The sequence below is a fragment of the Homo sapiens genome, chromosome 3 (assembly GCF_000001405.40).
Source record: "Homo sapiens chromosome 3, GRCh38.p14 Primary Assembly".
In the NCBI taxonomy this organism is placed as follows: domain Eukaryota; kingdom Metazoa; phylum Chordata; class Mammalia; order Primates; family Hominidae; genus Homo; species Homo sapiens.
In genome coordinates, this window is record NC_000003.12 from 164,241,410 (window position 1) to 164,709,540 (window position 468,131).

A 468,131-nucleotide genomic window follows, 5' to 3' on the forward strand; every position below is an offset into this window, starting at 1 on the left:
CAAGATGGCAAAACCCTGTCTCTACTAAAAAAAAATACAAAAAATTAGCCAGGCGTGGTGGCAGGCACCTGTAAACCCAGCTACTCGGGAGGCTGAGGCAGAGAATTGCTTGAACCCAGGAGGTGGAGGTTGCAGTGAGCCAAGATCACACCAGCCTGGGCGACAGAGGAGACTCTGTCTTCAAAAAGAAAAAAAAAAAAAAAAGACAAGAATCTCAAGAAGAACAGTCTTCTTAACACATGCTCTAGGATTTGAATTGCTGAACAGTATTAGGGTATTTTATCTGCCCCAAATAACCTTTGTTAGCTATATGTATTCTAAAAAGTGACTTTTAACTTTGATGACTTTTTTAATTAAGAAAGACAATTTTGATACAATGAACTTTGCCAATCATTTTCTCCATGTTTTGCATATTTGGCTATTTTATAAACATTCTTCTCTACCTGATGATCTTTATTTTTTTATATTTTTTACTGTAAATAATTTACTCTCTTCACATTTAAGTTTTGCATATATCTGAAACTAATTTTTTAATATGCTATCATTTGGGCATTTAATTTTATCTTAGTATTATCATACATCTATTATCATTTTTGGCATTTATGTAGAATTTATATTTCACCCAACGTTTCTCAAACTGTAGATGGTGACTGATATAATATTCTTCCGATTAATAGGTGATATGGAATTTACTGATTTTCCATTAACTTAGATCAAATCCTGTTTTTAGCGTAAAACCGAATTAAGTATCATATCTCTTGCTTCCATGAAACTGAACTATGATTAAACTAATGAAGCTGATTTTCTATAATCTCCAAAATTCAAGTCTCTTACAACAGTTTGCTCACAATGTTCTCTCACTAACTGACACACTTTGATCTAATTGGCACTTCAGTCATTTAACTCATCTCCATTGTTCTGGTCAATATTCCTACTTCTAATTGTTATTTTCTTCATGATCAAATCTAAATTACGTAGTCTGCAAAATCAAGTAATCAAAATTACATCCCCCATATTCCAGTGTACCCTGCAAGTATCTCTTCCAGATTATTCTACCTATCTTCCCTGCTCCTATAACATTCTAAGTAGTATGTGTTTGTGGAAGAAAATAAAAACTATGAGGCTCTGCATCACTGAAATTTGTCATTTTCAATATCTGAATTCTTAGTGCAAACTGTTTTAACCCATAACTTTTTTCCTGTTATTTTTACATATTAGAGGCTATCACTTAAAATAAAAATCATAAGGCTAAAATTCCTGAAGATGTTATTCAGCTAAAACATTTCTTCTAAAACACAGACTCTCAATTAGTTTCTTTATTCCTGTCTAAGAAGAGGAAATTTTTCTTTGCTTTTGTTTTATTACTTTTTTTAGTGGATGTTAGCTCTTTTATCTATATCCTGGAACCCATCTTCTCATGTCTTTTCAGACAATATAAATGTCTTTCTCTAGAGCAGTATATTTTAAATGTCAATATGCATACCTTCAGCTCTGTTGCAGAACCTACTAATGTACATTTTCAACAAGCCCATCGCCTGTGAAACTGCTGCAGGCAGCCTCATAGCTTCACACCCTTTGAGGATCACAGCTCCAGCGTAGTATTGTTAATCACACATTCTCTCTCTCTCTCCTATGCCACTTTCCTCTCAGATTTCTTTAAACATGTTTAAGCTTCTTTAACATTATAGAAAATTCTATCGATTTGTTTTTTTTGTTTTAAACATCAAAGTTCCCCTACCCTCCAAAAACGTAGTCTGCATTTTTTTTCTTCAACACTACCTCACATTAATTATTCACTATATTAGATCTGCCCTCATCTATCACAACTCCACTAAGACTGCTTTTGTTAGTAACTTCTAGTTATAAAATCCAAAGTCCTGTTCTTTAAATTTGCAATTTCTCTCAGCCATCTGCAGTGAGGTTCTTCTCCCTTATGTTGAATTGTCTTTTGTTCTAAACAATTTCCTTAGCTGATTTTTTTTTTAATTTCCATAAGTTACTGGGGAACAGGTGGTGTTTGGTGCACCCATCACTGGAGCAGTATACGCTACACCCAATTTGTATTCTTTCATCCTTCACCCCCTTCCCATCCTCTCCCCATAAGTCCCCAACATCCACTGTGTCATTCTTATACCTTTGCATCCTCATAGCTTAGCTACCACTTATGAGTGAGAACACACCATGTTTGGCTTTGTTTACATAAATATTATTTAGAAATTATTCATTCAGGAATAAAAATTTATCAACAATAAAGATGAGTATATTTGTGTGTGGGTGTGTGTATCTAGCATTTGACAAAGTTTCTGACAAGTTATATCACTTATAACAATATAACATTGAAAATAAAAATAGAAATGATAAATGCATGAAAGGCATATATGTGAATGAAAAACATTAGAATAAAATCTGTATCTTCCAAATTTTACTTAGAATTTCCAATTAATTTTACTAAGATAATTCTGAGAGTTTTCTTTTAACCTGAAAAATGTTAGTAAAATTAATAAAAAAGATAGTAATCTCAAAAATATTAATGAAAAATAGAATTTTTTATAAGTATTATAACATGCCATTACAAACCAGAGTAAATAAAATGATGACACAATACCAAGGATAATAGATCATGAGGAAAGCAAGAAAATAATCACTATTATGTATTATGTAATTTCTATCTTAAATTAATGAAGAAATATCTTTAAATATTTACTTTAGGTATCTAAGGTAGTAATCAGTGTTCTCCAAAGAAACATGACCCACAGAAAATACACAGAACTGAAAGGTAGATGATGGACAGATAGATAGAATGAGATTTATTTTATGAAATTGGCTCATGTGATTGTGGAGGTGATCATGGAGGTTAAGAAGTCCCATTATCTGCTCTTATATCTCCAAGTTGGAATCCCATGAAGACTGTTTGTATAGTTCAAAGGCCTGAGAGCCAGAAAGCAAATGGTACAGATTGCAGTCTAAAGGCCTGAGAAGAAAAATACCCGAAAGAAGGAGACTAATAACTCAGATGAAACAGTTAGGCAGAGTGGGAATTCAACCTCCCTCCACCTTTTTGTTATATTCAGGCCTTCAACTGATTGGGTAGTGTCTACCCAATTGTTTGAACAACCTGTGCTTTATACAGACACACTAAGAAATAATGTTTAATTGTTCAACTAGGCATCTTGTGGCCCAACTAAGTAGACACATAAAACTAACCATCATAATAGATTTTTAATTTTTAAAAGAGTTGCTAATATTCTATTATTCTCCTTCTTAAATTTATTTCATTGAAATCGTTAAGATTATAGGCAAAAGTTTACATTCAAAAATGGTAATTTTGGTATTACACATAATTATAAAAATAGAATAAATTAACATTTCAACAATCTAGATATATAAAACTGTTATGTATCTTCATACAAACAATAAGCCAAATTATAAAACTGAATAATTTTAAGTTTATTATTCTATTAATAAAAATACTCATTTTTATTTTTATTAATAGAATGTTTCACAGAAATTTTCTTCTAAATGCATCTGATTAAAAATATTCAGTCAAAAAATACGATTTAAAAATCTCCTAAAATTTTACAAATACTCTAATGCAATTTACAAAAATGACAAAAGAAATTTTTAAAAATACAAACTTTAAACACATTCAACAAATGTCACATTGCCTACGGTAATCTGTATGATTTTCATACTGTATATTTTTCTACTTTCCAAGTGTTTCATTATATTGTTTTAACCAAAATAAATATTAATAGTTTATATTTACATTAAACCTCATAAAATTTTCCAAATATGATGCAAAATAACAATTAAATCAATTTTTATATATGCATTTTTTTAAGAGACGTGGTCTTGCTATGTTGCCCAGGCTGAACTCAGAATTTCAGGCTCAAACCATCCCCTTGCCCCAGCCTCCGGAGTAGCTGAGACTACAGGTGCTCACCATCCCAATAAACTTTTATTTTACACACGATTATAATATTCAATATATTAAATGTTTTAATGGAATTTAATTATTTCATATTTACATAATATTTTTAAATATAATAAAAACTGCCTTAGTAATATATACCATATTTTTATAATATAATAGTGAGGCATCCTACAAATTCACACTGAGTAACTAATGCTAGATGTAAAGAAAGATGAAATTTAAAATATCATTTGATTCCTAACACTTGAAAAATAAAGATGAAATAATTAACACTTTTCCCAATTTAATCCAATTTAATCTAAATACATTTAACAACTACCAAATACATCTGTTACAGATGACTTGAATCATATTGTATATTGTAGCCCTGATTTGGAATCTGAGACTTAACACTGTATATATGACCACAGCATTGGAACCCAAAGGATAATCTCAAATAGTAATATTTAGATAGCTATGAGGTATAAATGCAAAGTGCACTGGGGATACTGATTTACTCTTACAGCGGAAGTTTTTCTTTTTCACTCAGGCTTTTGGTGGATGGAAGCACAAGATGAAGATGAGAAATGTGCTACTTTTTAGGGGATGACAGCCTTATGCTAAATTATTTTCAGTTTTCACATTAGGCAAAAGATAAAAGTTGAAATTTTAAAAAGTTGAAAAACAATTCAATTTCAATAATTTACATAGACATAAGAACAGGTTGATTTACTCTTAAAAATAAAGATAATTGAATATTTTAAATGGCTGGGGGACTTGAAGATTGTCAATATTTTAAAATTGTCAATGCTCGGATTTTAGAAGTGTCTTTGATACCTGTACAATATTCATACTTTCATATAAAGCAAACGTTTCTCCAATAGTTTTTAAGTCTTTACTTTTAAAATATTAAATACCCTTTCCTATGCAGAAAGAGTGATTCTAAAGTGTAAGATAACTTATTAACTTTCAAAGTAAGTAAAAATAACACATAATTGCCTCAAGTATTAAAATATCAGTGTATGACAAAGTTTACCTAGAGCTGAATTTTATGTCACAAAATCTTCTTAGGACATGTGTTACTATTTCTCTCATCTTTCCCAATGTTGAACTAAAATGCATCCTTAAGGTTAATTGTAATTTTAAATAATTTATAGACCATATTACTAATTTTAAAAGAAGGTGATTAGAATGTCTACATGTCTCAATTGTTTGTTCTCTTATTATTACCATAATTGATTTTATTTGAAGTCAGAAGAATAAAAAAATTTCTGTACCAAATTATATTGCTAGAAATTGAATGTAAACATTACAAAATGAAGGAAAAGAAAAATTAGCTACATCAACATAAAAAAAACTATAGGTGCCAGAAATATTTTTAAAAATCAACTTCTCAGTATCAACTGTATTTGGCATTCACATCTCCTTTTTAATTCTAGAAAAATATTATTATAATATTCAAAACATTTACAGCCCTAGCATACAGCAGCTGCAACTACCATTCAAATAATTACACTGATTATACTCATTAATTGCAACTGGGATGTAAAACAGATTTCATATTAATGCTATATTAAAATGAAAGAAATTAAAACAAAACGATGTTCTACAAGTATGATATTATTTGGCAGAATGTAGGATTTAGGGCAGCATTGGCCAATTAAAACACCACGCTAGAGCCTGAATAAATTATTAAAGCAAAAGGTTACTTTCACACTTGAGTGGTATAAGTCAAAACAGGCATTTTGCTTCTTGGCCACCCTTGTAGCAAATGAAATGAAAAGCTAGACTATACAATAAAAGGTGACCATTTGTGCTCTTCTATTTTAAGTAATGAGTTTTGAGAAGACTTTTTGTCTCCTTGGTAGGCTAATTTCAGCTCCCTCCTCATTTCAGCAATACATATTTCACTTACTTACCCTTGTATATTCATCAGGCATCTGTATTTCAAGTGCAAGAATTTTATTCATGACTAACTTTATCCTTTAAGGAATGAGACTGCTGGAGTGTGACATATACAATGCCATGTAATTTAAAAATCTAATATATTCCTATATAAAGTGTGGATCCAATATTTCTAACTTCAGACACCAAATTGTTTACAAATGAAGAAAAGCAAACCACTCTGGCATTAGATTTTGGAACTATATGCTGGGTAAAAGTAATTTGTCTGTCCTGAAAGTAATTCCTGACCTGATAGGCTGATTGGATAAAGGTTTAGCATTGAATTTGAGATGAAAAAAAGTGAAATAGAATGATTCAAGCAGACTTTTGCACTTGCTGTTACTGTTCTGGTAACATTGTAGGCTAACTTCTATCTCCATGCCTTTGCTTATTCTGTTTTGTACCTATAATGATTATCTTTCTCATTCTCAGCATCTAAATTGCATCTATCTTTTATACTCTAGTCAAGTTACATGTCTTTGTGAAAATCTTCTCTACCACATCAGTAAATAAACAAGTTTACTTCCACTAATCCTTCTAAAATGCCTTTTGTTTTTCTTATACACAGCTAATTCAGTGGTACTTAGAAAAGGGCACAAATATTGTAGTTAGAGGATAATCTGAATTTTATCTGTGCTATTTACTAGCTGATGTCATTATCTCACCTCAAAAAGAAATAATCATAACATATTAGAAAATAATGAAAATATTTTAAAGCAAAAAGAAGTGTGTGGTAACAAGAAAAGTTTTTATATTTTAAAATATATTTGTATTTACTAATGTACTTTTCTTTTTATGTAATCATTTTATGTCTATACACTTTCTAATATTGTTTAGACTGTAAATCCCTGAAAAGCTAGAATTGAGCCATGCACAAATGTTGATTTATACTTTGGAGATTTTTGGTACATTTATGTAATCAATGAATGAACTAATGAATCTATCTACCTACCTACCTATTCATCACCTATCTATTGTGTATCAAGATATCAGAATGGATAAAAGGCCCAGATCATCAGAGAATAATGCAAAGGAGAAATTTTTAAATAGTTAAACATATGTTGACATGAGCTAGAATATTTTTCTTTTCAAATTGTATTATAACACATATAAAGTCCAGTAAAACAAGTACAATTTTATTTAAGAAATAAAAATATAAAGGGGACTTGGTAAACAACTATAAGAAATTATGTAAGGAGAAACAGTAATATTAAACTGCTCACAAGTTAGAGCAACAAGCACAGGGTTAGAACATATCAATAGTAATTGTTTTTTGAATAATGAGAATTAAAAGAATAAACATCAGGAATAGCAGAAGTAATAGGTGTCTTAATTATTACAAATAATTAAATGCTGAAATTTATTTTTATCTCCAATAATGTCTTTACATGTTTGCCATAATCTCTCCTTTATGCAATATAATTGTTACATTTAAAGGCCAGCAATTGTCAGAAATCCAGTCAAATTAAGGCCAACATATATTTATAAACCATTAATATGTCAAACAAAGTGTTTTAGGAGAGGTAAAATTGCCAAAGTAGACAACCTGAAAGAGAAGACATCTGTTTCCATGAATAAACATTGTCCTAGACATTGTCTTAGAAGAGAGAATTAAAATGACAGACTTGGTTATTGCTGTGAAACTTATAATTTATAAACAAAATTCACAAATTAAATAACAATAATATAAGATATGCTTCCCTAATTGTAAAATAGATCTTTAAAATACTTTGATACTGCCTCTCATTCCCACATTTCCTCTTTCAAATATTCACAATCCCCTACTCAGCCTACTTGAATCAGCTAATTTTAACTTCCGTCTCTCAAATGGATTTCACTTAAGCAGGAGAATATTCATTAATTTTTACACAGCACTCAGGAGGTAATAGTGAGCAGTACTACTAGAATTGTTACTTAGGGTTTCACTTTTAATATTTGGGTTTTTACCTTTTCCAGTTTCCCAAATTTTATTCTCACATCTAGCAAATAGAATTTCCTCTATTACAGTCTCCAATTTTTTTTTTTTTTTTGCCTATTCAGTTATTTTGTTATTCAGTAATTCAGTTATTTTGGAAATTGCAACTTGTCCTAACATATTTCCCTAACTGAGTACCAGTCTATGACCCATAAACCTGTGATCCATACACCCTGCTAAGAGTAAATAAACATTCCTGATGGCACTCTATGTTCTATTAGAATTTCTTAATGCTGTGTCTTGACTTCTGAACTCTATGATACTAGCTTTATAGACACTCTCAATTTCATTCAGTTACATATCCTAAGACTGCCTGCTGAACTACGAATCCCTGCAATCTCTTCTTATATGGTGAATATCCTATATGTCCTACAGATCTTTCTAATATTCATTGACTTGTGCCCATCTTTAATGGCTGTATCTATTTTCAGTTCTTGTTTCTCTATAAGACATTCCCATCCCTACCCTTAAAATGCCTTATCTGTGTGGACTAAGATGTATCAAAGCCAAATTACAGAACAAATAATGATTATTATATCCCAAGCCTCACTAGGCTATGGGTGTTGTTTCTGTAAGATGTTTTCCTAGATTAAAGACCTTCCAAGGAAGAGAATCATTTTAATCTCTCCAAGTGTCTTCAGAATAGGCAGCCAAAACACTTAGCTGGGTTGTCAACCTGGTCACATTATGGGTAAAATTATAGAAAGAAAAAACAAATATCCTGGAGAATTGCTTGCAACTGTAGAAGACAAAATAATTAAACTCACCAAATGGAATTAAGGTTGCTAATCAGATAATCATAAAATAAGGAGAGTATCCTGGATTATCCAAGTTGATATAATGTAATCACAATGACCCTTTAAATGTGAAAGGAGTCAAAGGGTCAGAGTCAGAATGATGTGACATGAGAAAGATTCTCAACTGTCCATTGATAGCTTTCAAAATGGAGGAAGTGGCCATGCTCCAAGAAATGCAGGCAGCCGCTAACAGCTGGAAAACTCAAGAAAATGCATTCCCCCTTAGAAGCTCCAGAAGAAATATAGTCCTGAAAACACCTTGATCTTAGCCCGGTGACATCTATGTCAGAATCCTGATCTCTAGACCTGAAGACAAGATATTTATTGTTTTAAATCATTAAATTTGTGGTAATCTGTTACACTAGCAATAAGAATCTAATACAGCAAAAGTTCAACATTGCTAACAAACTTCCTCAAATAAGGACTTGTAATTCTTGAGCATGTGATGCTCCCTTTAATTATCATCATAGTATGAATAAAAAAAATAGCACCTCATTAAAGCAGGATGAACTTTACTGGGTTAGAATAGAGATGTCAAGACCAAAAGAATCAACTTCAAGTCTCAAAATGCAAAACAATTGACAATTGATCATCATATCCAAAAAGGCTTCCACATAGTTTCTTCATGTTTAAGTCTCTTCTATTTTATCTCCAACTTCCATTCATAATCTATTCTATAAAACTTAAATGCTATTCATGAATTTGTTCATGTGCTTACAAAAAATAGCTGAAAGCATCATAATCTGAAACACACTCAATTCTGACATAACTCGGGTCTGTTGGAGCAAGTTAATATTCGCGGGTAATTAAACTTGGTCCACATTTTTACACGCTTTCTCTGAACACAAAACACCTTGAATATAGGGAATTTTGGCTGTGGCTCTCTTTTATGTAGACTAGTTTGTTTTATTGTCCCTAGTATTATCTACGATTACATTTCTAAAAGATTCTCTTTTTATTTCAGTTACTTGAGCAAATCAGATGGAGAAAAGGAAAACAAATTTACTCTACAGAGCTCAGTAAACACAAGCTACACATTTCCACTTATGTTCTGAATGATGCCATGTCTATACCAGCACCATCTAGTGAAATCATTATCAAACTTCACCTTGAAAAAATTTATGAGTTGGCTGCAGTATGTGAGGTACTAGGGACCCTCCACCAAATTAAGAGGCACTTCATTTTTGTCTTAGTCATGACCTTTGCTGACCCCTAGAAAAGAAAATTTATGTATCCTCCATATCTTGGGAAGTATCATAGAGCAATGTTAATGGAGTGAATTTTAAAATGTAACAAAAATGAGTCTGTCCAGCATCAATCTGTTATGACTATTATCTGAATTTTCTTCAGAAACATTAAAATTCAACTGGATCTATGAAGTAGTATTGTGCGTGGCATGAATCTTAGTTGCTACAAATATCAGAATGTTCTTGAATGTTTGGATGCTTTGAGAGAAAATATTAAATTAAAATTCTAAAAATATCAGAATAAACAGAATTAGAACATTAAAACCTTTAAATCCTTTTATATAAAGGCATATTTATATATTTATATAAAGATATTTCAAAATATTTTTATTACTCTATTTTTATGTTTCTATTACCTGGTAAAGAGCTTTATTCCTCAACTGGAAATACATTACTTTCTTCACAAAATTAAAAGACATCTTTGTACTAAAACATATAAAGTATCATGCAAAAACTGACATTTTTACAGGTTTGAGTTAAGAAAATCTGGGCATAATATCGTTCGTAAAAAGATTGAAAAAATTAATACATTTAACAATCACTTCAGGCTACATATTGCTTTTATCAAATTATTTAATTTGTGTCCCAGTAAATATATTAGAGATGCTGCATTACTGTCATCTTGGTTACCTGTTTATATTTCTTCAATTACATTTTTTCTGTGAAGCAATACATATTTAAGTAATCAAATTGGGAAATGACTATAAACTTTTTTGTTAGAAAAATGTTTAATACATAATGTAATTAGGAGATTATTTTTTAAGAGAGTGTGTGTGTGTGTGCATGTATGCCTGTGTATGAGTGAGAGAAAAAATTACAACTACTGATTTATATATAACAATTAGGTCAATATTGTAGAAATTGGTACATTCAAAATAATCTGAATGATTAGCATTTCAACTGATTGTAGGTCAATTTAATATTTTGAGTCAACCAAATATTTTGGCATTATCTTTTAAAAAATGATTAAATTATAATAACTAACAGTTATCAATTGCTTGCTCTGTGCACACTACTGAATTAAGTACTCTGTAGGGAGTATCTCATTTACAGTCCAAAACAATGCCATGTGGTAGTTACGGTAATTATCCATATTTAAAATGAAGAAAACTGAAACTTAAAAAAGTTAATTCCTGTGGTGACCACATCATCCAAGGTAGGTAGGGCATGGTTAGATAGAGAAGGGGGAGCTATTAATAAGCATTTATCTGACTTTATCAGTATAGATCAGAATTAACTTGGCAAATCAAGATATATATATATATATGGATACTCTACACATATAGTAAGTAGCAAAATTAAGACTCAATCCTAAGGAACCCAAGTTACTTTCCAAATATATGACTTAACTACACGGTGAATCTACATAATAGAAAGAGTAGAATTTTAAACATTCCATGATTGGTTTAGCATCATGAGCCAATATCCTAATCAAAATTAAATATTTTCCCTGTCACCTATTTGTCTCCTTTAACTTTTATTTACCCAATACCAAGCCAATCTGTATATCTGAAGTTGTAAGAAGTGACTTAAGATGTTTCACTTCTGTATTTCTGCAATGTTTTTCCTTCAGCTCTAAGTGTCAAATCTTTCTCCATTTATATGCCTTTCCAATTTGATTCTCAGATAAACATTTCCTTTTCCAAGACGTCTTTCCATATTCATCCTTGAACATTTCAAAACATGTTATTTGTATTGTTATCTTGATAATTATTTCAATTCTCACAATATTCATTATACTTTTATGTACACTTTGTCACTCCTAAATAAAACCTCATCTTTTACACATGATTAAAATGTTACAATGTGTTTAGTAATATGCAAATGCATGACTCATCTTTGTTTTTAAAATTTTGTTTCTCTTCAGAATGAGCAAACCCTTATACATTTACTTTTTAGTTTACTCTGGGCTTGAGGCTAACATGTAGATGCCTAACATAGAAATCAAGTTACATGAAAACTGTAATATTCACAATCTACATAGGCACTATAGATAAATCAATTTGGGCTATCAATTTATTTTTGTAAATATTTGATGTAATCATACATTACACATTTTGATATGAGTTTAGATGTTTTTCTCATCCTGAAATTTTCTAACTTTAAAACTCTTTCAGGTTACCTAAGTTTGTTTAGTAAATACTTATTTCTTTTATTAAGCTGTGCAAGCTAATCTTCTTATATCAGAAACTTTGTCACATATATTTTCATCTTATCATTGCCTTTGTAATTGAGTACTATGCAGAAAAATCACTTTGCAAAATGATCTTTCTTAAAAAGATGCATACTCACATACTTTTACTCTGGCATTTTAAGCTGAAAGATAGTATTGGAAGTTATTTATATGTCATTATAACTATTTTTTAACACAAGAGTTTCTCCTGAATGTCACTGACAGAGAGAAACTAATTTGTTCCACATGGATGATGCTTAACGCTGGTGTAAGGCAAAATGATAGCTGTCCATGTGCTGTATGTATTTACAGGATCCTTTAAAGAATCGATTAGCTTAAATAATCTGTCTAACTATATTTCCACAGGGCCTAAATTCCTGTCAATTAAAGTCACTCCTTAAGTACATTTTCAAGAAAATGAGCTTTGAAGGCATTATTTTAGAGGAGAAGAACATGAGTATAGATTTATCTTTATTGAAACTGCACTGCAGCAAATAGAAGAATTCAGAGGTAATAAGTTAGTAAACAAGTCCATTTTGATGTTAGAAGCAAGCAGAAACAAATTCTAAACTAATGAGTCTTTACCAAGAGTATGAAACTCCAATGAGTTGTGTTTTTATAAACGTAGACACTCTAATCCTACCAGCAAAGGATTTTAAGTTTCCTGAATCCTATAAACTAAAAATAAAATACTAAACTGCCCCAACTAACTAAATAGATATCCTCTTGGCCAAGGGCATAGAAACCTTCAAAACAGAATTACCAGCCATAATGGATGGGAGATAGGACAGGTCTCATTATATTCCCATTCTTTTGCAGCTTAGAGGTACAACTGATCACTGCAATGTTAAAATAGAAATCATAAGATTGACAAAACAGAATTTCTGTGGCCATAAGATACCAAATCATACACAAGGCCTAAAGCCATGCCAGACAAAGGTTAAGTTATGCACCCCTACACTTAAAGAATAAACTATGTTCTGTCACAGAGTTTTTCTTCTTCTCTAGCAGCCAAAGCAGCACTGTCCTGAGATAAGCAATATTAAAGCAATTTGCAGCTCATCCACTGCCAGATGCTGACTAACTTACCTCTCCTATTCCACAAGCCATAAGTAAAGCCTTGGTTGGACAAGATACTGATTTCAGTAACTTTCTCAAGATAAGAAAATCACCGACCATGGACAGGTTCTGGTTGGTTTACAGAGGCTGCGCACTTGAGTGCCTTCATGTCCGTGTGTCACCTTTTAACATATAGAGCCTAATTGTAATGCATTTAAATGTTAATTCTCCACCCAAAAGTGAACATGGTTGATTTATATGCAACATGGATGTTTATTCAGTACACATGCTTTAGGACCCCTTTACTCAATATTCATAGCTCCTTCTGTAACCTGTTAAACAGGTATATTTGGCCAACCTGTTCACTATACACTCCTGTCTCATCTGTCCTTCACTTTTAGTGCCTGCTTTCAGTTTTGGCCGGAGGCATACTCCCAGACTGTCAAGATTTATTTACTTACAAAAAATAAAGTCTGCATTCTAAATGTATAGATATTGTGATATTTTCTGGTTGACAACCCTAAATAATCTCAGTGTGCATCATAATCAAAGCAATAGAGGGAAATCATTGTGTGTTTTCTGTATCTAGGGAGGATCTTTAGGCCTGGAGAAGGTCCCCCAGCTCCAGAAGGTACAGAGGCAATAAAGAGAACAGGAAGAAACAAGATAATTTTGACTATATCACATATCCATCTAAAAGTTTTGGGTTGAATATTTCCCATGTTCACTCCAAGTACATCTACTGACTTTGGTACTTTAATTCTGAGCAACTCTGTTGAATACTAAGCAATGTTTTCATTCTCAGAGAGTTATCCAGAGCAGTGCATCCAGCCAGTTTGAAACTGTATAAGGAAGTAAGTTATCAGACTTAATGCCTTATGAAAGCTTGGTTTGATTTTTAACAATACATATCTGTTAGGTAATGCAGTACTGAAAAAGGAGAATTTCATTATCTCTATATAGAAGGAGAGAGATCTATCTTCTAAGCAATGGGCCTCAGGAGGAATTTCCTACAAAGTGACTGCATTTGGACTCAATGACTAATACTCCTGGACCCTGGTGAGGAAAATATTGCAGTGCTGTCACTGCAGGTCTTGATGCAAAGAAACCTGCTGGTCAAGATAAAAAGAGAAAAAACAAAAGGTGGATGATATTGCAATAACAAGAGAAATAGACACCTATTCAGTCTGGCTGAATTTTGATATTTTTGCCTACCAAACAAGTTTCTATTTCATACTTTTAAAAATAGATGTATTGAGGCTCAGCAATACATTTTACGTATGTATGTGTTTGTGTATATTTGTGTGTATATATATATGCTCATATTTCCTTTTCCATGGATATTACATATTCATTATGTTCCCTTTCAAAAATGTTAAATCATTTGATATGCTTACAAATATACATCCTTCAAACTCATATTAAAGATTTTCCTCAAATTGGCCAGGCGCAGTGGCTCACGCCTGTAATGCCAGCACTTTGGGAGGCCAAGGTGGGCAGATCACGAGGTCAGGAGATCAAGACCATCCTGGCTAACACGGTGAAATCCCGTCTCTACTAAAAATATGAAAAATTAGCCGGGTGTGGTAGCAGGCAACTGTAGTCCCAGCTACTCGGGAGGCTGGGGCAGGAGAATGGCGTGAACCCGGGAGGCGAACCTGCAGTGAACCGAGATAGCGCCACTGCACTCCAGCCTGGGCAGCAGAGCGACCCTCCGTCTCAAAAAAAAAAAAAAAAAAAAAAACATTTTCCTCAAATGACCTTCTGTAAGAAACCTATAAGAAACCTTCTGAAATGTACCTGGATACTCCTTGATTCTAATGTTCTGAAACTGAAAATTTCAGAACAAAAAACATGGAAATTCAGAAACAATTTACCGATATTTAGGTTTTTGAAGACACTCCATATACTTTTCCATAGTGGCTGCACCAACTTACATTCTCGCAAACAGTGTACAAGGATTCTCCTTTATCACACCGTCTTCACCTTCTGTTATTGTTCTTATTTTGGATAAAGTCATTTTAAATTGAATGTGATGATATCTCATTGCAGTTTCAATTTATATTTTTCTGATGATTAGTGATTTGAGCATTTTTGCACATACCTGTGGCCATTTGCATCTTTTCTTTTTAGAAATGTCTGCCATATGATCCAGTAATTTCATTGCTGGGTGTGTGTTCAAAATAAAGAAACTCAGCATATCAAAGAGGTATCTGATCTCTCATGTTTACTGCAGCAATATTCACAATAGCCAAAATATGGACTCAACCTAAGTGTCCAGTAATGGATGAATGGTTTTTAAAAGGTGGTATGAATACACAATGGAATATTATTCAGCCATAAAAAGAATGAAATACTTTTTCATTTGCAGCAACATGGATGAAACTGGAGGTCATTATGTTAAGTGAAATAAATCAAGCACATAAAGACAAATATTGCATGTTCTTACTCATAAGAAAGACAAAAAAAAAAATGAATTCATGGAGATAGAGTGGAAACATGATTACCAGAGGATGGGAAGGGTAGTGGACCAAGTGGACCTAATAGACATCTACAGAAGTTTCCACCCCAAATCAACAGAATATATGTTCTTCTCAGCACCACATAGCATTTATTCTAAAATTGAATAAATAATTGGAAGTAAAACACTTCTCAGCAAATGCAAAGGAATGGAAATCATAACAAACAGTTGCTCAGACCACAGTGCAATCAAATTAGAACCCAGGATTAGGACATTCACTCAAAACCACACAACTACATGGACACTGAACAACCTGCTCCTGAATGAGTACTGGGTAAATAATGAAACTAAGGCAGAAATAAATAAGTTCTATGAAACCGTGAGAACAAAGACAACATGTACCAGAATCTCTGAAACACAGCTAAAGCAGTGTTAAGAGGGAAATTTATAAATCTAAATGTCAACAGGGGAAAGTGGGAAAGATATAAGATTGACGCCCTAATATAACAATTAAAAGAACTGGAAAAGCAAGAGCAGGCAAATTCAAAGGTAGCAGAAGACAAGAAATAACTAAGATCAGAGAAGAACTGAAGGAGACAGAGACACAAAAAAACCTTCAAAAAAAAAAAAAATCAATGAATCCAGGAACTGGTTTTCTGAAAAGATTAACAAAATAGATAGACCTCTAGCCAGACTAATAAAGAAGAAAACAGAGAAGAATCAAATAGATACAATAAAAAATGATAAAGGGGATATCACCACTGATCCTACAGAAATAGAAACTACCATCAGAGAATACTATAAATACCTCTACTCAAATAAACTAGAAATTCTAGAAGACATGAATAAATTCCTGGACACATACACCCTCCCAAGAATAAACCAGAAAGCAGTTGAATCCCTGAATAGACCAATAACAAGTTCTGAAATTCAGGCAGTATTTAGTAGCTTACCAACCAAAAAAAGGCCAGCACCAGATGGATTCACAGCCGAATTCTACCAGCGGTACAAAGAGGAGCTGGTACCATGAAGGAATCCTCCATAACTCATTTTATGAGGCCAGCATCATCCTGATACTAAAACCTGGTAGAGACACAGCAACAACAAAATGTCAGGCTAATATCCCTGATGAACATTGATGTGAAAGTCCTCAATAAAATACTGGCAAAATGAATTCAGCAGCACATCAAAATCTTATCCACCACGATCAAGTCAGCTTCTTCCCTAGGATGCAAGGCTGGTTCAACATACACAAATCAATAAACGTAATCCATCACATAAACAGAACCAATGATAAAAACCACATGATTATCTCAACAGATGCAGAAAAGACCTTTGATAAAATTCAACACCCCCTCATGCTAAAAACCCTCAATAAACTAGGTATTGATGGAACATATCTCAAAATAGTAAGAGCTATTTATGACAAACCCATAGCCACTGTCATACTGAATGGGCAAAAGCTTGAAGTATTCTCTTTGAAAACCGGCACAAGACACGGATGCCCTCTCTCACCACTCCTATTCAACATAGTATTGGAAGTTCTGGACAGGAGAGTCAGACAAGAGAAAGAAATAAAGCGTATTCAAATAGGAAGAGAAGAAGTCAAATTGTCTCTGTTTGCAGGTGGCATGATTGTATATTTAGAAAACCCCATTGTCTCAGCCCAAAAAAGCCTTAAGCTGATAAGCAACTTTAGCAAAGTCGCAGGATACAAAATCAATGTGCAAAAATCACAAGCATTCCTATACACCAATAACAGAAAACCAAATCATGAGTGAACTCCCATTTACAATTGCTACGAAGAAAATAAAATGCCTAGGAATAAAACTTAAAGGAACATGAAGGACCTCTTTAAGGAGAACTACAAACCACTGCTCAAGGAAATGAGAGAACACAAACAAATGGAAAAATATTCCATGCTCATGGATAGGAAGAATCAATATCATGAAAATAGCCATAGTGCTCAAAGTGATTTATAGATTCAATGCTATCCCCATCAAGCTACCAATGACTTTCTCCACAGAACTAAAAAAAAAAACTACTTTAAATTTCTTAGGGAACCAAAAAAGAGCCCATATACCCAAGACGATCCTAAGCAAAAAGAACAAAGCTGGAGGCATCACGCTACCTGACTCCAAACAATACCACAAGGCTACAGTAGCCAAAACAGCATAGTACTGCTACCAAAACAGATATATAGACCAATGGAACAGAACAGCGGCCTCAGAAATAACCAGTAACACCACACATCTACAACCATCTGATCTTTGACAAACATGACAAAAACAAACAATGGAGAAAGGATTCCATATTTAATAAATGCTGTTGGGAAAACTGGCTAACCATATGCAGAAAACTGAAACTGGAGCCCTCACCTTATAGAAAAATTAACTCAAGATGGATTAAAGACTTAAACACAAGACTTAAAACCATATAAAACCTAGAGGAAAACTTAGGCAATACCATTCAGGACATAGGCATGGGCAAAATTTCATGACTAAAACACCAAAGGCAATGGCAACAAAAGCCAAAATTGACAAATGGGATTTAATTAAACTAAAGAGCTTCTTCACAGCAAAAGAAACTATCATCAGAGTGAACAGGCAACCTACAGAATGGGAAAAAATTTTTGTAGTCAATCCATCTGACAAAGGGCTAATATCCAGAATCTACAACGATCTTAAATTTACAAGAAAAAAAAACTCCATGAAAAAGTGGGCAAAGTATATGAACAGACACTTCTCAAAAGATGAAATTTTTGTGGCCAAAAAAATATGAAAAAAAGCTCATTATCACTGGTCATTAGAGAAATGCAAAGCAAAACCACAATAAGATACCATCTCACACCAGCTAGAATGGCCATCATTAAAAAGTCAGGAAACAACAGATGCTAGAGAGGATACAACCGATGCTGGAGAAATAGGAATGCTTTAACACTGTTGGTGGGAGTATAAATTAGTTCAACCATTGTGGAAGACAGTGTGGTGATTCCTCAAGGATTTAAAACCAGAAATACCATTTGACCCAGCAATCCCATTACTGGGTATATATCTAAGGATTATAAATCATTCTACTATAAGGACACATGCATATGTATGTTTTTTTGCAGCACTACTTAGAATAGCAAAGACTTGGAACCAACCCAAATGCCCATCAATGTTAGGTTGGATAAAAAAAAAAGTGGCACATATACACCATAGAATACTATGCAGCCATAAAAAAGAATGAGTTCATGTCCTTTGCGGGACATGGATGAAGCTGGAAACCATTATTCCTAGCAAACTAATATAGGAACAGAAAACCAAACACCACATGTTCTCACTCATAAGTGGGAGCTTAACAAGGAGAACACATGGACACAGGAAGGGAAACATCACACAGTAGGGCCCGTCAGGGGTTTGGGGGTAAGGGGAGGGTGAGCATTAGGAGAAATACCTAATGCATGCGGGGCTTAAAACCTATATAACGGGTTGATGGGTACAGCAAATTACCATGGTAGATGTATACCTATGTAACAAACCTGCATGTTTTGCACATGTATCCCAGAATTTAAAGCATAATGAAAAATAGATAAATAAAAAATAAAAGATGGTACGAATACACAATGGAATATTATTCAGGCATAAAAAAGAATGAAATACTGTCATTTGCAGCAACTGCAATGGTACTGAAGGTCATTATGCTAAGTGAAATAAACCAAGCACAGAAAGACAGATATTGCATGTTCTTACTCAAATATAAGAAAAAAAAAAAGAAATCATGGAGATAAGAGTAGAATCATGGTTACCAGAGGATGGGAAGGGTAGTGGGAATGGGGCTGGGTAAGGGATGTTTAATGGGCAGAAAAATACAGTTAGATAGAAGGAATAAAACCTAGTGTTTGGTAGCACAATACGGTGACTATAGTTAACAATAATTTATTGCATATTTCAAAATAAATAAAGAATAGAATTAACGTTTCTAACAAAAACAAATAATGTTTCAGGTGATGAATATCCAAATTACCCCAATTTGACCACCATACATTGTATAGTTGTAGCAAATATTACCTGTACTCCATAAATATGTTCAACTATTATGTATACATGTAATAATTAGAAATAAAAATTCAAGAAATAATAATTCTTCCAACTAAAAACACTTTTGGATAAATGTTCACATACAAAATGGATACTATAGAATTTCTGTAAAGAAAAAAGATAATGCAAATGCTGCATACCAGCTTCTATGACATGCATTTAAACAGTAACTTGGGGGAAAGTATAGATTTAAAGATAAACAGAGCCAATAGGAGATATGAAAATATACATGTATCTATATCTCTATGTATGGAGAGCGAGAGTAAGAGACAGATTTAGGTTAAATAATTGACTCACATGATTGCGAGCTTGCTAAATCCAAAATCTGCAGTGTCAGGCAGATTGGAAAATCAAGAAAGAGTTGATCATGTAGTGTTAGTCTGAAGGTAGTCTGCTGCCAGACTTTCTGTTCATTAGGTTTGTCGCTTTTTTTTTTTTTTCCATTAAGGGCTTCAACTCTTTGGATGAGGCCCATGGATATTATAAATATCTAGCATAAGATTTGATCAAATAGTTGGATATCACAGCATAGGCATGTTGACATAAAACTAACTGCCACAATCCATGTCAATAAAAAAATACTTAATGTCTAACAGGACAAAGAGAAACCTATGAGAAATCTCAGGAAATCATAAAATACATTTTTAAGCAAGTTAACAAAATAAAAAAATTACAGGTAATTATTTTGAAACCATTATATATATGGAAACAACTTATAATAATGTGATCCATGCTATGTTTGTAAATAAAATGTTTACATGTTCAGAAGCTGAGCTTGCATTATCACTTTTTTAAACGTGAAAATAATGTAATCCACAAATTATTTTATTTCACTAATGAAAATTTTATTTTATACACTTGATTGTAGAATTATCTGTTCTAAATTCAATTGGAAATCAGAATGTTTCGTGTATTGTTATAATAATGAATATATTATGCCAGATTGAAGCTGTAACACTTATTTGATGTGAAGCAAAATTTTAAGTTCTGGAGTTTATGAAATGCCAAACAATAAAAAAAACTGGAAAGGTTTCTATGAAGAGTTTAAAATTATTCTAATCTAACTTTTTGTTTCATTATAAAACTTTAAAAAAGTTATAAATGTGTAATGTCTGTGCTATTTACATATATAAAAGATCAGATTGAAGCTTTCACTAAACATGATCCTCTACCAAATTAGTGGATAAAGAGATAATTAGATAACTGAAAGAAAAGAGTAACAGTGTCCATAAAAAGATCAAGTTCACAAAAATGAGCTCTAAAAAAGCTTCAGTGCTGACTTTGTTTTAGATGTCTGAAGTTAAATCAACATGGTTGTCATAATTTATATTTTAAATATTGCATCATTTTCACCTACGCACCATATGGTGTATCAAATGACAATGTAAGAGTCCATCAGCATAAGAGTAAAAACTGCCACCATTAAATCAATCCCATTACAGAAGGAATGAAAAATAAAAATATGATTTTAGTATAGCAAACCAGATGTTCTTTCATGAGTTCATGAAATTAAGAACTATATAAACCTGCAACATAATTAAATGTATCATCAGGCCTTACAGAATCTAAGATTAGGTTTGATTTAATGAAGGCTTCCAAAAAATTTGACTCAGGATATGTTTCTCTTCTATATTCGAAAGATAAAGTTAGTTCTGTTGATAGTTTAATAGTAAATCAGAGTAGAAATGTGGTTTACAAATAATCTAAATGAAAAACTATCCTCAGTCATCTTGAAAGAAAAGCCTAAAACAGAATAATGCCATTGTTGTCCTCTAAGAAGCTGCAATTAGGTATTTTTTTAAAAAATCTAAATTTACTGTAAAATTGATCTAAAGTGTAACTTGTGAAAAAGTTAGTCAGGTGACATTTAGTTGATATCAACATACATAAATATTAATAATAAACTGAACTTTATAGAAGTTGATCTTAGGAGAAGCTTTATTGTTAGCTTTATTTTCAATAAGTTTTCTAATACTATTTATTTTCCATGACAAGGTATTGAAAAGTAACCAAAAATATAGAAAATTAAACCCTTTATTTTTCATATATAAAACCTGATCCTACCAAAAAATTAGATCTTTTAAAAAGAGAGTGAAAAAAATTATTTTTTAACACCACATCTAACCATATATTCGGGTTTAAACAAGTTTTAGCCTTGTTCTTTGGGTATTGTAAAAGTTGTTAATTTAAAAAAAAAAAAAACAAGATTTTATGGTGCATTCATTTGCCTGAATGTGTGTATTTGTAAAGATGTAAAAATTGCATTCATAATAATGTTACAGTATTTCTTTTAAATTTATAGGCAGATGGTATGGGTAATACAGACAAAGAAAATTATATTTAAGCTGATTGACAAAGTTAGAATTTTTTATCATATTAGGAGCAATTTTCAAATAAAAATCTATGAAAGCTTTATTTCTTTTATAATTTTTCATATAGTTCAATAGTAGAGATTAAATTCTTACAGTCAAAAGTTGAAAAGAATTACATGTGTATGTAAAATAGCCTAATGCAATTTAACATATCCTATTTTTGTTAGATGCAAGACAGCATAAAATGAAATAATGGATACTTTAACGTTGCTTGCTGACAGAGAGCCTATATGAGGAGATTTAACATTCCTACATGACTTCTAAAACATTTACTGAGAAGTATAAAAAATGAATAACTTATTTCAGCAATTTCTGCAAGTTTCGAAAGTTGTAAGGGAGTTTATTTTTCGCTTTAGTGGACTCCACTTTAATCAATTAATAATTTGAAATAAATTAATGCATTATTGTAAAAAACACAATTAAAGCATTAAATAACAGTACCTCTAAAAGACACAGCAATTTAAGTGTATTAACACAAACAAATATTTATAGATGTATTTTTTAAAGAAAGTATGAATCCAATTTTTGGCTTATGTACCAGAAAAAAAAATAGTGTGACCACTCTGTGTTAATCTCCATCTTCCACCCACCTCACTGCAGCCTCAGCAATGAGAAGCCGATCTGCAGTTTCAGAGGGCAAGCAGCTCCTGAGATAATATTGATGAAGATGGGCAAGATATTAGCAGCCAAGCACACCAGTTTTCCAGATCTATGATTTGTTTTTCTGCCTGAAGTGTATCTAGAGAGAGAAAGTTACAGAGGTTTTCTTTCAAATTTAATCTGTCAACCAATTCTGTGGACTCAAACTTCAAAATGTATTCAGAAATTTAACATTGTTATCACTTCCATCTCATCCAAGTAAACTTCAGCTCTTGACTCTTAGCAGGTCTTTCTGTTTTTGCCTGTAGCAACACTAGAATCTTCTCTCCACAGAGTAGCCAAAGTCATCTTTACATATATAACTCATAATGTTCACTGTATGATCCTGGCAAGAGTTGTCTTCTGCCTTTGCGTTAGGAAAGAGTTTTGGAATAGACTATAACAGCTTTCATAAAACCATATGTCATTTTCCTTTTATAAGTTTTATTCGGGATATTGACTTTGGTTTCTCACTTTAATTATCAACACCTTTGAATTCTTTTGATTCTCCTCTTTTTGTATCTACTTTTATTTTTCCATGGGATTGCTTCCTTCTTTCAGTACTCTCATGTGCTGCAGCATGATAGAATTGGGGAGTGGCCCACATTCCTTGAAAAATCCTCATGGGTGAATGGATGACTTGTACTGCTTAGGACCATCTGGAGAAGGATAAATAACTTACTGCTCAAAATAAAGTATAGTGGGTTTTCACATCACTCAGGAAAAAAAAGGGAGGTCTCATTAACAGTACGGGTTTTGGAACCTTGCTTTCCCTGCGTTGCTTATTCCTTTCCAACACCTTGGCCTTCCTGGTATCCTTTCAACACTGCCACTACATCAGGCCTTTTGTTCTTGCTGTTTCCTTTGCCAGAAATGCTCTTCTCCAGATTTCCTCATAGCTTTCCATGTAACATTCAGGCCATACTACAAAATACAATTTTCTGTGAAGCCTTCTGAGAGATTCTATCTCACCAGTACCTCCTATCACTCTCTGTTCTCTTGTAGTTTCAGTTTTCTTCTCAGAATCTATTAGCTATATCTAAAAAATTATCTGCACATAATGAAGCATTGAACAAACAATTTTTAGCAAATTAATGATTATGATTTATATTATGTATAGGATAATATAGGATAATTCCTATCAAGCCAATTTTCCCTAGTTCCTGTTCTGTATTTCTCTCCATTCTGGGCTATAAAGCTGCCTTTAAGTATTAAGTTTGGGAAAAAAAAGAATCATTTTACATTTGCAGAGTACAGACTCTCCAAAAGTATAGTCCCTGATTCCCTACAGTGGAATGACTTGTGTTACCTAGTAAATGCAGATTTTTGCTGCTTTCAGGAACTCCAAAAGTTAACTGAATCAGAAACTCTAGGGGTGGTCATCTGAAACTTTCATTTTTTAATGAAACTTTCATTTCATTTGAGGCGATTTTTATTCACACTGAAGCTCAAGAACAACTGCATAATAGCTTTACTTCCGTTCTGTCATTTTTATTAAACTGATTTGTACTCTCCTCTTTCCATGAAAAACCTCTGATAATACAGGGTTATAAATAAGTAAAATTTTTGTACTTCAAGATCTTCAAAGCACAATATTAAATGCATTACTGTTGTGAATCTTAGAATATTTAAAAAATAGGAGGAAGTCTCTGAATTAGTATCAGAACTGTTTTCTGCTTGTTACTGAGTTTATCATGATGATAGGATAGTGTTAGAATTGAAAGAAGACTGGAAAAATATTGTATTATTTTCACTTCTATAATCACTGTGATACATTCTTTGTGCATATCAAATTTTAAATTTCCTAAATCCCATTTTATTATGGCTACTATGTCACCAATAAAGCATTCCAAGATCATTCAATGCAAGTTAATTCTATTATTTCATAAAATATGAGTTTCTATCTTCATTTAACTTTCTGTAGGAATTCACTGTCCAAAGAAAATGTCAACTCAACAGTATGTATTATAGTATTTACAATTATTAATATACTTTCTCACAGATTTAAATTTTTAATGTATAGTGTTGCATTTGTCACCTAGTAAAAGTTTTATTAAAAATAGCTTTCAATATACATGTAATAAGATTTTGTGCATGACCCTGCATAAGAGAATATATGTACATATGTACAGATATCAAAAATATATGCATATAAATATAAAAATATACATAAATTTAAGCATACATATAAATGTGTACATATGTGTTTGTGTGTTACTTTTCAATATATAAACAGAATGTTCTAGTTCTTTATAGAGGGCCAGACAAAAAATAAGGGAATGAGGGAATGGGTATATATACATAGAAACATACCTAGTGTTCTCATATACATTTCTGAATACTTCTTTCATTTATTTTTAAGATTCATTTTAATGGATGTAATAATGCAAAAAAATCAGTAAAATAATACTCTAGATATAAAATATGAAATTAGAGGACAATCAAAATGTATTTAATACATGTTCTTATAACACAAATCCATAGCAGCTTACTTAGCCACATGGTAAGCAAATATATAACACCTTAATAATAAAGAATGAGTGTGAAATATGGTGGCTCCTCTACAAATTTTCACATGACTCTCAGTCTTCAATATTATTATTGCTAAACCTCTGCTTCATTAGGCCTATGTGAATTGTCTACAATAAATAAAAATGATTATTTTATCTTCTCATTGAAGCTATATAAATTGTCTGCAAAAAATTTAAATGATTATTATTTTATCTTCTATTGACGTGTAAACTAAAACATTGTCATATGGCTGAGTAACTGTTATGATTTTTAGCAACTTCAGATTTTTCATATAATAATGATTCTACTTAACTAGCACTTTAAAATATAGCAAACACTTGATCATATATCACCTAATTCAGTCCCTAACAAGCAAATTACTATGATGTATTTAAAATAGACATTATAATCCTTCATTTCATACTATGCAAAAGAATTACCACAGCAAACTGCCTAAGATTAGACTTTGTATTGGACATGCTGACAATGCAGAAAGATTCATATTTGAAATGGTCAAATTAGAAAAAAATCTAAGTAATTTTCTGTCTATATATTTTATATATATAAATATTACATGTTTATTTGCTTTTTGGTCTTGTTTTTGTTTTTATGAAACAGGAAAGAAAGACATTTTGATGAGTTGACAAAAAAGGAAGTCAGAAGTCAGAAGAAAGGATATTGTGATCACATGGGGACAGAGAGAATATCTCTAAAAATCACTCTGAACTTTTGATGACCTTGATTTACACAAGAGAATGCCTGCACTGACAAAATAAACACAAGGGAAAGGCTTTTGCTGTTACTGTTAAATATTATTCTGCACATCAAATATGTGTATTTAGTGTTTCAAAACTGTTATTAAACAGGCTGAGCATGGTGGCACACACCTGTATTCCTAGCAATTTAGGAGGCTGAGACAGGAGTATCACTTGAGGCCAGGAGTTAAAGAACAACCTGGGCAATATAGCAAGATCCTGTCTCTACAAAAAAATAAAATAAAATAAAATAAACTTAGCCACATGTATTAGGCTGTTCTCATACTGCTGTAAAGAACTGTCCAAGAATTTATAAATGAAAGAATTTTAATTGAATCACAGTTCAGCATGGTTAGGGAGGCCTCAGGAAACTTACAATCATGGTGGAAAGGGAAGCAAACACGTCTTTTTTCACATGGCAGCAGAACAGAGAAGTGCAGAGGGAAGGGGAGGAAAAGCCCCTTATAAAACCATCAGATCTCTTGAGAATTCACTATCATGAGAGCAGGATGGAGGTAACTGCCCCCCATAATTCAATTACCTCCCACTGGGTCCCTCCCATGACACATGGGGATTATGGGAAGTACAACTCAAGATGAGATTTGGGTGGGGACACAGTGAAACTATATCATCAGGCATAATGGTGAGTACCTTTCATCCCAACCACTTTAGAGACTGAGATGTGAGGATGGCTTGAGCCCAGCAGTTTGAGGTTGCAGTAAGCTGTGATTGCACCACTACACTCCAGCCTGAGTAACAGAGCAAGACCTTGTCTCGGGGGGAAGAAAAAAAAAATATATATATATATATATAAATAAATATATATATATATAAATTATTATTAAACTTAAAAATTTGGATGTGAAAAAGTTCAAAATAAAATAACTTTCATGAAAAGTTTTTTTGAAAAATAATTGTGATATGAATTCCAAATCACACATTGTCTAAAATAGTATATACCCAGTGAAGCAAACTTTTTAACTTTTATTTGAATATTGATAAATGATTTAAGAACACTGGTATAAGATGACCTATATGTTAGCCCCAGCTTTGACCCTAAATAGCCAGTATCTTAAACCATCTGTGCTTCATTTTTTAATCCATAAAATTAGAGCCTGGATAAAATGTTGCTTAAAATCTCATCCTAACTCCTAAGATTCTATGCCCTTAAAGCTTCCTAAAGCAGATTCTAATGCAATAGACTGCTTCTTCTTTTAGCTCTCAAATATTGTCATGCTGAATATTACTTAGGATAAAAAAGCCATCGCTACATATTCAATTATTCCATTATATATAATGCCTTTTCAGCTTGGTATTAACAGTGTATGACTGTTTTACCTTTTTAGTTTTTAATCATCGTTCAGATCACCTTAGGAAATGATAATGACAGTTAAAATGGCATTGTCCACTATTAAGACTCTAACAGTAACATTAGTTTTCTATCTTTGAATAGTTAAATGGAAGACACATATAAATGATTTGAAGTTGTTTTAAAAACACACACTGTGAAAATATACTTCCTAGATAAGGAGACGGATGTTACCCTGAAAACAGTAAGACCATTGAAATATTTGTTCTTATGTTGATATAATTCAAAAATATTTCTAGTAGTGGTAGAAATGACCAGTATTCCAGATATGAAGATTTGGGGTATTTTCTTTCTTGAGTGTGAAGTTTCTAAAGTTGTTTAGGATTCAAAATTTTTAAATACTACTATTAATAGACTTAATAATTGGCAAATATAATAAGAAAAATAAGATATTAAAATACCGTTTCTAGATTACAAAATGCATATTTACTTTAAAGAGAGAAAATACCCTGAAATTAATATCTGTGCTAAATAGGTTTTATTTATTTATTTACTTATTTATTTGAGATATGGTCTTGCTCTGCAGCCCAGGCTGGTGTGATCGCAGCTCACTACAGCCTCCACCTCCTGGGCTCAAGCAGGTCACCTCCCTTCGTCTCCCACATAGCTGGTACTACAAGCATGCACTGACACACCTGGCTAATTTTTAAATATTTTGTACAGATGGGATCTCTTGTTCAGGCTGGTTTCAAACTCATGGACTCAAGCAATCCTCCTGTCTCAGCCTCCCAAAGTACTGAGATTACAGATGTGAGCCGCTGCACCCAGAGTTCTGCTAACCAAGTTTTTAAGCTTCCTGCTGAATTTTTTTAATAAACACCTATGGCCAGTTGTGATATCACTAGCGCTGTGGGAATCAAAGATCCTGTTCACTAACAGCTCTCTCTCACTGCTGGCCCAACACCTATGCTTTAAATAAACATAAGATTTAGTTATAGGAATCTGTCAAATCTCATTTATAAATTTTCTGTTTAGAGTTTAATGGCTATTCCTCATTTATACAACTCTATATAATCAAAACGTTTCAATGGAATTCATATATTTGTATTATTTTAGTTAAAAAATCTACCTAGTTTTTAAATAAGTTAACTGGATGCCTTTATGTTAGCAGTTTTAGTCAGAAATAGGCTAGATTTTAAATTTTATAGAAATATAATACACAAACTTCACAAATGTGTTCTCTATCCCCTTTCTTTTACAATGAGACTATAAAGGCATAAACAGATAAGATTTCCCTGTTACTAATGCTTAAGCTAGTGCCCATAGTTACAGAAGTATGCCAGAAATTATGTGTGATATCATTCTGATATAATATTTTTCTGGCAAATGATATTCTTTTATTTATTTATTTATTTTATTTATTTTTTGAGATGGAATCTTGCTCTGTCGCCCAGGCTGGAGTGCAGTGGTGCAATCTCGGCTTACTGCAAGCTCCGCCTCCCGGGTTCACACCATTTTCCTGCCTCAGCCTCTGGAGTAGCTGGGACTACAGGCGCCCACCACCACGCCTGGCTAATTTTTTTGTATTTTTAGTAGAGACGGGGTTTCACCGTGGTCTCGATCTCCTGACCTCGTGATCTGCCAGCCTCGGCCTCCCAAAGTGCTGGGATTACAGGTGTGAGCCACCGTGCCTGGCTGCGAATGATATTCTTTAATTAATTAATTTATTTATTTATTTTCCCTGACCCCAAAAGCTTATATGCTCCTTAAGGACTAGAAAATTACAAACTTTATTTCTCCATGGTTTTAGTGGTTGTCAGTTGGGATGGTTAATTTTATGTTTCAAGCTGATTGAGTCTTTGGATTCCCAGATATTTAGTTAAAGATTAGTTTCAGATGTGTCCGTGAAGTTTTTTCAGAAGAAAGTAGCACTTGAATTGGTTAATTGTATAAAACAAATGTTGCTTCCCAATGTGAAAGGACATCATCAAATTTCTTGAGGGACTCAATTGAACAAAAAAGTGAAGAAAGGGAGAATTTACTCTCTCTGCCTGACTATATGAGCTGGGACATCAGTCCTGTCTGCCTCTCTGACTAAAAATTAAATCATTAGCTCTCCTGGTTCTCAGGCCTTAGGACTAAAGCCAACTTTGCAAAAGCTGTATTTAAAAAAAACCCTTGCAAAGAGATGCCAAAGCAGCAGGGCCACCCAGCAGAGCTATGAGGATGACACTGCCACCCCAATGGGCCTGAAAGGTGGGGGTCATTGAGCCAAATAGGGTTACTCTCAAAACTGAAGAACCAGTGTAATTTGTCTTGCTAGGTTTAGGAATTGTCCAGAGACCTTTCTTCTTTTCTATTTTTTAATTTTGGAATGGAAATATCTACCCTATGCCTATCCCACTACTGAATTTTGAAAGCACACAGTTGTCTGGTTTCAGAGGTTCACAACTGTAGAGGAATTTTGCCTCAGAAAGAAGAGTAGTGCCAGTTGTACCCATAATCTGATACAGGTGAAATTTCTATGAGACTTCAGACTTTAGACTTTAGAATAGAGAGCTGGTACACGTTAAGACTTTTGGGGCTGTTGAGATGAAAATATGTGTTTTGCATGTGATAAGAACATGAATTTGGTGGGTCGGGGCATAATGTGATGGACTTGTATCCTCCTAAAATTCTTATGTGGAAGTTCTAAGCCCTAATGTGAAGATATTTGAAGATGGAGCCATTAGAAGGTAATTTGGTTTAAAAGAGCTGAAGAGGATGGGACACTTATCATGGGATTAGTGCCCTTATAAGAAGAGACATCAGAGAGCTTGCTTCCTCTCTGATTCTCTTGCCATAGCATGCACTGAGGAAAGGTCATGTAAGAACACAGCAGGAAGGCATCAATCGAAAAGCCAAGAGGAGGCCCCTCACCATGATCTAAATCTGCTGGCACCATGTTCTTGAACTTCCCAGTCTCCAGAGCTATGGAAAATAAATGGCTATTGTTTAGGCCTCCTAGTTTGTGGTATTTTGTTATAGCAACCTGAACAGATGAACACAGATTTTAGTACTGGCAATGGAGCATGTTAAGCTAAAGTAAAGTGTAAGTTCTTGCATCTGGCCCCTCCTATAACTAAAAAGGAGTCACAACACTTAGTGGACCACTGTGGATTCTGGATGCAACACATATCTCATTTGGATGTGTTACACTGGCCCATTTATTAAATTACTCCCCAAAACCCTGCAATAGGTCCAGGCAGGTTTGCAAGCTGCTTTGTCACTTGTACATTATGATCTAGAAGATCTAGGGTACTTGAAGTAGCTATGGCAATTAAGGATGCTTTTGAAGCCTTTGGCCTGCCCCTGTAAATGAACTGCATAGCACATCCTTAGGATTTTTTACCAATCCCTGGCATCCTCCCCAGAGAGAGTAGATAACTACTCTCTACCTCCTGGCTTTCTACTGAGCCTAAGCAGAGACTGAATGCTTAACCATGGCCCACCAAATTAGTATGCAAATTATTTGTCAGTCATGAACTGGATGTTATCTGAGCCACTAAGTCATAAAGTTGGGTGTGCACAGCATTACCAAATCATCAAATTAAGTTGTATATATGTAATTGGGCTCAAGAAGGTGACCAGAGCTTGGAAGGGTAGTGAGAGGGTAGGGGAAAGTGATAATGGTTAATGGAAACAAAAAATGGAAAGAAAAAAATGATATCTAGTGTTTGGTAACACAACAAGGTGACTATAGTCAATAATCATTTAATTGTGCATTTTAAAATAACTAATAGTATAATGGGATAGTTTGTAACACAAAGGATAAATGCTGGAGGTGATGAATACCCCATTTACTCTGATGTGATTATTATGCATTTCATGGCTGTATCAAAATCTCTCTTATACCTCAAAAATATATATGCACATTATGTATCCACAAAAATTAAAAATATATTTTTTTAAAAGTGCTGAAGTCACATGAAAAAGTGGCCAAATGTTCATAGTCTCCACTCTTCCTATGTTGCCTTTTCTGTCTCATCCTGCACTATGGACACAAGAGGACATCTCAGGCCAGGAATTAAGCCTAGTTTACAGATGGTTGTAAGTGATATGTTGGCATCACCCAGAAGTGGACAGCTGAGGCAATACAGGCTCTTTCTGGGACATTCCCAAAAAAAAAAAACAATGTTGCAGGAAAATCCGCTCAGCTGGTAGAGACTTGAGAAGTTCACTTGGTTGTCCACTTTGTTGGGAAAGAGAAGGGGCCATATGTGGGATATGTGGATTGTGACCGAAAGTTTGGCTGGATGGTCAAGGACTTGGAAAGAATGCAGTTGAATAAATAGTGGCAAGGTCATGTGTGGATGAGGTATGTAGACAGATCTCTTTGAAAAGGCAAAAAATGGAGACAATTTTGTCCTATATAAATGCACACCGAAGAAGGAACTCAGCAGAGGACAATTTTAGTAATCAAGTAGAACAGATGACCTGTTAGGCATTGGCTCGGCAACATGTATTTCTATCCACAAAGGCTGAGTTAGCTCCAGCCACTGCTGTGTACTCCATCTCAGTAAAGACCAGGCACCAGTAAAGGCCAACACTGAGTCCCTAGTATGGCACCATTTCCCGGGGTGATCAGCCAGCTAACTGGTGGAAGGTTGATTACAGTGGACGTCTTTCATCATGGAATGCACAGTGTTTTGTTCTTAATGGAATACACACTTACTCTGGACATAAATTTAGCTTTCCTGCACACAATGCTTCTGCCAAAACTGCCAACAATGGGGTTATAGAATGCCTTATCCATCAACATGGTATTCAACAAAGTATTGCATCTTATCAATGAATTATTTCAATTATATAAACATCTTAAGCTTATGCTCCTAGTATTTATTGGTCTTTTCATATTCCTAACCATTCTGAAGTAGCTGGCTTGAAGATATGACAGAATGCTCCTTGAAGACTCAGTTACACTACTAACTTGATGATGATGCTTTGTGGGGCTGATACAAAGTTCTCCAGAAGACTATGTATGTTCTCAGTTAGTGTACAATACATGATGTTGATTCTCTCATGGCCATCATTTATAGTCAAGATGCTGGACTGGTTCCCATTGATGCAATCTCCAAGCTCACCTCTGGGCACTAAGACTCCAAGCCTGCCCAGCACTAGGCTGGACCCAAGATCCCAGACTCCAGGCCAGCACCCATGTGTATAACCAGAACTCACAGACCTAGCCTCCACATTTGCTCCCTGAGACTCAGGCATCAAGCCAGCACCCAAGGATTCAGGCTCCTGGCTTGCCCCTATGCCAGGATAGCCCTAGACCCTAGGCTTCTCCCCACTGACCCAGCTTCAGGTGAACTCATGGTCTAGGCCTACTCTAATAGACCCAAGTTCCAAGCTTGTTCTAATACATGCCAGCATTAGGTTGACCCCTGTGGACACAGGCTCCAAAACCACTCTTACAAATCCAGGATCCAAGCCAGTATATGTGGAAACAGCACTTATGCTTGACTCCCAGAGACCAACACTTCTGGTCTACCCCAGTGCCAAGCCAGCCCACACAAAATTAGGCTCAAAGCCCACCCAGCTCCAGGAGAGCTACCATAGACTCAAGTTTTAAGCTGGCCTCCAAGGACACAGGCTCTAGCATGCCCTCATGAACCCAGTAGACAGGTCTACCCCAGTTAATTCCATTATCAGCCCTGCCCCTACAAACCCAGGATCCAGGTCCTCTTTATAGCGTATACAACCTCTAGGTCTGCCCTAGAGAATCCAAGTTCCAGGCATTACCCTAAAAAAACAGGTACCTGTCAGGCCCCTGTAAATCCACATGTCAGACACCAGGCCAGACTTTCCAAGGACAGCAACAGCAAGTCCAACTGCAGACTTTCCAGATAGCATATTCTGAAGCTATGGACAGGCTAACTGGTGAAGAGCTTTTGCTCCTAAAACAAATATATAGAGACTCTAATAATCACCTACTTCTTCCAATGCACAAATATCAATGCATGGCCACAAGAATCATAAATAATTATAAAAACATAATACCACCCAAGGAATGAAGCACCAGTAACAGTCCTTAAAATGGAGATCTGTGAGCTGCCTGATCAATTCAATATAAACATCTTAAAGAAGTTCACTGAGCTACGAGACCACAGACAGACAAATAAACAATATTATGAGAACAATACACAAGCACAATTGGAAGTCCAAAAAAGGGAGAAACCATGAAAAAGAACCAGACAAAACATCTGGAGACAAAAAAGACAATGACAGAAATAAAATGCTCAATAGAGAGCTTCAGTACCGGACTTGATGAAGCAGAAGAAAATATCAATAAGCTCAAAATCAGGCATTTAAAATTTTCTAGTCAGAGGAAGAACAACAAAAACAAGAATGAATAAAAGTGAGGAAAATAAGCAGGAGTTATGAGACACTGTCAATAGGACAAAAATATGCACAAATCAGATAAAGAAATGGGGCAGAAAGCTTATTTTAAGAAAATGACAGAAAATACCCCAGACATGGAGACAAAATTGAACATCCAGATCCATAACACAAAAATCCCCATATAGATTAAATATAAGGATATTTTTACTGAAATACTTTAGAATCAAATTTTCAAAATTCAAAGACAAGGACAGAATTTTGAAAGAAGCAAGGAAAAAGCAATTCACCACATACAAGTCTGCTATAAAGCTAAATAATTTTCCAGCAGAAACACAGCAGGCCAAGAAGAGTGTGAGGATATATTCAAAGAGCTGACAAATAAATAAATAAAAACCTGTCAACTAAGATTTCTACACCTGGCAAAGGTATTCCTCAAAAATGAAGGATATATAAAGATTTTTCACAGAGAAAACAAAAGCAGTGGCTGTTCATCACCACTAGATTTGGCTTGTATTAAATGATAGAGTTCTTTGAGTTAAAATAAAAGGATGCTAACTAACAACATGAAAACACATGAGGTTATACAAGTGACTATAAAGATAAAATTATCATTAGATTCAGGATATTCTAATGATGGTACATAAATCATGGTTAACTATAATATAAAACTTAAAATTACAAAAATGTTAAAACTAACTACAGATTGATATTATCACTTGTTAGTGGGTTCACAATATATAAAAGTGGTAAATTGTAAAATAAATAACATAAAATGTGGAGCAAAAGAAGTTAAAATGTGCAGGTTTGTATGCAGTTGAAGTTTACTTATCAGGTTAAAATAGAATGTTATAATCATGGATGTTTTATGTAAGCTTCATGAAAATCACCAAAAGCAAATACTATAGATACACAAAAACTAAAAAGAAATTAAGCAAAGTATATCACCACAAAATAATAAAAGAGCAAAGAAAAAAGAGGAAGATAGAAAACAATTAACAAAAGAGGAGTATTAGTAACTCCTTACTTATCAGTAACTACTTTAAATATAAATGGATTAAATTATTCCATCAAAAAGCATAGAGTGGCTGAATTGATTTTTTTTTGTTTTTGTTTTTACATCTAAACATGTATTGCCCACAAGAGACTCACTTTAGCTTTAAGGACATACAGACGCTGAAAGTGGATGGCAGCAAATCCTTCCAAACTTCAAAAATTGAAGAGGAGAGGATACATCCAAACTTACTTTACTGGGCAGACATTACCCTTACACCAAAGTAAGACAAGGACACTACAAGTAAAGCAAATGACAGAGCAATTACTTTGATGAACATAGATGCAAAATACTCAAGAAAACACTAGCAGACAAAATTCAACATCACATAAAAAGGATCATTTACCACTATCAGAAAAGGTTTATTCCTATATGCAACAATGTTCAACATTCACTAATCAATAAGTATGATACACCACATTAACAGAATAAAGAATAAAACCATATGATCAAAATGAGGCAGAGCAAGATGGCTGAATAGAAGCCTCCAGCAATCTTCACCCCTGGAGGAACACAAAACTGAACAACTCTCCACACAAAAAAGCACCTTTATAAGAATGAAAAATTAGGTGAGCTATCACACAGTATCTGGTTTTAGTATCTTAAGAAAAAGGGCCCTAAAAATAAAAGACAAGGCAATCTTAAATCACCTATACCACCTCTCCCCAGTCCGCAGGCAGTGGCCACATGGCACACATAGAGAATCTTGCAATTAGGGGAGAGAGTGTATCAGAACTCAATGCTGCCTTGTCACAGCAGAAAGCAACATGGGGCAGAACTTAGCCAGCACACATGGAGAAAGCATTTAGATCAGCCCTAGCCAGAGATAAATTATCTATCCCAGCAGTCAGAACTGGAGTTCCAGCAAGCCCCACCTCCACAGACTAAAATGCTCTGGGGTCCTAAATAAACATGGAAGTCAGTGGTATTATCCCATTCTTGCACTGCTATAAAAAATACCCGAGAATGGGTAATTTATAAGAAAAGAGATTTAACTGCCTTATGATTCAGCAGAGAGTAGAGGAAATACAGCGTCAGCATCTGCTTCTCAGGAGTTGTCACAAAGTTCACAATCATGACAGAAGGCAAAGGGGAAGCAAAAGTCTCACATGGTGGGAGCAGGAGCAAAGGCAGGAGAGGTGCCAACACATTTAACAAGATCTCATGAGAACTCACTTACTATCATGAGGATAGTGATATGGCTCCAACGAGTGGAGAACACCAGGGTTCTTGGTCCTCATGACAGTTTAGATAAAACAACACGAACACATGTGGAGTGGTTTTAAGGAGCAGAGAGTTTAATACGCAAGAAAGAAAAGAAAAGGCAGAAGGAAGGGGCTCCCCCATACAGAGACAGAAGGAGGAGGGCTCCAAAGCAGAAAGAGGAGGTCCGCAAGTACGGTGGACATCAGCCAGGTATACATGCAGAGGCTGGAGGAGGCAGTATCTGATTTGCACAGGGCTCAGGGATTGATTTGACCAGGCATGTCATTCACTTAGCCCACGAAAAAGCTGGCTTTCTCACCCCAGCCTTTTAATATGCAAATGCATGGCACCATGATGTTCTACACATGTGGGGATATGTGGAGGTGGCCATGTTGCCAGGAACATGTGGGGAAAGGGCAAGAAGGCCATAAGAATTGCCATGTTTGGGTGGATCCAGTTGCTAATGGCCTGTATTTACATATCAAAGGTTGCCTGTGGGCTCTAAGAGCTGGGAATTTACAAGAAACTCTTCTGAAGATTCTTTAAAAAATGAAAACTTCCCAAGGACCCCTTTTCCTCTCTTATCTACCTAAAATAATTTCTTCATAACTCCTACAACATTAGTACCAACCCAAGAGGGATTCACCTCTGTGATCCAATCCTCTCCCACCAGGATATACCTCCAACGTTGGGGATAAAATTTCAACATGAGATTCAGCGGGGACACATTTTCAAACTATATCAGCAATCTAGGCCACAAGGACTGCAATTCCTGGGCAAGTCCTGGTTCTGTGCTGGCTTAGAGCCAGTTGATATAAGGAGCAGGTGACCTATTGAGATACCAGCTGGGGAGGCCAAGGGAGTGCTCTCATCAGTGTTTCCCAAACCCCAGGCAGCACAGCTCACAGCTCCAGGAAAGACACCTTTGTTGTGATTGAGGAGGAGAGGAGAATAAACAGAACTTTGCCTTGCAACTTGTTACCAACTCATCCACAGTAGAATAGGGCACCAGGCAGAGTCCTAAGCACCCCATTCCAGGCCCTAGCTCTTGGATGACATTTCTAGATACATTCTGGCCAGAAGGGAACCTACTTCCACAAAGAGAAAGACCCAGTCCTGGCAGGATTCATCACCTGCTAAATAAAGGGCCTTTTAGCCCTGAATAATCAGTAGTGGTAGTCAGACAGACAAAACTTGCTGCAGGTCTAAGGTGAGATTCAAAGCCATGCTGGCTTCAAGTGTGACCCAGCACATTCCCAGCTGTGGTGGTTGTGGGGAGAAACTCCTTCTGCTTGAGGAAAGGAGAGGGATGAGAAAACGGGACTTTGTCTTATGGCTTGGGTACTAGCTGGGCCACAGTGAGGCAGACTACCAAGCTGGCTACTGGGATCCTCAGTTCCAGGATCTGGGTCTGGGGCAGAATTTATGGACCTGCCCTGGGCAGGACAGGACCCCATTGCCCTGAAGGGAGAGACACAGCCCTGGCAGCACTTACCACAAGCTGATTGAAGAGCCCTCGGGGCCTTGAGTGAAGATTAATGGTAGCCAGTCAGTACTTTCTGTGGGCCTGGGGCAGTAGTGACCAAAGGGAAAGACTCCTCTTCTTGAGGAAAAGAGAAGGAAGAGTGCAAATGTCTTTGTCTCACAGCTTGGGTGCCAGCTCAGCCACAGTTAAATAGGGCACCGCAGTTAAATAGGTAGATTCCTGAGGCTCTTCACTTCAGGCCCTGGCTCCTGGATGGTGTATCTGGACCCACCCAGGACCAGGGGGGATCTTGCCACCCTAAAGGAAAGGAACTGAACCTGGATGGATTCACCAGCTGTTGATGGTAGATCCCCTGGGCAATAAGTGAACATATGTAGTAGCCAGGCAGTGGTCACCCTGGGTCCTGGGCAAAACCCAGTGCTGTGATGGCTTCAGGTCTCATTCAGGGCAGTTTCAGTGATGGTAGCCACAGGGGTGCTTGTTTCACATCTCCTCCAGCTCCAGGAAGCTCAGCACAGAGAGAGACTCAATTTGACTGGGGGAATGTCTGGAAAAAGAACAAAAGTATCTGCCTAGTAATCTAGGGAATTCTCCCAGGTCTTACTCAAGACCACCAAGGTGGTACCTCTATGAGTCTGCAAGGGCCACAGCATTATTAGTCTTGGGGTGCTCCTTAATACAGATACAGCTGCAATAACCAAGACTTAGATCACTACACCCAAGTCCCTTTAAATACTTGAAGGCCTTCCCAAGAAGGAAGGGTACAAAGAAGCCCAGATTTTTAAGACTACAAAAAATACCTAACTCTTTAATGTCCAAACACTGAAGAACATCTACAAGTATCAACACAATAAAAAAGTACCCTCACCAAACAAAGTAAATAAGGCACAAGTAATCAGTATCAGAAAAAGAGATGTGAGACCTTTCAGAAAGAGGATTCAAAATAGCTGTCTTGAAAAAAACTCAAATTCAAGATAACACACAGATGGAAATCAAAATTTTTTCAGATAAATTTAATACATATATTGAGATAATTGAGAGCAATCAAGCAGAAATTCTGGAGCTGAAAATCCAGTTGACATACTGAAGAACACATCAGAGTCTCTTAACAGCAGAATTGATCAAGCAGAAGAAAGAATTAGTGAGGTTGAAGATAGGCTATTTGAAAATGCATAGTCAGAGGAGACAAGAGAAAAAGGAATAACAAAGAATAAAACATGCCTACAAGATCCATAAAATAGCCTCAGAAGGGCAAATCTAGAGTTATTGGTCTTAAACAGGTGGGAGAGAGAGAGAGAGAGAGAAGGAAATCAAGTTAGTTTATTCAAAGGGAAAATAATAGAGAATTTCCAAAACCTAGAGAAAAAAATCAATATTCAAGTACAAGAAAATTATAGAACATCAAGCAGATTTAACCCAAATCAGACTGCCTCAAGATATTTAATAATCAAACTCCCAAAGATCAAGGATAAAGAACAGATCCTGAAAACAGTAGGGCAAAAGAAACAAATAACATACAAAGGAGCTCCAATACAGCTGGCAGCAGAATTCTCAGTGGCAACCTTACAGGTTAAGAGAGGATAACATGAAATATTTAAACTGCTGAGGAAAAAGAAAGCCTTTATCCTAGAATAGTATATCCAGCAAACATATCCTTCAAACATAAAGGGAAATAAGGACTTTCCCAGACAAACAAAAGTTGAGGGATTTCATCAACACCACAGCAGTTCTGCAAGAAATGATAATGGGAGTTCTTCAATCTGAAGAAAAAAAAATGTATGCTAATAAACAATAAGAAATCATCTGAAATTAAAAAAATACAAACAACAACAAAAACTCACTGATAATATCGAGTACACAGAAAAACAGAATACTGTAATTGTAGTGTGTGTAAACTACTCCTATCATAAATAAAAGTAAAAGATGATCTGATAAAAAATAACTTTTGAAGACATAGTACAATAAGACATAAATGGAAACAACAAAAAGGTAAAAAGCACGAAAGCATGGGGATGAAGTTAATGTGGAGTTTTTATAAGTTTTCTCCTTGCTTATTTATTTGCTTGTTTATACAGTTTGTATTGTGTTCACCTGTATACAAAATGAGTAATAAGTTATTACTTGTAAGCCTTATGGTAACCTCAAATCTGAAAACATGCAACAGATACACAAAAAGTAAAAAGTAAGTAATTAAAACATACCACATGAGACAAAACCACCTTCACTAAAAGGAAGATATGAAGGAAGAAAAAAAGAAGATGTAAAAACAACCGGAAAACAATGGCAAGAGTAAGTTCTTACTTATCAATAATAACATTGTATGTATATACTAAACTCTTCAATCAAAACATACAGAGTGGTGAATGGATAACAAAAATGACCCAGTGATCTTTTGCCTAGAAGAAAAAACACTTTTGTTATAAAGACACACATAGACTGAAAATAAAGGGCTGGAAAAAGATATTCTACACCAATGGAAAACAAAAAAGAATGTAAGTGGCTATACTTAAACCACACAAAATAAATTTCAAGACAAGAACTATAAAAAGAGACAAAAGCATTATATAATGATGAAGGTATTGATTCAGCAAGAGGATATAACAATTCTAAATATATATTCATTCAGCCACTGGAACACTCGGATATATAAAGCAAATATTATTAGAGTTAAAGAGAGAGATAAACCCCAATACAATACCTGGAGACTTCAACACACCATTTTCAGCATTGGACAGATTATTCACACAGAAAACCAACAAAGAAACATTGAGTGCTGTAGGCCAAATGGATCTAATAGATATTTACAGATCATTTCATCGAGTTGCTACAGATTACACATTCTTCTCCTCTGCACATATATCATTCTCAAGAATAAATTGTGTTAGGCAAAAAAAAATCTTAAACATTTTTAAATAACTGAAATTACATGATGTATTTTCTCTGAGCACAATAGAATAAAAGTAGAAATCAACAAGAGGAATTTTGGAAGCCATAAACACATGGAAATTAAATAACATGCTCCTGAATGACCAGTAGGTCAATGACAAAATTTAGAAAAAGATTTAAAAATTTATTCAAACAAATGAAAATGAAAACACAGCATAATACAGTGAAAGCAATACAAACAGGGAAATTTATAGCTGTAAGTGCCTACATAAAAAAAGAACGTCAAATAAACAACCTAATCACAAATCTTAAAAACTAGAAAAGAGCAAACAAAACTCAACATTAGAAGAGGAAAAAAATAAACAGAGCATAAATAAATAAAAGTAAGATGAAAAACACAATACAAAATATCTATGAAATAAAATGTTGGCTTTTGGAAGAGATAAATAAAATGGACAAACCTGTAGCCAGACTAAATAAGAAAATAAAGAGAAAAGACCCAAATAAATAAAATCAGAGATGAAAAAGGAGACATTACAACTAATACCAACAGAAGGTTAGAGGATCATTAGAGGCTGCTAAGAGCCGTTGATATGCCACTAAATTGGAAAACCTCAAAGAAATGGATACATTTCTAGACATATAAAATCTACCAAAATTTAACCATGAAGACATCCAAAATTTTAATAGACCAATAACAAGTAATGAGATTAAAGCTATAATAAATAGTATCTTAGCAAAGAAAAACCCAGGACACGATGGCTTCATTGCTGAATTATACATAACATTTAAAGAACGAACATCAATTCTACTCAAACTATTCCAAAAAACAGAGCAGGGGGAATACTTCAAACTCATCCTAAGAGGCCAGTTTTGCCCTCATAACCAAAACAAGACAAAGATATGTCAAAAAAAAAAAAAAAGGAAGAAAACTCTAGGTCAATATCTCTGATGAACATTGATGCAAAAGTTCTCAAAAAAATGCTAGAAAATCAAATTTAACATAATACATAAACTTAGTTGGTCAAGCAGTAACAGGGTTTGAGAGGTTTGATTTCAATTTTGAAAGAAGCTATATGTAAGTAAAATGCTAGCAAACATCCTCTCATGATACAGAGAAATGTTTTATGAAGAGTCACTCAATATTTAAAATTTCATTGTTGTCTTATTTTAATAAGTTACCACAGCCACCCCAACCTTCAGAAACCACCACATTGATCAATGAGCAGCCATCAACATCAAGGCAAGACCCTCCACCAGCTAAAAGATTCCAACTCACTGAAGGCACAGATGATCCTTAGCATTTTTTAGCAATAAGTATTTTTAAATTAAGTAATATAAACAAAGTAAAAAATATATAATGCTACTGAGCACTTCATGAACTACAGTATTGTCTGAATGTAACTTTTTTATGCACTGGGAAATGCAATGTTCACATTATTTTGTGGTCTGGAACCAGACCCATAATATCTCTGAGATTTGCCCTGTATATACCCAAAGGACATAACATCAGTATGTGGAAAGAGATACCTCCACTCCCATAATCATTGCAGCATTATTTACAATTGCCAGAATATGAAGTAAAGCTAAGTGTCCCTCCACAAATAGATTAAAATGTTTTATATATGTGTGTATATATGCATATATAAAAATTGATATATATAACATATATCATATATACATACATATATTTTATCTATATTATATATATATATAAAATGGAATACCATTTAGCCTTAAAAAATAGAAAATAATCCTGTCATTTGAAACAACCTATATGAATCTCAAGGACATGTTAAGCAATTTAAGCTAGGCACAGGAAGGCAAATATCACAAGTCTCATTTACATATCAAATCTAAAAGACAAACTCATAGAAGTAGACAATAGAAGGATGTTTGCCAGGGGCTGGAAGGCAGGGAGCAGTATTTGTCAAAGGATGCAAAATTTCAGTTAGAGAGGAGAAAAAAGTTATGGAGACCTATTATACTGCACGATGACTTTAATATTAATTAGCGTTAATGCATATTTAAAAATGTATAATTTATACTTGAAAATTTTAAATGTTGTCACTACAAAAAAGTATATGAGGTGATGGATATGGATATGTTAGCTTGTTTTAATCAATTTACAATGTACACATCAATCAATAAATCATATTGCATACCATTAATATATACAAAATTTATTTTTCAATTATACCTTGATAAAGCCAGAGGAAAATGAAAACAAAAACAAAATAATAACAGGAAATGAGAAGAGATTTTGTGCTGGTTGGTGTTATTGATCACGGCCACGAAGGGGACGTTGGATTATTTTTCCAAAATGGAGGTAAGAAAGAGTATGTTTGGAATACAGGAGATCCCCTGGGGTGTCTGTTAGTATTATCATGCCCTGTGGTTATGGTCAAATAGAAAACTATAACAACCTATTCCAAGCAGAACCACTAATTGCCCAGACCCTTCAGGAATGAAGATTACCAAATCTTCAGGTAATTACTCTATCAGGTAAAGAATCCTGACCAAATGAGGTGTTTGCTGAAGACAAAGGAGATACAGAATGAGTAATGGAAGTAGGTAGCTGTGAATACTGTTACAACAATATGACCACCAGTTACAAAAATGAATATTGTAATTGTCATAAGCATTTCCTCTTTAATTTTTTAATCAATACCTCTGTGTGTGTATACTGCAAATATATATGTATGTGTGTACACACACACACACACACATGCATTTTCTTAGTCCCTTACCATGTAATTTTAGATGTATTGACTTTTATATTACAGACTTTAAGTTATGGGATATCAAGGAGAAGAATAAACACTGCCAAAGTACTTTACCTCCTCTTCAGGGAAACAGGTAAGTGTATTTGGTATGTTATGTAGAATAGTTATATCATGTTAGGCAGAATTATTACTTTACTATAGTCTTCATTTGGAGATTAAGTATGGTTTAAAGAGGTACATACAGGCCGCTAGTTGACTAGGGTTGTACTTGTGATGATTAATTTTAAGTGCCAACCTGTCTGGCCAGAAGACTGGGTCTTCTGCTCTCAGACTGGAACTTATCCCCTCAGTTCTTCTGATTCTCAGGTCTTTGGCCTCAGACTAGAACTATACCACCAGTTCTCCTGGGTCTCCAGCTTACAGATGGAATATCTTAGAACTTTCCGCAGCCTTCATAATTGTGTGAGGCAATTTCCTTAGAATAAATTTCATAAATTTCATATATCTATATATTGATATATTATATATGTATGTAATTAGGTCTGTTTCTTTGGAACACCTGACTAATAACAGCAGTTAGGCACCCAGTAGTGCACAAACAAAAAGCACACATTTTGCTGTTGCACAGACTTGGGAGGATTCTGCCTTTGACAGTTGCTGCTATGTGATCTTAGGCAAGATGCATAACTTTTGAAGCTTTATTCTTGTTCATCTGAAAAATGGAGATAATATTACCTGTCTCATAGATTTTTCTTGAGGGGATTGAATGGAACATTTTATAAATTGTAAAAATGAGAAATACATGTAAAGTTCACCATAATGTGTCTGCATACATTAAGAGTTCAATTGCCATTATTGGTAAGCTCCAAAATCTCCTTTTTTACAAAAATTCTCTTTTGGAAGCTTTATCCTGCAATCTCTTTCCTCCATTTATTTTATTTTATTTTTAATTTAGTGTCTTGGGTTTTAGATAAATAGTTTAAGGACATAGTGAGTTTCTGAAGAGCTATTTGACAATTGAACCTGCTGAAAAATATTCTGTATAAATAATGTAGCTGATCTATTTTCTTAATATATCAATTTAGTCTGATAGTGAATAATACAAGCAATTCTGACCTCCACACATGTGTATGCACTGGCACAATTTTACTGAAACTTTACCTTGACATCAATCGTAAAAAATATTTATTCAATAAGTAAATGACCATTATGTACTAATGTCTACTCTATTGCTCCAATATACTGTCTCCATTTTTGCATTCTTGAGATTTACAAAACACTCAATAGATATAATTTTCTTCAGCATAAAATTGGAATATATTTTGTGATAGTTCTAAAATATGCAGAGCATTTCATCAAAACAATGTGAAAGCCAGGAACATTAGAACAAGAAAAATAGGGCCGCCATGCAGAGTTTATTTATATAAATAGCAGATATGATAAGAGAATATAATATTTTCTTTGTCATATTTGACTTTCTAAAAAACTGTAAGCTTCATTCCCAGAGAGAATTTTCTCAAAAAAGACACTTGCCTCTTCAGAAGATAAATTATAAAAAGGAAATTTCAATTGTGTAACTGTTCTTCCTGGGATTAAAACTGAACCCATTTTCCATAATGATGAGAACGTTTCCATTTCTTGAATCCTTGCTTTGAATTCATGCTGCTCTGCTATCCCCTTGAAGGTTATTCTTGATTATAAGTACTGATAACAATTCCCACAAATAGAGGTTTGCTGTAGTCAAATAGAATTTGCTCTCAGGAAATTTTTTTTGAATTCATATTTAAAAAATCTTTGTAAAAGCATTTATATATCAGTGTTCCTTTTGGCTATAGAGAAATGCTATCAAACATTAAATTAAAGATATATTATTCATTTATGTGATAATTAAATGTGTGAATTGCTAAAGTGATAAAATTTCTTCTATAAATAACGGGCAATTTTCATGGAAAGAAATGAAATGATTCAAATTTATTAATTTCAACTTGAAATGTAAATTTTGTCATGTAAATTGTTCAGTCTTAGGAAAGTTTACTTAAAGATAGATTTGTATTTATTTTAATGACTTTATGAACTTGAGAAATACTACCATACTAAAATGAATTCAATCTCTGAGAAATAAAAAGACATGAGACACGTGCAAGTTAAGTTGAATATTTTTCACAGTGAGAAGCCAACACTGTGAATATGGTGTTTCTGAAAAAAAAAATCAATATTTTACTCATCCCCTAAGTATGTACATGATTCATGCCTTAAAGCAATTTTTTTGCTTTATTTTTGATAGCAAACTATCTAAATGAGACATGCAGCTGTCATGTAATTGTAAATTGATTGGATCATAAGCTTCATTATTAATCAATTGTTATAGCCAACATAATTGATGGAAAATTTAATTAAAGATAAAAGAAAACATCACTAACTAGATACCCTTAAGATATCCCACTTTAAAGTTATCTGAAATAGCATTCCCGGAGAATAGATAATGCAATACAGCCAACGAACAAATATGACCATATAAAAGAATAAAAATATAAAAAACATGGAAGAATCACAATGAAACAATAAACATGTTCAATTATAATATAGGTGCTTTATGATAAAACTGTGATTAAATATGCATTACACTTATAAGAGAGGTGTTTTATGATAGAGATGCTCCTTATGATCTCTTCCATGATAGACCAAATGATTCCTGTAGAAATACATACTTAGATGCCTAAATGCCACTTTCTGGTTGGAGTATCTTTGTTTATAAAGTAAGTAAAATGAAAGATCAAATTTGACAAATACACATTGAACAGAAATAGAACAAATTGATAAAAAATAAAAATATATATTTTAGTAAACTTATTGTAGTTGAAATAGTTCATTGTTAATGTCACTACAATTCCCATAATTGTGCTTATGTTCCCAGAATTGAAAAAAATGCAATACATAAAATAAATTCATAAATTATAGGTAGGCAAAGGCACAGTATTTTATCAGTTTTTCCTTATTGAACAAATAAAATATAAATATTTGACAAATGTTCAACCTAGAACAAATGTGCAAAATATCAATGATTTTTAAATCTACAGGATATGATACATTTACAGGGATGCATTATATTAGTCTCTTGAATTTTCTAATTTTAACATTTTATGTAATATGTTTGGAAAATAGATGAGGAAAAAAATCATTCAGCTCTTGAGGTTTCTACACTTAAACCTTGCTCTGAAAGTATATAAGTGTCCTACCTACTTTAAGAAAACTCATTATTGTAGCTATTGAATATGGTGGCTTAAAGCAAGAAAGATCAGTCAGTGAACCCAGATGCAATTAAATTAACTTGTTCCTTAGGTATACAGTGCAAGATTGACAAATAAGTGCATTATTATATTTACTTAAGCAATATGAATAAACAAATGCATTAAAAGTTTTATACATTATAGATGAAAAGTTCATGTTATATAGTGATGCATATTAGTTTTCCTTTAAATAAAAAATAAAAACATCTTTAGTATATTGGATATTTATTTACCTAAATTCTTTCAGATAAAAATATTTCTCTTTCATAAAGTAAAACTTAATACCTATATGATGAACTATCTTTAAAATATTGATTTTTAAAGTGGATAAATTTGTAGTTATCTCATGTTGTTACTTGTAAGTGAATATTATTTCTTGCACATGCTATATAGTAGGAAAATATTTTCTCTCATTTGCTTTTTACATTGGGAAACTCAGAAATACCAGCATAGACTTTATTAGCTTCTTCAGTGACACTATATGATTCAGTGATACTTGAGTATGTGATTGAAAAATGATCATAAGCTTTTATTATAGAGGGCTCTTTATATAATTCTTTTGCAGTCACATCATTATTGAAGTTTTGGTCACCTATATAATTATCACTGCTTATAAAAGACTTTATTGTCCTTGTTTGAAATCCAAACTCTAGAGTTGAATTTTGACTTTATTCTGTGTTAAAGATCTATAAGTCTGTGTATGAAAGATTAGAGACAGTATAGTTTGACGATGCTGACTTTATTCTGAATTAAATTTAATTTTATTTTAAAATTTTAATTAAATGTTTAATTTTATTTAAATTTTACTTGAGTAGCTAAACTTTCATAATGAAATATTTAAAATGTCAACCTAAATATTTGGGGAGACATTTTCAAAATTCTTTTAGGAGACATACAGGGGGAGAAAAAAAAAGATCCTATGGCTAAATGGTATTTTTGTTCATGATTATGTGTTTTCTCTTCTGTAAGAGGACTATATTCGGCTTTTTTTTTTTTTTTTTTGGAGACAGAGTCTCACTCTGTTGCCAAGGCTGGAGTGCAGTGGCACAATCTCGGCTCTCCGCAACCTCCGCCTCCCGGATTCAAGCGATTCTTCTGCCTCAGCCTCCCTAGCTGGGACTACAAGTGTGTGCGACGACACCAGGATAATTTTGTATTTTTAGTAGAGACAGGGTTTCACCATGTTGCCCAGGCTAGTCTCAAAATCCTGAGCTCAGGCAATCCGCCCACCTTGGCCTCCCAAAGTGCTGGAATTACAGGCGTGAGCCGCCGCGCCCGGCCTTCTTACTATACATTTTTCTATGCTTTCCCAAACCATTGGAAGGCTTGCCTTTTAACTTATTTATTTATTCACTTATTTTTGGATGTGACTTTTGCCAGGTCTGAGAAGAAGCTTCATGATTGTCAGCTCAGTTTCTTATGCTTCTGCCACCTATCGCTCAAACAGCAAGTCTCAAAAGATAGTGCGTTTTCAAGAATGAGAAGATAGAGTTTGGAGCAGAATCACAAATCAGCCCACAGTCTACATATAATGTGAACCAGAAATAAATGTTTACTTTCGTAACCCCCTGAGATTCTACAAGTTGTTGGCTACACAGCATAACTCAGTAAAGTTTGACAGAGTATTGCTAATGCCCACAAAGCTATGTTTGCATTTCCACTGGATGTTTCTGCTCCCATTGTGCACTACTACATATCTTGGGGAATATTTCCTCATGCAGTGGGCAGCACTGCATCTTCCAGGCACCACGACTTCTAACTCTCCTGCCATATCCTATCAGGTTATCACCTTATTTCAACGAGGTTTTCTCATTTCCTTCTGTATTAGTCTGTTCTCATGCTGCTATGAAGAAATACCTGAGACTGGGCAATTTATAAAGAAAAGAAGTTTAATCGACTCACAGTTCTGCATGGCTGGGGAGGTCTCAGGAAATACGATCATGGCGGAAGGCACCTCTTCACAGGGGCAGCTGGAGAGAGAATGAGTGGCAGCAGGGGCAGTGCCTGACGCTTATAAAACCATCAGATCTTTTGAGACTCACTCATTACCACGAGAACAGCACAGGGAATACCGCTCCCGTATGATTCAATTACTTCCACCTGGTCCCGCCCTTGACAGGTGGAGATTATCACAATTCAAGATGAGTTTTGGATGGGGATGCAGAGCCAAACCATATCACCTTCTAAGCACAGAGTGTCTCTGCTTCCAGTTCCACTGGGCACTGTCTTACCTGATTGGCATCATCATCGTTTACATGTTTCATTATGTCATTCAATACCAGAATCTACTCAAATGGACCTCCAATGCCACAGAGTTTATTCTATGGGTTAAATGATCTGTGAACTTTCTAGTATAGCAAAGCTGTGTGAATTGCTTTCAGAATTGGAGATATATATCTTTTCCCATGATAATTTATTTTCAGCAATTCAGTTATAACTATGTGTATTGCCACTTTCCTAACTACTTCTGCTTCTGCTACAGAGGAATAACACATCTAAATGATAAAACATCATTCTGTGCTTAGAATTTCCCCAAATATTTGCAAGTAAGAGGCCATATAAGTGATCTAAATTTGCTTTCATAGCATACAACTAATAAGTATTTTCTAAATGTTGATTAACATTTTAATGCATAATTTTAATACCATCAAACTTTATACATATAATGGTGTTTATTAAAAACTATAGGAATAATTACTATTTTTCTTCTCCATTAATAATACATTTTTAAAGACTAAATTTTTAAAAACTAATACTTTATATGAATTAACTTAATCCTGATTCACCCATAAGAATTCTAAAAGGAATCAAAAGGTTACGTCAAATTTTGACCTTAATCATAGTGAAATTTATGTCTGCAATGCTGAACATACAATGTCCAACCCCAAGTATAAAACCTGTCATAGTTCATAATATTCTAATTTCTTTTCTTATGCATAGAATTATATGACTATATATACACACAAAAAAATCTGTGTTATGTATAATCAAACTCTGACGTTTTGGTTCTAATACCTTCAATTACATTTCATTTTTTAGGTTAATTATCAAATTGGAAACGGAATTCTGAAATAAAAATAAAATGAAAGTAAATTTGGTTACAATATATAAATAGGATAATTTTTGTTTTGTCTTACAATAAAACCTAAGAAAACACAGAGAAAACTAGGTAAAAGTAATAAGCTTCAGAACTTAACTCTTTTATTGATACAAAGTAAGCTGATAGAATTTGCTTTATCTTAAAATTACTGAGTAATCTAATAGCCATATATCTTTCTTTTTATTGAAAAAGAGTATTTAAAAATTACTAAGTAGTCTGAATAAATGTTAATCCACACACACACACACACACACACACACACACACAAATGTTTAAACCTTTATATTTATGTGTCCTGGACAGATCCAGGAAAAATGATTTTAAAAGTATCTGCCATATAAAATTAAAAAGAATTTGAACACATGGTTAAAATTAAAAAGATTTTTCCATACTTACTACTATAAACACCAGTAACAAAGGTTTGTAAATGTGTTGATTATGTTTGGTTTAAAATATATTGTGTAGACAGATACTAAAAAGCCTTTTTTAATATAAGTAAGTGATAGCAGATGGAAATTGATTGTACAGTATCTATTTTTTATTATTTTATGACATTATAACATTTTGCTTAGTAATAGCATTATATAATATTCAGTTTCCACTGTTTCATCTTCAAGAATATAAACATAACTTATTTGTTAAGATATTTTGCAAGTAATTCCAAATGCTTTTTAAACTGAACAGCATATTTTGGGTCCATAGTTAAATTCAATTTTTTGTTGTCTTGTTTGTTTGTATTAATAAATACTTCCTGGAGGAGGAGCCAAGATGGCCGAATAGGAACAGCTCTGGTCTACAGCTCCCAGCCTGAGCGACGCAGAAGATGGGTGATTTCTGCATTTCCATCTGGGGTACTGGGTTCATCTCACTAGGGAGTGCCAGACAGTGGGCACAGGTCAGTGGGTGCGCGCACCGCGCGCGAGCCGAAGCAGGGTGAGGCATTGCCTCACTCGGGAAGCGCAAGAGGTCAGGGAGTTCCCTTTCCTAATCAAAGAAAGGGGTGACGGACGGCACCTGGAAAATCGGGAAAATCCGGTCACTCCAACCCGAATACTACGCTTTTCCGACGGGCTTAAAAAACGGCGCACCACGAGATTATATCCCCCACCTGGCTTGGAGGGTCCTACCCCATGGAGTCTCGCTGATTGCTAGCACAGCACTTTGAGATCAAACTGCAAGGTGGCAGCGAGGCTGGGGGAGGGGCGCCCACCATTGCCCAGGCTTGCTTAGGTAAGCAAAGCAGCCAGGAAGCTCGAACAGGGTGGAGCCCACCACAGCTCAAGGAGGCCTGCCTGCCTCTGTAGGCTCCACCTCTGGGGGCAGGGCACAGACAAACAAAAAGACAGCAGTAACCTCTGCAGACTTAAATGTCCCTGTCTGACAGCTTTGAAGAGAGCAGTGGTTCTCCCAGTACACAGCTGTAGATCTGAGAACGGGCAGACTGCCTCCTCAAGTGGGTCCCTGACCCCTGACCCCCGAGCAGCCTAACTGGGAGGCACCCTCCAACAGGGGCACACTGACACCTCACGCTGCAGGGTACTCCAACAGACCTGCAGCTGAGGGTCCTGTCTGTTAGAAGGAAAACTAACAAACAGAAAGGACATCCACACCAAAAACCCATCTGTACATCACCATCATCAAAGACCAAAAGTAGATAAAACCACAAAGATGGGGAAAAAACAGAACAGAAAAACTGGAAACTCTAAAAATCAGAGCGCCTCTCCTCCTCCAAAGGAACGCAGCTCCTCACCAGCAATGGAACAAAGCTGGACGGAGAATGACTTTGACGAGCTGAGAGAAGAAGGCTTCAGATGATCAAGTTACTCTGAGCTACGGGGGGACATTCAAACCAAAGGCAAAGAAGTTGAAAACTTTGAAAAAAATTTAGAAGAATGTATAACTAGAATAACCAATACAGAGAAGTGCTTAAAGGAGCTGATGGAGCTGAAAACCAAGGCTCGAGAACTACGTGAAAAATGCAGAAGCCTCAGGAGCCAATGTGATCAACTGGAAGAAAGGGTATCAGCAATGGAAGATGAAATGAATGAAATGAAGTGAGAAGGAAAATTTAGAGAAAAAAGAATAAAAAGAAATGAGCAAAGCCTCCAAGAAATATGGGACTATGTGAAAAGACCAAATCTATGTCTGATTGGTGTACCTGAAAGTGATGGGGAGAATGGAACCAAGTTGGAAAACACTCTGCAGGATATTATCCAGGAGAATTTCCCCAATCTAGCAAGGCAGGCCAACGTTCAGATTCAGGAAATACAGAGAACGCCACAAAGATACTCCTTGAGAATAGCAACTCCAAGACACATAATTGTCAGATTCACCAAAGTTGAAATGAAGGAAAAAATGTTAAGGGCAGCCAGAGAGAAAGGTCGGGTTACCCTCAAAGAGAAGCCCATCAGACTAACAGCGGATATCTCGGCAGAAACCCTACAAGCCAGAAGAGGGTGGGGGCCAATATTCAACATTCTTAAAGAAAAGAATTTTCAACCCAGAATTTCATATCCAGCCAAACTAAGCTTCATAAGTGAAGGAGAAATAAAATACTTTACAGACAAGCAAATGCTGAGAGATTTTGTCACCACCAGGCCTGCCCTAAAAGAGCTCCTGAAGGAAGCGCTAAACATGGAAAGGAACAACCGGTACCAGCTGCTGCAAAATCATGCCAAAATGTAAAGACCATTGAGAGTAGGAAGAAACTGCATCAACTAACGAGCAAAATAACCAGCTAACATCATAATGACAGGATCAAATTCACACATAACACTATTAAGTTTAAATGTAAATGGACTAAATGCTCCAATTAAAGGACACAGACTGGCAAATTGGATAAAGAGTCAAGACCCATCAGTGTGCTGTATTCAGGAAACCCATCTCACGTGCAGAGACACACATAGACTCAAAATAAAAGGATGGAGGAAGATCTACCAAGCAAATGGAAAACAAAAAAAGGCAGGGGTTGCAATCCTAGTCTCTGATAAAACAGACTTTAAACCAACAAAGATCAAAAGAGACAAAGAAGGCCATTACATAATGGTAAAGGGATCAATTCAACAAGAAGAGCTAACTATCCTAAATATATATGCACCCAATGCGGGAGCACCCAGATTCATAAAGCAAGTCCTGAGTGACCTACAAAGAGACTTAGACTCCCACACATTAATAATGGGAGACTTTAACACCCCACTGTCAACATTAGACAGATCAACGAGACAGAAAGTCAACAAGGATACCCAGGAATTGAACTCAGCTCTGCACCAAGCAGACCTAATAGACATCTGCAGAACTCTCCACCCCAAATCAACAGAATATATATTTTTTTCAGCACCACACCACACCTATTCCAAAATTGACCACATACTTGGAAGTAAAGCTCTCCTCAGCAAATGTAAAAGAACAGAAATTATAACAAACTATCTCTCAGACCACAGTGCAATCAAACTAGAACTCAGGATTAAGAATCTCACTCAAAACCGCTCAACTACACAGAAATTGAACAACCTGCTCCTGAATGACTACTGGGTACATAACGAAATGAAGGCAGAAATAAAGATGTTCTTTGAAACCAATGAGAACAAAGACACAACATACCAGAATCTCTGGGATGCATTCAAAGCAGTGTGTAGAGGGAAATTTATAGCACTAAATGCCCACAAGAGAAAGCAGGAAAGATCCAAAATTGACACCCTAACATCACAATTAAAAGAACTAGAAAAGCAAGAGCAAACACATTCAAAAGCTAGCAGAAGGCAAGAAATAACTAAAATCAGAGCAGAACTGAAGGAAATAGAGACACAAAAAACCCTTCAAAAAATTAATGAATCCAGGAGCTGGTTTTTTGAAAGGATCAACAAAATTGATAGACCGCTAGCAAGACTAATAAAGAAAAAAAGAGAGAAGAATCAAATAGACGCAATAAAAAATGATAAAGGGGATATCACCACCGATCCCACAGAAATACAAACTACCATCAGAGAATACTACAAACACCTCTACGCAAATAAACTAGAAAATCTAGAAGAAATGGATAAATTCCTTGACACATACGCTCTCCCAAGACTAAACCAGGAAGAAGTTGAATCTCTGAATAGACCAATAACAGGATCTGAAATTGTGGCAATAATCAATAGCCTACCAACCAAAAAGAGTCCAGGACCAGGTGGATTCACAGCCGAAAGAAGGAGGAACTGGTACCATTCCTTCTGAAACTATTCCAATCAATAGAAAAAGAGGGAATCTTCCCTAACTCATTTTATGAGGCCAGCATCATTCTGATAACAAAGCCGGGCAGAGACACAACCAAAAAAGAGAATTTTAGACCAATATCCTTGATGAACATTGATGCAAAAATCCTCAATAAAATACTGGCAAACCGAATCTAGCAGCACATCAAAAAGCTTATCCACCATGATCAAGTGGGCTTCATCTCTGGGATGCAAGGCTGGTTCAATATATGCAAATCAATAAATGTAATCCAGCATATAAACAGAGCCAAAGACAAAAACCACATGATTATCTCAATAGATGCAGAAAAGGCCTTTGACAAAATTCAACAACCTTTCATGCTAAAAACTCTCAATAAATTAGGTATTGATGGGACATATTTCAAAATAATAAGAGCTATCTATGACAAACCCACAGCCAATATCATACTGAATGGGCAAAAACTGGAAGCATTCCCTTTGAAAACTGGCACAAGACAGGGATGCCCTCTCTCACCACTCCTATTCAACATAGTATTGGAAGTTCTGGCAAGGGCAATTAGGCAGGAGAAGGAAATAAAGGCTATTCAATTAGGAAAAGAGGAAGTCAAATTGTCCCTGTTTGCAGATGACATGATTGTATATCTAGAAAACCCCATTGTCTCAGCCCAAAATCTCCTTAAGCTGATAAGCAACTTCAGCAAAGTCTCAGGATACAAAATCAATGTGCAAAAATCACAAGCATTCCTATACACCAACAACAGACAAACAGAGAGCCAAATCATGAGTGAACTCCCATTCACAATTGCTTCAAAGAGAATAAAATACCTAGGAATCCAACTTACAAGGGATGTGAAGGACCTCTTCAAGGAGAACTACAAACCACTGCTCAAGGAAATAAAAGAGGATACAAACAAATGGAAGAACATTCCATGCTCATGGGTAGGAAGAATCAATATCGTGAAAATGGCCATACTGCCCAAGTAATTTACAGATTCAATGCCATCCCCATCAAGCTACCAATGCCTTTCTTCACAGAATTGGAAAAAACTACTTTAAAGTTCATATGGAACCAAAAAAGAGCCCGCATCGCCAAGTCAATCCTAAGCCAAAAGAACAAAGCTGGAGGCATCACACTACCTGACTTCAAACTATACTACAAGGCTACAGTAACCAAAACAGCATGGTACTGGTACCAAAACAGAGATATAGATCAATGGAACAGAACAGAGCCCTCAGAAATAATGCCGCGTATCTACAACTATCTGATCTTTGACAAACCTGAGAAAAACAAGCAATGGGGAAAGGATTCCCTATTTAATAAATGGTGCTGGGAAAACTGGCTAGCCATATGTAGAAAGCTGAAACTGGATCCCTTCCTTACACCTTATACAAAAATCAATTCAAGATGGATTAAAGACTTAAACGTTAGACCTAAAACCATAATCCCAGTATTTGAGAGACGGTGGCAGATAGATCACTTGTGTCCAGGAGTTTGAGACCAGCCTGGGCAACATGGAAAAACCCCATCTCTACAAAAAAAAAAAATACAAAAATTAGCTGGGTGTGGTGGTACATGCCTGGAGTCCCAGTTACTAGGGAGGTTGAGGCTGCAGTGAGCTGTGATGAGCCACTGCACTCCAGCCAGGGCAAGAGAGTGAGACCCCATCTTGAAAAGAAAACAAAAATGCAGCCTTGCTGACACCTTCATTGTATTCCAGTAAAACTTAATTTGTATTTGTGGCCTCCAGAACTATAAGATAATAAATTTGCATTGTTTTAAGTAATTACATTTGTGGTAATTTGTTACAGCAGTCATAGAAAACAAATACAATTTAAAATTTAATTTTGGTTACTTTCTGTAGACATACTTATGACTTTAGAAAACTGATTACCACTCTGCAGAAATTATTCTATAACACATATTTTCATGTACTCTAAACTAGAATCAACTTTCAGAGATTTCCGAAGAAAAATATACATCTTAAAAGATTAAAGTGGGGAGAAGTATAATTTTTGTGAATGAAATTTTGAATATTAACTTCAACATATAAGTTCTCCTCAAAACAATCCATTAATTTAGCATAATATTTATTTTTAAAAACAAGAAATGTCCTGGGGAAAAGCTATAAAGAGATAGCAGAAAATCAAGGCTCTGTTTGATTTTAAAGTGCATTATAAATCCACATTTATTAAAAAAATTGTGGAAGTGAAAACATAAGTTAATGAAAGATTTATACAGTTAACAATTAGACCTAAATATGTCTTTAAAAACAAAATAGATTTTCATCAATGGGCAAAGGACTGACTATCAGGTAATTGGTAGTGTGACTACTGGCTGAAAATTTGGGGAAAATCCTTAAACTTTCATTCTTATCTCAAGAAAAGCATTAAAATAAATTTAGGTTGATTCAACAGGTGGTTGTAAGGAAAAAAAGAAAACTAAGTCAGGAAAGCCCAGGATATAATGCCTATTATTTCGAGAAGAACATTTCATTTACTTAAATATTGGGGGAATTACATATTTCTGTAGACATTACGGAGAAATCACAGTGACATACAAAGTTTTAAAAATATGAATCAATGACCTAGAAATTCCACAAATATGAATTTCTGCACGGAAGTTATTGCACAAGTGATCAAAAGTGCAAGTGCAAAGTTATTTTTTGCAGCATTATTTATAGAAGAAAGAGAACTGATTAAATATAACATGGAGTATAAAATATGTAGTAGAAAAATATGTATCAGTTGAAATTATTAAATGTATATATGCATATGTAAATGACACAGAAATATACTTATAACATCCTAAAAGATAACTAATGTTTTAAAACTGAGGAATGATGGTAATACAGAGTTTATTTTTGAAGGTATGAAAATAGTGTGAATTTAAATTTTGATGATGATTGCATAAGTTTGTGAATATATAAAGTAACCTTAAATTGTGCATCCTTAACGGTGATTTTAAGGTCTATGAAGTATATCTCAATAAAGGTATTTTAAAATATAGATATATCATTATTCAAATGTGGTGTTTATATGTGTTTATGTACATATGCAGATGGTAAGATTAATGTGATTATTTTCTTTATCCTTTATCTGCTTTTAAAATAATCATTCTGATTATAAAAATGATTTTAATTAAAAATGCATTCCAATATTAAAATACTTGTGTTCTGAAAAATTTAACACTTTCAAATAATTTTGCACTATTATATGCTGCACAAAAAGATAACTTCAAGGTGAGCACAAACTAGATGTTAAACTGAATAATTGTATTATTAGAACTAAGGTTTCAAATTAATTATTTGAAATGTTTTCTATCAGTTTTGTGAGTCTACCAGATTCATCAAAGAACATCGACTTTGATATTTATAGACTTCTTGATTATATTTTATCAAATAATGAGTTTCTAAACAGCTAGAGGCATAATTATAATGATAATTTTCCACCACTAATGGTTATAAAAATTAGTAAAAAATTAAATGATTAGTTGTGCCTTTATCTAAATATAAAATAAATGGTAAGCATTTACTATTAATAAAAATATGGTCCAGGCACATTGGCTCATGCCTGTAATCCCAGCACTTTGGGAGGCCGAGGCGGGCGGGTCACTTGAGGCCAGGAGTTCAAGATTAGCCTGGCCAACAATGGCAAAACCCCATCTCTACCAAAAATACAAAAATTAGCCAGACATGGTGGTGGTATGTGCCTGTAATCTCACCTACTCGGGAGGCTGAGGTAGGAGTATTGCTTGAATTCAGGATGCAGAGGTTGCAGTGAGCCAAGATCTCACCACTGCACTCCAGCCTGGGTAGCAGAGTGAAACTCCATCTCAAAAAAAAAACAAAAAAAAAGTGTGATTTATTTTCTATATTATCAGGGTTTTTTAACAAAAATTATATATTAATTAATACATTTAATTTGGATTTATTTTCTATAATCTGTAGAGATAATACTAAACTTTGTAATTTATTAGAAAATTACATATTGCCCAGAAACATCCATATTTTTAGTCATAATCATCGTAACTAGGTCATGAAGGAACATTTACATGGCATACTTTACCACCCCTAAAATCTCTATGGTATTATGTATCTATTTATTTACAGAATTAACACCTTCTATATTGTATTGGTTATTGAGAAAATTTAACCAGCACATCTTCCACTTTTGCACTGCTGCACTATAAAGACAATAAAAGAGATATAAACTCTTCAAATTAAATTTAATTACAATATGTCTAAGGTTTTACATATTTGGTCCTTCATCTCACTATTGAAAACAAATAGAGTGAAGATAATGTGGATGATGATGCCGTGATAAATACTGTCCCAATACAGGTCTCTTATCCCTTCAAAGCTGACAATAAGCATGTTCTTGATCTGTGATTGCCTTCACAATGTATTTATAAGCCAAGCATAAACATCTCTGGATCCCAGTTTCCAAATTCTCCCCTCTGAGTTCCCGTGAAATTTGGATGCAACTATGTGACTTATGAATTTATTTTCCCACCACTACATTTTAAGTCGTTAAGGAAGGTTTCCCACCATAACCATTGACATCCAATTTACCTTGCGTGTAGTATGTAGACAATGTAGTAGGTTGAAATAGTGTATAAATATAATATTGATTGAGAGAGTATACTTGAAATTGAATCATTAGATAATTAAGATTGAATTGTTAGATAAATACTGTTCTCTCTCAACTCACCATGTATTAATCAGGGTTCTCTAGAGGGTCAGAACTAATAGGAGATAGATATATATATATATATAAAGAGGAGTTTATTAAGTATTAAATCACACAATCACAAGGTCCCACAATAGGCCGTCGGCAAGCTGAGGAGCAAAGAAAGCCCGTTGGAGACTCAAAACTGAAGAACTTGGAGTCCGATGTTTGAGGGCAGAAAGCATCCAGCAAGGGTGAAAGAAGTAGGCTGGGAGGCTGGGCCAGTATAGTCTTTTCACGTTTTTCTGCCTGCTTTATATTCTAGCAGCACTGACAGCTAATTAGATGGTGCCCACCCAGATTAGGGGTCGGTCTACCTTTCCCAGCCCACTGGTTTCAAATGTTAATCTCCTTTGACAAAACCCTCACAGACACACCCAGTATCAATACTTTGCATCCTTCAATCCAATCAAGTTGACACTCAGTATTAACCATCACACACCTTAATTCTACTCTCTATATTTTTGAATGCTTTTAAGGACAGTCAGGTCAAGTGGTAATGAAAAAATAAGCTTTCATTGTGTACCATCAACCAATGATTCACCACATGACTTTTTAACCATTCTTACTTGAAAACAAAACAAAACCAAAAACCTGACCACTGTTAGCATAATAAACAGACAATGTTTTACAAGGAGGATAATAAAATGAAGCAGTAAACAGGTTTCAAATTCTCTATATGCTACTCTACAGCTACAAGAGAAAGTCCCTAATGTTTGCTATTGCTGTAAATAACCTCTGCCCACTCTGTTGACTACTACTGAAGCTCATTAGGGAATGTTTCTAACAAGGTGCCATATGCTGCTCTCCTTTATATTATACACTAGAGCATAGAAGCAATATATCCCATTCTGTTAAAGAAAATATGAAAATTTATTGTAGTAGAATTTACTGCATCATTTGGTTTAAATCAAATTCATGAGATTTGCCAATCTTGCTAACTACTTTGGAAAATATGAGAAAAAAAGTTCTCATTTCTTTATTCTGTAGAGGTCAGCTTATTCTGGTTTGAGACATCTCTCATGCTCTTTCTTAGAAACAGGGACTTGATTGTTTCATTACCATAATTGCATGCATCCTTCAAGCCTTAAGGAGGACTTCGATACGCTGAAATTTTAACTCTGTCTGACTCATTAGAAAAAAAAAGTGAATTACTGATCATTTAATTTAGTTTTTCAACAAAGTTATGTGTCATGCTGAAGATTAAAGACATTGAAAATGTCTATTCTTTGATAAGAAATTTCTTCATTTCTCTAAAATGGAAATCTCAGAGAAAGTGATTCTGAAATGAGAAATTAAGGCTTAAAAACAAAAGGTCATACATAGTTAACCTCTATTATCACCAACAACTCACAAACCATATTAGTCTTGAGAACAATCAGATAAAATTTAGCAAATTACATAAATATGGGGTAAGAAAGACAGTATCTATTACTAATAAAAATAGAAAATGAACTGTATTTTAACTCACATATTTTCAGTATTAATGCCAGTTATTGTAGGCATTTGTTGAGAGAAATATTTTTAAAGGAACAGAAACAGTCAGTGCATTGGCAAGCACTGTGATAGTGTGGAAATATTACCACTTACACTCAACAGAGTTTAATCTGCTACCTTGAAGGAAAACAATTCACTGAGTTTTGTTATTTTAAATAAATTAGGAACATAAAAAAGAATTTCAAGATTTCTTTACCTTTTGTGTCCTTTGATTTTAAATTGTGTATTTATATGCATTATTTCATGATACAATTGACAACTAAAAATTCATGGGGTTCTTTTTCAAGCATCATGTAAAGGGATAGCATTAGTTGAGAAAATTATACCGGTTTTAAGTAAATATCTAAATACTTATACTAATGTGGAGAATCAGATGTGACACATAATTGAGAATATAAAATATTGTTACATATGTGAGCATAGTAAGCACTCAAAATGTATATTAAATGAATACATAAACAAATGACATATTTTAAAAAAGAAAGAGAATGAAAATGTGGTTGAGTAGATCAAATTTGAAACAGCTTTAATGTCATGGGAAAAGAAAATGCTTAAGATGAAAAAGTGGGAAACAGATGGAAAATATAAATTTATATATTAAAAAGAGAAGACTGTGCCAAAAATTGTGTTTGGAGCTTTTAGAGGTTATCTTATTTAATCCTCATAAAAGTACTTCAAAGTACCTGAATATCAATCTCACCCTTTCACTTAAAGGAAATGAAGAAATCAGACATCATAAAGGCCCTTTTATATTTGTTCAGAACAGTGTAGAACAAGAAAGGTATATGTTTCCTTATGAGCCCAAATTGATATTGTATGGAATAACTTTGAGAAGGAGTGCCTTTTCAACTTTCATTGTACCTCCTTTTCACCTCTCAATACAAATTTCCCTCTGAAAAGGCAATTTCAAAAATACTAGTAAAGAGAAACAGGTGCACATATGAGTTCAGACAGAGAAGCTATGAGCTTTCAATAAATTAAACATTGCTACAGCCAAGATGCATTCCAGGACAGGAACAAGGTGACCTGATCATGTTCTGTTCCAGGTTGCTGTGTGTAGCCAATAACCCCAGAACCTTCTTGGAGAAGGTGGGTGGAAGCAGATGGTCTACATCAATGGTTGAAAATTAAGGGCTATGAGAAGAACCCACCCACAGCCTATTTTTATGAAGAAAGTTATACAGAATACAATTTTGCCAATTGTCAATGGCTGCTTTTGCACCACATAAGCAGAACTGAGTAATTATTGCAGAGACTATGTGGCCTGCATAGACTAAAATATTTACTATCTGGCCACTTACAGAAAAAGTTTATCAATCTGTACTGGAGATGCCTAATTAGAAATGGTACACTCTCAGATTGCTCATTTTCTCTTATTCTCTACCCATCAAGGTTCACAGCACTGTCACTGTAGAAGCACATAATTATTGCCTACTTTAATTTTTTTTTTACCTGGAAACTTACCTTTGAAAGATAATTTTTAAAAGAAGTTGTTTTCTTTAACATTTTCCTTTGTTGTTTTTATAGTGCAGCAAACAACAGAAAAAGTCTCTTACCAGAATGTAACTATAACAAAAATATTTGTCTAACTTTGGCATCATGCCAAGGAAAGACCTGAGATGTATGAATATTTTCCTAGAGAAATGTTCATTTGTAATAATGCCAGTGTAACAACAAAAACCCATATCAATGCAGGGTTTTGATTGCATTGTGTAAGATAAATTCATTTATGCTGTACATTAGCAAGCCTCCAGAGAAAATACAAAATGCAAATACATACAAAGGTGAGTCTCAAATTCAGAATCCTTCCAACAATGGAGAAGATATTATGAATTTTGAACATGATAAAAGTTAATATTGGAAGTGTATATTATTTATATTTTAAACTAGAATCATCTCTAAAACAAACAGGAAAGAAACTCAGAATTTTTGGAATATTACTACTGCTATGGGTAATATTACACAAGGAAGTAGTGGAAGGTCTTTGTTTAACCAAATTCTAATTGTTACTTGGTTTTCTGCATTGGTCCCAAGGTACAGTATTTTACTACTGGTGGTAGTTTCTGATATCAGTAAATTTACAATATAGGAAAGCAAAAACAATCCAAAATTGGATATGGCTTTTCTTTTAACATTGAGTACTAATGGCTCAGCTGCTTTGTTTCTTCAGCAATCACATATTTATTCAAAATTACTGGAACTGGTATGTGGCAATATGTAGAATTCTGTTGATAAAAATGATATAAATGACCAAACTATATACATTAATTCAATAATGAACTGTAAAACTTTTTCACAATATGTATTACAGATATTTATTATTTGGAATAGATCGACTAATAATGGAACCAGTTGACTTTCAACTATTAATTCCATCAGTTAGGTGAGGTATTTAATATGTCTGGGTCTCAAATGCCATCATTTTCAAAAAATACTTTATTTGATTAACTCCATAAAATCAGTACTTTGGTCTTTGAAATCTTAGATATGAACTGGTATTAAATCACAGTTCTTTTTGTGTATTAATTCAGTATAATGATTAAAGAATTTAACATGTCTGGGCCTCATTTAGTTAATATTCAAAATTGGAATACCAACATTCAATTAATAAGAATCTGTGTGGTTTAAATAATAATAAATTGTTCTTATCACATGATATGAAAGAAACATTCAAAAGAGTCATCATTGTTATCATTATTATCAATGATGAGGAACTGTGAAAATTGAGAAAGGTGCTAGGGAATGCTAAGAAAGAGCAATTCAAATTTTCCAAATTAGAATAATAATGAGGAAGATAATTTTCTTTGGCTAGACAAATATATATTTTCAGCATAGTTCTTTCTTGACTTTTACAATTGAGTCTGGAGAATAAAAATGTCACAGTCTTGGCCTCCCTTGTGTGTAAATGTTGCCAATTGATACAGTTCCCAATGGAGGAAGTCAGAAGCATGCTGCCTTTATCTTTTCTTGTTTTTTCTTACTTATAATAAAAGGGACAGACCTTGTGTTCCCGTTCTTTCTTTCATAATTCAAATATTATACCTAAAACATCAGCTACCATATTAAAGCTATACTGTAACATACATAAAGGACAAAAGAATTTCTGAGTACCAAATCTGATTTTTAAGCTATTAAGCCACTTACCTCCAGATATATAGTTTATAAAAAAAATTAAACATATATTTTAATATCTGTAGGCTGAGTTAGTTCTTATCAGTAGCTCCATTCTCTCTTAAGTGACATATGATGTAACTATTTAAAGCCAGATATTGTTAACTTTCCAGTTGATATTAGTCACAACATTTGGAAATAATACGTTTTTTATAATTGTTATTCTAATCTATAATTTATGGGCATTCAGGTAGATGATCTTTGGAAATAACATATGTTTAAAAATTGTTCGCCAGGCACAGTGGCTCACACCTGTAATCCCAGCACTTTGGGAGGCCAAGGCGGGTGGATCATGAGGTCAAGAGATTGAGACCATCCTGGCCAACATGGTGAAACCCTGTCTCTACTAAAAATAAAAAAATGAGCTGGGTGTGGTGGCATGTACCTGTAGTCCGAGCTACTCAGGAGGCTGAGGCAGGAGAATCATTTGAACCCAGGAGGCACAGATTGTAGTGAGCTGAGATTGCACCACCGCCCTCCAGCCTGGTGACAGAGTGAAACTCCATTTCAAAAAAAAAAAAATTGTTGTCCTAGTCTATGATTGATGAGCATTTAGGTTGATTCCATGTGCTTGCTATTGTGAACAATGCTGTAATAAACATACACGAAAGTGTGTTTTTATAATAGAATAATTTATATTCTTTTGGGTATATACCCAGTAATAGGATTGCTGAGTCAAATAGTGTTTCTATCTCTTGGCCTTTGAGGAATCACCACACTGTCTTCCACAATGGTTGTTGGGAAACTAATTTACACTCTCACCAGCAGTGTAATAATTGTTCCTCTCTCTCCACGACCTTGACAGCATCTGTTATTTTTTGACTTTTTAATAGTAGCTATTCTGACTAGTGTGAGATGGTATCTGATTGCGGTTTTGATTTACATTTCTCTAATGATCAGTAATGTTTAGCTTTTTCTCATATGACTGTTGGCCACATGTAGGTCGGCTTTTGAAAAGTGTCTGTTCATGTTCTTTGCCCGCTTTTTATGAGGTTTTTTTTTTCTTGTAAATTTGTTTAAGTTTCTTATAGATACTGGATTTTAGATTTTTGTCAGATGCATAGTATTCTCAAAAATTTTCTCCCATTCTGTTTGTGGTACATCTAAACCATGAAATACTTATGCAGTTGTAAAAAAGAGTGAGATTAGTATAGGAGGCAGGACTAGGTTGCAGCTCCCACTTAGACAGACAGAGCAGTGTGTGGAGACTCACATCACTAACTTTTGTTCCAAGAACTACCAGAGGAACGTACCAGGAAAGCTGAGAGAATCCACAGACCATTTGAAGCAACTAGATTACCACTGCAGTCTCCTTGAGATGCCAAAAAACTGTGAGCCTTGCTTTCTGAGGGGAGGCTGGTGGTCTTGGGAAAGTTCTCAGCCCTGGTCACCAGCTGCCTGGAAATAGGCTTAGGTGGAGGGGCATGGTGGGAGTCAGACCAGCCTTTAGGACTTTGGGCTGCATGGGAGTAGGGTGAGGTCTGCGACTGCTGGCTTTCCCCCACTTCACTGGTGACCTGTATGACTCAGCAGATGCAGCCATAATCCTCCTGGAAACATAACTCCATTGGCCTGAAAACCATACCCCTATCCCCTACAGCAGCTACAGCAAGCCCTACCCAAAGAATCTGAGCTCAGACACACCTATCCATGTCCCCACCTGGTGGTCTTTCTCTACCTGCCTGGTTGCCAAAGACAAAGGACATAATCTCTTGGGGGCTCTATGGCTCTGCCCATTGCCTGAGAAACCTGAATACTTAACCAAGCAAACTTAAGGCAAGTTTGCATCCTCCCTGTAGTACTGCAGGTGATGAGTTCTTGAAAGTGCCACCTCTTGGCTGGAAGCCAACAAACACAAGCCAGTGCACTAGACAAATATACAAAGAAGGATCCTCACAAAGTCCATTTCCCTCCCTTGCTACCTCCACTGGAGCAGGTGCTGGTATCTGTGGCTAAAAGACCTGAAGACAAATCACATCATAGGACCCTTTGCAGACACTCCCCAGTACTAGCCTGGAGCCTAGTAACTCTGCTAGGTGGCTAGACCCAGAAAAGCAAAACCAATCACTGAAGTTTGGCTCCCAGGAAGCCCCATCCCTAGAGGAAGGGAGAGAACATCATGAGAGCACACTGTGGGACAAAAAAATATGAACAGCAGCCCTTCAGTCCCAGACCTTCCCTCTTACATAGTCTACCCAAATAAGAAGGAACCAGAAAAACAATTCTGGTAACATGACTAAACAAGTTTCTTTAACACACCCAAAAGATCATACCAGATCACCAGCAATAGATCCAAACCAAGACAAAATCTCTGAATTGTCAGAAAAAGAATTCAGTAAGTCGATTATTAAGCTAATCAAAGAGGCACCAGAGAAGGAAAAAGTCCAATTTAAAGAAATCAAAAACATGATACAGGATATGAATAGAAAAATATTCAGTATAATAAATAGCATAAAAGGCAATCACAACTTATGGAAATCAAAGACACACTTCACATAATGCAAAATGCATTGGAAAGCCTGAACAATAGAATAGAACAAGCTGAAGAAAGATGTCAGAGCTCAAAGACAAATCTTTCAAATTAACCCAACCCATCAAAGTCACAGAAAAAAATAATTTTCAAAAAAATGAAACAAAGCCTCCAAGAATTTTGGGACTATGTTAAATGTCCAAACCTAAGAATAATTTGTGTTCCCAAGGAAGAAGGGAAATCTAAATGTTTGAAAAACATATTTGAGGAAATAATTCAGGCATAAATTTTGTATCCAGCAAAACTAAGCTTCCTAAATGAGGGAAAGACACAGTCTTTTCCAGACAAGCAAAGGCTGAGAGAATTTGCCACCACCAGGCCAACACTACAAGAACTACTAAAAGAAGCTCTCAATCTTGAAACAAATTAACAAAATACCCCAAAATAGAACTTATTTAAAGCATAAATCTCACAGGACCTATAAAACAAAGGCACAATGTAAAGAAAAAATGTTATCAGGTACCATGTAGCACAATAAATAGAGTAGTACCTCAGATCTCAATGCTAATGTTCAATGTAAATGGCCTAAATGCTCAAATTAATAAATACAGAATGGCAAAATAAAAATTCAACAGCCAAGTTTCTGCTGTCTTCAGCAGACTCACCTAACACATAAGGACTCAAATAAGATTAAGGTAAAGTGGTGGAAAAAGCTATTCCATGAAAATGGACACGAAAAGCAAGCAGGAATAGCTATTCTTATATTAGATGACACAAACTTTAAGGCAATATCAATTAAAAAAGACAAAGAGGGACATTATGTAATGATAAAAGGATTGGTACAACAGGAAAATATCACAATCCTAAATATGTAAATACAACTAACACTGGAGCTTCCAGATATATAAAACTATTACTACTAAACCAAAGAAATGAGTCAGATGGTAACACAACAATGATAGAGGACTTCAATACTCCACTGAGAGCACTAGACAAGTCATCAAGACAGAAAGTCAACAGAGAAACCATGGACTTAAATAATACCCTAACAACAAATGGACTTAACAGGTATTTACAGAATATTCTACTCAACAACTGCAGAGTATGTATTGTATTCATCTGAATATGAAATATTCTCCAAGATAGACTGTATGATATGTTACAAATCAAGTCTCAGTAAATTTAAGAAAACTGAATTTATTTCAAGTATTCTCTCAGATCACAGTGGAATAAAATTGAAAATCTACTCTAAAAGGAACCCTCAAAACCATGCAAATACTTGGAAATTAAATAACCTTCTCCTGAATGATCATTGGGGCAACAATGAAATCGAGATGGAAATTAAAAAATTCTTTGAACTGAATAATAGTGACACAACCTATCAAAATCTCTGGGATACTGCAAAACCAGTGCTAAGAGGAAAGTTTATAGCATTAAATGGCTATATCAAAAAGTCTGAAAGAGCACAAATAGACAATTTAAGGTCATACCTCACAAACCTGGGAAAACAAGAACAATCCAAACCCAAACCCAGCAGAAGAAAATAAGTAACCAACATCAGACCAGAACTAAAAGAAATTAAAACAAAAAGAACATAAAACATAAATAAAACAAAAGCTGTGTATTTGAAAAGATAAATAACATTCATAGAACATTAGCAAGATTAACCAAGAAAAAACAGAAGATCCAAATAAGCTCATTTTGAAACAAAACAGGAGACATTGCAACTTATATTAGTCCACTTTCACACTGCTGTGAGGAAATACCAAGACTTGGTAATTTATAAAGAAAAAGAGGTTTAATGGACTCACAGTTCCACATGGCTGAGGAGGTTTCACAGTCATGAGAGACAGCGAAGGAGGAGCAAAGGCATGTCTTACATGGCAGAAGGCAAGAGGGTGTGTGCAGAGGAACTGCCCTTTCATAAAGCCATCAGTTCTCATGAAAATTATTCACTGTCACAAGAACAGCTCAGAGAAAACTGACCCCCATGATTCAATTGCCTCCCACCAGGTCCCTCTCATGACATATGGGGATTAGGGGAGCCACAATTCAAGATGAGAGATGGGTGGGCACACAGCAAAACCATATCATTTTACCCTGACCCCTCTTAATTCTCATGTCCTCACATTTCAAAACCAATCATACCTTCCCAACAGTCCCCCAAAGTCTTAGGTAATTCCAGCACTAATTCAAAAGTCCAAGTCCAAAGTCTTACTTAAGACAAGGCAAGTCCCTTCTGCCTATGAGTCTGTAAAATTAAAAGCAAGTTATTTGTTTTCTAGATAAAATGAAGGTACAGGCATTGGGTAAGTACACATGTTCCAAATTGGAGAAATGGGCCAAAACGAAGGGACTACGGGATCATGCCAGTCCAAAATCCAGCAGGACAGTCAAATCTTAAAGCTCCAAAATGACCTCCTTTGACTCCATGTATCACTTCCAGATCATGCTGATGCGAGAAGTGGGCTCTTATGGCCTTAGGCAGCCTCACCACTGTGGCTTTGCAGTGTACAGCTCCCCTCCTGGATGCTTACATTGGCTGGTGTTGAGTGTCTGCAGCTTTCCCAGGCAAATGATGCAAGCAATTGAAGAATCTACCATTTTGGGATCAGGAGGACGATGGCCCTCTTCTCACAGCTCCACTAGTCAGTGCTCCAGTAAGGACTCTGTGCAGGAGCTCTGACCCCACATTTCCCTTCTGCACTGTCCTAACAGAGCTTCTCCATGAGAGACCCACCCCTGCAGCACACCTCTGCCTGGACATCTAGGTGGATCCATATATACTCTGAAATCTAGGCAGAAGTTCCCATTCCTCAATTCCTGATTTCTATACACCCACAGGTGCCCAACACCATGTATAAGCCACCAAGGCTTGGGGCTTGCACCTTCTGAAGCAACTGCCTTAGCTGTACATTGGCTCCTTTTAACTACAACCAGGATGTAGGACACCAAGTCCCAAGACTACACAAAGCCTCAAGGCCCTGGGGCTGGCCCATGAAACCATGTTTTCCTCCTAACTCTCTTGGCCTGTGATGGGAGGAACCACTGTGAAGATCTCTGACATGCCCTGGAGACAATTTCCCCCACTGTCTCAGTAATTAAATTTTGGCTCCTTGTTACTTATGCAAATTTGTGCAGCCTGCTAGAATTTCTCCTCAGAAAATGGGTCTTTCTTTTCTATCACATCATCAGGCTGCAAATTTTCTACCCAGGTCACCTGTTGAACACTTTGCTGCTTAGAAATTTCTTTTGCCAGATACCCTAAATCATCTCTCTGAAGTTGAAAGTTCCACAGATGTCTAGGGCAGGGGCAAAATGCCTCCATTCTCTTTGCTAAAGCATAAAAAGGGTCACCTTCATTCCAGTTCCCAAAAGTTCCTCATTTCTGTCTGAGACCACCTCAGCCTGGAGCTTTTTGGTCAAAACCATTCAGCAAGTCTCTAGGAAGCTCCAAACTTTCCAACATCTTCCTGTCTTCTTCTGAGCCCTCCAAATTGTTCCAATCTTTGACTGTTACCCAGTTCCTAAGTCACTTCCACATTTTTGGGTATCTTAAAAGAAGTACCTCACTCTACCAGTACCAATTTACTCTATTTGTTCATTTTCATACTGCTATGAAGAAATACCTGAGACTGGGTAATTTATAAAGAAAAAGAGGTTTAATAGACTCACACTTCCACATGGCTGGGGAGGCCTCATAATCATGGCAGAAGATGAAAGAGTAGCAAAGGCACATCTTACATGGTGGCAGGCAAGAGGGCATGTGCAAGGGAATTGCCCTTTTATAATACCATCAGTTATCCTGAGACTTATTCACTGTCATGAGAATGGAATGGGAAAAACCCACTCCCATGATTCAGTTACACGCATCAGGTTTCTCCCACAACATGTGAGGATTACGGGAGCTACAATTCAAGATGAGATTTGGGTAGAGACACACCCAAACGATATCACTACTGATAGTGTGTCCAGAATTGGTTCCTTCCAGTGGGTTCTTGGACTCGCTGACATCACCCATGAAGCCACAGACCCTCACGGTGAGTGTTACAGTTCTTAAAGATGGTATGTCCGGAGTTTGTTCCATCCAATGTTCAGATGTGTCCAGAGTTTCTTCCTTCTGGTGGGTTTGTGGTCTCACTGACTTCAGGAGTGAAGCCGCAGACCTTTGCAGTGAGTGTTACAGCTCACAAAGATAGCGCGGACCCAAAGAGTGAGCAGCAGCAAGATTTACTGTGAAGAGCGAAACAAAGCTTCCACAGCATGGAAGGGGACCTGAGGAGGTTGCCCACTGCTGGCTCAGGTGGCCAGCTTTTATTCCCTTATTTGGCCCCACCCATGTCCTGCTGATTTGTCCATTTTACAGAGCACTGATTGGTCCATTTTACAGAGTGCTGATTGGTCCGTTTTTAAAGAGTGCTGATTGGTGCATTTACAAATCTTTAGCTAGACACAGAGCGCTGACTGGTATGTTTTCAATCCTTTAGCTAGACAGAAAAGTTCTCTAAGTCCCCACCTAACCCAGAAGCCCAGCCAGCTTCGCCTCTCAATAGCACAGAAATACAAAAGAATATTCAAGGCTACTATAAACACCTTTATGCACATAAACTAGAAAATTTAGAGGTGATGGATAAATTCCTGGAAACATACAACTTTTCCAGATTAAACCAGGAAGATATACAAACTCCGGACATACCAATAACAAGCAGCAAGTTTGAAACAGTAATAAAAAAACTGCCAACAAAAAATAGTCCAGGACCAGATAGATACACAGGTGAATTAAATCAGACATTCAAAGAATTGGTACCAATATTATTGACACTATTTCACAAGATAGAGAAAGAGGGAATCCTCCCTAAATCATTCTATGAATCCGGTATTATCCTACTACCAAAACCAGGGAAGGACATAACAAAGAAAGAAAATTACAGACCAATATTCCTGATGGACACAGATGCAAAAATTCTCAACAAAATACTAGTGAACCAAATCCAACAGCATTTTAAAAAGATAATCCACCATGATCAAGTGGGTTTCATATGAGGGATGAAGAGATGGTTTAACATCCACAAGTTAATAAATGTGATAGACCACATAAACAAAATTAAAAACAAAAACCACATGATCATCTCAATACATGCAGAAAAAGCATTTGACAAAATTAAGCATCACTTTATAATTAAAACCCTCACCAAAATCATCAAAGAAGGGAGATACCTCAAGGTAATAAAAGCCATCTATAACAAACCCACAGCCAACATTATACTGAATGTGGAAATGTTGAAAGCACCCCTGCTTAGAACTGGAACAAGACAAAGGTGCCTACTTTCACCACTTCTATTTAACATAGTACTGGAAGTCATAACTGGAGCAAATAGAGAAGATAAATAAATAAAGGACATCCAAATTGGTAAAGAGGAAGTCAACTGTCCCTGTTAGCTGATGATATGATTGTATACATAGAAAACTCTAAAGACTCATCCAAAAAGCTGCTAGAACTTGTAAATGAATTCAGCAAATTTCAGGATACAAAATTAATGTACAAATCAGTAGCTCTGCTATACACCAATAGCGACCAAGCTGAGAATCAAATCAAGAACTCAATCCCTTTTACAATAGCTGCAAAAAAATAGTAATAATAACAAAATAAAATACTTAGGAATATACCTAACCAAGGAGGTTAAAGACCTCTGCAAAGAAAACTAAACAACACTGATGAAAGAAATCACAGATGACAAAAAGAAATGGAAACACATTCCATGCTCATGAAAGGGTAGAATCAGTATTGTGAAAATGATCATACTGCGAAAAGCCATCTACAAACTCAGTGCAAGTCCTATCAAAATACCACCAATATTCTTCACATAACTAGAAAAAAAAATCCTAAAATTCATATAAAACCAAAAAGGGAGCTCACATAGCCAAAGCAAGACTAAGCAAACAGAACAAATTTGGTGACATCACATTACCCAACTTCAAACTATAATGCCATAGTCACCAAAACAGTATTGTACTGGGGTAAAAATAGGCACATAGACCAATGGAACAGAATAGAGAACCCAGAAATAAAGTCAAATACTTACAGCCAACTGATCAAACAAATCAAACAGAAACATGAAGTGGGGAAAGGACACTCTATTCAACAAATGGTGCTGGGATAATTGGCAAGCCACACATAGGAGAATAAAACTAGATCCTCATATTTCACCTTATACAAAAATCAACTAAAAATACATCAAAAACTAATCTAAGACCTGAAACCATAAAAATTATAGACGATAACATCAGAAAAACCCTTCTAGACACTGACTTAGATTTCATGACCAAGAATCCAAAAGCAAATGCAACAAAAACAAAGAGAAATAGATGGAACTTAAAACAAAAAGGCTTCTTCACAGCCAAAGAAATAACCAACAGAGTTAACAAACAACCCACATAGTGGGAGAAAATCTTCACAACCTATATATCTGACAAAGACTAATATCAAGAACCTACGAAGAACTCAAACAAATCAGCAAGAAAAAAACAAACAAACAAAAAAAAAAACAATCCCATCAAAAAGGTGGGTAAGGACATGAATAGGCAATTCTCAAAAGATGTGCAAATGGCCAATGAACATATGGAAAAATGCTCAACATCATTAATGATCAAGGAAATGCTAATCAAATTCACTATGTGATATCACTCTATTTCTGCAAGAATGGCCAAAATTAAATCAAAAAATATTAGATGTTGCCATGGATGTGGTGAAAAGGGAACACTTTTACACTGCTGGTGAGAATGCAAACTAGTACACCCACTATGAAAAACAGTGTGGAGATTCCTTAAGAAACTAAAAATAGATCTATCATTTGATTCAGCAATCCCACTACTGGGTATCTACCCAGAGGAAAAGAAGATATTATATGAAAAAGATACTTGCACATGCATGTTTATAGCAGCACAATTTGCAATTGCAGAAATATGGAACCAGCCCAAATGCCCATCAGTCAATGAGTGGAAAAAGAAAATATTACGTGTGTGTGTGTGTATATATATACATATATATATACATATATACACATATATATGTACATATATACACATATATACATATATATGTACATATATATACATATATGTGTATATATACATATATATGTGTATATATGTATATATATACATGTGTATATATATATGTAATAAAATATGCACCAGAAATTGATATAAACAAATCAGCCATATTAAAACTGGATATCAGTTTAATTATTATTCCCTGACTCAATGAAAAATAATGCTAAATGCTACTAGAAATTCATCTAAAGTAAAGCCACTTTAAATTACTGGCAATAATAAATAAATGAATATTTAATGAATACAAATAAACAATACCAAAAGTAAGAGTTGTTAACACTGAAAAAAATCAAAGCAGGAAAATTTTAAAAAGCACAAAGGTGATCAATCTGTGGCATATTTTCATACCAAATATGTGGCATTAAAATATATAAATTAGAGCTAACTCATAAGAATAAGAACATTTTGACAGAACTTTACTTATCAGTTGTCTGAAGATCATAACATTAGAAAGATAATATAACGCTGTTCAGTATGTAAATATCACAGGTAATAAATTAGATCTAATAGATGTTGAAATTTATACCTTGAAAGTAAAGAATCTCTGTTTTTTTAAACATAAACATTTTGCCAAGACAAAATTATAATCTTCAAAAATGACAAAGATAATATGTTATTTCTCTGATAAAATGCAATATAATTTGAAATTAATAAATACAATATTAAAAATTCATAATAAAAATTTACATGTTAATTAAAGGCAAGTATATTTGATGCTGTATGTGTGTGCATGACACAATTATTTTATCAAAATGAGAATCAAAGTGAAATTGTAGAATATTTAGAAATGCAAAGTACAAAGATACTTGTGTAAAATTTAATGAAATCCGACTATGTCAATAATCAGATGAAAATTCATGAACAGAAATTACCATAATATGAAAGAATAAAAATTTAAAAAATAGGAAAAATAACAAATTAGAAAAGACAGAAATGTGATCTTAAGGACAGTAAAGGAATGATATAACTATGAAAGCAAATACTATTTTTTGGAAAGAAATAAACTTGAACTAGTTAATAATATACAACTCAAAATAATAGACAAATAATCAAGTGATAAAGAATATTTTTACCATAAACTCAAAATTAAAAATCAACATCCATAATTATCAAGAAAAAGTAAATAGAATAGCCAAATATGCAAATATGAAATTTTCAGAAAATTAATTTCAAATGTTTAAGAAATACTATAAAGAATTTTATATTTGATAGTGTTATTAAGAGAATTCTCTCATGCATAATTAGTTAATATTTTATGTGCCTATTTGATATGAGAAATGATTAAGATATTGGAATGGATGAGCAAATGTTATATTGTCACATATTACTGGTGGTAACTCTACAGGTAACAATAAAGTAACATTTATTCAGAATTAAATTTCCACATACTCTTTGACCCAGAAAATTCACTCCTGGAACTGTATCTCACGTTATTAAAAATGCTGTTATGTGAATAAATATATGCAAATAATTTATTACAATGCTATTTATAGTGACTATATACTGGGAACAAAGTAAGTGCAGATTACTAGATGTTTTAATCAATTAGCAGATTACTAATGTTTTAATCAATTATGTTATAGACTCGCATAGAACATCATGTAGTCATTTAACATGTCTATGAATTATATACATATTGACTAGATAAATGAACATGCTCCTTTATTGAGAGAAAAATCTAAAGCATAGTGAAGTATGTAACATCTCACCTTATTTTTTAAGGCAATAATAATTTGTATTATTATGTGTATGCACATAATTTATATGGGGTATCCATGTGTCCGTTTAAAATTAAATTAATAGATTAATAAATATTATCTATGAATAACATATATGCATATCAATTAGAAATGTAAAATAAACTAGCTAGATTCATGGATACATTATTTGGAGATGTCCTGGGTATATTTTTAAATAAAAATAGCAAGTTGCAGATTTATGATATTATATTTAAGCAGTGAATGTATTACTAATTAGATTTTTTAAAAAACTTACATTTGAGCAAGAAAAAATATAAGTAATCATATATATAAGGGTCTGGTTGCACAGAGAATTATACATGCCAGATTGTTAAAAATGTTATATTTGATATGACGGTACAGGAAGAGTGAAGATGGGAGTACAAAAATGATTAGCTCTCTGGTTATATATGTTGGTATTACTACAATGGTTAAATATTTGTATAAATACAATGGTTAAATATTTGTAGTAGAATTGTATGAATAATTCATAAGTCTTTATGGATTATGTTGAACATTATGTTGCATAAAAGTATTGAGAATTTATGAATAAAGGTACATGAGGGAGAAGTAAATGTTCATTCAGTATACCCAATTTAACTTAATTTAGGAAATGCCCTGGAGGCTTAATGATACTCAATCCAGTACATCACTAGCTAACAATGTTTTATAACTTTTACTGTAAATTATATTTTGTTGTTTATTGACATTAGCCTGGCAAATGTCACTTTTAAAGTGCGGAGTTTTAAGTGTTGAGTAAGTTGTAGTGAGGTTGTTTTCAGTTATCTCTTTACATAACATTTGAGAAAAGTTGTCAGTTTAAATTTAAACTAACAAGTAATATAATTAGTCAAGGCAGCATCTCTAAGTCTTAGAAAGTTAACTTCAATATTTGAATCTCCTTGCCTTCATTATAGCAGAAAATTCCATTATGTAAATAGTCTTCTTAATTTTATTGAATTTAGTGGCAATAACTCTGATTTAGATGTTTAAATCATAATTGTGTGCTTCTAATATATTTTTATTGTGTGTCTATCAAAAGCAAGCATTTAAAAAATCAAATCTTTTAAGGCTCTTTTGCTAGAATGTTTTCATACTGAGATGATCTGATATTGGTAAGTTTAAATTACATTCTTAGAAAATACAGTCACTAACAAGACTACTTACACCATTTTAAATGTTACTGATACTAAGACTAGCTTTTGATAAATAACTTTGTTTCAGTTCTGCTATAAAAACCATTGTTAAAAACGTATGATATAAACCTGAGATATTTTCCAAATATTTAAAGTGTTTAATATATGCACACAGCAATACTTCTACTTAGAGGCCATGAAACTTGATAATTATAAAAATTTAATAGTAATATTTTGTGATTAGATTAAGCATTAGTCTAATGTTTAATAAAGATCTTTCAGTTTAACTTGCAAAGGTAGCTTTGAACTTCAAATGAGAGTAAGTATGGAAGAGGATTTGTAATTCCTTTGCTTCTGTAGATAAGCACATAAGAAAACCATTCAGTCATATTTTTCTATAAAACTACTGAAATTGGTGGATGCAAAGAAGCCTTAATGAGTTGAATTTAAGAAAAGTGCAAAGCTTTCTAGTTAACTGGAGAGTCACATTAGCAAAAGCTAGGGTAAATCATGTCCAGGATGCAGATAGTTTGAGGAGTGTGTCTGCAATAGAGAAATGGATTTTGCATGGGAGAGGAGAAATCAGGAAATTCTAATAACAGTGTGGACAGTTAGGGCAGATTAAAATCTAATAGAACTCTCAACGTAAGAAAAACATTAACAAACCCACCAGTTTTTCACCCTCTCCAGCTCAAAAATTTACAAACAAATTAATATTCATGAAAGGAATAGAAACTTAATAATTTATTCAATCTTTCATATTATCATGGGGTTTGAATTCCTGGGAACTTCAGAGTTGAAGCTAACTGCAAATCAAAAGCTCATGGAAATACTGCGCAACCACGTTCCAGCTTAAACTCTGTCAAAATCAAGAGTTGGCTGGGAGTTAGTTTACCCAGATATTAATTCAATATGAGGAAAGATGCAGGCCTGCCTCCAAATCAGCTGGACTCTTGTTTATGCCAATAACCCCCAAAACAAAAGGCTTTACACTATGTGGAAAACACAAACAATATTACTTCAGACTCCACTGTTCTTTTCTACATTATGTCTGTAATGGAATAAGAAAAATTACATAATATATGAAAAAAGCAAGAAAATATGGCCCAAAAGGAAAGAGGAAAAAGGTAACCAATAGATAAGAATCAGATTTGACCCAGATTCTATCGTGAGAAGATATAGGAAGACAAACAAATTAAAACATAAATAAATTGAATATATAGTAAAGATTACAGCAGCAGTCACTGAAGTTTATTAAAAAGCCAACTGTAGAGCAAACTAATAAAACCCAACATTTTTCTCCAAAATAATCATTAAAATACTTAAACAGCTAATGAGGCTAAGTAAGGAAAAAGAAAATGCAAGTTACCAACATCATGAATAAAGACAGGATTCCAGTGCACATTAGAAAGGATAACTGTCTGATATTATGAACACCTTTACACCAACAAATTCAAAAACTAAGTTTATATAGACAAATTACTTCAAAAACACCATTTACTAAATCACACAGAAGATAAACTAGAAAATCAGAAAAGCCCTATATCTAAAGCAAATTAATTTATCAGAAAGCATCCCACACAGAAAAATAAAAGCTCACATGCTTATCTGATGATTACATCAAACATTTTAAAAATACCAATTTTTATAAAATTATTCCAGATAATAAAAGAAGAAATAATACTAGGCATCTCATTTCATGGCCTAATTAACCACCTAAATAAAACTTGACAATGATATTATATGAAACCACAGATCAATAACCTCATGAACATTAAAGCATGAATTCTTTACAAAATATTAGCAAATCTAAATAAGCAATATACAAATATACAATACACCATGATTAAGTGTGATATATCACAAATAAATTAGTATTCAAGAAAGGAATAGAAATTTAATAATTTATTCAATCTTTCATATTATCATGGGGTTTGAATTCCTGGGCCCTTCAGAGTGCAAGATCAGACCAATATTTGAAAAGCAATCAATGCAATTCATCAGATAAAGGAGAAAAAACAAGCCAAAAAAAGTAATATCTCGATAGATTCAAAAAAATTTCTGAAAAAACTTAACACATTTTCTTTTTAAAAACCCTGGGAAAATCAAGAAATAAGAAAGCTATGTCATAAATCTCATAACGATTATCTACCAAAAACCTACAACAGATATCAAAATTAATAGCAAAAAGTTAAATACTGTCTTCCTAAGATCAAGAAATCATGCACATGTGCTCTCAGCATGTCTATTTGAAATTTTTTAAAGAAGGTCCTACTTGTTATAACAAGCTAAAAATGTATATATAGAAGTTATAAAGATAGAAAAGGATGATTAATAATCTTTCTAATCATAGAAACCATGATTTTTTAATACAAAAATTCTACCAGAATCACAAAACAAATTCTAAAAATAATTTAATTCAATGAGGCTACAGTATATACTATAAATTAATTAAATGAGGAGATAACGTTTTCATCAAATATATAGGAACAAAAGGATATCCGTAGAAAAGAAGCCACAATTCCTGGACTAATAATAGAAAAAATAATTAGAGGTTAAATTTGGCCAAATTTAAAAGGTAAAATCATAAATCTACTCAAAGAATACAAAGGCAATCTTTGAGATGTTGAGGTAGGCAAAGATTTTAGAGACACAAAGCAAAAAGCAACATCTATAAATAAAAACAAAAGATTAGCAAACTAAAAGCCTTGTGCTCATCAGTTCACCATTAAGAAAATCATTTCCCTATAAAGGATTAGGAGAAAGTATTTACAAAACATACCTCTGATAAAGTATTTATATCAAGAATATAAAAGAGCTCCTACAAATCAACAAAAGATTTAAAACTAATGGTTGAAAAAATGGTGGAGTATAGGAGAACTGCCTCTTCACAAAGGAAAATATACACGTGGCTAATAAGAAACACTAAAATCTACTTATCATCATGTATTACTGAAACAGTGTATACTATTTCAATTACCTAGGTGAAATAAATAACTGTTTATCTCCTAAATTTTGTGTTGGTATCTAATTACCACACAATAAAATGATACCTCTTAAGTGTTCAATTTAATGAGTTTTGACATTGCTTACTCTCATATAACTCAACAATGTAATAAAGATATAGAATATTTTAATCACCCAAGAATGTTTCCTTTTTCCATTTCCAAATATTTTCTTTCTACCACTGATCCTTCTACCCAAAGGCAAACAAGTTCCAATTTCTATCTCTGCAGCTTAATACTGCCTATTATTTTAGTTCATATACATGAAATAATATATAATGTAATCTTTTGTTTCTGGCTTGTATTTTTTAACATATTTATAATTCTCTAATATTAGTTGGTATTTCAATAGTGTGATTTTTTTTATGGGTTAGAAATATTCCATTGAATAAATAGTATATGGTTCTTTTAAGCATTGTCCTATTGGACATTTGTGTTGTTTTCAAGTATTAGCTATTTTGAGTATGGTTGGCATTAATGTTTCTTATATACTCCAATAGCATGGCTATTGGACCTTTTTAATAATTGTTTCAAAGTCCTTGATGTTCTATTTATTTTTTTCTCAGTTTTATAACTTAATTATTATTGACTTATTCAAATTCAATGCCCGTTCTCTCAACCACATCCATTGTGCCATTGAGCCTAACCAGATTTTTTTTTAATTTCAGAAATTGTATTCTTTTGTCCTAAATTTTTTATTTATCTTTAATAGTTTATATTTCTTTGCTGAAACTTTTACCTTCCTATTTTTTTCAGTGCTTTTACTTTTACCTCAGAGAACATGTTTATAATAGTTAAACTCTTTGATAATTTGAACAGATCCATCATCTCAGCATTGTCAACTATTGATTATTTTTTTCCCTTGAGAAATGTCTCCATGTCTCAAATTAGTGTATGTTGTGTGATTTTGGATTGTATCCTGGACAATTTGAATATTACGTTGTATAGACTATAGGTCTTTATGCAGTCCTCTAGAAAATTTGTACTTATTGTTTGCCTCAGCAGGTAATCAATATGATTGGTTTTAGATTGCAAGTTCTATCTTGTCTTCTAGGTAATTCTTCCACATTTTTATTACATGACTTTGCATCTGCCTGATGCATGTGCCACTCAAGGCTAACTCTGAGAATTGGACCGTAATTTACATCTGAATCCAATTTTCAATGCTTTTACTATGTTAATTTAGGTCGGTCCTACATACTCACACCTCAGGAATAAGCCTGAGGCTTGTAAGATTTCATTAGAGAAGGGGTCCCCAACCCCCAGCCCAAAGACCAGTAGCAGTCCTGGCCCGTTAGGAGCCGGGCCACACAGCAGGAGGTGAGCAGCAGGTGAGTGAGCATTACCGCCTGAGCTTCTCCACTCCTTATGAGAAGCTCTAATGCCTGATGGTCTGAGGTGGAACAGTTTCACCCAGAAACCATCCTCCGACTCCGTCCCTAGTGCCAAAAAGTTGAGGAACTGCTGCATTAGAGGATTCCCTTTTCCAGCTTTCTACTGTCTGGGATGCCCTCTCACATGCTATGGCCCACAGGGCTACCATTTTTCAGTTCCTCTAGCTAAAACATGATGATCATCTCGGAGTTTTAGTCACCCACGCTGCTGCTGTCATGTAGCTCTATGATTAAGGCCCACAAGCTGAAAGGGTTTCTACCAGAGTTTTGGCCACCTTTATCTCCCACTTTACAGCTTTGCAACTGGGACCCACACATGGGGCAAAGTCATGAGAAAATAACTAAAAATAAAGTTAACTCTCATACAGATTACTTCTTCAGGTGCTGTCTTCCCTCTACCAGCTGCCTTCTTTTATTTAATTTCTGAGTCCTCAAATTATTTTCTTACCAGAATTTTTAGTTGCAGCGCTATTATTTTAACACCAAACTCATCAGCAGGTAAGATAGGCTGTGGTGAGCTTATCCTCTATAGATCAGAATTAGAACTCCAGTGTATGGAAATTTTGCCTCAAAACTTTAAAAAAATACATTGAATTCCTCTTACCCAGTTTTGTCTTTACTATAGTACAGGTTAGAAATTGTGAACTATTTTCCATCTCTTCCATGTTTAAACAAATATGAAATATGTTGACAATAATAGGAGACAACATTTTCACTACTGGATTTGTAAATTAAAACTTAAAAGGGGAAAATTAGAAAGTTTTATGTAATTGAGGTTATAGCAAGAACTCTGAAATCATATATATATATATATAAACACACACACACATATGTATATATGTATATTATAAACAGGTTAGTATCCCTTATGCAAAATGCTTGGGACCAGAAGTGTTTCAGATTTCAGGTATTTTTGTATTTTGAAATATTTGCCTATACATAATGAGATATCTTGTAGGTGGGACCCAAGTCTAAACGTGAAATTTATTTAAACTTCATATACACCTTATATACATAGTCTCAAGGTAATGTTATACAATATGTTAAGTAATTGTGTGCATGAAGCAAAGTTGTATATGTTGAGCCATCAGAAATACAAGTGTAAATATGGAATTTTTTATTTATTGCATAATGTTGGCATTCAAAAAGTTTCAGATTTTGGAGCATTTTGGATTTTGAATTTTTGGAGTAGGAATGCTCAATCCATGTATGTGTTTAGTTTATATATGTGTGTGCATATATCTTCTAGCTTTTTTCACTGAGTGGGTCTAGAACAGAATTATCTAATAGAATTTCCTGTGATGACAGAATGTTTCCTATCTGTGCTGTTTATCCTATCACTAGCCACATTTGGCTATTAAGCACTTTGAATGTGGCTAGTATGACTGAAAAACTGATTTTAAATAGTATTTATTGTAACCGATTTATATTTAAATTAAAATAGCCACATGTTGATGTAGCTATTATATTTGACAGCAAAGAACTAGTAGCACACATATAGCATTAGCAATGAGTACACATAGACCTATATTTTGATTTTTAAATTCCATATCTTACTAAAATAAAATAATCAGAGAAAAGGCTGATTGCAGAGCTGGGTCAGGGAAACTATGAAATGAGCTTAGAGAATCATGCTATAACAAAAGGTAAATAAGCATTCAAAGAATGAAGAGACATATAAAAATAATATGATAAGCAGATTGAAGGATTCCTGCTGGTCAAATCTGGGACAATTATGGGATTAAAATAAATATCAATCATCACAAAATATAATCTGTTAGATAAAATAGGATTCCATGAGCCCTTTTGACTATAAATTGATAAATGCATAAATAAAAAGAATGTTAAAACTACTTCTTACTGTGTAGCGTCTAATGTCAATGATGGAGAGAATGATGGAGTTAGAAAGGTACCTGTGGATGCTAAAACTACTTAGTGAACATGTGATGAATAACCGGATATTTATAATTACTTTCATGTATGTGATATTTATGTTTTAAAATATTTATATTTATATTCTTGAAATATCTCTTATAAAACATACCAATTACCAAGAAAAATAATATTAACTTTACAGTGAGGAGATTTGGCAGACACTATCTTATGAAAGTGATCTAATTTTATCTATATCAATATAGGAACAAACCAATATCATGTGTTTCCTGATATTGTGCCCTGAGAAGAACACAATATTATTTCTGTAGTATTTCTGCCAAAAATTTATAAACTGGATTCAATTATAAGAAATTATCACAGAAAACAAAATTAAAAGTCATTCAACAAGTTAACTTGACTGTACTGTTTAAATGTCAAGGGCAAGAAAAAACATAATTTTGTAGGTTAAATGAGACTGAAAAGAATTGGCAATTAAATGTAATGCATTGTTCTAGACTAGGAAAACAAGGAGCCATTAAGGACATCAGTAAGACAATTGACAAAATGTGAGTATGGACTAAAGTTAGATATTAGTATTATATCTATGATATAATTCCCGGTTTTGATAATTGCACTGTGGTAGTGTAAGATAATGTTGTTGTACTAAGAAAATGCACACACTAATTTAGGGTAAACTAGCAAGACATGAATACACTCAAATGGCTCAGAAAAAAAAGATCAGTGTCATAAATTTTATGGGAGGAAATGTAAGGAATTGGTGAATCCAAATGAAGACTTATTTGTGTAATCCTTGCAACTTTTCTGTAAATGTGAACTAAGATAAAATTATATACAGAGTGCAAATCAATGTGTTTCTTAATAAAAGCAAATATATATATATCAAAAACATAAAACACTTAGAAATACTTTTAATAAAAGTTGTGCTAAGTCTCTTACAAAACATGACAGACTCACTATTTTGAGTTATCAATGCACTTCAATGTAATCTATAGAAGAAAGTCCGCCACTGTCAAAATTCTGTCAGGATTTTTTATAGAATTTGACAGGCTAATTTTAAAACTTTATATAGAATAGAAAGGACCTAAAATATACAACAAAACTTTTTTAGAAAAATATAATAAAATTGTAGAAAATACACAATGTGATTTCAGGACTCACTGGTATGTTACACTAGTTGAGATATTGCAAAAGACATAAATAAATCAATGAAAGAGGATAGAGAATCTAGAAACCAACTTGCACATTATATATTAAAATGACTGTTTACAGAATATCAATGGAAATGAGTGAATACTGGAAAGTAACTTTCTTTTTTTCAACATAAAAAAACTCCATAGTTTTGTCTTTCTAAAATTGTCACATAATTAGACTTATATAGTATTTAGTCTTTTCAGATTCCTTCACTTGGTAATATGCATTTAAGCTTTCTCCATGTCTTTTCATGGATTAGTAGCTCATCTATTTTTAGCAATGAATCATATTCCATTGTATGGATACATCACAGTTTATACATTCTCCTACTTAAAGGCATTATAGTGTCTTCCAAGTTTTAGCAATTATGACTAAAGGTGCCTTAAACAGCCATATGCATACTTGTTTGGATATGTTATCAATTCTTTTGAGTAAATACCAAGGAGTGCAATTGCTAGATTTTATGGTACATTTAATTTTGTAAGAAACTGTCAAACTTGCTTCCATAATGCCTGTAATATTTTGCATTCCCACCAGCAATAAATCAGAATTTCTTTTGTTCACATCTTCACCACCATTTGGTGTTGTTAGGTGTTGGTCATTCTAATATGTCGTGGTATCACATTGTTGTTTCAGTTTGCATTTTCTGGATGATATATGATGGGAAATATATTTTCGTATGTTATTTCCCATCTGTATATCCTCTTTGGTTAGGTGTCTGTTAAAGTCTTTCACCCATTTTTACATCAGGTTGTTTGTTTTCTTCTTGGTGAGTTTAAGGAACTTTTAAAGATCAGTGGTTGCCAGGGATTAACAGAGGAGTGAAGGTAAGTAGGCTGAACACAGAGGATTTATAGAGCAGAGAAAATACTCCTCATGATATCATAATGGTAGACACATGTCATTATACATTTTTTCAAACCCATAGAATGTACCATAGGAAGAGTGAATCCTAATGTAAGCTATAGAGTTTGAATGACAAAAATCTTTCAATATAGGTTATCAGTTGTAACAAATGTTACAACTCAAAATGTTACTCAAATGTTACAATGTTAAATCCTCTTTTGGAGGATGTAAATAATAGAGGAAGCTACACATGAGAGAAAGCAGGAGTTAAATGAGATATCTCTGTATACCTTCCTCTCAATTTTGCTGTGAACCTAAAACTGTTCTTAAAAATAAAAAAAACTTAAAAAAAGAAAAAGTGACCCAAAGTATATATGCTATGAGTACTATTACTTTCATAATATGCTAAATAAAAATTTATTTTATCACAAGTGTTGATTACTTGCTTTTAAATGCTAATTTTAAATATTTTAAATAACTAATTTACCTACATTTGACTATTTTTATTCTGAATGTACCTGAACTGGGTCAGACTTTGTATGCATTAAAGTTTCCATAAATGTAATTTTGTTAGGAAATTACCATGCAGTTGAGCAAACATTACTTCTTAAAGAGCCCAAAATAATAAATGAGCATAAATAATACAGAGTGGTATATAGTATTCATAGTAATCTGTGTACTAGTTCTTATCTGAAAATGTGACTCTACTGTGACATGTAGTACACATACAGAATGTATTACTGTGCTATAAGCCAACTAAAATATTAAATGAATTTATCTTATATATTAGGAATGAGAAAAAATTTGGCACAAACAATAAGCATAACTGACTCTAATTCAAACTGCAACATCTTTTTTCTGTTGGTAAATGACTTAAGGAAATGTTTCTTTTTTTACTCTAAAATATGTGAAGCAATCTTGTTGCATTCAAACCCCACCTACCTAATAACTCATGAATGCAAATTGAGCATATCCATGGGTTTTCTACTGATTTGTTTCTGAAATGCTACTTTTCTCTTGCTTTGATTTGATACCACAATTTTAGTACCACCACAGAATCATCAATTCTTACACAGAATTACTTTAGCTTCTCTGTCTCTTGACTCCTGGTTTCCCCACAGTCTTTCTTTATTTTAGACTAATTAGAATAACCCTCTGTGGGGAACGGGGGAGGCAGGCTGCATAGAGGAACCAAAATGAGAGAGTTGTAAAATCAGAAACCATTGCTAAATATATTCCCTCATTTACTGAAAATATTTAGAAATTAGGGAAAAAAGAAAAAAAATTAAAAACTGATGGAAGTGGCAACTAGTTTAAAATTATAAGTGTTGCTCTTAAGGTCTACTGATTGGCCTTAAACCTTTTTTTATTATAAATATAATTATAAAATTTTTTAAGTAAACAATATTTTTATTCATACAGTGAGAAAAAAATTACCTGGAATGATAAGAATAATTATTTTTAAAAAAGTAGTAAATACCAATAAATACACTTAAAATATTAACTTTAAAACTTAAAAGTGTAATTTAAAGAGAAGTGCAAACCCCAAAGTATCTGACACAGGTCTCAATCAATTTAGAAGTTTATGTTGTCAAGGTTAAGGACATGCCCAGGGGACAATTCTGTGCCTTTTCCAAAGATTATTCTGAGGGCTTGAATATTTAAGGGGAAAAGCAAGCTGGAGGGGAAAGAGAGAGGATGTGGTCACATTACTGAATCCACATGTTGCAAGAGAAAAGGGGCAGACAGGGGAATAGTCCATTATATATTCTTCTCATGCTCAGTAAATCATCACTTAAGGTGAACATAGAGTAGCTACTTAGGGAGATAGCTACCTGTGGAGAAAGCTCTCTGCTTAGGAGCAAAAGGAAAGGCAGTTTAATGTTATTTCTTTTAGAAAATTTTTTGGAGAAATCATTTTAGAAGAAAATGAGTCTCTGATCTTGATTTTTGTTGATCTCTCAAGTCTAGGACACTTTATTCTTGGATGAATATGTCCCACATAGTTAGAAAAGCTCATTTTTAGGAGGTTGTGAAAAAAACAAGGTCCTATGAAGTAAAATAGGGGGAAGAAGCAAAAAAAAAAAAAAAAAAAGAGGGAGAGAAAAGGATAAACAACAAACAAAACAGGGAGAACAATCCTGAAAGCTAATATAAGCCATATTACTGTGAAGTCCATAAACCAGTAGGCATGTAAGAAAATGGTTTTATGTATATGTGTATATATATATATGTATATATAAAAAACAGTTATTTTCTTCTAACATTTAAATTGTCTAGATTTAGTATTTCCAATTCACAAAAATGGAAAAAAAAGAAGGAAAAAATTAAAAACATTATTTTGGAGATTTGTGGTCAGGATAAGTTTTAGGATTCAGTCCAAACTGTAGAAAATAATAAGAACTGTACAACATTGGATGAGACTAGAATCCAATAACAGGTGAACTATAGTTTATTTTGAAACATTACTTTTCTCTTTTCAATTCCCCAATTTTATTAAAGACAAAATCATAATAGGACCAATTCATTTGTAAAATAAGTTTTAGTCTAATTATACTTGGTGTAAGTGTTAAACAAAGAGGAAAGAGAGATGAAAAGTGGCTCAACCATCAAAGACTGGTTTATTTTAAAGAACTTAAACAATTTAAAAGGAAAAAAATAACTCCATCAAAAAGTGGACAAAGGATATGAATAGACACTTCTCAAAAGAAGACATTTATGCAGCCAACAAACATATGAAAAAAAGCTCATCATCACTGGTCATTAGAGAAATGCAAATCAAAACCACAATGAGATACCATCTCACACCAATTAGAATGGCGATCATTAAAAAGTCAGGAAACAACAGATGCTGGTGAGGATGTGCAGAAACAGAAATGTTTTTACATTGTTGGTGGGAGTGTAAATTAGTTCAACCATTGTGGAAGACAGTGTGGCAATTCCTCAAGGACCTGGAACCAGAAATACCATTTTACCCAGTAATGGATTACTCAAAGGATTAAAAATTATTCTACTAAAAAGACACATGCACACGTATATTTATTGCAGCACTGTTCACAATAGCAAAGACTTGGAATCAACCCAAATGCCCATCAATGATAGGCTGGATAAAGAAAATGTGGCACATATATACCATGGAATACTACGCAGCCATAAAAAAGGATGAGTTCATTTCCTTTGTAGGGACATGGATGAAGCTGGAAACCATCATTCTCAGCAAACTGACACAAGAACAGAAAACCAAACACCACATGTTCTCACTTATAAGTGGGAGCTGAACAATAAGAACACATGGACACACAGGGGCCTGTCGGGATATGGGGGACTAGGGGAGAGATAGCATTAGGACCAATACCTAATGTAGATGACGGGTTCATGGGTGCAGCAAACCACCATGGCAAGTGTATACCTATGTAACAAACCTGCACATTCTGCACATGTACCCCAGAACTTAAAGTATAATATTTTTTTTTTTAAAAGAAAAGAATAAACCTGAGAAGGACTTCCTGCTGAGTTAGGTCAGGAGCATTCTCTCTTACCAGACTAAGAGTATTTAAGGGTTCAATTCTGTAGAGATTATCACAGGCTTGCAATGTTTTTGTGTCTGTCTTGCTTATCTGGGAGGGAGAGTTGTGTGTTGGTTCTCATACATTTTCCTGCAGCTGCAGGCATACCCTCTGAGTATGCTTTTAGCTTCCCTATCTTAATGCACCTAAAGGGAAAGGAATGTGCTTATTAGGGTCCACAGTTTTACTGGGGCCCATTGTATGAGTGTGAAATTTGGTGGTTATCCAAGAGACTTTGCCCCCTCCTTCCCCGCCTGAGCTGTTTTACCTGTGATTTCCTGTCTGCTCTTTTTGGCTGCTTGTTGTTAGAAATTATTTCAAATGCATGAGGTTAGAAAGGGAGCTGGAACTTAAAATGGCGGTGTTTTTCCAAGATGATAGTGCTCCTGCTCTGTCACTTGGTTTGATTATTTGCATAAGGTTCAGCAAGAATAATATTTGCCATATAGGCTCTCTCTCTCTCTTTTTTAATTGGCTTTGCAGGGAGCTTTTCCATAAGGAATCTAAGACTGGATCTTTTTAAAAGTCTCAAGCCCGACCAAGGATTTATCTGTGCCTGAAGATACCTATATGAATTGGGTGTATTCCTCTTTTTTTGAGATCTGGGGAAAACTTGGGGTTCCTAGGCCTGCCAGAAAGTGACATTCTTTATTTACCACAAGTCAGGTATCTATAAAGGAAAAGGTATAAGGCCAGTTTTTCCAAAGAACTTTTATCAGCTCTATAGGTCAGACTCATTTTCTCAAGGCAATCTAAAAGTATTCCATTTTACTCAAAGCCTTGGTAATATAACCAGTGACTCCAATTATGCCTTGTTATAAAGTAAAACATATATTTTTTTTTATTTTTTGAGAAAGAGCCTTGCTCTGTCACCAAGCAGAGTGCAATGGTGTGATATCAGCTGACTGCAACCTCTGCCTTCTGGATTCAAGCAATTCTCGTGCCTCAGCATACCAAGTTGCTGGGATTACAGGCACACACCATCAGGCCTAGCTAATTTTTATATTTTCAGTAGAGACCAGTTTTGACATGTTGGCTAGTCTGGTGTTGAACTCCTGGTATCAGGCAATCCACCCATTTTGGCCTCCCAAAATGCCGGTATTACAGGCATAAGCCACGTCACCCGGCCCATAAAACAGATTCTTATAAAACTTATGCAAATAACTATATTGTCAAAAATTAAGAATACTCTCACTCTCTGAAATTTTGAAGAAATTGGGTAGGGAGAAAAGAATTAAATTTTAAAATTTGCTCATAAGAGTATATTTTATTCAATTGTCAAAAATTGCAAATAGCTTGAAAGAAGAAAAAGTTTTCCTGACTCTGAAAAACAAAACAAAAAGAATTAGCAAATTTTTTAACTAAAAAGTCATAAAAGATTATTTTAGTACTCTATTAGTTGAGCCCATGCAATTTATTTCTGTTCTGCTCAGTATTGGATCAACGATCCTCATGAATACATCAGCTTTCCATGAGAGTCCTGAAAGTTATTTTTTCTATTTTAATGGCAGTCTGTCTCTAAAGTGATCAGAAACCTGTATTTAAGAGTACTCCTCAGATATCTATAGATGATTATAAGCTGCCCTATAAAAGGATCAAAGTGAAACAACAATTATGGATCATAAAAATTATAGAACATCCATGGTTGAAGACACAGTTAACAAAGAAATCTGATTACTTCTGTGGCATATAACAATTTTACATGGCAATCATAATTACTTCTGAAAAAATATACTAAGATGTATCACAATCATAGGAATATCACACGATTTTGAAACACATACTACTAATGCATTCATATAACTTTAATTCAAAGATGATTAAACAACATTTCATATTTGAAAATGCCTCCTATATGATTTTATTACACTAAGTGAACCAAACATGTCTCTTTTGGACTTAAGGGGACATGATATTAAAAAAAAAAATTAATGAAGTCTAAAGGACAAACTTCGGAATTTGATTTGAAAATTTATCAGGTATAAAAATTTTAAAACACTGATATCACAAAATAGGATCACAGGTCATTGTAAAATAAGTCATTCATTTAGCCAAAGTGATAACCCAAAGAGTTCACAAAAAAAGTCTAAAACCTTTATTCTTTGAGTAGACTTAATTTTTCAAACAGTAAGTCCTAATAAAGACAGCATGAGGCCAATTAATTTTGTCTCTCAAATGTTATAAACAAAGCTATTAAATTTTAATCATCTTGACCACAAGATATAATTTCCATGAATGTCTCTATAACCTTTTATGATATTTTTTAAGTTGGTTAATGCTCCAAGAAAATCTTGTTAATCTGACACAGGGGCCCAGATGCTTGTCTTGTTTCATTGTGCCTTTGATATTAATGTTTAATTTATAGAGAAAATCCAAACTAATTTTCTGTCTCAAAATTAGCCCTTATAGTCTCCTGTGCCTGTCTCTTCCATGATAATCCCTGGGCCTGGAGGGGTTGAATAGTTTCAACTTCTGGCCCTGTGTCTCATGAAAGCAGTTTATTTTGATTGTCATCTTCACCTGGGTTTGAAGATGAGGCTTTAACTGCTGCCAGTGTTTAATATTTAGCAGGAGTCGGTGTCCTATTTAGACATAGGAGTCAAAGCCCTGCAACTTAACAGCATAAGCACTTTAAAAGCAATAAAGAAAGTTACAGAGATGTAAAAAACTTAATTAAAAAAATTAATCTCGTTTTTCTTAAGCAAACCAAAAGTTAGTAACAATGTCATAGGATTATTTTAATAAAAAATAAAACTGTGTTTAGTCTAGTTACCAAAAAGAAAAAAAAAAAAAAAGAGCCTCTGTAGTGTGATTGTTTTTCCCTATGGGGAGCCTATTTAGACATAAGAAGAGTGTGTCCTTGGTCATAAGTGAAAATTTTCAGTTTCAAGGAACTTTTTTTTTTGAGACAGAATCTGGCTCTATCACCCAGGCTGAAGTGCAGTGGTGTGATCTCTGCTCACTGTAACTTCCACCTCCTGGGTTGAAGCGATTCTCCTCAGCCTCTTGAGTAGCTGGGAATACATGCAAGCACCACCATACCTGGCTAATTTTTGTATTTTCAGTAAAGGTGGGGTTTTAACATGTTGGCCAGGCTGGTGTCAAATTCCTGGCCTCAAATGATCCGCCTGCCTCAGCTGCAAAAATTGCTGGGATTACAGGCGTGAACCACCTCACCCAGCCTCAAGGAACAATTTAAAGCCAAGAGCACAGAATATTACATAGGAACAAAACATTTCTTTAGATCTTTATGATAAACATTTTTAGCATCAGGCCACAACAGCAATTAGAACCTGTGGGAAAAAAAAAAAATTACTGTATCTGATGAGAAAGTTGAAAGAGAGTTATCTCAGGCCTTGTTTTCAAAGGTTAAGTGTGCAAGTGTCAAATATGTGTATTAGACAAAGGAAGAATCTTGTGGCAAAGATTATAGAAAAGAAATAAAATATGCTAACAACACTGTACCCCAAGCTGTCTCACCATGGTGAAAGAAATTAAACCTTGTATTTAAACTTTATGAGAGGGATTGCTGCTCTTGCCACATCTGTAGCAGTTAACAGGTGAATCTTAGAAATTCTGGGGTTTGTGGGCTTACATCCTGGCTATTAAAGCTTCTCCCTCCTTTTTGTGTCAGAAAAACTAAGGTGGCCACTTTCAGGAGTTTCTCTAAGGTACTATCTTGTCCCAGGGTCCATTTCTGAGTATAAACTGGACGTGGTGAAGTTTGTGGGTTGCTCATTCTGAAGGACAGGGAATTAGGTGCTCCTCAATTTCCTTCTTTCTTTCAGCAATAACCTGGGCTGTGAGGGAGAGAGGAAGTGGGAGTCCTGCCTTTCCTTTCTGTCTTCATGTCCTGCAGTCCTGGCGACCTTAGCAGGTGCCACCCATGGTTGCGAATGCAGCTTGCACCCATGAAGCAGGGAGGGCCTAGAGAAAAGGAATTATCCACACTCACCTATGCCTCTACCTCCCCTACTGTTGACAACCTTTGAGTTCCCTGGGCCTCATTTATGCTATGGAACATGCCCTCCCTCCCTGATGCAGGGGTTTAATTGTCAGGAATTGGCCTTGCCCATTTACACTGTGCTTGTTGCCTGGCTTTGGATCTCTCAGATCTGTTTTTCCTCTCCAGGCCCTCAAGCTAAATCTTGGAACTGAGTTTGAGACAGAAAAAAGGCATTTCAGGGGCTGCATGGATTCATTTAGATTAAGTCCCAGATGGGCTTTTCCAAATTAATGAGTAACAGCCAGCAGGGGTTGCTCCTCTGTTGCCTCCCTATCACAAGCAGATTGCTGAGGTATGAAGAGAATCCTCTTGCTTAGAAAAGAAAGCTTAAAGTGCTTAAGGTCGGGGTAGGGGACCTGGGAGAAGAAAAAGCCTCTTGCTCTGTGCAAATGGTTTTTTTTAATCACTGTATCCCTCCCACGGTTCAGACCGGCTAGACTTCCATGAAGGAGAACAGAACCAACATTCCTTTTACCCAAAAGAAAGAGAGAGGTGGCAGTTTATTGGAAGAGAGACAGATTCAACAGTTCCACATTTTAACTTACCCTTTCTCGTATCCCATATGGGCCCCCAGATGAGACAGGATTGTTCCCTTGACCCTAACCCCCTTCATGGGTGGGAAATGTAGTGACTCATTTCACTCAGCTCGCTCTGCTCTTGGCCACTTCTCACAAAAGGGAGTATGCAAGCGAGTGCAGGAACCAGAGGGAATGAATGCTGGAACCGGCTGGTCACTCCTCTCTGGGGGGAGAAACGTCCAAGCCCCTGCCCTCTCAGTACCTGGGTTCTTGTCTGGCATCCAAGAAAAATCAGGTCACATGAATGAATTGAAGGATAGTGTATGTGGAGGATTTTTATTGGGCAATAAAAGTAGCTCTTAGCAGGTTTCTAGTTGGAAAGGAGATTATGAGGGAAGGTGATCTTTCCCTGAAGCTGCACCGTCTGAAGTTAGCTGTGTCTACCTGTCTATCCATAGTCTCTGACACTCAGCAGCTTGTATCCCCAATGCTCAACAGCTTGTATCTCCGACTGCTTGCATCAGCCAGCCACTTGTGTTGCTCTGCCAGCTGAAGTCTTTTTATGGGCATATTAAACAATTCAGTTGACTGAGAATAAAAAAAAAAAATTTCTCAAAAACTAAAATCCCAGGAAAGAAAAATAAGGATAAATTTCTTTTAAATATATATAGTATGTATATACATATATTTACATATATATGTATATTTATTAAATAAATGGTTAAATATATGGGTTATATTGTTGTGCCACACTTTGAGATGAATTAAGAGTCCTTTATTAGCCGGTGACCGAGAGACAGCTAACGCTCAAAATTCTCTCAGCCCCGAGGAAGGGGCTTGATTAACTTTTATATCCTGGTTTAGGAAGGGGAGGGGGGGTTTAGTTAAAACAATTTTACCAAAGTTAAGTAGTCAAAAAGTTAAAAGGATAAATGGTTACAGGAAAGTAAACAGTTCCAGGTGCAGGGGCTTTAAGGCTATTACAAGGTGATAGACGTGGGGCTTTGGGTGTTATTAATCAGACGAATTCTTGGGGACTGTGGATATAGTTTGCCACAGTATCTTATCAGTTAATTGCATTCTTGGATATGCTGGGAGTCAGCTTGCACAAGTTAAGTCCTTGAGGAAGGGGCTGCCAGTGAAAGAGCCAAGATGGAGTTTGTCTGGTTCTCTTAGCCAAGGGAGAAACAAGGCCAGGTGAATAAGGAAAAAACAAGGTTGGGTATTACATTCCCCACTTGTGTTTTTGGGGAATCAAATCATTGATTCCTCAGTTATGACAAGGGGGTTACACTGAGTCCTAAGATACTTAAGTTTGACAGAAGCTATGCGCTGTTTTATAAAATTAAGAAACCAATTTAATATACAAGGACCGAAGATTAAACTTAATAGTATGATGAGGAGAGGTCCAGCTAACTCAGTGATTAAAGTAGTTAGCCAGGGGTTCCAGTTGAACATGCTTTGATAGCAGGGGATGTTATTTTCTCGTTCTTGTTGGCGCCTATCTAGATTTTCTCAAACTTTTTGGAGCGTATCTTTTATGACTCCAGATTGATTGGCATAGAAGCAACAGCTTTCTCCTAGAGCTGTACATAATCCTCCTTGAGAGAGGAATAGCAGGTCTAAGCCTCAGCGGTTTTGAAGTACTACTTCAGCCAGAGACTCTACCTGGGAATGTAGTATATCTATGGCAGAGTGGAGGTTACTTAAATCAGCATCCACCTGTTGAGACAAAGACATTAGTCCAGTTTCTTCTTGAACCAGGGCAGCCATACCAATGGCTGCTGACCCAGCTATGCTAAGACCAGCCAAGAGGGGAACCAGTAGTGGGGCAGCTCGGCGCAACCTGGGATGTAATTCCGGGGGAGCGATGAGGAGTTGTCCTTCTGGTCCACGGTACACGTATACTTGGGGAAGAACATGAACTAACATACACAAGAGACGTCCTGGTTCAGTTCTATTAATGCAGCGAGTGAGACCTGAGGTTCAGGCCAACCAGGTATTGATAGGCGCTTGGTAAGAGACTGAGGTACTTGTGGAAGTAAGTAGGGACTGATTACACATAGCCTGGAAAGGAGAAGCAGACAAGTTATACCTGGTACTAATCAGACAGGAAGCGTTTCCAGACACATCTCCTAGTGTGAGAGCACAGGGTCGTGTATGACAGGATAGAGGGCCACGTTTAAGAGTGGCTTCTACTCCTAACCCTACATAATAAGGGGGTTTTACTTTTAAACATAGCCAACAATCTTGGGCTAGTTTAGGCTGGATGAGGTTAAGGAAATGATGTACTCCACCTAGTATAGACATTAGGCTGGGTTGAAGATGATGTCCTTGTAGCCGGGGCTTAGAAACTAAGAATGGTAGAGGAACAGTTAAATCAACTTTGTCAGGGTGTTTCTGGAACATAGGGTCACCTAGATCAGTTAAAGGCCCGATTGGCTTAGGTGGGCTCCATGAGACCAAAATTTTCTTTTGGATGGTGAACATAGTTCCAACATCGAATCCTGAGATATAAAGTCTTAATCCCCATGACATGCCATAATACCATTGAGCTGAATTAGGGTCATGGGCAGTTATAGTTAAGAGGATTACAATTCTTTTCAGTACATGATTTAGGATGAGAAGCACGAGTTATGGAATTAATATCTGGCTGATCCCCCAGAGTAGGTGGCTAAAGTTACACATGTCCAATCAGAGCAGAAAAACTGATAAGTATCTTGACAGCTAGCATTAGGGTGATTTCCAGGACAGAGGTAACAGTCAACATTTTGGAGTCCTTTTTTTTGCACCTTTGGAGCTTCCACATTTAGTTTGGCTCCCAGAGCGTCCAAATCTTGCTGCAAGGTCGACACTTTTTGCTTCTGGGACCAGCAGATTGTGTTGCTCTTCATGGGTATGGGCTGGCTCTGGGAACAGTGCACAAAAATCAACTGCAAAGGAAACTTCCTTGAAGGTACCAGCCCTCCAAGTGGTGTTTGCAAATACATGTCCTGTTATGAAAGAGGTGAGGAGAAAGGAGTAGGAATGCGCAGAGGACATAACAGGCAAAAACAAACAAGTGAGGTAGATAAAAAGAATTAATCTAATGGCTTCACCTAACTTAGGTGCAGTTTTAAAGGGGCCTGACCTAGGCCTGGGGACCTATGTTTTTAGTTGGGCTCTGTTGGCCTTTTTGATGCGGGAGTGATGAATCAGGAGTGAGTCCTTCTTACTGGAACTTTTTAACAAACATTAGGTCTACTGGCTGGAATGAATGGCAAGGCCCTGTCTGTTTAGGAATTGGATTGGGATGGGCTCCTCAAACAAGTGGCAGAATGATATCTTGTACCTGTTGGAGAGACTGTAGATACTGCAATAAATTAGCTTGTGATATTTCTGCCAAATGGACATCTCTTAGCTTAGGCAAGATAGGCGGTGCCCGTCCATACATGATTTCAAAAGGCGAGAACCCAGCCCGATAAGGGGTGCATCTTACTCTAAGTAGGGCTAAAAGGAAGGAGACTTACCCAATTTTCACCAGTTTTTAAGATTAATTTTGTAAGAGTGTTTTAGGGTGCAGTTCATGCGTTCTACCTGCCCAAAGCTCTGGGGTCGATAGGCACAATGGAGCTTCCACTGAATGTTTAACACCTTACTGACCGACTGAGCTATGGACGAGGTGAAGGCAGGTCCATTATCAGACCCTATGGCAGCAGGCAGCCCGTGTCAAGGGATGATTTCATTGAATAAAAACTTAACCACCTTGCTGGCAGTTTCATTTTTGGTAGCAAATGCCTCAGCCCATCTGGAGAAGGTGTCTACTAGTTACTAGAAGGTATCTGTACCCAGCCCGGTGTGGTTTTACTTCTGTAAAGTCAATTTCCCACTTTTCTCCTGGTGAGTTTCCTCAGAGACGGTGACCTGGGCTGGGTTGAGGACCTTGCTTGGCATTTACCTGGGCTCAGGTTGTGTACCGGAAAACTGCTTGATCTGTTAGGCTTTGAAGATGGGAGATTCTTCTTTGTTTTTGATAGCCTTTTCTGCTGAGGTGAGTAGCCTGCGCTCCTGGTAGATGTGTCCATGTACATGCACAGTAGCAAAGGTGTACCTGCTGTCAGTGTAAACGTTAATACGTTTATCCTTACCCCATCGGAGACCCTGAGTGAGGGTGATCAATTCAGCTTTTTGCGCTAAGGTGTTTGCTGGTAAAGCCTGAGTCCACAACACATCTGTCTCCGTGGTAACAGCTGCACCCGCCTTTCGTACTCCCTGATCGAGAAAGCTGCCACCATCTGTGAACACAGTGGCATCCGCCTTCTCAAGGGGCACATCTTAAAGATCTGGCTGGCCAGTTTTGGTAGTTTCCAACAGTTCCTGACAGTCATGGACAGGAATATTGGAATCTGGATCTGGGAGTAGGGTAGCAGGATTTAAACACCTTGTGGGAGAGAAAGTCAAACGAGGCTGATTCAACAGTAAACTCTGATATTGTAAAATGCCAGCATTTGACATCCATTTACCTGAAGCACTTCAAAATAAAGTCTCTACAGCATGAGGAGCTGTAAGGGTTAAATCCTGGCCCAGAGTTAACTTATCAGTTTCTTGGACTAGAATTGCTGTAGCCGCTACAGCTCGAAGACAACTTGGCCATCCGGAGGCCACAGGATCCAGTCTCTTAGATAAATAGGCTACCGGGTATCTCCAGGGTTCTAAAGTCTGAGTCTCAAGCCTTTTAAGCAACTCCCTGGCTTTCATGGACAAACAGGTGAAACAGCTTTGAGATATTAGGGAGGGCTAAAGGAAGGGCTTCAGTTAATGCCTTTTTCAGGTTTTGAAAAGTCTGTTCTTCTGTGTCTGTCCAAATTAACAGGCCATTTCATTCTGTACCTCTTGGATAGCTGCCATTAGATTTTTGCTTGTCTTTTATATGCTTTATCGGTGGCTTTTTCAGCTGCCTGTGTTGCTTGTTTCTGTTTTTTATACTCTTGATTGTCAAAAACCTTTTGGGCTATTTCTAGAAGCTGACTGATATTTATCCCAGCAAATCCCTCCAGTTTTTGGAGTTTTCTCCTCACATCTGGGGCTGCCTGAGCCACAAATGCCAAATTAAGAGCACGGCTATTTTCAGGGGACGCTGGGTCAAAAGGGGTGTAAATCCGGTAAGCCTCCTGGAGGCACTCTAAAAACGCTCCTAGTGACTCTTCGGGAACCTGGACGACTTCAGTCGCCTTAGACAAGTTTATGGGTTTCCGAGAGGCTCCCTTAATACCCATGAGGAGATACCGGTGAAAATTGTCCAAAGCTGTCCTTCCACTTGAGGAATTTGGGTCCCAGTTAGGCCGGGTAGAGGGAAAGGCCTCCTCAAGGAGGTCTCTACCTTCCTCCTCAGGCCTACCGGCTGATGCAAGGAAGTGCTTTCTGGCCTCTTTTCGGATACGCTCCCTCTCCTCAGAGGTAAAGAGAGTTAAAAGGAGCTGTTGGCAGTCTTGCCAGGTGGGCCGATGGGTCCGGAGTACGGACTCCATCAGTGAGGTCAAAGCCTGGGGCTTTTCAGAGAAGGGAGGATTATGGGTTTTCCAATTATACAAGTTAGAAGTAGAAAAAGGGAAATAAACCAAGAAGGGGGCTGAGTGCTCATCACCCGGAGGGACTTGTGCCTCTCTCAGTGGTAGTAGAGGGGCTGCTTCCTCCCGCAACGGTCGCAGCTGGGAGGCAATGGGCGGCGACCCCACAGAGGACGTCGTTGAAGAGACATGGGATGACGCTAGAGGAGCAGGTTGGTTGTAAGGCGGCGGAACTGGGTGAGGGAAACTCTCCTCTTCTTCAGAGGAGGGCAGTACAGGTGGTGCCGAACTGGCTGAGGGTCGAGGCGAAAACGTAGCCTGGCTCAGGAGGACTTTGGAGGTGGAATTGTGAATGGCGCATGAATGGAGCCATGGAGGAGGATTCTTGACCAAACTTAACCATTGATCTACATAGGGAAACTGATCAGGGTGGCTGGGAGCTTCAGTAACAACCTGCCACATGGCTTGAGCAATTACAGGATTCAACGACCCTTAAGAGGGCCACCTAACTCTAAACTGGCCATTTTACTTCACAGAGTGTCCAGAGTTTGCCTTTCTTAAGGCAGACTCCCTAATCCTCTGAGAAACCAAGAGAAAAATTTTTCAGCATACACTGGAGGGGGCTCCAACCCTTGCAAGGCTGGGAGGAAGTGTTTCCTATTTTATTATTATTATTATTATTATTATTTAAAGGCAATTTAGCAAAGTCTTAAGTAGAGATATCAGATCTAACATGGGCAGAGAAACTCTTTCCCTGGGGGGCTGGAGTGTTGGAAAAACAGAATTAACATGATCAGGAAGAACAGAAAAACCACAACAGCTAATACAACTTGCCACATTGCTGTAGCTTTAAGATTGAGGGAGGGGGACTAGACGCCAGCCTGAGGTCTCCTGGGCTGGTTCAATCTAGGTATTCTCCCTCTTCTTTTTCCTCTAGACCTATATCCTAAATATTTTTGATGTCTCCATGATTCAAAGGCAAACAGTTCAAATTCAGCTCTTTCTTTTAAGGGTTCAAGGAGTGAGAGCAGAGCCAAGTCTTGGAGACGCTGAACTTGCTGTCGCACTGGAAAAAGAGATGTACGGGGTAGGGGGGCAGGGACGAGGAGGTGGAAAATGAGATGTGCGGGGTAGGGGGCAGGGACGAGGAGGAAAGGGACCACTCGGGTAGTTTTTAAGATGAGAGAGTATCCGCAGGGGAACAGAGTAGGAATTTAAATGAAGTAAACAGTAGGGGCATAGGTTTCCCTACACAAGGTCCTATTTAAGGGCATGGGGAAGGTTACAGAATGACAGAAGAGATAGGCAAGTAGGTCTACAGGGTGGCTGTTTTGAACCCACCACCAGTTTAGTTCAGAAGAAGTCCAATCACTAGGACGTGGGGTATGACAGTCTAAATACCAGCCAACCTTCATGGTGCCAGAAATCCCAATCAGACATATGTTCTTTACATTTGTTCCCGTAACAACACCTGACTTGCTTCTGGCAGAAAAGACAGGACTGTGGTGGCCAGCCTAAACAACTGATGAGAAATTTAACATCTTGTGACAAAAAATCAGCACTAAGGACCCTGAAGAAGTTTTTACCCAGACGTCTTGGGCAATATCGACGTTCTGACATGCAAAACCTTAACAAATACTAAACAAGACAATGAACACTGAACAGAGCAATAAAACATAAAGCAAACAATTCCACCCTAGGGCATGTAAACAGTTATGACAGTTTTCCTTTTTTTTTTTTTTTTTTTTTTAGACAGACAAGGGAAGGGGGTCCCGTGATGGGATCATTCAGATGTCCGCCTGGCCGCTCCCCCTGAGGGGACTTGGGCTCCTCTTAGCATTGGCAGGCCGGTATAAACCCCCGGCTTGGATCGAGCTATGCCCGATGCTGCCTTAAGCCTTATGAGGTAGCCATGGAACCCCAGTTGAGGGCCCACTCGAACTCTGTAGCTTTCGCCGTGGAGCTACAAACTGGAAGACAAATGCAAGCCTTTGTCCTCCCACATTTACACACCATTTATACAGAGTTTATAACAGTTTTTTTTTCTTTCCCGGAGATTCTCCAAGAAACCTGAACAAAAGAAGGATGGAAGATAGAAAAGAGAGAGAGAGAGAGAGAGACCGGTCTGACAGAAACCAAGTCTCAGCTCCCCAGCGTCTGGGTCTTAAGCTAAGTCCAAAAGTGGGAGGGTCCTCTTCAGGACCCCTTCCCACCCAAACCAAGACACAAAGGCGCCTATCAGAAAACCAAGGCTCAACCCACTAGTGTCCTAGAGTAACGGGCTGAGTCAAAAGAGGGACGCCCTCTTCAGAGCTGCTTCCCTCTTACCAGAACCTGAAGGAAGTCAAATCTGACCTACCTGACCCTGGGGTCAGAAGCTGAGGACTCAGATGCTGAATTTTAGGTCACTCACACGGTAGTCGATCTGCTCTCCTCTGGAAGACGGTCACTCTTCGGGGACCTGAAAATTGTTTCCTCAGGTGGCGCCCCGCCTCCGAGCCGGCCGTCCTTCCGGGGGAGCCTGGAGCGAGACCGGATCTCACACGGTGGTGTTAATATCTCGCTGGGGCCTCCAAAATGTTGTGCCCAGGGGTGTTAGAGAAAACACCACACTTTGAGATGAATTAAGAGTCCTTTATTAGCCGGCGACCGAGAGACCGCTAACACTCAAAATTCTCTCCGCCCGAGGAAGGGGCTTGATTAACTTTTATATCTTGGTTTAGGAAGGGGAGGGGGGGTTTAGTTAAAACAATTTTACAGAAGCTAAGTAGTCAAAAAGTTAAAAGGATAAATGGTTACAGGAAAGTAAACAGTTCCAGGTGCAGGGGCTTTAAGACTATTACAAGGTGATAGAGGCGGGGCTTTGGGCATTATCAATCAGACGAATTCTTGAGGACTGCAGATATAGCTTGCCACAGTATTTTATCAGTTAATTGCATTCTTGGATGTGCTGGGAGTCAGCTTGCACAAGTTAAGTCCTTGAGGAAGGGGCTGCCAGTGAAAGAGCCAAGATGGAGTTTGTCTGGTTCTCTTAGCTAAGGGAGAAACAAGGCCAGGTGAATAAGGAAAAAACAAGGTTGGGTATTACAATATATCTTTATGTGTATATATACACTTATATACGTGTATATGTGTGTATATATGCATATTTGTGTGTATGTGTATTTTAACATATATTTATTTACCACATATATATTTAAAAGCATATATTTATGCTTATTTTCTCTCCCAGGAACTTGGTTTTTTTATACATACATATATATATATATATACACATACACACACATAAACACACACATGTACACACACATATATGTACATATACACACATATATGTATTCAAGTACATATATATATACACACACTTATGTTTCATGTGCATCTGTGTGAAGAGACCACCCAACAGGCTTTGTGTGAGCAACAAAGCTTTTAATCACCCGGGTGCAGGCGGGCCGAGTCCAAAAAGAGTCAGCAAAGGGAGATAAGGGTGGGGCCATTTTACAGGATTTGGGTAGATAAAGGAAAATTACAGTCAAAGGGGGGTTCTCTGGCGGGCAGAGTGGGGGTCACAAGGTGCTCAGTAGGGGAGCTTTTGAGCCAGGATCAGCCCAGGAGAAGGAATTTCACAAGACAATGTCATCCATCAGTTAAGGCAGGAACAGGCCATTTTCACTTCTTTTGTGGTGGAATGTCATCAGTTAAGGCAGGAAGTGGCCATCTGGATTTGTACGTGCAGGTCACAGGGGATATGAAGGCTTAGCTTGGGCTCAGAGGCCTGACATTCCTGTCTTCTTATATTAATAAGAAAAATAAAATGAAAGTGGTAAAGTGTTGGGACATTGAAAATTTTTGGGGGTGGTATGGAGAGATAATGGGCGATGTTTCTCAGGGCTGCTTCGAGCGGGATTAGGGGTGGTATGGGAACCTAGAGTGGGAGAGATTAAGCTGAAGGAAGATTTTGTGGTAAGGGGTGATATTGTGGGGTTGTTAGAAGAAACATTTGTCATGTAGATACGGTTTTGTATGAATTGAAAAACTAAATGGAATAAGAGAAGGAGAAAAACAGGTATAAAAGGTCTAAGAATTGGGAGGACCTAGGGCATCTGATTAGAGAGTGCCTAAGGAGATTCAGCATAGTCCTGCCAGCAAAGATTATTTATTTACTTCAAGAGTTTAGAGTAGCAATTTGGGGATAGCACCAGGAGATATCAGCTGTGATGGCTTGGAGAAACAGTGTAAACTGGCAGTGTAAACAAGAGCAGGGCATGTATGAGTAGTTGAGAACGGTGAATAGGAGTATGACTAGATAGAAGATAGTAGGGATGACAAGTTTTTTGGGGGCACACTCTAAGTTGGTCTGGTGTCTGGAATGATACTGGGACCTAATAAAAAGGAGCGTCTATACAGGAGCTCAAATGGGCTGTACCTTGTAGCATTCTGAGGACAGGTCTGACTTCTGAGAAGGGAAAGTGGTAAAAGTATTGTCCAGTCCATTTTAATTTGGTGGCTGAGCTTGGTCAGGTGTGTTTTCAAAAGACCTTTAGTCCGTTCTACCTTTCCTGAAGACTGAGGACTGTAAGGGATATAAAGGTTTCACTGAATACTAAGCCTGAAAAACTGCTTGGCTGATTTGACTAATAAAGGCTGGTCTGTTATCAGACTGTATAGAGGTGGGAAGGCTAAACTGAGGAATTATGTCTGACAGAGGGAAGAAATGACTGCGGTAGCCTTCCCAGACCCTGTAGGAAAGGCCTCTACCTATCCAGTGAAAGTGTCTACCTAGACTAAGAGGTATTTTAGTTACCTGACTCGGGGCATGTTGAGTAAAGCTAATTTGCCAGTCCTGGGTGGGGGCAAATCCTCGAGCTTAATGTGTAGGGAAGGGAGGGGGCCTGAATAATCCTTGAGGAGTAGTAGAATAGCAGATGGAACACTGAGAAGGTATTTCCTTGAGGATAGAGTTCCACGATGGAAAGGAAATGAGAGGTTCTAAGATGCAGGCTAGTGGCTTGTACTATAGCATAGCCTGCCTTTGCTGGTGTGTGATGATTAGGCCTGGTGGAACTGCCATCAATAAATCAAACGTGATCAGGGTGAGGAACAGGAAAGAAGGAAATATAGGGAAATGGGGTGAATGTCAGGTGGATCAGAGAGATACAGTCATGGGGGTCAGGTGTGGTATCAGGAATAATGTGGGAGGCCAGATTGAAGTCCGGGCCAGGAACAATGGTAATTGTGAGACTTAACAAAGAGTGAGTACAGCTGAAGGAGCCAGGGAGCAGAAAGTATATGCATCAGGTATGAGGAACAAAATAGATTTTGGAAGTTATGAGAAATGTAGTGAGTGAGTTGAGCATAGTTTGTGATTTTTAGGGCCTCTAAAAGATTAAAGCAGTGGCAGCCGCTGCACACAGACATGAGGACTAGGCTAAAACAGTAAGGTCAAGTTGTTTGGACAGAAAGGCTACAGGGTGCAGTCCTGGTTCTTGTGTAAGAATTCTGACAACACTAACCATGCCTAGGAAGGAAAGGAGTTGTTGTTTTGTAAGGGATTGAGGTTTGGGAGATTAATCAGACATGATCAGCAGGGAGAGCACGTGTGTTTTTATGAGAATTATGCTGAGATAGGTAACAGATGAGGATGAAATTTGGGCTTGACTGAAGTAATGGGGACTGTCTGTGAAGCCTTGCAGCAGTACAGCCCAGGTAATTTACTGAGCCTAATGGGTGTCAGGGTCAGTCTAAGTGAAAGAAAGGAGGGGCTAGGATGAAGGGTGAAAAGGAATAATAAAGACAGCATGTTTGAGATCTAGAACAGAATAATGGGTTGTAGAGGGAGGTATTGAGGATAGGAGAGTATATGGGTTTGGCACCATGGGGTGGATAGGCAAAACAATTTGGTTGATAAGGTGCAGATTCTGAACTAACCTGTAAGCCTTGTCTGGTTTTAGGACAAGTAAAATGGGGGAATGGTAAGAAGAGTTTATAGGGTTTAAAAGGCCATGTTGTAACAGGCGAGTGATAACAGGCTTTAATCCTTTCAAAGCATGCTGTGGGATGGGATATTGGCATTGAGTTGGGTAAGAGTGATTAGGTTTTAATGGGATGGTAAGGGGTGCATGATCGGTCGCTAAGGAGGGAGTAGAGGTGTCTTATACTTGTGGGTTAAGGTGGGGAGATAAAAGGGGAGGCTGTGAAGGAGGCTTTGAACTGGGGGAAAAGGTGGCAATGAGGTGTGGCTATAGCCCAGGAATAGTCAGGGAAGCAGACAATTTAGTTAAAGTGTCTCAGCCTAATAAGGGAACTGGGCAGGTGGGGATAACTAAAAAGGAGTGCTTAAAAGAGTATTGTCTAAGTTGGCACCAGAGTTGGGGAGTTTTAAGAGGTTTAGAAGCCTGGCCGTCAATACCCACAACAGTTATGGAGGCAAGGGAAACAGGCCCTTGAAAATAAGGTAATGTGGAGTGAGTAGCCTCCATATTGATTAAGAAGGGGACGGATTTACCTTCCACTGTGAGAGCATCTGTGATGGTCCTGTAGGCTTCTGAGGTGATCAGGCAGTGTCAGTCTTCAGCTGCTAAGCCGAGAAGATCTGGGAAGGAGTCAGTCAGAGAGCCTTGGGCCAGAGTTCCAGGGGCTCTGGAAGTGGCTGCCAGGTGAGTTGAACAGTCTAATTTTCAGTGGGGTCCTGCACAGATGGGACACGGCTTAGGAGGAGTCCTGGGCTGTGGGCATTCCTTGGCTTAGTGGGCAGATTTCCAGCACTTGTAGCAAGCTCCTGGGGGAGGAGGTTCTGGAGGAACCCCTGGCAGCTTGCATTTCAGGTATTTGCAGTTCTTGTGTACTAGAGATGTGGCTGGGGTTTGTCTCACAGTGGAGGCGAAGAATTGCAACTCAGAAATATGTTGCTACTTGGCTGCCTCTACTCTATTATTGTACACCTTGAAGGTGAGGCTAATTAAGTCCTGTTGTGGGATTTGAGGGCTGGAATTTAATTTTTGGAGTTTTATTTAATGTCAGGAGCAGATTGGGTAATAAAATGTATATTGAGAATAAGACTGCCTTTTGACTTTTTGGGGTCTAGGGCTGTAAAGCGTCTCAGGGTTGCTGCTGAACAAGCCATGAACTGGGCTGGGTTTTTCATATTTGATGAAAGAGTCTAAATGCTCACTGATTTGGGAGAGGTCTGATAAAGAAAAAGGAGCATTAACCTTGACTATGCCTTTAACTTCAGCCACCTTTTTAAGAGGAAATTGCTGGGCAGGTGGGGGAGGGCTACTCACAGAATGAAACTGTAAACCAGATGGGTGTGAGGAAGGGAGGTGATAAAAAGATTATAGGGTGGAGTAGTGGAGGCTGAGGAAGAATTGGGACCTAGCTCGGCCTGGTGAGGAGTGGCCTGGGGAGGAGGGGAGAGGTCAGATGGGTCTGTAGAAAAGGAAGATTAGAAAGACTCAGCACCACTTGGGGGTTGGGACTGAGGGGACAGGCAGGAAGGAAAGAAGGAAGATTTGGGATGAGTTGCACTGGGCACAGAGACTAGGGAGGGACCGATGTGTAAAAGAATGCCTAGAGGTCAGGCATCTCAGACCATTTGCCTATTTTATGACAAGAATTATTTAGATCTTCCAGGATGGAAAAATTGAAAGTGCCGTTTTCTGGTTATTTGGAACCACTTTCGAGTTTGTATTGGGGTCAAGCAGCATTGCAGAAGAAAATAAGGCATTTAGGTTTTAGGTCAGGTGTGAGTTGAAGAGGTTTTAAGGTCTTGATAGCACAGGCTAAGGGAGATGGAGGAATGGAGGGTGGAAGTTTGCCTATAGTGAAGGAGGTAAGCCCAGAGAAAAGAGAGAGTAGAGACATGGAGGGAAGGGGTTCAGGGGTTCTTACCCTCCAGAAAAGTGGGAAAGGGGTTGGGGAGCAGAAATAAGGGGTTGAGGCACAGAGATAAGAGGTCGGGGCATGGAAATAAGGGATTGGGGTGCAGAGATAAGAGGTCGGGGTGCAGAAATAAGGGATTGGGGATTCTTGACCACTAGAAAAGCGGGACTTGCCGCTAAGGATGAAGGAGAAGGGGTTGATGGGGTTTTGCCCCTCTCCCAGAAAAGCAGAGAAGGGGTAGAGACACAGAGAGAAGGGGTTGGGATACTTGCCCCTCCTCCAGAAAAGCAGGACTTGCCACTAAGGGTGAAGGACCAAGGCAGGTATCTCTGCGTGGTCTGACACCTCTGAAACGTGGGTGAATAATCAGAGAGGCATCCCTGCAATGATTAAACAGCAAGGGAAGGCTGCATTCCCAGTCCATGACCAGCGCCGGAGTTTTGGTCCACGGATAAAACGTATCTCCTTTGTCTCTATCAGAAAATGAAAGGAATTGAAATTAAGAGAAGGGAGAGACTGAAGTGTGGCATCAAGATTGAAAGGAGAAAGAGGTTGAGAGATAGTGAGGGAGGTTGGAGAAGAGAGTAAAAGGAGGCCGCTTACAGGATTTGAAATTGGTGAGATGCTTTTTGGGCTGGTCGGTCTGAGGACCTGAGGTCATAGGTGGATCTTTCTCATGGAGCAAAGAAGAGGAGGACAGGGAATTTATCTCCCAAGGGAGGTCCCGCGATCCGAGTCATGGCACCAAATTTCATGCGCGCCCATGTGAAGAGACCACCAAACAGGCTTTGTGTGAGCAATAAAGCTTTTAATCACCTGGGTGCAGGCGGGATGAGTCCAAAAAGAGAGTCAGTGAAGGGAGGTAAGGGTGGGGCCATTTTATAGGATTTGGGTAGATAAAGAAAAATTACAGTCAAAGGGGGGTTGTTCTCTGGCGGGCAGAGTGGGGGTCACAAGGTGCTCAGTAGGGGAGCTTTTGAGCCAGGATGAGCCAGGAGAAGGAATTTCACAAGACAATGTCATCAGTTAAGACAGGAACAGGCCATTTTCACTTCTTTTGTGGTGGAATGTCATCAGTTAAGGCAGGAACCGGCCATCTGGATGTGCACGTGCAAGTCACAGGAGATATGAAGGCTTAGCTTGGGCTCAGAGGCCTGACAGTATGTACATAAACATGTATTTTTTAATTAAGCTGACATTTAACTATTGAGCTCTTAAAAAATTCTTTTAAATCTCATTAATATTTTGTAGCTGGTACAAACTGCTGCTGTTTCAAAAGTAATGCAAATATCAAGCAGAAAGGATTTGGCTTAGGATCCAAACCCAGGCTGCCATGGTGAAAAAAGGGCAGAATCTTAGCTACTGAATTATAGGATGGGCAACTGCCATTACTCTGTCAGTTTGGCTTGGCTAGCAGAAGGTGGCCTTGTTATTTAAATAAAGTCCCTCAGGTAATCAAAATTTATGTCTCTCTCTCTCTCTCTCTCTCTCTCTCACTGCAAGAATTTAGCCAATTGAGAGGCCTTGTTCCCCATAATTTGGAACTTTCCTTCAGATTTGATCAAGTCAGGTAGAATTGATCAAACTCAATGAACAAAAGACAGAAACAACAAAAACAACCAGCAAAACAGAAACAAACAAAAAAAGTTGAGCAAAACAAACAATTGCACAATTTATACAATTACTGTGTGCTCTAATTGTAAGTAGAAATTAAGACCAGCTAGTTGTTAATCTTAACTTTTAATCATTAAAGATAATTTCCAAGAATAAACCCCAATTCAGCTACTTACCTAGGAATGGGGCCCAGGCTGAAGACTGCTCTGCACCATCTTAGAAGCAGGAAAAAACTCAAACTTGCCTTCCCTGTTGGAAGTGAGCTGAAACTACAAGGAGTTGCCTGCTCTCTCTCCAACATTGCAGAAGCAGGAAACCTCACCTTCCTTGTTGGAAGTGACCAAAACTCCAGAAAAGGAATTGAACAGGAAAATAAAACTTAGATGTCAAATGAACTTGGGGAGATCATGGATTCTCTGGAGGCAGGAGCTCCCAGGCCTCAGAAAATTGTTGTATTGGTTTGAGCAATCAAGATAACTCAAAGTGGTGTCAAGCACTGATACAAGATTTGTCAAAGGTCAGGGCTACCTCCACTCAGAGTCCCTTTGTGGTCACCAATTTATAAACCAGAAAGTGTCTGAGACAGGTATCAATCAATTTAGTTTATTTTGCCATGGGTAAGGATGTGCCTTGGAGACAGATCTGTGCCTTTATCCAAAGATAATTTTGAGGGCTTCAATATTTAAAGGAAAGGAGCATGCAGAAGGGGACAAAGGGAGGGTGTGGTCACATTACTGAATTCACATACTGTAAGAGAAAAGGAACAGGTAGGGGAATAGTCAATTATATATCCATCTTGTACTCAGTAAATCAGCATTTTACATAAGATGATGAACATAGAGTAGCTACCTGTGAAGACATTTAATCCCTTATCTATAGGTATCTTCCTAGGAACAGAAGGAAAGGCAGTTTATTGCAAAACTCAGCTTTAAGCCTTATTTTCATTTTGGCATAGTCAAATGGAATCTCGAGTTTTAATTTTCTTTTTACAGAAGAAAAAACAATATCAATGATTATACTTTTGCAGTAATGTAACTATTGGCAATGATTGAGTCAAATATATAGCCTCACATGTTGATGGGGTATAAATTGCTATAACCACTGTGAAACACAATTAACCAATGTGTCTTAGATTTTTACAAAACATTTACTCATAACATTTAATCCACAAATCCATTTTTTAGGAATCACCCTTAAGAAAATAATTACAGAGGTGGACCCATATCTGTGTAAGATGTTCATTAGTAATTTTTGCCACAGTAAAATGTAAGAAACTATTAAAATGTCTATAAAAGCTAATGGTTAAGAAATGATATGTTAACTTTATGATGAAACACTTTGTAGTAGTAGAAGCTCTTTATTTTTTAAGAACATTCACTTACATAAAAGGATATTCATAATAAAATATTAAACAATGTCTGCTTATAATACTATTATATTTTGTTAAAATAGCATTAGAAAACTGGAAGTCAGTACTCTGAAAACTGAGTAATTATTTTGTTTTTTCATATTTTTCAAACTTTACCTTACTTCACTCATCAGAGATTGCTAGTTCTGACCTATACCATTCTCCGTTCTTTATAAGTACTGTAGAATTTCTGTACTTCAGTGTTACAGAGTCTTCCATCAAGAGACAACATTTCCCAGCCTTAGTGTAATCAATTGGTCCTAGATTCTGACCAATAGGCATTAGAAGATGTTTTCCATTGGAAATGCATATATACTCACTACCTATTTTCCCTCACAGCTGACTGGAAGTGAAGAGCTCTAGAGACACTACCTTAGATTTAGGAAAACTTATATTGATGATGTGAAGCCATCCTATTTCCTGAATCACTTGTTTCTGAACTTTTTAATGAGAAAGAAATAAATGTCTTCCTTGTTAAAGCCTCTACATTTGGACTTTCTATTGTAGCCTATGCCATGTACCATAACTAATATGTTTTATAAAGAATATTTTATTACAATATTTTTATAATAAAAGAAATCAAATGGGTTAAAAAAACAGTTTTATTATATAAAATGCATTACAGTATTTAAAAGTCATGAGCTATCTCTAACAGACCGCCTAGCCTCTTCATGCGCTGATTATAAAATTTGGAAAGTATTCTTCATATGAAGCACACACACAGACAAAAGTTTAGGAACATGGCAGTGGGACACAATTCTTTATCTGCTGCAAAGTTTTTCCATTTGACCACTACTGACCTTTTAAAATAGAAATTCTTTCTTGTGAGGGATTGTCCTTTGCATTGCAGGATGTTTAGTGACATTGTTGTCTCTACTCTAGATATCAGTAGCATTCACCCAGTTGTGACAACAAAAAATGTCTTCAGGTACAGCCAAATATCCAATGGGAAGCAAAATCACCCCCTATTTAGAGCCACTGATCTACAGTAAACTTTTACCATGATGAGGAAAAGAGTCATATAATGAAGTCATTGAGATCAGTACTATAAGAGCATTATTAATAGTAAGTGCCTTGGGTAAGACAAAGTTCAGCTCTTTGACCAAACTTCAGTCAGTTTTCTTTGTATCCTCTGATCATGTAGGTCTTGACCTATGGACTTCCATGTTTATCTTTGCATCCCTCTGTTTTAGCAAAAAAACAATTTAGTTGGTTTAGCCAGGATCCCACCCTCAATACCTGATCACTCCCCATGTCTAATCAAATTTCTCATACCTCATCATCAACAAGATGATATCTCATCATCCTTGCCTACCTTCAGCAAAAATCCTGTTAAGTCAACTTAGCCAGGAACCACCTTTTACCCTTGAAGTTTCTCTCAGTAATTTTCCATCCACTATTTGACCCCCTCCAACTGTGTTTCTGGGCTATGAATCACTTTTTCATGTGGTATTCAGAATTGAGCTAGATCTATACTGATGTCTCTTTTCTTTTATTGCAGTAGTTTTTGAGGTTTATTGGTTTTTTGTTTTTTGTTTTGTTTGTTTCCACTTAACTACTGTTCAGGTCAGATTTTTTTTGGCAGGTCCACAGAGAGCTTATATGTGTTGGAAGAAATAAAAAAATTCTGTCAACTAGAGATTCCAGGGCATTTGAGTTATGACTCAAAAGACAGTGGAATTTGGGATATGTATAATTAGTTCAATTCCAGATGCATTGTGTTTTAAATTCCTGAACATATTTTCCTACTCTTAACTTCTTGAATCATTTGTTAAATTCCTACTGTATGCCACACTTTCAGGTAGCCATCCCCTGAAGGAGAGAAATGGACCTCACTCTAGCCCAGTAGGTCCTGTGATGTCCTATGCAATTCTTTTTAATTTTGAAAAGAGAGGGACCAAAGGTCACAGGGCACTTTTACTTTATCATTTGTAGAGTATAAATGTCAGCAATGAGGGAAAAAAGTGTCTCTCTACGTTTGATAATGCCTCCTATCTGTCTTCCTTTAATGTGGATGTAGAGTACGTAATGAACTTCCATCAATAAAGCTCTATTTTTATGACAGTTCAGATTTACTGTTGTAGGCTCATATTACCAAAGATGATGTTAAGTATTAAAAAAGAAAAGAAAACTGTTCAGACTGTGGCACCATTTTCTCTAAGGAAGAAAATAGTTTAATCATTAACAATATTTATATTAATTAGCCTGTAATAGTCATCCTTTTAACCAATATTTTTATAAATATGAGTTTGAACTACTTAGTTTATATTGTTTTGTGCTCATAATTCATAGTGAAGAAATAGCATATGTCACTATTTTTTAAAATTGAATATTTTCTTATTTATTAAAATAATTCAGTTCAAAGTAAAATTGAAATTCTCAGTGCTAAGAAATATTTTTAAATAGTGTGGTTCAATTAAAATAAAAGGGTAAAAAGAACCAATGACAAATATTCATTTTGTTTTCATACCTAGTATGAAGAAACTCTTTCTTTTATTAGAGTAAGAATAAAATTTTAAGATATACTTTAATTAAAATATATAATTTTATATAAAACTATATTATATATTGTATATAAACATATTATTATATATTAACATATTATATATTAATATGTTTATTATATATTAACATAATATATAATAAAGTTACATCTGTCAAGCTTAACAGGCAGAAATTTAAATGCAAAAATATACCACATAGGTGATATTGTAAGAATGACACTTTAATCTGAAGTCAATTGTTAGACTATGATTTAAGCATAGTGTTATATGTATGTAATCCAAGATACAACTAGATTTGCATTGACACATGAGTTTTAGTCATATCAATATTTAGGTCATAATTCCCAGAAGATGACTGGTTAACATGAAAAATTCTCAAAAGTCTTTAGTGTTCTCCCAAGGGTTAGTAAACCTTTTCCTGAATGTGACATTTTGAACAAGAGTAAATTGTTCATTTCTGTGGACATTTTCTGTTGTGATAAAGATTTCCAAGTAAGTGGAGCCCTTCAATTGAGCAAGCATTCACTTTACTGGAGATACTTTCATATACTGTTGTGTACTTTGTGATTCCTAAAAGGTGTATGGTTATTCCAATGCTCACTCATATTTGGTGTTAACCTCACAGACCAACTTTTGTTTCAGAGGCAGATTTAAAATATACTTTTAATTTACTTTAACATCAAATTTATAGTGTAGTAATGAGCCACATACAAAAAGAATATGATGATACAGTTTCTAGCCTATATCATTTCCTTTTACTGTATTTATTTGTTTATTTTCCACTGGTAAGCTATAATAGTATCATCAAATAAACTCAAACAATAACCTAGATACAGACATTGTGTTCTCTAAATAAACCAAAGTCACCCTAATAAATCAATCAAAACTCCCAAGCTGTTTTTGTATGGAGCCACTAAAGCAAAGTTCTTTGTAGCAAACAAAATTGCCAGAGGCTTTTGGCTAATAACTGTTAAATACTTAATGACTCTTAAAAGCCTGAGTCTCCAGCTTTGGTTTATTCTTAAGTATTGAAAGCTTTGTCTGACCTTGAATCCACATCCTTAATAGCCTCAGAAATGATTGTTTTGTCCTCCTTCAGATAGCATTTTCAAAACATATAAATACATGATGTCACAATTAAGAATTTAAGAAATATAACCTCAGCATCTTACCACAAATGTTTTCTTTTAATAATAAAACCAAATCTATCTGCATGTGTCATCTTAGGTTTGAATGGTGACTTGATAATAGATAATGGGCACTTACCAAAATGCATAATCTTGTAAGAAGACCTCAAAAATAAAAATACTACAGAGTACTTTTCTTATTTTTTCAAAGAAAGAGTATGCTCATTAAATTATTTTTAAAGAATTTATATAATTATTTACTCATACCTAATTTCAATGATATAATTAAATAAATGTAATTTGGCAGTATTATATTGTTTTTAAGCTTAAGTGTCATTCTATACATTTACTCTTCAGTTAATTTTCAGTCACCTTTTCATTTTATAGAGAAAAATTACCATAAATACTCAATCTGCTTTCTGAGATGTGATTTTACATTTCATGCAGGATGAGCTGCAGGAGGTTTAAAGTGAAACACAAAATCCATTCCCACAGTATCTCACACAATCTGAATTAGAGACCTTTAACAAACCTCTCCTAGAAGATCCAGACATCTGTGGGATTGCTTCAAACATCTGTTCTAATAACAAAATTATTTTTTATTTTTGAAACAAGAAAATAAAAGCCTCATCATATGTATATTGGAAATTAAACCTAGTTGATTTGAAGGAGTCAGTCAATTAGTCAGTTGATTAGTCAATCAACTGCAAAGCCATAAGACAAGGTGTTTATTGGGGTTTTATGAATTTCATTTCAGGAAACAAACTCCACTAAAGACCAAATTATGTTCTGAAGAGAGGGATGAGAGTAGAGATTTTTAAAAGGACTCAGAGTGATCATACCAGTTGTTTTGAAGGAAATATCTTTGGTGTAGGCAACAGGCTTAGTACATGTTCATAGTTCATTGGTTGTCACTGTATAAGAGTTGCAGCACTGAAGAAATTCACCTGTTTTCCAGGGTGACGCGATCATGGCACTTTGGCCTTGTTCAAAGATTTAAGACAAGTTAATACAGTCATTCTTAGAATGGCTTCTGAACTCTATCTTAGAGCTGTGAACCAGGAAGACACCTCTTTGTATATTACATTACATTTCACAAAGGTTTAACATTTTACTATCAAGCTAAATATATATTCAAATACCATGGCTGTGATAAGTTAGTATACAGTTATTAAAATCTACAAAAGATACTGTATTATGAAAATACATATCACCTATTTTAAAAGTGAAGTTAAAAGAAGAAACTAATATTTACAATAGTTTAGGGTCTCTGGAACTCAACAAGCATGAGGTCAAATAATATTTATGTCAGATTTAAGGTGATTTTCCTTCTCATACTTCCACAAAGGGTTAGTTAACTATATCTTATAGTCTGAGTAAAATGTTGACATAAAATCTTGTCCCTTTCTCGTATGTTATAGATATAAATGGATTGGAAGATTATAAGTCATAAGATGGGATTGCTGTTGAAATAAAAATATTGCATGATTCGCCTGACTTCTAGATGAAACCAAGAAAAACTGCACATTATCCCTTGCATATTACAGTAAAACAAAATTGGAAATAGAACTAGAACCTGAAAAAAATAAGTACAAATTGGAGTAGATACAGTTAAAACTATAAAATTTATATTACATATATAATACTTGCAACTATAATCTATAAACATACGTGTTCATGGTTATATTCCACTTACTTAAATGCCTAGAGCAAAATATGTAATCTATTTATTATTGAACCACCTAAAACAGTTATAAAACTATCAATAAACTTTTGAATACTGGAATTTAATTAATTATATCAACATTTAATGCAGCGCCTGAGTATAGTGTATAGCTGAGAAAAGAATTAAAACTAATGTAATACCAGATTTCTGTTCTTAAAGAGCTCATAGTCTACAGAATAATTTAGATGTAGAAATTAAAATATGGATTTCTGGAAGAGTACTTAAATATAACAAAAACAGAAAACAAGAATAAATAATCAATAACGGAATTTTCTATAAACTTTTTGTGGAATGTTAAATAATCCAAAATATATCAATCTCACAATAGGTATTTTTTTAAATAGTGCCATTTTGAAATCAATAATTTCAAGCTAGTGTATATCCAGACCTACTCCATATCTCACTGAAACCCTGTCTAAAATATAAAACTAAAAGAACCAAAGGAAAAGCCCAAAAACACAAAGATATTCAAGAGAATAAAGCATTTCCAGCAGATAAAATCGCAGTTAATTTTTCAAAAACAAAGAGGATGAAGGTTGTTTACTGATAATTACATATTACATAAATATAAAATTTAATGTGGGTTGAGGGAATCTTTATTGAAAATGGAGAGATTCAACTGAAAATATAGGCAGCCTATTAATAATCCTTAATTAAAATACAGGATATCCCTTTGGCTAAAGAAAGAATTATTTTTAGGGGCAGGAAAGAATTATTCTGGGGAAAGTTAATTCTTTTAGTGTACGCATTAGTTCCACCAAATAAAAACTTTGCATTGAGGTTTTGGAGAAACCTCATCCTGACAATCCGTTGTCTGACAGCTCTTTCTAATGTGAAATTTGTCCTGACAAAAATACAAACTTCTTACAGTAACAGTTGTCACACTGAGATACCTAGCAGAGAAGGCCTACTTACAATATACCACAGGACAGCTCTCAGCTCTTTTGTTCTTATGCCTGTACTATGAAAAGACAATGACCAAAAACATATGAACAGATCAGTAATATGTTAAAAAAAAATACCAGTTTATAACAATATCAGAAAAAATGCAATATTCGAAAAAGACATAATAATTTGGCAAAGAAAAGAGAACTTTAAAAAACAACTTGAATAAATATACTCACAATAGTAAGACACCCTTAAAGTAAGAATTTTGTGCCATGAAGTGAGCAGAAAACTCTGTATAGTGCTCTTGGAGATTAAAAAGCAGGCAAGGAGGCAAAGTCTTCTTAAAGTTTTGGGGTAATGTTTGTAACCGAGCAGGATATACTCAGTAAAGTATCGAGAAAATATAACATGAAATCATTATCAAACATAAACATCCTTAAAATATTTTTCTCTTTTGTACCCTTCACTTAGAAATTTAGTTGAGATTATCTTCAGCAAAATGGGGAAGTAAATGAAAGAGTAGAAGTGTATAAGATCTAGAAAATGGCAGTGCTATACCAGAGAACATGAGGTTTTCAGGGATGGGAAGATAGGGTTATCAGGAGAGACAACTGATTTTTTAAATGAAACACTTGAAAGAATAATAAAACCTTAATATTTAATAAAAAATGAAAAATTTAGAGGAACAAATATTTTTTTAAAAAATTAACAATTCAAATATAAAGCTAATTAAAATGTGGCCTGATTATAAAAAACAAACAAGAAACTAAGAACATATAAAAAAGTGAGAGAAAAAGAATCAGTTTAGGCTTGATGCTACATAAACAAAAAATCTCCTTCAAGTGCCCTAGAGATCCAGACACATTACCTATAGAGAAAAAAATAAAATCCCAGAACTCTACTTGAAGTGAAAATAATTGCATAATCACAGCAAGATAAATGCCATTAATTTTTTTTTCAACATCTAGGATCAACCTAGGGAAAAAGTGCAGAAGACTTGGCAGTCAGAGAGAGCATGAATATTAATGACTTGGCAATAATAAAAGCAATAGTGTAGATATTGATAGAAGGCAGACCACAGATATTGAGTGAAGGTATTAGGAGAAAAGTTGGAAGTATGTGGAATCTAATAGCATCATCTCACATAAAGTTTTCTTGAAAGACTGAAATAAAAGTGTATTGTTAATAATTTATAATTGAAAAACAAAAAGTATACCAATGTCAGATATTAGGAGGTGTAGGGGGAGGGATAGTTCCAACTTCCATAGCATAAAATTTTTAGATACATCTTGGCACTGAAAATTAAAGCATATCTTGAAACTGCTTTTTCTTGATTACCATAAACTAATTTCCATGTTACTTTTTCCTCCTGGGTTAACTGAAATTACCCAAAACAATTACCACCCTTCAAAATCTGAGCTTTTCCCTTTCTTTGTCACTACCGTAAGTTCTTCATCTCAAATAATCATATAAATCTCAAATGCAAAAACGTATTCTTCACTGTTGATACACTGAGTCTGTGATGGCAACTGTTTCTTTTTTCAGATCTTCAAATGTAAGCTGAGATTCATTTTGAAATCACCATGAGGAATAGAAATCATTTAAATATTGATGGCCTCATTTGTCTCTGCTTTTAAACAGATTAAATAGCTCACAAAAGATTCAATAACAATACTTAGAATTTTAAAGTGTAATGTCAGGGTTCATTAGAAAATCCAGGATAACAGAAAATAGCTGAATTCAAATATACCTGAGATTTTCTTGCTATTTTGCTTTTGTTCTGAATAGTTATCTTATCTGGGCTGAAAAGACAGAAGGTATTGGACAGTCCAGTGAGAATTTGCTACCTAACATCATTGCTTTTCAAGAGCTCAAGATGTTAGTTTTTTTACTCATTGGAATTTTAAAATATTGTCTTTCAAAATATCTCTATTGGTTAAAAAATAAACATAGAAAAATAATATTTGTAGAAATTATGTGAGATAAAGCAAATGTAGATATGAAAATTTTCTTTGCCAAAATAATTACACATGGACATGCACACATCTCAAGATATTTCTAAAAGTCATAACGAACATTTTCAAATATGAACAGTTCAGCCTATACTAGAAGAGAAAGGGAATTGAAATATTCAGTGGATATTAAAACTAAAGTATTAAGAATATATTTAGTCAGAAGTTACTATTTTAAGTTTCAAAAACGATAGAATTGAAACCAGCCCAATTTTCTCATAGAGCTGATATTTACAAGTTTTTATAATAAACATCAAAATTGACCCTCTGTCTTTAAATTTGAAATTTATCTTTGTCTCATCTGAGTCCCTTCCTCTGGAACCCTCAGGCAAGGAACTAAAACTCAGACCACTACATCCAGACAACGAGATGCCAGACCTCTCATCTATGATAATTACTCCTTAGCCCTCCCTAATTTTTCTCAATTTCCCTCACTATATACACTCCACAGTTTTGATCTGTTGGGTAGACAGATTTGAGACTGATACCTTGTTCTCCTCAGCTATAGCACAGGAATAAATCCTTCTTCCCTGGTAATACTTGTTATCTCAGTGATTGACTTTTTGTGCTGTAAGCAACAGATCCTAGGCTGCACCCCTGCAGTTCTGTTGTACAGAACTGTACAACCAAAAGAGTGAACTCTAATGTAAACTTCGAATTTTACTAAATAGTAATGTATCACTATTTGTTCATCTTATAACAAATGTTCAACTTATAACAAATGTAACAAAGCAAGCTATAAATTACAGAGAAACGTGCAGGAAGGAAAGATAATATGGACACTTTTTTATTCAATTTTTCTGTAAACCAAAAACTTCCTGAAAAAAGCAAGTAATAAAAAAAACTTGATAAGTGATTTTCCAAAATGATCACATTATTACAGTCATCCCTCGGTATACAATGAGGATTGGCTCCAGGACATCCTCATGTAACAAAATCCACACATACTCAAGGGCAGTTGGCCTTGTGGAACTGGTTATAGGAAAAGTTGGCCTCTGTATTTGTGGGTTTTGCATCCTGGAAATACTATATTTTCCATGCATGTTTGCTTGAAAACAGTCCACTAAAAGCGTACCTGCACAATTCAGGCCTGTGTTGTTCAAGAGTCAACTGTACTTAGATTTGGCTTTATTCTATCTAATCAGTATTAACCCTGTGTCTTCTAAACCACTCACATTATTTTAAGCAAATGCCCTATATTTGATTTTGGGAACATAGAATCTAGACTACTTGAATGATTTCCCAAAGTTGAATAGCTTACAAGAAATAGAGGCAATCAAATCAAGTCTTAGTTGTTTTGTTTGACATAAGATTATGTTGTATTATTTACTATTAAAAGTAGTTTAAGGAAATACTGGCACTTGCCATACTCAAATTAAGTACAATCACAGACTCCAATGGAAAGGTGGAGCTACAAGAACATACAATAATTTCATAATAGAAATTCACTGGTTTCCTACCTGATTTTAATTAGACTTGTCCTGTTTTTCTTCCCTCCAACCTATGACTACATTTTACCATTAGATTTTTGTACCTAAGTCACAATCTTCATTCTTCAGTTGAACAATAGTTTCTTAGTTAGAATTCATCTCTTTTTTGCAAGCAGTGTGAACCTTCTTAAGCAGTTGTGCCAAAGGAAGAACTGAATATAAAAATGCCTATGTTCCTCTCACACTCCACAGTTTCCAGTATAGCCAAACCTCAGGAAGATACTGGAATTAGGAACTAGAAATTTCTTTCTCGTCATCTACTTTCTGCTTCTGTCTCTACAGACTTGCTTTTTCTGCCTTCCTAAATTCATAGAGGAATATGACTGTCTCATGACACATCAGGTTTTTCTTCTTTAAAACATCCCTAGTTCCCACGTAAAACACAAACTCAATCAGAAATTCTAATTAAAATTTGTCTGAAAGAATAATTTGGACAGGTCTAGCTTTAGGAAGGAATCTAACCCTAAATCTCTGAACCATAAGCAAGTTTGGGAGTGATGAGAGGGTTATAAAATATTAATATGGCTTATGGGGAGTCACCCTGGTAACTAAGGGGACAGTTTTCTTATTAATATTGATCTGGATTAATGTCTGCTATATATTGGTTATTTTACTAGGTAACAAATATATAATGATACATTAAACCCCCGTCTGGGTTGGGCGCAGTGGCTAAAGCCTGTAATCCCAGCACTTTGAGAGGTTGAGGTAGGTGGATCACCTGAGGTCAGAAGTTCGAGATCAACCTGACGAATATGATGAAACCCTGTCTCTACTAATAATACAAAACTTAGCCAGGTGTGGTGGCATGCGCCTGTAATCCCAGCTACTCGGGAGGCTGAGACAGGAGAATCGCCTGAACCTGGGAGGCAGAGATTGCAGTGAGCCGAGATTGTGCAACTGCACTCCATCCTGGGAAAAGAGCGAAACTCCGTCTCAAAACAAACAAGCAAACAAACCAACAAACCCCACTTCTGGATTTCACAGAATGCAACCTCTGAGTGGAGTAATAGGCACATATGTCACTAAACTACTGCATAATAAGATCATACATATATTGGATTCACTGCTGAAAAAGCTTTGATGGTTTCAAATTTTTTTAAAGTTTCAACTTCTCAGGATGGAATCAATGTATTCGAGTATCTAACTTACCTTTTTAATGTCTTTTCCAAACAGACACAATACAGTACACAGTGAATGTGTATCTATATTTTGCTAACTAAATTATATGTTCCTTTAGTGTTGATTTCATTCTAAATGACTTTTCAAGAGTAATTACTGTATTTTATAATTCTGTCATGACACTGAAATAAGCACATACTTAGGTACACTGTGTGCGTGTGTGTATGTGTGTGTGTATGTATAAAATGAACAGATGCACAGATAAATTTAGCCACTGTTTATATTATTTGGTAACTTAAACTTTTAGCGACAAATTTATATTGGTAAATACTGATTAATGGGTTTCACTTTCTGTTTCTGGCCTAGTCAGTCTTTTCAGCCTGTTTAAGAAAGTGATGGAAAAAAATCCCTTATGGTTAATTACTAAATGTTTATGTTAGTAAAAATACATAAAGACATAATCGACTGAAATGTCTGGAAATAATTTATTGCAGGGGACCCCTACCACCAGACCTGTCCGTGGACTGTTAGGAGCCAAGCGGCACAGCAGAGGTGAGCAGTGGGCTAGTGAGCATTACTGCCTGAGCTCCGACTCCTGTCAGATCAGCAGGCGCATTAGACTCTCATAGAAACGTGAAACCTATTGTGAACTGCACATGTCAGGCATCTAGGTTGTGTGCTCTTTAAGGAAATATAATGCCCCACACCTCATTTATGGAAAATTTTCCTCCACAAAACTGGTTCCTGGTGCCAAAAATGTTAGGAATTGCTGATTTATTGCCCTAAGATATCCAACAGGCTGGACGCAGTGTCTCAGGCCTGTAATCCCAGCACTTTGGGAGACCGAGGCAGGAGGATCACTTGAGGTCAGGAGTTCAAGACCAGCCTGGTCAACACGGTGAAAACCCGTCTCTACTAACAATACAAAAAAAAAATTAGCCGGGTGTAGTGGCACACGCCTGTAATACCAGCTACTCAGGAGGCTGAGGCAGGAGAATCTCTTGAAATCCAGGAGGCAGAGGCTGCAGTGAACCGAGATCGTGCCACTGCACTCCAGCCTAGGCGAGAAAGAGGGAGCGAGACTCCACTGGGGGTGCGAGAGGTGGTGGGGGGTGCGAAAAAAAAAAGATATCTAACAAAATGAATAAGACAGCTGATCAGTTGATGAGCAGAAAGTTAAACATATTTTTTACATAAAGTCTGGAACATTTGCCTAATAGGAATTTAATATTGCCAATGAGACATTATAGAATTGTTATTTTGTATAACTTTAGGAACACAATCAGTTTCTCTCTTTACCCTCTTTTTCTCACTCTCTCTTTCTCTTTCTTTCCTTCTCTTTCTCTCTTTAAATAATCCATACTGATTAAAATCGTTTAGTATATCAGGGCAATGCCTTTAAATATGATTCAATAGATACCCCTCTATTTACAATACATGTAAAATTGATATCTGTGTGTAGACAGAGTAGGAATGACAAAGTAATTACACAGGAATTGATTCATTTCTAATATTAATTTGAAAAAAGAAATTAATGAAACATGTTATATTGACCAATGCCATTTGTGAAAACCACGTTTTAACTTTCTATTTGTATTATGTAAATCTTTTCTTTGAAGAAAACTTTTATATGTTCAATTTTAATGATTTCTGCTAGATTTCTTGTAGTTGTGTTTGTTCTTATATCAAAAAATTGAAGATGTAATATGCTAATAGTATTGCATTGCTCTAATGTTGCATGTATGACTTGACAAACCATTTTATTTATAAATTATAAACTCATGAGTCAATTTATATTTGTCACTGATTAAATGGGCTCTTGAGTTCTGTTACTTTTTGATTAGGACATTAATTGCATCAAGCCGACATGGACTCTATCCAAGATAGTTAAAAATAAGGGAAGTTTAATGGTGCTGTGGCAAAAATATTGGAGGTTTTATTTTCCCTCTGGATAGGCAGAACCATTTAGTGGATTTTGTAAAATATTAAATGTGTATAGAAAATTCATCAATTACTGAAAATAATGTCATGTCAGTATATCATATTAATAACAGATCACATGTATTGGTCTTATTAAATTTCTATTTAGCTTTTTGTGAAAAAACAGAAATACTAATTATTTCCCCTCTTTATCCATTGAGAACATTATATACACTCTCATGCACACAACATCAGGTAGTAAACATGAAAGTCTGTGCTGTTTCACAGGAGGCTATAATTTACTTTCTTCTGGAATTTTGATTCACACTAGAAGTGAAATTCTACTATCAAGTACTAGTGTCACATGTTGGCCCTTAATATAAGTTCACTTTCAAAAATGAGTTTCACTACTGCTCAAATGCCTCATCTAGCAAAGAAAATATTAGGCAGAAACCAAATATTGCATGTTTTCACTCATAAGTGTGAGCTAAATGATAAAAACTCATGAACATGAAGAAGAGAACAATAGACTTTGGGGTCTGTTGGGGATGGAGTAGTGCCGAGTGGAGTGGAGGGCAGACGGTGGGAGAGGAGCAGAAAAGGTATCTACTGGGTGCTAGGCTTAATACTTGGGTTATGAAATAACCTGTATAACAAATGCTGGTGACACGAGTTCACCTATGTAACAAACCTTCACAGGTACCCCCAAACCTAAAAATTAAAAAAAAATAATAAATAAAACTAAGAAAAGAAAATATTAGATTAGAAAGATGATTAAACTTCAGTTCACTTAAGTTACAAATTTTCTCATTTTTTCATGTATGCATTCTAATTTCCATGTATTGGAAATCCTATTTTCTGCACCTCCAGAAATACTTAACAAGTGTTAATTCTGGTGCCACTTCTATTTATGGAAAAAGTAGTCTAAGAAGAAACATTAAAAAGGAAAATGTTAAAATGCTTAATGTAAAATGTATCCAGTGAAATCAATGCAAAAGTAGCAACACACACACACACACACACACACACACACACACCCCCTTTCCTTTCAAATTTCCCAAACAATTTCCTCATGAATGCTGTTATGCAGAGACTGTTCTTTATTTCTAAGAAGAGGTAAATTGGGCATTATTTTTACTGAAATTAATAGAAGAATTTCATGTACCCTTTCTCTGTAGCTGGAAAAAGTACTTACCTAGACTGATTTGCTTTTTGTCTCAGTAACATTTTTAGTTTGGGCATAGAATTATTTCTTAATGTTTTACACTATGATTATTTCAGAGCTCTTTCAGCTCCTATGTATGGTTTTCATAAAGCAAAATTGAAAAGTATGTATCTTTAGAAATAAAATAAACTCAATCCCTAGGCTATCATATTATCTCCACTGACATATTTATGGAATCAGAATTGAAGGTTAAATGTCTCTTGATATGAGGATTCAGTATCCCTATGCCTGCCACCAAAATAAGTACAATAATATGCGATAGAAAATAGTAATTCAGAATATTTTATTAATGCACCATTATTTCAAAAAGTCACCAAAGAGGGGAAAACCCCATATAAGTGGATCTCATGGAAATGAAAAAATGACTGTGAACTGATTGTGGCTGCTAGGGTCTTAATATTTGTATACTTCTAAAATTCGTATGTTGAAATCCTAACCCCCAAAGTAATAATAGTATGAATTTGGACTTTTGGGAGATGATTAGGCCATGAGGGCAGAGTCCTCATGAAAAGGATTAGTGTTCTTATAAACGAGATCCCAGGCAGCCTGTTTACCCCTTCGTGCATGTGAGATGACAGTGAGAAGACAGCTTGTCAATGCGGAAGCAGGCCCCCAACAGATACTGAATCTGCCAACACCTTGATCTTAGACTACCCAGTCTCCAGAACCGTGAAAAATAAATTGCTGTTGTTTATAAGCCTCCCAGTTTATGGTGTTTTCTTGTAAAAGCAGGGATGGACTAAGACAAAGACCTTCTTAAACTGGGGAAAAAATTGTTTTCTCAATCGCGAACTAGAAATTACAAAAGAAAATATTGCTTCTCTGTGTATTTCTCATTTGGTATAATTTTACAATTCACCCTCTGACCTGTGAAAATATCATTAAAATACCCACTAGAGTTTCTTGCACTGTCTAAACAGAGAAGGAAAACTTCCTTGTGAATACTGTGACGTTAGTTCTTTGTATAGCTGCAAAACTCATCAGCATGATAAACCTGGCAATGAAAATCAGAGAATTTTGGAGCTCACACATGCTGTTTCATTTAATACATTACAGTTACTTATGGTATAAACTTTGATTTAATGCAGCCTGGAGAAGCTTCATCACCTCATAAATGGTTAACAATTAGATATGCCCACAATACTCGCTCATAGATCTGAATAAAATGTTAACAGTTTCTGCCAGCCACATCATTAAAGTCAATTGTAGTTCATCACTTATGCCCATACCTGACAGAATTATTACACCGTCACTATTAACATATAGCAATTACTTGGTATATGCCTTTATGGAAGGTTATCAGTCAGTGAATTTTGATGTAATAAACACGCCTTATAGATCAACTTCAGCATCAAAATGAAGCTGTTTTGAGTAAAACAGAAATAACAGAAATATAATAATATATGTTCCCTTCTTCAGAGAATCCTTTATTGACAAAGTTAGAAAACTTGTCTTTACTGAAAATTCCACATATCATCTATTAAAGCACTTTTGAAATTGGTGCTTCTAAAATTGCAAGATGACTCACAAAATTAAAACCACGAAGTTAACTTGCTCAGTTGAGTCTTACCCTTAGAAAAGGAATAGATTCTGCTTCAAGTCCTGTGCTACTTCTACTACATTATGCCAACTCTGAGAATACAGCCAGTTCTTGGTATTGGAGTTGCACTTATAGCAATGTCTGCTTTGGATTAAATTCACTTCAATGACAAGTGACAGCAGTGTTCTTAGGCAATCTATTGTTGGGTGTGCAGAAGCAGAGAAGACAGAGTAAAAAGTGCTAGGACATGGTGAAGGACAAATAGGAGCAATGGAGCAAAGCTGTTTCACATTAGGAAACAGTAGCAGTAGAGAGAATCCTTGAAGTCTGGAAATATAGTATCAGTAGGATCATTTTTAAGCAAAAGTGTCATCAGTTTCTCTGTGAAATATAAAAGATATTCCTTGATTATAACTATTAATTTAGAAAAAAAGTATTATAAAAAGTAGAAGAGTTCAAATTATTGATATTTTTAGTCACATTGACATGTCTTACCACTTCAAAGTGATTGTAGACAGTAAAATCACATCATTAAAATAGAGAATTATATATCCTATGACAAAATAATACAAAATTAACTAAAATTAATATTTTTATAGACCTAATTCTAACTTCAAATATATCACCTAGACACAATTTTTGAAACTCTCAATCATGGGTGATCACAGGAAAGGTTTTCGTCCTATCCATTTTTTCCCCCATATATTTCTAGAGCCATATGCTGACTTGCTTTGGAATGCTGTTATCCTTGAATTGGTCTTTAAATTTCAAATAGACAGAATCTGCTCTTATCACTCAGATCTTCAAAGTTTATGTTTTACAAATACTTTATCATTTGTGTTTCTATGGTTTTTTTTTAATCCTTTATTGCCTAGTAAATGCTGATGCCTGACTATTGTCACTGCCTTGAGTTTCTGTGTCATCCAACTGTTTTCCTCCCAAGTGTGCTCTTCCAACTTGATAAAATTCCTAATATCCTTGTCCACTAGAACATCTTTTAGAATAAACTTAACCTCAAAATGTCCCCTTCCTCATTACAGTCATAACCTGTCAGGTTCTAATTTATCTCAGTTTATTATTTTATTCCAAATACATTTTATTTCAAGAACAATTTATCCCAAGCACACTTTAATAAGTCTACAAATGTCTCACATTCTACTTTCAAGTCACTTTCTTAGATTTTTTAAATAAATAGGTGTTATATAAACAATAAATTTAGAAATTCTTTCACTAGACAATTAAATCTTTGTCATTGGGCCAAGGTCTAAACTTTCGGCTTATTTTTATCTTCAGAAAAGATTCCCCATACCAGTAGACAAATCAGTGCCATACAGATTCCCCAATTGCTTAGTCAAGTTGGCTATTCAGTCCAATAGAAAACTGAATATGTCAAATTGTATATAGAGTTTGCAGTATTTATTGTAAAAACCTGAATCAATAGCTAATTATATGTAAATTTAGAGAAATGTTTATATGTAGTTGGAACCATTTATTGGTAATTGGATTATGAAATTTTATCAGAATTTGTAATCTGTATGATATGGAAATAATGCACGTTTTGGGTACCTTTCTAACATGTACACCTAGGTTTCAAAATCAAGTTGAATCAAATGTCATCACAGGGGCCCTTGAAAACACTTGTGGAATTCTTCCTATTGTATAAAACTTGAATAAATGTATATGAGGAAATTCATAATTCTTGCTTAGTAATAATCTGAAATTCTGTGAATTTGAGCTATAAAATTGTAAATATTGTGTCCCTTTAGTATTTATTATGCACTGGGAAAATTTGTGAGTACTTGATATGCATTTCCTTATTTAATTAATATATTATGCCTTGAGGTGAGTACCATGATTACTCCAATTTATTAATGAGGAAATTGAGACACAATAATATCATCACCATGCCCAAAAGCCACAGAAACAAAATGTGGAAGCGAAGGTTTTAATTCTCATGCTACTGCTCTTAATCATTGAGCAAAAAAAAGTTGAACATATATATATACACACACACACACTCACATATAATTTTGTTATAACATATATGTGTGTGTGTGTGTGTGTGTGTTTTTCATTATAGCATAGTGATTCCACACTCTGGGGCTAAACTGACAAGGTTTGAAATTGAATCACGTTACCACTTATAAACTGTCTGTAATGAGCCAAACTACCTAACCTCTCTGCTTAAGTTTTCTTATCTATAAAACAAATATAATAATAGCACTGAAGTCATATAATTATTGTGAAGAATAAATGAGCTAATATATGTAAAGTGCTTTAAAAGCTTTTGTATGCTCACCTGTATGTACATTTATAGATAAGAATGAGTTTAGAGTATGTTGAACTTTAATTAACATCTTCTGTTACTTCATTCCCCCCATAATTTTAAAGTTAGTCTTAAGTTTGCCTTCTCCTTAATGTCATGATTTAGGAAATATTCTTTGGTATGTCTATGAGAAAAAAAATCCCAATTTCTCTGACTTGGGTATTCTTGTTGGCAATGTGGAATAGTAGAAAATGTGTGTGGTCATTAAATTGCACTGGCCAGTAATCAAATCAAGTAGCATCTGTGGTTTGCTCAGACTAAATATCTTACCTTTGATGATTTATCATATTGATTTGCTTCTCATATAGCCTTTCAAAAGTGGAAATATGAGAGTCAGCATTGTGATTCAGGATCTTTTGTATTATCTTCTGTGTTATCATGATGCAATAAAATAAGTAGTAGAATTATGGTTTTTGTGACCTGAACAAACTTATAATAAGGACATTATAAATATAATATTATAAGGCTATTATAATAAGGGCAGGCCACACATTGATGCAAACAAAAAAATGTATAGTGATGGTTTTCAATATTGTCCACCTCCTCAAAATAGTGTCATGTGTTCCGGAAGTCCCCAAAATCAGCCTCAGGTTTAATGATTCATTAAAAGAACTCCAAAAACTCAAAAAACCATTAAACTCAAAATTGCATTTTATAAAAGTGAAATAATATAGATTAAAATCATCAAAGGAAAAAGACACATAAAGCAGGGTTCAGGAAAGACCAGGCATGGAATTTTATGTTGTTCTCTTCCTGTGGAGTATGTAGAGTGCCTACTTTTCTCAGCAGCCATGTTTGGCAAAAAACCACTGAGCATTACCAATCAGGGAAGATCATCTGGGCCTTGGAATCCAGGCTCCTCATTGGGAGTTGGTCACTGAGACATGGTTGACTATCCATATGTCTGACGTTATGTGAAGGAAGGAATTTAACCTTATAGGAGGTATTGTTATTTAGATAAACACTTGTAATTGCGTGATAGGAGTGCCTTTGCTATTTATGGTGGGATTTTTCACCCACATCTCATAGTTTATGCTAACAAGATGAGTCGGAGTTGGGGCTGGCCATGCCAGAAAGACCAACAGTACAGTTAGAGGTTTGGGGGTTTGGGTCACATGATATCAGGCTGATTTTAAGGGTTGGTGAGAGAGGCCAGTTAAATTGAGTTCAATCCCTTGAACAATGCATCAATCATATATAGATAATAAAGTATCAACACAATTTCAGGATACCGAAGCTCTCATGAGCTTCCTGAGTTGGCAATACTCCATGTATATTGCCACGCATTGATGCCAGAAAAATAATGCATCCCTGAGGACAATGGAAACTTTGCATTTGGAATTCTCCCAGACTTTGCCCCATGTGTCTCTTTCTTTGGTTGTTTCCAGTTTGTATCCTTTTCCTGTAGTAAATGTGACCACAAGTACAATAGTTTTAAGGGAATCATGTTAAGCCCAGCAAATTGTTGAACCTTAGGTAGTTTGGGAAAATCCCTGAACTTGCAGTTTGTGTCAGAAGTCTTGGGCAGACTTAGCAGTCTGGGGGATTGTGCCCTTCATTTTGACTAAACTCCTTTGTAACGTTATTCTCTAGCCCCTCCAAAAGTCAAGCTGACACCCTGAATTCAAAGCCCCCACCATAAATCACACTGTCAGCAGGGACTATCTGGCATGTCTACTCAGGTACCCCCTAGTATATGAAGACAATATTAGGAGGCAGAACATTTCATGGGCTCAGATGTTATCACCAAGGACCTTGAGGAAAAAATGTTCACACTTTTCTTTGGCCAAGGATAATCTTTTATTGTATATCCACCCACTAGCATTTGAAAATATAATTTCTTCTACCTTTTCCATGCTTATGAACCAAATAACAGTAAAAATTAGTATGTTGAAGCCTTAACCCAGAGTGTGACTATATTTAGACATAGGCCCATTAAAGAGGTAATTAATTTTAACTGAGATAATAAGGGCAGGGTTTTCAGTTCAGTAGGACTGATATGCTTAGAAGAAGAGGAAGAGTCACCAAGGATACACTCACTCGGAGAAGAGACCATGTGAGCGCACAGTGACAAGGTGGCCATCTGTGAAGCAAGGAGAAGGACCTCCGGAGAAACCAACTCTGCTGGCACCTTAATCTTGGACTTTCAGCCTGGAGATGTGACAGAAAATAAATTTCCATTGTTTAAGTCATCCAGTCTGTGGTATTTTATTATGGCAGCCACAGTAAACTACTACACCTATGAAAAACCACAAAGTGTTAAGATATTAAATATAAAATATCAATCAGCTTTATAAAAGATGTCAATTAAAGTAAATGTGTATCTCATGCCAAAAAAGAAAAACCAGGTGCAAACATTATTGTAATATATTCACACTAAAATAAATACAGTATTTCTACCCACTGACAACTCAGGATTTATTATGAGCAGCAAATGTATCCAGTCTTGCTATTGCCATCTTTTTAAAAGGTTCTTCTATTCTTTACCTCTGTTTAATGAAAATAAACTGGTTGTTATAAAATTCAAATACTCTGTATAGAAGATTAGTACATTTTTATTGTCTAATATATGCATTTTATTTTTATTTTTTGAGTTTTGATGTATCGAAATCAAAACAATCACATTTTTTTTCTATTTTAAAGAATTGCTAGCAAAAGGTACAAATTGCTGTACTTTTCTCCTTGATTTTTTTTTGAATTGAGATTAGTCATGTTTTCTGCACACAGTACTACCTATATAAACAGGCTTTGCTTTAGGTTTAGAATTTGACTTAAACAGTGAAAATCAGTATTTTCTCTTCCCTCAAATGGCTGTGCTTCCTTTACTTTGAAATTTTATAGAATGATGAATCAAATTTGTTCTTAAGAGTTGGGTAGAAAAATCAACAACATTTAATGATAAAGAGATGTTAAAATGCTCACATGTATTCTGCACTTGTTACATGGAAGCCATTGTCGTGGGTCTTTAATATGTGCTACCTCATTTTAACTTCATAGTTAATTTTGTTCTTTGTGAACTTTACAGTTGCAAAGTTATAAGAGGAGGGAGTTCAAAATAGAAGTAAAAACAAGTAGAATCATTTCTCATGTGAGTATTTTCCATTTTGTTTTTCTTAAAAGAGTCCAATAATAAATGTTCTTTTACTACATCAAAGAATTTCAGATTGTTGAGATCAAGTAAGCATATCTGTAAAATGTTTCTTATTATTGGCTATTCTAATATCAGAAAATCCTATATAGATATTGTGATTGTTATTTTTCTTCAATGTGTCTTATTTGCAAGAGATAATACTGAGATTTTAGGCAATACTGCAGTGTTTAAACTAGCTGTATATCTTTTTGTGTATTTGTAAATCAAGTAGAAACTGTTCCTACATGTGTTGTGCTTTAATTAAACCAGCTGTGAACTTATCACAGGGTTGTATATAGCACCTTGCCAATACATAAAAAATTAACTGAACACATATGGGTGATTTCTTTATGCTGGTTGTCCTGAAAGTCAATGAGTGCAGCCACAAGGTCATGTTGACAGCAATCATCAGTATCCCTGTCAAGACAGCTGCGCCAAAAAATCAACTTTAGGTCAGGCACAGAGGCTCACGCCTGTAATCCCAGCACTTCAAGAGGCTGAGGTGGGAGGATCTCTTGAGCCCAGGAGTCCGAGACCGACCTGGGCAACACAGGGCAATCCTGTCTCTTCAAAAAAATAAAAATAAATTAGCCGAGCATGCACCTGTGGTACCAGCTACTCAGAAGGCTAAGGTGGGAGGATCACTTGATCCAAGGAGGTTGAGGCTGCAGTGAATCATGTTCACTCCACTGCACACCAACCTGGATGACAGAGCGGTAACCTGTCTCAAAATAAAAATAAAATAAAATAAAATAAAACAAATAAACTTTATTTCTCCCCATATTACAGAGGCAGGACAGGAGTGTCCTAGAAGCTCAAAAGTAAATGTACCTCTTTGGAAACCTAAATTATATACTCTGTGAATTAACAGTATGCCACTCCACTGCACACCAACCTAGATGACAGAGCGGTACCCCATCTCAAAATAAAATAAAATAAAATAAATACATAAAAATAAACTTTATTTCTCCCCATATTACAGAGGCAGGACAGTAGTGTCCTAGAGGCTCGAAAGTAAATGCAGCACTTTGGAAGCCTAAATTATATACTCTGTGAATTAACGGTATGTTAAAACTATGTTAAATTCTGCTTTGCTATTTTGTTGTGTGATAAAAAGACTTCTAAATTGGAAGTCAGGAAGGATGGACCTCAGCCATGAGCTGCCCTGGCAGGCTGTGCTTATCACAACAGTTGGTATTGCCCTTACTGCAACAAATGGGGAAGTAGATTTGACTGCACATTTTAACAAAAATCTTGAGAATACCAGGAAAACAACTAGCATGAAGGGAAGGCTGGGCAGAATAGATTTCTCATCTTCTTCTCTAGTTTGCCTCTAGAACAAAAAGCATCTGGAACACAAAGGGCAAACAATAAATATGTGTAGAATAAATGAAGGCTTTCCAAAGCAAATAGATAAAAGATTCAAAGTATACTTCTGTCTCCTATATGCTGTGTGACCTTGGAAAAAGGTCTCAGCTTTCTAAACATCAGTTTCCTAATCTATGACATATTCCTCATAGGGATAAACTGAAAAGTAAAGACTGGAATAGAGTTATAGGTACATAGATATAAATTTGAGGGTAGGTAGCACAGTATAAGCATTCAATATATAACTGTATAACAATAATGGTGGCAGTTATGCTTCTGCGACTCCTTAAATTGAATGTGATCATTAACTTTTACCCATCAATATAAAAATGGAGCAGTTTTTCAACTACTCATGAAAAATTATCCCTGCATCCTAAGATGATTTAATTTTTCATGGAACATAGAATTCTACGAATCACTTCATACTTAGTTTTCTTAGTCAAAAGTCAAAACCGTAATTTCGTTTTCACATTTAATTCTCTCTGGATGCTAAATCTTTACCTAGGCTGTGAGGGAAGGTTTCAGAGAATATAAGATTCAGTGAAGAAAAAATATTACATATTTCTACTGAGAATTTTCCTTAATGAATTGTAAGCTATTGACCTTTCAAAATAGAGAAATTTCTGTGATTTTAAAATTCTTTTGTGTAAAATTTTATTTTTCTTCTTTCTTAAAAAATACATAAAGTAGGCTGGGCACAGTGGCTCACACCTGTAATCCCAAAACTTTGGGAGGCCGAGGTGGGTGGATCATAAGGTCAAGAGATCGAGACCTTCCTGGCTAACATGGTGAAACCCCGTCTCTACTAAAAATACAAAAAATTAGCCTGGTGTGGCAGCACACGCCTGTAATCCCAGCTACTCGGGAGGCTGAGGCCCGAGAATCTCTTGAACCTGGGAGGCAGAGGTTGCAGTGAGCTGAGATTGCACCACTGAACTCCAGCCTGGGCGACAGAGCGAAACTCCGTCTCAAAAACAAAAAACAAACAAACAAAAAAATATAGTATTCTTATTATCTTTGGAATGTTAATAATTGTTAAGTACACTTATATGTCAAATATTAATAATGTAATAAAACACAAAAATCTTTTATCTATATTGCTAAGTTTTGTCCTAATAGCTATCACTGAGGTACACATTCTTTTCTGAAATCCTCCACTCCCTACCACTCTAAAATTTCTACTTATTTATTACAACTTTTTATATTTTTAATAAATTATTATAAACTTTCTTCTGTAGATCTATCAACCAGGATAGTTCCTTTGCAAATTGTCCAAAATACTGTCTCCTTATCTTTTTTTTTACTTCTAAATATATTATGAGTAAATACTCTTGGCTAGGCACAGTGGCTCACACCTGTAATCCCAGCACTTCGGGAGGCTGGGGCAGGAGGATCACGTAATATCAGGAGTTCAAGACCAGCCTGGCCAACATGGTGAAACCCCATTTCTACTAAAAATACAAAAACAAAAAAATTGGCCACCATGGTGGCAGGTGCCTTTAATCCCAGCTACTTGGGGGCTGAGGCAGGAGAACCGCTTGAACCCAGGAGGTGGAGGTTGCAGTGAGCCGAGACCGTGCCATTGCACTGCAGCCCAACAACAAGAGTGAAACTCCGTCTCAAAAATAAAATAAAATAAAATACTTTCAAAGTATTTTAGTACTTCTCTTAACAACTTTCACATAAAACACATTATTTTTTGCAGTTTTAAAAATGCAACCACAAAATAAATATTATTTTTCTTCAAAAAAGTTTCGTAATAAAGTGTTATATTATTTAGAATATTATGTTTAATTTGGGTAACATAAAATATAAAGTAACTAATTGAAAGACTTAATGGTTTAATCACTAATGGAGAATAATGTTCATCATTAATATTTGGGTTCAACAAAATAACTTGTGTTCTTGGGGTTAGATGGTTTTCAGAAAGGCTTTTAACAATAAAATGCGTTTTGTTTTTCAGTTAGCAGAAACCTAGAACTAATCAGTAAAATTAAAGTAAAACTTACTAACATATTCTATTTGGAAAGTATTTTTGGCTTCATATATAATATAGTGACTAAGTATTTGTGCAATATTGTCAATAGACAGGTACTTTATTATTATCTAAAAATTGTGAATGAACATCAGATGCCTTGCCTAAGATGACACAGTTTGTGTTCTACAGTTTGTCTCAAAACCTAGACTATCAGACAACCAATCTCTTTGTTCTTTTTACTCTGACAAATTATATTGAAGCCAAAATAAATGAACATAGAATTTAGCTGATTAGTTGGTTTTGACAAACAAATAAGATAGGCTTTTTATGAGAATATAAAAATAGGCAATGTTCTCACTATGAACTAATCAATATTAACTGACAGTAATAATAATATTGATGATGCATTCTGTAACTGTTCTCATAAATTATAACCATTTGGTTATTTATTATTTATTAGTTTTAAGCATATTTAATTGTAAAATATTGATGCAAAATAAATAAGTACTATATTGGAGGAACGACTGAAATGAAGTTCTAGCTTCGTTATTTCAGAAACTTATTTTTTTTGCCAAGGAATTTCTATTCAATATTTGCAGTAATTTTATATGACTATTTTTTACAGTTCTAGAGGTAATTGGGTGCATTACAGATTGTCTCAATTATCAAGAGCTGTATTCAAAAGTAAACTTTTTTTTGACTGTGTATGTGATCACAATTTTTACAAATTTAAACTCATGGTTTTCAAATGGATATTCAGTGGCAACCATCACAAAGTTTGTTTTTGACAGATTTTTAAAAATAATTTAGACAAATAAATGGACTAGTTTATAGCTCTTATTAGTGGATTCTTATTGGTAAAAACCACACTCACAGAATAAGTAATGGTAATGTATAGTGCTTCCTCACTGTTCTACAGTTCTTTGATGTCTATTTTCCATGAGTTAAATGTTATAGATTCACTTGTTTATATACTGATTTTTTAGGGAAGAAAAATGGGGGGAGGGGATGTAGCATTAGGATAATAAAAATGACAGCTCAGAGGTAAAAATAAACCCCCTTTTTAAAAATAATAACCATAAGCAGGAGTGATAGAGGAACATCTCAAAATAGACAAGGAGTAGAATTGTAGGGAAGAAATTATGAAGTATGAAGGAGGTTTTGGACTATGTGCTCATCCATTGAAAGAAAGAGGGAAAAATAATCCAGTAAATGGAATTATATAACACTTACAAAAATATAAGTACACACATTGATTCACATGTGGACTAAGAATCTCTTCCACTGAGAGTATACAGTGACCAAAACACTACACATGGGCCATTTTGATATTTAATAGAGGTTCAACTTCAGCTTCGGGGTAATTTAATAGAATGTTCCCAATAAATTCTATTCTCAGAAATTTTTAATGTGCAATTTGAGAGTTTCTCAAAGTGTGGTGCATAAGAATTTTCTAGAGTACTTTTAAAGTGCTAATTTCTGAATCCCACTTCAAATCTATTGAATCAAATTTTCTAGGAGTGACAACTGGGAATTTATTTATATAAAATAGTTTGCAAGCAATTCTTAGGCCCAGGAGAGTTTGGGGCCTCAGTATTTAAAAAGTTGCTCAGGCATCTAAGATGATTTCATCATCTTTTGCCCTGAGCTTCAAATTTGTTTCATCAAGCACTGTTTGGCAGGGCAAATTTTGCATCTTGGAGAAAGTTGGTTGAGGAACTTGCATAATCATTTGAACAAATGTAAATTTAGTCTGATTCACTTTTAAAAAATTTATTTCTCTTTATCTCTTTTCTAAAAACTTATTTAAATTGTTTCACGATACCTATTCATTGTTCTATTTAATGTTAACCTGGATTAAAGAAAGATACTGTTAAGCTTATTATTGCATCCTATTGAAATTAAAAAAAAAATGTATGTCTGAATGTTTTTATGTTACACCACTGAAATCTAACAGATCTCTGGTACACTTTTAGAATGAACTTTACTCCTGTGAGTACATGACTAAAGGTAATTTTGCCTATCAGGGATTCTTTGCCAATATCTGGAGACAGTTTTGTTGTCATAAATGAGGCATGAGGAGAGAGGTGAACTATTGGCATTGAGTGGGTGGAGGTCAAAGAAGCTTTTAAACATTCTACAGTGCACAGATGGCGCTCTACAACAAGGGATTATCCAGTCCAGAATATCAATAATGCTGCTATGGAGAAACCCTGGTTTACTCATATTCTATAATAATAATAATAATAAAATCTACCTCATAAAATTTGAGTTAGTGCTTATAAAAATACATACTATACAGAAAGTCTTATCATGGGTGTTTATAATCATCATTGTCAGCACAAAAACCCACGGGGTTTTGGGAACTTCCCCTGGGGCCCTTGTTTGATAAGTACATTTATAGGCATAAAAATAAGTGGAACTAGGCCGGGCACGGTAGCTCATGCCTGTAATCGCAGCACTTTGGGAGGCCAAGGCAGGTGGATCATCTTAGGTCAGGAGTTCGAGACCAGCCTGGCCAACATGGTGAAACCCCATCTCTACAAAAATACAAAAATTAGCCAGGCTTGGTGGCAGGCACTTATAATCCCAGCTACTTGGGAGGCTGAGGCAGGAGAATTACTTGAACCTGGGAAGCGGAGGTTGCAGTGAGCTGAGATCGCGCCGTTGCACTCCAGCCTGGGGACAGAGTGAGACTCCAGCTCAAAAATAAATAAATAAATAAATAAAACAAAAAATAAGTGGAACTATTATTATCACGTTTTTAATGAGAAAAGTGAAACGAGATGTGTTTTGACTTGGCCAAGGTCAAAAAGCAATTTTATGTTAGAGCCAAAATTGACATTTTTGTTTTTATTTGTTAAAACAACATGTTTATTTAAACGTTATAAATGTTGCAATAACCTGAAACTTATTCATATAATAATTAGGCCACTGTACTAGGGGTAATGGCATTTGTTTTGTGAAGTCAGAATTTATTTTATATCATTTCCCTATATATTTTCAATATTACAACTTAATTCTTATTTTTTCTTTGAGATGGGGTTTCACTCTTGTTGCCCACGCTGGAGTGCAATGGTGCTATCTTGGCTCACTGCAATCTCCGCCTCCCAGGTTCAAACGATTCTCCTGCCTCAGCCTCCCAAGTAGTTATGATTACAGGTGTCCACCACCACACCTGGCTAATTTTTTGTATTTTTAGTAGTGATGGGGTTTCACCATATTGGCCAGGATGGTCTCAAACTCTTGATCTCAGGTGATCCACCCGCCTCGGCCTCCCAAAGTGCTGGAATTACAACTTATATTTTTAGTAAAGAACTAAATTACTTTTAGGTTTTAACCACTGGAATTAGCTCAAAATGTTCTTTTTACTTTTTTTAAAAAAATGATGGAAGTAAAGCCAGTTATTATACACAAGACTATATAAGTAGACCACACCTAAGTAAGTATAAACTTACTTCCCAAACCAATTTCTCATTTTAGAATGTGTTTGATGTTACAGAAGAGTGTGGGTAGCGTAGGAATACTACCCACATTTTTCTCTAACACATAAACTCAGTCTTTGAGAAACACATGAGTCACTCTGAATACATTTATTTGTTTAATTTTAGAATTTTGTAAATTTTGAAATCTCAATGCTTCCTCCTTCAATGCTCAGTGCTTTGTCTTATAAGCAAAACAAGGGTTTGAACGATCACTTTCTCAACAGATGCAGCTCTAAAGTATAGTGAGAGAGGTTACTCTAAATAAGGATTAGAGGCTGTAGCAACCATCTGTTAAAAACATTCTTCACTTTTATATTTATAACTCCCATGAATGTGTCTGTAATATTGAAGAATTTGAAGGAATTAGCTATTTACAGACAAAAGAATTTTACCTCCTTAAAAAATAGAATCATAACTATGCTATAACTTTAAAAGCATCATTTAAAAAAGTCAAATTTTATTATAAAATACAATAAAATTACATTAAACTTTGACTTCAGTATCTCTGGATCTTTAGTTACTTGTATCTTCAACTTCTTGGAAAAATGAAGCCAACGGAGTAGGAAAGATGTGTGTTAAAATAATAAATAATAAATAAATTCTCTTTAAAAAATAAGTATAATGACAGCCACTTATTTTTATTAAAATGTTATCATTAAAATATTCTCCAAAATTAAAATAGAATGCTCGAGAACTTTTCCTTAACTCAAAATGTTGTACATGACATATATTATGTGCAGTGTTGAAAAAGCAGAATACATCAGATTGAAGAAAATTAGACCAAAAATTGATTATTTTTTGAAATAAAATCTATAAGTTTGAAACTTTATAAGATTTCTAAAGCCAAGCTAAACTTTGCACATAATATTTTTTGACGTTTCCCTTGAGGTAAAGACTATTACAGATTTGTGAGTGTTACTTTTACATCTACAGAGAAGGTCACATTGGAAACGTTCGTAAAAATCTCAAGACAATAAGCAAGTTGCTATGTATAATTCATTTTTACCTCCTCTATTCTTGAGCTTTATTATAGGTCTTAAGTGTTTCAAGTAATATTGTATAAAATGATCAAATGAGTATTCAGTAATGGAAAAGTAACTGCATTTGTGTTCCAAGATTTTTAAGACAAAAGAAATATCAACTATTAATACAGTTGGCATCATAATCTCAGATATAATGTCTAGAATAGAAGTTATTGCCTGGAGGAAAAAAAAACACAAAACTTTTGGCTAAGGAGCTAATTCTGCATGAAAACTATCATTCTAAAACTAATGTTAAACAATATATTTTTTTATTTTTTAAAAAGTTGTCCACTAATGTAAAATAAACTCACACTGCATAGTCAATCAAAAATTTAGAAATATAAAATTAATACACTAGTATTGGAAGATGGCTAGAATCACAAACTGATAAAAGTGTAATCTTGAAAATAAACTACTTTGTCCCTGTATATCAAAGTATCTAATTGCCACTGGCAAAATTACTAGGAAGAAACTTAAAGTCTCCTTTTTACAAGAAGTTACTTTCTAGAACTGTTATATATATATATATACACACACACACACATATATACACACACACATATATATACACACACAATATATATATACATAATACATATATTGTGTATATATATGAATATATATATGTGTATTCGGTAATGGAAGAAGTAACTATTTTCAGGCAAAAGAATTCTACCTAAACTTTTTTTTTAGAACTCTAAATATACATATATATATGTTTTGGCAGAAACATTCAAACACCTGCATTTACTTTAATAATCTGTATTTAAAACATCTCTGTTCCAGGCCGGGCGCCGTGGCTGATGCCTGTAATCCCACCACTTTGGGAGGCCAAAGCGGGCGGATCACGAGGTCAGGAGATTGAGACCATCCTGGCTAACACGGTGAAATCCCGTCTCTACTAAAAATACAAAAAAATTAGCCGGGCCTGGTGGCGGGTGCCTGTAGTCCCAGCTACCCGGAAGGCTGAGGCAGGAGAATGGCGTAAACCCGAGAACCCGGGAGGTGGAGCTTGCAGTGAGCCGAGATCGCACCACTGCACTCCAGCCTGGGTGACAGAGCGAGACTCCGTCTCAAAAAAAAAAAAAAAAAAAAAAAAAAAAAGAAAAAGAAAAGAAACAGACAAACAAAATGTCTGTTCTAGTAAATTGCTCATTAATGTAGGTAAGTACACCTATACAAGGCTATGAACAAAAATATTTAAATTTAAAATTTGTGAGGATGGATGTACTACATTTTTCAAAAAGTAAAGATTTCCAGAAATACTGACCCCGTTGGAAACTACCCATCTAGTGTGCAGTAGCAATCACAAAGAATAAATCATTGGTTACATTGCTCTATTTTTTTCTAAGGTATTACAAAGCAAAAAATCTTCCACATGTCCATAGAGTATCTGGTTCAAATATATTTGCCAAATATTTTTATATTACAATTTTCCTTTTGCTATTCATTTACTTGAAGTTAATAGAAGCTGTTAGAAAGCAGAGTTGCTTTTGTTGGTGTTGGGGCTGAGGGAAAGCCTCCTCTTTCCCTCTGAAGTTTTGCTAAAAATCACCAAAAAGCAGATTAATAGGAGAAAAAACCTACAAATTTATTTAATGTGCACAGAGGAACCTTTAGAATCAGGACAGAAAGATACAGGGAAAATTGTTCATTTCTATGCTTAGTTTCAACAAAGTATGGACAGTCGTGTAGAAATGTGGATGGGCAATAAGGATATGATCTAATGCTAATAGGCTTGAGTGTTGAAACCCAGCAGGACCTGTCCTTCCAGATTCTCCTTGGCCTCTCTGTGCAGCATCCTTCCCTTCTGGGTATGGGGCAGGACGCTTTCTGGAATAAGGGCTTTATGACCTACAGTGATAACGGTAGGTCATATAGTTTCTTTATGGCCAGTTTTTACACAGGAATGCAGAAGGAAAGTTAAAGTAATATTTTTAGATTTTACAGTGGGTTTTGTGAAAAAGGGGTTCTGGTTTCTGACTAGCTGTGGAAAAAGGGATTCTAGTTTCTATGGCTAGCCTGGGGGAAGAATGGGATTGAGAGTTAGGAGATCGGGAGAAGGTTAGAGAAAAGCTTTTGCTTCTGAGGCTGCTTCTAAGGCTTTCATTATGGGGTACTGTTTTCTGAATTCCAACATTGGAAAATCCATTAGTACTATAAAAATGTGGTAACCAATGTTCTCTAGACTCTAAGTAAATTGTGAAAACTGACGGAAGCAATGTGTATGCTTAAAGGTAATGGCTAAATGAAACAGTATGTTTAAGTTTAATCACTTTACTTCTATCATTGATTTCCTTTACTTCCCTTTTCTAGTATGCCATACTCAATAACTTTTTGATCACATACCAATCAGAAATCAAGCATAGGCCTTAGAGCAGGAAGAAAAATGTTCTTACCAGTTTTGATTGGTCTCAATATTCTTGATTCCTTCTTGCTAATAGCCTTTTGGAACAACTTGATTTGCTTATTTAATCATATTTTCCTTGCAAGTTATATTTTCCCTGATCATAGCTCACCCAGATGTGAAGTTATTATTTGGCATTTTAATGTAGGCAAGGTAAGTATCAGCTCTAAAGAAGACAGTATGGAGCTTTAACCATAATATGCATCCACGTGTTTGCCTGGCAGATTCTTAGTCTAGGCAATGCCTACTGTTGGTGAAAACAAATTATGACCCTAGTGTTTATAGAGCTTGTAATAAAACACGGAGAAGAGGAATGGTTCAGCTATGATAGTTATATAAAAGTAAGGGCTAAATTATGTAGCATTCAATATAAACACACTCTAAGCCCATAAAATCATCTGTTAATACTAGCTGGAGTGGTATCCTAAAGCATTAAAGTGAAATAGAAAAATTTAGAGACACAATGGCTGGATTGAAATTCCAGCTCTGCCACATGCTACATTGGTGACCTTTGCCAAGTTTCTTAACCTCCTATGCCTTGTGTTTCTCATCTGTAAAATAGGAATAATATTATACTCAGCTCATGAGACCATTGAAACGATTAAATGAGATGATACATTTAAAGCAGTTAGCACTCGAAAATTTCTCAGCATAATGGAAGAACAATATGAGTGATAAAGGTTCAGTGAGAATTGGCCTGGCTTGTGTGATATTTCAGGATTGAGTTGACCTGAGTTTTAAGGACTGATAAGTAATTATTAGAGACAAATGAATTTCATCCTTATAGATGGTGTTCAAAGTTTTCCCTGCCAGATAAATTGTCAGAAACTTGTAAAACAAGGCCATAAAAGAGGGGTGGTATATCATACAAGGGGACAGGCACCTCAAGGATTTGGGGTCACACTGTGCCAGTAAAATAGCAGTTAACCACATGTGGCTATTATGTACTTTATGACTTGTCCTAATAAAGAGATCCTACTTAAAACATATACTAGGTTCGTAAGACTTAGTGTAAAAAAAGTATATATATCTTTTTAATTTTTTATGTTAATTAAATGGTGAAATGACAATATTTTGGATGCATTAGTTTACAAAAAAATACTATTAAACTTAATTTTATCTTTTTAAAATGTGTTTACTAAAAAACAAAATTATGTGTACAGCTTGCAATATAGTTTTATTTCTCTGTGCTAGTCTAGGGCAATGTATTTCGCTTATGCCATTAATCACTATTCATTAAAGTTCTTAGACATTTGGAAGTTCCTAGCTAGCTTCTGGATATTCAACTAACAGAGATACAAGTAATTTCTGTACAGTGGAAGAGATAACTGTAAAGATACATGACCTTGTAGACATCAAACTGTTTCAGAAAAATATATCTTAACATGACTTTGTTAAATTGTCTGTATATGTTAGTTTCGGTCATGCTCTTTGCACCATCATGAGATCTTACTGATTCCCTCATTAATTAATGAGTTAAGTAAAACTTTTGGCATGTGTTCACTTTCCGTTTGCTTGAGAGTCATACATTTCTTTGAAAATCATGCTTTATAAGTAAAACACTGAATTTGCTATAGTTGGTAATAAAAAGCCCTTTGACTATGCACATTACGGGAGAGTAATCAACAGAAGATTTTCATTATTAACTCGGTTTTGGATATGCTACATGAATTTTGTAGGCTCCCAAATTTATCTGTAAATTGCATTAATAACAATTCAAAAGTGTGACATTTAAATATGATAATGTACTTTAATGTCCACTACGGTATTTGAAATATAACAATTATTCAATAAATGACAATTTTTATTGTTATTTTTAATGAATGATTTATTTTTAAGTAGAATATTCTATAAAGTTTATTTACATTACATACATAGAGTAGTTATGAGAACAGAAAAAGAAATATTGGGAAAAGCACCTTGGAAAACATAGGATGCAGAAGATCTAGAAAATTGGTGACTGGAGTAAAAAGAAAAATGGGGGAATGAATTCATTAGACAGAATAGTAAGATTTAATGACATATTAAAAAGAAGGACTGTTAAAGGAAGAACAAACATAAAGAATGGCAATGCCATTTATAGAACCATATAATTGTGAAGTGGAAGGCGGTTTGCTGAGAAGTGTTTCTATGTTTTTCTCATGTTGTCTTTGAAATATAGGGAAACTTCTGTGGTTTGAATGTTTGTCCCGTCCAAGACTCATTTAGAAAATTAATTATCAAAGTAACAGTATTAAGAAGTGTGACTTTTAAGAAGTAATTAGGCTAGGGGGACTCTATTCACATGGGTGGGATTTGTGCCACTGGAAAAGAACAAGCTTGGCCCTCTTTCACCCTCTCTGCCATGGAATGATGCAGCAAGAAGGCCTTTGCCAGATGCTGGCCCCTGGATCTTAGACTTTCAGACTATGAGATCTTAGAGTTTCCGACTGTGAGAAATAAATTTCTACTCATTATAAATTACCCAGTCTCAGGTATTCTGCTTTAGCTGCCCAAAGCAAAGTAAGAATTCAGAATGATGATTTCTAAAGTCTTCTAGAAATTCCTGTAAACATACAAGTGAAAATTTAGAGTAGTTGGGTTTCTTCAGAGATCATTCACAATGGCTTTGACAGTTAAAGCTATGAATGTATGATCTCAGAAGTGAGTAGAGGAAGATAGAATAGGGTCTTATAAATCAGAATGAAGAGGAATAGAAGACAGAGATGGTTAAAGTACACAAATATTGGGAGAAAAACTAAGTGCAATATCAACTTGTCTGGAGTTTTACCTGATATTCTCTATTAAAATAATTTTATTAATTTCTATTTGCTGTTATTTCCAGAATCTGATGTATATAATATGCATGTTTTATAATGAATGCAATCTTCCTTATATAACAATAACTACAGCTGACCTATAAATTTGAAACCATCATCTCATTAGGCATGCTAGCTTCTGAAATCAGGAATTATCTATTAACCAATAACAGAAGCATTAAAATTCATTTTAACAAAATTTTACATTTGAAAAACTAGGTAAAAATTGCCTGTATGCCTGTGCTTGAAGATCTTAGTCTTTCTTAAATAATGGATTTTATCTTTAATTCTATATAATTAGAAAACAAAACATATTTAGATAAAACATTTATGTCAAATCATCAAGTTACTTCTACCAGTTCATTAGCTTAATATTCATAGCACATTAATATTTTCATATAGAAACTTAAACAAATAGAAACTCTGTTCTATAAAACTGAAGGGTAAGCATCTAAGCCATTTGTTCTCAAATTCAGCCATTGCTGTTATTACTGCAGAGTAATAAGAACTTAATTTTTATTGAAATAGGAGAAAATTTTAAAATGCTGACATTAATGAAATATAAATATTTAATGAGATTATCTTCCCTGCATGACTGGCTTTATTTTCAATTGTTTATCTTCATTATAATTCAAAAAATTAATTCTCCTTTTATTCAGGATAATGTGTATTTACAACTATAGGTCATATGCCAGAAATTTTGGCTGTTGTCCCTGAAATTTAATTAGAGGTTCAGAAGCCTCCTCAATAAGAAATTAACCTAACCCACTCTATTTTGAATTCTCTCAGAGAATACATGACAATGACGACTGGTATATATCCTGGATAAACATAATTTATGAAAATTGTTGTTGAACCAAAGTGATAACTTATTAAATGCAATGTTTAAAAGTCACAGTGAAAGAATCATAATGAAAAAAGCATAGGTTACAGTTTTTTCTTTTCCAATTATTTTCAATTAATGCAATACATATTTATTTTTTAAACAGGGTTAATATTTGTGTTTCTTTAAGACAATTTCCCTAGTGCAATACACTGAGTGTGGTAAATTTGAATGGCATCAATGAACCATCATTGACAAAATGATACTATGTTTTCCTTTTATTTAGAAACTACTGTGTCCATTTGTTGAAATACCTTTCACAAATATAAGAGTATAAGGTCAAGGAAATAATAAGTCTTATGGAATATACTTTTGAGTCTTTCTACATTACCAAATTCTCTACCTTCAAATAGAACCAAGAAGTATCAGGAAGCTTAAAAAACATAGTGAGCCTTGGATATCAGAATTAATTTGTTACAGTAGAATTGATACAGTAGATATCAGCTGATTTTCCATTTTTTTAATTAAAAATAAATTCTCTGGGATAATATGTAGAACTTAAGCAATAGTAAAATTTGACAATTTTAATTTTGTTTGTTCAATTTATTTGTCTCAAAAGATGCCAAATTAAAGTGCTGTAGCAGTTAAAGATGCTTTTTTACATTAACAATTAGTTGATTTTCACATAATAAAAATTGTTGGCTGCGTGCAATGGCTCATGCCTGTAATCCCAGCACTTTGGGAGGCCGGGGCAGGTGGATCACCTAAGGTCAGGAGATCGAGACTAGCCTGGCCAACGTGCTGAAACCCCATCTCTACTAAAAATACAAAAAAAAAAAAAAAATAGCCAGGCACGGTGGCAGGCACCTGTAATCCCAGCTACCTGGGAGGCTGAGGCAGGAGAATCATTGAATGCAGGAGGCAGAGGTTGCAGTGAACCGAGATTGCACCATTGCACTCCACCCTGGGCAACAAGAGCAAAACTCCATCTCAAAAAATAAAAATGTTCAATAATAAAGCATATTAAAATAAAATAGAATGACAGAAATCATATGTACCCCAAACATCAGTATGATGCAATATACCCAGGTAACACACCTGCGCATATACCCCCTGAATGTAAAATAAAAGTAAAAAAATAAAACAATATAAATAATTAAATAAATAAAATGAAGATCTGACTTATTCTGAAAATTTAATTAGGCTCATCTCACCATGTTTAATCTAAAGTGTTATACCATGATAACACTACATAAAAAGAATAGTTTAAAACAAAACAAGCTAATAGTCTTCCCCAATGCAGACTCTTGGCCAATCTAGAAAGGTTGGGCCATATATAACAGAGTTTTTGTCATCTCTTTTTTCTAAAATGAATGATAGAAGAATAAGGAAGAATTATAGTGCTGATTTTTGTAGTAGTGAGTATCCCCAGAAAAAAAATCTGTTTAATTTATATCACAAAGATAATTGTGTGTGTGTGTGTGTGTGTGTGTATGCATATGTCTCTTCCAAATACTAACATTACTGACTTTTTCAAAGCCAAGAAAATGTTGCAAAAGAGGAAAAAGAAAAGAGAGTATTTTATAGTACTACTTGCTAACTACCTGCTATGGTTTGTCTTTGCCAAAATTTATATTGAAATTTGATTGTGGCAACATTGGAGCTGGAGCCTAGTGGGAGGTCTTTGGGTTGTGGAAGTGGATTTCCTCATGAATGGCTGGGTGCCTTCTCAAGGTAGTGAGTACGTTCTCACTCTGGAGAGCCTGGATTAGTTCTTCTGGAAATGAGTTAATTCCTGAGAGAATGAATTTTTATAAAATGAGAATGCCCCTTGGGTTTTCCCTGCTTGTATGTATCTGCCTCCCTTTGACCTTCCGCTATGTTGTGACATAGCACCAGAAGCTGAGCAGATGCTGGCACCATGCCTTTGAACTTCCTAGTCTATAAAACCATGAGCCAAATGAACCTCTTTTCTTTATAAATTACACATATTCAGGCATTCTGCTATAGCAACACGAAACAGTCTAAGACACTACCCTATTCCTTTCTTACATTCTTGTAGGTGAGTTACTAAAGAAGGAGCTAGTATGCCTTCTTTAAAAAAAAAAAAACAATGGCATGGCAATTGTTTCTATATTTTTGCCATTCTTGCTATGTACTAAACATTTACATTTCTTCTTGGAACCACATTTAAATAGTTTTTCTTCCCCAAGGGTAAACCTCTTTAACACATAGTATAGGTAAACTATCCTTGTCTTTTAATCATTAGTTGGACCAGTATACCAAAAAAAAGAAAAAAAAAATCATTGCAATTTAAAAGGTAAATAATTTAAGTTTTATAAGTGCCTAATTTTTAAAGGGTCAAATGACCTTTTAGATATTTAATTTCTTCCCATTGTTAAAATGGAAAATAATTTTATTAAAATATGTAGTATAAAAATCACACACATTTCATAAAAACTTTAAAGAACTGTGGTAAATCAGTGAATTCCAATCTGTTCTTGGAAAGAAGAGAAGTACTTTAAAAATATTTCTTATTTTATTTTTAAAGAGAAATAACTTTGTACTAGTTTGTTCTCATGCTGCTATAAAGAAATACCAGAGACTGGGTAATTTATAAAGAAAAGAGGTTTAATTGAATTACACTTCTGCATGGCAGTAGAGGCCTCAGGAAACTTACCATCATGGTAGAAAGCATCTCTTCACAGGGAAGTAGGAGAGAGAATGAATGCAAGCAGAGGAAATTCCAGGCACTTTTAAAACCATCAGATCTTGTGAGGCTAACTCACTATCAGCAGAACAGCATGGGGGAAACACCCCCATGATCTGATTATCTCCACCTGGTCCTTCCCTTGACATATGGGGATTATGCGGATTACAGTTGAAGGTGAGATTTGGATGGGGACACAGCCAAATCATATAATCCTGCCCTGGCCCCTCCCAAATCTCATATCCTCACATTTCAAAACACAATCATGCCTTTTCAGGAGTCCCCCAAACTCTTAACTAATTCCAGCATTAACCCAAAAGTCCAAGTCCATAGTCTCATCTGCAACAAAAAAAGTCCCTTCCACCTATGGGCCTGTAAAACCAAAAACAAGTTAGTTCCTTCCCAGAAACAATGGGGGTACAGGTATTGGGTAAATATACACATTCTAAATGGGAGAAATTGACCAAAACAAAGGGCTATAGGCCCCATGCAAGTCCAAAATCCAACAGGGCAGTCATTAAACCCTAAAGTTCCAAAATGATCTTTCTTTACTCCATGTCTAACATCCAGGTCATGCTGATGGAAGAAGTGGACTCTGATGGCCTTGGGCAACTCTGTCCCTGTGGCCTTGAAGGGTACAAGTCCCATCCCAGCTGCTTTCACAGGCTGGTATTGAGTATCTGTGGCTTTTCCATGCATGTGGTGCAAGCTGTGTGTGGTCCTACTATTCTGGGGTCAGGAAGACAGTGGCTCTCTTCTCACAGCTCCATTAGGCAGTGCCCCAGTAGGGACTCTGTGTAGGGGCTTCAAACCCACATTTCCCTTCTGCACTGCACTAGCAGAGGTTCTCCATAAGGTATCCACCCCTAGAGCAAACCTTTGCCTGGTCACCCAGGAATTTCCACGTATCTTCTGAAATCTAGGCAGAGGTTCCCAAACCTCAATTCTTGACCTCTGTGCACCCACAGGCTCAAAACCATGTGGAAGACACCAGGGCTTGAGGCTTGCACCCTCTGAAGTAATGGCTGGAGCTGTACCATGGCCCCTTTTAGCCATGGCTGGGGCTGAAGCAGCTGGGATGCAGGGCACCATGTCCCTAGGCTGGACAGAGCAGGGGTTCCCTGGGCATGGCCTATGAAACCATTTTTCTCTCCCAGGCCTCTGGGCCTATAATGGGAGGGGCTGCTGTGAAAATCTGTGACATGCCCTGAAGTCATTTTGCCCTTTGTCTTGGTGATTAACATTCATCTCCTCATTACTTATGCAAATTTCTGTAGCAGGCTTGCATTTCCTCTCAGAAAATGGGTTTTTCTTTTCTATGGCATCATTAGGATGTGAATTTTCAAACTTTTATGCTCTGCTTCCCCTTGAATGCTTTGCCACTTAGAAATTTCTTCTGCCAGATACCCTACATCATCTCTCTCAAGTTCAAAGTTCCATACATCTTGACCGCAGGGGCAAAATGCCTCCAGTCTCTTTGCTAAAGCATAGCAAGAGTCACCTTTATTCCAATTCCCAACAAGTTCCTCATCTTCATCTGAGACAACTTCAGCCTGTACTTCATTGTTCACATCACTGTCAGCATCTTGGTCAAAACCATTCAACAAATCTCTAGGAAGTTCCAAACTTTACCACATCTTTTTTCTTCTTCTGAGCCCTCTAAACTGTTCCAATTTCTACCTGTCACCCAGTTCTAAAATTTCTTTCACATTTTTGGGTATCTTTATAGCAATGCCTACCAATGTACTGTGTTATTCTGTTGTCACACTGCTATGAAGAAGTACCCAAGACTGGGTAATTTATAAGGAAAAGAGCTTTAATTGACTGATAGTTCCACATGGCTGGGAGGCCTCAGAAATCTTACAATCATGGCAGAAGGCACCTCTTCACAGACAGGCAGAAGAGAGAATGGGTACAAGCAGGGGAAATTGGGGACACTTTTAAAACTATCAGATCTCATGAGACTCACTCACTATCACTTATCAGGAGAACAGCACGGGGGAAACTGCCTCCATGATCAGATTGCCTCTACCTGGTCCCACCCTTGACATATGGGGATAAGGGGGATTACAATTCAAGGTGTTGTTTGGGTGAGGACACAGAACCAAACCATATCAAACATCAGTTTCATTGTGCAATAATTATGGAATATATAGTTTTTAAGTGGGCATGTTAAGACCACAGAAAATTTCAAGAAAGCATTTTTTTCTTATACAGTATTAGGACAAATCAAAATTCTAGACAAAGGTGTAATTCTACCTATTGAAAATAAATAGAAGAGATTCACTTCTCTTCCATTTTCTTAGACTTTATACTTGAGAAAACCTAAAATTGTGAATAAATTGTCCTCTCTTTTTGTATGTACAAAAACTCTTTTGAAATTTAGATAGGCCTTTTGTCAGCTGTAGACCCAAGAATGTCTTCTCAAAGACACTGCAACCATATCTTTGAAATGTAAACACAGGGAAGAGCTCTCCCTATCTCTGATTCTGTAGGAGGGTAAGAGCCTAACTTTGGTGGACACCTTGCTCTAAGTTGCAAAAATACCTATTATCATAAAGATATGAGAATTCTATTTTTCCTATGAATAAAGCTACTTAGCAAACAAAGATTAGTACCCTAATTACCAGGTAAATCTATGATAAACCCCAAGTGACAAATGGTGCTATCAAGTTCTCTTACTTCAATGCTAGTTATTATTATCTTAAAGACTTATATGTAATTGATTTTACTTACTTGGCTTCATAAGAGTGTGAAATATCTTTCTGTCTTGGAGGATTTTTTATGAGGTGGTCACATTCTGGTTTAAGTGTTTTTTGTTTTTTTTTTTTATAGAGCTATTTTCTTTTTCTACTACCTTTGTACAGGGGACTTCTGGGTTGGAAGAGGTTTTGTTTTCAATTATATTCTCCCAACATTAGCATCTATGAAACTATCTTTGTAAGTTAAAGTACAAAAACAAAGCTAAACTAAAAGTACTTTTAAGACTAGTGGTAAGGAAATGCAATTGCAACTATAGTGAACACTTACTATAATGCAAATAATTTTTCAATCAGTGTAACATACTCAATTTTACTCTCATGATGACATTTATTAGGAATCATAGTTTCCATTGTTCCCACAAACATTAGTTAATGTTACATTCTTATAGTTATTCTCAGTTTCAATTACTCTTTAGAAATACATAGATTTAGCAATACTATTCAAGATCAAAACAATATAATTTAAAAAAATAATACATATAGTTTTTTAGCATTTCAGCCTAGGGAGTTTTGAAAAGAAGGTACTTAATTTGCTTTCTATTTCCACAATTAATATGTTAAACCTTCAGAATTTGTTTGATTTCCTTTCTGTGGTAACAAATCTATTATTGCATATACATGTCAATAAAATATTGGATATCATTATCATGTAATTAGTAAGTTTCAATGAATGATTTCTTTTTGATAATTAACAGGCAATTTTTGAGATACTTCATATTTAATGATATATTTAATTAGATATTGAAAACACTCTAGGAAGATACTGCATGGAAAATTGCCGTATTCAAATACATATTATGCTTGACATTTTTAAAACAAATAAATATTAAATATTGAATATATTATTTACCTAGTCATTAATCAAAATATAATATTAATTGGGAATTTGCCATTAACATACTGAATATATTCAATTTTTAATTTCATTATTCAAATCTTGGTAATTTTCAACAATTTGAAGTACTTCAGATATTTGACATTACAAAAATTTTTGTAACATTTTTAATATAAAATATAATATAATGATAATATAATGATAATTTTTGTAACTTTTTAAATATAAAAAGTTATGAAGATATGCATGATTAAGTGTTTCCTTTAGTAGAAAAGTACAGAAGGTTTGAAGAAAATATTTTATTTCAGAATTTAATCTCACATCTCACATGTGGTCAGATAATCACAGTGCTTTTGTTTTTTTGTTTGTTTGTTTTGCTTTTTAGGAGGATGGAGGTAAAATAATAATAACTGCAGTAGGAAATTTCTCTGCTAAATAATGATAATCAAGATTGAAAATCTGTAGTACTGGAATGCAGTGACTCAAAGTGCACTAATGTTTTATAAACTGTTATAACAAGGCCACATTTACCTTAGTATTTAGTTCATTATTAAATTTGCATTTTTACATCTTGTGTGATTTGTAAGAGCAGAATTTTTTTTTAATTCCAAAATGTTTAAATTTACTTTTTAATCAATAATCCTTTGTCAAATAAAGGGTAAACATAGGCTTAATATTTTCAATATGACTCTCACTGATATGATTGGCTATGCATTGTTAAGCCACAGAGCATACGTTTAAGTGTTGGATAGGGCACTATTAGGTTAATTTATACATACTAAAGACAATAGCAAACAGTGTCAAGTGATAAATACATAGCTCAGGGGAAAAACAGGAAGAACTGTTTTCTCGTTTTAATATCTCTCCCCTGGGCCTGATAATTAAAAAACAAACAAACAAACAACAACAACAAAAAAAACTCACATTTCTGAGATAAAAGTTATTTCTATTATAAACTCCCTAAGCTGTGAAAGCACTCTCCAAGACACATACAGTTTCAAAAGTAGTATGTGAAAATATTACTGACTCGAGGATCTTCAGCACAAATTCTGACTAATGAGCAGCTGATCACAAAACTACTGGGCTATCTCAGAGGCAATCCCTAAAATATTAGGCTTAAATATAAAAACATGGAAAAAGGCAATCATATCAGAATCAGCAGAGACCACACTAGCAGGGAAATAGTCTTCACAGAGTTAGTCCAAGCCAATCACTAAAACAAACAAAAAAGCAAATAAGCAAATGATAATAGCTACAAGCCCTGGGGAAAAGAATCAGTATCCAGAGTTGCTGCAAAATGTTATACAAAAACTCTCATTTTAGCAACAACAAAAAAAAGAGACTTGCAAAGAATCAGGAAGATATGACCCATGCACAGGTACAATCAGGCACCAAAAACTGTTTTTGAGAAGAGCTAGATGTTGGACTGCACAAAAGGACTTCAAAGAACCTATAATAAATATGTTGCAAATACTAAAGGAAGCTATATTTAAATAATTAATGGTATAATACTAAACAGTTATTAAATAGAGAATATCATTAAAGAGTTAGGAACTATTTTAAAATGGAAATTCTAAAGAAGTAAAATAACCAAAGTAAAAAAAAATTACTAGAGAAGCTGTGCAGTAGATTGGAGCTGGTACAAGAAAGAATCAATGAACTTGAAGGTAGTTCAATATATACATTTTACAATTTGAAGAACAGAAAGAATAAGGCATTAAAGAAAATAAAATCTCAGAGGAACTAGGACATCGTTGAGCACAGTAGTATATGCAAAATTGGAAGAGCAGAGGGATAGGAGAGAGAAAAAGAAATGAAAAATAAATTACAAATAATAATGACTGAAAATTTGCCAAATGAGACTAAAAACTACTCAATAATCTTTGAATACAATGCATCTTCCTCAATATGTTAAAAAGCATCTGCAAACAACCAACAACTAACATCATACTTAATGGTGAAAAAAGTTTTTCCCCAACATTAGACAAGGATATCCACTCTTGGAAATGTAGAGACGTTTAAGATGTGATAACTTGAGTCTACTAAAAAAACTGATAATAGACTAACAGGAAAAAAAGGCATACAAATTTTATAACATACACTCTTGTGTATGAGAGATGTACAAAATCTAAAAACTCAAAGGCAGGATGCCTGGTGCTTTTCTACTATCTTAACGTTACAAAAAGAACAGGAACTTGAACTGTGGCAAAGACAGATATTGGCAAAACAGGTTATCGGAGGGAGAGAAGAGGAAGATAAGCATAGGGAAAAGGTGGTCTTGTTGTGTAGATGAAATCTCACAGGTAATAGCCCTTAGTAAAAATAGATGATAAATATTTCTGTCAGACTTTTGAAGATGTCAGGCTCTCAATTAATCTCTCCTGTATTTGGACAAGGCAGACTTCAGAGAAAGACTGTTTGCATCTGTTGTTTTCTTCAATTTATTTTCTCGGCAGATGCAAATCTCCACAAGAGGCAGCATTTTAGCTTTAGTTTTTTTTTCAGCTCTTCTGAATAGCCATCCTGAAATATGTTAAAGAAGTATACTTTAGGGTAAAATTTTTGGTTTCCTTCACCAGTTCTGTTTAACATGGCACTGTAAGTTCTAATAAGGGCAATAAAGTAAGGAAAATAAATAAATAGCATCCATATTAGAAAGGAAGGAGTAATACTATATTTGTGGATGCCATGATCTTGCATATAACAACTCAAGAATCATACACTAAAAACTATTAGATATAAGAAATGAGTTCAGCAAAATTGTAGGGTACACAGTCAATATACAAGCATAACATTCAGAAAGTAAAATTTAGAAAACAATTTTATTACAATCTTATCAAAAAGATTAAAGTACTTTTGTTAATAAATTTAACCAAAAAAGTAGAAGTCTTGTACACTGAAAACAATAAAACATTAAAAAAAGAACTAAATAAATAGGAAAAAATTTTATGTTGATGGATTAGAAAACAACATTATTAAGGTGTCATTACTTCCCAAATTGATCTACAGATTCATTGAAATCTCTATCAATATCCAACAGCTTCTTTGCAGAAATGGACAAATTGATGCCAGAATTCATATGTAATTGCAAAGGAATACAAATAGCCAAAACAATCTTTAAAAAGAAGCACAGTGTTAGAGGGTTCACATAGCTTGATTTCATTAATTATACATAATTATACAATTACTATAATCAAAACAGTGTAGTACTGGTATCAGGATAGATATGTAGATATACTGATAGATATGTAGATATACTGATACATATGTAGATATACTGAATAGATATGTGGATATACTGTATGGAACTGAAAGTCTATAATTCAGCCCACACATCCATGGTCAGTTGATTTTGGGCAGGGTGTTAAAACTAATATTTGGGAGGGGATAGTCTTTTCAACAAATACTGCTGGGAAAGCCTGATATCCAAGCAAAATAATAATAATAATGACAATGATTTTTTATTTCACACTGTATACAAGATTATTTCAAGGTTATTAGAAATCTAAATGTGAGCTTAAACTATAAAGCACTTAGAAAAACATACGAATATTAAAAATAAACAAATTGGACTTCTTCAGAGTTAAAAATCTTTGTCTTCAAACAACATCATGAAGTGCAAAGACAACACAGAATTGGACAAAAATCCTCTTTAAGTCATATATCTAATTGTAATCTCCTGATGGGTTCATCTTCCCCACTGCCCAGAAAAGCAGATTCACTGAGAACAGCAGGTGGAACTTAAGAAACTACAATCACTAGGTTGGAACGTGTTCTTGAGGATTTCAATATATTTGAACCCTCCCACATTGCTGATGGGGTTTTAAAATGACACAGGATATTTTGAATTCAGTTTTCCAGTTCCTCAAAATATTAAATAGACAGTTAACTTATGACCCAGAAATTTCACTTGGGTAGGTATGTACCCAAGAGACATGAAAACATATCTACACAAGAAAACTTGTACATTATTGTGCATAGCAGTATTATTTGTAATGACCACAAATTGCAAATAACCCGTGTAGGGGAAAAATTATAATTTCTTTTCTTTCTCGTTTTAGGTTCTTAGTTGAGACACTCTCCTGAAAACAAAAATCTGAAAAGTCAGATTAACAAAAGAAAAACAAACAGGTTTATTAATAACAAAAGAAAAACAAACAGGTTTATTAATGTGTGGCATACCCATCATGCAGGAGAGCCCTCAGTTCAAAATTACTTCTTTCTCAAGACAATGGCTTAGGGGCCCTGCTTAAATAGTATTTTAACAAATAGCCATAAATTCTATATAGTGACAAGGTCAGAGAGTATCTTCAGGCTTCCAATAGGTGTGAACATGTAGGAAGGTGACTTTAATGGAAGAGTGAGTCTTTTCCTGGATCCTCTGGTGCTGCTGTCCCTGAGCTCTGTTTCTGAGCTGATAAGCAACTGTTGTAAATGAGCCTTCCTTTAGGTAGAAAAGGCAGAGAGGAAGGGCAGAGTGTGTCCCTGCGTTTTAACCTTTTTCTTTAATTAAAATCTGCAGCATTTGAAAGAGGAACATTTTGGTTTCCTTCACCCAATTTTCTGTTAAATAATGAATGGGTTAATAAAATATAGTATATCCATATTGATATCAGTATATCCATCTGATACTCTCTAATGGTATATCCATATAACTGAATATTACTATTTCAATGAAAGTAATGAAGTACAGATACATGTCATATTGTGGATGAATTTAAAAATATTTTGCAAAGGTAAAGAAACCAGTCACAAAAGACCACATATTGTTTCCATTAATAAGAAATGTCCATATAGAGACAGAAAGTAGACTAGCAGTTGCTTAGAACTTCTAAAGGGTAAGAGACATATTTTTGAATTGATAAAAAAGGTCTAAGCTTAGATTATGATGCTAATTGCACAAGTCTGAAAAACATACTAAAATATTAAATATAATTTAAATGAGTGAGTTTTATGATGTATGAATTTTCTTTCACTAAAGTTGTTAGGTAAAAATAAAAGGAAGCACTCTCTAATGCTTCGTTTAGGAATGAAATATAAACTTTGTAAAAATACACAAATCTTGTGATTATATAAGGTTTACATATTTGCCTGAAATATTGCAAGTGTTCTGTTTTCTTGCTAAAACATTTTTATTTTTACATATTTCTAAATCTTCAATAATTCATTTGTATTGTCTTGAGTGAATCAGAAGAGGAAAACCCAAATTTTGCATTGGGAAAAGGCCGGAGTGTAAAAAATAAGGTATTTATGTGTTCGCTAGTGACATAATAAAGGACAAAGCAATGATGCAGGTTAGTCGTTGCGAACTCTGCTCTTTTGTATTTTTATAAGGCAGGCTGGAACATCCCTTGCAAGTATTTCCCTTCTTTTAAGTGTACATTGGCTGGAAAAAGTTTATTCCCACAGAATATAGTGCTGAATAGAAATCTGTCACTGGAGAAATTTGACTGTCTTTTCAGAAAGAATTCAGAGGTTTGTAGAAGGGCTCTATTATTTACTTTTTGTCTTAATTCTATTATTTTTAGAGAAAAATTTCACTGAAGTATTTTTAGAGATTAATTCAAGCCATGGTTATTTAATTAGGTTGTTGCAAAAGTAATTGCGGTTTTTGCCATTACTTTTAATGAAACAAGAAACAAGACTGAATCAAACAAGAAGTAAGACTGAATGAATATTACTTCATGGCCCCTTTTGGTAAAAGTCAAAGAAAAGTCTTCTGTCAAGTTAGCAATACTTTCATCATTTTTCCTCTTTACAGTTAAAAACTGCAAGTTGTGTTATCTTATGGTTTAAGATATTAAACTTTATTTTCTTTAACAAATGAAGGGAGAAATTTCTAGAGAGATCTGGTATGCTCTTATCTCTGAGAGTCACCATTGGATCTTGAGGCACATATGAACCTGAGGCTGAGTAAAATGCATAGAGAACATTTGAAGAATTGGTATCTTTGATTTACGTATTTTCTACCTACTCAAAACTGTAATTGTTTAATGACAGCTGAAAAAATATTTAGATACATAGTTTTATTCCAAGAAATTATTTCTCTTCATCTGAATTATTATATTTCAGTATGTGTGTTCTTTTCCTAACACTCTCTCCCTTGTCTTGAGTGATTTACATTCATGTTTTACATAGCCTTGCCTACTAAATGTACACAATGCACAAGTGAGTGTGTGTGTATAATAAATAACTTGGAGAATTTGCTCCATAACCCAAAATTTAATAATGAAATCACAAGAAAAAACAATTACTCAAAGTCAACATTTAATAAAATAGCTTAACAAATCCTAAATGTCTTAGTATGAGCTTTAAGCTATTTATTAATAAGGTCAAAGTAATATTAGCTTCTCAATTAAATCTTGTATGAGAACTTTAATAAACACAGTATCTTTACGAAATCCAAATAAATAGGTGATTTAGAATTTGACTGGACTGAAAAACAATTTGAAGGGAAAAATTCATCAAGATAATATTAGAGATTAGATAATGATAAAATGTTTTATCAAAGTATATCAGATAATGGATTGTATACTACTTATTATTTATACATATTTATTTAATATACATTGTATTAAAATATTTATAAGTATGAAATCTTTAATAATAATATGTAGAGATAATTGTTTAGAGTTCTTATAATACATTTTTTATAATAAAAAATCATCACATTGCATATCTCCTTAAACAATAATGGTTAAGGTGGGCATAAGCCAAGAACAATTTTTGGCACTAAATATCCCCAGGTGTTCAAACTGAGAGCTCTTAATCCAGTTAGTTATTAACTGCCAAGTAATGTCTAACAGTGGCACATTTCTCAAACTACAAATTCAAGATATATATAGAAAATTCTATTGTATCATCAGAGGATATAGCAGTCCAGCTATAATATATATACATAAATATATATAAAATATATTTAACCTAATATACTGATTATTGAGGCAATTAAATAATTTGAGACTGTATTTTTAACTATGATTGCTAAAAATTGTGTTTACATATTTTTAACAATAACTGGCAAATATTAACGTTAAATAAAAGTTAGTTGCTTTGGAAGGTTTGAGGATATTTCTATCCCAGTATTGAGTAACAAGTATGTGGATTCTTTCATGCTGCCATATTGGTATGAATATCTTTTACACCTTCAGGAGCTTCAGTATTGCAAAAATAACACATCTTCCATATTAAGTCTCTAAATAACAATAAATATTAGTTTCAGAGATTTATAATTTCTCAGTAGAGTTCACTTTTCTTGTTTCTTGTTATTATTTTTACCAAAAAAGACATATATTTTACTCACTATACAAAAATAAAATTAAAAGAAAACAAAAATAAGCATAGTGGTTTTATCTGTGGTTAGTCTTTTAAAATTCTTTTTAGAGATACATTTGTAATTATTTTAATTGTTAAGAATTCTTCCCTTCCACAATTTACTATCCCACACTTGTCTTTAACTTTCAGATATACTTTTTCTCTTTTAGCAAAAGCACTCCAGGGCAGTCACTCCAACAGTATGTAGTTGTATAAGTTCCACAGAATGCTATTTCTTACTGGCTAGACTTACATTCTTCCCAACTTAGCTATATGAAGCGATTTCATTCATTTAAAATTGAAGTGGCTTCTGGTATGTTCTAAAATAACATTAAAAAATAGCAACTATTGGCCTGGCATGATGGCTCACTTCTGTAATCCCAGCACTTTCGGAGGTTGAGGCAGGAGGATCACTTGAAGTCAGGAGTTCGAGACCAGCCTGGGCCAACATGGTGAAACCCCGTCTCTACTAAAAATACAAAAAAATTAGCTGAGTATGGTGGCAGGCGCCTGTAATACCAGCTACTTGGGAGGTTGAGGCAGGAGAATCACTTGAACCTGGGAGGCAGAGGTTGCAGTGAGCCTAGATCGCACCATTGCACTCCAGTCTGGGCAAAGAGAGCAAAACTCTGTCTCAAAAAAAAAAGAAAATTATGCTGGAGGTAATGGATTAATATATGAATTCACTGCATTTTAAAAAAGTATCACTACATTTTCTCTAGTTTGAGTTTCCCTAATGAATTGTCTATTCTGGTTTTAAAGTGTCCTGTAAGGGCTTTCTGCCTTTTGTTCCTTTAAATTCTTTATGCTACTAACAGAAAAGTATTTCTAAAATGCAAAATGTTACATCTCACTTGTTCACCAATATCTGATAACTTAGCAGAGACTATATAAAACAGTGCTTTAAAATTGTGCTAGCTACCATAACAGGTAAACCTTGATGAAACAGAGTATTGTACAGTAGTTTGACAAAATTAATTCAGAAACTCATATGACAGAATTTCTCTAATCTCAAAACTTGGTTCCAAAGTTTACCTTGGACATTGGAAACCATCAGAATGAGAGAAGAGAGACAATACCATACATGAGATTTAATTAGCCCAAGACTATGGCTTTATGTAGTTTTATATGGCAAATATAATTTTTACCCTTATTTCATTCGCCAAAACCACAAGCCCAGACCACCAAAAAAATACGTCAGAATTTTATGGGCCAGCGATATGTTCAGGAAGAGAAAGAAGGTTGAGATTACTTAGTTTTTACTTGCTGAAAAGCTAAGCAATCTCAAATTCTGGACAGTGCAACCAGGATTTTACTTAAACCTCAGTTACAGTCTTAACTTTGTACCTTTGTCATATATCTTCCAGTCCAAACGTGTCATTGCTCATAAAGTAGAATTTTATGTGCCTGGACTCGTGTTCTTTCCTATACCTTAAAATTCACTGGCCATTGCCAATCAGAATTGCCAATCTTTTAAAATTTGGTAAGTATTTTCTATTCCCTCTATTCTATTAAATTCTATTAAATTCTCCCTATCAGAGACACTTTTCTCATTTTTTCTTCCTATTTTAACGCGGTATTAAAAAGACTTCCACCACCATGAGTTAAGTCATTTTACTGCAAAATTTAAAAATAGTTACAAATTAATTTATAGTTAAAATAATAGAATATATAATCACAATGTGAATATTGTAGAGAAATTCATTCGGTTTCATTAAATAAGCTTATCACATTTTGCATATATTGATTCTTATCTTAATGTATCAAGGAAATGAATAGAAGTTTGTATCAAATCCCTGTAGCATTTTCAGTCTGTTACTTTCCCTCAAATATTATTCAAGTCCTTTAAGACGCTTATAGAAGTTATCAGAGCAAGACCTAATAATTATTATTTCCATAAATCTTTTAATTTAAATGTAACACAGACTTCAGCTTTCTACAGTTTTAATATTGTTTAGCCCCAAACATTTTCCATAATCTAAACCACCTGATATAAAGAAAACAATAAATTAAATAAAAAGTTCTTCAATGAGCCAAAGTATTAATCGGGACTTTTTTTTTTTTTTTTTTTTTTTTTGACATGGACTCTCACTCTTTTGCCAGGCTGGAGTGCAGTGGCATGATCTCGGCTCACTGCAACCTCCGCCTCCTGGGTTCAAGCGATTCTCCTGGCTCAGCCTCCCAAGTAGCTGGGATTACAGGCACGTGCCACCACATCCAGGTAATTTTTGTATTTTTAGTAAGGACAAGTTTTTACCCTATTGGCCAGACTGGTCTCGAACTCCTGACCTCAGGTGATGCACCTGCCTCGGCCTCCCAAAGTGCTGGGATTACAGGTGTGAGCCACTATGCCCAGCCTTAATCAGGATTTTGATATGACTGAGTGTTCTTGGGTTTCATTTTATTCTGCTACTTGTTAGAAGCTACTTTACCAGAAAAGGAGAGACATCTATTTTCATAGTGGGTATTCTATTCTAACTTGGGTATTTCTATTCTGCCTTAAAACACTATTATTCAATTAGGTAACCGCTGTAGTCACTGATAGCGTGAGGCATCAATCACAATTTTCCTACAACGCCCCATTAATGTCACAGCAGATTGAAAGGCTAATTTTTAATGAAACACTACCTTTGAGATTTTTATCTTGATGACAAAAATCCATCCATAATGGTTGTGTATTCACACTTTGTGGGCATAAAGATTAATTATACATTTCCCTGATTTAAAAAATGTTTGCTATTGTATATCTACATTAAGTCCAAATTAACAATTGTGAACATGGCTAATACCTGCTCCACCAGCCTTATAGCAAAAGGTAGTATGAGAAATAAATTTGAGTAAAAATACAGATATAATGCAGGGGGACATGACGTTGTGAGACCCAGTGAGAAACTGTGTCTGGAATTGGTGGGTTCTTGATCTCACTGACTTCAAGAATGAAGCCGCGAACCCTCGCGGTGAGTGTTACAGCTCTTAAGGTGGCCCATCTGGAGTTCGTTCCTTCTGATGTTCGGATGTGTTCAGAGTTTCTTCCTTCTGGTGGGTTCGTGGTCTCACTGGCTCAGGAGTGAAACTGCAGACCTTTGCGGTGAGTGTTACAGCTCTTAAGGCAGCACGTCTGGAGTTGTTCGTTCCTCCCGGTGGACTCGTGGTCTCGCTGGCTTCAGGAGTGAAGCTGCAGATCTTCCCGGTGAGTGTTACAGCTCATAAAAGCAGCCTGGACCCAAAGAGTGAGCAGTAGCAAGATTTATTACAAAGAGCGAAAGAACCAAGCTTCCACAGTGTGGAAAGGGACCCGAGCGGGTTGCCACTGCTGGCTCGGGCAGCCTGCTTTTATTCTCTTATCTGGCCCCACCCACATCCTGCTGATTGGTAGAGCCTAGTGGCCTGTTTTGACAGGGCGCCCATTGGTGTGTTTACAATCCCTGAGCTAGATACAAAGGTTGGTGCACTCACAAACCCTGAGCTGGACACAGGGTGCTGATTGGTGTGTTTACAAACCTTGAGCTAGACACAGAGTGCCAGACTGGTGTATTTACAATCCCTGAGTTAAGACATAAAGGTTCTCCACGTCCCCACCAGACTCAGGAGCCCAGTTGGCTTCACCCAGTGGATCCCGCACCGGGGCTGCAGGTGGAGCTGCCTGCCAGTCCCGGTGCCGTGCGCCCACACTCCTCAGCCCTTGGGCCGTGGATGGGACTGGGCACCGTGGAGCAGGGGGCGACGCTCGTCGGGGATGCTCCGGCCGCACTGGAGCCCACGGAGGGGGTGGGAGTCTCAGGTATGGCGGGCTGCAGGTCCCGAGCCCTGCCCCGCGGGAAGGCAGCTAAGGCCTGGCGAGAAATCAAGCGCAGCGCCGGTGGGCTGGCACTGCTGGGGGACCCGGTACACCCTCTGCAGCGGCTGGCCCGGGTGCTAAGCCCCTCAGTGCCCAGGGCCGGCAGGTCCGGCGGGGCTGGCTGGCTGCTCCAAGTGCAGGGCCCGCCAAGACCACGCCCACCCGGAACTCCAGCTGACAGCGAGTGGGAACGCAGCGAGTGGGAACGCAGCCCCAGTTGCCACTCACGCCTCTCCCTCCACACCTCCCTGCAAGCTGAGGGAGCCGGCTCCGGCCTTGGCCAGCCCAGAAAGGGGCTCCCACAGTGCAGCGGTGGGCTGAAGGGCTCCTCAAGTGCCCCCAAAGTGGGAGCCCAGGCAGAGGAGGCCCCGAGAGCGAGCAAGGGCTCTGAGGACTGCCAGCACGCTGTCACCTCTCAAAACCACCTCACTTGGTTGTAGGAGGTCATTGAAGATTGCCTGGAGGAAGCCATGTTCAATGGGCACATTTGTAGAATGATGTGAGCCAGGTACGTGTGTGTCTGTGTGTGTTGGGGTTATGGAGAAGGGAGTTTGGTGTAGAGGGGTAAAGTTTAGGAGTTTGTAAGTGTAAAGAAAAGTGGTTTAGACACTGGAAGTAGAACGTTAATCAACCAGATGATGAAAATGGATGTATTAGGTTGTTGCAAAAGTAACATTTTATAATAAAATTGACAGAAAACAAGCAGTCGTTTAGAATAAGAGATGGTCATGATCGGGAAGAGATGAGGCTTGAAAGGTGAGAAAAGGTGGATTGACTTGATCTTTAGATAACATATATTTAGGTAACATATAGATATAATTTGGAGACTTATTTGAATGAAAGGGGGGGTGGAGGTAAGAAAATTTATTTATCAAAAAGACTTTCAGATTTATGGCTGGAGGTGGATACCTTTTCAAATGCTGAAATGAAAAGAGTTTCTGTGGGGATATAGTCAGGTTTTGGAGATGTTAAGAGTGTATGTGTGGGGATACCTGGTAGTTTTTGGCATTTCTATTATAAACAGCATGAAACTCAGGGCAGACATATCTTTTGGTGATAAAGTTTATGAGAAGGACAACTTTTCTGTGGATTCTGATGGTATGTTACTCAGAAATATCTTTCTCAGCAGTATTCAAGCTGGAGTAGCATTTCAAAATTTTGCTTTTAACAGATGTCAATTACCATTAAAGCCAATTTCACATTAGTTGATGAATTTAAATTTTACAGTATCTAATGCATGGGCATCTGTTTCAACTCTCTGTTTTTCAAGAGGTAGTATATGTCTGAAAAATCTATTTTGTCATTTATGCTGCAGTCGGAATACTTGGAGCCTGGAAGTAAAGACTTGGCTATTTTCACAATTATAATAAATGATTCATGAGGGAAATGTTTCTATCTTTCAACATTTATCCTCTGCTATTTTAGTGTTCTTGGTGCATAAGAGGAGAATGCATTTACTAGAAGACATAGTGATTGTTTCATGGAGCTGAAAGACAGACACCTGACCATTTTGGCTCTTCATAACCCAGAATCAATAGGCAAATAAAGGCTTTACTATGATCCTGGAAGGATTGATCCAGATTCTTAAGGGACCCTTATACAATGGGTTGAGTGTGTCTGAAACTCAGAAACCTTCCAAAGAGGCTCCAACTAGCATGTCTCTTGTGGAAAATTGATGTCAGATTACTATTACACAATAGTAGGATTTCCAAAAGTTTGACATATGCAGGAATAAATAGTTGGTGCATCCCATTTGAAGAATATTAACTGACTGAGGTTTTACTCAAGGAAAAGGACACATAAAATGTGCAGTGAAAGAAAGAAATTATAGATACAAAGTACAGCATTGTGGCCTGTTACAAAAAAAAGGATTTTATTTGCTACCCATACTATATTGTTCAGTCTGTCATCTGTCATCTATCTGTCTATCTATCTATCTATCTATCCATCCATACATTAATCTATCTTATACAAGTCCTTATTTCCTTCTCTCTCTAATATTTTATGTTACATACAGGTCTTGGTGGTGAATCATTTTTAAACTTAGCTCATTTAATATAGAATATAAAGATAGGAATATTGATTTAATTATGAAAGGAATGAGTACCACTCAGAAACAGGTATACTAATGGTTGGAAAGTTGGATCCTTTCTCTGCAGGTAGAGGGTAAGTTCTTCATTTTTATGGGGCATAAGTGTATTATGTTGAATGGGAACATATTCTCACTGCTGGTGTTATTGTTTGTGATTTTGCATATAAATAGAAAGGCATGTTAGGATAATTAGTGGCCAGATGGGCCAGGGAAGTGTATAGCATTTACCATCAATTTCTTATGGTGAACTGTCTAAAGTGCTAAATATGGAAAACTAAGAATTGCATTACTCTAATTTTCTTATAACTGAATGAATGTATTTTATTTTTATTTACAAGATGTAGTTGTGTAAAATACTGTATATGAAAACCGTGTTTTCTGAGACTTCTGCAGCTTCAGTTGGTAAGTCCTATGATGGAAATGTTTGCATTTCTGATGTAGCCTTTGGATTGTGGCTACTCACTCTTATGACTGGTTCATTATTGTGAAAGCAAATTCCAGTTCCCTTGATAACCCAGTTCTATAGTGTAGGTTTTAAACAACATCTGCATGCATTTTGCAAGCCATTTAATACCAATGATAAATTCCTTATGTTTGAACTAGCCAGAGTGATTTTCCTTTCTTGCAGTAGAACACTGATCAATACAATGGAGATATCAAATAAGGAAGCAAGTTTATTTTACATCTTTCATAATTTTTATTTTTGAAAAAGGAGGACTTCTGAGTTTGATATGAGCAAAAATTCTGGCATAGTCAACACCATTTGAGAATACTAGAAGTCAAAGAAGAGGGGAGAGACTTCTTATTTGGTATTTAGCCATTTGTAGTCCTGGGTAGTTATAAATTAACTCTACCCTGATCATATTGCAGGTCCTTCTAATTATGCAGATAATTGTTTATGGAGTAATTGGTTAATAATAATATGAGAAGTTATTAAAAATGATACCTCCTCTTTCCATCTTCCTCCTTATGTACATCATATTGTAGATGAATCTGTTCTTTTCTAACAGTAAAGGTAAAATAAGGGAATACTAGTTAATAAATATGTCAGGAAAGGCAATTTGGGCGACTTTGGTTCATTGAAAAGTATCATAGTATGAGAGCATTTTCCTAAAGTGTCAATGTATTTCAAATAGAATATTAAAAAGAATAAATGCATTATTGACAGAACAGGGACAGCATGGAGTAAACAGAGAACCCAGCCATTTATTTCATTCTTTTAATATTTGAATGAGCTTAGTACTTGTATTTTTGAGAAGTAAATGGATCCTGAGTTTTTACTGACACAATTTTGTACCTAGTGCTACTGTAACTTCTCACAAAGACCCAAAATTATGCTGTGCTAAAATGCCTACTATTATCTCTCCTTCCTTATGACACTGAAAGAGATGTTCCTCAATCTTTATGTGGACCTCATGGACAGGAATAGGAGACATACACAGAGACTTATTACAATACGAAAAAAAATAAAAATATTTCATTTTATAATGGTAGTCACCAAAAAGTAGTATTTTAAGTAAATCATTGTGCTTTGTGGGCATCAGATCCAGTCTAGCTGGTGCGAGTAGTAACTGACTGAACTGTCAAGCTTTTTACTACATGTCACTAAAGTATTTCTGCATTTATTACAAGCCTATGGTGTATAACACTGAACCTAATCAGCAAAAAATAGTATTTTCTACTATCACCTTATTGAAAAGTCCTGGAACTCACAAAATAACATTCTTTAAAAATATTTCTTTAAATTGATTCCCCACACCCACCTTAGGAAATGTTGTGGAAATTAACTCATATTACCTCTTATTAACAAGAAACCACAAAAAACTAAGCAGAATGAGGTTAAAGTAAGAAAAACTGAAAGAGTCAAAAATAATTTTCAAAAAAAGTGGCTCCAATTAATATATTTTCCAAAGCCTGGTTTATTTACACTAACTCAGACTGGTCTTTAGAATACCTATCTTCCAGTGTCCAAAAAGAAGCTCCAAAAAGGAAATGTAAATTTAATTTGCCAAGGATATCACGGGGTTAATTTAAAGGGGCAAAGGAGCTGCAGGCTGCTAACTGAGGTAGAAAGCAAAGCAACCTGCTCTTTAGAATATGGCTGGGTGCCTTATCTTAGTTTTCTGATAATTGCCTTGCTTTGGACAAGATTTTGCTTGTCCATTTATTTATTCTGTTAGGATTTACCTGAGCTTATGTCCTGCACGAATTTGAGACAGTTTACAGAATTAAATACAATATGAAACAAGGAAATACATTATTTTTAAAAAAGAAAACATGCTTGGATTCCTGGCCCTGGTCCTTCCCATATCCAGTTTCAGATTTGTCCTTGACTTAGGCATTAGCTCCACTTCATTTCCTACTTAAAGGGAAATAGGAGATCCCGGATTCTTGAAGGTAAGAAGTGCCCAAGTATCAGATACAGGCCTATTGAGGTATTGGAAATCTGAGAAGAGCATCTTCGCATTACTTTCTATGTGACTACTTAGTAATCTAGTTTTTTGCTATATATGAGGTTGCTATATATAGGGGCCATGGATCCAGAGTACATAGCTAGTGTGAGTAATAACTGATTGAAGTCAATCAAGTTTTGACTACATATCACTTTAGCCTGGAATCCTACCTGCATCCTAACCTTCACACACTAATTTAATTTATCAGATTAGCAAATAAAATATAGGATACCAGTTAAGTTTGATTTTCAGATAAGCAACACATAATTTCTTTGTGTTTAATTATGTCCCAATTACTACATAGGATTTTCCTTAGAATCTCAATTACCTCTTTCATCAAAGGATTATACTTACACACACTTGGCAGGATTGTTATAAGAATTAAGAGAGAGAATGTGTTGTATGGGACCTAGTTATACTAAAACAATTATTCTCCGTTTACCTGAGAAACAAATTTAACTGGGCATTTTCTATCTTATCTGGTAACTGTATGCTAACTTCTAAAAGATTTTCCTGGGGCCATTATTACCTACTGTATGTCCCAAGTTGATAGCTATCAAAGCTTTCTAGCTGTGACATACTTGCTTTCTTTTTCCTTTCTGGTCTTCACTAACTTAGGTGAGTTGATTACTTCCCATTTCTGTGAGTGGCTCCCTCTCAATAGTGTGACCTATGTCTCTATATGAATTTCCTGGACTTGCCTGCAGTTTTCTGTGTGGCTGGTATTTTCCCAACACGCCCAGTCTCATAAACCTCTCCCATCTGGCCTGTTACTACCACTTCACTGACATTAAGTCCTAGTTTTGTTTGGGGCAGTTCTATTAAAAGCAGCGAATAAATATGCAACATCTCCTCGGTTCCAGGTATTGTGAGAGAGATTCTGCAAATGCAAAGAGGAACAAGCCATGAGCTCTATCATCAGGGACCTCAGAATCAACAAAGAAATAGGCATTAGAGTGATGATAATATTAATAACTACTTTTTTTTTGGGTATTTAGTACAGGCCAGAAACATTTTCTTCCTTGATTCTGGAGCAACCCTGCCAATCATGTGTAAATATCACCTCTTTAAGAGAGAGAAAATTGAAATTCTGAGGATAATCAATTTTTCTAAATAAACACTTTCAATGACAGAACTGGAATGGGAGTCCTGATCTCTCACTCTAGATCGATCATACATTGCCCTGGCCCAGCCTCAACAGAACCCTGTGCAGATAGCTTCTTGTGCAGATAGCTCAAAGGGGCTTCCTCAGTTCTAGGCTTTACATGACATTTCAGCTCAGCTGCTCACAGCTGTCTTGAAAATAGTCCCTGTTTCCAAATTTCACCTTTCCAGGAAGGATATTGATTATCCACGTCCTATAAGACATAGTATTTTGTTCTCCTGATGATGAACTCCCTGGAATTAGCTGTCTAACTTTGGTTCTTAGGAACTGGGCTAAGGAAGCACAAGGTTTAAACAAATGTGGCCTCTTGGCAGGCATTGTGAGCGAGAGGAAGGGCAGATTTACTGCAAGGAGGACAGGAACATTCCAAACCATGTCTAGTGAAGATGTGTTTCTAAATATGGAGGCACTGGGAATTTTAGGCAGCAGCACTGGTATTTCAAGAGGAACATAAATTCAAAAGTTGCTAGTTCAAGAAATTCCTCGGTAGGTGTGAATTCACAGGAGTGAGAAGGTATCTTTACATCTCTGATGACCTGCTCTAAGGAGCCCGGGTATAGTTCAGTTTCAGAAAGTACTAAAAGGACTTAACTGATACAAGCAATAGAGCCCAGGTGCAGGATCTTTCTCAATACCTTTTTTTATATGATTGGATATATAGTCCAATTAGTGCAAGCCCTTGAGATGACTAATATTTTACTAGTGTCAAACTTCCTTTTAAGCTTTTATTTAAAATATGCTAAGTATTCCAATAAATAAATACACATGGCACAAATAATACAAATGATGAGACATCTTGGAATGTGGTGACATAGTAGTATTCTATTCTATGTTGAGGCATTCTAATCCAGAATCTGAAAATAAAAGAACAGGTTATTCAATATGTAAACATTACTTTTTAAACACTTTTCAAATTATTATATACCTCCTTTTCACTGTCTCGTAAATTCACATCAAATCTAGCTTAATACAGTATCTCTCTAACCAATATTTTTCCTAACATAGAGGCATTGTCAAAAGAGGAAAAAACAAAAGGCAGGTAACTAATTCAATGAATAGTTCCAAGTACTGGTACTGGTAGAACACCTTTTCTATACTTTGTGTACACGTTGAGGCTAAAAATATTAAGGGAATGAACAGGAAGAAGATTATGTAAGCACAAAATATATGCATATACAGGTAATATATACACACCCATTTGAAACAAAATAAGATTATTCCCTGTAAATATTAAAAAGCTTTCTGAGACTATGAGGTAGTGATAGCAATGAACACAAGACTACATGTTCAAGCTGTGAATTTATGAAACAGATATCACATGTAAGAATTTTAAAGAAACTGAAAAATATGTTTTTTGGCTATTGGTGCTCTATTTTTTTCCAGGCTGCTGCTGACAATTACCACCATCAGTTTATAATTTTATAAACTGCCACTTTATAATTGCTAAGCATGAGAAGTTGTCCTTAACATTCTCCTCCCCAGGTTGGTTGAGAAAACCAAAGCTATCAAGGCTAAGTGAGGGCATGTCTGGTTATCACACCCGAATCTCAGAGCTTGAACTGGCTTGCCCAGGAGTCTGGGAGAACAGCTTTGCTGATTTGACAATACATAAGAAAACCTTCCAGAAATTACAATGTAAAAGTAAGTTTTATTGTACCTGATTGATGGATCTCAAATACCTGCTAAGTTTAATAGTCAGACAGACATGTCTAAAATGGATTTTGAAAGTCTGGCTATCAGCACTTTCAAACGGATCAAATTACAAACAAGACACAAAATTTTCAGGTTGGCCAGTTTGCTAACTAAGGTTTTGAAGTTAATTGAAATTTTTAAGTTAACTAATTTCTCTCTCCCTCCTTCCCTCTGTTCCTCCTTTCCTCTCTTCTTTCCTCTTTTTCTTTTTCTTTTCTTTTCTTTTCTTTTATTATTATTAATTTTTACTATAAGTTCTGGGATACATGTAAGAACATGCAGGTTTGTTACATAGGTATACAGGTGCCCTGGTGGTTTGCTGCACCAATCAACCCGTCATCTACATCACGTATTTCTCCTAACACTATCCCTCCCTTTGCCCCTCACCCTTTGGCAGTCCCCGGTGTGTGATGTTCCCCTCCTTTTGCCCATATGTTCTCATTGTTCAACTTCCACTTAGGAGTGAGAACATGCAGTGTTTGGTTTTATGTTCCTGTGTTAGTTTGCTGAGAATGATGGTTTCCAGCTTCATCCATGTCCCTGCAAAGGACATGAACTCATTCTTTTTCATGACTGCATAGTATTCCATGGTGTATATATACCACATTTTCTTTATCCAATCTAACAGTAATGGGCTTTAACATTAAACATTAAAGTAAACATTAAACATTAAAGTAAACATTAAACATTAAAGTAAACATTAAACATTAAAGTAAACATTAAAGTAACAGTCTTTGCTTTTGTGAACAGTGCTGCAGTAAACATACTTGTGCATGTGTCTTTATAGTAGAATGATTTCTAATACTTTGGGTATATACCCAGTAATGGGATTGCTGGGTCAATGGTATTTCAAGCTCTAGATCTTTGAGGAATCAATACACTGTCTTCCATAATGGTTGGACTAATTTACACTACCACCAACAGTGTAAAAACGTTCCTATTTCTCCACATCTTCTCCAGAATCTGTTGTTTCCTGACTTCTTAATGATCACCATTCTAAGTGGCGTGAGATGGTATCTCACTGTGGTTTTGATTTGCATTTCTCTAATGACCAGTGATTATGAGCTTTTTTTTAAATATGTTTGTTGGTCACATAAATGTCTTCTTTTCAGAAGTGTCACTTGATATCTTTTGCCCACTTTTTGATGGGGTTGCTTGTTTTTTTCTTGTAAATTTATAGATTCTGGATATTAGCCCTTTGTCAGATGGATAGATTGCAAAAATTTTCTCCCATTCTGCAGGTTGCCTGTTCACTTTGATGATAGTTTCTTTTGCTGTGCAGAAGCTCTTTAGTTTAACTAGATCCCATCTGTCAATTTTGGCTTTTGTTGCCATTGTTTTTGGTATTTTAGTCATGAAGTCTTTGCTCATGCCTATGACCTGAATGGTATTGCCTAGGTTTTCTTCTAGTGTTTTTATGGTTTTAGGTCTTACATTTAAATATTTAATCCATCTTGAATTAATTTTGTATGAGGTGTAAGGAAGGGATCCAGTTTCAGTTTTCTGTATATGGCTAGCCATTTTTCCCAGCACCGTTTATTAAATAGGGAATCCTTTCCCCATTTCTTGTTTTTGTTAGGTTTGTCAAAGATCAGATGGTTGTAGATATGTGGCATTATTTCTGAGGCCTCTGTTCTGTTCCGTTGGTCTATATATCTGTTTTGGTACCAGTATCATGCTGTATTGGTTACTCTAGCCTTGTACTATAGTTTGAAGTCAGGTAGAGTGATGCTTCCAACTTTGTTCTTTTTGCTTAGGATTGTCTTGGGTATGTGGGCTCTTTTTTGGTTCCATGTGTGAGATTTAAAGTAGTTTTTTCTAATTCTGTGAAGAAAGTCAATGGTAGCTTAATGGGAATAGCATTGAATCTATAAATTATTTTGGGCAGCATGGCCACTTTCATGATATTGATTCTTCCTACCCATGAGCATGGAATGTTTTCCCATTTGTTTGTGTCCTCTCTTATTTCCTTGAGCAGTGGTTTGTAGTTCTCCTTGAAGAGGCCCTTCACATCTCCTGTAAATTGTATTCCTAGATATTTTATTCTCTTTGTAGCAATTGTGAATGTGAGTTCACTTATGATTTGGCTCTCAGTTTGTCTATTATTGGTGTAAAGGAGTGCTTGTAATGTTTGCTCATTGATTTTGTATCCTGAGACTTTGCTGAAGTTGCTTATCAGCTTAAGTTTTTGGGCTGAGATGATGGGGTTTTCTAAATATACAATCATGTTATCTGCAAACGGAGACAATTTGACTTCCTCTCTTCATATTTGAATACCCTTTATTTCTTTCTCTTTTCTGATTCCCTGGCCAGAACTTCCAATACTATGTTGAATAGGAGTGGTGAGAAAGGGCATCCTCGTCTTGTGCCTTTTTCAAAGGGAATGCTTCTATCTTTTGCCCATTCAGTATGATATTGGCAGTGGGTTTGTCATAAATAGCCTTATTATTTTGAGATACATTCCATCGATACCTAGTTTATGGAGTGTTTTTAGCATGAAGGGGTGTTAAATTTTATTGAAGGCCTTTTCCGCATCTATTGAGATTATCATGTGGTTTTTGTCATTGGTTCTGTTTATGTGATGGATTGTGTTTATTGCTTTGCCTATGTTGAACCATGCTTGCATCCCAGGGATGAAGCCAACTTGATTGTGGTGGATAAGCTTTTTATTGTGCTGCAGGGTTCGGTTTAGCAATATTTTATTGAGGATTTTCACATCAATGTTCATCAGGATGTTGGCCTGAAATTTTCTTTTTTTGTTGTGTTTCTGCCAGGTTTTGCTATCATGATGATGCTGGCCTCATAAAATGAGTTAGGGAGGATTCCCTCTTTTTCTATTGTTTGGAATAGTTTCAGAAGGAATGGTACCAGCTCCGCTTTCTACCTCTGGTAGAATTCGGTTGTGAATGTGTCTGGTCCTGGACATTTTTGGTTGGTAGTCCATTAATTACTGCCTCAATTTCAGAGCTTGTTATTGGTCTACTCAGGGATTTGACTTCTTTCTGGTGTAGTTTTGAGAGGGTGTATGTGTCCAGGAATTTATCCATTTCTTCTAGATTTTCTAGCTTATTTGTGTACAGGTGTTTATAATATTCTCTGATATTGGTTTGTATTTCTGTGGGATCATTGGTGATCTCCCCTTTATCATTTTTTACTGTGTCTATTTGACTTTTCTATCTTTTCTTTATTAGTCTGGATAGCAGGCTATCTATTTTGTTAATCTTCTCAGAAAACAAGCTCCTGGATTCACTGATTTTTTTGAAGGGTTTTTCATGTCTCTATCTCCTTCAGTTCTGCTCTGATGTTAGTTATTTCTTGTCTTCTGCTAGCTTTCGAATTTGTTTGGTCTTGCTTCTCCAGTTCTTTTAATTGTAATAGGGTGTCAATTTTAGATTCTTCCTGCTTTCCCCTGTGGGCATTTATTGCTATAAATTTCCCTCTAAACACTGCTTTACCTGTGTCCCAGGGATTCTGATACGTTGTGGCTTTGTTCTCATTGGTTTCAAATAACTTATTTATTTCTGCCTTAATTTTGTTATTTGCCCAGTAGTCATTCAGGAGCAGGTTGTTCAGTTTCCATGTAGTTGTATGGTTTTCAGTGAGTTTCTTAATCCTGAGTTCTAATTTAATTGAACTGTGGTCTGAGATACTGTTTATTATGATTTCCTTTCTTTTGCATTTGCTGAGGAGGGTTTTACTTCAAATTATGTTGTCAATTTTAGAATAAGTGCTGTGTGGTGCTGAGAAGAATGTCTATTCTCTTGATTTGGGGTGGAGAGTTCTGTAGATGTCATTATGTCCACTTCCTTTTTATTTTCAAGTTTATAATTAGTGCTAGGAAGAAAACTGAGCTCCATACATAGATTCATCTCTTCTTAATTTTGTGTCTTTTCTTGGCAAGTTTTGTCTTATGTAATACCTAATAATTTACCATTGAGATCTTCCAGTCTCAAAGGGCTTTTCACAGAACACGTTTTCCATCAGTGCAGATTTCTAGCTGGTGGGTTTTACAATTGGACAGTGAAAATCTCTTAAGGAACTGAATCTTCACATTAATGTGGAGGTGATGCTGGGAGCTTATCACTGGGCTTTTGAGTTATATCACTGGCAATTTGTTGTAAGCACTTTCTCACTTAAGCTCAGGGCATATTCTTTTAGGAAAATCATTTAATCAAGTAGTGAAGCATGGTAGAAAAATAGCATGTTATATTCAGAAAACCATGTAAACCTCATTTAGTCAATTTCTGTACTCCAGATATGAATCCTTTTAAAAGAGCATTGAATATTAATAGCTAATACTTTGTTTGGATATCTCCACCGAATTCCTATAGATGACCAGGATTCTATTTTCAATAGCATGTTTGACAGAAGAAAAGAAAAATAGTTTATTAACTAAATTCTCAAATCTAATTTGCAGTGTATAATCAATAAGTTGTTTTGAAACATTGTGCATATAAAAGTGTATTCTTTGCACTTTTAACTTTTAAGAATTAATATTTAATTAGGTTATGCTGATTACCTTCAGAATAATTTTAGAGAAACACAAGTTTTTTTCTCGTAATAATATATTTCTTACTAATACTATTTGGAGGTGTGTTTTACAATTTTCAGGATACATTCTCAACATGTTCTCATTATAGAGAAAAATATTTTTTAAAAATCAGGATGGTATTTTTTTCCAATTACTTGTTTTTTTCCATTTCTATTTTCCCCTTTGCTTTTTTAAAATTTCAACTTTTATTTTGGATGCAAAAGATATATGTGCAGGTTTGTTACATGAGTATATTGCATGATGCTGAGGTTTGAAGTATGAATGACCCCGTCATTCAGGTAGTGAACATAATATCCAATAGATAGTTTTTCAACCCTTGTTTCCCTCCCTCCTTTTCCTCTCTAGTAGTCCCCATTGTCTGTTTTCTGACAGGATAGTATAATGTTAAATGCCTGCTTCTATATCTTGACTTCTTATGTATTCATTTCATGATTCTTTTTGGCAAGTTACTTGACCTCCCTATACTTCATCTATAAAGTAGAGAAAATATTACTTACCTAATGCCATTAATGTGAGAATTAATTTATGTATACTGAATATATTATAATTATATTACAACAATGCCCGGGATATATTAAACTCTTACTAACCCAGGTAGTATCTTCTCCATTTAGTTTATCAAGTGGAAGAGAGCTAATCTGGGGTCAGCTTGTCTTTTTATAACTACATGCTGATATTTGATGATGATGATAATGATGTTAATACCTTTCAATTTTGTTTGGTTAGAAGTAGTAGATCTTAAAAATATGTTCGGAACTGATATACACACATATCTTGAAAGAAGGAATGAAAGGAAAGATTTCATCATTGTGGGATTTGAAGAGGCAGAAGCAATGAATTAGACTGAAATTACTAAATAAAGCTCAAACCCTTAAGCAATACTACATTAGGTAAATGAAAGCATGAATGTGACTTACCCATATTTATAACAATGGTACAATATTTATACATTGTATATCTGGGTGGGCCAGCGAATACTTCTTGAAAGTAACACAAGAAGAATCATAATGATTAACTGTGATGGTTAATACTGAGTGTCAACTTGATTGGATTGAAGGATGCAATATTAATCCTAGGTGTGTCTGTGTGGGTGTTGCCAAAAGAGATTAACATTTGAGTCAGTGGGCTGAGAAAGGCGCATCCACCCTTAATCTGGTGGGTAATATCTAATCAGCTCCCAGCGAATATAAAGCAGGCAGAAAAACATGAAAGGAGTGATGGGCCTAACTTCCCAACCTACATCTTTCTCCCGTGCTGGATGCTTTCTGCCCTCAAACATCGGACTCCAAGTTCTTAAGTTTTGGGACTCAGACTGGCTGTCCTTGCTCCTCAGCTTGCAGCCTATTGAGTGACCTTGTGATCATGTAAGATAATACTTAATAAACTCATATATATATAGGACAGAACTAATAGGATATCTATCTATCTATCTATCTATATAGATATATATATACACACACACATATATATATTAAAACATAGGATATTAGAGAACCCTGACTAATACATTAACTAAGAAGGATACACAGCTATAAAAAGCAAGAGCATTCTAAGCAAAGTCAATACCAATCCAAAATTGTGCCAAGAAAGATGGTAGATCTTTCTAGAAATGAAGAGTAGTTTGTGAGAGTAGGGATGCATTTGGGGAGAAGGTTTAAATTGGAAAGGAAAATTAATGGGTCTCAGGTCCTGAATGTCTGATACATCGTGGTGCAAATTTTATCCTGAAGCGAGCAGTGATTAAATGATTTACAGTAAGGAATCGCTGATAATGTTTGCTTTTTCGGAATATCACTGTTAAAGAAATTTGAAGTGTATGATACTAGTGACAGGGAAACTAGGAAATAGTTGCGGTAATCCAAATAACAAATGAAAAGAGTCTGAGCCAGATTTGTTGGACAACTGAATTCAGAGAACAATGAAAGCTTGTATTCTAAAAATATATTTAAAATAATTAAAATAATTAACATTAGGCCAGGCGTGGTGGCTCACACCTGTAATCCCAACTCTTTGGGAGGCCAAGGTGGGTGGATCATTTGAGGTCAGGATTTCGAGACCAGCCTGGCCAAGATGGTAAAACCCTGTCTCTACTAAAATACAAAAATTAGCCAGGCAGTAGTGGTGCACGCCTGTAATCCCAGCCACTCCGGAGGCTGAGGCAGGAGGATCGCTTGAGTCTGGGAGGTGGAGGTTGCAGTGAGCCAAGATTGTGCCACTCCACTCCAGTCTGGGTGACAGAGTGAGTCCTTACCTTAATTAATTAATTAAAAAATAATTAATTAACATTAATATTAACAATATTTATAGGTTAGGTTAACTTGTACTTTAAAAATAAACAGTAAAGATTTTACATTGAAAAAGTACACACCTAGAGAGTAAGTTCACACAAATCTGGTTGAAAAGTTATGTTTTTAAGCTGGATTTTGCTCTCATGCTAATCAGTTTTGTGTCATATTGCTGTTTTTTATTAAAATTGTCATGTTTTTCTTTAATCTGTTTATGGACTTACAGAGGGGGGCTCATTTGCTTACTCTTGATGCTCTTAAAGGGTAAACAAAGCTCCATGTTGAAGAATTGTAGTGCCCATGGGGATATTCTTTACATAATACTTGGTTGCAAAATACTATCTCAGTTTAAATAGGACCACAGCAACCGCTAAAATGTGAAAGAACAACCAGCAATCCACATTCCATAGAGAGTCCAGGAAGGCTGTCTCTGGAACCACAGAAGGTGCTTAAACTCAGTCACCAAACCAAAATTGAAACAGATGCAGATGTAGGTTTGCCAGGGTCAATTCTTGAATCCTGAGAGCTTGTCAGAACCTTCCATTTACACAAGACTAGAGAAGAAAACAGGAATGACTGGATTTAAAAAAGACTAAAGGCCTTAACATCATGAGCTTCTTTTAATGGCCAGAACTGCAAATCACAGACTGCACATCACAGGATGATTGCCTTGCACTGTCAATTTGTAAGTTCTAATAGTACAATAAAGTTTTTCAGTGTTTTGTAACTCTTTTTAAAGGGAATTTACAAATATTTCATGAGCATAATTCCTTTGGAATGTAATACTCTTAGCAAAGCAGCTACTGTTTAATCTTTTTCAATCCTTGTGCAAAACTTTATAGATACACGTGAAACTCTTCGGCAGGCTGTCTGAGCTCTTGCCCTCTCAGAAAATGTGTAGAAGTTTTTCTTTAAAGTTGCACTTGCTGTTTTATTGAAGGAAAAACATCATAGACCCATACTTTCTGAACTATTTTTGAACTTTTGGTCACATTGGCCAAAGACCAAAAGCTTCAGGGACTTTTTTTTTTCTGGAAATGAAAGAGGCAAATTGCTAGAGTATGAGAAAAATTTAAAGACACTGAATAAGCAGTAATAATGTTGTTTAGGCAATATATAAAAAAGGAAGGGAGAAAAACCTGATTCGTTTTATCCTGGTATCCTAAAATCTTTATTGAGAATTTAAATTTAGATGATTCCTATTTATGAAGTGTTTATTGTGTGCCTTTATTGCAAGACTTTGTAGATATACTGCATAACTTATTTTCCACTAATCATTTTCATGAGTGTACAGAATAGAGTGGATAAATACATACCCATGATTACACAGCTACAAATATAAAGAGTGGAATTCGACACTAGGTCAGTCAAATGCCATAATATATTTATAGATAATGCAGTCAATATTGATTATCCAAATAATATTAATATAAGACAGTATGGTGGTGTAAGAAGAGAAGAATATAATACACAGTTGTGTGGATGATGATCTTGCCTTTGGAGCAATGCATATTTAAACAACTGTTATACTATGTTGAAGTGCCATTAAAAAACAACCAAAACAATGTTTAGATAAAATGTTTTAGACATTCAGAAGAGGGAAATGTGTCATTAGCATAGATGACAAATGAACTAGTCCCTAAAATATATTTAGCTTGTGAAAATGTGGATATCTGGAGGAAGGCTTCTCTAGGTGGAAAGATAATAATTATACAGAATCTTAGGTCTGGGAAATAGTATGGCATGTGTGGTGAATAGAGTTAGTTAGATTTGACCAGAGGAGAAGATGCATGGTGAGTGGAAATAAGATACAAAGTAGATTGAGCAAGATTGCAAAGGGCCTTCAGAGTCAAGGAAAGAAGTGTAGAATTCCTTCACAGGCCATTATGGCATTAAAGGTTTATGAGTCATATTATTACTTTCCTGTGGTGTAGTTACAGATATATTATCTATAAATTGTTCCTTTGAAACCATTCCTAGGAATTGTATTCTTTGATTCTTTTTCAAATCAACTTGTATGCAGAACCACCATTTATACAATAAAAAGTTTTAAGTGCCTCTTTTGAATGAATACTTGTTTGCCTCTAAGAAACACACTTTGGAAAGAAAGCCTTTGATATGGGACATATATTGTTTTCCTTGTGTTTCAGAGTATGGGGTACTGAAGCAGAAAAGGATGCCCTTCAATTTGATAGAAAAGCACTACATGAATCCCTGTAAGACTCCACAAATTAAACTAGGAGCTGTGTCAACCTGCTCTCTGTTTTACATCCATGTGGGAGGGTCTACGAGCACTCATGTGGACAGTAAGTGGGGGTCAAGTGCAGTCAGTACACCCTGCTGTTGGCAAGTGCCCAGAATAGCAGATGTTCCTTTGTATAAGGATGAGCAAACAGGAAAAAATCAACATGAGATCTATAAAAATTCTGCACCATAAAGAACCAAAGAGTATTACCCTGAAAAAGAATTGCAAAAATAAATCCTACTTCTAAAGATCACTTTCTAAACCAAGTAGAAAACTGGTCTGCTATGTTCATAGAAAGGTATTAAAAATGTGACCACTGATACAGCTGACATTTGTGTAGTGTTTACTATGTGCTACTTTTAAAACATACATACAAGTATGTATATATTTATAGAAATATATGAAGCTAGCATGTCACTAGTCTACAGCTTGATCATGTTTCTACAAACTGACTTATGTAATCAGAACCAGATAAATGGAACATTATCAGGCTCTACAAGTCTCTTTTGTCTTCCCTTTCTGTTGCTACTTATCCCTTCTACATGCTCACCAATGTAAATCACTCCTCTCCAACAGTGTAAATTAGCTTCATATGTTTTTACTTTTACATCACTTTTGTAAAGTGTAAGTTGAACTTTTTGCTCATTTTTTCCCTATTGGATTATCTGTCTTATGGATTTGCATAATCTTTTATAATGTACTGGTTACAAGTATGTTTGTTTGATGTGATGTATGTATTTTGAGTATCTTTACCACTCTTTGGGATGCCTTTTCACTCTTTTACTGGCCACTTTTGGTAATCCTAATTTCTTAATCTTAATATATCTGATTTATCTCTTTCTGTTTTTTGTTCACACTAGGTGTCTCTGTGCATCTGTTTAAGAAATTTTTGCCTACACTGAAGTCACAAGAATGCTCTCCAATGTGTTCTTTAAAAAGTCTTATAGCTTTACTTTTAACATTTAGACCCGTGATAAGTTTGGAATTATTTTGTGTTTACAGTGTTAGATAGGGTTATCTAACTAACACAATCATTTTTTGAAAATATTTCTGTACATGACTTTACTCTTGCCTTTGTAATAAATCATTTGATTATATAGGTATGAGTCTGCCTCTGGAATCTATTTTGTTCTATTGGTCAGTGTCTATTGTTTTAACTACTTCACAGACATTAAGCACCTTTATCCTCACAATGACACAGAAATAATTATTATTAACCCCATATTATAATTAAGGAAACTGAGGCAGTGAGATGTTAAGTAACTTGGCCAAAGTCACATTGCTGAGGCAACAGCAAATCCAGTCTTTTAAGCTCTGGTAGAAAAAAATGCAACCTGAGCTATGGGTTGAAATGGGAAGAGAGTAGATTGAAGAAATGATTGTGAGAAAATAAAAACTCAATAGCAAAAAAAATTTACACACTAATAGTTGTGAAGTATAAAATTAAAATGGCATAAAACTCAGTGTTCTTTCAACTTCATCAATCTGTATTTCCATCTCAAGATAAACCTTATCCTTATCTTTTGAGACCTTAACTCACTCACCTATAGCATTTCTGTAGAGAAATTATATACTTTATATGGTCACCCTTGAAGGAGAGGTCAAATAAAATACTGAAAAGTAACTGTAGATATTAGCAAGATCAGTTTTAATGAGATTAGACTGAAGGCAGAAGTCAGATTTCCAGATATTTTAGGAGTTGATGAAAAGCAAAAAAAAAAAAAAAAAAAAAAAAAAAAAAAAGGAGACATTTAAAAATACCTGGCTATGAGGAGCATGAGGAAACTACAGTGTTTAGACGGAGCGATAGGTTAAAAAGTATATTTCTTTCTTTCTTTTTTTTTTTTTTTGAGACGAAGTCTTGCTCTGTTGCCCAGGCCTGGAGTGCAGTGGCCTGATCTCGGCTCACTGCAACCTCCGCCTCAGAGGTTCAAGCAATTCTCCTGCCTCAGCCTCCTGAGTACCTGAGACTACAGGTGCGTGCCACCACACCCAACTAATTTTTGTATTTTTAGTAGAGACAGGGTTTCACCACATTGGCTAGGATGGTCTCGATCCTTCACATTGTGATCCACCCGCCTCAGCCTCCCAAAGTGCTGGGATTACAGGCATGAGCCACCGAGCCCAGCCCGGTTAAAAAGCATATTTCTAAAATTATTTTGTGTTTTGTTCCTAAATACTTGGAAAGAAAAGCTGCTGATGCAGAAAAAGATGAAACAATAGGGGATACTTATATCTGCAAATTCTATGTAGCTACTTTATGCCATTGGTGCTGATTCGGAAAAAGATGAAACAATAGGGGATACTTATATCTGCAAATTCTATGTAGCTACTTTACGCCATTTGTGCTGTCTGGGGAGTAAAGAAACAAAATCATAGGTCACTTAAATTTTTTACGTTTAAATGAGACAGACTTTAATGATAAAAAGAAAACAGAAATCAGTTTCTGAATTATTTAGAAATATCACAGGAGATGAAACTGCTTAATAGTTTCCACTGTGTGGATAATGCATCATGATCAATAAATAAATACTACCCTTACCTTAAGAGCAAATATAGGGATGCATTATTGAAGAGGATTAAAATTGGTTGCCTTCATTATTCCTGCAAATTTAATGGTATGTGTATGGCTTAGAAGCCATACTTAAATTTTAATATGGCTCATTTTAATTGGACGAAAGACTAGTCAAAAAGAATTTTTATACAGTTGCTCTTCAGAGACTTTATTAGTTTTAACCAGGGAAGTTTCTCTCATTTTGCATACTGAGAACTCCAGACTTGCTTTGGATCCACAAAGAATTTGGGCTTTTTGGAGGAAAGTAGTGAAGAGAACAAGCCTCTCAGGAAGTAGATGTTTAGATTCAGGTCACCCAATATTAGAAGAAAAGATAGGTTCCATTCATCTTTGCCATTTATTTTGAAACAATTTTAATTTGGAAATATTTCAATTCATGAGAATTAACATAATAGCTGCTTAGTAGTCACTACTGAGATTAAATAAACTAAACATAGGCTTAGATCTGTCTTACTTTATTTTTTGTTGTTAACAATTATCAGTATCACCAAAATCCTATCCTAATCCCATTACCCTCCATCCCCCAAAATAACCATCTTGATCCCTTTACCCTCCACCCCCAAAAATAACCATTCTCCTGAAGTTTGAAGTTTGTGTATATTAGTCTTATGTATTTTAGAAGTATTTGGCCCTTACATGTACATTCATATAAGAACACACTGCATTATTTTCTATTTTATTTGAATGATTTCATACTATTAACAAACTTTTGCAAGTTTTCTCTCTGTGTTATATATTTTTAGTTTGATTCATGCAAAAATACATAAATTTAGTTATCTATGGAAATAATTTTATTATTGGAATAAAATGTAATTTATTACTGTAATCAGTCTATGTGTACTTTCAACATTAAATAGTAAAACGGTGAATCTCCTGAATCATTTATTCTTTTTCTCTTGTGCTAGAGTATCTCTAGGATGAAAACTTTAAAAGGAAATTGATTTAATAATTTCCACTTCTACCAAAATATATAAGCTGTCCCATTTGCTGAATGTCCTTAGAAGCACTTAATACTATCAGATGCTAATTTTTGACAATATGATAGTTCCAAAAAGTCAAAATGCAGAATGATGGTTGTTTTGGATTTTTTTCATATTTCATTTTTAATTTTTTTTTTACTCCTCAGTTTGAGATACATGTCCTTTTTTTTTTTTTAATAAAGGTAAGTTACACATCATGGAGGTTTGGTATACAGGTTGTTTAGTCAACCAGGTAATAAATGTAGTACTTGATAGGTAGACTTTGATTGTCACTCTCTTTGCATTCTTCATCCTCAACTAGGCCCCAGTGTCTTTTGTTTCCTTCTTTGTATCTATATGTATTTGATATTTAGCTCCCACTTAAAAGTGAGAAAATTAGATATTCAGGTTTCTGATCCTGTGTTACGTCACTTAGTATGATAACCATCAGCTCTTCATGTTGCTGCAAAGGACATGATCTCGTACTTTTTTATTGCAGCGTAGTATTTCATGATTGATTTGTATTTCTCTGATTATTAGTGTAACTAACCATCTTTTCACAGTTTTATGGCTGGCCCATTTGTTGATGGTAGTGTACGTGTGTGTGTGTGTGTGTGCGTGTGAGAGAGAGCGAGAGAGAATTTCCTGTTGATAGGCTTTCCCATTTTCATTTTTTTAATGTTTCATTTGTCCTGACTGGTTATTGTTGCTTTCAGAATTAAAACAAAAGCATTATTATATGTTCTAGATAGCAATATTGCTTTTGTTATTAAAACGTAAATATATGTTCTCAGTTTGTAGCATGTTTTATTTCTTTTTTTATTAAAGTGTTAATATATTTTCCCAGTTTGTAGCATGTTACAAAACTAAAGATGCTTTTGTATTTTAATGTGACAATATTTATAATCATTTTCTGTAGGTTTTTGCTTTTTGTCACAATATTTAAAAATCTTTTCTACACCAATGTAATAGGAATTATCATGATCATCTAATAATTTTACATTTTTAATTTTTCCTATGCTTAAGTGTTTTTGTATGTATAGTTTAAGCTAGAAATGTTTTCTCCTATTTTGATATGCAGTTGTTGTAATGCCATTGTACCTTATCTTTTGTGTTAATGCATCTCTTTGTAATTTGTTTTATTCCACACAAAAATATTTGAGTACCTACTGTATTCAATACACAGTGCTAACTGGTAGAGAGGAGAAATAAATATGAACGCTACATGGTTGAAAATCAGTTTTTACAAAATTTTCTGAGCCCAGTGATGACTTGGATGGTATGATAGAATGCGTGGTGGTGGGAAAGTGTATTTTCAGTTTCTGCTTCAAATTTTTATTACCTGCATTTTCAGCCCCCATAAACAAAGCTTAAAACAATCTCAGAATATTTTATCATAATTAAATTTTTTTCAAAATGATTTTTAGCTAATTTCCAGGAAATCAATATGCCTGGAATATTTACAGTTTCAATTTCTTTCAATTTCAAATACATTTGGAAATTCATCATACTTTCTTTCTTGAAGATCTTTGATCTCTAGGCATAACCATTATGCTAGTATCCTTTTCCATTGGTTGGAAAATAATTACTCCTGATGTCTCATCCTCACCTTAATTTCACACTTTAAACACTTTATTTCCCTTGAATAAGAAGTCATTTCTCTACTATCTTATATTAAAAAATAGATTTCACTATTTTCCTTCTCAAATTTTTGAAAACACATCATACATACCTCCCTCTCCTTCATCTTCCAAATTTAGTTACCCCACTTACCACTCTAACTACCATGTATCATGCATGCATTGCATTCTTTCTATAGCTTTCTAGGGGGTACTGAAATAGTCCTCAGGATGTACATTCCCTCTGTAATCTTATTCTTATCTCATGTTTCCTGTTATCACTGCCAAATTAATATTCCTAAAACTTTTACTTGATCATTTAAATATAATGTTTAACAAATGAAATTTATATCAAATATATAGCAAACATTGTAATAAGTTATTCAGAAAGCTTTGAAACCTGGTCATTATTTAATTTTTCCACCGTATCTATTCTTCTTATTCTTCATCCACTAACCTACGCATAGTATTATATTCACTGCATTCTCCAAATATACTACTCTAAAATAATTTAAAGTCCTCTTCAAATATTACTTGCTTTATAATTTTTTTCCAATACTCTGGTTTACTCATGCTGGCCACCATGAATATTGTATAGTACTATAAGTGTTTAACTGTACATAGTACATATGAAATTTGAGAAGGAAAATATTGAAATCTATTTTTTAAAATAAGATAGTACAGAAATGACTTCTTATTCAAGGGAAATAAAGTGTTTAAAGTGTGAAATTTAGGTGAGGATGAGACATCAGGAGTAATTATTTTCCAACCAATGGAAAAGGATACTAGCATAAGGGCTATGCCTAAGGATTCTCTTTCATATTTCTGGCACCTTCTTCTTGTACAAGGCATGAACATTCTTCTCTTTCTCATGTTTTCTTTTTTTCTTTTCTTTATTTTTTTAAACTGCTGCATCACTTGTAAACATTAAAATGTTTTCACGAGATGCATTTACAAAACAAATCCACCAACAATAAAAACAAATACATGCAGGACAGGCACAGTGTCTCACGCCTGTAATCCCAGCACTTTGAGAGGCCAAGGTCCGCGGATCGCTTGAGGTCAGGAGTTTGAGACCAGCCTGGCTAACATTGCGAAGCCCCGTCCCTACTAAAAATACAAAAAAAAGCTGGTCATGGTGACATGCGCCTGTAATCCCAGCTACTCGGGAGGCTGAGGCAGGAGAATCGCTTGAACCTGGGAGGCAGAGGTTGCAGTGAGCCAAGATAGTGCCATTGCATTCTAGCCTGGACGAGAGAGCGAAACTTGTCTCAAAAAAGAAAAAAAAAAAAAAAAAAGAATAAGAAAAGAAAAGAAACACATGTAGACCAAGTGAATATAGCCTCAATATGCACAGTGCTTTTTACAAGTATTTTAAATTAACTTACTGTAATTAACCATATTAATAAAATAAGAGAAAATAATGCAATCCTCTCCATGATGATAGGAAAGGTATTTGCAGAATTCAGCATTGCTTTTTAATAAAACTTTCAAAAAAGAGAGAAAGCATTTTGCAATTTAGAAAAGGACACTTTTGAAACAACTTCAACTGGCATCATACACATTAGTGAATATCTGATTTTTTTCCTCTAAAATTTGGAATAAGATAAGGATTTCTGTTTTCATTATTCTAATCAGCATTTTACTTGACTTCCATCCCAGTATAATAAGGGAACAAAAAGAATAAAAGACTTAAATATTGAATTGGACTGGATTGTTTATTGCTTTTTCCTTAAAAAGTAAAACCGTATTTATTCATAGAAAACATTGTTTATTACAAATATCTTGAGTAATTTACAAAAAATCCTAAAATCAACAAGTGAATTTTGTAATATAAGTATAAAAATTGGCATACAAAAATACATTGTACTTCTAATACTAACAATAAACAAATAGAAAATTATTTTTAAAAATAGGACCACTTACAGAAGCATCAAAAATATTAAGTATTCAAAAATATAGGTAAGAAAATATTTCCACTGCACTTATATTGAATTATTTCACTTATGTGTTTTTGTTTATTTGCTTATTTTTAAATGTGGGAAATGGCTTTAAACTGCCCTGGACGCATGCAGAAATTTTCTCTTCCTTGCTTTCAATGCACTTTTTAATTTAATTTAATTTAATTTCTCATAAGTTATTGGGGTACAGGTGGTATTTGGTTGTATGAGTAAGTTCTTTGGTGGTGATTTGTGAGATCCTGGTGCACCCATCACCCAAGCAGTATACATTGCGCCATATTTGTAGTCTTTTAACCCCCTCCCCCCTCCCACTCTTCCCCCTAAGTCCCCAAAGTCCATTGTATCATTCTTATGCCTTTGCATCCTCATAGCTTAGAAAACTTATGTTTTTAAAAACAGAAAAAATTAATCTCTGTGTATGTTTTTCTTTCATTGAAATGCCAGTTTATAATCTCTGTCAATATATTTTTATAATATTTTAAATTAATTTTTGAAATAAATATTGTCAAGGAATGACTGAGATCTTTGCTAGGTGGGTCTAGAATTGATTTACTCTTAAAGAACACTCTCTATATATAACTACACTACATCTTCCGCTACAGCTACAGCTACATCTAGAGCTACATCTGTATCTACTATATATGCAAATATAATTTATTTTCATTTGCTAAATTATTGACTAAATTAAATTATCCTCAACTATATTTTCTCTGTTGTAATTATTAATGTCATGAAATATCTATTTTAAATAGTTAGAGCTTCTTCACATAATTAAACAGCATGATATTATTTATTGTCAGTGTGGACTCAACCATTAATAGCTACAATTACAAACTTACATTCTCCTAGAATTAGCTTTTATATTTCTCATTTTTATTATATTTAAATTACATTCAAAAGAGTAATCAACAAATCATTACATACTGCATGTTGATTATAGTCTATTTTAAGTCCTTGGTGTATAGTTTAGTTAGGTTTTGGGAGTATATGATTAATTAAGATACAAGCCATGTTTTGTAACTTCTTTAGTATAGGCAAGTATTTTAGAATTTGAGACAAAAGCAAACATTTTACCTGAAACATTGGCTTACTATTTCTCTATGGTTTTAATAACTTGATTTCAGAGGTCAAAGGCAATACAAATAAATATTTACAAACAATTGATATTTGTAACAACTTTTTGTATGTTTCTCTAACATTGCCTTGGAAAATTTATATACCTGCATTTCTAACAGTTTTAACATTAGTAACATGTGCTTTCCATTGTGGTGGTAGGACACCTGTTCATATTCTGGATGTTATCATTACCAGCAGCAGTTGCACATCTTCCAGAGTTATGAATTAAATCACTCCCTGTCCAACCACAATTTCTGATCCTTCCAGCTCATTCATGCATTTAGACCCGTGATCAAGATTCCCTTGTTTCTGGTGCTCTTCTGTTTTCATATCCCTCATTCTTGCTTATGTAGGTTAAAGGCATGCATCAATATACATTACAAATATTTATTTCTCTTTGCCTGTAGTCTCTCAAAGCATTGCACCTTCATGGAAAGAATACAAATTGTCAATGATAGGTGTACTCAAACACACATTTTCTTTGACTTTTCTTATACAACTAAACATAGTGGAAGCAAGGCACAAACTTTTTCCAACTGATGTAATTATAAGTTAATGGCTGTCAACTGCAAAGGAATTCTTAAATTATCCTAGGCCACATGGCATTGGGATGAGGAGAAAGGCAGAATCCTTCATGAGATACTGGAGACTGATTGGAGTAAGAGGACTATACATACTAGAGTTTGCAGTAGCCCAGTACAGAGTCCTTGTGGAGTACGGAGGGCATTTTGATGAGGAAACAAATTAATATAAAGTGTTGAAGTCAAACCAGCGTGAGGAGGGCATACATCAAGAATGATGGCTTTTATGGCAGGTGTCAGATCAGAGCCATAAGGAGGTAAAGACCACCTGCATATGGGGTGAGCAGAGGTCCTGTGGGAATACTGGAGCCAAGCAATATAACCCCTCCATATTTATTCTAGTTTCCTCCATCTTCAAATCTATCACTCCCTCTGTGGTAAAGAAAAATTTAGCTCCCAGTTTCTTCCAAATTTGTATATATTTCATCAATTTGTTAGTATGGATTAAATCTCTTGTAGTGAATAGAGGGTGAAGAGGGGTTTACAGAAAATCAAGAAAGTGGAAAAAATACAATGACTACCGAGGTGTTGTGTTGGAGATAATATCACCCACTCACACTTCTACAGTTAAGAAATGCTATCGCTCAAATACCAATTACCTTACATTTAATTTATCGTGACATGATCCAGAGAAATAATTGCTACAATATGTAGACAAGAGTCTGAAAAAAATTACTTGACAGTCTTATGTATTAGTATACAGGAAGAAATGGTATACTTAGACTATTTATGGTTAGCCACAGCAGAATGTCTTCATTGATCATGAGATTTGTCTGATTCACTTTTTTTGCAAATTCATTTATTATAGCAACTTCATTTTCATTGATATAATTGAGAGCAGTATCAGTTACTTTTGGCAAACACAATATTGTAAATATTTTTTATTTCTATAGGGATTTTTCCAGTGATACAACTTTTACTGGAGTTAAGTTTACAGGCTGTGACAATGATGAAAAGAATTTTTGATACTACATATCTATACATCTATACATATATATATACACACACATATACACACACACACACATATATATATATACACACACACACACACATATACACAAGTGTATATTTTTGGAGACAGGTTCTGGCTCTGTCACCCTGGCCGGTTGTGCAGTGGTGCCATCTCTACTCACAGCAAATTCCACCTCCCGGACTCAAGCCATCCTCCCAGCTCAGACACCTGAATAGTTGGGACAACAGCTGCACACTACCATATTTGGCTAATTTTTGTATTATTTGTAGAGATGGGGTTTCCTCATGTTTTTCAGGCAGGTCCTGAACTCTTGAGCTCAAGCGATCCACCCACCTCAGCCTCCCAAAGTGCTGGGATTCCAAGGAATGAACCACCATGCCTGGCCAGAAATATAATTTTTAATATATCTAGAGCTGATAATTCTCACGGAACAATTTTTCTAAAAATATTTAACTCTTAGTTAAATATGCTTAGTGTGTCTAATTTCAATTTTTTATTTTTGAAAATTATTTTAATTTATGGATATGTGATAGATGTACATATTTTGTGGAACACGTGAGAATTTGATATACTCATAAATATTAAATCAAGGTAATCGGCATATCCAGCATCTTCAATAATTATTTTTTTCTCATGCTATGTACATTCAAATTATTTTCGTCTAGCTCTTTTGAGACGTACAATAGATTATAGTACACTATAGTTATCCTATTAATTTATCAAGCACTAGGTCTTATCTCTTCTGTCCATTTGTGTATTTGTACCCATTAGTCAGCCTTTCTTCATCATCTGTTTGCCATACACGTCCTAACCTCTGATAACCATCCATCTACTCTCTCTTCATGATGCCCACCTTCTTAGCTTCCACATATGAGTGAGAACTCATGAGATTTGTCTTTGTTTGCTTGCCTTATTTCGCTTAACATAGTGACCTCCAGTTACATCCATCCATCCACGTTGGTACAAATCAGATTTCATTCTTTTCTATGGCTGAATTATATTCCATTGTGTGTGTGAATAATATATATGTATATGTATATGCCTGCATACCACATTTTCTTTATCCATTCATTCATTGATGGGCACTTAGGTTGATTCCATATTTTTGCTATTGTGATTAGTGCTGCAATAAACATGAGAGTGTAGATATCTCTCTGATAAACTGATTTGCTTACTTTTAAATATATGCCCAGTAGTGGGATGCTGGATCATGTAATAGCTATATTTTTAGTTTTTTTGAGGAAGTTCTGTACTGTTTTTCATAGTGGCCGTACAGATTTACATTCCTAGCCACGGTGTATAGGGGTTCCCCTTTCTGTGCATCCTTGACAATATTTGTTATTCTCTGCCTTTTTGGTAAAATCAGTTTTAACTAGGGTGAGATGATATCTCATTGTGGTTTTGATATGCATTTCTCTGATGATTGGTGATGTTGAACATTTTTTATGTATACCTGCTTACTGTCTTGTTTTATATACCTATAGAGCTTGTCTTCTTTGGGAAATATCTGTTCAGATACTTTGTCCAGTTTTTAATGTGTTTTTTCTTTCTGAGTTATTTCTACTGTTTATTTTTTCTGATTATTAATCCCTTGTCAGATGGATAGTTTGACAATATGTTCTCCCATTCTGTTGGTTGTCTCTGCACTTATTGATAGTTTGTTTTCCTGTGCAAAAGATTTTTAGCATGATGTAACCCTATTTTTCTATTTTTGCCTTTATTGTTGGTGCTTTTTAAGGTCTCACCCCCCAAAAATCTTTACCCAGATCACTGTCCTGAAGCATTTTCCCCAATGTTTTCTTCTAGTAGTTTCAGGCCTTAGAGTTAATCCATTTTGATTTGATTTTTGTACATTGTGAGAAACAGGGTCTAGTTTATTCTTTCGCTTATGATTATCCAATTTTCCCAGCACCATTTATTGAAGATATGATCTTTCCTTACTGTATGTTCTTGGCATCTTTGTCAAAAATGAGTTGGCTGCAAATGCATAGATTTGTTTCCGGGTTCTCTATTCCTTTCTATTGGTCTATGTGTCTGTTTTTATGCTAATACCATGCTGATTAGGTTACTGTAGTTTGGTTACATACATTATATTATATGTAATTCCAGAATTCCATATGCATTACATGATATGTAATTCCAAAATTTCGTATTTTGAAGTCAGGTTGTTCTTTTCTCTCAGGATTGTTTTGGCTATGTGGTGTTTTTTTCTGGCTCCATATGAATGTTAGGATTTATTTTTTTCTATTTCTTGTGAAGAATGTCATGGGTATTTTGGTAAGAATTGCACTGGATTTGTAAATTGCCTCTGGTAGTATTGTCATTTTACAATATTAATTCATCTAAACCATGAGCATAAAATATATTTTAATTTGTTTGTTTCCTCTTCAATTTCCTTCATTGATGTTTTATAGTTTTTCTTATAGACAGTTTTCACTCTTTGGTTAAATTTATTGCTAAATATTTGATACTTTTTGTTACTATTGTAAATGGGACTGCTTTATTGATTTCTTTTTCAGATTGTTCATTCACTGTTGGTGTAAATAAATGCTAGTGATTTTTGTATGTTGATTTCATATCTTACAAGTTTATTGATTCTAACAGATTTTTTTCATGGAATCTTTAGGTTTTTCAAAATATAAAATTATTACAATTAAATTAATTAAAATTAGTTAAATTAAATTAAATGAAAACAAGGTTACTTCCATTTCTCCGTTTCCAATTTGAATGCCCTTTATTTGTTTTTCTTGCCTAAGTGCCCTGGCCAGGATTTCCAGTTTGAAGTTGAATAAAATTAGTAAAAGTTGACACCATTGTCTTCTTCCAAATCCTAAAAAAAAGACTTTCAATATTTTATCCATTCAGTACGATGTTGGCTATAGATTTGTAATATGGGATATTTATCTTTATGTATGTTTCTTCTGTATTCAATTTGTTGAGGGCTTTTATCATAAACAGATTTTGAATTTTGAACTTTTTTTCAACATCTATTAGAATGATCATATGGGTGTTGTTCTTTACTCTGTTCATGTGATGTTCTACTTTTATTGATTTAGAAATTGATTCATCCAAATATTCCTATAGTGTCATTTCTAAATAATTAACTGTAATGATTTTTAAATCTAATTTTTGTTTCTAAGCTTGTAATTTGGTTTGCTATGTTGGAGCAGTTTTCAAAACTAAAAATTCTAAACTCTTTAACGAATTCTAATAACTCCTTGATATGTTTATTACAATGTCCATGTTTATACTTTTATTTTATTATAATTTACTGATGAAGTTTACTGTCTAAACTGCTAATGTTTTGTCTAATATATCTCCTAAAAATGGACTATTGCTCTTACAGTCTATTGGCTTTACTTTTACTTTATTTTCTGTTTATAAGAATAACAATTACCTTGGAAAACTTCGGTCACCAATAAAACACAAAAAAGATGACTTCCTAGCTATAACCACTGCTAATATTTTGCATTAGATTCCATTACATGTATTTTCATATTTTATTTGGGATTATACACTATGTGTTTTCCATGTCATTAAATACTGTCTGAAAGCATGACTTTAATAGCTGCATAACATGTCATCAAATTGCTTTAAACCATTTGTATTCATTTCATTTTGGTTTCTTATACCACTTTGGCATCATGTGGGAAAAGGGAGATCTTTTGATTTGGTTTTCTGGTATCAGTTTCTCCATTTCTTCATTACTCCACTGCCTTATATTATTTTCAACTGTGGTTATGATAGGCAAAATTACAAGACGCCTCTCAAGGTTTCCACCCTTTAGTGTTCATGTCCTGTATAATCACCTCCCATTGAGTGGGAGTAGGGACAGTGAATATGATGAAATATCATTAATTAGCTAATTTTAAGTTAATTAGAGGGAGATTACCCTGGTTGGGTCTGACCTGGTTAGGCCTGACCCAATCAGATGAGCCATTATAAGAAGGCAAGGCTTGAGAGGGGCTCTCCTGCAGGTCTGAAGATGATGAAGCAAACTGCCATACTTTCAGGGATGTAAGGAACACATCAAGGAACTCTGGGTGGCCTCTGGAAGCTGAGAGGGGCTCCCAGTTGGCAGCTAGAAAAAAAAATGGGGACTTCAGTCATACAACCACGAGGAAATAAATTCTGTCAAGCACCAGGGAGCTTGAAAGAGGCCCCAGACCCTCATATGAGATTGAAGTCCCACCTACCACCTTGACTTCAGGCTGGGGAAACACTGAGGAGGTAACTCAGTTAACCCAAACTCAGATATCTATATCATGGAAATTGTCAGATAATACAATTTTGTTATATCAACCTGGATTGTGATAATGTATTATACAGCAATATAAAATGAATACAATTTCTTTCAAATTTCTATCAAAACTGCCCGACTGCAGCAACTGTAGTTTAACAACTGTAGTTAAAATAAGTGTGTCTGTCTCATGGACTTTTAGATGGGTTACAGTTTCCTGCTGGGAGACATATTTTGCTATAGTTAACACACTCCTGTTTTCAACCATCCTACCAACTTGCGTGTGGTGGCATGCACATTTGATTAACTACATCATCACAATGTAAACGAATCTTTTGGCTTTTCTCTAAAGGCAATGAGCATAGTTCCACTAGAGTTAGGGAAAAGACCTCATTTTTATGGTTGAATACTTTTTATACCCATACTTCGACTCTCAACTAAACATCAAAGCTTTTTTAAAAATTTTAATAAAAGGTAAAAGAATAACCAGCAACAGAAATAATTCAATTTACTTATGGTGAAAACTAAGAAAGCTAGGAAAATATAAATATTTTATGAGCCTTTTCTAGAAATCGTAAATTCTTCTACTTCACTAATTTGTCTAACCTCTTATTCACCTGATTTCTGATGCCTGATTATGTAGCTTCTTTTGTAAAACATTGACATTTTAATGACTCTTCTAAAGAGATACTCTTCTTCTGTCATTGCTAGTAGCTTTAACTTTTTTTTTCTTTTCTTTTTTTTTTTTTTTTTTCTGAGGCAGAGTCTCACTCTGTTGTCCAGGCTGTAGTGCACTGCTCCGATCTCAGCTGACTGCAACCTCTGCCTCCTGGGTTCTAGCAATTCTCGTGTCTCAGCCTCCAGAGTAGTCGGGATTACAGGCACCTGCCACTACATCCAGCTAATTTTTGTGTTTATTAGTATTGATGGGGCTTCTCCATGTTGGTTGGACTGGTCTTGAACTCCTGACCTCAAGCGATTCTCCCGTCTCCGCCTCCTAAAATGCAGGGTTACAGGCATGAGCCACTGCGCTTTGCCAACTTTTATTTTTAAGTTTTTGGCAAATATAGTTTTAATTAGTTCCAGCCAAGAACACCTTGTTAGCATCTACTATGAACAACTTGGGAGAAGTGGGAGGTAAACATTTCTTTTTATAATTAACTTATAAAGTTGGCCGGGTGTGGTGGCTCATGCTTGTAATCCCAACACTTTGGGAGGCCCAGGCGGGCAGATCGCTTGAGCCCAGGAGTTTGATAATAGCCTGAACATCATGAGGCCATGGCAGGAGAATTCCTTTGGCCCAGGAGAGGGAGGTTGCAGTGATTAGAGATTGTGCCATTGCACTCCAGCCTGGGTAATGGGAGTGAAAATCTGCCTCCAAAAAAAAAAAAAAGAAAAAGAAAAAAAGAAAAAAAAAGTTGATAACTACTTACATTTATTCACTTTCCTAATATAAATCCTGAAAATTTTGCTTCATTTTCTAGCCTCACATATTTGTTGTAAATTTATAATTGATTCTAAAGCCTTACTATACCTTTCTCAAAGAAACTTCAGTGATAAATTCTAGAGACAAAGTGTTAAATGTTTCTGAAGTCCTTCTCTCCATTATACTTCAATGGCTTATTATACAAATCATTTTAATCTCCAGAAATCTCTTTCCTTAGTTTGTCTCATGAAAATATATTATTTTTGGCTCGGATTCCAGACTTTTTTTTTTCTTTTTTTTGGTCAATATTCAAAAGATCCGTTTAACCTCAGCATATGAACCAAGTCCGTGTCTATCATAATTAACTTGTTTGTTCTTTCTCATCTTGATCTATGTGTTTTGTCTCTAAAACTAGTATCTAGAGAATCTTCTTTTTGTCCTTTAATGACAAAAATATAACACATTTCTTCCGTATAAAATTTAAATATTAGTTTCTATATTATAAAATTTTACATAATAAAATTATTTTCACTGCACACTTTGTACTTTAAACATTTGTGATATATCATTACCAAAATCATTTCTGATATGTAGAGTAAATCTTATTTTGATATTAATTTGTATGTTCTTATCATATTTGAAGAGCTCAAACAAATTGGTTAAATACATTCTTCTGATATATTAAAGAGAATTGCTATATAACCTAGTTCTTATATTAATGCCATGTTACAAGGTTAAATTTTATTATATTTCCACAGCACTCATTGCTTTATTTTTTCCATCTTAATCTCTTTGATGTATATAGTTTTAGCATAATTATTTTTAGTTTCCAGTATCAAATTAAATCTCTCTATATATCTCTTCTCAAAAGAGAATGTGTGGGTGGTTAGAAAAACTTCACTTGGGATAAAAGTGGATAAAATTATTCACACATGCATACACATACACATATGAAAGCAAGTTCTAAAAAAGGATGCAATCTAGTTACCAAGTAATATGTTAATGTCAATTTTCTGGTGTTGCTATTGTACTACAGTTACATGGCATAACTGGGTGAAGTTAGGTATGGGGCACACAAAACTCTGTATTATTTTTGAAAATTCTTGTGAATATATAATGGTTTCCAATAAAAATTTAAATAAGCAGTTTAGTCACATGGGAGATACTCAAAATTAGTATTGTTATTATAGCTGTTAGTCAATGTAGCTTCTTAATTGAAATTTTTTATTGAAAAAACTCTAATTTCTAACATTAGTAAGGAATCTTTAATTTATTGATAGTTTTGCACAATTTAACTGGATATATTAAGTGTGTGTAAATATGTGTGTATGGGTTTCTTTTTTATTTCTTTTTATTGTTTTTTGAGACAGGGTCTCTCTCATCCAGGCTGGGCATGGTCTTGGCTCAATTCAACCTTCTCCTCCTGGGTTCAAGTGATCCTCCCACCTCAGCCTCCCAAGTAGCTGGGACTAAAGGCGCATTCCATTACGCTCAGCTAAGTTTTGTATTTTTTGTAGAGACAGGGTTTCGCTATGTCGACCAGGCTGGTCTCAAACCCCTGAGTTCAAGTGATCCTCCTGCCTCGGCTGGGTTTCTCAAAGCAAGAGAAACTTATTTTTTTAATATACAGATAAATTTTGAGGTGAAAGGGAGGATTGAGAAAATCAAGTTAATGTTTATAAACAGTACTTCTTCCCATTAATACCAAATAGGGTTTTAATTAAATATAATGCTAGTAAATCAGTCTATAAGCTAATCAATTGACAGAAATATATGGGAAATTTACTTTCTTTTGTATTTATCTAGCAGAAATAGTGTTTTAGTTAGCTAACAAGATGTACCTTATCAATGTTTAAAATGAATATTAATAATACATTAATACCTCACTACATAAAGAAACCTGGGTTCTGAGATTATTGATTATGTAGTTGATGGTTGGCACATTGATGAGCAATTTTTTTCCCTGACATCCAAGTCTCTCCTCAGCTAGAAGTCCTGCTCTCAAGGAGACATATTTATTCTTTCAGGTCATTTGCATGCCATTTAGTGCATCATTAGTTTAATAGAGACTTATGCTCTAGTGTACCAAATGGTATCCCAGAGGCCTAAATTTGGTCAATCTAACAAATTCAATGCTAGTCTGAAATCTTAGGAAAATGGTGCTGAATCCAAATGTGAGTTAGCTGAAATTCGTATTATAACTTTGCATTGGGAATAAGATCATGTGAGGTCTCAAAGGAAACCAATCACTATTTATATAGGCCATGAGTTCTGGAAGAATCTATTAGCCTATTTTGGAATAGGAATGTGATGTGGGAGCGTGAATGGAAAATAACTCTTCAGGGACCTTATAATGTAATGTTAAAGCCAATACTCTTTCAATATATCATCTAATGAGAAATGGAAAACAAATTTCAGTTGTGTGTACTTGGAGTAATATTAGTAAGAGTATCTTCACAGTCACTTTGAGACTAAATTCTCTTATTCCATGGTTCTACTATTTTTGCCATCTTACTCATTACAAACTTTCTTCTACATTGTGTATGATGTCTTCATTATAACCTTTTATAATTTCTAAATCTTTGTTATTAATATTTAAATACAAGTAATCTATTTATTCAACAAATATTCATTGAATGTCTATTACTTTTCAAGTACTTTGTTTTATAGAAGAAACACAAAGATGACAAGAATACAGCTTCTTTGCTAAATTGTTTCAAATGAAAATCAGTTACACTAAAAAATTAGTGTTTATCATATGACAGTGACCATGCTAGATATTTTGTATTACTACTCCAGTTAATTCTTGTTATAACTCTATGTTATGTCTGTTAATAACCAACTATCAAATCACACCAGGAATAAAACTGTAATCAAATTTAGACATTCTGATGCTTGTGATAGCAAGGAGATAGCTGCCTTTGGGAAACTCTGAAGTGTCTTAATAAGGTGTTAGGAATAGCTTATTTTAGGATTTGGCTTTGTGTTAAGTGATTTTAGGGAAGGATTAAGGAATTGAGGGTCAGTCTGGGTGTGTAATTATTCAGAGACAGAGATAATTCTATGATTGAGTGTCTTAAAGAACCTTGTTGATGAAGCTGGAATAATAGAAGGAGACTGAAATTCTAATCGCTTAGGAAGCATAAGTAATCCAAGTTAGCATGAAAATATATGTTTGGTCATTTATATAGTTTGCACTGTGACCTTGTTTTTAATTTGTGCTCAGGCATGATGACTCTCTTAATCATTGTCACTAGTGACCTTATCTGAGGTTGGTGATCTGTGAGAATGATTAGGTTCATCAGAAGTACACCAAGACCTAGCTGTTCCTGTTATACAAGGTCCTGGCTGTCAGCAGCTGCTTTTCTATTGAAAGTGTGCTATTATTATTCTAATAGTTTTAAGTTAAACACTGAGGCTTAAAGAAGCACTCAAATTTTAATTCTATTAGCAATCTGATAACTTCATTTCGGTTTTTCATTTAAGAGAGAATATCAACATTTCAAATAATTACAGAAAATTTATAAGTTTGTTATTTTAGACTTTAAAATTGCATAATTATATACATACACATGTGTATATACGTATATACACACACACACGCGTGCATATACGTATATATACACACACACGCGTGCATATACGTATACACACACACGCGTGCATATACGTATATACACACACAAGCGTGCATATACGTATATACACACACACGCCTGTGTATATACATATGTACACACACACGTCTGTGTATATACGTATGTACACACACACGTCTGTGTATATACGTATGTACACACACAAGCCTGTGTATATACGTATGTACACACACACGCCTGTGTATATACGTATGTACACACACACGCCTGTGTATATACGTATATATACACACAAAATGTCGTGCATCATTTAATGATGGGGATACTTTTAGAGAAATGCATTGTTAGGTAATTTAGTGCTGTGGGAACATCATAGAGTATACTTCTAGAAACCTAGGTGGTTATAGCCTACTACAGGCCTATAGCCTATTGTTCCTAGGTTACAAACCTTTACAGCATATTACTGTACTGAATACTGTAAACATTTGTAACACAATTGTAAATATTTGCATATCTAAATATATCTAAGCATAGAACAGATACGGTAAAAATAAAGTATTATAATCTTATGGGACTACCATCTTATATGCAGTCTGATGTTGACTGAAACATTATTATACAGCAGATGAATATATATATATCCAGAGCTTCGAAATATAAGAAGTAGTAACTACTGTAGTTCAAAGAAAAATGGACAAATTCATAATTATATTTAGATGTTTTAATATTTCTTTTCTAGTAACTGGTAGAACAAGTAAGAGAAAAATCAGTATGTATATAGGTGTCTTGAACTTCACTATCTATCAATTTGACCTAATTTATGTTTATAGAACACATCAATAACAACTGAATGAATATATGTTTTTCTCAAGAACACATGAAACATTCACCCAGGTAGACCATATTCTGGGCCATTAAACAAACTTTTGCAAATTTTAAATAATACAAATTATACAAAGTATCTTCTTACTCAATAGCAAGTTTGAGCAAAAGCCAATACAAAGATAACTAGAAAATCTCAAAGTAACTGGGAATTGTACTGCAAATTTCTACATAATCTGTGGGTCAAAGAGTACATCTCAAAAGAAAATTTAAAAATTGAAGTGAATGAAAAGTTAAAATACAACATAATAAAATTTGTGGAATGTAGCAAAGACATATGTTACAGAGAAATGTATAACAGTGAATACTTATTTAAAAAGCAAGACTGAAGTAAGTATGCTAAACTTTATCCTTCACGTACTAAAAAAAATAATTAAATAGGAAGTTTAAGTAAGGTAATAAGAATAATTAGAATACATGTAAATAAAATTGTAAACAGAATAATAACAGAAAAATCAGTGAGACAAAAAGTAGTTCTTTAAGATCAATAAAATTGACAAATGTCTAGCCAAACTGACCGTGGTGGGAAAACTCTAATGACCCCCTAGATTTTTACCTCCTGGTGTTTACACCCTTGTATAATTCTCTCCTCTTTAGTGTGGATGGCACCTACAATTTGCTTCTAATCAATATGATCTTGCAAATGGGATAAGATTTCACTCCCATATTTACAGTAGGTTATGCAAATCTCTGTTTTGGTAGCAAAGATTCTCCTTGCTAACTTCATGAAATATGTGGCCACATTGAGGAAAGCCATGTGGCAAGAAACTGTAGACATCCTCTTGGAGGTGCAGGCAGTCTCTAGAAGCTGAGTGCTGCCTTAACTGGAAGTCAGCAAGGAACTGGGGAACCTAAAACCTACAGTCACAAGACAATAAATTCTACCAACAACCTAAGTGAGCTTAGGAGAGGATTTTTCTCCACTTGAGCCTCCAGATAAGTACACAACCCAGTGATATGTTGATTGTAATCTTGTGAGATCTTAAGCAGAGGATCCACTTCAGCTATACTCAGAACCCTGACCCATAGCAACAGGGAATAATACGTGTGTGTTTTTTAAGCCTCCATATTTGTGACAAGTTTTTACAAAGGAATAGAACATTGATGCACTGAACAAGAGAAATAGAGAGAAGACATATATTACCATTACCAGGAATGCAAGAATGGATCACTATTGATGCTGACTTTAAAGTGATAATAAGCAATTACTATAAACAATTCTATGCCCATACACTTGACACCTTAGATTAGACTAAACTAACTCATTCCCTGAAAGACAGAAACAACTATAAAAATCCACTCAAGAAACAATAGATAATCTGAACAGCTCTACATCTACTAAAGAATCAAACTTGTAATAAAAAACCTCCAGGACCATATGGCTTTATTGGCAATCCCACCAACCATTTAAGAAAGAAAAAAATACCCATTCTATACAATATTTTTCAGTAAGTAGAAGAGTAAAGAATATTTCACAACTCATTGTATGAGGCCAGCATTTTGCTAATACCAAAGACAGGCAAAGACATCATAAGGAAAAAAAAAACACCTCAAAAAACTGCAGATCAAGATCCCTGATGAACATAAAGATACAATAATTACTAAAATATTAAAATTGAAATCATCAGCATATATACTCACACACACATATATGCACACATATGTGTGTATATATACACATAACATGTCTGTGTGTAAAATTATACATTATGACTATGTATAGTTTACCATAAGAATTCCAAGCTGTTTAACAATCAAAATCAATAGATATAATTCAAATATAATTTATTTACAAAAGTAAATAAGAAAAGCCATATGATAATCTCAATAAATGCAAAAAAGCATTTGACAGCTAGTCATGATAAATATTCTCCATAAACAATAAGTAGAAATGTAAAAACCCTAAACCTAAGTAATATAATCTAGACAATGAAGTATAACCCAGCAATTAATTAGAATTAATTATTGATTGATGCAATAATAAGGATTGATCTTAAATGCATTTTGCAAGGTATAAGAAATCAGATGCATAAGCTTACATATCATCTGGTGCCTTTATATGATTTTTGGGCAAAATCAAAATTATTGGGATGAAAAACATGTCAGTGTTTGCCAGGGATTGGATTACCAGGAAGTTGACTATAAAGGGACTGCACAAAGAAATGTTTAGTCTGATGAAACTTTTATGGATAGTATAGTTTTGGTGGACACATCTCTTTGTGGTGGACACACATTCTTTACATTTGTCAAAACCATAATAATTACATTTGTCATGTAGGCAAATTACATTTGTCATAACCAGTAATAAATGTTTATGCAAATATATATCTATATATCTATATATATATCTCACAGTGGAATGTGGGAAGAGCCAGTATGGATTAAAAACTGTAGTAATTGTATTTAACTGTATTTCAAGTATATTAGATAATCTTACCAAAGTGGCTAGGGAAAAAGGAAGCTGAAATAAATAGCAGGAAAACAATGTTTTGGCAAGAGTTTGTGAGGTGAAAGCAAAAACTAAAATGTACATAGAAGCTGTAGTATAGTTGATAATATCTTTCTCATTGTGGTACAGATTAGAAAACCTGACACTATGTATAAATTAGGGTTAAATAAATAAGTGCACACATTGTAGATAATGAGGTCCAGGTTTCTCAATGTCAAAGAAAAAGTTACAATAATAATTAAGTCAAGAAGGCTAGAATTAACCCTGTTTTGCTGGAATCGTCTAAGATATTAGTAAAACTCGTATTTTATATATATACATATGAAGACTAATACCAGTATATATGTATAAATGAATTAGCATGTATAAACACACAATCTCTATATGTTGAGCATATCTATACATAATATATAATAGTTTCACATTTTATAATACTTAGTATACTAAGTATGGAAGTATACGTATCATATTATATATAATGTACATAACATATGAAATAGTGATATAAATACATATGTATGTATGTGTGTGTATGTACATATTTTCCAGCTTTTGTCTATTTAAAGGTACATGAAGTTATGACATCTGAGTAACTTTGATCACATCTACTACCTAGATCTTGGTTTCTAATACCATCCTCCAAGAAAGGAAGCCAACGTTAATTCCAGGACTGGTACAGAAAAATTATAAGATTAGCCTGGAACATTATCTACTACTATAATATGTAAGTGAAAAAAAAAAGCGTCATATCAAAAGGACATAGAAGCCCACATAAAGGAGTAGAAACCATTTCAATAAATAAATAAATAATAATAGTACAGGCTTATAAACCAAAAAAAAAATTGATGATGTTTATTGATACAAATACATGAGATAATATTTTTTAAATGTATAGAGCAGACAAATCTTTGAAGCTCTGAAAATGCTTTTCTAAAAATTTTTTACAATTAATTTTTAGCATCCACCAATGGATTTAACTGGCAGCAATTATTACTGTGTTGTTGTAATGGTTTTCTATCATAAAAGGAAAATAAATCTTGGAACCCAAAATCACTAAGCCATTACTAAGTTATGTTGATACCATGTATATGAGAAAGGCATTCTTCCAAAAAGTTCATAATTCCAGTCTAATAATAATAAAAAATCTCAGAAACCTGTACTGGGAGATGTTCTACTACATACATGACTGGTAATCTTCAAAATGGTGAAGAACATAAAAGACAAGGAATAAACTAGACAGTATCACAGAATGGAGGACTAAGACATAGCAACTAAGTGCAATGTAGATATATGCATGGATTAGATTCTGGACTTGAAAAAGAACATTTGTGGAAAAACGGGTCACTTCTGACTAAAATCTGTAGTTTAATTAGTAGTATTATGCCAACTTTCATTTCTTTTTTGATAAATGTATCAAAATAAATTTTTATACAAAGTATGTACATAATGGAGGTTGAGTTAAGGGTATGTAAGAACTCTCTGTAGTGTCTTTGCAGCTCTGCTGTAAGTATAGTAGGTTTGCAGTAACATTATAATTATTTGTCTTTATAAAAAAGTGTTGCTGAGTGAGACAAATATGTTTTCTAGTCATGTTGTTACTTATTTGCAAAATGCAGAGTCTCATAGTACCCCTAAAGCTTGTATGATTTAAGATAATATTCTCTTATATTGAATATACTGATTTTATTATAAACAATGTAAAGTAGCTTTCAGCGTAGGTCACTTCGTCTTCTGAGTTAGGAAGAGGTACCTTCAGCCCCAGGTCTCACACCCAGTTGTAATTCAAATGCCGGCATGAATATTTCCAGAAATTTTTAGGTCTTTGGATACTGATAGTACAGGTCAACAGCTAATAACCACCTAAAGAAAAGCTCAGTTGATTGGAATCTCTTTCCTCTACTGGAGCCATAAGTAGAGGGATAAACCTCTTAATAATCAGATGGTATAATGTTCTGCACTATTACTGACTCTGAGTTTTCTTTTCCTATAGAGAAAATGAGGGTTTGGATGTGAAATTAGGTCTAGAGCTGGGCAGTCAAGCTCGTTGGTTTACATGGGACATGCAGGCTTTGGGTTAAGCATTACTGTTTTATGTAATAATTATATTTTGGTTATTAAAGATTAAGGTGCACAGCATTTTAATGAAAATCTATGTATTCATTTGTATTATTTTAGAGATTCTGGAGTAGAAACAATGTAGGATTTAAGTTAAAATAGTTTTAAGATTGAAACACATCTCTTTTGTTTAATATAGGGAGCCCTTTAGTAGGAACCTTACGCATTTCAGTTCCAGGTTTCTTATATGTAAACTGTGTGAAATAGTACCTAATGTAAAGTATTTTGGTAAATATTAATTGGTAGACTATTTTTGAATGTCAATCTATTTGATTTTATCTCATGTACTTCAGCTGTGGACTGAAGATTCATAATACACTTCACAAGATCAATGTACTAGAGTTCATTAGATTTTTCACAAAGCAACTGGAGCAACTGGGGCAGGGGGGTGACACCATCCCAAGCGGTGTATTAGAACATCAATCTTTAACTTATGTATCACTCTTTCTACAAGGAAAATTTGGTGAAACTATGGTGAAGTATATGTATTGGACTATCTAATTTCATTTGTGGTGGTGCTTTTTTTAATAAACTTTTTTTAATTTTTATTTTAGGTTCAGGGATACATGTGCAGGTTTGTTATATAGATAAAATGTGTGTCATGTGGGTTTGGTGTACAGATTATTTAGTAACCCAGGTAATAAGTATAGTACCCTTTACGCAGTTTTTCTCATACTCTCTCTCCAACTCTCCATCATCAAGTAAGCCCCAATGTCAGTTGTTCCCCTCTTAGTGTCCATGTGTCCTCATTGTTTAACTCCCACTTATAAGTGAGAACATGAGGTATTTGGTTTTCTGTTCCTGCATTAATTTGCTTAGAATAATGGCTTCCACCTCCATGCATGTTACTGCAAAGGGCATAATCTTGTTTTTTATTTATGGTTGCATAGTATTCCATGGTATATATGTACTAAATTTTTTAATCCAGTATATCAAAGATGATAATTTAGATTGATTCCATGTCTTTGCTATTGTGAATATTGCTGTGATGAACATACACATGCATTGCGTGTTAATGGTAGAATAATTTCTATTTTCTTGGGTATATGCCCAATAATGGGTTTGCTGGGTCGAATGGTAATTCAGTTTTAAGCTCTGTGAGAAATAGCCACACTGTTTTCCACAATGGCTGAACTAATTTACACTCCCACCAGCAGTGCATAAGCATTCCGTTTTCTCTGCAACCTTGCCAGCATCTGTTATTGTTTGATTTTTTAATAGCCACTGTGACTGGTGTAAGATGATATCTTATGGAGATTTGGATTTGCATTTCTCTGGTGATTAGTGCTGTTCAGCATTTTTTCATATGCTTCTTAGGCACATGTGTGTCTTCTTTTGAAAGATACCTGTTGCTGTCCTTTGTCCACTTTTTAATGGGGTTGTTTTTTCTCTTTAATTTGTCTAAAATCCTTATGGATTCTGAATATTAGAGCTGTGTCAGATGCACAGTTTGCAAATATTTTCTCCCATTCTGTAGGTTGTCTGTTTACTCTACTGATAGTTTATTTTGCCATGCAGAAGGTCTTTAGTTTAATTATGTTCCATTTGTCAATTTTTATTTTTATCGTGATTGCTTTTGGTGTCTTGGTCATGAAATCTACCCTGTTTCCACAATGATATGTTCTAGGTTTTCTTCCATGGTTTTTATAGGTTTAGGTTTTACATTTAAGTCTTTATTCCATCTTGAGATGATTTTTGTGTATGGTATAAAGTAGTGGCCCAGTTTCAATCTTCTGCATATGGCCGCTGGCTATCCCAGCAATGTTTATTGAATAGGGAGTCCTTTTCCCATTGCTTGTTTTTGTCAGCTTTGTCAAAGATCAGATTTTTGTAAGTGTATAGCATTATTTCTGAGATCTCTATTCTGTTTCATTGATCTATACATCTGTTTTTGTATCTTCACCATGCTGTTTTAGTTACTATAGCCTTGTAGTATAGTTTGAAGTAAGGTAATATAATACCTCTAGCTTTGTTCTTTTTGCTTAAGATTGCCATGGCTATTCAGACTCTTTTTTGGTTTCATATTAATTTTTACTTTTTTTTTCTAGTTGTGTGAAGAATGTCATTAGGAATTTAATGCAAGTAGCATTGAATCTCTAAATTGTTTTGGGCGGTATGGTCATTTTAAAAATATCAGTTCTTCCTATCTATGAGCATGGAATATTTTTCCTTTCGTTTCTGCCATCTCTGTTTTTCTTGAGGAGTGTTTTGCAATTCTCCTTGTAGAGATCTTTTACCTCCCTGGTTAGCTGTATTCCTAGGTGTGTGTGTGGCAGTTGTGAATGGGAATGCATGCCTGATTTGGCTCTCAGCTTGCATGTTGTTGGGTATAGAAATGTTACTAATTTTCTATATAGATTGTGTATACTGAAACTGCTGAAGTTGTTTATCAGATCAGGGAGCTTTCAGGCTGAGATTAGGGGTTTTTCTAAATATAGAATCAAGTCATCTGCAAACAGGGATAGTTTGACTCCCTCTCTTCCTATTTGGGTGCCTTTCATTTACTTATATTGCCCGATTGCTCTGGCTAGGACTTCCAATAATATGTTAAACAGGAGTGGTGAGAGGGCGCATTCTTGTCTCGTGCCAGTTTTCGACTGGAATGCTTCCAGCTTTTGCCCTTTCAGTATAAGGGCTATGGGCTTGTCATAGATGGCTCTTATTATTTTGAAATATGTTCCTTCACTACCTAGCTTACTGAGAGCTTTTAAAATTAAGAAATGCTAAATTTTTGAAAGCCTTTTCTGCATCTATTGAGATAATCATGTGGTTTTTGTTTTTAGTTCTGTTTATGTGATGAATAAGATTTATTGGTTTGCATATATTGAACCAACGTTGCATCCCAGGGATAAAACCTACTTGATTGCAGTGGATTAGCTTTTGATGTGCTGCAGGATTTAGTTTGCTAGTATTTTGTTGAGGATTTTTGAATCTATGTTCATCAAGGACATTGGCCTGAAGTTTTCTGTTAACGTTGCTGTGCCTCTGCCAGGTTTTGGTATCAGGATGGTGCTGGCTTCACAGAATGAGTTGAAGAGCAGTTCCTTCTACTAATCTTTTTGAAATAGTTTAGTAGAAATGGCACTAGCTGTTCTTTATACATATGGTAGAATTCAGTTCTGAATCTGTCTGGTCCTGGGCTTTTATTGGTTGACAAGCTTTTTTACTAATTCAGTTTCAAAACTTGTTAATGGCTTGTTTGGGTATTCAATGTCTTCCTGGTTCAGTATTGTGAGGTGGTATGTGTCAGGAATTTATCTATTTCTTCCAGATTTTCTAATTTGTTTGTCTAGAAGTGTTCATAGTAGCCTCTGCTGGTTATCTGTGTTTATGTGGGGTTGGTGGTAATGTCCTCTTTGTCATTTTCAATTGTCTTTGTTTGGATCTTCTCTCTTGTTTTCTTTATTAGTCTAGCTAGTGGTCTAACTAATAACTTTTTCAAAGAACCAAGTCCTAGATTCACTGATGTTTGGTTTGTTTTTTCCTGTCTCGATTACCTTCAGTTCAGGTCTAATTTTAGTTATTTCTTGTCTTCTGCTAGCTTTGGGGTTGATTTGCTCTTGCTTTTTTAATTTTTCCAGTTGTGACATTAGGTGGTTAAATTGAGATCTTTTTAACTTTTTGATGTGGGCAATCAGTGCTATAAACTACCCTATTAACACTGCATAGGTGTGTCTCAGAGATTCTGTTATGTCATATCTTGGTTCTTATTAGTTTCAAATAACTTATTGATTTCTGCCTTAATTACATTGTTTAACCTAAGAGTCATTTAGGAGTTGGTCATTCAATTTCCATGTAATTGTGTGGTTTTGAGTTAATTTCCTAATCTTGAAATCTAATTTGATTGTGCTGTGGCCTGAGAGACTATTCATTATGATTTCAGTTCTTTTGCATTTGTTGAGGAGTGTTTTACTTGTGATTATGTAATCAATTTTAGAGTCAGTGCCATGTGGCAATAAGAAGAATGTACATTTTCTTGGTTTTAGGTGGAGGGTTCTGTAGATACCTATCAGGCCCACTTGATCCAGAGCTGAGTTCAAGTCCTGAATATCTTTGTTAATTTTCTGCCTCAATGATCTGTCTAATACTGTCAGGGAGGTGTTGAAATCTCCCAGTATTATTGCGTGAGAATCTATGTCTCCTCATAGATCTCTAAGAATATGCTTTATGAATCTGTGTGCTCCTGTATTGGATGAGTATATATTTAGAATAATTAGGTTTTCTTGTTGAATTGAACCCCTTACCATTGATATAGTTTGGCTCTGTATCCCCACCCAAATCTCATGTTGAATTATAATTCCCAATGTTGAAGGAGATACCTCTTGGAAGGTGATGGGATCATGGGGGTGGATTTTCCCCTTGCTATTCTCATGATAGTGAGTGAGTTCTCATGAGATCTGGTGGTTTATAGTCTGTAACACTTTCTCCTTCACTCTCTATCTCTCCTATCACCATGTGAAGGTGTCCTTGCTTCCCCTTTACCTTCCACCATGAGTAAGTATCCTAAGGCCTCTTCAGCTACACCTCCTGTACAGCCTGTGGAACTGTGAGCCAATTAAACCTCTTTTCTTCACAAATTACCGAGTCTCAGGTAGTTATTCATAGCACTGTGAGAACAGACTAATACAGAAAATTGGTACCAGAGAAGTAGGCTCTTGCTATCAAGATACCTGAAAATGTGGAAACAGCTTTGAAACTGGGTAACAGGTTGGAACAATTTGGAGGGCTCAGAAGAAGACAGGAATATGAGGGAAGGTTTGGAACTTTCTAGAGACTTGTTAAATGGTTTTGACCAAAATGCTGATAGTGATATGGACAGTAAAGTCCAGGCTGAGGTAGTCTTGAATGGATATAAAGAACTCTTTGGGAACTTGAGTAAAGGTCACTCTTGCTATGCTTTAGCAGAGAAACTGGTGGCCTTGTGACCCTGTTCTAGAGATCTGCAGAACTTTGAACTTGAGAGATGATTTAAGATACCTGGTGGAAAAGATTTCTAAACAGCAAAGCATTCAAAAGGTGATGTAGCATTCTAATAGCATACACTCATACAAATGAACGAAGAGATTAGCTGAAACTGGAACTTATATTTAAAAGGGAAGCAGAGCATAAAAGTTTGGAAAATTTGCAGTGTGACCATGTGATAGAAAAGGAAAACTTATTTTGGGGGGAGAAATTTAAGCCAGCTGCTAAAATTTGCATAAGTAAAGAAGCATCTAATGTTAATAGCTAAGACGATTGGGAAAATGCCTCCAACTCCAAAGTATTTCACAGATCTTTGCAGTAGCCCCTCCCATCACAGGTCTGAATACCTAGGAGAGAAAAATGGTTTCCTGGGCCAGGATCAGGGCCCTGCTGCTCTGTGTAAGTTCATGACATGGTGCCCTCTGTCCCAGCCACTCCAGCTCCAGCTGTGGCTAAAAGGGGCAAAGGTACAGCTCAGGACGTTGTACCCTCAGAAGGTTTGGTGGCTTCCACTTGGTGTTGGACCTGCAGGTGCACAGAAGGCAAGAGCTGATGTTTGAGGGCCTCTGCCTAGATTTCAGAGGATATATGGAATGCCTGGATGTCCACGCAGAAGTCTGTTGCAGAAGTGGAGCCCTCATGGAGAACCTCTTCTAGGGTAGCACAGAGGGGAAATATGGGATTGGAACTCCCACACAGAGTCCCCACTGGAGCACTGCCTAGTGGAGCTGTGAGAAGAAGGCCACCATCCTCCAGACCCCAGAATGGTGGAGCCACCAACAGCTTGCACTGTGAACCTGGAAAAGTCACAGGAACTCTATGCTAGCCCATGAAAGCAGCTCCACAAGCTGTACCCTGCAAGCTGCAGGATTGGAGCTACTCAAGGCTGTGAGAGCCCATTCGTTGAATCGGCATGCCCTAGATGTGAGACATGGAGTCAAAAGGGATTATTTTGGAATTTTAGATTTAATGACTTCCTAGTTTTTAGACTGGCATGGGACCTGAAGCCCCTTTGTTTTGACCAATTTTTTAAATTTGGAATGGGAGGATTTACCCAATGCCTGTACTTCCATTGTGTGTTGGAAGTAACTAACTTGTTTTTTTATTTTACAAGCTCATAGGTGGAAGGGACTTGCCATGTCTCAGATGAGATTTGGACTTGGACTTTTGAGTTAATGCTGGAATAAGTTAAGACTTTGGGGAACTGTTGGAAAGGCATGATTGTCTTTTGAAATGTGAGAAGGACATGAGATTTGGGAGGGACCAGGAGGACAGTAATATGGTTTTTCTCTGCATCCCCACACAAATTTCATGTTGAATTGTAATTCCCAATGTCAGGAGAGGAATGTAGTGGGAGGTGATTGGAGCATGGAGGCAGATTTCTCCCTGCTATTCTCATTATAGTGAGGAGTTATTTTGACATATGATGGTTTTAAAGTATTTGGCACTTTCTTTTTCACTGTTTTTCTCTTCTATTGCCATGTGAATATGCTCTTGCTTCCCCTTCACCTTCCATTATGATAGTAATTTTCCTGAGGCCTTCTCAGCCTCCTGTGTGGGCTGTGGAACTGTGAATAAATTAAACCTCTTTTCTTTATAAATGACCCAGTCTCAGGTAGTTCTTTATAGCAACGTGAGAATAGACTAATACAAACATTATGTCATGCCTTTCTTTTTTTTTTTTTTTTTTAATCTTTTTTTGTTTAAAGTCTGTTTGGTCTGAAATTAGGATTATAACCTCTGATTTTGTCTGTTTTCCATTTGTTTGATAGATTATTTCCATCAAATTATTTTCAGCCTATGCATGTTATTTCATGGGAGATGGGTCTCTGGAAGATAGCATACAATTGAGTGTTGCTTCTTTATCTAGCTTGTCACTCTGTGTCTTTTAATTGGGGAATTTATCCCATTTACATTTAAGGTTAGTACTGATATGTGTGGATTTGATCCTTTCATTGTGTTCTTAGCTAGTTATTATACACCAACTGGTTTGTGTGGTTGCTTTACAGTATCACTGATCTGTGTACTTAAATGTGTTTTTGTAGTGGCTGATGATAATCTTTTCTTTTTGTATTTAGCAAAATACACCTCTTTTAAGGCAGATCTGGTGGCAATAAATTCCCTCAGCATTTGCTTGTCTGAAAAGAATCTTCTTTCTCCACTTATGAAGCTCAGTTTGGCTGCAATAAAATTCTTGTTTGAAAATTTTTCTTTAAGAATGTTGAATATAGGCACCCAATCTCTTCTGGCTTGTAGAGTTTCTGCTGAAAGCTCCGCTGTTAGGTTGATGGAGTTTCCTTAGTAGGTGGCTTGTCCCTTCTCTTTAGCTGCCTTTAACAGTTTTTTTCTTTCATTTTGACCTTGAAGAATTTGATGATTATGTGTCTTAGGAATGGTCTTCTTATATAATAGCGTGCAGGCATTCTCTGCATTTCCTGAATTTGAATGTTGGCCTCTCTAGTGAGATTGAGAAAGCTTTCATGAACAATAACCTGAAATATGTTTTCCAAGTTGCTTGCTTCCTCCCTGTCTCCTTCACATAAACCAATGAGTTGTAGATTTGTTCTCTTTGCCTAATCTCCTATCTCTTGGAGATTTTGTTCATTCTTTTTATTTTTTTTTCTTCAATCTTGTCTGACTGGGTTATTTTAGAGAGCCAGCCTTTGAGCTTTGTGATTCTTTCCTTGGCTTGGTCGGTTCTGCTGTTAATACTCACATTATGCAATTCTTGGAGTGTGTTTTTCAGCTCTATCAGGTCAGTTTGTTCTTTTTTAAAAAATGTTTATTTTATTTAACAGCTCCTGTTTCATTTTATTATAATTCTTAGCTTCCTTGGATTGGGTTTCGACATTCTCCTGAATCTTGATGATCTTTGTCATTTTGGCCATTTCAGCCTGCTAAAGAACCCCTGGTGGGAAATTAGTGTGTTCATTTGGAGGAAAGAAGCCACGATGCCTTTTTGAGTTGTAAGAGTTCTTGTGCTTTTTCTTTCTCATCAGTGTGGGCTGGTGTTCCTTTAACTAGGGTATAAATTGATTACAGTCAGTAGATTTCTTTTCTGTGTGTTTTCAGAGGGCCAAGGCTTTGTTCAGTCTTTATTTGCAGTGAAATTTTTGTCCTGGGTTTCACAGGGAGGTATATTAGCAGAGTATTTTGGTGTTGATGTTTTGGGCCGTGATCCAGTAGGTGGTGCTTAAGCATAATTTCCAGTAGGTAGGCTGTTGCTCAGTCATGTGGCTCTTCACAGTTGTTTCTGTGCTCCCTCTTAGTGCTCTGAAATCTTGGGCTCCTCTCCCTCTTGATTGCTGGCTGAAAATCTTGGCTTGGCACTCCCAAGCTGCACACCACAGCTCTGGGACAATCTCAAGCTTTATATCCCTTCCCATCTTGGAGGAATCAGAGGAAGGAAAGTTAGCAGTGGTTGTGACAGAGGGTTTTTCACTTGTCTCTTGGAGCTCCACCTCAGAAAGACGCAGAGCTGCTATCAATCAGTATGATTGGCCTAGGATGGGGCAGCTGTGCTGTGAGACCAAGTAAGTGGGGCCCTGCCTTGCAACAAATAGCAGGGGTGGGTGGGGCTTGGGGAGACAGACTGGCTTCTTTTCTTTAGGGTTACTACAGCTTGTTGGAGGTGTGGTTAAAGCACTCAGAGTCTTTGCTCCTTCCTCGGCCTGAGGGCAGAAACGGCAGTACCACTACAGGAACAGTGGCAGAGGGGCTTTCAGTTGCCTCTTGGAGCTGCACCTCAGAGAAACACAGAGCCACTGCTACTGGGAATGTTCAGCCAGGGGATGGGGCAGCTGCTCTGCTTGCCCGAACAGCAGCCTCTGTTTGTTAGAGAGTGGGGGATCAAAGGCACACAGGGATGAGATACTGGGCTCCTCTTTCTGTGGTAACTGTGGTATGCTGGAAGCTTGGGTGAAGCCCTTGGGCTCTTTGTTTCTTTCCCAGACTGAGGACAACAGGGGCAACGGGGAAAACCATGGCTGTGGCAGTGGCAGAGGGGCTGTTGGTTGCCTCTGGGAGTCCCTCCCTAGGGAAACACAGAGTCACTACCAGTGAGTATGCTCATCACTGGTGGGGTGGCTGCTCTGTGGTCCCAAGCCAGGGACCCTGCCTGTTGGACAGTCAAGGGTGGGGAACTCACTGGAAAGAGAGATTGGATTCCTCTCTGTATGATGGCTATGATGTGCTAGAGTGTGATGCTTTTGATCCTCCAGGAGACTGCTTAACTAAACATTTAATCTGGCTAAACTGGTAGTTCCAGCAGTGCATTATTTAGGTAAATGGCCAAGAGGAAAGGAGGAAGTTGGGTTTTTTTGCTAACTCCATTCTTTTTTCTCCATCTTGTGCTACTTGGTGATGAATCCTCAAGATGCTGATTTCTTATATAAGTTGTAATATTTGTCAAATGGGAAAAGCTAGAGAGTCAAGACCCTTAACTCTTTTTGAATAGGAACTTAACTTGAAATTTTTGAGCTACAAGTGATGCGTGGATGACAGTAATGTCTGGATGATGCACTCTGCTAGTTAGTGGTGACAGCACTGACATCTCTTTTCTGGGGAGGAAGAACCTCACAAGTGCTTTGATTATCTTTAATACTGGCTCAGTAGGTAGAGGAATCTCTTGCCTTTTTGCCTCTTCTGCCAATGTTAGATTACAAAAATGTAGTAGTATGTTTTGTTGGCAAAGTGAAAGCTGACTGTTTAAAGAAATGTTAATATTCATAATTGAAAACCTAACATCATTATGAAGTCATCAGTAAATTTTATTGCAAAAGCAATGACAGTGACCAATAACTATGGTGGTTGCTTTGGTATTCTGGGAGGAGGGCAACTGGGCTGCAATTCAGAAGTTAGAGTGCACTTAAGTTAGTCATGCTTAGAGATCTTGTGATGTGGAAAGAAAGCTCTAGAGAAAAGAGTCTGTCTAGCATGATTACTACCAGGTGAAGGCAACAAGAAAGCAGCCATTCTTTCATCTCCTCCAGCTGGGAACAGACTCCGATGTGGTAGAGGCTGTTAGCTATACCAGGAATGAAGCAGGAAAGTGAGGATGTAATTTTGGTTATTACCCCACAACAGGGATCAATAGAAGTTCAGGAATTTGCAGAGGATTACAAAAATGGGCAGAAATAGCTTATATATTTAAGACATATTAGACATTTAGGAGAAATTGACACCTAAAAAGGTTATTATAGTATGTTATTTAAAGTGGCAAAACTAGGCGTGGAGTATCATGGGACAATAGAGAAAAAGTTTCTTGCCTAACGTGTTAGGCAAGTGTTGGGCGATGTGTTAAAAGACAGGCTTTTTGATGAAAGTCTCAACAAGGAGATTAATATGAGCACAAGTACAGGTGTGAAACAGTATGCTGTATGTGTGGAGAATTTGGAGGAGTTCTGGATAGCTAGGCTGTGAAGTTTAAGACTAACAGCAGTAGACAATGATTCTGGAGAGAAAGAAAGTTGTGATCAGTAAGATATTCTCTATCTTGTTTGAATAAATGGTCAATTTAGTATTATTTTATAAAACTGATTTATAATTTTTTAACACAAAACATTATTTCTTTTATATTTATTGAAGTCTTATTCCTCCAGTAGAGAAGTTTTTTTAATAGTATGATAACTTGATCTTATGTCCTCATTTTATCATGTAATCTTCAGTATTTTCCACTATTTGTCAGAAACTAAAGGATTAAATAACTGTCAATTTCTTAAAATGAAGCTGGAAATATTTCAAAAACCCAAGTCTGCTCCCTCAACTTATTTTATATTATTAAACTAACACCATTTCTGTTAGTAGACTGCTTGCTGAAAATCATGTCAGTGATATGTTCTAAAATCTGGATGCTCGTGATAAATTGACACAATTGAGTGTCAAACATGCCAACATTTCAGTGAGCAAAATGTACTGGAATATGATATGTGTCAGTTTATTGCTTCTCTAGAAATAGATTGAAAATGAAGTGTTAGAAATAAAGAAGAAAGTGTTTATCTACACATTTGGCATGCTCAGTGTTTTTCTTTTCATCTTTTAAATTTCATAGTTTCCAAGAAGTGCAGAAATGTGAAAAGAATTATTTTTGTACAACTTGGAGTAATAAATATGCATGAGCACTTTTCCAATTATGTGAAAATTGCTTTTTGTAATTTATTTCAGATTTTGTATTAAAGTGTTATAATTACGAGATTACACGTGAATAAACTGGCTGTACATAAATGTTTTCCCATGTCAATTGGGAAATATAAGCATGTTGAGCAGAATTTTCACAAATTATATCTAGTATAATTTATGAAAAAATGCAGCACATATATTTATAAGCATAAAATATATGTATATTTCCAAAAATAGAAAACTCACTCATTTGAGTTTTGCACAACTTAAGTCAATTTGTACTGCATTTCTCTTTTCTCAAGTGGGGCTCCTTTAACTCCAAGGAGATAATAAAGAAAGATTAAAGTCAAAAAGGTAATTCATTGGAATGATATGGATGTATCTCATGAGACCTGATGTCTTAATTGCAATGAGGCTTTTGAAAAGTCTGACTCCAGGAACTAGCAAGCCATGAGGAATCAAGGATATTGCTCTTTTTTTACTCACTCTTAATCTAGATCTTCTTCTCTCTCACTATCTCTGCTTCTCAGTATTCCTCTTTATCTAAAGTTATAAGATTTCTTTTTCTGCCTCTTTTGTCTTATCTGTTTCCATGTTCTCAATTTCAGGCCCAGCATTTCTTCTGCAAGACTTTGTTGTTCACAGTCTTTGGGGAGTGATTAGAAACATTAGGGTCCAGTTTAAATTCCAGAAAGGAACGCTCTCTTGTTAGCATGGCTGGTGAGATATCAATCACAGTTCAGTTCCCCATGATTCTGACAGAGGGCTATGTGGATGTAGGAGAGAGGCTTCTAAAAAAAATAGCTGATTATACATCAGTTATACATCCTTGAGAAGGAGATGTGGGAGTGGGAAGAAAATGATCAAAGGAAAAATATTTGTCATTTCTTGAAAGTGTGATATTTCTTGGAATTCTTCATGTAAAGAGTGAGGTTGAAGGGGATATATATTTTTAGAGGCTGAAAGTAATTTTTTTTCTAGAATTTTCAGTTTATATGTTTTACATGCCAGGGTAGGGCTCATTTGATTTCCCAACAGATCTTTCCACATAATGATATTATAGAATACTATTTTTCCTCCCCTAATGGTGAAGAAAGATAAAACCATTTGGAATCTTATAGGCCTAAGTTTGAATATTGACTTTAATTTACCAGTGTTTGAATGTGAAAAATATTACATTCTCTGTGCTTATGCTTTCTAGTTTATAAAATGAGGAAAAGTAAACCTAACTCATAGGATTTGTATGTTGACTAAATAAACACTCTATCTCTATTATTATAGTACTTCACGTTTAGCAAGTGAGTACTGTGCACTCAATTTTCTTGGCATTCATGTATTTGATCTATTAAATAATACAACATAGGTACAGATCTAGCATATACTATCTACTGTATAAGCGCAAGCTATAATCAATTCCGATTTACCTGTGGTGATTTAATCTGTTTCTAAATTAATTCTGTTTTGAAGAATAGCAAATTTTTTAGAATAAATAAAGTTAGAAAAAAATTAGTGTATACACCTATGTATAAAAATATATTCCATTGCTTGGAGATGCCATTTTGCCAAAAGCTAATATGCTTCTGTTTACCAATCTGGTATGGAACCTAGTAACTAAAAAATAAGATGTCAAGCAAAATATAAACTGGTTAATATTAAACAAAGGCTAACATTATATTAACGAGAAAAATGCATTATAAAAATAACTTAAATTTTAATATAGAATAGAATACAATTTAATATTAAATATAGTAAGTATTTTATAGCCTTTTCTATTTTGAAAAACATAAAAACAAAAATTGAAATAATCTTCATACATTCAGAAGGCAATGCTAGATAAATTTATTTAAAAATGATGTATTAAACACAAAGTAACTCATGAATATGAAAACCTTTTAATGGAATTTTTTAACAGAATGGTAAATTTGGTATATATTTTGGGTGGTTTGTCAAATTCATACAATTCATAGAAGAATATGGAATTTGAGGCAATTAAGTTATGGTAGGTCTCATTTATTACCTGCTAACAGTCATAAAACGTCATTTCTCTGACTTCCCAGGGGAGAGACATTGATGGATTCTAAGACAAATTTTCCTTTCTGAGGAAAAGAAAGGTGCAAGAACACCACCATTCCTTTCCTGTCTGGACCATTTGCATTTTATAACAAAATACAATTGTGTGAGAATATGATAATGCCAAGACCAGCAATATGAAAAAAACAAGCCCAAATACAAAATGTATTCTATTAAAATCAGCAAAGATATTAAATGCAAGTCCACACATAGTCAAGTGAATGCTTGGAAATGTTGGAACAGCTTACATCCTTAATCAGGTTGAGATGTTGAAACAACCATGAAAAGACTACTGTCTGTTTCTCATGTGAAATAACTAATTTTTTTTATCGTGGTGAATAAACACAGCACAACTCTTGCCATCTTAACCACTTTTAAGTTCAGTGACATTAAATACATTCATAACGTTGTGCAAACCTAACTACCATCCATCTCCGTAACTCTTTTTATCTTGTAAAACTAAAACTTTAGACTTATAAAAACAATAACTCCCCATTCTCCACTCTCCCCAGCCCCTGACTGTCAGCATTCTGGCTCTATGATTTTGGCTTTGCTGAGTACCTCATATAAGTGGAGTCGTACAGTATTGATCTTTTTGTGATTGGGTTATTTCACTTAGCATAATATCCTCAAGGTTCATCCACATTGCAGCATATGTCAGAATTTCTTTTCTTTTTAAGGCTGAATAATATTCTATGTATGTATATAGCACATTTTGCTAATCCACTCATCAGTTAATGGACACTTGGTTTGCTTTCAAATTTTAACTGTTGTGAAATTCTGCTATGAACATGGGTATACAAATATCTCTTCAAGGCGCTGCTTTCAATTTTGGGGGGATATAGCCAGAAGTGGAATTGCTACATGATATAGTAATTCTACTTTTAATTTTTTTTTAGGAACTGCCGTACTGTTTTCCACAGTGGCTGAACCATTTTACATTTCCACCAACAGTGCCCACACACACGAGTTCCAGTTTCCTTATATCCTTGCTGACATTTGCTACTTTCTGGCTTTTTGGTAGCAGTCATTCTAATGAGTGTGAGGTGGTATCTGATTGTAGTTTTGATTTGCAACATGATTAGTGATCTTGAGCATCTTGTCATGTACTTCCTGGACGTTTGTATACCTTCTTTGGAGAAATGTCTATTCAAGATATTTGCCCATTTTTTTAAGTAAGTTATTTGTTTTCTTGCTGAGTTTTAAGAGTTCTCTTCAAATTCTGAATATTAATACCTTATAGATATAAAATTCACAACTATTTTCTGTCATTTTGCTGGTTGCCTTTTTATTATGCTGGTAGTGTCTTTTGATAAATATTTTTTAAAAATGTTATAGGGCTGGGTGCGGTGGCTCACGCCTGTAATCCCTGCACTTTGGGAGGCCGAGACGGGCGGATCATGAGGTCAGGAGATCAAGACCATCCTGGCTAACATGGTGAAACCCCGTCTCTACTAATAATACAAAAAAAAAAAAAAATTAGCCGGGCCCGGTGGCAGGCGCCTGTAGTCCCAGCTACTCAGGAGGCTGAGGTAGGAGAATGGCATGAACCCGGGAGGCGGAGCTTGCAGTGAGTCGAGATTGTGCCACTGCACTACAGCCTGGGAGACAGAGTAAGACTCTGTCTCAGAAAAAAAAAAAAAAGTTATAAATTCCAATTTGTCTAATTTTTCTTTTGTTGCATGTGTCTTTTGTGTCATGTCTGTTAACTCATTTCCAAATCTAATATTGTGAGGTTTTTGCCCTATGTTATTACCTAAGAGTTGTGTATGTTTTGGTCTTACATTTAGGTCTTTGATCTATTTTGAGTCAATTTTTGTATCTGGTTCTAGGTAAGGATCCAGTTTTATTACTTTGAAAGTGAGAATCCAGTTTTCCTGGTGCCGTTTGTTGTAAAGATTGTCTTTCTTCCATTAAATGGTCTTGGCACCCTTGTCAAAACTCATATGACCATATATGAGAAGGCTTATTTCTGGGATACCTATTCTATCCCATTGGTGTGTGCATCTGTCTTTATGCTAGTTCTACACTATTTTGCAGTAAGTTTTGAAATAGAAAGTGTGAGTCCTCCAGCTTTGTTCTTCTTTTTCAAGATTGTCTCGGCTACTAGGGGTTGTTTGAGATTCCATATGAATTTAATGATAAATTTTTCTATTCTACAAAAAATATAATTGGAATTTGATAGGAGTTGAATTGAAACTATATACCACTTTGGGCAATATGGATATCTTAAGCATATTCAGTCTTGGCCGGGTGCCTTGTCTCACACCTGTAATTCTAGCACTTTGGGAGGCTGAGGCAGGTGGATAACCTGAGGTCAGGAGTTTGAGACCAGCCTGTCCAACCTGGTGAAACCCTGTCTCTACTAAAAATACAAAAAATTAGCCACGCATGTTAGCAGGTGCCTGTATTCCCAGCTATTCAGGAGCCTGAGCTGGGAGAATCACTTGAACCCGGGACAGGGAGGCTGCAATGAGCTGAGATCACACCACTGCACTCCTGCCTTCCTAAGTTTTTGGGAATACTGATTTGGATAATAATAAAACTGGTCTTTCATGCAGCCAGTGCTATGTGAAAAACTTTTTTTCTGTTGCAATTCCTCTGTCTTGATAAGTCGGTTCTGTCTACGTATCCAGGCAAGGTGTGTCTGTTGAGTGGTAACACATGTGTTTTGTTTGTTTGTTTGTTTGTTTGTTTTTGGTAGAATTATTTTTATTCCTTTGGGTATATACCCAATAGTGGGACTGCTAGATCAAATGGTAATTCTGATTTAAATTATTTCAGAAATTGCCAAAGTGCTTTCCACAATAGCTGAACAAATTTACATTCCCAGGAGTGTATAAGTGTTTCTTTTTCTCTGCAACCTCACCAGAATCTGTTATTTTTTTACTTTTAAATAATAGCCATTCTGACTAATGTGAGATGGTATGTCATTGTGGTTTTGATTTTTCATTTCTCTGATGATTAGTGATGTTGAACATATGCTTGTTGGCCACAAGTATGTCATCTTTTAAAAAGTGTCTGTTCAGCCAGGCGCGGTGGCTCACACTTGTAATCCTAGCACTTTGGGAGGCCGAGGCAAGCGATTGCCTGAGGTTAGGAGTTTGAGACTAGCCTGACCAACATGGTGAAACCTTGTCTCTACTAAAATATAAAAATTAGTTGGGAGTAGTGGTGGGTGCCTGTAATCTCAGCTACTTGGGAGGCTGAGGCGGGATAATCGCTTGAACCCAGGAGGCAGAGGTTGCAGTGAGCCGAGATCGCACCACTGCCCTCCACCCTGGGTGACAAGAGTGAAACTTTGTCTCAAAATAATAATTAAAAAAGTGTCTGTTCATGTCCTTTCCCCAATTTTTAATGGGGCTGTTTGTTTTTTGCTTTTGAATCATTTAAGTTTATTCTTTAAGCCACTATTAGTCATTGTTTTCATCACCTCATCTTCACCCCATTGATATGAGAGGGATATCCATCCTAGAGTTATGCAGCTGGCTGAACACTTGATACCCAACACTGAACAGATGATATAGACAACAGTCTATTAGTCACATAATCACAGTTCAGAGAGAAAGACACTACATTTCATGCAGGGCCCCACAGAGAGTGTACTCAAGAACAGCGTGAACAACCAGGCGTTCTTGGAGGAAGGCTTGTAGTATCAAGGATTTGAGGTAATTCCTGGTTCCCATAGAGTATGTGACTGGCTTGTTTGCATAACTATTTAAATGGCAGTAAACTGAAACCTGCTCTCTAGAGATAAATGAGAACTGCATTTGGTCTATTTGATAAGGAGGGCTGTTTGGCTAGGGGACTTTATCCACAGGAGCAGAGTATGGTAGACAACTCGTAGTTAGGCCATTTGAAATCCTCTCAACTTTCCCAGATGTAAAAGCAACATATAATATTAAACGGTAATTTTAGTCCTCATGCCATGGCCACATATTCTGTTACTTGCAAGTGAAAGTGCCCTAAGTAATAGACGTGCTGATGAAGTGGCTTAATTAGCTTTCATTGAACCTGGCTTTGAGAGATTTACCAAAAAGGATATGAAGATGTAATTTGATGGAGAAGACATTTAAAGTGATAGTAAATACCCATATATGTCTTTTTTGGCCACTCACCAAAAGTTCAGAAGATCATTTATTCAGTAATAAAAATAGATTATGTAGGCTTAGCTTAAATATTTAACAAAAAAGAACAATCTACCAACAAGAAAAACAGCCAATTATATTTTAGCAAAAATTACACTTGTACCACTTTTATACTTCTAGATGGTAATTGTAGACGGAAAAATGTGTTTTTAAATATTTTGCTTAGGTTTAACTAAATAACTTTGTAGTAAATTCATTTTTATTTTACTTTCACTTGCTTTATTTGACCAGGATTTAGGTATTATATTAAATAAAATTATATATTCTTGTTCTTATATCCTTTCTTCTAACACCCTATTATACAAATTCCTAGATAATTTAATTATGTAATAATTATTGTATCAGATGTTTTAGGTGTTTGGCTACAAGTTCCCCTACTACATTCTTTTAGGATTTCTCGTTTGTAATCTCCCCTCTCATTTTCTAGCTTCTAGTAAAAGGCCTAAAAATGGCTGCCATTGTATGTGAATCTATCTCTCCTTCTACAACAGCTTATGTGAATTTCTGACTTCCTGCATGTATCCAACCTAGAAACTCTATTTAAAATTTAAAGTTTTGCCTGTCAACTTGAATACTATGCTTCTGAGTGACTCTTCTTGATATTGATAGCACTTTCAGTTTTACTCCCTGTCTCCCTGCTCGGGTCCAACTGCCTGCCACTCAGACCAGTGACTTAGTCCTCTGCATTTCATGATCATTGCAGAGTTTAATTATTCAGTTCTGGCTGAGCATTCCTTTACTCTCATTTTCTTAACAGCTGGCCTGACGAGACTCTATCTATTTTTAGATCAACTGAATTCTGGTAGTTTCATCTTGATCTCGTGACTATTATTAGGTGAGGCAAGAAGGAGGAGAAAAAGAATACCATACAGCCAGATTATTCTTACTGCTTTTAGTGAGTGAATTCTTGAAAAAGTACTTTCATTGTTAATTTTGCCAAGGATATTTAATCTAATAATTGGAAGGACAAAACTAAGTAAAAAATTATTCATACAATATAAACAGTTTAGTGACTTCCAATGTTTGCCAAGGAGTATATTAAATTCCTGTTAATACTGCAGAACTCATTATTTTAAATGGGCATACAGATTTGGAATTTACATGAAAATAGAAAAAGGAAATTTGGTCATCATTAATGTGGCTTGGGCAACCCTAACTATAATTAGTTTAAATATATAATTAAAATACATTCTTTCTAATAAAACAAAAAGTATTTTAGCATCAAAGGCCAAATTTCAGCAGATATTGTAAAGTTTCAGAATGTTCAAATGAGGTATGCATATTCTGTTCTTTTAATGCATTTAAAATTTTGACTTCAAATCAAGCGTTTGAAGAGATTTTATATATATAAACCTACATATATATATATGTATGTCTCAAAATTATGAAAATAAATATCAAAGGTTGAACAATTTAAACTTTTTTCTCTAAAACATCATATACATTCAGATGTAAATTCAGGGTAACTTTTTTTTTTAGAAAAATGATATATTTTATTTGTTACCATGTCCAAAATATCATCATTTCAATATGAAATTAGTGTTTTTTTAATTAAATCTTTTTTTCTTTTTCAACATATATCTTAGATTCTTGGGTACACGTGCAGGCTTGTTACAAAGGTATATTGTGTGATGCTGGGGTTTGGAGTACAATTCAACCTGTCACCCAGGAAGTGATCATAGTACCCAATAGGTAGTTTTTCAGCCCTTGTCTCCCTCTTCCCTTCCCCTGTTGTATTCTCCAATGTCTATTGTTCCCATCTTTATGTCCATGTGTACCCAATGTTTACCTCCCACTTATAAGTGAGAGCATGTGGTATTTGGTTTTCAGCTTGTGCATTAGTTTACTTAGGATAATCACCTCCAGCTCTATTCAATGTTGCTGCAAATAACATAATTTCATTATTTTCTATGGTGCATATGTATCGCATTTTCTTTAATCCTCCACTGATGAGCACCTGAGTTGGTTTCATGTCTTTGCTATTGTGAATAGTGCTATGATGAGCATATGGATACCTGTATTTTCAGTACAGTAATTTATTTTCCTTTGAGTATATACCCAGTAATGAGATTACTGTGTCAAATGGTAGTTCAACCCTGTTCTTTGAAAAATATCCAAACTGCTCTCCATAGTGGCTGCACTAATTTATACTCCCACCAGCAGTGTATAAGCATTCCATTTTCTCTGCAACCTAGCCAGCATCTATTATTGTTTGACTTTTTAACAAAGCCATTCTCACTGGTGTGAGATAGTATATCATTGTGATTTTGATTTGCATTTCTCTAATGATTATGATGCTGACCACTTTTTGGTATGTTTGTTGGCCACTTGGATGTCGTCATTTAAGAAGTGTCTGTTTGTATCTTTTGGCCACTTTTAAATGGGGTTGTTTTTTCATTGTTTATTTGTTTAGTTCCTTTTAGATTCTGGATAGTAGGCCTATGTCAGATGCATAGTTTGCAAATATTTTCTTCCATGCTGTAGGTTGTCTGTTTACTCTGTCAATAGTTTCTCTTGCTGTGTGGAAGTTCTTTACTTCAATTAGGTCCTACTCATGGATTTTTGTTGTTGTTGCAATTGCTTTTGAAGAGGGCCATAAATTATTTTCCAAGGCTGATGTGAGAAAGTTATTTTCAAGGTTTTCTTCTGGAATTTATATAGTTCGAGAATGTATACTTAAGTCTTTAATCTATCTTGAGTTAATTTTGCTATATGGTGACAGGGGCCTGAATGTCACCCTGAATGTCTGGTTAACATTTTTAATAAATGATGTTAATGCCTCACTAGCAAATACAAATAGACTAATAAATATTAAGTTGATATTTATAAACTGTTTTTTACTTTTCTGCCAATATTTTAGACATAGGAGTTTAAATTTTAAAAAGATATTAAAACATTATAAAATATTCCAGTTTTGCCAATACCTTGAAATTGATTAATCACATTATGAATGGTTTTGACATATAAACAAAGAAATTTTTTTAATGAACTCTTTTCTCCCTCCTCCAAAAATTTTAAAAATGCCAGATTGTTATAGAAACATGGTGTCTGATTCTCCTATAAGCACAAATGCTCTTTCACACTTGGGTGCTTGTTCAAGTCTAGAAACTTTGGCTCAACCTGCAGGCACAGGCTGTGGGAAGAAAAGGCTTAGAAGCCTGTGGTAGAAGTCAGCAAACTTAGGGTGACTGGAGAAGAATTGCCTACTCAGTTCCTTAATTGGTGGCCAATGAATGACAGTAACTTACTATAGTTATTCAGTTATACCAACATTGACAGGACTTTCCCACAGTTATCAAGCAAATAAAACACAATATTTTATGGGATTTTTGGTTTAGAATTATCAAATTTGATTAATTTTATAGATTTTTTTCTCATCTTATTTTATCTTAAATTGAAATGTAAAGAAATCACAATATAATTTTTATCTATCAAATAATAATCTTGAGATATTTATTTGGGTCTAATAAATTTAATGTACTGTTTATTTTTTTATTTGAATAGTTGCCCAATTTGAGCAATTATACTCTGTAAAGAAAAGATGAAATCTTAGGAACAAAATATGTTGTCTTGTATCTTTCAGCATTTTATTTAAATAAAATTCCATTTACTTGGCAATCATACAAAGCTAAGCTATTTCAATTCACTTTCCCTCTGTTTATCACTTTATCCCTTTCCTCTTTTTTGTTTCTTCATTTCTTCCTTCTTTCATCTATTTTTAGTTGTTTTATTCACAATTTCAGATCATTTTACAAATAATCTTTAGATGCCAATATTGAAAGCAAATTCACAGTCTAGACATATTAGAGATTTACCTAGTAGAATTGTATTTGTTTCCACTAAACGGAATTAATGTACAGCAGTATTCAGTCTTGTGCATTGGAAGAGAAACGTATTCAGGAATTAATATTTAAATAGAATATCTGAATTGTGGCAGATTTTGGTGTTATTTTTATATTTTAGTGTTGTGGTAAACATGTATTATTTTCTTTACTTTAAAATTCTGGTTTTCTAAAAGTTGGAATAATGGTATAGAAAAATTTACCATTTGAAGTGTAATGTCTATTTTCAATGATATAGTTTCTAAGAAACAGTGAAATCTTCAGATTAAAAATTTTGATCCAGGTGCTACGGCTCACGCCTGTAATCCCAGCACTTTGGGAGGCTGAGGCGGGTGGGTCACCTGAGGTCAGGAGTTCGAGACCAGCCTGGCCAACATGATGAAACCACATCTCTACTAAAAATACAAAAATTAGCTGGGTGTGGTGGTGGGTGCCTGTAATCTCAGCTACTCCGGAAGCTGATGCAGGAGAATTTCTTGAACCCAGGAGGCAAAGGTTGCAGTGAGCTGAGATCGCACCACTGCACTCCAGCATGGGGAACAAGAGTGAAACTCTGTTTTAAAAAGTTTGATGTATATATTTCTTATATTGTTTTATAAGTAAACTAAACCAACATAAGCATATTTAGGCAAAATGGTTTTAAAATCATGTGCGTAGATATGTTAATGCTATGAAAATTGATCCCTTGATTTATAAAAGCTTTCTGAAACTAAATGATATTGAATTAAATTTATATTTAAGCAATATATTATAATATTTCATAATATTACATTTATTATGCAGTCATATTATAATTCAAGTGGGCATAGGGCAATTAAATCGAGATTTGTACAATAGATTTGAGAAAGCAATAGAGCTTGAACAGGGTAGTAATTTTACTATTTGGACTCCATATTTTTCAGCTATCCCAACATACACATGTACCTATCAACTGAAAAATGTAGCTGGACAAAACTGTAATATTCTAAGGTTCTACAGCTCTGGCTGTAATACTAGTTATCATTCTCTTTGTTATTGACAACAAATATAGTCTCTGTCTCAGTTAAAGATTCCTTTCATTGCTGTCTGAATTTGTTGTTTATAATTTGTCTCTTTGGCTTAACTGGAGAGATTATTTCTCTCTCAAGGCCCATGCTATTTCTTACTACTTGTTTATGACATATCGCACTGGAATCAGATCCTCATCGTATTGCTCAAGTGAGTCAGCAGATTGGCTTGTTTGGATGATTATGGAAGTGGGTGAAATATGGGATGGTATTTAATCTGGTAAAAATGGAGTTAAGAGTGGTGTAAAAGGAAACTAAATCTTGGGGCCACAAAATCCCTAAGCTAAAGGGAGAAGTCAAGCTGGGAACTGCTTAGGGCAAATCTGTCTCCCATTCTATTCAAAGTCACCCCTCTGCTCACTGAGATAAATGTGTATCTGATTGCCTCATTTGGAGAGCCTAATCAGAAATGCAAAAGAATGCAGTGATTTTCATTTTATCCACTTATGACCTGGAAGCCCTCTCCCCACTTCAAGTTGTCTGACCTTTGCCTTGAGTTGTCCCACCTTTCCAGACTGAACCACTGTACATCTCAAACATACTAATTGATGTTTTATATCTCCCTAAAATGTATAAAATCAAGCTGTGCCCCTACCACCTTGGGCAGTTGTCTTCAGGACCTCCTGAGGCTGTGTCATGGGAGCCTGTCCTCAATATTGGCAAAATAAACTTTCTAAATTAACTGTAACCTGTCTTAGATTTTCTAGGTTTACATTTTGGTAACCACGAAGGGATTCTGAGTGGAGATGCCCATGACCTTTGACAAATCTTCTATTGCTTGAAACCAGCATGAGCTAACTTTATGGCTCAAACCCATAGGACAAATTGCTGAGGTCTGAGAGCACCCCCTTCATAGAATCCCTGATCTTCCAAAATTTGGTTGAGATCTAAAGTTCATCTTGCTGTACAGCTCCTCCCACCCACCCTTATTTTTTTGAGATGGAGTTTTGCTCTGTTGCCCAGGCTGGAGTGCAGTGGCATGATCTTGGCTCACTGCAACCTCTGCCTGCTGGGTTCAAGTGATTCTCCTGCCTCAGCCTCCCAAGTAGCTGGGATTACAGGCACATGCCACTACGCCTGGCACATTTTTGTATTTTCAATAGATACAGAGTTTCACCATGTTGGCCAGGCTGGTCTTGAACTCCTGACCTCAAGTGATCCACCCGCCTTGGTCTCCCAAAATTCTAGAATTACAAGCCCTCCTCTTTTTTCTTGGAATTTTGCTTACTTCCAACGATGAAGGCAAGATTTCCTGTTTCGATGATGATGGAAGGCAGGCAACTCCTTTATAGAGTTTGAGCTCACTGCCAGCAGGGAAGACGAGTTTGAGTTTTTTGTTTGGAACAATGAAATTTTGTAGGGATTAATTTTTGTTTTAATAAATTATAAGATATTTTGATTTTTTAACCCGAAGTTTAACTTTTATTGCATCTTGCTGTTTTTGGTTTTCTCTCCCCTTTTAAAGGGCTTGAAATAGTAATGCTTTCCTTCAACTGATTTTCAGCTAATTATGTTTTTTTTTTTCCTCAAGTTCTACTGGTTGTGGCCTGATGCTAACAATGTTTCCTTAAAGGTCTGAAGGAATTGAATTATTCCAGCATAATATTCTGTGCAGTGCATAAGGTCATTTATTTTGCCTTTTGGTAACTAGTTTAACAGATTTTATGTTTTATCAGAACAATTTCTAGACCATTAGTATTAACTTTTGGTTTGCTTAGGAAAAAAACTGAGATTTTTTAGAAAATTAATTAAGGTTATTACATCCATGTATCTTTATGTGCTTTTAAAGTACTTGTGACATTGAGTTACAGGGCTTTGACTTCTGGGTCTAAAAAGGATTCCAAGTCCTGCTAATTCTTAAACACTGATAGCAATTAAAGCCTCTTCTTCAGGCCTGGTAGAAGATGCCAATAAAAATAAACTGCATTCCTGAGACCAGGAATTAAAGCTATTCAATTCCTCAGGGACCAAGGATTATCACGGAAGAGGTGTGCTGTGAGATTGTAAGGGCAGATATTGAAAAAGAGAATAAGTTCAGCTTCTCTATAAGTTAATCATTAATGTCAAAGGCACACTGATGTAAGATGAGCATATGGGCTCCTGTTTCAGATTAACAAGGTTTTCTTTAAGCATTAACTGTCTCCTTAATAAATGTTATAAGGGTTATAAAGAGCTTATGGAAGTTATACCATATAATCAAGAATAAAATTTTATCAATTGTTTATAAAATTTTGAAAAACAAATTTAATTGTCTTCATGCTGCTTTTATTAGGCCTTATTGTTTTGAAAATTAAGTCTACTCTCTCAAAGAATGAAGGTTTTCACCTTTTTTTGAAATCCTTGAGTTCTGACTTTGGCCAATTAAACGACTTATTTTACAAAGACCTGTGATATCAAGTGTTTTAAACCTTTGATATTTGGCAAACTTTCCAAAGTCAAATTATAAATTATGTCTTTTTCTGATCTAATTAATCTTTTAAGATATTAGGTTTCCTAAAGCCCAAAAATGACATACTTTGGCTTATTTGGTAGAAAAATTATATATGAAACATTGTCAAATATAAAATGGTGTTTTATTTTCTTTGGGCTGTATTTGTATGAATGTTATTGGTATGTGTTCCAAAATTATGAAAAACTCCTATAAGTCTGACATGACTTAATGTACATTATCACTAATAATTATAATTGTTATGTTAAATTATGTATGCCACAGCAGTAACAAATTTTCTTGTCAACTGTGTCCTTGATTATGGCTGCCCTAAAACTTTTCATCATCCACCTACAATTGTTGTCTTTTATTGGTCCTCTTTAGAAGGTGATTTTATAATCTGCTATAAAACTCTAACGTATACTCTCAAATACAAGTTTCTGATAAGTTTGGAGATTGTGACATCAGAAGAGAAAAAAACTTTACAACTCATGAAGAACTAAGATGTTCATGAATATCAAGCAGAACAGGAATTAACTACAGGGACTGATCTAATAGAAGACTGAAGTAATCTTGTCGAATTTTTGCTTAAAACGTTGCTGATCCTTTGTTTTGCTTTTTCAGAGTCAAGTAAACTTCTTTTGAGCTATTGACAGCTTTTAACGATTTAGTATACACGTAGGAACAAAATTTAGAACATATTCATTTTTCTGTTCCTGATTTCTCCAGAATTTGGGAACTATTTGCGAATTTTCTTAACTTATGGCAGTACAGATGTTCACATAAGTGCAATAAGAATCTGTTTTCATTTATAACGGGACACAATTGGAGAAACTGATTATTTTACCAAGGCTTTCACTGGAATGGTGTGCTTTCCTTTAAAGGATCAGACTTAACTTACAGAGCAAACAAAAGGCCCTTGAGAAAACTGGCCTAATACCTTGTCTACACCATCCCTGTACAGGGTTTCTGCACTGTGTTAAATAAGGAATGTCACTTTCTGACAGGCCCAGGAGCCCCATATTTATCTTGGAACTTCAAGAGGAGAAGAATTCGCCCAACTAACAGGTTGATACAAATGTACAAATATGATGGTACAAATTCATGGCTGGGATCAGCTTTTAAAAAATCTTATCTGAGGCTCCTTCTATAAAACAAGGTTTCATCAAAGCCAATTTAAAAGCCTATGTAAAAAAATAATTATTCTTGCTGCACCATATACAAATAATCAGGCAATGTAAAATAAAACAAATCAGTCCTGCCATGATTTGTCTTTAGTCAAAATGGGAAACTGGAGAGAGAAAAAAAATGTTTTAAAACTATAGTACATCTGTTTTAGATTCTAGTTTTACCCGTTTTTCAATTTTTATTGTTTTCTACAGTTTGGACCAAATTCAAATTTTTCTTGGCTACAAGAATTCAAAATAATGTTTTCAACTTTTTTCCTTCTTCCCCCCTCATTTTTCGTAATTTGGAGTCACTGAAGCCCAAGCTGTGCTTTTGTAACACCCTGCAAACTGAAGCTAGACAAATTAACTTCAGAAGAAAATAACAGCAACCTGTTTACATACAGAAACCATTTCATACCTACCTACTGATGTATGAACTTCAGAGTAGTGTCACCTATATTGATTTTCCAGGAATGTTCTTTTGTTTTTGTTTTTCTCCCTTCCTCCACTTAGTTTCTTTTTATAAGACATGAAACTTCACAACTTGCTAAAAATGAACTTTCCTAATAAACCATCCTAGAAATAAACCATCCTAGCCATGAAAGATCAGTCAAACCTTGCAACCAGAGACTCATTTTCTCCTAAAATGCCTTCTTCAAATGATTTTTAAAAAGAGAAGGGAGAAATGTGAAAGGAAAATAAATCTTGGGGACCCAAAATCACTAAGCTATAGGGAAAAGTCAAGCGGGGAACTGCTTATGCAAACCTGCCTCCCATTTTATTCAATGTCACTCCTCTTCTCAATGAAATAAATGCATATTTGATTGCCTCATTTGGAGAGGCTAATCAGAAACTTAAAAGAATGCAACCATTTGTCTCTTATCTACCTATGATCTAGAAGCACCCTCCCCACTTTGAGTTGTCCTGCCTTCTCCTCGAGTAGTCCCACCTTTCCAGACTGAACCAATGTACATCTTGTAGATAATTTATTTATGTCTCATATCTTCTTAAAATTTATAATACCAAGCTGTGCCCCTACTGCTGTAGGCACTTGTCAGCAGGATCTCCTGGGGCTGTGTCATGGGCGTGCATCCTCAACACTGACAAAATAAACTTTCTAAAATAACTGAGATTTTTCTCAGATTTTTGGGGTTCACAGTGGTGTGGTAGATTGTTTTCAAAATTTGTCACAAAATTTCTTTCATTTCCTTTAATCATATACTTAGTAATGAAAATTGCTGTTGCCATTATCAAGAAGTAGAGTCTATTTTCCCTTAGTTTGAATGATGAGGATGGTTTCAGGCATGCTTTGACTAATGGAATGCAACAAGATTTTTGTGACTTTTGAACATGAAAACATCATGTTGTAAAGAAACTGGAGCAAAAAACCCTATGGAAAGACAGGTAGAGCCATGCTCACCGTCTCAGTTGAACCTAGCCTCCAGCTGACAGGCAGATGAACACAGCTACGTGAGTGAGCCCAGAGTGACCCCATTCAACCTAAAAATCATGAAAACCAATATACAGTTGTTATTTTAAGTTGCACAGGTTTTTTTGGCTTGCTACGCAGCAACAGATAAATGGGAAAAGAGAACAGTAAGACACAGGGTACTTATCTAAGGTACAGTAGTGAAAGTGACAAAATCTAGAGGCTTGGTCAAATCAGGTAGAAAGGACGTTGATATAAGGAATCTTGAGGGTGCTTACATAGAAAGGTTCTATACATTCTTCAGAGATATATGGCTGTGAATAAGATTTCCATTCTTTTAGTAGGCATATGTGGGGCATTCCTTAGGCATATGTGGGGCATTCCTTAGGCGTATGTGGGGCATTCCTTAGGCGTATGTGGGGCATTCCTTAGGCCTCTAGCAAGAATTACACAAAGGGTTGGAATTCAGGGTCTCAGTTTTAAAGAACCTAGACTGCTAACATATCTATTAGACCCATTAGGATGAGGTATAGGATACAAATCTAGTTCTTAGGTTGTATTAAGCATGATGGGTACAAGATACTAGGTTGAGGCTCAGTGTTTACCCAAGATTTATGGAGTGAAGAATTCAGACAAGCATTTTTCTAACCCTGGACTGTGAATCCAAAGATCCTGATCTACATTTCTACCAAAATGAATGCCTGAGACTCAGGTTTTTTGTAAATATTTGATCAGTTCTCAAGGAAATCTTAGACCAAAAAGGAGATGGGCGTGAGAGAGTAAAGAGGAGCAGTGACCCAGAGTCAGATAAAGGAAGGTAGAGACATGGAATAGGCTCTTCTTATATAATCTATGTCTGATTTATGACTCTAAGTATTTTGTAAGGTATTCCAGTATAAAAACTTAATCTCTTTTACTATTGTGTATCTTAAAGAATGTTTTAAAATATCTTTTCATAAATTATAGATATTTTGGCTAAGATACCCTTTGAAGCCAATATCATCTCCTTTTAAAATGGAAAATGAGCCTCAAAAAAAAAAAAAAAAGAAAAAAGAACCTGAGATCCAAACACTGCAGCTCCTAGCAACAGTAGGAGCATGTGTTGCCAACACTATTAATATGTTCAATGAATATCAAAGTAAATAATGATTCAATTTTACATTAATTGAAAAATAGTCACTAAAGCAATTGATGTACATATTTGTTATATACTACATATCTTCTAAAGATATCAGCTTATGTGATTTTAGCATGGTATTAATCTCATGAACACCAAAATAATATTTATTTTAATTATATGATTTCCTTTTAGATTTTTATAACATTAACAGTGAAACTAAAGTAATGTATCTAATTTATATCTGTACAGCTATATCTGCATAGCTATATCTATATAGCTACAGATAAATAGATTAGGTTGATAGATGAAAATGTATATATGTAGACCTATATGTATATGTAGAGAGATACTTACATACTATCAGAAGAACTTAAAAACATCAGTCAACATAATTATTAGCTTCAGTTTTTTAAAGGCTATTTGTTTATAGCAGTTTTAAGTTCATAGCAAAATTGAGATGGTACTGACATATTTCTATGCCTTTATGCATGCCTGGCATCCCACATTATCAACATCCCTCTCCAGAGTGGTATATTTGTTACAACTGATGAACCTACTTAGATATATTATTATCATCCAAAGTCCATAACTTATATTAGGGTTCATTCTTGGAATTGTACATTCTGGGGATTCGGAAAAATATATAAGGACATGTATCCACCATTACAGTTTTATACTGAGTATTTTTAATGCCCTTAAATCCCTCTCTGATTTACATATTCATCTTCCCCCCTCACTAGCCCCTGTCAACCACTATTCTTTTTACTGTTTCCATACTTTTATCTTTTTCAGGATATCATTTATTGAAATCATAGCCTTTTCAGATTAGTTTTTTTTCACTTAGTAATATGCATTTAAGGTTCCTCTACATATTTTCTTGGCTGGATCACTGATTCCTTTTTAGCACTGGATAATATTCTATTGTCTGGAGTTACCACAATATCTTTATCCATTCACCTACTGAAGGACATCTTGGTTTCTTCCAATATTTGGCAATTATGAATAAAGTGTCCATAAACATGCTTGTGTAGATTTTTGCATGGACATAAATTTTCCAATTCGTTGGATAAATACCATGGAATATGACTGGTAGGTTGTGTGGTAAGAGCACATTTTGTTTGGTTTAGTAAGAAATCAACAAAATGTCTTTTAACATGGCTGTACCATTTTGCATTCTCACTGGCAGTGAATAAGAGTTCCTGTTGCTCCACTTGCTCACCAGTATTTGGTGCTATCAGCATTCTGGATTCTGGCCATTCTAATAGATGTAATAGTATCTTATTGTTTCAATGTGTATTTTCTCTATAATATATATTAAGAAAATCTTTTCATATGTTTATTTGCCAACTGCATGTCTTTTTTTTTTGAGAGGTCTGTTAAGGTCTTTGGCCTATTTTTTTAATCCAATTGATTGTTTTCTTATTGTTGAATTTAAATATTTATTTGTTTATTTTGGATAACTGTCCTTTATCAGGTATACCTTTTGCAAATTTTTTCTCAGTCATCAGCTTGCTTTATCATTCTCTTGATAGCGTCTTTTACAGAGAAAAAAATTTAATTTTAGTGAAGTTTAGATTATAAATTGTATCTTTTATGAACCATACCTTTGATGTTGTATCTAAAATCCTCACCAAACTCAAGTTCTAAGTTTTTTCTTCTGTTATCTTCTAGTAGTTTTATAGTTTTGCATTTTATATTCAGGTCTGTGATCCATTTTGAGTTAATTTTTGTGGTGGGTGTAAATTTGTGTCTAGATTTTTTTTTTATTTTTTAATGTTGATATCCAGTATTTCCAGCATTGTTGTTGAAAAGGTTGTGTTTTCTCAGTTATATATCCTTGGCTCATTTCTCAAAGATCAGTTGACTACATCTATATAGGTCCATTTCTGGATTTTCTATTGTATTCCATTGATATAGTTGTCTATTCTTTTACCACACATCATGTTCTTGATTATTTTAGCTTTGCAGTAAGTCATGAAATCAGGTAGCATTAGTCCTTTAATATTGTTCTTCTCCTTCAGTAATGTTTTGACTACTATACTTTGCTCATATTAACTTTATAATTAGTTTGTCAAAAGCCAAACAATCACATTTTGGAATTTTTATTGGGATTGTGGTGAATCTATAGATTATGCCAGGAAGAATCGATGTCTTGACAGTATTTAGTCTTCCTATCCATAAAAATGGAATATCTCTCCATTTTTTTTAGTTCTTTAATTTTTTTCCTTGGAGTGTTGTAGTTTTCTTCACATATATATTTTATAGATTTTATTAAATTTATATCTAAGTGTTTACTTTTTGAGTGTTATTATAAACAATAATGTGTCTTTAATTTTAAATCCCATTTGTTCATTGCCGATATATAGACAAGAGATTTAATTTTGCATATTACTCTTGTATCCTGCAGCCTTCTTATAATCACTTATTTGTTCCAAGTGTATTTTTTTTTAATAAATTATTTTAAATTTTCTCCAAAAATAACCATGTCATCTGTGAATAATGGCAGATTTATTACTTTCCAATCAACATACTTTTAATTCCTTTTTCTGATCTTATTAAAATAGTTAGGACTTCCAGTACAGTGTTGAAAATAAATGGTGAAAAGAGACATTCTTGATTTGTTCCTGTTATTAGTGGATTGGTTTGAGTTTCTCATCATTAAGTATCATGTTAGCTATAAAATTTATTGTAAATATTTTTTATCAGCTTCAAATATTTTTATCAATGCCATAAATGGGCATTAAGTTTTGTCAAATGCTTTTTCAGGATCTATTGATACAATCATGTGGTTTTTGTTTTTTTGCTTTTGGTGTGATGGATTATGTTAGTTGATTTTTGAATGCTAAACCAGCTTTACATACCTAGGACAAATCACACTTGGTTGTGGTGTATAATATTTTATACATTGCTGGATGAAATCTGCTAATTTTTGAGAATTTTTGCATCTGTCTTCATAAGAAATATCGGTCTGCAGTTTTCTTGTAATGTCTTTGATTTTTGTATTAGGATGATCCTGGCTTCACAGAATAAGTAAACATACCCCTCTGTTTCTACTTTCTGAAAGAGACTGTAGAGACATGGTATGGTTTGTGTCTTAAATGCTTGGTAGTATGCACCAATGAATTCATCTGAGCCTGGTGCTTTCTGTTTTTAATATTATCAATTATTGATTCAATTTCCTTAACAGTTATAGGCCTATACACTTTGTTCAATTCTTTTTGTGTGTTTTGTCAGATTGTATCTTTTAAGGAATTGGTTTATCTAGGTTATCAAGTTTGTGGGCATAGAAATGTTCATAATATTCCTTTATTAATGTTTTACTGTCTGTAGAATCTGTAGTGATGTTTTCTATTTCACTTATAATATTAGTAATTGTATCCTCTCTGTTTTTTTTTTGTAAAACTTGCTGAAGGCTTAATGATTTTATCGATCTTTTCAAACAACCAGCTTTTGTTTTTATTGATGTTCTCAATTGATTTTCTGCTTTCAGTTTGAGTTTTCTCTAACTTTCATTATTTTTTTTTTCTTCTTACCTTAAATTTAATTTGCTCTTCTTTTTCCTGTTTCCTATATGGCATTTTAGATGAGTGACTTAGACCTTTCTTCTTTTCTAACATATATATTCAATACAAACACTTTTTTCTCTAAACATTGCTTTTAATGCATGTGAAAAATTCTAAGTTGCATTTTCATTTCTATTTAATGAAAATATTTTAAATTTATTTTGTGATTTCTTACCTGACCTATGTATTAGAGATGGTTTGTTTACTCTATACATAGCTGTGATTTTCTAGTAACTTTTTATTATTGATTTCTACTTCAATTGCATTGTAATCGGAGAGAAGACAATGTATAATTTCTAGTCTTTGAAAATTCTGAGCTATGTTATTTTCCTTCTCTAAAGAATCTATGTAAAATTTCTTGCAAGGTTGATCCACTTGCAATAAGCTTTCTCAATTTTTATTTTTCTATTTCTCTTTCAATTTTGAAGGATAATTTCACAGGGTAATGATTTTTAGCTTGCTTGGTTCTTTTATTCTCACTCTCTTTCTTTACACTAAATATTTTACTCTACTATCTTCTTGCTTGCATGGTTTCTAAGAAGAAGTTGAGTCCAGTTTTTATTTTTCTTCCTCTAGAGGCAATTTCTTTTCTGTTTTCTTTTAAGATATTTTTCTTTATTATTCATTTTTTTGTCATTTGAAAATGATACGCCTTGGTGCAGCATTTCATCTGCATAGTATTCTCTGAGCTTCCTGGATCTGTGGTATGGTTTATGATATTAATTCTCAGGCATTATTGCTTCAAATATTTATTCTGATTTTTTCCTCTTCTACTCTTTCTGGTAGTCTCATTTTCTCTTTATATGTATGTTACATCTTTTGTAGTTGTACCACTGTTCTAAGATGTTTCATTCTTTGTTCTTTTTGCTTCTCAATTTTGGAAGTTTCCATTGAGATATTTTCAGCATAGGCATTTTTTCCTGAGCTGTATCCAGTCTATTAATAAGCTCATCAAAGGTGTTCTTCATTTCTGTTACAGAGCTTTTAATCTCTTGCACTTATTATTGATTATTTCTTAGAATTTCTATCTCTCCGTTTACATTCCCCATCTATTTTTGCATGTTGTCTACTTTATCCATTAGAGTCCTTAGCATACTAATGACAGTTGTCTTAATTTCCCAGCCTGATAATTCCAGCACCTTTTCTCATGTTTGGTTCTGATGTTTATTGTGTCTCTTCAATCTGTTTTTTGCCATTTAGTATTCCTTGTAATTTTTTCTTAATAGTTGTACATGATGTAATTGGGAAAAAACCTTCTGTAACTAGGCCTTTATTATTTGCTGGAAAAGTAGCTCTGTCCAGGGAAGCCTTCTACAGAGTTGTAATTGTGTTTCAGTCTTTTAGTAGGCCTATGCCTATGCCTCTGGATGGTGAACATCACAGGATTTCTCAGCCCTCCAACATCACACTGCTCAAATTGTTCAGTATGGCTAAAGTGGACTAGAGTTGGATATTTCCCTCCCCTACACCTAGGTCAATTAGGCTATGAGAGAACTCTAGTAGGTTAAGCTCTGGTTAACTAGTTTCTCCTGAGGGAAGGCCTTATTAAGATCAGGGCACTCTGGTTTGTTTCAAAGTGGTTTCTGTTTTCCTCCCCTCCAGGATATTTTTCTCTGATATTTACTATGAGAACCCAGTCAAACTCCTAGAGGCAAAACTTACAAAAATGTGGGGACCCCTATGACTGGGTCCTCCTGGAGTTTTTAACTTTCACACTTGTCCACACTGAATCTCCAGGAATTAATCCAGTATAGTTCAGGTTTTTCTATCCCAGCACTCCTTCCCACTTCTTCGTGGGGAGGGATCTGCTCTGATATGTTGTAATTCTCTGCGGCCGCCTGTCTGTCCTATTTTAGGGGCAGCAGTTTGTCCTTTGACTCACCTCTTACAGATCTAAGAAGATTTTTTGATTATTCAGTTTGTACAGCATTGTACTTGTGGTTAGGATAGAAATGACAACTTCCAAGCTTTGTTTTCCAAGTTTCTTGGTTGTGGTTTATTTCTCTGCTTTTTTTCCCTTATAAACCTACTTTGTAGGCTTGTGGTTATTTTGAGTTCCACTTTTTTTCTCTCTTTGGACACAGAACTCCCCTACAGGCTTCTTCATACTCCCCCATACTTATTTAATTATTTGGTATTTATCATGTAAATGTATAACTGTTTGATGAAATGAAAAAAATGCCATCAGTGGAAGCAAAATTTATAATACTCAGATTTTGAAGGATAACAGATTATACTACATGGGAATTCTTGTTTATAGCAATGATGGCAGTGGCAGCCTGTCTGGAGCAACCACTGCCAAGACACTGGTGGCAGCAGGGGAGGTGTGGTCAAGGCTGTGCCCTCTATGGAGCCAGTGGGAGCTGAGAAGAGGCAGAAGCCCCATTGTCTTCCGAGTTGGCTGTGCAGGTGCCCCACCCTCCCAGGTGCAGCTGCAGGCACCTAGATTGACTTTGGAACAGGACATCCCTATTCACTTGGTGGCCCAGGAAGCCCCCTCCTGCCCCCACAGGATTAGAAGTGCCTGCTCCCACTGCCTGGTCTCTCCCTGCTCCTGGCATCCACTCCAATTCTGGAACAAAGTTGAAGCCAACCATGGGCTCTGTTGTGACCCATCCAGGTATGTGCGTGCCTGAGGTGACACCAACATACCAGCCCTCTGCCACCTTGGCCCCCTCTGGACTTTGGACACAACAAGCATAGGAGGGAGGCAAGAGGGGGTTGAGGGTGGCTTGGTGCAGGCTTCCAGGTGCCCTTCAGCACAAATAGCCTAGGTGCCATGAATGGCAGTTGATGGCATGAGGCAGAGAGGCTCCTGGGTGGAAAACAAGGGGTCTCTGGTGAAGCCCCACTTTCAAGTCAGGAACAGCCTAAAGAAGGGGGGCCAAGCTGCCAGAGTGAGAACTTAACGGTGTTTTTTCTGGGCCTGCCATGGACCAATCAGCACACAATTCCTCCCTTCTGAAGCCCATAAAAACCTTGAACTCAACCAGACTTGCAGAGACCACCTAATAACCTGCTTGCAGACTGGAGCTACCCACTCCATGTCTCTTCTCTGCTGAAGGCTGCAGAGAAGACAGGAAGACCTGCCTGCAGATAAGAGCTAACCACTTCAGGTTTCCTGAGAGCTGTACTGTCGCTCAATAAAACACCTCTTTGCCTTGCTCACCTTCCAGTTGTCCAGGTACCTCATTCTTCCTGGATGCAGGACAAGAACTTGTGTCCCATTGAATGACAGGAATGAAAGAGATGTAACGCAAACAGCACTGAAACACACCTTCCCCCCCACCCCCATCACACTGCAGGCTATGAGAAGCAGAGAAGAGCTGTGGCCCTTTGGGGATCCCAGACCTAGGGGCTCCCCAAGCTTGGGTTGTGACACCTTCTTTAGGGCTCTGCAGTTTCTGGCATCTCCAAGCTTCTGAGTGCTACTGTGTTTCCTGGTGGCCACAGTGGAAGCCACTTGCGGTATGCCTGGTCCTGCTGCAGCATCGCATGGAGCCATTGCCCGTGCCAGTGCCTGAAACTGCCCATCCCACTGCACACAGCATGTCTGGCTGTGCTCAGTGGCTGGACCACACACTCGTTTACACACCCTTCACTGTTCTGTGCCTGGCTTGCCCTTGGCAGTCACAGGATCTGGGCTGGTAGTGCAAGTGGAGTGCAGCCTGCAGGGCTGAGTGGGCTGAACAAGCACAGCAGGCCTGAGCAAAACTCAGGTAAAGGCACCACTGGCCAAAGAGGTTTCCAGCTGCTGCAGCGACAACCCAAGGATGCTGTGACAGTGACATACCGTATCTTCATTATCTAATTCTGCATAATAAACTTATCGCAGTTATAGTAGCTTAAAACAAAACACATTGATTATCTGTAGGTTTCTATGGCCCGGAAATCTGGGCACAGCTTAGCTGGAGCCTCTTGCTTCAGGGTATTGCCAATGGTGTTCACATAAGCATTCAGTTAATTCTTAGCCCCAGATATCCCACAACATTCATCTTGGATTCCTAAGACCACTTGACAAAACACAGAGGCAAATGGATGAGCCATGAAGTTAGGATTTGATCTGGCAAGTGAGCAGTGGTAAGATTCATTTATTAATTGTATCCTATTAATGGAGATGAATATTTCAATTTCTTTCAATTTCCAAATTAAGTTCATAATTTATTTTGAAAGTTTTTTTTTTAAATCAGAGATTTCATTAATTTGGAAAAGAATTATTTAGATTTGTCCACTCAAGCTATCATTTTACCAAAATTCTTCTGCATATGATGTTTGTAACTTTAAATAATGTATATGACGTTTTGTATGCACGTCTTTCCTCCCATACTAGATTCTACACCTCTTGCAAACTGAGTCCCAAAGTGTTCTGCACGTAACTGGTGCTCTTAAAAGTGGTGGAAAGAATGAAATAAATGTAATACAATGACTTCAGGCTATTGTATTAATGACTATTTGTAACTTTAATGTTTCAGTTTAAACATACATTGTGTTTAACAAACCATGTTTTACCTTCTTTAAACTGAGAAAATGCATTCACCTTTTTTTATTGCATAAACCTGGCACTTAATAGCACATTTCTGGCATTGTAAACAGTAGGATTAGTTTGTCATTTGAATGCCAATTTCAAGCTCCAAGTTTTCTTGTACTAAATGTGACAGCTTTGAATACACTTGTACGTCTGTGATTCACTCACACCATGGGGATGCAATTTGGCAAGTAGTAATTTCCACAGCAATAAACAAAATGAGATTCAGAAATGTAAAAGACACACACTGATAAAAATGGCATTAAAAACATCCATACTAGTTAGTTTTAGTTTTTTGTTTTAAACTATACTCCAGAAATTTGGTTTCACCCATACAATAAACTTCCTTTTCTTATCATTAAACTTGAGAAATATTTTGTCAAATATTTAACAGAAAAAAATATATAAATGTTTAGGTATGACTAGGGATAAATATACTCTTGGCATCATATCAACTTTTCCCCTTGTTTTAATTTGGCCTGTTTAATTAAGGTATAAATGATACTTTGCATAAATCACTCTATCTTATAGGTGTTTTAATTCTTGGTAAAAATACAATCACATGAACAATAAATATATTAAAAATCTAGAAGAGTCAAAAATGACAAAAATGCCGCTGTATGAGCAAATAATCTTGTGGTTACATTGTGGCTATATTTAAATTCAGTAAGAGGAGAGCTACAAACATTTGACTGTGTACTTTGGACAACTTAATTACATTCTTTCTGTTTACAATATTTAGTGACTGTGCTGATGTTTGTCAAGCTTGTAATGATACTGTATTTTGAACAACATTAAAAGAACTTGTCAGAAATATTTTGAACTGAATATTTATGAATAGGATTTGAAAATCTGTAAGTTTTAAAAAGCTAACTTGTCCATTATCTGTATGTTGATTCATTAATTAATACATGTTTATTGAACCCTTAGAATGCTTCTCATTTATAAAGTGTGTGGTAATTTTGGGAACACAAACATGTTAAGACAGAGGACTAATGGGAGAGAAGAGGCCGATAATGCTGGAGATAAGTTTGAGCTGGATTATGTTACACAGATGGCAATTGTTAGATGACATCCAGGAGGTAGCATCTCACAACTCTCAGAAACTTTGGTTTTGTGTCAGGCAGAACAAGATTAAATGACTCATCTGCCATCTATTAACCATTTTTGATATGTCAATTTACTTAATATCTCCAAGTCCTTACCTTTTCTTATACAAATGATAAGAATTTTTTCACATCTGACCACTCTAAAATTTAAACATAGTATATTTGAGGGTTTACTATACACTAGAAACAACATTGCATAATTTTATTGAACATGATGGGGTTAATTGTGGTAATAGAAATGGCTATAATTTTGTCAGCAATGATTTCCCAGAGGGTAACTGAGAGTAGTTTTTTGAGGGTGTTCCAGATTACCTCTTGTCTTAGTCTGAGTTCTCTGAGAATCAAATACTGAGACTGGATTTAATGTACCAATATTTTATTAAGAAAATCATGGTGGTCTGAATAATTATGCACCCCCCCACCACCAAATTCATATGTTGAAAACTAATTCCCAGTGTGTTGATATTAACAAGTTGGGACATGGCTAGAACATGAGGGCATAGCTCCCATTAATGAGATTAGTGTCCTTATAAATTAAGCCCAAGAGAGCTTGTTTGCCCCCTCCACCATGTAAGGATGCAGCTCAAAAGTGCTCTCTATGAGGTACATGCTCTCATCAGCCACTAAATCTGCCGGTGCCTTGATCTTAGGCTTCCCAGCCACCAGAACTATGGGAAATAAATGTTTGTAGTTTATAAGCCACCCTGTTTGTAGTATTTTTACTATAGCAACCTGAACAGACTTAGACAGAAATTGGCATGGAGAGTGGGGAAAAAGTGTGGGAAAAAAATGTGGAAGTGGCTTTCGAACAGGTCAATGGATGGAGATTGGAAAAGTTTTGAGACAGATGCTAGAAAAATACTATATTGCTGGAAATAGAATGTTAAGGGCAATTCTGGTGATGGCTCAGAAAAGGAGAGCTATAAGGAAAACTTATTTTCTTAGAGATTTTGTAGGTGGTCCTGACAGAATATTCATAGATATATAGGCAATAAAGGCCATCATGAGGAGGTCTTAGATAGAAATGAGTAACATGATATTGGATACTGTGGGAAGGGTGATACTTGTTATAAAGTGCCAAAGAACTTTACTGCATTACTTTTGTGGAGGGTAGAATTATGATTGATGAAATTGGATATTTGACTAAGAAATTTTATTTTTATTTTTAGAGACAGGGTCTCACTCTCACCCAGGCTGGAATGTAGTGGCACAATCATAATTCAAACTATAGGGTTCAAACTCCAGGGCTCAAGCAATCCTCCCACCCAAGCCTCCTGAGTAGCTAGGACTACAGGCATGCACCTGTATTTTTTTAGCCTCTTTTTAAAATAGAGATACAATCTTGATATGTTGCACAGGCTGGCCTTAAACTCCTGACCTCAAGCAATCTTTCTGCCTTGGCTTCCAAAAGAACTGGGATTATAGGCATGAGCCACTGTGCCTGGCTGACTGAGGAAATTTCTAATTTACATTTACTAATTACTAATGCATTTACAAGTAAGTAAATGTATAAAATTTCCCAAGTAAGTCTTCATGCCTGTAATCCCAGTGCTTTTGTATGTGTGTATTAGTCAGGGTTCTGAAGAGAAATAGAACCAATAGGAGATAGATAGATAGATAGATAGATAGATAGATAGATAGATAGATAGATAGATAGATAGGAGAGAGATATATAAGATAGATAGATAGATAGATAGATAGATAGATAGATAGATAGATAGATAGATAGATAGATAGATGACGGATGTGTTGACAGGGGATTTATTAGGAAATTGGCTTACATGATTATGAAGTCTGAAAAGTCCCACAACAGGCCGTCTACAAGCCAGTGAACCAGAGAAGCCAGTAGCATGGCTCATTCAAGGTTGGAAAGAGCCATGCTTCGATGCTTATAGCGAAATGCAGAGAGAAACAACGTAAAGACAAATTTTAATCAAAATGGAAGCATATCTCAAATATTTGGCAAATTATCAGCCTGGCCATATGGTTAATAAATGAGAAGAGATGTTTGGCAGAGAATATTAGGGTGTGGCAAAGTGACTGATAAGAAAATTAGTATGGATAAGTAGAAGTCAGGTGCTATTCATCAAAAAAATGGGAGATTGACTCCAAAGGCGTTTCAAAGGTTATTAGTGCTGCTTCTCACATCACAAACCATAGTGCCAGGAACTAGGGGACAAAATGATATCAAAAGAGGGTCCCTGGGCACCATGGGACCTTAGCACTTACTGACTAGTGCCACCTTAAGTATGTTTTCCCAGCATTCCAGCATAGAGCTTCTCAGCTATACAGGTGTGGCTTCAGCAGTCCTGCGTGCTGTGGACCACAGTGTTCACCCCTATAAAAACCCAGGTGGTAAATCTTGTTGGCATCCTCACAGTGCCATGTCTACAAATGCCCAGAATACCTGAGCTGGGAGCCCTTGATTTTGAATGGTTAGCCACCCAGAGCATTGGGTGATCCAGGCAAAGGGAAAGCTTTAGAGTTGGGCCACTGCAGAGAGCCCCCACTAGAACAGTGCCCAGTAAAGATATTGAGACAGGGCTATCTGGAACTTTGGGGTCCAATCTCTGTCCTAGAGTCCTGAAAGCATGATATCAAGTAAGGTTATTCTTGAGCCTGTAGATTTAATGCTTTCCCTGTTTGTTTTGGACTTACTTGGGAACTATTATACATTTACTTACTTGGGAACTGTTATACGTTACTTACTTTGGGAACTGTTCTACATTTATTTTTTATTCTATTTTCCCCTTCTGGAATAGAAAGTTTATTCTATGTCTTTCCAACTACTGTACTTTGGAAGCACATAACTTTTTTGGTTTTACAGGCTCAAATCTGAAGGGAAGTTTACCACAAGATGGCTTCTACCTTGAGCCTCACCCATATCTAATTTTAAATAAATCTCCGAACTTCAGACTTTTGAATTGGTGCTAGAATGAGTTAAGACTTTGAGGGCTGTTGAGATAAAATGAATGTGTTTTGCATGGAAGAAGGACATAAGTTTTTGGGGACCAGAGATAAAATGCTATGGTCTGAATATTTATGTCCTCTAAAAATATATTGAAAAGTAATCCCCAGTGTGATGGTAATAGAGGTCAGCCTTTGAGAGATGACTAGGTCATGAGGGCATACCCCTCCTAAACTGGATTAGTGTTTTTATAAAAGAGGCCCAAAGGAGCTTATTTGTCCCTTTTAATATGTGAGCACACAATGAAAAGTTGCTGTGTATGAAGAAAAGGTCTTTGCTAGACACCCATTTTGTTGTCATCTTGATCTTGGACTTCCCAGCCCCAGAATTGTGAGAAATAGGTAATTTTTTTTTGTTATAAGCCCCAATTCATGATACTTTTGTTATAGCAACCTGAAAAGTCTGTAATAGTATGTGTGTGTATTGGTCACAGTTCTTCAGAGAAATAGAACCAGTAGGAGATAGATAGATAGATAGATAGATAGATAGATAGATAGATAGATAGATAGATGACAGATGAGTTGACAGGGGATTTATTAGGAAACTGGCTCACTTGATCATGAAGCCTGAGAAGTTCCACAACAGGCCATCTGCAAGCTGATGAATGAGAGAAACCAGTAGCATGGCTCATTCAAGGTTAAAAGGCCTGAGAACCAAATAAATCAATGATGCAATTCTCAGTTTACAACTGAAGGCTCATGAACCCCAAAAGGCCACTGGTGCAAGTCCCACAGTCCAACAGCTGGAGAATTTGGAGTTCCAATTTCCAAAGCAGGAGGAGAAGGGCATCCCATTTTAGAAGAGAGAGAAATAATTCACCTTTCCTTTGCCTTTTTGTTACATCTGGACCTCCAGGTGATTAGATGGTGCCTACCTGCACTGAAGGCAGATCTTTCCTACCATGTTCACTGAATCACACATCATTCTTTTCCAAAAACATCCTCATAGACATACTCAGAAATAATGCTTCATCGACTATCTAGAAGTCACCCTATCTAGTCAAGTCCACACCTAAAATTAACCATCACAGTGGAGAAAATGGGAAGAGAATGGGTGAAGCCTGGGAGACTTATGAGACAGCATGCAAATCTGATCACAAGGAAGTGAGAAAGACAGCCTTAATATCTAGGGAATGTTCAGATGGTCTGCTGGCAGTCTCAGAGTCTAAGTCAGAGGAATTTTATGTTTTTCAGGAAAAGGTCTGACTTAACTATTTTTACCATGCCTGGTCATTGAGGAAGAACCTTTGTAAACCTGACTGTGATGAATTTCAGAGTACAGCAGGTGATGCCATTGGTCAGCTATATTCTCCATAGTTGAAAGTCTGCAAGACCTGTTTCCTATATGGCCTCTCACCCAGAAGCAGTGTGTTGGATGGATTCAAATAAGCTATTTAGGAGGAGAAAAAAACATATTTCTTACTAATGATTTCCACTTTTCAGGGACCTTAGTAACTGGTTCCTTGAAAATTTAGTATTAAAATCTATTTCTCTTTGAGTCAATGCCAATACTATTTCCAACACATCACTCCATTTCAAAAAAACAATCCCTTATAGACTTATAATATGTTCCCATTTTAAGATTGTGTGTTTTTATTATTTATCTTTGCTATTTGAACTCCACAAAACCCATAAAGTTGATGATGGTCAGAATATCATTTGAGGAAACTGAAACTCAGTGAGCTCCTTGAAGGGGTAAATGAAAGATCCAAACACCAGGGATTTGCCTTAACTCTAAGCCTGATGGTGATTCAAGTGGACCACTCTTATCTGATAGTTACAGTACCTGTGGAAAGTCTCGACAAGTAGGATGACAAAGATCAGGTCTGAAAGATATCCCCAAAGAAAAGATTATATTGTAACCTGAGTGGATGATGGGATAAAGAAGAGGAAAGAGTCAAAGACAGAGTTTTCAAGCCTGTGTGGCTGAAAGGATAAGATCACAAATAAGATCAAAGTAAATCATTCATATGTTTATGCCCCTTGGTGAGGTCAGTTTGAAAAATCATTATTTGGAAAGGAATTTTATTGAAACCCTATGCCCTCAGCACAGTAAGTTTGAAAAGTTGTTATTTGGAGGAGATTTTATTGAAACTCCCAGAAAGAAGTCCTTTTAACCAGATTTCTTTTAGAAGCAAATATAGAGTGGATGTGGATGAAGCTTTCTTTCCTAGGATTTTAGACCACTGTTACTTCATATTTGAAAATCAGGAAAATCACACAAAAATATTTTTATTGCTACACAAATTTATCACTTTAGTACATTTGATGTCTAATAAGAAATCATATAAGAACAAAATTGTGAGCTATTCACACAATCTTTCCAGACTCATATGGAAAATGAGTCTACAGGACACAATGTTAATTACAAGTTCATGCATAGTTATTTGCACATAATAAAAGTAGCAGAGAGTATAGAGATTATTTAAAGCTCTTCTGTTGTCAGCTTCCATTTAAAAGATGGAAATAGAACTTTATTTAGGATACCAGAACAACTAGACACAATTTAAATTTAGAGAGATATTCAAATAGGTCATAGAGACATTCTCGTGACTGCTATGAAGCAGACAAGCTTGATAAATGGGCAAGGTTTGTAAATAAGTATCATTTTATTTATTTTATTTTATTTCACATTTTCTGTTAGGGAAAAAGCAGTAGCAGTAGAGAAGCTAAGTTTTGAAATTTCAGACTTTCCCTCGAGGTTTTACAAATATGTTGCCCATCTTTGTTCTGAATTGCACTGAGTTGAGTAAATTAAATAATAAAACAAAATAAACTCACATACTGCCAAATTCTGTGGAATTTCTTTCCAGCTGTTGTGTCTTTATTGAGTAATACATTATCAGTGTGATGGTGTATTTGTGGTGATAAATCACACTGTTTCATAATTAGACCATGTATCCTGGTAAAATATTAACTCAAAAACTCAGTAGTATGCTGAAGAAAAACATTTTAGAATTTCTGATTCTACGTGATTATTTTTAAAGTACATTGCACATACCGTTGAGGTAAATTGTAAAATAAGGGCTCAACAATAACAAGAAATGTTCTCATACAAGCCTTCTACTTTATACCGGGAATACTTCAGAGATTTTAAAAACAGAAACTGCAATTTAGTCCTGGCTTAACTATATTTTCAGTTTTCTAAACTTGAATAATTATTCTGGAACTCAATTTTTCCACCTGTGAAGTGGAGGTAATAATGGTTACCTCAGGGTGTTATCATAAAAATACAATGAGTTTACCTGTGTGGGGGGACTTTGTACAAGAAGACGAAAAGGCAGCATCACCTTGTGCTTTATGGTTATGGCATGGGTTTACATATGGCTCTAAAACTTGCCAGCTCTATTACTTTAGGCAAATTAATTGACTTCAATGTGTCTCAGTTTTCTCATCGGTAAATAGAGTTACTATCCAAAATGTTTAGGCAGCCTAAGTGAGAAAACATTTGGAAATTTCTTAAAATAAGCCTGTTCAATATACATGCTTTCTAAATAAATGAATTAAAAAATGTGTCACAATGTATATTAGCCACCATAATGGTTAATTTTGCATGTTAACTTGACTGGACCGCAGTGTGCCCAGATATTTGGCCAAATATCATTGTAAGTGTTTCTGTGCAAATATTTTTGAACGAATTTATCTTTTAATTGATAGAATGAGTAAATCAGATTGTTCTGATTACTGGGCCTCCTCCAATCAGCTGAAAGCCTGAATAGAACAAAAGGCTAACCCTCTTCAGAATAAGAGGGAACTCCTCTTGCCAGACTGCTTTCAAGCTAGGACATCTGTGTTTTTTCTGCCTTTGCACTTGACCTAAAACATGAACTTTTCCCAAGTCTCAAGACCGCTGGCCTTTTGACTGAAATACCACCATTACCTGTCCTGGGTCTCCAGCTTGTGAACTGTAGATCTTGGAACTTATTAGCCTCCATAATCATGTGAGTTAATTCCTTATAATAAACCACTATATAGGGCCGGGCTTGGTAGCTCATGCCTCATACTTTATAGTATGACAGCTGGCACAAGAGGTCAGATCATTACCTTGTTTAACCTTGACTAGGAACATATGTCTCAGGTAATTCAAATTTTTCACCAATCTGTCCATGTATATAAAAAGGATGTAAGTATTGATTTGGGGGTTGAAAAATAAATTTTAGCAAATAAGCAAATTTGAAAATGCAGAATCCATGAATAAGGAGAATCCACTGCACTGCACTTTGGGAAGCCTAGGTGGGTGAATCACTGGAGGTCAGGAGTTTGAGACCAGCCTGGCCAACATGATGAAACCCCATCTCTACTAAAAATACAAAAAATTAGCTTAACATGGTGGTGGGCACCTTAATTCCAGCTACTCGGGAGGGGACGCTGAGGCAGGAGAAATGCTTGAACCAGGGAGGCAGAGGTTGTGGTGAGCCAAGATCACGCCACTGAACTCCAGCCTGGGCAGCAGGGATGAAACTCTGTCTCAAAAAATAAAAATAAAAATAAATAAATCATATATATATCCAATTATATACATATAATTATATATAATTGATAGGGGTATATATAGTTATATATATAATATATAAATATAAATAGACATATATTTGAATATATATGTAAAGATTATATATAAAGATATATGTGTGTGTGTTTCTCTGGAGAACCCTGAAAAATGCAGTTAGATACATGTTCCCAACAAATAAATGATAAACAATGATTTTTCTTATCATAAAATGTTGTAATATGTTAGAAAATGTGAAAAAATCAATACAAAGTTAAGCTGAATATGAGTGATATCATAAAGCATGTAGTAAAAGTTACATTGTACAATTCTTACTGAGATTTTAAAATTTAAATCACTTCAAAATAACTCTACATTTATTATAGAATCAAGTAATTTGATAATTTAATTTTTGGTTTGTCATGTGTCCATATGTATTAAAATATCAGAGTAGAATGAAATTTATATACTCTTTCTTCAGTGTCTGCCTGAATTTTTATATGATATATAAAGAAAGCCATAGATATAATTATTAGGTAAATGTTTCATTTTTGTGAATTGATCAGTGATATTAGGTTTTATTAAATTTTTTACTGTGATACTTCTTATTTAAAAAATAAATAGATGTTTGAATATTTCCATAATTTTAGTGCCAACACAGTGAAATTTGGTGAGACACAGGAAAACGTAATGATGTAATAAATTTCAGCATCAGCATTTCCGCTTTAGGTCAAAGAAACTAATTTCTAATATGATTAATTCTCATTATTTGCTCTAGTTATGTTCTATAAAGTCATCACAAACACTGGGATAGCGAACACCAAATCATTGTTCACAGGGGAGATGCAGATTTAAGTTCTTGTGCACCTTTGGTCAAAATATTTTTATCAGTTAATCAATGCATAACCTTGTTTGTTGTGTTTTTTAAGACACCTTATTTTTAATATACACACGCACACCATGTGTGTGTACCTATGTAAATATAGAGCTTATTTTATATACACACACACACACACAAATTGTTGAATCATTAATGTACTCATTGCTGCAACACTGTAACTCATGCCTGAACTGTTTCTTCATAAGGTCATGTCACAGTCTTTCTGCATTTAGAAATGCTAGACAGTACTTCAGCGCTATACTTGAGGTCCATTTTAAGTATCAAAATCACTAACAAAAATGTGAAAAACATGACATTAAATAGACCACACAAAGGACACTTTATAGTATGAGAGCTGGCACAAGAAGTCAGAGCATTGTCTTGTTTAACCTTGACTAGGAACATATGTATCAGATAATTCAAATTTTTCAGCAATCTGTCTATGTACATAAAAGGGACGTAAGTAATGATTTGGGGGTTGAAAAATAAATTTTAGCCAAATGAAGCAAATTTGAAAATGCAGAATCCATGAATAAAGAGAATCCACTGCACTCTAATATTTGAAGTATTTTCAGTACTTCAGTATTTCTGTTAATAATTTGTATAGTTAACTAGGAGAGAGTTCTTTTTAACATTTTTATTTTTAATTATTTGGGGTACACATAGTTGTATATATTTATGGGGTACATGTGATGTTTTGATATATATACAATGTATGTATCATACAATGTATTATATGTGTTGAGACATACAGTAAGTAATGATAAAACTAGGATAGTTGGAATATCTGTCACCTAAAGCTTTATCATTTATCTGTGTTAGAGACATTCCAATTCCACTTTTTATTTAAATGTATACAATAAATTATCAACTATAGTCATTCTATTGTGCCACCATATAGTAGATCTTATTCATTCTACCTGTATTTTTGTTCCCATTACCCAACCTCACATTATCTCCAACTCAAACTAGTTCTTGTTTAGATTTCCTAGAGTATGAAGTTTAGAGGAAAAAAAAAATGAGTTAAAGTGTGCTCATAAGTAAGAAAATAGTGCAACTGTGGCATAATTTTAATGACACAGATGCAGATAAATTAATCAGAGGTGACACAACACAATAATTTACTAGAAGAATAATTCTGAACAAGTGAAATAGAGATTAAGTTTAAAATGACCAAAAAATATTATTGTGGTTTAAAATAAGTCAACTTTTGTGTCCAAGCATATTTCCAGCAGAATTTAAAAATCGGATGGTAGAGTAGAGACAAAATTTTTCAAGTTTTATTCATATGCAACTAGAGTGGTCAGTTTGATGTCAGTTATGAAAAAGCCTAGCTATGTCCCCTCCCATCAGGATCATACTGAAGCAAGCCTTGAGAACTATTACTAAGTCATGTAGTTCAAGTACAAAATCATTAAAGCAGTAGGCATAGGCAGATGTTTGTATGTTAATCACCAATGTTAAATTGAAAGAATTTGCCCCATTATTGTCAAATAACTAATAGGAAGGTTAGAATATTATAAAATGATGAGTTTTATAATTAGACACACCTGGCTTCAAAACCTCATAACCACTCCAGTGAAGGTGAATGATTTCAACTTCACTAATAAACTTCACTAAGTCTCACTTTCCTCCCAAGTAGTTGGATATATAGCAGAATGGTGACATTAACCATTAGTTCTGAAGGAATATTACCTGTCTCAAAATTGTGGTTCTGCCACCTATGAGTTAGTGAGAGAAATTTATTATCTTTTCAAAATGCACCTTTCTCGTCTGTTTAAAGAATATAATGATGGGCTCACCCTGTATCAGTCCATATCCTTTGCAAATACAGAATTCATTCTAACCAGATTGGGCAAGAAGAATTCACCCTAAAAAGCTTTTGGAAACATTGAAAAGACTGAAAAATAGACTCTACACTAGTCTGAACAGCAAGTAATTTACTATGGGACCACAGTTCTCAAACTGTGGCTATACAGAGATGCTAAATGATAACTTAAATTGTTGAGGCTACACAGTGACACGTATTGGTCACTGTGGAAATTATTCCTATTAAGTTGTTTTGACCTATATAATAGAGCATAGTACCTGTGTTAAAGATTATACTGTACGGTCTGTGTACAGACTGTACAACCGTGTATATAACACAGTACTATGGAAATTGTGTCCCCTCAAAAGGCATTTGTTAAAATCCTAACCCCCAAAGCAATATCATTAAGATGGAGCGCCACTGAAGATAATTAGGTCATAAAGGTGGAGTTTTCAGACATAGGATTAGTGTCCTTATGAAGGAGGTCCCTGAGAGCTCCTTTGTCTCTTTCACCATGTAAGGACTTGGTAAAAAGATGAGCATCTATGAACTAAGAAGCTGGCCCTCGCCAGACTTTGAATCTTTCCTCACCTTGATCTTGGACTTCCCAGACACCATAACTGTGAGAAATAAATTTATGTGTTTATAAGCCATCCAGTTTATGGTATTTTTGTTACAGCAACATGAACAAACTAAGACACATAGATTTTAGATTTTAAATTCCTACTGGCACTGTAAAAAAATAGTTGCCAAGAGACTAAAGGCACTATGAACTGAAAAATATTTGGGAACTTTTGTCATAGGGTTTGCAATAGCTCACAGAATCACCGGGAAGCATTAAAAAAATAAACTCTAGTCTGAGTTTTCAAGAATATTTACAAAGCCACACTGGTAAACTACCAAGGAAACTGCTGCTCCTCTCCCAAATTGGTAAGCTATCACTACCACTGTTGGCCCCAGAACCTATTCATCTATAATCCACAAGCCTTGACTCTCTCCCTAATAAACTGTGTTCTAAATTTAAGCTCCCCATGAATGCATCGGATTAGTGGACTTTAAATCATATTTAGTTCACACTATTTAAGTTTAATTAAAATTATATACAATGAAAACTTCAGTTTCTCACCCATACTAGCTCAATAGGTTCATTTAAAATTCTCCATAATCTTAGGTGGCTAGTGGCTACTGTACTGGACATGGTGCAGATATAGAACTTTTCCATGATCATGGAAAGTTCTGTTGGGGTTGGTCAATGCTGTTTGGTTATACCATTAGCTATAACTGCTACAGTTTTATTTGGATATTTTTACTTATGTTACATTTGTCATATTTTTTTCCTATGTTTCACATCTTAGGTCAGTCTAGAATAGAATATAATTCTATCAAGCCTTTTACATAAACTCAGATTTCTGTCTCCCTGATTCTAATTGCTCAAAAATCTTTTCTTCAGCTGCAGCTCTGACTCTTCATAATTTACTATTATAGATCAGGGTAGCTCAACATTAGCACTATTAACATTCTAGGTTGCATAATTTTTGTCGTGGAGGCCTGTCCTTTGCAGAGAAGGATATTTAGCAGCATTCCTGGGCAATTCTCACTAGATTCTGGCAGCACCCTTCCCCAGATTGTAATAACCCAGACTTTTTCGAGATGTTGCCAATGCCATCTAGACAACAAAAGAGCCACTGGTATAGAAGGTCTATGCATATTGAACATAAGAAGTTCCCCTTGGATCAATCAGGCACTGAAAATTATCTATTTCAGTTACCAAAGAAGTGCTTTTTTAAAAAAATTCTCTTTCTGCTGGTTCTCTCTTCTCTTTCTTTCTCATGTTGTGGCCATTGTTTTTTTTCTTTCTTTTTGCCAATGTACACAACTTTTAGGCTTTATACTGCAAAATATTTGCTTTGCTTAAGATACAGAAATCATAACACTGCTGTCACACAAGAAAGCTACCCCCTGACTATACGATCTCAGGAACTTATTATTTTATAAATGCCTCCCTGTAACTTTTAATGATACATTTTTGTTCTTCCCAGAACAATCACAGCTGAGTCTATAGAAATCGATCAAGATTGGTTAGGCAGTAGAGCCTGATATTATACTTGCCACCTTTCAGCACTAAAAATATGTAATGAGGGAATGACTAAAATTGTAGATAAGCATCACATATAAGGCAGGCCAGAGGAGAATATAGTGAGCATCTAGTAGCATCTACAGACGACTGAAGGAGTTTTGGAACACTGAGTCTCAAACAAGTTGGTTATAATACAGAGCTTTTCAACTTCTATTACATGTTAAAATCACTTAGTAAGCTTAGAAATTCTACCTAGACCTGCATCCATTCCCAAGATTCTGATTAAATATATCTGGACTGGAGTTCCAGAAATATATTTTTAAGGCCCTCAGGCAATTCTAAAATATATTCAGGTTTGCTAATCTTTGCAATATAGACATCACCTCTGGAGGTTACAAAATATTGATTTATGCGATGTGGGTTGATTTCTATTTCAATAGACTTGGGATGTGTGCCCCAATAATAAAGGTTTATTTAATTCTTCCTATGATTATTTTATGTAATCACATTTATTAAGCACTTTCTTGGTAGAGAAAAGAAACGTAGAGGTGGAAATTTGTCTCTGTGTCAGGTTATTCAAAAGTGGGCAGGGCCCCAGTATATTGGTAGGAGGGTGAAGAAACTTGGATAATAGCAGGAGGATGATCAGTAGATGTGGCAAAAAGTAGGATAAGGCTGCATTGGGAACCAGGGTCCAGGGCAGAACTCCAGGCCAGAAAATGAGATGGAATTAAGGGGGGACCAAAAAGGAAACTAGTAACTGGATAGAAAAAGTTCTCAGCGATTGTAACAGTAATAGAAGTTGATGATTTTCTTATGAAGAATAAGACACAAAATTAAAAGAAGTACATGTACTAATAGGCAGCAGGGCAGAAGGCTCAGCCTTCAATTACTTTGATTTATGTCATCTCTTGATAGTAATCAGATTAAGCTTTGAGCCTGCAGGTGAGCATTAAATGATCAGTTTACAATACTGGGGGTCTTGGAGTAAAATTGGGTAGAACAATAGACCGTGAACACTTTGCAGCTTTTGACATTCGTGCTGCATATATTTCTCTATTTCAAAACAGGATACTACATGTGTTTTTTAGGACCCAGATCACTTTTCATTTTGAAAATATGATGCTCATATTTTTTCACATTTTAATGAGAAGACAAGCTGTTATAAATTTAGACAAAACTTGTAGATTAATTAAAGTCATTCCAATCATAGCAAAATCATGACCTATTAACATCAGAGCATTTTTTATTTTCTTAAGTCTTCAACTAGAAACATTCAGAATCCACAAAACTCAAAGTCAATTTTGGAGTTGTTTCACATTTTCCAAAGTAGCAGTAAATATTTCCTCCCTTCAAATTGACTAGTTTTACATATTAGTACATACAAGATAGGACAAAAATCTTAGAAAAGTCTATTTACTCCTAAGCAATATCTAGTTATCAGTTAAGGTCTACATTCAAAAAACGTTTGAACAAACACATTCTGGTCACATAATAAGTGAATTATAATCTTTATTTTAACTCAAGTTTATAATGTAATAGTCAACTCATTTCTTTTTATAAAGGTATTCTTCATATATCAAGGCTTTCACAGTTTCCAGAGCCATACAAATGTACACAGGTGTTTTATTTGGTGACATACAGTTTAGGCGAGCACTTCGTCAGAGGTCCTGAGTTCAAAAGACTTGTAATTTTTCCTATTATTTTTCACGAGCTAAAGCTATTTTCCCAGAACTACTTAGTTGTTCAACTACTCAGCCTCTCAATGCTCACAGCCTTGACTTTTTTCTCTTTTTTCATAACTCCAATAACTTAAAGTATTGCGCAAATGAGTAATTGTTAAGCCACATACATTTGATTCTAGCTATTAAAATGAATGACATACAGTCTCACTCTTATCTGACTAAAAAGCACTCTTTTCATCTTGCAAAGAGAAAATATCTTTGTGTTACTTGACAATTCGTATGAGAGCCCTGTTTTAATAGAAGCACAAGACACATCCTTCCAGGTGTACATGCCTTTTTTAGAAATGATCAAATATAGTCAGCTATTAAATAGAAAATCAGCTCAAAGTTTTACAACTGTGCCTTTTAACATAAATGGCTTGAGCCTTTTACCCTTGCTGTTTGCTGTTCCTGAAAGGAGTCTGTACTTTTCATGGCTGGGCTCCTCCGTGTTATTCATGTCATAGAGACACACACAGACACACACATGTACACACAAAAAAATTGCTTCTCAGGTCCTAATCTGACTACCAAGTTTATATTATATAATCTTTTTCTATTTTCTACAATCCATTGAAATTGTCTCACACTTGCATTTATTTGTTCATACTTTATTTTTTCTCTCTACTACTACTTCCCATCATAGGAACAAGGGCTTTAGTTGTTCTTGTTCACCACAAGTTTGCCAACCATCTTCCAGAGCACCAGGCACCTTAGAGACACTTAATATTTATTGAATAAATGTGAATAAGGCTATATTATCCAATTGTATGAGTTTCAGTTTCCTCAGCTGGAAAATGGTGGTAAAGAAAATGTCCTATCACATGATGGTTGTGAGGATTTAACAAGATATTACATCCAGGAAAAATGTTATTTGTCATTAATGATACATGTTGCAGAGTGAATGTTCAAGTGATTGTTCTCAGTGCACATGTAGAACTAGTTGCTCTCCACACAGTCATCGTTAAACACTGTCCAGGAACGTTGTTTTTGAACGTGGGGGGGTCTATAGACTACATATCAGAATCACCCTAGCTACTTTTCTCCATCTATGATTCAGTCTAAGAATGAAGAAAAGGAACTGTGTCTTTTTAAACAAGACCACTGGGCTACTTTATGTGCAGTAGAGTTTGAGAACCACTATCCTATATACCTTGATACCTGGACTAATGAATCTTCTAGGAATAGATTCTTTTGTAATACATTCAATCCTGTTAAATGGGAAAAAAACATCTCATCAATCATGAGCTTTGAGGTTTGTACCTATTCATGAAACTTCTCTTTGTTCCCACCCAGGTGACAGTAAATCTGTGTAACTATTTTTTTTTCACTGTACCTATTTATTTATTTATTTTATTATACTTTAATTTCTAGGGTACATGTGCACAATGTGCAGGTTTGCTACATATGTATACATATGCCATGTTGGTGTGCTGCACCCGTTAACTTGTCATTTACATTAGGCATATCTCCTAATGCTATCCCTCCCCCCGCCCCCACCCCACAACAGTTCCCAGTGTGTGGTGTTCCCCTTCCTATGTCCAAGTGTTCTCATTGTTCAATTCCCACCTATGAGTGAGAACATGCGGTGTTTGTTTTTTTGTCCTTGGGATAGTTTGCTGAGAATGATGGTTTCCAGCTTCATCCATATCCCTACAAAGGACATTAACTCATCTTTTTTATGGCTGCATAGTATTCCATGGTGTGTATGTGCCACATTTGCTTAATCCAGTCTATCGTTGATGGACATTCGGGTTGGTTCCAAGTCTTTGCTATTGTGAATAGTGCCGCAATAAACATACGTGTGCATGTGTCTTTATAGCAGCATGATTTATAATCCTTTGGGTATATACCCAGTAATGGGATGGCTGGGTCAAATGGCATTTCTAGTTCTGGATCCTTGAGGAATCGCCACACTGTCTCCCACAGTGGTTGAACTAGTTTACAGTCCCACCAACAAAAGAGTCCGCATTGCCAAGTCAATCCTAAGCCAAAAGAACAAAACTGGAGGCATCACGCTACCTGACTTCAAACTATACTACAAGGCTACAGTAACCAAAACAACTTGGTACTGGCACCAAAACAGAGATATAGACCAATGGAACAGAACAGAGTCCTCAGAAGTAATACCACACATCTACAGCCATCTGATCTTTGACAAACCTGACAAAAACAAGAAATGGGGAAAGGATTCCCTATTTAATAAATGGTGCTGGGAAAACTGGCTAGCCATATGTAGAAAGCTGAAACTGGATCCTTCCCTTACACCTTATACAAAAATTAATTCAAGATGGATTAAAGACTTAAATGTTAGACCTAAAACCATAAAAAAACCCTAGAAGAAAACCTAGGCAATATCATTCAGGACATAGGCATGGGCAAGGACTTCATGACTAAAACACCAAAAGCAACGGCAACAAAAGCCAAAATTGACAAATGGGAACTAATTAAACTAAAGAGCTTCTGCACAGCAAAAATCTGTGTAACTCTTTAAACGATGTTGAAATCTTTGAAAATTACTTATTTTGAAACTACCATTTCTGTAGCTTTTTCATTGCTTATTCTTGCCTTAAACAGCAAACTTTTTCTCTGTTCAAACCCAGAATGATTTCTACCTTCTTTAAGGCTTTCTCCATATTAAAATAGTAACAAACAAAACAAAACAAAAATTCTCCTGTTCGTCTTTACACTTGACATTTTTTATTATTCTTTAACAAAAATAAGCATAAGAGTTAACATAGAAACATTATGCCTTTTATCTTTAATAATAACATAAATAAATAAATAAGTTTTTTTTCCAAAGAAAAAGAACCACGGTCAAGAACATATTGACAGACAAATAATTTGTTATGTGGAGGATGGATGTGGAGCGATCTCATGCAATCAAATCAAGACTAATCCTTAGACAAATGAAATTTAACTTTTTTTAAGAGAATCTGGAAGACATTAGATTCTGTAAAAGAAAGAAATATATAGTTAAGAGTTAGAGGGCATGTAATATAAATGGTGATGGTCTCAAAAAGGAGAAACTATTTGTATTAAAGGCATCTGCATCATTTATTTCACAGCTAAACTTACTCTGTCACCTTACCCTGCCCAAAGAACATTTGTGCAAAATTTTGGAAATATATTTGTCTTTTTCCCTCCTTTTTAACAATATTTCAGTAATATATACACAACCCACCTAAATTTCACTTTCTAGAACACATCTCTAAGCCTTTTTTATTACCTATGATCATTCCCTTTCTTGGGGTGGGAATATCACTGAAATGCTGAAATTCGTGAGCCTTATTAATGGAGTTCCAACTAAAGATGAAGTCACCACACTGCGTAGTGTCTTCGCTACCACGTAGCAAGGCCCATCTAAGGTCTTTTGTGTTTTACTGGAGCTCAGTGACAATTTTATTTCTGAGAAAAAAATCAAGAAATAGTTATTATTAACATCAATTGTAATATATTAATATTACTCAGAGCTTATAATACATCAATAAATATAGCTAAATTTTACACTTAATAAGGACTGGGTATGCAAATACTATACAGCTTTGTGTCATATGCATCTTCTTGTATGTCTTACTTCTGGTGCATTTGATGCATAAAAATCATGTTTATTATTATGCATAAAATCATTATGTGATATATATTTTGAATTTTATACTTTTTAAAGTGCCCTATGTTAATAATTTATTAACCTTATTATTACAAACCCTGTTTAGTAACAAGAAAATGTAATTTTCTACCAAGAGCATAGATCTGGGACACTAATTTAGACTTGCAGTTCCAAATTCAGGTTTGTTGTTTTTTGTTTTTCTCATTTTACTCTGTCTCTAGTTGTTGGTTTGGTATTTCACTTAATTGGCAACATATGACTTGTTTTTGCTAATGTTTATTTTTTTGAAGAACATTTTCTTTTAATGTACAACTCTAATTATATAAGTTAAATAAGAGATATAAAGTACTGGTTTCCTTTTCTATATGATGAAAGAGCTATTTTTTTTTTCTTTTACCTATACTGCATGTATTTATAGTTTTAGTTTTTTTTAAAAAAAATTTGTTGCTCTTTCTCATTCCCTAAATTGAATATTATCATGGAAGATTGACCATAAACTATACATGAATGAAATCTCAATATCTTAGCAGGCTAATGAAACAATAACTTAATTTCCTCTGGAATAATTATTATATTACTTAACATGTTACTTAGAAACATATTCTCAGATTACACATATACTTATGCAATGTTTTTCTAAGTATTTCAAGTTGTATAACATAATTGTCAAACTATGTTAAATTGTCATTATGAGTTACATAATTGGGAATTATAATTTTTGCATAGAAATGTGAGACTATCATAACAGAAATTTAATTTAGGCTAAAACATTCATCTGTTTTCCCATAAGATAGACTCAATAAATATGTTATGTTTTTAATTTGTTTGTGGTAATCAACAACTAAGTTTGAGTAATAACAACAGAAATCAGTTTTTTTTAAAGACTAATGTTTTCAGTCTCAGCAATAGCATGGATATGTGAAGGTGATTTATGTAACAGCACTGCTTAGGTAATGTACAACCAGGAGTTACAAAGTAAACATGTTTCTCTGGCCACAGAAAAAAAAAACACAATCCATATTCACCTATGTTCTACTTAGGAGAGGTCTTTCCTGTTTTCTGCCTGGATTTCTCTCAGTTCTATGCTCTGGGATGGTAGATGGTTCTTCCAGTTTCAGAAATAGATTTCCCCATTAAGTTAAAGTTTGTTATATCTTTTGTTTTTATTTATGCTGTATGATATCATTAATTACAGATCATAAATTATATTGTTAGTTTTCCTCATTGATGCATGTATGTGTGTGTGTGTGTGTGTGTGTGTGTGTGTGTGTGTCTGTGTGTCTGTGTGTATGTTGGGAAGACATGCTGGAATACTCTGGTTTAACCTTGTTATCCTCGAGAAATCCAGAAGCCTTTTTCTCATTCTCCCTTGAGCCCAAACCAATCAGGCTTTTGGTATGATTACTTTGTTTTTATTATTTTTCAAAATATTATTTTGGATTTAGGGAGTACATGTAATGATTTGTTACACTGATATTACATGCATAATGGTGAGGATTGGGCTTCTAGTAGACCCATAACTAAAATATCTAACATTATACTCAATATGTAATTTGTCAACCCTCCCCCTCCCCCACCCTCTCCCTTTGTGGAGCCACCAATGTTCATTATCTTCATTTTATGTACATGCGTACTCCTTGTTTAGCTTCCACTTGTAAGTGAGAACATACGATATTTTATTTTCTGCTTCTGAGTTAGTTCATGTAGGATAATGGCCTCCAGCTCCATCCACGTTGCTGCAAAGAAAATGATTTTATTCACTTTTATGGCTGCATAGTATTCCATAGTGTATATATACAATATTTTCTTTAGACAGTCAGCCTTTTGTGGATACTAAGTTGATTCCATGAGAAATTTGCAATTGTGAATAATGCTGTGATAAACATATGAATGCAGGTATCTTAAATATAATGATTTCCTTTCCTTTAGGTAGATATCCAGTAGTGGGATTGCTGGGTCAAATGGTAGTTCTATTTTTACTTCTTTGAGATATCTCTATACTGTTTTCCATAGAGGTTGAACTAATTTACACATCCACCAACTTGTATAAGCATGTCCTTTTCTCTGCTTTCACACCAACACCTGCTGTTTTTTAACTTTCTATTAAAAGCCATCTGGGCTGGTTGCAGTGGCTGAAACCTGTAATCCCAACACTTTGGGAGGTCAAGGCAGGAGAATCCTTGAGCCCTGGAGCTCGAGACCAGCCTGGAGAACACAGTGAGAATCTGCTTCTACAAAAGAAAAATATACAAAATTAGCTGGGCATGGTTGTACACACCTGTAGTTCTAGCTACTTGAGAGGCTTAGGTGGGAGGATCACTTGAACCTGGGAGGCTGCAGTGAGCCATGATCATCCCATTGCACTCCAGCATGGGCAACAGAGTTATACCCTGTCTCAATAATACATATAATAATAAAATAGTCATCCTGTCTGGTATAAAATGATATCTCCTTGTGATTTTAATTTTCATTTCTCTGATGATTAGTGATGTTGAGCATTTTTATCATATATTTGTTGGCCATTTGTATTTCTTCTTTTGAGAAATGTCTGTTTATGTCTTTTGCCCAGTTTTTAATGGGGTTGTTTGTTTTTTCTTTTTTTCCTTTTTTCAATCATACTTTAAGTTTTAGGGTACATGTGCACAACATGCAGGTTTGTTACATATGTATACATGTGCCATGTTGGTGTGCTGCACCCATTAACTTGTCATTTAACATTAAGTGTATCTCCTAACACTATCCCTCCCGCCTCCCCCCACCCCACAACAGGCTCCAGTGTGTGATGTTCCCCTTTCTGTGTCCATGTGTTCTCATTGTTCAATTCCCACCTGTGAGCGAGAACATGCGGTGTTTGTTTTTTTGTCCTTGGGATAGTTTGCTGAGAATGATGGTTTCCAGCTTCATCCATATCCCTACAAAGGACATTAACTCATCCTTTTTTATGACTGCATAGTATTCCATGGTGTATATGTGCCACATTTTCTTAATCCAGTCTATCGTTGTATATTTGGCTTGGTTCCAAGTCTTTGCTACTGTGAATAGTGCTGCAATAAACATACGTGTGCATGTGTCTTTATAGCAGCATGATTTATAATCCTTTGGGTATATACCCAGTAATGGGATTGCTGGGTCAAATGGTATTTCTAGTTCTAGATCCCTGAGGAATCACCACACTGACTTCCACAATGGTTGAACTAGTTTTTAGTCCCACCAACAGTATAAAAGTGTTCCTATTTCTCCACATCCTCTCCAGCACCTGTTGTTACCTGACTTTTTAATGATCGCCATTCTGACTGGTGTATCATGGTATCTCATTGTGTTTTTGATTTGCATTTCTCTGATGGCCAGTGATGATGAGCATTTTCTCATGTGTCTTTTGGCTGCATAAATGTCTTCATTTGAGAAGTGTCTGTTCATATCCTTTGCCCGCTTGTTGATGAGGTTGTTTGCTTTTTTCTCGTAAATTTGTTTGAGTTCATTGTAGATTCTGGATATTAGCCCTTTGTCAGATGAGTAGATTGCAAACATTTTCTCCCATTCTGTAGGTTGCCTGTTCACTCTGATGGTAGTTTCTTTTGCTGTGCAGAAGCTCTTTAGTTTAATTAGTTCCCATTTGTCAATTTTGGCTTTTGTTGCCATTGCTTTTGGTGTTTTAGACATGAAGTACTTGCCCATGCCTATGTCCTGAATGGTATTGCCTAGGTTTTCTTCTAGGGTTTTTATGGTTTTAGGTATAACATTTAAGTCTTTAATTCATCTTGAATTAATTTTTGTATAAGGTGTAAGGGAAGGATCCAGTTTCATCTTTCTACATATGGCTAGCCAGTTTTCCCAGCACCATTTATTAAAAAGGGAATCCTTTCCCCATTTCTTGTTTTTGTCAGGTTTCTCAATGATCAGATAGTTGTAGATATGTGGCATTATTTCTGAGGGCTCTGTTCTGTTCCATTGGTCTATATCTCTGTTTTGGTACCAGTATCATGCTGTTTTGGTTACTGTAGCCTTGTAGTATGGTTTGAAGTCAGGTAGCGTGATGCCTCCAGCTTTGTTCTTTTGGCTTAGGATTGACTTGGCAATGTGGGCTCTTTTTGGTTCCATATGAACTTTAAAGTAGTTTTTTCCAATTCTGTGAAGAAAGGCATTGGTAGCTTGATGGGGATGGCATTGAATCTATAAATTACCTTAGGCAGTATGGCCATTTTCACGATATTGATTCTTCCTACCCATGAGCATGGAATGTTCTTCCATTTGTTTGTATCCTCTTTTATTTCCTTGAGCAGTGGTTTGTAGTTCTCCTTGAAGAGGTCCTTCACATCCCTTGTAAGTTGGATTCCTAGGTATTTTATTCTCTTTGAAGCAATTGTGAATGGGAGTTCACTCATGATTTGGCTGTCTGTTTGTCTGTTATTGGTGTATAAGAATGCTTGTGATTTTTGCACATTGATTTTGTATCCTGAGACTTTGCTGAAGTTGATTATCAGCTTAAGGAGATTTTGGGCTGAGATGATGGGGTTTTCTAGATATACAATCATGTCATCTGCAAACAGGGACAATTTGACTTCCTCTTTTCCTAATTGAATACCTTTTATTTCCTTCTCCTGCCTGATTGCCCTGGCCAGAACTTCCAACACTATGTTGAATAGGAGTGGTGAGAGAGGGCATCCCTGTCTTGTGCCAGTTTTCAAAGGGAATGCTTCCAGTTTTTTCCCATTCAGTATGATATTGGCTGTGGGTTTGTCATAGATAGCTCTTATTATTTTGAGATACGTCCCATCAATATATAATTTATTGAGAGTTTTTAGCATGAAGTGTTGTTGAATTTTGTCAAAGGCCTTTTCTGCATCTATTGAGATAATCATGTGGTTTTTGTAGTTGGTTCTGTTTATATGCTGGATTATTGGGTTCCCTGTAGATTATGGATATTAATCCTTTTCTGGAGGCATAGTTTGCAAATATTTTCTCCCATTCTGTGGGTTGTCTGTTTATACTGTTGATTCTTTTGCTGTGCAGAAGCTTTTTCAATTAATTAAGTCCCATTAACTTATTTTTGTTTTTGTTGCAATTGCTTTTGAGGTCATCATAAAGTGGCATAGGCCAATGACCAATATAGTCTTCCCTAGGTTTTAGTCTAGGATTTTCATCCTCAGACAAATGAAATTTCACATTTTCCTTTTAGGTCTTTAATCCTTCTTGAGTTAATTTTCATATAGTGAGAGACAGGGGTCCAATTTCATTCTGTTACAAATGGTTACTCAGTATTCCCAGAACTATTTCTTGATTAGGGTATTCTTTCTTTGTTGTTTATTTTCAGTTACTTTATAAAAGATCAGGTTGGTTGTAGGTATGTGTTTTTATTTCTGAGTTCTATATTCAGTTTTATTTATGTATGTGTCCATTTTTGTACGAGTACCATCCTATTAGCCTTTTCTTGTGTTGCTACAAATAAATACCTGAGACTGCCTAATTTATAAAGTAATGTGGTTTATTTTGGGTCAGAGTTCTGCAGGCCATAAAGGAAGCATGGTACTGGCATCTGCTTCTTCTGAGTGTGTCAGGAAGCCTATAATCATAGTGAAAAGTGAAGAGGGGCAGGTGTATAACATGGGAAGGGAAGGAGCAAAAGAAATGCCTGTGTCTTTAAAAATAAAAATAAAAACAAAATCAGCTTTCACATGAACTCATGGTGAGAACTCACTTCCCACTAGGTCCTACTACCAACATTCTGGATCACATTTCAACATGAGATTTGGAAAGAACACACATCCAAACCATATCAACCATGCTGTTTTAGTTACTATATTCTTGTAATAACTTGGAGTCTTGCATATGATACTATAGCCTTGTATAATTTCAAGTCAGGGAGTGTGATATCCCTGGATTTGTTCTTTTCGTTTCAGAGTGCTATGACTATTCAAGCTCTTTTTATTTCTCCAGATAAAGTTTGGGATTGTTTTTTCTAATTCTGTGAAAAAATAGCATTGGTTATTTGATAAAAATTGTATTGAGTCTCTAGATTGCTTTCAGTAATATGATCATTTTAATGATATTGATTCTTCCTATCAATCAGCACAGTATGTTCCTCCATTTGTTTGTATCTTCTACAGTTTATTTCATCAGTGTTTTGTAGCTTTCTATGTAGAGATCTTTTACTTCCTTTGTTAAATGTATTCCTAGGTATTCTATTACTTGTGGCTATTGTAAATGGGATTTAGTTCTTAATTTGTTACTCAGCTTAAACATTATTGGTGTATAGAAACGCTACTGATTTTTACGCATAGGTTTAGTATCTTGGAACTTCATGGAAGTCATTTGTCAATCTAGGAGTTTTCTGGAGGAGTCTTTCGGGTTTTCTACATATATGATCATGTCAGCAGTGAACAGAGATAATTTGATTTCCTATTTTCCAGTTTGGATGTCTTTTATTTCTTTTTACCTGGTTTCTCTGGTTAGTACTTCTAGTACTATGTTGAATGGGAATGATGAGAATGGATATCCTTATCTTGTTCCAGATATTAGGGAAAACACTTTCAACTTTTTCTCATTCATTATGACATTGGCTGTGGGTTTGTCATATATGGCTCTTATCATTTTGAGATATGTTTCTGTGTTGACTAATTTGTTGAGGGTTTTTATCATGAAGGAATGTTAGATTTCATAGAAAGCTTTATCTACATCTGTTGAGATGAGAATATGGCTTTTGTTTTTAGTTATCTTTATTTGGTGAATTATGTTTATTAATTTGCATATGTTGACCCATCCTTGCATCCCTGGAATAAAGCCTACTTGATTGTGATAAATTATCTTTTCGATGTACTGTTGGGTTAAGTCTGCTAGTATTTTGTTGAGTGTTTTTCATCCATGCTCATCAGGAATATTGGACTGTAGATTGTGTGTGTGTGTGTGTGTGTGTGTGTGTGTCTTTGTTTAATTTTAGTATCAAGGTAACAATGGATTCATAGAATGAGTTACAGAAAGATCTCTCCTCCTCAATTTTTTTGGAATAGTTTCAGTAAGATTTCTATCAGCTTTTCATTGTGTGTCTGGTAAAATTTGGCTGTAAATTTGTCTGGTCCTGAGTTTTTTTGTTGGAAGATTTTGTATTACTAATTCAATTTTGTTACTCATTATTAGTCTGTTCAGGATTTCTATTTTCTCCTAGTTCAATCTTGGGGGGTTTCATTAATATGTTCCCAGGAATTTATCCATTTCCTCTAGGTTTTCTAGTTTATGCATATAGATATGTTCATAATGGATTCTGATGATCTTTTGCATTTCTATGGTATGGTATGATATGCTATGGTATGGTATGGTATGGTATGGTATGGTATGGTATGGTATGGTATGTGGTATGGTATCAGTTGTAATATCATCTTTATCATTTCTGATTGTGCTTATTTGAATCTTCTCTCTTTTTTTTCTTGGTTAGTCTGGGTAGTAGTCTTTCAATTTTGTTCATCCTTTCAAAGAACCAACTTTTCATTTCATTCATCCTTTGTATCTTTTTTTAATCTCAATCTCATTTAGTTCTGCTCTGATCTTTGTTCTGACCACTTTAGAAATATTCTCTTGTCAATAATACCTATCACTTTCAAATTTCCACATCCAGTGAAAACTTCTAACCATGAATTCTGTACAGGGTAAAACTATCTTTTAGGAATTAAGGAAAAATATAGGAATTCTCAGGTAAAGGAAAACTAATTATTTGAAGAAAACCTCTTAACATTGGCTAAGGAAAATTTTTCAAATAGAAAGCAAATGATAAAATAAGGAATCTTGGACTATCAAATAGAAACAATGGAAAGAAGAATAAAAAGAATAGAAATATGGTACATGAAATAGACTATCTTGTTCTCCATGGGTTTTGTTCATCATATTCAATGACAGAAGCAAAAGTTTACCACCATCTAATAAGCAAGATAATATTGTATAAATGTAAGGCAAAAAGGAAAATCAAATGGATGCTATAAGTCATGTTTGTAAATTATACATAAGCCATGTAACACCTCACATCACCACATTAAAAATTCTACAAAGAGGTACACTCAAACCACTGTAAATAAATAAAAAAATCCTAAAAATATTCAAATAAACTGCAGGAAGACAAAACAAATAAAACAGAGAGATGGGAATCAGAGGAAATAGAAAACCCATAATAAGGTGGCAGAATTAGACATTAACATAACAATAATCACCTTAAATGTAAATGGTATGAGTACATCAATCAGAAAACAGAAATTCAAAGGGTGGATTTTAAACAAAATCAAAAATGTATTTTGCTTACAAGAAACTCACTTCAAACTCAACGATAAAGGTAGATTGAAAGTAAAAGAATAAAAAAGATATATACATACAATCAATAAAATGTATTGGAGTGGCTACATTAATATCTAATAGACATTATAGCATTACCAGAAGGAGAAAAAAAAAAGTCAAAATGAGAAACTAGTTGAAACTATAATGAACAAAAATTTCCTAAATAAACAAAAATGATTAAAAATATTTGTTTGGAATATTTCATAGAGTATCAAGGAGGACGGATGATGAAAATTCACACCTGGATGTGTTATAAAATTTAAAATCATGAACCAAAATAATATAATAATATTCTGTGTATCTCTGTGTTGTCATAGAATTTTAGAAAAATAAAACAAGGAGATAGTTGTAAAATCTTAAGGAGAAGAAAAACTGATCACCTAAAAATAAACAACAGTCAAATTATAATCAGATTTTCCTCTAGGACTCTAATTGCAAGCAGGCAATGGAGTAATATTTTATAAGGGTTGAAATAAAACTACTGTGTCCTGGGCTCAGGGTAAACAGCAGCTACATTGCTTGTTGCTTGCTAAATCTCAGAGGCATAAGGGTAGCAGGTGCTTGTTTTTCTTATTTCCTAATAACTTGTGGATAACTTCCTAATAACTTGATCCAAAGCTGAACTGAATGCACTAGATATCACCTTCTGTTATTATGCCTTTTTATGGCATAGATGCTTGACATGAGATGACAGTAATTTAAGGCAACAACTGGGAAAAGGGTTTCTCAATCTTTGCAGAGTTGCTGTGGAAAGAAGGCCATGAATCCCAAGGGAAATTGGGATTGAGTACAACTTCTACCCCTGTGGTGAAGGCACAGCCCAGGTACAAAGCCAGCTTCTGGCCAGGCAACATCAAAGATATCAGATAAGAAAGCTTGCTTGTTTCCACAAATATTATACACAACAGAACTGCCACTTGAAGGTAAAAGTGAAATATTAAACATTTCTGGGAAGCAATCTTATAGTATTTAGCAGAATTAAATATTTAAATTTTTGTATTCTCATTAATCCACCAATACCATGCATTTCATATATATATCATAATTTGCCATAAACTGAGGTGTTTGAAAAAGTTGTTATGTGAAAACATCAGAACACCCTAATCAATCAATTAAAACATTTGAATTTCTTTTAAATTAAGTAATAATTTCAATGTAGTTATTTTCAATTTCCAAATAAAACAAATTGCTATGGCCAAAATTTTACATTGCGGCTTTCTTATGAATTTAATCATCAACAAGGGAAGGTTTTTGTGTAAAAAACTACATTCAAATTAACAGTAATCATGCTTCATTTGATCAAACATTGGAAAATTTTCTGAAAGGTTATGTTGAAATGGGACTGCTGATCTTGCTAATTATGTTTTCTCTAAATTTATTAGTTTCATAAACATTGCCTAAATAATGTTAATCTTGTACCTGTTAAATTATACTTCTAATATTATTCAGATTAGTCTACCTCCTCTTTACTTTCTCACCTAATTATTAAGAAAATATGAGCATATAAAGAAGGGAGATGGTGTAATGAAATAAAAATATCTTCTGAATTAGTAATACTTGGCTAAGGGTCCAGTATGTGTAATGTGTAATTTTGAATGTGTTTTACCAGTTATCTCATGTCTGAAATGGGGATCATATGTAATTCAGAGAGTGATTACAAGGATTAACCAGAATAGGAGTCAACATACCTAATACAGTACACAGCTAGCAAAGGACTCCTCTACTCTCCTCACAAATAGCATCATGATGCCAAGACAGTTACACATGATTCAGATTCATTTTTTGACATGAGTGTTAAAAAATGAAACTTTTTAAACAAACACTGTGAATTTGTATTAAAAATTATTAAGCTAAAATATTTGTTTTATAAATTGTATTATCAATTGATGGCTTAGTAAATTTTTGTTTTCCATGTAAACAGTACATAAATCTGTTTCATGAAATACAAGTCAGATAGATAGCTTTGGTTTTCTAATTTTGATTAATTTTCTTTTTTATGTTTTTTCCCCTTTTTTCCTTCCTTCCTCTTCTTCTTCCTTCTTTGTCCCCTTCTTTCTTCTGTTTTCTCTCATTTTTTCAGAAATATAAAGTAAGCCTGAAAATTCCCTTAATAACTATCTCTAAAATGTAAAACTTATAAGAAATTTGGGATTAACATTTATTATTTGCTGAGTTTTTTATGTGTCAAAATGTAGCAATCCTTGGTTATAGCAATGCTTAACTTTTGTACCACCTCTTACTAAGAGTTTCAAAATCCCTTTCATATATATTATCTCATTTATTTTATGATAATCCTATTTTCCTCCATGTGACAAATAAAGAAAATAAGCTTCAAAGATGTACAAAATAGTTTTTCAAAAGTTTTTAAATCAATTTTTCATACACTAGAAGCAAAGCTAAACTTAAGTCTTTGAATTATAATTTCACTACTTGTCAGAAATATTTCCTAGATATTATTTGATATTATTGAATTAATGATTTATTATATATTATTGCTATTATTTAATTTTCCTGTTTGAATACTTTTATACATTCTTTAAATTGTTTTAGAGTGCTGTATTTTATTTATTTTAGGCAGATATAAAAATGTATCAAATTTTATATCTTGCTATTATTTGCAATATCATTAAAACTTTAATATGGCATCTGATTTTCTAAAGTGGTCATTTTATTTTCCTTACAATGTTATTAAATAATAGATTCTTTAGTTGCATTACAGTATTATGTAGGAAACCTTTGATGCTTGGAACAATTAGCCCATAATATGCAATGCATAGAAAGCATAAGACAACCAACCCATGAACATAAATAGAAACTGTGTATTATAAAGTACATTATCTATAATAAGAAAATTGACCATAAAACTACTAACACATCATTAATATCTGTTATTAAAGCATAGCATCAATATTTTGAAAACTACTAGCTTAAAATAGGTATAAATTCAATGTGAATTATTTATATGAATTATTAGTTCCACTCCAAACTTTTAAAGGGAAACGTACAATTTTCAATCTTCTATTTAAAATAACTTCTGAAAGAGTAAAATTAGATGTTGTTTAAATTTCTTGGTAAGACATTAGGCATCTAAATTTTGGAAAACTTGTAGAATATAAATGCAAATTAAAGAAAGCATTCTAAATGTAAGTATTTGTTGAGATTTAGGAAGTTTAGATCACTTATACTACTAATCAGTCTATTGTTAGCATGAAACACAGTACACAACATCACTCTCAGGATTTCCCCTATTTTGTGAATCCTCAAGACAAGTTATACTTTAAGGAGAAATTCAATATTATTGGGCTTTCACTTTTGAAAGTTATATAAAAAGATAAATATCTCATTTCTTATTCATATCACTTCATTATTTTTCTTTATGAATTTTACGATTGATAGAATGTAAGAGCAGTGAATAGTTAGAGAAAAAGAGGATCAAAATGAATTTGCATTTAATAAGACAAAACAGCATTGACCAGTTTTAACTTTACTAGTAATTTATTTTAAAATCAGTTATTATCATTTTGTACTTACATGCTGAAGGCAATTTTGGATGAGATATTTTGAAGATTTTACTATGTTTAAGTAACCATAAGCTAATCTAAATTAGTAGATATTTAATCATGGAAAGAATATACTAACATAAAAGGTTCTGGAAGACTGAGAGCTGAATGCAGTTTCTTCCCTTTTACTCTGAACTTCACAATTCCTCTATCTAGGACTCTATGGGGGTTCCATGGTATCGTGGATTGGACTAAAGCTCTCAAGCAGTATTAAAGTGCATCTTATCTTGGAAAAAGCTGAATTCTCTGAAATAATTTGATTCATACATGAAATATTAACACAATGAGGATGTGAATAAGTCGCCTGGGTCCTTCCCAAACCTGAAACCTTATGAGTAAGGAGACCCAGGTATATACTTCTCCTGGTGTGCCAGTTGGTGAATGGCAGCCTGTCTAATACTGTATCCCCATGCTTGCAGAGGTGGAAAATGCTTTTTATGTCATATGCACACAGTTTAGGTGGTGCTGCATCAACTGGACCAGAAGCCCAAAAAATAATTTTAAAAAATATAATAACAAAGATTTCAAGTAGCAAGACAAGAAGAGCACTTAAAGCAAAAATAACACAGACCAAGGAAAACAGCTGTTGGTGCTGACAAGTATCTACCAGAATAACAACAATAAAAAGCAAGTTATTATATTCAAGTGCAGTATACACATGGAAAACATTTATTTTAGAGCTAGAATGTATAAAAAATATAACTTCCCAAATGAACAATTTAGTAAATGAATTGAAGACATAATCACCGTTGAGATCAGAATTTGGCCTAAAATATCAAGTGAAACTTTCAAAGCACAGAAGAAAAAATAATTTGATAAGTCAGGGACAAATAACACAATAGGAAAATATGGAAATGATATTGAAGAAGCAATTCACAGAGGAAAAAACCCAAATGGTTAATAAGCATAAGGAAAGACACTCTAATTAGCAGTCAAAAATGCAAATTAAGATAACATTGAACATATTTCATACCCGTAAGACAGGATATTTTAAACATGGAGATGATACTTAATACAGACGAAGAATCAGAGAAAATGTATCATACATAACTATTGGTAATGTAAATGGCTATAGCAATTTTAAAAACAAAGTATTACTTCTATTAAGAAAATAAAAACATATATTGAACTCTGAGCCATCATTTCCACTTCTGAAAATCTGTTTCATAGGAATTGCTATGAGTTGAATGTCCCCACCAAACTCATGTTGAAATGTAATTGGCAATGTAATCATATTTGAAGATGGAGCCTTCCAGAGGTGATTAGGTCATTGTGGCTCTACTCTCATGAATGGATTAATGCCCTTAGCACAGTGTCCCTCATGCTTGCTGCTACCTTCTACTCTTCCACCATGGGATGATCCTTGCCCAACACCAGTGCCATGCTCTTGACTTCCCAGCCTCCAGACCCATAAGCCAAATCAACTTCTGTCCTGTATAAATTACCCAGTGTGTTGTATTCTGTTATAGCAGCAGAAAACAAAGAAAAAATGACTTTTAAAATATGTATACTTATAAAATACTTTGTTGAATTTAAAAAATATATTTTCTTTGGGAGGCCGAGGCAGGCGGATCACGAAGTCAGGAGATGGAGACCATCCTGGCTAACACGGTAAAGCCCCGTGTCTACTAAAAATACAAAAAATTAGCCAGCCGTGGTGGCAGGCACCTGTAGTCCCAGCTACTGAGGAGACTGAGGCAGGAGAATGGCATGAACTTGGGAGGTGGAGCTTGCAGTGAGCCGAGACTGCCCCACTGTACTCCAGCCTGGGCGACAGGGCTAGACTCTGTCTCAAAATATATATATATATATTTTTTGAGGGTTTTTTTTTTTTAGTGCTTACTCCTGGAATTAAAATATACATCCTTTCAGAATCTACTGGAGATTGATACTGACTTAAATCTATAACTACACCTTTCCCTTTTTGTGCTACTAAAGTATTAAAGCATTATTGTCACCTACACTTCATACAGTGTTATATGCTTTTTATGAGTATATAAAACATATACTATTTATTGTTTATATATAGTACATAACCCTTTATTATTTTATATAATGATTATTTCATACTCACTTATATTTTCGAAGAATTTAAGAGAAGAAAGCAAAAAAAAAAAAAACCCATGTATTTACATGGTCTTCCATATACATTGCATGTTTATTGCTTCCAGTCATTTTCATTTTTTCCTGTGGATTTAACTTATAGTATGGCATCATTTCCTTGCTCCATTATAATTCCATGTCTTCCCTCGCATTTGCCATATTGCATAAAATATTATTATATGATTATAAGGCCTACAATACAATTTTAAATTATAATTTTATGTGATGGTTTTTAAGTCACTTAAGTAAGGAGAAGAAATAAGTTAGTATTTTTTAATGTTTATTTTTAATTTTGTGGGTACATAATAGGTATATAAATTTATGGGGTATGTGAGATGTTTTGATACAGACATGCAATGCATAATAATCACATCATGGATAATGGGGTATCCATCCCCCAAGCATTTTTCCTTTGTGTTACAAACAATCCAGTTATAATCTTAGTTATTTTAAAATGTACAATTAAATTGTTATTGATGATAGCTGCTATGCTTTCAAATAGTAGGTCTTATTCCTTCTTTCTAACTATGATTTTTGGAAACATTAACCCTCTTGCATCCCTCCCCTACTCCTTCTTCAACTACCCTTTCCAGCCCCTGGTAACCATCCTGCTACTGTCTGTCTCCAAGAGTTCAGTTATTTTGATTTTTAGATTCCCCAAATAAGTGAGACCATGAATGTTTGTCTTTTTGTTCCTGGCTTATTTTCCTTAACCTAATGGTCTTCAGTGTCACTCATGTTGCTGCAAATGACAGAATCTCATTCTTGTTTTATGGCCAAAAATTACTTAATTGGGTATATCTACAATATTTTCTTTCTTTATTTATTTGTTAATAAACACTTAGGTTGCTTCCAAATCTTTACTATTGTGAACAGTGTTGCAACAAACTTGGGATTGCAGATATCCCTTTCATATACTGATTTCCTTTCTTTTGGGCATATACCAAGCAGTGGTATTGCTGAATCATATGGTAGCACTATTTTTAGTTTTAGGAGGAACCTTTAAACTATTCTTTATAGTGGTTGTACTAATTTACATTCTCACCAAAAGTAAACGAGGGTTTCCTTTCTCCACATCCTCACCAGCATTTATTATTGCTATAAGCTATAAGCCATTTTCACTGGGGTGAGATAATATATCATTGTAGTTTCGATTTGCATTTCTCTGATGATCAGTGATCCCAAGCACCTTTGCATATTCTTCTTTGCCGTTTGTATGTCTTCTTTTGAAAAATGTCTATTTGGATCTTTTGCCCATTTTTTGAATGAGTTATTAGATTTTTTCATATAGAGTCATTTAAGCTCCTTATAAATCCTGGTTATTAATCCCTTGTCATATGAGTAATTTGCAGATATTTTCTCCCATTCTGTAAATTTTCTCTTCACTTTGTTGATTGTGTCCTTCACTGTATAGAAGTTTTTTAACTTGATATGATGTAATCTGCCCATTTTGCCTTGCTTCCCTGAGCTTCAGAAACATTACTCAAGAAATGTTTGCCCACACCAATATCCTGGAGAATTTCCCCAATGTATTTTTGGAATTTCATAGTTTGAGGTGTTAGATTTAAGTTTTTGACCATTTTGATTTCACTTTTATATATAACAAGAGATAGGGGGTCTAGTTTAATTCTTCTGCATATGGATATCCAGTTTGCCCAGCACCATTTATTGAATACACTGTCTTCCCATGTATGTTCTTGGCATTTTTTGTGAAAAATTAGTTCACAGTAAGTGTGTGGATTTGCTTCTGGGCCTCTGTTCTGTTCTTTTGGTGTACATGCCTGTTTTTTTGCCAGTACCATGCTGATTTGGTTATAATAGCTCTGTAGTATAATTTTAAGCCAGGTAATGTGATTCCTTCAGTTTTGTTATTTTTGCTTAGGATAGCTTTGGCTATTCTGGGTCTTTTGTGGTTCCATATAAATTTTAGGACATTTTTTTTTCTATTTCCGTGAAGAATGTCATTGGTATTTTGATAGGGATTGCATTAAATCCGTAGATTGCTTTGGGAAGTATGGACTTTTTTACAATGTTGATTCTTCCTATTCGTGAACATGGAATCTTTTTCCATTTCTTGATGTCCTATTCAATTACTTTCATTAGTGTTTTATAGTTTCTAATTATAGAACTCTTTCACTTCTTTGTTTAAGTTAATTCTTACATATTCAATTTTATTTGTGGCTATTCTTAAGGGGATTTTTTTAAATTTCTTTTTTAGATTGTTCACTATTGGTACATAGAAATGTTACTAATTTTTGTAGGTTTATTTTGTGTTCTGAAACTTTACTGAACTTGTTTATCATAGAATTGATAAACAATTCTAATAGTATTTTTGGTGGAGTGTTTAGGTTTTTCCAAATATAAGAGTATATAGTAAACAAACAAGGATAATTTTGTCACAGGATCCTTAGGGTGTTGCTTTGCTAGCTGGACACCTCTGTGGCTGGTGGTGCCTTCTGTCCGAATATTGCTCACGCCCACTGGGCTTCTTCCACCCACTCAGCCTGGCAGGTTATGCTCAGCCCACACTACCAGCTTGGAACCCATGCCTGCCAAAGGCAAGCCTGGTGCAGAGCAGTGAGCAGTGTGTAAGCAAGTGAATGTGGGGTGCAGCCACTACACACAGCCAGGCACTTTGGCTGCTGTGGTGGGGCAGAGAGCTCCATGTGCTGGCTCTGTGCAAGGTTGCGGCTGGACCAGACATATCACAAGTGGCTTCTGCTGTGGGCACCAGTGTCTGGATAAGGGGAGCGCAGTGGCACTCAAAAGCTCGAAGACACCAGAAACCGTGAAGCCCAAAGAGGGTGTTGCCGCCCTGGCTCAGGGAACCCCTATGTCTGGGCTCCCCACAGGGTTGCAGCTCTTCTCTCCTTCTCATTGCCCACAGTGTGATGAGTGGGGAGGCATGTTTCTGCCCTGTTTGTGCTAGAACTCTTTCAGTCCTACTATTCAGTGGGTACCCAGTTCTTGTCCCATGTCCTGGAAGATTCCACCCAGAACTGACAGCCGAGCCCATATACTTTAGGCCATCCTTGGCTTGAAGGTGGGGCTTCACTGGAGACTTGTCCCTTTCTGTCCAGGAGCTTGTCTTCCTCCTGCTGCCATCAATCGTGTTGTCCATGATGCCCAGGCTGCTCATGAAGAGGGGTGCCTTTTGGCCTACACTGAGCTGCCATCAGCACTCCCCTTCGTCTCCCTCCCATGCTCGTTGGTGTCCAAAGCCCAAAGGGGGCCAAGGTGGCAGGGGGCTGGCATGCCAGCACCACCCTGAGCACCCACAAACCTGGCCAGATTAGGACAGTGCCGGGGATTGGCCTCAACTTTGCTCCGAAATCAGAGTGAGTGCTGGGAGCAGGGAGAGGCCAGGCAGTGAGAGCAGGTACTTCTGAACCTGGAGGAGCAAGAGGGCAGCTTCCTGGGCTCCCAAGAGTGCAGGGATGCCCGGGTTTGCAGCTTCAGCTGGGTGGCTGCAGCTGCACCCAGCTGGGTGGGGCTCCTGCCCCACAACTCAGAAGGAGGTAGAACTCTCACCCAAGCAGCTCTGAAGGGTTCTGGGTTCCTGCCTGTTCTTGGCTCCTGCTGACTCCATGGAGCATGCAGCCCTGGCTGTGCCTCCCCTGCTGCCACTGGCATCTTGACAGTGGTCGTTCCAGATGGGATGCTGCTGCCATCACTTTTACTTCTTCCTTTCCAATTTGGATGCCTTTTATTTATCTCTCTTGTCTGTTTGCTCTGGCTAGGAATTCCAGTACGATATTGAATAACAATGCTGACATTAGGCATCTTTGTTTTGTTCCAGATATTAGAGAAAAGACTTTCAGTTTTTCTCTATTCAGCATGATACTAGGTGTGGGTCTGTCGTATATGGCTTTTATTATATTCCTTCTATACCCAGTTTATTGATGATTTTGTCATGAAAGGGTGTTGAACTTTATCAAATACTTTTTCAGCATCAGTTGAAATGATCATATAGTTTGTGTTCTTTATTCTGTTGATATGACGTATCATGTTAATTGATTTGTGTATATCGAACTATCCTTGCAAACCAGGATAAAACCCACTTGGTCATGATAAATAATTTTTGTAATGTATTGTTGAATTTTCTTTCTAGTATTTTGTTCAGAATTTTTGCATTAATTTTCATCAGGGATATTAACCTATAGTTTGTCTTCTGGTTTTGGTATCACAGTAATACTGGTCTTGAAGAATGAGTTTGGAAATATTCCCTACTCTATACATTTTGAACAGTTTGAGTAGGATTGATATTATTTTTTCTTTGAATGTTTGGCAGAATTCAGCAGTGAAGACATTGGGTCCTGGGCTTTTCTTTACAGGGACACTTTTTATTACAGTTTTCATCTCATTACTTGTTATTGGTCTGTTCAGGTTTTGGATTTCCTCCTGGTTCAATTTTGGTAGATTGTATGTGTCTAGGAATTTGTCCATTTCTTCTATGTTTTCCAGTGTATTGGCATATAGTTGTTCATAGTAGCTACTAATGATCCTTTGAATTTCTACAGTCTCAGTTCTAATGTCTCCTTTTTCTTCTCTTATTTTGTTTATTTGATCTTCTCTCTCTCTTATTTTCCTTGTTTTCCTGGCTAAAGTTTTGTCAATTTTGTTTAACTTTTCAAAAAACTAATTTTTTAAAATTGATGTTTTGTATTATTTTCTTCATTTCAATTTTGTTTATTTATGCTTTGATCCTTATTATTTCTTTTCTTCTACTAATTTTTAGTTTGGTTTGCTCTGTTTTTCTAGTTCTTAAAGATGCATCATTAGATTGTTTATTTGAAGTTGTTATTCTTTTTTGATGTAAGCACTTATATAGCTATAAATTTTCCTCTTAGTATTGCTTTTGCTGTATCTGATAGGTTTTGGTGTGTTGTCTTTCCACTATCATTTGTTTCAATAATTTTTAAATATTTTTTAATTTTTTTCATTGACCCACTTATCATTCAGGAGCATATTGTTTAATTTCCATGTACCTGTACAGATTCCAGAATTCCTCTTGTTATTGATTTCTAGTTTTATTTGATTGTGGTCAGAGAAGATTCTTGATGTTATTCCAAAGTTTTGAATGTTTTAAGACTTGTTTTTGATGTAACATATGATCTATCCTTGAGAATGACCCATGCGCTGAGGAGAAGAATGTGTACTCTGCTGCCATTGGAGAAAACGTCCTATAAATATCTTTTAGATCCATTTGGTCTGTAGTGCAGACTAAGTCCAATGTTTCTTTGTTGAGATTCTGTCTGAAAGATGTGTCCAGTGTTGAAAGTGGGTGTTGAAATCTATATTTTTGTATTGGAGTCTCTCTCTTTAGCTCTAATGTTTTCCTTATATAACTGGGTGCTGCAATGTTGGGTGCAGGTATATTTAAAATTGTTATATCCTCTTGTTGAATTGACTATTTAACATTATATATGGACTTTCTTTGTGTCTTATAGTTTTTGTTTTGACCTCTATTTTGTCTGATATATGTATAGCAACTCCTATTCTGTTTTGATTTGCATTGGCATGGGATATATTTTTTTCATCCCTATATTTTCAGTTTATGTGTGCCTTTATAGGTTACCTGTGTTTCTTGTAGGCAACAGGTCAATATGTCTCACTTTTCTTTTTTAATCCACTCAGCCAATCCTGCAATTTTGTTATTTGTTTTCTGATTGTTTTGTGTTCATCTCTTCCTTTTTTATTTCCTTTTTATCTTTCCCCACTGAAGGTGATTTTCTCTGGTAATATAATTTAGTTTTTTTCTTTTTATCTTTTGTGTATCAGTCGTATTTTTTTTTAGTTTGAGGTTATCATGAGGCTTGCAAATGCTATCTTATTACTCATTGCTTTAAGCTGACAACAACTTAAAACTGTTTGCAGAAGCAAGCAAGCAAAAAGGAAACTAATAAAAACACTAGGTCTTAACTTAGTACCCCTGCCTTGCTTTTTAACTTTTAGTTGTTTCTCTTTATATCTCATTGTACTCTCTCTGTCTTGAAAAGTTGTTGTAGTTATTATCTTTTATTAGTCTTTCTACTTGGGATAAAAGTAATTTACGCATCACGGTAATAGTGTTATAATATTCTGTGTTTTTCTGTGTACTTACTGTTACAAGTGAGTTTTGTACCTTCAGGTGGTTATTTGTTGTTCATTAATGTCTTTTCTTAATGATTGAAATACCTCCTTTAGCATTTCTTGTAGGATGGGTCTGGTGCTGATGAAATCCCTCAGCTTTTGTTTGTCTGGGAAAGTCTTTATTTCTCCTTCATGTTTGAAACATATTGTTTGAAACATATTGTAAACAGATATACTATTCTGGGGTAGAAGAGTTTTTCTTTTCCTTCATTACTTTAAATATGTCATGCAACTCTCTCCTGGCCTAAAAGGTTGCCACCGAAAAGTCTGCTGCCAGACTTTGGATCTCCATTGTGTGTTGTTTGTTTCTTTTCTTTTGTTGCTTTTAGAATCCTTTCTTTTTCATTGATCTTTGGGAGTTTGATTATTAAATGCCTTGAGGTAGTCTTTGAGTTAAATCTGCTTGTGTTCTATAACCTTCTTGTACTTGGATATTGATATCTTTCTCTAAGTTTGAGAAGTTCTCTGTTATCCATTTGAATAAACTTTCTATTCCTATGTCTTTCTCTACTTCTTTTCTAAGGCCAGTAACTCTTAGATTTGCCCTAATGAGGCTTTTCTCTAGTTACTGTAGGCATGCTTCATTTTTAAAAAAAAATTTGTCTCCTCTGACTGTGTATTTTTACATTGCCTGTCTTCAAGCTCACTAATTTTTTCTTCTGCTTGATCAGTTATGTTACTGAAAGACTCTGATGCATTCTTCAGGATATCTATTGCATTTTTCTGCTTCAGAATTTCTGCTTGATTCTTTTGTTTATAACTCTTTGTTAAATTTGTCTGATAGAATTCTTGAATTTCCTTGAGTTTACTCAAGATAGCTATTTGTAATTATCTGTCTGAAAGGTCAGATAACTCTCTTTCTCAAGGATTGGTCCCTCATGCCTTATTTAGTTCATTTAGAGAGGTCATTTTTTTCCTGGATTGTCTTGATGCTTGTAGATGTTTGCCTGTGTCTTGGCATTGCAGAGTTAGGTACCTATTTTAGTCTTTGTAATCTGGGCTCATTTGTACTTGTCCATCTTGGGAAGGTTTTCCAGATATTAAAAAGGACTTAGATGTTGTGATCTAAGCTGTATTTGCTATTGGGAGCACTCCAAGCCCAGTAATGCTGAGGTTCTTGCAAACTCTCACAGACACCATCCTGATGGGCTTGAATGTGAAAGAATTATCTGAATTACTAGACTGAGACTCTTTTCTCTACCCTTACTTTCTTCCAAACAAATGGAGTCTGTGTTCTGATCCACCTGAAACTGGGGGTGGAGTGATACAATTGCACCCTTGTGGCCACCACCACTGTGATTGCTAGGTCAAACCTAAAGCCAGCACAGACCTTGCTCTTGGCCAAGGCCTACTCTAACCACTCCATGGCTACTGCCTGTGTTTTACCAAGGTCCTGGGGCTCTGTAATCAGCAGGTGGCAAAGCCAGTTAAGCCTATGTTCCTCCCTTCAGGGTGGTGAGTTTCCCCAGGCCCCTGGAAGTCCAGAGGTACTATCCAGGAGCCAGGGAGTAGAATCAAAAACTTTAGAAGTCTGCTTGGTTTTCTACTGTACTATGGCTGGCGTAGCCTTCAGTCCACTAGATGCAGTTCTTTTCACTCTTCCCTTCGCTTTCCAAAGGCAAAGGAGTCTCACCCATGGCCACCACCACCACAGCCCTTGGGGAGCATTGCCAGACTATTACTGATGTTCCCTTAAGGCTCGAGGGCTCTTCTATCGGCTTGTGGTGAGTGCTTCCTGGCTTTGAACTCATCCTTCAGGGCACTGGGCTCCCCTCGGGCACAGGACAGGTCCAAAAGTGCCAACAAGAACCAAGTCCTGGAATGGAGGACCACAGGAGCTTGTTTAGTGCTGTACCCCACTGTGGTCAACCTGATACTTAAAGCCAGCAAGTCTTAGGCACTCACTCAAAGCCCTTGATGTAGTACGTGGGTACTGCTGCTTGTTGTTCAGGGTCCAAGGGCTCCTCAGTGAGCAGGTGATGAGTGATGCCAGGACTGGATTCTTCCCTTCAAGGAAGCGTGTCCCTTTCTGGCCTGGGGTGTGTCTAGTAATGTCATCTGGGAGCTACGGTCTGGAAAGGGGACCTGAGGACTCTCATTACTGCCTTATGCTACTGTGTCTGATCTGCTATCCAATATTAAAGACATAGTCTGCCCTGCCCTTCCTGCTCCTTTTCTCAGGTGGAAAGAAGGGGTCTTCTTTGGAGCTGCAAACTGTGTGCCTGGGATTAGGAGAGGGGTGATGCCAGCACTCCGTTAGTTACCCCAGCTGGTGTCTCATAGGCTACATGACCCATAGTCCACTTGCTCTGGGCCCAGTTCAACACTCAGACTTGCCCAGGTGTTGTAGACCTTGTGGCCTAAACAGCCTTTCAAGTTTATGTAGAGCTCTTTTAGCTCATGGCAGTGAGGCTTGAAAGAACTCGAGTTTGGACCACTTTCCCCTTAGACTAAGGCTGATTTAAATGCTCCCTTAGTGGGTAGGCATCAGCTGAGTTTGGTCCAGTTATTTTTTCTGCTATAAAGGACAGCACTGAGATCAATGCCTCACAATTAGTGCACTCCTCCTCCCCTTGTACACTGAAACACTCTTCACACAATGTTGCCACTGTCGGGGGTGGGAGAAGAGTGGCATCAGTGATTCAAGATTGTTTTTCTCAATCTCTTTGGTGTCCCTTTCAGCAATACTAAATTAAAACCAGTATTGTGAGTGTTCACTTGATTGTTGGTACTTATGAAGGTGTTTTCTGTGTAGATAGTTGTTAACTTGGTGTCCTTGCACAGGGCACAATCCAGGGAATTTTTTTTCCACCATCTTTTTTTCCCAAATTTGTGTTGTTCTTTATAATTACCTACTTTATTCTCTATACCAGTGCCCTGTGTGCCTTTACATGGCTTTGATTTACTTTCTAATATTGTCACAGAATCCTCGGGGTGTCGCTTTTCTGACTGGAAAGCTCTGTGGCCGGTGGTGCCTTTGCCTGAGTTTTGCTTGGGCCTGCTGGGATCATTGGCCTGGCAGGCTGCACTCAGCTTGTGCTATTGGTCCAGATCCCATGCCTGCCAAGGGCTACCCAGGTGAGGAGTGGCAAGGGGTATATGAGTGAGTGATTGTGGGGTCCAGCCACTGCACACAGCCAGGCACACCATCTGCAGCCAGGTGGGCAGCTCCAGGCACCAACACGGGAGCTGACTCCCTGTGAGGTTGTGGTTGGACCAAGCATACCACAAGCAGCTTCCATGACTGGAACCAGGGAACACAGTGGCTCCCAGAAGCTTGGAGACACCAGGAACTGCAAAGCCCCAAAGAGGGTGTCACAGCCCTGGCTTGGAGATCTCTGAGGTATGGGCTCCCTGAAAAACCATAGCCCTTCTCTCTTCCCTCCTTCTCATCACCCGCAGTGGGCAAGTGAGGGGTGTGTTTCAATCCTGTTTATGTTACAACTCTTTCAACCCTGCCATTCAGTGAATCCTAAGTTCTTGTCTCATATCTAGGACAAGTGGAGGGTGAGCAAGGTGAAGAGGTGCTTTATTGAGCAACAGAACAGATCAGAGGAGACCCACAGTGGGTAGCTCCACTCCACAGGCAGGACGTCCCAGTGTGTCCGGCTCTCAGCAGTGAGGAGACCCACAGTGGGTAGCTCCTCTCCACATGCAGATCATTCAATATCTTCCTATCTCTCAGCTGAGAGGAGACCCACAGTGGGTAGCTCTTCTCCACAGGCAGGTTATATGATGTCTTCCCAGCTCTCAGCTGAGAGAAGACCCATGATGGGTAGCTCTTCTCTTCAGGCAGGCCATTCTGACATCTGCCTGAGTCTTGCTGAGTCCAGGGTTTTTATGGGCATCAGAGAGGAGTAAGTGCATGCTGCTTGGTCCATAGGTGGCCGTGGGCAGCCTGGAAAAAGCACCATGAGTTCTCATTCCAGGCCATAGAACTGGCTTCCCAGCCCTGATGCCTCAGGCCATCCCAGGCCTGAAGATAGGGCTGTACCAGGGACCTGCCCCTTTCCACTCAGGAGCCTGTCTGCCTCCCACTGTCATCAACCTGACATCCCCAGTGCCCAGGCTGTTTGCACTGAGGGGGCGGGCCCGCACCAAGCTGTGTTCAGCACCCCCTTGGCCTCCCTCCCATGCTTGTTGGTGCCCAAAGTCCAGAGAGGGCCAAGGTGGTACAGTGCTGGTGTGTTAGTACTGCCATGGGTGCACTCACACCTGGCTGGGTCATGACAGTGCCTGGGCTTGGCCTCAACTTTGCTCCAAAATCAGAGTGGGCACCAGCAGTGGAGAGAGGCCAGGCAGTGGGAGCAGGTATTTCCCAGCCTGTAGGCACAGGGTGGGCTTTCCGGGCCCCCGAGAGAGCAGAGATGCTGGGTTCACAGCCTAGACTGGGCAGCTGCAGGGCTCCCACCCCTTCAACTCAGAGGGGGCCAGGGCTTCTGCTTGTTCCTGGCTCCCACCGGCTTCAAGGAGTGTGCTGCCCTGACTGCACCCCAACCCTGCTGCATCTGGAATCTTTGCAGCAGCCACTCCAGAAGGGCCGCTGCTGCCATCAGTATCACTTCCTTTAACCCTGAAGAAGTAGCTTTATTTAATAATTATTTTAAGGAAGATATGCTAGCAATAAATTCTCAATAACAAAATTATCTGTTTACTTTAAAATGTCTTTATTTGCCTTCATTTTAAATAATACTTTTGTTGGATATAAAATTATTAGTTGTCATTTATTTCTTTTCTAAATTTTGGATATATTTGACCTCCATTAATTCTGAGGAAAGGTATTTTTTTGTTTTGTTTTATATTGGTCCCTTTGTACATGTTAAAGTTGTTTATCTCTTGCTACTTTTAGGTACAATTGTTCTAGTGGTGGTTCTCTTTGTGTTTATTATACTGGGAGTTACTTGAACTTCTGGGAAATATAGATTAATATTTCATCAAATTTGGGGAGTTTTGATCCATAATTTCCTCAAATATATCTTCTGCTTATTCCTCTCTCTTCACTAATTCTGAGAAACCTATTATGTATATGTTGATACTTATGGCCACAGATCTCTGAGCTTTTGGATTTATTTTGTTCATGTACTTTTTTGTGTGTGTGATGGAGTCTTGCACTGTCTCCCAGGCTGGAGTGCAGTGGGACAATCTCGGCCCACTGCAACCTCCCCCTCCAGGGTTCAAGTAATTCTCCTACCTCAACCTCCCGAGTATCTAGGATTACAGGCACACACCACCATGCACAGCTAATTGTTGTATTTTTAGTAGAGATGGGGTTTTGTCAAGTTGGCCAGGCTCTTCTCCAACGTCTGACCTCAGGTGATCCGCCCACCTTGGCCTCCCAACATGCTGGGATTAGAGGAGTAAGCCACCACTCCCATCCAATTCATATACTTTCTATTCTACAGAAAGTATAGAAAACTTTGTACACATTGTTGATCTATCTTCAAGTTCACTGATTCTTTATGTGCCAGTTAATATCTGCTGATGAGTCATTCTAATTGAGCATCTCATTTCACTTTTTGTGCACTATCTCCAGAATTTCCATTTGGTCCTTTCTTATATTTCCTTATCTCTTTATTGATATTCTATGTTCGATGAGTAATTGTCATCTTTCTTCCATTTAATTCTCATACTTTCCTTTGGTTCTTTGGACATGTTTATGACATTTACTTTGAAGATTTTGTCTGCTAAATTCAACATGTAGATCCCTCAAAAGGCAGTTTCTATTGATTACTGTATTTCTTATATATGGAGCACTCTTTTTTTTTGCATGTCCAATAATTTCTTATTAAAAGTCAGCTTTTTATGTAATATATTGCAACATCCATGGATTCTACTCCTCACCCCCATGCATACAATTATAAGAATACTTATTGCTATTTTTGTTTGTTTTTAATTTGTGTAGTAACTTTCCTGGACTGTATCTGGAAGTCAGTTTCTTTTGAAGTTTGCAACTTCTAATGTTTCCACTAAGATTTTTCTTTAATTTTGATGTTTATTTTTAAGTCTATATGTTTAGGGGTTACTCATGGGTCATTATAACTTAATGGTCTGTCATTGTGTGTTCAAGGATTTTACTTAGAGATGCTGGGCAAGTAGGGCTTCCATCCTTATCTGATGAATTTCTGTGTATGTGTTTGGGAGTGGTTCAAAGTTCAGGCAGGTGACAGGTCTGCCCTAGTTTACTCTGGATACACAAATGCACATTTAGCCTCACATTTAGCCAATGATGACTAACTCACTAGGGCCAGCTCCAGTAAATGTGCAGCCTTGTACATGCATGCATGCAGCTTTTCTGACCAGCCCAATAAATGGGATTTCAGCAAGATTCTCTGGCAATCTTATATCTCAGATATTCCTGTTAAATTTCAGGCTTATTTTCCTTTCTGTTGCTTCCCTCTGCCTACTTAATAACACAAGATAATCTGCAAAATAAGCCTTCCCTCATTTTTGTCACTGAAATCACTTATTTTCATCAGCACCTCTGCACATGGAATGTACATGGTTTGCTCCAGTAAAGTTGGCCTGCTCCATCAGGGAAAAAACTATTCCATTCTCTGTGGGCTGCGCTACCCTACTCTCCTGGGTAGAACTTCTTTGTCAAAGAGCTGGGGCTGAAAGCTGGAACTAGGAGTAGTTCCTCGGTAATATGCCACAACCACTCACTGTTTTTAAATAAATGTTTCTTGATTTGGTATATGCCTTTGGTCAATGATACAGTCTCTTTAAATGGTTGTTTTGGACAACTTTGTCAGATTTTACATTTGTTTTTGGTAAGAGGATTTGCCAAGGTTCTCACTGAGGCACTCCCTTAGTCCTGCTGGCAGTCATTTTTGTTATTCAGTAAGTGGGTCAGAGCAACACACTCAAATGTGCCTCTAACATCCAAATAACCTCATTGAGTGAGGTTTTGACAGTGATTTATAATGATAGGAGCAATATAGTGGTAGTCATGGCACAACAACTTGCACTTCATTTTGTAGGGAGTGATTCCAAAAATGAAATCTCTTAGAAATTTCACCAAGGTGGTGATGATAAAATGATTAATCTCTAATTATCTGCCAGACATATCAAGATTCATGATGTTCAATCAGTTTTCAATATAATAGATCAGCATTTTATTTTGTTGTACGTCCAAGCAATTATAATTTCTAAAACTACATCATGAAAGAAAGCAAAAGAGTTGACAAGAGGCAAGAGAAGGAAGGTTTACCTCTGTTTTTGCTAGAAAAAGTAAATGGCTTCTGGTAGATTCTACAAATAGAGAAAAAAGTATTTGTCAGTTCAATATATTTACATCAGGTAGATGAAACTCTATTGATTTGTTCAAGAAAAAATTATATATCTGGAACAGAAACTAAAATTAGAATCACTATCTGATTATGTTCACAATAATACACAATTAATCTCCAGTATTCATATGCCTTCTGATTAGGCCAAGCTGAAGTTAAACAGGCATGTGATAGAAATCACTACTTTTAATATTTTAAATAACTGGTGATTGTGGAAGTGAGACTAATCTTAGGAATTTCCCCATTATGTGATGCTGTATAGTTTATTATTAGGAAAAGTTCTTAAGACTTTCCTTTAACCCTTCTGCTATAATAGTCCTTATTTCAAATGTTAAGTAATCAATTAGGAAATTCTGCCATTTTTCACATATTCCAATTTCAGTTAGTCATTCAGGACCATGGGGAATAAACACAGATCACACAAAAATATATTTAAGTCAAAATTGTATTTATCTCTTGAGCTTCATAAAGCTTTACTTTGGTAGATCACAGTGTCATCTTCCAAACTCTGGATTTTTTTCTTTTTCTGGCATAATTGCCTAGTAAATTACCTCAGGAATTTAAGAGAAGACCTGGAAAAAGTTTTACGGTAAATATTTGTGATAATGTTACAAGGCAATTTCTGAATTGGTCCCAGTGATTCTTTCAATCAATAGCTGAGTCTATGACTTGGTTAAAACATTTATTTTGGCCGTTCGAGGCACTGCATCTCAAATTATGGACTAATTTTGTGTTCCTACTAAACATACCTAATACATTTGAAAGCTTCTCAAGTATTTTCTAGAAACATGGCCATCAATTAGCTACCATACCTCTGAAGTCAAAACCGTCAGGTTGACACTTCATCCCTGTAGTCCATTACAGTAATTGTGTAAACCATATTTCTGGTAATTAAGTACTGTCACTTAGCTTATGACACCCTGGAAGCTCATCAGTTCCATTGAGATTAGAGAGCAGGTGTCAATCACGGTGTTTCCTCAGTCATTCCTGGACTACAGAGTTCAGTTTTCACAGACCTTTGCAAGGATGATGATACTCACCTCAATTATATGAACTTGCAGGGAGGAAGATACATGCTTCCTCAAGAAATATAGCTCAGAGGTGTTTGTTCAGGAAAAGTAAAGCTACTTCAGGGTCAAATATGAGCAGTTGTATTTCTCAGCCCTCAATAAAGTTGGTGCAAAAGCAATTTTTTATCTAGCTATATAAATAGACACAAGTTGCTTCTATTTTTTAAATAGCTGTAAGTTCTATGAGGATAGTTAAGGCAAAGCTTCATTAACAAGATTTACATTTTATTTTAAGATACTGTTCTCTTTCCTCCATAACTTCATTGTAGATCAACTTATTTTTTAGTTGGCTATGAGGTAAATAATCAAGTTTATATTTTATATAAATAAACAGTTAATTATCTTCTAGATAAATTATAGTTTCATAGTATTTCTTATAATTATCAGTGCCTTTATCATCCTATGAATGCTATCCACAAAGCAGGAGCAATAAGTTACCCCACATTAAAAGCAGTGAAAGCAGAGAGGGCATATATTTTATTAAGTAGCAATCCAAAAAATAGATAATAATGAAAATTTATAAAGCATTCATGCATAGTAATGCATACATTTATTATTTAATAATGCAAACATATTGGCCTTATATTATTTTGTCATGAATTCATAGGGATTAATAACAGTGAGTTATTGAAGCACTAGCTGGTTCTTTCTCCATTCAGATACTTGTAACAAACTATGATTATCTGAAGTCTTACTCTTCATGAATATATAAAATTTTATTTATTTTGATGATCCAATAAAATACCTTATCTGACAAAATACATATCTATATACACTAATATATCAGTCTTTGACATATATGCTTGAAATAAGAAAATTTGGTTAAAAAGATAATTCAGTTAGTTATATTATTGAAAATATGTTAATCCATTCTCTTATTATGTAGTAACGAATCACACACACACACACACCCATCAAGAGCTCTATCACTATGGCTATAGTTCCTGTTAATATATCTATAATAATATGTTATTTATTCATTAATTTTATTTCCTGTTATAATTAAATATTGCAATGTATTACTTAGTCATAGTTTTATTTCTTATTATAAGTAAATAAATGATTAGTTACAAATGACTATTCTGAGAGCTGAAAATCATTCACTAGCTTGCCACATACAGAAAAATTAGTGAAGCAATTGCAATATTCATATCTATGAATCGGAAAATTAACGTATCCATGAGCAGAGGGATTTTTGCGTACTTTGTCTAATGTTGTACCTCAATTGTCCAGAACAGCACCTGGAATATTATAATTATTCAATAAATAGATGTCTAGGGTGTATAAATGATGAATAAATGTGGCTTTTTTATTTTAAAAAAAATTTTGAAACCTCAAACTTAGAAAAGCTTCGAGTGCAATACAAACAATAAATATTTTTTCCTGAACATTTTGAGAGTAATTTCCTAACATAATGCTTTGTCATTCCTGAATAGTTTAGTATGTATTTTCTACAATGATGATCTCTCACATAGTCACTGTACAACCATCAAACTTTAAAAATTAACACTGATATATTACTAATATCTAATCCTCTTACTCCCTTCAGCTTTTACTCATTGTCCTTATATTATCCTTTATAGCTCAAATATTAGTTCATAATAATGTTACACTTTGTTAAAATGTCACTTTAGTTTCTTTGAATCAGAGATAGTTTTTTTAGCAGGTTCTTAATATCCGTGACATTGACGCTTAAATGTTACAGGGCACTTATTTTATAGAATGTTCTTTAGTTTGGACTTTGTCTTATTTCTTTGTGAATAGATTCAGGTTATTCATCTTTAGCAGAAACAACACAGAAGCGCTATTTTATTCTCATAGCAATCTATCTGATGGTATGTGATCTTGATTTATCTGATTACTATTGTTAAATTTAAAAATTTAAAATAATGTCTGCCAGGTTTCCTTTTGTAATATTACATTTTCCCCTCTGCAATTAATAAATAAATAATTTAAATGTGTGTGAGAGGTTGTAATTTGAGACTCTGTAAATATTCCATTCCCTTTCAAATTTCAGTGTATATGTTTATTTGCTCATATCATCATGAAGTCATGATTTTGCATTTCGTTCAGTAGATTATCATCTGTTCGTATCTGTATTAATTTCTGAGGGCTGCTGAACAAAGTACTTAAAACTAGGTGGTTTCAAACAAGAGAAATTTATTTTCTCATAATTTTGGAATTTAGAAGTCCAAAATCAAGCTGGAAGAAGAGCCATGATTATTCTAAAGGTAAAGGAAAATCTTTCTTGCTTTTTTTAAAAAAAAATTCAGTTTTTATTTTAGCTTCCGGGGTATTTGTGCAGGTTTGTTACAAGGGAATATTACATTATGCTGAGGTTTGGGCTTTTGTTGATCCTGTCACCCAAATAGTGAACAGAGTACCTTCAGAAAGTTTTTCATACCTTGCCACCCTCCCTTCTTCCCTCCTATTTGAGTCTCCAGTGTTTCTTTATCCTGTCTTATGTCCATGTGTACCCAAGGTTTAGCTCCCACTTACAAGTGAAAACATGTAGTATTTGGTTTTCTGTTTCTGCATTCACTTAGGGTGATGGCCTCCAGTTGCATCCATGTTGCTGCCAAGTAGATGATTTTATTCTTCCTTATAGCTGTGGAGTATTCCATGGTGTACATGAACCACATTTTCTTTATTCAGTCCACCATTGATGGGGACCTGGGTTGATTCCATGTCTTTACTCTTGTGATTAGCACAACAATGAACATATGACTGCATATGTCTTTTTGATAGAAGGATTTATTTTCTTTTGGGTATATACACAGCAATAAGATTCCTGGGTCAAATGGTAGTTCTATTTTTAGTTCTTTGAGAAATCTCCATTCTGTTTTCCATAAAGGTTATACTAATTTACATCCCACCAACAGTATATAAGCATTCCTTTTTCTCTGCAGCCTTGCCAGCATCTGTTATTTTTTTGACTTTTTAACAGTAGCCACTGTGACTAGTATGAGATGGTATCAAAATGTGGTTTTGATTTGCATCTCTGATGATTAGTGATGTTGAGCATTTTTTAATGTTTGTGGGCCACCTTCTCAGTTATTCCTTCCTTCTGGTTGCTCTTAACAACCCTTGGTCTTCCTTGGCTTGTAACTACACTATTCCAATCTCAAGTTTCATCATCATATGCTTTTCTTCATTGTGTTTATCTGTTTGTGTTAACTTCTCTCCTTATAAGAACTCCACTAATCGAATTTAAGGCGCACCTTAATCTTGTTGACCTCAACTCAACCTAACTAGCTATGTCAGCAAAGACCCTATTTCCAAGTAAGTTTACATTCTGAGGTTCCAGGAGGGCATACAGTTTGGAAGGGGGATGCTATTCAACCCACCACACTATAATAATTTATTATGGTGGTCAAATGTTCTAGATTTTGGCCAGTAGGGGCCTGTCAACCTGAATTTTGCACTCTACAACATGTTCCTATTACATTTTGAACACTTTCTTACTTTTTGGTATAAGATAAACCAGTGTGGTCTTTTGCTGCTCTTATTGTTCTGGTTCTGGAATCTATAATTTCTTCAAGTATATCTGGTTCCTGTTTGTAGACCTTGGTATTTAGAAACTGAGATCTGACACTGGACATATTCATTGCAATTGAGTTTTGGCTGCTTCTAGGTTCACTCAGTGGAATAAAAGTTATGAAATGTGTGTGCGTATGTGTGCATGTGTGTACACATGCAGACTCTCTCCTCACTTAGTCTGAGCTCAGATCCCTCACCACTACCTCCTTCAGGCTGCCATAAAGCAGGGACACTTTTCATCGTGTAGCTGGGCCATGTCACCATGTAGAAGCTCTCTTAACCATGCAGGGACTCTAACATGCTAGCCATGCTACCATCCCTTGTTCTTCAGGCATGCCTTTCTCACCCTCCTTGGACTCCAACACCTTTCCTTGGGTCACAATAGCTTTCTTTTCTCCCTTGGCACAGACAACTACTTTGCTCAGCCTCACATGATGGCTACTGGATTGAATTGTTTAAGAAAGGCAGAAGAGGAGGGAAAGAAAGGGAAATTCCCCTTTGCTTTTAATAATGTCACTGTTTTATATTTTATTTATGAAAATTTTAAGTGAACAAACTTAGCTTTGTAAATTCCCTTGATTTCATCTTTGTTTTCTATTTTCTTATTTCTTTTTAGTTTGTTTGCTTGTTTTTCAGTTAAATTCTGAGGTTGTAAAGTTAAATCATTAATTTTTAGCCTTTATTCTTATTAATATATGCATTTAGAAATAGATATTTCCCTCTAACTACCACTTCCTACAAATCACATAATTTGTATTGTAATTTGATATTTCTAAATGTTTTATTAATTGTATTAAGATGTATTTTTTTTACTATGGAGATTTTTTGTTGTGTCTGAAGTTTTATGGTGTTATTTTCTTCTTTTTCTTATTCACTTCTTGCTTCAATGTACTGTGTTCACAGAACCTGTTCTAAATGGTATTATTAGAAATTTGTTTTATTGAGTTTATGAATTTATACAAATAATTAATGAAAGGATAGATATGTTCTAACTGTTGGGGTCAGAGTTCTATATAAACCTATTAGATGAGGTAAATTAATTCTTTAAATTTACTGCATATTTCTTCTATGATTTAATTTTCAATAATTTAAAAAGATTTTGTTCACATTTCTCACATAATAAAGCCTTGTCAATGTTTTCTTCTAATTTTCTCAAATTTTACTTTATTTTATTGTTATTTACTACTTCTATCCCTACTAATGTTTTATATTTTAAAGTTTATTTTATTTGAATATACAGATTTCTTTTGGGTAATATTTATTATATATTCCATATCCCAGACTTTGATTTTAATTTATTTTGTATTTTCTATTTATATTTTATGAAAAACAAATAACTAAATTTCTTATAAGCAAATTTGGTAACATCTGTCTTTTTTTTTTTTTGGTGTTTTGCTATTGAAGTTGGATGGCTTTTCAAAAAGTAAACACACTTTTGTCACAATTATCAAGATATAGAAATATTACCTGTGTCTTCATCACCATTCCCTGCCTCCTACTGCCTCCCCAAGGATAGCCAATACTCTGGTTTTTAACATTATAGATTATTTTTGCCTTTGTTTCAACATTACATAAACAAATTCAAACAGTGCATACTTTGTTTCTGACATCTTTCCTTCAAGGTTATGTTTGCAAAATTCATACACGTAATTGTATGTACTTATTGATTCATGTTACTGATGAATGGTATTTCAGTGTATGAATACACCACAATGAATTTATCCACTTTATTTTTGATGGACATTTGGGTAGTGTTGACTTTAGTAATCTGGAAGAAAATAAAAATTAAAACAGTAACAATCAACTTTATCTGTTTTCAGGAAAATGCAAATTAAAACTAACGTTATATCATTACATATTCACCAGCATGAATAATGAATGAATGAATAAATAAATAGAAGAGAGACAGTAGTATGTACTACTACAAAGAGTATATACTGATACAACTGCTTTGGAAATTTGCTTAGCACTATACTATTTACTAGAGTTGAATGTAATCATATCCTATGACCCAGCAGTTGTACTCATATTTCACAGAAAGATATACTTATATTCCTCAAAACACATTTATAAGAACACATATTTTATGATTTGCATATGCTTTTACTATTTTATTATATCAGTTCTTTTTTTTTCTTTTTTTTTTGAGACAGATTATCCTGCTGTTGCCCAGAATGGAGCGCAGTGGCATGATCTTGGCTCACTGCAATCACCACCTCCCGAGTTCAATTAATTCTCCTGCATCAGGCTCCTGAGTAGCTGTGAGTACAGGCATGCATCACCATGCGAGGCTAATTTTTGTATTTTTAGTAGAAATGCGGTTTCACTGTGTTGGCCACGTAAGTTAAGTCTCAAATTCCTGACCTCAAGTGAGCCAGCCACCTCGGCCTCCCAAAGCGCTGAGATTACAGGCGTAAGCCACTGTACCCGGCCACCATGATTTCTTGTGTCTGAAACCAATTGCTGGGGTAAATTCTTTAGGTTTCATTATCTGTTGATATTTTTTACAGTCAGAGACCAATGTTTTTGTCTTCTGACTCCGTTGTTGCTTTCAAAAAGTCCACTATCATTCTAATTGTTGTTTTGCTGTACATAACTTCTTCTTTCTCTCTGGTTATTTTAAAATAGTTGCTTTGTCTTTGGTGTTCCACATTATTTATAAGTGGCTATATATTATTTTCATTATTTTTGGATAGAGTGTGCATACTTGATCTGCAGATTCACATATTAAACAAGTTCTTAAAAAACTATTATTTCTTAAACATTGCCTCTCCTTCATTCTCTCTTGAGGACTTATAGTCAAGGTATTCTTTTTAATGTTCTTTTAAATATTTTCCAATTCATTTATTTCATATGGTGTTCTTTAGTTGTTTCTTCCAGTTCATTACTTTCCTCTTCAAGACTGCTTATATAACACTTAATTCCTAGTAATACCTCATTATCACTTAGCAACTGTGTATTTTATATACTTAAACATTTTATGCATTTGTTATAAAACCTGTATCTGATAATTCCAAAATATGCAGTTTATAGTGAGGAGCTAGGACTGTTGGTTGTTTTGGCTGACTGGCATAAATAATAAATCAATTATTTCTAGGCATAATTATTACCAGCATAAATCTTATGTTTATTGACTTTATGATTTTCAACTTATTGCTTTATCACAATCTGTGGATAGCCTGTGGACCAAGTTGGAAAAGTTTTCCTCCAAAACAGATGTACTTTGGCTTTTGCTAGTAACAATTGCACCAATAATCTCAGATCACTTCAGTTCCTCTTAGGAGTATCAGCTCATTATCGGCGTTTGCATCTTTGTTTCCTCTGCGAATCACACAGGGCTGAGTGTCCTGTTAGTCAGGATATTGTCAATATTTGCAATTGAGGTAATGCTACTTCTCATTGACTGCAGTGATGTTTATAGTTTCCTGCCAATTATTTGCTTCCATCCCAAAATGTGTGTGAGTGTGAGTGTTTTTGTGTGAAAAGAAGTCAGTCTATGGAGAATTCTACTTTTAACACTAATAATGCCTCAAAATGTTTGGGCAAAATTTTCCCCCAAAATAAGCCACATTAATCTGTTTTTTTAAATGCATGAAAAATAAATTTGAATCAATTAAATATTTATTGTGTGTAGATTCAAAGTCAATAAGAGAACAGGTGATATGTGCTTATTACTAAATCTGTGAAGACTGTCCATGAAGAATGACACATTGGTAAATAGTGCTCTAGCTCATGCTAATTTCTCCCTCCTTGAGCACCTATTATATATAACATGTGTCCTATTTATTCTGATAATTAGTCAATTTTACCTGTACTCCTTTATTTATATTGACCATTTTTATTTTTGTGTTATATACAAGTGCATTTCAGGGATAGTGATTTAGATTACATTTAAATGTCCCAGGTCTTATTGTAATTCATTTCATAAATAGTATAAATAATTATTCAGTTGACTATAACATGAATATTTTTCTGACAAATATGTCTTTCTACTAGAGTTTGCAATTATAGACACCTGTAATCATCTGTTTCCCCTAGAACTTCCATACTAAAATGGATATTTGAGGTGGAATAGCAATTAAATTCATTTTGCATTTACTAATGAGACATGTTGCATTCCTTATGGCTAGCATGTTGATAACATAAATATTCCTTTGTTTTCTGAATGAATAATCTTTTACAGCCTAGAAACTGGATGCTGTCCTTGGCTTGACTGTATCATGCATTGCTGGCAAACAATAAGCACTATCTCATAAAAATCTCATCATTTTGATCTATGCCTTTTATCTCTATACTAATTGTATTACATAATATATTGATTTATCTTCTTCAGAATAACATGCAGACATTGGCTGGGGAATACTCTAATGTTTAGAACTAGCACTTCTATTTTCTGAAGTCTGTGATGTTTTGTTTTGTATCACATATTTCATGGTTTATAATATTCTAAATCCTGAAATTGTCCTAGACTATTTCATGTGAAATATTTTAAAATACATTTAAATTGTAAAGTATTCCATTTTCGTTCTGAAGAGACTAAATTTCTAATTTTTAAAAGGCAGTTTATCAGCTCACTTAAATCAAATCTAAAGAGAAACATTCATTTTATCTTCCAGATTTAAACACAAATTTTTAAACCCATTATTACTTATGCACAGTGTAAAAGTTTTTCTCATCTAAATATCCTGTTAATCAAATTTATTGTGCTAATAGACACAGACATGGTGGTTGGAATAATATGATTACTCAATATGTAGATATCTAAAGGGCCTATTTAAAATGTAAGATGTTTTTCATAGATGAGTTTTCATTGCACATATTTTAAAGCCTTTTTAGAATAAACTTTAAGCTAATAGAAAGTCGCCAACGTATCTCCAGATTTTGTATAATAAATTTTTGAAAATCTTTTAAATCATATTTCTTATGACAATAGTTTTCTGCAAATGATGTAGTTCATTTTCCTAATCTAAAAGAAAATTCAGGGAGCATTTTTCCATTTTTTTAAATTATCCTAGTTAGACATACGTAATGAAAAAATATTCTACTTAACTGTCACAGATGGGATCAGCATCTTTAAGGGCTGTGCAGTAGTTCAGAAAGAAATTGTAAAACAAAACATGATCCAAAGACCATGTGATTATTGTGCTTGTTAATTTATCAATATTAATGGAGAAAAAGTTTTGTGTGAACTACTTGCTTGAATTGTATCTTTTTCCATTTTCCATTACATACTTCTAGTAATTATTCTTCTGTAGCCTAATATGAAATTGATAGAATTAAAACAATAATTTAAAAAATCTAAGCATTTGTGCATCTGCTACTTCTGTCCCAGACATTTGGCAAATTGTTATGTTTCTCAGGACCTCTGTTACTCATAAGTAAAAGAGTACTCACTGCTTTTGCAAATGAAAAGAGAAAATTTGCTAATTATTTTTATAATGTCAATCAAATTAATAAATTTGTTAATATTAAATAATAACTATGAAGAATATTGTCTTTTACAGATTATAGCCAGTTTAAAAATATGTTTGTGGCAACAGTGCAAATGATACACAATAGTTAGGGAGAATATTCGTTTCATGAATATTTATATAAGTACTTAAAACTACGCAAATGCTAATGTTGAAATGGAATCCAGAAAGGTAAATGAGAAGAAGAAACAGTATGACTATGCTTAGTAAATTTATGTGTATGTATCAGTGGCATTGTATCTTTTGTGGCATAAAAGAAGTGGGGTTTCAATCATACAAATGAATGAGTAAATGTCAAACTAGAAAGGTAAAACCTTTATCTGAGTCAATTGCACAGTGTACGAATTGTTTGATTGTAAAGATAAGCCTCTAATTATTAAGAATGAGACATTTAAATTTTAATAATTCCCAAATTACTCTAGAAATTTTGCTTTTCTTGTATGACATATAACAGAACATTCTTGAGCAGATGAAGATGTCGTTTTAGTCTTCTAATAATTAAGTTAACACAAAATAAATAAAGCCATTTTTAGCCACAGCATTCAACAAAAGTCCTGGATCTGTTTGGTAAGTTTAAGATGATGATGGTGAAAACATTTAGAGCATTTTCCTACTGTCATACAACAAGCTATTTTGGAACTATCTAGGCATCTAAAGGACTTCCAAAGAGCTTTTAGAGTTTTAGAATTTCCTATTCTGTTTTCTATTCTATTCTATTCTATTCTATTCTATTCTATTCTATTCTATTCTATTCTATTCTATTATGTTCTATCCTATTCTATTATTTTATTGTATTCTATTCACAAACCACTTTATAAAATTTTCCATAATCTGGATTTGGCAATTTTTATTATATTATGTACTTGAGCCTTAGTTTGATGAACTGCTGCCAATTTCTGCCAGCTCACATATAGGATGACCCTTAGTGTATTTCATGCTGATTCTATTTCTTTTTTTATTATTAAACTTTAAGTTGTGGGATACATGTGCAGAACGTAAAGGCTCGTTACATGGGTATACACAGGCCATGGTGGTTTGCTGCACCCATCAACCTGTCATCTACATTAGGTATTTCTCCTAATGCTATCCCTCCCCTAGCCCTCCACCCACCAACAGGCCCCAGAGTGTGATGTTCCCCTCCCTGTGTCCAGGTGTTCTCATTGTTCAACTCCCACTTCTGAGTGAGAACATGCAGTGTTTGGTCTTCTGTTCTTGTGTTACTTTGCTGAGAATGATGGTTTCCAGCTTCAGCCATGTCCCTGCAAAGGACATGAATTCTATTTCTTTATTATGCTTTGTTACCAGCCCGGTGCTTTGGTGCCAGTCCTGAATTTATGTAAGTATTAGTAATATATATATATATATAAAATATATATATATATTTACATATACACACATACACACATATATAAGTTTAAAATATTTAGATATTTTATATCTATATTTTATAATATAGATATATTTTATATGTCTACTATAATAAGTATAAAATGTTTGTGTGTATACATATATATACATATATATATATATATATATATATATATATATATATATATATACACACACCATATATAGGAATATATCTACTCATAAGTGCAAGGGAAAAGAGCATTCTATAGTTATTGGTCAAGAGTTCACCCAATTAGAAAAAGGATTTTTATTATGTCAGTTTCATTAAGTTATACTGAAACATCTATATTAAACATTGATCTAATTTATTATTTTCAAAGGCAAATTTGCTCTTTCAAGGAAAACAACAAATGTAGCCACAATTATCTGAGATTTGTTATTAATGCATGATTTTATTCCTTATTCTTAAAATATTGGTTCATATTTGAAAGTGAATTACTGCTCAGTTTTCTCCCCTATTTAAAAATTAATTTTCATTGAATTATTTTATTTAACTATAAACTTTGTGTTGTGTCTTTAACTCATTTTTTTCCTCTGCAGAGGAGGAAAACTTAAAAGAATAAAAAGAACTTCCTTACTTCATGTGGCTTTTTAACATTTCTTCTCTAATAAGGATGATTCATATCAGTCATTTTTTTGATAAAAAGCATTGCATGGCTAGAGAACAGATGGCATAGCTATTAACCATGATTAAGGGCTTTATTCACAAAGCATTTGTGGATTATTTCTGCATTTTTTTGACTTTCTGGTATTGTGCCCTCAATTTGCATAGCAGTAGTTCTGATGTAGCAGAAAGTTCTGTTTGCCATTATCATTTGTTGAAACTCACATTAAAAAAATTTGAGTCTATGAACTGGGAAAAAAATAAAATAGAAACACCAACAATTTAATAAGAAAAACTAAAAACCTAGATACCTAAAAAATATGAAGCTCTGAACTTTACAAAAGCAACATATTACTACAGAGGAGATCACATTAATACTTAAAACTACTTTCCTTTATTCTTAATTGGTGAGGATTCAGATGACAGGTTTTCTTATTTGTGATATATATATGCATACAGGCACACACACACATACACACACACACACACACACACACACACACACACACACACGTTACCCTATCCACTAGAGCTAACTCTTTAGAAATTGTCTTATCTTACTCAAGGTATTACATATAATTTTAAACTCTCTAAACAGAAAGTTTCAAGGAGATGAAAGAGATGAGATGAGTACTGGGGAAGAGAGTAAGATACAAATGGAAGCTGAAAGTGTCAATATAAACCTCACCTGATTAAATGATCTGTGCCAAGACCACAACGTATTTTGTGGTTTTATGTATGTAATATTTTCATCTTCTTCTTAACATTGGTGTTACATATTCAACATCCAGAGTAATTAACTATAAATTAACTTTGTATGTTAACTAGGTTCCTCATAGCCTCTAGCAATGCTATCGAACACTAAATCTTTAATAAATACTTTAACTTATCTTGCATAATTACAAATATTCTTTTCTCAAAACAAGTGTTGCTTTATCTTTAGAGTACATATTAACACATTGCTTTCAAAACACAGACAAGATAGATACAAACAGAAAAATCTGGTATGAAAAGAGTCAACCTTCTGTCCTACCAACCCCCATTTCCATTCACTCCTTAAACTTTAATTATTGTAAAAGCCTCTATTCTAAGTTGGTGTGTGGCTTACTTTCATAACTCTAATTCATATACTAATAAATCAATTTTGCTTTATCAGTTAAGGCAAGATAACATTGATATCCTATTCTAAAAAATGACATTTTTGCTGCCTTATTTAACTCCCATTCAGCTCTCTTTCTTTCTTCCTTCAATTTTTATAATTATATTGCTATTTTAATATATTCAATTTTAAAATTTCATATTCCACATCTTCATCCATATCATGACTCATCATGAAACTTGAGGGTATGAGATATACTCTTTTTCCATCCTTTCTCTCCCCTTCTACATCACCATCTCTGTCAATGTTTTCTCATATTTTCATTTTCAGAGATAAAAATATTTGTATTGCATTTTATCATCTTAATAGAGCCTCAGTTGAGCCTATAAGGCTAAATTTAAATAATTTTTAAATTACTATGTAAAAAGTACTCCGTGAGGCACTGCCTTGATCTTCATTTTTAGCTGTTTGTAATGAAGCTAGGAGACGGCCCTCAGCTATCAGATTTCTTTTGGAATTCCTTCAACTGAGGAAAACTGCCTTGCTTTTCCAGGACAGCTCTAAACCAGGGACTGAATGAAATGCTGTAGTAAAATGCTTCATTACCTTATCCCAATTTGGGACGGCTCTGTGGGACAGAGTTCAGAGCTCCCCATCTGCTTCCTGTGAAACTCAACCTGCTGTGACACCTGGTACCAGAAGCGATTGGAGAAAGCAACTACTCAGATTGGATTTTGGCAGTGTTCCTGGCACCTCTTCAGCATGAGAACCAGATAACTAGTGGTAGCTAGGGCACAGATATCTTGACACAAAAACACAATTGTTAAAATTTTCACTCATAATGAACTAAGGAGGCACATCTGAAAGAAAAATGCACTAAACTGTGCAATGTATCAAGATTTTCAGAATTACATGGCAGGGGAAAAATGTAACTGTAAGGACAGTAGAATTGTAAAGGTATTGTTAAGATCACCTGATGTTCAAGAAAAGGACAACAAAAAGATGAGAGAGAACAGTAAATTGTTTATTTAAAGCCAATTGTGAAAGCCACAGGGCCTCACTTGTCTCATTTAAAGACTTTATCATCTGCATGTACCAGGCAGATAAAAGATAAGATCAAGACTAGGAATTTATTGTAAGAGTAACCAAATTTCAAACAAGCTTAAAAGTCCAACCAAAGAAGATCTGTTATGCCAAAATCAGATCTCTAGTCAGAAAGAATAGGATCTTGAATCATGATGTAGAAATATCTAGGTTGATGCACCCAAATCTTGAAGCTCTTGATTCCTCTGAACTACCTATCCATTAATCTACTCTTCATTAATGACAGCATTTCATCACCCTCTACCCTTACTTCCATACACATCTTGTTTAAATAAAAAGAAGATAACTCTTTTCTGAAAGATAATAGGCCCCCACTCATAATATGCCTCTACCTTCCCTTCTTCCTGGACATTAGGCTATTAAGTATAATTAAGTCTTAACCGAATCTTGGCAGAAGCATGGTGAGCCTGATGGAAGAAAAGGAACCATAACATGAAGAAACTGCAAGAGCTAGCCAAGATGTACTGTTAGGGTCCTGGAGAGTGCACATATTTTTGACTTCCAAGAGTCTTGAAATAGAGGGACTGAAGCATACATTTGGATACATTATGATTTATTAACATAGCAGAACTCTTCCAGGATACAGGATTTAACATACTGAGAAAGACACTGAGAGATGGTATGAACATGATTCTGGGGAGGCTCCTAAATGTATAAAGAAATCCATTGGCCCCTTTAAGTGAGGTGAAATGCCAGAATTACAAAAATAAATGTTGGAAGAAGGAATTAAAATGCTCAGAGAAGTGGGCATATGAGATTGGATACAATCTGTAAGGCTAGAAAATGCCCAGGTGACTACATTCCCATGAATGACATGGAAAACACATCATTTCCCAAAGCAATAAGACCTATGCTGATGAGAGGGGCACCATCATCACTAAAACGTCAGTGGTAGCTTCTCTGAAACCTGGAGCTAATGGTGGGAGATCCTGTTGCACAACTGGGCTCACTAACAGCACTGGGGGTAATAGGAACTGCAGCAATAAATGTCACATTGAAATCAAATCCTCAAAAGCCATGTGGGCAAAGTCTTTGATTTCAAAACTTTGGTATGGCAAGTTGGAGAAACAGTCAAATTGGTCTGACACAAAATAATGGACAAAAACATATATAGGAACAAAATAGGATGATAACAATTGTGAGCGTATCTCGAGTTCTACCATTAAAGAATTCAAAGGGTCAGGTTGCAGTGGCTCACGCCTGTAATCCCAACACTTTGGGTGGCTGAGGCAGGTGGATCACGAAGTCAGGAGATTGAGACCAGCCTGGCCAACATGGTGAAACCCAGTCTCTACGAAAAATACAAAAATTAGCCAGATGTAGTGGCGCATGCCTGTAATCCCAGCTACTTGGGAGTCAGGAGAATCACATCAACCCAGGAAGCAGAGGTTGCATTGGGCTGAGATCGTGCCACTGTATTCCAGCCTAGGTGTCAGAGTAAGACTCCATGTCAATCAGTCAATCAATCAATCGATCAATCAATCAGTAAGAATTCAAGGGATGATCATGAGGCTGAGATAGTTGTTCCAATAAAAACTGCCTAGTTCTTTCTCAGTTTCTGAACTAGAACCCATTTTTATACACAGAACTCATTGCTTGAAAAAAAAGTCTGATCCCAAAAAGGAAGATTTTACTGAGAAGGCAGGTCTACTCAGTAATGAGTCTCATAATACATGTTAAAAAGTACATAAATATATGTATTCAGGTACCTCAAGAAAAAGGAGATACTCAAATATTTTAAGTACTATTGGACATAGAGTCAATGTTGTCATTTATGTCTGGAGATTAGAAGGGCCACTATGGCTCTAGGTTATATGAGAATATATTGGAGCCAAATATAAATAGTTTTGGCTTGGATCTAGCTCACAGTGAGTGAGTTCATGGGATTTATGAAGATACAAGGTGTTCATTGCCCAGCCACTGAATTTCTCATTAGAGTAGGCATACATGTTGGTAGGCACAAAGCTCAGATCTGTAGACAGCAGAGTAAGAAATATTATAATGAACAAAGCCAAGTAGGAGCCTCCAATTCTTTACCTTTTTCCCTCTCCAAAACAGTAAATCAAAACATGAGGCCTGTACTACCTGATAATGTAGCTTGCTTGTGCCTTCTGTCATACCATATCATGAGGTTTGTTATTACAGGCCTTGTTTCATAGCATATAATGGGGAAAATGGCAGAAATTGGTGACATATTTAAAGACTTAAAAATGCAAGTTGGTAGTCATCCTTATTTCAATTTAATTTACCAATTTGGTTCCTGAAAAAAACAAAACAAACAAAAAAAAAACAAAAAAAAACAGATGGATTCTGGATAATGACAGTGAAATATCTTAATTAGCCAAGCCGTAATCACAGGTACTGTGGCAGATATGGTATTTCTGCAGGTGCACATTTGCATTTTCAGGGGCAGAGTATGGAGCTATTTAGTTAGCAAATGAGTTATTTTACATTCACATTAGAAAAGTGGATTTTATTTATTTTCAACAAACAAACATGCAAACAAGTAGTTGTTCTCTAGGGTTATGTTAATTATTTCACCTTCGCTGGTAATATGGTTCAAAGAGATCTGGACCTGTTTGACATTTTGTAGAATTTCATACTAATCCATTCTACCGATGTCATCATGATTAGTGGAGCAAGAAAAGGCTACCCCATTGATGACCTTGGTAAGGCATGTGAAATCCAGATCGTGGAAGGAAAACTTTAGAAAATGAAAAGACTACATTAGGAAAACTTTTTGTGTTTGTGTGCCAATGGCCTGGGACATACTGGTCATCCCCTCCATAATAAAGGAAAATATATTGCATTTATTGAAGATGCCAAAACCAATAAGGGACAATAATGCCTAGTAGTCCTCTTCTGCATATTCTACTCCTAGGAATACTGCTCTGACTAATGCACATCGTGACAGAAAACTCTCCTAGCTTTAAATGAAGTCCAGAGAAGAAAGGGATGTGTAGAATGTTCAGTTTGTGATGCAAGCAGCCCTGCAGCTTGGAACATACAATCAGTAGACTCTGTGCCACAGAATGTTAGAGGTATAATACTATATTATGGTGGTAGAGGTGGTAAAATACACTCTTTAGAGTTTATGAAGTGCCCCAATGGGAAAATTAGAAACCCGAACCATATCTTTATCCAGCAGTTTAAAGAAATGCATATCTTTTAGGAAAATACCTCTTGGCTTGCCATTGGGCACCTGTAGCGACAGAACACCTCATAATTGACCATGTGTCCGGAAGAGTCATAAGTTGGGTTCTATAAAATTCAACAAGTCAGAGACAGACCCAGAAATAACCAATTTTAAGATGGACATAGGTTAGCCAGGATTGACTACAAGCAGGAACTGAAGGCACAAGCAAGCAACATCATCAGATTATACGGGCCTCATGTCATCCACCACTATTGCACAGCTCAGTTCAGACATATGGTAGTAAAAATTCCTGACTGGTTGGCTGATACTTTGATGCAAGCAAAAACAGGTTAATGACCACAGTAGAATTCCACTCAATGAAGATCTTGAAAGAAAGTAGTGAGAAAAAAAATCTTCCTCATGGTCAAAGCATCAGCTTGTAGACCTATTCATACACTTTGGATGAAAAGAGGAGTGGAGCATAGTTCAAATATACACTCATGAGAAGTTGTTCATGGCCTGGCTGTCAAGAACAGGCAAACAGAAAGACAGGAAGGTTGGTGCGATAGGCAGAACAATAGTCTTTCAGAGGTCCACATCCTAGTCCTTGGAAACTGTAACTATGTTAGCTTACATGACTAGGATAATTTACAGATATGATTAAAGTTAACAACCTTGAGATGGGGAGATTATCCTGGACTATCCCAGTGGACCCAATCTAATCATTTGAGTTTGTATAAGTGGAGAATCTTTCCCAGCTGTGTTCAGAGAACTAAAGAAATAACAGCATGAGAACAATTTGGACCAAAATTGCTGTCTTATTTTTTTAATACTTTAAGTTCTAGGGTACATGTGCACAACGTGCAGGTTTGTTACATATGTATGCATGTGCCATGTTGGTGTGCTGCACACATTAACTTGTCATTTACATTAGGTATATCTCCTGCTATCCCTCCCCCCTCCCCCCTCCCCTCCACTCCACAAAGTCTGTGAATTTCTGTTATGGCAGCCTAACCTGACTAGGATACTGGGTTGGTAATTTTGTTTTACCATTAAGTGTGTTTAGATGTTGCATTTTTTTCTGGCTTTTATTATCTTTGAGGAGAAACCAGGCCTAATTCATATTAGTATTCTTCTTATGACTTTATTTAACAATTTTTACTTTAATTAATATCTTTGCTTTTCTATAGTTTGATTAGGATTTGTCTATTGAATTGTGCTGAGCTTTTGGATTTCTAAATTTATTTTATTCACCAAATTTGCAAGATTTAAGGCTCTTTTTCCTCAGTTTGTTTTGTTTTGTTTTGTGGGCTTTTTTTCTTCTTTCTCTAGCTCTTCTATCTCATCTCTTTTTTTGGACCCCTAATCCACTTATGGTAGACCACTCGATATTATCTTATAGGTCACTATATCTTTTTTATTTATTTTTTCTCTTTATATAAGATAACTTTTATTAATCTCTTCGCATTCACTAAACTTTCTTCTGCTGTCTTCAATGTGCAGTTTAACTGTTCTAGTACACTGAATTCATTTCAGATATTGGAATTTTCAATTATGAGATACTTATTTAGTTTTATATTTTTGTTTTCACTTCATAATTGAGATTCACTGTTTGTTCACTTATTATGATAGTATTTTCCTTTATATTCTTGCCCATATTAGTACTGGTTTATTTAATGTTTCTGATTGTTAAGTCTCACATTACCAGGTCTTATTCTATTACTTGTTGTTCTTTTCTCCCCCAAATATGGCTCACATTTTCCTGTTTCTTCTTATGTGTAGTAATTTTGGATTATATACTGAACAATGTAGATAATGCAATCCAGAGGCTTTCAGTTAGGTTTTCATTCTCTGAAGTGTGTTGGCTGCTTTCTTTTTTCAGCAAGCAATTACATTATTGGTTGATACTTCTGAAATCATGAAGGCTTGGTTTTGCATTTTGATAGACTCCATCTATGTAAAGACTGAGGTTTTTACCAAGCACTCTAACTTGACTTCATTAATACTGTCTTTGAACTGTTGACCTCAACTTACCCTCCCACCTCAGCCTCTCAAAGTGCTGGAACTGCAGGTGTGATCCACTGTGCCCATCCTATTCAACAAATGGTGATGGGATAACTGGCTAGCCATATACAGAAAAATAAAACTAGACTGTTACTTTTCACTATACACAAAAATTAACCCAAGATAGATTAGAGACTTATTAGAGACCTCAAACTATAGAAAACCTAGGAAATGCCCTTCTCAACATTGGCCTTGGCAGATATTATGCCCAGGTCTCCAGAGCAATCACAACAAAAATAAAAATTCACAAGTGAGACATAATTACACAAAAGATCTTCTATACAGCAAAAGAAGCTATCAACAGAGTAGACAGACAACCTATAAAATTGGAGATAATATTCACAAACTATGTGTCCAACAAAGATCAAATATCCAGAATCTATAAGAAATTTAAACAAATCAACAAGCAACAACAAACTCCATTAAACGTGGCCAAAATACATGAACAGACACTTCTCAAAAGAAGACATATAAGCAACCAACAAACTTATGAAAACAATACTTATCAACAGTAACCATCAGAGAAATGAAAATCAAAACCACAATAAATACTATCTCACACCAGACAGAATGGATATTATTAAAATGTCAACAAATAACAGATGCTGGCAAGGCTGCTGAGAAAGGGAATGCCTATACATTGTTGGTGAGAATGTAAATTAGTTCAGTCACTGTGGAGAGCAGTTTGAAGATTTCTCCAAGAACCTAAAACAGAGCTACCACTTGATCCATCAATATCATTTCTGGGTATATATTCAAAGAAATATAGATCGTCATACCCAAAAGACACATGCACTTGTATGTTAATCACTGTGCTATTTACAATAACAAAGACATGTAATTAACCTAGATGCTCATCAATGGTGTATTGCATGAAGAAAATATGTGGCATATATATACCATGAAATCCTTCACAGCCATAAAAAGAATACAATCATGTCCTCTGCAAAAAGGGTGGATCTGGAGGCTGTAATCCTAAGTGAATTAATCCAGGAACAAAAGACCAAATACTGAATATTTGAACTTATAAGTGAGAGCTAAGCATTGAGCACCAATGAACATAAACATAGAAACAATAGACCCTATGGAATACAGAGTGGGGAGGGTGAGAAGGGAGCCTGGTTTGAAAAACTACTATTGGGCACTATGCTCACTACCCGCATCCAACATGTCCATGCAACAATTTTACACATGTACCTCCTGTACCAAAAATAATAGCTGAACTTAAAAAAGATAATAATAATAAATAGCAATAACAACAACTCTCTCTCTTGCATTGAGCAAAAATTGAAATCTCTGCACAGTTCTCTCAGCCATCCAGTTGTGTGCATTTTTTTTTTTTTTTGAGCTGCTTGGAGTCTTCCCATGCCTGCATAGTTTGGGAGTCAGTCAATGATTCAAAGACAATTTTGATGCAGATACTTCACCTGTTGTGGCAGCCACAAATTCAGCCCATCAGGCCAAAAATCTTTCTGCTTAGGTTCTATTTACATCACACCAAACAGACCAGTGAGTTCCCTCAATATAAAAAACATATAAGAATCGATTTTTTCCAGTATGCTTTTTTCAAGTGTCGAATTTTTCCAACTTCTACCTGCTTTTATTCATTCTCCAGAGATTTCAAATAGTAATTAAAAATTTATTTTCAGATTTATTTTATAATTGTTATTTGCAGGAGGTCAATTCAATAAAAGCCACTTTATCATTTTTAAAACTAGAACACCTACACTAATTCTTATTTGCATAAAAATTTTTATTAACACTTCAAACACACATTTATGGTGATATAGCCTGGATGTGTGTCCCTGCCCAAATCTCATATTGAAATGTAATCCCCAATGTTGGAGGTGGGGCCTGCTGGGAAGTGATTGCATTATGGGGCAGATTTCTCAGGAATGTCTTAACACCGTCCCACTTGGTACTGTCTTTGGGATAGGGAGTGAATCCTCGTGTGATATAATTGTTTAAAAGTGTGCAGCATCTCCCTCCTTGCTCTCTTTCTCCTCCTCTGGCCATGTGACGTGCCCACTCTCCCTTCACCTTTCACCATGATTGTAGTTTCTGAGGCCTCTCCAGAAGCTGAGCAGATGCCAGCATCATGCGTCTTGTACAGCCTGCAGAACCATGAGCCATTAAGCTTATTTTCTTTATCAATTACCTAGTCTCAGGTGTTTCTTTATATCAGTATGAGAATGCACTAACACATTTAAAATGTCACATATTCCAGGCACTAAGATAAACTAGTATTTTGGTTCTTAGATAAGGTAGACACAGCAGCAGCTCCCAAGGAGCTTATATATAATGAGAAAGATAAATCTATGAAAAGATAATTAAAATATGATAAATGTTATAAAGAGTGAGAAATGACATCAGATGTCAGTACCTAATATAATATGATAGGTCAGAAAACTATGTTCTCAGCAGGTTAATTTCAAACTGAATGTAAGCTGTGACAAGTTAAAGTGTATGTGGCAAGTGGAAGGGAGATGTTTCTAAGTGGAGGAGGCAAAATGCGTGCAGATTTTATATGTAAAGTAGAATAAAAAAATTCAAAGAAAAGTGGGAAAAAAACATAATTTGGTTAGAGTGATAAGACTGAGGTTGATAATGGAATGAAATAGACCTGAGGATAGAAAAAAAGAGGAGAATTTATTTTCTTCAGAGGTAAAATAATTGCTCTGATTTGACTCACTTATTACTCTATTAGTCATCCATTACTTATGAAAATATCATGAAACTTTTGCACATTGATTTTGTATCCTGAGACTTTACTGCAGTTGCTTATCAGCTTAAGGAGATTCCAGACACTTCTCAAAAGAAGACATTGATGCAGCCAACAGACACATGAAAAAATGCTCATCATCACTGATCATCAGAGAAATGCAAATCAAAACAACAATGAGATACCATCTCACACCAGTTAGAATGGCGATCATTAAAAAGTCAGGAGACAACAGGTGCTGGAGAGGATGTGGAGAAATAAACACTTTTACACTGTTGGTGGGACTGTAAACTAGTTCAACCATTGTGGAAGACAGTGTGGCGATTCCTCGAGCATCTAGAACTAGACATACCATTTGACCCAGCCATCCCATTACTGGGTATATACCCAAAAGATTATAAATCATGCTGCTATAAAGACACATGCACACGCATGTTTATTGTGGCACTATTAACAATAGCAAAGACTTGGAACCAACCCAAATGTCCATCAATGATAGACTGGATTAAGAAAATGTGGCACGTGTATACCATGGACTACTATGCAGCCATAAAAAAGGGTGAGTTCATGTCCTTTGTAGGGATATGGATGAAGCTGGAAACCATCATTCTCAGCAAACTATCGCAAAGACAAAAAACCGAACATCGCATGTACTCACTCATAGGTGAGAATTGAACAATGGGAACACTTGGACCCAGGGTGGGGAACATCACACACCGGGGCCTGTCGTGGGGTTGGGGGAGGGGGGAGGGATAGCATTAGGAGATATACCTAATGTAAATGACGAGTTAATGGGTGCAGCACACCAACATGGCACATGTATACATATGTAACAAACCTACATGTTGTGCACATGAACCCTAAAACTTAAAGTATAATAATAATAAAAAAAGAAAATATCATGAAACTGAATAAAATACTTGACCAAATGACAACTTTAAGTTATCTGTGAGATGACAATGAGAATATATAGCATTTTAAAATTTATGATATTATCAGATATTCTTCTGAGTGTACTGTATGTATGCATATTAACTTGTTCAATCTGTATCACCCTCTAAGGATGTAACATTATTATTCCAAATTTGAAGTTAAAGAAACTGAGATTTTAAGTAATCAAGTTCATTGGCATAATTGAAAGGTTAAAATAAGAAAAGTCATTTCAAAATTAAAATATTGTCAAATAACAAAATCAATACAAACTTGATGTTTTTTTTCTGTTGAATGCATTTCATACAAAGTAGACTTAATACAAGAAATTTTTTATGCAGGTTTTGAAAGACTGAACATTTTTAGGACAAGTACCAAGATTTGAACCCTATTAGTCTGGCTGACTTTCAGTGTGTGAACTTATACCTACGTCACCACAGCTACCTTTTATGTGTTTGGTTTACCACTTCTTTTAAAAAAAATTAAATTATATTAAATTTAAATACTATTTTCAAATGCTTACTTTTTACTTGAGAATGACTCTGCTCTTTGATTTCTTGCATTTTTCTGGAAACTCTCCCCAAATTAAAATGACAACTCTATATTTTCCAAAATCATTGTTTTCCTGATTTCAAATTTGAATAATCCTAAACTACTTCTGCTGCCCACCAAGGAACTTAAAATTAATAGCTAATTACTTTGCAATAGCACCTGCTGATTACATATGAACGCTGTGATGCAAGACACCAACAAGTGCTTATTAAGAACACTGCCAAAGGTTTTGGCTTGTTCTTTTTAATATTTTTTTTGACTCTATATCTTCATTCTTCCAAGTAGAAACCCTATACTCTATTAAAATTCACCAATAATTAAAAGAACATAGCTTTCATCTCATAAAAATGACAATGATTTTTAGATAAATTTATTTATCTATATTACCATTTTTTAATGAGATCCAATGTTCTTTCTAAACAATCACTGCACGCAAATAATTGAGTGGGTTTTTTGTTTTCATTGCTGTTAACAGGCCTCTCAAGCTGCATTGCCATTTTGTGTGCACTGCTTTCCAGCAGCTTTCCTATATGCCTGTACTGTTTGTTTATACTCTCCCTTTGTGGCTTGTCCTGATTTACCATATCAGGCTCAATCCTATTTTTCTATTGAGTTATTTAGTTCTGGACTAAGCCAATTTGATGCCTTGATTTCTTTTTACACTTTCTACATAATTAGCTAATTTTCCCATGTGCCTGTGAAAGTGGCTGCTTAAGGAACATGAAGTGTACTTGAATTTCTCCAGCTGTTAATCTATTCTTATTATTTTAAGGTTAATATAAAATTTGTCTAAGTTCATTTTGTTCTTATTTTTTCCTTTTTGTTAAGCTGGTAGATTGTTATCATTTCTTTCTTTGTTCCTAAATAATAGATTTAGAACTCTATGTATGTGATACTTATTTATTTCTGCCCCAATCACTCTTTTAAAATCTGTTCTGTGCTTGAGACAAAAACAGGAAAACTGCATGTCCCCAACATTGTTACTACCTAGTTTCTTATTCGGTTCAGGATGGGAGGCACTGAGGAAAGATTGAAGCAAATAATGAAGCAAGAATGTACTTGCTTCTTTTCCACCTCTGGAAGACATCCCCTAGAAGCTAAAGATAGGTACAGCTGCAGTCTGGGCTCCCATGGGCACTCCAAAAATCACCATCCCATGTTTCCCTAAGGGTCAGTAGATAGTTCCTCATGGCATCTGAGGACATGTGTGGTCCCCTCATCTAAGCAACTATATTCTGAAAGCACCAATCCTTTTATTTTTCCTCTTGTTATAGGGTTTGTAGCTATATCTTCATTACCACTTTCTCCACTTAAAAAGAAAAAAAAATAAGCCTTTCATAATCTGAGTCAATAATTGATTCCTTTCATTAAATCTACTTTGTTTAAAATGCCTCTGGTAGTAGAATTTAAAGTTCACTTTGATATTTTTTTGTTTTTACATTTCACTTTTATTGATTTTATTATCTTGAAATATTTTCATTCTGAATTTTTTTTCTCATTGTTACCTTTCAATTATGCCCATGAATATTTATTAATGATTTTTCTACCTGGAATTAGAAACGTTGGCATGTTGCATGAATGAGAATAGTAAAAATATAATAATTTAAAAAATAACCGCCCTTTTTTAGAGAATACTATATGCTAAGTATAATCTCTTTTTAGAAATATTATTCCATTTAATCTTTATAACAACCTTGTGCAATTATTATTTCTCAGTGTTAAGGACAGAGGAATTGTGGTCAGAAGTAAAGTGAATTAAGTTCACAGCACTAAGGATTGGTAGAAACTGCTTTTAACCACTGATGTGTTCACTTGAACCCTCTGCTTTTCACCACCAGGAGGAAATGCTAGCAGACTTGCAACTTCCAACCAATAATTGTTAAGCCTCCAATAAGACACAAGCATATCCTCATGCTTCTATTTCAGAGTATGGCCTTTTAAGTAGCATTTTGAAATACTAACATGTTCCAATGAAAGCTTGAAATTTGTAACATCAATTTTCTCAGACACATTTCTACTTTAGATAAAAATGGTAAAACTTAAGCATGCAAATGAAATTTAATATTACATTATCACAGCTCAAGAATTATGATATGAAATTTTAAAAATATGAAACTCTTACCCTCAAATTTCTGAACCACTTCTGTGGAACATTGTTTGTTTAATTTAGAAGGCATTTTTAAATGTTTAAACATTTATCAACAAAATAAACATTTACATTACAATACAGCCAGGATAAACATTCCAAATAATTGAGGGGTTAAACAGATGAAGAGTGGTTTAAATGTAATAGTAAGCATTTTATTTAATTTACAAGCATTATAGACTTATTGAAAATAGAATTTTTAGAAATATTTTAAGGATTAGTTTAAACAAATTGCGAAAAGAGAATTTTAATAATTTAAAAATCCATATGCATATATAAAAAAATTGCCAATATACATTGAAGTGAAAAATTCTACAAGTAAACTATAAATGGTAGCCTGTAATGCAATTGCATTAGGTCACTTTTCTACAGTTCTAAGCAGTCTTGATTTTCTATTAACTGTGTAAGAAGACTTTACATTCAAAACAAGTAAAAGGTAGGGTTATAATCTTCTAGAAATAAGGAGGTGCAATTAGTTTAGAAGTATATTTAAAAGTGTACTTAAGTATAGTAAAGTTCTCTGTTATGATCAGAATTAGTAGAGAAGCAGCAATTACTGGAATATAAATGGTAGCTTTTTGTGTATTGTAATAGACCAATAATTTGCCCTTAATTTTGACGTTTATAAAATGATGGAATATAAAAATTACTCCCACATTATTCCACATTGGATCAAAAATTAAAAGCATAAAACTTTACGTGATGGCCAATAACTAATTTATTGATGATTTTTACTTAAAAAAAAACAAAATATTGATCTGGAGTGCCTAAATATTTGATGCCATAAATCCAAAGAAACATCAGTGAATCAGATTAGTTTATACCAAGACTTTTCTCTAGTTTTCCATTCAGCTCTTTGGGGAGCTGTATGTATTCATTGGAGTTACTAATATACTATTCCAAAGGACAGGTGTAATGTTTCAGTGTTCCTTCATTCATTGCTAAAGTTAATTCCTTATTTGCAACTGGATAATATTTATACATTATGAAAATCTGGCTCAATAAATATTAGAGGATTGAGAATATTTACTTCCTAATATAAGTATTAACTCCAAAGTATAATATGCTCTCTACAAAGTCTTCACACTATTTTATTTCTCCTCTCTTTCTCTGCTGTAGGTAGGAACATAAGCAAAGTTCAGTCATAACTTACCATGTCCCCAGGTTAACGGGAAAATCAATAGATACAACTAATGTTAAGAACATTTAAATGCAGCCACTACCTTTGATAGGATTCTTACACAATATCTACACCAAAAAATACTTGAATACAATCGTGTGTTGCTTAATGACAGAGATATGTTCTGATAAATGTGTTATTAGGTGATTTTATCAAAGTGTGAACATCATAGAGCACATTTATGCATACCTAGATGGTATAGTGTACTACATACCTAGGCTATATGGTGTAGCCTATTGCTCTTAGGCTACAAACCTGTACAGCATGTTACTGTGCTGAATGCTATAGGCAATTGTAACCCAATGGTAAGTATTTGTGTATCTAAACATATAAAAAGTATTATGTTGTGCTAGGATGTTACAATGGCTACAGCATCAGTAAGTGATAGGAAGTTTTCAGCTCCATTATAATCTTATGAGACCACCGTGGCATATGTGGTCCATCATTGGCCAAAAGATGGTTATGAGGCACATGACTGTATTAATATAAATCCCAAAAGCTAGCTTATATTTTACCAAATTAAACATACATAATACAGCACATTGTAGAGTTTACAATTTCTGATACACAGGGAGTTGGCAACAGTGAACTGGCCAGAGGTTTTGAAGGCAGTGTTTATTGACTTTTCTCCTCATCCTTAGTGTGTATTATCCATCCACACTTTGCCATGTAAAAATATAGTACTTGTCTCTCAGGCTCAACTATTAATTCTTAAAATATGTCTAACTTTGTTGCTACGACAAAGACATTAATCTATCCTTCTTTTCCCTTCTCTCTCTATTTTCCAAAATGCAAAACTAAAGTCATTAATTTCTCTATCTAAACAGCAGGCTTTATACCAGGAAAACGACCAAACAAACAAATAAGCAAAAAACAAACAACAAACCACGAGAAACAGAAACACTTGAGTAATAAGACAACTTCAAAGATGCATTGGGGAAAATGAGAAGAAAAGTTACCAGATTCAACCATAAGTTTTGAAAATTCATAAATAACTCCTCACTCACAGTGATGCATGTCGCCAGCATTGACGGCTTCCTTCCACTGACCTCCACAAAGGATATCAAAAAGTCTACTAATATGTGTCTATACATCTGCTCTGTATGAAAGTTGGCGATCAGAAAAGTAACACCATTTCACTCACTAGTTTCCTTCAAAAGATAAAGAAGTTCTCTGCTGGCATCATCACGATGCATGCATTGCTACCGGGTCAATCTTCATCTTCTGCAATAGTGTGATCACTATTGACACCTGAATTGCTTCTCAAGTTATACCTTCACTTTTTTCCAGGGGTACGATTCTTAGCAGGAGGCTACTGTTGTGACTACCACTTCCCCAGGATTTAATTTATCTGTATAGTGGTCCAGCAGAGTATGGGTTGACGAATCCTGCATACAGCCTTCACAGATAATTGCTGCCTAACACCTGTTCGCTAATACATTTGCTGTCAATTCTTGACATTTCTCCTTGAACTTCCCATTTACACATTATGCTCGAGATTAGTATGGTTCTTGAGCCTCAGAAAAGTACACACAGTGCTTCTATCCTTTTCCCTTAAAACCAGGTTTGTTTTCATGGAGCCTTATCATACTAGATTTATTTAGGCACTTGACCTAAATCTTGCCTCCTTCTGGCTTGTCATGTATTGCCTTTCTAATGTCTCCAATTTTCAATATATAAGATAAGAATTTTAATTACTACTATCAAGACATTTTTCACCTTTAAAATTGCTCCATATTTCTGTAAACATTTTCATATATATTTCCTCTGCTACCTTTACCATCTCTCTGCTTATCTTCACTTCATTCCACTCTTTCTTCCTTTTTATCTTACTGAATAGTGCATATTCTGCACATTGGTTTTTATTCCATTCTCTGGCAGTACATTCTTCTTCATTTCTGTTGAAGGGGTCAGGAAACATTTTCTATAAAGGACCAGATAATACATATTTTAGGTTTTGCAAGCCATGCCAAATAGTCTATGTCACAAATCTTCAACTTTGCCTGTGAGTGCAAAATTAGCCACAGACAGTATTTAAATGGATGACCATGGCTGTGTTCCAGTAAAACTTTATTTACAAACATAGATGACAAATTGTAGTTTCCTGGCCCGTACTCTATACCATATGCTTCTATTTGAAGGGGAAGAATAAATACACTTTCAGGATATTTGATTAGTGTAATGAAACATTACTAGAACACCAATCACGTTTTTCCCCAATGAACAAAATCCTCTCTTTGCTAGGACTTTTTGGATTCTTCTTTAAAATAAACAAACTAAAACAAGGACAGCAACAAAAATAAATGTTCAGTTGTATAACAGGGATCAAAGTAATCATAGTTCAAGTTCATTAAAGTTCCATAATGACCTGCAACCATCATACAATCGTGGAAAAAGAACATGTGACATCTAATTTTTCAATGGGAAAAATAAATCTGTCAAACAATTGCTCTGGTAACACCAGTTCTGTATCCAAAGCATCATTATCTCTTGAAAAATTTATTTAAGTATGAAAATAATCTTTTATTCTTCCACACGCTATTTTTTCCTATTTATTTGTTTGCCTAATTGCTACCTTGCTGGCTTTCAATTTCTCCACCATCATTGTACTGACATTTAAGCAGCAGCAGTCTTCCAAGACTTAAAGGGCTTTTGAATTACTCTGCATTTAAAGAGTGATGGTAGGTAAATCTTACAAGGAAGAAAAACAAGCAAAACAAAACAAAACAATCACCTCACACTGAAACCAATTCCCCCAATCTATTTATTTCTTTATTTATTTAGAACAAAGATTAATTCACATGATATCATGATTAGATTTATGCTGACAATTTATAGAAGCTATCTACCTTCTCCATATTTGCTATTTGGTTTAGTGTGTAGTTAAATGCTATAAATGCTACCAAATTTAAAAGGTAGGAAATAGTAGTTTATGAATAACAGCTGTATTGGCTGGCTTTTATACTAAATTAAATAAAAATTCCTCAAAGTAGATTTGTTTTTCCAATTCTGTACTCCAAGTGCCTTATACATAGTAGCATTCAGAATGTATTAATTGAAGTAATAAGTCAAAAACTTTATAGAATAAATTTTTATTAAATATGCATCTCCCTTGATGTAGTTTGTGATTGTATAATATAATCTGAAGACTCTTGCTAACTTTCTCCACCCTATTGCATAAAAGTAAACAATGATGCCATCTTACTATTCCACATGAGTTACATATCCAGTTATTAGTAGAGATGCTATTCTTTTGAGTGTTATGTGAAGAAACTAAGAGCATCTTCTACAGAGTTAACTGATAAATTGCACAGGTACTTTCTAGAAGTAAAGAAGATTTCAGGCTAGTATTTTATATCCAGATTATTATGTAACACTATATGTCACAGTAATTCAATATTCTTTAAAAATGAAAACCCTTAATTGAGTAGAGATAAATTTTACTCTAGATATAGAAAGGAGAGCAGCAGTGACAAATCCTGGGTAGCTGCTATTCATGGCGTGCCTCAGAGTAATTTAAGAATGACTGGAGTAATACAAATTAAAAAGAGATACCAAAATCTTTTCACTACAAAACGTTTCCTGTGATGTGATGGTTTTATCCAATTAATAATATTATTAAGGAAACCTGGGAGAATTTTAAGTAAATCCCAATGTACAGATATTGAAGTTCAGGAAATCACTAATTTAGATCTACTCTTATTTGTGTTTCAAAGTTTTAGGTATACTTTTAAGAAAATATCTTGATATTTGGTCTGAAGGGTAGGGCTTTTTAGAGGAAATTTAGTATTCTAACAAGACTTTTTTTAGAGGAAATTTAGTATTCTAACAAGACATTTGTCTTTGTTTAAGGTCATCCTTACAACTTTGAAGAGAGAACATGCTGACAATTTATGAAGAAAATGTTGTCTAACTACCCATAGAATAGGGCAAACTTACATTACCTGTCAAAGCTACACTGAGAAATGGCAGGAAAAGACAACAGTACAGAGAGTGTATCTATACTCTTGTAATTATTTTCCCTTATGCTGAATATGCCACTAGAGAGTTAGAAAGAATCAGACTACTTCCCTGAATGGAAAATTAACAATGATGACTCTAACAAAGATGTGTAGGTTGCTATTTCAATTATTTTGAAAAAAAACCATAGTCTTAAGGTATATCAATTTATTCATTAATCACATAATCTAATTGGAAAAAATGCACTGAAGCACATCTTCAGTATAAGGACAGTTATTACAAATGCCCAGAACAGTATTTGGATTGCTATAAATGACCAATAAATAAATTTGATTTAATTGAACAACTGAATCTACTTAAAATTGAATGGGTTGCCTTGAGTGTTGGTAAGGTTTTTTGTTACTACAATTATCTTATTATTGGAGGTATTAACAGAAATTCTGGGTGACTATCTTTAATGTATGAAACGTAAAAAATTCCTTCACTGAGTGTGAATTTGAACTAGATTGCCTGCCCAGTCATTTCTTATTCTGAGAATTGCAGTGCTAGTAAGAGCCTAATAATTATGATGACTCATGTAAAGTTAATCAGATGAGATATTATGCTCTGAATATACGGACAGAATGATAATACAGAGAGAATGTCTGTGTACATATATGTACCCATTTTACTTATGATGACATTAATATCTATATAGTTAAGCATAACTTTCATATACCATTAGATAGTAAAGAATAGATAATTAAGTTCACTTACAGATTACTAAAAACTGACTCTCTATGAATCAAAACTATTTGAATTAGATGATTCCTTAGAAAGCACGTATTCCAATTGTGTAATCTTATGATGGAGGAAATGATGTGCAGAGGACATGTGCCATGTTCAAGTCTCCACTCTAATACTGACCACTGGTTCAGTGCTATTTCCTTTTTAAATAGTATTTTACTAATATGTCCAATACATTTTTATTACCTGCTCTCGATTCTGTGTTTTGGATTTTGAATGAGTAGATCTTTTCATTTTTGGAAACCACATTTTTCACTTAAAATATCATATACTGTCATAAGTATATTTTTATTTTGATGAAATGAAGTAAGAGGAAATAGTGAATAAATAAAAAGGATTATTATTCATAAGTTTAAATAAATGGAAAATGAATATCCAATAATAACCTTGAGCTACTTGAATTCAGCTGTATAAGAGGCCAACTTGCAGATTACAAACGTGACTAGATTCAGCAAGTTTGCAGGTATGAAAAATTTTAATGATTACATGGCAATGGAAGAAATGTTAACATCCATTAAAATTATGTGTGAAACAAATTCTAATAGCTAAATGGACATTGAAATTAAGGTACAACAAATCACAATTCCTCAAAACCAATGCAGGAAAAGAAGAAATATTAATTCATTAAGCATCAAGTTGTGAATATTGCCAGACCAAACATGAATGGAATCTCTTATATCTACTGCCTAAATTAACCAAACAAGGTTAGCTGTGTATCTAATAAGGTTTCACAAATCTTATTGAAGTTTATTATATTGGAAAGTGACATTTCAAGGTTGTAACAATTTGGAACTGACTCAACCCTTTGATCTCATCTGTGACTTATCTGGATTCCACACTATCTTTAGCTTGACTATATTACAGATATCCTGATGATCTCTTAACCTTCCCTAGTCAGGAAGAATTTTCTCTTAAACTTTTAAAAATTTTGTCACAAAGGCATCTCTCTCTCTCTCTCTCTCTCTCTCTCTCTCTCTCTCTCTTTGGTTTATTTGTATATGAGATGGACTGACATAGCATGCTAAAGATCAGTCACAAGAGGCAGTGGTATAAGTGGTTGCCAAATCAGCATCAAAATGAAGTACAGCTATGTTAACAAACACAAAAGAAGTAAAACCATACTGAGATTTATATGTAAAAACTGAAACAAACCAATGAGGAATTGAATAGAAAGTGTTCCTAGAGGAATAATTCTAACTTACATTTATGTACTTTTTGCAGCATTTATTTATTGCCTCTGGGGCTCCACTTCCCAACAGGTATGTGACTCCAAAGCATAGTTAGTGGGTCAAGGCTATTTAAAGGGCTAAGGCTGACCAACACCTGCTGCTTGCCACTTCAAATTCTGCTGATTGTGGCTACTGTAGTGCGAAGCTCCATGCACATTTAAACCAATGTTGCAGAGATGCAACCTCATCTCAGGCCTCAGTGTGTGCCTCTCCCTTCTTGTTGCAGGCCCTCTCTCAAGTGCCCCTGAGCAGCATGAAAATCCACTAAGTACCCATGACATGTGCAATTTGGAAGTGGGTGCTCCTAGCCCATGGGGATACTCTTGACCAATGGAGAGCAGAAGCCAATAAATAAACAAGTACTACCTCCTTTTGTACACCAGGTGGAAAGTTTGTGCCTTGGCCTCAGTAGCTCTCAGTAGTGGCCATCATGACAAAATGCATCCTTCTTTCTGTGTCCATCATTTCCACTCCCTGTTTTCACTTTCCAAATAAACTATCTCTATCTGCAACTCTTTTTCTCGGGGTCTACTTTGGGGTATCCCAGTCTAAGACAGCCAATATTTATCCCCCTACATCCTTAAGTGTAGTTAAGTTGTTCTGCAGTTGACTAGAGCCCCCTTGTCAATCATCTACTGATGAAAGCAGACCCAACTCTTTACACCAGTGTACTGTGTAGACAATATAATTTTTCAAGCATACTATGTGTATTAGTTTGTTTTCAAGCTGCTGATAAAGACATATCCAAGACTGGGTAATTTACAAAGAAAAAAGAGGTTTAACGGACTCACAGTCCTAAGTGGCTGGGGAGGCCTCACAATCATGGCAGAAGGTAAAAAGCACATCTCACATGGTGGCAGGCAAGAGAGAATGAGAGCCAAGCAAAAGGGGGAACCCCTTATAAAACCATCAGATCTCATGAGACTTAGTTCCACAAGAACAGTATGAGGGAAACTGCCCCTATGATTCAGTTATCTCCCACCAGGTTCCTCCCATAACATGTGGAAATTATGGGAACTACAATTCAAGATGAGATTTGGGTGGGAAAACAACCAAACCATATCACCATGACATGAAAAGTTTCAAAGTTTCTGATAAACTAAACATATGATGACTTGCTATTATTTATAGAACTCATAATTTACAAATAACTAAGCAAACCACAATTTATATAATTTCATTTCTGAAAATAAAATGCTCTTGGTTATTATTCTATCCAATTAAATCCATTACTGATTTAGAGGGTGATGTGGCTAACAGAGTAAGAAAAAAATAAATTGAATGTACAAGGAGCATAATGACAAGGCATGAACGTGAACAAGGGCACAAACCACAGTGTAATTGTGAAACATTTTGGAGTTTAGCTGAAATGTGATTTAGTATTACCTAGTCATTACCATGTAGAAAAACTCATCTGTAGTTTTTGCACTGTATTTGCATCATATTTTAAATTGTATTTTAAAATGAAAACACTCATTATTCTTATGGGAAAAGAGCAAAACCCTATGGCATAACCACATTATACCTTTCTATCTTGCTTTCACTTTTTATATGAACTAATGGTTTGAAAAGGTGACTCTCAAATACTCTAGAACTGCTACTGACTTTCTTTAAAGTGATGTCTTCTGATACATGAAGTCCTATGAAAGTTTTCTTTCAATGTATGAGTTGTAGGACAATGCATTCATACTCTATGAAAGGATGACATTTTCACATAAGAAAGAGGTATACACATAGGTAGTTACCCCTTCCTATACCTATCAATAAATTTTAACTAAATATTTTTAAAATAGATATTTTTGGTTAAAAAAGCATATGAAAAGCACACAGTAGTTGTTTTTTGTTTAATTTATAAGATTTTATGAATAAATTTATAAATATTCACTTTTTTCTTCCCTTCCCCTTTTCCCCTGCATCATTTTAAAAACACTAGACTATAATCCTTTTGATCTAAATTATGTTGCCAATAGAAACATATATATGTCATTTTTCATTATATTTACAACCTGGTTTCCTATGACTCGTTCTGCTGTCTCTAGGATGGGTATATATATATATGCGTATTCACTTATAATTAAAGGTGAAAAAACATATTTAATGCAAATATCTGTTACAACAAGCAGTTTTCATAAAGATACAGTAAATAATTTAGACTTTTCAAGTGATATATACTATTTTGCAGCTACTCAACTCTGCTATTGCAGTATGAAAGCAGCCATAGATAATATATAAGCAAATAAGTGTACCTGTGTTCCAATAAAACTTTATTTACAGACCCTGAAATGTGAATTTTGCATAATTTTCACATATCAACATATGATCGTTTGATTTTTTTTTCAGCCGTTTACAAGTATAAAAATCATGGGCCATGCAAAAATTGGAGAAAGACAGAATTTGGTCCATGGGCCATAAGTTGTTGACTACTGTGCAATATGATAAATATAGATACAGATAGACACGCATTTGTGTGTGTGTGGCGGGGGGGAGAGAGAAAGGAACTAAAAATCTAGAAATAATACTATATTTTAATCACAGTTGCATTTCTAGTGAATTCCTATAGCTTAGTGCATTACCTAACATCTAACAAATACATAGTAATGTTTTGACTATATATAAAAGAAGGAAATAACAAACTGTTGTATTGTTAATTACATCAGTGTTTGCCAGGCACTGTGGCTCACTCCTGTAATCCCAGCACTTTGGGAGGCCGAGGTGGGTGAATCACCTTAGGTCGGGAGTTCGAGACCAGCCTGACCAACATGGAGAAACCCCATCTCTACTAAAAATATAAAATTAGCCGGGTGTGGTAGCGCATGCCTGTAATCTTGGCTACTCAGGAGGCTGAGGCAGGAGAATTGCTTGAACCCAGGAGGCGGAGGTTGCGGTGAGCCGACATGGTGCCATTGCACTCCAGCCTGGGCAACAAGAGTGAAACTCCATCTCAAAAAAAAAAAAAAAATCACTAAGCTAGAAAAGAAATTATTAGGTACAACTGTTAACAATAAGAAATTATTAGTAAAGAATCAAACCATTGAAGATAGCTAACTCTGTCAGAGTTGGTTTTTTTAGTTTTTTTTTTTTGTTTTTTTTTTTTTTTTGAGGTGGAGTCTTGCTCTGTCACCCAGACTGGGGTGCAGTGGCACAATCTCTGCTCACTGCAAGCTCCGCCTCCCGGGTCCACGCTATTCTCCTGCCTCAGCCTCCCAAATAGCTGAGACTACAGGCGCCCACCACCATGCCCAGCTAATTTTCTTGTGTTTTTAGTAGAGACGGGGTTTCACCCTGTTAGCCAGGATGGTTTCGATCTCCTGACCTCGTGATCTGCCGGTCTTGGCCTCCCAAAGTGCTGGGATTACAGGCATGAGCCACCGTGCCCGGCCCAGAGTTTTTAAATTAAAAGAAAAAAAAACATATTACTTTAACTTATCTACTTTTGTATACCATCTTTGACATGGCTTTTATACATCCAAATACTTGTATTTTGAGCATTTCTAAGTGAGCATTCTAGGATAAGAACATTTTTAATTGAGCATCTTTATATTTATGGCTAATATAAATCCAAACATTCTCTTCTTTTTGCATTTAAATTTTTTTCTCCATCTTACCTATTTGTTATCATTTATGTTTTTATTTTGGTTTATTTAGTTTTATTCTTTCAATATTCTTTTTGAACATGGTGACCCAAGCTGATTGCAATATTCTACATCGTAGTACAAACAACAAAAAGATATTAACTTAGTCTTTCTGCATTACTGTCATATAATTTCATTATTTTGTTTTATATTGAATTTTTTTCTCAGGAACATTCTATGCTTTACCTGCTACTTAGATAAAATCTCAAATATCCCAATATATTTATTACTAACATGCTTTCTTCAGCCTCTATATTTACTTTTTTAGGGTAATTTTTTTTTTAATTTTTGTTTCTCTTTTTGTTGTTTTGCTTTTTGGTGTCTAGGTATATGGTAACTAGTAAGCAATAGGAAATGATCCACAACATTCAGATGCGTGGTTAATTTCCTTTACTTTCTTTCTCAAATTAAATTCATTTCGGGGACCCACTGGCTAGAGTGGCAGAAAGCTTGATAGCTTTTCATCTTAAAGATTATTTCTTATAATCCATTTCCAAATAATTTTCACATTCCAAAAGATATCGAATCATTTCCATACGCAAGCAAAGATGGCTTTGGTTTTCAATCAACCCATGGCTACTCTTACATATAGCTGTCAAAATGTGTTGTTGTTGAGCACTAAACTTTCCTAGTCTGACTGCTGCAGTCAAGATCCTGATGCAGTTCTATCTTGCTTGACCTGATCTAGGCAGAGCCTAGAGCAATCTTTCACTGGAATCTTGAAACTGATTCCAGTGGCAACTCCACTCATTCCTTGTCAGAGTCAACTTAGATTGTTCCCTAAGTTCCCAGGGAGATATTCCTTAGGTTTCAGTTCTTTCAAATGCATATAATCCTCTAAGCTGCTTGGCACCTCAGAAGTGTATGTTTAGCTGTTCACCTTGCAAATTTACAGCAGTTACTGTTTTTATAAGCTTGGTTATCAAACTAAGGATTGGGAAGCTTTCTCTTTCTTATTATGAAACTCAAAAAGTGCTCTTTCACCTTGCCTCCTTTCCCAAAATGGTAGAGATCAACTGACTTCTTCGTGAGGCTGAACACTATCAAAGATTCCAAAAAGAGAAAAAGGTAACTTTCCAGGACTTATTTACTGCAAGTAGAAAAGAACAAAACAGCAGACAAGGAAGAAATATGCATAAATTGAGTTCTGTTTCACTAAATTGTCCACTATATTAATTGTTAATAAGTGATGATTGAATGATTGAAATTTCTAAAAGTAAAATTTACTGTTAGATTTCAGACCATCTATATTTAAGAATTAAATGTGAGACATTAAATATATCATATAAATTATATATTTAAATGTATATATAATATACATTATATATTTAATGTCTCACATTTAATTATATAATACGTGTGTATGTGTGTGTGTGTGTGTGTGTGTGTGTGTATATGGTGAATTTTACAAAACTACAGGGAAAAAATTTCCATGTCAGAAATTCCTACAGTTACAGTGAGAACTGCTGTGAAGCTAGACTGTTTTTCAGAAGTATACCTTGTGACAACTGCAGAAATGAAACTTTTTATTAGCATTCATAAAAGCTATAGAAAGTTTTAATTGAGTTGTATGACTTATTCCAAAGCACACTTATTTAAATATATCTGTCAATAAGTTACTAAAATAATTATGAATACATTTAATTAAAAAAAATTTAATTTTTATGGGCACATAGCATATGGATATATATATATGGGGTACATGAAATATTTTGATACAGGCATACAGTGCATAATAATCACATCAGGGTAACATCTAACTTTATAGACTTTTAATTCACATTTATAAGCTTCATACTTTTTTGTGCTTTCTTATATTCAGTTTCCATTCGGTGTATGATGAAGACTTATTCTTATTTCCTAACTTCCATTTTTTCACAGCTTTTTATTGATATGTATGTAAAACAGAAAAGTGCACAGAAATAAATATACAGCCCAATGCATTTTCCCAAAAATGGAGACATCTGTATAATTAGCACTCAAATTAAGAAGAAAAATTATCTGCTTCTTAGAAGAGGTCTCATGCTCCTTTCACTCAATAACCCCCCTCCCATTGAAGATGCTCACTTTCTTTACTTCTAACCTATAAAATAGTTTGAGCTGTTTTATACTTTATGTAAATAGAATCATGCAGTGTGATCATTTAAGTTTGGATTCTTTCATGTAATTTTATGTTTATAAAATCTATCTCTATTTTTTTCAGGTAGTGTTATATCATTTGTGCTCATTGTTGCATAGTATTCCACTTCATTAATATACCATAATTTATTTATTCATTCTCCTAATAATTGTACACAAATTAGCTGAAACTTTAGGGTTAATAAAAATAGTGCTGCTACAAATATTTCAATACATGTTATTTGGTGAATATACACAGGCATAACTATTGGGCGTATACCTAAGAATAAACTGCTAGGTCATATGGTATTTATTTGTCAATATTTAGCAGATACCACCAAACACTTTTTAAAAGTGTTTGTACCAACATATTTTCCTATCAGTATTGCATGAGAGTGTTGGTTGGCTCACATTATTTTCTGCTTTCCCATTACCTTGAAGTGCATGCAGTGGTATCAGGTTGTGGTCTTAATTTGCATTTATCTGAAGACTAATGAAATTGCACAATTTTTCGGATGTTCATTGGCCATTTGGATATCTGCTTTTATCAAGCTATCTATTCAAGTGTTTTGTGCATTTCTTTCCATCAAGTTATCTGTGTTTTTATTAATTTGTGGCTCTGTATATGTATATAATGAGTTCTTTGAAGGATGTATATGTTGTTAATATTTTCTCCCAATTAGTAGATTACCATTTTCTTTTCTTAATGGTGTATTTTGTTAAATGTAAGTTTATTAATTTTAATAAAGTTTATTTTAGCTTTCTTCCATCATTGTCATAAATTTTGTATTGTTCCAAAAAAGTCTGCTCTTCCAAGGTCACTGAGAGTTTCTCCTATATTTTCCATTAAAAGTTTTCTTGTTTTACTTGTTTAAAATTTCAGTCCATCCTAAAATAACTTCTGTGTATGATGTGAGGGTAGTGGGTCAAGAGACTTTCAAAAATACCATCTTCTCCTCTTTTTTCTGAGACAGAGTTTCACTCTTGTCGCCCAGGCTGGCATGCAATAGTGCGAACTTGACTCACTGAAACCTCCGCCTCCCAGGTTCAAGCAATTCTCCTGCCTCAGCCTCCCAAGTAGCTGGGATTACAGGTGCCCGCCACCAAGCCCAGCTAATTTTTGTATTTTTTTTTTTTTAGTATAGACGGGGTTTCACAATGTTGGCCAGGCTGGTCTCGAACTCTCGACCTCAGGTGATCTGCCCACTTTGGTCTCCCAAAGTGCTGGGATTACAGGCTTGAACCACTGCGCTCAGCCCATCTTCTCCTTTTTACACTGCATTATTGCCTTTGGGATAAATCAGGTGACCACAGAAGTATGGTATGTTTTTGGACTCTTTCTTCTGTTCTATTGGCCACTTTGTCTCTCCTTAAACTAGCAAAATATTATCATAACAATGATATATTCTGATGTTATTTTATATAAGAAAATATGATACTTATAAATTAATGATTGTAATGAAGTAGAAAGAATTCTATATTTAAAATGTAAAAAAGTTTATTGTACATCGTTTTAACTTTTATATAGACCACTATGTAAGTATAGATTATTTTAAAGTCATAAAATGTAGATTAAAAATGCTATTCTAAAGCAAACCGTTAAGTGTACAATGTTCTATTTTTAAACTTAATCTTTTAGAAATGACTTACATTCTGTAATTTTTGACATGAGATATTACAGGTTTATGTTGTCCTTTCCCTTTCTCAATTTTAGAAGTAGCCATTTCTTCAAGGAGATCTGGTTCCTTTTAGTGGGAAACAAATTCAGAAACCAAGATTTCAGCACTTACTTTATTGCTGCTTGGTACTCTGTGGCCTTTTTACTGGACAAAATGAGGACAAAGATGTGTGTGTTTGTGTGTGTGTGCGTTTATGTGTGTGTGTAGCCGTATACTACGTAGATGAACACATGTGTACATAATTATGAATGATACATATGTATGTGTGTGTAAATATATATGTAATATATAAATATATATCTATTTTAAATATATTATATATGTACATATGTGTGTGTCTGTATTAGTTTACACTAATAACTTCAATTCTATCCCATCACCATAATCTTCATTCTAGGTTCCCTCCTTTTCAAACTTGTAATTGTTTTATCTAATATTGAGAAATCTATCTACTAATTATTTCTCAATCCCCTATACATAACCAACATTCTGACACCAACAGCTTACACTATATTTGTCTTACTTCCTCACATGGACCTCAAGACTCACCAGGCCTCCTTCTATGCTTGTCTGTTTAATGGCTTTTTGATGACATTATTAAAGAAGGGAGAAAGGAAGGAAATAAAGAGAAAAAAATCATATTTTTCTTCGAACAAATTTTGGAAGACAAATCTAATTTTGCTTCATGACACAATTAATGATGGAAGGAAAAATACGAAAAGGGAAAGAAACTGATGTAATCTATTTCTACTTCATGGAAAGGAATAATGTCTTTCTCCTGGTCTTTATTTTGTAATATTACTGTTGCTCTTGTTAACAGGCATCACAAATATTATCAGTGGTCACATTTTAATCTTGATTTTATCCTACTTTATTAAAGACTATCACACATTTATCAGCATCCAAAGCTTAATTTATTAAAAGACAGACCATACTCTCATCTTTTATAAGATTCTGAAATAGAGGTTGAAAAATTGAAATCTATATATGGCTTAGTGTTATTTTCTTGTGACCTGAAGCTGGAAATAATTACTAAGGTCCAAGCTCGTAAGAGCACACTGTACTTTTTTAAACAACTTGCTTTATTTCATTTCTAAAATCATCATCTTTGTCACTATTATTAGAAAATTAAGTTATTTATTCTTTCGGAAATTATATTAAAAAAACGAATAGGACATTACTGAAACAGAGTACCAGACTTCAAAAAGCTTTTTTTCTGCTCAAGTCATGCAATTATTAGTTAGGTTGGTGCTGGCTGTGTAACAAATTGATTCCAAAGTGTATCATGGTTCAAACATAATACTTTTTTAAACAAATTATTTTCCCAAGATGAGTTTCTCTAGTCAGCAACAGGATTTTCTCCCCATAATCACTTAGACTTACAGAGCTTCTCCAAGCTTCAAAATGTGGCTTACAAGTTCACCAACCATGATAGCCTCCTCTAGTTCAGCCAGAAGAAAGATAGATGGAGGGTATGTGGGACACTTCTATGGGACGAGCTTGGGAGTCACTGATCTCATTTGTTCTGCTCTTTTTCCACTGCCTAGAACTCTGTCACACAGCGACAAGTAAAAGCAAGGAAAGCTAGAAAATATAGTGTTGATGTATGCCCAGGGAAAGGAAAATGGATTCTGATGGATAGCTATCAACAGCTACCATAGCAATATGTTAAATGTATAAAAGGAAGACTTCTCTGGTTGAAACATGAAAGTTAACCCAGTACCAACCAGTAGACATTTCCCTCAGCCCCTTTAAAAAACAGCAAAAATAGCAACAAAAGCCTTCTCAAAACTCTTGGTTTTCTTAGAACGGTATTTGAAAATTATTACATTAAAAATGTACACATTTACTCAGCAATCCCATTCAGGGAACACTGTCGTATAGAAATAAAAATGTAATTCAAAAACAATTTCATTACGAATGTACCCATTGATTCAGCAATCACATTTCTGGGACTCCATACTATAGAAATAAAAGTGTATTTTTAAAACTATTGCATTAAACATGTACTCATTGTCTCAGCAATTCAATTCCTGGCACTCTATATCACAAAAAATAAAAGAATATCATATTAGAAAGCTCTGTTCTAAGTAATTTATTCTTTAGAATGTTTTATGTACCATTGTTTGTAGTAGCAAAGGCAAAAAATGAAATAAAAACAGAAAGAAAGTGAAAGTGCTTCAATACGGAAGCATTAGGAGAAAAGTTGCATAAATATTTCAAGATTATGAAATAGTATATGGCTATTCCTTAGAACTAAATGTCATATGGGTATCAGAATTTCTACACTGTGCCTTCACCATAATATAAGTGATAAAAGTAAGATATTTATCATTACATATGTGCCTGTTTTCCTAAAATAATGAGAAAATAACCAATGTTTCTAAATGTAGAGGGCATGTTTCTGGGAGTATTATATATATATATATAAATTATATATATAATTTATATATATATGATAAAATGTATGTTTAACCTTTTGTAGTCAACACTTTTTTGATTGAGGTCAGGTGAATACTGGAATTAGGAAACATAAAGACCACATGTTAATATAACTCAGTGTAAAGACAGCACTGAAAAAATAATAGATGAGATTTCAATGGGTGCATAAGCCTATATATATAATAAAATAAGTGGAGATATTCACTACAATTATGATGATGTGTGTATTAGAGTAATGCAATCGGTGGTAGGGTTTACTTTTTTTTAAACTTTATGCAGTCACTGATAAATACGGAAATGCTCCTACAAAGCCTTATCTATACATTTTATTTTCTTTTTTAATACCATTAATACAAACATTGCTGGGTTATAAAGAACCAGAAATAACATTCAAATCCTCTCATTTAAATTTCCCTGAAAAATTCCTATGCTTTTCATTGCTTTGAAGTAAGAACTTCTGATGCTTCCTACAATAAATCTCTCTTTGAATCCATTAAGTTTTAGGAACATGGTTTTTATATATAAATATACATATTCACATGTATATTTATACATAGATGTAGATACATATATATGTATGTCTTGCATTAGTTGATTGGTTCAAATAATTGAAATAGTTTACATAAATATGGCTATGGGATATATCACATAATTGGCTAAAACATAAGACATATATATGTAAAGAATATTTTAGACGTGGGTTTGTAGCAATAAGTATTGTGTCAATACTCTATTTGCAGAAGCTTTTCAAAGAACCTAATGGGCCGGGCGCGGTGGCTCACGCCTGTAATCCCAGCACTTTGTGAGGCTGAAGCGGGCTGATCACGAGGTCAGGAGATTGAGACCATCCTGGCTAAAACGGGGAAACCCGGTCTCTACTAAAAATACAAAAAAATTAGCCGGGCATGGCGGCGGGCACCTGTAGTCCCAGCTACTTGGGAGGCTGAGACAGGAGAATGGCATGAACCCGGGAGGCGGAGCTTGCAGTGAGCCTAAATCGCGCCGCTGTACTCCAGCTTGGGCGACAGAGCGAGACTCCGTCTCAAAAAAAAAAAAAAAAAAAAAAAAAAAAAAAGAAAACTAATAGACTCAAGGGCAGATTTTAATTTTTCACTGTTTGTCAATATGAAGAGAATGGTGTGTATAGCCTCTTCACATCCTAGATAATTTAGATGAATATTCTGACCTTCAATGAGGGTCTCTCATCACACTTCCATTTGCATATTTTAGAAAATTTTATTTGTATTTTGGTTTCTTTTCATTCAGTTGTTCCCTAGACTGAAAAGAGATCTATAACAGAATCTCATGACTTGATAATCCAACTCACTCTCAGAGGACTCAAATCTATCTATCTATCTATCTATCTATCTATCTATCTATCTATTTATCTATCATCTATCTATCTAGTCTTCACACCTAGGAGTTTTCCACTTTTAATCCAGCCATTTTAATTGAGTCAGAGATTAATTGAGGATTGCATTGCATAATCCTGGTTAGGATTCCCCTGGTTAAGATGTCACGGAAGAGTGGTCTCAAAGTCCCAAGCTGTTTAATATTTAAAGAGACTGATAGGAGGGGTTCTTTTTACCCTGAAATAGCAATTTCTCAAAAGAAGACATAGAATAACAAATAGGTATATATTTTAAATGCTTGACATCACCAATTATCAGGAAAATGCACATCAAAACCACGAAGATACATCATCTCACCTCAATTAAAAAGGTTATTTTTAAAAAGTCAGGCAGTAATGCATGCTGGCGAGGATGTGGAGAAAGGCGAGCACACTTTCACTGTTAGTGGGAATGTAAATTAGTACAATCACTATGAAAAAACAATATGGAGACTCCTCATAAAACTAAAAATAGAACTACCATATGATCCAGAAATCCTACTGCTGGAGATATAGTCAAAAAAAGAAATCAGTATATCAATGAGATATCTGCACCTCCATGTTTATTACAGCACTATCCACAATAGCGAATACATGGAATCAACCTAAGTGTCCTTCAACAGATAAATGGATAAAGAAAATGTGGTATATGCACACAATGAAATATTATTCAGCCATAAAAAAGAATGAATTCCTGTCATTTGCAGCAGCATGGATGGAATGGAGGACATTATGTTAAGTGAAATAAGCCAGACACAGAAAGACAAATATTGCATGTTCTCACTTACATGTGGAATCTAAAATAATTGAGTTCATGAAGGTAACAAATAGAATGGTGGTGTTCAGAGCCTGGAAAGGGTAGTGGAGAGTGGCAATAAAGAAGGGTTAGTTAATGGGTGGAAAAAATGCAATTAGAGAGAAGGAATAAGATTTAGTGTTCAATAACAAAATAGGGCAACTACAGTTAACAATAATTTATTGTGTATTTCAAAATAACTGGAAGAGAAGATCTGGGATGTTCCCAACACAAAGAAATGATAAATGTTTGAGGTGATGGATATACCGAATATCCAGATTTATTCATTACACATACATATATGAATAGATCACATGTACTTCATAAATATGTACAACTATTATGTATCCATAAAAATGAAAATAAAATAAATTAAAGGCGTAGATGCCTTATTATTGCTCCTGTAGATCTAAATGTCCTAAGGATAGATCAGGGAAAAAAAAATGTCGCTAGGAAAGAGATGTAAATCATGCTGGGGTAGTCACTGCAAGGTGTATAGGCAAACACTCATCTTTTTCTCAGTTGTAGCTGTGGTCTTAGGGAAAACACTTGAAATTTAAGAGTCCAAAATAATGTGAAATATAAATTAGAGATAATCTCAGTAAACATAGAAAAATGTTTTGAGAGTTCACTGTATCTTAGTGGAATGGCAACAACAAAAACAATGTCATATTAGCTAAGATGAGACTGATCTACCTCAGACAGAATCCCAGTGGCAGTGGGATTACATATTTGTTTTGGTGCTGCAACTTGGATAGTCCCTTAATCCAGCTTCACAGACTCTGTAATGGGGATGACAGCAACATATCATAAATAAAGTGTAGAAGCAATAACTGGTAATTCCAAACATTCTGGGAAAGACCTTGCTAAAGTCCCATTGCAATGTCACATAGGAGGCAATAACAGAGCCACCACAACATGAGGCACAGCAAAGAGAAAAGACATTCACATTAATTTGGAAGCAAACATCTGGGCATGATTTCTTATCATGTTACTTATCATGTTTCTCTACTTGACAGAAAAATGAAATTCATATTGCCTGTAATTTTATAAGAATTAAATGAGTTAATTCATGATATTCCTTTATAAGACTTTTGCAAGAACGTTGGAGACAAGGGAAGAAAATATGTGTGATACCCTGAAGAAAAAGATTTGTATAGAAAATGACATGACTTACCTGCTCATCCTGCTGACTCTTGGTCAAGAGCAGTAAACCCTTTCTATACCTGGAACGTTAAAACACCATTGATCCTGCTCTCTGAGAATCGCATCATCAAACAGCAGGGAAATATACTTAATGGTTAGAAAGCAGCTAAATCTTACTCTAAGATAGATGAAAAGAACTTCTTAGATTCAAATTGAGTGGCTCTACCTATGCATTAAAATAATGATTTACCACTGTTAAATGAAATGGCTGACAAAGAAAGAAATAAATTTGTTTTTTCTCTAAGGTTTCTTTTATCCAGGTGCTAGTGGATACCATAACCAATTAGATCTCATTTTCTATTTATATGAAGCAAATAGAGTTAAAAACAATGTTGTTTAGGGATGTTTTATATGGCAAAAGAAAGAATGAGAGACAAAGAAAAGATGAAGAATTATAATGTATATTAATAAAAATGAAAATACATAAAATATTCATAATTATTTTAAAATAATTCAAAAATACAAGAATCTTTCATGAAAATAACTAATAACAGATCTGAAACTTCACTTATCACTTACTTCAAAAAGCCTTCAATGGAAACTCCTTATAAATTAAATTAATTTTTAATATTCCTTTTGTATTTTTGTAGAGATAGTATTGTACACATTTGCTTTTTTTCTTCCAAAACGTTAACTTTACAAATGAGAGATGAGGTTACAAAACTCACGAACTAATGTCTACACATATTCATCTGTACCCATTTCCTGACTTACAGAGATCTAACATACATACTTATTAACAAAACTTACCCTACTAATTCAGCCTCTGCTGGCATGATCTCATCTGTTATTCTCACAAAAAAGAACCATCCTTTGTTTAGTAAATCCCTTTTCCACTCCCCTAGAGGACTGAAACATTGGTGTCATCAATTACTCCTCTTATTCCAACCCTCGTGAAATAACCACATTCTATTGATTCTATTCATAACACTATTTTAATCTACGCTTCCTTCCATTCCCATGGTCACCACCTTGGATCAAACATATTCTCCCATTACGGTGCATCTTGGTTTAAGAATTCAAACTCTTTGATCCTTAGGTTTGAATCTCTACTCTACCACTTAATAAATTTTGATACTGGGGAAATTCTTTAACCATAATGGGATTTATTTTTCTAATATTTGGAAAAATACAGCAATTATTATCTACAAAACAGGGATAATAGAGCATATTATATATATACAATAATTTACACTTATATTCTAGGTTGGCAAATAAACATAAAGTACATATTATTTATTGTTACATCCAAATTTAACTTTCTGCCGCCATTCTTTTTTGAAACCATGCTATCAATTTGATCTTTTGAAACTACCCGATAACTCAAATTTGCCTTTATTCTAATGTGACACATAAATAAAATCACAATTCCTTAGTTTAGCTTTTAAAGACTTCTGTATTTCCCAAATTTATAGCTTTATACTTTGTCATGTATTTGTTTAATATTGGTTGATCAATAACTATATAAAGTTTTGGGTCAGATTTGCAGAGGACCCAGAAAACCTTCCATTGCTTCTCTTCAATTTTTTTATATTCCATCTAAATGCTTTGCTGGCTCAGAATTTCTTGCTTTTATATCCTCCTTAAATCCTATGGACCTATTAAAATCCAAACAAATACAATGACCATCACTCTCACAACATGTTATCTGGGGAAAATATTTTCTGCATCCTGCACACTCTTACAAATATCACAGATCTCTATACTATTGTTGTTTAAGCAAAATCAGTTTACCCTATAAGACTGCAGGGTCTAGATTTAGGGCCCAGGAATTTCTGTCATATTGCCTTTGAAGAGTCCATGTTTACTTCCTTCTTGGCATTTATATAGTTCTGCAATGTTCTTATTAATTGTTCTTTTTTCTCTTTCCCTCACTAGAATGTAAGTTTTATAAAGATAATAAACTTGACTATCATATTCCCCAGCATTTTACTCATGCTAAACATAAATCCTGACCCATCCTCCTGCCAAAATAGTTGCTAACATAGAGTTATCAAACTAATTGAAGACCTATACTTTATTTTTTACTAGATAAATAAATAACTTTTGGCTAAGAAACTTTTGACACTCCCAAAGCCACACATCAAGAATGTCTGTCTTGTTTTTCACCACTCCCACTCCCACTACTGGTCCCATCCATAGTTAGATAACATAAATTCCTTGAGAAAGTCTCAAAGGTTTGACAATTTTTATTATATTTTCACTTACCTTTTTATACTTTTTATTTAAAATAGTTTTAAAATAGGCCAAGGTGGGAGGATTGCATGAAACCAGGAGTTTGAGGTTACAGTGAGCTGTGATGACACTGTTGTGCTCCAGCCTGAGCAACAGAGCAAGACCGTGTCTCAAAAAAAAAAAAAAAGTTATAGATTTACAGAAGAGTTGCAATGATAGCAAAGAACTCCTATATACCTTACACTCATCTTCCTCTAACCATAATCATGGTATATTCATCAATACTGAGAATTTAATAGTAATACAATCCTATTATTAACTAAACTACTTATTCCACCAAGTTTTCCACTATTGTCTTACTTTTACTCCAAGACACAGTTTATACCACATTGCATTTAGTAATAATGTCTCCTTAGTGTCCTTCAAATCTTTGGTAGTTGCCTGATCCTTTCTGGTTTGTCATGCCCTCGGCACTGTTGAAGAATGTTGGTCATATATTTTGTAGAACATCTACCAATTGGGGTTTTTCTAATTTTTTTTCTCATTAAAAATTTAGATTCGACTGGGGTTATAGATTTTTGGGGAAGATACACAAAAAGAGAAAGATTTACTGTTAAGTGAAATCAAATAACCTGTACCCCCACTGAAAGCATTCCAAAGAGGCAGAATATACTGCTTGGCCAAAACAATGAAGCAGTCACCAAACCTGGCAACTGAATGACAGTTTCAATGCAGATGGCAGAAGCAAAAACTTGGCAACTCTGGTGTAGGTTTAACTCAGAAAACAAGGGCAAGATATGAAGAGACAATATAACAATGGTGTTAAGTTTTAAAAATCCATTAGTTCTATAAAGAAATAATTTTACAATAGACCAAGTTTCAAAGCATTGTAAAACTTCATTTCATTAATATTTAAATTGATTTTCCACTAATGTCTTTCTTCAAATATTTAATTCTAGAATATTACTAGAAAATAAATTAAGTTTTAAAATATGTTTTTAGTTCACATTATTTTGGTCACTTGTAAAACATTTTCATAATTTTCTGAGTTGTAAGCGTTCATGATAAACTAAGTTAATACGCCCTGCAGCTGCTAATACTTTTTCTTGATTTGTTTACTTTCGCTGCATGTCGAATTTGGGAAATACAGACAACACTAATTCAGTGTTGAATTAGACAACAATAATACAGACAACACTCAGCTCATATTTCAAAGTAGTTCAAATGAATTCAGAATTAGCTTGAAATATGTAGTGATAAATGTAATTGAATATTACATCCTATGGCTTCAAAATTAAAGACATGTTTCTAAGGCTAATTTTCCATGTTGTTTTAAATAATAAATTATTATTTTTACTTCCAGAAAAGATAGTTTCAAAATGATACTCAAGCAATATTTTGTTTCTGATTTATCTAAAATGTTTTAAATTATCAAATCAATTTAAATACTGATCATCACAAATTTATTTCTGTCTCTAATATGCAAATATTCATTTTTCTGTTCTAACCATAATTTTGTCTAGCGAAAAGTTATTGAACTTCAAATTGTAATGTAATCAATTTTCCACTCCACAAATTGTCAAATTAAGGTGCTTGCTCTTTGAGTGTTCTCCATTTCAATAAATTAAATTCCAGTTCCAGTATATAATTTTCTGTAAATATATAACACATATATAATTTTAATTCATTATTTAATAATAAATATTTAAAAACTCAGATTTACAGTTGCAATATAACCATTCTGACTTTGTGGCTAGGAAACCTCACCTACAAAACACGTATAATATCACCTCTTCGACTTCAAATCATGTTTTCTACAGCCTTTGCTGTCTTAACTTAGCATTTTTGTAGCAATTACAAAAAAAAAAAGATAAAATCAAGATTAGAATCTTTGAGTGAGTTCCTTTACACACAAACAATTTTTTAACTCCTGCTATTTTTACATATTCTATTTTAAAATTTGAAAACATTTATTTGGTTTTTATTAGAGTTTTGTTGACACTGAACTTACCTCTAGCTACATAGTTTTACTTTTCTTTAACTGAGCAATATAAATATATTATAACCAAATTATATGTGCAACATTATATTATGTAATAATTTAAATAATTTTTAAATAATTATTATCGAATTCTTATACATATATGTATAAATATGCATATGAGTCAGATATTATAATTAAATACTTTTTTATTCTTTTCTACGTGACAATTTTAATTTTCCTCCTCAGGAGCTAATAGATGTTGTAATAAACACCTCTTAATAATAAATAATTTAGTCTGGTTGCAGTGGCTGACGGCTGTAATTCCAGCAGTTTGGGAGGCCGAGGCGGGAGGATCATGAGGTCAGGAGATCAAGACCATCCTGGCTAACATGATGAAACCCTGTCTCTACTAAAAATACAAAAATTAGCTGGGCGTGGTGGTGGGCGTCTGTAATCCCAGCTGCTTGGGAGGCTGAGGCAAGAGAATCGCTTGAACCCGGGAGGCGGAGGTTGCAGTGAGCAGAGATCTCGCCACTGCACTCCAGCCTGGGTGACAGAGAGAGACTCCATATCAAAAAAATGTAAATAAATAAATAAATAAATAATGACAAATATGTTAGTAATACAAAGGAATTATTTTATACTATATTTTTAATCCAATGGCCCTCCTTGCCTAGAGAGTCAGCAACTTTTAGAACCAGTTAAACAGCACACAGGTGAAAGTAAGCACAGAGAATAACTTCTAGACTTAGTAAGTATTTTTTGAGATTAAGAAAAAAATCTGTGACTCATGACTGGAATATTTTTGGCTGTTGTTTTACTTAAAATTGTGTTAGCCATAAACAACAGAAAATCAATTTAAGGGGCTCTCAGTAATAAAAGTTATGTTATTTCACAAAACAATAATTAGAGAGTGTTTAATTCAGGGTGAACTGATAAGGCAGTTCTCATAATGTGGATCTGAAATATTTTCCTGATAATACTCAGATATTATTTGCCCATTTCTCTCATGAGTGTACAGTGACATTTTCTAGGAGCTACATTATGTGTGATATCACAAATGGACTGAATGCAAAAAAATGATATAAGAATCCACCCTCTGCTATTAAGCCAAATATTAAAGAGATTAGAACACAATATAAAGTTATGCTTCTCTCACACAGTTATCTTTATTTTATTTTATTTTATTTTATTTTATTTTATTTTATTTTTGAGATGGAGTCTCATTCTATCACTCAGGCTGGAGTACAGTGGCATGATCTAGGCTCACTGCAACCTCCACCTCCTGAGTTCAAGCGATTCACCTGCTTCAACCTCACGAGTAGCTGGAACTATTAGGCACGTGCCACTATGCAAAGCTATTTTTTTTATTATTTTCTTTTTTTTACTAGAGATGAGGTTTTACCATGTTGGCAGGATGGTCTCGAACTCCTGACCTCAGTGATCCACCCGCCTCGGCCTCCCAAAGTGCTGGGATTACAGGTGTGAGCCACCCTGCCTGGCCACAATTATCTTACTTTGAAAAAATACAGTTATCACTCATAAAAAAACATGTTATTCATGATAGCACGTAATAAATATATTGATATCAAATGAATTAATATACAGTATGTTTTATTTTCTTCTTAAAAAAATTCTAATACAGCAAATATTGACAGATATAATCCACATAAACAGAAGCTCTTTGGAATCCTCAGTAATTTTTAAGACTGTAAAGAATTCCTGAGTCTCCAGAACTTGAGAGCCGCTGGTTGAATGATAGATATCATGGGGATCCAGGTGCTTTTAATCTCCTACTTCTGTCATTATCACAGGTGTTAATAATTTCTCTCCTCCACCCTTCTCTACAGTTAGATGACTGCTGCAGTAATTCTAGGTATCACATGCAGTTATGTGACACAGCAAAGAAGACAGGCAATTACTCCCAAGTGCTTCCTTTTATAAGGAAGACAAACCTTATTCATGACTCCCACAGAATTTATTTCATATCCCACTGGCTGGAAAAAAATACATGTCTCTGTTAAAACAGTCATTCTAAGAAGAATGACATCACTCTGCCTAGCTAAGACCAGTTGTGACCCAACCTTGAGGAGAGAGGGAGAGCCACTTGCTAGATTCTTCGGCCAAGCAGAGGCTAAACATTCAAAATAGAAAGGACCTTTGAACACAGGAAAGAATCATAGCTTGAGAAAGGATTTTGATATAGTCACTGTGTCATTTGCATCTGCTGTGCTGGATTTACTTTCAAAAATTTAGGCAAGTATTAGATACTGTAACCATCTCACGTGTGGCACTGATCATAGTCTTTTGCCATTTAATCATATTCAGAGATTACTGGAGTTTAAAGTTGAAAACGTTTTAAAAATTAGTATTTGAATATTAATTAAAGTAATAAATATAACAGGCTAAATGATTTTTTTTAAAGTAACTTGAGACAATAGTTTGGTGGTAAGCACATTAATACAAAGAAGTGAAGATTTAAAATAAAGGAACGCCATAGATCTCAAAGAACATTCAGTGTATTTATTAGGGATTATTATATGCTTCCTTCAAAAATGCATATATTTTTAAGCATATTAAAAATAAATTATACATTTGAAAGTGTGTGCAGATAGGACACTACAAATAGCACCAATTTTATGCCTATATATAGTTGCTAATTTATTATGTTGTACTTGGGTTCCATTCTGGACCTTCTAATAGCAATGGACTGTGATGAGATGTTTTGGCTACTTAACCTAGGCCTATGCTAAATTTCTATGACTGTCTTCATGTAAAGTTTCTGATATTCATTTTCTAACTTATAAAATAATTAACTTAAGGAAAAGAAATGACAGCAGAGATAACTCAGATGCTAAACACTGCTTTGGTAGATGTACTCTTAATTGTTTGCAAGAATTATACTCACTTAAATTGGTTGGCCTTGTGATTCACTTTTTTTTCAGAGATTTGAAGACTGTGTATGCTAAAGAAATGATATTTTAGACATCTATTACAAACTGACATGAATGACAAGTGTGTGCATATTTAATCACTTTGTGCATTTTAGGTGTGGGCACACTTTTACCTGGTAAGTATTTTTAAATATAAATATTTGATATTGCTCTGAAAAGGTTATGGTCTCAATTTCAGTTTTAGAATAAAGATTCCAAATTCATCTATATTGCTGTTATAACATCCTCAAAATGTTTTCAAAATTTAAATTAAATTATTTGGAAATGAATTAGTATCATTTCAGACACATTTGCATATGTACTTGTCATATAATTTTTTAGGGGGAAGCTTGATTTTTCATCTTTCAAGTGAATTATACACAATATTAAGGGTTTTTTATTGGTAGCTATTATATATTTTCTTTTGTAAATCATATGCATGTAACGCTGAGGCATTACAATATATAATGATAAATATAAAGCATTTATTTTTATCTTCAAATTAAATACCAATTTCTACAACTGGAAATATTTTAGAGTACTTTCAAGCATAACCATACTTTTGTTCCAATTTTTAGACAAGAACTGACATATAATAACCTCAGACTGATATCTCTATATGTGTGTGAGTTATTTTAGTTGTTTATTTTGTTTTTGTCTTTATTTATTTTGGTTGTGTTGACAAGTTATTTGATCATAAACAAACAACACATTTGATTTAAAATGAAAATCTGACATCCAATTTGCAACCTTCTGTGAGCTAATACATTACCAGATAAATCAATTCTATCATTGAATTGAATAGCAATTATAAGAATGTGGTTAAGTCAGCCAATTCAGTTGTATTTGGTGAAGCAATTTATGGTATTGCCCATAAATGTGACGTTCCAATTTATGTTAAATGATGTCCTCCAGTGTCTCCTGTGGAGAAGTTGCTTTGCTGATGGCAAGTTCATATCACCCGTATCTCTAGGGGAAGTAGTTCAGTATGGTGATGCATTAAAGGAAAATTAAAATTAAATTTCAGTTGTCTTATAATAGCTTTTTATAATTATTTGACAACCTAGTTAACACCACCAACATATTTTCTCTTCTAAAAGCCTAACAGGTGTTTGCTGGAGTTTCATCTGTTACGAATCAGTACTGATTCCAACTGGACATGTTCCATTCAATAGATGGATATTTTTTATATTTGTAGATATCCTGCACCTGTTCAAAGAGTATCAGCTCCAAACCTGTCTTCTGTTCCAAACCTGTCTGGCTGTTATGTTCTTGACACCTGGCCCATCTGATCCACATCATTGTCTGTATAGAACAGATTTATTATACGCATACTGTTGCACCTGTCTCAAATTATCTAAATCTGTCTCTGTCTGGAATATTGTCAGTTATAGAGGGATTGTGGAAAAATAGTTTTACCGATGCTGAATCATATTTTTCCTTCATGACAAAATGATACTTCAATTCTCTAAAAACTTCATCAAAGTAAATTCTAAGTATATAAGTATATTGCCATTAGAAACAAACTGAAAATTTAGTACTTGAATGTTTTGCTATTTGCCGACTAAAATAGGCAGATTTTAAAGGCCAGAAGATTGAGACTCTGTTCATTACATATGCTGAGAATATGCTGATTTCATTATCCTTAGTAAATGTGACTTCATTATCCTTAGTAAATTAGGGAAGGTAGTTACCACTTGCGGGGTGCGGGAAGGGGTGGGAAGAAAGTATGTATTTTCATGGTCCATGGCAATTTAAGTTAGCTAATATTAATTTATCTGGAAAGGAAAGAATTGAGGAAATGTGCAGAATCAAAAGAAGAAAATCTAGGAGAGGGAGTTCCTAGTTCTACCTGAAAATTGCTTTTGTGACAGGGTGCGGTGGCTCACGCCTGTAATCCCAGCACGCTGGGAGGCCCAGTCGGGCCTATCACCAGAGGTCAGGAGTTAGAGACTAGCCGGGCCAACATGATGAAACCCTGTCTCTACTGAAAGTACAAAATTAGCTGGCCGAGGTGGCTCACTCCTTTTATCCCAGCTACTCGGGAGGCTGAGGCACAAGAATTGCTGTGAACATGAAAGGCTGAGGTTGCGGTGAAGTGAGATCTCACCACTGCACTCCAGCGTGGGCAACAAAGTGAGACTCCATCTCAAAAAAAAAAAAAAAAAGCATCATTTTTTTTCTTTAATGAGAATCTAAAAATTTTTAATAATTGTCTATCTCATCACATTGTTGGGGTGACTCCTTATTTTGCTATAAAAATTAGGGGAATTGGAAATACATTTTAGGTCCATGTATTTTTAGTTTTCCTGTAAGTCAAAAGATAATTCTGGTTTATAATAATATCACACACACACAAAAGTGATTTTAAAAGACCCAAATTGTATTCTTACAAATTAGACTAGTTTTTTAAAAAAATAGATATTTTATCATGCAATCCAGACGTTCAGTTCCAAGAAGATAACAACCATGGCATAATTTTAAATCTTCCAAATTTCTTCTTGATAACTAGACAAAGCAAGTAGGTGAAACAAAAAATAAATACAGAAATGAAAGCTAAATTAGAATTAACACAGAGCAAATATAGACTTCATAAAGCCCTGTAAGAAAAATAGAGACTAGAATAGAAAAATATTGAAAAGTTCAAGATATAGAGAAAAGCATTAAAATACTTCAAGAGAAAATGATATAAGCAGAAGATAAAGTTATTCAGCACATGTTTAATTTGAGCTCCCACAAAAGTACTCCATCTTCCCCCCAAAATCAAAAAATAACTTAAAAAATATATAGACCTATGTCAAAAGAATCTTATTTCAGAAATATTCTCACTGATAGGGCATACTATTTACATGGAAAAACTGAATAAGAATTATTGACACTGAGAACTATCATAGCAACACTATTAGACTTCACAAAGAAAAAGATTTCTGAGAACCTAGGCATGAATACCAATTTTCTTATATTAAAAAAAAATCAGGCTGTCATCAAAACTCTGGAGAGTAACATTGCATACCAAAGATATTGGTTACAAACAGAAAGAAAATATGAATCAAGTATTTTTCTCTATCCAATTAAAAGAAATTTTAGTACATAAAATAAATAAAGACTAAAAGCATCTAAAACAAAACAAAACAACAACAAAATCCTCTTGTATTAATGTATTCAGGCAGTGTTCCTGAGGAACAAAGAAAGAACTTCAAACAAACAAGATATTGAAGATTTTGCAACAGGTCATTTGTGCACATTGAATATATATAAATACAAAATTAAGATTAAAAATAGAGATAACTGCAATAGGATATTATGTAAATACAAATGATCTGACAGTGTAAGAGTATAGAACTGACAGATATTTGAAAAAAAAGGCAGGGTGTATGTCAGATAGATGCAAAAAAAATTCATTTCATGCCAAAAAATTAAATAGTTCAATTATACTTACCACACTAAACAGAACAAAGAAAATACCCTAATTAAAATAATATTAGTGATAATATTTTAATAGAGTGAGAGAAGGTAAATAGAATGAAAGGTTGTTTGCTAATCATATTTACTCTGATTTTAAGCAGCCAAGAAATCTTACTTACTAAATTCCAAAAATATACCAAAACAAAATAAAAATGATAAAGAAATAAATCTCATAGTAATTTTTTGCATATGTAGTGGAATTAAACATTATAACAAAATTGAGATCAAATATCTATCTTATCCATATAAATACGTCAAATTCTCCCTTTAAAATACAAATTTTTAAGATTTGTTAACAATGTAAAATTCAGCAAAAATAAAAAGATAAAAAATCAAACTAAATTATTTTGGGTGTTTAAAAATAAAAAAAAAAAGCACGGCTGAGCACAGTGTTTCATGCCTATAATACGCATACCTTGGGGTGCTGAGGCAGGATTTCTTGAGGCCAGAAGGTCTAGACTACCCTGGGCAACATAGTGAGACATACATCTATTTTTTAAAATGAAAAACAGTAAATAAGTAAATTTTAGAGAAACATTGGGAATGATAAACTTGACAAATGCAAATAAAAGAAAAATAAGCCATAATCTTCATATCTAAAAAAACAGAATTTATGCCAAAAATAAGAGAAAAAGAGCTACTTCATGCTCTCTAAAAGTCCCATAAAAATATGAGAATTATTATCTGTGCGTAATAACTTGCAGCAACTTTGCAAATCAGAAATTATAGCAGATAAAATAATTGACAAAATCATCCTAAAAAGGAAAACTATAATAATCTTATATGACAAACAAATGTTAATGTCCCTAATATAGAAAGAGCTCCTACAAAATAAAAAAAGATATATACCAACGATATGATAGGTAAAAATATATAAATTCAATATATAGGAAAAGAAATGCAAACATCCCTGAACATATAAAGAAGTGCTTAATCTCACTCTTAAGGAGATACGTAACACTACGATAAGACTATTTGTCATCTATCATAATATAAAAAACCAAAAACTTAAGTAGAAAATGGTTTTTAAATGTTTACAGAAATGACATACTATTGGCAGTAATATAAAATTGTGCAAATTTTTTGAAGGCAAATTCGACACTGTTTAGCAAATCACATATCCACTTACTCCTTGACTTGTTTATAGGAATCTAAACATACTCAGGCAAAACTACTAACTGAAATGCACAAAATTTCTTCATTATTAGTGTCATTATTAGTAATAGCAAATATTAGAAATAATTCAAATATTCATTAAGGAATTGATTGAAATAATAACACATTTTATAAATGAGTTACTATACACACATGAAAGGAAATTGAAAATATATCTATGTAGTGATACGGAGTGCTTTCCAAAACATATTGTCAAGTGAAAACATCTCTCTTGCTACACATGGATAGATAGTTACAGATGACTGAGATAGACAAATGACAGCAGAAGTTACTTTTTTGTCATAGAAGGCATTTATCTAATGCTTCCAACTTCCAGGAAATGGCCTGAAGGTTAAATTACAATGAACTATTGTCAATTTCAGGTCTCCACACAGTAGTAGCTACCCATTTCCCACTTCCAGCCCTGTGGCAGGTAGCTCTACACATGTTTCTGGAGCACACAGCCAGAGTGGGCAAAAAAGGGCTCTAAATGTCAAACATTCAGGGTTTGCGTTCTGATTACTGATTGTTGCTTCTAATCACAGAGGTACAAAGAGGTGAGCAGCCATTGTTGCTGTACCTGTCCCATTGTTACAAGCCTCCTTCTCCAGCTGAAGTGACTTCCAGAAGATTTAAAGGGATTGTATTCTTTTTTCCCTACTCTTCAATTTTCTTTCTTTCTCATTTTGAGAGCCAGACATTAAAAGCTAGAATATGGGCCGGGCGCAGTGGCTCCCACCTGTAATCCCAGCACTTTGGGAGGCCGAGGCGGGTGGATCACGAGGTCAGGAGGTCAAGACCATCCTGGCTAACACGGTGAAACCCCGTCTCTACTAAAAATATAAAAATTAGCCTGGCGTGGTGGCGGTGCCTGTAATCTCAGGTACTCGGGAGGCTGAGGCAGGAGAATTGCTTACACCTGGGAGGCGGAGGTTGCAGTGAGCCGAGGTCGCGCCATTGCACTCCAGCCTGGGCATCAAAGTGAGACTCGGCCGAAAAAAAAAAAAAAAAGAAAAGAAAAAGTAAGTTTATATATAGGGAAAATTAGAAATGACCACACGTGCCCAGGGAAACACAAGGCTCAAAAGAACTGGGAAGACCTTAAGCCTTAAGTTTACACTTCAAGCTGATGCTTGGCACAGACACAGCTCACAACAATCAAAAAACAAAAACAGTAAACAAAAGTCATAACCAAAAAAACCCTACCCTGGGTAATGGAAGAATCTGATTTCCAGAATTACAAATGATCAGATTTATGTTTCTAATCTTCAACAAAAGAAATAATAAGACTGACAAAGAAGAAGAAATGTACTGCCCATTCAAAAGAAAAATAAATAAATAAATAAACTGACAAGAACTGTTCATGAAAAGGACCTGCTGGCATATCTATTAGGCAAAGATTTTAAAGCAGTCTTTCAAAAGATGCTCAAAGTACTAAAGAAACATGTTTAGAAAGTTAAGAAAATAATATATGAACAAAACAGACATAATAATAAAGAGGAAAAAACCTAAAAGAAAGGAAATTTTGCATCTGAAAAGTACAGTAACTACAAGGAAAAATTAGACAAATTCAAAGGCAAATTTGAGAAAGCAAAATACAGAACTTTATGATAGGTCAGTGGAAATTATTGAGCCTGAGGAGCAGAATGAAAAAAACAATTTGAAGAAAATCGAACAGATCCTAAAGAACCTATGGGACACCATCAAGCTGACTAACATATGGATTGTGGAATTGCTTAGGAGGAGAAGATAGAAAAAAGAAAGGCACAGAGAGACTATCTGAAAATGTAAACACTGAAAACTTCCTAGATTTGATGAAAGACATTAATAAAAACATCCAAGAGACGCAACATATGACAACTAACATGAACTCAAAGAGACACACACCGAGTCACATTATAATCAAACTTCTGAAAGACAAAGACATTCTTGAAGGCAGCAAGAGAGAAGTGACATGTCACATACAAGAAATCCTTTAAAATATTATAAGCAAATTTTTTTACCAGAAACTTTGGAGGCCAGAAGGTAGTGGGCCAACATGTTCGAAGCGCAAATAATAAAACCATCAATCAAGAATATCCTACGTTCAACAAAATCATCATTTGAAAGTAAGGTAGAGATTACGACTTTCTCAGATAAACAAAAGCTGAAGCAGTTCATTACTACTAGACCTGTCTTGAAAGAAATACTCAAGCGGGTTTTACAGAATGAAATGAAAGGAGAAAAAGGACAGTGGTATAGCCAAAAAGTAATCTCTGTCTTGGAAATATAAAAGCACTTATAGCACTACATGAAGAACAGTAATTAATCGCACTACGCAAAGAACAGTAATGATTAAATGAGACAACTCAAAGCACTTACAGCATGCCATAAAGTACTTTACTATTACATCATGACAATCTTTTTTGTTTGTTTTTGTTTTTGAGAGGGAGCTTTGCTCTTGTTGCCCAGGCTGGAGTGCAATGGCACGATCTTGGCTCATTGCAACTTCTGCCTCCCAGGTTCAAGCGATTACCCTGCCTCAGCCTCCCGAGTAGCTGGGATTATAGGGGCCCACCGCCATGCATGGCTAATTTTTGTATTTTTAGTAGAGACGGGATTTCACCATGGTGGCCAGGCTGGTCTCAAACTCCTGACCTCATGATCTTCCCGCCTCGGCCTCCCAAAGTGCTGGGATTACAGGCATGAGCCACTGCGCCTGGCCCATGACAATCTCTTTTACCTCTCTATTTAACTATTTACCATTTCATATTGTTGGCATCATGACAATTTTCATAATTAGATTTAATTACCTAATAATATATTGTAAGAATATCTACAGATTTATAAATATATATAAGAATATTACTTAAAGAGACTTTACTTTTTAGAAGAGTTTTAGGTTCATAACATAATTTTGTGGCTCTATAAAAGTCATGTGTAAAAAAAATTTTATCTATTTATATAATTCAGACCCTTAAAGTAGCAAATTACAGCTCATTACTTTTTTTCTCCATCATAAACAATCATATAATAAATATTCTAAAACAAGTATTTCTGTGATTTTCCCTTTTTTTCATAGAATACATACATACGGTATGCCTTGGTCAAAAGTTTTGGCATTAAATTTGTTTTGAATTTTTTGTCAAATATTCTTTCATAAATCAATCTATACTTACACTTATAGTATCATCCTTTTTTATCCCTCTAAATTGGTTGCTGAAAATTGGTAAGTTGGATATGCTTTTGTATATTTATGGGTCACTGGTATCTCTTTTTGGTAGCTTTCTTTTGGGGTGCTTCATGCATTCATTTTAACTGTGAAAGATATTTAACATATAAATACAATTATACTGAAAGTTTAGATCTTGTACTATTTGTTAACTATAAGTCATTGATCATCATTTTGAAGATTTTTCATAAAGTTGAAGAGAGACAAATTAATATTCATTTGTACATATTTAATCATCATTTAGTGCATAGAGTTACTTTTAACATATATGATAAAATTTTTAATGTAATGATTCTACTTAATAAGCATTTATTTTTTAAATATCTAAATATATATTTCCAGCTTTGTAGAAAGAAAAGTAGTCACAATTTTACAAGAATTCAGATTCAGTCAACACTGGGAGAATGCTTGTCTTTGACTTCAGTGGGAACTTTAATAAAACACACTAGAAATCAGAAATGGCATGTTTATAAAGCTGATACTCTTACATTTCTACAAAGGAAGTGGAGTTTTGTGTGCTTTTTTTTTTTTTTTCAACAGAGTCTTGCTCTGTTGCCAGGCTGGAGTGCAGTGGCTCGATCTCGGCTCACTGCAGTCTCCAACAATTCTCCTGCATCAGCCTCCTGAGTATCTGGGACTAGAGGTGCACGCCACAATGCCCAGCTAATTTTTGTATTTTTAGTAGAAGCAGGGTTTCACCATGTTGGTCAGGATGCTTTCGATCTCTTGACTTCGTGAACCGCCCGCCTCCAGTGAAAATATTCATGACTCTAGAGAAGAGAAAGGTCAGTGGTATAGCCAAGAAACAATTTCCGTCTTGTAAATATAAATAAATATAATGAATATTTCAAAGAATCGACAAGCAAGACAGAAACGAAATCCCAGTTTGTACAAATTAAAATGTTGATGCCTGAAGTGATACAACTAGAGACATCACCACATTACTATTTGAAAAAAAAAGTATTTTTTTCAAAGCAAAAATTATTCAGCAGAAATTTAATTTCAAGAAATATTTCAAATAACCCTCTGAGAAAAACAAGAGTTTGATTACTTAAGTCATGCCAATAATTAGTTTAATTAATCATCCCAATTTATTTGGTTAAACCTGAATTGTTCTTTTCTGTGAATTTTATTTTAAATTATACCTTAAGATTGACTGTCAAACTCATTTTATGGACTGATCTAAAAATATGTATTTAATATAGAAGTAGTGTATCTCTTCTACATTTTTAGTGAATACTTTTGTTTTCAATTTAAAAAACTATAATCACTTTTTCTTATGCTATTTTTGCTTTTATAAATTATCACATCTTCTTCCAATAAGTCTCACAATTGGCATAGTCATTTGTTAACTTCTGGAATTTAGTGAGTCTTGGAAATTAAAACATATGATATAAGTGAAACGGATGAGTCAATAAAATCCTATCAAAACCATCGGGCTTATTGATTATCTCTCTAGATAAGAAAGGTGGATTAATTCCTACCTACATGTGCCTTCACTTGTCTACTGGGGTTCCATGGTGCACTAGTCCATGGACTAGTACGTGTCATACAATAAACTTCTTCACCTTTATGAAAATGTTCTAAATTTTTATTTTCCAGTGTGGTAGTCTCTAGACACACGGGACTATTGAGTGTTAGGAACACAGTTAGTGAGGCTGGGTGCCGTGACAAATGCCTATATTCCCAGCACTCCGGGAGACCAAGATGGGAGGACTGCTTGAGCCCAGGAGTTCGAGACCAGCCTGGGCATCATAGTGAGACCTCATCTCTACAAAAAAATTTAAAATAATAATAATAATAAAAACTAGCCAGGTGTTGTGATGTGTGCCTGTGGTCTCAGCTACTCAGGAGATTGAGGTGGGAGGTTCCTTTGAGCCCAGGAGGTCAAGGATGCACTGAGTGGAGGCACCACTGCAATCCAGCCTGGGCAACAGAGAGAAAGAGAGACCCTCTCTCAAAAAAAGAGGAAAAAAAAAAAAGAAAATGTGGCTAGTAAGACTGATCATCATATATATATATATAATATATATATAAAATATATATAATATATATATTATATATATATAAAATATATATAATATATATAATATATATAATATATATTATATATAAAATATATAATATATATAATATATATTATATATAAAATATATAATATATATATTAAATATATATATAAAGTATATATATATAAATTTCAGAGGTACATGTGCAGGCAGGTTTGTTACATAGATACACTTGGGCCATCAGGATTTGTTGTGCAGATTATTTCATCACCCATTTATTAAGCCTCGTAGCCATTACTTTTTTTTCCAGATCCTCTCCCTCCTCCCACCCTCTACCCTCTGAAAGTACCCACTGTGTGTTGTTCTCCTCTATGTGTCCATGTGTCCTCATCTTTTAGCTCCCACTTATAAGTGAGACCATGAGTATTTGGTTTTCTTTTCCTGTGTTAGTTTGCTAAGCATAATGGCCTATAGCTTCAATCATATTGCTTCAAAGGACATAATCTATCTTTGTTATGGCAGCATATTCTATGATGTATATACATCACATTTTCTTTATTCAGTCTACCATTGATGGACATTTAGGGTGATTCCATGTCTTTGTTACTGTAGAAAGTGCTGCAATGAACATATACATGCGTATGTCGTTATAAAAGAATGATTTTTATTCCTTTGGATGTACACCCAGTAATAGGATTGCTGGGTTGAATGATAGTTCTGTTTTTAGGTATCAGAGGAATCACCACACTGTTCTCCACGATGGTTGAAATAATTTACACTTCCACCGACAGTTTATAAGTGTCCTCTTTCTCTGCAACCTCACCAACACATTATTGTTTTACTTTTTAATAAATAAATAAAACACTGACTGGTGTGAGATGGTATCTCATGGTGGTTTTGATTTGCATTTCGTTAATGATCAGTGATGTTGAGCATTTTTTAATAGGATTGTTGCCCACATGTATGTCTTTTTCTGAAAAGTGTCTGTTCTGTTCATGTCCTTTGCCACTTTTTTTTTTTTTTTTTTTTTGAGACAGAGTCTTGCTCTGTCACCCAGAGTGGAGTGCAATGGCTCCACCTCGCTCACTGCAACTTTCGCCTCCCAGATTCACACCATTCTCCTGCCTCAGCCTCCTGAGTAGCTGGGACTACAGACGCCCACCACCACACCCGGCTAATTTTTTGTATTTTTAGTGGAGATGGGGTTTCACCATGTTAGCCAGGATGTTCTCGATCTCCTGATCTCGTGATCCACCTGCCTCGGCCTCCCAAAGTACTGGGATTACAAGTGTAAGCCACTGTGCCTGGCCGTATTGCCTATTTTTTAATGAGATTGTTTGATTTTTTTCTTGCAAATGTGTTTAAGTTCCTTATGGACACTGGATATTAGACTGTTATCAGAGGCTAGTTTACAAAAATTTTCTTCCATTCTGTCAGTTGTCCATCTGTTCATAGTTTCTTTTGCTATGCAGCAGCTCTTTAGTTTAATTAGATCCCATTTGTCAATTTTTGCTTAATGTGTTTAAGTTCCTTATGGATACTGGATATTAGACTGTTATCAGAGGCTAGTTTACAAATTTTTTTTCCATTCTGTCAGTTGTCCATTTGTTCATAGTTTCTTTTGCTACGCAGAAGCTCTTTAGTTTAATTAGATTGCATTTGTCAATTTTTGCTTCTGTTGTAATTGTTCCTGGAATGTTCATCATGAAATTTTTACTCATTTGTACGTCCAGTATGGTATTGCCTAGGTTGTCGTCCAGAGTTTTTATAGTTTTGGGTTTTACATTTAAGTCTTTAATCCATCTTGAGTTAATTTTTGTCTGTGATATAAAGAAGTGGTCCAGTTTCAATCTTTTGCATATGGCTTGCCAGTTATTCCAGCATCATTTGTTGAATAGGGAATCCTTTTTCCCATTGCTTGTTTTTGTCAGCTTTGTCAAAGAACAGATGTTTTTAGGTGTGTGGCCTTATTTCTGGGCTCTCTATTCTGTTCCATTAGTCTATATGACTGTTTTTGTACCAGTACCATGCTGTTTTGGTTACTGTAGCTCTACGGTATAGTTTGAAATCAGGTAATCTGATGCCTCCAGCTTTGTTCGTTTTGCCTAGGATCGGCTTGGTTATTCAGCTCATTTTTGTTCCATATGAATTTTAAAATAGGGGTTTTTTCCAGTTCTGTGAGGAATTTATTGGTTGTTTGATAGGAATAGCATTGAATCTACAAATTGTTTTAAGCAGTTTGGGCATTTTAACAATATTGATTCTTCCTATCATGAGCATAGAATGTTTTTCCATTTGTTTTTTTTGTTTTTCCATTTGATTTTTTGAGCAGTTTTTTAGCTCTCCTTATAGACATCTTTCATCTCCCTGGTTAGCTATATTCCTGGGTATTTCTTTCTTTCTGTGTTAATTGTGAATGGTATTGAATTCCTGATTTGTCTCTTGACTTGGCTGTTGTTGATGTATAGGAATGCTAGTAATTTTTGTGCATTGATTTTGTTGATAAACTAATTTTTAATTTTAATTTAATTTTAATTAATTTAAATTGAAATAGCCTATCTTAGGGTATCATAAAAACTGAGCCTGAGACAATGGTTTGCAAGAAGTTAGTTTGTTTGGTAATGTTATACCAGGGAGTGAGGATGAGGGAAAAGGAAAATGAGATGAAGAAGAAAAGGTTAATGGATGAATGCATTATCGAGTTGGCCACAGATTATAGCAATTCATGTTCAGTTCTTCAGGACTTCTGAGGAGCTTTGTGACATATATTTCAAAACTGTCCAGTCAGAAGATTAAAGGGACAAGCATTTGTCCTTTGCTCTTATTCCCCATTGATCCAGAAATTCACAAGCATTGACTTCTCCACAGTTTGAAGTTTTGTGTGCGTAAGGGCTAAGTGGGTTTACCGGGCACGTCTCTCTCAGGTGCATAAGAAAACTACATAATAAGAAGGAAAGTGATGGATATGGGCCCCAGATGAGGTGCTTTTATGAAGTTGGTACAAGCCTATGAGGACCTGGTCACCACAGCACTGGACTGACAGGAGCTAGAGAGCTAGCTGAAAAGATTCCTATGCAAAATTATAAATGTTTTAAGTAAGCGCATAAAGCAGGAATGGTCTCTGACCTTGTAGAAATTATAATAAAGTGAAGTAGATAAAAAAATAAGAACATAATTAGAAATTTTGATGAGTGTTGTTGAGGGAATAAACAAGGTATATGGATAGAGCACAGTATAAAGAGAGCTAATTCTGCAGAGTGATTAGTGAAAGCCTCTCTTAAAAAGATGCTGTTAAAGCTGAAACATGTTGGATGAGGAGGAAGCCACAGAGAAAAAGCTGTGCAATCAATCAGGAAAAATATGAAGAAAATCACATTTTTAAAATATTCCCTTTTTAGTGTTTTTCCAAAAAGAAATCCTCAACCCACTCAACAAATGGAAAATGAGTCATGATAGCCAACCTATCAACTTAACTAATAGTGTCACCAAAAAGAATGATGCTTTGTAGATTTATACAGTTGTTAAATCTAGACTCATATTCTGCTTTTCAATGGTAGGCAATAACAGGCAACTTCCTTTTCTCTAAATGAAAATATATAAACCTATCACTGAAAAATAAAAAGTAGTTGAAGCCATAATTTTTGCTTTCAACATTGGTAACAGCAAGTGTGTTTAAAATAGTAAATTGTTCACTGGAAAACAACAACAAAACATAAAAGAAGAGAAAAAAAGACATTTTAAAGAAAAACAGTCAATAAATTTACCTGTATATTAGAGAAATCAAACTGGAGGGGTCGCTTTTGATCACTGATGCATGGAAATTTGACAGATTTCAAAATACAATCTGACAGCACTGAAACAACATTACTAAATTTTGGTGACTAAATTAATTTCATTCTCCTTAGGAGTGTAGATTAACTTTATTTTCTAATATCTTAGTGTGGGAAATTTAGTGCACTTACTTGAGGAAATTAAAGCAAAGGTAGAAAACAGAATGTTTGAGCCAAGCCAATTAACCGCCACTTGCTAAGTAATAAATCATAGATTTAGACTTCAATTTTTTAAAATATGTTTTATGGGACCCCAGGTTCTTCCCAGTGAACCTCAAACCCTTAGAATATTTTACTTTGCAGGAAGAGTTGTCTTTAACTGTTTGCATACAATTACTTACTTAACATTCAAATTTCAATCAAATGTATTCTTCCAACTGTAATGTGCACTCTCAGTTTTATTCTACAGTGGTCACCTTTTAGCAAATATAATTACTATGGAAAAGTATGGTTATTTATTTATATAATCCTCACAACTTCATTTAGTAGACACCAGTTTTACAGAAGAGTGAATATGAGGCTTAGAGATGCCAAGAAATCTCTCTACCTTGTTTTCTTGTGTCCTTTAGAGACTATAACAGTGTCTGACACAAAACAAGAGCTTAAAAAGAGTTGTTGTCAGTAACTTGCTGACTAACCAACTCACTTTTATGTGTTATTTTGTAAATTTTAAAGAGAAACTCTTGGCTTTAGCTCCCTCCCACACTACACCCCAAACAGAATCTATATCTTTAGTATTCTTCACCTTCTAATAGTTTAGTCATGCCCTGAATAAACATTGATTTCTTCAAACCAAAAACTTCCAAAGCATTCTTCAATATTTCCTATTTTTGTGCCTTATATCTAATCTATCGTGTCTTCAGTAGTTTCTTCTTCTAAATTATATTTAAAATCTGTTTCTTCTCCAACTCTATTGCCACCACTGTCCAAGCCAGCATATTTAATCTCAAACAGCATTAATAATCTTTCATGATCACATCCTTCAAAGTCCACTCTTGTCAATACTCCAAACATCTACCAGGCTATTCTTTCATAAAACAGTGAAAAGATCTTGAAAATTTCCATAACTTATAATTAAATTTTTACTATAGCCAGCTAATTTTCAGTTGGTATCCAAGAATAATTTCAACTTAATGTAATCATCTTCCAGGTCCTTTCTGCTCACTGCACAGACAAAATCAATCCACTAAGATCACAGTGTTGTAGTAGAGAAAGAATTTAACTGATGCAAGGCCAGTCCCCAAGGGAAAACTGGAGTTATTACTCAAATCAGTCTTCCCAAAGGCTCCAAAGTTAGGAGTTTTTATGTACACTCGGGAAAGCAGGGGACTAGGGAATGGGTACTGCTACTTGGTTGAAGATGAAATCATGGAGGTGTGGAAAACCATTTGCATCTGCCTCTGAGTGTGGCCACGGGATCAGTTGAGTCCTGAGTCAGGAGTCTGGGTGAGGTCACTCTAAAAAATATCTCGCACAAAAAATCTTGGGTTCTACAGTAGTGATGTTATCCATAAAAGCAATTGGGAAGGTCACAAATCTTGTGACCTCTGGCCACATGGCCCCTGAGCAGTAAGGAACTATAGAAACTACATGTATCTCATAATGTCTCTTCAGTCTTACAAAGCACTTTCAGCTGCAGGAAGAGGGAGGGAATTAGTTTTTGATAGGGATTATTATTATTGTTGTTTCAAAGTTAACCTATAAACTAAATTTCTCCCCAAGTTAGCTTGGCCTATTTATAGGAATAACCAAGGACAGCTTGGAGGTCAGAAGCAAGCTAGGGTCAACTCTGTCAGATTTCTCTTACTGTCATAATTTTGCAAGGGCAATTTCATTAGCATGTTTAAAATGTAACACAGAACATTACCCCCAAATCAGTTCAAGCCTTTATTCTTACCTTTTCTGTAATATCTACTTAGATCATAATAAAAATTATAATTCATTCTCCATAGAGCTACTCCCTCTTTCCCTTCATGGTTTTAGTTCTCTCCGAAGCATTGATCACCTATCAATATACTAAGTGTTGTTCTTATCTTTTGCATTTACTGTCAGTTTTCTCTCATGTAAAACGTAAACTCCATAGAGAATATTCCCAAATGCCTAGAATAGTTCCTGGCACATAATAGGTTCTCAATAAACATTAATTGAATAATTGGGTAGATTAATCAATCATTCATGATTGGTCTACAAGACGCTGCAATATTTTTTGCACTTTTTCTCTCTCCAACCTAATCTCGTGACACTGTCATTTTTATTTTCTATAGTCACCCTGTGTGTTTCCTGTGCCTAAAATATTCTTCTCCGTGCTTCCTCACGTGGATTTTTTCATCCCTTAGGACTCAATTTAGAACTCCCCACCTCAGAGAAATATTCTTATCCTATCCCATTTAAAGTAACTTTTTATTCAGCAACATTAACAATTTCTAGGCAACATTCAACCAGTGCCTTTCACAGCACATTTAAATCTCTAGGTTTTTGTTGTTGTTGTTCCTGTAACTAATTCTTATTTCTTTAATAAAATATGTGCTCCTTATGGGTATAGCTATATTGTTTGTCATTTTATCCCCCATAATCAACCAAGTGCCTGAAGCACAACTGCAATGAAATTGTTGGGAAAAGACAAATGGGACTTTAACATTTCATTCCATTATCTCTATATCATGGTGATGCAGGAATTTTTCTCTACCCCTGGGTTGGACTTACAACAGGGGATTGTAACAGCTGCATTCAACCTCTTATGGGAAGGAGAGAGTGAGCAAGTGAGCATGGGATCTGGCTGGCCATTTTGGGCACTGGCAAGAGCAGGCTCTGTGCGGACTCCATGGTGGAGCCCAAGTGGGGGTGCCTGTGACCCCCGAAGCCCCAGAGTGTGTGTTACAATGCTCTCTTAGCTCCACCATCCATGGACAGCAATATGCTATCAGCTCAGTGGGTACCTTGCCTTGTCAGGTGGGGCAGCTGCCCTCTGACAGTGATGGCAAAGGGGCAGGTGTAACAGCCTTTTTTGGGTACCCATGCTCAGTGGGTCCCAAGCTCTTGTCCGGGATCTAAGAGGAATGAGGTCACATGGACAGTTGAAGTATGGTGGAGGTGGAGAATTTTATTTAGCAATGAAAATGGCTCTCAGCAGAGAGGGGAGCTGGAGGGGTGGAAGGACAGGTGGATAATCTTCCCTGAAGTCCAGCTATATCTGGCCAGTTCTTCTCCAAAGTTAAGCCATCTCTCCTCTAAAGTCCAGCCGTCCCCCTCAAATCAAGTTGATTCTTTCCAGTCAAGCTGCTTCCCCCTCTCTACTGACTGAGTCTGGGGTCGTTACAGGCACAGGGTGGGGGCTGCTGGTGGTGCATAGATACTTTTGGAAAAGGCAACATTAGATTTGTGAAAAGACATTATTTAGAAAGAACCAGTTGGGAGAGAGCCAGCAAACAGGGATAGAAATTCTCACTTTGGGCCATGGGTTTCAGTCTTTTCAGCTTGAAGGTGGGGTTTTGCTGGAGACCCACCCATGTCCACCTAGAATTTCTCTGGCTTCTGCCTCTATCAATGGGATTATGGAAGGCATTTTAATATTTTTGAATCTGTATTACCTGTACTTAACACGTTACTTACTTACCAAAAGATTTACACACTTGCAAAGATATTATGACATTGATTATTATAATTAATATATCCTTTACTGGGTCTTTTTTACTCTTTGTGTTTGGAAAATAAGTTTCTAAGCAGGTAGATCCTAGTATACTGGGCTAGATTCACTCCCAAGCAGAAAACCAACTGTATGATGTGGACTAACAAAGTTCTTACCAGACCTCATTTCTAGAGGTCTTGTATCTTTTGTCTTTCTAGACTCTACTGGTTGATGACATTTTAAAAACAACGGTTTATATTTTCTGTTTCCCACTGATTTACTTCATTTGCAACTTTTTTTCCCCAAACAATTCCATACTTTGCTTTGGCAAAGAAGCTGCACTTTCTGATATGCCTTAAGATTCCCAGGGCTGTTTCACATTCCCAAGGGGTTTGGCAGAGTCCTTACAGGAGGACTGCTCCTTTTCCTCTTCCTCCTCCTTATCTCCTTTTATCTTAAGGTTTACTATCTGGGGTCCTTTGGTGATGGCAAGGAGACAACTCATTCACCACTGTTTTGATATATGAAGTGACTATCTCTTTGCAGAACACAATTCATTTGCAAGAAAAAATTCATTGTTCTGAGCAAGCCTCATTTCTCTCTTCAGTGACCTCCTTTGTAAATCTCATCAGTATTTTCACCATTCTTTGCAAGTGTTCTTCATGATTCAATATAAATTCTTATTGTTTCGCTCTTTCAGTAGTTCTCATGAAATCACATTCTTTAAGTACCGTGTCTAGTTCTCTTTCCACAATCTATTTTCTTCTTGTGTCCTGACTGACATGCTTACTTATCTCTCAGGCATATTTATTTGGAGGGCTCACTTCCACTTTGAATCACATATGACAAAAACACAATTCCCATTCAATTTAATTTCAGTGCAAAAGTACACAAAGAAAAAGCAGTAAAAGGCACATCTTCAGCACTTTACTGACTTTGCTACTATGTGAATAAACACTTATACATATGAGTTAAAAATATAAAATATGTATTGAAATGATTATATTAAAATGATTATATTGAAAACATGAGAGTATTAACATTGAGTTCATTTTATATGCAAAGGAAAATTTTAGATGCGTATTTTTGTGTTGTTTTTCAAAAATAAAATGTTCCAGTTATGATGTTTTTGGCATGCAAAATGAATCAAGAACCCTCTATCAACATGCAGTTAGAATTAACAGGTCCAAGTAGTGATAGACTTTTCCTAAGTGTTAAGTTTACTAAAATAATTAAACTATATTTTATAAGTCTAACTAGTATTTATAGTGCAGTAGGAGAACATTTAAAATAGAGACAAAATACTTGAATTCTAATTCATTTGCTTATTCAATACATTTGTTGTGGTTGATTGGCTTTTTAAAATTTTTTTGTTTTTAACTCAGTGTTCTCAGACACTATTTTAGTTACTAAAGATGCAAACTTCAACCTTCTTGCAAGATTCAACATCCTTGGCCTCAATTACTACTTTTTGATTCAAATTTATTGTATTTGTCTCCAATAAGATTCATACACAAGGTATCAGGCAAAGATTTGATATGTCAAGAACTTTGCAAGGTCTGATATTTTACTAGGATTTAACCTGACAAATTAGTTGGAAAGTTTCATAGATACTGTGAGAAGGTATGAGATTCTTAGGTTCAAGGAAAAACACTTTTCTATTTATGGCACACCAGGCAGCATGAAGTTTATGTTTGCATTGTTTTCCCTTGACTCCATAGTCCGCAGGTCTTGATATAGGTGGATACTGCACCCTGGGTGTGTTTGTGTCACAGTTGAGAAATCCAGAGAACATGACGTTCCCAATCTTCTAACCATGGCGCTAGCAAATTTAGCTGACCTTTCCCTGGAAGGAGACATTATCTTTATTATTCTGGTGTGGAAACACATCTGCCATTTCCCTCAGAGGGGATGTTATTTGCCATTTGCTATACAAATATCCTTGAAAACATAGTCCAGAACATAGACTGATAGAAGACTTGCAGAAGTAGATAAAAAGCATTGTTTTCATTATAAAGATACACTTCCTGTAGCCAACGAGCTCACAGTGTAGTGATGTGAAAGACGTAAAAACGAATAGAAGCTCATGATCATGTGTTTTCCCACGTTTCATGTGACTTTAAATTTTGTACTTTCTGAAAATTAAGACAGTATTTCTGTATTCAAAACTACCTCTATCTTTATAGTTTCTTCCTTTGAGGTTATTTCTAGGTGTTTCTCTGCATTGTAGGAGTTTTAAAAGTTTTTAGATATATAATTTGTTTTATATTTAGAAAAGTCATAAAAATATGTATATAACTTGTGAATTTCAACTGGAAAATAAATTCATTCAGAGAATAGAAACAAAACCAGGAAGGGGGACAGCAGTTCTATTTGTAAAACTTGTAATTAAAAATTAATGTCAGCATGTAGGTGAACTGTATATTCAAAAATACAGTAACCTAATGAGTCATTCTCTGATACATAATGAACATTAGCAAAGATAATATAAGACCTTAAAAAGGCCTGTACATAACAAGTTAGAGAATATCTAGAAAACATATTGAATGGGGAGAGAGCTATGTATTTGTTACATTTTAATTAAATCTTTAATCAAAACAAAGATAAATGATCAGGTATGTGGCTTTCAAAATTTTTAAAGGCATGTGAAGGAGATTAGAATGTGACACCTGAAAATATGCTACTCTAGCAAATTGACTATTTTGAGTTAAAGCCATTTGAAAAACAGCAGATGTAAGAAGAGTACTCTGATCCTCTTTCTTTTAAAATAAGAAATACAATTTCCATATGAAAGCTTCCTTTTCTATGCCAGGAGGATAAAAGAAAAAATTCTTACCAGTCTGACGCAGTGGCTCACACCTGTAATCCCAGCACTTTGAGAGGCTGAGGCAGGTGGATCACCTGAGGTCAGGAGTTGGAGACCAGCCTGGCCAACATGGATAAACCCAGTCTCTACTACAGAGGAATCTCTTGAACCTGGGAGGTAGAGGTTGCAGTGAGCTGAGATCACACCACTGCACTTCACCCTGAGTGACAGAGAGAGACTTGTCTCAGAAAAAAAGGAAAACAGGAAATATATATATATATATATATATATATATATATATATATATATATATATATATTTACCATAAAGGAATGGAGGTTAAAACTGAAAACTTTCTGTACAATCTTTTTTTCAAATAGTTGTCTTCATTGGTCTCCCCACATATTTTAGTTACATTCCCATACACACACACACACACACACACACACACACAAATTACTTCACATTGGTCAACTTAGAATTTAAAAAAAAATAGTTCTTACTACTGCTTTGGGTGTTTACTTATTTACCAAGGCTCCCAGATTATCTAAAACTTTCATTAAATAAATTTGAATGGTTTCTGTCTGTGAATCTATCTTATACCAAGTTGATTCTCAGGCCCAGCTAGGGCTTAAGAGAGTAATTAGAAAGTTTTGCTTACTCTACACATGTGTTCTTTTATCTTTAGATTTAATAAGGGAGAAATAAAACAATAAAAATAATTTAGGTTTGCTTGTTTTTGTTCTTTTAATATTTACTTTGGCATAAATATTTGGCTAATGTACTTAACTTAGTATACCCAATAATACATAATGATCTTTCTTAGTACCAGTGAGATATATTATTTTTCTTAATATCTGATGCTACAATCTTATAACTTGAACTTAGGTGAAAAAAATGAAAGAAATATACTAATAAAGAAGATTGATGCATCAAAATATAAAAACTATTCCTGGTAGCCAGGAAGTGACTTCTAACCTTTCAGTACTATAATATGTATGTGTGTATTTACACACATATTTGTTATTTCTGTTGTTGTTTTGAAACAGAGTCTTACTCTGTCACCAAAGCTGCAGTGCAGTGGCGCAATCACAGCTCATTGCAGCCTCGACTTTCCAGGTTCATGTATACCTGCCACCTCAACCTCCTGAGTAGCTAGAACAACAGGCAGGCACACACCACCACACACAGCTAATTTTTTCTATTTTTTGTAGAGATGGAATTTTGCCGTGTTGCCCAGGCTGGTCTTAAACTCGCGGGCTGAAGGGATCTGCCTGTCTAGGCCTCCCAAAATGCTGGGATTACGGGTGTGAGACACTGCACTCAGACTCCAAGTATAATTTTTAAAACACTTTGATCTCATGTAACATAATAAAAAGATTCAAATAGGTAACTTTGGGAAAAAGTCAGAAATATTTCTAAGCAATTACTTTCTAATAGGATTATAATTATTTGTGGCTGTTTATTTTGAAAAATTTCAAATATAAAGAATTTGAGAGAATAATGTAATGGGCTCCCATTTACTCATCAATGACACTAGCTTTATCTGTATACCTAATGACTTCCCTCCTGATTTACTTTATAATAAATACCACACATAATTTCATCTATATATATTTCATAAGCATAATTTTAATGTGTTCTTTTAATTGAAAAACTTTACAATTTTAAAAGTTAAAAAAAGGAAACAGGATGAATGTAGTTAAGATTGTCCAAAATCAAGTATTCCTTAAAATTATATTATAAATATTAATCAGAAAATGCATCTGTGAACACATTGGATTTTTCATTACACTATAAGCAAATAAATACTTGCTAAGCCAACAGATATCACAGAATTTGAAAAGTATTTAAGGGAAAAAACATACAAACAATAGAATAGCTTGAACTAGTGGTCTAGACTACCTACCCAATGGGACTTTTTGTTATATGCCATTTCATAATTAATCGAAATGGTATATAATTCTAGATGGGGCCACAAGATCAATTGAATCATGAGTCAGAAGTCCAGGTGTATTCACTCTGGAAAACATCTCAAAAACACAATCTTAGGTTCTACAATAACGATGTTATTTATAGAAGCAGCTGGAATGGTCACACATCTTGTGACCTCTGGCCACATAACCCCTGAGGAGTAAGGGATTACAGAAACTACTCAGTTTGGTTTTGGGAAGCACTACTATCATCCTTGTTTTAAGATTAAACTATAAGCTAAATTCCTCCCAAAGTTTGCTTGGCCTACTACGCCCAGGAATGACCAAGGATGGTTTAGAGGTCAGAAGCATGATGGAGTCAACTATGTCAGACTTATCTCACTGTCATAATTTGTCAAAGGGATTTTTTTCTTTCTTTTTATTTATTATTATTTATTTTATTTTATTTTTTTGAGACAAACTCACTCTTGTCCAGGCTGGAGTGCAGTGGTGTGACCTCAGCTCACTGCAGCCTTCACCTCCCGGATTCAAGTGATTCTCCTGTCTCAGCCTCCCAAGTAGCTGGGATTACAGGCACGCACCACCACGTCCAGTTAATTTTTGTATTTTTAGTAGAGACGGGGTTTCACCACGTTGGCCAGACTGGTCTCGAACTCCTGACGTCAAGTGATCCACCCTCCTCAGCCTCCCAAAGGGTTGGGATTACAAGTGTGAGCCACTGCGCCTGGCCTGCAAAAGCATTTTCAGTAGCTATCCAGATACTTCCTTTGGCTTAGGACATTTTCCTAGGCTGATAATTCAACCTTCTGTGAAATGTAGTAGTCTTAGGAAGACCATTCCAAAAGACAAAGGGTTGCAACTGCTGAAAGTACTATTGCTTACACTCTGTAAAGCATGATTTTTCATTTAGATAAATTAATTTTATGCATCTAAAAAATATAGAACATAGTTTCCTTTTGTCAAGTACTCAATAAGGAGTTGGTTACTTCTGTGATAGCCCGTTAGCAGAACATAGCAAATAATTAAATGATGCCAGTTTTATAGATCAATGATATCAGATCTTCAAGTAGAAAATTTATTATTTTGTGTGGTTTTATTTCTAGGCTTTCTATTCTTTTCCATTGATGAGTATGTCTATCTTCATGCCAGTGCTGTGCTGTTTTAATTCCTATATCTTTGTTTTATATTTTGAAATCAGGAAGTATGCTGCCTCTATTTGCTGTCTTCTTTGGTTCCATGTAAAATTTAGAATTGTTTTTTCTATTTCTGTAAAAAAAAGTCAACAGAATTTTGATAAAAATTGCATTGAATCTATGGATGACTTTGGGCAGTATGGTTATTTTAACAATATTAAGTCTTCCAATCCATGAACATAAAATGTCTTTCCATTTTTTGTGTGTCTTCTGTAATTTTTTTCATCAATGTTTTGTAGTTTTCGGTGTAAAAGTCTTTCACTTTTTTAGTTAAGTTTATTCCCAAGTATTTTATTCTTCTTAGTGCTATTATAAATAAAATTGTTTTCTTATTTTCCTTTTAATTATGCTCTATTATAATACATATAACATCATGTCATCTGTAAACAGGGACAATTTTATTTTCTGCTTTCTGATTTGGATGACTTTTATGTCTTTTTCCTAATTCACAGATCAGAATGTCCAATACCATGTTTAATAGAAGTGGAAAAGTGGACATCCTTGCCTTATTCCTGGTCTTACTGAAAAAGCTTTCAGTTTTTAACGGTAAAAACTGAAACATTTTTCACAAACTATGATGAACGTTAAGTATGTTAAATATAATGTTAGTTATGGGCTTTTCATATAAAGCCTTTATTATGTTGAGGTAATTTTTCATATTCCTTATTTGTTGGGAGTTTTTGTCAAATGCTTAATTTTAATAAGCATTAAAATTATTAATGCTTGTTAATAATTTTAAATGCTTTTTCTGCATCTATTGAGGCAATCTGTTAATGCTGTATATCACATTTATACATTTGGTTATGTTGAACCACATTTGCATCTTAGGGATAAAACATGCCTGGACATTATTGCTGGACATTATGTAAGATCATTTTAATGTACAGATGAATTTGGTTGCTAGTACTTTGTTGGATTTTTGCATCTATGTTCATCAGGATTATTGGCCTGTAATTTTATGTTCTTCTGGTGTCTTCATCTGGTTTTGGTATCAGGGTGGTCCTGGCCTCCTAAAATGAATGTGGAAATGTTTCTTTCTCTTCATGTTTTTGAAAAAAATTGAGAGGGTATGACATTATTTCTTTTTTAAATGTTTGACAGAATTCACCAGTAAAGCCATCTGATCTTAGACTTTTACTTATTGGGATGTTTTTCATTACTGATTCAATCTCCATACTCATTACAAGCCTCTTCAGACTTTCTATTTCTCCATGATTTAGCCTTTGTAGGTCGTTGAATTCTAGGAAGTTTTTCATTTCCTCTAGATTTTCTAGTTTTTATTGTTAGATAATTATTCATATTTGTCTCTCAAGATCCTCTTTATTTCTGTGGCACTAACTGTGATGCCTCCTCTTTCATGTCTGATTTTATTCATTTGAGTCTTCTCTTTTAGTCTAGCTAAAGTTTTGTCAATTTTATTTATTTTAAAAATTGACTCTTAATTATGAGTTTTGTTGATTTTTCCTATTGTTTCTGTAGTCTCTATTTTATTTATTTATGCTCCCATCTTTATTATTTGATTCCCTCTGATATCTTTGCATTTAGTTTGTTCTCTTTTTCTACTTCCTTGAGATACAAAGTTAGGTTGTTTATTTGAAATATTTCTTCATTTTAGTATAGATATTTATTGCCAAAATTGTTATGCTTAGTACTGCTTTTGCTGCATCCCATAAGTTTTAACATATTGAGTTTTAATTTTTGTTTCTCAAAATATTTTATGATTTCCCTTTTGATTTCTTCTTTGCCACAGAGATTGTTCAAATATATGTTGTATAATTTTCACATATTTGTGAATTCTTCAGTTTTTCTTCTGCTGTTGGTTTTTAGTTTTATTCCATTGTGATTAGAAGACACTTGGTATGTTTCAACCTTCTTACATTTGTTAAGACTTGTTTTGTAACTTAATATGTGATTTATCTTGGAGAATATATATTTCACCATTGTTGGCTTGAATGTTTTGAATAGGTCTGCTAGGTACCTGTAATCTATAGTTATTCAAGTCTACTGTTTTTTAGGTAATCTTCTGTCTCTTTGTTCTACCTATTATTGAAAGTGAGATATTGAAGTCTACTATTATTGCTATGTTAAGTCAAGCCAGTCACAGAAGGAAAAATACGTTATTACCCCACTTATATAAGTTACCTAAAATAGTCAAACTCATAGATGCAAAGAATAGAATGGTGGTTACCAGGGGCTGGAGGAGGGACAAAGGGGTATTTACTAATCAATGGGTATAAAATTTCAATTACTCTAGCTGACTAAGTTATAAGAATCCTCTGTACAACATCATGCCTATAGATAACTATATTGTACTGCACAATTAAAATCTGTTAAGAGGCCAAATCTCATGTTAATTGTTTTTACATGATAAGATTAAAACACATACACACACACCAAAAATAATATTGGCCATCTCTAGGTCACATTGAATCTTCTCAGTTGCCAGGTTTTGTCCAGCTTTGTGCTGGCCAAATTTGCAACATTACAATAACAATTTGTAGGTAATATGTTCCCTGTAATCATGACTATTTTTTATTAAGCACTTTTTACTGATACTCGGGGATATTATATTGCTTTTGATTCACCATTGTTAAATTACACTAAATTTGGCCTAAGCCTGCTTTTGTATTTTCATTGCCTGCCTATCAAACTGTAACCTAACATAGTATGCAAACAAACTCCACGCTAACCAAGGAGCACATTCTTTGAACAACTAGCTGGGCCTAAGCCAATCACAGCAACCAAACTTCTGCCGATCACAGGCTCCCAACTTATGAGACCATGTCCATATAAGGAAAGGGCCCAGCTGTAATCAATCAAGCTGTTTTTGTGTGTTTCTTTCTTTTTCTATCTATAAATATGACCTGCTCACATTAGTGGGTCGAGCGCTCTGAACTTCAGCTGGTTCAAGCTTCTACCTAATTCATGAATCATTCTGGGATCACATAAACTCTACTAAATTTATTTATCTAAAGTCTTGTAACAGTTTGGTGTGTCAGTATTTAGATCCAATGTAGACCTCCATCAACCCTAGGAGCATCAAGTGACCAAGCAAAGGTAACCTCCAGGGATCATTGTGTCCATTAATCTCTTACAGCAATTAGGGTTATGGGTGAGTTCTCTCTCATATTAGAGCTTCCCAATTTTGTGTGTTAGGCTCTCCAGCTTTTCACGACTGAGTCTACTTAATTATCAGATCCAATCTGGATGTTTTCATCAATTAGTAAGTTTTGTAGTATTGTACTGGACACATGTTTTTTTAATATGTCTGTCTATGTCTGAATGTATGGTGTTTATGTGTGATTTCAAAAATCTTATTATATTGTCAAGTTACATTGTTAAAGAGCTTTATTTAATTGGCTTTAAAAATAGATACACTAATTGTTCTTTCAGAAAAATAATTACTAACCCAAATTCTTTTTAAGTTCACATGACTTAGGTGATCTTTGATCAATAAAAATATTGTTGGTGTAATGCAAGCAGGCATGTCATCAGAGTTGTCAGCATTAAGTATGATGCAGACCAATAAGTTGTATCTTTATTAGATGTTTAAAATAATAAAACTATAATTTCAAGTTAAGAACAAATGGGCAAGCTGAAGTATAATATCCATTATTTCATATATATCAAGGACAGCAACTAAACATGAAAAAAATCTTGTTTCTAGCTCTTTAGGTTCATTACTTTTGTGATGACTATATAAGATGCATATGCAGTAAAAGTAATTAGCAAGGAAATAACTTGGGTGCCATGCTTTGTTTTGGGTTATGACACGTGTACTTAAAAATAGCCTTACAAATCTCTTTGGAAACTTACACCATTGGAGGTCTACTAAGTTAAATTAAATGATAGATATTCATTAAGCATCTAGATTATTTACAAATATAATGCCAAAACATTAATTGCTGAACAGGTTTATGTTTCTGTACTTCTGCCATATTGTTTTTAATATGGTATAGAGAAACTGAATATATTTGGGATTGTTAATAAACATGAGAACTTACACTTTGAGGAAACACATAATTCCAGAAATTATAAAAGTTCATTAATCTACAAAATCCTGATTCATAATTGCTAAGAATTAAGATTCTAATTAATATATAGTAATTAAAACTAGAAATAAAAAAGGAAACAACTTCTTAGATGAGAAACAGAAGACATGATTTTGGTAAGTGAAGCTTAAATCAAATATGTGTTTTTTAAGGGAAAAATAGTAATTTTTATCCTAGAGTATAATAGTTATTTCAAAATGAGAAAAAGCAAAAATATAAGACAGATAACCAAAAGGATAAAAGAAGATTATGGAAGTTTATGAAAGATGAATATTGTAAAAGAAACTTTATATGTGATCAACTTTAGAAGGGAATTATTAGTAAGTGTTTCTAAAACTTTAAGATTAACATCAAAAGTACACTCATGTAAAACTAGAATTTGGTCCTCTCTGTTAACAAAAAAGATTTTCTTAGGGTATTGAACTGCTCTTAATATGAAACTGTGGAAGGTTTTCCTTTACCTTTTGAGAAACTGGCCTAGGAAACAAAGATTTAGTATTTTACCAAGATATCTTGCACTTAATGTTGTCATTATTTGATTTTTTATCATTTAAGAAAAAACAAGTCTTCTCTATTAAAAAGTTAATTTTTTTTTTCCTAAAACTATGTTACTTACTGTATTTGCCTTTGAATTTTTTGGATTATCACTCTGGTTAAATACATAATTATTTTGTGAGAAAATAGGCTTGCTTATGGAATATTCCTGGAGAAAACTCCAGTGATAGAGGTGCTCATTTTACTGAACGAGCTGCAAAATAGTCAAGTATTTCAAACACAATCGCATCCAGGAATCTAACTGAATAAATTGGATTGGCCAAAGGTATTATCACTTGATGGCAATCAGATCCAATCCCACTGGGGAACACTAATTGACCCCTTACAAATAGTCATTGGAAGGCCTATGCCCCTAATAATAGAACTTCATGTATCTCACATTCATGAATTGTGACATGACTCAATATTGCCAGGCTTTAAAGCATGTTGCCCAGTTATATTTTCACCAGGTAAAAGCCCTTCATGACCCAACAACAATCTAACCATGTACAACCTAGAACCTGAAGATTGGGTCTTTGGAAATTATACCACAAAAAGACTGCTTTCGAAGTTTGTTGGAAGAGACCATACCAAGTTCTACCCACATGGCAGTATAACTTAAGGGTCTCGAGGCTTAGATCCACTTTTCTCAATCTAACAGAACCCCTTCAGAATCTTGGGACTGTAAACCCACTGAAGACCCCAAGGTAAAACTAACAAGAGTGGTTTTTCCTCAAAACCAGGTAACAGCCTAGACAGCTTTCCTAAGATTACAGATCAAGAATTCTGTCCTCTGCCATCATAAAATCTCTTTCCCCTGTCTTCTTTGCCTGTTTCTTTTCCGTTTATGTATGGCAAGATAATTAAGATTTCCTAATCAATAGCTTCCACAGGAAACGTAACTGAATGTTAGCTATATCATGATAAACTTAAATCCTTACATGCTATTAGAGATTATTTGGTTTATCCTGTAACAAATTTTACTGATATTCCAAGTGGAATGCGTGTTTTCTTCTATAGGATTACACTTTCTATAGATTACACTTTTAGTTTCAGGCATTCAGATGCAGTAGGAAAAACGTATAATGAGGGTTTTACAGTTAAATTATGCCAGAAATTAAAAAAGAAAGCAAAAAAAAAAAAAAAAGAGGATAATTGAAAATTTAGAGGCAAATGTATCACCTTATTCCTTTAATGGTCAGTAGCCTCCAACCAGGTAATCATATAATAATGGCGCCTCAGATAAATATTACTAGTGCTTCCCTGCTTGTGACCCCTAATGCACAAGGCATCTCCCAGGGACCTGTCTGTTGTGCCCCACTAGGATATACTTTATCTCTACAGGATTTAATGCTCAACGTGTTGGCAACTTCATGTACCCATAAGTGGAAAATTAGAGGCCAACGTGGATTAGAAATTCTAATAGTACCACTGTCACGCCAAAGCAAATTGGAAACTGAACACCTCTTAATTTGCACTATGGAATAAAAAGGAATTTGCCAGCAGGCATAAATTCCTGCAAATGGGCATATTTTGGGAGAATGCTCCTTCTCTGGCTAAATGTAAATAAGATTAGGATTAAAGATCTGTTTCAAACATTAGGTAATATACTGACTCCACTGCAAAAGCTACAGTTGCCCAGCAAACTTCTTTTGCTAAAATTGTTTTAGATCAAACAATTGCTTTAACCTGCCTGTTGGCTGAAGAGGAGGTGTGTGCCATAGCTAACACCTCCTACTGCACTTGGATAAATATGCCTGCTATGGTTAAAACTCAACAAGATACCTGGCTAAAACAAGTAGATTCCTCTTTTGGCTCATTTTTTATCTATTTGATTTTCATCAGTTTGGTTTACAGGAGCTCCTTCTAAAGAGTATACTTTAGTCTCCTAGTATTATTCGCCTAATAGCTATCATAATAGTGTACCTGGAATTTCATATCTTCTCAAGAGTCTTGAAAGTTCATATGCAGCCATCCCTTATACATCAAATTGTCTCACTACGGTTAGAAAAGTGAAACTGTGAAGAGAACGTAAAGAAACATTCAGCTGACTTATCAAGAATTGTGACTTCCATACTGAGACAAAGAAGTCAATTATGATGGTAACAGAGAGTGCTATCAATGCCCAGGATTTTGGTCATCCTTTCAATTTTGAAAGGGAAATGTTAAATTAAACTAAATTTAGTCTGAGGCTTCCTTGGTACTTTGTGTTCCTACATAACAAATTGCAACCTGAATTAGTATGTAAACAAACTGCAACCTAACTTAAGAATATATTTCTGTATCTGTATCTTCAGCCCATGGCAGACATCCAGCTGATCACACTGTGTCCACATAAGGCAAATGCTGAGCTGTAATCCATCAAGCTGTTTCCGTAAGTCATTTTCTTGTTCTGTCTGCAAATACTGCCTGACCACATTGCTTGATGTGGTTTTGTGAAACTCTTTTGGTCCGGGGTGCTGTTTGATTCGGGACTCATTTGTGCTGGAATAAACTCTGCTAACTTTAATTTGTCTAAATTTTTTAAAACACCATACACAGCTCTTGGTTTCACGTAATCCAGAAATTCCTAGTTTAACATATCCAAATAAAGCTCATCTCAGTTGTAAGGAAAGGGTTTCCGATTAATTTACAGTAACCATGCCAATTTTATTTTTTGTTATTGTGATAACCATACTAAGTTTCTCTCAAGAACGCATCTTAAATATACAAAAATTTCAAAAGAAACATAATGCAAGATTGCAATAATGCTTTCCTTAATATCTGGGTTAAAAAAATATGTCATGACGAAATTTTTGGCCACATTTATCTTAAACACTAGGATTTTTAATTTAATTGAAAACTGTGTTACTTAAGAATTTCCCTACCATTAACTTTCAAAATCAGTGATCGCTGGGGAGTAGGAGAATCAGATTTCCAGAGTTACTACATTAAAACCTCTTCAACAAATAATGCTCGGCAAACTAGATATACACATGCAAAAGAATGAAGTTGGACCCTTACATTGTACCTATAAAAGTAGCAACTAAAGAGAACAATAGACCTAAACTTAAGAGTTAACACTATAAAACTCTTAGAAGAAAATATGGGGAAAAGCTTCACTGCATTGAGTTCGGCAATGTTTTCTTGGATGTGACACCAAAAACACATAGAAAAGCAAAAATAATAAATCGGATTTAAATTAAAAAATTCATGTGCATCAGAAGATGTTATCAATGCAGTAAAAACCTATCCTAGAGAATGGCAGAATATATCTTGCATATATCTGATAAAGGATTGATATCCAGGATGTATAAAGAACTCCTACAACTAAACAACAAACAACCCAATTTAAAAAGATAGGCAAAGAATTTGAATAAACATTTCTCCAAAGAAGATATACAAATGGCCAATAAGCACATAAAAGATGCCCAACATATTAGTTATTAGGGACACACAGATCAATATTATAATATTACTTTATACCTACAACAGTGGTTATTAAAAAAAGAATACAATAAGTGTTGGCAAAGATGTAGGGAACTGAAAACCTTGTGTATTGCTAGTGGGAACGTGAAATATTGCAGCCTCTGTGAAAAACAGTTCAGCAGTTCCTCAAAAATTAAATTAAATGATTACCTTTTAAAGGTAGTGCTTAACAACATGATGAAGCCTCAGAGTCCTATGCCACAGTAATAATTATAGCCAAAGATTTTAAGTTATTAAGTATATTTGATAATAGCTGGTAATATTACGTATGTTAAAGTAGTGAAAAAATTCCACATAAAATATTATTTTTGAGCCAGTTCACATCAGTATCTTGGGAATATGAACCTAAAATCTATATATTTGCCTTATAATTGATGTAAGAACAATAAAAGATGATATGCAGCAGAGATTTCTCAAATGATCCAAGAGTATTAGAAGTGCAATCTTCACATAAATATAAAAATAAATCCTGAAAAGTGATGTTATTCAAACATAATTATTTCCTGCCTTACAGTTGAGCTTATATTTTAAAAATTCCTAGAAAATTATAATTTTAAGCATGAATGGCTTGATTTTTCTCATTATATTTTTTCAATATGATATATTCACAAGATAATCAGCTCATATACAGAAATGTCTTTCTAATAATACTTTTCACCACTTCAATTATCCACTATTCAGTCTATTGTCACTAAGATGAATTATTCTAAATTTTACTTTTTAAAATATATTTGAGGTATGAATATTACCTATCAGACATACAATACAAATCTATGATAATACTAACCTGGAAATCTTAATTACTACAGAATTTATTTATTATACCAGAAGAGTTTTTATGTCTTTCTCTGTATGTCACCTTAAGATTACAAAAGCAGAATAAATAGTAATAGACTTCAATTTTAACAATCAAATGAATATCACTTGATTTTAATTTTATACAGTCACAAAGTTTCTTGGCTTTTAAATTTTCTTTAAAGAAAAGTTTTATAAAATTTGATATTGAGTTTTTAGGTATAGAATCATCTATCTATCATCTATCTATCTATCTATCTATCTATCTATCTATCTATCTATCTATCATCTATCTATCTATCTATTTATCTACAGATGGAGTTTAGTCTGTTGCCAGGCTGGAGTGCAGAGGCATAATCTCGGCTCACTACAACCTCCGCCTCCCAGGTTCAAGCGATTCTCCTGGGACTACAGCCACGCGCCGCCAAGCCTGGCTAATTTTTGTGTTTTTAGTAGAGACAGGGTTTCACCATATTGGCCAGGATGGTCTCTATCTCCTGACCTCGTGATCCACCACCTCGGCCTCCCAAAGTGCCAGGATTTCAGGCGTGAGCCACCGTGCCCGGGCATAATCTTAGATATTTTTAAATTAGTAAATGATTGGTTTTTCGATTGTGTTAGGCAAAATTTTAGAATGGCACCCCAACAATGTCCTGACCTTATCCTCAGATCCTACAAATAAGAAATTGACCTTAGGACAGGAACAGTGGCTCACTCTGTAATCCTAACAATTTGGGAGGTTAAGGCAGGAGGATCATTTCTGCTCAGGAGTTTGAGACAAGCCTGGACAGCATAGTGAGACCTCTCTCCGGAAAAAAATAAAAAACTTAGCTGGGCATGGCGGTGCATGCTTGTAGTCCCAGTTACTTGGGAGGTGGAGGCAGGAGGATCACTTTTGCCCAGGAGGTTGAGGCTGCAGTGAGCTGTGACTGTGCCTCTGCATTCCAGCCTGAGTGACAAAGTGAGACCTTGTCACACACACACACACACACACACACACACACAATAAACCTTAAAATGAAGATATAATGTATGAAGAACTGATTTAATTACATGAATCGTTTTAAAAATAGAGAGCCTTCTCCAACTGATGGCAAAAAGGGAAGTCTGAGAAATGCCAATTGTGAGAAAGACTTAATACACAATTCCTGTATATTATCTGATCATTTATTTTACTGTGTAGCTTATTTAAAAATTAAGTATGAGTTAGTCAGATTGTCTCATCTGTCTAAACCAATGCCTGATTTGAAGATGGAGGCGGCCACATGAGAAGAAGGCTGTGGCCTCTGGAAACAGTGAGTGGCCTGTACCTGACAGCCAGCAAGGCTACAGAGATTCCAGACTCACCACTGTGAAGTGTGGCAGAATATACCACTCCATAATATAGATTACTTTGAGCTAAAGGCACTTGACAAACATTAGATGCAATAAAGCCATTCTAATCTCCCTTTTTCTTCCTGCAAAAAAGGAAATAAAAATTCCCAAGTGGGGAGGCTGAGGCAGGATAATTGCTTGAACCCAGGAGGCGGAGGTTGCAGTGAGTCGAGATCATGCCATTGCACTCCAGCCCGGGTGACAGAGCGAGATTCTGTCAAAAAAAAAAAAAAAAAACTCCCATGTGAAGGTACCCTCCCTGCCTATACTAGGAGAAAAGAAACATAACCAAAGAGTCATAATCAAGAGAATTCTGCACAAGTAGATCATGTAAAGATAATTCTTATATGTCTTTTATCTCCCCACAGCATTTAATTTTCCACAATTGCCTGTCTTTGTTTCGCCTAATATAAAAACATTTAGGTTTTGCTACTTCTCTGGGTCCTCATTTCTTTATCAGGGCTCCTGTGTCACATAAAACTTACATAAATGTGTATGTTTTTCTCCTGTTAATCTGTTTTATGTCCATTTAATTCTCAAGCCCAACCAAAAATCTAAAAGGATAGAGATAAAATTTTGCCTCCTGTACAGCTGTTAAAATTAGATTTTGCTAACCACATGACTTAGCTTAAAGTGGATTCTTTCAGTTTCCAGACAAGTGCCTATTTGTAGGTTAAGTATTGTGAGATATTGTCCAGACAAACCAGCCAAACCCACCTGAACATCTGACCTACAGACCTGTGAGATAATAAATAAATGTTTACTAAGCTAAAAAGTTTATGTTAATGCATTATGTAGCAATATAAAATTAATACATGCTTTCAAAAACTGTACATAACTTTGCTTTTGTGATTATTAAACTTATATTTCATTCAAGGAGCAAAAGTCATATGCCTCATCAGTTCTAGGAAATAAGGTAAACAAGATTGTCCTCTGAAATCAAAATTGTGAACTAAAGAGATAGATGCCCAATTTGCCTTAAATCAGCAGATTATAAATTTTTGGACATGATTCCAATTTAATAAAACTATGAAATCCTTTTCTCAGAGAAGAAAAGAAACTTGCATTTATAGGCACACTTTGTGTGGAATATCTAGATTGATTATAAGACACTGTATCTAACAGGACAACTCCAGTACCCATAGAGCATAAACATAAAATAGTTTAACATATCAACCTAATCAGAAAAAAATCTTAATCGTTTAGAATAAGGTAAATTTCACACACATTTTGCAGGGTCATAGGCACAAAGGGATGCAATGCCAACTAACTAACTCACTGTCCTGAAGCAGTTCCCTGATGCCCTATGTAAGTATCTGGCAAACTTTGCTATATTATCTCCAACTGTTAGAGCCTGTTGGATTTTTACTTTCATTTGTTAAACTATGTCTCTTTTATCTGAGCATTAACTCAGCCTCTGATTACTTGTTCTACTGGGTAGCTTATTTTAAAATTAAGTATGAGTTAGTCAGATTGTCTCACCTATCTAATATCCTGGGAGTGATACCTCATATCATATCTTTTAAATTTTATTCTCAATCTTTCTTAGCTTTACTGACATAAATTAACATTACCCAGCTGAAACAGCTTTAGGATGGTGATGAGATTGAGTTTCTTGTTCTGCAAGCCAAATGTCAATCTGGACAATGATTAATTCATTAAGATACTAGTATGCGTGGCCAGAAGTTCTCCTCCAGATGACACCCTCACTTCCTTTTGTGGGTCTTAATTGAACTTGTCCACATTTAAAAAATAATTTCACAGGCTTAGTATTAACAATCTTTTTAAAAAAAATTTAATGTAGGAGTTAAATTAAATTTCATTATAGCACATTGTTCATAGCTGAGGTTAAAAAGGCCAGTAATAAATTAGTGCTTAGAATGGTCAACATTCAGGGTACTAATTAAAAAGGTGGACTTCATTTACAACTTTTTGTCAAAACAACTTATGTTATTTCCTTTGACACCACTGGAAACCTTTCAATTAACTACCAACTACAGGAACTGAGAACTCATTGGAAAATTAATGAAAACTACTTTTCTATTTTTTATTGTGCTTCCTTCACTCTTTTCTTTCCTAAAAAGTATATAATCATAAAAAGTAAGACATAACTCAAATGTCTGAATAAATTACTTCAAGTGTCAATACCTAAAAATTTGAGGGCTTTGAGATATATACTTTGTAGTTCACGTTTTTTTCAGAAGAACTCCAGTTGAATTTGTACTATTTTGCATTGTTAATAATATGGCATTATTTCATTAGTTATCTTTAAATGTCGGTGCAACATAGGGTTATAAAATATTCCACTAAGGTAACATAATTTTCTGTCATCACTAGTGTGTTGTTTCTAAGAGTTTTCTAAGAGTAATAACAAACATAACAGTAATTGTTTTCTATGATTTTATATTTTTAAAATGTTGTCCTTTTTATTCAGATAGTTGTATTGTGAAATTTTCTGAGTCTATTTCCTTTTTTGTTTTCTTCATGATATATTTGAAGGATGGAATTTTAAATTTTGATGATATCTAAATCTTTTTATTTGTTTTTTTTTTTTTTTTGTCTTTTATGGTTTGTATTTTTTTATCCTGTCCTAAAAATGCTTTGCCTAACTCATGGCCACAATGATATTTTCCTTTCTTTTTTTTTCCCCCTGAACTTTAATAGTTTTAGCTTTTGTGTTTAGGTAAATAATCTATTTTTTAATTGCATATAATGTAATTTATATATTTCCATTTTCCTCTCATGTATTAATGTTATATTTATAACTAGAAATAAAAAGCAACTATTTGTATTTGTGTAAAAAATTCTGTACAAATAATTATTTATAAGTTACTGAGTCAAAATTGTTTCAAAATGGTTGAAAACACCAAAACTTCCCTAAATGTATTTAACAACACACTCTTTTCAGGGAACAGCATTTTGAAAATCCTTTGAACAATAATAAATTTAAATCCTAGTGGAGTTATTTTAAAAATCGTGGGAGAAATTTTGCTGTAGATAAAGGAACAGTGCAGTATCTTTCTAGTAAGCTTGCTTCAAAGTCCTCCAAATTTAAGAGATTTATCAAGGAAGTGCCTAACAGCTATTACTGTTATCAAAGTAATCAGTCCATTTACTAATGTTCTGAGGGTGAAATGACCATTGAATTTTAATGATAACATCAAGCTAAATTCCTGCAAAAGACATACAAGATTGGGAGCATTTTATCTTATTTTGATATGAAGAACTACCTATTCCATTGGTCCTGTATCTCTTTAAGGAAACAATTAACAAAGTATACAATTGCTACATCAATTTTAATATTTCTAGATCATTTCAAATACATAAAATATGGCATTTCTGATAGAAAAATGTCTAGATTTTATTTATTGATATCCTCCCCCTCCCTCAAATTATGCTGTATGTATGAATATTTATCCTCATTACTCCAGTGTAACTATGCACTTGTATTTTCTTCCATTCTTTAGAAATCACCAGATCTACTCCTTGGATGATAAAGCAATGCAAATTGCAGAAATTAGAGGTGAAATCAAATGGTTGAAAGGAACCCTGCTTTGATCACTTTTTGGCTAAATTGGAGAATTCATTAAGTGTTTAGATCTCAGTTAATGTGTAGGAAAAAATGTCTTTCTTTTAGGTTTGCAGAGTAGCTTAGACATATAATGTTTAAATCTGTGTATAATTCTAGCCACAAAATCTGTGATCAGAAAATATATTTCCTTTTTCTTCTTTATTGATAACAAAAGGAATGAAGAAATTATAGGTCTTTAGAGATATCAGTGTCTTTGGATCATGTGATCTGATGGAAAGAAAGAAAATCAATATTATCTGAGTGTCAGGGATATAGTAATTGCTTTCACCTATCTTGTTGTATTCTCATGATAGCTTATTGGGTGTAACCAACTACATGTTTGTGTTTCCTCACAAACGTTAATCCCCATTATGATGATATTAGAAAGTGGGACTTTTAAGAGGTAATTAGGTAATAAAGGTGGAGCCTTCATAAGTGAAATTAGTGCCATTATAAGAAGGACCACAGAGAGCTCTCTTATTCTCTTTCTGCCATGTGAGGATGCCAACAGAGATAGTAGCTTCTAAGATGGAAGAAGAATCTTACCAGAATTGAGCCTGGTCTTGGACTTCCAGCCTCCAGAACTGTGATAAATATTAGGTTAGTGCAAAAGTAATTGTGGTTTTGCCATTTTAATGACCAACCTAATAAGCTTCTGTTGTTTATAAACAACCTAGTAAGTCTCTGTTGTTTATAAAACACTCAGTCTATCGTAATTTTTTGTAACAGCTCAAACTGACTAAGATATTGAGTTTTATTGTTAATAGTTTTATAAAATAAAGATCTCAATTGGAAATGTAGAATTGTCCAATCTGTACCATCAGGTTAACAGATCAAAGAGTGGAAACTAAAATTCAGACCTGGTTATAGATTCTACCATCTTCCCATCAAAACATACTGTTCTCAAGTTTGTGTAGAGCAACAGTTGTTGAAGTATAAGACTTGTGGCATTGTTCTATATACTTAGAAATACTAGTGTTTATATTTAGATATAAAATTGTACTTTAGACAATTTAGTAAAAGATATTAAACAATAGACCTGTTTCCCTACATATAAATTAATAATACACTACATTAATTTAACACTATATATATATATTTTTAGTTAACTGATATCTAGGTAATGGCAGTATTTTCCTTTAGCAATTAAAAATGGATTCTGAATTTCTTTTCTCAGAAATTTAAATATATTACATTAAGATGTTAAGACATCTCTTTCAAACTAAGGTTACTTCAAAAATTGGTTTATCAATGTGTTAGTGATAATCAGAATTTTTTAATATTGTAAAAATAAGAGGTTTTCTAGTGAATGAAAGCTAGAAGAAAATTGAACTTTGATCTCAAAGGACAAATCCTCTTGTAATTACTAAATTCTGAATATTATATCTATTTTATATGCTCAGCACTATTTTTGTACTTTCAAAATATTTATTAAGGGAATTCAGATTGCTTTTAATGGCTTTCCTTGCTAATACCTTTATTCAAGGCTCACCATAAGCAAAATTAGACAAAAATCTAATTGAATCGTAAGTTTTTTTTTTTAATTTTCAACTGAATCTTTCCTTCCCTCTTTCCCTCCTTCTCTCTCTTCTTTGTTCTCCACCCCCACTCTCACCACCACAAGGCATATTCTAGTTCCAACACTATAACTAAATAGAAGTAAAGTTTCATGACATTCATAAGAGCCATAAAGGAGTATGTCACCTCCAGTCTGTAGCATACAATGTATCTAATAGACACAAGTAGTTACCATATGTTTTAAATTGAAAATAAGAACTTAAAATTTGGCAAAGTTTGGGAACATGATTTGTAGGTAGTTACAGTAGAGTTAGTTTTAGGTGCCAACATCACAAAATATTCCTGTCTTTCAGTGATTTATGGTGACAATGAGACAGCATTCATAAAATGAGGATAATAATAAATCTCTTGTTTGGTTGCTGCATGGACTAAGAGAAATAATATTTCCTGCCTTCATAGAGTATGGCATATGACAACTGTCTAATCCATGGTTAGATAAAGGTTAAAATGCACTATGCTCATTTTCTTTTGCCACTAGGGATGGACAAGAGACTTAGTTTTCGTCAATGGGATTTAAAGGAGAAGATTTGTGCTATTATTAAAATCATCTGAGACCAGGTGCGGTGGCTCATGCCTGTAATCTTAGCACTTTGGGAGGCCACGGCGGGTAGATTTCCTGATCTCAGGAGTGTGGGACCAGCCTAGGGAACACGGTGCAACCCTGTCTCTACTAAAAAAAAAAATACAAAAAATTAGCCGGTCGTGGTGGCAGGCGCCTGTAATCCAAGCTACTTGGTGGGCTGAGGCAGGAGAATCACTTGAACACGGGAGGCGGAGGTTGCAGTGAGCTGAGATTGTGCCACTGCACTCCAGCCTGTGTGACAGAGTGAGATTCCATCTCAAAAAAAAAAAAAAAAAAAAAAATTCTTCTAAATAGGAAAGCATTTCCAATCAGGATTTATGGAAAATGTGATTTAATTCTTGGAGACATAATGTTAAGATTGTCAGCTGAAACATCACTATGTTAAAGTAGAAAAAGATATTTAAGCATTTGCATGAATTTTTTGTTTTTTTAAATGTGCGTCTTTTCTTAATCTTGCAAATAAATGTTAACATATTTTTTAAAAAACTTAAGTAGAAAATACATTGTTTGATGAAATGATCATTTTAATCCCAAGAAAAGAAAAATTATAAAGCCTGTTCTAAAGGGCAGTAATAGTGTAAGCTGTATCAGTAATTGGAAAGTTGGATGTTCAGGTAATGAAAATAAACTAGAGTTTTCTTATGGTATGCATTGCATTTAGAGCATATACAGAATTGTTTTTAATCTTTAGCCAAGAATAATAATTTTGATGACTATGGCTATTAGTTCTAGATTATAGTAGCATCCAGCTGAGAGGCATTATAGTTATTACTATTATCCCATACAGATTTTTTTTTGTGTATTTTACTTGGTAAGTTTTAAGTTTGTGGAAGTAAATATTACCTTCAAGGAGTTAATGTGGGTACAATTTTACTGATACTGAACAGACTTAGTGTATGGTTTAGTAAGACCAAAAGTTAATAAACTAATTCTAATTAGAATAAAAATCCGTTTATAGAGACTTTACTGAGGCTTTTATGACACTGTTGTGATCATTATTGTTTCCCATTGTGAGTGGTTGGTGTCATGATCTATTAATTGTGAAATATTTTTAGTATCATCTCTGTTATGGAATGAGTTATGTTTTCTCACAATTTATATACTAAAGCTGTAACTTCCAATGTAACTGTATTTGAAGACAGATCCTTTAAGGAGGTAATTAAGGTTAAGTGAGGTCATAAGAATTGGTCCCTAATCCAAAAGGACTGATGTCCTTATAATAAGAGGAAGAGACACCAGAGATTTCTCCTTCTTTCTGCAGGCATAGAGAAAAGGCCATATGAGTACACAGCCAGAAGGTGTCTGCCTACAAGACAAAGAGGGAAAACTTACCTGAAACCAACCCTGATGGATATTGGATTTCTAAGCTCCAGAACTGTGAGAAAATTAATTTTATGTGCTTTAAGACACTCAATTTGTGGTATTCTGTTATGGCAGCCTATGCTAGTCAATTTGCATTACCATAAAGCAACACCTGAGAGTGGGTAAATTATAAAGAAAAGAAGTTGAATCGGCTCATGGTTCTGCAGGCAGTACAGAAGCATAGTGCTGGCAATTGCCCCTGGCAAGGGGCTCAGGAAGCTTACAAACATGGCAGAAGGCAAAGGGAAGCCAACATATCACACGTAAGCTCAGGAAGCTTACAAACATGGCAGAAGGCAAAGGGAAGCCAACATATCACGTGGCGAGAAAGACAGAGAAGCGGTAGGTCCCAGACTCTTTTAAACAACAAGACCTCATGTGAACTGAGGGGAAACTCACTTTCACCAAGGAGATGGTGCTAAACCACTAATGAGGGATCTGTCCCATGAGCCAATCACCTCCCACCAAGACCTACCTCCAATTTTGGAAATTATATTTCAACATGAGATTTGGAGGGGACAAACATCCAAACCATATCCCAGCCTGAGCAGACTAACAGAGTCTCTGAATAAATCTATGAAAATGACTAGAGTATTATTTTGTTGAGTGATTTCTTCTTGTATTAGGATTGGTCTCCTTGAAAATATTTTTCTCATATCTGTTATAATAAAATACTGAGAATCATACTAATTCTACTCTAAACTTAGATATTTAAGAGGGTTGGATTTGACTGATTGCTCTGATGTTGCTAACATAGTCAAAGACTTTTCAAAACTAAAGTGTAATATTATGTCATGCAACCTTGAGAAAATTACAATGGACAAAGCAGAACTATAATTCACAATTCATCTCCCAAACAAATTGTGACACCCCTTCTTTCCAATCCACTGAAATATGCCTAAAATGAGAAAAAAGGGAAATCTTAAAAACAACAACAACAACAACAAAGAAAAAACAGAAAACGGCAACATTCAGGCAAAAAAGAATGTGAGGACTATGATGCTGGCATGCTAAACTTAATTAATAATAAATGAGAGAGTTTGGAATGATTATATGTGAATGAGTTTCAATCCTGATATCTTTTCCCTTCATTTTTTCACCTCAAAGACCTAGTCCATCAGCATCTTTTATTACTATCATCAGCCTTCCAGAGCCTCTGCCAAGATGTCTGCTGCCTGGAGCCCATGGGTATATGTCCCAATTAGTCATAGCCCAGGGTCAAATGTGTCATTCCAGAGAGCCAACAGTTCATAGCTAATTTACGTTTCCTTGTCAAAATGCTTAAACCACGTATTTTAGAGCAGTAACTAGAAAAACTAGGAAATAAAAACTTGAAAAATGTCAACGGGAAATGACTTTTTCCTCGGTTAGCATCTGCAATATACTTATCTTAAATATTTTCTGCCTTTTGACCATCTTCCATGGTCGATATTTATATTATAATTTGTCATTATCGAAAATTGATCCCTGTATCAATTTCTGCTTATCTTTAGACAATATTGAAAATGACCCTGGATTTTGTTTTTTAAGCTAAAAAATTCTGGTTCACACATGAAACTTCCAAAAAATAATTGTTTTCCTGTATCTTGAAGAAAACAAATTATGTGCTTCAAGAACTCAAGTTATTTTTAATCATGTTTTTAAAAACATGATTATGTAGTATCCATTTCTGTCATATTATTGTCAAACAGAAAACACTTACATCATTCGACCACCTTAGGGTGCTTTCCATTGGAATCTCTATAGCACCACTGATTTTTTTTTTGAAATAGGTTCTCACTCTGTCACCCAGGTTGGAGTGCAGTGGTGTGATCATAGCTTACTGTGGCCTGGGACTTTTAGGCTCAAGTGATCCTCCTGCCTCAGTCTCCCAAGTAGCTGGGATTACAGGCACCAGCCACCATGCCAGGCCTGGTTAGTCATTTGTATATAGCATGTGTCAAATTCATATAAATGTTTTGTTATTGCTATAACTACTCCAAAGGTTTTGATAATTTACATACACCATGTTGTACTTACTGTCTCTTGGTCGCTGCGTTACATGTTGAGATAATACTTGTGAATGAGACAGATGCCTGGAGGTGAAAAACAAACCTAGTCAAAAGATATGCTTCGCATAATTGTTTATAAAGTAAAAAATTAAAGGTAACTGAATGCTTATCAATATTGAGCTGTTTTATATCTATACCAGAAAGTATAAGGCAATACTTTAAAAAATGTGTAAAACCTTGTAAACTCACATAAAAAAATTTAGAGACATGTTAACTGACAAAAGGAAGACGAACATTTTGTTTTGCTTTATCTCATTTATGGGAAAAATCGACAAATCAAAACTCCCTTGTGTGTGTGTATGTGTGTGTGTGTGTGTGTGTACATGTGAACATGCCCATGTGTAATTATAAATATATAGAAAAAAGAACTAGATATCTTAACTTCTCACTAAAAAAATACCTTCTGTACAGGAGAATGGTTTGGAAATTGAGACTAATCAAGGAGTAACATTAATTTTATCTGTACTATTTAATTTTTTATTATCAAGATTATATCCATGTGTTACTATTGTAAATAAAAAAGCATGAAAGACAAACTTCAATGAATAAAATAGTTAATAAAGTTTAGATATAACTTCAATTTAATCAGCAAATTATAAGAGCAGCTAGCAAAATTCTTTCAAATACTAGATATTATTTCTTTAAGCTGAAGGAAATACAACTACATTCAAAAAGCTAGCCAGTTATTAGGTAAAATTTCTTGGAAGAAAAATACACATAGTGAAAATCTGGTAAGTATAAATTTTAATAATAAAGAAAGAGATTTGCACACAACCAGCCTGTAAAAACAAAAAACAAAACCCCAAAACAAACAAAAAAGCCACCCAAAACAGTAACAACAATGTATTATCTTTATTTCCAAAGAAGAAAACAATCAATGTACATCTCAACTTCCCTGTGAAATAGATAAAAGGCTGATGATAAGCAAATAAAGCAAAACAACATACAAAATAACATAATTGCTGTTAAGAGTTAGACACATGTCAAATAAAATTTGGAAAAAAGGCAGTAAAGTAAAAATAATTAACAATAAAATTAAATATTCAAAACAATAAGCATCTAAAAATTTCAGATTGTAGAAATAAACTGTAGAAAGACGTTGTGAAGAAAAATAAAAGTATTTTCTCATTTTATTTCATATATAAGAAATTGCTTAAAAGATAGAATGTTATCACTGATGATTAAAATAGAAAATGAAGAATAATATTTTAGCAACTTTAAGAATAGCAAAATATGTATGTAGAATGTATGAGAAGTATTTAAAAATATATTCAAATAAATTATGATCTATAGAGACATAGATAAACTAATGAAAATCAGAAGGTGTAAAAAAAAGACATTCTACACACTATGATACAAGTAACATCTGATGAATTAGCCATGCTGATAACTGCCAATTTATTAAATTTTTCTATTAAAAATACATTTTGTATTAAAAATAAATTATATGATATCATTGATTGTAATCTTAGATCTCAAAATGACTAGAGTGTAATTTATGCGGTTATTTACATATTTATATAGACATACATAAACTAAACATACACATATCCTTTTATGTAATTGAAAAATGAAAAATAGATGTATTTATATAAGTGAATATACATGTAAAAGTATATATATTGGTCTGTCTGAGTTTAATAAATGCTATATATATATATATATATATATATATATAATCTGTTCATGTCTGAATTTAATTCCTACTTTGAGACTTATTCCACTGATATCATAAACCTAATCTGTCAGTTTTAGTGAAGTCTTTTCAAGTTTTCCTCAGTCAATGCAGGCATCTAGCTCACTTACCAGAGTTGTTTTTCACCTGTCTGTGCTGATTTTTCTAATACATTTATGCTTTCAAAAAGTCTCTGATTTTTAGTAGATCATGGCAGCTTCTCTTTTACACCATACATGAAGCTCTCTTAGGCCTATCCCTTTCCATTGGCTACTTCTATACCTCTCCTGACCTTATGAGAGTCATTTGGTTGCTTCTCAGTCAAAGTGAACACAGGAAAACTTGGTGAGGGGATATGGGGCCAAGTATTCCTGCCCAAATAACAAGTGGAGCCGTATCTTCGACTACTGCTTGTATGCTATACAGTTTAGTTCCTCCTTCGTAACAGCAATAGATTGGCCCTCTTCTCTTAGATCCTTCAGACACGGTTGTGTTTTCAATATGTATTTTCTTCTCTGCTATGATAAAATTTAAATTTACAAAGTCCCTTCTTTAAGATACATAGAAGTTCAAGAGAGTATAACTCTTGATTTCTAACTAGTTCTTTTCACTCCCCCAGCTAAGAGAATCTTCATCTTCTATTATCAGAAGAGAAGAACTCCCAGCTTTCACATATTTTCTCCTCACATATTTATTTATTTATTTAGGCCCTTGCATTTAAAATCCAAAAGCGAGTATTTTACAGTTTGATTATAAGAGTCTTTCCTTGAGATAATGCTGTATTTAGGGCAAAAACATATAAAATCGAGGACTGTAAAAGAGGAAAGAGGCCAGGCACAGTGGCTCACACCTGTAATCCCAGCACTTTGGGAGGCCGAGGCGGGCAGATCACAAGGTCAGAAGATCGAGACCATCCTGGCTAACACGGTGAAATGCCGACTCTACTAAAAATACAAAAAAAAAAAAAAAAAGAAAGAAAAAGAGGAAACAAAAGGTAGTTAATACAACAAAGTTTATCATTTGCATAATACTCTTTAAAATCAAAAAAGAGATTGAAAAATTACAATTAATATAGAAAAATATAATGCATATTTATGTCTCTGACCAAAAATAAGGAAAATTTAGGACTTGAAAATGAATTCATAGGTTGAAATATCAAATATGTAATAATATGTCATTCTTTCATATATGTTCATTATTATATTTAAGATAATGCTAAAAATTCATAATGTCAATGCAATATCCTTTCAAAATTATATTAAATTGTGAAACTTTATAATAATCTGCATAGTTATCACCAATAATCTCTGAACAGAAGGCAATAAAATTAAAGATAAAACAAAAAATATGTAACATTGCTTTAGAAAAAATAACACCCATTCCCCCAAAAAAATCAATTTAGGAATGAAGTTCAAATTGTATAGGCAATTTTGTAGAAATGTAATTATGCAGAACTTTTGGAAGATGAAGATATATTAATGTGTTGTAATAATAGGAGCTAATTGTTCTGGTTAGTGAGAGATTTGAGTCATTAAATAAGGAGCTATAAAATATCTCTGTGCCTCAATGTACAGATGAACTCTCTTGTTAGGACAAAAGGCAAATGTGGGGTGAGTGGCTTTTTTAACACCTTATTGTGGCAGGGACTTAAGCGTACTCACCATAGGGACTCAAAGGAAAAAAAAAACATTAATAAATAAATAGTAAGTCCTCCATATGGTGCTCAGCTCAGTCAGCTCAACATATATGTATCATAGAGCTGTTCTCCGAGAATAGGCGAGGAAATTTCATATCTTATAGAATTATTTCTTAAAAAAACACACGAGAATATTGTTTTCCTCTTCAAGCTTATGTGGTCCTATTTATTCAATTACTTAACTAGCAGGAAAGATTCTATATTGTTTCTAATTTCTGAGACACAGTGGCCAAAAATGTCCAAAGGTTGTTTTCAATTTGATGTTTACTTCATATTATTATTCATTGAATTCTCACATCATGCTTTAAAAATAATTCATATGTAACATGTTGAATCACATCCTTCTGTCTTTAACTGGCCTCATGAATCTTTAAGTCCTAATTCTTGGTTGTTTTAATGTATATGTGAATACCACTATAATGTTAATTAATACCTCTATATTTTCCTATCTATATACTTCTACATATTTTCTCCATACATGTTTCCTTTTTCTTTGGTTTTCTAACATCTGATAAAAAATTGAGTTTCATAAAGGGCAAAGTCTTAAATATTGCACTCTTGAGCATTTTATTTCATAGTTTTAAATTAACACAAATACACAATATATTTTTCTTTTTTAAAATGAAATTTGAGATAAAAATATTTAATGTATTGCTTAAGATTCTCATGTGTCTGATATAACACATTTGTAACAATGCTATCTAATCATTAAAATATCTATTATTGATAGATAATGGATCAATTATGAAGAAAAATATGTGCACATAGAATGGGTGTTTCATTTTAGATCATTAATTAGTTTTTGATTGCTATAAAACAAATTACCATAAATTTCACATCTCAAATCAACATAAATTTATTATCTCATGTGTTTTGTGTGACAGGATTTGAATACATATTAGTTGGCTCTCAACAAGGTGAAAGCAAGATTTCAGTAGGGATTTGATCTCATCTGAGGCTCCTGTCTTCTTTCAAGCTCACATGGTTGTTAGCAGAATGTTTCTTCTTGTGGCTCTGTGACTGAGGTCTAGTTTTCTTGTTGGCTGTCACCTAAAAACCACTCTCAGCTCCAATATCTTGCCATGCAACCCTCTCAATAGGCCCTCATACACAGCAGTTTGCTTCTTTTTGAGTCCAGTAGGAGAGTATCTGTCTTACACTACACCTTCGTTTAGAGAACTCACCTGATTAGGTCAAATACATTCAGAAAATTTTCTTATTTTATTAACACAAAGTCAACTGATTAATAAGCTAATCAAAAGAGTGAGGTTTCATCTTTTTTCCAGCTCAGCCTATTTACTCAAGAAGAAAAAATTTCATAGAAATGTACATGGAGTAAGTAGAAAATGTTGGAAACTATTTTAGGTTGAATTGCATCTCTCCAAAATTTATATGTTACCGTCCTAAATCCTAGTACCTTTGTCCTGAGACAGAGTATTTCAAGAGATAATTCAGTTAAAATGAAATCATTAGGCTTGGCCCTAGTTCGGTAGGAATGATGTACTTATAAGAAGGGGAAATTTGGACACATACACACACAGAGGAAAGATAGCGTGAAGACGCAGGGAGAAGACCACTATCTGCCAGTGATTGGATTCAGGACATGCTACCCCATAATATGGTACTTTGGCATTTGGGAAAACAGTGGAAGCAGTAAGATACATTCACCTTCTCTTCATTCTTTTTCCTGAAGCAACCCATAAAACCTAGGAGGGTCGCTCTCCGATCTTCTCTTTTCCTTCTTCCCTGAAAACCTTCATGTGGCAGGTGTCCTGCCCTACCTAGGGGAAAGGAATGACACACAGTGATGCTAAGAAGAATCTGAACAAACAGGCTTTGCCAATTTATTACCAATAGATCGTACCCTTCTGTCCTCCAATCCTATCTCTGCACATCCGTCTATAAAAATACACATATTTCTCCATTTTTTTGAGTCTTCATTTTGATGGCTCCCATGTCATATAAAATTGATATTAAATAAATTTGTATGCTTTTCTCTGGTTAATCTGCCTTTTGTTATGGGGGTGTCAGCCATCAGCCTTGTGATTGGTGAGGAAAAGATATTATTTTTATCCCCGACGGTTTCTGGTACCCAAACCGGGGAAGCTCAGACACCCACTCACTCTGCAGCCTACAGATGAGATCCGGCGACAACTGAGAAAAAGCTGACAGAAAGGTAAGAATTTTTACCCAGGTCAGCCCTCCCAGATCTCTGATAGTGGTGTCCAGTTGAAACAGAAAATTTCTTCTTTCCCTTCCTTACCAAATTCAGAGTAGCAGGATAAAATCATTTGTTTGAAAGGTCACTCTTGTGTAAATTTGGTTTTAGAAGATCCATTAGTTACTGATTTTCTTCTCTCCCAGGGATGGTTATCTCTTTCCTGTTCATCTAATTTTATGTCCTGTGAGCTTGGCTTTATAACCAGTGAGATTATTCTTTCTGATCTCTCCCAGCTAGAGGGTGCAAGTATTGTTTTGTGTCAGGCAGCCAGTAGAATATGCTGGGAGTCCAAGAATTTTTTGTTTGGCAGTACCAGCTCTCAAGAGAGTTTGTCATCTCAACCCTTCTTGCTTGGTTAGTTGTTCACCCTAGTAATCTGTGACCAGAGGCATTCTATGTTTTATAGGAGATGAGAGATGTCATTTTACAGGCAACAAAGATTTTTTTCTTTCTTTTTGCTTTCTTTGGAAGTGGTTTTAAATCTTGGGAGGGCTGCATCTATTTTCTGCACCCAGTTTGTTTTCTGTTTTCTTTTTTCTTTTTTTTTCTTTTTTTCGTTGAGAGAGGGTTTCACTCTGTCACCCAAGCTGGAGTGCAATGACACCATCATGGCTCACTGCAGCCTGAAACTCCTGGGCTCAAGTGATCCTCCCACCTCAGTCTCCAGAGTAGTTGGGATCACAGGCATGCACCACCACACCTGGCTAATTTTTATTTTTAGTAGAGGTGGTCCCTCGCTATCTTGCTGGGGCTGTTCATGAACTCCTGGGCTCAAGTGATCCTCCCACTTTGGCCCCGCAAAGTTCTGGGATTACAGGTATGAGCCACCACACCCTGCCTTGCATCCTATTTGAAGGACATCTCTTTTGTCCAAGGATAAGTTATTAAAGGCTTATTGGTTTGGGTTCTGAGTCACTTCACAGGTACTGTTGGTTTAAAAGAAAAAGAAAGGGGCCCCGTGTGGTGGCTCATTCCCGTAATCCCAGCACTTTGGTAGGCCAAGGCAGGCAGATCACTTGAGGCCAGGAGTTGGAGACCAGACTGGGCAACATGGTGAAACCCTCTCTGTACTAATAATGCAAAAATTAGTCCGGCATGCTAGCGTGTGCCTGTAATCCCAGATATTCAGGAGGCTGAGGCAGGAGAATTGCTTGAACCTGGCAGGCAGAGATTACAGAGACCTGAGATTGCACCATTGCACTCCAGCCTGGGGGACAGAGTGAAACTCTGTCTCCAAAAAAAGGTAAAAAAGAGATCAATACTTCTAGAAATATCTGTTGTTTGTCCTGACTGAAACTTGATGATAAAATATTTGAGAAACTTATTTTTAAGAGCTCTGTGGTCAGAAGTTGGCCTAACTGAAAGCTGATATTTAAATTCAGGCTATGTATATATCAAATATATCATACTTATACTGTACACAACATATATAAAAGATTATATTACATATAATGTATATAATATAAAAATGTATTCAGAAATTCAGAATTGTCATTAAATACCATGAATATATAATTTTCTACTCAGATTTATAAGTATATAAACCTTATGTTTCTGTTGGATTCTGCTTTTCCATGAACTCTTCTTAGTGGACTAAAATCCTATTTTCAAACCCCTGCTAACTATATGCTCTGCCTTTTCTTATTTGTTTACTATTTTTTTTTCTTGGAATGTTTTTTGCCAATAATAATGTAAAAATTCATTGGCCTCTTTGAGAAACTTAAGATCTCCCCATACTGGCTCCTCTAGGACCTCTTCTTTCCATTTATTTCTGCTTTCTCTTCTTCTTTTTTGACTTCTTGGATTTTCCCTTCAGTTTTTTTTTCTTTTTGAATCCTTGATATATCCCTTTTCAATCCTCTACCTCCCGTTTCAAGCCACTACCTCCCCCATCTCTCTGTCCACACCTGACAGACATTTTTCCACTCCAGCCTCTCAGTCCCTTGAGTCCCTTGTTCTCAAGGGTCTCAAGCTCCCCTCTAAAGTAACCACTTGAAGATAGAAATAAAATAAGACTATGTGGAAATAAATATTTTGTCTATTTAGAAGGGCTTTGGAGAAAAACAGCTGCTAGATCTCTTCTAGTCACTGGCCTAAAAGCTAGCCCGCCACCTCAGGAAGATTGACCTCTGTTAATATGCAAATATCATCTGAAACTCCCTCTTAGAGAAATGTAGATTCTTTCTGTGTGCATCCGATATGTTAATTTTCTATCCTGTCTCTTCTAAACATGGTAGTTATCTTTTGGGAATTAAAAACTTCAGGAGATTACTGTCTCTCACACACACACACACACACACACACACACACACACACACACACAGTTTGGAAATTGGGCAAATGAAAAAGTTTAAAAGTCTTTTCCAGAAATAATAAAATGTTTTTTCCATGTAAGCAGGTAATCTTAAGTTGTCCCATTTTTGTCAGAAATGAAATTTGATAAAAATGTAAGTTGAGATTAGCCAGTGAGCTCATATTTCCATGTTTTACTGACTCACGACTAAAATTTTAAAATGGAAGCTATGATATTTGTATCTGTCTGTATATTTGTATATGTTTTTGTATTTATGTTTGTAGGTTATTTCTGTGTGTGATCTTCTCTACCACTTGATGGTATTATTAATTTATAGAATCACATAAATAAGTTCTACTAGAATTTGCTTAGAGATAAATGAGTGCTTATGTAAATTAAGTATTCCTAAAACTTTCAGACATATAGAGACTAACCCAAGTTTTTTGTTTTTTTTTTTAACTTGACCTAATATGAAATAAACTTTGATAGATAAAACTAGTTTAAATATTACTGGTAAAATAAAAACAAGAATGTGTTAATAATTGTCATTAAATACAATGCAAATATACATTTTTTTCTACCCAGGTTTACTAGTCAAACATGCCTACGCTATCTCTACCAGATGTTTAAGGTTACAAAACTATAATTACAACCTAAGAGCAAATATGCAATAAAAATGAATTGACTGATGAATAGAAGTTTAAAAAAAGGGAGGGAGGGGGAAAACCATGTTTAACTTCCTTTGCTTCTGTGATATTTGTGATACTTGCTTGACTTGTCTACTAGAAAAACAAGATAACAGTTAGCTTTGACTAGTGTCTAATGGAATTTTGATGAAGAATTCAATCATAATTGTTAAGAACAAGGGTATTAAATAGAATATAACTGGGATAAATGTTTATAAATAAACTTTTCACATATCATTATGTTTATAAGTAGTTGAAAAATCTTTTTGGTAACTGTAATCCTAATGTTATGCTAAGTTAAATTAAGTAATAGGTAATAATTCAATGTCTGGGTCACTTCAGTTCTATGTAGTACTGAAACATTAACTGCTGAACCTGAGTTTATCTGCTTTTGGGCTCTTAAATTGTATAGAAAGATAAAATATGTTGAGTCTGTTAATAAACATGAAAAATTATACTATGAAGAAGGACGTGTTTCTACAAATTATGAAATAGTGTTCATCTATACATTGTTGGTATAATAAGTAACAGTTTCTTACTTTTCAGTTTTCACTGGAAATTAAGGTTACTAAAGGTTAAAAATTATAATTAATATATAGAATTAAAACCACTGCAAATTATAAAGGAGACAATTATATATGCTAAATGTGTAAGAAAAATGAGATACATTTTTGACAAGAGAAGTTATAAGTCATGAGGATTTTTTTTGTTGTTGTTAAGAGAAAAAGGAATAATTCTGGATTTGTATTAGGGTTCTCTGGAGGGACAGAACTAATAGTATAGATGTATATATAAAGGAGAGTTTATTAAAGGGGAGTATTGACTCACACAATCACAAGGTGAGGTCCTACAATAGGTCGCAAGCTGAGGAGCAAGGAAGCCAGTTCGAGTCCCAAAGCTGAGGAAGTTGAAGTCCAATGTTGAAGGGCAGGAAGCTTCCAGCACAGGAGAAAGGTGTAGGCCGGAAGAATAAACTAGTCTGATCTTTCCACGTTCTTCTGCCTGCTTTTATTCTGACCGCACTGGCAGCTGATTATGTTGTGCCTACCCAGATTGAGAGTGCGTCTGCCTTTCCAAATCCACTGACTGAAATGTTAATCTCCTTTGGCAACATCCTCACAGGCACACTCAGGAACAATACTTTGTATCCTTCAATCCAATCAAGTTGACACTCATTATTAACCATTACAGTATTAAAGTAGAATAACTGGTTATTCCACAATAAGAAAGAGAAAAATGTAGAGAAAAAAAGAAAGATGAACAAAAAAAAAGTTTCTTAGAAAAAGTTTTGAAAAAGGAATCTTATCTTGTGCAGTCAGGGCTGGCTAAGATTGGATGCATGTATTTATTTTTTAATAGTCCTAGTATTAATAGTATACTGATGCAAAACTAAAATTTGTTTTCTTTTCTCAAAATGAAGAAGTTTTTTGTTGTTTGGGTTTCTTATTTGTGCTGGTGGTCTGTTCTTAATTAAGAAATCATAAAAAAATTGTTTTTCAGCCTCATAAGTAATCTGCCTCAGAAACAAATATTTTGTGTTTCATTAAGATAATTTTCTGTGCTTTACATTGTCCTCATTAGGTATTTAATTACTTAAGAAAAGTGCATCTTCTCAATATTAAAAAAGCTATGTCTATATGTAACTGAGTAACTTTTTATATTTGCTTTCAATTTCTTTTATCACTTTGGTATTATTTCAGAGTGACCTATAATCCCATTTACTCAAGTATTTTAAATCTTTGACATTTTTGACAACTTACCAAAATCAAATTATAAAATAAGTCTTTTTGATCTTGCACTAATTTTTAGACTTTTCAGATGGGCCCCTGAAACATCTGAAAACAATTTATTGTCTCTCCTTATAAAAGAGGGATTTTAAAGTAATTAGGTTTATTTGATATGCCCTACATAGGAGTCATTGTCAAATATTAAGTGATACTTTCTTTAAGTTATATTTGTTATTGATGTGATTATTTCAAAAAACGGATATAATTTCCACAAATGTATATGGCCTTGTATAATGTCGTCAGTAATAATTTTGGTTATTATCTCAAAATGTTGTGTGCCACAGAAATAATAAAATTTCATTGTCAGTTTCATCATTATTATAATATACTCTCATCAGATCTTACCCATGACTATTTTAAGTCTTTTGTCATCCATAGCCAATTATTGTTTTACTCAAATTATTTTATGAAAGTGTTTGCAATCAGTTACATTCCCAAATGGCTTCTTTTTTCAATGAGATAAGAAAAAGACTCTGACAATTTATCTAGAATGCAAGTTTCCAATAACTTTAAATCATACCACTGGACTAAGTAAGAATTTCCAGAACTCTAATGAAGAAACTGAAGAGTTTTTGAAAGTATTTATCAGATTAAGTGGAACAAGAACTGATTACATGGGGCTGAATGAAGTGAAGGGTATAAATGTTTTTGTGAGTTTTTGTTTGAAACATTGCTGGTTCTTTAATGTTTTGTTTTCCAGATTTAAGGAAATGTATTGTTTATTTTTCTTAAGCTATCTATGGCTTACAAAATTTTTGAAAAGTATATCATGGTGAACAAAACTTCACCAATTATTTTTTCCCTACCTGATTCCTCCAGAACTTGAAAACTACTCATTAGTATTATACATTTTATGGCAATATATAGTTATTTGCATAAGTTTAATAAGAATCTGTTATCCTTGTAACGGAACAAATTTGGAAACTCTAGTTATAGTACCAAGGCTTTAACTGGAATGTTACATTTTCAGATATAACCAGACAACTTTAAATAACTTTGGTTGACTTTATTAAGTCAATAAAGCCTCTCAGAAAAAACAAAAACATAGTATTCCATGGTGTATATGTGCCACATTTTCTTAATCCAGTCTGTCATTGTTGGACATTTGGGTTGGTTCCAAGTCTTTGCTATTGTGAATAATGCCGCAATAAACATACAGGTGCATGTGTCTTTATAGCAGTATGATTTATAGTCCTTTGGGTATATACCCAGTAATGGGATGGCTGGGTCAAATGGTATTTCCAGTTCTAGATCCCTGAGGAATCGCCACACTGACTTCCACAATGGTTGAACTAGTTTACAGTCCCACCAACAGTGTAAAAGTGTTCCTATTTCTCCACATCCTCTCCAGCACCTGTTGTTTCCTGACTTTTTAATGATTGCCATTCTAACTGGTGTGAGATGGTATCTCATTGTGGTTTTGATTTGCATTTCTCTGATGGCCAGTGATGATGAGCATTTTTTCATGTGTTTTTTGGCTGCATAAATGTCTTCTTTTGAGAAGTGTCTGTTCATGTCCTTCACCCACTTTTTGATGGGGTTGTTTGTTTTTTTCTTGTAAATTTTGCAGCCATAAAAAAGTGATGAGTTCATGTCCTTTGTAGGGACATGGATGAAATTGGAAATCATCATTCTCAGTAAACTATCGCAAGAACAAAAAACCAAACACCGCATATTCTCACTCATAGGTGGGAACTGAACAATGAGATCACATGGACACAGGAAGGGGAATATCACACTCTGGGGACTGTTGTGGGGTGGTGGGAGCGGGGAGGGATAGCATCGGGAGATATACCTAATGCTAGATGACGAGTTAGTGGGTGCAGCGCACCAGCATGGCACATGTATACATATGTAACTAACCTGCACAATGTGCACATGTACCCTAAAACTTAAAAGTATAATAAAAAAAAAGAAAAAACAAAAACAAAAACAAACAAGCAAACAGAAAAATGCCTGGTATTCTGCTATTCTGCATACATGGTTCCCATGCAGGTGAGTAAAGAATGTGTTCCTAGTAAGCCCAGGAACATCAGAATATTTGGAATATTTGGGAACCTCAAAAGAGTGGAATTCAGTCAAGTCTATAGGAATTTGAGAAGTAATCAAATGGTTAACACTTGGCTTGGCTTCTTAGCCAGGCAAAGCTTTTAAATTTCGAATCTGAGATTCCTTATTCAAAGTTCTTGAAAAGCAGACTGAAATGACTATGCGATCAATCACTTGCTGCATTTATGTAACTAATTGGGCCATGTTTAATGAAAGTAGAATTATTTTGCAAATAAATAAATTTTACCCTAATTATTTTTGAAAAAAGTTTAATATGGTTCCGGAAAGAAAAAATATGTTTTATGAAAAACTATAACAAACTCTTGTGGGCATTAGATCCTCATTCTGTTTATTCTTTTGGAGGTTTTGTTATTTACCTATGATCTGAACTGAATCCTGAATTCTTCTAGTTTTCTTTCATATCTGGTTACAACTACACAAATTAATAATACTTTCAATTTTTCTCCAATCCTTCTTGGTTGAAATCCTTAAAATTATAACTTGCCTATTTCTGAAGCCCTGCAAGTAAAACTGGATATCTCTATATAGACTTCAGATAAATCTACAATACCTTATACATGGACAAACTTCGTCCTGTCACTCAGGAAGCCCATCAAAACACCCAAGGCTAACTGTATTCCAGGAAAACCTGTCAAATTGCCGTTGCCTGACTTCACTCTACCTGAGATGTTTAGAGCTCAACTTCTAGAAATCTCAACTGGCTACCCTCTAAACTCACAAACTGAATTTATAGTTTGTTCTAACCATTAATATTTGCTTTTCTTTTCTTTCCATCAGAATGCCTCTTGTTAAATACTTAACTGATAATTACCACTTAGAAACCTAACTTTCGTGGGAGCCCACCTGCAACACTACCTTCTTAAATGAGACACATCTGTTAACCGTCCAACTGGACGGAGACACTAGTTCAATGTTTTATGGGATAATCCACAAAGTAGTCTCTGGACTGTGAAACTTCTTTGGGAAGTGTTATACAGGAGGATAACGGGGTTCATGACAAGCTAACCCAACACATGTCATCTTGCCATCTAAGAAGACAGCAGAAGGAGGAAGTCCATAGCCACCTTCTTCTTGCCTTTTCTTGAAGCAAGCCATATAACCTAGGTCACTCTGACTTTCTCCCTGTCTTCTCCCCTGATAACCCTCACCGTGTTAAAAATGACAAAAGTCCTGACCTATACCCACAGGAAAGGAATGTCCATCTAGGGATGCCAAGAATATTCTGAACATACAGGTCTTGCTGACCCTCTCTCCTTGTTTATCACCATTAAATCATATCCCTTTGTCTTTAAATTATACTTCTGCACAACTATTGATAAAAAATATACCTATTTACATATTTATTTAGTTTTTGATTTCTCAAGCCTCTCATGTCATGTAAAAATTATGTTAAGTAAATGTATATGTTCTTCTCTTGTTGATCTCTTTTTTGATCTCTTTAGTTATGAACCTTGGAATCGGTGAGGGAAAGATTATTTATCGACCCTACAAAAATGAAAGTGAAAAGAGAAATCCTGATTTCACATATCTAGCTCCCAGAATTGTGAGGAAACAAATATCTATTAAGCCATCCAGTCTCTGGTACTTTGTTATCACAGTACTGTAATATAGGAAACAACTTAGAAATATGCCTGCCACAGGCTAGAAACATTTTAACAATGAAAATTCATTCATTTATTCTTGAAACAAACAGCAACTACAGCTTACATATATGTCAATTTGAAGTTGGTTTAAGTACTCTGTTAAACTGGTATTTCAGCAAACTATGGTTTCAATAGTTTAATCATAAATAAATAATATCAAAAAACTTAGTTAAATACATTCCAAAGGAAACTCTCTACTTTTATATGCTTTCCTTTTAAGGATTTCCCCAGAATGTATTTGTCATGTGAATGAAATTATTTAAGTATCTGTGATTCAAACACAAATATTATTTTATAAATATGTCATAACTTTCTGGAACAATGTTGAGGAATTTTAGAGGAGGAAATAAAAACTAACACAACAAGTATTTTAATAATAATGGAAAATATTTGTTTAAAAGCAACATTTCAGAAGCCTATAACTGTTAAACATTAAAGCAAACATCTTATTTTATCATTATATTAAATACAAAATGTTTTCTTTTGTCACTCTTTAATGTTCAAATAAACTTTTAGAGAGTTACACCTGACAACTTTTATCTCCTTAATCCTTTTTGTCACTAAGTTCTTGCAAATTATGATTAAACAGAACATAGATTTTTCTGAAATCTCCTATGGCAACTGCACATTTTCCTTAAACTGTTTTAGATGAAAAAATAATTTTTCAACGTATTATACATTTCTTTGACTTTTTAATATAGTAAAAAGAACATGATTTTATTTTGTGCTTTAAAAATATAAACATGATACTTAGTCATGGTTCTTAGTGCAAATGCCAGAATTCATCTCTGAGAGAAATTTATTTATAGTTATTTTATAAGGTCAGTTTATTGCATTATTTGTAAATTGTCTTTTGGATAAAACACACCCAGATTTCGATGTGATTTACTTGAGCATAATAGACCACAGCCACAATCTGTAAGTATTTTTTTCTCCAAGAAAAGGCAATTTTATTAATCATATTATAAAGGTTATAAAGTTTCAGGCCAATAAAGAATAATTTAACTTTCTTAGGCTCTTATGTCGATGAGTAAGAAAAGAAAACATTTGGATACCTTAACTTCTATGATGAGAGGCAAGATATAAATAATGCTTATTGTTGGCCAGGCGCGGTGGGTCACACCCGTAATCCCAGCACTATGGGAGGCTGAGGCGGGTGGATCACGAGGTCAGGAGATCCAGACCATCCTGGCTAACAAGGTGAAACCCTGTCTCTACCAAAAAATACAAAAATTAGCCGGGCGTGGTGGTGGGCGCCTGTAGTCCTAGCTACTTGGGAGACTGAGGCAGGAGAATGGCATGAACCTGGGAGGTGGAGCTTGCAGTGAGCCAAGATCGCGCCACTGTGCTCCAGCCTGGGCGACAGAGCGAGACTCCGTCTCAAAAAAACAAAACAAAAAAAAAACCAAAAAAAAACAACTTATTGTGGGGATGCTTTATCAGCAGAGAGTGTCTGTTTTGTGATAGCCAATGAAAACACAACAAACGTCTAATATAAAACGGTTATCACTAATTAATGCAATGAATAAAGGAAATAACTTTTCCATTTAACATTAATTCACTAAGCAGTTGCTAAGGAGTTTCTATTCACACAGATATATCAAAGATGTGTATCTCGTATAGAATCAAAATCAAAGTTTGATGGATTTTTTTTATTGTTTTTAATAGAGAAAAAATCCATTAGGAAACTAGCACCTTATTTATATGATACATACTGTATAACTTGCCACTTTTGTGACATAGTTTCTACAAAAATCCCAAACGACTAGTCAAGCTCTCATTAATTTTTTAAATTGTTTTTACTTCTTATGTACGCAGCTGAATAATACAGTAGAGCAGAAAAAAAATATTGTAACATATTACCCTTGACATACCTAGTCTGCAATAATATTTTACTAGGTGGGTTTAGTGCACCCTTCCTTGATTATCACCAGCAAGTGATCCAATATAACTTCACACTGTTGTATACATAATGTCAGTTGCTGATAATGAAGATAGTTTTTGCAGGAATGATGAGTTTGTTGCAAATTGTACTGTTTTAAATTTAATGTTTAAGACAAAAAAGTCATAAATTTATTGGCAAATAGCTTACTTGTACCATATGATAAATAAAATCTGCATATTCTAATTTTAATGAATCTATTATTTTTAATTTTAAAGGAAGTTGTTCATTGAGAGGTGGCCATATACTTCTGCCAAGGTGAAAATACCGACGATATTACTAATATATGCCCATGATTCAGTTTCTAGAAATAAAAACATCAAGTACACATTTACTCATTTATCTTCCTACTTTTTTCTATAAAGTGTTGTTTTGTGCCCCAAATACCCCTTTCACCTCCAGAATTTCTGCCTCAAAAAAACTGTAGCACCATACGGTGCAAAGAAAATTGAGAACAGAGTCAGGAAAATCATAGAACTGTGAAAAACAACTTTGTAACTCAGAAGATGGCTTCTGGAGCTGGATAACCTGGAAAGAAATTCTGGATCTTCCATGGAATGCATGTATGACCCTGGGCATGATACATAACCCATGTATGCTTCTCCTTTAGTTTCTTCATCTGTATAATGAATATTCCCATAGGTGGATTATGGATACTACATCAGTTAATATATGCAAAGTGCATAGAACAGTCCCAGGCCCACAATAAGCCTCCATAGAAGTATGTTAATATCATCCTGTCTGTGCAACTCAGGTTTCTTTAATGAAAAATGGTTAGAGGTCTTTTTAACCTTTAAAACATCAAGACTTGGCTTGGAGCGGTGTCTCACGCCTGTAATGCCAGCAATTTGGGTAGCGGTGGCGGGAGAATTGCCTGAGCTCAGGAGTTCGTGACCAGCCTGCACAACACTGTGAAACCCTGTCTCTACTAAAATACAAAAAATTAGCCGGGCATGGTGGCAGGTGCCTGTAGTCCCAGCTACTGAGCAGGCTGATGCAGGAGAATTGTTTGAACCCAGGAGGAGGAGGTTGCAGTGAGCTGAGATCATGCCACTGCACTCCAGCCTCAGCAACAGAGCGAGACTCTGTATTAAAAAAAATAAATAAAAACTAAGACTTTTGGTCAAAAGAGTTAGATATGTCTGCCTTAGAAAAAAAATCACTGATTTTTTTCATAGCTAAACAAATGACAATAAGCATAATATGGACTACAGTGCTTCTTAACCTTGGATTACAATAGAATTCAAAGTTATATTAAAAATGTTAATATCTGTGCTCATGCCAGATAAATTATATGAGAATCTAGGGGTGGGGCTGGAGTCTGACCATAATATTAAGGCTACTAAAGACTACTCATGTGCTGATCTAAAAGGATATGGAATTTTTTGTTTGTTCTACTTTACATTTTAATATCTACTATTGCATTTTGTTGAGAGATAAAAATACGTTTATATAAAATGCTACGATGTTGATAAATTGACAATAAATAAAATTAAATAATTATAAGCAACAGCAACAAAAACAATTTTTTCTCACTATCCAGTGAGGTATCTATTTTCTCAGTCTTCTGTAAACTTCTCCCAGAAATTCCGAGGTCATTATTTACCTATTAACATTCACTAAGATTCTTTTACTTGGCTTTATCACTATCAATCATCGAAATTATTTCTTTATAATCGAATTCATAGATCAAACTTTTGTTTTTACTATTATTAAATTAATCATTTATCAGTATATTTGTGTTTTAGTTCAACATTTCTTTTTTTTTTTTTTTTTGAGACGGAGTCTCGCTCTTTCACCCAGGCGGGACTGCAGTGGCGCTATCTCGGCTCACTGAAAGCTCTGCCTCCCGGATTCACGCTGTTCTCCTGCCTCAGCCTCCCAGGTAGCTGGGACTACAGGCGCCCACCACTGCGCCCAGCTAATTTTTTGTATTTTTAGTAGAGATGGGGTTTCACCATGTTAGCCAGGATGGTCTCGATCTCCTGACCTCGTGATCCGCCTGTCTCGGCCTCCCAAAATGCTGGGATTACAGGCGTGAGCCACTGCACCCGGCCAACATTTCTTTTTATTATTATTATTATACTTTAAGTTTTAGGGTACATGTGCACAACGTGCAGGTTTGTTACATATGTATACATGTGCCATGTTGGTGTGCTGTACCCATTAACTCGCCATTTAACATGAGGTATATCTCCTAATGCAGTCCCTCCCGCCTCCCCCCACCCCACAACAGGCCCCAGTGTGTGATGTTCCCCTTCCTGTGTCCATGTGTTCTCATTGTTCAATTCCCACCTATGAGTGAGAACATGCGGTGTTTGCTTTTTTGTCCTCGAGATAGTTTGCTAAGAATGATGATTTCCAGCCTCATCCATGGCCCTACAAAAGACATGAACTCATCATTTTTTATGGCTGCATAGTGTTCCGTGGTGTATATGTGCCACATTTTCTTATTCCAGTCTATCATTGTTGGACATTTGGGTTGGTTCCAAGTTTTTGCTATTGTGAATAGTGCCACAATAAACATACGTGTGCATGTGTCTTTATAGCAGCATGATTTATAAACCTTTGGGTATATACCCAGTACTGGGATGGCTGGGTCAAATGGTATTTCTAGTTATAGATCCCTGAGGAATCGCCACACTGACTTTCCACAATGGTTGCACTAGTTTACAGTCCCACCAACAGTGTAAAAGTGTTCCTATTTCTCCACATCCTCTCCAGCACCTGTTGTTTCCTGACTTTTTAATGATTGCCATTCTAACTGGTGTGAGATGGTATCTCATTGTGGTTTTGATTTGCATTTCTCTGATGGCCAGTGATGATGAGCATTTTTTCATATGTCTTTTGGCTGCATAAATGTCTTCTTTCGAGAAGTGTCTGTTCATATCCTTTGCCCACTTGTTGATGGGGTTGTTTGTTCAACATTTCAAACAACCTCATTGAAATTGTGACCGGAAATCCCTGGCATTGCCAATTTAATATTTTCAACACTGAATTATCTTCCCTTCACAAAAGACTAAAAAAGTCTAGATTTCTCCGTTTCTAGTAGCAGTATACTGTTCCTTCAAAGTAGAATGTGAGGTTTATCTTTTAATCACCCTCCTCCCTCATGTTTCTTAAACTTCCAAATTAAACAAGTTACAAAATATGTAATATTTTATTTACTAACTGATTTGTTTATTCATTTTTTATTCATTATGTCTATGCTGCCCTATTTGTATACTCTGGGAATTTTGGAAATTGACCATGGAACTCACTTACTGAAACATGTCCAGTGATTCTTTGTTTACCTAAAGCTAAATTAGTCAATAGTGACATTCAAATAGTTTCCCTCTACAAGCAGCATGATGACTAAGCTAATTGCCCAAAGAATCTATTTATAAGCCTTTCAGCACCTTAAAAATTTCTTTAATTCAACTAAAAATACAGCTGAATGTAATCATATCCTTAAGTGACAGGTTTTTTTTTCAATTTTATATTAAAATATATCTGAGGGCTGGGATTAAATTTTATTCAACTTTGTATTCTCTCAAAGGCCTTAGTAAGAATAAGATTTAATTTATTCAGCAAAATATATTGAATTTATATTAGTACATAATGCCTGTGGAATCTAAAATAGGCAAAATAAAGTTGCTAAATCAATTTTAAAATTTCTCAGGGGAAAATACAACTCATAACATTTCAAGATGTGATACTCATGCTTAAAATATCATTGCTGCATTCCAATTTGTAAACTAAATAAAGCCTATTCTGTGTAAGCATGAAGAGGACAACTTGTAAGTAATAGAATTAGAATGGATTTGTGGTTTAGCGTTCTTTCCAGCATAACACAGTTGGCCCCATTTCCCAACCCCTTTGTCATGTGAACTAATTTTACTAATCAGGCTGTAGAAGTACAGCATAGCCAAGGAAGATTTTGTTGAAATAGTGTTTTAAATACCACCTTGATTTAGTCCACGCCGCCGTAGCATTTACACTTCCTTAGTCTATTCTAACTCAAGAAATGGTATGCATTTTTTAAAACAAAACTTTCTGTTTATAAAGAGAAACTATAGTCTGAAATCTGCCTCAAAATGTTTTGTGTTATGCAGAGTAGGAAATAATTAAAAAGAGAACGTCCTCCAATGGGAATTTTATTCATTCATTTGAAAGTACTTAGCACAAAGTTTGGAGCAGCAATGCCACTGGCCTCCCCTTCCACTCATTGCCCAGCACATGTGTTAAGTAATGATTTTTATGCATAAGTCTTCCTATCCTGCTTAGGCTGATTCAAAATATTAAGAGGCTTTACACTTTTTCTGTCTTGGCAATATCTCTGCAGCAATTCTGGATCATGACCCGGACTGTTGAAAACCATAAAAATAAAAAATATATATAGATAACCATTTCATTTTATACAGTTTTGTGGAGGAGCAGGTGGCTGATAAAAAGCCCCACTCCTTAGTGTTGAGGCAAAAACAGCAGTTGATGAGCAAAGAGCACCCTTTCCTGTGGAGTTTAAATTAAACTCGGATTTGTTTCAGCAGGGCCTTAATAGAAGCTCTATGATTGGGATGCTTTGGCTTAGCTGATATCTCCATATGCTTTTGCTATGTCGAAGCCCATTTAATCATTTCGTACACTCAAATAGATAGTATTAGTGATAACCAACTGCTATATGTATTAAATGTATGATCATTATTTGTGACCTTGTGCCACAGTTCTTATATATGCAAGTTGTAAGAAAAGCATATTAATATTGCTGTCATCCCCTTTTGTATTTATGGCCAGTATTTACTCTTCACTATTTTACTTTTCCAATCACAACTGCCAATCCTATTGCTCCATATCAAGCTAAATTTACACTCCCTGAAGAATCTCCTTCTGTCTGTAATCAAGAAAACTCAGCCTCTGGAAGACCTGCCATTGTGAAAAGGATTTAGCAGCCACTACTAGCACAGTGGTGCATTACTGGTAGGAACATTAATAAATGTTTCTTTGAGTTGCCATAGAAGGATAGAAGAAAAGGTAGAGGAGGATAAAAATTAGGCAGATAAGAAATTAGAATTGTTGGTCTTTTGACACTTAAAAGCGTAAATGTATTAATACGCAGTGATGTTTGTATCTGTTAAGTAAAAATCAATTTTCTACAAAATATAATATATAAAATATAGTCTCAGCTATTTTTGTGTTTATGTGTTTTTATGGCGATCTGAATAGATAGATAAACACAAAAGTGATAAGGCAGTTTATCAATGGTTGTAGGGAATTACTGATATTGATTGTTTTTCTAAATTAAGACTCATTTTCTAATCACAATTTAACCAATTTTTTAAAAAAAGAAAAAAATTATGAAAAAAGGAAAATAAGGAATATCCTTAACAATAAGAAAGTGTCCTGGATAAATGTGGCATAATTTGCTAAAGAATTCAACAGCTTCGAATTTTCTGAAAGAACCAAGCCTCATCTAACTGTGTTCATTGTAAAAATATAGTGATTATTAGCCAAATTAAGAGTTCTCAAATTTGAAGAAAACTTGTCCTCATGGTGTAAATGGGGCACAATGCCCCTTCTATTTTGAGTAATGGAAAATAAACAATGTCAAGAAAATGGTACCTAAGAAAATAATACCCAGTTATCATGTCAAAACTAAGTAGTCTGGAAGTACTTTGAAAACCAGAAATAGATCAATGAGTATAGTCAAGCTAGACCCACAAGTAGATTGTTTTCCTAGTGTCTTTTCCAGTCTTCCTAGTGCCCAGTATCAAACAACTGATATATGTGGACTGATGGCAGAATATTTGCATTCAATTCTTATCAAACATAATGTATGCTTATCAGTTTCCCTATAAGGAGAGCTCAATTCACATACATTAGGTTAGAAGAAAGAAGAGTCTTCCAAGTGGTAGAGTTGATCATTTTAAAAGTAGTCAAGCAAGTAATCCTCCTAAGAGTAAAAGTATTCATTCCACCAAACTGGGATGGTGGGGTGGGGGTGGCTGGGGGGAAAGAAAATTAAAGAGTATTCTGTAAGGAATACATTATTTCTAGTGATAACTATTTTCTTAAATATGGAGGGAAAGACAACCAGACATGAAATAATCGTTCTTTGTGAAAATAGAATAATAGGAAGGATTAGGTAGAATTTTAGTGAATGATCTTTTCTTAGTGCGTCCTTCTATCTAATATACTTCTCTCTTGATTCATATGGTAGTGATAGATTTCTATGAACAATGCCTTTGAGCAGGGTGTAAATAACCTTAAGCTGATTTTCTGAATACATCTCCAAATTGATAACAAAAACCACAATCTTTGAAGCCAAGTTGTTTGCAAAACCTGAGCATTTTGAGATACATACATGCATACACATAATTATCTTAAAAAATTACCCACTTCTATCAAAATGTAATCATTGGTAAAGCCTTTTATTTGTTTTCTATTACTATCGTAACAAATCGCCACAAACTTAGTAGCTTAAAAACAGCACAAATGTATGAATATTTGGGGCATCTTACAGTTCTGGAGGTTAGAAGTCTGGATGGGTCTTACTGGGCTAAAATCAAGGTGTCACCGGGCTGTTTTCTTCCTGGAAGCCCTATGAGATGGTCTGTTTTCTTGCCTTTTCTAGCTTCTAGAGGCTGCCTACCTTCCTTAGCTTGCATTTGGATTTGAAGCACGTCTATCCCTGGTGCAACCGTTTGTAATAGTGTTTCAGGGTTTGGTTCACCTTCTGTTTCAGAATTAATCAAGTTTATTTCATTACCTTTAATTTTCCATTCTTCGCAGCTTTTTTATTTTTATTCTTGCCTCTGTTATGAATATTTTATAGCTAAATGATAAACTTAAGTGAAAGAAAGACTATTTCACACCTACACTGCTGAAAATTAAACAGGCATTCTTTGCACACATTTTAACATCTTTAGTGTGTGGCCTTGCACCTTTAGTTTCCTATGAAAATCTCCTTTTATGAACTATAAGTAGTTATGATTACATAAACTAAAGTCAGAACATTTTAAATGGCTCAAAGCAACAGCAGGGCAAACCAATTTACATTTTGAAATATGTATATTATATATATGTACATGCATACAAATATACATTCACATGTATACACTTAAATTATAATGGTATTTAAAAACATGATGGTTTAAGTGAAAGGATAATGTCTATTCTTTATGAATTAAATATAATTATGTATGATAGCAGAAATGTGAAAATGTCTATAATAGAAGTTGTTGACATTTACATAATGAACGTATACAAAAATGGATTTGAAAGCCATAGAAATAAAATAGTCATAAAATTATTTTCATAATGTACATAATGAAGTATTTTCAAGAGATTATTCCTCTGCGTCTGTCTTAAACTTGGGTAAATAACGGAATGGTGTTTAAGCAAATATCGCTCTCTTTATGGATTGTTACTCAGAGTGAATGTTTGAGTGTATGGATACTCCATTCTCCATGATGTGCTTATTTCACATTGTATGCCTGTATCAAAACATCTCATGTACCCCATAAATATATACACATACTATGTACCCACAAAAATTTAAAAAATAATTTAAAAAAATTAAAAATAGATAATGATGATATTTCTGAAGCTAACTTAAGACTGTAAGTCTGCCTCAACTAATCATATTATTTTATATTATCTGGAAACTATTAATATATCTAGTTTAGAACCTAGTCCCTTTTGTCTCACATGATCAATGATTGAAAAGGAATCTTTGAAAATATATAAATATTGAGTAATTTAGTAATTAACAGGTAATTTTTATACACAAGTATATTTGTTATGGGCAAGAGAAGCATAAGTCCTAGTATACATTGAAGGATTTATATTCTTATAAGAATATAAAATAATATAAATATAAAAAGAATATTAGAAAAATGATTTAAATATATCCTTCTTCTATTCCTTTTCTTATATTTTATCTTTCTTGTTTTATATTTTATCAAGCTTCTCTCAATTTTCATAAATCCAAAGCCATCACATTTTACCTGGTTCAGCTGTATTATTTCTTCTAACTAAATTCCTTTAATAGGATGAGTTTGCTTGGGAATGCAGAAGTCTGATTATGCATAGTGAAGCTGCCACTTTGACTACTACGAAGAATTCACCTGTGTACCCTGCCACACTTATTTTATTTTAAGCAAATTAGATCAGTTGTGTCAAAAGCACTTGATAGGTTAAGTCAGGTGAAAACTGAGACTTCATCATTGGAAGTTAGTACTAATAGTAAAATAAAATTTTCAGTAGCAACAGATGTGGCAAAGGCCTGATTGGATTGGTTTGAGTAAAAACAGAAAGTGAACAACAAGAAATAGTGTGGATAGAAACTTCTTTAAGATTATTTTTCTAAAAAGGGAGAAGAAAGTGGGGTTTAGCAGAAGACGGAATATATGTTTAGGGTAAGTTTTGTGTGTCAGCTTGTTAATTTATATAAACTCTGGAAACAACAACTTTTTGTAAGATTATGGACTGATCCAATAAAGTATGAGTACCAAAACTAATAAAAATGGCGTTGTTGAAAAGATGAGAGGGTCTGGGTTTCATGCACATAAGAAAAGACTGAATTTAGTGCATCCAAGAGGAAAAAAAAATATATAGGAAATGGTTGTGATAAGGAAGTTTTATAGGATCTCTTTTTGTGGCTTTTGTTTTGCAAGTGAGTTAGGAAAAAAGACAATCAGCTGAGAGTATGGAAAGAAAATTTTGGAGGGTTGGAAAGAGAAAAAGAATGAAATAGTTATCTAGGAGAGTGAGAGAAAAAATAGAATAAAAGCAGGTTGTAGTTATCCTTGGCAGTCATCTGAGATCACGTAAGTTTATTAGTTATGAATTTGAAGGGAATCCTGTCTGCATTGTTGTGTCTTTTCCTTCAGCTTAGTCCAGCTGAACTTAGGTTTCGAGGTCTATGTAGCAACAATGCAACTGGGGCTAAAAAAATGATTGTGAAAATGGACCCTGCATAGAACAGGAAGGGAGACTGATTTAGACTGGAGGTAGGAGGCCTGATCCCTAATTGGCTTTGAATTGTGAAAAATGCTTAGGAATTAGCTCTGCAAAGTGGGGGATATTCCAGGTTGATGGTTGTTGAGATGAAACAGATGAAGCGATTATGAACAATGAATTGGAAGGAAAGAAGGTTGTCAAATAACCATCTAAAGAGTCTGGCCTTAGGAGTCAATTAGAATTGAGGAGTTTTGGACCTAAGAGGCCAGGCGGTAGATGTGTCAACCTTAAGAACAACATAGAAAAATTATAGGATTTAGAGTGGAAAGAAAAAGCATGAACTGGCACTATAGCCCAGGCTGGAGTACAGTGGCGTGATCACAGCTCACTGCAACCTCCATCTCCTGGGTTCAAGTGATTCTCCTGTCTCAGCCTCCCTAGTTGCTAGCTGGGATTACAGGCACGTGCCATCACACCCGGCTACTTTTGGATTTTTGGTAGAGACGAAGTTTCACCATGTTGGTCGGACTGGTCTCTAACTCCTGACCTCAGGTGATCCACCTGCCTAGGCCCCCCAAAGAGTTGGGATTACAGGCATAAGCCACCACTTCAGGTCAAGTCTTTAATGAAAAAGAGATTGAGTAGCTGGCAGAAAATAGTTATAAACCAGGGGATTCTATAGTATTACAGTACAAACCTCTACATTACCACCTCATAGAGGGTGAGAAGAATGTCTAGAGATGGCATTAAGTCTTTTGTTTTTTCACTACATGCAATCAGTTGCTGCTTGTTTTCCTACTTCCTAAATATTTGGAACTCTCCCTCACTTTTGTTCTTTCATTTCATACTTCAAATTTAAGATTTGGTCCTATTTATTTTACTCCATAGTCACTGTAAAAACAACTATTTATTCCCTATCACTCCTTCTCTTTAGCAACTTTTTACTCTTCTTACTCCAAATAATTCTATTACTCCCTAATACATAAAGTGAAATATTCCAAGCTCCTTAATATATCTCATAAGACCCTTCATAATATGTCTTCAGCCTATATTTCCAGCTTGATTTCATGTAATTCCTTGCTTTGTACTTTAAACTTCTGCAATAATAGTTCTAATATTCTTCATTAGACCATATAGGCTTCTCTTGTAACACATTTGCTTATTGCTGCACTTGACGTACAGAAGGTCACATAATTATTTATTTTCTATCAATCTGTAAATTCTTTGAACGGAGATTATATATGTATATGACTAGCATACTACCTGGAATAGAATCACAGTCAAAACATGTTTATTTGATTAGATTGGATCTAGTTTAAATCAAATTACTATAATTAATATAGACATATAATTTATATAAATATATTGATATAAAGAAATACCTGAGACTGGGTAATTTAGAAAAAAAACAAAAAACACAAAAACAGGTTTCATTGGCTGATATGGTTTGGCTGTGTCCCAACACAAAGTCTCATCTTGATTTGTAATCCCCTTATATTAGGGTTCTAAAGCGGGACAGAGATAATATGATAGATAGATACCTATATAAAAAGGGGAATTTATTAAGTAGTATTAACTCAAACAATCACAAGAGCTGAGGAGCAAGGAAACCGGTCTGAGTCCCAAAGCTGAAGAACCTGGAGTTCGATGTTTGATCGCAGGAAGCATCCAGCACAGGAGAAAGATGTAGGCTGGAAGGCTAAGCCAGTCTAGGCTTTTCATGTTTTTCTGCCTGCTTTATATTCTCTGGCAGCTGATTAGATGGTGCCCACTCAGATTATGGGTGGTGATACTAAGGCCACTGCTGCTTCCTCAGGGAATGCAGGATTAATCTCCTCTGACAAAGGTGGAAAGGCTGATGGCAGCCTGGGTTGGGGAGGGGATGTTGCCACCACTGGGGATAAGGAGGCCGTTTCCTCTGGCAAAAAAGGCTAAACAGAATTTAGGAGCTTGGTGTCTTCAGCTTCATCAGGGACCTCCCACACATCCCCATCACAGATTACAGGGTCCCATTTTTTTCCCCAAGCAATGTTCTCTTTTTAACAGTAGCCACCTAGTGAGGCTGAGCATTCACCTGATATGGTTTGGCTGTGTCTCCACCCAAATCTCATCTTGAATTCCCATATGTTGTGGAAGGAACCTAGTGGGAGGTAATTGAATCATGGGGGCAAGTCTTTCCCAGGCTGTTCTTATCATAGTGAATTAGTTTCATGAGATCTGACTGCATCATAAGGGGGAGTTTCCCTGCCCAATCTTTCTCTTTGCCTGCTGCCATCCACGTAAGACATTACTTGCTCCTCCTTGCCTTCTGCCATGATTGTGAGGCTTCCCCAGCCATGTGGAACTGTAAGTCCAATTAAACCTCTTTCTATTGTAAATTGCCGAGTCTTGGGTATTGTGTTTTTATAAGCAGCATGAAAATGAACTAATACAGTGAATTGGTACCAGTAGAGTGTGGGACTGCTGAAAAGATACCTGAACACATGGAAGCAGCTTTGGAACTGGGTGACAGGCAGAGGTTGCAACAGCTTGGAGGGCTCAGAAGAAGACAGGAAAATGTGAGAAAGTTTGAAACTTCCTAGAAACTTGTTGAATTGCTTTGACCAAAATCCTGATAGTGATATGGACAATAAGGTCCAGGTTGAGGTGGTCTCAGGTGGAGATGAGGAACTTGTTGGTAACTAGAGCAAAGGTGACTCTTGTTACGTTTTAGCAAAGAGGCTGGCAGCATTTTGCCCCTGCCCTAGAGATTTGTGGAACTTACAAGTTGAGAGAGATGATTTAGGGTATCTGGAGGAAGAAATTTCTAAGCAGCAAATCATTGAAGAGGTGACTTGGGTGCTGTTAAAGGCATTCAACTTTATAAGGGAAGCAGAGCATAAAAGTTTGGACAATTTGCAGCCTGACAATGCGATAGAAAAGAAAAAGCCGTTTTCTGGGGAGAAATTCAAGCAGGCTATACAAATTTGCATGAGAAATAAGGAGCTGAATGTTGATCCCCAAGACAATGGGGAAAATGTCTCCAGGGCATGTCAGAGGTCTTCACAGCAGTCCCTCCCATCACAGTCCTGGAGACCTAGAAGGAAATGGTTTCCTGGGCCAGGCCCAGGGTCCCCATGCTGTGTATGGCCTAGGGACTTCATGCTCTGTGTCCCAGCAGTTCCAACTATGGCTGAAAGGGGGCAACGTAGAGCTCGAGCCATGGCTTCAGAGGGTGCAAATCTCAAGCCTTGGGAGCTTCCATGTGGTGTTGAGCCTGTGAGTGCATGAAGTCAAGAATTGAGGTTTGGTGACATCTGCTTAGATTTCAGAGGATGTATGGAAACTCCTGGATGTCCAGGTAGAAGTTTGTTTTCAGGGGTGGAGCTCTCATGGAGAACCTCTGCTAGGGCAGTGAAGAAGAGAAATGTGGGGTTGGAGCCCCCCCTCCAACAGAGTACCTACTGGGGCACCACCTAGTGGAGCTGTGAGAAGAAGGCCACCATCCTCCAGACCTCAGAATGGTAGATCCACCAACAGCTTGCACCATGCACCTGTAAAAGCCACAGACTCTCAATGCCCAGCCTGTGAAAGCAGCTGGGAGGGAGATTGTACACTGCAAAGCCACAGGGGTAGGGCTGCCCAAGACCAGGGGAACCCACTTCTTGCTTCAGCATGACTTGGATGTGGGACATGGTGTCAAAGGAGATTATCTGGGAGCTTTAAGATTTGACTGCCCCACTGGATTTCGAACTGCATGGGGCCTGTAGGCCTTTGTTGTGGCCAACTTCTCCTATTTGGAATGGCTATATTTACCCAATTCCTGTACCCCTACTGTATCTAGGAAGTAACTAACTTGGTTTTGATTTTCCAGGTTCATAGGCAGAAGGGACTTGGCTTATCTCAGATGAGACATTGGACTATGGACTTTTGAGTAATTGCTGAAATGAGTTAAGACTTTGGGGGGCTGTTGGGAAGGTATGATTAGTTTTGAAATGTGACGACATGAGATTCAGAGGGGCCAGGAGTGGAATGATATGGTTTGGCTGTTTCCCAACCCAAATCTCATCTCAAATTCTCACGTGTTGTGAGAGGAACCTGGTGGGAGGTAACTGAATCATGGGCCAGGTCTTTCCCGTGCTGTTCTCATGATAGCAAATAAGTCTCATGAGATCTGATAGTATTATGATACTATCAGGGGGAGTTTCCCTGCCCAATCTCTCTCTTTGCCTGCTGCCATCCACATAAGATGTTACTTGCTCCTTCTTGCCTTCTGCCATGATTGTGAGGCTTTGCCAGCCATGCGGAACTATAAGTCCAATTAAAGCTCTTTCTATTGTAAATTGCCCAGTCTGGGGCACGCTTTTATCAGTAGTGTGAAAACAAACTAATACAGGTGAGTCTGCTTTCCCCAGCCCACTGACTCAAATGTTAATCACTTCTGGCAACACCCTCACAAACATACCCAGGATCAATACTTTGCATCCTTCAATCTAATCAGGTTGACACTCAGTATGAACCATCATACTCCCTAATCCCCACGTGTCATCCTTTGGATCAAGGGTGGAGGTATTTGGATCATGGGTGTGGTTTCCCCCATGCTGTCCTCATGATAGTGAGTTTCAAGAGATCCGATGGTTTTATAAGCATCTGCCATTTCCGCTGCTTGCGCTCACTCAGTCCTGCTGCCCTGTGAAGAAGGTACCTACTTCTCCTTTGCCTTCTGCTATGATTGTAAGTTTCTTGAAGCCTCCCCAGCCATGCAGAACCATGAGTCAATTTAAAACCTCCTTCTTTTGTAAATTACCCAGTCTCAGGTATTTTTTCATAGCAGCATGAGAATGGGCCAATACATTGGCTCACAGTTCTGCAGGCTGTACTGGAAACATGGCTTCTAGTGAGGCCTTCGGAAGCTTCTACTTATGGCAGAAGGTGAAGTGGAAGCTTGCATGTCCCATGGTGAAAACAGGAGCAAGAAAGAGTGAGTCCGGGAAGAGGTGCCACACACACTTTCAAATTACCAGAAGTCCCGAGAACTCACTATTATGAAGACAGCACCAAGCCATGAGGAATCTGCCCCCATGATTCAAACACCTCCCACCAGACCCCACCTCCAGAACTGTGGGTTACAATTCAACATCAGACTTGGGCAGGAACAAATATCCTAGCTATATCAGTAGATATGAAGTCGTTTGTGAGAACGAAGGAGGAAGATAACAACTCCGTCTTCAGAACTGAGGTAGCCTGCAAGTAGCACTAATGTTTACAACCAGACCTTGAGGGATAGGTAGGATTTTAGTTGTTCTACGGTTAAAAAGAGAATATTCCAAAAATGAAAATCACCTGAACAAAGACATAGAGGTAAAGTAGGTGACATGGTGGCAGGACTATTTATGGTCTGTATTGCGGGAATATAGAGCCTAGAATTTCCCAGCAGTGTAGAGTAAGAGATACAGCTAGGTAAAATAAGAGCATGAGGATAGATTTAGAGACAATAACCATTAAGTTTGCATTTATTTATATATTTATGGATGAAGTTTAACTTATTTCTGGTAATTTTTTAAAAAGCTTCGGTGTGGTCAAACATTTCTAACTACAGTAATGGCATTATCAGATGTGTGTCTGTTTTTAAGCATGATCACAGGTAACCATGTGAAGTTTGCCATTAGATTTATTACCACAGATGGCAAAGCCTGTATTTTGGACCAGACAACTTTCATAAGTAATGTGATGGATACGTATATACCGAGAGATTTCTGACTAAATTTTCAGTCTTTTTTTCTTCCATGTGGTTGGTCAGATTGAATTTTAGCAACTGTAATGTGCCAATGAACCCTGGCATTTAAGTTAATAGGGTAAAAATGAAGACACAGCGTGCTCTCTGAATGGTTGTAACAGCTTGCTGGATCATCAATCATGAAGCAGCTCATGCTAGGAATAAACAACAAAGAAAAATACAAACAATAGTTGGTAAGAAAGGGGTGTCGCTGCATTTAAACAGGCATAGGAATATATTTGTAACATTAAAATGTCAGAAAATAGCGTATGTATACTCATAGAATATTTGAAAGGCTGTGTTATAAATGTTTGTATTCTAAGGGTGATAATATACAATATTTTAAAAAATTAATTTCCTAGCTCACCATTATTTTAATAAAATAAAAAGTAAGTTGAACATTTCTATAAAATTAAATTTAACAATTCCATTTATGTTCAAATGATTTCATTATTTTACGATGTCACTGGTATGTTGAGCAATATTTCTATGAGACTCTTGTTTCAAATTAAGTCTTGTTTCAGAAAGAAAATTACATGATCTTATTTAACAGAAATATACTTAGTAGAAATGCCTTTTCAAATCCTTTCTAATATTAAAAATAGTTTAAAATGTATTTCCTTTAGAGGATCCAAAATAATTATTTGTATTAATAAGAAGTTTAAAATATAGTTAGCTTTCTCAGTAGAGAAAGAATATTTTTTGTGCCATTAGGTTAAGTCCAGTTTCAAACTCTCACATCCTTAGGAAAATATTGTCTTATTTTTCTTAAATATTTATCTAACAGGGAACTAACCATTTTCAAAAGGAAATCATTCAAGTAAAATAAGAGGAATCTAAAACACACGTAACTTTAATTATCAAATAAGATACAGCACCTGAATTACATGTGAATATTGTAAGTAAATGATAATAATACCATAAGTTTTTCTTGTAATATTTCTCTACCAAGTCAAGAAATGTTCATTTGTTAATTTTTATTCATTCATTCATTTATTCATTCAACAAAACTTACCTCTGGGAAAATAGTAGGGATGTAACACACACAATGGTAAAGCAATTATAGGGGTTTCCACTATAAATATGAAAATAAGGTAAATATGCTTCATTTATATGATGGTGTTATTAGACTATGTTGGGGAAAATTCTGCCTTATCCATTACTGCAAACATATAGCAATGGTTGATGAATTAAAACAACACAGTGCTACATTTAAAAACGAGGATATCTGTGATTTAAAATTCAAAGCACTGAACAAGGCAGAAAGTATAGGCTGCTGAGGTCTGTCTTCCAAAAGCAGGTAGATATGGCAAGAAGTGTAGAACAATGGAAATTCAAAGTTATTTATATCAGTGGCAGACAGATAAAAAGAGCTTGATACAGAATACCTGCATCCAGAAATGGGAAGGGGTTCCCCTACTCAAGAACACATCTAAAGAAAAATTCAAGCTAAGGGCTATTTGAGCAATGACTTATTTGGAGCTACAAATGTGGACAAGAGTACAACACATTATATCCAAAATTTGGCAAATTTACTGATGGCTTGCTCATTGGATCTAATTTATTTTCAATATTCCCATCCCTCTAAGAAAAGGGAGATAGTTAAAGTCCTTCAATATATTTCAAAAGTGGTAACTCCACAGAAACTAAAAATAAGAAAATACGAAACTACTAGACAAATGTCAATGCAGAAAAGACAGGACAAAAAGGAGAGAAAATAAGTGTTCCACCCCTAGTAAAGCTGAAAATCAAAATTCATGAAGATTTTGAGGAAACAGATGACTAAATCTATTACCAAAACAGGAATTGAAATATAATTTTGACAAAAATAATAACGGATATAAGTGAAAATAAAACTTGAAATAAACATGGTTAGCTTACTAAAACAAAAACATGACAACTAAAATAAGCAAAAAAAATGGAATCAAACACCACCACAAATTTCCAAGATGTTATAAAACAATGATAGTAAGTAATAAAATAAATAAGAATGGATATAAAGACTATTGGACAGGCGTGGTGGCTCATGCTTGTAATCTCAGCACTTTGGGAGGCCGAGGTGGGCAGATCACCTGAGGTCAGGAGTTTGAGACCAGCCTGACCAACATGGTGAAGCCCCATCTCTACTAAAAATAAAACAATTTACTGAGCACAGTGGCGCACACCTGTAATCCTTGGGATTTAAGTTGAACTATATTTCTATGCCATCAACAATATTTGTTTCCATTTTTTGACTCCATATTTTTGAACTGTTATTTTGAATGTCTATATTTGAATAGTGAATGAGATTGAGATTCTCTCTCTTTATCTGTATTTATTTGGAGCCTAATTAGCTTAGGACAATCAGGGATAAATCTGTAGTTTAAGAAAGCCAGGGATGATGACTTATACCAGGGAAATCACAGTCTAAAGCCACCATGGACATCTCACGAAAAACTGGAAAACATAAAGTAATTATGAGACTTTGGAGAAAGTTTGAATTTATGTAAAATTTAAATGAAGTGTTTTGATTGGCTCAAATCAAAGTAGGGCTGTTTGTAAAGAGGCTTTACAAACTTGGGAGGCTGAGGCAGGAGAAACTCTTGAACCCGGGAGGCTGAGATTGCAGTGAGCCGAAATCATGCCATCGCATTCCAGCCTGGGTTACAGAGCGAGACTCTGCCTAAAAACAACAACAACAACAAACTATCAATTACTTATCATGAAAATGAAAATGAGTCACTGAAAAACGAAAATAATATATCTGTATGTGTGTGTGTATATATGTGTGCGTTTATGTATTCTTTTTGTTTTTCAGTGATTGTTCTTCATTTTAATCATATTTATATATTTATATATATATTTCACTCTGTTTATGTATATGTTTGTGCATAACTAAAATTCAGTTGCTAACAATGGGTAGGGGGGGTAGAGGAGATTAGGATTAGGAGATATTAGCAATGTCTGTAACATTATGTTCCTTAAAGAAAAGCAAATATGAAGCATAATTAGCAAAATGACAATACTTTTTGAAGCGTGTTAGTAGGACCACAGGTGGTTTTATTTTATTAGATTATCTTCTACACATATCTATATTCTTGAAACTATAACATTGAAAACAAAAAATAGAAAGCACGTTGTTAACAATGTGGATGATTACACTTTTCTAAAGTGGGACATCAATATAACTGAAGTTTTGCAGACAATTAAATATTTGGTATTAAAACAGGCAGGAACAGTAAAAGTATAAAATTATTATATGTGTGTTTATGTCTGTATGAAACTGTTAGTCTGTGAATTTATAATATCTCATTAGTTTATAATATAAATGTATTATTACCAATGTACGTATGTGTTGATATATAAATGTATGCATGTTTGTATACATGTATAAATACAAATATATATGAGAAGTGGAGAGAGAGACAGATAATCAGCTACAAATGGGAAAGCATAAATCTGCTCTTGCATTAATCAGGCTGGAATGACAGGTGAAGATAAAGCTAGCTACTGAGTTAACAAGTAACTTTTTTTTTTTGGCCAAGATCACTCTGCAACTTTAAAGAATCATAGCATACGTTTGAGTGACTATTTCTTTCTTATTTATAGCAAAATTTTGTTCTCTATTTCCAAAATGGAAAACTACCAGAAACTCTGTTGTTTAAAATTACATCAGTATAAATGCACTATCTTAGTCTTACCTGGCGGATCTACCTGGGGCTTTGACACAGAGAAGCTGTCTTGATTTCCAGTCCTGTTGGGGAACGTCAGATAAGGGGTTTATGAACACAGCATTTCACATTCATCATTAGTTTATAGTTTTCAAAGAAAGAGAAGTCTGGATTCCCCTTGCAGTCCCATGTTCACATTGACCCCTTTACAAACAGACCTACTTTGATTTGAGCCAATCAAAACACTTCAATTAAATTTTACATAAATTCAAACTTTCTCCAAAGTCTCATAATTACTTTATGTTTTCCAGTTTTTCGTGAGATGTCCGTGGTGGCTTTAGACTGTGATTTCCCTGGTATAAGTCATCATCCCTGGCTTTCTTAAACTACAGGTTTATCCCTGATTGTCCTAAGCTAATTAGGCCCCAGATAAATACAGAGATAGAGAGATAATCTCAATCTCATTCACTATTCAAATATAGACATTCTAAATAATAGTTCAAAAATATGGAGTTAAAAAATGGAAACAAATATTGTTGATGGCATAGAAATATAGTTCAACTTCAAAAATCTGACAGTGTAATACATCAAATTAATTGACATTAAAAAAATTACCTCAATACATGCTGAAAAGCACTTAATATAATTCAGTACACATTCATGGCATTAAAGACAGGTTCTTAGCAAACTGTGAATCAAAATGAACTTTATTAACATAACTAAGGCCATCTAATATATACAGAAACAATCACTAATAATAAAGATACTATGGAATAAATTCCTACTAAATTTAAGAGCAAGACATATTTCATGGTTTCTATGATGTATTGTCCTGAACAATGCAATTAAATAATAGAAAAGTAAATGTTAAAAACATAAATATAAAAAGGAGAATAAACTCTAATTTTTATATGAGAACTTTTAAAATGTTAGTATAAGATGGACAAGTGAACTTTTCAGGATACAAGATCAACATTTAAAATTTGATAATTTCTATTTACCAGCAATTCAAAATGTATCATCAACAAAATGTTTTATTCTCATTTTTATGTTAGTGGTTTGTTTTTTTTTTTTGAGTCGGGGCTTCACTCTTGTTCCCCAGGCTGGAGTGCAATGGCTCGATCTTGGCTCACTGCAACCTCCGCCTCCAGCGTTCAAGTGATTCTCCTGCCTCAGCCTCCTGAGTAGCTGGGATTACAGGTATCTGCCACCATGCCTGGCTAACTTTTTGTATTTTTAGTAGAGACGAGGTTTCACCATGTTGGCCAGACTGGTCTTGAACTCCTGACCTCAAGTGATCCACCCACCTGGGCCTCCCAAAGTGCTGGGATTACAGGCGTGAGCCACCGTGCCCGGCCTGGCCTTTGTTTGTGTTTTTAACATTTACTTTTCAATTGTCTCATTGCCTTGGTCATCACAATACATAATAGAAACCATGAAATACGGCTCCCATGTTTTCTTTTTAAAGGAACTCAAGAAGCCTATCCTAACTGTAACATAAAAGTAAATGGCTAAGAATAGGCAGGACAATTTGCAGAATAAAATACGGAAATGTCTCTGTCAAATTTCGAGACATGCTATTAGCTTAGTAATTCAAACTATGTTATTATGAAATAAACATAGAGAAATAGATCACAGATACAGAATAAAGAACCTAGAAGCAGACCTACACATTTAGAGGAATTCCGTCTGTGACAGAGATGATTTTACAAATCAGTAGAAAGAGAACAGTTTATCTAATAAATGGTTCTGAAACAATGGGTTATTAAGATAAAAGATGATATACTTCTGAGGCCTTTTAATATTTACCTGGTTTTGTTTAGAAATAAAATATTTCACTTTTGTGTTCATTTACGAACAACTTTCTTAAGCCTTATGATATAGTTTTAATTCATCTTTAATGAAGGAAGTACAGTGACTGGGACATCTGAAGTCTATATTTAATACCCAGAACCATTTTGAATTATTCTAAGTTTGGAATCATGCCTGTGTTTCAAGTTGCCAAGAGTCTGATCTCCAGATGGTGAGATCGTAGGACATTACATATTTTGCATTAGAATTTTAGAGTCTTTTACAGTAGCTCTTTATTAAATCAAGGAACTGTAACTTTTGCTCTCACAGAATATCGTAAACAATAATTTTTTCCAAAGAGTGACCTGAAGCCTAGGCAGGTATAATTATTTGCACTATTTGACTCAAGTGTGTGTGTGAGAGAGTAAATAGTTCTATTCTTCTGGATCTATTTCATTATTTTCCAAACTAAATTACACATACTATTTTTAAATGTTTGTACCTAAAATTTGCAAAGAAAAAAATAAGTGCGTCCTACACATTTTGTGAGGGTAGAAAAAAGGTAAAGTGGGTAAGGAAAGAAGACTGTCTTTTAAATTTAAGGTTAGAATTGCTGAAAATAGGGCTATGTCTTAAGGAATTGCAGGGTGGAGTGTCTGGATGCAGATCAGCAGCAATTCTGCCATCTGGAAGCTTTAATTCCCTGCAGCTAGACACTTTTAAAAAGCTGCTCATCTCTTAAGGTAAACTTAGCATTTCTGCTGTCCTGGCAACTATGTACTTGGTGCTCAGGCTGCCTCTGGCTATTAAGTTATTCTTGTCAGATTATCTCCTCCCCCAAACTGGAGCCCATGGAGTGAGGCTTGGGCTAGGTGCAGCATGCAGCAAACCTGCATCAAGGACAGATATAGCTGAACAACTCACTGGCTGCCTTTCCTGAAGATGTCGGGAGCAAGGTAGAAGTAGCGTCTTGGGGAAAAACCACAGTTATGCTCAGGAAAACCTTGCAATAAAGCTTTCATATACAAAGAACAGGGGAAAGGGGAGAGGGCAGAGGGACAGAGATTGAAAACCTAATTATCAAAGAAAGAAATTGAGACTGGGAAACAAAAACAAAAACAAAATTTAGTGCTTAAACACAAATTGTAGGGCAAAATCTTAAGCTTAACATCATAGCTTTAAGTGCCTTTAATAAAGTACCCATGGTGTCAGGCATGGAGAAAAAGTGAACTATTTATAAAGTAGAGGCATTGTCTGGACAATTTAATTCATTCCTCAAGATACTTGACTTGAAAAATATTTAAAGAGCCTCTTTCATTTATTTTATTTACAAAAAATGCTCTCTTTATAGACAGCTAGATAGATGTTGATATAGATATATAAAATGTATAGTCATCTCTAACCAGGGAATTGGTTACAGGACTCCTATGGATAACAAAATTTATGAATGTTCAAGTTTTTACGTAAACCTTAAATCATCTCTAGATTACTTGTAGCACTAAATACAATGTAAATGCTATGTAAATTTATTTTAAAACATTTGGTTTTTTATATTTTTTATTGTTGTTTGATATTTCATTTTTTATAAATATTTTTCATCTGTGGTTAAATTTGTGAGTGTAAAACCTGCAAATACAGAAAGCAGACTGTGTACATAAATGGATGATTACAATGGCAAACTCACTGTTTATTGATATAATGATATAATGAAATATATCAATTATAATGAAATAAACAACAGATAAGGAGATAATTTTACAAAGATGTTTTTATAAAAGCTTTGACTTGAAATAAAGCTGGTTCCTTTAGGGATTCACATGAGTAAATGCTTTCCAATTGTCAATAAGCAGTTATAATCTGGTTAAAAACAAAAGAATAACCACAATAAAGCATGAGAATCAAGGTACTTAAAAAATTGCTAGCTCTACCATAGAAAGTCACATATAATAAGTGTATATCACATTTATTTATATAATTAAGGACATAAAGAGTTTTGAACTATGGGGAAGTTTTATTTTTAGAAGACAGTGTTTTAAGTATTTTAATTAATCTGTTCCTTACATTCATCAGGATTATTAATTGCAAGCATCAGATATTTGTTTTGGCTAATTTAAACAGAAAGGGAATTCAGATAAAAATGTTGATAGCTTACACAAGTTATGGGGGATCTCTGGAATCAACTTCAGAGGCTATGTAGCCAAGGGTAACATCAAAAGTTAGTTATATCACATAATAAATGCACCAATGCTCCTTTGCTAATAATGTCCTTGTGTTAGTCCATTTCATTCTGTTATAATAGAATACCATATATTGGTTAATTTATTAAAAAATTATTTCTTACAGTTGTGTAGCATGAGAATTTCAACATAGGGACACCCAAATCTGATGAGATCCTTCTTTTTGCATCATTCCGTGGTACAAGGCTAAAGGATAAGAGAGCCAGAGAGCAAGAGGAAGCCGAACTTGCTTTTATAAAAAGCCCACTGCTGTGATGACTACACTCATGAGATAAAAACATAAATTCATTCATGAGGGCAGATCCCTCATGACGTATTCACCTCTTTTTAGGCCCCACCTCCCAACACTGTTGCATTGGGCATTAAGTTTTCAATGCTTGAATTTGGGGGGATACATTCAGACCATAGCTGTCATTTAGTACAGACGCTTCAATATGCATCTCTGATTCCACCAGCTCTGCACACTGAGAGCATTGCTCAAACCATTTCCAGTGCTGCCACCCGAATGTAGATGTAGCTGTCTTCCCTGGTGCAGACCTCAGGAGAACAGCTTCCTCACACTTACTAGTTTTTGTATTTCCAACTCCAAAAGGTGCAAGTGATTGAAGAGGTCTATGTCATATGCCAGCACCTTGACTGCTGGTGTACCTAAGATAACAAGTAACAAGCAATTACTTGGGAAACGGACTATACCTTATTACTTGTGGTAATTCATGCTCAATGGCTCTACAGCCTCTTAATTGTATACATGGATATGATTTAGAGTATACTTTTCTTTACAGGATGTATCAGTTTTATTCAAAAACACTCCTATCTTGTAAGAGTTTAATGTTCTCAAATTTGATACAATATTCTCAGAGATTGTTTACCTCCTAGTTCGAATTTTCTTGCTGGCCTTTTACATATTACTACTATGCTCAGGAATATTTTAACACATAGTTCAAGTATTCACAATGGATTTGTGCCATACACTTTTAATTAGAATGAATATATTTTATTGGAGCCAAACATTTCACTTTAGTTTGATGGAGAAATTTACAACCGTCAGTCAAGTCATTTACTAAAATATCATCTAATAGGCCAGACACTGCAGCCCAGCTATTCAGGAAGCTGAGACAGGTGGGGGAATTTCATGAGCCCCATAGTTCAAGTCCAGCCTAAGCAACATAGCAAGACCTCTGTATCAAAAACAAAACAAAACAAAACAAAACAAAAACCTGCTATGACTAGATAACTATGAAGCTTTGGAGTGATATAAACATTATTTTTGATTTATAACTTAAAAACAAAAACACAGTCAATTTCTCATTTCTGAGTTTGATCTCTTTCTCTTATTTGATTCCATTCCTAATATTTTTAGCCTGTGAAAAACAGCAGCATTATTCTAGCAAATATTAACATTTCTATCAAGTACATAGTCTCACTAAGTAAAAATTGGCTGATAGATATGAATTATTACAATGAAAAATTCATCGAAACGTGCTATTTGTCTTAATTGTATAGGTCAAAGAATGCTATGTGGATTCAATAAACGTATAAACCAAATACAGACAGATTAATGCCTTTATTTCTCAACATTCAGATAATTGAACATAGTATCCCACACATTTCTCTTAGACCCACACAGGTTTTTAATTCATTGTTATTATCAAAACAACAGTATCATTAGAACAAAGTTCAGGTAAATGGTTTAAAATTTTAATAAAAAATTAAGAGTATACCGTAATAGTGATTCTATACCTCATAGAATTTAGTCTGGGATTAACTGTCTACATAGACACTGGTAAGAGGAACCATTATTGTGGCCCTCACACTCTAGATAAACCTGTATATCACAAGCACATATATGAAATAAATACATTGAAGAAAATATAGATGACATTTAAATTCAGTGCTGCGCTCAAGGACATCATATATTGGAACATTCTCTGTCATTACCAACATGCAGATCCACATCCTCAAAGCCAAAGGTGATAATCCCAAAGCATGAAAGTCTGTGGATTCTGCTGCTACTGAACCTGGAATCAGACACTGCTTGTGAATGTGGAGGATCTGAATTACAGAAACAGTTAAAAGATAAATCCATTATCAAATAATTTTTTCTCAGTTTCAGGGATAAAAATAGATTATTGCAAAACAAAAACAAAAGCAAAAACAAACTGATGTAATTTTAAAATGAATGTTTTCAGCCACAGTTATTTCAAATATGTTTTATTCTAGTCCTCCCCACCTCCGTCAATAACTCCAAATATACACACACTAGTGCTGTTGTACCTGATTTTCTGTTCAATTTTTTTTTTCAATACAGTTGGTCCTCTGTATCCATGGGTTTTCAATCCATTGTCAACTGAATGCTCGAATGCAAAATTCAGGGATACTGAGGTTCAACTGTATCACTTCTCAGTTGAGATTAATGTCCATTTTCTTGCTTATTTTTGTGTTCCAGTTTGTCTGAAGGAATTGAGAATCTTTTGTACAAAGTGGCTGAGAAACATTTTGCCCTATTTTATAAATCACGTTATTCTGAAAATTGGATAGATAGATCTAGATAAAACATTCAAGATACATGGTCCCAATTCTTAACATAGCCATCTATAGAGACACTGAACATTAGAATTGTAAGTAAAGCCATTTCATTTTTATCAAGATATTTTTAAAGACTTGTAATTATGTTTTTATAAATTCACTTTTAAATATTCAATTTTAATTATTTAGATAAAAAAACTATGACTCAACTATAATGTATATTTTCCTTTCAATATTAATATAACATTTGAAGAAAAACATGTATAATAGTTTAATTTTTTTAATTTTAAATTTATTTTACATTCAATTTTTATATTTCAAACATAATTATGTCTTGATTTTGACTTTTTTAGGGAATTATTGTTAATAGTCATTTTGACTAAATAAATGCAAAAAATATATAAGTAATATTTTATAAATAATGCAGATTTTTATTTTATTACTTATCCAAGTAACAAAGATAAGCATACTGTTTTCCTCAGCTTGACTAAACTACAGACATGTTTCTTCCCATCTCTAGACCTTGCTCTCACCCTGACCATTACAATATGTAAATCCAAATAAAGTAATCTCAGAGGTCTCTTCCTTCTCTTTTCTTGAAGTATTTACTTTTAAAAACTTGCCATTATAAATTTTCTCTGCCCCTATGAGATGTAAAACTTTGTAAAAAGCCTCTGGCCAATTTTACAATCCAGGACTGTCTTTTTCAAGAATATGACAGCCATGCCTTTGAAATATAATTATGAAAGAAGATAGAACCCTTATCTCTTACTCTCTGTGAGTAGGAGCCTATCTTCTGTGGATACTTTTATCTTACTTATAAAACTATTTCCTACTATGACAGTATGAGAAAGTTTACTTTTAATAAACACACATGTCCTACAATCCCTCCCTATTCCCCATCCTAACTTAGCTCTTTAAAACTCTCCAGGCCTCTATTTCAGTGGAGTGGAATCTAGGTTGCAGTCTCCCTCTCCTAATGTATTAGCCTTGAATACATTCTTCCTTGCCTGTTTAACTTTGCCCCATGTAATTTTTGCTTTGACACAGGTATCAGCAGAATCAAAATAATTAAATATACTTATCTTTGATAAATTCATGTTTTAAGTCATAATACAACTGCATATTTTTAAATTTTGTATAATTAACATATTTACCAAGGCAGAAGGAATGTTTTAATAATTTGGTGCATTACTTATATTTTGAAATATGTGGACATATGGTATGAAGTCTTCCTCGGCTCTGCAAATACCAAAATGTGGTTGAATCCTAAAATCTCTATGAGCTCTTAAGTTAGCCTCTGGATGTCTTTATAACAATGGCCATTAGAAAAGAAAATATGTATATACACACACATATACATACACATATATGTACATATATATACATACATATATGTGTATATACACATACATGTGTATATATATACATATATATACATACATGTGTATATATATACATATATATACATACATGTGTATATATATACATATATATACATACATGTGTATATATATACATATATATACATACATGTGTATATATATACATATATATACATACATGTGTATATATATATACATATATATACATACACTTCTCTATATATATACATACACATAAATGTGTATGTACACATCATTGTACATACACATATACGTGATGTAATGATGTACACATCATTAAACCTTGATAAAGTTTAGAATTCACACTATTTGTATTCACAACACATGCAAAATAAAGTGAAAATCAATATACATATATACATATGTGTATATATATAGATATAGAAAGTCAATATACATATATACATATATGTGTATGTATATATATATGTAAGAACAATTTAAGATAAATATGACAAATTTATGTGCGGAAGTAAATTTTGTATAAAGATGGTGTGGGAAATGATACCTACTAATCTTGATTAAATTCTGATTTATCCAAGGGCCATGGATGGTTGTACAGACTTTTACAGCTGATGAGGAGACCTCTTATGACTGTTTCTCTTGTCTTCACGTAAAAACACCTTCAAAAATAAAGCATTTTGTTTTTTTCTAAAAACATAATAGTTTCAATTAAAAAAGGTATTCCTGAAAATACCATATTAACCAGTTTGAATAATTTGAATGGTGCCTTTTCCTAATAAGTCGTTATGTTCTTAACAACACTGAAATATTCTTCTGTCAAAGTCAATTCTCCTCATGTCCAACATCTACTAATATTATCAGTTTTGCTCTTAAAATGTATTACTATCACCCAAATATTCCATCTCCAAACATCTTTACATTTAAGGAAAATAAAAAAAAGGAAGGGGGTGTCATAGAATATTCAGGCAACTATCATAATGGAATGTGATATGTTATATAACAGAGAGAGTTACTAGTAGTTTCTTTCATATAAATTGCCTTTAAAAATTGCACGTAATCAACCAGGTGCAGTAGCTCAAAGCTATACTCACAGCTTTTTGGGAGACTGAGGGAGGATCACTTGAGGCCAGGAGTTTAAGACCAGCCTGGGCAACACAGTGAGATCCCCTTCTCTTCATAACATTTTTTTAAAGATAAAATTATTGATAATAATCATTGCTCAATATGCATTTTTAAACAAAATTGAAGCACATTAGTGTAGTTTACAAATGTAAGATATGAAATTGTACATATTTTGGACTTCATCTGGACTTCATCATTTCATATTTATAAACTATTAAAAGAGAAACCTGGAAATCAAGTTATCTTATATTGTTTTATGAAAAAAAGGACTCCATTCAAGCAGGTATTATTACTTATGTATCGTTTCCCTACGAAAATAGGTTTTACACTGTTATTTATTATACTTATTGAATATCGTTGTGTGTATGTGATATCGCACATTCGTATAGAGCCTTCTGGTCCATAAATAATTTATGAAGCTATATAACTTGTTGCATTTCAAATATTATCTATTTGGGTAATGTATTTTAGAGACAATGTTAATAGGAAAATGATGCATCATATAAACATTTCTTAAGTAACCATTTTAAAAATGATTTAGGAGCTCAAAACACTTTCCTAAAAGTTGTATTCCTGTAGGGTTCTAACATAATGTACCAGGTTAGAGACTTCAATGGCCTGAGTAAATCTTGGAAAATTTATCATTAAACATAAGAGGACTGATGACATTATAAAAACAGTATTAACCTTATCCAAGCCTTACACAGAGATAAATTTTTTGTAAAACCTTTTTTAAAAACAAATATGATTCCAGCAAGATTATAATAATATCTTCAACTTTCTCCTAATTTTATTCTCTTCCCATAAATCAGTCTCATGAAGTATCTCTTTGTCATAGTCCTGACTGGTCCACTGAAAAAGTGCAGAATAAATATATTTTTATCATGCATTATGATCAGCTAAATTTCATTTAGAATATGTGACCTCCCTATGTTTAATATAGCATCATTGCATCATTAAACCTCGATAAAGTTTAGAATTCACACTATTTGTATTCACAACATATGCAAAATAAAGTGAAAATCAATGCACATGTTACAGTTTAATAATCTTAAATAAAAACATATAATGACAAATATATGTATAGGAATATTAACCAATTTTGAAGAAAATTTTAAAATAGACAATAAATAGCTGATCTCATGTCCTGGTTGATCTATTTTGAAGGAAATATGTAAGAAGAGGAGACAAAATATAGTGTGAGAATTAAGCACACTTAATCCAGAATTTATGTAGGTTGTATGACTTCTCTCAATTTTTTCCCAAATCTGTAATATACAAATAATAATGATTTTGCTTTGGTAGGTTTTTTGTGAGAATAAAAAAAATAATACATGAAAAACACTAGGAAACAACATGGTGAGGCTATTATTAATATGTTATAGGTATTTAATAATGTTTTAGTGTTAACAAAAGCATGACAGGTAATATAAAATAGAAAACAATTACATAATAGTGTCTATTATTTATAGTATCCTTTCTTGGATTAATACTAATTATTGTCTTTGAGCTCAAAATGAAGAAATGAAAATTTTTATTCCATATGTTTTTAATGGTGATGTTTTGATATAAGCTTTATATTTCATGGCATTTTGAATTGTTCTTCATTTCCTTTAAGTAAAGTTGAAAATAATTTAATGTAAAATTCTTCCTAATGGTGCCTACTTGCAAAAAGGATTCCCCTTATTAGTAACGTAGGAACACATGCCACATCTGCACAACGAAAAGTGAGTTAAGGAAAACAGGAAATGTATATGACTTGCTGAAGCTGAAAGCCCCCTCAATTTCATGACCATTTGAGCATGAAAATTGCTTAAAAATATTTATCGTTTCAAGTGAATAGATTTCACTCAGGGATGCAAATTGAGGACCAGGGGAGGTTAAAACTTATGAAAGTTCATAATTTACAGACTCTGGGCTAGAATTGAAAAATATATTTTCTGTGAATATTTATTCTCTAATATATAATTCAATAAACAATCAAGGAATTTGGGAAAGGACATTAGAAAAAAACTAACCCCTAAATAACTACCTTACAGTCATGTTCATATTTACCATCTATCGAATTAATTATGCAAGTTTCATTCTTCATGTCACTGACACTTAAAATTTGTACACACATGTGTGCACATGCAAGCATACATATACTCATCATTAAATAATTACCATGTACGTAGCCAGAGTTAATAGTAATGAAATCGAATGGAGGAAAATTAACGGATGCGGGGAATATGAACTCAAAATATTTTGGATTTGTTCTCAAAATATGAAGTCAGTTATTGGGAAAAAGGTAATGGGCAGCCTCATTACCAGTGATAATTATCCAAAAGAATAGTGTCACTTGGCAGGGCGTGGTGGCTGACACCTGTAATCCCAGCACTTTGGGAGGCTGAGGCGAGCAGATCTCCCGAGGTCCGGAATTCGAGACCAGCCTGACCAACATGGAGAAACCCCGTCTCTACTAAAAACACAAAATTAGCCGGGCGTGGTGCACATCCCTGTAATCCCAGCTACTCAGAAGGCTGAAGCAGGAGAATCGCTTGAACCCAGGAGGTGGAATTTGCAGTGAGCCGAGATCACGCCATTGCACTCCAGCCTGGGCAACAAGAGCGAAACTCCATCAAAAAAAATTAATAATAATAATAATAATCATGTCTCCAATAAGCAAATTGAAAAGAATCCATAGCTCAAAAGGCAAATGTCTTGAGGACTATCTCATAGTCTTTTTCAAAAAAATATAAACAGAGATGGGAAAAGATGTGCATAAAAGGCTCATCTGAGGTAAACATGGCAGAACTTGTGTATCAAGTAATTTCCAAATTACAAAGATTATGATAGTGGTGGTAGTGAGGAGACTTTCAATAAGTTTCTTCTGGTTATTAACTTCTAATTAAGAGTTGACATTGATGTAACAAACAACTCTGTAGTGCTAGACGTGGAAGAAGTCCAGGCAATGGACTTTGCCTCCACTAATGAAACCATAGTGGGGAAAATCAAGAGTGGCACATGGAATTCATGGATATAATTCCTCAAATGATAAACAAAACATTTACTTTATGTTTCTTATGAAACTCTTAGGAAGCCAAGATCATTAATGACAAACCATATTGGTACATATCAAGACTATTTATATCTAACTGCAGAAAAGACAGTGTTTTCCTGTGATTAGATCAAGATACATGTTTATTTGGTGACATCTTTTGTATATAAAGAGCCCTGCTAAATAAAGAGTAAAAGTAAAAGGGCCTTATTTTATTATATAATAATGACTCACTGCTTCTAGATTAGGGAATAAATGGAATCCAGAATTGTAAATTCCATGACAATAATGAAAGATATGAATGATTGACTCCTTTACATTTCAGTGATAAAGTTTCAAGAGTTATAGTTGTCTCAATTTCTGATCATATGTTACTGATCAAAAAGTTGTTAAAAGAATAAAAAATGTGAAGCGATCGCCTCCAAACCCATGGTGACCCAACAGTGACCTCTGCTATCTAATATTATCACTGCCAAATCTATTGACTTAGGAAGATAAACCCAATATATTGCACTAATCTTGATAAGTTGTATTTTCATTTTACTTAGTTCAAAATATTTTTTAAATTTCTCTTCAGATTTATTGTTCAAACCATGGGTTACTTAGAATTATGTTGTTTACTTTCCAGATATTTGGGGATTTTTCCAGCTGTTTTTCTGGTTTCCTATTCTATTTGATTCCTCTGTGATATGAGAAGATACTTTGTATAATTTCTATCCTACTAAATGTGTTACTTTGTGTTTTATGACAAAGAATATGGTCTTTTTTGATGAATGTTCCAACTCATCGATGATTCTTTGGATTTCTGCTGAATCGTTTGTAATGTCTCATGTTTCATCTCTAGTTTATTTGAACCTTCTCTCATTTTGTTCTTAGTCAGTTTTCTTTGTCTTTTACAAAAGTGACTTTTCCTTCTATTCATCTTTTGTGTTTTCTTTGATTCAATTTCATTTATTTCTGCTCTTCTGTCATTTCTTTTTCCTATAAATTTTGTGTTCGGTTTGCTGTTGTGTTTTTCTAGTCTTAATATACATCAGTAGGTTGTTTATTTGAAGTTTTCTACTTTTTTATTCCTTTATCTTTATGAATTATCTTCCTTAACCATTATTATGCAAAAATTACAAACATTCCTATAGACCAATAATAGACAAATAGAAAGCCAAATCATGAGTGAACTCCCATTCACAATTGCTACAAAGAGAATAAAATACCTAGGGATACAACTTACAAGGGATGTGAAGGACCTCTTCAAGGAAAACTACAAACCATGGCTCAAGGAAATAAGAGAGGACACAAACAAATGGAAAAACATTCCATGTTCATGGATAGGAAGAATCAATATCATGAAAACGGCCATACTGCTCAAAGTAATTTATAGATTCAATGCAATCCCCATCAAGCTACCATTGACTTTCTTCACAGAATTAGAAAAAAAAGTACTTAAAATTTCATATGGAATCAAAAAAGAGCCCATATAGCCAAGACAATCCTAAGCAAAAAGAACAAAGCTGGGGGCATCACACTACCTGACTTCAAACTATGCTAAAAGGCTACAGTAACCAAAAGAGCATGGTACTGGTACCAAAACAGATATATAGGCCAATGGAACAGAATAGAGGCCTCAGAGATAATACCACATATTTACAACCATCTGATATTTGACAAACCTGACAAAAACAAGCAGTGGGGAAAGGATTCCCTAATTTAACAAATGGTGTTGGGAAAACTGGCTATCCATATGCAGAAAACTGAAACTGGACGCCTTCCTTATACCTTACACAAAAATTAACTCAAGATGGATTAAAGACTTAAATGTAAGATCTAAAACCATAAAAATCCTGGAAGAAAACCTAGGCAATATCATTCAGGATATAGGCATGGGCAAAGACTTCATGAATAAAACACCAAGAGCAATGACAATAAAAGCCAAAATTGACAAATGGGATCTAATTAAACTAAAGAGCTTCTGCACAGCAAAAGAAACTATCACCAGAGTGAATAGGCAACCTACAGAATGGGAAAAAAATTTTGCAATCTATCCATCTGACAAAGAACTAATATCCAGAATTTAAAAGGAACTTAACAAATTTACAAGAAAATATGAACAACCCCATCAAAATATGGGCAAAGGATATGTACAGACATTTCTCAAAAGAAGACATTTATGCGGCCAGCAAACATAGGAAAAAAAGGTCATCATCTCTGGTCATTAGAGAAATACAAATCAAAACCGCAGTGAGATAGCATCTCATGCCAGTTAGAATGGCGATCATTAAAAAGCCAGGAAAAAACAGATGCTGGAGAGGATGTGGAGAAATAGGAATGCTTTTACACTGTTGGTGGGAGTGTAAATTAGTTCAGCCATTGTGGAAGACAGTGTGGCAATGCCTCAAGGATCTAGAACCAGAAATACCCTTTGACCCAGAAATCCTATTACTGGATATATACCCAAAGGATTATAAATGATTCCACTATAAAGACACATACACACATATGTTTATTGTGGCACTGTTTACAATAGCAAAGACTTGAAAACAACCCAAATGCCCATCAAAGATAGACCAGATAAAGAAAATGTAGCACATATAAACCATGGAATACTATTCAGCCATAAAAAAGGGTGAGTTCATGTCCTTTTCAGGGACATGGATGAAGCTGGAAACCATCATTCTCAGCAAACTAACACAGGAACAGAAAACCAAACACCGCATGTTCTCCCACATAAGTGGGAGTTGAACATTGAGAACACATGGACAAAGGGAGGGGAACACCACACACCGGGGCCTGTCAGGGGTTGGGGGGCTAGGAGAGGGATAACATTAAGAGAAATACTTAATGTAGATGATGTGTTGATGGGTGCAGCAAACCACCATGTCATGTGTATACCTATATAACAAGCCTTTATGTTCTGCACATGTATCCCAGAATTTAAAGTATATTAAAAAAATTAATTTACTGACCATTTCATTTGATTTTATGTTGTTTCTTTAATCAGTTTTGTTTCCTTATTAAATCTTTTGGTATTTACCATCAAATCTATAATGTAAATTTTGTACATTTTTAACAAATATAAGCCTACCTTCATATAACAATATCAATTTATGTGTAGTGCAGATGCCTTATAGCAGAGTGTGAGGGCTTATTTAATGGGTCAATTTGACTGGGCTAAGGGATGCTCCGATCGCTGGTAAAATGTTGTTTCTTGGTGTGTCTCTGATAGTATTTCCAGAAGAGATTGGTATTTGATTCAGTAGACTGAGTAAACATCACTCTCACCAATGTAGGTAGGCATTATCCCATTTTTTCAGGGCCTGAATAGAAAAAAAAAATCAAGGGTGAATTTTTTCTCTCTGCTTGAGCTGGCACATTCATTTTCTTTTACCGTTGGAAATCAGGACCTTCAGGTTCTCAGACCTTCAGACTCAGACTGGGACTCACACCATTAACTCCTCTGGTTCTCAAGCCTTTGGTCTTGGACTGAAACTATATCAACAACTTTCTTGGGCCTCCAGCTTGTGGACAGCATATCATGAGACTTCTCCATCTTGATAATACATGAGCCAATCCTTCATAATAAATCTATTTCTCTCTCTCTCCCTCTCTCTCTATGTATAGATAGATAGATAGATAGATAGATAGATAGATAGATAGATATGCATATTTTATGGTTTCCCCCATAGAGTACCTTCAGTGATACACAGAATATTCTTAATTTCCCCCATCTTTTGTGATACTGCTGTCATTCACTTCATTTTGCCATGTGGTATAATCATTCAGTACACATATTTTATTAGTAAATATTACTTTAAACATATTTTAGATCAATTACAAATAAAACCAATAAATTACATTATTTAACCCGCATTTTTTCTATCTCTGATGCTCTTCTTTTTAAATGTAGATCAAAATGACTGATTATACCGTTTTACTTCTGCTAGAACAGTGTTTGTTAGCATTTATTGCCAGGCAGGTCTGCTGGTAATTCATTCTCTCAGTTTAATTTGTCTAAGAAAGTCCTTATATCTCCTTCATTTTTAAAGAATAGTTTAGCTTGATATAGAATTCTAGATTGTGTTGTTTCTTCTTTCAAGACTTTAAAAAATTTATTCCACTCACTTTTGGCTTGCACGGCTTCTGACAACAATTGAGGTATAATATGTATGCTTCTTTATCATTAATTAAGTTGTTCTCACCCCTCTGAATTCTTTCAGGATTTTCTCTTTGACTTTATGTTTTTCAGGTTGACTATTATATGCCTAGATTTTTTTTGTTTGTGTGTGTTTGTGTATTTTTTCTTCTCATGTGCTCCACTCTGTTCTCTATTCTTTTTATATTTGAATTGTGCATATGTTACATCTTTTGAAATTGTCCTGCATTTCCTGAATGTTCTATTCTGGTACTTTTTTCTTTCTTTTTTCTTTTTTTCTTTTTTTATTTTTTGTATTTGCAATTCAGTTGGAGAAATTTTGGTTGAACTAAGCTCACCAATTATTTGTTTGACTGTGTTATGTCCAATAATGAGGCCATTGAAAGCCTTCTTCAATCACTTTACTGTGTTTTTCAATTCTTGCATTTCCTTATGATTTTTTCTTATAGATTCCATTTCTCGGCTTAAATTGCACATCTTGTCTTTTAATCTACTTTTTTCATTATAGTCCTTAACATGTTCATCATAGCTATTTTATATTCTTTGTCCGATAAGTCCAACATATGTCAGGTTCTGATCATTTCTATATTATAGATCGACTGTGTTTTCGCTGCTTTTTGTCATGTCCTGTATTTTTTTTTCTTAAAACCTGAACATGTTACATTAGGGACTAAGAACAAACATAAGGTAAAAAGGTCTTTAGCATGAAGATTTACCGTAACCTTAGTAGGAGTCAGGCTGTGTTTAATGTTTCCTATATGTAGTTATAAGGGCTTGAGCTTTCAAATTCCTCTAGTGTCCTTATTTTTGTCTCCTTTCTCCAATTTAGACTTTATTAATCAATTCTACTCGGCAAGAATCTGTGCTTTAGATCATATTTGGCTGGTATTAGACTGGAGCCCAGTTAGTGTGATGTTAAAGTGTGAAGGAAGGGAATATTCTTTCATCTTCTATTTAAATTTCAGTGTTTTATAAGCCTCTGTCTCTGAGCTATGACTGTCACAAATATTTCCTGAGTTGTAAAGCTTTGTTTCTCATGCCCATTAGCTCCATCCTTAGCTATAACATTCTCAATCTATTTCCTTTAATCCCAAACCTTTTTGACTATGTTTCTCCACTCCCTTAGATGAAATGACATAAATATATGTGACTGGATTGGAAGAATACACCTTCCCCCACTGGGATAAAGCTCTGTAAAATTATTTTTAACCTGCAGTACAAGCCTTTAAAAAAACACACACACACACAAGTTTTAGGTTTATTTTACAATCACTACTTTCCCCTTATCCCTGACAAAGACATGACATTTTTTGTCAGGTTGAAAAAATGTTAAGTGGAAAATGTTAAGGTTCTTGGAGGTAAAACTCACAAAAGTGAAAGTAACCCTGAAGAGCAGGTACCCCACAAATTTCTCACTCTCACACTAGTTTAAAATCAGCCTCCAATAATTCATCAAAACTACCATTTAAGTGCTCTCTGTACCTTCTGCTCCAGGTAAGCAGATCTTGATTATGTCCCTGTGAGACTTTGTGTCTCCAAATTTTGTAATGCTGGTTTACCTGACAACTTAAACATAATTGATTTTCAATTTATCTCCCTTTCTTGGTTGTAAGGATGGGAATGACAATGTCCAAGTTCTTCATCTGTCAGAGCTGAAGCTGGACATTATCTTTAAGTCCAGGTTTTTTTTCAGTTTCTTGGGCTTTGAAATAACATGTAACCAAATGCATTTTATATTCATTAAGACTTCCTACTTGTTCAATGTCAAAAAGTTCTGATACTATATAGATGATCATGTTACTAAAGTTAGACCCCGCCATTATTTAATGTGTAGCTCATTTGTCCACAGTAGAGTGTGATCCTCTTCTTTCCCAGCAGGGGACCCTGCATTTTTATTGAAGAAGAAGCTAGTCCACCTTGCCTTCATACTTTCATTTCATCTGTAAGTTAGTAATAAAAAATCATCTACTTCTTTTTAAGACGAATGTCTGTGTATAAAGGGTATTGTTGGAGCTCTAATTCAACTTATAAAAAAAACTGAATGTGACTCTTGAATTCTGCTTTTTTGAAAAAAATAAATATTTAATTTATCCACACCTTGAATTAATTGCTAGTGATTTTGTATGGAAACAGAAAGTTTAAAATTTAAAACATGGCATCTAAATTTAAAAACTACTTTGCAGTTATAAACACTCGACTGAATAATAATAATGGTAGTAACATTAATTTATTCATGAATAAATAATAAATATGAAAATTTACAATTTACTCCCACATAATAAAGAAAATAAAAATTTGATTTAAAAATATTATGAATACAGAAAACATACCTATTCAATTAAGAAAGAAGAGGCCAAGGAGCGGTGGCTCACGCCTGTAATCCCAGCACTTTGGGAGGCCGAGGTGGACAGATCATGAGGTCAAGAGATCGAGACCATCCTGGCTAACACGTTGAAACCCTGTCATTACTAAAAATCCAAAAATTAGCCAGGCGTGGTAGCACACACCTGTAGTCCCAGCTACTCGGGAGGCTGAGGCAGGAGAATCGCTTGAACCTGGGAGACAGAGCTTGCATTGAGCCGAGATTGCACCACTGCACTTTGGCCTGGGTGACAGAGTGATACTCTGACTCAAAATAAATAAATAAAATAATAAAATGAATAAAAATAAAAATAAAATATAAAAGACATTCTTATAAGAGAGAACAGAATACCAAGGAGATGAAAATTATTAGAAATATAAGAAAGCTTTTTGAGATAAAAATGATGAATATTTTTAAATTTATCAAGCTAATAGAGAAATACATTTCAGGCAAAATTATTGAAAAAAAAGGTATCTACTTTTATATATAGCCAAATTTAATGGTCAAGTTTTAGAATAAAAATACAATCACGGAAGAAAAATCCATTTTTATTTTATGTACAAAATAATAGGTATCCTACTTGCCCTTGTTCTTCTCTCCCAACATGCGAATAACAGACTAAAAGCAATGTTTACTGAGATTTAATAGAGAAAGTTTGGCATTAAGACATTTATATCTTTACTAGATATTAATTCATTTGTGAAGAAACAAAAAAAATTTGTAGATATTTCAATATGCAGAAAGAGGTGCCACAGAAACTTATGTAATCACTGATAGGTTCTTTCTGCCTACTGCACTGACAAGAATCAGCCCACTGACACCATGGTGTTGTAGTAAAGAAAGAATTTAATTCGAATTTTGTTTAATCAAAAGTAATTTTATCCATGGACTGAATCACAAGGGGCCAGATCCTTCTTTGAAATAAAAAAACCAAAAGACAGAGAAAGAAGGTAAGCTCTGTATGTATCTTGCCTATCAATCAACCAAACAGAGATCCCTGCCTTTTATTATTTTTGAGCAATTTTGTAGTTCTGTAAGTTGTAGATTGTTGATAGCAGTGCCAGTTGAATTGTTCTTTCACAAAGATACGCAAATTAATTATTTATATTGAAGGAAATATAATTCCGGACCCTCAACGTAGTTTTGCATTTATTTGTAAATTCATATCAGCAATCTTTACTTCCCACTCTCTAACCTGTCCCAACTCCTCTCCATGTCTGTGGGTGTAGATGTAAAACTGAATTATCTTTGGAATCCATTGTAACATCTTGCTGGCTTTCTAAACAATTATTAAATAAAATCATTGGCAAGTTTTTTTTTATTTGTATCAGAGCCATAATTATATTTTCATTAAAAATTTACTCTTTTAGAGTTTACTCCTAGGGAGATGTTTCCTATTGAAATAGTAGACAACCAAAGTTATGTATATTTAAAAAGTTTCCCATGAAGCATAGGAATACAAGTATTATATGAGAATAAAAATTATTTATCTTAAAGTACTAGAATTCAAAGGATATAGTATAAAATTGTGGAAAAAGTAAGGAATCTAAGTTCTTTAAACTGAGAAAAGCATTCTTTTATTTAAAAATTGGCTTTTTTATGAACATTAATTAACAATGTTAGTTAATATTATCAGTTGTAGAAAAAACTTCAATGTAGAAAACTCAAACTAACCTCACACAAATAATAAAAAATTTAAGTCAGGTCTTGACTTAAAAGTATGAGGAAAAAAATTTATAGATAAATTTGGGTCTTACAAAAGTTTTGTTTTAATTCTAAATTTTTAAATAGGTTTTCCTTGTATTTTTGGTCTTTTCATTCTGATTATACTGTTTCAATTAAGAATGTAAATGTGGGCAAAGTAATTTTTCCAAAACAAATCTTAAATAGAATTTTTAAATAAATAAATTTTTATATAAAACAAAAATTATATTCATTAAGCTTTAGAAACCTGTCAAACCCTCAATAAAATACTTGCTATGTAAGTTCAAACTACAGTTTATGATAAAATAACTCTATCTGGTTTGGCCAGATGTCTACCTTTGAAAAAAGAACAGCAAAGGAAATAATCTAAAAATTATGAAAAATTAAAATTAAAGAATATGGGTTAGAAGTAATGGTAGCATAGCAACAGAGAGATACTGCTCTTAGACACATTCTTAAGTCTTCAAGTACCATTTTATTCAGTAAGCTGATAATTATAAAATGCTTCATGTAGTGACAATCTGAAAGAATTAATTTTGGAAAAAGTAACATGTAGCTAAAATATCCTTGAAGTGTACTTAGTCATATGATTTTCAACTAAATTCAGCAAATTAAAATCATAATGAGCTCTAACTTCATCCTTATTAGAATAGCTATAATTATGAGTGTGTGTGTGTGTGTGTGTGTGTGTAAATTACACCAAATGCTGGCAAGGACTCACAACAAGACCTTAGTAGCAAAGAACATACATAGTACCTGGTCTTGATTTCTTCATACCACTCTTCAATAAAAGGACAAAATTTCCTTGGGAAAATGGCTTATTTTAGGGCCCTGAAGCACATTTTAGGGCCAAAAAGTGATAAATTGCTAAAAGAAATAACATGTAAGTAAAATATACAAGCAGCAGTTTGAGTGTCCCCAGTGATCAAAGCTGAAACAATTTAAGTAATAAAATACATAATAGTGTTGGATTCAAACCCTAAGAAAGAAAGAAATATTCATAAGTCCACAATGACATAAACGATTGAATAAATGTATACATTCAGGAGAAATAAAAAAATTCTTACAAATGAATTCCAAATAATAATCGTAGGAGGAATGAAGAAAATAAAAATTCACCACTAGAACTCCATAATAAAAGTTGCTGCGGGCAGGACCGACTGATAACTGTTAAGAAGAAATAGGATATTTGCATATTCTCAGACTCTCTCTATCAGCAAACTAATTAATTAATATGATAATTTTAGCACATGTCCACAAATTCTTTGATAATTCTTCCCTATGAAGATAGAAGTTAATTCTTATCTTCTTGAATGTAAACTGGATTTGGTGACTCACTGTTTATGAATAGATTGTGGAAAGGAAAACAATACTAACGAAAACAGTGAAAAAACTTGGCAGACACTACCTTAACCAAATGATCAAATTTAACGTTTCCAGTATTAATAGTGATATCATGTAACTTCTGATATGGGTCGCGAGAAGGGCACTTTACCTGTGTTACATTATTTTCCAAAATCTATATACCTAGTTCAATCTTGACAAAACATCAGGCAAACCCAAACTGAAAGACATTCTACAAGATATCTGATCAGTAATCTTCAGTTATAAAAGACAAGACTGAGAAATTCTCAAAAATTAGAAGATGACAAGTTAATGGGTGCAGCACACCAGCATGGCACATGTATACATATGTAACTAACCTGCACATTGTGCACATGTACCCTAAAACTTAAAGTATAATAATTAAAAAAAATCATTACCATTATTCATGAAATTAAAAAATCTTCCAAAAAAAAATTAGAGGACAATAAGAAGATATGATTAAATACAGTATTGTGTCCTAGATTGGATCACAGATATATCAAAGGATAACAGTGGGAAAACTGCTGAAATCTAAATGAAGTCCTAGTTTGTACCTTAACATTGTACCATTATTAATTTCTTGTATTGTTAAAGAATCCATGGTTATGCAAAATGTTAACCTCAGGAAAAACTGAGTGAAGTGAGTAGAGAAACTCTCTGTAATCTCTTTGCAACTCTTTAAACCAACCAAATGTTATTTCAAAATAAAAAGTTCAAATGTGAAAAGAAGTCTACTTACATCCTGACAAATTAAATAGGCCTTTTTCTTACATTTGCCTGTCACCCCTCTTTATAGCTAAATAGTGTTTTAGTAGTTAACTCTCACCATAAACATAAATGTTCTCTTAAATTACTTGGTTCAAAGGCATTTGTTTATAGAATGCATGATGTCTATATAGGGATAGATATTGTTCCCTACATATTTTTCTTGCCATTTTCCAGCATGTATAAACGTGAAGCCTGGAAAACATATCACCTGGGTAAGCAACATAACATACTTTCTTTCTGTGCATAAGAGAAAGCAATATCAAGTACAGAACGCTAATACTGGTTTACTTAAATGTGTGATACTTTAATGCATACTGTGAAATAACTTGTGTTACCTCAAAATTTCATTTATTATTCAGTATGGAAAGTGCAAATCTAGAATAAAACAATATGCATGTAATTTACATGAGGACATGCAGGTGTTAACAATACTTTTAAAGTAATTTCAGTAATGTCTACTAACTAAGTTAAAGAGATCTTTCATGGTGATTGGTGGGATTATGAACATTTCTTGTTCAACAGTTACACCTGACTATAACATAAACAGAAAAGCACTGGAGTGGCTTAACATTAGTTTTATTATCACCATATTGTTTAGCATATACTGAGAAGAAATGAAAAGGAACATTTCTATTTAATTTGTTAGAAAGTTTAATATTAATAATTGAGTATGTTTGCACAGTAGATGAAGATAAATCCTCTTTTAGGTAACGCATTTCCTATCTCTGATGTTCAATGTAGAATGAAAAACTAAATTATGTGCTCAAAAACACAGAACTCTTAAATGCACACGTTTCATCTCTGATCACTGTGATAAAATAATGAGGCCTTTATTTCCACTTAAATAACTTTAGGGAGAGGAAAAGGGATGAGAATATATTTGGTAAACATTAAGATGAATCATTAAAAGAAAAACACTTTAAAACAAAACAATAGCATATATATATATATATATATATATATATATATCCGATTTCCATCAGTTTGATGGGGTGTTGAGAGAGTTTTCTGAACAAGACAGAAAATCCTTTGGAATGGAGGCTGGTTAAGAAGTGTGGTTTGTTTACTAGTAATAAGGGCCTGAGAGAGAGAAGCAGGGAAAGACACATACGAACACCTGTGTGGATCAAGACTTAAATTCTTGTGGATTTAGTAATGGAAAAATCTCCAAGCAGCTACAAGAGACTTTGAATGTGATTAATTGTGGGACTTAGTGTGAAACTAGCATCTGTGGAAAACCTGGGCATGTTTCATATGTATGCTGCTTTCTTATAAACAATCCCTGTACTAAAATATTGGATTTTTGCAGGGGGAGTAATGTGAAATTTAATAAGCTGTATTTCTCAAATACTTTATTGTTTTACTGTGCTTTTTAAAAACTTACTGATTCAATCAAAACATTATTGCCTAATAGTCATGAACCACTGTGCTTATCACTGAGGATTCAATTGTGCCCAAAAGAGACATGATCTCAGCCACTGCAGAACTCACAGTCTAATTAACAACATAAATTAAAAAGAAATACAAATTAATTCTGTGTTTATAAAATTAATACAGTTTTTGAAAGAGACAAGCAGAAAATTAGGTCTACAACACTGAAGAGGTTGAGTTGGAAAGCCTTCTCTGTGAAGGTGTTAATTAAACTAAGACAAGAAAAGCAAAAAGAACTCATAATTCAAAAATTTCTCCAGACAGAGACAATAGCATGTTCAAAAGCCCCGTAGTAAAAGAGCCTAGAAATTGTCAGAAAGAAAAAAAAGACAATGCATATGAATTGTGGTAGGCAAGGGGAGAGAGCTGGAAAGGAATTCCACTAATAAATTCATTAATTAGTTATTTCATTCAATGAATAAATATTAATTTACTAGTAAAACAATTTTGGAAAAAAAAATGTGTGTAGCATGCACCTTTGAAAAACTTAGAATCAGTGAGAAAGAAAGAGTAACATTTCATCATGCAAACAAATATAAATGCATCTGATCCCAGGCAAGCACTATGAAGCTCTGGGCTTTACAATAAGAATATTGACCTAGTCAGGGGTGTTAAAGAAGATGAGTGCAGAAGTGAAATTTATCCTGAAATCTTAAAATGAATACAAGTTAGCTTGATTGAGAGAGAAGGAAAATATTTTCTAAATAAGAAATATAGCTATACAATTATCTTGTGACCGGAGGAAGTATAAGCTCAAGGAAGTTAAAAGAGGCCAATGTGGCTACAAAGAAAAGAGCAAAGGGAGCTTGTGTGACCAGGATGAAGAGAAAGGCTGTGGCTAGAGCATCATGGCTTGTAGCCCCTGCAAGAGTTGTATCCTGATCATAAGAACAAGGGGCCATCTTTAAACAGGAGAGATTCACATGCACTGATTAAAGTTCAATAAAATTCAGTACATAGTACAGAAAGGAGATAAGAGGGGTCCAGCCTGGCTGTTGTCAGAACTTTCGGGAGCTCTTGCAGCCTCACTTCTGCAAGAGGATGATGTACTGTGCTGGGGTTGCAACAGCGGACTTGGAGAAAGGTGGTAAGATTCAAGGTAAATAAATCTAAGGGTGGAATAGGTAGGCATAAAAGATGACATACATGATTCTAACACACATTGGTGAATGATAGTAGCATCCACTGAGATGACCAAGTACAGTGGCTGGCAGCATGTCTGAAAAGAGAAATTAAAAGTTCCATTTTGAGTTGCCTGTGAGAAATACAATTGGAAACATTTCAGCTCACTTATTCAGTTCATGTAAGTCTCTGGCTGAATGCCACCTCCTCAGAAAGTCCTTCCCTGATGACTATCTAAAATTACCCTCGTAAGCTAGTAGTTCTGTCACTCCAACTACTCTATGGCAGTTTCTGAATTAATGTTATAAATTTATTTCTGATTGTAATTTTCCTCCAGTGGAGGTTAAGCTACATGTGGGTAGAGAAATTGTATGACTTTTTAAATATTAAAGTACCTAGCAGAGTGATGGGTACATGGTAGGTAATAAATATGCCAGTGAATAGATGAATGTATGGATGAATAAAGGAATGACAAGAAAGAGCAATCAGACATATAAATCTACCACTCCTGTATAGAGCAATATCCTCTCCTATGAAGAAGTAGAAAAATAATTGACAGAACTGAACCACACAACAATGATTGCAATGTCTGGAGGTGCTTACACCAAAAGAGTAAACAAAGGAGATGCATGTTGTTACTACACCTACAGATTAATTTCTTATAAAAAGAAATACTGGTTTAGTCCTAATTGAAATAGCACCATTATTTCTAAAATGTGGGTGTATATTTTATGATATAGTAATATTTATGAGTTGATCTCAAATGACTTTCTTAAACCCCAGGTGGGAGTCAAATAACCCTCTTAAACTCCAGATGGTGGATTTCTATTTAGGGAGAGTATTATAAGGGAAATGTAATTCCTTATTTCTAAATAGGTGTCTTAAAATTGAAGACTACAATGTGATACAAATACAATCAATACTAATGTTTTACTGAATAAACAATAAAACAAATTTGGTACAGACATTTTGGGTCAAAATTCTGTCATTTCATTGTAAGAAAATTTATTTTATTAGTGGCAATAAAGTTAAAATAGGATAGCTATCTTCACAATGATAATTAAGGATTGGGTAGCTAAAGTAGTTTATTCATCTGTATTGTTGCACTACACACTATTGGCCAATTTTTTGCACTTATTTCCAGAAAACAAGAATTATAACAAGATGACATAAGTGCTATAACTGAATTTTCTATGACAAAAACATCAGAGAAAACAAGAAGAGATCACACTGACCCTACCTAGCAGACTACAAAAGTGTTAATGTGAGCAGAATATTGGGAAATCAATAGGAATCTACTAAAATGGAAGAGTGTAAAGAGAGAACAAAAGGGAACAGAAAAGAGCTTGTGAAAACTCAGGGAGACATAAAACACCGGACACACTCAGAATGTCTTCACATATTTACCACTGTATAGGTGTGTTTGGGGGAATGGTTGGTCATGTGTCTAAGTAAATGGGAAGGAACTGCTTAGTGAGGGACTGGCATAGTCTGCAAAGTACCACGGACTTTATGCTTTATGAGATGTAGTGCCATTTAAGGATTTTAAATGGCTTGACAGCATTTGTATTTTAGAAAGGTCACCTCTAATTTGATTTGAAGAAAGGTCTCTAGATGAACAAAGAAAGATACTGTTTAAACCTCTCTTTAAATATTACCATAGAAGCATTACCAACGGCAGAGGAAAGTAAATCATACCTGCGGGAACTGGTACGGGAATCCAAAAATCCCCACTGGTTGTGAAAAGAAATGGGGAGTTCAGCGCTTTAAAAAATAAATGTAGGTAAATATACCAATCTACTTTGTAAAAATTATATTTGTAATTATTCACTAATTATACCACTTCATTCTCATCTGTAAAAAATTATTCTGAGAAAAGTAGACTCAGAAAAAAATCTTAGTTCTCACTTGGCACCCCAGTCTGTAACCACTGGAGAAGAGAAAATTCAATTTAAAAAGCAGAGCGGCAAACATAATTTTACAGATAGAAGAGCTATGTTTAACAGAAAAGTTTTGTATGGCATATGCAAATAATTGAAACAAAACAACACAAAAAAAGGAAAATAGCAAAAGCAAAAATGTTTGTTACCCAATTAGAATATGAAAAATTGTACAAGAAAACTTTATGTGACTTGAACCCTGTATTAATAAATCCTTCTGCTATATGTGGAAAAATTATATTTTAGAGTTACGTTCCTTGAAGTTTTTCATTTGCCCATATTTTTAAAGCCATCTTTTAAAAATTCACATGTAAAACAATCTTTCTGTCTGCTGATTGTGTATTAATAATAATAAAACATCCTTGAATTTTAATTTACATCACAAGAAATGTTATTTTTTAACATTGAAGAGGATACAATCCCAGCTCAATATCTCTGCTGCCAATTTTATTCTAAATTTTAAAGTGTGCCTAGCAAAAACACTTATTATACTCCATTTTGTCAACATTTCTCTTTTCTAAAAAATACAAAATATATTGAAATTTAGTAATAAATATAGTTTCATTTTTTGCCATACTCTTCTTCTATACTACTAGGAGTTTTTAGCTCCTCCATGAGATTTAATCTAAAAATTCATACACTGTCTGATTTCTCAGGCCTGAAATTCTACTATGGTAGGATATATCTATATATGTATTTCATGTGTTAAAATACATTTGGGTAAATATCTGCTTGGCTGAGAAAGACAGCCCCAATATAGAGTAGTGTGAATAAATATCACCGAGTATAAATTGATGCTATCTCTGTCATCAAAACTTTTCTTCAGAATTATTCTGGTGTTCTTGAGGTATAACATGGCTTTTGCTTTCTAAACACCAAATGCTCCACATTCCACACATCTTATACTCTGTTATCTTTAGGCCTGTGGACAACAGTGGAAGGGGTGGAGATTGCACAGTCAGGTATTACCAAATTCAGCTTCACGTTTATCCTAAAGCAATGTCCAGGTCAAGAAGTCAAGCCACAAGATACCATCTGATTTTGTTGCCACACTTACTCCTTACGGCAATTTTCATTTCAGGGATCTCTTTTCTCCCTAGGAATCCAGGTTTATTCCAGAACATACCCAAGGATTCAGTTTCCTAAAAGAGATGTATTAAAATCTATCAGGAAATGATAGTTATATACATAAATAATTGTAATAAGAGATAACGACTAATTATGTCACAGGTAGTTGTCAAAGTGTTGTAGGAAAAAAGACTTATTTGTTATGAGAACAAAGAAAGGAGAAACAAAATTTTCCTAGAAAAATTAGGACTTTTTTTTAAAGAAAATGCCATCTGACCCCCTTTTAATTAAAAAAGGAAAGAAAAGCAATACAGGCAGCAAGAACAGCAAGACCAAAGTTGTATACTTAGAGATGTTTGGAAGAATGTTCAAAGAGATGGCTCTCAAATTGTGCTCCCCAGTATAGATTATCAGCATCATATAGGAATTTACTAGAAATGCAAAATCTTGGCCCAGCGCGGTGGCTCACGCCTGTAATCCCAGCACTTTGGGAGGCCGAGGCGGGCGGATCACGAGGTCAGGAGATCGAGACCATCCTGGATAACATGGTGAAACTCCGTCTCTACTACAAATACAAATTAGCCGGGTGTGGTGGCGGGTGCCTGTAGTCCCAGCCACTGGGGAGGCTGAGGCAGGAGAATGGCGTGAACCTGGGAGGCGGAGCTTGGAGTGAGCCCAGATCACGTCACTGCATTCCAGCCTGGGCAACAGAGCAAGACTCTGTCTCAAAAAGCAAAAACAAACAAACAAAAAAAAGAAAAGAAATGCAAAATCTTGAGCCCAGTCTAGACCAACGAGGTAAAAAAATTCGGGGATCATAGACTAGTAATCTCTGCATTAACATGGTCCCCAGATAATTCTGAAGCATATGAAAACTTGAACACTAGAAAGTAAACCTTAGGAAACACAACAAGTAACTGTTTCATATAGCTCAAATGTACAAAGATAAGTGTTAAAAATAGGTTTCAGTTTTATTCAGTAAGCATTTACTAGATGACAGGGAAAGATAACTTTGGTGCCATTATAGACATTTAATCAGGTTAGTGAAGAAATGAGACCACCCGTAAGGGGAAGAATACAGCTTGAGCAGAAATAGTAGTAGGAAAGATGGATAGTAGGTGTTAGACAAAAGATAAATTGGAGATTTAGAATTTCCTAGGTAATGTGTAATCTTTCAAAATGATTATCTGGAGTCAAAGTTTTAAACCAAAGAAAATACAGTACAGAAAATTGTAAGCATCTGAACATATTAATGGTGTGTGTTGCGGGGTGGGAAGGATTATATTTGCTTGAAGAGAATTTGTGCTACCCTATAAAGCACCTACTAATAGCAATGTGCATTATGCAATGTGAAGAAAACGAATCAGTTACGGTCTTGTGTTCTTTGTCTTCTTCCAATCTGGATTGATGGAATATGGAGGTTCTTCACTACAGCGTCGTATCTCATGTCTGTTTCTGAAATATTAAATGTAGCCTCAGTCTTCTTTTAGTAGAAACTAATGTTTGCCTATCTATACAACCAATAAATATAAAGTATTTCTGTTAAAATAGATATATTTGAAATTTATATATAATATATATTATATAAAAATTTATATACCATTAAATTTAAATTCAATTTTATATATACATATGTTTAAACATATTCTCCAGTGCAGAAATGGAAGTCCCAACTGGTAAGATGAGATAGGTGAGATAAAGAAAATAAAGCAATAAATCACTCTGCCATCTAAAATAATATAATTTTTGAAATATATTTTTATAAAACTGACATTTTTTGTCACTATTTAATCTCAAAACAAGTCAGTCTGTTTCTTAAGCTCATTTTTATTTTTTCTTGCAATATCAGTCTTTGGCAGAGCATTTTGATGTCATCCAAATATTTTCATTTTCAGTGTTTTGATAACAATATAAAAACATACTTGCACCCCATAAATATAACAATTCTGGTCACAAAAAGATTGTGACTTTATTTAATTTTTCTTTATACACTTCACATACATTTGTAAAGAACTTTAGAAAAACCCTTTAAAGATGGCTGCTTTAGCTGGAAAGTATGTTCTTTTTGCCCTTCCTCTTCAGTTCCTACCCAATATGTAGATAAGATCGCCAGAGCTTCAGCAACCATCTGAAAAATGAGATCACACTGGAGATCAAAGCCATGATGGCAAAAAGTAAATATAGAAATTAACTGACCTGTAATGTTATGGTGCTTCTTTACAAGCCTTAGATTGTCAATGTGAGTCTCTAACAATAAAAACAAAAGCATTTAAATCACTGTTTTTGGCTTATTTCACTTATCACAGTATCCTCTAGGTTCATCTATATTGTCACAAATCGCAGCATTTTTCCTTCTTTTCTAAAGTCTAAACAACATTCTACTGTGTATGTACACTACATTTTCTTTAACCGTCTGTTTATGGGCATTTGGTTTGTTTCCATATTATCGCCACTGTGAATGCTGCTTCAATAAACATGGGGATACAGATATCTCTTCCAGAGTCTGATTTCAATTATTTTATAATAGAAATGTACTCAGTAGTGGGATTGCTGGATCACATGGCAAGTCTATTTTTAATTTTCAAAGAAACTCAGATACTGTCTTTTACAGTGGCTGTATCATCCTACATTTTCACCAATAGTATACAAGAGTTTCAATTTCTCTACATCCTTGCCACATTTATTTTTTTATTATAGTAATCCTACCAGATGAGTATAGTTAACAATACAGATTTGTTCACTGAAAAATGTGTTAAGAGAATAGATTTCATGTTAGGTGTTCTTACCATACACACACAGGTACACAGAAAGAACAGAAGAAAAATTTTGGAGGTGATGCATATGTTTAGTTACTTGATTGTGGTAATGCTGTAATGGGTGTATGCATAGGTCTAAAATAATTAAAATGCATATATTATAATATGTGTAATTTTTGTATATCAATTATACCTTCAAAAAGCTTAACATTTTCAAGTAAATTGAAATCTAAGCCCCCCACACCAAATTCCAAAACACTGTTACTAGGGTTTTCAATTACATGAAGCCATATAATTCTGTGATATATTAAGATTCACCATCAAGTTTCTGGACCACGTATTTGTTTCCATTTTTTTCCTCATTTAAATCATACTAGTGGGATATTATTATATTTAAGTACAATATAGTATTGTTCTTGTTCATTAACTTTTACATTGTAAATATCTTTCTATGCCATATTATTCCATACCTTTGTTTTCAGTCTCATACATTTGCTGTAATTTATTAAACCAATCACCCATTGTAGAATAGTTATTTTTTCTTATTTTTCCTCTGTTGTAAACAAGAAGATGTAAAAACACTAGATTTTCAAATTCTAGTCAGCATTATGTACTATTGAAAAGTGATAATTAATTGAAATTTATTTGACCAAATAGGGTTTAATGCCAGGCAACTTTGTCCCCACAAGAACACAGTGTTTGTGAAGGACTCTCTAAAGTTGGGCCCAATCTAATTAGGGGGCAGTAAGAGTGCCAGGCATGAGTAACTGACAATCATGGTCATATGATACGAAGGCTCAATCATGTTCATGACTATACAAAGGCTCATTTTGTTCTTACAGAGCTCCACAAAACATGGAAGAAACAGAAATGCCTATTTAGACGGGAACGTTGAGACACAGAAATTTGCTGTCTCCTGTCCAATTGCTTACAATATCAAGTGTTTTTGCAGCTCAAGTAGCCATATTTTGCATGGGACATATGATATCTTCTGTTTGTTTTGAGTTTGAGTGTAATGAATCAATCACTTTGCCTGTCTTTCAGAAAAGAATCAGTTTTAGATTCTTCCGTCACTACATTTGCTGCCTCGTACATTTAATATGATGCTCCAAAATGAGAAAACTGACAAGCAAGCAGAACAGACATAATTGCCTGAGATTTAACTTCAGAAAGCAAAACTAAGTTTCCAAAATATCAAAAATATTTTAAGTGTTGTTGTATTTGTTGTTATATTAATACATGATTTGGTTTTATTGAAATAAAATAATAAATTTTGTATGTTCAAGTATCACTTTTCTTCTGCCTTTATCAAATTTCTAAATTGCTTGCAGGTGCAGCTACATTCACAACAAATTCCTTTCCTTGAGGTTATTCTAATGGCTCCAATAAGAGAAAAAAAATCTTCCTCCTATTACACTGTATTAATGACTACTAATACCACTGATTTATTAATAGATATCAGAAATCATTGCTGTGTGTTATTTTGCATGAATGGTTTGTAATTATTTATTTATTTATTTATTTATTTATTTATTTACTTTTTGAGGGACGGGGTCTCTCTGTGTTTCCCAGGCTGAACTGGAACTCCTGGGCTTAAGCAATTCTCCTATCTTAGACTCCTAAGTAGCTGGGACTACAGGAGTCCACCACCACTGCACCTGAAAATTCTTACACTTTTTAATCCTAAATAGTGTTGTATTTAGATTTGAGGCACAGGAAAAAATATTTATGACTGATAAGGTGTATGTAAATAAAGAACTCAGAACTCAGGGCTTAGCAGGGATATAAGTTTTCAAGGTCTTTAAAATCTAAAAACAACCACTCTCTTTTTAACATTTTGCTCTCTCCCTTTAACGAACTTAACTCAATTTTTTTATAATTTATTTATTTAAGATTAATTTCATCTCCTCCATCACACAGTAAAACCCATAAAGGCACAGGGTCTTTATTATCATAGACCCAGTGACTAGCCTAGTGCTTGGTACAAAGAGGGATGTAAGTATATATACACATATATAAAACAGTATAAATGATTGATGGAATAAAGGGTAAAACTACAGTGAGCTAATGCAGAAGAGAAGAAATAAAATAAATGTCATGGAGCAAAAATGACACAAAGTTTGTGTTTATGTGTACCTTAGTAGAATGTCACTAAAGCTGAATTTTCCAAGGCTGAAGATTTAAAAATATTAATTTTGTATTAACTTGTATTTTTACTTTTGTATTATTTTCCTCAAAGTAGAATGTTCTTGGAACGTAACTATATATCTTTTTATTCTCCTTTTAATCAGGGTGAGACATACAGTCAAAGAAGTTTCTCAATAAATGCCTATTAAATAATTAAATACATTTTTTCTATTGAATAATTAAATGAATATAATCTTTTCCCTAAAAGTATTATTGTTTATTGTGTTTATACATATAGTTTCTATTGCTCTTGACTAAATTTTAATCTTAAATAATTTATTGGGTAAATCAAGCAAATTTTGATATGTGCATATTTTCACAGGATATATACTAGTGCCCTTTTATTTGCCTTATTCTTTCAACAAATAATAGCCAAACTTGGAATGAATGGCATATTCTCAGTTAGCATTTACAATTTAAAATTGTTTAATGCTGATTGACAAGATTTTTTGCAAGGACAATGTTATTGTCACCATGCTCTGACTGGCAACTCAATATTACTTTCAATAACTTATCAAATACTATGGAACTTGACATGGTTTGCAATTGTAATAAGAAGAATGTTATATTTTAACCTTATTGTTTTCATCTTTACAGGGCACAAATCTGAGAAGATGAAAGGAACTATTAAAAATGGTTACGTGAAAAGTTCTAATAGCTCCAACATTTTCTTTTAGAGTTGATGACTACCTACCTGTATATACTTAGTAGTATTTTCTAGTAATATCACTGTTATACTATATTATTCATTAACTACCATCTAGGTGTTATTTGGTTCATGTCACATCCAAGTCTAAAAAGGCAAGCCCACAAAACTCTGAGTTTCTCTTAAATAACTAGTAGAATGATCTCGTGAAAAAATTAACCTATGATCTCAGACTAGATGGTAATCCAAAGAGACAAAGGAACTGACCATCACATTACATTCTTACATGGGTTTCTCCAATGCATTTACTCTGGACAGAGGTTGTGCAATGGATCCACTAAACTTCCTGTGAAAATAATTGACTGTTAGAAACACTTCCTTATGTGTTTCTTACATTTTGAAGAAGCTACTTGTAAACCTCTTTTGGAGTTTGACAAATCCTCAAATCATAAAAATAAATCAATTTGTCATCGTTTCTTTGTACTGACATATTAATGGAATATAATACACTAGCAGCAATAAGTTATTCTTCATAGTTTTGTGATTCAGCTTTGCCATATTAACCAGGATAATAATGGCAATGAAAAGCCTTCAGACTTCACTACTAGAGAACAAAGAAAAAGAAAACTGACATAAAATTACTATAACTCTTAAGATCTATAGCAGTAGTTTATGGCAGTATTATGAGTATGGCACTTTAAGATATTAACATATTTTTAAAGTGTCTTTATAATACTGTAGCCAAACTTAAAGAGTGGAGGGGAATGAAACATCAATGAAAGAAGAAAAATTGTTTCCTTCACAGTCACTTGATTTTTTTTCCCACAAATGATAAAAACAAAGTGTATCTCCATCAAATTTTATAGACCCAATTTTGAGTAAAATATTTCTCCCAACAACTTAAAAGTAAAGTAGGAGTTTGAGGCTTCTGGATGAATTTGGATTGAGAAGCTAAATAATCTAGATGTTTACAAAAGTTGACAGGAAAATGTTACTTGAAGTTGATCCTGTTCTATAAACAAACAAACAAATGAAAGACTAAATAATCTTAAAGTACTAAATTGAAGAGACCTATGTATTTCCTAGAAATATACTAGAAATATGAGCCACACAGTAGGCATTTGGCTCAATCTCTATTTAAACTGGCATTAGTAGTATCAAGTTCTATATAGTGTTAAACTGTCTGGATACTGGAACAAACTAACTGGAATCAAATCCTGCTTCTGTTGCAAATGACAGAATAACTTTAAACTCCTTAAGTCTCAGTTTCCTTTTCTGTACTGGGATAAAATGATTAAAAAACAACCAACACTACTGAGCCAATTTTTTATTCATAAAAAAAATTATTGGATACCATATAGTGGCAGATACTGTTCAAATAACAGAACAGAGAAAAAGACGCTTGCCCTCTTGCAACTTTCATGGATTGCCATGATTATTAAGAATTCAGATAAGCCGGGCAAGGTGGCTCACGCCTGTAATCCCAGCACTTTGGGAGGCCGAGGCAGACAGATCACCTGAGATCAGGAGTTAAAAACCAGCCTGGCCAACATGGCGAAACCCCATCTCTACTAAAAATACAAAAATTAGCCAGGCATGGTGGTGGGTGCCTGTAATCCCAGCTACTCGGGAGGCCGAAGCAGGAGAATCGCTTGAACCCAGGAGGCGGAGGTTGAAGTGAGCCGAGGTCGCGCCACTGCACTTCGGCCTGGGTGACACAGCCAGACTCCATCTCAAAAAAAAAAAGAAAAAGAAAAAAAAAAGAATTCTGATAATGTGCTTAACACTGCACCAATAATTGTGTTATTGCAAAAGAGAAGCTCCTGTGATAAAAATTGTGATGATTCATATTATTATTTGAGTGAATAGTGATCTAACATAAAATCCTTTTTCATCATGATGTCTTGTGATTTGATGTAATGCAGAATTGATCCACAGTTGATGGCCGATCATAATAGTACTTTTCACACTTTCTCACATAATATGTGTGACTTTGATGATAAATAAAATGTGATCTGAGTTCATACCTGCTGATAATTGGCCACAATCTGGCAACCTAAAGAAATGTATTTAATCATCTTATTTAGACAGGTCTGGAAGTTAAGTGTATTTTCTGAAAGTTTGCTTATCTTAATTTACAAAAAGCTTTCAGAACCAAAGTGTATTTTTTTAATTGGGTTAACATAAAAGACATAAATTACAGTCTTCGTGTAACTCTTTATATTGGCTAATTGATAATAAATGCACACTTACAGCTACAGAATATATTTTTTGCATGGAATCTATGGGAAGTAATAAAGAATTACTTACACATACTAGAATTATATTGAGGGGATAAAATGTAAATGCAATGAAAGAATGAACTTAATTCCATCTCAATGACAAAAGAACTAAAAAAAAAGCTCTTGTTTATTATTAGAATTCTAAATTCTTGCTCAGAGGGTTCTATTAAACTTTATTTCCTCCTTCATTAGTTTCATTTTATTATTTATTTCTCTCAACTGTTAACTTTCTGAACAGATAAATACATCATTGCGTTTGTATATATTATTTCCCTTTGGGTGATGTAACAAATTAGCACAAACTTGGTGGCTTAAAGTAAAACAATTTATTAATTTAGCTTTCAGTAGGTTAGACGTCTGATGTGAACCCACTTAATAAAATTCAGGGTGTCAGCTAGGCTGCATTCCTTCTGGAGGCTTAGAAAAGAATCATTTGCCTGCCTTTTTCCACTTCTAGAAGCCACTCACATTCCTTACCTAGTGACCATTCTTCCATCGTCAAAGCCAACAACGGTGGGTAGAATCATTCTCAGAATGCCATCTCTCTGGTTCCCTGAAGCCAAAAAAGGTTCTCTGCCTTTAAGAATCCATGTGATTAGATTTGACTGAACTGGGTAATCCAGGTTCTTCTTCCTATTTCAAGGTATTTATCTTAACTACAACCGTAAAAATCTCTTTTGCCATGTCCTGAAGATTAGGGTATGGGTATGTCTAAGGGCCATTATTTGCTGACCACAGTGTGTGAAATAAGTAAGTACAATAAGAAATCACAAAAAAACAGTTAAGTGTAAGAAAAATTATTTTTCAAGAGAACATTTTGTATTAATTTTTCAAATAAAATAGCAAAGATTTCATGAAGAATATAGTGTTTGATAGAAATTAAACATTTTATGCTCAAAACTTTCAGGTGACTTTATGATCCTTTTATTAGTATAGATTAATTTTTTATCATGATTATTTTCTCACTTTTTCAGTCTCTGTTCCTCCTATTTATACATAGGGAAACTTGGAATAAGAAACAAATACACTGGATTTTGTGAATGTGTTATATAGGGAATATCTGTCATAATCATTGAAAAGTGGACCATATCACATCTGACACATACATCCTTACACTGCTACAGGCATAGAATTATTTTAATGTTTTAATGAAGGAAAACACCTTGAAATGCACAATAGCATAGAAATGCTTTAAGAAGTAGATAAAAGACTGATTTCGTTTTTTTTCAGTCTTTCCATTCTTCCAATATTTCTATCCGTGAAAACATTATCTCCTATTTTGGTGGTATTTTATTTTATTATTTTTTTTTTGATTGAGTCTCACTCTGTCACCCAGGCTGGACTGCAGTGGCGCCATCTCGGCTCACTGCAAGCTCCACCTCCCAGGTTCACGCCATTCTCCTGCCTCAGCCTCCCGAGTAGCTGGGACTACAGGCACCCGCCACCACTCCCGGCTAATTTTTTGTGTGTTTATAGTAGAGACTTGGTTTCACCGTGTTAGCCAGAATGAGTCTCGATCTCCTGGCCTCATGATCCGCCCGCCTCGGCCTCCCAAAGTGCTGGGATTACAGGCGTGAGCCACCGCGCCTGGGCCCTATTTTGGTATCTTCTTAATAAGGTAGTTCATTCTACTCAGGGTCATTCAAACACCTCGGGTCCACCTGGGGCCAAAAGGGAAGTCAAAGCCTGGTTGTTTACTGGATTTAACGGCAATTTTACATCCCTGACTTATCAAAAACACCTGACAGCATACAGAATATTTTCAAATTCCCTAGAAGAGAAATCATTCTTTTTTTCTTCTCCTTTCTCTTGTTTTCATGTATTATAGTTTTAATTTTTTTTCACCAAACACTAATTTATCTTTAGCCCTTTTTTATCTCCTACCATGTACTTTTCTGACACCTGCTCCCCTCCATCAAGTATCTTGCTACTACAGAAACAGAGCATTCAAGTGTACTTTATATTGATTGAAAATATTTTCACATTGAAAATAAATTCCTATTGGTGTTAAGATCTTTATGACTTCTTGCCTTTTAAATTGTTCTGTTACTCTAGGAATTTAACTTCATCTTTTCCCTTAGGATCACCACCTTTTAGATTTCAGGGACTCTTTGACATAATTAGGTTGATCTTTAATAAGTTCCAGTTTAATAGCTCAAGTGAGCCCACATTAATTCCACTTTGTTTCTGGTCTATTTGTGCAAATGATAATTCCCTTTCTTTCATCAATGTCATCTCTACACTGACTCCTAGCTCCACGTACTGAGAGTCTCCATCTGAGTTCTGCCTAAACTCATAGGTTAGTCTCTGATAACCTTTCTCCTAAACCTCTCAAACACCAACAGGCTGATTGCTGGATTCTCACAACTTGCCTCTTTAAATTGCTCTCTCCTTTTGGAATTTTGCAGTGGCTTCAATAATCACTTACTTCATGTCACTATACTCAGAATGTTCACCGGACCACCTGTGTGCTTGTGTTTCTCTTATTACCTGCCCTCTAGCCTGAATCATGGATAGTTTCATGTTAAAAGCTTATCATTTATAATTAAGCAAATAATTAAACCAATATTGTTGATAAAATATTTTCACAAATATTTAGAAGAGTTTTATAAAAATGTAGTTATTTAGCCCCTGTAATTACTCAGATATTTTGCAGATTTGCAATAAGCAGAAAATAGAATCTTGTTCTCAACGAGTTGATAGTCTGGAAAAGAAAAGAGATGTTAATGGAATAATCATTATAATGGATATATAATGACAAATGAGATAAATGTTCTGCAGGAAAAATCACTGGGCTCTATGAATGTATTATAAGAAAGTCCTGTATTATACAAAAGAATCAGAGAAATCTTTTTGAAAAAGTAACACCTGAGCCAAAGAAAAGGTGTGAATAGTGGCTGAACATTCAAATGGTGGGGGTGCTGGGATTTGGAGAGAGTCTTTCTGGTAGATAAAAAGACCACATGTGGCCAGGCGCGATGGCTCATGCCTGTAATCCCAGCACTTTGGGAGGCCGAGGCGGGTGCATTACGAAGCCAAGGGATTGAGACCATCCTGGCAAACATGGTGAAACCCCGTCTCTACTAAAAATACAAAAGTTTGCTGGGCCTGGTGGCGTGTGCCTGTGGTCCCAGGTACTCGGGGTGCTGAGGCAAGAGAATTGCTTGAACCCGGGCTTAGGTTAGGTTGCAGTGAGCCGAGATTGTGCCACTAAGCCTGGCGACAGAGCGAGACGCTGTCTCAAAAAACAAACAACAAACAAACAAACAAACAAACAAAAAACAGCACATGCTCGGTGATGGAAGAGTGCATGCCAAGTCTGAGGGACAAAACAAAATGCCACTGTGCCAGAGTTTGTTAAACCAGGGGAGTGCTACATGATGAAGCTCCAGAGAGAGGCAGGGACAAGATAACACACAGCTTTATAGGTCATGTTGAGCAATAATAGATTTTAAGCAGCATGAGTGACATCACAAGTTTGCAAAGATCATCCTAACTGGAATGTGAGGAATAGACTGGAGAAGGACCAACTTGGATGAGGAATAGCACTTAGATTATGGCAGAATTCAACTGAGGAACAATCATAGATTGGAGCATTCTGCACGCAGCCTTAAAGACTGGCTAGTTACATGACAAATGTGCCAGAATTAAATATGGAAAATGTACTCAATACTCCATAGTTCCCATTTTGAATAACTTGTATTTATAGCATTTTGCACACAATAAAGCACATACAATAATGCTTATGTGTGTACCCATGTATGTTCCTTTTAATCATCAGAAGCATCTTGTGAGGTAGCTATTTCTTCATTTTTTTCAAGTTAAGATATTTTCAGAAAGTTGAATGTCTTGTCAAAGCCTACACAAATGGTAAATAGCAGAATCAGCCCTCCTGAACCGTTACTTTCACTTCTTTCTTTCTACTTCATTGCATCCATTATATTTAAACATTTTCTCTTCCTTAAACAAACAAACAAACAAACTATATGCAGTATAGGAGCGTTAACACCTTTCTGCATATTCTCAGCTGCAGTTGCCAACTCTTCTACAGTTTCCTTAGCATCTTAATCTGCTAAACACTTAACGACAATTACTGATGACAACAAACGCAGAATACAATGTTGAGCCTTCTTAGTAGTTCAGTTTCTCCTCTTTGCATATGTTAATGAATAATTTTAATTCTACATGATCAACAATTTAAAAGCATGCTTGTAGCTCAAGCAATTTGGAAGTGTACTTTAGAATCTATAAATACATTTTGGACAGATATGATCTGGTGCTAATCCTGAGGATATGACAGAAGGCAAACACCAGTCAGCATCATTTAAGAGTTATTTTCTTCATTAAATTTTCTTCCCAAAATGGTGGGTAATTCTAATTTTTTAAATGTCTAAAAAAGGCTCAAGGCTCCTATCAGCTATGGAATTATACAATCTTACATTTAAATTTGTTACATAGTTATGTGGAAAAGGGAATAACTGGTGTGCCATAAGCTACAGTTGCTGACACAGTACTCATAATAGGTTCTTTCCCAGAGGTTTTATTGCAGTTATATAAAAAAATCATTCATTTATGATGTTCAAAAAACTTTTTTGGGGGTTACATTTTTGAGAGATGTAGCAGGAAAATATTAGTTACTGTTTATAATAACTTAAGCAACAAACATTTGTGCAACTACAAACACTGTGATAGTTTGCATTTTCTTACTTGTTCAAAATACAGAATTTTAAACTTCCTAATGTAAAAATTATTTTAAGTTCCGTAGGAACAAAATTACATCACTACTGAAAACAGAGGCCTTGTTTCTTATTATTACAGTCATACCTTTTCTTTTTCTGACATTTTATTGATGTATACATAAAATATTATTCAATACAATCGCTTTGCAATGCTAGTAATTTGAGGAAAATTAAATTTTACAGGTTTCTTTATGCTTCTGTCATATTCATCTTCCTTCTTCATAATTATTTCAGACTTGCCAGTAAGCTTTCTGTTATTTTTGCCTCTCTTGAGAAGCTTTTGTAATGAAAAGAGAAAAGAGAGAAATTTCTCAAGGTAGCATATGCTATTCAAAAGAAAATCATCTTGGAAAATTATCATTATTTCATACATTATTTTAAGAGTTTCCCTAGGAATGACCTTCCTTCTAGACAGATGAGAGTACATATTAAACATTTATAGTCTGAGAAATTAACTTTTGGCAGAGGGGAAAAAGGAAGAAAAAACGATTAAGACATAGAGTCTGGTTCGATCAATCTGGCTATGAATAATTACGTTAAAATTGGCTCTTTATATTTTGCACACTCTATAAAGTTATACATTTAACAGAAATTGCTTTGTGAAATAAAAGTAAATAATTAAAATAGAAAAACATAAAAGAAATTATTTTGCTAAATAAATTATTTTAAATGAAACAAGATATTATGGGGCAGTGTCTTTTATTTAATATCTACTTATAAATTATGTTTCACAAAGTATACACTTTTCATCCAAATTTACCATATCTAAAGGCAAAATAATCCACAAAATGTTTAATTATATCTTGACTTTTAGTATTATTATTATTTTATTTCAATAGCTTTTGTGGTATAAATGGCTTTTGGTTACATGGATGAATTCTCTTGCGGTGAATTCTGAGATTTTAGCGCACCTGTCATCCAAGCAGTGTACACTGTGCCCAATATGTAGCCTTTTCTTCTTCAACCCCCCTCTTCACCTCTCCATCAGTTCCCAAAGTCCATCATACCACTCTGTATGTCTTTGCACCCACATAGCTTAGCTCACACTTATAAATGAGAACATATCTTCTGATCTTTTTTTAAGATGATAAAGCTACCATTTTCTGGAGACTCTCCAGTGTCCAAAGGAGAAGGGTCTACAATTATGAATATTTTCGGATACACCTGTATGACACAGAGATTTTTTTTTTCATCCACATAGCCGTGTACAAAATTTGAAGGGGGATAAGGCAGAAAATTGGCCCCAGTTTTCGTATTTCAAACTTAAACAATAAAATGTCCTTACTCTAATTTTTGTAACAGTGTTTGTGCTTTGAGATGTTAATGCAGAATTCTACACAGTATTACAAAAAGATTAAAGGCCTGCAATTGTATCTGAAGCAAAGTTTACCCTAAAGCTAAACTGCATTAATTTTTCCATCATAAAGCCATGACACACTTTATAAGTTGCATTATTATATAATGTTGTCCCCCCTTGCACCTAGAAGTTTCAAATTGAAATCAATGTCATCCAAATCTAAAACTAGCTTTTTTATTAACATCTTCATTTTAAAATAAATTGCAACATTATACCTTGTTATAAAAGATGAAAAATGTTGCCTGGGGGTCCATCAAATAATTTCCAGATGCCAACCATATTTTATGTAATTCTATAATACCACTGAAATGAACGTGTCTTAAACCTTTTGTGTCCAAATTCATAGGAAACATCACCATGGTAACATGATAGTCTAAGGAAACGATATTTTAGAGCTTAAGTCTGAAGAGTAAATGTCAGAGACCAGTAATTCTGAGCTTTTTGCTCTTTGAAGAATTCCATATATTTGCATCAATATTTAAACATTAAATCATTGGTTTATAAGATTAGCAAAAGTGCATTTACTTATTAGTAAAGTTACCAGCCTTATCCCAACAATGCATGTAAAATATGTTACCATTGTTGGGTATTTCTGAAATGAATATAAATATGGTACCACCACATTTTTGTTTATGACTGTATTCAATGTTCAATATTTGTATAGTGCTTTTAAATTTTCAAATAATTTTGAGTGACATTATAGATATTTTTACAATGGTTTATTTTATATGAAGAACATTAAACACCATATAATTGTGTTACCTTTGATCACACACCTGTTTGGGTGTTAAGTAGACACAAAAGGAGTTTCAGAGAAGAATCTTAGTCTTTGGACCTGTACTTGCCAGTCTCATTTAAAAGAAAAAAAAATGAGTGGGTTGTCACATATTCTAATGCTGTCCCTATTAAATTCCTCATTTTCTAAAAAGATTCATAGTCATAGTCTCATATGCACAAACTGAAAATGTGTAAGAATCTTCACTTCAGTGAACTGACTGCCTTGAAATATTTCTCAGAGTATCCCTGGAAGTATAAATAAATTGTCATAACTTCTCAGCACAACTGTGCTAATGTTTTTTTAACCTTTTTGTTTCTGTTTTTGGTTTTGTTTTTTGTTAGTGGAGAAATTTATATTGAAATACGCTGTGAACTGCAGAAATACAAAAAATCTAAAATACAGAGTAATTTATTTGAACACACCTAAATGTCTAGAGTCATAGAGCATTTACACACCAGTGTGGAGAGACCATATTTTCTGAAATTGTTACAATCATGGTGAATAATTTACTAGCTTTATTTTAGAGTGTTAATAAGAACATAAGCAAATAATCTACAGTATGTGAAATGTTTTTCTTTAGAGTTTTAATACTTTTAGAAAAGTGTTCAATAATGTTCTAATATAATATTTTGTTTTATAATACCAATACATTAGTTGGGCATTATGAGTGTTCATAGATAATTTGTTTAAAGAGAAGAACAATATATAAAAACATTATGCCAATGTATATACTTTCAAGAAAGGCAATTAATGTTTGAAAAACTTTCTTAAAGTTCCTTAGGTTTTGAGATGATATTATCCTTTTTTTGAATGTATAATTTAAACTCTGGAAAAAAAATCTCTGACACTCCTCTAATTAAATGATTCTCAGGTTATTTCATCCAGATTAGGCCTTTAGGAAAACAATACTTGAAATTATATTTGCAGAATGAGATAATTGTTTAAATTATACTACTAGATAAGAGTCCAGGGTAATTATTGGTTATTTGAAGACATCAGTCTCTTCTAATTTTGTAGTTAAAACAAGCTAATTAATGATTTTTTTATGCTGGAAACGTATTAAAAATAAAATCTACAATAGATTTTTCACACAGTTCTAATTATTGAATCAATAAATGCTTCCAGAAGGTTTTTTTAAAAAATCATTTAAAAATTAGCAAGAGAGAATAACACATTAAATTATCAAAGGAATAGAAAAGTTATATGTGAAAGGCTACTGTATTAGAACTCTTCTGTCTAGAATAACACATACTAGGGAATTCTGAAATAAAATTACACAGAAAAATAACATGCAAGTAAAGCAATAGTATGAACTTGGCTTTGTTTATCAAGTCTAACCTCAAGAACTAAAAGAATCACTTGAATGAAAAAGACTTTACCAAGGAAAAACAAACTAAAATAATTTTGCTTTTTTTGTGGAAAAGCAACTTGTTTGAGGAATAAGCTCTTTATGGTTAGGATTATAATTTGAAACACTATGTTATTAAAATTAGTATGCAAATTATTTCTGTAAAGTTTTTCAAAACATACGTTGTTTATTAAAATTATAATTATAATTATAATATTTTAAAAATTATTTTCCATTAAAAGAACCTTCCACAAATCATTTTTAGGAAAAGTGAAATAAAAGTAAATGAAAACATTATGTATAACATATGAATTGTCTTACTGATTAAAAAATTAAATATATAGTGCCCAAAAAGTTATTACATCCTTATTAGTATCTTGTTTGAAAAAAGATTACATACGTTTGGATTTTAAAAGAAAATAAATAATTTATGTATTTATTCACATGATCCACCTATTCAACAAATGTTTATTGAGAACCTACTGTGTGGTACATAGTGCAATGCACTATAGAAATAAATATCACAGAACAGCCTCTCTCTCAAAAACTTCATAACATTATGCTTCTCTCAATTATTTTAAAGTATTTTATAAATACTTTTCTTTGACTTTGAATTATCTGGAAAAAGTACCTTAAGTCTTGACTTTGCATTGCTTATATAGGTACAGTTTCCATGGCATGCATTTTTCCAAGTGTCTAAATTTCTCCTGAGTAGTGCTTAGGCATCTAGGGCAGCAAAGCTCTTCAGTCCACAAGGGAACCCCTTGGATCGTTATTGCTGCAGTTCATTAAGTGGTACTCTATTGGTTTAGAGTTAATAGGCTTTCTAAGCACCTACGTCACTACCTATGATGTATTATGCCCATAGAATGTTTACAATGGATAATAAGGTTAACTGTTAAAAGGTTAATTTGTCTTCTGTTCACAGGTAAAAAGGAACTACTAAGCTTATATTCAGACTAACAAATTGTGAGTTTTATTCAAACTAACAAATTGTGAGTTTTAATCATCTGAGCAATGGAATTACCTTAACTCAATCAGGATGCTCAAGATTGCAGAGTATTGATAATATAGAGATCGACTATTTCCAAATTTACTACAAATTTGCATTGGTGATCACAGTGTATTATGTTAAAATCATTATTGTTTAAATATCTAAAATGTAGGTTTATTTCTGAAAAGACCCACATCATTTTAACTCCTCTTAATGTTTATCCTAAAATGATATTATACAGTAAAAGATTATATGCTAAAGAAAAGGCAAGCCCAAAGAGTAATTATCACTATGTGACCATACTTCTCTACCTAGATTTAGAAAGAGGGGGAAGAGGGAGACAGAGAGAGAATGTACTATGTACAATATTGTCTTACATGGCAAAGAACAGGAAGATCAATTCTTATTTGAATTAAAGCTATTTTACATCTTAATCTACATTTTACCTTCCATCTTTAATCATTTCTGAAAATGTAATGGAAGTTTTATATTTCATATTTTTTATATATATATGTATAATTTTGCTTTAGGGACAGGATTTGTTTCTATTCTGGCTTACAAAAAGTGTCATTAGTTCTTTAGTTCAAACTGATTTTTTAATTTGCCAGACAAAAAAGGTTCATCTTTGGCTTTTGAGGTATAATATTACATAAAGTTTCTTATAAAAAATGCTTCAAAATTTTTTTAGAGAATGCAGTTTTAATAATTTGCCTCTAAATGTTACTTATAACTACTGTCCCTCAGCTATTCATTCATTTGCTTATTCCATCAACAAATATTTATTCAGTGTCTAGTATGTACCAGAAAATACTTTTGGCATCAAGGATGTAGTTGTGAACTTTAAAGGTAGTTTTCTTTCTACTTTTCTGGTACCTATATCTAAAGAAGAACCTGAAAAGTAAGATGAATGAATGAATGATTGGTCAAATAAATGAATGAATAAACAAAGAGAAATAAGATAATGAGAAAAATAAATGAGGTACTATGATAAAGAATCATGACCAGTTAATATTGGGAGGGCAAGGAAGAGGAGGTGTCTCTGAGAAAGTGAGACATAAACCAAGACCTTAGTGACAGTGGAATGTAACCATGCTAGGAGCTCTGGCAAGGATATAGTAGGCATGAGGCTCAGCAAATCCAAAGGCCTTAAATTTCAAACAAATTTGGGGGTCTTCAGAACATACCAAAGTGGAGTCTAACTTGACCAATGCAAAGACCAGGGCTAGTGTTATAACATGAGGTTGGAAAAGGAGGTAATGGCAAATTGTGTAGGGCTCTGAAAGTTAAGGTAAAGTGTTTTGGATAATATTTAAATACAAACAAAACTCATTTGATGAATTTAACTTGGAAGTAACATGCTTTGGTTGGAAATTTTAAAAGACCATTCTGGTTTCTGGAGAATGAATAACAAGGGACAAAAGAGTAGAAGCAAGAAGATTAGTTAAAGACAGAAATCAAGGAGGACATGTAGGTTTTTAGCTCAACAATCTGGGTATATTTCCTGAGGTAAGCAATATTTAAATGGCTGCCTTAATTGAGTTTTAATGCTAACATTAATAAAGTTTTGAGTAATTGCTTTTAAAGATAATATAATCTAGAAGACAAAATAAGGCAATTCTATGCCAGTAGAAGCTTAAAATTGTAGAGTGGCAATCCCCTAACTTTTGCAAGTATAAAATCTTTGAGATTAGGAGGGAGGAGCCAAGATGGCCGAATAGGAACAGCTCTGGTCTACAGCTCCCAGTGTGAGCGACGCAGAATACGGGTGATTTCTGCATTTCCATCTGAGGTACCAGGTACATCTCACTAGGGAGTGCCAGACAGTGGGCGCAGGTCAGTGGGTGCGCGCACCGTGCACCAGCCGAAGCAGGGCGAGGCATTGGCTCACTCGGGAAGCACAAGGGGTCAGGGACTTCCCTTTCCTAGTCAAAGAAAGGGGTGATGGACGGCACCTGGAAAATCGGGTCACTCCCACCCGAATACTGTGCTTCTCTGACGGGCTTAAAAAACAGCGCACCACGAGATTATATCCTGCACCTGGCTCGGAAGGTCCTACGCCCATGGAGTCTCGCTGATTTGCTAGCACAGCAGTCTGAGATCAAACTGCAAGGCGGCAGCTAGGCTGGGGGAGGGGCGCCCACCATTGCCCAGGCTTGTTTAGGTAAACAAAGCAGCCCGGAAGCTCGAACTGGGTGGAGCCCACCACAGCTCAAGGAGGCCTGCCTGCCTCTGTAGGCTCCACCTCTGGGGGCAGGGCACAGACAAACAAAAAGACAGCAGTAACCTCTGCAGACTTAAATGTCCCTGTCTGACAGCTTTGAAGAGAGCAGTGGTTCTCCCAGTACGCAGCTGGAGATCTGAGAATGGGCAGACTGCCTCCTCAAGTGGGTCCCTGACCCCTGACCCCCGAGCAGCCTAACTGGGAGGCACCCTCCAGCAGGGGCACACTGACACCTCACACGGCAGGGTACTCCAACAGACCTGCAGCTGAGGGTCCTGTCTGTTAGAAGGAAAACTAACAAACAGAAAGGACACCCACACCAAAAACCCATCTGTACATCACCATCATCAAAGACCAAAACTAGATAAAACCACAAAGATGGGGAAAAAACAGAACAGAAAAACTGGAAACTCTAAAAAGCAGAGCGCCTCTCCTCCTCCAAAGGAACGCAGTTCCTCACCAGCAACGGAACAAAGCTGGATGGAGAATGACTTTGACGAGCTGAGAGAAGAAGGCTTCAGACGATCAAATTACTCTGAGCTATGGGAGGACATTCAAACCAAAGGCAAAGAAGTTGAAAACTTTGAAAAAAATTTAGAAGAATGTATAACTAGAATAACCAATACAGAGAAGTGCTTAAAGGAGCTGATGGAGCTGAAAACCAAGGCTCGAGAACTACGTGAAGAATGCAGAAGCCTCAGGAGCCAATGCGATCAACTGGAAGAAAGGGTATCAGCAATGGAAGATGAAATGAATGAAATGAAGCGAGAAGGGAAGATTAGAGAAAAAAGAATAAAAAGAAACGAGCAAAGCCTCCAAGAAATATGGGACTATGTGAAAAGACCAAATCTACGTCTGATTGGTCTACCTGAAAGTGATGGGGAGAATGGAACCAAGTTGGAAAACACTCTGCAAGATATTATCCAGGAGAACTTCCTCAATCTAGCAAGGCAGGCCAACATTCAGATTCAGGAAATACAGAGAACGCCACAAAGATACTCCTCGAGAAGAGCAACTCCAAGACACATAATTGTTAGATTCACCAAAGTTGAAATGAAGGAAAAAATGTTAAGGGCAGCCAGAGAGAAAGGTTGGGTTACCCTCAAAGGGAAGCCCATCAGACTAACAGCAGATCTCTCGGCAGAAACCCTACAAGCCAGAAGAGGGTGGGGGCCAATATTCAACATTCTTAAAGAAAAGAATTTTCAACCCAGAATTTCATATCCAGCCAAACTAAGCTTCATAAGTGAAGGAGAAATAAAATACTTTACAGACAAGCAAATGCTGAGAGATTTTGTCACCACCAGGCCTGCCCTAAAAGAGCTCCTGAAGGAAGTGCTAAACATGGAAAGGAACAACCGGTACCAGCCGCTGCAAAATCATGCCAAAATGTAAAGACCATCGAGACTAGGAAGAAACTGCATCAACTAACGAGCAAAATAACCAGCTAACATCATAATGACAGGATCAAATTCACACATAACAATATTAACTTTAAATGTAAATGGACTAAATGCTCCAATTAAAAGACACAGACTGGCAAATTGGATAAAGAGTCAAGACCCATCAGTGTGCTGTATTCAGGAAACCCATCTCACGTGCAGAGACACACATAGACTCAAAATAAAAGGATGGAGGAAGATCTACCAAGCAAATGGAAAACAAAAAAAGGCAGGGGTTGCAATCCTAGTCTCTGATAAAACAGACTTTAAACCAACAAAGATCAAAAGAGACAAAGAAGGCCATTACATAATGGTAAAGGGATCAATTCAACAAGAAGAGCTAACTATCCTAAATATATATGCACCCAATACAGGAGCACCCAGATTCATAAAGCAAGTCCTGAGTGACCTACAAAGAGACTTAGACTCCCACACATTAATAATGGGAGACTTCAACACCCCACTGTCAACATTAGACAGATCAATGAGACAGAAAGTCAACAAGGATACCCAGGAATTGAACTCAGCTCTGCACCAAGCAGACCTAATAGACATCTACAGAACTCTTCACCCCAAATCAACAGAATATACATTTTTTTCAGCACCAGACGACACCTTTTCCGAAATTGACCACATACTTGGAAGTAAAGCTCTCCTCAGCAAATGTAAAAGAACAGAAATTATAACAAACTATCTCTCAGACCACAGTGCAATCAAACTAGAACTCAGGATTAAGAATCTCACTCAAAACCGCTCAACTACATGGAAACTGAACAACCTGCTCCTGAATGACTACTGGGTACATAACAAAATGAAGGCAGAAATAAAGATGTTCTTTGAAACCAACGAGAACAAAGACACAACGTACCAGAATCTCTGGGACGCATTCAAAGCAGTGTGTAGAGGGAAATTTATAGCACTAAATGCCCACAAGAGAAAGCAGGAAAGATCCAAAATTGACACCCTAACATCACAATTAAAAGAACTAGAAAAGCAAGAGCAAACACATTCAAAAGCTAGCAGAAGGCAAGAAATAACTAAAATCAGAGCAGAAATGAAGGAAATAGAGACACAAAAAACCCTTCAAAAAATTAATGAATCCAGGAGCTGGTTTTTCGAAAGGATCAACAAAATAGATAGACCGCTAGCAAGACTAATAAAGAAAAAGAGAGAGAAGAATCAAATAGACACAATAAAAAATGATAAAGGGGATATCACCCCCGATCCCACAGAAATACAAACTACCATCAGAGAATACTACAAACACCTCTACGCAAATAAACTAGAAAATCTAGAAGAAATGGATAAATTCCTGGACACATACACTCTCCCAAGACTAAACCAGGAAGAAGTTGAATCTCTGAATAGACCAATAACAGGAGCTGAAATTGTGGCAATAATCAATAGCTTACCAACCAAAAAGAGTCCAGGACCAGATGGATTCACAGCCGAATTCTACCAGAGGTACAAGGAGGAACTGGTACCATTCCTTCTGAAACTATTCCAATCAATAGAAAAAGAGGGAATCCTCCCTAACTCATTTTATGAGGCCAGCATCATTCTGATACCAAAGCCGGGCAGAGACACAACCAAAAAAGAGAATTTTAGACCAATATCCTTGATGAACATTGATGCAAAAATCCTCAATAAAATACTGGCAAACCAAATCCAGCAGCACATGAAAAATCTTATCCACCATGATCAAGTCGGCTTCATCCCTGGGATGCAAGGCTGGTTCAATATACACAAATCAATAAATGTAATCCAGCATGTAAACAGAACCAAAGACAAAAACCACATGATTATCTCAATAGATGCAGAAAAGGCCTTTGACAAAATTCAACAACCCTTCATGCTAAAAACTCTCAATAAATTAGGTATTGATGGGACATATTTCAAAATAATAAGAGCTATCTATGACAAACCCACAGCCAATATCATACTGAATGGGCAAAAACTGGAAGCATTCTCTTTGAAAACTGGCACAAGACAGGGATGCCCTCTCTCACCACTCCTATTCAACAAAGTGTTGGAATTTCTGGCCAGGGCAATTAGGCAGGAGAAGGAAATAAAGGGTATTCAATTAGGAAAAGAGGAAGTCAAGTTGTCCCTGTTTGCAGATGACATGATTGTATATCTAGAAAACCCCATTGTCTCAGCCCAAAATCTCCTTAAGCTGATAAGCAACTTCCGCAAAGTCTCAGGATACAAAATCAATGTACAAAAATCACAAGCATTCTTATACACCAACAACAGACAAACAGAGAGCCAAATCATGAGTGAACTCCCATTCACAATTGCTTCAAAGAGAATAAAATATGTAGGAATCCAACTTACAAGGGATGTGAAGGACCTCTTCAAGGAGAACTACAAACACTGCTCAAGGAAATAAAAGAGGATACAAACAAATGGAAGAACATTCCATGCTCATGGGTAGGAAGAATCAATATCGTGAAAATGGCCATACTGCCCAAGGTAATTTACAGATTCAATGCCATCCCCATCAAGCTATCAATGACTTTCTTCACAGAATTGGAAAAAAGTACTTTAAAGTTCATATGGAACCAAAAAAGAGCCCGCATTGCCAAGCCAATCCTAAGCCAAAAGAACAAAGCTGGAGGCATCACACTACCTGACTTCAAACTATACTACAAGGCTACAGTAACCAAAACAGCATGGTACTGCTACCAAAACAGAGATATAGATCAACGGAACAGAACAGAGCCCTCAGAAACAATGCCGCATATCTACAACTATCTAATCTTTGACAAACCTGAGAAAAACAAGCAATGGGGAAAGGATTCCCTATTTAATAAATGGTGCTGGGAAAACTGGCTAGCCATATGTAGAAAGCTGAAACTGGATCCCTTCCTTACACCTTATACAAAAATCAATTCAAGATGGATCAAAGACTTAAACGTTAGACCTAAAACCGTAAAAACCCTAGAAGAAAACCTAGGCATTACCATTCAGGACATAGGCATGGGCAAGGACTTCATGTCTAAAACACCAAAAGCAATGGAAACAAAAGACAAAATTGACCAATGGGATCTAATTAAACTAAAGAGCTTCTGCACAGCAAAAGGAACTACCATCAGTGTGAACAGGCAACCTACAAAATGGGAGAAAATTTTCGCAACCTACTCATCTGACAAAGGGCTAATATCCAGAAACTACAATGAACTCAAACAAATTTACAAGAAAAAAACAAACAACCCCATCAAAAAGTGGGCGAAGGACATGAACAGACACTTCTCAAAAGAAGACATTTATGCAGCCAAAAAACACATGAAAAAATGCTCATCATCACTGGCCATCAGAGAAATGCAAATCAAAACCACAATGAGATACCATCTCACACCAGTTAGAATGGCAATCATTAAAAAGTCAGGAAACAACAAGTGCTGGAGAGGATGTGGAGAAATAGGAACACTTTTACACTGTTGGTGGGACTGCAAACTAGTTCAACCATTGTGGAAGTCAGTGTGGCGATTCCTCAGGGATCTAGAATTAGAAATACCATTTGTCCCAGCCATTCCATTACTGGGTATATACCCAAAGGACTATAAATCATGCTGCTATAAAGACACATGCACACATATGTTTATTGAGGCATTATTCACAATAGCAAAGACTTGGAACCAACCCAAATGTCCAATAATGATAGACTGGATTAAGAAAATGTGGCACATATACACCATGGAATACTATGCAGCCATAAAAAATGATGAGTTCATGTCCTTTGTAGGGACATGGATGAAATTGGAAATCATCATTCTCAGTAAACTATCACAAGAACAAAAAACCAAACACCGCATATTCTCACTCATAGGTGGGAATTGAACAATGAGAACACATGGACACAGGAAGGGGAACATCACACTCTGGGGACTGTTGTGGGGTGGGGGGAGGGGGGAGGGATAGCGCTGGGAGATATACCTAATGCTAGATGACAAGTTAGTGGGTGTAGCGCACCAGCATGGCACATGTATACATATGTAACTAACCTGCACAATGTGCACATGTACCCCAAAAATTAAAGTCTAACAATTAAAAAAAAATAAAATCTTTGAGATTAAAAAGGTAGGTTAGATATACATTTCTCAAAATTCCATCTTTAAAAATTAATATATTGTAGATATAAAAAAAATTTAGAACATCCTAATCTAATATTTCTTTAACTGCTCTGATGGAGGCTATTCAGGAATGAAGTTTAGCTTCAAATATTCCATAAAGAAGTAATGGTCCCAATATCTAATGATTTATCTCACAGTTATCTGAGGATTTCACACTGCTAAAAGTTTTATAGGAAAATTACCAGCTGGGAACTAATGTCATTCAAAGGACACATTCTGATCATCAGAGGGCCCTTGATTTTTGTAGCTATGCTGAACCAAGGCTGTATAAAATATGCTTTTCCTATGAGATGCCCTAAATGGCTTTGGAAATAAACAAAGAGTACAATAATAAACTTACTCAGGTTAACAATCAAAATACTCAACTCAAGAGAAACTTTTTTTCACATCATGTCAAGTTCAAGAGAAGAGTTATCTAATTATTGAGGAAACTAGAAATGCTATATTTCTCAGCTTTGTTCTTGTAAAGCTCTATTTTACTGGCACTTTTACAATGCATTTTTTTATTTTCCTTTTTTTCTTACAAACTTTATATTGCTTTAAAGTTAGAAGTTCAGATTTTGAAGAAGTTAGCCCTTTGACAATAAGAATTATTTCTAATGTCGCTCCAGTTTTTAAAGAAACATCACAGTAACTTCTAATCATACACCTTTTCATGCCAAGTGGCAGCTTTTATTCAACTGTGATTCACACTAAAAGCGGGAGTTGCTCTGTTGTTAATGAAGTTTACTAAAGTTACAATTTTAAGTTAAGAATACTATTATGTTTTAAATCAGGCATTAGAGTTAGCTTGAAATAATAAATATTTCATTGTTGTTACTTATTTT

The 468,131-nt window shown here is 34.8% G+C and overlaps 5 long non-coding RNA genes across 13 annotated transcripts, besides 4 other annotated features; 3 read left to right on the top strand and 2 right to left on the bottom strand.

The window, feature by feature from the left end:
* Positions 79,394-79,895: an enhancer, noted in NCBI's record as "H3K27ac hESC enhancer chr3:164038591-164039092 (GRCh37/hg19 assembly coordinates)". NCBI's record gives its function as "activates a minimal SCP1, AML or CMV promoter by ChIP-STARR-seq in naive H9 embryonic stem cells {active_cell/tissue: H9 hESC(naive)}" and the evidence as "EXISTENCE:reporter gene assay evidence [ECO:0000049][PMID:30033119]".
* Positions 90,751-91,652: an enhancer, noted in NCBI's record as "OCT4-NANOG-H3K27ac hESC enhancer chr3:164049948-164050849 (GRCh37/hg19 assembly coordinates)". NCBI's record gives its function as "activates a minimal SCP1, AML or CMV promoter by ChIP-STARR-seq in naive H9 embryonic stem cells {active_cell/tissue: H9 hESC(naive)}" and the evidence as "EXISTENCE:reporter gene assay evidence [ECO:0000049][PMID:30033119]".
* Positions 91,653-92,553: an enhancer, noted in NCBI's record as "OCT4-NANOG-H3K27ac hESC enhancer chr3:164050850-164051750 (GRCh37/hg19 assembly coordinates)". NCBI's record gives its function as "activates a minimal SCP1, AML or CMV promoter by ChIP-STARR-seq in naive H9 embryonic stem cells {active_cell/tissue: H9 hESC(naive)}" and the evidence as "EXISTENCE:reporter gene assay evidence [ECO:0000049][PMID:30033119]".
* Positions 97,534-129,267, top strand: LOC105374189 (uncharacterized). The gene is made up of 3 exons (XR_924657.2): positions 97,534-97,611; positions 119,663-119,720; positions 129,205-129,267. It is a non-coding gene; the product is annotated as an uncharacterized LOC105374189 (long non-coding RNA).
* Positions 100,764-101,316: an enhancer, noted in NCBI's record as "OCT4-NANOG hESC enhancer chr3:164059961-164060513 (GRCh37/hg19 assembly coordinates)". NCBI's record gives its function as "activates a minimal SCP1, AML or CMV promoter by ChIP-STARR-seq in naive H9 embryonic stem cells {active_cell/tissue: H9 hESC(naive)}" and the evidence as "EXISTENCE:reporter gene assay evidence [ECO:0000049][PMID:30033119]".
* A 31,785-nt stretch (positions 129,268-161,052) lies between the features above and the next one.
* On the top strand, positions 161,053-178,239 carry LOC105374190 (uncharacterized). The gene is made up of 3 exons (XR_924658.3): positions 161,053-161,157; positions 177,039-177,194; positions 177,994-178,239. It is a non-coding gene; the product is annotated as an uncharacterized LOC105374190 (long non-coding RNA).
* Positions 178,240-209,277: 31,038 nt separating this feature from the next.
* Positions 209,278-446,462, top strand: LOC105374191 (uncharacterized). 9 transcript variants are annotated; one of them, XR_007096284.1, is made up of 5 exons: positions 209,837-210,126; positions 367,583-367,659; positions 372,159-372,230; positions 374,390-375,093; positions 377,916-379,066. It is a non-coding gene; the product is annotated as an uncharacterized LOC105374191 (long non-coding RNA). The 9 variants fall into 9 exon arrangements; XR_001740998.2 differs by lacking the exons at positions 372,159-372,230; positions 374,390-375,093 and adding an exon at positions 446,219-446,462 and having other exon boundaries at positions 377,916-378,031; XR_001740999.3 differs by lacking the exons at positions 372,159-372,230; positions 374,390-375,093 and adding an exon at positions 441,074-441,466 and having other exon boundaries at positions 377,916-378,031.
* LOC107986151 (uncharacterized) lies at positions 410,484-419,102 on the bottom strand. Its single transcript, XR_001741002.2, has 3 exons — positions 419,019-419,102; positions 414,456-414,508; positions 410,484-410,930 (listed from the first exon to the last, which is right to left on the bottom strand). It is a non-coding gene; the product is annotated as an uncharacterized LOC107986151 (long non-coding RNA).
* On the bottom strand, positions 429,465-444,642 carry LINC01323 (long intergenic non-protein coding RNA 1323). The gene is made up of 4 exons (NR_189166.1): positions 444,615-444,642; positions 443,790-443,873; positions 442,408-442,492; positions 429,465-429,822 (listed from the first exon to the last, which is right to left on the bottom strand). It is a non-coding gene; the product is annotated as a long intergenic non-protein coding RNA 1323 (long non-coding RNA).
* Positions 446,463-468,131: the final 21,669 nt, after the last annotated feature.